Below are 576716 nucleotides of genomic sequence, written 5' to 3'. Positions count from 1 at the left end.
ATCCTACCATTCATTGCCGATGATTTCCTTACTCATCTTTATGTTGTTTATGTCGATGGTAATGTAAATAATGAATTCCGTTACACAACCATTCAGTAATGGTCAGTACGTGAGTAAGCGGTACCCGACTTCTAAAGGAGTACTGGTAGGAAGCGAGCTACGACTGTACAAGGAGCACTTGCACTGTTCTACAAAAGTCTGTAATACCTTTAAAATTATTCATTTCTGAAAGTCCGTAAGTAATTGGATCAGTAAGACAGTGAGAGAATCATTCAGTGAGTGATTCGGTGAGTTAATTGGTGAATGAATGAGTCAATCATTGCGTGAACTAACTAGTAAGTTAGTGAATCATTCAGTGAGTTAATCATTGGTTGGATGAGTTAATAAGGTACAATTTATTATATTTTACAACATAATGTTGTTCAACTACTCAAATATTGTTGCAATCGTCGAATTACATTTGTTACTGTCTTTATTTAGTTAAATATATAGTAGTATACAATTTAGTAGCATTATGCAATAGCACTAAGTAATATAGTCCGTTTTGACAATTATACAATGGTGTAGTAGCGAATCAGCATTGATTGAACCGACTACCTAAAGTAAGATGGTTATAAAATCGTATTGCAACATCGGGGAAAAGACTGCAAACTACCCTCTACCTGCTAAATTGGCTTTAATATGTATGTACGGTACATTAGATATATAAAATGTCAAGTCGATTATTTTTACGATTGAACTAAGTAATGTGATCATGTAATACTTGGTAGAATGGAGTGATCAGGACAATCAAGACATTAGAACGAAGTTATAGGGCCATAAGACATAAATGTTTGTACAAGTCTGTTAGCTTGTGATAAAAAACACAAATAGGCGATATATCGTGCAGTGATCGATCTTCTTCGACAGAACATTGTTTGTACGATATATCGCCAAGACGGTAATTTTTTACAGCAATATTTCGACAATTCATCGTCTATTATTCGTGAAAGGAATATAATTCGAGGAAAATTTAAACTTCGCAATTTTCCTCACAATCTAAACTCAAAATTTTGTCAGGTAAAAAACCTATACATTTGCATATGTATTAACAATAATAAAAGTTCTTTTATAGGTTAAGTAGTGTTTGTTTGGATATTTTGTATCACATAGTAATCTTTGCATATATTTTGCACTGTTTGCATTTGATGTTGTAGATTTTCAATTTTTTCCAATTTTTCGTCGTTAACATTATTTTTTGCGAGGTGTCTAAACTACTGAGGGATAAAAATTACATGTAGGATGAAAGTATATGTTTTGTATCACGACTTGTAGACGACGTACTTACTGCTCCTACCACATACAGAATCGAAATTAAATTCAAACAGATTGTCCACCTGTTTAATTGAAAAAAAAAAAAAATTAATCGGAGTGTTTAAACAATCAGTAACTTATTGACCATTGCTCAACAACAAATTAATGTTGGACGGGTTAGATTACGTAAAGCAGTCTTGTGTAGATGGCAGTTGTCGTGAGGAATCAATCATACAGAGGTTTATATTGTTGTAGACTTGTACAGTTTGTCCTGAATGTCTTCACCACGACGATCTTGTGGTCCGAAGTGTTAAGTTCGTGCCCGAATATCTTCACGGCAGCTTGCCAGGTAATTACGCACTTGTACCCGATGACCCGCCAGTGCGGGAGCCTCCGTACCCGCGCCTGGTGGCACAGCGCGGTAACCCTCTCTTGGAACGAATCCCACATTGTTCCCGTTCTTTGTTCCCGATCGGTTCCGCTCTTGAAGCTCCGATTGCTTTTATTATTGTGATATTAGTATTTGATATGGTTTAACGTCCGCGCGTATATCATCTGGAGTGATTTTCCTTCCCGGAGGCTAACGCGGGAGAGTTGACGTGTTCACTTTTGTTAGCGAACTTTTCTTACAGTTCACCAGTGCGATCTAGTTTTACGTAAAATTCGGGGCATTTATTTTGAATTTATCACCCTAATCGTGTCGTTTTCGAAGCACGACGTTGAACGAATCTTGCGATTGTAATTTTGATTAAAATTCGTTGTAGCTCTTGCGTATTTTTGCCAAACGCATTGTAATTTTCAACGGTATTTGGAGATTTTATAGGATATAATGCGGTGCAAGTACTTTTTGCGATTCAATATTTATTGAAAGGCTATTGCCATTCAAATTATACAAATTTAATGAATATATATATATATATATATATATATATATATATATATATATATATATATATATATATATATATATATATATATATATATATATATATATATATATATATATATATATATATATATTAAAAGTAACAGATTATAACATCAGACTTAGTGGGAAATTAGGCTTGCTAGCTTCAAAATAACACAGTTGAATTCTACTTCGTATTAGAAAATATTTTTTCACAATTCAGCATTTATTATGTAATTTCTGTATATCAATATTTTGTTGGTAAAAAGTATTATATTAGGTATATTCCAAAGATATTGTGTCCTGAAGATAATGTAAAATGTAACGTTAAATGATTATAAAAGCTGGACAGCCTAAAAGAAGACAGCAGATAACAGTTTAATAGCACCATGATAAAATGTAAACTTTCTTATCTGTAAAATACAATTTTTAAATAAATTAAGGCAGATATACGGTTTGAAACCAAGCAAGAAATCTCCACATGCATTCTGAATTATACAATAAACAGAGATATCAGTATTATAATATATATATATTTCGACACAGAGACTGCAGGAAACCCATATGATTCAATCCGTAAAAAACTTAATTATATGTTTGAATCAAAGTTTAAAAGAACCGATATGACAATAGACGATCAAAAATTATAGGACAAACGATTAAATACAAATAATTATTCACATTTATGGATGAAGCCCTATTTTTTAAGATTCCTCATCATGAGAGGAAATACGAGGCATAGGAGTAAACGAGGAAGCTCAGTTTGGAAAATTAAATTTCTAAAAGTATTTAGTTCAGGAAACGTTCCTTATCGTTATTGTAACTATACCGAAATAAATTTGCATTCGGTTAGTGTTACCAGATATCATGTGGTTTATTTAAACTTTTGCAATACTAACCGAACGCAAATTTGTTAAAGGGTATTAAGTTTAAAAAAGTTTCCTGTACTAAAAATTATATTTCCTAACTTTTTGAATTTGAATTTCCCAAGCATTTGCAATTTTCTATACCGGTGAAGAAATTGAGTTTCCCCGCTCACGCCCACGCTCCACCAATCGCGGCCCGAGACATGCACCTCATCACCGGTCCCTCTGACAGATTAGTCTCTTGTTTTTATTGGTCGAGGGGGGCGAGCGGGGCCTCCCATTGGCCCGACTGTTAAGACGGCACCCTTGAAACAAAACCTTCCCCTCACAACAGTAGCAAGGCATGTGGGACACCTGCTTACTGTATATAACTGTTACTGCACCGTGGGAACACTGGTTTGATCAGTGATTTGAATAAAACGATGTGTATGTAGCTAGGAAACAATACCACATTGACTCATTAACATTAAAAGTTATTTTCTGCAAGCAGATGGACGTCCAGGTTTTGGTGAAAATACTTTACTGATATCTCATACACTATGATCATTATAAGAAGGAATCACTGAAAAAAGAAAAAAAATATAATTAATAATGTAATTTAGACAACGCTAACACAAATTCTTTAATTTACTTTAGAATGTTACGTATTGATGAAGTTTTTCATTTTTATTTTGCGTCTCTTGGTAGGTTATGCAGTATTATTATTGATTTTAAAAATTATTTTAGAATAGGTTGATTTCAATCGGTTAGTTAAAAAAGACGGTTTAAAATAAATAAAGCTAGAAACCAAATTACTACTTTGTTAAATAATTAGTTGTGAATATTTTATTAAAAAGAGAGGCGAAAAAAGTACAGTTATGTAATTGAAAAATTAGAACTCAGAGGTCAAATCTTCCTTGATTAAAGTTTGTTATTCACGAGGGAAGGTTTGAAAGTATAATAGGATTAGGAGATTAGCATCGTTATTTGTTACAAAGTTTATAGCACATGTGTAACACACAGTGTAACACATTTTGTAACACACAGTGTAACACATTTTGTAAAGATGGTAAATGTCTGAAATCCTATTAACCTTTCCGGACGTCTTTCTTGATCGCAAAACACAACGTTTATTAACAACGTCTCTATCGCACCTAATACAATCCTCAACTGAAGTCAGCAAACTCCTTAGTGCCTTAAATATAGTAATATTTTTTTAAAGTTAACAAAAAAAATTAAAATAATTACAGACCAATATTTTGTCTTTCCCAATTTTTTAAAATAAAAAAAGTATTGATCAGATTGATTAATATTGTTGACTGAATCGCTGAGGTGTTAGAACAAGTGCTTTAACAAATAATATAAAGTACAATGAATGCAAATGTTTCGTAATTTTTCTTATTTTTGAAAGTTTTGATTCACTAGATGATTGCAAGAAATCTTATTTTAAAGGTACAGCTCATTAGAGCCAAAGCACTTTTATTTAAATGTTTGTATGTAATATTTGTATATTTTGGAATATGTTTTGTTTACGCATATTTGAACTTCTTATAAAAAAATCTTTTATGTCTGTTTAATAACTGGTCAAACAAACTGAAAGGAGTGTATTAAATCTCTTATTTTGAAATTAAACATCCTCCAGAAGTCATAAAAAAGTACGCTAAATAGATCTAAAATTGTAGGATTGAAGTTTGAATTTTAGTTTCATAACATCAATGCATATTACCTGTGTGAATGACCTGTTGCAATACATTTTCTTATTTCTTATGTACAATTCGCATTTAAGGATCATTCAATTTTAGCGCAGTTGTAGATTGAAAATAATGTTAAAACACGTATTAGGATGGACTATATTTGTTTTACTTTATTTTAGGTAGAAACATACAAGGCTATTACAAAGGAAATACAAAGAAATAATGAAATAACTAAGGCTTACTTTAAAATAATGTACTTTACTAAATATTAAATGATTAAAACATAAACCTTAGAAATACGTTGTATAAAAACTTACCTTCAAGAAATGACATAACTTACTCGTGTAAATTGTTTCTGAATTAAAGTATTATTACCATGGAGAGCTGAACATTCGATGACATTTAGCTGACCTATAAAGCTCAAATTTAATATTTAAATAGGCATATTACATACTTTAGGTTTTTATGTATTTTTAGGTATTAGTAATTAGAAGTAATATGTTTTCCAAGTACAATCGTTCTGTTTTATTTTTTTATTCCGTATTTATTAAAAATCGTTTACCTACAAATGTCATATCTGAGGCATAAAATAAAGTTATTAGATTTTAAGATTGCAATGTGGCATACAATTTAGCAATTTAATATTCTCAATATTAATAAATAAGAAAATAAAATAAAAGAGTAAGAAACTATTAATTTCGTTTGGTAACATGGGACTCTTCAATATTTTTAAATTTACAATGCATTGATAATACTACTTATCACTGAAAACAGAATAAAGTTCAATATTAAAAAAATAAGAAATTGTTGCACTATACAAAACTACAATGATAACAATACAATAACGTGTATCTTAAAAATATAAATTTGATATGAAAGCAAAAATGTAATGCCCCGGGTGAGGATCGAACTCACGACCTTAAGATTATGAGACTTACGCGCTGCCTACTGCGCTACCGAGGCTGTGAAGGCTCGGCACTATTTTACCAATCCTGAAGAGTTTCTGTTTATAGTGACACGGTGTGCGTTATCAACCATTGATACACACAAAACGTGTTTTTTTTATTACAGCTGTGTACAGCTTCTTGGATTATACAATCAACACAATGTATGTATACTTACTTTATTTTGAAATTAATGATGCTGCTATGATTATTTTTAAAGGCATTAGAATAGTTTATTGATGTCAAATAGTCATAATAAATTAACGAGAATGTGGCCTAAAAATTGAAAATATCAAACAAGCTTTTTTTTAAGGAACAAAATGGGGCTCTACTCTTTGTCTACTACGGAATATATTAATTTCTGGATCCCCCAAAATGTTTTCTTGGGCTATGGTCTTGGTTCCAAATTAGCATTGAAATGTACTAATGTTATCCCATTAGAACTATGTACTGTTACTTTACTACCCAATTTTTCGATCGCATAATTACGGGAGGTTTTCATTTTAATACGCATCTTGGGATGTGAAGTGTTTAATTTTTAAATATTTATCCGATGAAGTTGGGTGTAAACTATTTTGTCTCGATAACGAATTGTTACTAGGACATCTGAACAGTTTCTGGATGCGTATTAATTATGAGGAATTCCACGATTCAATGCCCGTTATAAGGGCGTAAAAGTTTCTGGAGTATAAATCCGTTCTAATGTGGGTAAAACCAAGATGGCTGACGACGATCTTGAGTTATTCCGCATACAATCAGCTGTTGAGTATATTTTCGATATATTTTTTTCTAAATTACCGACCCTAAGTACTGCATAGTTATAAAAGGTCAATAAATCAAATTTTTCAAGGTCATCTAAGTGTCACGTTTTTTCAAATTGTAATCTTCTTAATAAAATAAAATTTTCACAGACTCATATATTAAGACGCCCTCCTACATTGAACATAGTTTGTTATTGAGCGTATTGATTTTCAACATTTCACTTTTACAAAGTAAATCGTTCATATCTTACTAACCCTACCCATTAAGAGGGTTTACTAATCAGTTTTAAGAACAATCTCATCAATTTTAATTACTGGACATTGTTAAATAAAAAACAAATACCACAATATAAATTCATGTCCTCGCCTTTTTATTGTTGGCGTTAGGCAGTGGCATTTCCCTCTTTGATTGAAACGGAATATCGAACAGCTGTAGCTGTCTTGGAGAGGAAGCGAGATAAAGACGAAGCACAGATGAGGGGAGATAGGAGGCTGAGGTTGGCTGAGGGAGGGTGAGTTTTAACTGGGGGAGAGCGTTTATAAGAGTTTTACATAATACAGGACTGATTAAAGTGGCCCATGCTCTAAATTCAATCTCCAATGGGAATGAAAAAATTATTTTTGTATTTCGGGTGTGAGAAGAAATAAATACTGTATTTGAGAAGCTATCTCCAGCACATACTCTCAATTTGTCAAATCAAAATTAATATTACATAATTAATATACCATTTTATATTCACTCGCCACTAAATTTAGTTTCTTCAGAGAAGGAGCAGATAATTCATGCCAATTCAACTTCAGTTGCTTAATTTATACTTCAATAGTTCTTGTTGAAGACCCTTTCTGCCTGTCCTTATGAGCCCAAGGCATTCATGAATGCCACAGTGATGAAAATAAGTTGTGCAAATCGGGTCTAAGAATTTATACTGAGATTAAATCAGGCTTTTAACAATATTATCTCTATTCTCGGTGCAAATATTTAGCTTTCACCCATAGGTTTTTGACTTTACCGAGGAAAAATGTCCTCCAAAATAAATTTAATAGGAAGTAATCACAGTATCTTTTCTAAAAGTAGAGGTTTACCCTTTTTACCCTTATTCTAGCATTCCTCATGGACCAATGATCTGTGCGAGGACCTCATGAAACTTCTGAACAGAAAGAGAATCAATGTTGTAAAGGTTGACAATGCTGATAGGAAATGCTTCGGTTACAGGCAGGATTAGACTGACTCTGGCTATATCACCAACAGGTACCAAGTCCGACATAAACCGCGCAGCTTTCGGCTCTTCCATGTCCAGTAACACTAATTTTTAGATCTCCCAGCCTGCAGAATGTTTTGAGGACTTTTCACGTCCAAAATAGTTCAATGACTTAAGTGATAGATTATGTATCAGGAAGTTCTTTAATCCATGTAGTAGTTCTTGCGTGTAAGTTAGCTACGTTTCCTGACCTTTAAATGCTGATTTTGAAGGTTCTGGGAAGCACTTAACTGTTACTAAATTGTAGTCCATGCAGGACCCTCAGGACAATATAAAGGCAAGAAATGCAGGAAAGACGAGATTGTGTAAAAGAGTACGTAGTATAAGAAGAGGAGGCGGTAGAAAAACATGATGGTTATCTCTTGGCTTAACTTTGATGAATATTTTCAAAATCTTTATCAGACATTGGCGTTGTCCTCTTCCAATCACGATAATGGAACAGTATAAACATGATGTCAAACTTTATTTTTGTCGAAAGATAATAATCAAATATGACACTAAGGTTTTGATTTCAACACAGCCAATCAATCAAATCTGCGGAGAGGAAAAAGACATAGAGCGAGCGATGCGGAGTGATTTGTTATCATCGCGTAATCAGGTGTAATAGCCGACATTTATCACAGCGATCAGCTGTTAATTACACTGCCATCAATATCGGACGACACAGCTGCGAGTTGTTCTGTTTGAGCCCAGCGAGGAGATGGATGCCCGACTTCGTTAGTTAGTCAGTGAGCGAGTGCGAAGCGGAGAGTGGCGTCAAGTTGGCCTAATTAGGAGCCTTACAAGCCCACGTGACCCGCACTCGTACATTATATACTTAGCTCGAGTGCTTCAATCTGTCTGGGAAACATTCGCTGATTATTTCTCGCTAGTCGGAATTTAAGATGATGTTCTAGGTAGTTTTCCAACTTCCCCGTCACACTGTATGAACAACTCTCTGCGCCCTCGAGGTAGTTCGGTCGGTTTTCAATTCAGTAATTTTTTAATTTCGTAGTCAAATTCTGCTCTGAAGAGAGAACAATAGACAATTCCACGCGGACGTTTCAAGATTAAAAAATTGTTTGGGCCTTCTTGAAATCAAGCACACAGAACACAACTATGATAAGAATAATATCTTTTAAAATTTGCATATAAATGTGTAAAATAACGTTTTTATATAAAAAAATGTGAAATTTATTTAGTTACTATTTAATTTAAAAGATTTCATGCAAACAATTTGTGTACTTATCTTGAACCATTTTTCCTTGAGCCTAGCTAAAATACTTCCCAAAATGACTGCTTAAGAGTGCTTATAATTCGTTGCGGAGTGAAAAAATATTGTTCTAGTTTACCAACTCTTCTGAAGTGAAGGAGGTAAAAAGCTCTAGTGAATAATTTAGACCTATCTTTACAGAGATCTGAGTACGGCATTGGCATTATCATTCTAAGGATTACATATTAACTGTGTATATAGTTGTTCAACGCCATTCTGGACCGAGATGATGCGACTTATAGGCCACACACTTAAAATGATTATACTACACGGTTTATAAGTATGCTATTGACTACATTGCAACCAAATATAGTTATTTTTCCACAGATTTTCTAATCAAGGGGGGCAAATACAACTGAAACCTTTCCATACAATTATCATGGATGTTTTATTTATAAATGATTAAAAAAATTGGTATGAGCATGTAACAATACAACATGGATTCATACATTTAGCTTCTATAATTTTGGGATGAAGATCAGATCTGGTAGCATGTTTTGCACAGACGCTCTGCTTTTCTTACGTGCGTGAATTATAATCAAAATAAGCATAAATATTTGTAAGGAAGCGATTGTTAAAAAAGGTATTAGAGCAGTTTTTGAAGTAAACGATAAGAGTTCCAGATTATAGAACCGTTTTACCCGCAACTGCGTATATGTATATTGTACCGAAATGTTGTAAGAAAATTAACATAAATATTTGTGTCTGGTAAAATTTTAATGAGGGACATTCATTGAATTGTTATACATGCGGGTGGAACTTTATGGTCATTTATGGTTTTCATTACAGCTGGCGATGATTTAACATACAATAAATTTATTTTGTTTTTTTGTGGAACATTTGTTAGCATATAGTACGTATTACAGGACTGAAGTACAAAGCAGGTGGTCACGATAGCTAGAGGTGCCACACAGGCCAATGTATTCCAGAGGCCCGATGTTAACACAGGTTGGCAATCATTACGGTCCAAAAGCCCTCATATGCAGAAGGCATCTAAAGACTGGAAACTTAAAAAGGTCTGCAGCTTGCTTCCAGAGTGTGAGCTCTATAATGGGTTGCAACTGTTTATATGAGAAATCCTCTGGAAGACGAAGTATCCAGGGTTTAGGCATGCCCGATGATAAAGGGATTTAAGAGAATAAGTACTAAAAGTTGAACGTTTAGAGACACGTTACTGCACTGGTCAGGAACTTTCCCATACCACCCTCTAATGACCGTGGAGCTTCCAGAACCCATAATATGGGAGATTCCAAAGTTCAAAATCTTGAAAGGTTTGAGAGCTATTAGAGTCAGTAACCTCCCATACGATGAAAAGTCCAACATCTTCTAGAATCTTGCAGGGGTTGAGATCTCCTAGATGAATAGAGATCGATCGCATATACAATAGTCCTTAGAAAACGTTTTCTTCATTATTTAGCTGCATCTTTATAAATAAATATTTGTTGTAAAAAGTACCTTTTATGATGTATAGAAAGCACCATCCATAAGATGGGGTTTTACTTTACCTTTATTTATGGAACACTTAAAAAAATGTAAGCTATTAAATAGCTTTGTCACCAAAACCAAAATAGATTTATGTCATTAAAAGATTATTCTAAGGAATTCTAAAATTCTATTATATTGTAAAACAACAACAAAACATTCAATCCAATTGAAATTAGCTTCTCTTATTACGTTTCTTAAAAAGAAGAACCGTGTAAATGTTCAAAGAAAAAAGAGTGCTCCTCATATCGAAAACGTCAGTATATTTTTCTTAACAGCCGATAATATAAAGTAAAGTGGTGGTTTTGCAAAATGAATGTATTGCAAAATATTTGAGCTTTTTATAAAAATCAGCTAAAACATTTATTTGAGATCTTAACAGAAAAGTAACAATATTCGTCTCCAAATTGAATAACCCGTTCTTTGATTTCGAAATGAAAATCAGTGGCTTACACAATTAAGAGGAGCAGTTCCAAAATGAAATCGTAATGGTTTTTAGGAGTACGAAGTTAGTTTGAACGTCAAGTAATTGAGGATGAGCCATTGTAACTCGAGATGAACAAACATTTGGTTACAATAATCACTTAATTCACTAAGATTCAATAACACTCAGAAAATACTTCATAACAATCTGGAAAATTCCAAATTCAGTTTTTATGGTTTGGCGAGAATCTATGAAATTAGTAAGTAGTGCTTTCAGAAATTGGGTGAAGGATGCAAAATAATTAATTTGACCCAGATATTTACCTCTCACTGAAATGTGTTCCGTAAAGTCTTGTGGACTCTTACTTCCATAAGTAGTAACTCAAAAATAACAAATAATTAAAAATTTCGACAGAAAGAAAAAATTAAAAAAGACATGCAGTGCTTTATATTGATTTAGTGAATGATTTGAAGAAATGTGACTGGTCTGAAAAGATAATGTCAATGTTTCATTCACAAAATGTATACCTTTCATGTTTACTCCATATTCACAAAACGCATAGCCTACATTTTATGTTTACTCCACCCAGATTGTTCAAACGAGTGAATAAAATATTTGGATGGTCACATTTCCGTAGATTCTTATTATCATGCACTTCTGTCGGAGCGAATGGGTCGGGGTGAATGAAGATACAGCAAAGTGAGGTGCTATTGCGGAGTTAGTTGTTCGAATCAGGTGGTCAGAGATCCTGTAGGTTGATCCACATGGAAGTCCAGGGAGACGTTTAAAGGTTGCCAAAATGAAGGTTGCACGTAGAAAACGGTAAGTTCCACGGTCGAGTGAGGTTATCCCGCAGTAGGCCAGGGCACGGGTGTAGGACGGTGTCGGTGTCGGGTGACCCAGGATGTCACAGCTCGCCACCCTCCGTGGCTCTTGGCACATCCGTCATCGTCATCCTCTCGCGCCACGCCGGCCGCTAGCACCCGGTCGATCATATCTCCTCTCGGGCATATCGACACCGCAGGGGACACGGATCTCGAGCTGGCAGTCGCGTGCTAGACAACAGAGTCGTAGATCCGTAAGATCTTCTTGGGTGACGACATTCCAGTAGGTTATCACTTCACTTGCAACTTTGCCATCGAGGTGCTGTTGCACATGCTTACGAAAAATTTGAATTTAAGATTTAAAGACTTTCTAACAAGACATTATTATCTTCTAACCATTTTACACAGTTTCAATACACTGCATGTAAGTTTCTGCTAAGTAGGCACTCAACTCTAGTATAACACGTTGTACTACGTGTTATACATGTAGTATAACATGCATTATTGGATCATATAGAAAGTCTTTGTAATTTACGTTCAAATGCATCCCAACTAAAGGTGTCTGTAGTAGTTTTGTAGAAACCGGTTTTGTTCCTGGGGCTTCCCCAAATTGTTTCTAAATCCTCTCTTGAGTTACCTTCGGTTATCAACGAGCTTATGTCATATAACGAGCTTGTCAGTTACAACACGACTTATACTAGATTAGCTATAAATTTACCTTCTTCTAAATTTACCTCAAACAAAACCAACTTACGAGTGATTTCTGAACCAGCATGAATGAATTGGTTTTGTAACCAGAGGCTCCTACGCACTAAACATGAAAACAGTGGATAAAAAATAATGGACACTTCTTTCTTCTTCCTTACGTCTTCCTGCAGTCCCTAGACTACTTAATAAGCAGGATGCACATATATCTATTGTTACAGGCTTGGAAGCAACGATAAATGATTTGTCGACTGAACTTTTAAAAATGTGAACACCCATCTAATCCTCCATACTTCTCCTTTACTTCTCTGGTCCAATCTCATTTTGATCTTACAGCTGATCCGTTGCCATTGGCGACCAGCCGGATGTATATATATCATTACACACTTCATCAATCTCCGTTACGCCATTAGCCGGGCAGGATGTACTGTACACTACCACGGAACTCGCTGTTGCTTCGCTCGTTACTCCCCCCCCTCCCACCTACCTAATCTGGGACGGCAGCACCTGATGGCTATTTCATGACTGTTTCTTCCCCAACCACCTTCCCAACACGAACCAGTCATGCCTGCGAGAAGAATCTTTCTACTTCCAGACTTGTACGATTTAACGAGTCCTTTACGTTATTAAACAAATGCAATATTGCACTTCTACATACTGTTCATTCATACGGAAATCGTAGCGAAATTAATTCATATAGCATATCAGAACTTATAAAACATAACGTGGAAAGTGTCATAAAGAAAAAGCCTTAGATTATCTTCGCAAAATCGTTGAATTAGGAAAAAGATACTATAACGGATTACAAATCTATATGTTAATCAATAACATTTTACAAACTTATTTCTATGAAACTATTCTGGGGATAAAGTCAAATAAAATAATATAAAAGCCCTAGTTTAATTGTAAATTAAATAGTTTTGATATGTTATGAACAGGGCTAGTTAAATATGTCAACAATGAATAATTTCCACTACGAATCAGTTACATGTACGCACAATAAATATTAAAAATTCTGAGATCTTTTTCCGTTTTGTGTAAGTTATCTGTTAAATTTTTTATATAAAAAAACAAATTTTGCACCATATTGTAATTTTATCTGATTTTTTAATCATTTAATATATATCTTTTTGATACAATTACTAAAAAATATGAGAAACGGGTTTTTTATTGCTATACGAGGTTTACAAGGGTTGAAGCAGAATTTAGGGGGTTTTTACAGACAGACCCAAGGAAAAACTATTGAAGAGAAGGATATGAACGTTTTACAGTATATACATAATATACGGAAAGAGAGTGGCAAGGAATGTTACTATTTAAAAAAGTAAATCCTCAAGAAAAAATGTGTTACTAAACATATAATTGTCTTAATAAATGTAATTAAAAATATAATTTCCTTTATTATAAGCGATAAATTAATAGGAACATCCCACTCACTTAAGCTATTAATGCACATATTTTTTCCTGATAACGAAACTACTCACATTTTCTATTTAGGCTACTTCAAGTGCCTGTGTTTCGTAGTGGAACGACCGAAAAATGTTGCTACCTCTTCTGCCTGCAAGGAAACGTATCTATGAAATGTAATACAAGATATGTTTCAACCAAAAGTCGATTGCATCACCTTAGCTAATGTAGAACCGTTTACACAATGCAGCAAATGTTTTGTACAATTTCATTTATTAATTATTTCAATCTGTATATTTTCATTCCAACAATTAAAATTAGATGTCATGTAATAGTAAGGGTGTAATAATTTACATAAAAGAACTCAGTTAATTAAAAAAACGGTTAAGCATTCTTTATCAAACCTATTTAAAGTAGCTTACAACTGGAATAAAATAAGTAATTTAGAAGTGATCAATGAGATTGCCTCCCCGTAAGCTCGTCTCGTAGTGATTACGATCCATAAATCGCAGGTGGGGGACATTCAGTCCTGAATTACGCTATGAAATAAGAGCGAAACATAAAAATCGCTTATCTCGCCTAATGCTCCCTTCGCGTGCATCCCTCTTTTACAGGGCGATAAAACAAGTGCGGATTTCCGAGTAAACCTGGTTACGGTGCAGTAAACACGGTTACGGTTACGGTTACGGTGTGGTTACGTCTCGTCGTGAGTGAACCGGGTTAAAAGTAAAGATCTTTAAAATGCGTATTGTTTATATTTCATCTATGTGAGAAATCCACAAACAAAATCATTAATACATTTTTTTCTAATTTTTTGGTTTATCAATAATGTTTAAAAAATAAGGCTATATGAGTTTAAAACTTATTCTTGACAATGGATGGTTTGAATGGAATACTTCGTCAAATGTTACAAAAATTGATCACTACGTTTCAATGATTGAAATCTACCCTCTTTCTCAGGTGTCAACACCCCTGTTACGTAATGGTACAACCTCGAAACTTAGTGTTCTATTTTCTAACGTAGGCTATTTATAGTCATATGCTCTGTAGTACTTTTGACTCCTCCATTACGAAATGGAGGAGTGAATTACGTTGGTGAAGAAAGTCCTCAGTATTGCACTAAATACTTATATCTTCTATAAGATAACAGCCAAAGAATTACACAATAGAATTATAAAGTAATATGTTACCAATATTGTAAACTAGATAATTGTCGTAATGGCTAATTGATTCAAAGCAAACTTGGTCCGATTACAGTGCTATGAAGAGATGCCATAAAGAGGTTCATAAATAAACCATCCTAATTCAAACAAAAGTTTTAACATCGAGACCACTCGTGTTTGAGAAAAGTTTTCTACTTGGCCATTCCACAATATATTTGTTTAATGCTTTGAATTTATGGGTGTTTTGATTTGATTAATATCTTTATCTAGTTAACGTCTACCCTTGGAGCAAAAATAACGCGTTTCAAAAAAATCGATAGACTTATTTATTTTAACAATTTAATCACCTAGAAAAATTTAAAGGCAGTTCATATATTTAAAGGTATCTGGCAGAATTTTTACAACGATTTTAAAACATCCATTAACATGTAATCTTTCAGATATTACACAGCGATAAGTATGAATAAATTAATTTTCAAAACTATACTGCAGTATAGCATGCATACCTAACATCTAACTTTTCGAATAACGGAATCGTTTTTGAATTTTGAAACAAAATTATGTTTACAGCTCTTTAAGGTATAGAAATATCTTTCCTGAAGAGAGGAAGTAAATTTCACTGATCATACCACAATGTGTAGTAGTCATTCGACGCAGCATTTTGTAGCACCTCATATTTAGGCCAAAAAAAGGATTTAGAAATTACATGAGAATTTTTTATTATGTACGTGAACAGTCACTGGAGAAAAAAATTAGATTAAAAATGTCATACCTCGTGTACAGTTCAAAAGATTCACAGTTTACCTCCAGCCGTTTTGTTTAGGTTTGATTAGAAAATTGCTTATTTTTGCTTTCAAATTTTAGTAAATTCACGTAGAGAGGTAAAACATTACTAAAAGTTTGGGGTCTTTTTCGTTTAAGGGCCAGCACCTTACAAACATACTATACCTGACTGACAGTGCATTTAATCTTTTTTTGGTGTTATTAGTTCGTAGGGCAGTAGTCCAGGTACTACTTCTAGTATAAACTCGTTTTATCTCATCAGTGATAAACGCGCGCCACTTATCTTTTGCCTGTAATGTAACCTGCGTTAGTTCTGTCTGAGTTTTAGCGTGGTGAGTTGATCTGGGCTTGGACTTTGCAAGTTCGAGTTAATTTTTTTTTCTAAAAGAGCAAGCAGCGCAAAGCGCTGCGCAGCGGGCAAGCAAGCATCGCGTGATCTGAGTTTTGAATAGGCAAGCTAGGGTCTTTTGTGCTGGCCCTTAAACGAAAAAGACCCAAAGTTTGAGTCATCTTAAAAAATGTTTCTAGAGATGAAAGCCTTCTCGAAATTAAATGGCACTGGTGCACTCGTAGAATGAAATTGATTCGTCATTTCCTAAAACCCAAGTATGTAGGACCAACAACTACGTCATACAAAATTGAGTTGGTTTTTGTATATGCCAGTAATTTATATATATATATAACTGTCGGAGGATAGTAAATATTTATAGCAAATACATAGCAGACAAGTTTCTAAGATAATAAGTGCTACATCATAATAATTAATTGCACGTGATAAACTGGTGAGGGCCTGAGCTGGAATTTCAAAGTTACGGTATATTAATTAATATATATCTTAGAACTAAATCTTATTATAGGTGAATTGAAAAGCAATCGTTATTTAAATATACCATAGCAGTTTTTTGTTTTAATACAAATTCAGAGTTGTGTGGAATAGGTTAATATTTGAATAGATAATGTGAGAGAAAACGAGACGTCTACCGGGGGCATTGAGCGTGTACACCTGTATAGTGTACGTGTACATTTTATATTTCCAATATTTTACACGCAGACCAGTAATATTAAATATAATTTCCTCTTGGACTAATTGTCAATTGGACTGAAAAGTAGTTTGACATGAGTTTCAAATATGTTCTAAAAAACGTTTGTAACCTTCATTGTAAATACATGAATTACTGTAAAAAAACACGTATCTTAAAAGTATTGAAATACTATTTTCTGGTATAAAACAGTAAATAATAAAAAAGTTGTTCTTTCTTTTTTGTTCCCGTAATTTGTTTGAAAGGCATTTAAAAAATAAAATAAAACAAACCGAACAAGAAGATACGGTTAGAGAGATTAAACTATTATCGTCTAATTTTTAATAAATGTGTTAAAGCGGATTGCTACTTTAGTTTCTTGAAGGAACAGACAAAAAAAGGGAAAAGTTTGAAGAAAAAAACAGGTTTTTATGGTACAGCAATTACAAGTACCGTACTTCAAATGTTTATCTTTGCATCGCGTTATATGCGCAAGACTCCTCGAGATATACGCTAAGCCAAAGAAAGGGTTCAATTTAAATATACTGCTTTATTGGAAGGCAGTCCTAAAGCACTTTGCGACCGCCTTACCGCCCCTTCCATGCCTCATCACTACCGCAACATCCCGTGGTGGAAGCAACTGCCAGCTAATGGTCGGTTTTTTAGCGGAGGTGGAGGTGGCGGTCTACAGCATGTGTTCCGCAGGCTATCTATTACCTCAGCAACAGCTGGCAAATGATCTGCGTGGATTGCAGGTGTCATCGGCCCATTTGTCAGCTGATCGGACCCGGAAGTAGTGTACAAACATTGACATCCGTCTCTCGTACCTGCTACTTGCTGATGAGGACGGCTGATTAATGTGTGTCACTGGGTTAGCAATTAGACAGTATTGTTAGACTGGTCGTTACTTCAAGAACTCGACTTGTAGTAAAGATACCTTTCCGGTTGTAGACCTACTGTAGTGATCCTGTATCAATAAAAAATATACAGGCATGTTCAGACCAAGTACACAAAAAAACTCAAGGTGTCCTTCAGGGATCAGCTATTGGTCCGCTATTGTTCTTTATTTTTGTGAATCACCTGAATTTCGTAAAATAAACGAAATGGTTAGTTTTGTATTGGTAAGTAATAAAGTCGTTTGACATCAAGCCTCTGGTATCCTTCACTTCTTGCATGCAGGAATTTTCTGTGGTCAGCTTTTTTAAGCACCGCTCCTATCAAGTTCGACTTTAGTAAACAAGCTTACTATCACAAATTTCGTCCCAGTAAGAAAAATCTTGATGTCAACATGTCATGCTCAGACTATAACTAATAGTCGATCAGTTACCATGGGGTTCCTGGAAATACCCCAAGGTCGATTGACTTGAAATTATAATGTTTACGTTGTCAAGAAAGCTCTTTTTTAATAAAGAGGATTACAGATAAAATAAAGGAATTGTATGATCCCTCTTGTGCTCCTCTGACATCTGGCTTGGATCCCGGGTTCGTAACGAGGTATTTGTGTGGGCACAGGAACCGTTCTGAATAAGCAAAGTTAGATGCGTAGCTCTCAACCCCTTGCACGGTGAAAGTATAAAGTTAAAATATCGTCTGTTTGAACACATATCCACGTATCTCATTAGTTCTTTAATTTTAAACCTCAATAGTCCTAAATCAGTGTTTACTACGGTTCAGAACAGATTTTGTTATTCCCTTGTTCTTTTCTATTGCATCTTTTAACGATATTAAACTTGCTACACACTTTAACTTAAGAGTTATTTTGATATGACGCGTTCTCTTAAAAGGTAAAAAATCGTTCTCATTAAACCCTATGGGATAATAAATAGTTATCAAAAAAGTCCAACCCTTGAAAATTACTATACCGACACAGACCTGTTAAACAATTCCTGTACTCAGTTTTTCATCAAATCAATGGATATAATTATGTGCACTATGCAGAAAATCAATAATTATTTATAAGAAAATGCTAACTGGTATAACATAACTATAATAATTGAACGGAACCCGAAGCCAATTTTTTTAAAACTCTTTAAAGTGCACAAAATGATTCATTACTTATAAAAAAGTCGAAACAGCCACGGTGATTGTAAATATATGACCGTGTCGTGTATCAAGTACTAAGCGGTAATAAAACCTCCCGATGGCGGTAGAATGATTGGTCACCGTCAAGACTCTTCTGCCGCGGCGACCAGATTGATGACTCCCATCACTGCGAATCAGCTGGTGATTACACGGCCTTCAATATTGAATTAACAGCTGCTCTGTTTGCATCCCCGCAATCACTGGTTGATAAATCGGTGTGTTCGTTAGGGCCCGACTTCTTTGTCTTTTTCAGATTGCAAACCTACGCGACGCAACGCGTCAAAGTTTGGGTGGCTTGTTTCGTCGGCAAAGGAAGAAATGGTGGAAAGAACGGTCGATTTCGTGATTAAAGTTCATTATATTTATATGTATACTAGTACACACCTGCGGTTTCACCCGCAATTTCTATGCAATATTCTGTGTATTTGCTTTTATGTGGCTCCCACGATTTCAGTATCAATGTAGATGAACTCCAAAGTCGAAGTGTATAGTTTTCATATTGAAAGCACTTGTTATGTAATATGATAGGGTCCTATGATATTTTTAAAGTTCAATTAGTCGCGTATCAGGTATCGTTTTACAGTGTTCATGATTAAGGGGACCAGAAGCTAAGCAAAAGTGCGAATAAGCTATTTCAGGTTTTGCATTTCTAGTACAAATTGATTACATTTACAACGCAAAATTAGTGTTTGCTATTTTGCCCGAACCTCATTACCAATGAGGTTGGATTCAAAACAGTGTAGCTTTCTGAAATGTATGGATATAGATATTGTTACTGAAAATTAAAAATTAAAATAAACATCAATAATACTAATTTAAGTACAATCGGTTCAGTAGTTTACGCGTGAAAACAAAAAAACAAACATAGGGACTTTCGCATTTATAATATTATTAGGCCATTAAAACAGCAGAATTTTTAGCCATCTTCCATCATTATGTTTCAGAAAGTACGAGGTGAGAACAACATTTCAATAGTTGGTACCTGCCCCCTTTTTCAGGTTACAATTCCAGTAACATAAGGTTAAAGTGAGCATAAATATTAATAAGGCTAGAGGCACGAGACACTCTGAAGCAAACGTAATTTCAGAGAGGTACATTTTGTCACTAAGTGTATTGAAACATGAAATTATACATTTTATATACACAAAACTAGAGCTAATATAAAATATAAAACAAAACTGCGATTAGCAAGCACTGGCAAACATTCGCAGGTTTTATTTGAATCATAACGATGGCAAATGCTACTATTCCTATGTTCATCTTTTGATAATCTCGTTAAAAAGATTAATGACTCATTTGCCTATTCGTCTCTCCAAGAAACTCCAAGGAAGTTTTCTTTTGCCATGAGATTAATCTTAGTTATCCACTATATTAGTGCATTAGCGGTTGATAAACATTTGCAATACGGTACGTACTTTAACTATCCATCCTCGTGATGTATATATACCAATTGGAACCGTATAACTAAGGGCTATACTGTATTACTATGTATTATTCCTTAATGATATTATTTGTGATGACATCGCCTTAATTTTGTATTCTAGGACTACGCAATTGATCTAGATGATTGGGTGATTATGTTGGGGTCCAATCTATTTCTGTTTGATTGCTCATTGGCTTATTTTAGAACATTTGTTAAATAAATCAAATATAGCATTTATGAATCTGTCACCTGGAATTATAGGATCCAATACAAGCATATAACCGTTTCTGTTACATATATTTCTACGTTAAAAATATTGCAATTTTAAAGCTTTTCGAGCTGTAATAAAGAATTCTTAAACATTTGGTATGATCAGGTTTGTCAGCTAATTATCATGATGGCAAAGTTGTTCACACAATATAACCTGTTAGTATATTCCTATCAAAAGATGGAGTGGTATAATTAATTAGTTAAGTTAGGATTAGGATTAAACCTTCAATGCTTGTTAATGTAACGAACCAATACCTATGATAAAGTTATAAACCCAAAGTTAAATGTGTAGACAGATTAAAACCACAGCTAGCCAACGAGATATGGTTAAAAAAATATATGGTAAAATAGGGACCGGTTGTGTATTTATTTAAGTATATTTTAAATATTCGATGCACTATGTCGTATTTTTGGAATGCATTGCTTTGCAGCAGCTGATATCTGAAGCTGTGATGCTTTGATGTTGTTATTGGGGTATACAAGACCAATGCTTTGTCAATTACTAGATTTCTAATTGTTTCAACTATTTGTTACTAATTCCTGGTTATTATAATCACAAGGTTATTTTTTGTCGATGATCACTCAACTTTAAACTTTGTGTCAATACTACAAAAATATACAACCATTCCAAATATCTTTAGATTACTAACTTGTTATGAGAATAAAAATTATCATGTTAATTAACCCATTATAATCTTTAAAATTAAGTCTCTTCGTTTAATTATCTGATTATGTCAATATTTTTGGCGGCGAACGGAGCGTCGTTGGGAGATTTCCAACCAAGTGCATTAAGTCTATTACTTCTGACTCGGAGCCAAATGAAAATGGGCCTTCGTCCCTTAAGATGAAGGAACCAACTCATGCCAGAATGATAACACAGTCCTGTTTGGCACTTTTAGCTGTCTAGTACATTGGCCTGCGTTTTTTTTATTTTATATGTATATACATGTTGTAGCTTCTAATACGTTTGATAGCCTTGAGGAATTGTAAAATCAATATTAAAGATAATAATTTATTTTAAAACTGCTGTTTATTTAGTAGACAGAGCAGGAGTCTCCACCCCAAATGATATATTTACATGTTTATTCATTAAGTTAGGTTTTATAGCACTGTTCAAATAATAAAAGTTCGCGTGAGCTAGGGAGGAGGGTACTGTGACTGTGACGCAACAGTGCACTGAAATCAAGTCTCGTCACAGACTTTTTAAATTGACTTTCCACTCTACTTATTTTTATTCAACGCATAAAAAGGCTCAGCCTGTTTACTAATGTATTAATTCTATTATTTTCTCGTTGCCATCATTTTTACCCAGAAGGCCAATAATATAACAATGTTCACAACAACCATGGAGTGACGTGCAACCTCATCGAAGTCTATGATGCCTATACAGAAATTAAACGTCATGCAGAACTACAGATATAGAGGTCATTTCGTTTTGAGCCATCTTGCGAGCCAGACAGAAATGAAATTTGTGCTGCCTCTCAATTTCATGCACTACCACTCAGCTAATTAAAGGATAACGAAGAAGCAATACGAGAATGATGACCATATGTCAGTACGTTCAGACGACAAACAAATTATGCCACCCTCATTATAAACGGTCTTGCCAATTAGAACGCTTAAAAAGCTCACTGCTAAGTACCATAACTGCCCTCATCAATGAACAAGAACAGCATCTTTCTGAACTCAAGTGCACGCGCCGGAGATTAAGAAAAGACAATAACCATTATCAAACCGTGTTCGGAGAAAGACAACAGCTCGTGGGTAAATCAAAGGGAGACAAAGCGGTAATAAATAGAGGTTCCGGTCGGAACTGGCGGGCTGGCTGGTAGCATGTCGGCGGTCAACAGGTGTACAATTAGTTGACACGCAAGCCACAGATGTCTCTGGGAGCGGAGTCGTCACGTGATCGGACTATTACACGGGGTCCACTATCAAAGTTGAGTAACGAGGAGGTCTGGAGCTCCGTGAGCGGCAGCAGTTAGATGTAAGGTGGTAACAGCCAGGGGTACACACATTTGTCATTGGGACATAATCGGTGATTTCAGTCACACTTGGTTCTTATTGGGTATGCTCTTCAGATTTCGAGATACCCTACGGTACTTCTGTGATTGAAGCAGCCGGCAGTCCCCTTAGTCGTACGATTAATACCAGCTAGGCACTTTTGCATACTCAAGGAGTGCATACTCGGTGATGATTATGATTGTATGAGTAGATTGGATTGAACCGTCCTTTGGTATGCTTTTGAGATTCCGAGGTACCCTACGGTAATTCTGTGATTGAAGCAGCCGGCAGTCCCCTTAGTGGTACGATTAATACCAGCTAGGCGACTTTACATACTCAAGGAGTGCATACTCTGTGATGATTACGATTGTACGAGTAGATTGCATTAATTGTAACGTCCTTTGGTATGCTTTTGAGATTCCGAGGTACCCTACGATGATACCGGTATTGCAGCGACCGATAGTCCTTAGTGGTATCGGCTAGGCGACCCTTACATACTCAAGGAGATCGGTGATGATTACGATTGTACGAGTAGATTGCATTAATTGTAACGTCCTTTGGTATGCTTTTGAGATTCCGAGGTACCCTACGATGATACCGGTATTGCAGCGACCGATAGTCCTTAGTGGTATGATTAGTATCAGCTAGGCGACCCTTACATACTCAAGGAGATCGGTGATGATTACGATTGTACGAGTAGATTGCATTAATTGTAACGTCCTTTGGTATGCTTTTGAGATTCCGAGGTACCCTACGATGATACCGGTATTGCAGCGGCCGATAGTCCTTAGTGGTACGATTAGTATCAGCTAGGCGACCCTTACATACTCAAGAAGATCGGAGATTGGTATGATTTGAGATTTTTCGGGAGATTAGCGGCGATTTTAGTAAAACCTTGTTATTCATGGATATGTTTTAGAGAGATAAAAATTTTGGGCTTTGCCTCGAAACACGTCATCATTAGAGCGAGGGGATACTTAGTACTGTACGAGCAAAGTAATTGGTTTGCGATTTTAACATTCTTCCAGGTGTATATACTTCAGTAGCCTCGTCATATTTAACAATTAAATTTTGGAGATACAAACTTGAAAAAATATATTTTTATAAGAATATTGACATATTTGTTATATATATAATGTTAACTACGACACTGTTAACTACTAAGAACTACTGCTACTATTTAAAATTCTCGCTTTTAATTTGTAAAACAAAACGATAGTATATCATAACAAGAGGGATAGGTTATACAGCCTATACTATCGATGATTATTGTTTTAGCTAATACTGAGGGTTCATAAATTAATTTTTCTTGAAATAGATCTACCATTTGTGGTATTTTTGTCCCTAAACCAAAAAGTTTACGAGTCTATTAAATAATTTGTTGTGACCGTATTTCTTGTTAATTTGCACCCAAAGAACATACTCGTGCCTGTTTAAATCAAAGCCTTAGAGCTCGAAAAATGGAATTAAATTTTTTCAACGATTTTATTATAAATAGATATATAGTGGTCATTTACAGCAGTGTATTCTGTTGAATACAATTATATTTATTCAGCTTTAAAACAGTTAAAATTATATGAAATAAAATTAATTGGAGACAAATAAAAATGCTATCTCTCCCTCTACTGGTTACCATTCTCCAGGAGCGCGACGCAGAGAGGAGCCAGCGACACCTTGGCGAGGTTCCAACAGTCGCGGGTTTAATTGCGCGTAAAATCGTGTACGAGGGCTCCTAATGTGCTAAATATGTAGCCTATAGCTATACTTCCCGGCTCAATTTATCGCGTAATGGCCCTCCAACTGTTTTATTAGGGTGTTTTATTTCCAAGAGAGAAATTGGTCTCGGAATTCCGAAAATAATTTCACCCCCGACGCGTCGAGTTAACATTCAGAACACGATGAGAACAAGGGGAGAACTTTACAGAACTGGCCAACTCTCCGTGCAGCGAGTTGTGCGCACGCTTGTGAGGACTTTACTTCTCGGACTTACTTTACTTCTCGTGTTGTCTCTATATATGAAGCCCTCACTCATGCAATCACATATTACTTATTCTCCATCTTCCCCTTGACTCAGAAAGTTGAGTTTTGTACACGTAGATGCTAATTACGTGGATAGAAAAACAAAAGCGTTTCTATGTAGATCGCACATCCATAGGGGTCGAAATGGTGTTGTAACCGCTAGAAAACTGTATTTTTCGATTTCCCGATGTTCTAGAAAGATTAAATTTGACACAAAATGTGTCTTACGCTCTCGGCAGACAAAACAAAAACGTTTCATAAAGATAAACCACTAGGAATTTGAAAATTGGTTGCAACCCCTAGAAGACCTATATCTAACGTCCTAGAACAATTAAACTTCACCAAGAAACAGATGATGAATTACGATATAGTATTGGCGAATTATAATTATTATATTTTAATATAAATTATGAATAAATTTATCATGAAACTCTCAAGAAATTATAATGATATATGAACAATGAACGTGCCACTTTTCGACCGAATTAGACTTTTCAGACCTACGTAAGTACATATATATTGTCTTGATCGGACCAACAATGTAAACGATACTACGACATCGACGATACGTTAGACTAATCAAGTGACAAGGGCTGAAAGCAGAAAATGTTTGACCCAAGTAGGGTTTTCGCTCCTACTTATGCATATATTTTTTGTGATCGTGACTTCAAAAACTTCATTATTTGGTCGAACCAAAAGTGCTCTTACACGTGCAAAACTGAACTAAGGGCCAGTTTCAAGTTTGTTTAACTTTTAAACCTCTTAAGCATGAATACTGAAGTAATGTGTACCATATGCCTAGTTCGGATTCAAAATTATCATACGGCCATCATATTACATCATACGTGATTTCACAAAGAAAACTACATTCTTCGACTTTAGGATTGCACCACGCTGGTGCAAAATAAAATAGTTTAAGTTACTGATATAAAATATACAAAAATAAAATGATGCAAATATATTTTATTTATTCCATTGGTGCATATCAAAATAATTTCACTAACTGATTCAGTGCCCCTCAACACATTTTAATCAATCAAATTATTCTGAAATGGATCAGGAGATTGGAACACCTTTCAGTGGCTTTTGGTAGTGTTTATTATGAAATTTAAAAAGGAAATGCCTTCAGCGTACGTGTTATTCAAATGAAACTGCGTGCTTAGCTACGTGTAACTGCTAGTTTCTCAGACTTTTCTACGTTACTTCTACTTCTTTTTATAACAGCAGGTTATTCCAAACATCTTTTACGCCCATCTTCATGCTTGATTAGTATAAAAGTGATTGTTGTAGGTTAATCAACTTTCGTGCCATAGATACGAGCATGTTAAGATATAAAATATTGCGGAATGTATTTTCTGTATTTTAAATGAAAAATAAATAACATTACCATTCAGTTATTTGGAGATAGACTTTGTCGAATAGTATGAGCGTACTAGAGTGTGGTGGAATCAGGTTTCCTCTGTCTGTCACTTGGATAACCCGTAGCCCTTGCTTTCAGGTGGAGAAGTTATGGAATTTGGCTCAAGAAACCAATTCCGCCAACATACAGACAAGAATACTATTGGTCACAACACAAATAAACTCACAGCTGTTAAACACCGTCGGATTGGAATATTACTCTGTAAATTCCGACAGTCTGCTGACAGTAAATATATAGGCATGATCAGAATACCACCAGTCAGGAGTGAACTTGAAACAATATAATTTTCTTTGGATTTGAATCATGATCCGTCAACTCCAACTTCCTGACCAACACCACTGGTCAGGATTGTACTCGAAACTGCAGAATCTTCTTGGGGTTGTACTTTTTAATTCCTTAAAATTTCCTTAATTAATTAAAAAAGAGGAGCTTGGGTAATTTGTTTTACTTAATTGTTCTGAAAACTATTGCATATAAGACTCGTTAAGAAGAGAGATTGTTGCAGTTCCAAAATCGGTTACCATCCAGATTGTTGCATCCAACAGATTTTCTCAAGGTTTGTAAAGAAGGTAAGGGAACCTAGTGGTACTACTTCTTTAATATGAAATTCTAGAAAGTTTATTTTTTCAAACGTTTGTAAAATGAGACAGGTTATTATGGCCTTTTTGAAATTAGCAAACTTGTTACCATTCATTGTAATAATAAGTGTGGCGGACTTAGAACAAAGGTGACAATTTGAAATTCCTTACTTGCTTTCTAGGGTCTCAAACAAATTATCACTGTTATTCCATATGTTCCAGTTTAACCTCTCTCTCTAGCCACCACTCGGCGTTCCTCTACATAAACATAATGTATATAGAGCGCAGTAGCAACATGGATGGCCTACAGGAGGCCGGCCCACGAGGATATCCTGCTACCGACCTTGGGCCCCGGAAATGTTCCAGCTCCCTGATCCTGCTCTGCTACCGACCCTGAAGCGCCGCAAAATTGAACTCGTGCCGTACCAAAACGCCGATCAAATGAATATCAGCCCAATAAGGTTAAACATCCCAACAGGAGTCACGTCTTGTTACTTTTGCGTATTGCATAGGCAGTATCCACAGCAGTACAAATGAGAAACAATTACAACATAGAATAAGAATAAATTCAACCAAAGGATGCTCAGAGATCCCTTACCTCAAGGAAATCTCATATAAGTAGGAATGTATATAAAGAATAATTACTATATGGACTGTTTTACTCACTCCGATGTTCATCCTTGTTCCAGAGCTCCTCCAACAATCACCCTCAATCTTCCTCCGTCCTCTGCCCCCTCCACGCTTGCTCCCACTTCCTGGACGTCTGAAAAGGCCTTGTGCTAAAATCTTCGTTTGGGTATTCCTAGCGATCTTATTGTTGCGGACTTTCCAAATTACATTAGGCCTAACACAAAATAAGATTTTGCTTTCCTTTATAATAAATTACTGAGCATAAGAATCCAAAGTTAATTTAGCTTCGCAGTAATAAGAATAATTATGTAATTTTAGTTTTTTTGTTATTATTCAAACATACAAACATGCATGTTTTGGAACATAAATTTCTTTCTTTCCCTTAAATCCTTTCACTTTTTTCAATATGTGTAAAATCCATCTTATTCTCCTTCTTCTTAAATTTGTTTCTTGTGTTTTATTCCATAAAAACTGTATTCTCAAAGACAATACAATTAAAAAAAAATATAATCATGATGCCTTTGCACTGTATAACAGAACGGGAAGAGTTATATTATAGTACAGTACGAGTGACCATACAATATCACACAGTGCACACGTACTTTTCAATATCTGGCTGTTGTGACAATAACATTGAACTGATGATCCCACTGCAAGTGTACACGTATTTACCGGCTAAGTGTGACCATACAATATCACACAGTGCACACGTACTTTTCAATATCTGGCTGTTGTGACAATAACATTGAACTGATGAATCCCACTGCAAGTGTACACGTATTTACCGGCTAAGTGTGACCATACAATATCACACAGTGCACACGTACTTTTCAATATCTGGCTGTTGTGACAATAACATTGAATTGATGAATCCCACTGCAAGTGTACACGTATTTACCGGCTAAGTGTGACCATACAATATCACACAGTGCACACGTACTTTTCAATATCTGGCTGTTGTGACAATAACATTGAACTGATGAATCCCACTGCAAGTGTACACGTATTTACCGGCTAAGTGTGACCATACAATATCACACAGTGCACACGTACTTTTCAATATCTGGCTGTTGTGACAATAACATTGAACTGATGAATCCCACTGCAAGTGTACACGTATTTACCGGCTAAGTGTGACCATACAATATCACACAGTGCACACGTACTTTTCAATATCTGGCTGTTGTGACAATAACATTGAACTGATGAATCCCACTGCAAGTGTACACGTATTTACCGGCTAAGTGTGACCATACAATATCACACAGTGCACACGTACTTTTCAATATCTGGCTGTTGTGACAATAACATAGAACTGATGAATCCCACTGCAAGTGTACACGTATTTACCGGCTAAGTGTGACCATACAATATCACACAGTGCACACGTACTTTTCAATATCTGGCTGTTGTGACAATAACATTGAACTGATGAATCCCACTGCAAGTGTACACGTATTTACCGGCTAAGTGTGACCATACAATATCACACAGTGCACACGTACTTTTCAATATCTGGCTGTTGTGACAATAACATTGAATTGATGAATCCCACTGCAAGTGTACACGTATTTACCGGCTAAGTGTGACCATACAATATCACACAGTGCACACGTACTTTTCAATATCTGGCTGTTGTGACAATAACATTGAATTGATGAATCCCACTGCAAGTGTACACGTATTTACCGGCTAAGTGTGACCATACAATATCACACAGTGCACACGTACTTTTCAATATCTGGCTGTTGTGACAATAACATTGAATTGATGAATCCCACTGCAAGTGTACACGTATTTACCGGCTAAGTGTGACCATACAATATCACACAGTGCTCAGCACGTACTTTTTCAATAGCTGGCTAGTTGTGACAATAACATTGAATTGGATGAATCCCACTGCAAGTGTACACGTATTTACCGGCTAAGTGTGACCATACAATATCACACAGTGCACACGTACTTTTCAATATCTGGCTGTTGTGACAATAACATTGAACTGATGAATCCCACTGCAAGTGTACACGTATTTACCCGGCTAAGTGTGACCATACAATATCACACAGTAACAACGCGTACTTTTCAATATCTGGCTGTTGTGACAATAACATTGAACTGATGAATCCCACTGCAAGTGTACACGTATATTTACCGGCTAAGTGTGACCATACAATATCGCACAGTACACGCGTACTTTTCAATATCTGGCCTGTTGTGACAATAACATTGGGATTGGTGATCCCACAGCAAGTGTACACGTATTTACCGGCTAAGTGTGACAATACAATATCACACAGTGCACACGAACTTTTCAATTATCTGGCTGTTGTGACAATAACAGTCATGAATTGGTGATCCCACAGCAAGAGTACAACGTATTTACCGGCTAAGTGTGACAATACAATATCACACACAGTGCACACGAACTTTTCAATATCTGGCTGTTGTGACAATAACAGTGGATTGATTGATCCCACCCACTGCAAGTGTACGACGTATTTACCGGCTAAGTGTGACCATACAACAATAACACACACAGTGCACAACGTACTTTTCAATAGCTGGCTGTTGTGACAATTACATTGAATTGATGAATCCCAATGCAAGTGTACACGTATTTACCGCTACGTGTGGACCATTACAACTATCACACAGTGCACACGTACTTTTCAAATATCTGGCTGTTGTGACAATAACATTGAACTGATGAAGTCCCACTGCAAGTGTACACGTATTTACCGGCTAAGTGTGACCATACAAATATCACAACAGTACACGCGTACTTTTCAATAAATCTGGCTGTTGGGTTGTGACAATAACATTGAGAACTGATGAATCCCACTGCAAGTGTACAACACGTAATTTAACCGGCTAAGTGTGACCATACAATATCGCACAGTACAGACGCGTACTTTTCAATATCTGGCTGTTGTGACAATAACATTGGATTGGTGATCCCACAGCAAGTGTTAACACGTATTTACCGGCTAAGTGTGACAATACAATATCACACAGTGCAACACGAACTTTTCAATATCTGGCCTGTTGTGACAATAACATTGAATGGTGATCCCCACAGCAAGTGTACACGTATTTACCGGCATAAGTGTGACAATACCATATCACACAGTGCACACGAACTTTTCAATATCTGGCTGTTGTGACAATAACATTGGATTGATGATCCCACTGCAAAGTGTACACGTATTTACCGGCTAAGTGTGACCATACAATATCACACAGTGCACACGTACTTTTCAATATATGGCTGTTGTGACAATAACATTGGATTGGTGATCCCACAGCAAGTGTACACGTATTTTACCGGCTAAGTGTGACAATACAATATCACACAGTACACGCGTACTTTTCAATAATCTGGCCTGTTGTGACAATAACATTGGATTTGTGATTTTTCCCCCAGCAACATCAAGTGTACACGTATTTACCGGCTAAGTGTGACAATACAATATCACACAGTGCACACGAACTTTTCAATATCTGGCTGTTGTGACAATAACATTGATTGATGATCCCACTGAAAAAAAAGTGTACACGTATTTACCGGCTAAGTGTGACCATACAATATCACACAGATGCACACAGTACTTTTCTACTATCTGGCTGTTGTGACAAAATAACATTGGATTGGTGATCCCACAGCAAGTGTACACGTATTTTGACCCGGCTAAGTGTGACAATACAATATCACACAGTGCACACGTACTTTTCAATATCTGGCTGTTGTGACAATAACATTGGATTGGTGATCCCACAGCAAGTGTACACGTATTTACCGGCTAAGTGTGACAATACAATATCACACAGTGCACACGTACTTTTCAATATCTGGCTGTTGTGACAAATAACATTGGATTGGTGATCCCACAGCAAGTGTACACGTATTTACCGGCTAAGTGTGACAATACAATATCACACAGTGCACACGTACTTTTCAATATCTGGCTGTTGTGACAATAACAATTGGATTTGTTTTGGTGATCCCACAGCAAGTGTACACGTATTTACCGGCTAAGTGTGACAATACAATATCGACACAGTGCACACGTACTTTTCAATATCTGGCTGTTGTGTGGACAATAAATCATTGGATTGGTGATCCCACAGCATGTACACGTATTTACCGGCTAAGTGTGACAATACAATATCACCAGTGCACACGTACTTTTCAATATCTGGCTGTTGTGGACAATAACATTGGATTGGTGAATCCCACTGCAAGTGTAACACGTATTTACCGCTAAGTGTGACCCATACAATATCACACAGTGCACACGTACTTTTCAATATCTGGCTGTTGTGACAATAACATAGAACTGATGAATCCCACTGCGAAGTGTACACGTATTTACCGGCTAAGTGTGGACCATACAATATCACACAGTGCACACGTACTTTTCAATATCTGCTGTTGTGACAATAACATAGAACTGATGAATCCCACTGCAAGTGTACACGTATTTACCGGCTAAGTGTGACCATACAATATCACACAGTGCACACGTACTTTTCAATATCTGGCTGTTTGTGACAATAACATTGGATTGAATGATCCCACTGGCAAGTGTACAACGTATTTACCGGCTAAGTGTGACCATACAATATTACACAGTGCACACGTACTTTTCAATATCTGGCTGTTGTGACAATAACATTGAACTGATGATCCCACTGCAAGTGTACACGTATTTACCCGCTAAGTGTTGTAAACAAACAATATCCACACAGTGCACATGTACTTTCAATATCTGGCTGTTGTGACAATAACATTGAACTGACTGATCCCACTGTCCTGCAAGTGTACAACGTATTTACCGCCTAAGTGGGACCATACAATATCAACACAGTGCACACGTACTTTTCAATATCTGGCTAGTTGTGACAATAACATTGAACTGATGGATCCCACTGCAAGTGTACACGTATTTACCGGCTAAGTGTGACCATGAGGTTACAATATCACACAGTGCACACGTACTTTTTCATATATAACTGGCTGTTGAGACAATAACATTGGATTGATGATCCACTGCACGTGTACACGTATTTACCGGCTAAGTGTGACTATACAATATCACACAGTGCACCAACGTACTTATTTCAATAACTGGCTGTGTTGTGACAAAGAACATTGAATTGATGAATCCCACTGCAAGTGTACACGTATTTAACCGGCTAAGTGTTATTCCAGTTGTTTAACTTTCGTCACTATTGCTATTTTTGGCTGAGGGTTAGTGGAGTCTACCACTTGATGGGCTGGAAAATTTAATTTCTGTCTGTCTGTCTGTCCGCACGATATCCCGAGATCGAAATGAAATCCAGACTTGAACGGTTACACGAATATTTATATACATATATAGATATAGATATATATTTATATACATATAAGCATAATCGAGTTTTATTATGGTGCATGTCTTTTCATAGATTTGGTGGAGCGTTAGTGAACATTTTTATATTTGTCTTATGGATAACCCTGATAGCAACGAGAAAATTGTAGCATATATTAATTTTCAAACAAACCGAGAACGATTCATACGATATTTTGAAACAGTAAAATTTGTAGCCTAATGAAATGGGCTACATACATTGGAATGCAACCTCAGCGAAGCCTGATACACTACACGTGATGTGGAGTATTCTTACCTAGCATAAATTATTATTATATGGAGTGTCCTAAATAAAAAATGTGTGTTTGACACTCTTCAGATACTGATGCTGAAAATGTGTTCACATTTTATGATATTATTTCGACTGCAGTTTTAAAAGAAAATAAAAAAGTCCTGACCATTGTGTGCTCACTGTTATTTTTTGTCGGATTTCAGTTATCCGACTCCACATTATCCGAAAACCAGATTACACATTAATAACGTTTTCTGAACTCACCGCAATGGTATACCACAGGAAGATAGAGCCTTAAAAAGGTAAAGGTAAAACAGATAATTGTTCGACTAAGTTAATGACAACATTTATTACAAATTATTTTTGTTAAAAAAAAAAAAAAAAAAAAAACAATAGTTGCAGTTTGGTGACAGTGGCAGTGGAGGTCAGAAGCGATGACAACGGGACTTGGCATGTGTCCAGGACACCCTACAACTACAGTAGCACCGGTTCCGGCAGTCGACTGTGAACTGACAGTCACAGACTGCTAGCTGGCTGATGAGATTTATGCGTTTATAATGTACTCATACATCAACTGCTGTATGAATAAGTAATATGAGGTGGTAGTAGTAGTCGTAGTTCCCTTGTCAACTGAGAATACATGTAGTTAAAGGATTAAATAAATCCCATGACATTAATTTATCTACCATAATCGTGTAACTATAACTATTGTGAACCGAAATTTATTTTTTGTGATGCTTTAACTCATATCCGGGGACTTTGTATTTAAACAGATTTTTGTAATTTCGGAAAATTAGATAAGTTGCTCTAAAATCTATCCATGTTTGAGAATTTATTTTCTGGTTATGGACCTGAACCAGTTGAACAATTTAAAGAAGATTCGAATTGCTCCTTTCCGGAAGAAGAAGGAAGGAGACTTAAAATTTACGACACTACTCTGTAACGCTGAAGGAGAATATTTTTTACGTTAAATTCACAGCTTTTTAAGATAACTACTCTGAATACAGAAAAGATAGCATTTTTTATCACTTTAGTGAAATTATAAAAATGTAAAGTAGGTAATTAATACGATTTTGTAATCGAGCCCAAATAAAAACGGCTGAGAACTTCAAGGTAAAATGATGAAAACATATATATTGTGGTACTAAATACCACCATATACGAATGTTGAGTTTAGCTCCAGTTCATCTTCCAGTATCTGAAATCTGATGATGTCGTATCCTTGACTCCTGAAATCTGGATTTAGATGAGGCAATGAGAATGCCTCTTCGCCTGATTGCACTACTACATTTTGTAGTCTAGGTGTCTCTGAGTTTGTTGTGAGCTTCTTCCTTCTTCGTCTCCCATTATTTTTAGATCCCTTCAAACGTTAGTGAATTCTATTTTTCAGGAGTCAAGTCTGCGACAATATTAGATTTCAGATGCTGCACGTAAAAGGAAGGTGAACTGGAGCTAAATTCAGCATTCGCATTTAATCAAACCTTCCCCCATAGTTGCGTTAAATGTAGAAGATCACAAGTACAAAATTCCATTCACGCTGCATGGCGCTGGCCTGAATCACAATTGAAAAGGAAAATACGAGACTAGTTCAAACACAGTGACCGAAAATATAATCACGCGCATCTTTCTAACTCAATAAAGACTTTAAGGCAAGAGGTCTTAACTCAGCACAAAGACCAGCTTCCAGTAGGTAGAGGCCACTAAGCTACGATGGCTGGACGTAATGCAGCGCCACACTCGCTGCGACACCAACTGCGAAATTTCACGCACAAAGTACCCCAGACTTGTTCACATTTACAAACAAAGCATCGAGGATCTGGGAGATTTAAATCGGATCCCATGTTTCCACCAAATTTCGGTCCCGCGGCTTCAACAAACTCTGTCCGTGTCGGGTTGGCTTATTGTGTCAGGGGTAACTTTGCACTGTGCTCAGGGCATAGTTCGCAGTTGTGTGTGATATGGGAATTGATGGAAATATTGTATAGTGAGTTAGTTACGCTCCGGTGTGTTTTAAAATTGAAATTTGTTTATTATTGCACCTTTTTTATTAATTGTTAAAATGAGAAAATATTTAAGAATACAGTACTGATTATATTTAAAATCATTAGCAATGATCTTCAATGTTTCATTCAACGACAAAAAATCAAACAATGGTTGCAACATTGCCAATAACATAATGGATGGAGGGACTAAAAGGATGACAACAATGTGAGTGGTAGAGAAATGTTCTGATCCTACTCGCTCCAGCTGCAGTTGTAGAATGGTAAAACGTGAAAAATTGTAAAACATTTCAACTTTAAACGACCTTAAAATCCTTGTATTGCAAGTTTAAAATATCTGCACCGATTTATTCTTAAAATATAAATAAATAAATAAATTTATTCTTAAAATATAAATCCAGTGGTTAGTAAAAATACTTGATAGCAAAAGAAGGTTTTTGAAGAACAGTGTAATTGAATACGTTTTTGTTTAGTACTTTTAAAATTTCGAATTTTTTATGAATCTCTTATAAGAAACTGAAATTAGAGTTACATGGATTTGTAAAAACCATTATGGACATTAGGCCTATTATCGAATTTTATGGAGGTTTAATATTAATCACGTTTACGACACTAAATTAATTGATCCAAAATAAATTATTATCAACATTTAAATAAATAAAACTGTTTAATTGGATAGTAACAATTACGCTTAACAGTTTGAAGGGATTGCTAGAGTTCTTTTATTTGCCAGGTTTATTACAAATATATATCTACACGGTTTTTTAAAAATGTACGCCAGCGATTTGGTTATTTTATTATTTTAACAATTTCTTTACTCATAATATCTGACTAACCAGAACAGTAGTTCCATTTCTTTAATGTCTAACTCAGCCTCAAGATATACCCGAACTAGTTAATAGATTTCAATTTTCAACAATTAGCCGGAAAATATTTCTCAAATATATTAGTACTCTTGTATAGTTTGTAATATTGCGTAATTTGCAGCTTTTCCTTAATAAATATATACCAATAAAAATAGTTTAGTTAGATTTGTTGTTTTGAAATCGATTCTTTTAGATATATGTTGAGTGAAAAATAATGTAAAATTACATAGGCAATAAATAGCTAATTGCCGTAAACATATTGCAGAGGGTTGGTATGAGATTGTTATAAGTGTGAGAAAACTACGACCAGTGGTTTTTGGTTTTCCAAATTGCGTAACGATAGTTGTATTAAATTTTTCAATAAATATAATAATTCTAATAATAACGCTCTAAATTTATATTCTCCAATACTTTCTTGCTAAAATGATGACTAAATGGCTTAGCCATATTCATTTCAGAAATGACAGGGATTGAAAACGTTCTTTCTACTTCTATTAAAATTAAATTAATTACCCAGGAATCGACTTAAATAAAACACAAACTTTAGAGAAATAAAACATTTTTACTATCATTCAAGTATACATCCATAATCTCATTATATTTATTTAATTGTCTACCAAAGTAAACCATTACTAGAACTGAAAAATAATGAAAATCTGTATATTTGATTAAGTATAAATATAATTTGGTTACAATTGGTTACGTCGCAATGATTTAGGGTTAAGTGATCATATTTTATTCTTATTGCAGTAACTTTTACTAGCACGATTGGAGACTTAAAGACATGAACCTCGTCAGTCAGTTGGGACGAACTGCTGGGGGACAGGTTTGGGGTATACTCCAAAGGCAGTGTCGAGCCGTGGACCACCCCGAGAGTATGTGAGTGACGTCCCGGGATCGATGACTGGAAATCGGCCGTCTGGAAGACTATGTCAAGAATCTGCCATCTCAGAAGAGAAGGGCAGAGAGGCTGTGTTACACACACTGGCAGACAATGTGAGACCACTACTTTCAAGACACGCAAATGGTGGTCAATCTAAACTAGACATACACCTGAACTTTACCCTCTTTACTTACTGACTGAATGGCTTAACTCACTGACATAAAATTTAGTACTTCAAAAAGAGCTAAATTCATAACATTTGGTACAATGCTGCAATCCAGTCTGCAAATATAGTACTAGCCAATGTAAGTCATCGGTTTGTTTTGTTTTGTTTTTTTGGAAGGGTGGGTATTTCACAATTTACCATCATTACTGTTAGGCATTCCAAATTGTTATAAGCACCTATGTATGCACTAATATACCCTTATACATACGCACTAGTATTGGAGGCGTACATTCCAGGCCATAATAACAAGTCCGATATTGTTATTGGCTGAGCGTTAGCGCATGATATCTTGACTTGAAGTTTTGCATGAAGCTTTATTTCTATATAGACAACATAAACATAGATTATGTATGTCACCCCATGGGATTTGGCTAAGCGATAGCGAAATTATTTTTATTTGTATTCTAGGATACCATAATTTGAACTAGAGAATAGCGTTATAAATTAATTTGTAACCAAACTGAGTACAATTACATGACATTTTAGTATTTAACCCTTTAAGTGCCAAATATTTATTGAGTGGGTATACTGAAAAGTGCCAGGTATTTTTCTAGTGGGTGTACCTAAAAGTGCCAGCCCTTTTGCAGGCATTTTGCAAGTTTTTAATAAAAAATGCACAGTTTCGATTATTTAATAAGCTATCAGCATGATTCTGTTTTTATTTTTCTCTGAAAACTCTGTTTAATTAACATAAAATAACAAAGTTTACCGTAACACTAAATTTAGGAATACCAAAATTGGACTTACTTAAAAATAATTCAAAAATCTTTTTAAATTTCGTTTTTAAACCAAATTATTATGACCAAAAACATTCATATCCTTTTCTTAGTCCATATAACTGGAAAGTGTATGCAATTGTCTGTAAATCTTGAAGAATGTATATTATTATCTTCAATAATGAGTAAGTTATACAACTTTTAAGAAACTATTGTCACATTGTTTCTGGTAGCTATGGCAACCAAGAATGTTTATATGTGAGTTTCATAATATTTAAAGTTTGATCGGAAGTGTACTATAACAATTTATTTTGAAAAGAACGATTCTTTACAAACATTTCAATATGATATTATTTAAAAATATTAAAGGTTACAATTTTTAGTGACTTTTTTCCCGAACGTCCGGTAAAATCGGACGTCGGCACTTATCGGCCAACTTTTGTCGTCCGGTAAAATCGGACGTCGGCACTTATCGGCCAACTTTTGTCGTCCGGTAAAATCGGAAGTTGGCACTCAAAGGGTTAAGAGTAACACATCTGGACCTAAATATCAGAATGAAAAAAGCTATAAAATTACTTTTTACATGCAACCTAAGCAAACATCTGCGAAATTCAAATCTATAGCTTATTTTGTCAGGATACATGTGTTACTTCTATGTCAATGTAAAAATTCCATTTGATTGTACTAAGTTTGTTTTGACACATTCTGAGATTTTCACTATCCCATCATGGTTACCCATAAGGCCAATAAAACAATATTTGCTAACGCTCATGGAGGGACAGGTACCATCATCGAACTCACAAAATTTCCAGTCCGTATGTCAGTTCGTTCTCCAGAGATCACGTGGACTGAGAGACATAGACAAATGAAAAATTGTCAGTCCCTCGCAAGACATAAAACATACTAAATACTTAAATGTCAATGCAATGATTGTGTCTTAGCTTAGCACCTTACATTTATAATGTGGAGGAAGAACTAAAAACTAAAATATTTTTCCAAGAAAGAGATCACGTGGACTGAGAGACATAGACAAATGAAAAATTGTCAGTCCCTCGCAAGACATAAAACATACTAAATACTTAAATGTCAATGCAATGATTGTGTCTTAGCTTAGCACCTTACATATTTTATAATGTGGAGGAAGAACTAAAAACTAAAATATTTTTCCAAGAAAGGGAACTAAATATGCTTCAACCTAAGCCAAGTAATTATTATATTATATTATTTGTATATGCTGGGTTTACATTAGAGAAAGTGATGATATACACAGTCTATAAGTAACAAAAGTAAGCCTGTCCATTCAATCATGAAAATTTGTGAACAGTGCGATGCCGCGACGATATGAAGGTATCACAGGAGCCTCTGGAACTGGAGCCGACGGCCTGGAATGGAGACTCCAGTGTCCAGTGTTGCTGCGTACGCACCCGGTCACCCGTTTATCAATATCAAATTAGGCGGGGGAGGCTGGTGGGGGGAGTAAAGGTGTGGGGTTGGAGGGGGACATTGTGCAACACAATCTCCGATCACCCTGCTTGCGTACTTTCAAACTCACGTTCCTCACAATTCTATGTCCATTACATAAATACACGTTACACCTATACTCTCACTACAGCACTATCGCACGGTGAACTTGTTCACACGTGAAGAACTTTCTGCTTTTTGAGATAAATACATTTTATAAACGGTGAATTAATAATTTGGTTTCTGTTATAAAAATAGACGAAAATTAAATAGTTGTAAAGAAATATAAACATTCTAAATTGTTGTCCAAAAGTATTGATACAAATACCAAACCTGAGTATAAAAGCCCTTTTATAAAAGAACTAAAAAAATAAACCATTTTGAAACCAATAGGAATGATAAAAGAAATGTATTATGGCATAAAGGTTCAATAATAACAAACAATTAAACCATTTCTGTTATGAAGTCAACGCATTTTGTGGTCGTAAGAATTCTTTTATCCGAAGAATTAGATTTTGAAAACAATTGTAATAACTGGCTACAATCGTTTCTGACTGTGGTATATGCGCAATTTAAGATAACTATATATAGTATTAATCCACAGTAAGAGGCTCTGGGGAACCTGTGGGAACGAAACGCCCTAAAAGAGTTTAAACCATCGGAGATTCATATACGGATTAATGAAATCTTGAAGATGTATCTGTAGAGCTCCAAACCAGATCAAAACTGATGTAATATTTGACAAGCAACAAGATTAAGTATACCAAAAGACTTAGTCGTACTTAAACACTTTTTGTTGGGCGTTCCGAAGCCACTAAGATGAAACAAATTGCATCTGATTGTCTGTAAGCACAAACCCCGTTGGAGTTTAAAAGGTTTTAACCCAGAAACCTGTACTCATGAGGAATTGTTCTAGAGGAATCTGGGAAGGATTAATTTATAAAATTAATGTTGTGTATACTAAATTTTATGTAAATACGACAGTAACTGAACCTAGAATAATTATTTTTAAGAGTTCTTCATTCAAAGATGTAATAATGATATGGTAAGACTAAGGTTGGCTGTCGGTCATGCAATTTTCTCTAAGAAAATGTTTACTGTAGAATCTTGTTTCTACCAGCACACAACAGATTTAAAAAATTGACCGACGATGAGACTGACAAGTTTCATTTTTTGCCGATTTGTCGGTGTGCAATCGAAGAAAAAAAGCTCAGCACGCAAATATTTCTATAATGCTGCTTTTTGCCCAATATGTGTCGGTTCCTGAAAGAATGCACTAGAGATGAATTTCCTCAGTTCAGTGTTTCCTTACAATAAGGTAAGTAACTTTCCTTGAATGATTCAATTTTCTCGAAGAAAGAACATAAGAACTAAAGAACATTTCAGTACATCCCTAGGTAAGATAGCAAGTATTCGACAAAACTGTGATAGGTTACGATTACTCCTTCCCTCCTTCATCCAGGTTTAGACATTTAACCGATATTTTTATGACATATAAAGTTACCGATTTGTGTCAATGCCGGCTTTACAGCTGTCCTGTGCTTCAAGGTCGTATTCGTACATTGCTAACCATATCCTAGGATTGGAACTGTCACTTTTATTACAAACGTCAAGTACACAACGTACTACAAGTACGTCAAGTATTATAGACGTTGTCGTTGTAGTTAATAGTTGTATTTAGGTTCATGTAATCATGTTGTGTATTACGTTTCAATACTTGTTTGTTCAGAGCAAACTTGTTCTCTGAACAAACACAGAGTTTTTAATTGGAGATGAAAGGTTTGAAATGATATTGGATTTCGACATATTGCCATACAGTTATATGTTACTAAATGTATAACACTAGGTTTCTATGATTTAAATCTACCCTTCGGAGATTGAAATGAGGGGGTGGAAACCCTGACGAAGAGAAAGATTTCAATCCTCGAAATATAGTAATGAATATTTTGTAATATATCACGTTTTAATAGTTTTCTTCTAATGTTACGAATCTGAAAGCAGGGTAGGCTTGTGTGTGTGTTTTTTTTTTGTGAAACAACAATATGTGGCGGCCTTGACAGAACGCTTTTGTGGTGAGAAACAATGTTCACCTGTGCAGAGAAATTCCAGTTGGCGAAATCAAGGATGGAGCGAACTGTCAACAAATTTGAGAATACAGGCTCTACAGCAAAATATGATGAATTATCGAATGAATGATTAGAAAATAGGATTATAGAATAATTAGTTACTAAAGTTTAGGACAGTGGCCACTAATTATCCATTGACCAGGTAAAACCTGGTTTTGATGCTTCGGGCAGACAAAAGACTAATTGATCTCTAAATGAATCTGAAATCTAAATGATCGTTTAACCATAATAGAGAAACTTCAGAACGACTTCTATGATTAAAATTATGTTACTATTGCTTACAGAGTCATTAGGAAGTTGAACAGTTTATGGAAGAGGTGACCAATATATTTGCTGAAGCTATTTGACGCGAGAGGCTAGGAATACTCAGATCCGAATCTTGAAGAATACACAAATATTGCTGTTCTAGGACTACAGTGTGACAATTAGGAAGATACACTCTTAAAAAGTCCATTATACATGTTTAATAACGAATAACTTTCAGTTACACGGAGAACTATACTGGCCTGGCCATATTACAAAGAATCTTTAATCCATTTGGGATAACTTGTCCTATTTCTCTTTGTCTCAAGCTTATGCTGCAACAGAGTTGGGTTACTAAGTGTGGCTGTAATGAAAGGTTAGGAGAATAAATAAGTAAAAACACCACAAAGTGGTTGAAAGACATTCGTCTTTTAGAAAACCTAAAAATACCAAGTGGTCATTGGGATGGAAATAAAGGCGAAGAACTCAACGGTGCATATTTTTTGCGACACCAGCAAAGACACACATGCTGCAGCAATCTTTCTTAGATCGAATATGTTGATTCCGCAATGAAAGTTCAGTTTATAAAAGGGAAAAATCGTGTTGCACTATTAAAGGCAATCGCAGTCCCCAGACGATTAGTGCAAGACTTATTGATACAAGAAAAAAATATTTATAAATTCCAGATAATAATTATTATTTTTGGAGTGTTCTTCTACAATTATTGCGTGGACAGATAAAGAGAAGAACCACGGGGACCTTTTATCTGGTATCGCGTGAGTGAGAAATAAAAATACTTACTAAAATAAAGTTGATATGGAGACCTGACTCTCGCAGACTTCATTAGTCGACGGTGTATTTAATCAACTAATTAAATCCAAATGGTTAGAGGCGCTAACATGTCTTAATTGGCCCTAAATAGAACGCCGACCCGATGAGGAGATGATACAATGACAGAAAGAAATAAAGAGATTTGAATTTTTTCGAGAACAGTAATGTTTTAGATTGGTATTATGGGTATAGTAATAATTTTCAAAGAATGGAAGAACTGTATCGTGGATACTAACATTGCATCCAATTTCAGGAAGCAAACAATAGAGAAAGACGTTAGGGACATATTACTTAATTAGTTCACATTCCAAAGGAAATAATCGTAAAGTTAATACAAAAGAATAAATTTATGGGAGCTAGTGATGAAAAAGTCAGTTCATTCCTAAAAAAAATAAGCTAGATCTGCCTTTTAACTAACTAATCTTTGGATGTTTTGAAGGCAAATTTGAATATATTTGTTGCTATATCAAATCAGTCATGCAATAAATAATGTAATTTGGATTTTTTTAAATATATTGCCTGTTTCAATCCAATGGATGTAGCTATGATTCAAAGCAATTTTAAAGAAGTCTGCACCAGATTATTGTTTTTGAATGCTAGATACATCCTTTAAAACTTATATTTTGGCCAAAAATGTTAAGAAAAATAAAAATTAAATTTAGCACGTTGTTTTTATGAGCATATAAGTGTATAGTCTGGTTGTTTATATTCAAATATTAATTCAATTTTCAGAATTCAAACAACAATGCGATTTATAAAACCCAAAATTTAGTTTTACTTTAAGAATAAAAATAAAAATAGAACATATACGATTTAAATTGCTCCATTGAAATGCTATCCACACAATAACCCTTAATGAGGAATGGGAGAGGGGTTAGATCAAACGGTACAATAAGTTGGTATAAATAATCAGAAATCGTACTGAACTGTGTTCTTCGTTCCTTATCAGCATTTCCGCTGCTTGTGTGTTATCAGTAATTCTTCTTCGTTAGAAGATCCTTGACCTTCCTTAGATGCTATTGATATATTTTCTACCAACAATGAATACCAAATCTGTATCTGTATCAAAATCTGTACCAAAAGAGCCATGATGATGTTTTCGTGCATTTATAATTGGTCTTATAATTTACCACGAATACAAAAATATATTCGTACTATTCCCTTACAGTTTTGAAATAACATCTTTCTTACGAATATTTTATTTCATAAATATATTAAATCGTATGAATTATCAATAATAAATAGACTACTTTTGGTGTTGGACGTTTTGATAAGTTTTAAAACTTGTTGTTGTGAATTTGTTGTGTAGCTTATGTTAACAGACTGCTGTGATAATGATTGTCAATTAAAGTTAGTACATCGCTGGCGACAATATAAGTACTTAGATCGAAACGACCCCGAGTTTTACCCCGTGAGAACAAAGTAAGGCTTCATATTTAGCCTATTCTTTCAGTAATCTATATTTGTTTTTATTCTTCAATGTTAAACACTGTTACGCTTTGATCATAGAAATACGAGAGAAGTATAATTTTAAAAGTATGATATATACGCTTTCAAACGCTTTAGGTTTTCTTGGAAAGTGTACACTTTTGATTATTTAACCGATACAATAAAAAAAGTTTAACATTTTTCTGAATATTCAATAACAGTATTGAAAAACACAAGAGTTATTTGTAGAAGTGTAATTTTAAATATATAATTAATACACATCAGAATGCGTTTTTTTGGCTATTCAGTAAAAGTCTGAATTATTTTTGTGCTTTATCGTTTGAGTAGTGAAAAATTATACAATGTATGAGAAAAACAACAAAACGCTTCGATGGGTATTAATTATATATCTTTAAAATAAAACATTTTTGTAAATATAGTTAGCCTACGACCAAAAAAAGACTAAACGAATGTTCGACATTATTTTTAAGGGGGTAAAACTCAGTTATTTTACTACATCATCAACACAGGAAATATGTAATAATGTACTTTGTTTGGTTTAAAAACATATTTTCTTATTTTTGTTCTCGTTCATTAGATGCGCTCCTTGCAAACCTCGCGTTAAAGTTTCCAATGTAAAGATTGCAGAAGACAGTTGATTTATTATAAATATGGACCCTAACTAAAAATACTTACACTACAGTGTAGTAATAATAGTAAAACTTAATTAAGGAAATCCTAAGTATACTCACCACCATTGAGCGAAGGCTATGACTCTTGCGAGGCTGTCTGTAGAAGTAGACTTGTCCATCTGACGACTGTAAATGTGATATTCTGAATTTAGACACTTCTGTCGGTATCTGTCAGGAGGCTGGCTTCCTACTCCAATACTATTATATATTCTATTATTTTCTTAACTCAGATATTTCCTATTGGCACTACATAATAGAAATAGCCTATCTCGGTGGAAAGGAATTAATGAAGGAAATTATCATAAATCTCAGGCAAAGTTTTCATTCATGGATTTGTTGTGTCAATGTTAATTTAAGATATATAAATAAAAAATATTCGACTTGTTGTCACCAAAGTTAAGTCAAGTTAAGTTAAGTTATGTATATTATAAGTTATACATTCCTCAACAATCGTTTAGCTATAAAAAGAAATAGTGCAAAACAATCTTTACATTTCTCATGGAATCATTTGCTACTTCGAAAGATATATGGTATTACATTAACTGGATAATTCTAACAAAATTGCGCAAGGAATCTAATTTTTTATTAATACAGGATCTACATGAGATTTATACCTTGATATTTTTTTAGTTATTTGACATTCTCAGTTCGTAAATCCTCCTGTTAAGAACTACGTTTTAGTTTTTCACGGATAGTAAATCTATTTCTAAAAACATTTTTTCAGAAATTTGAAATAGCTTAGCAGCAAATCGAGTGAACACGATCACTCCCGCAGTTTCTATATGATTCTAATAAAAACCAGCAAGTTGTATTTAATATGCTTGATATGAGCGGTTTTTAGCTGTATGCTTTCAATACAGAGTTTAAATTTATGGTAGGCCTATTTTGCATTTTCTTGACTATTTTACAGCATCTATACTATAACATAAAAATCTAATGGTGCCTGTGTGTGGGGGGGGGTTCTTTTGTGTTACTCATTGACGTAACACGACTGGACCAACCGTATTGCAATTTACGTATGCGTTATTCACACAGGCTTATTCATATTTTGAAAATACCTCCGGTATGCGCCATATTGATTTTGAAAGCTCTCTTAACACTTCATTGTCTATTTTTTTAAGGGCTTAATTTAATCAACGGATATTAAATGATCTGTCAAAGTTAAAAATAATAAATATAATAATTTATACACAGGTGATAGCAAATGTTTGTTGTAATTCATCTGTCAAAATCAGTTAAACTTTACTAATATCATGTTACGATCAGAAGATTTTATTTGCCTGGGTTTGTTTTTATTGGGATTTTAATAAACCGCAGTAAAATGCCATTATTTATTTCACCATGGACTTCGACTTTAGTGTCACTTTTGACAGACAGATTTCTCCATTGTGGCATAAATTAGTTCAATTGTTACTGAAATCGTTGGAGATATTAAATTATTTTAAAATATTTTAGAGAAATTTAAAATTTTCAGAGATACTTAGAAAACACAGTTTCAGTCCCCAACTTCAGGGCTCAATTTTTAAACTTAAATCTAAAATGGATCAAGAAATTGGAATATCTTTCAGTGATCATCCTTGGAATTGTTAGGAATAGCATTTAAAAAGATCATGATCATGGTGTCCCTATTTTTCAAAATGAAATTGAGTGCGAAGCCGTGGTTAACTGCTAGTATTATATTCAATTAAAAATGGTGTGGGCATTTACATTCGCACGACATTTTTAAGTAAGCAACGACTTCAAAAAGAGTAAAAATATGATTTAAGAGCTTACATGTTTATGAATATTACTTATGTATTTCTAACTACTTAAATACATTAGGACTTTAATATGAAGAAGGTTACAAATTAGACCAAAATATGGTAACATTTCAGTTATCAAAGAGCTGTGGTATGTATAATTTTGTACAAAATAATCTTCAAAATTATTATTGATGCACGATAAATATCAAATTTCCAGATGACAACCACACATGAAATTCTGAATATATTCCAACAGTGCCGGAAGAGATTATGTGATTGAAGTGTACAAAATGTTTGTTTATTCATAACATATTGACTATTCATTAGAGAAAGTATGCTGTGTATGTGTACACACGTGCAGTTAACTACGTGTTTCCTTGACTTTTAAACATCTTGGTGGTAAACGTTTTTTCTACCCGTAATATATTCTTCATCAGTCTGGACCTTGACTCTTAAGAGATTCCACACAGTTCATTCGTACCATACTCTCTGAAACCTTGAAACGACACAGAACACTACTTTTTCTACCCGTAATATATTCTTCATCAGTCTGGACCTTGACTCTTAAGAGATTCCACACAGTTCATTCGTACCATACTCTCTGAAACCTTGAAACGACACAGAACGCTACTTTTTCTACCCGTAATATATTCTTCATCAGTCTGGACCTTGACTCTTAAGAGATTCCACACGGTTCATTCGTATCGTACTCTCTGAAACCTTGAAACGACACAGAACGCTACTTTTTCTACCCGTAATATATTCTTCATCAGTCTGGACCTTGACCTTAAGAGATTCCACACAGTTCATTCGTACCGTACTCTCTGAAACCTTGAAACGACACAGAACGCTACTTTTTCACCCAGGCTTTATAGAAAAATGAGTTGTTTCTGCGTTAAACATGATTATGAATTTATCTAGATCGCGTTCTTTATAAACAATACCAATTGTTTTTGTTGTTGTAAAAAGAGTTTACTTGTAACTTATTATTTTATTAGTTTTCGTTTTCATACAGACGACTTTATATGATAAGGATGCTGATAAAAAAACTAGAGACTGTATCAGAAACCAAGATATAATCACATTTAAACAATTTTCAAGGAAAGGAAAAGATAACGTTTTCAGTTTCCAGCATTTTGTACAATGTTGTCTGTCGTGTACATGTTTTCATAAATTGTTTTGAATGTATGCGCACTTTAAATGCGTTTGTCAGTTTCCAAATGCAATATTCATAATGTATAAAGACATTTTAATGCTGAAACTTACGCTAAAACACTTCTAGTACCAACATTCTGTAAAAAGTTTTCATTTTGGTGATTTAAATTTGTTCAAGGACTTAGGCAATAGCTTATGAAATATACACAGCAATAATATATTAACGGGAAGGATGATATAGAAGAACAAACGGATTAGTAACGATATTTTCAATTCTTACGTTGGGTGTTAAAAAAGCGACAGAGTTACATTACATATTAATCTTTTTTTTTCTTGTATTTTATTGCGTTCTGCTGTAAAAACAGTTAAGTAACTACATGGAATTCAAGTTCATGGTATTCAAATTGCAAAAAACATTAGCTACATTTCTGATTTAAATTTACTGATATTTAAACATGTTCATTTCTCTAATATGAATCACAGTGTATCACCAAGTCCATTTTGAATGTTACCTGTACAAAACACTATATACTCTTGGGTCAGGACTTCTACGCTTCCTTCAAGGAGAACAGTACCTAATGTATCATGGAGTCAGTGGCAATCCTTACATGGGCCCAACATGAGTGACTAATTAAAGAATACGTCTTATTTATTTGGAATATCTATTTGCAGAACCAATTATAATTAAATTTTGTAAACAAACGTTTCTTATTATATAATTTTTACTTCGAAAATTAGCTGTCCCTTTCCAGCCAGTGGCCTTCTAGACCTACCTATTGAAACTCTTACAGCTGCACTGAAAGAAACAGCCGAGATTTTATGACAGTGAAGTTGGGAGCCCTAAAATCATTTATCATTCATTACGTGAAATAACATAAGTAAACAACGAACCAAATGATACGTGACGAGAGAGAATTTTACTAACATGCAAGTGTTTTCCTTTACCTGGTCACTAGCAGACAAATCTGGTTTCTGTATCGGTCTTGGATGGTTACAACTCGAAATACCATTACTCATTCTATACTTCAGGTGTTCTTCTTCTACAAGCACTCAAACCAGAAGAGCCTATTACGAAATTAAGCCTATGCATTTTACAGTTCCAACAGACCTAAATCCTTCACGTAAACCCTTGCTCAGAATGTAAAAAATGGCAAAACTGTCCATTTAGCACAGGTCGTGCAGAAAACAAGTTGTAGTCCTGTTTCTTTTCAAAAACTCTAGAAAAGGTATATGAACTCCACAAAAACAATCAAGAAAATGAACAATTTATGACACAAATACTTACAACCCATCGGGTTGTATCTACATTGGTTTCCCAGTGTTGGGAGAGATACTTGTATTCTGCAGCCATCACGATCACTAAATGCCCCGCTTCTCGTGCCAATAAAGCTGTCTGATGTCGGGTCCGGGTCGGCGCTGGTAAAAGAGCGATCAGTGGCCAATCATGAATACGAAATGAAGCTGCACCCCCGCGCCTCCCCATGTGCAGACAAATCAAATTAAAAGATAAGCCACGGTTAGCCAGGCAGCCCAATGCGGTGGGGGAGGGGGTACCATACGTCACGGGGTGTAAACAATCTTAATAACTCGCGTTGGGGTTGTTTATTGGCTTTATCACTTTAAATTGGGCTTCGACTTTTCATATTTTAAAATTCGCGATGAAGGGCGTTTAATATAAAATGTGAACAAATAAACCCTCAAATTGGTTAAAACCACCGATATGTTATTTTAAACGCAATTAAATTTATAGAATATAACGTGATTTTTTGAATACTGAACCAAATTCGTATTCTTTTTAAAATCCTCTATTCGATCTGCCGAAATAGTGTTTTCTTGAATTGCAGAACAATACGCTTTATACGTTATGACCTACAGAAATAATTAAAAACTAAATATAATTTTAGTTTTAATCGAGTTAAAGTTCTGTGCGTGTGTATTGCATATTTATTACACAATAATAATATTTTGTTGATTCTATGTTACGCCAATAATACATTATCGACAGTGAAAATTATGTCTGGAGTTGTATAAGTACCGTAGTGTTTATACTGGGTTGTATAAGTACTGTAGTGTTGTATACTGGGGTTGTATAAGTACTGTAGTGTTGTATACTGAGGTTGTATAAGTACTGTAGTGTTGTATACTGGTTGTATAAGTACTGTAGTGTTGTATACTGAGGTTGTATAAGTACTGTAGTGTTGTATACTGGGTTGTATAAGTACTGTAGTGTTGTATACTGGGATTGTATAAGTACTGTAGTGTTGTATACTGGGTTGTATAAGTACTGTAGTGTTGTATACTGGGTTGTATAAGTACTGTAGTGTTGTATACTGGGTTGTATAAGTACTGTAGTGTTGTATACTGGGTTGTATAAGTACTGTAGTGTTGTGTACTGGGTTGTATAAGTACTGTAGTGTTGTATACTGGGGTTGTATAAGTACTGTAGTGTTGTATACTGGGTTGTATAAGTACTGTAGTGTTGTATGCTGAGGTTGTATAAGTACTGTAGCGTTGTATCTGGAGTATACGTACTGTAGTGTTGTATACTGGGTTGTATAAGTACTGTGTGTTGTATACTGGGATTGTATAAGTACTGTAGTGTTGTATACTGAGGTTGTATAAGTACTGCTAGTGTTGTATACTGGGATTGTATAAGTACTGTAGTGTTGTATACTGGGTTGTATAAGTACTGCTGTGTTGTATACTGGGGTTGTATAAGTACTGTAGTGTTGTATACTGGGATTGTATAAGTACTGTAGTGTTGTATACTGGGATTGTATAAGTACTGTAGTGTTGTATACTGGGGTTGTATAAGTACTGTAGTGTTGTATACTGGGTTGTATAAGTACTGTAGTGTTGTATACTGGGGTTGTATAAGTACTGTAGTGTTGTATACTGAGGTTGTATACGTACTGGTGTGTTGTATACTGGGATTGTATAAGTACTGTAGCGTTGTATCCTGGGGTTCTATAAGTACTGTAGTGTTGTATACTGAGTTGTATACGTACTGCTGTGTTGTATACTGGGATTGTATAAGTACTGTAGTGTTGTATACTGGGTTGTATACGTACTGCTGTGTTGTATACTGGGATTGTATAAGTACTGTAGCGTTGTATCCTGGGGTTCTATAAGTACTGTAGTGTTGTATACTGGGTTGTATACGTACTGCTGTGTTGTATACTGGGATTGTATAAGTACTGTAGTGTTGAGCAAACAGTAATGCTTTCACTTCGTGACGTACTTAACCGTGTTTATACTTTAATGTTTTAGTTACTTAAGGGTATTGGAGCATAAGACCAGTTTTTACACTAATAAATTACTTTAGGTACTACTATATAATTATTGCAGTAATTAGATAAATTATTGCTGATCATGTTGTGAGTGTTATGCAATAAATTATTCTCACTGTAGCGAACGTCCTGTATTAAATTTATTACTATTTTACTAGCTATTATTATAAATAATTTAGCATATGCTTACTTCGATTTGTTAATATATAGTCTCGTATTTAATTGAAATCGTGGCAATGAGGTAAAACTTACAATAAATTATTGTTTTAAGGTATTTATTAGGAGTCATTTATGTGCTTAATAATGCTGGGTGTTTTATTAGTCTAGTTATATAAGCCTGTATTGATAGCTGAGTAATAATTTTCTGTTGTGAAATCATGTCTGAGGTTGCTTGGCCCTTGAGATGCAGTAATTATAAATTATACTAATGCTTGTATGTCTCCTGATGTAGACTTAATAAGCTTTTTTCGGTAAATGAATAATCACATTTTGACAACCGTAAATTAACATTAACTTTTATATCACATTAGTTATTTTATATTCTATCAAAATGGACCAAGTCTTGTTCGCCAAATGCTATATTTTTACATTTTTATCACAGAAGATAACAATACGTGTGAGGAAGAGTGCTTAAACAACCACAAAAATAAATTAAAGATAAATATGGCACAATATCGGTTTATTTGAACAAATTAACTACCCAAAATCGGTCACAATTAATTGCAATCTTTGGTAGTTATTTAGTCTTCATAGGTAATTTAAGTGCAGTTCTCCTACAATAGTATGGATGTTTATAAACATACTCTGCCAGCAGAGAGAGATTAAGGAGCATTGGTAAATTTGATATTTACTGTATCGATTTTATTTATAAACAAGTTTGTAATTTGAAGACTCATGGAGCAATTGGATATTTTTTTAAATATTACTAAATGTTAATAAAAACAATACTTTTCCAAATTCATTAATTTTTTGGACTATGCCTTTCGAAACCAAAGGTTTCATCATCAGGCGACTCCACAAATAAAAAATGAAACATTTTTTGTAAAGTCGCCTGATGATGAAACCTTTGGTTTCAAAAGGCCTCGTCCAAAAAATAAACAGTTTGGGAAAAGTATTGTTTTTATTAACATTTAGTTATATTTTAAAAAGCTTGTAATTTGTTCATTAGTGTTATTTCATGTACTCCTTTTTCGTTACATGTCATTACATTGTACTTTATATGTATCTCATTCCTCCTCAATGAGTATACAGTTTATTAATATTTTTTAATACATAAATTATACACTAAAAATGTAAAACATCTCCAGATTAATAATTTATTGCGTCAATTTCGAATTGATAATTTATTAACCTAAAAAGATGCCGTGTTAGAACGAAATTCAATGTGATATGTGAACTATGTAAAACATAGATTGTAACTAAAACAACAATTAATTTACATGTCATTCATTAATTTTGCAACATAATAATTATACACTATTATATTATTATATGAAATAAATGTTTAACATTTAATGATCCAACGTGTTTGATCATGCTGTACTAATTTAAAATTGTTATTTAGTATAAATAATATTAATAATTATTGTAGAAAACGTAATGTATAAAGCACAAGATAATATTATATACTCATTACTGCGCGATACATGTTTAATGCCTGGTTAGTACACATAATTATCAGTATCAGCAGCGGTGATCAGAATGCCTGAACTGATAACAATCAGTCAACTGGTCTGATACTATCAGCAACACCCCGCAGTCGTTGGGCAATGTTTACAAATAATCACTTGTACCACTTAAAAATTATACAAAACTTTCATTTGTATGTTAATGATACCTTATTGTAGCGTACATTTATACAGACGCTTAGTAACAATTTTTTACCGAATATTAAATTAAAGTTTTCTCAAATATTTTATTACTATTTAAAACAATCTCCAAGATTGTTAAGAATACAAGAATTGGAACACGCACACTTAGTATAAAACCTACTAGAACCGATGAACGTAAAGGAAACCTCACATTCTATTTAGATTATATCAAAATAAAAATTATATGTCTATTTGAATTTCACGTTTTTATGATGTAATCAACCATCGAACAGCCTGCAACCTTGAACAATATCACTCTAAATTCCGCTCTTCACACAAGGAGAGATGTCAATTAAATTTATAAAATAAATTGCAGGAAGGACACTTCTCATTTCCCATTAACGGGAATTCCTAAAAATTAGAAATTTGCTTAGGCAGTTACAATTTGCATTTAAAGAGTACTAATACAACTTCTGATCATATTAATAACAGTATTGTACAAAAAGTCAATAAAAACTACAATGTCAGTATTTGAATGGACATTACTTTATTGTTTAAGAAAAACATTCATTGTTAAAGCATTAATTGTAGAGTATGTTGAAAATAGGAACTACACAAAGTGTTGCACTTATTACGTTGCAAATCATTGATTCTAAAATAAAAAAGAATTAAAAAAATAATAAACTTTGAAGATTTTAAAAGTGTAATTATTAAACGTGGCATATAATACTCTGTGATATTACATATTTTTAGGGAATAATTCTTGCTTGAAGTAATCCTGGTCGATGGGTTGTCTATTCAAACTCTATTGTTCTACAGTATAATTATCATACTTCAAACAAACATAGATATATCCGACAAGTAAGCGTTTCTTTATTCTTACATTGGTCTGATGAACCAGAGGAAACCTTTGTTAAAAGGTAGTTTATTGTGGACGATGAATGATTGTAAAGAACAGACTGATTCGAACATTCTTCATCGTTATATATTACGAAGACTAAGTTTCAAGAACCGGAATCTATCTTATTCTTATTCTTCAGACATCAAAAACATAATATATAAGCTTAAGCATGCCAAAAACGTAAAGCACACCACAATATGGTGATGAACTCATTCTTAACAACAGAAAAAGTATGTAAAAAAATCAAGTATATGGCCTACCTATAAGGTCAGGGAGATGAGTCACACTACACTTTCTTACTGCAAACCAGAAGCGTAATTATTCTTGTGTAGTAACATAGGTTGTGGTTCTTTTGGTCGCTTTGGACTTTAAGGTATATGCTTTTTTAAGAACAACTTTTTTTGTTGCCTAGGTTGTCTATGGCGAGTTCATCTCCATATTTTGCTATAATAAGTAGTTCACTTATATCTAATACTTAAGTTTATTAACATATGAAGAAGATGGCGAATTCCAACCCTATAAACGTAGTATTCTATTTTAGTAACATATAACGATTGCGAGGATCTGAAATCCCTGCTATCCACTGGCATCAAAATATTAGCATTCCCCTATTAAATCTCGAAAAATTAACGGATCATAAAAGGGTGACACAAGGTGGAGAATAGTTTTAATTGTATATGTATCCAAAATATATCTAATATACAGATACAAGCAATTGTAGGATATTGTAATTATACAATATCGTTGTTTTTTTTAACTAATTTAGTTTTAAATTGCAATAAAGCGGTTACTATATTTCAATGTTCTAGTTTGAACCCTAAAAGAAAAACTATTTTTGTTAACGTTACAGTTACTGATATTCTAGCTTTTCATGAAGTTAAGTCTTACAATTTTCCCACATTATATTCGTACTCGGACAAACTTACACCTAAAGGAAAATATATAAAGCTCCCATTCCGTACAATAAGAGTTATAAATAATAAATATAATGAGTGCAGGTGATCTGTGTAGTAGACTGATTTTAAACAAAGTTGTCAATTAACATCCCGATGATCCCGAAGCAAACTAAGAACCCTAATTTTTGCTAAACGACTTCCTTCTAGCCTTACTATGCTAATTCAAGAAAGACTATAGATCTGAGGGAGGAACAACAAACAGAGTGAGGGTGAAGAGTCGATATTGTACGAGGTGGAGAGTTTAGCACTGTACTGATAAGGTATCTTAATTGAGACTAAAAGGTTGGAAGATTAAACCGTATAGCCATCGGGTCTTCCTCCACTTGTTTATTTCAAGAAACCGACACTTAGGTTTGATACATTTTACAAATCGCTCAGAACTAAATATCTTACCCTAATAGACATTACAAAAATGTGGTAGTACACTCACACCGTGGATGATGTTTCGGCACTTTTTGGCTCTGCTGGTTCGAAGAATGAATCACCTAGCCCCTAGTGCATTGGCACACAAAGAATTTGGTGAAAGGGCAAGCAGCTAACATATTTTGGGTGTGAAAGGGAATGTGTTCGATTGGGTTTCACAGTGAAGCAACGCTGTGCTAATTGGAGATGTGAAGTTAGAACGGGTCCAGTACAGGCTAGTCAGCATTAAATCCTTCAATCCATTTTAAATCACTGAACAGCTGTGGAAAAAACGCTGAAGGAAAACATAGTTTGAGATCATTCGCTTGCTTGAACACGTCCATATTGAGCGATATATATTCAACGTACAAAAACGTCAAATATAACGTCACTCAAAGATAACAATTATAATTTAAGTTAATTATATATCCAAACATGGCATGCCACACAGTATATAGTGATGCTGACTATTCATAAAGGCATTAAGATATTTCTTAAATTTCTATGGTCATGAATTCCAACGAATCTAGAACGGATCTTAAGCTAGGTACAATTGAAAGGTCGATGTTTAATGGCCTACATTACTTTTCAAGCAGAATTAGTACTACAGTTTTGTGACCCAAATAGATGGTTGGGTAACAAACACATAAGTTATTAAACACATAACGTAAATTTATTAAATTTCTTTAGCCATTAAGTGATGGTTTGGTTTGTTTTCAATACTTGTAAACATTGTAATTTGTTATATATATTCTTTTATGGTTTCCCGGGTCGGTTTTTTTAAAATAAAGTTGTGTATTTTTTTACATTAACCTAAGTTGCAAGTGATGGTTTGACTCGGTTTGTTTTCAGGTTTACGGCCCTGCATACTTTTATAACATATATGTAATACTTGTTATCACTGAATATGTGATATATAGATTTTTATGTATAACTAAGGTTTTGTAGCTCTATTTTAAATATAAAAATATATATATATATATATATATATATATATATATATATATATATATATATATATATATATATATATTATATGAGAGATGGAGTGATTTAATTTTGGAGATGTTTATATGAACAAGTGAAGAGCTTTTTGATGTGATGTATGAACATTTTCGACTCTCCCCCCCCCAATGAGGTATTTGGGTGTAGGCCTAAGTAAAATCTTTAAATAGGAATCCTGACCAATTGGTATTATAAAAAGCAGAAGAATGGCGCAAACTAGAGGTTTATAATGTTACTCTATCAAATTTTGTGCCAAATTAAAGTTTTAATTTATTATAAACCCCCACAGTTACACTTTACGTTATTATAAGGCAGATAAAACATTTACTCACCGTTATTTTGATAACTTAAGGTACGAAATCATAAAACAAGTTATTGCAAGAGTCAACAAACATCAACAACCATGATTAACATAATATCTATTCAGGTTTGTTTTGTCTCACCGAAGCCCATTATAATGTCTTGGGAGTACCAATAGCTGGTTTTGCCAGGTCATTTCTCTCATTCGTAACCAGAAAATATGTGAGACACATTCAGTACACTTTGACACATTAACTGGACTGAATGTGTCTTTTGACTTACCCCCAAAAGTACTCCACTTCGGGAGAAAGCCAAAAACTTTCATACATCAAAACACTCTTTATATAAGTATCCCCTAAAGTATACTACTGTATAAGTAACCAATATGAATTATAATAATTTACACGTAAACAAAACTAATTATTTACTTTTAATGTTACATTTTTGAATTATTATTTGAGTAATAATAAATCTTCATTTTTCCTGTACACTAGCTAGCACTTGGTTGACTAGGGTTGCAGATGTGCCTTTTGAAGTACATTTTGGCCATGAAATTCCAATCACACTCAATACTGCTACTTCTACAGGACAAATGTTAATTGCAATAGACACGCTAGATCAATAACTCGTAATTTTAATTTATTTTTCTAAAATTTGAGTAGCCTATATCTTTTCTACAGCAGACCCATCATACACTAATAAATTTCAAGTTTTCATTCCAGTCCATTGAGGAATATGCCCAGTTAAAACTTTATTGGAGGACTATTACAGTATGAATCCTTTTAAATACATTTATTTTGAGCTATTTTGCAATGCGCATGAAATTTCATACAACAAGTTTAAGGAACACTAGACCAGACCTAAAACCTCTCAGTGTTGGTTCGGTATAACAACAAGCTCAGCGATAAATTGGATTGTGATTCTTGAGTGATATAACCAAACAATCGTAATTTGTGCTCGTAAATTATTTGGAACGAATCCTTTATTCTACCTATAAACGTAATAACTGGAACATTACAAAAGTCTGTACTATTGATCCGGATCCAGTCTAAAATAAAATTATAAATGTAAAATCCAATTTCTCTTTAGTAATATATGTTGGATGCACTTGTGTTGTGAAATGTAAGTTATATTTACAGGAAGAAGAAAGTTTAGAAGTTTTCCAGGTGACTGCCGCCGCAACGGCAATAAGAAGTTTTTGTATGAGTTTACGAAAAGTTGATACGTTAATTTCAATTTACAATATGGATACCTAGAAAAAAGTGGTTCAATTCTGAAAAGATGCGGCGTAATTATTTGACCACACGTTACCAAATTTTGAAAAACAATACTGCAATTTTATATTTTACAGTTTTCTTTTGCTTCTATTTTTAACTGGGGAACTGATAATTTTCATTAGTCAGCCTTCTGTCCTACGTAACCACACTTCGTCTATAGATAAACTTTCGATGTAAAGTTTTACATCAAAGTGGACCTCTTTATATAAATAAGCTATTATGTAGTAAACGTCAAATGTTTACTCTTATTTCTAAAGCTATTTTTAGAACGTCCGGCTTGAATATGGTTTGCTTAATTGAACGTACTGGGAACAAACACCACATATCTCAGCTATATATTTAAGGTGGTATAAAATTTGTTGAAAATGTATGTTTACATTGTTTCCATTTACATCCAGTACAGTTTAGTTATTCAAGCGAAGTCGAAATCAATTAGTTATTAATTTATTATTGTATACTAGTTGAGAAAATTAAATTAGTTTATTTTTTAGAATACTTCTTACGTTTCATGAAATGTAATATATTATTCCAGTTTTCATAAAATTCTAAATCGAAGTTTTAAGGCATACGCAGATGTTATAAATAAATATTTATTTCGTTCTTAGTTTTATATAATAACAATTTATGATAATGAAAACATTAGGTATAACTAACCGTTCCTGAGGATATTCGTTTTTTAATTATTATAGGATATCATTGATGCTAATACTGCTTTGTTTTATCCTGCTATGTTTAAGTTAGAGACGCGACACCTAGAGAGTGTTTGGAGTGTTGTGTATACAGGACAATATTTTAACACAGTGTAAATTCAAATTATCAATAATAAATTCCCTCTCTGAACTATTTTACTTTACAACTGAAAAACAAATTTGTTTATTAAATCACAAAAACGTGTAATACAAAATAAAATCTCCAGGTCTTGTTACCAGGCACATTTTTTTAGTACAAAATGCGTTTTAGTTTAGCAATAATAACTAAAAATTAATCAAGGCAGGTGGAATACAAGACAATTCTAATTAAATTTTCTTATTGATTTCCGAATAGCTTACTGGATAAGCTTGGCTACTTTTTGGCGAGGCATGACAATAACCTGTTTCACTTACAACTATCTGCTTCTCTGAAGTTCCAAAGATTTTTAGTATGCGTTGATGTTTTTTTGCTTGACAATAACATCAAAATAAGTACGTGTATATAATTAAAAATCATGTATTTGGAATTGTGTTTAAAAACTAGTCTTAATTTTAGGTTCATACAAAACCCTATTCGCATGAAAATCAGTTCAATGAGGTACTGGTAAGAAATTGAGAAATATTACTACACTTACGTGTTTACCGTATTAAAGAAGTTATTTTTATTATGTATGTATTTATGTTATACCCATGGTGTTCCGAAGTATAAAATACCGAGTCCATGTTTCGAGATAATTTTTATCGATATCAGTCATTGATAGTGTGATAATTTCTTTTTAGGATTTTATAGTTATTAATTGTGAGATTGCCTAAAAATATAATATACTGTCTGGTAACTTTTTCATGCAAATTCTTATCTAGATATTTAGGAAAAAAGTTAATTATTTAGATAATACCTATTTTTCTAAAATTACTATAGGTTAAAAGACGAAGCAAAAAAGGTAATTCCCGACATAATAATCTAAAGGATGGTATTAATAATTCAAAATTATTATATCCGAATATATATATATATATTTAATTGAAATTAAATAAGGCTATTGCCATTTATACAGATTTAATGTACCGTAACATAAAAGTCATTTGACAGGTATTTAGGCCTCCGATCATATGTTAGTTTGGTTATTTTAAAACGCATAAGTGAGGGCTCTGTGGTGTAATGGTAGCATATTCACCCGGCAAGTGAGAGATCCGGGTTCGAGTCCCGGCGGAGCAAGTACTTTTTGCGATTCAAAGTTTATTGAAATTATATAGGTCTATATAATATATTGAACTTGTATTTGTTAAATTACAGAAACAAGTGTAAGCAATTCGGTGTCATTACTGAGTTATATATCAAGCCTATAGGTTTTGCATAAAGTGAATTGGAAATAGAATTTCTCAATATCTTATCTTCCTAATGTTAATTAACTATTTTAAAACAACAGCCCCCTAAAAACAAAGCACAGAATAATGTATAAGTGTTAATATTTTGAAATAAAGTAAATGGTGCCAAAAACTGTGATCTATGTCATCATGATACAATTTGTATTTTTTTCGCATAAAACAAGATTTTTTAAGACACAAAAACTGCTGATATTGAACGTTCTTTTATAACAACAACGAACTTAGTTAGATTGACTCACGAAATCAACCAAGACAAAATTTCAGAAATATAAAATTATTCACTACAACACAATTTTTATTTTAAACATGGGTGTAGAGAATAATGGATTTATAAATAATTGATTAAGCAATGTATTTTTACATTAATTACTTCCATGTACATCTTACCGCACGTTGTCACGACGCTGAGTTTAATTTAATAAAGTTTTATATTCTGACTGATCACACTGGCAATAATGCGTTGTACTTAAATATTTTTAATGAAAACAGTGCATGAAAACAACATTTGGAATACTAAGTTCTGTGTAAAAAACTGAAAGTGGTTGGTATCACCGTATACAATTAATACTATTGAAGCTTTACAAATCAGCTTTTATAGTACAAGTTAGAAAAGTTATTATTAAATTGTGACGATAACACAACACATACATCAGTAACGGTTCCTTCGACTGTTATAAAACAGTAATATTATTTTAAGAATCATAAAATAACCTGGTCTGTAAGATATCAAGAACATATTAAATCAAACAAAAAGAACTAATATATTCAAAAAGTAATTTCAAAATACAACATTTAATGGTTATCTGTCTTTGGAAAAACTTACTGTTATCGCCACTTACAATACTTTCCCCATGAAGAAATACATTTTAAATCTGAAACTGAACTGAAATATTTTAAACTAGTCTCCAACTACAGGTCGAAAACGTACGGTAATCTGTGTGAACATGAATTATTTACCATTCAGCAATGACCGATAGTCGTTCGATAGCAATATCTCGAATATTGATATCGATAATGAGAAGAATTTATAAAGTCGCCCTTTCATTATGTACGGTACATAAAAAATATGACTTATTCCTAGTGGCGCGTAACATTAACATGGAATCGAAATAAATAACCTTTGCGTAATACACGATTCAATTATTGTTCCTGTATTATTTATCTTTAAACCCATATTTTTCTGTTTATGTATCGTGCATTTTTCTTGTTTGAGTTATTGTTTCCATATATTTATGTTTAAAATCTATGACAGCTTTAGTAAAAATCTTCTAAATTAACACACCTATCCTGAGTATTACTAATAGAGTGGAGAAAATACGTGCAGTTCGGTATCAGTTGATTGCATTTGTCACACACGTCACTGTTGTGACGTTTTACTGTCAGTAGTGTGTCTTCTTCTTGTTTATAATACCAGCTGAGTCTCTACAAAAATAAATTAGTCCATATTTATAGTTGCATGTGTTTTTGAAATTTTTTCTCAACTATATGTACCTGCACCAACTTCACTTAGTCCGTAAGAACAATGTTCTTAAATATCAATGACTTTTACGTGTGGAACTATGGGAGGTGTGTCGTTCAAAAGATATGCGAGCAATTTAATACGCGTCCAAACGCTTTTTAGTTTTCCAAACTGTTCTTGCTTATTCCCCGGGAATTTTTAAACAATTTCTCTATCATTTAAATATTAAAAAGGATAAACTTTACAAGAAAAAAATTCTAAAGCGATTGGAGGCGTGATGGTCATAGTTTTCAAACGGTATATTTTAATTCTACATCCTAAAAGGACGAAGACGTTATAATTATGATTTTGTCAAATATTCTTATGAGATATCATTTAAAATTGTTCCCAAGACACGTGGAATTTAAGTAAAGAAAAAGAAATTCTTTGCTACCTGGATTACCGAAAATGTCATTAAGACATAAATTTTAGGTAACAGGTCATCCGTATAAGACTTACATTTTATGCGTCCAATTTTCACAGTAGTACCTCTTCTAGTAATCACTGCCCGTCTAAAAATCGTATAAGATGTAATGTGAATATTGCATGAACAAATGCTAAGTGTTAAGATCATCTTTCGGTTAACTACGGCTAGAGATACATTGACTCTTACGATAGGGATGCGTGTTATTTTCCAAAATAAACATAACTTTGATCACAAAAACGGAATAATCTCTCAAACCTACCAATATACAACGTTTTACAGTTGTTTCTCTTACAACTTCGGCTGTGATGTCAATTCTCCATCAAACAAGGTTAAAGAAAAGAGTAAACATTTTGACGCTTAGAACGTATAAAGTTTTTTTTTAAATTTTGGTAAATTAACAATCTCTACTATTTTTTATTTCTTCGTCATTTGTCTTTATCACAAACTCTATGTGTTTCTTTTTTATCTTTCTTTCTGTCTTTTTATACATTATGTAGTAAGCGAACAGTTTTTTTAATGGAACTCAGAGCCACGCACAGGATTCGTCCCATGTGGCTCTTTATTCATTTTGTAATGTGTGATTGATTGACAAATAAAGACTTTCTGATTCTGATTCTATGAAATATGTAACGTGCACTCGGATACCCTGTGTGTTCCAAAACAAGATAAAAGTGACATTTCATTTAAGGAAGATGATTTACTAGTATTTTGGATTAATGATAAATACTTACTCAAAATCCTCACGATTTTTAATTGGAAATTTTAAAAGTTAAACAAATAAATTAATTTCGATTTAATTCTTATTTGAGCTGGTTATTATGAGGCAAGGAATAGATGAAAGTGTCAAACCTGACAGGGAAATTACTCAACATCACAAAAATTTGAAACGTTGGTTTTCTACGTCTTATGTTTCTTTTAAGGAGGAAATATTCCCCCGAGTCCCTGTGTACAGTAGTACTCACGGCCACCACTAATGGTAGACCATTAAAATGTGATAAATACTTTGCAAAGACAGCTTTTACTGTACAATACACTAAAATCAGTCGACCAGTGATGTCAACTGAGCGATCAACGATGCAGTGAATACAACGGCAGAGAATATCCAAAGATAAATGCAATAACAGGTACCAGTCTTGCGCATATGTTCTAGACAATGTCTTTATCTCGCATTACTGATAGTTCGCTGACAGTTGGTAAGAAGACTAACAAAATAACTGTGTTAAATACAAAGTAAACGGTGTTACACTTTAATACTCTTTAAAAATCAAAAATTGTTACTGAGAAAGCAGTTTTGAGAGACACAATCAGCCTACCTTCGTTTGTGGAGGTTTCAAATGTAAGTAAAATATATATATATATATATATATATATATATTTTGTTTCTCCTTCCTCTGCTTCCATTTATAGTATCACATATTGAGTATAAAATTGCAAAACCATGCTTTGTAATGAAAATGCTTTTATATTTAAATTGACACGGCATCTTGTCTAAAGGGAACACCTCTGGCATCTACATTATTGTCCCTAGGTATGCTAATTAGATACTTATATTCATTGTTCTTAGCCACAATAAAAAATACAAAAAGTATAAGTGTTCAAGAATTTCGTATTTGTGAGAACTGAAAAGCGACACTATTGATATTGATAATAAACATTTTTTAATTGGCTTTGGTGGATTTTAAGCGATGTTGTCGGTATTTTATTAGATAAGTTGTTATAATTAAAAAACATTATCATAGAGGTTTAAAATATACATTCTGAAGACATGAAAACATCATGTTTAATTTTACATTATTACATAAAATAATTATCTTTTTAATAATTCCTCAAGGAGTTGTAGTAATTTTGATGCTGTTAAATCATTCATAAAATAATGATAGTTAAAAACTGTTGAAAATAAATTAAATTTCACATTAAGAATATGACACGTGATAGGATGGAATTGATGGAAGTGTTTCATATTTTGATGATGATTTAAACAAGTAATATTTCAATAAAAATATACTATTTTCTGAAATATTTCTTCACTAAAATATTAAGAGCAGTAATTAAAACGACCGATTTTTCTTAAAGCTTAAACTCATATATGCATCGTAAAAATATAGTTTTTACCTTCAATTATCTTTATTTTGACTTTACTACAAAATTGCTTAAATTTCTTATTTTTAACGCTTATTATTCTTTAAATAATCTGAAATTTAAAAATACTAACAAAACCAAAACCGAACACAACATTTCAAGTAGCGCATGGGCGGATGGGCATTCGGTGTTTTTGCGTTATGTTACCTTATAAGGTTTCTAGCTAATTTTTAAGTATTGTATGTTTTGATACGGAAGTTTTCAATACGTTTGTATCCAGTATTTTATATTAATATTCATTATAATTAATGTATGCTCCTTACCTTACATGTTACTTTAGTTTTCTCCTTAGTTTGATTAAAATCTGTATCAGAAAGACTTGCAATAACAAATTCAGATTTTAAGTTTTGGTAAAATTTATGTTACAATTGGCTTTCTCAATTTCTTGTCACATCCATCAATAAGAACATTTTTATCCATCGTTTGCAAAATTAATGAATAAAAAATAATATTTTGGAGTATACCGAACAAATTTGTTATCGTATATATTTAAGATAAATATTTTCTTATTTTCTCAAGATCAAGATTATTTGAGAATTTTACAATTTACAGAAATGTCTGGGCTTTTCTCTCCCAAAGAAATCAAATTTGTATGATGATTCGCGTGCTATAAGATAAATAAATAAAGAACTTTAGTTAATAGTGTTATTTCGACAAACTAAAAAGAACTCTTCCTTTTTCCGGTATATCATTTTTAATTACTTAAGACACGTTTAAGGCAAATTTGTTGTACAGCAGAAAATATAACTGATACGAGCGTACAATATTTTACATATTATTGAGATAATCATTTGACAATAAAACTACAATATACAAACTGTACAAGAAATACAGAAATGTGTTTAAACACTTTAAAGTACAATTTATAAGATCACGGTTGATATAACGTTTTTCAATTCCTGCGTCATTAATTGCTTCACTCTTCAAGTAGTGAAATAGGAATTTGAATCAAATTCACGCGTCCTTCTTAAAATAAATTATTTTGACCTCAGTGTAGTTTTAAAAAATTACTGTCAGAGCTTCGTATTGGCATGGATGAAATCATACATAAATTAGTCTTGTTATTAGAATAATTTTGCTTAATGGTTCATGTTACTATGAGATCAATTCTGAGATTTCTTTCCAAGCTAGACTGTATACAATCCATAAAGTAGTAAAATCTATAATAATGTACTATATACGTTCAGAATTTTATATGTACGACAAATGTTCTCTTCTACATTATCACAAGATAATTATTAATATTTTAACGATTGAAAGTCTGGTACTTTTTATATTACATTCTATAAATTTTAAAATTAAGAAAAGTCTTACACAGCAATTAGTCAATATTGACAAGAAAATGACACATTGTAAATTGTATTAATATTAAGTGGTTGAGAGGACTTAGAATACTTACTTAGGGTCCTAACTTCGCCGTCATTAAAACCACGTTTCGTTTTTCATTTCAGTTCACGAAAATCATCCAAGATTTCCGGTTCAAACAGCCGAAAAATTCTTACTACAGTTACAATCTTTGAGATAAGCTATATGGACTTTTGTGACTTAAGAAATGTTAAACTAAATTATAAACATGTTGACTGAATATGGCTATCAATAGCAAACCCAAAATATATCTAGGTTTTAATTATGTTGTAAATATGTCGAGGTAATCGTGATTTCAGCGTTACGAACTAAGACATTTTAAGAACTAACATTAAAATTCAAGAACATTCAAAAACTCCTTACTATTGGTACGACTGTAGTTAATCCAAACTATAAAGTAGTAATTAAAACTTCAGGCAACACATTTCCACATGCTGTTATCAACAACATGGCTGTATAAGTTATGTACATCTCCTGTGTATTAGTACATAAATAAAGATGTTTTGTATTTTGGTCGCATGCAAAGCACACACATTCTTCTTCAATGCTGATAAATTCATAAAAGTGTAATAAAACAAATATATTTCTTTCCATCAGTTTCCATTTAATGAAGATGAAGCATTCAATGCATACATGGCTTCATATAGTTATGCTTTAAATGATTAGGCGCACTTTCTGTTGTCTGTATAATGAGTTGAGCATGGTAAATCGCCATGACTTTGCCGCTAATAAACTACAAACAAAATTATTCACGCCCAGTCAAGAGCTTGCCAATATTATTCACCAAACCATGAAGTTCAGCAGTTTGGGAACTAAACACTAGGCTGTGCTTCGAGTATTAATAACCTACGATATCATTTAATGAATAAATAAAACTCATAAAACAGTAAGATTATTACGATATGCACTTCCTCGAAAGGAGTTTTGAACTTGTAGTTTTTTTAGTGGATAATTTTGAAGTTCATCTCTGATTGCTAACTTAAAACCTGTTTTATTTTTAAACCCATCAGTAATATTCCACAATAATGATGCAATTTTCATTACTTTATTATTTTATTTTGATTTATAATTACCACTTGGAAATATAATATTGTAAATATTATATTCCTACATTTTGTTATTTTACATGTATGTCTTAAGCATTTATAAAACAATTTGTACAGAACTTCCGAAGTGGAAAAATAGATTGAAAAATAAATAATCGAGCTAAATTTGGCTAAATATTAACTGGATACATTGATGTGTTGTATTAAGGAGGATTTACTTCCACAACAAATTTTTAAATTTAACTTAGTAATTTAACTTGCTCTTGTCAGATGATTTATTAAATTTTTTAATCTTGGATGGCACAAAACGAATCTATAAAAGGTATATACCTTAAATTCAACATTTTGGTTATGATCCAATCTTTAGAAGTGTGCAATAAATGTTAATCATTGAATGGCATTTTAATAAAGAATTGTAAAAAATGATAAACTAAACATAAAATTATTAACGGCCAGAGAAATTAGATATTGCTTGAGTAGTTGTTTATGATAATTTATATCAATTAATTATTTTGAATGTATACTTATAGTTAGTTATATTAAGGTTTTGCCTTTTACAACCTCTTATGAAATTATCATAAGACATTATTTAATGTTTTTAATCTTTGATAGCATAAAATGTGTTTACAAAAGGTGTTCACACCAAATGTCTCACGAATGCCTCAAATTAATAGTTATGCAAAAATATTAACCACTAAAGCCTATAGAACTTTCATCTACTGCACTTTTTGACAGCAAAATACCTTATGTAGTCAAAAGGCACATTTTGTCTGTTCAGTAATTTCTGAAGGGCTGAGGGAAAAGAGTTTCAAAATTCTAAATTCAGCCCGTAGACTAAACCCAGAAGAAACAAAAAGGTGTGTCGAAATAAAACGTCAGTTGACTATATAAACTTATTTATATTATATTCACATGCCACTGACTATGTAACACTCACTGTACAAGTTTAAGCTTAAAATTGAAATTTGTACACATGTTCAAAGTAATGGCGGGAATTTACAAACAAAATTTACAGTTGAACAACAGTAGAACAGAATCGTATACAAGTTACAACAACTTCCGACGCCATTTGGAATCATTGGAACAGTGTGTTATAGCTGAGTTTACATTCCAGGTTGCGGGTTTGTTTTGCGACATGTCGGCAAGTGCTGATAATTTGCATGTAGCCTATAAATACCTTATTCAATAACCTAAATGAGACAGGTTAAACAAGAATGTTATTTACAACAGTTGTCCTTGACTGCGATTAAATTAAACAAACGCAGATCGATTTATTGGTATTTGTCGTGTTTCACAAGAGCTAGTGTTACAGTACTACAACCGATATTAATTGAGGAGAGACACAAGAGTCGTCAATGTCACAAGTACATCCTGGTTCATGCTGATACAAAACTTCAGATTATACCTGCTGACACTACCTGGTGAGACACTAAGCTCAATCTAAAATAGGGGCGTCTAAATCAAGCTACGGCTATTTTGTGCGCTACACTCGAATTGCAAGTCTACATAAAAGTAATTGACAGAGTAGGCAGTTAAGTTATTACGTGGTTATAAAACGAGTCCGACACTACTTGGAAACGGACGTGGATGTGAGTGTAGGCCCCGGGACGAGCTAATGCAGGGGTTGGAGACTTTTACAACTTGACATGTGACACGGCCGCCACAAACGGACTTGCACTGAGAGACGAAAATTCCAGAAACCGTTTGGAGCCGTGGGTCATAAATAAATATGGCAAGGGTCCGCTGAGCCGTGAGTGGGGAGGGAAGAACCGGTTAGGAAGGACCGGTACACTACGGATCCGGCCGGCAGTAGCCGAGATTCTTATCGGAATTACCGGCGGACCGGAAAAGACATGGGATCAGTCCTGTATAAATCCCGACACATTGGGCGCGATCAGGAGCCCACACCTAATACAGCGGGGAATAATGTGGGATCGCGACAAAACTGACAGGGAAATTCTAGAATTCGTAACTTTCACCTGGTGAAATAATGAATACAGTTCCTGCAGAACAGGAAATATCATGAATAAAACTCCAAAATCTTAATTTAGTTCAATGAGAATTATATAGGAAATATGTAATGCAAAATTGAACAATTTAAGAATGAAAATCAATATAGAAAATTAAGTTAAATATTTTTTACAAATTTTATCTTATTTATAATATTAAAACTGAAACCCAAATTATACTTGGTGGCTATTTGAGTAGGCTAGATGTTCAGTACATTTATAAGGGATTTTTTTAGATTTCCTACAAGCTTCCTAATTTGTACTAAACTTGTGTTACGTTCTTGTTTTGTAATAACAACAATTCCAATATATGAAGTTCGAGTCAATACTACCAAATTCTTTTATAAAGATAATCTACAAATAAAACTTACGATTTAAAGAGACACTAGCGTGTATTTTAGTAATTTTGAACATCATAAAGAAATATCTCTGATCACTTGTTCCGCAGTAGTTTTATCTTCGCCATCTTATCACTGATAGCAAATCACGTCAGCTATGGAAATGGTACTGAAGGTAGCGGTACTTGTCCTATATTAATAAACTATAATTTGGACAAACGAAAACCCACCCATAAAAATGTATTGTACAGATAAAAAACTATTTGTTGATTTTTTTATTAAACTATTAAATTTGTTTTAGAAGTTGGCGTACAAATACACGCAAAAACTAAAATAATTATTAAACATAGTTTGAATTTAACAGGAGTGTTTCTTGAGATTGGCGACTGATCAACAATCCAACGAAATCAATTTAGTTTTCCAACTTAAATTTATTTAAGAATATTTTCTCTTAGAAGAATGGATTAACTATGAAAGCTAATGTAATATAGCTATGTAGATTTACTACGAATCTTTTTATGACTTTCTGGTAAGCGCCCAATATCTATTATGTGAAGCGTACAGAGTTAAAACATCTGGGACACAGTGATTGTCCATGAATTATAACTCCTGATGTAATGACATTTTTCAACAGGAATCTAACAAAGGGGGAAACAAATTATAAATAGTACAAACATGTAGCCTCCTAGCAAACTAATCCACAAGTAATACAAACCACAAAAAAAGTACTTTGCAATGATAAATACATTGAAATTTAAAAAGAAGTCAAAGTTTCGTCTTAAACAAGTTCATTGTAATACTGCATTGGTTTTCATTTAATTACTTTACAACCCTATTTAAAGCCATCTTCGAGATTGTTTTACTGAAAAGGTTTTACATATGTTATTAACTGGTCTACAAAATAACACTACGTAAAACGATTAAACAATACTTGCGCTTTTTTCTGTTCAAACAATTACAGACACATGTCTAATAAATCACGTAAGTACGGTTTATCAGCAAAATTTCCCAACATACTCGGAATATCAATTTTACAATTTTGCATTTTTTTTATGAAATTACACAGTAAAACCACGTTGTCTACGAATATAGAGTCGGTGTCTTTTACAAGATAATAAAGAGACAAAATGTGAGTACAAAGAATCGTACTTAAAAGTTGAATTAACTTTGGTTTCTCGGCGTGTCCTTGCTCTACCCAGTAAAAACTTTATACTTTAACCGATGGCAAAAATAGACTATAAATTTATTGAGTATTAGTAGCTAATTTGGTTAAGAAATAAATGAATAAAATATGAAAAATGACGTTTGGATCAATCTAGAAAAAGAGGCTTTTTCATAAAGATGGGTTTAAATAAAGTTGGTGCAATCACATAAAAACAGTAATATTGTAATAGAATGTTAAAAAAGTAACATTAAAACAAACTATCCGATTCAAACTCTTATATAGAAGTATAGTAGTTATTAATAAATGCAAGGGCATTTTAGAGTTTAATACTTTAATAAATTTAAGGAAAAAATTAATTCCTTTAATTTTAAACTTATGTAGAGATTTACCGACATTCATGAGATTTTTATTTCCTGTCAGTTTTATTATTGCAAAGCATCGCGAAGAACTTTTATAAAAACATATTTTTTCTTGTCGCATTAAACATTCGTCATTCCCAACACCAATTATGATACAAAAATAATATAAACCAAAATAGCTTCGTCACGTGCAAATATGTATAGGACTTTTTTAGAAGAAAGTCCGTTTTCAAAATCACTACTTTTTAAATGGTTAAAAGGTTTATACTGAATATTATACATTCATAACGAGTTTAGTAACTAACGAACACGAATTGGAACGAATTGAGAACCCGAAAGTGGCATGTAGCGACGAAAAATCGGTTTAAGAGAAAATAAAATTGAATTGTCTTCATCGCTCGATTTCGTTTTAATTCAAGAATTTGGTGGTTTAAATAATAATAATTTTAATCATTGCCCATGGTACGAATTGAAAATATTCATACTTCACTAACTACTATACACATTTATTGATAAGTGAACTTAAGGCAAGCATGACCAGAACTGTGTAAAAACGAAAAAGTATAGAAGATAAATTTCTAGGTACTTATTAGCATACCTACATTGTATGATAAGTGAAATTATTATAATCCTAATAAAAGATTGCTTGTAGCAACACTAGCTGAAGCAATGAAATATGATCAAATAGTATTAAATAAAATACCTTGCAAATTATCAGCACAATCTAACCGACGATTTAAAATAGATTTTGTGATTTTTCGTACTATTTCAGTAAATGGTAACCTTGTTAGGGAATACAATTAGCAATAGATCACCCCTAACAAAAGTGAGAGCAAAATAAAATTGAATACTAATCAATCATGAATGCGATTTGTTAGTAAACAATCTTTAAGAATCATCCCCTTTGATGAAACCAACAATAGTGAATAGTTCATTGTCATTGTGATAAAAGCCCCATTGCAACAATAGAATACAAAGGCCACCTCTATTCAAAATGATACTGTCGACATTTTTATGCCACTTCGCTTTTTGCAAACCTCGTTGGAATGTCTACTAAGCTAAACACTTCAACAATACAATCAATTAGTATTCTAATCATCATTATTTTAAGTTAACAAAATACAACAAAACTTTCTTATTTATAAAATAACACCAATCTGCGGCAAGCAAATCTGCCCAAAAAAGATTCCTGTATTCATTAGAATCTCATTGCTTTTAAATGAATTCTTAACCTAATTTGTAACTATTCACATGAAAATGAAAAACTTTTAATGCATATAAAGCTGTCCCTGTGGTTGGTAGCAAACACATTTTTGAACATATATGTTATTTCAACGATACCCTTATTTATTTACACTTAAAGGATTTACAGTTTTTGAGCACAAAACTAAGAAAGGAGTTGAACGAAAATTGTGGTAGATATATGGTACGAAACATCTAATAAAATAAACTGTTAATCGTTAAAAATAAATGTTTGGTATTATTACATTACTATTATACTTAACATAACCACAAGAACATTATAAAAAAATAATTTAAAAAAGTTTGTATGATAAGATAAAAAGACATTTTTGAAATGCAAAAATTGCCCTTAACTCAAATTTCATAAACGATTATATTTTTTAACGGAAGGATTTTAAGGCATAGTCAGATGAAATTCTCGTGTAGGAAATTAAAAAGTACTTTTGGAAATGCCATATAAAAATTGGAAATGTTAAATAGCCTAAGTTAAAAATGAAAGGATGGTAACTCACCTACCATAACATTTCTCACTGACATCGGCAGACCCGCCCCAGGTGCTGACAGAAGCACGAGATATGCCCGAGAACGAAACAACCCGATGCTTCAGTACAAATCCAACTTTCAACGCAAATTACACATAACAAACATAGAAATCGTGTATCTAAAGGCTCTAAATAAAAGAAAACCGCCAAAAACAACCTAAATATACTGTACAACGCTCATCCATCTGACAACGTAGGCCTCTACGCAACTTAAACATAACCTATACTACATTATATACATAATTTACCGGGTTCGGATGTTCCGGCCGGGACACTCGAGTAGAAAATTGTCTATTTACAGTTGGCACATGGTCACAGTCTCGCCTAGCACTGGGATCACAAGTCGAAGTGGGTTCGGTCGTCCTTCTGGTACCGGCAGTCGTACAGAGGGACCGGATCCGAGCCCTACATGTGTGTCAGGGGCATGTTCGTGGGGCCCAGAGGGTCGGGAGAACCGCTGTGAACGGGGTACTGGGGGTGCATGGCCTGCAGCCTCTGGTGGTCACTGTTGGGGTCCGTAGGCAGGTACATCGAGATCATCTGGCGGAGATCGCCGGTGTTGGGTGTGCTGCCGGTGTATTCCCTCTTGATGCTACTGACGGGTGTAGGAGTGTGCAGACCCGCCGACGACGGGGACACCGGTTCGGACTTGATGCTGGAGCCGCTGGGACTGTGAGATCCCGTCTGCTGCATCGAGTGATAAGGTGACCCCGCGCCACCCGGGACCGTGCCGCCGGCGCCCGTGTACATGCCGTAAGACCCTCCGTTCATGTAGTTGAGGGTGGAGGAGTTGGGGTGCATCTGGCTCATATCGTACCGCGGGTAACCTCCTGTCATGTGGCTGCCGTAGCTATGGTGTTGTTGATAAGCCGAGGGATCGTGCATCATGTATCCGTTGGGCATGTAACCGTTGGTCATCTGCTGGTACATGTCCCTCCCGACGACCTGTTGGCCACCCACACCTCCCGCCGACGGATTCCTGGACAGATCCGACTGAGAGTTGGGTAGGAGTCCTCCGGTGGCCAGAGGGTACTTGTCCTTCTTCAGCAGGGTCTTCGTCTTCCTGCGCGGTCTGTACTTGTAGTCCGGGTGCTCCTTCATGTGGACCGCTCTGAGTCTCTTGGCCTCGTCGATGAACGGTCTCTTCTCCGACTCGCTCAGTAACTTCCACTCCGCTCCCAGTCGCTTGGAAATCTCGGAGTTGTGCATCTTGGGGTTCTCTTGGGCCATCTTCCTGCGCTGGCCGCGGGACCACACCATGAACGCGTTCATGGGCCGCTTGACCCTGTCGATGTTCTGGTTCTTGCTGGAGGAATTGTTGTTGTTGGGTGGCGGCCCGTGGTGGTGTTGCTGCTGCTGATGCGAAGGCGGGGGAGCGTGGTGCATCTGCTGCGGCGGCGGCTGGCTCAGACCCATCACGTTACTGTGTACGATACTCCCCAGCGCACTGTACGTGGACACCGGGTGTCCGCCGACGTGGTGGTGCGGCGCCATGTGGCCACCCTTCAGGTCGGCCTCCATCGTCAACATGTCTTCTTCCCTGTGCGAGTACAGCTTGACCGGGTTATCACGACACACACAAGACACTCGCGCACTCCTCGCTGCTCGGTGGCTCTCAGACTTGTGACTGAAGCTCTGGCCGCCCCGCCGCACCCCCTCCACAAGGCACCATGTGGTATTGATTGACGTACACGCCTGCCATGATTGCCGCCGACCAATGAGAGGCCGCCGTGCCGTGACGTCAGGGGGCGGGGCCTGCCAGGTGAGCGGTGGAGACATTCCCTCGCCCGCTACCACTACACCACGCCACCGCTGCCACCGTACTCTGCCAGATACTAGCACAACTTGTTGACGGTCCGGCCCTTGTACTGGCCTCGCTATGTAAATAACTATCATTTGAGGATAATGAACGACCCCAAACATTGCGTGCCGATGCTCTTACATCCTACACGCGTGCCGCTACACAGCTGGACCGTGCTATAACATACTGCTGATGGGTACAGTGTGCCAAGTTCAAGTTATTGCATCGAAAATATTACTCTAAATGTATTTCTGGCCGAATTTAATTAATTGCTATCTTAATTAGGTAAGAAGGAAAACAACCCCTAACTGATTTGCTTATTAACCTGCAGTGTATTATAAATCACGGTATAGTAAGGTTCATAATTTACTATATAGCACGAAGACTCTGCGATGTACTTATTTATGAAAGAAAAAGAATAATAGGGATGAAAAGAATCCATAAAAGACTTCCGTGTTGTGATATAGTACTCAAAGTTATAACTTATTTATTTCACTTCCCTATCGATTTCTTCATTTAGATAATGTTAGTTAATTGGACTACGATTTAGAAACGCATGCTGAATAGTTTCTATACCTCGTACTTAACTTATTTCTAACGCTACTGCAATAACTAAACAATAATTTTATATTAAACTTATCAATAAATTATCGTGATTTATTTTGGTTAATAATAATATAGATTACCACAGGAAACTTAGCTGCAACAATTCTTGACTGATAATATTCCTAAATACTTGTTTTTTTTCTAAAAAAAGGGGTTTGAATTATCGAATTCAAATACACTACAGGGTCATGAGTTTACGAGTTACGAGTCATTAGTGATTCATTTGTTCCCATCACTATATTCAATAATATTTTCTTTCCTTAAATAAATATATTATGCATATGTACGTTTATTCCTATGGGTCTATTCTCTCACTATCTACATAGCCGAAAAATTAATTGAAAAAAAGAGTAGTACCTATATGTTTGAGCATAAATGCTCATCACTCATTTTATATGAGACGTGTTTCAATTTAACGTAAATATAAATTTAGATCACTATTTTTAAGAAATTTAAAACTATTTATTATTATTAAACATTTTCTTTTTCAAATTTTTATATCTAGTGGCAGTTTTAGTTTTCGTGTTAATATTTTAGCCTATAACAACCATCACGGTATAGTATACTTATGAACTATAAGAATATAATTCACACGCTTCTAATTTATAAGAAATAATAGTAATCCATCGGGGAAATAATCTTAACCCAGTGAAGTTAAATGTAGGTTTAATATACTGGCTGGTTTGTGAGAGGTGGACAAAACTTCAGAAAATCACAGTAGCCTAAACACAAAAACAAGCAATCAGTTGATAATAGCATATACAGCTCGCTTCAAACACTGTCTAATATTTGTCCATAGGTAAACTTGAAGATGTAGCTTAATATCAATTATATCCATGTTGTAAATTAAAAATCACAAACAATCCAACAGACACTTGGATTCGTGAGGTCGTTCGACAGCAAGGCTGTTTTCAACAGACACTTCACAAGATTAACATGTGATTTAAATTAAGTGTTAAAAGTTGTCTATACGTGATTTTTATTTTTAAAACCACATCCCAAAATTCATTAATGCGAATAACTTAGAACTTGGCAGTTATGCTGAGAGAAGCGCAATTTAAAAGAGTTTAAAATTAAATATCTCGTACCATCATTTATAGTACCTAATCAAACAGTTTTCCTAGAACTGTATTTGTTTCAAATTTAAAGACCAGCGATATCCTACTTGTTTAAATTGGTTGGAGAATAAAATAGTCGCGGCTCTTGTAGTGAATGAGTGTTTGTTCTTTCTTAGAAAAGTAAGAGTACTCTTCGATCAAATGCTTCTTAGTGTTTTAATGATTTTCCTAATTGTTGGTTTGAAGGATCATTAACAGTAGGATCAGTAATGTAGTATTTAATAAAAATAAATATTTATACATGCAAATTTATCTTTTATATATAAATTTCCGTTGTAAAATCTTATTTTTGGTAACCATAAATACATAAAGATTTTCCATGCGCTCGTAAATATAATGGATTAAAAGTGCATAATGTAATTAATTAATCCTTAGTTAATTTTTTAGGTATGAAACACTAACAATGTAGATTCGGTAATTATAATAATATAAATAAGGTAATTCACTTTTATTTAAACAAATATATTACAACGCACCTTTTTCACGTTTAAACCTTACCTAACCCTCAACCAAACAATGGAGGGTCGTTTTCAATTGGGGACTCGTTCTTCAGCTTGTGTAAGAAACGTCTATGTAGTCCTGACTTCACCTTGTCAGTTAATTCATAAGATGACAAGTTTTAAATACAAACATGGCTATAAAATACTAAATTGTTTGTATTCTAATAACAATTTAAGGTATGAAATTACTAAAGACATTTTATTTCTAGTTGAACAAATCTCATTGAATTATTAATGATTATTTGACACGGATTTTCTTCACAACATTAAGCAGGCAACTTGATTTGGTTGTGGGGAAAAACGATCTACTAATTCGAATTCAATACGTAGAATTCTAAACATGTTATAGTTGCAAGCACATTTAAAGATATAAAACAAGCTACTTTCCAAGAACTTTATTATTTAACATATATTGCGTACACAACAAATTCTACCAATGTTTATATTACTCATGTATCTCTCTACATCAGCTTATCAGCTCGTGGACTTTTAAAATCTTTACTATAATTTCACCGACTATTTGGATGTTGTATAGGATACATGCACAAAACAGCATAGACTGATAGGAGAGTCAGTACAGTATGAGATGAATAGTACTCGCATATCGTACTACGATCTCATACTAGATCTGCCTAATCACTTAATTAGATCCTAAGTTCAAGGCCTTAGACCTTCCGACCGCATGCTCTCCTTAATAGCCTACAGTTATATTCTGTATGTTTACAGATAACTCTTATCTAAATAAAGGATTAATCAATTCAAATTTAATTTCATAACATGTTTCAATGCATTTCTTTAAAATATAAACACAACTTTGGTTATTAGCTTTGTAGTGTCAGGCTGTTTAACAAGTGTCCTAAAACGTTGCTCTAAACGGGTGTAAACACGATTCTTAGTGTTACTCTGTGACGTAATTGTTTCATTAGCAGTTGTTAGCTGTTCAAAGAATCCATCAAAAGTTGTATTCAAATGTACATGTGCAGAAATGCTTGGCTATATAAATCTTCAGAGGCTTTTCACATGAATGCTTAACGTTATCAAAAAGTCAATATGAACTTTGACCTTGTTGCTTACAAGGAGGACGCGCGAAAATAGTCATTCCTAGTATCTGATGCTTTCCCTCCTAACTATTAGTAAACGGTCGCTCCTTTTCAGTAGCTGTTTTACTGTAACAGCTATTTGAACATAATTGCTAACAAAATGTTCTGTTAAGTCGTTCAGCTACCTATGGTGTTATAGAGGTACGTGTTGTTTGAATTGGATAGGAAGTGATTCAGAATATAGATTATGGAGCAATTTTTTGCTATTGTTTAGGTAGCAAAAAAGTTTTTTTGTGCCTTAGAAGGACATTTCCTCCTCACCAACATCAGATTTCCAGCCTCGGCTCCGCTCGTGTCACCAAGATTCTTTCTCGTGACAAGTAGTTTTTTTCGTTTTCTAACATAAACAGCTAAATTGTACAAAAATCGTAATGAATTATGGGTGGTGCATTACTACAGAATACTGACATGCACACGAGAGACAAAATACCTCAACACCTGAATAAATAAAATTTTAGTACAAATATTAATTTTTATAAAAGTAAAAATCACACGTATAATATAGCTACAGCATGGGCTTTTTGTGTAACTCGTTGAATTATTAAAAATAAAAATAAGAGCCCTAGGTTCAGAATGGCCCCTAACAACCCCTCCCCCCAACACCAACACCACCACCACCACCAATTACAACCACGAGAATTTTAACGCGATTTCTGTTTTTTTTTTTATCGAGAATGAGATAAATTATCAACAAAGCACAAAAAAACTGAATTAACCTTTTATTATATTCCTGTAAAAACCGAACATGGGAGGAATTATTGTTTTCACGTAAAACTATTTTGCAACATTTTTGTACATTCAAAACTCTCTATGTAAAAGGTAAAGGTACGCCACACCACGTGCTGTACAGAGATTTACCTAGATTACATGCCCCACTTCAAATCTATAGCCCATTTAATTCTCTAGATGTCCTGCGATCAGATAGACTGACAGACAAATCCTTAAAAAAAATTAACACAAAAATTTCGCATTATAAAATTCATTCTTGTAGACATTAAGTTTCAAGCAAAACTTTAAGTCTACATATAAAATATTTCTCGACATATCTTGACACATTACACATTAAGATTTCGTTTATTAAATTTGGTTTCATATCAGTTGTTAAATAATTTAAATTTACCCTCCAAGTCACAATGAAATCATGTTGTATTTGTTCGGATATTTAGGCAATAGGTGTTGATATATCACATGTTTTAATTTCTTATTGGTGTATTGAAATTGAACAAAATATTTATAATGCTATTTTCTGGTTGCCATCATGGTTACCCAAAGTACCAATGTAGAAGTATTCACTAACGCTCAGCCAAATACTACGGAGTGCCATGCACCATCGAACTCAGTGTTTCTTATTTATGAACTTTGATGCACGATTTCAAGCCTATATGTCAGACACCGTGTGGACAGACGAGAAACAGACATACAGTAATCAAATTTCTCCAGCCCCACGAGTGACAGGCTAACTAAAGCTCAGCCAATTAATTGGTTTTCTTAATAGAAATATTACAGCAAATAAAAACGCAGTAAGACTAGAGAACTGACGATGTGGTTTCATTCAAAATCAGCGTTTAAAGAGTCATTACTTTTCACCTCGTAGTATAAAAAGTATATACAACCACCAGGGCTGCAGATGCTGCACCAGAAGCCACGTGTTTCTGATGTCTTCATGTCTATATATTTCTTCTTTCTCAAATTTCCCATTGTTTCTCCATATGATTACTGTAATAGCAGTATAAAACAAAATGCAAGTATATCGTCACCGATGTGACTCGCTACCGCACTACATATGTTCCTCACTGCGGGAAAAACAAGTAGAGAGGGCAAAAAGAGTAATGAGGTGCGGAGAGTCGAAGCAGGTGCGTACGGAGCGCGTAATATCATTATCCATGGTGCTATGAGACCAGAGTCGTCCCCGGCAACACTGGGACCTGGACCCCACTTGCTGTAGCTTCGCTTTGTCTCCCAGGCGTCATTACTGTTGTGTTCTTTGTGACTTTGCCACATATCATAAATATATAGAGAATTACAGTTAGCTCAAGGTATCATGGGATGAACCTTTAACTTTGAGAAGTGGGGGTCAAGTTAGTTGTTATTTAACCATTCTTATTTCTCTAATATTAAACTTTTCGTGTTCTTAAAACACACAATATATCACTCAAGATTCACCAGCTTTTTAAAAATATACTAAATAGCTTTTGAAAGTATAGGATTTTGGATATTGCCATCGCTGTATCATCCAATGTATCCTTTTCATCAAGTGTAAAATACCCTTAAAGCATAAGGTTAAGCGTGCACAAAAACTCTTTAAATTCCAATTTTTTGTAATATTTATAAATGGAAACTGTTTATTATCCTATAATACTTTCAAATCATCCATCGTAAGTAAAAAAAACTTTAAACAAAGCAATAGCTGTTGTTTACAATGAATGGGTTAGACAATCATAAGGTTTCAAGTTTCCTTGATTTACGATAAAATATTCTAAATAGAAGACACCCTATTTATGGTAATTCAGAACCCGAAAGATCTTTCTTAAAATCGTCTCGTTAATTTTCCACCTGTCTGTACGATAACTCTTCACGGGAGATTTTTTCACCTTTCTGCACTCAAACTGCTCGACAATGGGACTCAGAGGCCGAACCTCTTCTACACGCAAGATCGGGATTAGACATTTGGCTTCCGTCTTCGGTGACAAATAAGTGCTCCTGCACCACATCCAACTAGCATTGGCCAGAGCCGTGGACGATATGAGTCATACAGTATCATGCCATTTATGATACCATCTTGAGCTGGGAGACGGTTAAGTTGAACGTGGAATCTCAACGTAATCACGCAGAGCCCAACTATTCAATCGAGACAAAGACATTAGGGCTGTCTCTGGGTTCAAAGACGTCCATTGAACTTTATCCCAAAAATCGAATAGTTTCACATTGGTAGGTTGTACAAAATTTTCACTATCATAGGGAAAGGGATTACAAGCCGATTTAAAACGTCCATATTTTCCATTTTACGTCCATTTTTTCTTTTTTTTATTGACACTGAAATCGAAACTGTAACGACGGGGGAAGAAGACTTATATACCCTTCGCACCTCAGTAACCATCAAATTTAGGGGCATAGAGTGAAAGTTTAGTTTACCATTACGCACACTAAGTAGAATAATTATAATGCTACATCAAACTGGCAACAACAACAGGAGTGTATCACTCCTACGCATCCATGGTGTTGCTCAAATGTAAATGACTCAATTTCCCCTATTTCCATTAGTATAGGTTCAACTGGAAGGTATAAATTAAAAGTAAACACTCCTGAAAGCGACTATGATACTTGCACAACACTTCAAGCAGTTCATTTTAAAGCACTGCTGGCTCAGACTTCGATTGCGCTTTATTAATCCTAAGTGTTTGACTCCATCCATCTTCTCCAGAACTGACTCCACCTGGAAGTCGAAGCTAACATAACACAAACCCAAAAAGCAGACATGTGGAGAAGAAACGAACCTTCCCTCAAGGTGAACGTGGGAGCCGCAATGACTTTCTCTTGTGTGGAGGCAAGCAAGACACACCACTGCCAACGCCACCTGATCCAACCTCCAAACTTAAAGACATCACTTCGACTCAACAAGCAAGAGAATATTGTCAGCAAAGTACAAATAATTTTACTCTCAACAACAAAACTTCCCGAGGAAAGGTCCTCAAAACACAAAGTAAGATCATGATCCATTTGCAACGGCTCCAGTCCACGGTGAAACTTCCACTCAAAGAAGTCGTAAAGACAGAGTTGGAACACAAACTCCTCCTCAAGTTAACAAAGGCAAGGCTCACATTGTCAAACACCTGGGTAATATCTAAAGAAACAACCTGACACTGATGCGACTCGTAATGCTTAGTAATTTTTCTATAGCCAAAATTTCAAAACGTTTAAAAAAAAATCAAGTTGCATTCATAAAAGTTCATTCGAAGTTAAGAGTACGGCCAAAACGTTCAGCAAAATTCTTCGCAAAATTAAAATTTCAGAAAATAATAGCTGTGGATGTCATTTTATGTATTTGCGTGATCCCGCGTTAATGAGCTCGAATTTTGGAAAAACGTAAAACCATCAGGTCTGATTATAAAATAGCCATTATGATTTAAATCCCCCGACCCAACTGTGCTTAGTTTTTTTTTGAAGAGTACTAAATATAAAGAAAACTCAAGTGAACAATCGTACATTTAGATACCGATTACTGCTTGTCAAAATATGCGGCATCATGTAGAAACCTTTCTGTTCACCATTAAACTGTTGAATGGATTTTTAAAAATTACCCAATGAGTAGCACTCCGCTCTGCATTGCGCTGAAATTGCTGCTGTGGTGAACCCGCTCGGGGACTTTAACATATCAGTGGAAACCACCTCGCCGCTTCCACACACTCTACTGCACAAATAAACAAGTAAAACATTTCGGTTCTATCGAATAAAGGAGTGAGTTTGAAAATAAAATTCCAAGTTATTGTGTGACCAATTACAAATAACTTCAAACACAAAAACAAGTTGGAGGATTCGTAAATGAAAATGTCAGTTTTGAAAATTATTTAAATAACACAATTTTTAGCATGATAATTAAAGATAAGACATAGTTTCGTAAAATAACAAAAACATAGTTTGAAATAATTTGATATCCTGATATGTTAATATTGTGAACAAAATCAATTGTATTTCTAAGTTTCGTTTTCACTCAAGAAGAAATCTTTTCCTTTTTGCAGTAAGAAATCTTTTAATGCTGGAGGATATGAGATTTAATCTTGAAGATGCTTTAACATAGTTTTGAAATCCCCACCTTATTTCAACCTGGGAGAGCTTTATTTCCTTAGTGTATCGAGTGTTCAAGAACTAGCTATAATGAATATGCTTTAGTATATAATTTTGAAACCTCGTACAGCCTTTAGAAGTTAAAAAAAATTTAACTTTCATTTAGTTTATTACTATAGGCAATTACACATGTATAAAATGACAAGGACTCGTCTAGCCTCACAACAGGTGTTTCTAAGACACAGTCAACCTTAATCCATTATCCATGCCACGATAGGCAACATAAAGCCTCGAGAATGGAACCTATAAACCTGCGCATTGATACCCGCGCCGCGAGTCGTTAACCCTATTGTTTCCAAGAGTGCTCAACATTGGCCCACATTCGGTGCGCTGTGAAATACCAGACATCGACGAGACTTTGAAGACTAGAGCAGACAAACATTTCAAACAGTAGACCGGACTGGTCACGCACTGGACGTATAAAGAAAATTAGCTTCACAGTTACCGATTCCAGAACATACTTTTGTTTCCTTTCCACCGATGTGTTTCTTGTATGCATGTGTGGTTTAACAATTATTAAAGGAAACACAACCCTACAACTTTTGATTCAAGAGGAACAAGTTACTTTTGCCTTCGCAAGAATCAGTAGTTTAAAAGAGTAAAACAGTGCTTAGGTTAGATTCCGTTACTTTAGGTTGTGTTATTTTATAGGTTGATAATGATTAGAATCATGTTCAAGCCGTCATGACAACGTTTTCAGCAAAATTCAACTCTGACTTTGATCACTAAAGCCCAAAGATCAGAGCCCTATCAATTTGGGAGATCCTGGGGTTAGTGATCTAAGATTTCGGACTTAGTATCTCAGTTAGAGGTCGCGAAGGCTCAAATCTTGTCAGTGATCCTAACACTTTTTATCAGCATTATTGACCTTGTACTATGCCAACTCCCTCCCTTAGACTTTTTGATAATATCCTCGAACTAGTCAACGACCACGAAAACGGGCAAAATAAGGCTTAAAAAGGGATAAGTCTCTCCACAAAAAGTACATTGACAAGCTCCTTATGCAATGCGTTTACCACTTAGAGCTTCCAGTTATTCAATTAGGGTTTGTTCAACACATTCCTTCATAAACAATACGGTAGGGTTGACCTCCACCAATGCTCTTGCTGCCGTTGGAAGCCGATGGGGAACACATCTACCACTGAGGTATACGCAGAATCAATATTGTTTTCCCTATCTCTTCGAAAAGTGGAAGGCGACCTCTGCTGCCATGAATAATCCGAACCCCGCGTTTTGAAGGTCAGTTGAGGGAGATTTTCCAGTCTCATGGTACAAAATCTTCCCTGGAGGACGAACGCACAAATTAAACACGACTAATGCTCGATCATATTCGTAATTCTATGGATAAGATTCCGATGTCCTAACCCAACAAGCCGGTCAGTCAGCCTTTTCCATGAAATATGGCGGCTCTTTCCTAGAGGTATCATAATCAAAAGCAAGCCCGACCCAGACTTTCTTATACTCCCGTTTTATATTAGAGAAAAGCATAATAACTGTACATTCCAGGGGATAGGAATTGAAAAAAGTGTGTTAACTCATAAACTTTTGTAAAAAGTAGATGGTAAGGATAATTATATCCTAATTAGGAACTCTGGAGGCTGATATATCCTAATTATCTGAGGTGAGTGCCTTCCACAGTAGTCCTCTGTAAGGGGGTTCTTTATAGGCCTCGGACATTTTTAACTGTAATAATAAACATTTTTAAGTGAAAAATACTATTATTATAATTGTGTCTAGCCAACTCAAGAATTGGTTGGACATTTCTCTTCAATCCTTAGCCTAAAATATGCAATGTTCGGTTAGTTAATTAACAGCAATATGCCCGAGGAGGAGACTTAATGGTTTGTGTTTCACTGAGTTATGTATTGCTTCCAAAGCAATTATAAGTAGAGTCAAGAATTTTTAAGTATTCAAAAGAAGAACTATATAGCTCGTGATAAAGCTTCGCAATCAATAACAAATTAATTTTTAACAGCTTAGGGAGATGGATGAAATGTAAAATATCAACTTTAAAACTATTTAAATTGTGACCATCCAACAATTTTTCGCTTGTCACTTCGAAGCAGCTGGGTTGAAGAGGATTTTGAAGCATATTACAAACTTTTATACCATTCTCGGTTCTGAATTATAAACTTAGTCATAAAAGGAGATATCAAGATACGGTTAATAAAAGAGGTAAAATTATATGGTCGTTAAATGCACAATTGAATTATCCAACAAACCGTAAGAACTAATCGATTAAATTGTGGAACACTGCAACGAATTTTATTGAGCCTATGCAGTTCGATTAATGCATTGTCTTTTACAGTTACAAATACGGGTTTCTACTACATTATGCATGTAGAATGCTTTACAATATTTATCAAGTATCAAAAATCCGCAATCTTGCATAGCTTTTCAATCTGATTCTCCATTGGTGAGTCAGAGTGATATGTTATAAACTCTCTCAAATAGGGAAACAAGTAGCACTTCAACATAAGTTGTCTTTGCTCCAGCTAAACGTATAGGGATACTCTTGATATGTTTAGAAGATTGAGAAGACCAAGGTATTTACAGCGATATGGTGACAGAAAGAGACGAAGACGTGTTATGTAGAAACTCGCGTAACTTTGTAAAGAGTCTTCGGAGTAGTTTGCATCAAATGAAAGTGGTATTAGATAGATAGAAACACTCTGAGTTGTCGAAACAACATACGTACAACTGCGTCTACTCGTGGACTCAGACGGCCGTCTACTTTGCACTTTTCCTTGTAAGAGCCAGCACTCTCGCACAAAATACAGAATTTCCCAAGTATGGCCCTATGCATGCCCCATCCATTAGAACTTCTGCCAATGCATCACAAATTAGGAAAAGAGCATGTTGGTTCATGCCATATCTACTAAACTTCGGGTAATTTTTACCTCATAATGGTAACATGCATTATGAGTATGTTATGGTAAAACGTGTCTAATACGAATCAGTTGGTAAATGGTTCTCGGATGGCCTACACATGAGGATTTGGATTGCCTCATAATACACCTTCCAAGAATTGAGTGTGATCGAAATCTAACTATTTATTCTAATCCTCACTTTTTGAAGAGAAGTTTCCACCCCAGGTTTCGGCTGTTAAGCCTCATATCCCATGCTTCTATAAAAGCCATGTTAGAAACCATGCTGATGGTCAAAACCTCAGGTTTCTCCTTACAGTATATAACTATGACTTCAGTTTCTAGGATCTCATTAAGTCTTTATCACTTACCTCTAGCCCATGTTCCCAAGTTCCTCTTGATATTTGAACACTAGTAAAGAACTAGTTCGGGATTCCATAATGGCCATTATGGAATAATTCCATCTAGGTTAGCCACCATATCCATGTGCTAACACACATAACTCTTATTGAATGGCAGAAGAGACATTCTTAAAGCCTGAACTTCCTTCAATGTCTTCAAGGCCAGCTCCACTGTGGGATTTGATCATTTTACAAACCGCACGTGTCTCTTTTTGATATTCCATTATCACTCCACCTTGATACTACTCACTATTTGGGACGATGGCAGAAATGCTCTGTCAAACCGATAAATAGGTAAGATGGCATCTTTTAAAGCGGACATTACGTATCATAATCGTATTTCGAACTAAGCAATGCTCTGTCATTAGAACGCATCCCAGTCTCAAAGACACTCGTCCATCCTTTGGACGATGATGACGATAATCCCACTAGGAGGAATCATCTAAATAGTTCTAAATAGGCAAGTGATAGCAGTCTAACGCTAGTATATCCCTAGAGATTCACACTGGATTTATGTTCCCACCTTGTGTCACAAGCCCTTCATGTCCAAAAAGGTATTACATACAAGCCTTATCTATTACGCTTTTTTACGGTCTATCCAGTATATTGCTCTTGTAATATGGCTAAACAGATTTTGAGCGATCCAGTTGCTTCTTAAAGAATTTTGTAATTTCCAGCAAGTGTAGTTCCGTTTTCCATCTAGTCTGGAACTGGATATCTTAGACTTAAAAAGTTGCTTTGTTTATACCATCATAGAAATAACTGACAATTAGTCTCAGAAACAAAGTTGAGGTTAACAACATAGTGTGTTATTTTTGTACTATAGCATAGATGAATTTTGTTCTGTCTCATTCACAATTAGTATTCTCTGAACCAGCCAAAAAGTTCGCTTAATGAAACAAGATAACATCTTGCACTGCATTCCCGAACAGAATTTGATCGTTGCCCATCCTACTTGTAGATGGTCAGATTAAATCAAATTATTATCTCTATATCAGTAACAGGGAAATGCGAGACAACGAGATATAACTCGATAATCTAAGAGGCGTCCAATATTTTCCACTCCGATAGAAAAGTAGGTGGGTCAATTGTTAGTAAGGTAATACTGAAACAATTTATTGTGATTTTAGTACTGAAAGTTAATTAAATATATCTATGTTCGGAAAGTAGACTTCAGATCCAACAAGGCGCGCCGTGGCAGCCGGACTACTACCGACCCATCTCTCGCCTGCCTTCGCGTGTCGGCTCCTGTCTAATTGAATTAAATAAACCGAACACGCAAAACCGGCTAAATGATAGGGCGCTACCTTTGTGACCGCACGCGAGCTACTACACTGCACAGCGTCTTGCCCTACGCGAGCTACTATATGACGTGGTGTCATGCCCTACTTGAGCTTCTACTACACGGTGCTGTGTTATACCGCGCCATATAGTAGCTTGCCATACGCGAGCTACTACATGGTGCAGCGTCATTGCCCTACGTGAGCTACTACTACATGGTGCATACTACTAAATGGCAGCGATGATGCTACTACATGGTGCAGCGTCATGCCATACGTGAGCTACTACTACATGGTGCAGCGTCATGCCCTATAGATACTACTACAAGGCGCGTCATGCCATACGTGAGCTACTACATGGTGCAGCGTCTTGCCCTATGCGACCTACTAAATGACTCGGCGTCATGCCCTACGTGAGCTACTACTACAAGGTGTGGTCTTATACCAAACGCGAGCTACTTACATGGCGCAGCGTCTTGCCCTATGCGACCTACTAAATGACTCGGCGTCATGCCCTACGTGAGCTACTACTACAAGGCGTGGTCTTATACCAAACGCGAGCTACTTACATGGCGCAGCGTCTTGCCCTATGCGACCTACTAAATGACTCGGCGTCATTGCCCTACGTGAGCTACTACTACAAGGCGCGTGTCTTATACCAACGCGAGCTACTTACATGGCGCAGCGTCTTGCCCTATGCGACCTACTAAATGACTCGGCGTCATGCCCTACGTGAGCTACTACTACAAGGCGTGGTTTTATACCAACGCGAGCTACTTACATGGCGCAGCGTCTTGCCCTATGCGATCTACTTACTACATGACTCTGCGTCATGTCCTACGTTAGCTTCTAATACAAGGTGCGATGTTATGCCCACGTGTGCTACTACATGACGCAGTCTGCTTATTTCAACGTAAAACACAATTATTCTAGTGCTAAAACATTTCTAATAAATAAAGTAATCAATCTTGTAATGAAAATGCCGACTCGAAATCAAGCTGTTAAATTGTGTTAAAACACTTGATTCTTCCTAAATTAGAAATGTGTTTTAATGAGTGTTATGTATTATGAAGTGATTGTTGTTATCAAAATGAAAAAGGTAAATACAAAAAATTAAAAGTTGTAACGAAAGGTTTTAGTATATGTATTTTATCTGTTTCAGTAGTAACTTATTGCCTGAAGCGAACTAATCTACATAACATATTAAAAAGTGTACTGTACTTTATTAAAAAATATATACAACCTAAGTAAAAGAAAGGAGGTGTTCAGACTTCACAGTTTAAGTGGCTGAAACTTAGCGGAGATCCCGGTTAAACCCACATCAGTCATAAGCCTAACGGTTGTCCCTAGCAGCACTTGACGTTTCTGGGAAAACTGCAAATTAGAAGGCAGTCTCAACCGTGTGGTGGTCCCTGCGAGCCAAAAATACCTCACTTATTTCTGCTTAATAAGCGTGCATAATTCTGACACTTTTACAGTGGTCCAACTTTCTGCACGTCAAAATCAGGATGGCGGAAAAGTGGCACTAGGAGAGTGTGAGAGAGGCAGTGAGTTCTTAGATATAATTAAATATTTCATACCTCCGTTATATGTTGGATTGATAAACCACAAAGGCTATTAAAGTGTAATCTTAGAACTCTCCACTAAATATTTCATTTTTTTTAAAGTTTTGGAATAATAACATCACCGAAATTGAGTAGTGAATTCTTCGGGCACATTTCAGGTTAGATTAAAACTTCTTAAAAAATAATATTCCAGTGTTTAAACAGTTTTCCTTGGATATAGTTAAATATTAACCAACCTCCTACATTCATGTCCATAATTTTTCATGATGTGTTAACAATATTTTTTATTTTCCTACATATTTCTTTAAAGGACCATAACTCTAAAGTCTTAATAACAGACCTGTCAGTCAAGGACTGGGAATCAAGAAATCAATCCAATAAAAAACTTTTTCCAACTTTATAACTACAATTTCCGCCTACAATCAGTGTGTCAACAACTTGAAACTGCGAAGTGGGTCACATTGTTTAATTTAGGCCCAGAAACAGAACCTTTGGAAAACGTAATGCTGTCTTGGGATGTACAACGATGGTTAGTTAATCTCATTCCACAGCACTAGTCTCTTGGAGATGCCAAAACGCCCATGGTCTCGTGAAACGCGAGTAGAGAAAAGTGGCTAAACTCCTTGCGATATATAACGTCCTGCGAGTTCTAATAAAATTATAAAATTAGGAATATTTGTATTTTCATTACTTTTCAAATATACTGTGAATTAGGAGCTTACTAACCTCGTCAACGGATATGCTCAAGATTTGTGCAGAGTTATCTAACTCGTCTCCTAATCTTAAAATATTTTCTGAGCTTTAATCGTATTATTTGTGATCAAATAACAACTAAAAACAGATCCCTAAATAAAAATATTTCAACTTAAATATGTAATTATAAACAACTCTTTAGTTCAATGTTTACTTAACCTGTGACCTATTTTGATATACTGTTGAATATTCTCCTTTTTTACAATTCCTCATTATGAAGAGTTTTTGTTGTGTCCTAGTGTAGTAAATAGTGTCTCATCGTTGTGTAGGGCGAAGGGCGCTGCGGGACACCGATACCGCACACCTGAGGGCCACAAGTCCCCAGGGCTGGGGGCTCAAGGGCAGAGCATTTACCGGGAACTGGGGGCAGTTACCTGGACACCCGCGGTTGCAAAAAGCAGGGACAGGGCAACACATCCGTCTTCATTACTAGGTCCTGTGCGTGGGGGGGAGGGGGTACCTATACCTTACTTTCTAATAGATGTACTTAAGCGTGGACAGTTATTAACTAATACGACGAGTATCCCAGGAGTCGACAGAACGTATGGCAAAACCTTTAACAAACTTGATGAATTCATGATCTACACTCGAAATGTTCTTTCCGTTATGCTTATAATTGTATTCAACGTGCATTCGAAATTTGCCGTTTAGGTTGAATTAAACACGTTCAATGAAACCAACCATCCATCAGTCACCAATCATCATACACACACACATAACGTAGCTATGTTGTCACAGACTTTACTCCTGGAATCTGAATTCATGTCCATCTGAAGAGAACCAAAACAAATTGACGACGAAGAAACTCAAAATGGACTCTTTACATCGTTTCAAAATCAGATACACCCAGACAACAAAATACAGTCGACTCTCGATAACTCGAATTTCAAGGGAACGGCTGTTTTCTTCGAGTTACGTATAGTTCGACTTAAGAATAGTTCGAGTTATAAAGGTAATATTTCACTAAATTCGACTTACAGAGGTAATTCGACTTACAGAGGTAAACAAAATAAAATTCGAGTTATAGAGGTACAAATAAACTATGTTTTTTATTCCCTACATCCTTTACAAAACTAATGTATGTACTGTAACTACATACAGCATTTGTACTTACTCTCACACTGCAATGTATGCCTACAATTCATACGTACATACAATACAAAATTTCGAGTTGTAGAGGTAATGTATTTAAAGACTTCGACTTATCTACTGAACTTCGAGTTATAGAGGTAATTTTTCTATCACTTCGAGTTATTGAGGTAAAATTCGGGTGCAAAATTAATTCGAGTTACGCATGGTTTTTTTCGACTTAGGCAGGTTTTCTCAAGGGAACGGAACAAAATTCGAGTTATCAAAGAATTCGACTTATTGAGGTTCGAATTATCGAGAGTCGACTGTATAGTGCAATCTAGGTGAAAAAGTATTCTTATTGACTCAAAATTTGCACACTTGAGATGTACGTGCCAAATTATAATCGGTTTGATAAAAAGATATGTCCGTAGTGGAGAAAGGCTGACTGACATTATTTTAATAACTCCGTCAAAAAGTAAACACTAATAATAGTTGCCTGTTTAAAAGAGTGGGGGGGGGGCTATACTGGGATAGCTGTTCACTACATCCTGACGTCATAGCTATGACGTACTGTTCTCACCATTAGCCAACGACACAATTATGTGACCTTGAACATATTACACTATAGACCAACACACCCACAATTACACACCCACCTTACTATTCAATTTGTTCTTGCAACACATAGGTTCAACATACTTCGTATTGTCTTCGGCCTTTAGAAATGTACGTTCCACATATGTGTCTCAAGTGTCACACAGTTATTTTTCAGAGCGGTAGTAGGTATTTTGTTCTGAGTCTAAAAACATTTTCAATAGTTTATAAACAATTAGCTTGTTTAAATATTTAACAAGACAACAATACATGACGTAAAATTTGGCGTGTAACTTGTTATTGGTAATTACCATATATGATAATTTTTGCTAAGATATGTGTTTCTCCATAAGGACTAATTATTTATAAAATAGTTGATATTTTCGGTATCAACAGCACGGGCTACATATAGTAGTTTTAAATCATAAACGTGAAACGTGCCACCATACGAAAACACTGGAGAAATACTGTATCCAATATGGAATGGTCCAGGGTTCAAAGTTACTAAAATTTTGTTGGCAAATTTGTAAAGAAATTGGTTGCAATGATAAATTTGGATTTTGAAATAATAAATAAAAGTGTCCTAGAATAAAATAACAATAGATAAACATTCAAGTTTGTTTTATAACTACAACTACTTTTACCACTACAACTACTATAACTACTTTTATAAATTATTTTATTAAAAGTTACATAACTTTTGTACAATTTACGTTGTGGCAACAAACAGAGTTATATTCAACGTTAATGCGTGGAAATTTCTTTTAATTCAATACCACGAAGATGTTTTTAAAAGTAGTTCTTTTAGTAGATCAGAACTGCCGAAGAACCGATAAACAAATATTTCACATATTTGCCTATAAATAAATATTGGATACTAAGTTTTATTTTATTATGGGGAATGCAATGCTCATTGTTGAATTTAATGGAAATTTTGACTTTGTCCCCAAATCCTCCAGACTAAAACAAATAACGATATTACAAGTTTCAAACACAATCTTCAAACATGTGTATTTTGTCTATTTGATGGAAGTATACGTTTACTAAAATTATTTGTTTAACTCAACACTTTCAGATACTTAAAAAAGCTTTGATTTGGAGGTAGAGATTAAAGAAAATTGTTTTAAACGTTTAAATTGTTTAGTAGTAGTAAAAAACCACACCACAAGTTGATTTAAGTTAAACTAACTAAATTCGTAAATGGAGCCTATCTTTTGTGTATTGAAAGTTTTAATAGCAAGCCTCCCTGAAAGATGTGTCCTCGAAAGAAGGGGGCACACCAGTGGCGGTCACAATAAACCTTTTCGCTTTTAGTAAGGATGGAACAACGTATTCTTTTTCATTCAATCCAAAGATATCGATCGTTATTAATGTTCTAAATATCACGATTCAAATTTCAACTTGACTCATTAACATTGAGTTTGTTTTCAAATTTATTTATTCTGCTATTTTCTGGTTGGTATCATGGTTACTCATAAGACCAATGTAAAATATTCGCTAACGCCCAGACAAATCCCAAGTACCATTTTCGAATTCAGCGTTCCTCCTTCATAAATGAAGCTCAAGCACAATTTTAAGTCTATAGGTCAATTCGTTTTGCAATATATCGTCCGGACAAAAAGACGGAAATTGAATTTCCCCAGCCCCACGGAATGATAGTCTTTGCTGAGGCTCAGCCGAAAAATAGTCGTGGATTAGTCGGAAGAAATAGGTAGGTTAGTTTTGTTTAATAAATTTAAAAAGTAACAGTACAAATACTTAGCGTTACAAGCACAGTTACGACAAACATACAGGACAATTCGTTATTTAGAGTTCATAACCTTCAAAAAGGTTGTTGTGTTGCCAGCACTGAGTGTTGTGGCGCCGTGAGTTCTGAGTGCCGCGGGGACTACCTGGGAAGGGTGACATTTCTGACAGCCCTGGCTGGCCAGGCTGGAAGGCTGCTAGGTAAGCGTAAGGGAACCCCTCTCTAGAGGAATGCAAAATAACAAAAATATCCTTCAGTTGAAAACGATTACACGATTTAGAATCTCATAACTATACAGATTGTAAAGAATGTCACAGAATTAGTTCTAACCGTTATTGTTCAAAAGGTTTCAAATATGTTAGCAAAATTAGTATAATAATGAAATACTATTTCTTCACAATGGAAAAATTGCCAATATAAAACTGTTATTATTGTCCATTGTAATAATGAGGGATATAGTGAAATTCGTGTAGACAAACTACGTTGCAAAATGACCAATTTTGCCAGGCCAATAAACTTTTTGAGGGAAGTGTTCGTAAATCCACTTTCACATAGGTTTTAGTGCTGTAATTGGTTGAGCTTTATGGAAGCCTATCACTTGTGGGAAATCATTTATGTCTGTCAATCCGCCGCACGATATCCATAAACAAGCTGACCTTGAAATTTGCAAGATGCTTTTTTTATATATTAACAACACTGAGTTCGATGGTGGTGCATGTCACTCCATGGGATTTGGTGAGCGTTAGCGAATAGTTTTACATTAGTCTCATGGTTAATCATGATGGGAACGAGAAAATAGAAAAATAAATACATTTGTAAACAAGCAGAATACAAGAATATGAGGTACATGTGATAATTTGTCACATGTAGATTATTCATACAGTAAAAAGAAAAACAAAGAGTGAAAGTCAATGTTAAAAGTGGTGTGAAGATCTGATATCATCGCAAGGGTTGTAGTGTACACTCTCTAACTCACCAAAATACTTATCATTTAAATACTACTAAGAAACTTAACTCAATGAGCGAAATGTGAATGTATACTGTAGCAAGATATATTAATAAAGATCATCTCCAGACTTTTTTGCTAGATGGAACTTGATTTCTACATAGACAAGAGTAAGTTCCATGATTGTGCATGTCCAACCATGTAATTTGGCTGAGACATTACTAAAGCATATCACTCAGTTAGGGGGATGAATAACTTTTTTTGTACGCTGTCTGTCTGTCTGTTAACCGCAGGACATCTTGAGAATGAAATGAGCTATAGGCTTGAAATTTTACAAGAAACTTTATAGAAGCCTGTTACGTGATAAATGGAGTGGCGGACTCGTAGGTTGGATAATTTTTCCATGATTTAAACGTGTCCTTTTTGCAATTTTAAAACTCCACATTAAAGACTTATTTTGGTAGAACGTTAGCGGAGTAAATCGTTAAATATGGTTGTGTAAAGAAAAGTATGCAAACTTTATTGCAACCCTTATCATTAACCAGGTAATAAAACCATATATCTATTCCTTAACATTACAGTTCCTGGGAATAGCAAGGTTTCTGTACATAAATTAATTGCGTTTTCAATCTATAATTAGTAATGACGTTGTTAAGTGAGAATCAAATCAAAGAAAGAAAGAAATACATTTATATCTCAATAACATTATTGTCTATGTAACACTATTGAACATTTTAACATATGCTGAGTTCTAAATAAATCATAATTACTTGTTTGTCTTAAAAATTATAGAAACGGTGTATTAAAGTTTTTAAAATTGAAATAGCTATAATGCCGCCCAAAGAACGATATCATACTCTAATCTGCTGCTTACGAATGCAAACAGTTCTACACAAACCATTATTAGCACGCCATGGCCAAGGGCCTCAAATTTGAGCCTCCTCTGCGCGGACAAAGAGTGGAGGATGCCCGCCTTGTACGCTAGACTTGCCCCTAGTCCTGGGTATCCTCAGCTAACGGTTCTCTTCGCTTGGGTCTCTGACCTCGCCCTGCAGACCAATTAGGCAAATATTTATTGCCCCCCTCAACCCCTCGAGTGCCTCCCATAAATCCATCAAAAAAGCGTCAACCCTGTACCGGGAAGTGTAAAAATAGTCGCTGGTCCGATCACTCTCTCCTTGTTTCTAGAATTTCTCCTCCCTCCCCCTGTAAGAAAATTCTAGTTGTAAAAGGTCTTCAATTTCTACTAATTGCTAATTGCATTTACAGTTTTTGCGTTTTAGTTGAAGAACTTTCCCTTGTTTCAACAAATGTGACGCATAGTAGATGTTATGCGTTTGGTCAAATATAATTAATTACTGATCTGGTTGCTTATTTTTCTTATTAACATGCTCGAAAACATTCTTTTTCTTACTAAAGTCCTGTAAGACTATAGTTTTATTGGTTATTTTTTATTCAACTGTTAACAAAATAGGTCCGGAACAACTCGTGTTCCTGTTCCACAGTATTTTTCTTTTATCGGTGGCGAAAAGGAATCCCCCATTAATGCGATGACCGTAGAATTTAGAATGGAAGCATTTTAAGTTGGATGTTATTGAGTCTAAAGTTAGTAAAAAGCAACAACACGTAGTTGCTATGTTATAAAATAAAATCAAAATTACGAGTTAAATTAGAATCATTAGGTACAGTTGAGTCATTAAAGTCATTATAAATAGGTTCAGTTTGGTTTTGAATTTAACTCTGCAAATGTGTTTTGTATGCCCAAATTTCCATTTAAAAAGTATTTAAGAACATTAACAAAGCCTTTAAAAACTATACAGTTTACAGTTATTTTAATATAGTTTATTTTTGAACTATATTAACAAAAATAAATTTAAAGTTTGTAAATTAGGTAAATTTTGTGTGTGTTCTAATCCATTAGCAACACGATTAGGGCTTATGCTACAGGCGTAGTAGATTCTGTATGTTTGATATACGTGACTTATGTTTGCTGCGACATGTCCTTATACAGCGCCATACTATACAGTAGTGAGGCCAACTCTCGCCTTCCTACGTACGCTTGGCCTAAGTCAAGATGGACAGACGAAAACAACACGATTTTAAGAGGGATCAGTCGGTTACGTAATAATTATTACTTTCATATGAGAAGTAATCATTTTTAAGAACCATTATTTGACTAACGTCATTTCAATTATATGATTATATGAGTTGAAATTTCAAATGTCAGTCATTTTTGTTATTAAAAGTGTCGTCTTAATAGTATTTCCGGTAATGGTATTATTGTGCTATCCACTCCTCATTCTATTATATATGCCATAGTTTGAGGTGAGGCAGAGCTGTAAGTTAGGTGTTACTTTGTTTGAAGTTGAAGTTCTTTGATTATTGGCGATGGAAGGATTGTGAAGGAAACATTATTTTCCGGACATTTGCTATTATTCAGTGAAACAAAAATGCAGTAACACAGGTGTATCCATAATATAAAAATAGATGATTTCTGAGCACAGGTGAGCTACTTACTGTTTTTTCCAATAATGCGTGATTTTACTAAAGAAATACGAAGTAATATAATTTTGTTACTATTCCCAAACGACAAATCCCAGAAGGCGCGGAAGGGTCACTGACAGGAACAGCGGTAAACGACGTCATTAGCAAACGATCGGATGAAAGGGGCTTGCAATCTCGGGCACTTTCTGTGGGCAAACAAATTAACAAAACAAATAATGAAATATGTAATGACGAATGAGTGGAGACGGTTGTAAGTGGCACCAGTACAATGGCAGGCTCGGTGCAAATGACAGGTTGGTAGACCTGCGTCAGCCCAGCCGTGCGGGGCAGCGGCGGCTGCTGGAGTAATTGGCACAACTGTTAGGCCGGTTTATCACGCAGGATAAGAGTATATACATAAAAATGGAGTTACAAGATAACACTTATATACGAAAGAAAATTGGAATTCTGGTATGTATTTTTGTAACAGGCCTTTAAGATATCTTCCCTAAAAATAGGAAAAAATAATCTTTGATACTTGAAGGAAATAGGATTATTAAGTGCATGTTTATAGAGTTAGTGAAGTTGACAAACAACATGTAGGTTGTGATTCCTGACTTAGGCGTGCCACAACGCTTTGGTAAGATTTGTTTATTTTTAACCTAGTTTGTAATATTATGTATTAGGTTAGTTCTTTACCTGAAGAAGAGATCAGATTGCAGATCTCGAAACGTAGTGTTACTAATTTATTGTTTCACTGAACGATGGCAAATGTCCGGAAAAATCCTGTTTCCTTCACAATCCTTCCATCGTCAAAAATAACCTTCAAACAAAGAACTTTGATACTTGATAGTCAACTGGATATCAGGCCCATGGAAAACGGATAAAGACAATGATATTGATTTTTACTATATTTAAATGAAAAATGACAGGGTTTCTTCATAATTAATTAAAACACGCCTTAAATTTCATGGTTTTATGGACTTGTCTGATATACTCAGTAATTGTTCTATGGACTCAGTAATGATTCTACGAACAAACCAGATTTACTAATTGTATCGGTTCTATGGAACGATCTAATGATACTCAATAATGGTTCAATGAACTGACCCGATTTACTCAGTAGGGGTTCTGAGTAAATCTCAGTATAGACTCATGATATACTCAGTCATGGTTGTAAGGACATCTAATATAATAAGCACAATACATTTTTAGGATCTTCAACACAATTGTGACGTTAACTGTAACACAACTTTATTTGTAGAATAGTGTTTTGTGAGTCTGCAAAAACTTGCAAATACTTTTATTAGCTGTTTCGAATTCTCTGCATACGTTATTGTTTTTAAAGAAAGCTTGGAGTCAACGAATTTCCATTATGAATCTCATTGTTTCTTTTTACATATTTTTCTTCAAATAATTATACTAATGCAACTACACCTATAAATTGTTGTTATTTAATATTTAACAAAGTCGTAAGCTAAGGTTTGATAACTGACTTAGTATGTAGGTACCTTTTTTACGGTACCACTAAACAATTTAACGATGCCTTTTTGCGTTTGACAAGTTTTTCATTTTGCAAACCTCCAGTTGGACTTGTTGTCATCACTATTTTATTGCACGTTTTGGAACTTTTTGGATGAAATATCTTGTGGAATGAAAATATTTACCGTAGTACGTGAAATAAATTACCAAGGACTTAACTGCGAATAACACCCAGGTGACTAGAACATTGTAATTCTTATCCCTTAACAATAACTTATAACAACTGGTAATTTACATTTTTTCCTTAGGTCTCCTTTGATCCGTACTTTATAAATTTATAGTTTACAAAAACTGCCACACGAACATTTAGATATTAGCTCTGGCCGTGCAGATATTAAAGTATTTTCCATTAATTAGTGAAATGTGGATGAAGCATACAGACTGTCTGTTTCTGTGTACTCAGCTGGAACAGTTCAAGGCGCTGAGTGTTCGCACCTATCTTCTACGTTGTGACAATGTTCTGTGAAATTTGATCTTTCCACTGAGTGTACATGTATTCATTTTTATCTATGGGAACGTGTTTAATAGTTAGGTATCAATTTAAAATAACAAATTGTGGCATTTCAATTTGTTAAAATATTGACTTGTTTCATTTTGTTGTTATATTTTAGAACAAAAGGAAACGCTAATAAAATGATAATTACTCTTCTAGATGATTAACATTTTTCAATGTTTCCAGGGCCATCAGATTTGATTAAAAACCCACCGAACGAACCACGCCGAATCGATAAGCCGCTGGACCGGTCACTGCGTCTTCATTGTATCAAGCAGGCGAGATAATTTGCAAAAAACAGCACTCAGTTAAATTTGAGCTCATTTGTCCCAAACGGCGATAAACCCGGTGACGTCGGTGGAGGCCGGGTACGATAAAAACGTAAACAAATGAGTACAACGGTATCGGGTCGGGGGAATCAATCATCAGCAGGGCGATAAATCATCTCCGGTAAACAAAGCGCGGGAGATAGTGTTGAAAAGTGGCGCGCCATAACTCAGCGGTAGCATGCAGTACAGGTGCTGCGGCGCGGTGGTGGGGAGAGTAATTTGGCCGGAAATTAATGGGCTACAAGACGGGAAGGCGGCCCTTGTTTTCCGCGGCGCACAGCTGACATCTGAAAAATTATGTGGAGTCGGCGAGTGAGATAAAATAGGCGTTGGAGGAACGTTTTCTGGGCGGGCCTCCAAAAGCAAGATGGCCTCTGCGGGAAGAATTAGTGATATTTGGCAGTGATCGTGATCGACAAACACACGTCCACTAATTGTTGATAATTGGTCCGCTTCACACTTGACTGCGACCGACGTCGAGTGGCTCATCAATCAAGAGCTGGCCACAAGTCAAATATTGACCCTTCTTGCCCACAAATTGACTCTTACACCCTCTTATTGACCCAGACATAATTGCCCACTTACTTACTTTCTTGTAAAAACAGTCACTGCTCTCGACATAGACAAACAGTCGCCTGTTTTTACAAAAATATCTATGCAGAAAAATCTATTGAAGTTTGTGTGCTATTGGTGATTTCTTTACGTTTAGTGAAAATGCAGCTACTTATGTAAGTACTTTTTAACGTTGTTTCAAGCACGAATATATTTCATCTGTTATTTCGCATGGAAACTCAATATTAATTTTATTTTAAATTCCTCTAACTATTATTTAGGTAACAGCAATTTGTTAGGTTACTGAATTTATTTTGTAAAAAAATTCTTAAATCAACGTCAAACAACCATAAAAGACCAACTACTTAACTTATATTGACTGAATTCATTTATTGTTGTTAACTATTATATACACAACATCGATACACCGACTAGTAACCGATGTACGGTTTAGTTACGATTCTATCAAAATTCATCAGAGGCTAGGATTTCCACCTTTATTAACTCCTTCCAAAACCCTGTTATGAACTCCTTTATACCTCTGGACCATCTGAATTTAAAGTCAATGGTTTCGTGGTGCAGTTGGTTTTCTTATTTAAAATTGTTAGTTACAACTCAGAGCTACCTTTCCTGAGCACATGAACAATAGAAAACGGTTTTTAATCACATCACAGAGAATTACGGATATTCAAAGTGGTAATTTTGGGCAAAACAACCTGGCACAAGATTCAACGACTAGAGATGTGGATAAGAAATTATATACAACATGTATGTGAATAATGCCTTAAGGAAACGCATATTTTTAATGAGTTACGACTTGACGAATTTACATTTCTAATAATCCTAAAATCACTAAGAATTAAATATTTTCATAAGCTTCCCGGTCTCTAGAAACTTCCAAACTTAAAAACACTCCCGGACTTCTAGAATCTTCACAGTCTAGCAACTCACGCCTTAAGAAACTCCTGACCCTCTAGCACTCTCTGGAGATCTAGAAACGCCTTCGCCTCTTGAAGCTCCTGAACCCCTAGAAACCTCCAAGCCTCGAGAACTACCGAGCCTCTGGCAGATTAATAAAATTAATAGCAGTTTTTAGATAACGTTGTTGTAAGTAACAATGACGCAAAACTATAATTATACATTTTATCTCGATTCTATTACTCGGATCAAAGTGCTCGTTTGTTACAACTAAACAACTCCTGTGGAAAAAATGGTAAACAACTACAAGGGCAGAGAGGAAAGATTTCTAGGGCAAGTAGGAGTCGGAGTGAAGGCGAATGTCTCAATCAAAATGTGCAATCAACCGTCAACCGTGCAGACTGCCGAGATACCGGCCCGCACGGTCGTGTCTTGCCGGACGATTGCACTCGGCAGGCGTGCGGTCTACTGAGGATGTGGTGTGTACACTTTAAACACACATCTATTGTTTGAAGCTGCCTTTCTTTCTACGAGTTTAACTTAAAACTCACTCTAAAACTTGTCAACTTTAGTTTTAAAATTAATTTCCCATTGAAGATTGTGTTTTTGCCCCTTTCATGTAGTTCTTAAACTTTACCTTTTCCCCTACGTCCTGCATAGTAAATCATTTGTGTTATCTACAAATTTTCAACGATATAAATCATAAAGAGATAATAATTGTTTAATTCCTATCATTACAAATCGAAATTAAATTGAAGGCTAAATAGCGTTTGTTTAGAAGTTTGTAACTTATCTGTGGATGATCACTTCACGTTTACGACTTCTTTACGTAAAATACTCAGCATTTGAAAAGTTACAGACGATGTCCATAGTTAATCTTTTATATTGAGGTAGTTACTTCAACCAGAATTAGTTTCCTTTTAATGGCAATAAAACCAAATAATCTTAAAAAAGAAACGGAATCAGACGAAAAGTATGAGATCAACTTATAAGCAAAAATATAGAGTTGTCTATCCACGTATCCTATCTTAGTTCAGCGTCAAACACCCATTCTTTTCAACTGGAGCCCTTTATTACCAACAGGCCGACCGTGCTTTGGGAAACAAATACTTGGAAAAAGCTTGTTTCTCCAACCGTAACTCCCCTTACGCAAACAACAGGTCGCAATATGCAGATGGACAATGACAACAACAGAGAAAGAAGAAACAATTGGATATGTCGGAAACAAAGGGAACAGAATTTTGAAAAGAGGAGAATTATTGGATTATTTTGTTCGCGAGGAGAGCGAAGCCTCCCGGCTTCAATAAAAACAATCAAAACACAATCCGGGGGAGTAATCCAATATAATAATGGCCCAAGGGTAGTGCTAATAGGGCCTAATGGCGCACTTGGCCCTAGGGCTAATCCGCGGTCTACCGACGCTACAGGAGTGCGGAGTAGACGGTAATTGACTATTGCGTATCGCGGTGGAGGGTGGCGTCGCGGAACGGCGTCAGGTGACTCAGCCCGGCGTCACGTGCTCGCCCCGAGCGTAGTCATGAGTGGAGATGCTTAGTTATATCTCTTCCGTGATGGGAGTTCCACTGGGGAGGTCGATGGGCCGCTGATATTACCGTGTATCGCACACTGCCAATGGAAGAGGGGCGAAGTGACAAACTTGCATCACAAATTCTACACTTGGATTATTATCTGATTTACCTTGATATTGTTCATGTGGAGATATTGAGGGCATATTTTATATCAAGCAACAAAGGAAAAGAGAAAGGAAATAAAAAAAACACACAAGATTTGGGTTTCAAAATCTCAACAATATTTTACGTCGGATTAATCACCGTAGGAATTCACCATTATATCTACCAAAGACGATGAAAACTATATAAACAAATTTTAATTGTCATAGAAAGTGCTATAATTTTACCCATGTCTTACTTAAAGGCTGTTAGCGGGCATCAGGTATTGAGGGGCTTGGACAACAGTTTACAGTTTTGCCTAAGACATTTATATAGTCTCACTGCTTATATATTGTCTTCAAGGTTACATGTAACACTAATCTAACAGCCTTGAGGAAAGAGAGGAAAGAGGTCCTATGGCTGGAATCTAGATTTAACTAATTTAAATGTGCAATGAATTGCAAGTAAAAATTCCAGATGACGCACCGTTGTTTGAAAAAAATCTGACGTCCAAGCACTGCGCAATGAGGAGATACAGAGTGCGATAACAATGCCTTCATGAAATAATCATCAATCAACTTGGAGATACAGAAGGAATATCGCCGCAAAAAGATTTCCGGACTAAGAGCTCAAATCTACAAGTTCGAGGTCCGATCCCCTGTCAAAATATTGTGCGTCGAACTAAGAGCCCAAATCTAACAATTTGAGTCCCGATCCTCACCCTCAAAATATTGTGCGTCGAACTAAGAGCCCAAATCTAACAATTCGAGTCCCGATCCTCACCCTCAAAATATTGTGCGTCGAACTAAGAGCCCAAATCTAACAATTTGAGTCCCGATCCTCACCCTCAAAATATTGTGCGTCGAACTAAGAGCCCAAATCTAACAATTTGAGTCCCGATCCTCACCCTCAAAATATTGTGCGTCGAACTAAGAGCCCAAATCTAACAATTTGAGTCCCGATCCTCCCCCTCAAAATGTTGTGCGTCGAACTAAGAGCCCAAATCTAACAATTTGAGTCCCGATCCTCCCCCTCAAAATGTTGTGCGTCGAACTAAGAGCCCAAGTCTAACAATTCGAGTCCCGATCCTCCCCCTCAAAATGTTGTGCGTCGAACTAAGAGCCCAAATCTAACAATTCGAGTCCCGATCCTCACCCTCAAAATATTGTGCGTCGAACTAAGAGCCCAAATCTAACAATTCGAGTTCCGATCCTCCCCCTCAAAATATTGTGCGTCGAACTAAGAGCCCAAGTCTAACAATTCGAGTCCCGATCCTCCCCCTCAAAATGTTGTACGTCGGACTAAGAGCCCAAATCTAACAGTTCGAGTCCCGATATCTATTAAAAATGTTTTACGTCGGACTAAGAGCCCAAATTTACCTACTTGGGTCAACGATTAATGCATTATTTATCCTATACAAGAAAGTGAATTTATTCGTCTAGTATTAGTTTCTACAGTGTTATGTATTGTTCAAATAAGGAATAATTAATTGATAACTAGTAATGAAAAACCTGTAGCTTGTACACACTATTCATTGAGACCCAGAGTGATTGTTAGGAGTAATAATAAAGTAGCAGTGAGTAACAATAAAGTAAGAAAATACAAAAAAAATCCTAATAATTCTGTAAAACTGTTAATCATTAAATTTTACTTTTAAAAAGTAAAAAGTATTTTTATAGAAAACTGTATGGACATGCAATACACGATCCGGAGACGATACGCCAGCTGATATCGCATTGACAATGACAACCCACATTGTCTTACGTCACGGTAATAATTTCTTATCTGTTCCACTTATCGGATGAACTAGTCGTATTTGCCGTAACCGCAACGAGCCGTGAGATGCCGTGATGTCCGTAACCAGCCGTGGGCGGATGTCAAGGCTTCTGCGAGAAGTACTGAGTGGCTTCCATAGTAGTATCCATCTTCAGTCGTATGAAAAATCTAATTGCACTATAAAATCGGTTGAAGTAAAATGCTTATCGATGGGCGGTGAGATGCGTAAAGTTGTGAGATGAATTGTTGCACCCCTTCAACCTTTTCGAAAGTTCTCCGGGCTGCCAAGACTTTTTCTAAACCACTTTTCAATTTCTCATTATAATTATGAGTGATAATCTTCGATTCACTCATTATAGACTTTGGAGAATCTCCTTAATGGTCTCAGAAATATTTGGGAAGATCCGTGAATCCTGGTAAATAACAGGAACTTGTTAAATCCGCAATAGGCACTCTCACAATGAGGGAATGCTGTTCAAATAAAATACTGTATACATTAAATTTATTACCAAACATAACTCAGAAACTGCTAAACCCAATGCAATCAAATTTTGCCCAAATGTACGTTGCCTGTTATGTGTTCTTCAGCAATAATTTTTATTCGTTGACCTCAGGATCCACCATGTATGCCTTAAGCGTGTAAAGTTACTGAAATGCAAGAAGTCACGTATCCAAGTACTAAGTAACTTTGGACGAAGAAGCATGCGTCTCGTAGTCATGCAACGACGGAATTCCTCTCCTATTTGATCCTTCAGAACTAAGATTTAAAAATGGCTTAAACGTTATGGAATAAATATAATAATAAATAATATCAGACTTATTAATGTAACCTCAAGAGGCTCTCTTGACACTCTCAGCCCCAGGCGTCTATGTTACTCTACAGTAAGTGTAAATATGATTAACATGAATCTTTATGTGGGGCTGAGAGTATTAAAATCTTAAGAAAGCTCATTGAAAGTCGGGTTTGCTGATCACCTACAGTACCGGTATCATATACAGTACAGGTATATAATTGATATATGTTAATTTTAAGCATAATTAATATTTTTTAAGTTTCATTGCTTGTGCTTGTTTTATTGGTTTGCAAGGTACTCCTGATTACTAAATCGCTATTGGAAACAAATATCCTTCTAATAGAGGTTTGCAATTACGGTCCTGTCGATGTACAAACGTGCCCTGATCTATTTCAGTGAGCCAGAAAGACGAGAACTTTCTCCAACGATAGCCACTTTTTTACAGATGCATATGGATAATCCGCAATACCACCCAAAGTCCTTGTTGGAGCCAACTTCCTTGTAGAGTGCATCATCTGATTCTGCGGATAGGAGCTTTTTCCTATTACAGTATTACGGCTTACTCACATTGACTTTGGGTAAATACCAGCTACATCAGCAATCTGTTGAATTTGCAGGATTGCAGTACCAATATGTGAATGCTGTCTATGTAAAACACACTGTATATACAAAATCTTAACACATGAAAAGGTTTATATATTTAAAGAAAAACGAAAACTGATTAGATCCAACATTTCAGCTGTCTTTGTAACACGAGCAATGAAAACATTCAATTTTACAAATTTCACTGACATTTAAGCAATTACAATAAGTTGATGGGAAGAACTTATTTCAAAATATCGTGTTTTAAGATTTCGAAACCTGTTTCACATTTCAATCTTTTTCCTTTTTCTTTTATTTCTTGTTCGAATTGTCGAATTAAGTACTTTTCATAGAACCGAATACGTCATCGACCATCAGTGCTGATAAAATTCACATGTCATAAGAAACCTAGAACTCAGCAGTAGGGTACTGGTGAGAGAAGAAAGCCTTGTCTTATCTGTTCGTATTGTATTTTTAAGCAAACTATTGCATTTCTAGTGCAATGTAAGTGTTCAGGTGGATACAAAGTATATAAAATGTTAATACCAGCATTTTTTTTTCTTACTAATAGAGATAACAGTATTACGTAAAAACTGGCTACCGACAGCAGTAACAACAAACGTATGTTCTAATTACCTTTATACAAAACTTTTAAGAAAAAAGTAAGACTTTTGGAATCGAATGGTTTTTAATTTAGAATTAGTCTGGATTGAATTTCGAATTCACGCATGACGGTTGTAGAATTCCTTTCCTCTATCCATTATGACAACGTAAAGCGGTCTATGATTGGTGGCTGGCGGGACAGAAGAAGGACACGGAACGGATGACTCGAACCAGTTCGACTTGGACTCGAGTGGCATAGATGTGTGTATTTATGAGATTGTGTAAATGTAATGGTTCATTTGGAGGAGTAAGAACTTTCTGGAATTCCAGAACAACAACACATGTTGTTTTTAAAAATAAGCTTAACAAATTAGCATTTGGCCGTCACTTTGCCTACTGAATTAAGAAATTTTCATTTCACTACTTTTAATGATACATTTTTTAATAAAGTATTCTAAGTAAATAAAGAGTGGTCCGTAAACACATCAAAAATGTGTTCTTCTCTCTTCTTTCAAGAAGAAAAGGAGATTATATGATTTCCCATATGTAAAAGTTACACGAGGTTATAATGCGATGTATATTTTTTAAACGCAGCTTTTTATCTCCGTATCAGGATAAAATGTCTTTATTAAATAGAATTATTTATTTAATCAGTTAAGATTTAACATTTTACATAAAAAATAGAACCGATTTTCTCTTCACTAAACAATTTTTCAGCTGTTTGTTTTTAAGAACTTCATCTCAATTATAAACTTCCTGTTAGTATAGTATTTTATTCGGACTCAAAAAACTGGACCGATTAGAAGTAATAATTTGTAAAACACGTAAGTAATTGTTAAATAACAAACTAGTGTCCTTCTTACTAAGAAACCCTACACATCGTACAGTTTGATTTGAAGACACACATTCGCAACGTACATTTGAAAGGGTCTTAAATAGAGTCTTACCTTGAATCTCATTCATCAAATTTTTACTACAATATAGGTTGAATTAGTTTCCACCTTTTATCATTTTTCAACACCACGGAGCTGAATACACCCTTACCTTTTAATCTCCTCACGAGGTAGGATTTATAACTAGAGCGAAGAAGCACAATCATATAGAAAAATTCAAATAAAGTAATGTTCATTTAATCAAGAATTTAAGCACAAAGAAGTCATCACAGCACAAACGACAATAAACGGAATCCCCGTACGTAAACATGATGAAGTCCTTCGTCTCCAGAGTCTACCGAGTAACTGTACGTGTTCAGCAAAGTATAGGGGGAGGACAAAACAGCCTTGGTCGTGGCAATTTCTATAGCAAAGAGTATACAATATGATAGTTCTAATAAATAGAATAATTGAAAGCCACTTTTATAACGATAGCATTGAAACCTGCTAGCCCTTCACCTTTGTTTGTTGGGAAACAATCGCCGAGCGCTGTAGTTCTTATTATTTAGCCACTTTTGTCAGACACCCATTATGGCCTTGTGAAAAGCTACATTTGAGTCGAATACTCTATTGATATCGATAGCAAACTACTTCTTTCAATGGGTGTGTTCAGGTGTAGTAATCATGTTATTATTTAGAGTTAGGGTTCATCACGTTGAAATCTTGATGGACTTTTGCCTCTCAAAATCCACGTGGTGAAATCGACTATGCAATTTAGTTGCCATTCAGAAACGAATTGGCGTTTTTATCCTTACTTTCATTATAATTCAAAACAGTTAGATTACTTGATTGACATCTAATTTAAAGTTAAAACTTAATGATACAAATTTATGCTATTGTGTTTGACTTCTTCAAATAAAACAACTTGCAATATCGCTAAACAACATCAAATATTAAAACTAGACAAATCTAAAAACTTATATAAACTTAGGGGTCGTAAATTGGATATAAAACAATAGAAGCTGTGTTTTGAAAACCAAGCCGTAAATTGAAACAAACAAATCGAACCGAAGTTGTAATTTATTGGCTACCGGTAACTTAAACAGAGAAAAAAGTATTAAGTAATCAACTATTAATCAACTTCATGTACAAAACAAAGTAAGGCCAGCTTAGTTTTAGTCACTGCATTAATTACTGTGTATTCTACTGATGGGTGTCTTGTAAGGAATAGGGAAAGAAGCATGACATGTGAAATTCATCACTATGTTGAATATCCAGCATAGTCACCCCTTGTAGTCACTATAGTCCATCGACCGAGTGTTAGGTTTGAATATTCTAGTCGCTACTATAAGTCTATCACTGAGTGTTGTGATTGAGTACTCTAGTCGCTACGGTAGTCGATAGCCGATACACTGAGTGTTGTGAGTGAATACCCTAGTCGCTACTATAGTCGATTCACTGAGTGTTGAGATTGAATACCCTATTCACTGCTATATACTATCTCCGAGTGTTGAGAGTGAATACTCTAGTCGCTACGGTAGTCGATAGTCGATTCACTGAGTGTTTAGATTGAATACCCTATTCACTGCTATATACTATCTCCGAGTGTTGAGAGTGAATACTCTAGTCGCTACGATAGTCGATAGTCTATTCACTGAGTGTTGAGAGTGAATACCCTAGTCGCTACTATAATCGATTCACTGAGTGTTGAGATTGAATACCCTATTCACTGCTATATACTATCTCCGAGTGTTGAGAGTGAATACCCTAGTCGCTACTATAGTCGATTCACTGAGTGTTGAGATTGAATACCCTATTCACTGCTATATACTATCTCCGAGTGTTGAGAGTGAATACTCTAGTCGCTACTATAGTCGATTCACTGAGTGTTGAGATTGAATACCCTATTCACTGCTATATACTATCTCCGAGTGTTGAGAGTGAATACTCTAGTCGCTACGGTAGTCGATAGTCTATTCACTGAGTGTTGAGAGTGAATACCCTAGTCGCTACTATAGTCGATTCACTGAGTGTTGAGATTGAATACCCTATTCACTGCTATATACTATCTCCGAGTGTTGAGAGTGAATACTCTAGTCGCTACGATAGTCGATAGTCTATTCACTGAGTGTTGAGAGTGAATACCCTAGTCGCTACAATAGTCTATCACCGAGTTTTGAGAGTGAATACTCTAGTTACTTCTACAATCGATTCACCGAGTGTTGAGAGTGAATACACTAGTCACTACTGTAGTCGATAGTCGATTCACCTAGTGTTGAAAGTGAATACCCTAGTCGATTAACAGAGGTTAGAGAGTGAATACCCTGGCCGCTACTATAATCGATTCTCGAGTGTTGAGAGTGATGCACCGCACACTGCTGCCGTGACGTCGTGACAGGCTGGTACAGATGCGGTCGACACCAGAGTCAACTCAATTGCTAGAGCTTCTATATGGTCTGTCATCGTTTCATCAATGACGAGTAGTTGAACATTTTTAATAAGCTCTAAGATGAAAGGAGTGGCGGGGGGGGGAGAGATTCCTCTTTGAAATCCCTGAAAGCGAGTCTGCAATTGTAGGAATGGATTGATCATTCTGTGGAATTCAAATCATTCACATGTTCCTAAATAAACAGCTCTTGTCTTTAGAAGATAAAGTTTGACTCAATTTCTGCTAAAGTTCGAAGCGAGTGGTTTCTGATTTCCTGATGTATGAATTGAGAGCCTAACAAAAAGTGGTCTTAGTGGTTTTCTTCTTCGGGAAAGTAACTGAAATTCCGTGATGGACTTCTAACTACGGCAATATCCAGGAAGTAACGCCAGAATGAACAGTTAAATCGAAGGCATATGCGTAATATGCCTTCTGGATTGCTCTCGAAATACGCCTTTTTAGGGTTTGCTGAGAACTGGAAATCTGGACTATGATTATAGAAATAATGTTCTGTAGAGAACGCGATAAAAGCAGTGTGCTAAAAAAGCAGAACAAACATTGTTGCATGTAATAATGAGACTTTAAAAATACACATAATATGTCATCAAAACACACTGATTATTCATATAGACACTGATAAGTCATTCTTTTTCAAATGAAAGGATTGCACCTTATCTTGCACCTCGTGTTTTAGGATTTGTTCTTGGATAATGTATTGAATAGTGCTTTATAGCCGAATAATAGCCTACGGTATATATTATGTATGCACTCCAAGTCTAACAAAAATACAATTTTGGTAATAAAAGACCCCATTTAATTCCACCAAGGATGAGAAAATCAAATTTAACTGTTCGACATAATCATAATTGAGTAAAAGTGGTAGCCTAACACTTTCATTTCATTACAGTCTGACACTTTGATACGCTGTTGTGTAGGTTTAACGTAGCTTAATTAATGAATATGTGTTTTCTAGTATTAATAGAGATATTATTTTTTCTTAAGAATTGTAGAGTTATCCTATAACTTTTGTAGCTTTAACTCTTTAACCCGTAAATATCGGGACCGTCGGGGTTATCCTCGTGCATGTGGAAGCCCGACTGAAGGTGACGACGCTCAGGCTGAGTGTCAGCGGTGCCGGGAAGTTGCAGCCAAGGGAAGACATCTACGTGGCCAAACTTTTCGAGTGTAGTTGCCAAGTCGATGTGACGTGGCCTCCACGGCCTCCATTCAACAGTTTTGTTTCAGTGCGCAAACGCGAAGTGCTCGCTGATTGGCGCACCGTTGCTAGGATACCGACTCATTATCGACCGCCCAACACTCACCATTCCATGATCAATCAACTTCCACATTAATTAGACCGGCCCGAAAACTACTCAAATTGCTGTTGCTGACTTCATTATTTATGTTATAATTTATCGGAAACGCCGCTTCCCGTTTGCCGCCGCGACCGGCCCATCGCGGTTCGTTTTCGCGTTTCCCTTCCCTTACGATCAGGTGTTTCATGCCTGTGTTCCACTCGTTGGTGGTGGTTCATCAGTACACGATCGGGTGCGACGTGGACCCGTATATTTCGCTTCAGAATAAAAGAATGACTCACTTTCGGTGTAGTTTATTCAGGAATTGTGTATAAGGATGAGACAAACGCTGACACGACAAAAATGAATCATTGAATTCGGCCGCAATGATTACATACGCTACAGTGGTTGGATATGATCTCTTATTTCAATCTTGTAACAATATTTCCCAATAGGAAATTGTTTATTAATAATAAAATATAATATATCACAATAACTGTTAATAATATCTCGAAACGTGTGCAAAGTGTATGTAGCACCTTGGTTTGATCCGGTTTACGATAGTCCAGCTATCCAGTAGTTCTCGATCAAAGAGTTATTTATTGCTCTATTGAGATACAAAATTCACAATAAAATTCATAATTTAAAAATCTTTTGAAATTATAGTTCGTAAAAACACTAAACAATTTAGTAATTAGAGAATGTTTATTTGGATCAAGCATAAAAATGTCACTAAAAAGATCACTGAACATTAGCGTACTTTGGGCTCTATATTTAGCCTTGTTTTACGTACTTGTGCTTTATTTTTGTATTGTGAGAAAGAAAAAATTAATCCTATAGTATTGAATGTAAAGTACAAGATGGTGTTATTGCTCTCGGGTGATCCGTCAAGGATTACACAGTGTATTGATTCGCATTCAATTATTAACAGTACGTGTTGAAAATTAATGTGTTCCAAAAACTTTTTTAAATATTATGAAACTTTAGAAAAGGAATAATGATGTGTATTTATTTATGGTACTCAACAAAAGAACGAACAGCCGTGATATATAAAGTGCAATTAGAATAAAGACGAAATAACGTAAAATACTTTAAACTTACTATGTAGCATTGTTTGGTCTATTTCTAAGCAGAACAATAGTTTATTCGTGGTATATTACAAAGGTATAAAGAATTTTACTAATCAGTATTTGTATATGATATATTTTATTAAATTTTCCAAATCGGCTTGAATAAGATAAAATAATGTATGGTGTAAATGCTCGTTTATTTACATTTTCAAAACTTATGTAACATTAAAAATGAAAAGTATAAACCGATGTTTATATAGTTTAATACACAAGAATAACTGCTCTCAAATTTCTGTTGTAATGTGAAAGAAATTGCAATAAATTGCATTGATTCGAGAATAGTTTTCAAGGAGAAGAGAAAGGGTTTTAGATAATATCTAAAAACACGGTTTATGGCAAAACAGTAAGAAAATTAACGGCACCACATATATCAGATGTAAACAAATTGATATCTTGTACTACGTTTATGTGTCCTGTAGCGTTGAGTGTTTAAAATCAGCAGCCAAAATTCGTGCTAATACAATTTAATTAGGAAATAAATAACAAATTTCGGAATTTTAAATTCAATTTATTAATTTCTTGTTTTAAAAAGAAAATTTATGTTTTCATACGTTTTTGGATACATAAATGAATAAATAATGTAATTAGAAGGTTGCTGAAGGTGGTAGAAGGTTACACCAAACTTCTAAGTTAGTAGCTACAACCAACAAACAGTAATCAGCGTAAGACAAAAATCGCAGATTGTAGTGATAAATAAACAGTAAACATAGATTTATTATTTCAGTTTCACCTCCCTCTACTGTGGAGGCTGGAGAAGTTCGTTGGATGATGAAAAAAACTATAGTTCCTTCTTATACGATTAAATACATCAATCGTCCCACTTTACGTATATTTTGTGCCCTAATTCCATAAACACAACTTAATCACGGGCTCTTGAGAAGTTACCCGCGACTCTCGCAATAACAAGTAATGCGGTAAGAAAATAATGTTATTTAAATTTATTGTATTGAAGATTTAGCATTGTAATCAGGCCAGGTCGCAGAATGGACTATCGTTTGGCTCGGATCCCACCAACAGCAAAAGGGATGGGTAGGACACACAAATTTTCATTCAAAATTACAAGTAATAAAACAAAAAGAGTACTTTTGTACACGGAAGTTCATAGTATACCTAGTACCTATGCAACTGTTATAATTTGTCGGCCATAAGCACAGGTTAATAAATTCCATAACGTACAATTTCAAGCTTTTATTTTAAAATCTATGCAATAATCATATACTGAGTTTTGCATACTTAATTGGGAAAAGTAGCTGGAGTACAATTCAAGAATCTTGAGTTAGGTAACATCAAACCATTATTATTGTTTCAGTAGAAGTAAATGCAAAAGCACAGCTATCGTTGATAAGTAAACTTGACATTATTATTAATACGTTTAAGTTTTATTTTTTCCCACATGATAATAACAGTTGTGAAGTGCGTTTAATAAGTGACCCAGTAAATAGATGTTTCGTTTTTTAATCAGGAATTGTCATTTATTACGTACAGAAATGGGACATTTTACAACAATTTTTCCAACATTGTAATCGATTGAATGTGTTTGTAAGAAGTACTTCACATAGCCAATAAACACAGTTACTTTTTAAAAACAGTCTTTGAAAAGTACTGAACAATGAGATTTTTATAAAAATCCTAATTTGACAATTTAGTTCTAGGTATTCTAGTTTTAACTTGCTGGAAACCCATATGAAACCTGCCTTGAGTACGCGAACTGGAGAAAGGAAACTTGATATTTACAGTACGCCTATTGTAACTAAAAAACAAGCATTAAGCTTACATCTCCAGGCAGTATGGATGGTTGATCATTTGAGTACGTGTAAACATAAATCATTTCGACTTTCCGTTGGTTCAAGACTTCAAGACCGTCACATGTAAGATTGTTTTAACCACCGAATAGGCCTTTTGGCCATCATTCTTTGATGATTAGACCTGGCATCAGGGTAAGGAGCAGGGTGAGGAGTGAATACGTAGGTGCCATGCTATGTTATCAGCTCATCAAGAGATACTTCGCTGGATCAGATTTGAAGGAAGGCATTTAAATTAGTCACGGAAACATATTCTAATCTCTCACATTTCAATGGATGAACGATGTTCTTTTTTCTAAAACAATTCACCCAAAGTTATGGACATTTAAAGAACTTCTAAGTATTACCACTATAATTTCTTCCACATGTAGCTATGAAGGTAGCCAGAACCAATAAGTGTCCATAATATCTTTAAGGGGCTGCGGTACATGTTTTGTGTACAAAGACGATCGACCACTCATCGTTTTAAGTTGAGTGATCCCCACTCAGTTGAAACGATATCACTTGCTCCGAGAGCTCCAGGACACCGGGTCTGAGAAGCTGACCTCACGAAGAGGTGTCTATGGAGAACACGATCGGAAGGAGTCGCTGGGAAAGTAAGTCGTGGTCGTCAGATGGTCTCGTTAATTACCGATCGCCTCCGCCATTATCGGCGATGACTGGCGAGATCGCCTTGGGCAGGTCAAGAAACTGGTCCTGCATCCTCCCATCACCTGTTTGCCCAAATTGCACCCTGTCACACGCGCTTCTCACTTTGTTTTTATCGCCTCTCGTCTCGTTATCAACTGGCAATTTGTTGGTCAATAACTTCCCACCGCCTTCTTGTCCAATTAGACGTTCCTCGGTAGCTCGCCTGCTAGCCGTAATCATCGCCCCTCAAGATTTTACTCGGGTTGTAGAGAAGTATTAATGATCCACGTCTTCGGAGTGGCGTAATCCTCTTGAGTCCTTGAGTTTTACAAGATGATGACTCTGTGAGCACTCTGCATAAGTTACTTAATATCTAAACCCCCGATGAACTCCGCTAGGGTCAACGTGAACCGAACTGCGGATGGCTACGGGGGCATCGAAGCATCAACCGGGATGAAACATGTCAGCCAGTCAGACCAGAACACAAGGTTTTACAGCGTAAGTAACTAAAAGTTGTTGCTCTCTTGGTTACTGACCTATTAGTTAATTAACAACCTTATCTAGGGACTAGTTAAATTAAGACATTACAGGTCGACTTGGCGCATGCGCACTCATTCTACCCAATCTACCCTTATTCAATGATGACAAATTGGAGCCATGTTAACACTGGGAAGTAGTTACAATAATACATATAACGTCCTGAATGTTCGTGTGAATATATGAATTGTATCTATTTGCAAGAAAATATCTGTGAAAACACTCATTGTTCGAGAATTCCAATGGTATTCAAAAGTATTTCTAACTACGGCTGGTTTACTGAACATTAGTTCTACAAAATTCCTGATAAGAGGCAGTATTAAATTCCGAATAAATATATGTACACTTGTACGTTGTTTAGAGGCAACCGCCTCACCGTGCCCTATTCATGCGAGACGCGAACAGATCCTGAAGAAACAATCATGAAAACGTTCTTGAAAAATGCCTTCGACGCGACGCGAGAGTTAAAACTGTTGTACGAGTATGGCGCACAATGGGGCTGTTAGTGTTTGAGTTGTGCGGGGCTAATTACCTGCGTGTACCGTGTACCGTGTACCGTGTACCGTGTAGGTGTAGCTCTAGATGTAGTTGTATCCCGAGTGAAGGCTCGCCAATTACGCAGCGCCGCTTCGCCACTTAGTTAATGTGAAAAACATGTTCCAAAACTCGCGCTTGTTGCTCTGCCCCTGTTTTCCGGCCGGCTTCCCCCCCCCGTCGCCCCCGCCATAACTACCCTTCACCCGTCTAAGTTCTCGATATTTAAGTTTGTTTCGCCGACTTTCAACGCGATTCGCGTCCATTTAAGATAAATACTCATATTTTAGAGTCCAAACTCGGTGGAAACAAAACAAAAGTTTAAACGTTTCCGCGATTTTCGGTGAAGTTTTTGCCTCGCCGAGTGCTCCTTGTCCGGAATCGGGGCTCGATCGAAAGTTGAAACCGTTACCTGGACTCGCTGAGATAGAAGTTGCACTTCGAGATACTTCTCTGGGGATTGTCGTCAGCGTCGCCTTTGTGTCATACATTTAATTCCCCTTTTAACAAGTTCTCTACCAAATCTAAAAAAAAGGAGGAATGTACAACGTGTACTTGTGTAAGTACACTATTTTGTCTTATGTAAATAGATTGCACTACTCGAGACTAATGTGTATTAATATTTACTAAAACAGCGTTTTGATTTTGTTCACCTCTTATGTTTTGTAACACAGAATATTTTCATACTTTTCATTATTTTTTTAATCCGTAAAAGGTTTCTCAAAACTGTTGGTAACAGTGAAAACGGTTCAGAGTCTACTTTGTTCGTGCCAAATTACAGTGCGCGCTGCGGAATCAATCTTTTATGCCGGTAAGTAGAATATGATTCTGATTGACAGTTTAATTTGTCGTAAACATGCACACATTCAGTTTTTAACTTTTAATCGTTCGTTATTCTTTTCAACTACGAAAGCGCCAGGGAATTTCAACGCTGGCAGGTAAAGCCTTTTCAATTTTCAATTTCGCTCATAAAAAGTGGAACAGTACTGAGGTAGTCGTGATTCTAACAAAAAAACTGCACTCTTATGTAAAACTATTACTTCTACGAAATAAAAAAGTTGATTTGTGAAAGTAAGTGGAAAGAGAAATTATTACATAGGAATTATTCAAAGGGCACGTGCAATGTCACAGTACAGCTGCGGTATTAAATCACACACTATCCATTAATTGTGTTGTGTTTATGTTATTGATGTCTGTTTAATGGCAATGTCAGGAGGGCGACTGTCACCATCAGGGCACCCCGCTCCACCCCCCACCCAGACCGACCCGTCCCCCTCACCCTTCCCACACCTATAGAAAATAAATTGCTACTGCCCTGCCGACATGTACTCCCGAGATGGGGGTTGACACTTAAATAGAGGCTTGGCCAAGTTACTGCAGAAGTAGTTACTTGCCAATGTACATAGTTGATTTACCGGCTTCGGTAATTAAAAATGTACACCACTGTTTTACTATAGCGATGAATGCCAGAAATAAAGGAGTTGATTATTTAACCCGTTCATAAAAATTTCAATGTACCCAGAAAGTTAAATCTTAAAGAAAACTATGAACGTCAAAACTCCAAAGTCATTCTAAACACAAATTAATAGGTATATATTGTATGCTGTGAATAGAAAGCACGTGTAATATACTGGTTTAGAAATTTTATACGAGAGCACCTCAAAGTTGAGTTAATTATAACAAGTTTATAATTTAAGCAATTTAAATCCGAAATATATTCATTACATTTCTGAAACTTTGATATATCTTGAAGCATGAATACGTTGTAAAATTTCAGTTATTTCAAAACTGAGTAATTTTTTATATAAAATATAACAACAAATCATGTTTCGTTTAATTAATAAGTACATGGCTTTTGCTGACATTATTTGAGCATAGTATCTCAGAATGTTTTCTACGTAGACAATTTGTAAATGGCACTAACGTATAGTTAGTTATACTGTCAATTGATGTACCATCGTGGAAGTCTTGTCATTTCAAAGAATCATCTAAGAATTGGGGGTAAAATACTATAATCCTGAAAATTAAAGGTCTTGTAAATATTAACGATATGAATGCTGTAAAACCAAATTGTTGTTATTGAACAATTTGTGGTCACTCATCTTCATTTTCAAGTGTGTCAAAGGTTTAACAATACTGATGTCACGGTTTTTACTAGAGATCAACGGAATGAATGCATTACTCATTAACAACTTTAGATATCGACGTATATGACTATGTATTTTAAAGTGAGTATGGATGTAGGACGAGTGTAGTGAATGTTAAACAGCCTAAGGTGTGTAATAGGTTTAAGGATTCTATTGGGTTCAAGGATCTTAATAAATGTAACGAGCCTAATACTGTATTATGTAGTTTTTAATACCTAAGTTGCAAACCCCGTAACCTGGACTTCCCTAAGACCTCCATCCACCCAAGGACTCGTGTAGGTTGGAGTTAGATATATAGGCCTACTATTGAATACTAGTGGAAAGAGAAAGATCGACAATCGAAACCTAAAAATTAAAATTCATATTAATACTGGAACTCTGGTTTCATATTCTTAAAAATTATTAAATTTCTATTCTGAGTAAACATTTCCCCCAATATCTTAGGTTACTGAAATACAATTTCAATAATAAGCTCACCAATCTTTACATGGATCCGAGACGGGACTTTTTTTTAAGTGTGATCCAAGATCTAAGAGCGTCTTAGAGAACACAGAAGATGTAAAATAAAAATATATTGTACTTTCATTGTAGGTATGTGGTGGAGAAGTTGCTTTTGGGCCTTTTTCAAGGTCACTAGGGTAAGCCCCGAAATTGAAGAAAAACCTTTTCTGTTTGATAATGTGAAAAAATTAATCAAACTGTTTTATTAAATAGTTGAATAGCTTGTGACGCTTCGAAGGCGTTCTTATTTCATTTATTCTTTCTTAATCCTTGTTTTCAGAGTTCCTTGTCAAGCACAAAGTAGATTTTTAAACATAGTTATTTTGACTAAAATACTAAATTTGTTAGTTATGTAAAAAGGATATAGTGTTCATACAGTACTTTTAAACCGTATTCTTTTCCAAATGCTTTAGTAAATTTAAACATTTCACGAATTGCTATTAAGTTTTTACTCGTATCTAAGGCTAGTATGGCAAAGCCCGGATACCCAGGGTTTTGTACTTTCTTCCCAAGAAACAAATTTTTACTATTATAATATATGCTCTTGGACCCAACGAAAAATTACCCTCCAAAAGAACCAGCATGTATTTAAAATATGATTTTTCTAGGAGTTATCCCCTACAGACTGTACGGCCTAACTGATCTGTTGAAAATGTATATTTTCATGTTTGAGAAAATAAACTTGTTTGGATGATAACATCGAATAATCGACTAAGTGAATGACTATAATTTGAAAACTAATTTTCTTCTTAGTGGAATTACGGGTTAAAATACTGTAATGAATTTCGAAGCAGTTGCAAGACATTTTAGAAGTACCTCGAAATCGTAAGACGACGTTACTGAACAACCAAAATTAAATCCACGTTGAAAGTTCAGTTCCAAAGGATTTTCGGAAAGTTTATCCAACCAAGTAAATCCAAGTTTTGAGAGTAGGCTACTGAACCTATTTCGAGTGGTATGGGGTATGTGAAGTATCGACACCTGGGTTGCCGGTAGCCCGGGGCCGAGATGTGTTGACATTGCCCGGTCGCCACAGCAGTGTTACGCGGTCAGCTCTACCCGCTCAGCGGCCATCTCGTTCCTCTCATGCATTTTTGAGCTGGCGCCCGCGCAGCGCACAGCCACCGCGCCGACCCCTCAATAATGCACCAGCCTCGACAAACAAAATTAATCGCAGCGCAGCCCCGCGCCTTGTTTGCCTTTAATAAATTCCTGATGTCGTCGTACCGCGCGGTATCAGTTTCGAAAATCCTCGGCCTTAAATATTGCAGCGGGCTAAATATGGCGAGCGTAACCCTCTATCAAATATTGAACCGAACGCTCCCCAAGACGGGTTCTCCCGTCCTTGCGGCCAACCAGGGGAGACTAAAAAGTTAAAATACTGTATTTATTTACTTTCTGTTTAACTATTCACGTAATGAAACGTATCAACTTAATCAAAATGGTAACAAATTAAGAATGGATGAGTATAGTTTGGCAGCCGTAACGTACGGTTTTCATAGTGCTCAACCATATTGCCTGAGTGTTTTACGATACATTCAAAAAATTCTTAGAATTATAACACGTCTAGTGTTAACATTTTTACTGTTTCACTTGAATTATGCCACCAAGTTGGGGTCCATGAATTCCTTTCCATGGGCACTTTAAGATTATTAGTGTTTTTGACACATTTCCAAATTCACGTGGAAAAATTTTGAAAATGACCAGAGATGGAATTGGTAGAAAAGCAGCTCAGCGAAATTTCTGCAAACAGAGCACTATTTTGTCTTGTTCGTGTATATGAGATTAAAAGTTCTAGTATTCATCAGCACTTAATAGTTCAAATATTTCCTTGTCAAATCCATGGTGTTTCCTCAAAAGTGAATTGTGGGCTTAGAGCAAAGGCAGCAATATGTTGAAAGTTTTAGGAAAGGGCCTTGTGAAAACTTGGGTTTTCGAACTGATAAGACTTCGTGTAACCCCTCCTTGCTTTTTATTTACCCCAACCCTATGCTCTCGTTGTGGACCTTATTCAACAATTTTACTTTTCTGGATTTGCTTATGATTTTATGCAAGTATGTCAATATAAGGTCAAGATTTCTCCATGATTGGAAGAAAAAAAGGTTATTGAAGGAATAAAGGTAGATCTTGTTGGAATACTGTCTAATATGAAAAAGTTCATTTTATAATATATTAAAAAGCTGTCGGAAGAAGCCACAAAGCAATGAAAGTACGTGAGAGGACACAACTAAACTTGCTCGAACAAGAGCCGGTGCAGCAAGCCTAGGAAGATTTCGCAACGCAAGAAGCGAATGCTGGTCTGTGCCCTCATCACTGTTGTGATGGTTGTAATTTGCCACTAACCCACCGTGACTATTGCCCGTCTCTGTGGTGGCCCTACTCTACTACAGGCACTGGTATGGCAATACGCGTGGCCTCGGCGTTGATTCTCTCACCTCGCTCGCTCTTGGCCAAACATGTCTGTCGACACTTACCATACTTTTACTGCCCACTTGGAGTGGCGGCCAACATTGCAAAATGTCTGGACAGCTCTCTAAACATTCAATAGTTCATGAGGTTAGTCACCTAGAACGGATTCACCAACAGTTCTGTTGGCGGTTCATCGAAGCTTTGATCGAATTCCTTGGATACTTTCGTGTGGGTTCCTTGAAGAAATCTTCAAGGTGTGCTTTTATATATTCAAATTCCTGCCATACTATTACTTGGGTACCTCGAAGAGAACTTGTGTTTTTTACATATCAATCCCCAAGTAGAGCCAAATGTTTCATAGCAAGTTCAGGAATGTAGAGATGGATGGAGTGAATGAGTAGTAAGTTTCCTTTAATGAAGTCCTCGAATTTCTGGCAAACTATTGCATGAGTTCCTCAATGAAAGTTCTCAATAGGATAAAGTGTTCTTGCAAAAACCAAATTATACTATTGAAGGGAATCGGCAAATCATAGGCTAATTCTGTCAGTTACCAAGACGACAAAGTAGGTTAATGAGAAATTACAACACTTATAGTAAATAACTTGAATTTGATAACCGGTTTTGTCCATCGCGATGGATATTTGTGTACTTATTACGCTAGAGTTTGCAAAATTTTGTTCCATAACCATCGAAGCTCAACCTAATTTAGGACCTGGAAGGGAGGGAGGTTTAGTACGTTATATAGCCAAAAATATCACACGAGGATAAAACTGCTCTAGTGGTGTAACCATTTGAAAATGAGAGCTTGATGAAAACAACTTGAATAATATTGCTTTCAAATGGAAAATAATTAAACAATTCTGTGCGTAGTGCAGAATGTAAGTGTCGAAAATGTGCAACTATTGTTAATATTATTGTTATTCATTGAAATTTCATTTTATCTTAAACAATAGTGAAAACATAAAATACTATAAATTGTGCTGATGTTTGGATTAAAATGTCAGAAAAAAGGCTTTCAGGCATAATACTCTTGTCACAGTTGGCCGAAAACCCCGTTGAAAGGTTCATAAATTAAGAAATAAGTAATTTTATATCTTACAATGACCTCGTTTGTACAGCTATAAGACGATACATAAACCTTTACGCCAAGGGTAAATAAAACTAAATAATATATTAGTTGGAACTACATTACTTGTAAAAAATGGTGTAATTTAAAATATCCTATACCATATGTTACAAAATACTCTGACTTGTAAATTTAATAAGCTTCTAACGATATGTTTGATATAAAGTCAGGATAAAACGTGTTAATTAATACAAAACTACTACAGTATTCTTACACAGTTACACAGGGGTTTTAAAAGCTTAGGTGATGATTTTAGCAGTACTAATATACTAGGCTAGTAGATTATATTCTGTTACTGAGACATGCTTATTTTTCACAAGAGACTGAGCACGTTGGAGTCTCGTTAAATGATGGGTGCAAGGAGAGGTAACGGAAAACCATCAACAAACGAAAACTAGTGGGAAACGTCCATAGTGACTTTAACGCAAACAAGTACTAAAGTAGGGGTACACAAAGAAACTGGAGACGGGCACAAACAGGGCTTTAAGGGTTTAAAACTTACAGTGCTATTAAATAACGAAGCCGGATTGAAGATGTTAACGCCCACAACCATAAAGGCAGGAATCCGAGCGAGTAGGAGAGCAAATAAACCGTAAATAAGAAGCGATCAGTCGGCGTGGAGCGGCGGGGCCGGGAGGCGAGGCAGCAGCACGAACTGGGATGTAATTGAGTGTAAAATTATGGTAGTCCTGGAAAGTAGTCTCGTAATTCTAAATTGAGTGTGCAGAGGAAAAACAGGAGTAAAAAGTGGGATTAGTTGCTCCGTCCCTGACAATGATTGTCTTAGGGTCGTGATGCCGCACACCGCATTTCTGTGACGCTGTAACAACGATTTAACGTCCATCTATGATACAATGCTTTGTACTGGTTCTATCGTAGACTCTTTATACTAACTGAGGTGACCTTGAGCGCAAGCGTAGCCTCAAACACAAGTTTTTGGTATAACCGTACAGTATTTGATTACTCTTGTTTCATTGTTCCTACGAAATCCCCATAATCCTTATAAGCTGGTTAGAAGTTTCAAATTTGGTATCCTCATATACGTAAGAAATATACAGATATTTGTAACCACATACGGCGAGTGAATCACGATGGATAAAAAGAACGAAGTAATCATAATCATAAAGTTAAAGGAATCACTTGAAAAAATAAAATTTGGTAGATTGTTGTTATACAAGAAGCCATTTACGTTTTTCAGTACAATATGGGCGTAGCTTATAACAGGAAAGAATAAAAAAATAATTTGAATTTTTACACGCCATGCCCTATTTCACCGAAAATCAACCAATTTTCCAGTTTGATTTCAAACAACGTGTTTTACATCTAATAGCTTTTAACGGATTTTGCTGTATAGTAGTCGGAATTAGCTGTGTGATGAAAAGTACAGTTAAGTAAAAAAATCGTAATTTAGTCGTTACAAATAACCTTTTTTATGCTTCACATGAAATAGCTGAAAAAACTATCACACATGTAGAAAACAATTTTTGTTGTAATATCCTTTAATGAAAGTTAACGTGAAATAATGTACTAATATCCATTGTCAATGTTTATACCGGAATGTTAGATGGGTTTAGAACCATTACAGTTGCAGCATCAAACATTGATCAGTGAACAATGATCAGTTAAAATTAATTTCCCCTAATTTGAATAGAAACAATAAATGCAATGTACATATTAAGAAACAGATTTAATTATTTTAATTTACTTTAATTTGATTAACCTAACTTGATTTAAATTTTATAAAATCTTACTCATACGCTCTGAAATATAAAATTAATATTGCAGTTAATAATCAACAGCAATTTTAAGGTTGATCCTGGTATATTACAAATTAAATTAACCGTAACAAATTGTAAAAGACTCACACCTAAAGTTAATTTAATCAACGGTAAATAAATTCTAAAAATTGAATCAACCATATCTTACCTTTATCTTATATTTTACACATTTAATCCATAGCAAAAAATGATTAAATATTGGATTTAGATAATTTGTCTAGCAAACGTATCTACTGAATACATGCCATGCAATACATTACTTAAACAATAATAATCTAGCCTCTTTTGTAACTAATTTCTTACCTTTTCTCAAGGTATCCATAGTGTAGATTATCCAAGACAATCCACCTGAAAAACCACAGCGTTAGTTATTGTGGTGGAAAATACAAAATGGACAAATCAAATATTTGTCTACACTGTACAAATAATGTATATTAAGCCTCCGATGTATATGGTTTTAATGTATTAGTAACGATGGATTAGTTAAACGGAATTAAATTTATTACTTACACATTTGATCATCTGCAACCTTTTTTCAAGTGTAAAATTTTATTTTGAAATTGAAAAAAGGTGAATATTTTCTGTTATTCGATTAACAGTTTGTGTGATTGGTGTATTACTAACACATTAAGACATTAACATGCTGAAATTCAACACTAAACATGACAATAGTGTCATACGACTTTCTAAATTTACAATAATTATGTCAATAATACACAATAACTGAATTAATGTATTAGAACAAATATTAATGAAATCCATATATAGCATAAGACGATGCGGAATATTTTGTTAGGTTACTTTACTACTGGAAATAGTCATGAAATTATTGCGTTTACTAAACATTCCGGTTCATTAGTATCTATAAGCTACTAATTAGGCCATAAGTTGATGATATTTGACAGTATTACCTATGAAAAAGGAAAAAGTCTAGAAATCCGTTCTCATTTTCTTTAACATAGGCCTGTTGTTTGTTTTATCGTCCATCGATATGAAAGATCAAAAATACAAGATATGTATGCAGATACATGCACACTAGGTTTCGGCAGGTTTGTTGGGTTACATACTCAAGTATGTTTGAATGTGTTATCTTTCACATCACGCTCGTGCATATCCCCTTGTTAGTTCGTTAACAACCTTCTAATCATATAACTCTACAATAGATCTAATCAAAATGTAATATTTTAATATAATGCTGAAAATAGAGGAGCGACAAAATTATCTGAGGATTGAAGTGCACCCGCGTTATGTCTACTTACACACATTATCAGGGCCGTACTCAGCTTCGGCGGGCCCCGGAGAAAGATATTCGGCAGGGCCCCGTCAAGTCCCGCCCCGTCGACGCGGTCGGTTCAAATAGACGTGTGGGGGGGATCAGCCGGGCGGCCCCCAGAGGCCGGGGCGCCGGTAGAATTGTCCGAAAAATCTTGTATAAGTACGGCCATGCATATTATACTGACGATATCGAACGGAAGTTGGAGCAATGCCTATCAAAATGAAATCCCTTTGATGATGAAAATAAAGTGGCATTATTAGATGGAAGAGGGAGTTATTATTTTCCTGTTTCCCCATTTTAGTTTTAGGTTGTGAGCTATAAAAACTAATAAATGTGACTATTTAAACTAGAGGAAGCCCATACGATTTGTGCAAGCAAAGCTTTGCTTGCTGTCCTTCACAATTTCTCCGACTCTCGTTTCTCACAAATATTTAAGGGCCCAAAAATTATGTAATGGTTTTTGGGACATGCACAACCTACATAGTAAGTTATATTGTTGTTAAAAACCTTTAAATTGGTCTTACATAACTCCCAATAATACATTTCAGACAAAAGTCTGCAAAGGAGAGTTTCACAATGTATTAAAATCACGAAAGTTTAAGTTTACGCCATTCTATTACAAACCATTTCATGATAAAACAAAACACTAATTGCCAACCTTTCAGTAAACAACCGACAATAATATATGTATCGAACGTACGTAAACTTTCATGAAAGGATCTTGTAATTTAAAAACAATTTACAGCGGTTTACAAATATTTTTGAATGGTCAAGAATGTAAAACATTGTTATATCGAAAAAAAAACTGTCTAAATATTTGCATTATACTAATGTGACTATACCTCTTCAGAATCAGTTTTCGATGTTATATATCTTTGACGACCCCTGGTGGAAACTATGGCAAAATACTGAAAATTATATAATACTACTACCATGTTTTGAAGTTGCACTTTTTCAGAATGATATATGATAATATATTCAGAATATATTCTGAATATATATTCAGAATAATATATTCAGAATAATATTTCACTTTGGAGGATTTCGTGGTAATCGGGAAAATTAAAATCAATGTCACTGTAATTAATGTTAATTTACCAACCTCAACATTGAACCATTTAATATGAGTTTCTAATATGAGAACTTAAAGCACGTTTTCCTAGACTATCGTAGCGTGCTTAATCTCTCGCAGTACATTTTACAGATATTTTAGGATCTACAAAAGTTCCTAAAGCACAACACGATAAAGCAACCGCCCCAATATTACCTCAGAGCTGTTAAAAGTTTTCATTACAGTGGACACTGCGAGGAATGGTGTGATAAACCTAAGGATGCCAAGACCATTAAATCATAGCACAAAGACACTGTCAATTACTGGCTGACAAAGACCTCTAAACAAGCGAGAGGGGTGAGGGAGGGTGGGAGGACGTTAACATAAAAATCACCCCCCGCTGTCGTAAACCCGCGTAGAAACGCTGAAGCTATGCAAATTGGGGAGTCTAGATGCCATAAAACGTTAAATTCACCGCCACAGTCGCTGCTCGGCGGATACGCGCTGATCCTCTATTACATATAGCCCCTCCCAGACAACAAATCTATTTGCTTTACATAAAGCCCTCTCCTCTGTTTCCTTCTTCCTTCCGATGTAAACGGTTAACAGATGAACATTTCACGGCCGATCTCGGCTCTGCCACATCTACTTTTATAATACCCCCCTCTCCTCCATTATCTAATACATCTCTTCCATAAGAGTTCAGCTCCATTTAACCCTCGAGAGCCCGTATAATATCGGGAGTCACAGTTTAAAATTTATCTATAACGTTATTATTGGAGTGTTTATTTAAAATATTATTTATTAATATTTACATAAAAGATGCACCATTTAATGTTTTAATGAGCTGTTTTAATAGTTTATATGAAACAATGCAGTATAATCCAGATTATGTTTATTACCATTGAAATCTGTTACACATAGTAATTGAAACATTATAAACAATGTTTTAATGGAAATATTATTAGGTATTATATTATATTGGTTTTGATTATACTGTAGTTATTAAAACAGCTCGGAAAATGTGATTGGTAACACATACATAATTTATAATTATCTACCCATAGCTCAATTTACGGACACTATACAAACACTGGGAATGTATCGCTATATCATATCAAATGGAATTTCTTTTCTTAAGAAATGCCTGTTAACAAATACGACATAACCAGCATTAGTCCCAAAATACAGCTTATGATTTAGCCACTTTTTTCATAATTGGTTTTCGAATTTAGTAATAATAAATCCAAAATGATATTACCGGATCGTGAACGGTTTTAGTGACGATACAATCGCGAAACAAAAAAAAAGTAGGAAGCAAACAGAACATACTGAATTAGTAAACCTAGACGCAATGAAAGAAATGAGAGGAAGGAGACTAATTATACCCAATTGTGAAAATGTTAAGTGCCCATATTATGGTGGGTCACTTATTGTCATTATTTGGTCTAAGGACAAGCTTTTATATATTAGACTCAACTCGGTCATAGCGGGTTCAACATCCTCTGTACTGTGACTGACATCAAGCTAATGGTCCAGTTCTTCGATGGGCACTTAATGCTTCAGTATTTGCACCCCTGCGGGCACGGTCAAACTGTTAGTGTCAAACAAACAATTCCCTCTTTCTTATTTCATCATAGTCGATATTCGATTGTGGTCTCCATGCAGAGCTGCCTTTGTACAGTGCTGGCAACATAACAGCTGTGCAAGAACTGTATATTATGAACACACACGAATAGAAAGAACGTTATATTGGTTTTATAATAATATTCTATTTTTGTTCGATTTTACCATACACAGCCTAAGTTTTACCCAAAAAATAAATATTCAAATTTGACAGACAATGACTTGATCGCGTATGGTTGGCGTTATTCAGTAGTTAATTCTACGAAATAACATGGACTGAAAGGACTGACTGAAACACTGTACAGTCAGTATGGTGCACTTTTTAAAGTGCTGGAAGTTTTACACAGGAGGATTGTTATTAAATGAAGGTTTTGGTACTTTGGTTCATGACAAGAGTGTAAAATTCTAACTTAGCCCTACCTTCTGGTATAAGGGATTGTTTTTAGGGGTGGGGAACTCATACCAATATATTTAAAGTAGAAATGTATATATTTGAGCAAAGTCACAAGATATAGCTTTACCAGGTTCATCATATGTAAATAATTATTTACATTTAAAAAGTGAAATTGAAAAGATTTACAACATACTTGGAATGCACATAAAGCTATGAAAATGCACATGATTTTTGAAAAAATAAAAAGTTGTTATCCGAATATCCAGTATTATTTTTTTTTATCGAGTTGATAAATTTTATTTTTAATTATTACATAGTATGTATAAATTTTGGTTAATTTTTAAGCATTTATTTTAATTTAAAATTTGTTATTAGTTAAGATCATTCAATGTACATATATTTGTATATTATGTGAGGTTGAGTGGTAGAGAGGGCTAAATAGCCCTAACTCCGCCTCTTAAATAAAGGCATATTTCATTTCATTTTTATTATTCACGAACAGTATATAATATTGTTTATCCTGTAATCTAAAGTTAAATATCCCACTTTAATAAGCACATTATATACGCATTTAATATTCATAATATTATGTGCGCGTATAAACTGGTAGGAACTAGATTTGAAACCATTCATAAAACACCAGAAATCTACTAATTATAAAGCTACTACTATTACAAAATGGTTAATTGGCAGTTAAACCAAAATTGTTACATGCAGGACTTGCATTTAAATTAAAGATATAAATGTATGGAGATCTGAAGGTTGGACACTTACACCTATTGGTCAAATACTCAAATGTTGTTATAATATTTTGAACGAAAATTTGCCTAATAGAGCGCAGATTACGTTCACGTCTACATTTTATATTTTTTAACATAATAGTTTGGCCTCCTCACCTTTTCTTGCCAATGCGCCACAAATCTACACATCTGTGTGGGTTGACTGCATAATAGCTTATGCATACAGTCAGTCAGATTATAGTCATGCTGTATGAAACTGATATCGACTAAGTCTACTCAACGAAATTCCTTGGAATACACCTAGATCGTGGGTTTACATGGGATTTCCATGTAGACAGTGTTTGCTCAAAGTTATCCACAGGAAATCTATATATTGAAACAACTACCCAAATATTGCCCAACTTGGATGCTGATGACGGCATATTATTGAGTAATCTACCCACACTAATCTCCTACGGATTTGGTTTTGTGGGGAGGTTGCACAAACACAAACTTTTTTCCAGATTGTTTTCACAATAAAAAAGGAGTCAGAATAATTTGAAAATTGCATTGGAAAGAGTTGTGCAGGCCAGGATTAGAATATTTGCAGCTATAGACACTTCCGTGTCTCTATATTTTGGAAGTGTGTCTCTTTTTTAAGTACAAGTACGAACATTTTAGAGGTAGTAATGTACACTCTTATGAAATCAGAGGCAGGGACAACTACCGCACTGCGAAACACAGGACGGTAGTTCGTGAACGCTTCCATCCACAGGGAGGCGTTCAATTTGTCAAAAGACTGCTAAATTCCATTAAAAGTGCAAATATGCCCAAGGCATTTAAAGCTTGTCTGAAATCAGCCCGAATCCAAGCAGCATTTTATAATACAGACGAGTTTTTGACACACGATTGGGAGACCGCTGAATTGGCTGACTGACACTGTGGCTAGAGTGGACAAATTCGAATGAATGGATGTTATGAATGGAAAATATTGTATATATGAATGAGGCCAATTGTCGTGAATGAGTGGTAAATTTTAGTTGACATAAAACTGACAATTGCAATACAATGTTGTACACTTTTTAAAGAAATATAAAATTTACTTATTTTATTTATGTAAAATGTATTGAAACCATTTTACTCATAGAAAGAGTAAATGGTGCTTAAAATTGGTAGCGGTGTTAAAAAATATTTGAACTTTAAAACTTGAAGGAAGGTGAGCACCCTCTGGCGTTGAGTGATGGGGAGACGCCATAACCGACGCCACGCTTTGAGATAGCTGCCTCTCATTTCCTCAGAGGACCGAAGGTGGGCAAGGTGAAGACGCTTCAATGGCGTCCCACTGATAGGCAAGGCGGGACCTAACCCATTTCCGGCTCCGGGAGCCCCCGGAAGTGACGTCACAGCATGGCGACCGCCCGCTATCGAGTTCCGCTCCACATGTAGGCCGTCTGTACTTTACACGACAATCGATGCGGTATCACTTGAAAGGCAAGTTTGTGCCTAGGACCGCCTATCTTAGATGGCACTTCGGAACACGTAACTTTATAACGTAGGCTACATCAGTTTACGTTTCATGCTTTGAAAGTGCACTGCTCGTGAATATTGAGGGTAAAAATGGGTGAGTATTGGGAGAAATGGCTAAATACGTCCTGTGCGAGTTAAATGTGTGTAGGATCTCCGCAATTATAAGAAGAGTGTACAATTTAGCCCTGGTATTATGAAAAAACATGTACGATAACGAAAAAGTATAAACATATATATAACTTTACACGTTAGTAAAGTATTTTTAGCATACTAAAATATCTATTGAAGTTGATTTATTTAAGGATATATAACGTGATATAAAATCACAATATATGATCGAACAAATGTTTAGTGCATATATGTTACAAAACAATTTCTTCTGCTATAATAGATAGGCATCTGTTTCAGAAATGATATTTATATTATTAATGTAGAAATAAGACAATGTAATTTATAATATGAGCAAGTGAGAGATCATTTATTTTTAAACGTTTTTTTACACAGATTTAGTTATTTGAGCTTTGTAGATAGTGAAAAGCAATCTTCGTTTACTGCTTTGTATTGTTTTATGCTGCATTTTCTTTCTCTGTATAGGCCTAATCATACGAGTCTACATATTTTAATCACGACTACAACATTAAGATCAGTAACTTAGGGATGTGGTCATTATTCCAAAAAAACCTTCCTCTTTCCTTTCGATAGTCGTTCTCTTTCGCTTGAAGTCAGTTGAAGATTTTGAAGACAGTCCTCCATCTCGATGCACCGGAAGGGACAGTCGTTGGAATCCAAAAAGAAAGTGATCTGAATCCTTAATCTTTATAAGAATACTTCCCTAAGCTATTCTGTTGAAGACAATAACTATTTAGTGAGATATCTGTCTAAGGATTCCACCAATCAATCAATCTAGACTAAGACCGGAGACCTTCAGTTGAGTTGCTATCAGGAATCTTGTTCTCAAGTAGAACATTTGGCACCTCTGCTTGGGTGCCAAGGGACCATGAGAACTGCACGTGTCAGGTTCTATTTTTCTGCCTAGTCGGCATCTGACATTTAGCAAGGGTGAGTTAAGTAAGCAAAAAATTTAATCAGTTTAATTAAAAGTTTTGAGTGCAATAACCTATCAATGTTATAAAATGAATCAGTCCACGGTATATTCTCTCCGTTTAAATGTTTAGTAAACATTTTTGAGAAAATTTGGATTTTTTTATAAAATATTAAACGAAAACTACCCTTTGAAGATACTTATTCGTTACACTTGTATGCCAAACTTCAGCAGTTTCTGTGATCTCCAGCAACGACCAGGGAAAGAATGGATGCTTGCTCAGTATGTTAAATGTACACGAACATGTTATTATTCACGTGATCGTTTTACCTACGCAGGATACCGACGTTTACATGAAAATTGATTTTCTGCACTATAACTAGACAGTTTATATAGCAGAAAGTAAAAATAAACTAAAAAAAGCATCACAACAAGTTTAAAAGTAGTGATGTTAAGGAACGTATAGCCCACTTTCAGTACAGAGGGTTTGAATACAGTTAATGGCTTATTTGAATGGATAGGATATGTTCATTCCATTCATTGTTAGATTTAAATGTCTGTTCACAGGACCTGAATCCAAGTTAGTGTTTTTTTTTCTTTCAAAATTTGTGCCTGTGGGTATTTGAACTTTTTGTTCCTATGGACTTGTAATCAAGTTCAACCTGATCATGGAGTGATATAGGATGATTTAGAAGGCTGATTCGGCAGTTTGTCACGTCCATTATCTCCATTATTGGTAGAGACTGTCTTTTGCCAGAAATGGAGTAAGGAGGACGATCTATTGCCTTAGATTTTGTTTTGTTGTGTTGTAGCATGGATGTAGAAATTAAAAGTGAACGGGTCAATGCTTTTGACTTTTCGAAGAAGATCTTTTTTGTTTGAAACTTGTTTCTGACGATGGAAGGATTGTGAAATATCTTTTTGCTTATTGTATCAAAGATGGGTCTTGAAATAACCAAAGTTAAGAAGATTAAGGTAGTTACCAAGCTGTGTTTATTCTCATATATCTGCTTCTAGGGCCGATACTTCGGGGCGGAGTCAAGACAGCTGTGAACAGCTCATTACAGAGTATTCCGCGGGAAAAGTGATACAATGACCCATTTCACAAATCGACTGGTTTTGATACCAGACAGTCATAGAATTCATTTGCAAGGGTGGCTCTGCTCCCCTCTGTATCATACATAGATCGTCATTATGTTCAGTTTAGAATCGTCCTTTCTCAACAAGAATGCGTAAGATAGGTAGAACATAACATTTGGATGTCCAGGGCATCCAAGCAGGTTGTCACGTGACGGATAACTCACGTGATTAAAAATATACATTAAAAACAAACGATAAATATTGTACGCAACACGAATTATTTGGACACTGAAGAAGTACGCTGAAGGCTTGATGTGGTGTGTAATAGAGCCAACATGTCCCTTTTTCATTGTGATTGAGATGGTAAATTAAGTTCATTTGTCGAGTCGTACGATACTGCTAATGTGCCCAAGCATAAATTAAGCCCCTGGTAGCGAAATTAAAGCCTATACATAGTACATTATGAAACATGGTGTCATTTACAGCTCCTGGTTGGGCATATATATCAAACGCATAGTGTATGCAGCACTGGTATCTGCACAAGCATAGCCATCCTTTACACCTCCTGGTTGGGAATTTATATCGAACGCATAGTGTATGCAGCACTGGTATGTGTAGAAGCATAGGCATCCTTTACACCTCCTGGTTGGGAATTTTATATCGAACGCATAGTATATGCAGCACTGGTATGTGTAGAAGCATAGCCATCCTTTACACCTCCTGGTTGGGAATTTATATCGAACGCATAGTTTATATGCAGCACTGGTATATGCACAAGCATAGGCATCCTTTACAGCTCCTGGTTGGGAATTAATATCGAACGCATAGTATATGCAGCACTGGTATATGTGCACAAGTATAGGCATCCTTTACACCTCCTGGTTGGGAATTTATATCGAACGCATAGGTTATATGGAGCACTGGTATGTGCACAAGCATAGCCATCCTTTACAGCACCTGGTTGGGAATCTATATTGAACGCATAGTATATGCAGCACTGGTATGTGCACAAGCATAGCCATCCTTTACAGCTCCTGGTTGGGAATTTATATCGAACGCATAGTATATGGAGCACTGGTATGTACACAAGCATAGCCATCCTTTACAGCTCCTGGTTGGGAATTTATATCGAACGCATAGTATATGCAGCACTGGTATGTGCACAAGCATAGCCATCCTTTACAGCTCCTGGTTGGGAATTTATATCAAACGCATAGTGTATGCAGCACTGGTATGTGCACAAGCATAGCCATCCTTTACAGCTCCTGGTTGGGAATTTATATCGAACGCATGGTGTAGTGTATGCAGCACTGGTATGTGCACAAGCATAGCCATCCTTTACAGCTCCTGGTTGGGAGTTTATATCGAACGCATAGTGTATGCAGCACTGGTATGTGCACAAGCATAGCCATCCTTTACAGCTCCTGGTTGGGAATTTATATCGAACGCATAGTATATGCAGCACTGGTTTATGCAGAAGCATAGCCATCCTTTACAGCACCTGGTTGGGAATCTATATTGAACGCATAGTATATGCAGCACTGGTATGGCACAAGCATAGCCATCCTTTACAGCACCTGGTTGGGAATCTATATCGAACGCATAGTATATGCAGCACTGGTATACGCACAAGCATAGCCATCCTTTACAGCACCTGGTTGGGAATTTATATCAAACGCATAGTGTATGCAGCACAGAAAAGTTATATATACCTGGATTGTACACAAATATACTAGTGCTATACCTCGTCTGGTTGAGGTTTTATAGCAAAGGCATGGCTTATAAAGCACTGGTAGGTACACGTATCGATATTATGAATGAATGAATGAACATAGTGGTTATACACAGGTCCTGATAGGCGATTTATATCATACACATGGTATATGCAACCCTGGTATGTGCATAAATATGTGATGCTATACAGTGTCTGTTGGAAGAATTACAGCATAGACAAGACATCTACAGCCCTGGGATGTGGGAAGCTTAGCGATTCTATACAGCCTCCTGGGTAGTGTATTTATACCATAGACATGGCATTGCTGTCAAACTAAGTACGGTAGAATTGTAATTAGTACCTTAAACTATGGAATGCTACTATTCAATTTTTGGTGATTCTGTTGCTAAATTAATGTTTTTAGATGTGATTTTACTTCGAAGACTTTCCAGTTCACAAAGAACTGTAAAGGCCAGCATTTTACCATAAGGAAACTTAATTTAGCTGAACGCACGTAAACCTCGTCGGTTTTAGAGATAGTCAAGTTGTAGAATAATTTAAAATAAAGAACATTGAAAACATAAATGCAGTACACATTTTACTACGTACCTGGAGTATCAAAACAATACTTAATCTTACTTCAAATTTGTATGGTAAATTTTAATGGAACTGAAACAACCTAACCTTGTATAGTTTCGCTGCATATGGTATTGTTTATATAAATAATAGAGTCAATAAACTGCGTTGTAAAAAGACAAAAAGGCTAACAACTCCTCTTTTTATTTCACATCAGATGTAAAATTCCTATTCAATAAATCTCACCTCATCCAAACCGTAGTAGAACCAATCTGGTAATTCCTACACCATGCTGGAGGTTTATATCCACATGAGAATGCACCGTTCAGCTAATGCAGGTTACATAAGAGTCCTTTGGGAGTATCTTGTTTGGTAATCACTGTATTTGAAAATAGGAATGATACCTCCGTTTAGGTAATGGGTGTGAATAACAGCACAATGTGTATAGATAACTATTCCGGTACAGCACAGTAAACCGACTCAACCACCAAAACAAAATCTTCCAACACACAGAAACAACACTTGCAACTTCGTGAAGGCTCAACTCTGAGATTCCTGACACACATGAGCACAATCCCAACTCGTAAACCTTCCTCGTACAGACAGACTGCACTCTCTGGGCGCACAGCACAGCACAGCACAGCACAGACAGACAGCACACATCCTCGCCACTCCGATCCGAGACGACGACTAAAGAACCGACTGATAAAGGCACTTTGTACACATGCAAAATCCCTCGTGTTATAAAGAGCACTGTAAAGAAACAAGATCTATTCAGGAGTGAAAAGTCCCCTAATTTCATAGCCCGAGACGCCATACAAGTAAAGTCGCGTCTTTCAGACGAGACAAAGACTCGTTGTCGACAAAGCGTATTCACCGCCACAATAATATCTACGACAATCGTCCGTAATTTCGCTGCCGCCCGACCGACTCCGATTTATCAATTAATCTGCCATTGTAGCAGCCACCTTTGTCTACTTTACCTTTGTTTGCTCATGCACCCCCCTCGCCCACTGCAACGCCCCTTGCAACCAGATACTACTTTTGGCGCCCCTCGCAGATCAACAGGTGACTCCAAGTTAACTGACGTGGTCTCAAAGGGTGTCAAGGCAGGTCAGGTCACGGGTTACAGGCAATAGTTATATATTTGTAAATACCCAGTGCTTGATTTTGCTACAAACTTCTATTTCTCTCTAATACATAATATTTTATACTGTTCCATATTTATTTTTGCGCGAATTTTGTTTTTACACAAAACAAAAAGCGAATACTCCTCTGCAGGTTGGTCGCAAACCGATTTCTATATACTATTATGCTCTCTATAACGGTAGGAAGGACTGATCACAAGCTTAAACTGTACTTTGTGGTTTGCCCTGATTTAAGTGACACATCGGTTTTTGCCGTACCCAGTGTGGGTTCAACTGAAAGGTATAAACCAGCTAGAAGTGAACGCTCTGAGAGATCGTCACCATAACAAATAACGCAATAACTTTTGGATATAGGCTATAAGATTTGTACCAATCAGAAGTTTAAAGGTTTCAATGATTTTGGATTAAAGTACCTACTTTTCGCATTCTACTATTCTGAGCAAAGATTTAGTTTTTGAAACATGATAAAATGGTTTCTGTATTGTGTGTTTTTGCATGTTGGATATAATGACCCAACAAAAACTGTTCATCCTGAGTGAGGCCAAGAAAAGGCGGTAAGTCCGAGAGAAAGGGAGTTGTGTGCTTGTGCACTGGCTTACGTAGGTATCTAAGCCGGGTAATAACAGCCTGGGTGAAGCTGAGAAGAGACGGAGAACCTGAGAGAGACCGCCAGGAAGGGAGTTGTGTGCTTGTGCTCTGGCTTACGTAGGTATCTAAGCCGGGTAATAACAGCCTGGGTGAAGCTGAGAAGAGACGGAGAACCTGAGAGAGACCGCCAGGAAGGGAGTTGTGTGCTTGTGCTCTGGCTTACGTAGGTATCTAAGCCGGGTAATAACAGCCTGGGTGAAGCTGAGAAGAGACGGAGAACCTGAGAGAGACCGCCAGGAAGGGAGTTGTGTGCTTGTGCTCTGGCACAGATACGTAGGTATCTAAGCCGGGTAATAACAGCCTGGGTGAAGCTGAGAAGAGACGGAGAACCTGAGAGAGACCGCCAGGAAGGGAGTTGTGTGCTTGTGCTCTGGCACAGATACGTAGGTATCTAAGCCGGGTAATAACAGCCTGGGTGAAGCTGAGAAGAGACGGAGAACCTGAGAGAGACCGCCAGGAAGGGAGTTGTGTGCTTGTGCTCTGGCTTACGTAGGTATCTAAGCCGGGTAATAACAGCCTGGGTGAAGCTGAGAAGAGACGGAGAACCTGAGAGAGACCGCCAGGAAGGGAGTTGTGTGCTTGTGCACTGGCTTACGTAGGTATCTAAGCCGGGTAATAACAGCCTGGGTGAAGCTGAGAAGAGACGGAGAACCTGAGAGAGACCGCCAGGAAGGGAGTTGTGTGCTTGTGCTCTGGCTTACGTAGGTATCTAAGCCGGGTAATAACAGCCTGGGTGAAGCTGAGAAGAGACGGAGAACCTGAGAGAGACCGCCAGGAAGGGAGTTGTGTGCTTGTGCACTGGCTTACGTAGGTATCTAAGCCGGGTAATAACAGCCTGGGTGAAGCTGAGAAGAGACGGAGAACCTGAGAGAGACCGCCAGGAAGGGAGTTGTGTGCTTGTGCACTGGCTTACGTAGGTATCTAAGCCGGGTAATAACAGCCTGGGTGAAGCTGAGAAGAGACGGAGAACCTGAGAGAGACCGCCAGGAAGGGAGTTGTGTGCTTGTGCACTGGCTTACGTAGGTATCTAAGCCGGGTAATAACAGCCTGGGTGAAGCTGAGAAGAGACGGAGAACCTGAGAGAGACCGCCAGGAAGGGAGTTGTGTGCTTGTGCTCTGGCTTACGTAGGTATCTAAGCCGGGTAATAACAGCCTGGGTGAAGCTGAGAAGAGACGGAGAACCTGAGAGAGACCGCCAGGAAGGGAGTTGTGTGCTTGTGCACTGGCTTACGTAGGTATCTAAGCCGGGTAATAACAGCCTGGGTGAAGCTGAGAAGAGACGGAGAACCTGAGAGAGACCGCCAGGAAGGGAGTTGTGTGCTTGTGCACTGGCTTACGTAGGTATCTAAGCCGGGTAATAACAGCCTGGGTGAAGCTGAGAAGAGACGGAGAACCTGAGAGAGACCGCCAGGAAGGGAGTTGTGTGCTTGTGCACTGGCTTACGTAGGTATCTAAGCCGGGTAATAACAGCCTGGGTGAAGCTGAGAAGAGACGGAGAACCTGAGAGAGACCGCCAGGAAGGGAGTTGTGTGCTTGTGCACTGGCTTACGTAGGTATCTAAGCCGGGTAATAACAGCCTGGGTGAAGCTGAGAAGAGACGGAGAACCTGAGAGAGACCGCCAGGAAGGGAGTTGTGTGCTTGTGCTCTGGCTTACGTAGGTATCTAAGCCGGGTAATAACAGCCTGGGTGAAGCTGAGAAGAGACGGAGAACCTGAGAGAGACCGCCAGGAAGGGAGTTGTGTGCTTGTGCTCTGGCTTACGTAGGTATCTAAGCCGGGTAATAACAGCCTGGGTGAAGCTGAGAAGAGACGGAGAACCTGAGAGAGACCGCCAGGAAGGGAGTTGTGTGCTTGTGCTCTGGCTTACGTAGGTATCTAAGCCGGGTAATAACAGCCTGGGTGAAGCTGAGAAGAGACGGAGAACCTGAGAGAGACCGCCAGGAAGGGAGTTGTGTGCTTGTGCATCGATGTGAGTAATTACGGGGTTCCGATTGCAGGAAACGCCATTCCTTAAATACCATTAAAGCGTTACTTCACAAATCGCAGATGGCCGTGTCCGGACCATTACGGTCGGGGGTCAACGCCTAGGCCGGGGCCAGGGGCCGTCTCGCGTCTCGCGGCAACCTCTACTCTGTTTGAACTCCTCAAATTGCTCCTTTCCTTCCAAATCATCGGGACGACTCTATTCCTCTTAATATCTTGTTTAGTTGAGGACATTTACTCTCTCTTATTAAATAATGTTTCGACTAAAATTATCATTAAATATATTTCAACTGTTTCAAGCATTGTCAATGTTTTGAATTCGAAAGAGTTCTGTAAGTTATACAAATTGGACGAATTTCTGTAATTGGGAAACTTATCAAAATCAGAACCTCTCAATAAAAATAAACAATAAATCAGAGAAGCTACAGGTTAATGTATCTCTATGGTAACATTTCGCATATACTACTACATAAGACTTTAGATATAACAAAATAATTTAAACTAGTATTTCAAAATCTGAACTCACCCTCCAGATTTATCAGCTGTAGATTGAATTTCTATGGGAAAAAAGAATCCATTTCGTCATGGAGGACGAGTCCATTGTAAAAAATCTATTCTGAATATACAAATAGTGTTTTATAGTACATATGTATAAAAATCCATAAAAGTTAAGTCGATTTTGCTATAATTTATATTTTACATTAGCTATATGGCGATATAAATAAATTTGTATATGTAGAGCTCCATAAATAAATATAATTTTATTATTAATATTATTATTAACACTGCAAAGGCTTTAGATCTGGACTGAATCCTGAGGAACCCCCTTGTAAACTTCTAAGAAGTTAAACGATATTTTATTAACAGTCTTAAATACTTGAAAGTATTGAAATGTTATTTACAATATAATAACAGTAAGTGTCATGCGTGGATCAAAACTGTAAAATTCAAACTGAAAATGGTATTGTCTAAAGAAAATTGTCTATGATCAGCACCCAAGCTACTCAAAACATTGCATAACAACTGTTGAATGAGTTTAATTTTGTTATGTATATCATATTAAGTTTTTATACCAAAATGCTGTTAAGAATTAATTATGTTAAATTTACTTTGGAATCTAAAATTTAATTTAAACTACATTTAATATACAAACATTTGCGTAAAGGTTAGTATCTCCAAATACTTTCCAGAAAACAACAGATGCGCCTTGGATAAACTCTACTATTATTAGGGCTAGCGTTTTATCTTCATAAAACATGTGATTATGCATCTAAAATACCTAGATTTTAAAAACTTGGTTTTGATACAAGAGCGCTTAAATCAGTTGGTAAGTGTAACCGAAGCTTTTACAAGCTAAAAATACTCATACAGTTTGAAAAGTACCTATGCGATAGACGCTAAGTTAATTTATTAAAAAAAAAGAAATCTCTAAAAATTTAACATTATTTTAATAGAAAACTATTTAAAATAATCAAGTATATAACCGTCACTAAAATTAGTACAGATGCATTTTTTTTATCAAAAATATATACCCAGCTTTATTATCCAATTTAAGTACTCCCGCCCAACTGGAGTTAGACAGTTCTTTCCACACTAGTATTAGACTTGTTCCACAGTCAATCAACACGTTTTCAATTTAACGTAAAGCCTAAAATTCGAAGCATCATCCGTAGTAAATATTTAACGTCGAGTTTAAATGATTATTTAAAGACAGCGAGCAGCAGCAGTGGGATGGCAACGTGTCAGTTGACACATTAAGCTTGAAGCCGCTGACAGGATAGAAGAGGTGGTTGGCGTCGCGGCAAAGCTAGTTTAATTGGTGTCTTAGTCTAATCAGCCCAGCCAGAGACGAGCGCAGCAAGCGTGAACATGAACGCGAACGTGAACCGCACTAATTGCCACACCACTTTGACTGACTCGTTCTTGAATAATTACGTGTTCAGGACGTGATTACGGCTGATTCTTACGGTGGCTGAGTCCTCGCTGTGAGTGGTGCCATTGCCACTGTCGCCTGCAGACTGCTTCACCCGATCATCGTCATTCACATCCGAGATATTTTACGTTTACGTATAACATTTACGGTTGCAATTTTAAACCTCTCTCTCTCTCTACACATTTGTCTCATAAAACTCAGTCAATTGGTTTAGGGAGTCTTCGGGCTAAAATCTTTGAGTTTTTTTACGTTTGGGACGAAAGTTCTAGTTTTAAGACATGGCATTGATGAAAGAATCTTTTTATCGTAGATGTTTTGCTGTCAACAAAAATATACTTGTTGTATTCATGCTAAATTATGTGTATCACAACGCTCTAAAATGATTTGTTTATTTTAACCTAGTTTGTAATTCAGTGTCAGTTTCGTTATTTACCTGAAGAGGAGATCAGATTGCAGATCTTGAAACGTAGTGTAACTGATTTTTTTATATCACTGAACTATGGTGAATGTCTGGAAAAATCTGCTTTCCTTCACAATCCTTCTATCGTCAAAAACAAACTTCAAATAAAGAACTAAATTCTGTTTCCCTCTGTAATCGAACAAACGTTTTGGTTCGGATAAAAATCAAAATCCTTTATATAATTGAGTAACGACATGCTTGGTATTTTTACTCCACAATAAAATACCAAATATCTAAACAGTCAATTTTATCTTTGAGATATTTGTAACTGGCAAAAGTTACTACACCAAAGTATTTGATTGTTACAATCTACATTCATTAAGGACCTCCACCGACCAAGATCTGTACGAATAGTCCTGATTAATGCTTTAGAGGTCTATACATGTCACCAGTTTGGTAAACACACGAATAAAAAGAATTGCGTATGTCATTGATTGCTAAATAGATGAATCACTAGGGTAACCAACAAGTAGTCAGTAATCTCTAAACTAACATTATTTTGGTATCAGTTATTGTTATGGTCTTTGTTTAGTTGAATAAAGAAGCTTGCATTTATAACTGTTGGATAGCCCAATATATTGAAAGTTACTCAATGCATATTTATACGTACTGAATTTTAAGTATTATTTAAAAGGTATTCCACGTTTACTAGTCGGGTAAGAAAGGACAAAATAATCAACATAATACTTCTATATAACACAAGAACAAATTTTCAGATGCCTTAATAATTATCGTATAAGTACACTATATACATATATAGGATACAAAAATGCATTTTTCAACTGTAATGCTGTGTCATTATCGTATAAGTAAATAACTCATAAAGCAACTCACATAATAGCCTACATACTTTCAGATGTACATGTGCCCCTGTTTACTGTATGTTTACTGTTAGCCGTGTAAGTAAACAATACGTGGAACAATATATAGAATACAAAACTACATCTTCCAGATGTGTCCTTGCTTATTAAACGTGTAAGTTAACAATATATGAAATAATTCATTGAATTCATGTATAGAGTACAAAAGTACAATTCCTAGATTTGCGTTTACTAGTCGTGTAAGTAAATAATACATAGAATGAGTACGTTTCTTAGGTTTGCTCATGCTTAGTGATCGTGTAGGAATTCATACATACTAGAATACTTGTTCCAGCCAGTCCCATGTTTATTGCTCGCAAAAGTAAAGAATAAATCTTTTCCATAAGAGAAAAGACGTGCAGTTAAATCAAGCGTCAAAGTTAAACGCTCCAAAAGAAAAAGTAACAAAGACATGGAAGTTGGAAAAGAACATGGCGGAGTTGATGAAGCCCCCAGGGAAGAAGGAGCAATGGAGGCTCGGGACGGAGTACGGCGACCAGAATAAGTAATCTGGGCAGTTATTAATGACTGCTCAGCTCACCTAGCCTCCATACCTTCAACATGAACCCAGCGTCGTCAGCGCCGCTAGCGCTCCTGCGGAACCAATGGGTAATCACTGTTGGCGCCAGCCAGACTGCTTTCCTTCCTCGCCGTGCCACGCATTCCCTGCCGCAGCCGTGGATCGTGGTCGTGGTCGCTGATAGCTTCCTGCTCTACATGTGGGCCGTGGACATGTGTGGCGTTTCTACAGGAGAGCCGACATTCCCTTCGTCGTGACCCAAATGATTACATCTTCCAATTAGAAGAAGAAGATTACTAAAAGAAGCAAACACTTCGATACAATTAAATCATCCTATTTAAAGTCCATATCACATTATTAAATGGCTTAATTCACAAAAGTATGTTCAGCGTAAGAATTAGATTAACTTGGATAAGGGTACTTTAAACAGCTACACCAGTTTATCTGAATTCGACATGAGCACCATGAATCGCCCTGCAGACGTCCATGCAAACTTTGATCTCACATACTTTGATCAGGACTGGTATCTGTTCAATGAACAGCTCTGATCGTTTCTTTAAGTATTCAATATTTCGAATAGCATATTTGACTTTTGACACAATTCACAAATAAAAATCTAAAGGAATGAGGTCGGGTGACCGTGATGGCCAAGCTTTCTACCCACCTCGACTTATCCAACTTCAGGGCAATTTCTCGTTCAAAAAATCATGAACAATTTTTGCCATAATGGGTAGATGCCCCATCGTGTTGCTCTTCCACTTTTGTATTTTCAGTATGTAGAAGAGGATTTCGGTCTAGAATATCATGAAATACATTCTATTGATAGTGTTTTCAGAAAAGAAAAATGGATCAATAACACGGTGTCGGGACAGAGCACATCAAACGTTTATTTGAGTAGAATCGCGCTGATGTTCTACAAAAACATTAAAATTCCCCAGATACGAACGTTATGACGATGCACCTTACCTGATAAGTGAAAGGTAGCCTCTTTACTACAGCGGCGTGGTTTATACAATTTTTATCCAGTTCATTTTCATACAGAATATTTAGAGCAAAGTTATATCTCTTTACTTTGTTCTCAGGTTTTAAAGCATGCAATAGTTGAGGTTTACAATCATACACTTTAAGTTTTTTATTCAAACCTTTGTGAACTGTAGACTTAGGAACTTAATTCACGGCCACATTTCCGCACAGGCTTAGCTGGATTTCTTGTAAAACTGTTTTGAATGCTCTCATCTCCTGTTTTTTGACCTGTCCGCTTATTGTCCAATAAGCTAACTCTCTCCTTAAACCTCCTATCCCATCGATAAAGACTGCGCCCGACAGGGAGATGTTCATGAAACACTCGACAATACTCACGATTCTCTAAAATCTCAGAATTAAACATTGCTAGACACAAAACACATTGAACTTTTCTTTGCAAAGTTGTTATGAGACTGTTTTCGTAAAACAGGGCTTTATAAACAGCTGTGTTTATTTATATTTGTTCCATACACACTCGATCATAAAACATTTAGCAGTAAACAATTACAATATTATGACATGTCTTTGTAGACACACAGTATAATTATGATCACGCGTGAAAAATAATGAACTAAATTCACTTGAAATTTAGAAACAGCCATTGCACATGTATTAACATCGCGTAACGCAATTCAATAATCATTAATTTTAACTTACTTTTACTAATATTACGTACAATTCGAATGATTACTACACTAATCAAAAATAAAAATAAAATAAATTATACTACATTTGCTCGTTAAGTTTTTAGACAGAAAAACGTACATATTTCTTAGTATGTCAGGTACTAGCTAAACCTATAAATTAAATTAATGAATCAATTAATAAATGAGATCTCGTAATCATGATAATAACTGTTCTATTAAAACCTGCAAAGCTGTTTGATTTGCACATGTAGTACAAGTACATATAGAACGATTTGACATTTTCCAATTTATTAATTTTAAGCAGAAGCGACATCCTTCTGGGCAATGAAAAGGAATGACTTATTATCAAAGGATTCATTAATTATACAATTAAAATATGCAGATAAATTAACCATCTTAGGAAATTCTTCAATTCTAAGACTTCATCGCATCTGGAACTTTCTGCAACGATATGTCCAATTAAAGTATTCCAAAAAGTTATTATACAGTAGAGTTATTATAATTACACAGAAACTTTGAAAACCTATAACAAGCCCATAAAATGGGCCAAAACTAAATAAATTATAATTGTTTTACGTTGGACAAACATTGTTGCCGACAAACTATTGCATCATTAAAATATATACCAGAAGTTTAGTAGCGGGAGACCAGTGTTATTGACAGGGCTATGGTGAAAAGTTTAATCAGAAAGGTGAGTATTACAGAATTGAAGTAATAAGTGCAGGATATATTACATATAATCCAAGTTGAATTTGTATGAAAACAATTAAATCTTTTAAATTAGTTAAGTTTTATGTTTTAAAACCCGCAAAGATTTGAGCATCTTGTTTGTTTCAGTTTGTTTCAATAAAAATGTACGAACATTATCATCCATAATTATTTGAAACATTTTCTCTTAGACAATAATGTTTAAACTAAAAAGAACAAATACTTGTTTTATGTTTTGATTCATTCTAATTGTTATTAGTTTATTCAACGTGTTATTGTGTGCTAAGCAGAAGGCATAAGTTTACATAAATTGTTTATTAAAATAAAACAAATTTCTTATATGACAAACGCATAACACGCTATTATTTGTCTTAAAATAAACGTTTAAACCTGTAAAAGTGGTACAAGTGTAGTTCATCGTAAGATATGATCGTTGTAAGAGCCATACAGTGTATAAGATACCATACTTAACTATAACTTTGCGTAATAGTGTCCAGATGTTATTTAAACCGGAATCGCGAATTGTTCTGATGTGGCACTTCTCTAATGGGATCCCTCCCCTTTTCTACTGTTCGGTGGAAGTTCCTGCTGTGCCAAAATCAAAACCTCTTGGTCCATTGGCATCACTTCCGACAATACACACAATCGGGACCTGATACAATGCATAGCCACTGTAAAACAACGTAGTCGGGTTTTTCTTTGTTAGCTCAGCTTTGTCGCCATGGCCTCCACTATCGCATCACCGCACAACGACGTTAATTAGCTTGATTAGTGCATACACGTTGCGTTGTCCACTGCTTTGATGTACCAACAAAATAGCCGGAATTAAATTCGTTAATTAAACTCCCCGTTAAAAGCCATCAGGTCCGAATAATGAGTTCAATGCGACTCCACTATCTCGAACCAGATATAATTTAATTTGTTGATGCCCATTGTTCGAGTCGACAATGCCGCAACTCTCTGGTGGTATTTTTATTACTTCATTGCATTAATTATTTCCACGGTGACCAAACTAACCACGGGGAGGTGTTAATAAATTAGTATATTTGTTTGTGCCACGTCCCACGTGACTGTCGATTGTTCATCTCAGGCAATCGTACGCGGCCGGTTTTGTTCTCGGAATATCAAATTGGTACTTTTGTTTCCGTAAAAGTAGTTTCATTAAAAGTAGACCAACGCTTTTCTGGCTGCAAAAAACGCTTTTGTTTATTGTCGCCGATGGCGGTGCGGCTGTTGCGGACCAAATAAGCTTGTTCTTTTTCAAAAAACCGTTGCAATTATCGTCAATTATGTCGTGTAAATGCTGTTTTGTACCCATTTAAATTACTCGAGCCTGTTGGGAAACGACTTTGTGTTCTAATGAACTAATATAATTTAGTGGCTTTTCTATGATATAAAAACAATTGGATTACTCATGTTCGCGATATTAATTTACAACAATAGCCTTTTGTCTTAACCCTTTTGTAACTATAACAATATTAGCGTCAATTAAAGATACGAATTATCACATTTCTTTAAATGTATCAAAACATGTATTGTACAGTTTTATATTGTCATCGCTTCTTACCTACATTTATGTGCAAGTGCCCACAGACAATTGCCCAATTTTATAATGCAAATTCTATGTCCTCCCCCATCATAAATAATTTATTTTTAGTTATACATGTATATGTATATTAGTTTAACTTTTTACGAGGTTAAGTGGTAGAGAGGACTTTATAGTCCTAACTTCGCCTCTAATAAATACATTTTTCATTTCATTTCATCATACGAAATGTTCCTTCTGTAAAACACAATGTATTGTTTTTTAGCCGCGTGTAGCACTTGAGGGGCTGAAAACATTTCATTTCTGTCTGTCTCTTCGAGCGATACCTAGACCTAGAGAACGATCACAAATATAGACATGAAACTTAGTACGAAGCTTTATTTCCACATAGGCAATATCGAGTCCCTATGGCTGACATCGAACTATTGGACTTTGATGACGTTATTAGCAAATCATGAAATCAACGAGGAAATCATAAAATAAGCAAATTTATAAAGAAACATGATATTTAACATGTTAGATAAATCACAATTGATGATGTTACTATATTGTACTGATCAGTAAGATTTTCGTTACGTTTATTGAATTCATCAATACTCCGTTGTATATAAGTAAAATATAGGGTTCGTTGGTGGTGCCAGTCCTTCCACGGGACTTGGCCAAGCGTTAGCAAAGCTATGACTAAGGGTGACATCTTGATAATGAATTGAACTATAAACTTATGGTTTGTATATTTTGTTTATCATCTAAGGGGTCTATTGCTATACGGATTTTGTGTTTTCGCTGGACACCTCAAGAATAAATTGAGTTATTGACTTGGGTTTTCATGTAACTTCGATTCTACACAGACATCATCATCATCATCATCATCATCATCTATGAGATTTGGTAGAGCGTTTGCGTAGCCTAATTTAGGATATCTTAAAAACGATTTCATCTGTAGACTTAATTTATACGTAATATGCAAGAATGAGTTTGATGATGGAGCATGTCTATCCACAGAAATTAGCTGAGGGTCATTAAGTCTAGATAGGTAGGTTTTGCTAACCTACTAATAGGTAGGTACGTTAGCAAAATTTCGATTTTGTAAACCTAGAGGCTGTAAAAACTTCTTCTCTGTCTACTTGTCTGTTTGAAGGACATATCTAGAGTGAATGAGATATGGACTTGAAATTGTACATGCAACTTCAGTCAAGCAACATGTTGTCTGGCGTACTGCTACCTCGTTTTTAATTTGGCTGGCAAGAAAGCTTTTCCTGTCCTAAGAGGAAGTGGCAGTAAAAATTCTCGTATTATTTTCGAAACCTCCATGAATACTCAACTTATGTGCTTAAAATATACAAAGTTGCAAGACTAATAATATTGGCATGCCTCAGGGAAACAGAAAATAATATATTAATAAAGAGATTCTAAACCAGACTAAGTATTACTCAGTATTAATAATTATTACTAAATATTAATAATACAGGTTCCTGTATTATTAAAATATAGGAAACCGAGTTTTCGAGTCATTGTCTCATTACTATATTCAAAAATAAAGGATTACTAATTTGATAAAGTAATGAGACTCAACAGTGAACACAAAATTATCAGTCAAACCGAACGCAAAGCTGAGGAAGGGTGCGATCACGCAAGTAACCCAAACACACATAATTCAAGTTATAAAACCGTATCTAGAAAGTTGTAACAAGTGTATATAACATTACTGTAATATCTCCGTTGTTAGCAGTATGACATAAGGTTGGAAGTTCGATTCGGAAAGATTAGGCAATAATGTGTGTTTTTTTATAAGATTGAGTATTCTCCATGAACTAAACCTTGATATCCATAGTTTTATGTTCGTAGTGTGGCTTTTGTAAATTTTTTTCTAATTGTGTTATCGTCAATGATTCCACAACTGACATGCGATGCTAGAAGTTCGATGACAAAAAAGGGTAAACGGTTGATCTGAACCCTTTGCAGCCATTCTCGGTGTTGCCTGGGGCGAACCACCCCGGTGTTGTTTGTTGCCCACTATTTCTGAACATTTGCCCAGGACGGTAATTGCGGCGGCTCCTACAAAGATAGATCCCTGCCCAGATTGAGTTTCGACAGCCGGTAGAGTGAAGCTGATTGACAGGTACCTGCCGCAGTAAGCTGAGCCCTACACAAACATCCCTCCCTCGTCGACGTTTCCGTAATTATAGGTACTTTAGGTACTTTGAACCCGCGCCATCGCTCCGCCTAGACTCAAAATTTGAGTATCCGATGTGCTAGCTCCGTCCCCCTACGGCATGAGTCCTCGTGTTTGGTAAAGAAATGGAGTTTTTGTTGAGATTGATGTGGCAGTCCATTCAGACTTTTTGGGCCGCATTCATTCTCTTCTAAGGTTAGCGTAGTAGGTCACACGCACTCCGGTAGACCTTCTCTTTTGTTAAAGGAAGAGTAATTATGGTTTTCAAGTTTCACCTCCCTCTGATGAATAGCGCCTCCAACAACAAGTGCATGTTGGCAAATATTCCTTCACCTATGTGGTTTCTAATAGAAGTCTACAAAAACAAATATGAAAGAAATAATGGTGTTGGAGAACTACTACTAGCCAAAGAAATTAACTCCAAAAATAAACAGAAAATACACATTACAGACTGAAATAGACTACACCGATAACCCGGTATTGTTAAAATAAATTTAAAATTTAAAATTACAATCATATTTAAACCATTTATGAGTGCTAACAAAATGAAAAACTAAAAGTAGAATAAGTTATCGCCCTTTATTTATACCGTCTGTAGGGTAATTGAGTTATTGCCGTTCAATTATACAGAAGAGTGATAAAATTGTACGGCCTAATTAAATAGTTCACAGAAATCTACCTATTGCAATCTACTCCATGAAAGAATTTTCATGAGATATTTTGCATTTTCACTGACCGATTCTCTCACTATTCATACCAATCTATATTCAATCTGTATGAGTAACTATGTATGACATTATACAATATATAATGAGAGCTTTTGAACACGGTAACTGCCGTAATAGAACCAGACTAAATATTGCACATACACAGTATTTGCACATGAATTCCATGAGTTCTTTGGTAGTTTCGATTAGAAAAATGTTTAAAGATGGCGGCAGTTCAAATGTGCAACATTTCTATCTCGACTGTTTCCTAAAATAGACACAAAATGCCACGAGTAACAGAAATATAAACCAATTTTAATAGTAAGAATGGTTGAACAATTACCTCCAAATCCATATTGACTTCATACAAGGACTTAAATTATTAGAAATACATCAGACTATTTTATAACTAAAAGTTGTTGAAACATTACAATACACGTTGTACTGCTATGTCTAAGCATAGTAAAGCATCTTAAAGGAATACATTTAGATCCACAAACCAAATCTGTTAATGAAGTGAAATCCTTTCAAATAATATAATCCTGTCTGAATACATTATATATAAACTTTAATTTAGGATTTCAATGCACCTGTCACTTAGATCGTTTAAAGTGGTTTAAGCCTGTTTTAAATTACTAACAATCCAACTGGGCTAATCCCGGGCTAACATGGTGGGACAATAGCGACCCCCACACGAAGGTACAATACCCTTTCTTCTGGGAAGGGGCGCGTGTCTCTGTGGTTGTAAATTAGGGACTTTAACGCTCCGTCGCTCGGTTCTCCCTTACCACGAGGATGGCCGGTTCACCTCCGAGCTGGAAGAGTGTCAGATCTTAAGTGACAACTTGTGCGTCACAACTAACGGTTCTTACGGTCGACTGATCTAAGAAGTTGCCTTCTATTTTTAGAAATTCAAAGAAAGTTTGAAGAAAACTCACATAAGCCGTACGTAAATTTCTACGGAATGTTTTTAACGGCAATGCAGAGAAAGACGAAACTAATGTGCTCTGATTCAGGAAATATCTAACAATCTAATTTAAGGTGAGTTATCAAAAAAATCAGTTCCATAGCACACTTTGTTTGCCCAAAATTACATTGTAAACTTGTACGAACATTGTCAATTAAATATAATAAGCTTAAAATAAAAGTGTATACAAATTTATTGTTTAAATCGTTAAATAATATATTATTTCCTGTAGTCGACTCTTATCTGTCTGGCCTTTTAGGTTTTAAATTGGTCAAAGAGTGTGTGAAAAATCTTTGATTTGTTTTTTTTATTAGGTACATTCTTAAGGTTTTATTGAAAACGAATGTAAATAGGATGTAAAAACTAACGGATTCCTGTTATATCATTATTAACAAACCAGTAGGGGTTTTAAATTATTTTCAACATCGAAAAGTAAAAATACCATACAAATATAATAAAACATACGACTACTAAATTACACTGAATTATATTTTATAATAGTATTGCCCTTTAAGGGCATTTCCTGAGATTCATAGGATATTAAAAATCAAGATTTTAGTTACTTGGGTTATTCCAAGGAATATTTTTTTCTGATCTTATATTAAATTACACTGAGTTATATTTTTATAATCGTATTGCCCTTTAAGGGCATTTCCTGAGATTCATAGGATATTAAAAATCAAGATTTTAGTTACTTGAGTTATTCCAAGGAATATATATTTCTGATCTTATATTAAGACTAAGCTTACTAAGGATTCAACTAACCAGTCTATCAAGTAATGAAAGTAGATGGTATAGAACTAGTTTTATCATACGCTTATACGTTGAGTAATTTAAAATATTACTTAATCAACAATAGTATTTAAAGTTTGTATTCGTTTAATTTTTGTAGCAATATTGATAGCAATATTGCGTTTATTTTATTACAGCAAAAACATACTAAAGTTATATTAAATTCCTAAGAAATGAATTTTATTTACATATCGTACATTATGTAACTGATAAAGTGGCAATCCAAACGCTGTAATAGCACAGAGTAATAAGGTATATACCTTATTACTCTGTGGTAATAGTATTCTTCGCGCATTTATATACGGGATTATTTAGTGCTTCATTGAAAACTTCAACGTATAAGGGTAGAATATGGGTGAGCAAATATTTTTCACACGTGTTAAAACTAATCCTCATCCTAATTTTATTTCATTCTAGTTTGACTTCCCCAGGTGACCACCCCCGGGCTAGAATTGAAGGTATCCGGACGGAAGGGTCCGCCCCACAACGAACCCAAGGTCTTTAATGACGACTTGCCAGAGTCAAACTTGAATGGAGAAGACTGTGGTCTCAATGGAAGTGACACCCTCAATGGCAGCTTATAGGGCACAATTTATTCTGCCACGGGTTAACAATGAGCACCCCGCTATCCTGGACGCTGCGCCACCCCTGCACCTGCCCGTACAATGGACGGCCGGCCTGTCTAATCGTAACAAACAGATCCCCGTTCGCATTCCTGCGAGAGGCTCTAGAAAACCAAATAGTGGCAAATCAAATTTCATTCATCGCCAACAATCATAGAAAAGATGACTGACTATCCACTTGGCAAATCATGAATTGGCCAAAGATTGCCCTTGTAATAGAAAATTGCTTATTGTATGGGGAGACTGGTGACAGCGTTACACATTTATTTTATTATTCTAACACATGTGCAAATAATATGAACTGGAGATGTTACGCTAAACAGGGTACGTTTTATATTTTCCATAAAATCCTTAAAGAAAAAAACTGGTTCTAAGACCATTACCTGTGGAATACCAAATTTCCATCTGGTTTCTTCACACGTTCATTTTTCACACTTCCAATTTTCTTGTGGGATACCTCACGTGGCTTCGGTCCGTGAGAACCTCGGCAGCGGCCTAGAACAAAGGGCGGAGGTGCTACTAATGATTCGAACTCGAGCCTCCCGATAGCTCGCCTCGCGTCTTCCCCAGGAATGCATCCTCGGTTGACCCGAGATACGTTTCTAATTACAAAACAATGCGCGCTTATTAATGCCGAGTCGGCCGACAAACGGGGCCCCCTGGGGGTGTTATCGGATGGGGCCCGGCCCCGCGCACTGATATCGGGGCGGACAATGCCACAGTGGGGGGCCACGAGGTTAGCGCCCCCTGGGCTTCTGTGTGCCCCCCTCCTTTCCAACGTTCACGTGCGTATTGATAGCAATTTTTATACAGGGAAGATTTAATTTATATTAAGTCGGTTTTATAACGCTTACGGCAACAACTACAAACTGCAGAATTATCATATACCTATACTTTTTTTAATGTCTTTAAGAATATTTATTACCACTAAGTTAACAATTTGAATGACATAGTGTTTCGTTATTACATCGCATGTGTTCTGCCTGCCTGGATTGTTTTACGAATTTCAAGTATTAGAACATTAATATTGCAATTTATTTGATACTAGTAGAGTAAGGCAAACTGAGATGTGGCAACCAGTACATAAAATAAAAGGCATTGTCCTGCAGGTAATACCAGACCAAAGTCAACGGTTTGGGGTACACTACGACTGGAAATGCCATAGGATGATATATTTCTTCTTCAGTTTGATATATTTGTTGCAAATATTAATTTCACGATACAAAACGTTCAAAATGAACTCCAACCATCGCGGAAGAAATTTCCACATATGCAATTTAGTACTTGTCAAATAAAATAGCTCCGATGTCGTTGGGATTTGCACCAGTATTAAAACTAATACAATATTTAACATCTATCAAAGTAAGTGGTATTCAGGCTAATATTTCAGTTTCACCAATGCCTGGTTCTGAGGAACGAAATAACTAACCTCCGTGATATATTTAACTTCAAACCCAAATAATAATTAAGACCAAGGCCTCCAGATCATATTCTGAAAGCGAGGAATGTACTCAACTTGGCATGAAAAGAATGTGGATCATTAAATTCCATCCACCTCAGGGTTGGCGGTTCATTACATTGAAAGTGGTCGGGATTGTCATAGAATGTATTTATTTACGCTTGCTTGAAGCACGGCTAGCACTCCCGACCATGTTTTAATGTTTTAGAATAAGTCACACACGTATTCATAATGATCTGGTGGAACAAAATTTGCAATGCAAAATTTGTATGTGTTACATGGAGATAATTATGTAATAAACTAATAATATTAGTAAAATTATAATTTGACTTCTTTTTTAATTAACATACAGTGACCCATTATAAAAAAATAGTGACTTTTATTTATGATTTATCACGGACTTGTGATGCATTTCTGGCTAGTTAGAAAGTGTTAAAAATGTAACCCTCAATACTAGACCGTCAGGCACACACACAAGCCAAGTTCACACCTCACCAGTCTGTAGGACTTTAAGGAATAGCAGGATAGCTTAAAAGAAATATTAAACTCCAAATTTTTAGCTAAATTTTACTAAGCGATACCAAAATATTTTAGTTCCCCTTTAAAATATCAACAATAATGTACAATTCATTTTAAATCCCTGATTTTTGGTAGTATTTTTTAAGGTTTAGTTTTTTTACTGAAATTGAGATATTAGATGACTGTAATTTGTTTTATAACGTCTACATAGTGCACAAAGTCAGTGAAATTTCATAATTTTATTTTCACTCTTTTATAAGTTGTAGTTAATAATAACTATGAATAAAACCTCTGTGGTTGTGTGGGGTAGGATGTGTAGGACATTTTGGAGTAGACTACGGTGTATACAGCGATCCATAACTAAAGATGTGTAGGAATTTAACGCAGTCCAGGTCAAGGGTGCCGATAATATTGAGTGGGAATGAAAATCCGTTATCAACTATCGTAAAACATTTTATTTTTATTATAACAATGCGATCGATATGTCTTTATTGCAAACTTATGTTTCAGGTATACTTGTACTTTGTAGCAAAGTTTTTCAAATTTAACTACAGCCAATAAAATTACCTAGATAGAAATGTGAAACCAAAATAATATAGTTTTGAACACAAGATGCACGATTAAACAACTCTGATACAAGTGCGGAGGTAGTTTTTTTACAACTATTAACAGCAACAACGTGACTTCACTATCACCTGGAAAATGTAAAAAGTGTGAAAATCAGAAATATGTGTTAAACGCAAGATCCACAACGGTTGAACAACTCTCATACAAATGCGTGGGTAGTTTTTTTACAACTATTAACAGCAACAACGTGACTTCACTATCACCTGGAAAATGTAAAAAGTGTGAAAATCAGAAATATGTGTTGAACGCAAGATCCACAACGGTTGAACAACTCTCACACAAATGCGTGGGTAGTTTTTTTACAACTATTAACAGCAACAACGTGCCCTTCACTGTCACCTGGAAAATGTAAAAAGTGTGAAAATCAGAAATATGTGTTGAACGCAAGATCCACAACGGTTGAACAACTCTCATACAAAATGCGTGGGTAGTTTTTTTTACAACTATTAACAGCAACAACGTGACTTCACTATCACCCGGAAAATGTAAAAAGTGTGAAAATCAGAAATATGTGTTGAACGCAAGATCCACAACGGTTGAACAACTCTCACACAAATGCGTGGGTAGTTTTTTTTACAACTATTAACAGCAACAACGTGACTTCACTATCACCTGGAAAATGTAAAAAGTGTAAAAAATCAGAAATATGTGTTAAACGCAAGATCTACAACGGTTGAACAACTCTCATACAAATGCGGGGGTAGTTTTTTTACAACTATTAACAGCAACAACGTGACTTCACTATCACCTGGAAAATGTAAAAAGTGTAAAAATCAGAAATATGTGTTGAAACGCAAGATCCACAACGGTTGAACAACTCTCACACAAATGCGTGGGTAATTTTTTTTACAACTATTAACTGCAACAACGTGACTTCACTATCACCTGGAAAACGTAAAAAGTGTAAAAATCAGAAATATGTGGTTCTAACTGGATATATATGATCCGCGAACGTTTTACAATTAAATCTCGTGTTCCAGGCCGTTGTTGGACTAAAGGGGTGAAATGCTACATATATTTAGTACAGTTTTCTACACAATTAATTACTTCGAAGATTAGTGTTGTTGATTAGTTTCAGCCAAATTTGTATGGGATTTCCGCTAAAGAGTTATGTGGGAGAGATATTAATAGGGGATTGTTTAAGAGCAGATTTGGGGCCAAAAAGGATGGATTCTGCATGCCAGATACATACATTTAAACCGAGTTGTACTTGAACGTGTATCTTATATATTTTAACTAACTGTACTTCTGCTATGTTTCTGTAGCCGAGGGACACGAGTGTAGAGAATAGTTTTCAATACAACAGTTGTATACGTTGACTGAATGGACAGGCTTTAACTGAAATTGATACGTAATAGATACGTATGGAACCAAAATGGCGAATACAAGTTAAAGTACACCTTTAGACGAGAGGAAGGAATCTCTAGACATCTGTAATAATTTTGAATGTCAGGCATAACTGTGCCATGGCTTTAAGTAGCCGTGTAGTCGAGTAGATAAATGGCTTGCACTTTGTAGATCGTACGTTCTAGGACTGTCTAAGGCTGAAACGTCTCAGTTGTCCAAACAAAGCTTCTGAAGAATGAGAAGTTTCAGAGACTGTGGCTATTTTAGAAGCGTTCCAAAAGGTTGAAAACTTTCAGATGTTAGTAAATGTCATAGCCAAAAATTTTCTAGGGAATAGAATTTTCCAAGGGCGGGAGCTAATAGTAGCCAGGACTTTTATAAATTCTTAAAGATCCAAAAGAGATTTCTAGTGGCCAGGCACTATTGTAAGGTAGAATCTTCTAGAGACCGGAAACTTTTATTAGGCAAAAACGTTTGGGATAGAAAGTTTACCTAGAACAGGAGCGTATACGGAATAGTATATCCAAGAGGCTCGACGCTTACTGGGACTGATGTACAGTGTTTTGTTAATTATGGGATGTCCTCTAGACCTCAAAAACGCGAGCTTGAGAACAGTCAATTCATCAAAACGTAAAAGTAACTAAGTATGTTGGAGATTTAGTTTGAAGGTTTCTTAATTTCTTGGAGTATTGTGCATTAGCACTAGAATACCCAGAGTACAAATTCTCCTTATTCAAATACTTTATATAATTTTTTCCCGATGACTTGACTTGCGAAATTTTGATTTGAAGTGAAATCAAGAAACTAAAACGTGCCCTAGTTTATAATAATATCTTATATAGTATTTATTATAATAGTAAAAATAAGAATGCAGAGTCCTCAGTTCCCTGGCTAAACCAAGGGAACTGGAAAACAGGGTGTAACATTTCATAATTGCAGCCTCCGACTGGCAATTTCCCAAGATTGAATTTCGGCCTACTTTTATTTTCTGGGAAGACGCAATCCTCCCGGCCCATTCTCCCACGGTCGGCAGATCTAGATCTAGCAGCTCAGGTAGTCCGACAGACAGCGCGTCACTGCCCGGTCAGCGGCTTCTTATCGTCACCCGAGCTTTGTCTTATCACCGACGCTATGAATGGGTGACACCCGACACCCCCGTAGATCGTGGATCGCTCAATGACCGACTCGCCGCTCTGGGAACATCTGTAGGGGGTGTTTTTTGCGACCCTGTGACCCAGGTAGGCCCGGAATTTATTTCGTCACATACCGCGCTCTTTTTGTGTCCCGCACACCTGGGAAGAGCGGGACCCTGCTCAGCTAGACTGCTGTGCGCCTCTCTGGCCCTAAATCAAGCCAAACGATCCTCCCGAGACACGGACCCCACACCCGCTCGCGCTATCTATGCTAATACATACAACAGTGTGTGCTTTATGGCCGTACAGCGGTGTACGCAACTCCTACTTGATATGTAGCACTTTACGATAAAATTAACTGAACGCCATTGCAGAGCCAATTACCGCCAATTTACACAAGTCTTGTAGTGCTACTTATTTATTATAGATGACGATGTATTTTATTATAAAAGTACAAGAAATTAAATACCGTAAATTAAGACCATTATATAGGAAGTTGTGGATTTTCAGTAAAATTTAAGCTAGGCTATATTAATTTAAAAAAAATTTATATTTACAAGGACGGACTATTTGAAAATCACAGACGTTGATTTAAATCGTTATTAGCTACATTTTATAGTTAGTTACAAAAAACGGAAGTGAGACTTCATTAATTCTGATCTCATTTAACATTCCGTGAAGAAATTCAGTATTAATTTTATTATGTTTTATGCTTTTAATACATTGCCGGAGTTTTAGTGTAGTTTTAAGTAGAGTCAAATTCGATTAGTAAGTTTTAGAACAACCTAGTTTTGTGACATTTCCCAGGCAAAAACACAGGTTTATTATACTTTTATTAAATTGTTCCAGTTCTTTTATAATTAATTAATTTATTGTTTTGAGGTTCTAATGACATTGTAAAAAAATCTTAAATCTGATTACTATACATTCAACAACTAGAAGCGTATTCTAATTCATTTTCATTAATTTGCGGTAAAACATATTATAACTAATATTTATAATATTTTGTTTTACAACTGATTTAGCAGATCTTTTTATTCTTCAATTTACTTATAAAATCACGATTGCATCAAAATATTACGTATATCCATAAGCATAGTTACGTTATCCTAGAGATGCTTTATTAGTGCATTAGTTACGTTGTCTTAAAAATGCTCTATTAGTGCATTAGTTACGTTATCCTAGAGGTGTTCTATTAGTGCATTAGTTACGTTGTCTTAAAAATGTTCTATTAGTGCATTAGTTACGTTGTCCTAGAGGTGCTCTATTAGTGCATTAGTTACGTTGTTTTAGAGGCCCTCTACTAGTGCCCTAAACATCCCTAGGAGTCGTACTGTACTAGGTGCGTTGTTCTAGAGATCCTGTGCTTGTGCTAATAAAGTTGTCTTAAAGTTACGTGCCCTAAACATCCTAGGAGTCGTACTGTACTAGGTGCGTTGTTCTAGAGATCCTGTACGTTGTGCCCTAGAGTTGTCTATTAGGATGCATTAGTTACCCTAAACATCCCTAGGAGGTGCTCTATTAGGTGCGTTAGTTCTAGAGATCCTAGTACTTGTGCTCTAATAAAGTTGTCTTAAAGTTACTAGTGCTAAACATCCCTAGGAGTCGTACTGTACTAGGTGCGTTGTTCTAGAGATCCTGTACTTGTGCCCTAATAAAGTTGTCTTAAAGGATCTACTAGTGCCCTAAACATCCCTAGAAGTCGTACTGTACTAGGTGCGTTGTTCTAGAGATCCTGTACTTGTGCCCTAATAAAGTTGTCTTAAAGGATCTCACTAGTGCCCTAGTTACATTATTCAAAAAGCGGCGAATGTGTTAACTAGAGACTTTCGGTATAAGGTCTGTAAGGACAATTCAAAATTCCTAGTACAATTGTAAGGACTATAGTACCTTACTGTTGTAGCGTACAAAGAAACTATATTTTTTAATTTTTAAACTTTGTTGAACAATTTTAAAAAAAACTATATAATTGTATATATTTATTACATATTTTGTTATGCATTTATACATTTTTAATGACATAAGTAACATAATCGGAATAAACCAAATTAGCTTATAAAAGTGAAAATTTACTATTAAATATACATACTTACGTACATACAAACGCATTTCATAAATAACTGGTTTTAGGTTTACATAGGAAACATTTTTTTTATCATACAGGTGTAAATATCTTGATTTCCAACAAGACATTGTGTAACTGTAGATAACTCATGACTTGATTAATGATAAACAGTAACTAATAAAGTTATGCCAGTTAAACTGTAGAGATGTATAAAATGGTAGAAATATTTTGTTATCTTAACTCTTGAATCGTTAATAGGATATTTTAATCCCTTATACCTGGGATATCAAATTATTTTAATTTAAATGTAATCGTATGGATTGATTATCTTTAAAGTACAACACTGATGTTTTATGACATCAACTGAACTTATACATATCAAACTACCCTATGACCACCCTACCAACTATATTATATGTTGTTATAAATATAATAATAAAATGGACATCATCCAAATATGCTGAAGTATAATAAAGTACCCTAATAGATTTACACATTCATAAACATTTATAATATTATTTATATTTACAACCAAGAGGAAGCCTTACTTATGTCGAATAAAGCCGTAAATGTTCTTTTCGACAAAATAGCTGATACGTTAGCGGTATTTCCAAATAGTAGAAGCTCTTCATCAAATTAATAACTTACTTCCAGGAGATTGTTTCCTTCATAAGATATTTTGTAATATTCATTTTTGATTCTCTTGGCATAAACGCAGTGAATTACAAGTTCTTATAGTTTCTCTCTTCTTGTAGTAAAATTAGTAAAGGGTACACTAAGATACGTATTTGAAACCAATCGTAGTTTCAACATAACTTGCCAATTCAGCGTGTTTCATCGTATATAAAGCAATAGCTAGGGTTCAAGCCTTGCAACCAAAACTTACCTTAAAACTCGTTTATAAATGTGGATATTCAAAACCAGTAATATACTTTACACTTTATGCATAAACAGATATATCATTTTACAACTTGAATTCCGAATTCCAAACGAAGTAGTAAATCTCCAGACGGGTTTCTAGTCGTTGTTCCTCTAACACACATCTTATCTAGGAAATGTCCAGATATTTTCCAGATAGTAGTTGACCTGATTGGCTACTTGCCAAGCGATATTTTGAACGCCGCACCACACCTTTGTCGAGAGTTCATTTCCAATAGCGGAATTTCCTATTGTACAGAGTAAACGTAAAAGCACAGATTCTTACTTAGTTATCAGATTATACGATAAGCAAATCGTGAAGTATAAGATTTGTATTGCAACAAATTAAATAATAATAATAATAAACTTGATTTATCTCTTAAACAGGATATCCAACAAATGTGTGTGTGTGTGTGTGTGTGTGTGTGTGTGTGTGTGTGCGTGCGTGTGTATTATATATATATATATATATATATATATATATATATATATAATATATAAGTTATATATTATGGTCAAGGTCAAGGTAGGTCGTTAGTCATATATGTTATGTTACTCCACGTTACAGGGTTATCTTTATATTAGTATAATGAATGGTCAACTAAAACAATTTTTTATTGCCATTTACATGTTCGGTGTTCAACCATCATCAGTGTACATTAACTATGCCAATAAAATAATGAAAAAGGGTTTTAATTTACTATTTATTATACTAATATGATTAAGACAATTTAAAATGTATGAGATATGTCTAACATATTGCATCTAACAAAGGAGATTAACACTTTACTGTTAGCAGAATACTATTCTATACTAAAAGAGACAATCAAAGTAGAATTCCTCCAAGGCGAGCCCTTTCGGAGGAATTCTCATATCATAATATAAGTAATGTTGAGCGGCAAAAGTAAATTAAGTTAAAAAACACATGCCTATTTTAGTATAAATACTATAAAATAAATAATTTATAACACAGCCCAAACTGTCCACAATTGCACTCTAATTAAATGTAACAAAAAGTGTGTCAATATTTTTAGCAGTGTATGTTACTTTTCCAATTATATGCGGTAGTGAAAAATTGCTTTCGTTTTTTTTTTATAATAACAATATATTTAAATCTGTAAAAAGCAAGAATACACATAAAATTGTTTCATTTGTCGTGTTTAGTCACTTGTAGCAGACACATTTAAAATTGTGCTTAACATATTTATTTGGATTTCATTTTAAAGATAATTAACAAGGGTCCCATAGTAGCGGTAGTAACTGCAGAAAGGCGGAGGAAGTGACATTGGAGGTTCTCAAGATGGTCGGTTAAAGAAGTCGGATGAAGCACCAAATCACATTGCAATATTCCAAGTGGGGTCGAACCATTGAGCGGTAGAGGACCTGAAGGAAGCTGAGGTCTTGCGATGGATTAGCAATGTAATGAGTCAAACTTTGGCTGCGTAGATTTGGATACAGCCATAGTATATTGGTCCGAGTTAAGTAACTGTGAGTAAACCCAAAGGCTTTTGAACTCGTTACCAGGTGGTAACATTTTCTGAGGAGGGTAATGAGGACACACTTATTGATGCAATCAGTGCAGTTTTTCTCGCATCACCGGATAACAGCTTTCTAGCTTTCTCGAAGATGTATCTTTCTATAAAGCCACATACTATCAGGATAAATTAGTAAAATAAAATGAGACTTTTCTAAGTAAATCATCATTGTTAAGTATCAGGGAGCCAATTAGAGAACACTTGTGACCTCCAGTTATGGCCAAAAAACGTGAGAAAGGAACTCCTCAAAGTGCTGCTCCATCGCATCCACCAACTTGTGCCCAGCAAAAGCATCAAAAATATCAGTTTGAGTTTGAACAGTTTATGGCATGGCAGATAGTGTCTTCCGTATATAGAACCATGATTTCGAGAGTGTCTCCGTTATAGAACCATGATTTCGAGAGTGTCTCCGTATAGAAACCATGATTTCGAGAGTGTCTCCGTAATAGAAACACGATTTTTCGAGTGTCTCCGTATAGAACCATGATTTCGAGAGTGTCTCCGTATAGAAACCATGATTTCGAGAGTGTCTCCGTATAGAACCATGATTTCGAGATTAACATTCTCAAATCCCTTAGCGATAACAGGAAGGATGGCAATGGGCGATAGTTGTCAAAATTATTAATAAAGCTATTTGTTTTATACAGAATAGAAGCAATAAATGTCCTCTTACAAATATCGGGGATGATTCCGGCTCATAGAGATCTATTAAACGCTTTGCTGTTACGTCATTAAAACTTTAGCATTACTGTTCGATGATTGTTTATACAAATTTACAACCTCGTCTTCTAAATGTATAATAGTCAGCAAATGTAAATACAGTTTATTTTCTACAATTTTAACTATAATAATGGAAGTAAATCTTCAGAATTGTTGTATTTATGATTTGGAAACTGGAAAGAAGGTTGAAAACAAATATATTGCATCCAGTAAAATATACACTCACAATAACATACATTCTTTTCATACTACACACTTAATTTGAACAAATAAATAATGTTATTAGTTTAAAAATCTTATTTTCGTTTGAGAATATGACAAGCAATACAATTTTAAACAGACGCCCACTTGGTGTACTGGCTTTTACCTCCTTATTTTTGGCCGTAGAACAATTGAAATAGATATTTTGAAAGAAATAATTTATATCTTATTTGCATTCAAAACTTTTTGAAAGATGTTCCTTATTCAAACAATTTGATAAAATTATACCAAATATTTGGTATTTTATCTACTAAATACTAAAAAATTATATACTTTACAAGAATACAAAGGAAGCATTTGCATACAAATAAAATATATCTTTAAAATAAACTACAATTCTACGACCTTAAGGTCGTATCACGACAGCCGGTTCTAAAATCTAATATTACAATTTTTAATTTTAGAATTTGTGGAAACAAGGCGTTTCAAATTTTAAGGCTATGCAGTTTTCCTTACGGAAAGGATTATTTCGTAATATTTTGAGTATTTGGTGAAGATATTATATTTTGGTAACAACAGATATAATATATATTTCTGTATATGTATTATACACTACATTATTAGTTTATTTTGCTAAATTACTCAACAATCAGTCACTAGACGGTTTAACGACTCTGACAACGCACATGTTCAAAACGTTTACCTCCGCCCTATTGTACAGCGTATAGCCAAGCTATATTCGTTTCTCTGTACAAGCCGATATTTAGGTAAATTTTTCACCGGACCGGCAAAATCGGTGTCACCGGCCAAACCATTAATCACGCCGTACAAAGAAACGTGCCAGTCACGGTGTCGCGTTTTGTCTTCCCCCCTCCCACCACCCTCCCTCTGCACAAGGGTACATTACTGGCTCATTAGTTATTACAGTTCTGACCAATGACTTTATAGGTTGAAATGCATGCTTTAACACAATTTGAAGGGATACGATTTAAAAGAAAATAGAAAATAATATCTGATTTCAGTAAATTTGTTAAACTTTGTCGTATAAAATTTGGAAGTATTTATGATGGAACAGAAAAAGGCATGAATACTGACAGTGATAACCTGGGACAAGGTACTTAAAATACACACTTAGTGTAAATTGGTTTTAGAAAACTTCTAAATTTATAAGACCTTTTAAAATTGTGCATGAGTTTACAATTTTAAAATACTGTTCAAAATTATCAAATTTAATGATTATATCTTTAAACATCTCAAAATCCTAATAGTTGTCAAAACTTTTTTGGGAGAGTGAACTATGAAATAAATACATACTGTAAATTTTAGTACACTATAGTATATATATATATATATATATATATATATATATATATATATATATATATATATATACACACACAATCAGACTATGTCTCAAGTAATTGGCTTTGCTGAAGTTTCATACAACATTACAAATCATATCCAATTCGTTCGCGAGGTGTCATCCCGAGAGATTACACCAGCTCCTCGAGTGATAGGCTTCGCTGAGGCTCAGCCAAGGAGAGACATCGCTCATCACTGAATGAAAATAAAGCTTCATGTAAAATTTCAAGTGTGTAGCTCAAATCGTTCTTGAGATACCCTACGGATGGTAAAAAAGTAATTCCTTTAGACCTCGAGTGAAAGACTTCGCTGAGGCTTAGCCAAGGAGAGACATGCTCATCACTGAATGAAAATAAAGCTTCATGTAAAATTTCAAGTGTGTAGCTCAAATCGTTCTTGAGATACCCTACGGATGGTAAAAAAGTAATTCCTTTAGACCTCGAGTGAAAGACTTCGCTGATGATCAGCTAAAACATAAATTTTCTGTAATAACATTCCGGGCAGATACGAAAACGTGACTGAAAATAGTGAGACATAGTCTCTTATTATGTGTTGGAAATGAGATTGATTTATTTGATACGTCATTTCACGGGTTTCAAATAAATATTTATGGAAAGGACACTCAATTAGGTGGTGTAATACACCATTCTGGTATTATGACGTGAATTAGTTCGACAACAACAACATTTTGATTTTACATTATTTATTACCAAAAAAGCGTGCGTTACAGATCAGAGGATCGCATAGATCATGGAGCCATCTTCCACGGTTCTTCCCACGTATAGCGTCTTCACCGTTTTTATACCCGGTAGAGCCCGGAGTGGAGCGTCTTGACGGACAGGGGCGGACTGGAGCGTGACGGAAGTGTGAAAATAAATTATGATCGGGAGATAAATCAAAAGTGGCAGTTCGGGGATGTTGAATAGTTGGTAATGAGGGGCGGGCGGTCCTCCTCGCCGTCACAGCCAGCGCCAGTAGCCGTTGTCCAATATACATGTATAACTAGGACATTGTCTGGGCTGATATTGGCGGAGGAGGATCGACACTGGTGTTACAACGCACAAACAATGAATTCTTAGTGTCGTTTCGGTCTGAGATGACTTTCTTAGGAAAATTCTTTATTAGCAAAAATATGTGTATTTTTGCTAATAAAAAAACTGAAAAATTTTAAAGAACATAAAAAATACCTCTATCATTGAGTAGAGTAGACTGTCAGGTCGATGCATGTCTTATTATAAACCGATAAGCAGAATTACACCCTGTGTGCTTGGACTGTCAGGTATAGTGAAACGCATTACGCAATTCACCATCATCATGTAATGCCACCATAAAAATGTTCCTACATTTTAGTGTTGTATTACAGCTTCTTACCATCAGTGCAACAGGTTCTTACCATCTCGTATCAAAAATTGGGCCCTTGTTACCCTCAAAAGCAAAATACCAAAAGCAAAACAGTGTTTTAATAAAAGAGAACTATCATACATAGATTAATATATTTGAAATACATACTTTCTAATATTGAGTGTAATTATTACATTTTTGTCTCACTATTTACATTACGATATTATATTCTTCAGTTTTGCAAGAGTAACGTAATCATGCTTGGTTAATTATTACAGAACGGAATTAAATGTTTACTCTTATTAGGAGTGTTGTAATATTATTTGTCTAAACATAATCACAGCACATTAACAGTGGTTAATATAAGAGAACTGTTTTTAGTTACACCATTAAAGATAAACTGTCGTTTTATATTAGTTCTACAATTTTTTATCTCGTATTATTGTATATTTCGTAATTAGTTTCAAGTCTGACATTAACGTTTTCAGAAATGTTTCAAAAACAGTGTAGTGAGTTAATATTTTTCAACTTTTTACTTAAATTATTGTTTTGTATGTTCTTAATAATAATATGTGTAATCATTCTTTTGTAACGTATTCCCATATTTTTACCATCTGCTTCGAAAAATATACTTTACGTATGAAGATCAAAAGTTTGTCCATTTAAAACGCAAAATTCATAAGTAACAAATCGGATTCAGGTATAAAACAGTTCTAATTCAATATCAAGCTCGAATATGTTTTTAAACAACAATTTTTCTAAAATACTCTTTTATGATTTTCTTATTTTCATAGTTACCAAAAATTGTGTTTTTTTATGTGAAGGCGAATTCTTAGTTAGCAAAAAAACTGTCTTTAATTTGGTACCCACTGCATTCGCTCTTTAACAAGTGGAAACAAATATGTTTACATTTTAAAATCTTTAGTTGTTATGTACACAATTTGTTATTTTTTAAATTAAAACTCTATAACTAAAGGTTTATAATAATAATTAATATTAATCTGCTCTTATATCTATGGTCTTTACGTAGTTTTAAGCGCCTTAATTTTACTTGACGCAACCCGCACACAAAATTATTATACCCAGTTCCTTCAATTCTTCACTGCAATAGGCAAAAACCCAATATAATTTCCCTAAAAGTGTCTTTAAAAGAACAAAAACCAATCGACAATAATTTTTAAACTTTTCCCGTCGGTGGTGGTTTGAATCCGTCTAAAACATTTTGTCAGTGAGTGACACGCACCATTGTTATTTAGATTAATAACATTATAACTAATGATATCACATAAGATGCACTAACAAGGTCAATGGATACGTAATCCTACAAATTGCAAATTAACTGGAGGAATTGCAATATTTTGGTAATGACAACCGAATTAAGAACAAGTGGCTGATCGATTCATTCTATTGGAATCGATAGGAGGTGACCAGGTGGTGTGTTGTATCGATCAGGATTAAAAACCCGCTGAGATGACACTATCTGAGGTGTGGACAAGAGATTAGCTGGTCACATACTTAATCTACGGATTACATCTGAATATCCCGTATCGCTCTCTCCATTGTTGCATCCCTAGAACCTCACCTTCTTCAGAATATTAAGTACAGCGCTCGCCCTAGTGGAGCCCTAATGTTTTGACAAGTTAGGACAGACGTATTTTAGACTTAATACTACACTTACACAAGGTTAATTTTATCTTATCTTTTTAACGATTTGAATGGCGATAACACTGGCACAACAAGCCTGTGGTTATTAGAAAACTATTTGGGCAAATATAGGTTTATAAAATAAAATGCATAATAATGAATGAATAATGCATAATAATTGTTTTCCAAAAACAGCAATAAAATGATCTCATTTCATTCATCTTTATTGTAAAGCTGTGTTTGTTGTAACAATTAATTTTTATCAAATTTGTACAACTAATATGGAAGTTAATATAACAACATATATCACACTGTTTCTGGGATAGTAATAAAATCGCAACCAATGTAGTTAAAACTTTACACAGTACAAAATGCACTGTTAGTGCTTGAATTGGGAATGGTAGTTTAGAAATAAACAAATAAATATAAACAAACTGTTAGCATGAAAATTGACGTTTTTAAAACATTTAGAGGCAAAACCCAGTTTATTGGAGGGTAATCATTTGAAAACTATTGGACAGTTTTAGATTTTTGTAATACATATGACTATTTTTATTATATTAACTATTTGGATTCCTACGGACTTAGCCTGATTTACGTACAATAATATTATTGTAGCCAAAAACAATTTTTATTTCTATAAATGAGTTTTCTAAAAGTTTTGTTATAACCCATTCCATTTCATACAAAGCCTTCCTTTAATTTATTTAGCTGCGTATTTTGTCTTTTTTCATTCACGAACATATGATCTGAATAATCTAAATATTAGTTGTAGTGATGGAAAAAAATGGTAACTTTCATTTTGTAATATACAAAAATAACTTACCGTAATACAAGTTTTTTAAGCAAGGGTTCAATTAATAATACTGTTGTAAATTAAAAAGCGTTAGTTAATTAGTAAATACTAGCAAATTTACTATGGCCTGTTAACACCAAAATTCGGGATAAATGTATGGGTTCTGTGGATTGATGAAAGCAAATTTTCATGAAAAATCTACTTGAGATTTAATGCATAATTTAACAGCATATCGGAATACTTTATTACCTCTGAAAATCCCCCGAAATATATTTCTAAAATCTTCTCCTCAGCCTAAATGTAAAGTTATGGTTTATTTAACAAAGATCATGGGTTCTATAGCCAGGGTTGTTACAATTTATCTAATTGTTTTCACATAAAATATACCAACTATAATCAGCTTAAGTTTATAAGACCATTAAAATAGACTCCATGAAGCTCAGGAGGATTCTGTGAACCGCTAATATGTATCCACAGTTAACGTGGAACCGGTCTACAACGCTCATAACGCGAAGCATTATCAAGAGTATCCTCTTACAGAGTCCACGCCTGAGCGCGCGACGAGAAGCTGTTGTTTCCATCCAGGGAGGGTGGCTCGGGGGAGGGGAGGGAGGATCGCGAGAGCGTTGGTGCGAATTTGATTGCGAAACCTAACCCTGTTAGACACCCCGAGATATTAAGGTTCATCTGGCCGCATTGTGTCCAAACTGTGGCCCAAATTCGTCCCCAGAGACGCCCCCGGTCTGCTTCTACCCTCTCGCTCGCAATATGTTAAATACCATATCGAATTTGGTCGCTATCAAGGCGTTATTGACTCAATTGGGGGCGAAGTAAGGGGCCGACAGACGCTGCTGCTCGGCGGGCGCGACGCGTTGTGCACTGATTGAAAAGTTGCAGTCGAGTAAATCGCAAATCGTTACGGCTGTTGTCTCAGTAAATATAACCGTTATATGCCCCAAACATTATAATTAATTTTATTGCCACGTATTGAAAGAATTGGAATTGTGCACTATGCAATGAGGACATATTAACACCTGACGCTTATTTACGTGTTGTTTGGGGGGTGGGGGGGGGAGGGATAGTTGAGAAGTGAATCCTAGAGTTAATTGTAGAGGAAAGATATAAAATCGGTTTTTACATGATTAAACGTCATATGGGAATAAAATTATAATAATAAATATTTTTGCAAAACAAAACAAGCATAGTATCGCAATCGTCAATTTAATTGAATATAACTGAAAGTTTGGCATTCATTCCTTCCAGTGCCTCATTCAGACAAACAAAATGCTTCATTCACAAGTTTCTCATTCATTCACTAATATTTCACGACCCCAGCTTAGCCAATCACGTGATCTCTCAGTCGAGTGCCTTAAAATCGTCTCTAATATAAAACGCGTCATTTCATGTTTGTACGCAGTGGATAAATAGTTACAGTATTACTACAATTTTACTATCCTCAGACTAAATTACTAATTTATCAAATCGTATGAAGCACGTGCGCTGCAGCAATACAACTGTATATTTCTAGTATTAAATACTCCATGAATAAAAAGTAACAGGAAATCAAACTTAATAGGGTAATAAAGATTTCAGTGGAGTATATTCCAGTGTGTGTGTGTGGGGGGGGGGGGGGAGCAGAAAACGTGTGTCGCAATATTTGAGGAAGGAATTAGCTGTCAGGGTGGAGGTTATCAGCGTCATATAGCGACAATCCGCAGACATAGAGTCTCGATATATTGCGATCTTATTAGAGTGGCATTCCACCCTCGGTGGCGCAACCGCCCGCCACCACGCCACCTCGCCACCACGCCACCTCGCATCGTACTGGTGGGTATATATTGCTTCAGTTAATTATATTTAGTAAGTTTTGAGTGAATGTTCTAAATATACTATGTTCTAAGTAACTGATGAATAGGCCTACTAACTGTCCGTAGACAGTAGAAATATATCGGAGTGCAACTATTTAAACCTTGTTAATTATAATAACAAAATTAAAATTATTTTGTTTTTGTAAGCAGTGTGATGTTTAAAATATAAACATTAAAATTATATTCAAGAGTTTAATTTGCCAATAGTACACCTTCAGAGGCATAGGAGTAATTAAATATCACTGAAACTTGTAAATTATTTGTTAAAAATTAAATTTATTTACATCAGTTTCCATGAATAAGTTCTACACTTCTTTCTTCATTCATCTGACTAAATTACTTTAGACACGAAGTTTTTTACTATAGAAATAATACAACTATTAATGTGGTAAGCGTCTTCTCGTTTCTGATTTTATGATGCATTAGCTGTACATTTGATGGTTTGTATGTTTGTTAATACTACTGCAATTTGGTAGAAACATTTTATGGTCCATGTATTCCATTAATCTATAAGGTTAGATTAATTGTGTCAACCACAAACAATATTTTAAAAAGGAGGGCAACATATTTTTATAACATTCAAACATTTACAACTATAGAACATATAACAGCTATTTCTGTGATAGTCATTTATTTATAATGGCCATATTTATGTATTATTATTTGTGTAGCTATAACATTTAGAAACTGTTACAAATTTTCATACTGTTACTATGTTCGTGAACGTTACTACTACAGTATTATAATTTTTAACATATTTATTGTTACTACAACTCGCTCTCATCTGACGTTTTAAACTCATTACTGTCAATAGTTAAATCACAATTGCACATTATTATAATCAAATTTAAAGGGAGTTTACTTATCTATGTTTATTTTTTATCATCTGTTTATCAATAATTTGTTAAATTACGGTTTGTACCTATTGTGTTTATATCGTGTTACTATTGCGTGCTGTACAATAATATGCTTAGTTATGTTTTACACAGTGTAAAATGGCTTAGACTTTGAGATAAGATGGAATAACATTCCTGCCTAAGTATTACATAGAACACTGTTTTGATTCCTATAATGTTGACAGGTACAATGCATCACAGTTGAGACAAATCCTACATTAAACCTGTACCTATAAGCAGTGTTTTGAATGTACAGGAAATGGATGATTCTGTTTCCATTCCTTACTTTTACCCAACACAATTTTCACAAGACAGGAGACCTCTCCATGTAGAGAAAATGCATAGGAAATGTCCGGCGCTCCCCTCCAAGAAGCAGAAAGACGACGACCTCCTTATCAATACTGCCGGTCGGTCTCAGGGCACGCTGGTTGGTGCTTCACAAGTGGCTGCGGACGTGACGTACATATAGACAGACAGGCGGGAAGCAAACATCTCCGTCCTCTCTCTCGCCAATCTCTGCCCAATCTCCAATCTCTCGTCTTCTACACGTCTTCGACCGTCCCAACGGCGAGAATTTATTGCAGAGCTCCTGTCCGACTCCGTGCTCTACGTTATTGCTGGGAGATTGGAAAAGTGAGGATATTGCCTTTGCGGTAAACGGTCAGTACCTCACGGAGGACAGGTATTTGTCTGTCTCAAACGATGAGTTAGACCATAGATGGCCTAAACGCATACAATATCGAGTCGTGTACGATAAATCCGAGTACTCTAAGAAATCCCATTACGTATATCTGAGAACTATTATACATTCAACGGTGATTCGTGTGTTTTGGCACCGTCAATGTTCAAACTACTAAACTATACAATTACAAAAACATCTAAAAAAAAACAAAAGAAAAAAAAAGAAAAGGGTAATACGATGCAGTAATTATGTGGTAACCTTTGCAACCACTACATACATGATAAGGAGACAAGTTGGCCTACTTGATAGTAAATGGGTTTTATATGTAAAAAATAAGACAAAAATAACGATTGTACTGTCTCAATACATCAATACTAAATAATCGTATCATGAAAATATGCGTGGCTATTAAGGAGAAGGATGAAGGACTACCGGCAGAGCTTACCACCTTGCCATCAATTCTGAGAAAAACCTTGAAATGCAACTGTTGTAGAAGAATTATAATGACCTTAATTTCGTCTGTGTTGATGGAAAATATGAAATTGACACCACACTGAACCTGAAGAATTAAAAACACAGCCGAAGCTTGAAATCAGTTATGTTCGTCCAACGAAAACTATATTTGTATAGTCGGTAAACTGCAGGACATTCATCAACTTCTTTAAACCACTAGCAGAAACAGTCCTAATGAGGTCGTAGCTACTGCTAGAATCCTGAGGAACTCGGTGCTAGCCAGGGCTGATAATTATACCTCCAACCTAGAAGATCTGCTTCTTCTTACTAAAACATAAATTACACGATTAATAGGCGATTATATTACACACATTCAGAACATTATATTAACATGAGATAAACAAACTATAAACCAGATGAAAGGTATCAGAATTACGATTTTCTATTACTACCCGATGTACAACAACATTTTTATAACTACCACTGACAGTTGTACATTCCGAGTACCAACAAATAATACACGCATCATAATGCTTTTAACATTAATACAAAATTATACATGGGATTGTTAAGTTGTTGTGAAATAAACTGGTTCTTAAAAATTGGCTGTAACACTAGTACAAATCCGCATGTGGTATTCTAAAGTGTGTAGTCAATCAGTCTGGAGAAGCGGAATTGTTGACATTGCCAGAAGATATATTGAAATAAATGAGAAATTGGACAATAACATGAAAAGAAAATAAGGAGAAGACATTGAACCTACGAGAACAATCCCTTAAATTAACGTAAATTCTTCTAAGTAGTTTGGGTAGACGGACTTTCTGACTCCACTTAGCTTTCGAATTCTTGTTCCTCCTAAAACAATGATATATCTGCCTTGGATTATCTTTGAGTGATACCTTCAAGCAGCCGAGATGTGAGACTCAACACTTCTGCGCTTTTAATTGGAAACTGTTAAGCATTATTTTTGTGCCAATGGTATTTTTAATTACTATTTCAAAGATTTTAAGGAAGAATGGTAAAAATCATTTTGCAAATTTGTATTGACTTCTCCAGGAATCAAACCCGTGACCTCTTGCTTAGAGAGCCGCAAATTTTCTCGTACGCTATGTTGAAGTCGCCCGTGTAAACCACTTAAAACAACTGAGTTTAGTCTTCTTTTCATAAACCATATCGGGCTTAGGGTGTTCTCTTCAGTGCCGAACATCAGATCATGTGTCACAATCCATCCAATCAGCATCAGGATAAAGCCGTAATTTCGTCTGATGCGATAATAATGGAAATTGAGTAAAAAACAGTCAATATGATATATATTGGTCAAGTAGAGATAATATTGTTTCCTTTAAGGGAGTTTACCATCGTCATTCTAAAAGAGGTAGATATATAGGTTATTTATCCAGAAAAAAACCGTAGACTAAAAATACGGGAAAGTCTACGAATTTTGGAATACACCTATTAGTGGAGGCATTTATTAGTTCTCAAACTGTAACTTTTTATGATTCATAGCAATATAGAACGCACAAAACAATCCAGTTATCTTTTCATACAATGGTTAATGATGATTTGAACGAAGAAAATAGATGACAAAGCACTACCATCTATTAAAATAAAATGATATATTGTGAAAACATATTTTAGGAAAATAATATTTTATAACACCAAGATAAAGGAAGTGCTTCAAGATTTCTCTTGAAAATATGCAGTATGAAGTTTGTAAAGAAATTCACGTTTCATAATTAATAACGAAAATAAAATAAAAATAATCAATATACCAAAGAGAACATAAATATGCTTAGATGCATTGATAATTAATTAAATAAAAATAGTTAGACTGGCCAAATTAGTTTTCATTTTGAAAATGTTCTAAAAATAGGAGGAGGAGTCTACGCAAGGCCTTAGACTTATATCTTCATCTTAACGTAGGGCAAGGCTGCGACGCATACAGGTTCAATTACTGACGAGGTCAATAAATTTTGCAAATGTTATTGGACTGTATAAATTAAAATTCGATTAGGTAGAAAGAAGCGTAATAATAAAAAGGTCAAAGGCGTATCGGTTTGGGTTATGACCACTACATTTATCATATTTTTATACTAACAAGCATTTAGTGTTGTTTACTATTTATTCCTTCAGAGTGATACAAAGACGGACAATAGTAAATCGAAAATATGATACCCTGAGAAAGATTACTGTGTATAAAATTCCTTATTAATTACAATCACACAAGTCATATAAGAGCATTAATTAACGTATTTATGAAGAATATACTCTGCAAATGATTTTCCTGTACGCGTATCTTTTTTGAAAGAAATTGAAGGGAATATTTCATTTTAGTTTAATCTAATAGTTATACAAAATTATGTTAAACAAAGATAATGACATACTAATACTAATGATATAAATTACCTCTATCTATAACAGAGTATAGTTAAATTATATAACAATAAGTTAAACGTAACAGCAACGTCCTGCAAGGCTTGTACAACTAGCTACGAGAAAGCCACAAAAGAAACAAGAATAATAAAAAAATGAGAAGGAATAATTAACGAAGGAATAGCCAAAGAATAGTTAACGAGGAAATAACAATAATAGTAACAACTAATGGCATAATTACTTTATAACTAGGATAACAACAATAAGTAAATGTACAATAGACGACAAGAAATTCCATATTAATAAAGTGATACGGTCAAAATTTGAACATATGAATTTGAAAGGTTTTGTAAACAGAATAAATCAGGGGTACTTCCCTTGAGTACTAGCATTTCTTACAAGTATATGATACAACATTTCTTTATAAAATAATAATTGAGCTACTATAACAGATTTGAAAGTGAAAATCGTAAACCACATTAGTTTACTTATTGTAGAATTTATCAAAACATCTGTCAACAAAATGATATGATAGTTTTGTACTTCTTATCTCTGGCTTATTCTTTGTTGGTTAAAATTCTTCAGAACTACTAAATCTTGTTATGTTTTTTTCGTTTTTTCGACGCAAGTGGCACTTAAATAATGGTAATAAAATATTTAAGGAAAACGATCTACACAATTTTTCATCTCCCCGGAATTGAACCAGTGACGATATGAAAGCTGCAGCGGTACCCCAACGCTACGGTGAAGGCTTTTAAACCACAGTCAGTTAGAAATGATAGGGACATTACAAAAACCTCCAGAGAGAACACGACGCCGAAGAGGACGCACGTCAAGAAGCCAGAGAGAGTCGGTAGAGGCGAGACAGACCGGGGTTAACCGAGCCACCAATAACCGTAATGCTTCCACTACTCAATGAGTCCGGCTGACGTTCCCATAGTTACAGCGCCCTCGCATTATCCAATTATGGAGAAGCCACACCGCATCCGCTGGCTCCTGCGGCGGCCGCCACTCAGCCCGCCTATCCCGGGCTTGAGCCGAGCCAATCTCTCTTCTGGTGGAGCCATTCTGGACTCCCGTCCTGTCAGGAGAACGTTCACTTCGTTTGGGTTCCGATAAATTTTTGGTTTGATAAAGTAATTTTCAATTGATAACCCTTTAAAATATCTCCCTGAATACAGAAAAAATTAAAAAGTTGTTTATTATTCAATAGGTATTTAATTAGGGACATTCAGGCAGTTTTGTAATCAGGACCACGTAAAAAAGGCTGAAGATAAACATGTAAAATTAAGTAAATACGTCACATGCTTCAAAACGTATTTTGGTGTAAATGTATTTTGGGTGTAAATGATTAAGTATTAATAAATGTTGTTTTCTAACCATTAAAAACATTTGATTTAATTATAAACTAAAACATTCCTAGTAGTAGACAATTTGTATGTACATATTGTTCTCTTAAAAAGTGTTTCTTTCATCCTGGTTAAATATACAAAAAGGCTGTTTCAAAATCCTACCGCACCTTGCAGGAAAAAATTATTTGTAAATTTGTAAAAATGTATCTTAACTCTTTTATTGGCGCCAGAAATAATGAGAGTGTGACAACACGGGAAGTAGTAAATGTATAGCGTGGATACATGCTAAGTAAAGAGTTAAAGGCTACGACCCTAAGTTTTGTCTTAAAAAATAAAAAAATTCAACCGAAACCGTCTGTACCATCAGCAGCTTTGTGAAAAGGTGATTGACCATTGAAAGATCATTACAGAAGACGTAACCAGATAACTTTCCCTGAATTTACATAATTTCTTCAGGAACTGCACTTAAAAATGTCAATGCACTATATATATATATATATATATATATATATATATATATATATACCCTCTTCAAAGTAGGAAACTGGGCTAATGTGACATGCAATTTAATAAAACATTATTACTAAATTTGTATTTTGTATTTACTTTTCAACGACTACGTCATTTCGATATATTCACATAGTAATGTATACGTATAATACTATTGCTATCTTCAAAAAGAACTTATAAGATGGTTACATCACCACACGCCTATACATACTTTAAAATATCGTTGTACTATTTAGTAACTTCGTGCATAATAACTTAGTATCACCATAGTAGTATCACATTATCACATTAAACTCCAACAAACTAAGTGATAGTCGTGATCACAGTTTAAGCAATATTATCCCATCAGTTCTTTAGTATCACCATAGTAGTATCACATTATCACATTAAACTCCAACAAACTAAGTGATAGTCGTGATCACAGTTTAAGCAATATTATCCCATCAGTTCTTTAGTATCACCATAGTAGTATCACATTATCACATTAAACTCCAACAAACTAAGTGATAGTCGTGATCACAGTTTAAGCAATATTATCCCATCAGTTCTTTAGTATCACCATAGTAGTATCACATTATCACATTAAACTCCAACAAACTAAGTGATAGTCGTGATCACAGTTTAAGCAATATTATCCCATCAGTTCTTTAGTATCACCATAGTAGTATCACATTATCACATTAAACTCCAACAAACTAAGTGGTAGTCGTGATCACAGTTTAAGCAATATTATCCCATCAGTTCTTTAGTATCACCATAGTAGTATCACATTATCACATTAAACTCCAACAAACTAAGTGATAGTCGTGATCACAGTTTAAGCAATATTATCCCATCAGTTCTTTAGTATCACCATAGTAGTATCACATTATCACATTAAACTCCAACAAACTAAGTGATAGTCGTGATCACAGTTTAAGCAATATTATCCCATCAGTTCTTTAGTATCACCATAGTAGTATCACATTATCACATTAAACTCCAACAAACTAAGTGATAGTCGTGATCACAGTTTAAGCAATATTATCCCATCAGTTCTTTAGTATCACCATAGTAGTATCACATTATCACATTAAACTCCAACAAACTAAGTGATAGTCGTGATCACAGTTTAAGCAATATTATCCCATCAGTTCTTTAGTATCACCATAGTAGTATCACATTATCACATTAAACTCCAACAAACTAAGTGATAGTCGTGATCACAGTTTAAGCAATATTATCCCATCAGTTCTTTCTTAGTATCACCATAGTAGTATCACATTATCACATTAAACTCCAACAAACTAAGTGATAGTCGTGATCACAGTTTAAGCAATAATATTATCCCATCAGTTCTTTCTTAAAATCATGCCGTGGTTTGTCTGTCTCTCTATACAAAAAAACCTCTAATAATGTCTATACATAATGGCTTTAAAGAGCAGATATCCTCACTGTCTAAGACGTCGGACCTTAGATCTGAGTTAGAGATAGCGCAAATTCAAATTTTCTGTCTGTGACTGTAACACTTCCTATCAATACTATCGATTTTTACAGTTTTTACTTTCCTCCTGTTCTGTTTCATAAGATCCTCGCACAGGCCAGTGGCCTATGTGGACAGGCATGATAATAGCTTAAGAATGGATCGATATCTCCTTAAAAAAACTCCTGTTTTATGGAACCTGATACCGTCCTCTTAGCCTCTCTAATGATTTTGGGGTCAAAAGGTCAGAGGTCAGAAAAATTGCAATTTTCCGGGAAAATGTATTGCCAGTTCAGTATATATTTTCGCTACACTTTGTCGGATCCTTCAATACACCGGCGTATCCGTTTACAGTCTACAACACTTTAATACGGCTGTTTATTCTGTAGGCTACGCTTAGTAAAACGTCATGTAGTTAGATGTGCAGGATCTTAACCCATGAGCTCCCACAACATCGTGTGGTCGCCATCGTCATCTCGGCACGATTAATCACCCACGATGTCTGATAGCACGATGGCGGGCAAGTCCGTGTCCTCCCATTGGCCGTTCACGCAGTAGCACATTAATAAACTGCCACCTTTTTTTCCGAGGATCTAATTATGTCAGGCCTTGAACCTGGTGCAGAATGTGCCCGTCATGAGCCCCTCTCCGAACGCTCCCTGAGACTGATAAGGTCGATTCGGTAATAGGGTTTGATATTGTTTATCCAGTATTCATTAGGTATCGAAGTAAAATATCGAATAAAATAGCAGTTATGGAGACATATTGTGATATTTGTGGATGGAAAAAGGATGTTAAATAAACAAACATAAAAGCTTATAGGCTACATTATTTCTATTAGGACAGTTTACTGTTTTGGTGGCCAATAGTTCCGCAATTGAATTTGAAATACCAAACCACCTGTCACGTAACATGTTTCGCTAAAATTTCTCGCAAAATTTAAATCTATAGATCATTTTATAGTCGATATATTCTGTGAACAGACAGATATATAGACAATAATAAAGAAATGTAATATCCTCGGCAAACAAGTCAGCATAATAAGTGATAAGCTTCAATGACGCTCAACAAAATTCTATAGTTGGCCGCGCGCTATTCATTATAGAACTCATTCTTGTTTTTATAGAAATGAATTTTTATATAAAACTTTAAGTCTACAGATAAAATGTACCTCGAGATATCTTTACATATGATGCATTCTTAGTTTTTTTAAAATCTAAGTTCGGTTTAACAGCAGTGTACAAATAATAAAATGTCCCGTTGGCTAAAGAGAGGGCTCTGGTATAACGTAAGAGTGCGCTGAAATAAAATGTTGAACATTTCCATTTTTTTAACTCTATTAATAAAAAAGTCACATTTTAAACTGTATATGTTTACAAATTTCTGTATTCTGATATTTTGTCTTTGCCATCATGATTACCCATAAGAACAATGTATAAATATTCGCTAACACTCAGCCACCCCATGGAGGGTTATCAAAATCAGCGATTCTTGTATAGATGAAGCTTCTTCAAATTTTAAAGTCAATCTTGAAGTCAATCTTCAATAGATGAAGCGGAAAGATATACAGACAGATGACACTTTTCCAGCTCCTCAAAAGGCTTCACTAACGCTCAGAAATTAGCAATTTCTTACAGTATGCAACTATTGTATCGATATTTTTAAATTAACACTAGAGTTGTGTTCTTAAATATTAATGAACTTTTTAAGTTGAACTTTGGAAAACAATTCATGCTGTTATAAATATAAAAACTTACAAAATTGTAGGTATGAAAAATATTTGATATAACTTATTTTGTGTAGTTTTAGATAAAAATACAACAAATAATACCATCAATATGATGAAATAAGCATGATTTTAAAAAATAGCAACTTTTAATTTTTTGCGGTAATCGGTCTTAAATCAATACGAATTACAGTTAAATATCACTGAAGTATCATTATTCTTTTCATAATTGTATTTTGTTGAATTTCGTCTCACAGTTACAGAAAGTATGCAACAAACCAAATCACTGCTGAACCCAGAGAGTCAAATACACATATAATCTTAGATTTTCTTAAAGAATGAGTTGCCATTGTAGAGAAAAAGTGTACTGTCAGATTTCATGGTCATTACACATCTAATGTACAACCATAAGTATTACATACAATATTTGGACGTTGAGCACAGTCTGACCTGCCATGCAATAGTCGGGTTTGGCAACAGCCAGGGCAAGTGCAGGTACCTGCATTATATCAACGTCTATTTTGTAACCTCATTCTTCGCTCCAACGTCATCACTATAATGCATGATATTACATGGCATAGCTGATGGTATAATTCAATGAGAAATTATGCTAGAAGTGACTGGTTGTAAATATCTATACAAATGGTTGAAAGATAATCAGAGATAACAGAGATAATACATTGAAAGACAAACAGAGATAATAGATTAGCAAGTAAAGTAGGTAATTGCAATCAAATAAAGGAACTCGGCATCATAAGATCTTTGAGAAGTTCGACCGCCCATACAACAAATATGTTCTTCGACAAATGCAATGTGAAATTTCTCGCGACTGCAAATTGCTTGTTATTTAGTATGAACCTCGACTTCGTAGAATACACTTCTGCATAACACTCATAAAAATGTTTTTTCCATGAGTACATGCTTAATGAGTACAGAAGTTATTATTGTTCATATTATATTCATTGTTCTATAATGAAACGTAGAACGTTAAAATGTATCTTTTTTATACTTTATTCAATGTAGTAATGAATTACTTACAACGCTGTTATCATTTGCAAGGTAAAATAAAAATTTAATTATGGATTTAGAACAGCACATGCTTATACTCTACAGGTTGTACCCGAACCCTCGAACAACCTTTTTACGTATTAATCCTGAACAGAGTGATAAACTAAAGCATATTAAAATAAAGATATGTTATCTTTATTTAAAAAAAAGCATTTAAAATAACTATTTTATGCAATTAGGTTTCTTGGCAATAGATGTATATGACAAATTTCTACTTTTTACAATACACCGGTCTCAAAATAGAAACTGTAAAATGAAAAATATCTGAAATTGTTTGGTGGGGAGTTTGTGAGGGAAACTTTGTACAATACCATAATTATTGTATTAAAAAAACTTTACTTCAATTTTTAACTGTTTTATTAGTCTTCTAAACTGTTCGTTGTTCTAAAATATTGTTGGCCAGATTTTATCTTTTTTATTGCACTATTGATATAACTATACGTTATATTTATTGTTGTTAAAATGTCGTTACTTTTGATTTCTGTTATCGCCGTTCTTAATTTGTCACCACTATTGTGATGTCACTATTATCATAACATCTTATATCTTAAATTTGTTTAAATGAGTATTATTTATGGTTGAAAAAGTCCGTGTAAACTGTTTCATGTGTTATATCATGATCTAACGTCAAATTAAGTACCATAGTACTTCATTATTGACGTTAATTCGTCCAGAAGTTGTGTAATATGACAAGGAAATACAAAAATTGTATGCTGTACAGCAATATTGAATGCATTTTGGTACTTTTTAAACGATTTTATTAGCATGTAAAACGATGTATACCTACTTAACATTACAAATAAAAAATAAACATACATTAACGTCACTGGAAAGTTAAAAACAAAACAAAAAGAAACAATTGTTGTAATTGTTGAATTAATGATATTAAATACACACGTAATATTAAAAAATAAATAGATAACATAAAAATGTAGTATTTGCTATACACATTTTAAACTTAAAAGCGAGTGGCACAAGTGACCCAAGAATAATATAATGGTTTACTATAATAACATACATACCATGATCTCTAAGTTATTATTAATCAACTTGAGTGTTTGAGACCTGAAGATTGAGTTACGTCATTATGAAAGTATAGACCCACGTTTAGGTTGATTAAGAATGGGATTCATTGATATATTGTACTTTTGGTTTTTATGGACATTACTGTTCTAATTTACATGCTCATAAGGAATACGAACACGTATTGAAATATATTGTGTTGAAATGTAATAATTTCATATTAAAATTTTTATCAAAATTACAATCTGCTTTAATATGCGACGTTGAAGAACTTAAAGCATATTACTCCTTAAAACAAACACACAATTCTCCAATAATTTTTACTGTTTACACAACGCTTTTGGCTTTCTAAAATGCATGTATTTTTTTACAGGTGTAAAAACGTGTTTCAATTCCGACTTCACGATAGCATCTTGGATGTCGAAATTTTGTGTACGTATTAATATGCATTGGAGGATTGTAAGTTTCTTTTAAAGAAAATTATTTGTTTCCCCGATAAGAATAGCATATTATTTGAAACGCATATTGTTGTTTAGTTTTACCGTAGAAGTTTCATAAATAAACGATAACACTATTACTAGTGAACGTGAAACACCGATGGATTTAATTCGATTCGAAAGGAGACGATTGGTAGAGTGAAAAGGATTTATGATTAAAACAAATATTGAAGCAACTGCTAATTTGAAAGACATTTGTCCGTAATGGCATCGCACATGAAAGTTTACCATCAATTAACCAATCACGTGGTAAAAAGATTTGAATTAATTTATGTAATGCCGATGGGACTGGAGCCAGGTTTATATTACGTTTCCCTCACTGAGACTGCGGAAGGTCGCGTCGAAACAACGTAATATGCACCAGGCTGAGATAATAGCGTCAGGGCGACGCGACGTTGAGCGGCGCGGCGTCACAATTTGATTTGACGTTGATCCGGTTATCTGTTAGCGCGGGCCGTCGCTCACCATATGCCCGCCGACTGCCCCTCTACGGTAATCTATTTCAAAATAAATAGCTTCTGTCCGATTACAATACCAATCAGGGTAGTTTCATACAGACACCCCATACCGCGGTACTGACTTCTTGTTCCCAGCCCGTGCTTAATTTAAGCTCACACAATCAATGTGGTGATTTGGAGTACCACAGGGTTCGTGTTTAGTACCAACATTTTCAAAATTTTAAAATGTTATCCTCCAATGCAGACTGAACAAAAATATCCAACGAGAGTGGAGCCTACATTGATATACGATGAATATTGTAATTTAATTATTTTGTATAATCGATGAAGAATGGAGATCTGCAAAAAACGATTTTTATCACCTATACCTCTATAACCAGAAACCACATTCTTCAGGATGTGATCAGACAATTATTTGTTAGCTTGCAAAAATCCTGTTCCCAGACTGAGAATCGAACCCACACGTCCTTGTGAAGATATCGTGAAACGCTAACCATAACCATAACCAGTTACGATATTCTAGCTAAAAAGTTAACTGATTTCAACACAAAGTCCTACACGTGTTTATTTTAGGGAGAAGAAAAAACTTTGGTGATGGGTTTTGCTGTATCATATTGTAGTAAAACGTAACAGATATGAAAAATGTCTATAATTTGGTTATTGAATTGTTTTCAAATAGATTTAACAAAATCTTGTTTGTAGAATTTCTGTACTTTTCACACAAACTCCTAATTGTTTACTTACTTACAAAAAGTGCAAAAAAGAAAAACGATAAATTGAGGTGGAAAAGTTTCACTGAACAGAACATCCGGATACATTACAACTTGGGATGGATTTTCAGCCGGCAAAGTGTCTTGTGACGACAAATGTGACAAAGCCGGGCTGTATCTTGTCACATTGCATCACCATCACATATGACGTCACTTCGATCATCAGCAGCCCGCCAAGGCCGCTCCGCCGCAATGACACCTCTACAAAGATTGCCCTCTCCTTCTGTAATGGGTTTTTGATTGCCTACCCCCTCCCCACCCCACTCTGAGTACGTGCATGACAAATCCCCGCTCACATGTTTGCCATAGCCATGTGTTGCTCACTCGCGTGGTGAAGTCTCAAAGAAAACCCTCGTCTCTTCTCTGAATTTATCAGCCTCAACTTGTAAATACAGGGAGCATTTAGTACATCTTCGTGTCTTCACTTCGGACAGTGAATATACGCCGACATTACGTCTTTTAATTGTTAGTTTTTATTACTTTTTACACATGGATTAGACGTTAACTTCACTCTTCATCAATTACCATTACGATTATAATCACTGTCCATTTATTGAACGGCACGTGTAAAGGAAGTTAAGTTAGACTTTACGAATCTAAATAAAAAGTTTCCCATTTTGTTTGTCGTCATCAATAACCTTTGATAGATTGAATCAAAACTGTTCAACGTTTCTAAAAAAATACCAATTAAAACTAAACATTGTTTCCTTATCCTTGGTTTTAGCAATAGAAATAAAAACATACTGTTGAAAATTAATGTCTTAAGTTTCAATGAATTTATGAGAAATCAAAATGTACAAGACTGCAATTTTCTGTTAGAAATTGTGTGCGTTTAATGGCACAAAAATGTTCAAATTAGTTAAAAATTAAATTAGCATACCGATTGCATTAGTTAATGTCGTATCATCCAAGTCGACAAAGTAAGCCATATGTTTTGTATTATTAATGTATATGATTAACTTGAGGTGTTTTGACTTGCATATCAATGGTTATGTTGATATTTTTTTATTCTGTTCACGGCTTCAATTAAAAATGTAAGAACGTTTCTGTTCATGATTAATAACATTTTATTTCAAACACCTTATTTAATACATACTGCTTAGGTAGTAAGAAAACTGAAATAAATTGGCACAATGTTTATTTTACTAAATGAAGTTACGTTTATGTAGTAGTTTCTTACACTTAACCCAATAATTGGAAATGTTAGACAAGTGCAATATTATTAATTCCTATAATATGAAATATAATATAATATGACATTTAAACCATGTTATGGAAGTAGGTATATTTGATATTCAAATGAAGAGATGGGTAATTGGTATTTTTGTGTGTGGTAAACACATAGTTCAAGTACACTTGGAGTTTTGTAAGGCATGTTTTATGTACTTCTTTAGGTAATATCTAAGAATAAAACTATAGTATATAATTATTATAATATTTTATACAAAAAAATATAACTATTTTTAAGTAGAATTCGTGAAATTTCGTAAATGGAGTCACTTTCTTGTGTTTTTTTCTTTGGTATATATTGACGTTGCTAATTTCGTTGTAATCTCAAATCTGCATTAAATTTACATTTTCCACAATGTGATAATTTGAATAAGTATAACATTCTTATACAATGCTTTCTTAAGTATTTTTATATAAAGGGTTCACTTGATTGCAAATCGTAACTCATATTCATACTCCCCTACACACTACTGTGGAATTTAGTAAGGAAATTACAAAACCTTGTTAATTTAGTACAGCACGTTCATGCTTATTTTACAAATATGCTACTGATGAACACTGTGGGAATATTTATAACATATTACACCATTTTAACGTTACCTTCTATAATCATTTCATGCTGCTCCGCTCACAATTCTACAGGGAATGTCTTCTGGTACTAGTTCGAAGGTAACAGATTTCCCTCAGCATCGCTGAGTCTGGACGGCTATTTCGACATGACTCCATCTCGGCATGTTATCCTCTATGTTATAGAAAAGAGTCCTAAAAACCCTGGACACTCCTACATGGACAACGTGAGAAATCTTTGGGACTCAGTAATGATGATTTACATGTGAAGAGTACGGAGGATCAAGTGGGAAGTTGTGAGTCTATAATTGTTATTATAATAATAGTGAAATAGGATATTTAAAGGCTAGTCGGTTGAAGCTTTGAAATCATATAATACATTCATATGTTATAGAGTACCATTAAAGCAACGTCTTAGCTTTTGTAGAGTTTAATGCCATTCCATTCAGAACTTCCTCAATAACTTATCAACATGAATTGGCCACCAGAGTCAGAAATCACATCTGATTTTTAGTGTTCTCTCAGAAATTCTCAGTTAAGATACGTTCTAAGGCTCTCAGTTTTTCGTAGATATGTATGGATACATAAATAATTCCGTGAAAACTTATACATGGCTGAAACTAAATTGTAAACCTCAGTTTTGATTAACTGAGAGATTTATAGGGTTTCACGGATACCCGATGACGCTTATGCGTAGTGCGAAATGCGAAACCCATTGCCCAACAAGCAACCGTAACCCAGAGGTACCTGTAAGCTAACTAAAATTTATAAATTCAAGTATGAATTCCAAATATTTTTGGAAAAAAATGTTTAATATAATTATTTCTAAAGTCATAGTATTTAACTTGACCTTTGTTTGAAAGTAAATACCTTCATCTCAATACCTATAGCACGGTTATTGAGAATTTTCGCGGTTGTCATGGATACCAGCGGATGGATTATACAATGTTTTAACAAACATGTAAGAGTAGTAAAGTTGGAACAAAATACAGATTTGTAAAAAAATCATCTATTTTGGTGATCTCTTGAATTTCGTTATGTATACAGATTAATGATGTGTTATACAAAAGTGAAAGTAGTCTCTATATTTATAAACATACACGGCCAATTTGTTGTGTACTGGTGGAACAGATGTCATCGTCTTGATATCCCAGAGCAAATCTGGACATATTTAAAGAGCCGTTGTTAGGACGGCCGGACGGACAGACAATGGGCCGACATGTTGCTAATTGGCGCTAGACTTAATGACTCATATCCAACTCACATTTTGGCGGCCGCGGGCGCGGGCCGGGTTTTGTGTCCATGTCTTGGTTACCCGCGCCACGCGACGCTTATTGTCTCAGCACTATATCAACTGATGATCACCAGGCGCCATTGTCTGCCCTAATTTTCCGGTTTGGCAACCCCCGCCCCACCCACCCGTCACCCGCCCCGCGCCTCGGGGCAGGAAACTGTGTTACTACAAGAAGCCGGTGAAATTGAAAATAATCGTAATGAGCTGGCTGCACACACAGTGTTGCCGTTTTGTGAACTCGCTCACTCCGCCTCGTTCCCCGAAGAGCGGAAGAGAAATCTGATTATTTTGTGAACAGCGGATAATTAGTGAATGTGCTCGGTTACGATTGGCAAATCAGACCTTGTTTAAGCGGGAAAATGACGTACAGTAAAAGAATATGCAAGGAGTGGATCATTATGTAATGGAAATCTGGCTAACCCTTTATTTTGGAACCAGACTGTACATTAGGTGACACCTCAGTTTCCTACAATCTATGTGTACACAATAAAAATCGATTGTTCAAGCAGATTTCGAATCTGGAATACTGCAATAGTTTTTACGTTTTGGCCTAACGAACATTTTCGTGTTGGAAACTAATCCACACTGTCAACTAATTTGTTGACAAAGGTAGACGCCTGATTCAGCATCCGATAGTCCCACTCAGAAATCTGTCGTTGATTGCCTGTCAGTCTGTGTGATAGTACTTGACAAAAGTGTCCTTGGAAATTGAAACTTGGCGCTTAGGTTCGTCTTGGTTCAAGAAAGAACCTTTTCGGTTTTGAGGTCAGAAGGTCAAAGGGCGCCAAAGTTGCAGATAACTTCGTAAAGACATTACGTTCTTTCCGGCCTTCGATATTTCGTCGTATCCGTTTATGCATTTATTTACGATTTATACGCACCGATTTCGGAGGACAATCGATAGTTACAAATTACCTACAAATTATAGTTTACATGTGAAGAGTACGGAGGATCAAGTGGGAAGTTGTGAGTCTATTTTTTGTATAATAATAATAATAATAGTGAAATAGGATATTTAAAGGCTAGTAGTTTGAATCCCTGAAATCGTAGAATACATTCATTTGTTATAGAGCACCGTTTAAAGCAACGTCGTAGCTTTTGTAGAGTTTAATGCCATTCCATTCAGAACTTCCTCAATAACTTATCAACATGAATTGGCCAACAGAGTCAGATATCATATCTGATTTTTAGTGTTCTCTCAGAAATTCTCTACTAGTTAAGATACGTTCTCAGTGTTCAGTTCAGTATACATTAGTTTTATTGCTAAAATTGTCTCACCAAAATTCTTTTAAAATCCCAAATAAACGGTTTTTGCCAAGATGACAAACTATTTAATTGTTCTAACATATATAGTTTGAGATCTGAAGTACGAAGAAGCTACTTCAATTTATTGTAGTAAAGCAAATTATACTAATTTGTTACATTGCAATGTCCAGAGATATGTTGTGGAATAATATGACCAAATGTATATTACCCGACAATTTATTCTGGTGTTCTGTGTAGTTTATCCAATAAAGGGAAAAGAATACAGCGCGGCCCCTACAATATGTTAATGTCTACTCAGCATGGAGTAGCGCCCCCATTACTCTAATAGCGCTGGAGTAGGATGGAGTATGGACCCATGGTATGCTCTCGTAGCTGCAACACTCATTTTGCAAATTGCTTCGCTTTTTGAATCTCTCCACCCATTTTCCACCCTGTTCCCCCAATCACATCCTCGATCGCTCTTGTACAATAACTTTCTCCACTACACGGAATATTTCTAAAAATATTAAAACCAGGCGACACCGTTGCGATGTTACCGACCGGTCCATTTAAATATTAACGTCGTGTAGCCCATTACCGCGATGAGCGTATGTTCCGGCGGCATTGTTCCCGAAACACGAGATAGGATTATTTTAGTCCCGATTGTGGCAAGTATTCACATTTTAATTATGACGGATACACGGTTTCAATGGATTTATTTGATGTTCAATGATGGTTTATTAAACGCGATGGACGCATTGAAATAACAACTGTGCGGTGCGCTGTTTGTTAAAAATTAATAGCTACTTATCGGTGTTGGTTGGAACAAGGAAATTATTATTTTAACGTAAATCCGCTCATATCATGTCAGTATTTTTTTTTGTTGCTTAAATTAAACGTCGTTACGAAAAGCGAAGACTTTTAGATTTGTTTTTATTTAAAGAGCGAAACCATAAGTGTAAATAGCTTGTAAAAATAAGAAAATATTATCTGAGTATTACATCCCATAACTGTTCCTAAAGAAATTGGTAGCATCACTAATTTTAAACAATTTGGTAAAAGATACATGACTCAGTGAATTTGCTGTGAATTTTCTAGAATTTTAGCATTTTAGCATTTTCTACGTCTTGTATTTGTGTTATTTACCGTTGTTATTGCAATGAGTGACATTAAAGTTCAAGTCTTAGATGATAGAATCTGTGTAGTTGAAATAAATCACGATCCATAATTGCTAATTACCGCGTTTTATTTTCCAATGTTCGCAACCCCGTATTAAAGCTCTAGATAAAGTCACCGCAGCCACACAAGCCGTTTAATTTTAAATTGTTTTATATAAATAATAATTTATTTTATGTGAAAACTGTATTACATTTTGAAAGCTTATTTTTCATTTATTATGGCATTGCCGACAAATTATTTTGGCTTGGAAAGCCAATCAAATTATGTACCAACATTGTATAACTCAATAAAATAAAATAATACAACTCAATATAGTACATCGAAGAAAAATACAAAATATTCAAATTCCTGGAAAATGGTGATGGTAAAATGGCAGCAGACTCTGAATAGAATTTCTAGCAGGATATAAATTAATAAGTCCGCTAACTTGTGTATCCAAGGAGAACCGCTTGAAGACATGTTAACTTTGCACAACTATGAAGCTACATTACCCACATGCCACCTTTTTACTCAGCATTCTCAAATTCATATATGGCGTTAACTGAATTGTGGTAGGAAACATTAACTGGAAGAAGAAAAACCAAACAATAGTTTTTTAAAACTGATTTTTATTGTAATGATTCCAAAATGTACACGCTATTGTAAAGCCGTTTTTAAAAGTATGATTTGCTTTCGTTGCCCAGGCCACGATCGTACCACATCTACAGTTCTTGTAGGGTTCCCATAGATGTATTGGAGTGTCTAAAGGTATTCTACTAGAGCCACCATCGTTACCAGCATCAGGCTCGTTCATTTACTGGACCTGTTGGTGGCGCGACGTATTACTATTATTCTCATTATGTGCGTTGTGACCAAAACTTTCTGGAAGAATTTTAAATTCTCTTTAAGAGAAGATGGAAAAATGGAGGTTTAGCATTGTACCCTGCGGTAGACAACATCAAGCATGTATTCCACACATAACTTACCATGGTGGGATCAATGTAAATGTTGAGTTTAGCTCCGCTTCATCCCTTTACGTGTAGAATACCAGGTAGCCCCATCGTGCTTAGAGATCGTGCCTGATTCATCGTAATGCACTTAATTGTGCACTTGATGAGACAAAAAGAATACCTCTTTACCTAATACACTATATTTTGTAGTGTGGGTGTCTCTGATGTCGAAACGATGTAGAACTCATTTTGAGCTTCTTCGTTGCTGACTTTACTCTACATTCACAAACACGTAATGGACAAAGAACAGCGATTGAAGGATAGAATTTGGATCTTTGCTACGGCTGCAGGGTTAGGCTAAGTAAGTTTCAACAAATTAGATAATCAGTTTGTTTCTTAGTTAGTATTCTTTAAGAGTAACAGAAAATTTGTTTTGGAGGCCCATGAAAGCTAAGCGTTTATCATAGTAAAATGGCAATATTGAAGATGCATGACTGGATAAAATTATCCAGGTCGATCGGTAAAGCACTGTCCACGTATCCATTAGATAACGGCCAAGGGAACTGAGCAAAAACATTTTCTAAATATAAAATGTACAAATATCTGTATAATATATATACTATGGTGATCAAACCTCAAGCAACCGACCTTTTTCACCACAAAATGTAGACACGCGAGGAAATCTTAGCTAGAAAAGAAAGAGGGAGAGTTATTAATGCAGCGAGAGGCGAGGACTGATAAATTTCTATCGGTCAATGCGGTATTTGTGCAATAGTTGATGTCAGTATTGAAAGATTTTGTAAAGTCAATAGATTTTTGATTGACTTTCCCACTCCACAGCATGGAGGCTGCGTACATAACCTGTAGATTCAGCAACACCTTCACTAATCGATCAGTCTACGAAGAGTGCGGTGAGAGACTCTCCTCACAAAGTCAGCTACGCACCGACCACGCGTGCAAATGTCGGAAACACCCGTGACCACGTATGTTGGGAAAGCGACTGTTGCCAAATATTTTAATCACTCGGGTGAAATGGTTAGTTGCGGCCCGTGAAATGTACGGCGTGCCGCGCCAGAATGGCACGGCATTGGTGACTTTCAAACAGTGACGAAAGCGAATCCGATGGAACGGCGACTGGCGATCGGGTCGGTGAGGAAACCGGCGACACGGCGCCACAGTGCGGCCTCCTACTGGCAACCCTGCCCTTGGATGATCTTCGCATCATACACGCGTTACTGATGTACCCATGGGGGGAGGATTAGGAGTTTCATTTTCCATTCCATCCATTTAATAATTATATCTAACTTCTTTGAGAGAAGAAGCATTTAAAATCTCTTCTTGGAAATAAAATCTATGGCTTCCATATAAAACAGTTATAGCCTTAAAACTAGGCTACGATGACGGAAGGTTATTAACACCAACGGGTATATTGTCTGCATTTGCACTGTTGAAGATCATATTATGATGAGGTGACATGGCACCATTTTTAAGTGTTTGGTGGCATTTTTTCCATTGAATGGTATTTTCATAGGGTCTCTTACTGGTATCTTGCTAGGTCCTGTACTTTATTGTAGTGTATACTCCTTTCCATGCCATTTCTAGGGTGACAAGTGCCTCATCATGTTGATAGTTATGAACTTGCATGATTCTTACATTATACGGTGAAGAAGGACCTAATTTATAGTAATGGCTGGTGTCTCTACTAATGGATGGGCTTTCGAAACCCCAAATCTTATTTTTCATCTTGTTGGTATTTCTATACTTTCAAGATCTTTGTAACTATAGGTTGGCGCAGAACTTTATTGTAGTATAGTTATAGTATACCTATGAAGGATGATACTGACATTGTATAGCGACTCAGAAACTAATCCTATTATATAATGGCATCCCCACCGTTGGATGATCCTCATCTCATATTGTGACTCGGCAAGTTATTGTCATGATGGTACATGATAGCTTTACCCTTGGACGTTCGATTTCTACAGTACACTAGTATTTTTAACTAGCATCTAATAAATGTCCGTATCTAATAACAGAATATTATTTTATTTTTGATTTTGCTTATAGTATACGAGTATAGCAATTTACATGATTCTAAAACAAAGTTATGGTTGCCTGTAAAGTCGGTTTTACGGGCGAAGATTTTACGTGACAACGTCTTTTTCTCGGTAGAATATTTATTGATATGAATATTATTAAATTGCACAATAGGAACAAGGAATTGAATGAAAATAAGAATTGCACAAATTTTAACTGTAGAAATATATTTTGTTTACTAAAACATTGTACATAATTTGAAATTAATTAAAATTTGTTATTGTAAATGGTAAAGTTGAATAAAAAATTTACTAAAATTGGAATTTGAAATTCTTGCTAAACACAGTTAAATTCTAACTCCGCGCGTGGTGATTGGTCGGTTTAGTTCGTTTGTTTGGTCGCACTGTTATGACAGGTTAGAGGTTATAATTTGTTATTTTAAATGTTTGACTAGCAATACGCGCTGTTTCTTCTCAATCGACTGAATTACGATTGATTGCAGAGTGATTTAAACTAATAATTTACTTAACACTATCAACATTTGTCAATAGTATGACATAACCTATAAACTCAGTTTCTCAACTTTTGTGTCAATCTAACAATTAATCAATCAATCATAGTTTACGATAATGAAATATCAATGTACAATTATTTACCTTTATTGTTGTAGTTGTTGTAAATGACGAATCTAAGCACTCCACATTTTCACGAATAAACATAGTTATCTGCTTTATCCCGTGCGGCGGACCCACAGTTATCTGCTTTATCCCGTGCGGATCCCGTGCGGCGGACTCACTGGACGGGCATCGTAACGTTACCGGGCGTTACACTTTTTCATGAGTGACTCCGAGCCGCAACCTAATTTAAGACGTTGTCACGTCAATAATAAGCTATAGATAAGGTAAAGAATTACGGAATAACGTACATTATATATTAAATAATAATGAAAAATAACAGCATTATTAAGAAAGAGAGGTAACAATAATAACAATTAAGTACCAAGTATATACTAACTTGCTGAGAAAATCTGTAATAGGATAATCATTACATCGTGCGTACTCCTATGCTACATTTGGATGACAATCATATCAAATATGTGTCGACATGTTATCCTAATAAGTTTCTGCCCTATCTGTTCCAGGAATATGATAACTATCCGAATTGTGAAATTATGAGTAATTTTTTAAGACAAAATTTTGTTTTTTTAATATTCACGTAGAATGAGTTAACTTTAACTAATATGTATTCTATTTATACATTTCTATTTGATTTATTTTAGTTTTATATCACTTATAAAGATATTTAAGTAACGCACAATATTCTTGTGTTTAGCCAATATGTTTTAGGTTAAAAAAAGTACGACTTATCGATCTTATAACAAGTTTTCAGTTATATTTTATATATTGCGTTTTTATTTTGTTTGATTTGATTAGAAATTACGTAGCCATAGTGGGAAGGGTTTATTCAATGCGATTATTATGTTGAGTTTTGTTGTTGTTGTTTCATTACAATATTGTTATAGTGTGTGGAAAAGTCGTAGTAATGGGAACCAATCAGTCCGATCGGTGGATCGGGCCGGAAAAATCTAGGAGAGCGCGGCGGCACTCGGGGAGATCGCTACCCTTCACTTCACTTTTCACCGGCTCATAACGTTAAAAGGAAGGAGAGGAGTTGCTGCCCCCGCCGCGCCGCCCCCGCCGCCCGCCCCCAACACTGCACGGCACGGCCCATTAGTTGATGAGCCCAGCTAATACACAGAGTGCACGGCTAATACAGTAAACCATGTTGAAGCGATATGATAACACTACAGCCATTACTGAGGATTAGCTGCTCAAAGCTGCTGAGACAAAGAGTGCTGAGCCAGCGGCTGGCGGTGGGCGGCGCGGTGCATCAGCGTACACGTCTTCTAGCGCTCAGCCATCCACCAGAGCGCTGCTGCATCCACTCAATAGCTTCGGCCTGCAATCCACTTCATCCCGTTTTGTGAATTTAATAGTCCATCTTTGACACAATTATCAGTATGATATATTACTGTGTTCTCATATGTGAAGCCTAGATGTAATTTACCTAGATGTCCATAATATGATCCAGAGACAGATAATCCAAATCTAATTTAGAGCTAGTTTTCAATATTAATACAATGAAATTAGTTAGTATATGCAATACAAAAGAGTAAAAGCTGAATATCTAGTAGTTTTGAAAATAAATGTCGACACTACCCTAACCAGTGAACATTTAAGATTTGTCATGGTGTTAGAGGTATTCCTGTCATTTAAGACAGACTGTTACAGTTGTTTACTATCACGGTTTTAGAGGTAGATCCAGTTACATTCTATTACTTTTAGAGTGTGTATCATCACTGTTTTAGAATTTTTAACAGCCACTGTTTAAAAAGGAATAAACAGTAATGTTTTTAAGGCATATACAATCATGTTTTAGAGGTACATATTTTCACTGCTTATAGGTATATTGACCATTGATGTTTTTTTAGTCTCCTTATCTATTATAATTAAAATTTCATATTCCACTCTCCACGGAATTCTCTAAATAGTTGCAAGTTTTGAACGTACATATTTACAAATAAACATTTATTAATATTTCAGTGAATATTTTAACATAGAATTGATTATATTGTTTTCATAATGATGTCGAGTACAAAATTTTGCAACCGGACCACGTTAAAATAATCAGACGGTTTGGTTTCACCTGGAAGTTTGTCATGTCCGCACTAAATGTATAAATTATCTGGATAAACTGATAAAATTTAAACAATTAATCCACTTTCCCTTCATTTTGATTACGAAAACATTATTTACAAAGGTATTCTCAAAAGTATAGTTCTTAAATTAATTAAAGTAATTCAAGTTGAAACGTATGTATGTATTGCAAATTTCCAACGAAATAAATGTGTGGGGCTATTTGTAAAACAGGTGTAAATCCGCCTAGTTTATGAAGACTACGCAAGTTTCAAGTAATAATGGACTATTTGTCAAATATGTACAAAAATGTGGTTAAGTTAAATTAAACTAGCATTTAAAATGCATAATTTAAACTTATAAATGTTTAAATACAGTTCTAATACATTTTACGAAACATTGTTTGCTAAGAGGAGCATATCAGAGACGTTTACTAATTAAAATACCCGATTGTACAAAGAGGGGGGAGACGGGGTAAGAAAAAAGAGGGAAGAGGCGGTAAATAAAGCATTTGCAGCAATTTGCTTCCGGAGGTGTTCAGATTCAAGGTAAAATAAAATCCGCTCCAATTTATTGCCGTCCATTTGTGTTTGCAGGGACCCTGCCCCGAGACGCCGAGATTCGCAAGTGGGGATGACTCCTGCAGGAAGGGGGGAGGGGGGCGGGTTGTAAAACTTTGCTGATATGGTATATAACAAGCCCGCTGCATATCACCTGGCGTGGCTCGGGGCTTTTTTCAAAACTTTAATTCGTCTCGAGTTAGCCGACGGCGCCTTATTCTTCTCATCGCCGTTTTAATTAATTTTTTCCTCCTTATTCTCCGGCATATTTAATTGTGATAAGTTTGATGAAAGGCAGGGAACAATGCGGGTTTTTGTGACTTGGCCGCCCCCCCCCTCCCACCACACCGTTCGCTCCTGCACTTCAATTATTCAAGATATTTGACTTTTCCTCCGTTATAAATCAACTTTGACGAACTTGAACAGCGCGGCGTTTCCTCCCCCTTTCAATACCTGCACTTATATTGAGATATTGATGTTTTACCTACTTTACGATCTTGTGTACTTGTTTACCCTCGGAATATGTTTAGCGTCCTCTGTGAAGAAATGAGCAGCACTCTTCCCGTATGGTGCTCTTAGAAAGGGACCAACAATTCAATGGCAATAATATGAGTTTCTTGGCCCAACAGTTTATACTTTTACAAGGTTTCCACATGCATAATACGGTATCTTAACGATTTTCCAAGTCGACAAATTATTAGACTATAATTTCTGTGTTAAAACAGCATCTTAACTTTATAACCCAAGAAGTATGTACTGCAATTTCTAAATTCAAAGGTAAAATGCACATTTCAGTTCTGAACAAGCCCCTCCTCAACTATTTTTTTTTTATTTTGGCAACAAACGGACTAAAACAGATTTTTGAAGAAATCTTATTTCAGCTTCTATGAAATCCCGATAATCTTAGAAAATTAATTATATTATATTATACTAAGTGAATATGCTAACTGTAACTTGACTAATACAATAAGGAACCTAAATACTTAAAAAAAACATAGTTATTTAATGTAACAAATATAAAAATTGTAAACACATTAATATGAGGCAAAATATATACAATACATTATCATCATAATACATAATGGTTATAAAAACAACCCACACGTTTTAATTACATATTATAAAAAATAAACTATTCTAAAAATAAACAACGTTAAAATGTGGCACAAGTTTTACCTCATACAAATATTGTTCTTATTGTATCGCATTGTTAAATCGTGCACACTAATGAAAAAGGTATGGAGCATGTATGCTCATATGCATGTATGTATGTATGTATGTATGTATGTATGTATGCATGTATGCTCATGTTTTAAAACGTATTTTTACTCGAAATTGAAGTCAAATATAGTTTTAAAGATATTTCAAAGCAGATTTGGTTAATGGTATTTAAAACATATAACGAAAATCAATAAAAATAGTTCTAAAAAATTTTAAAGTAACAAAAAAGAAGAAAATAGAGTTAGGTTAAGTCAGTGTTTGTTATATTTAAGCATTGGAATATAAGAAAAATAAAACAAGTTTCATATATATATTGTTAGTTAGCAGGAACCCGGTAATTAAAATTACAAAAACATTCCGAATCTCATCAAAGCCAATGTATGTTCTCTACCTTGGTTTAAATTTGTGTTCACCTAAATTAAAATTTCTATCTTTATACAAAATACGCTGACACACTTTTTTCCGAAGGATGTGTCTCTTTCTTACCGACCTCATTTCACCAAATAGGCCCTTTAGAGTATCTTTTCCAAATTTACCTACACAAAGGCAAATTTTGATGTGATTAAAACAATTGATTTCAAGATTTGTTGGAGATATTTCCTGAAGTTGTACATGTTTATTAGAAATTATAACTCTCCTCATTTAAATGTACTTTTAACTTGTGCAGTATAAAACAGAAATATTTAGACACACACTCAAAGCTAATATTAAATATAAATATAGTATAATAATACTTAACACCACCTCTGAAGTTGACTTTTTTTACTTAAAATTAAATCTATTTCCGTAATAAGGATTTTTCAGGAAACCCGTTAAAGCCGAAAACGAGGTAGATATAACAGATGCATTTTACCGTCTAGACATACTAAGTCCAAACGCAGATGATGGAAATATCTTAGAGACGTGGACATCTCCACAGATCATCGGATCCTAGAAGAAGGTCGTTCAACCCTCCGATTTACCACTAAAACAGTATGGCTGCTGGCAGATTGCTGCAAATGGACCAGCGTATCAGGTGCCTCTTTGCCATGAAGACCTTTGCTTTCCCTGACCACACCGTCAAGAACCTCTTTCGCAGCTTAGCCCACATATTATCTTTATAACATTGGGAATCATGTATATTTTAATCCATAAAACATAGTATTCGATAGAAAAGCCCTCTTGCAATGTACTTATGCAGTGTAGGAAAGTTTGAAAAACGTGCTACATTTTGCCAACAGTTGTTAAAACATTGCGACGTACTTCAGTCAAGAAACCCGAATCCCAATCAATAATAACCAATAACTAATTTGGAGCAGAGCGAGAGTTCTTGAACACACCATGGGACTTTGCTGGGGAAGACACGTCTGGGAGTCGAAGTAGTGAGCTTTGATAAAGACCGTACCTGTAAAGAGACGTAAGTTGGACAATCCTGATAGCATCTACAGAACAGCCAAGAAAGACTTAGAAAGGTTATGATTTAGAATAAAAAGCTCCTTTTGCAGTAATTACCTTTCCACAGTCGAAACTCGCTTTTGCTCTTCCTAGACAAGGATTCATGATCTCACCTCATCTGGATATGCACTTCCACACATGAGGAAGTTACAGGGACACAAGGAATGTCTGAAAAAGATCTCATATAAGCATAGCATGAAAATTCACGCTAAAATAAGTTGTAAATGTCTTAGGTACATCTGAAAATTAATTTTGTCAAGAGCTGCATGGAAAGTGAATCAATCAAAGGGGAATGGGTAAGGTTGTGATTGCGGGAGATGAAGTCGGTGGAGGCTTTCAGATACAATGTTCTTCATCGTTATTTACTTCATTTACAACATAATCTGTCGAATTAACCTGGCTTTCCACTAAGATAAAATTACTTTATACCCAGGATAAACTTACTAGTTATCAGTAGCCTCGTGTACTAGGAGGTGCGCATAGGCGTAGTATTTTGGTAAATACCGATCTGCATCGACAGTATCAGGACAATTTTGAATCAGATTTTTTTGTTCAAAGGACTGGGGCTCCGTTTACTTTTATGTATCATAAAATGAACAATTCGCTGGAACTCAGCCAAAAATCTCATGTCGAACATGCTCTGTACCGTAGTTAAAAGCCCATATGAAGGAATGAAATATAACAGAATTGAAAGTCTCTTGCTCACTTAGAGATATCCTGCAGAAGACAAACAGATACAAGAGAAAGTGTGCTAGTCCTCTGAGTTATAGGCTTCGTTAACGCCCAGCCAATGCGTTTAAAACATTCAGCAACATTTTCAGTAAAACACAAAATGAAGTGGTTAGCACCCTGGACAGTTGGATATCACTTGGAAAAGTCACTTAAATGCATAAATGGGAAACGTTTCAATTGCCTGAAAGGCACGTGGAGCCCGATGCTCGCGATAGTTTCGCACGGTTTAATACGTGAGCGAGCGGAATGCCGTGTCAGAGTATTTGAAAGGTTAGGCTTTGGAAAGATGTTAGCGGGCCGAGGCCGGCTCATTCCCCAGATTGGACGCTCGCGTCGCGCTTCGAGTCGAGCGTCTGACCAAATACAATGGAGCTATTTACGAGAACGGCATCGCCAGCGCTTCAATTTCTAAAGGATTTCGAGTCCAACTGGGCTCTTAGTGGATGAAATGTGATAACTTTCTGAATGAGAATGTTATGTTTTGGAGCAAGGTCAACACTCAGATAACATTATTTGTCTGCTTTAGCATTCACATCAACATCAATGCATCAATTTTAATAATTTATATTAGTTTTGTTTCTTGAACAATACACATAGTTTGGACTATGCAGGCTAAGGGCACAATCCAACCCAAAATATTAATGTATACAATTAAAAATGGCAAAAATTAAAGCAATATAAAAAATATAAGACGAATAAAAATATAACACCACTTCCGTCAAATTAAGTAATATTCAAGATTCATGTCGATTGGGTCTAAGATTTAAAGTCATAATGATAGAAATTAGTCTCGCTAATTGTTATTTAACTATTTTGTAATTTGATGAATAACAACTACAATCCCACCGTCACTATTTGTTATCACTATACATTTCGTGCCGTTCATAAGTCATATTTAGCCGTTTCTTCCCCTTTTCAACAGGTATAATAATAATTCTATGACACAGTTTTATGTCATATTTCAAATAAAATGGGCCAAGTACAAAACAAATTTCTTTCAATTTATATAATATTTGTATAAATTTCATTGTATTATTAACATATCGAGATAAGATCTTTTAAAATAATAGAAACGTCAATCATGCCATAAAAATAAATATTATTGTTTATAGTAATTTTATTGGAATTGTGATAAATAAGTTGAAAAATCTACAAGACTTGTCGTGATATACGAGTACATAGACTAGTATACTCAATTACTTTATTAAAAGTCCATTTCTTTTTATTGCAAATGTAACCACGAAAACACTTATTTCTTTCTCATGCTTACTATTGTCTACTTATTTAATGTATCGTGCAAGCTTTGAGCTTAGTAATTTTTACTAGGACAGGAATCCGATTCGAATACATTTCTAAAGGAAAATTCTATTAGTATAATTAGGGAAAGTAGCCTAAATATGCCAGTTAGTTCATATGGATGGGGGTTCACGAACGACTAGGACAACTTATATAGAGCGATAAATTTTGTTCAATACAATACAATAGTAAACTAATTTCTTGAAGTTTTGGACTACATTTTTCAAACATATATTTAATCTCCGAAAATTAAAACGATTTCCCTCCTGTAAACACCAAGAAGTATGATTTGTTTGGGTTTATGCCCCAAAACTCAAATCCTGGTTACACTTTTGTGAGATCGCAATTATCTATATTTGTTTGCAAATCCAAACTCTTTCCATTGTTTAAATGTTTACAAAGTTTATTTACTACCGAAATAGAAATCCTTAATTTACTAAAAATACGTAATAAATAACATACTACTCATTTGGCAAAAAATAAATAAATAATTTATAATAAATAGCCTATATATTTATAATAAATTATAACAAAAAATAATTATAATAAAAAATAATTTAACCATTAAACAGTATAAACCTTTACAATAATTTTATTTTCATATTTTTAAACGCTTCCACGCACCCTTCCAAGTATAGTAAGAATTTAAATTAATTTTGAATAGCCAGTTCTATAGAACAGTAAGAATCAATCCAGATATTTATATTTATAAATTATATCTCCTATTCAATATCACTGCACGTGTAAAATTACATCACACGAAGTCACAAATATATAATCGGAGAGTGTAAAAAACGACAATTTCCACCGGAAAGCGATACCCCGTGGTGTCCACTACTTCTATACGTTTGGATTTCCGCGGCATAACGTTGCTGAATGCCCGTCACTCTATATCCAATATAGCAAACATAAGCGTGCACTACGTACCGTATATAGTCGAGGGTTTATCAATTTACTGTTATAAAACCTTGTATATCAGTTTGCAACCGTAATTTGGAACACATCGACGTATTGTGAGTGTACATGTTTTCAATGTCGCAGATTTCATTCGAATTTGTCTGTGAAAGCAACAGAATTGATTTAATCGTAGTGTAAGGGTAAGGATGTGCCTCTTACGCGAGAGGTACGAGTTCGATTCCCGGGAAGGTGAATAAAAATTTGCAAGTAGTTCCGGGATGTTTTCCCGTAAAAAAATCTTAGTCCTTTGTTTAAAGGTTATTTTTGACGATGGAAGGATTGTGAAGGAAACAGGATTTTTCCGGACATTTGCCATCATACAGTGAAACAAGAAATTAGTAACACTACGTTTCGAGATCTGCAATCTGATCTCTTCTTCAGGTAAATAACTAACCTAATACATAATTACAAACTAGGTTAAAATAAACAATTCATGCCAAAGCGTTGTGGCACGCCTTCGCCTAAGTCAGGAATCACAACCACCATGTTGTGTGTCAACTTCACTAACTCTAAAAACATGCACTTGATAAAAACTATACACAACACTAATCATTAAAACTGAAATACAGAATACAGATCACAGTACGTCTTCATTCGTCTACCAACCACCTACGACTATTTTGTATCAGGTTAGTTATTTTACCTGAAGAAGAGATCAGATTGCAGATCTCGAAACGTAGTGTTACTGATTTCTTGTTTCACTCAACGATGACAAATGTCCGGAAAAAATCCTGGTTTCCTTCAAAATCTTAGTGTTATCAATTAAAAATGCAATTGGCGTAAAAGTATTAACCTAATAACTTCCATACATATGATAAGAATCGCTATAGACAGAATCTGTATTTCTGGCGATTAGCTTGTTTTAGTAATAATACAGTGAAAATAACAATTATACCAAGTTAATAACAATATTAGAAATGAGGAGAATCGAAATAATCTACATCTGAGCAGTTCTTGTACAAATGTTGAGTTAAGATAAATGCAGCTAAGTGCAGTGTCTAAAATCTGACATAGTCACAAAGTTTACACCTGGAATCTGGAGTCCACGTCTCGTCTAAATTGATCCAGTAAGACCGAAAAAGTAGAGTACCTTGGCAATATTACTGAGTACTTGCCATGATTTTAGTATTCAAAGTGGGAATTTCAAATCCATTTTAGTATTTAGTACAACATCACGATGGGTTCATGGTTGTTTTCATGTTTCGTCGTTTGGCATCAGACACCTAGCTCAAAGAGCTACGTCTGGTTTACTCCGCAGACATCCAGTATAATCTAGATGAAAAGATTTTCTAATTGTCTCGATAGAGCTGTACTTCCTATTGCCCAGCAGTATTCAAATATTCAATTAATTAAGTATTAGTACTGTTTCGGTCTTCCAGGATACCTTCAGCCGGACGTGGACTCCAGATTCCAGGAGTAAATTCTGTAACTATTTCAGAACCCATTTAATTTACCATACCCAGTATTGTTGTTTTATGATCAGTTTTATTAGTTTAGTAATAGATGCGATCCTAATTACACATTCGTTGTTACGTGTTACTTGGTAGATGTGAAGTAATTATTGTGAATGCAACGTTGTCATTGTTTTAATGGCTGTATTCCTCGACTGGAAGTGAAAAACATTGTTAGTTTGTGAGAATTATTTATAGGTCAAAATGTGCTAGACAAAGGTCGGCTTATAATTTTAAAATGGTATATACATACTGCAGTTGAAACTGAACAGTTGGTTCTCGAAATTAAAAATAAAAATAACTTCCTAAAGATAATTTAGAAAAGAAACTTTTCAACTGAATAAAATTATCTTCAACAAGATACTCGTTGTCTAGTTGTTTGTAAATACTGACCTTTTTTACTGTTTTCAGATAACATGGTAACATAATTGGGCGTCAGAATTTTGAGGAACACCAACATCTATTGCCGTGTGATTTTGGGTTTGCTGCAAGTTCACAAGAGCAAGCATACTCGATTAACAATGGCCTTGGATATCACTACCATCTGCTATTGAGATTGGGATAAATACAAAGGACGAAAAGTTAAATATATCATTATGTCACGTAAACTAGACTTTCAGGAAGTTGCTAGTCACAATACGGATTCATCCTGTAGAATTCAGCCAGTGGAGACACAAGGAAGTTGGGCAAAGTGTTCGATAACACTGTACCTAAAATCTCGACTCTTATATATTCATCGTTCATATTAGAGACACTGCCAAACAGAGATGGGGGTTGACCGCTACCGATCCTTCAGGATCCTTATCAGTATCTTTCCTAACTAGGAAGCTTACAATCTTCCTTAAGTTGCAGAATACAAGTAGGTTCTGCAACAACCGAAGATTTGTTAATCCACTGTAGTGTGTAAATTACGTATTTCAACATTGCACCTTTATTGTTTTACTATTTTTCTTCTTCTCGTTAGTTTTTTTCCTTAGTTTCAGATACGTTTAATTTTTACGTCTCATTTTCCGTTTCTAATATGGTTATGAATTTGGTGTTTTCATCATGTTTTAGTCATTGTTTATTTTTGTGTGCACTTAACACCATTTCTTTGTGTTTTCACACTTGAAGAAGAGTACAAATACCGATCCTCGAAACGTTGTGTTTCGGTGTTGGTAAAAGTCCGAAAATAAACAATGTTGTGAGTTTAAACAGAGAACCCAGATAATACCTACCTTCTCAGTATACTGTTAATGTATCATCGTTACCACTCGTTTACAATAATTGGTTTTCTCCAGCTTTAGTGAAAATCATATCTTCTTAAACATCTAAAACTTTCTAGAGCCAAGCTTTTTATCATCATAGAATCCTGAGAGCTTTATTTAGTACATTAAGACTTTTATTGTTTTATAATCTAGTTATAAGCCGAAGATTCTCTTAAGACCCCGAATACGTAAGTTATAAGTGTTTAGAATCTTTTTATAAGATAGCTATAATTAAACAACATACACAACAGAATGTATGATCCGGTCTTTGGTTTTCTATAAGGATTACGGTTTGGAGTATTTACTTGCACCTAGTATACAAGTAAAATTGCAACAGATCGTAGTGTCCAGTTTCTCTACATACAGAATCTCTTTAGGTCACGAGTTACAGATGATATTTTCTACTTTTGTTTATCAGGGAGAATTATTTGTCATAATTCGAACCATCTTTGTATCTTTCTCCAATTTATCTCACATTGCATCTTGCCTTTTACGTCTTTCAGCAAACGCTTGGCCGTACGTTGGAATGTACGTACTATAATGACCACGTTAAAGTTGCAACATGCGTACGTACACTGATTGATTTACCTTCACTTGCCAATTACGGATGGTTGGATTACCACAGTTCGTAGCTCCAGGGCTGTACCGATCCAGACGTAACTCAAGTTACCCCTTCACTCCCTACTCGTCCCTTGACGTTGATGGGTGGTTGTCGTGTCGGACACCGGTGATGGTCAGGTCTCGTGGCCCAGAGCTCAGCTCCACTCCCGGTATTATTCATGTCACACCGTGCTGGAGATGCCGCACCCCAATTAATGATCTGTGAACCGCCGTCCACCCCTCATCCCTTGCGTGATGTGCTCATCGTCATTACTCCAACCCTACTTTCATATGCTCATCGGATCGGCTTGAGGCTCGTAAAAAGAGAGTATTGACGGATTAGTTAAATTTTGTGCCACCGATGCCCAACCATATTCAACACCTTTGATGCTTCCCCAGAGTACATATGAGGATTTCCTCAAACACATTTCCCACTTATAAGAAGACGTGCTTTATTTTTGTAATAGTGTTAATTCAAATCAAGAAACGGTGATTTCTTGTTTTATCCCTGTTGGCACTTCCCCGAGAAACTTGTCTTAATAAGTACAGGCAGTTGAAGATGGAAATTAAACCTCTATAAAAAATTGACCACGAGCACTTTAATAAAGTTGTGGACAATCGCTTCCAAAGCTGTTTTAAATGAGAACTGGATAAAAATGTACTTTTATTTAGTTTTTCCTCAGGAGACTAATAATATTTTCAGCGAGAGTGCTATAAAATAGAATAAGGAAAATAGTTGCTACAGTACTATTTTGATAATACTGATACAAAGTGATGTGGTCGCAGACAGAATCTGAAACTGCGCTAACTTAGATTCAAGAGACGACGTTCATGACCGCGCGGAAACCTGAAAAAACTTCCTGAAAATACAGTACTTGTTCATTACCACTTACAGGCAATAAATAAAATAAAAATTTTCCATGCCCTAATAATTTTTTTAGGATAGACTGTTTTTGTACACAAAGATGTACGGAAAATATAGTGTAAACAGAGAGGCGATATAATACTAGCCGGATACTGTAGAAATAGGTTTGCGTATATTTATTGTCTTCTTATGAAAATTAAATTACTTACCATATAAAGTACGTGCCAAAAAAGGTCATCGGACGGTATGTTTTTGACGCTGCGGTCTGCATAAATGGCATGAAACGGAAAATTGATAGGGAGTAAAGAATTGGGGAGAGCTCTATTACCTACTATGATAATCCTTTTTTTCACTCAACTAAAAATTTTGAATTAGATGTAAGGAATAATGGACAACGCAAACTTGGAAACTCAGGAGGAGTATTATAGCATGTATTTTGTTTTTTGAGAATAAAAAATGTTTAACTTGTTTTTATCTTTTCCAGTGCTAAGTATAGATACTGATGATCCTCCTAAGCTGACAAGATGTCCGAACCCAGCTCTCTGAGAAGACCAAATTTCACGGAAAGTGAACGTGCACGACGTAAAGATAATGTGATAATCTTCAGTGCACTTTCGAGACAAATCCTGCTACAGTGACTCAGTTATCCCGATTTCACGTCACTTTCGTGGAACACAAACCATTCATGGGAACAAAAACATAATTTATGTCTTTTGCAGACCATATCGACCTTGCAACATTCCCACACGTGTCGAACAACTACGCTTGATCACACTCAGCATCGGATAAAGTTTCCGTAATCGTGTCACATACAGGACATCGTGACACTTGGTGCAACTACCAAGCCTTCCGTGGAAGATTCATATTAAATACTAGGGATGTTCGTATACATGGGAACAAAAATAGTCCTGGATTTCTAAATGTCCCTCCATTTGCGGTTAATCTGATTGCGGGGATGTGGTTATGTAACATAAACAAATTGAATCCCAGTTTGCGATTCAAGGGGAAGAGGCGTTTATCCAGGTGATTACGTGGCTATTCCTTCTGTGGTCCAACACTATTCTCGCAGGGATCATGAAGCTTGTATTATGAACTGGCATTATAAAAGTTAATTTCCTCCCAAACCACTCATTCTGAGTTCATATTGATGTCCATACAGGGATGATAACATTCCGGAGGCTAATACCTGAGGAATAAAACTGAAAATTAATATAGCAACTCTGGTCTTTTCAACTTTGCTGGGCTGTTCAAGGGAGAAAACATGTACAGATTGATGGTCCGCGACATTCGTTCTACTAATGATATGTGAGACTTTACTTCAATTCCGAAACAATAGAAGATTGTCAGAGGATTTTCTAGTCCTCATTCTTACTTAGGTCCCAACCACTGGGCCAACCAAAACCATCAACCATAACATGGAATTTGACTTTTTATTGACGTTACAGAGATTCTATGACATTGGATGGCACTGCTTCCTACAACAGACCACAGTAACCTTACCGCACCTCGTCTTCCAATTCAAGCCTCTATTGATCTCAACTAAAGAAGGTTTAGTATGTACTTTCGAAAGCTATTTATCAATCCTAAATCAGCCAAAATGATATGAATTCAAAGTGAACCACGTTATCAAGAATATTCGCAGCGTCTAAAGGTGCAATGTGAATCTGACCACTATTGTAACGAGGTAACACTCTATGACAATTATATAATATATATATATATATATATATATATATATATATATATATATATATATATATATATATATATTTATGTTATATTTAATAGTATGTCCAGTCGTTATCCCAATCATGTCACTGTATACATTTACACGTACATACATGTAGGCAAGAAGACTACGTCGTTAATATATTTCGTAATTTCAACGAATCCATTAGGCAGCTGTCCACTTTTCAAGCATGATGATAAACATTTGAACCCTCTGTTGGATTTGACGGAGGTAAGGAAACTTCATTAACCTTTATTCGCATTCAAAAGGGGCATATACCAATTAATTTTAAAAAGTAACAGCCTTAATGATTTTGTCCGGTAATTATTTGGACATGAAACGTCCACTGTGTCTCGAGTTTTGCTAAATTTACCCGTAACGCAAACAGCAATCAAGGCACCCTGACGATCCCCGGGGAGTTCGGACAGTGACAAACGTCCCTGGATTATCGGCCTATAGATTCCACAACATGCATGCATAAACGGGAGCCGGGAGCAGAGTCGGCCGGTCGAGCGACGCTGTGGGCGACCAGACGCGTCGTCCGCCGCGCTGTGGAACCCAGCGATGGCACACACGTCATTTATCATCGCCGGATCTTTTCATATCAAGTGAAAAATAGAGAGAGATAGAGCGGGAGAGGGGAGGCTTTTCATCGGCGTTCGCATCATTTGTCTTGGCACCTGACAGACGCCATTTACATCCGACAATCCAAACTGCATTACCTCCGCCACGCCGCTCGCCGCGCTATCTGCCAACCAATTAGCCAACTAAATTATACTTTGGGGAAGTAGGAATACTAATAGTTAGTAGTGCACGTGCCGTTCGGACGTGTTGGATTCATCCAAAACGACTCGGTTCTTTGAACGATATTTTTACTATCGGCGTCACTGCCCCTTGTATACATCCATGTATAAGTGATAAGTCTCGTCTATCAGGCACAATATATACGGTAGACTACTATTTGGTGTTAATATTGCATCCATACCAAGTCAATACCAATAATAGAGATCCAAATGGACACAGATATTAATTTTACATATTAACTGAACGAAATTAAACACAAGGCGATTTTATTGCTTTTGATACTAAAAGAATATGAAACAATTTAAATCAATTTGTTCGAGTAGCAATCCAAGGCTATAACTTCTTAATTACTTGACTGTGAATATACCGTACCATCTCTAACAAGGAATGTATATTACGTAAATCATTTATAGGCTTTTAATTAATTTTATTAATAAAAAGTTTATAATCCATATTAATATTAATATAATTAATATAATCCATATCGATTTAATGTTTTATTTTTGTCTTATATCCCGAATTCATTAGGATCGTTATTATGGATTCAACAAGAGATAAATTATATCAATTATAAATAAATAAATTATATCGTGCCTTATATCAGTGCACGCTCATCGAAGGTAGGTTTAACATTTCTATAAAAATCTGGAAATCAATTTCTAGGTAACATTATTTATAAAATTTATATTTATAAACATATAATTATTGCCATTATGATGGACAGGGATGAGGTCGGAAAATTGTGCGTTGAAGACGGGCTAACGTGTTAAAATTACAAGATACAGAGCTGTTTGCATCGTTGTGGAAAATTAAATATTTATATTTCTTTACTTGAGAGTAATCGAACATATTTTCGTGCCAAAATGAACACTAGCATCGGCCATGAACAAGTCAATAATAGTGTTCTTTACGCTTAAGTTATCACCGGCATTTTTAATACGGCAGTTTACCAAAGTTACTTCTTGCTGAAAACAAACCAAGATAATTAATGCGAAATTCTTCTCATAACAGCACTACAACATTTAATATCCAATATAGATCGTTCGTGTGCTTGCTATTTTAACCAATAGAGTATCAAGTTTGACTTTTCTCAAAATTTAATATTCTTCCTCTCCCATGCATCTCCATAAATTTTAATTCTAAAAATGTAAAAATGTCCATCCATATTCTTCCAAAACTTCTTTTTCCAACAATCATCGTATCATACTAAATATATACATAATATAATCTTACCTCTCTATGATTCATCTTTATATGAGAAACCCATTGCTACATGGGAACTGAGCCTCTTAATAATCCCCCATTATAACTTCACAATGTGCCACCAATCGTAACCTTCAAACATTTGCTCCATGAGTTCCTTATGGATCGACAATGCTATTCCGTGGGTGAGTCTCCTCGATGAGCCTGGCGAGGCTCGTGTTTATTAAATAGAATGTTGATATTTTTTTTAAATGTCCGTTTTTTCCAAGTTTAATATTTCTGTTAATTTATGATGTTAGAACTTTTATTGTTGTTATACGGTTATATTGTTCTGATTTCACCGTTTTAACCGCCTCTGTTAGCTGATATTTTCTATTTACTACCGTCCATCCTTATTAATTTAACAACTGTCTACATTTTAGCCTTTAATTTATTCGAGTTTTTGTTTGTCATTCAGCTTTTTAGTTTAAGTTCTGTGTTTTAAATCCGTAAATCTGCCCTGCCTTAAAAAATAGAAAAAGTTCTAAATTAGAATGGGTCCATATCACCTGTTGCTTTACAATTGGTATAGGTATGTGACGTAAAAGAATTTGAATTAAAATTCATAACAGTACTCAGCAACCTCTTTGAAAAAGTTAACAGCATTGTTCTGCACTTAAAGACAACACTAGTGTACTTCGTTCAAACGTTAACAAACGTATTCTTTATGCTGGAATGAGAACCATCATCCTTTATGTGAGAGTCAATATATATATATATATATATATATATATATATATATATATATATAAATATATATATATATATATAGATATCCTTATGATACAGTTACCACCGGCATCATTTTGCTAAAGTTAACAACATTAATCCTAATGTGGAGTCAACAACACCATTCTTCATGCTAAAGTTAACAATCATTACTAATAAAGCCAACAAATACCTGTGTATACCCCCTATAAAAATCAATAACTTCATTAAAAAGTTTACAACTTTGATCGTTTGCTAATCAACAACCATTATGATTGAAGTCATTAGCAGCATCCAATAATATAAGAAAGCTAAGTATTCTTTGTTCTGATGTAAAACGGCAACAGTGAAATCAACTTAATATTTACAAGGAAAAATGTTATCAAAATAACTTTTACAAAGAAAATTGTAAATTACTGAAATAGTTCGACTTAGCATCAATGAATCTTGAAGTGATGGTGTACATTGATGTCTATTCCATATATATCAAAAAATTATAATTAAAATAATGTTTAAAGACAATTTTAATCAAAGGAACATCAACATGAAAATCCTCATCGAGGATTTGCACAAATTGAAAGCAGGCTATGAATAACTTTACCCTTTCGTTTTAAAGTCTACAAACTCTTGTCTCTAACCACGTAAGACAATACAAGGCCACTCTAGGACAAGTGTTTTGGTAATAACTGACCTTGGGCATTTTTTGACGTGATCGCTGGAAGTGTGACCGAACGTTTCGTCACGGGGCAGTTGACGTACGTGTCGTTGTCAGGTGCGTACACCTCCAGTCCGGCCAGCTCGCTTCGCTCTCGTCGCGCTGCATCGTCGTCTGCACTGGAATCTTCTCTTGGGAGTTTTAGAGTTAAAGACTCAGATACAACTCGCCTGGGTTTTGATTTCACTTCGAGTATAAGTATAATATAGCATTACAGTGCGTTGTTCACTTACCATTTTTCAGATAGTCATTTGAGACTTTTTCTCAAAGGCGTATTTCATTTCAGTTAGTGAACTATGTTACATGAATAGTCAAATTGTAGATTCTTCCATTAAGAAATATCTGACAGGTCCTTCTTAAAATTACGTCGTTATCTGTCTGTACGTCTGTGCGCTAACTCTTGACAGAAAGGTCCTAAAGACTTGCGATACATAGCTTCCTCTTGGTTCAAGGAGAAACCCTATTTAGTTTGGGTCAAATCAGTTGTGAAATAATTCTAAGGAAATATTTGTTGTTTGGAAGAAGTAGTGCCATTGTAATATACAGCATGATTGATTAAATTAGTTTTTGATTAAATAAAGATGTTAATATGTGCAGATAAAATAAAAGTTACGAAATCCACAAAAGCTTTTCAGTCAGCCTCATGTACTTTAAAACGTTCCAAAGTTGAAAAGGAAAATTGTTTAGTTATTGATAATTAATTTACACTAAGCCGAGAAAACATGAAGTATTCAGGCAGGTTGTCTTTCGGCCACACAACCAATGATGTCCTTGCTAAATTTACGTAACTTAATTATACTGAATCGTATCACCTTGATTGGTTACATATTTTATAATTATAACTTTACTTTATATTGATATTGTGGTTTGCTTTTTTACCTATAATCCTGTAGAACATACAGAATGAATTCCCTAATTTCAAGAAGGAAAATTTGAAACTGCGTTTCCCAGAACATTCTGTTTACACAACTGCATACTACAATAATAGCTGTCTACTATTAAACATTTTAATTAACTACAAAATTCAAGTTTTTACCGGTCGTCTCAAATCGGATGAGGACAATAATGATCAGAAACCTATGTACCGAATTTCAGGTTCCTGGGACCTTTCTATCAAAAAGGCCTTTAGATTTGAGAATAGACGAACAAACAACGATATGATTTTAAGAAAGAAAATTGACAAAGATTGCCTTTGACTTCTTTTATCTAGATATTGTTTCATGTCTTAACGAGATCATTTAGATTACTCACATACTTCTCTCATGTACTTAGAAATATCCTACACGAGAATTGTCAAAATGAGTTTTTTCACTGAAAAGCTTACGTGAGAATGTGGAAGTTATACCCAGTCAAAAGGTTTTCAGTATTTTGAATGGATAAAGTCCAGTCAGTAGCAAAATTTAATATGACAATTCTACGGAGAATTTCGCTAATTTAGGCCAAAATCTTATTTACAAATCGGAACAGCTACGAACAAAATGACCATCTAAATAGCTGATCACAGTTCATCCACAAGTCTAACAATATTACTTCTAAGTAAGAGATAGGAATAAAGCCACCAACTCTTTCATTTGCATTTTCGTTCCTATTTGTTGTATTTTTACTGTCTTCAGGTAGTGTAGGCTAATAAAAATTTTACAAAATTCCTTTGTTCTTGGCTTTGCTTGATTTCTTCTTCCGTTCTCCTTCGACGCAGATGTATAAGATTCAAGTGACTTGTCCTAGCATTCCTAAAGCACAGTTTAGTTATCCATAAATGTGTGTTTTCATATAATTCTTTTGTCTTTCCTGCATCCTCAGTTACGAATTTACACCAGTTAAAAAAAAAAAAAAAAAAACGCCACTTTCTGCGACGTCAAATGCGTTTACTGCAGTTCCTACGCATTTCGAGATCAGTTGATTGAGTAAAATGAACCAAAAAAGGCGAATGTAGAAGACAATCAACCTCTTGATGCCCGAGTGTTCACTTAGAAGCGAAAGAGGAGAAGTGGACGGATAGAGATGCACCCTAAGTTTGGGGTTCTGAGATCAAACAATGGAATATCAGTTAGTCATCGTGTTCGCGAAATGGGTGCATTTTTACGGTCGAGTGAGCGGTGGGTGGGGGGGGGGACAGGAGCGGAACGACTCCCACCGGAAGTGCCCTTAATGCATCCGCTGTTCCTTGGCAGTGGCAGTGGCAGTGAACGCATGATGCCAGGGGCTGATCTCGTATCTCTCGCTCAACAGTTACCCTTCCCATACCATACCAAGACGTTAACGGTAAACCCGGCATGTGCTCAATTTTCAATTTGAATTTTTGGGAGAAAGAGGATTCTTTTTAGCGACACACTAATAGGTTTTTTACTACAGGAAAACGGTCCAATCTGTAGATTTGGATTGTAAATGATCACCGAGAATCTAATCCGTCACTTCCTTTGATTGTAGTAATTACGCAAGAGAAACCATAATATTCTAAAAAAGTGAGGTGGAGAAAAAGCGAGGGGTTGGGCTGCCTTTTGTGGAGACAGAAGCTCAAGTATTTCAGGAAGTAAATAGTTCAACGGTAATAACCAAAGTTACGTGGAGCAGCTCTAGCGTCAGACCTCAGAACTAACTGAACTAATCCCCGGACCTCAACACGCCTCGTCCGTATGAATGATTTCTCTCCTATGTAACTAGTGCTATCAAAGATATTGCCAAGATTTATTTTATCATGTAAATATTTGGTGTTCTTACAAAGAATAAATTTTATTTGTGCTGCACAGACATAAAGCTATAATTTCAGTAACTATTTCGAACAATAATGCAAAGTCAATTTATATAACTCCCAAAACTGTCCAGGAGGTTAAACTATCCAGAAATGCCTGCATCGTGTTCGGGAAGTGTTTTGGATTTTAACTCTCTTGCTTTCTAATTTCTAGTGGGTTACCAATCTATACATTAGTAAAATAATGCTATATTATTATTTTTCGAAAGAAATTTGTTTGAAAGAAGAATTTAATTGTACTGCAGCACAGTTTTTAAATATTTATTAGAACAAAAAAATTATCCACTCCGTTTAAACGTTTCCTGTAATGTACCGTATCAGTTATATAATATTGGGTTTTTTACACCACATATAGAAATAGTAAAGCTGTGTCAATGACGATGTTCAAAAAAGTGCCGTTGAACTTCTGCAATTGTTACACACAGAATCAAGATTTTTGAACAGGAACGATAGAGAGTAGAGAGGAAATTATGGAAGAAGAACATTAAAATGTGTCAATTAATGGAACTGTCGATACATTATGAAAAAGAAACTTATTCTCTTTGGGCTTGCACAGGCCGTGTTTTGAAACCCCTGGATGAAACGTGTAAACCTATTCCCTTTCTAATAATTATTACTTATAACGATAATACATTGATTGATCCAGGTGTAAAGGTACAATGAGTGATGTTTGCCAGAGATGTAGAATATATATCATGCTTTGATATGTCTGTTTCAGTAACTCGTCACATTTCACTTAAATTCCAATCGATCCAAGTATTAGCATTGCTGTTACTTCACTTTTAATAGTTGTTCCTTTAATTGTTTTCCAATTTTCATGAACGATTATCTGGCACTGTTTACATTCACCTAATGAGGTTCATCGAACTTTGAAATTGGTGCCACGGTGACGTGAATAATTTCACATAACGCAATAAGATATCATTCGATTGAATTGTAGAATTTTCGCAGTGTGATAAAGTTAGTAGAAAGTGATTTTAATTCAGTTCCTTGTAAAAAGTAAAAAAAAATAGAAACATCGGCAGACAGCATGTTGAAAGGGTTTTGCACCCTGTGACTTGTGCGTAGAGAAGGAACTACGTGCCGAATTGGAAATTTCCAAAGTGCAAAGTTGGTGTGATCAGAATGTAGCTTTAATTAGTTTAGTGTGGTCTTAGTCAATAATGTATTTCTGAAAAGTACTGTGTAAGTCTCAGAAATTTCATTGCAAATTATATAAATACTGCAGCAGTTCCAGGTTGCCAAATTACTTCTTTAACTCTTTAATATAAAGACGGACATTTTGGTCTCGTAATTTTAATGATACGTTGGCAATACTGTTTGGACATAGTTTCTACTAGATAAACATACTAGACTACAGACTCAGTGGCAGTGCAGTTACAAGCAGTTGGCCTTGAACCCTTGTTAAGAAATAATGTGGGTTTAAATCATGCCTGTGACCTGAAGGCTTATTAACCTTCAGTTATGGCTGTCTAGTATTGTACCATCCCTCTCCGTTACTGTATTTGTCAATTTCCCCGTACAGTCCATGTCTGCAATAAATTTATGGCAGAATAGCAGTTACTCGCGGCTTCACACGCAATAGGTTTTTTGTATACAAATATATATACATATTACTCTCATAACCTAATTTTATCAAGTTTCAACTTCCGTCTGTTTAAATTCAACGTTTATGTGTAAGGTATTTCCAGTACCATAACTGAGTTTGCCTTCTGGTCCCGATGAAGAAAATATATCATTTATGTACGACTAAATAGTTATTGAGATCAAAAGAGTCAGTTCCGGTCGATTGAGTTTACTTCCAGTCTAATTTATTTACGGTCCCTCATAGATGTTGCCCTGGTCAAGAAAATAAATACATATGTTGGTTTTCAATAACTTCTTGGGTCAAAAAGCGTCTACTACCAGCACTTGTACTCTATCTCCGATCTTAGATATGTTAAGTGCCATAGTTTTAGAGTTTGTTTTCGGTACCAATGAAGAAAATATAACGTACGACTAAAATATAACTTACTGACGTACACAAGTGTCAGCTCCGGGCGTTTTGGTTCAGTTCACTTTCTGTGTCATTTATTTACGGATCCACAGCTCAGTTTCTATTGTTTCACTGACCTGGAAAATACGTAACGCATTTGGGATTTGGAATCCAACTTAAAATAACAAGTCTGCTTTGATAAAAAATCATCTAATTCCGTTGCATTTGTTCTACTTCCGGTTTAAGGGGAATTGTGTGTTATCCCATTGATACTCCTTAAGCTAGAATAAAAATGCGATGCATTAAGTCAATAGAGCCAACTAGTTTTGAATACTTTTCGTGCAAACGTTCACAGCTTATATTAATGAGGGGCTTATAACAGCGTTTAAATAGTATTTCCTATGCATTAGCTGGTTCATCCGTCATTGATGCACTCTAGAGTAACAATTAGATAGTAACTCCGTCTTTACAATGTGCATATCACTAATAATTAAGCACTGTATTTCTAATATTTTCTAAAATGTAAATGTAAACAACCGTTTCTACTTTTTTGACGAAGTTCAGCTGAAAGCGTCAGCAGTTGTTAAGTGTCATTTCACTCTGCATTAGGCGTCGTATATATTTTAATTATCTTATCGAATTCACAAATATTATGGGAAAAGGAAAGGAACATTTTCTAACTTTTCTCTACTTATAAGTGTTCCTCGGGCTTCCTACGACTATAAAAAAAGGATTTGCCCGAATTGGACCAGCCTTTCTGGAGATTAGCGTTGAGCAACACATCTGGCGATTTATTTTTATATAGTAGATAGCAAAGTGAGGCGAAAGAGCAGAACTGTTTTCTTCGTGTGTAAAAACTTTTTCACATTCAAATAAAATCTCGGTATACATTACTATCAAACGGGAAAAACACACCGCTCTAAATGTTCATTTGCCTCTAATCATAGGTAATATTAGAAACAGTTATGTTTACTATGTGTAATTTGTATTTCTTACATATGTTTCTGCAAAATAAGTAATTCTCTTTGACGTATAACGACAGGTACATTTGACTGTTACAAAAACAGACAATGTTTCGAGGAATCTATCCTCATCATATGACAAAAACCTTATGGGATGCACAATACTTAAAAAAATATAGTAATAATGTGAGACGATGAACTCACAGAAATCATGAATAACAGCCGAAGAAGTTGTAAAATATAATAAAAACTGAGCTCCTAAATTGATTTTTATTCATTTTTCAACCGTCGCTGGTGGGTTACGGACTTATTTTACGGATATAGTACCGGTATTCAGAGCACACCTTTTGTCAAGTAACTTAGATACAAAATTTTCATTTCCTATCAATGAGTTTATCACTACAACGTTTAGTAAATGTTTTATTTTTGTGCATGTTTAACTGCCTTAGTATGTTTGAACTCCTCACAAAGAGGATTAATTTCAATACTTAAACATAGTATTCTATAGTTGTAACATATAACTATAGCAAATTCTATTATCATTTAAATTTTTTATATCCTTTATATTTGAATCCTATAGCCCTATTGTCCTTTTATAAATTGTCAATAAGCGTTTAGTAACAAAACACTGTACCTTTTAACATTTTAAATTATTGGAATATATATCCTTGATTCGAACAATTAAACAACATCTCTGACATAAATAAAACGCCGAAAGAAGGTATACACGATCATGTAAATATTTATAAAATCAAGTCAAATTGAAAATATTCCTATACCGATAACACCACTTTGTCAAACTGAAAACAGGCCATTATGGTCATAGAACGTTCCAAATACTTCTTCCCAAAATAGCCCTGAAAATATTTAAGAAGTATTGGGAAAAGTAAAATCCTACCAATCCTGAATAAGGTAGCTGTCATAAAAACGTATACAAAACGTTTACATCCCCCTTTCGGGATGCTGCTAAGTTTCTGCCAATGGAATCCGTCTGCAGGATGCTGACGTGCTGCATGGTCCACAAAATCCTATCACACAAGGAACCACGGTACCTGAGTGAGCGGTTGTTGTTCCGGGAGGAGGTCTCGCAACGTAGCACCCGCCATGGCTATCTGCTAAACTTTCGTAGAGTCAGATATGAAGTCGGAAGAAGGAGTTTCTCATACTTCGGCCCTAAGTTGTACAACGACCTCCCCCTTAGCCTAAAAGAATGCAGTTGTTCCACATTTAAAAGGAAACTTAAAGACTTTTTGATTGTTGACAATTAACTAAGTTAAGCTATTAGTATGTAAGAATAAGAAATGTTACAGTTTTTACCACTGCATTATTTTAAATTAGCCACTAGATTTTATTGTACCTGTTTAAATTAAGTTTAGTTTAGTTTTTGTTATTTAGTTTTTAAGGCATTCAGTGACTTGAGTTGTTCTGAAAAACAGCAACTGTACTGAGAAACGCTTGTAAATAAAGGCATTTTTATTTATTTAACAAATATGTTAATAGGAAAATCGCTTGATGATTGGGTTAGCCAAAACACAACTGTCTAAAATAGGTTGATAATTATGTTTAACTTATCCTACGTTTTATTCTTTAAAAAAGCAATACGGTATCTTTTTTATGTTAATTTTTACTTGATACAAACATTTCTTTTTTAAAAATATTGTATTTATTTTTTTTTTCGTTATCTTTGACGTATTTTGTGAGGTCGGCTCTAACAAAGGGATTTCCTTCTCTGATAGCTGGATGGCAGAGACCAATCTGTTGCTGTGAAGAAAGTCGCCCGACAATTAAACGTTTCACACGTCTCATCTCCGACACGTATCGCTACCACAGTAACGTCGATTACACCAGCAGCGACGCCTTGGCAGAAGTCCGGATCTGCGTAATTAGACCGGGCAGTCTTGGCAGTTGCTCTGTTAAACACAATCGGGCGGCACATTGTCTTACATTTTTGAGGAGGGAAAAGGAACCGCCAGGACCGTCTACGTCAGCGGAAGAACAAAGCGACTGAGACAGCCATTGTAAGGTTCCGCCGGAAGTCAGACCCGACACCGGAACTTCTAATGCTGTTAATGTCCACCATTAAGCGAGGAATCAAAGTCGGTCAAATGATCTGTGCGGAGGGAGAGGGAGCGCCCCGGTCTAGCTCGGCTCTGGATATGCTTTAATTATTTTCCCATTCTGGGAACCGAAGGGAACATATTCCAATCAATGATGCTTGTCCAGATGCCATTGACTTTATTGACTGCCTGGGAACTGATGTGTTGTACATGGACTGGTCGTTTATTTACAATTTTGATTCTCCCCTCTGACCTGGTAGCCGATTTGCGTTATATAAGCGCAAAGTCTGGCTTTTATAAGTGTAAAGTGTGGTTTGTATAGGCCTAATGTCTGGTTTGTATACGCCTAAATCCTAGTTTGTATAAGCCTAAAGTCTGGTTTGTATAAGCCTAAAATCTGGTTTGTATACGCCTTGTCTGGTTTGTATAAGCCTAATATCTGGTTTGTATAAGTTTGTATAAGCCTAAAGTCTGGTTTGTATAAGCCAAAAGTCTGGTTTGTATACGCCTTAAGTCTGGTTTGTATACGCTTAAGTCTGGTTTGTATACGCCTAATGTCTGGTTTGTATACGCCTTAAGTCTGGTTTGTATAAGCCTTATGTCTGGTTTGTATACGCCTAAATCCTAGTTTGTATAAGCCTAAAGTCTGGTTTGTATAAGCCTAAAGTCTGGTTTGTATACGCCTTAAGTCTGGTTTGTATACGCCTAAGTCTGGTTTGTATACGCCTTAAGTCTGGTTTCTATAAGCCTAATGTCTGGTTTGTATACGCTTAAATCCTAGTTTGTATAAGCCTAAAGTCTGGTTTGTATAAGCCAAAAGTCTGGTTTGTATACGCCTTAAGCCTGGTTTGTATAAGCCTAATGTCTGGTTTGTATACGCCTTAAAGTCTGGTTTGTATACGCCTAAGTCTGGTTTGTATAAGCCTAATGTCTGGTTTGTATACGCCTAAATCCTAGTTTGTATAAGCCTAAAGTCTGGTTTGTATACGCCTAAATCCTGGTTTGTATAAGCCTAAAGTCTGGTTTGTATAAGCCTAATGTCTGGGTTTGTATACGCCTAAATCCTAGTTTGTATAAGCCTAAAGTCTGGTTTGTATACGCCTTAAGTCTGGTTTGTATAAGGCCTAATGTCGGGTTTGTATACGCCTAAATCCTAGTTTGTATACGCCTTAAAGTCTGGTTTGTATAAGCCTAATGTCGGTTTGTATAACGCCTTCTAGTTTGTATAAGCCTAAAGTCTGGTTTGTATAAGCCTTAATGTCTGGGTTTGTATACGCCTAAATCCTAGTTTGTATAAGCCTAAAGTCTGGTTTGTATAAGCCTAATATCTGGTTTGTATACGCCTAAATGTCCTAGTTTGTATACGCCTAAAGTCTGGTTTGTATAAGCCTAATGTCTGGTTTGTATACGCCTAAATCCTAGTTTGTATAAGCCTAAAGTCTGGTTTGTATACGCCTTAAGTCTGGTTTGTATATGCCTAAAGTCTGGGTTTGTATACGCCTTAAGTCTGGTTTGTATACGCCTAAGTCTGGTTTGTATAGGCCTAATGTGGGGTCTGTATACGCCTAAAGTCTGGTTTGTATAGGCCTAAAGTTTGGTTTGTATACGCCTTAAGTCTGGTTTGTATACACCTAATGTCTGGTTTGTATACGCCTTAAGTCTGGTTTGTATACGCCTTAAAGTCTGGTTTGTATAGGCCTAATGTCTGGGGTTTGTATAAGCCTAAAGTCTGATTTGTATAAGTCCACAACCTGGTTTGTATAAGCCCACAGCCTTGCTTTTCATAAAATCTAGAAATTGAATGATTTCTAATGTAGAAATTGACCATGTTGGTATAAGTGTGGGTCGAAACGGAGGGGTATAAAAGGGGGTAATAACGTCAAACAATAAATTATTTCTCAAATAATACACGTAATCTAGATAAATAACAATCAAACCATCGACAAAAATGAAATAAAGATTGAATATTTGGCTAAATGTGATGTGTTTCAGAGTTTTTATCTCGTTTACTGACATCTAATGCCACAAAAAACTAATTTTTAAGATGTTATATTGTTAACTGATGTTGTTAATTTATAAAACGTAAAAGATTATAATATATTAACAGATTTAATTATCGTACCATTTTAACATAAAAAACAATAATAGCTGCCGGCCGATCACTCCCTTAAAAGAAAGCTTTCTGTCGATTTTACGAAAACCCAGAACGCCTGATTATAGAATACAATACAGATTACCTTACCAAAGAAATCCGTATTAGCAGAAGTGCAGAGATTGTATTAGCTAACGACGAAAATATATTTAGTCAGGTAGTATTGTATTAAAAATAATAAATTGGCAATCTATTTCCTTATTTCCTCCTTTAGTTATCACAAAAAGCTCGTGGTGATGTGTCGGATATGAAATTACATGTATATACGATTCAACATGTATTTTTATAGATGGAATAGATTTACGTAAAGACATTCTTGTTAATAGAAATGTATATTGTATTAGTTCACATTTAAATAATAATTAATAGTGTGTGTTTTCTTTAATGGGATGTGGCAATGTATCGATCGTTTTACTAATATATTTATTAATATCGTGAATGGCATTTCTCAGACACGTGTTCCATTAAAATTAATCGTGTATAGAGCACAAAATTTTGAGTTTACAGATGTGTACATCAAGAAATACAATTCTCTAACTCCTTTTGAACTTTTTCACGCCCAGGAAAGACGATTGGCGTATTGGAGTACCACGCTGGCAAATCGTTAAGGTAATATATTAGCAATTATGGGCTTCGTTATAAAAATGTGATGATATACAAATATTTCATTTTTCTTCTATATAACGTTTTATACCTAAAATAACTATACAACAGTTCTTAGTGGGGTTTACTGCATGAATATACTAAATGTTAGAGTAAAATATAAAATTGATATTTTTAATCTGTTGGAACAAATACTAATATTCAAACAATTTGGTTTAGTATTCCATACTGGTTGTAACGTGGGTTACAAACCACATACATATGGACTTTTATATCCATAATTCTTTTTGTGAACCTTTCTAGAAACGATAATACGATTTCGAGCATTTACGATTTTTTTAAATAGAGAAATACGTTTCGAGATTTTAAATCGACCCTATATACAGTACTTTAGCGTATGTATATTCGTTTACGTTTTCGTGAATATTTATGCTTTACATCTTAGGGGTTTTGACACCTGATGAAGTGAGTAGATTTGAATCCTCGAAACGTAGTGCTAGGATTGTGTAACATATAAACTAAATGAAATATTCGAAATCCTATTATTCTTTCAAATCATACACCACCAATTAAAAAACTTTAAGCAAGGGCTGTTTGTTGTTGTGTTTATGCTCCACTTCAATTCCAAGATATTCACAAATAGGTTTACTCTAAAGAACGTCCCAGTGGTGGTAAGAGTACGCAAGCTACCGCGGCTAGTTCATCCCATAATCCACAAAGACAGGGATGGGCAGGGATCCATTACACACAGGCAATCAGGGCATCGCATCAAGCATGTGTTTAGCGATCAGCTGATCACTCTAATTGTAGGGGGCATGGGAGTGGGGAGGGGGGAGGGGGAGGGGAGGCAACAATGGTGCTGATTGCAGATCTGACCAAGATTGCCGCGGAACGAGATGACGGGGACTCTCGTCACGTGATCCCGAACCGCCTGCCGCGTCCCGAAAATATTGACTCCGCCATTTGTTTACGGCCTAATCATGCCGTAGTTACAGGGGTGGTCCGGACCAAAAGCTTTTTCAAAGCATCAATCGGCGAGGCAGCCTTTTTTCAATATCCATCACGGTTCGACAGTATGGTGATTATTGGGGGTAATTACATGAAAGCCAATCTATTTTTGTGCCTATAACAATACACTTTTATTATGCTGACCCTTAGAATTTCGCAGCTGATATGGAACAGCACAAGTGTGTTGAACAGGGCGTAATGCAGCTATTTAGGTGTTCAGGACAATTTCACAATTTAAGGGATGATTTTATTGCTCCTTTTAAATCAAATTTGAAACGTCAGGTGAATTCACATGACGAGCATTTGGAAATGTGTGAAGGGGCATGGCTTGGGTTACGTAGTAACCTATCATGGAACCTTAAAATGTCAACTGAAAAGCAGCATCTTGCGTTGATCTTTCCCATGAATACTCAGACACCGTATCCAGCAAAAACAAGCATAGTTATAATACTGACTAACATAAATGGTTAACGGGTTTTATAGTTTACATTCCTCACTAGAGAAAACCATACAGGCATCTCTACGCAAAATAAACTGTACAACGTATTACATGAATCATTATATAAGAATTTGTTTTTGAAGTATTGTATTGATTCTTTTGTTACTAGCCCAGTAGTTATATCGGCTCGATTTTCATACAGTTTCTTTGAAAGTGAAGAACGTGAACTGCAATTTCAATTTAAAACTACCTAGGTTAGTTTTAAAGAAGATTTTCATTCCTAAGAGTCAAAAGAAAGTAGTTAAAAATGGTTAAAATGGCGAGACTAACTCCTTCACTGCGATACAAATCATATGCCGACAAAAGAAGTTTTCAGTACCCCAATATACGAAAACATTTACTTTCATCATCAATTCTTAACAGGTTTTTCGTTTAGAATCTAAGTTAGATCTTTATATACATCACTCCACCTGAAGTGTTATAAGATATTATTGGAATTGCACTTTCGGCTTTGACCAGAATTAAATGTGAGACAGGAATGGCTGGAAGGTATGTGTTACAAAACCTATCATTATAGCCCTTACTGTAAACAATATGAATATTACAAGGTACAAGTCACTGAAAGTTAATTTATAGTGTTTGTAAGTGTTGTAAAGTAACCGGAAGTCCATAATAAACCGGAAATGCATGTAGGCAAGACATATATTAGAATTTACCATTAAGTGTCATAATTACATATTCCTCAGTTACTAGATGTCTCTTTACGGCTCGTATCGAAAGTTAAAATAATAATAAGTGGACGAAAAAAATTAAATATAATAGTGAATCAAATATATGTGATAACAATAAAAATTAGACAAGCCTATCGGGGTTAATATTAGTTTTATGCCCACGAGTTTGGGATTAGGACATAGTGTGAATTTATTTAAATAATGCAAATTTATCTCAGAGGTGCTGGGTAAAGTTATCATGTTTCTTAGATTCCAGCAGTCGTAAATATATTATTATATTTATTAATGTTTAATTTACCTCAATGGCATGTAATAAGTTTTACTTATACTTCCATGTTTAATTATATCTTTAGCAATTAATCCTATTATTTAAATTTAGTTTACATGCTGCCCACTCAAAACCGTGGAATTGGATATTATTTTCCCCCTAAAGAAAACGGGTAAAATCGGAGTTAATTTTAATAAAAATTGAATTTTACTATTTGTGTCAAATGTATTGAACGGCATTTCATCAACAGCGTTTATGTAAATAGATAAACTTCTGCTAAGTAGGAACGTGTACTTAAATATTTTGTTTCAAAATGTTCTATAAACAGTTTCAGATTACGAAATCCAACATTTTGTTCAGATTGGAAATAAACACTACCTAAGTTTGTACAATCAATTTTGGATGGAAAGATATTTCTAATTTTAAATTCAAAACCATTTAAGAAAATTTCCTTAAAAACAGAAAGAATAAGAGAAATCACTCTACAAGAATCATATGCATTACAAATTAGACATTTTGCAATGTTATAATCAGGCCCAAATAAAAATTAATGAAGATAAAAAGTGAAAGGCTTACAGAATATTCGTGTTTTATAGCTTCAGGGAACGGCGTTTTTATTTATAACATAAACATGCTATATTTTCAAATATAAATATAATTAAATTGTTAGTATAAATATAATTAAATATTTAAATAATTTGTCTTAGGAAAATTGAACTTTTTATAAATAAAAGTCTTACCACTCTCTGAAGTTGTAACTAAAAAAATTGATTTAACATTTTCACATGTTTTTCTGCTACCGTTTGTATTTGAGCCTGATAACAAAATTGCCAAATTTTCTACTTTATAAGTCTCAGATTCCTCGTGTAGTGATTAAAAAATGTTTATACTTTCCTGTCTTCATACAGAGAAAATCTCATTTTAAAAGGCTTTGAATTTGAAATGGAAGAATATTTTTCAACAAAATATTTATTGCACCACTTTAAATAACACCTTACATCTATTTTAATAAAAATTATTGTTATTTCACTCATAATTGTTATAATCTTTTAAAAATATGGCAGTAACTTAGAGTGGGAACTGTCTAAAGATTGTCATGCTTTCATAATCTTCACAGATGAATATGAAAATAAAGTACAATGAAATATTCGAGAAACATATTATTGCTTTGTCAATATAGTTTTTACACGAGTTGCATGAAAATGTTATTGGTTTAAGAAAATAAGAATGAAGATCTAAATCAAGAAGAGAACACTGGTTCAGGCTGGCCACGCTCTTAACTGCAAGCAGCCTGTGTTACTTACTATCGGCTTTTTTACTCTTCTATACAAGAAGTAATGATTCCTGGAAATATGACCTACAATGAAAGGTTGGACATTTACTCTTTTTGCAGCTAAGCAACGACTTCTGCGAACTTGACAAGGGCTTTTCCCGTTACTACACTCTTATAAGGCAGTGCTAAGTTTGCACTTGGATGCAATCTAGGTATGTCAGTTTCATTGTTGCAATCATTACTTAATGGATATCAAAAAAGGTCTTTTGATAATATCTGATGTTCTGATCCCGTGTTAAATTGGTTATATATATAACACATTTGACAGATACCGCCAAACACGAAATAATTGGTGAAGAAAAAGTAAGGGATCGGTAGTTAAAGGTAACAAGTGAAAGGACCATTTCAAGCTTCGGCGTAACGAGATTTTTTGCTCCTTAATCTTTATTACTGCTTAAAACTCAGGTTATTGGCACGTTTATTAATGTTATGAATATAGTCATTTAAAGAGAGTAACTCTTCTAAGAAAATTATACCGTATTAAGGGGTTGTTTATTTAACGGTATTTTTTTATGACATGAATCTAATCTAAAAGTACACATCAGTAAAAACAATACATTCCACGCATAAAAAAGACTGGAAGCAATTTATTAAAACATTTTAACCGCCACAATTTCGGCTAGGAAGAACATTTTGAGGTCCGGTTTGCATCGTTGTGTTTTACAAACAGATTCCTTTAATTTAATGTACAACTCGACCTATGCTTGCATTAAAGATTTTTAAGACTTCCCTCTGATGTGATGAAAACCTGAAAACCAGTCGTGTATTGTTATATGGAATCATTTGAAAGCTGAAAAGCCTGTGCTTAATTGACACCCTGTACGTTGTAAGTTAATCTGAAATGTAACGCAACAACCCTCCCCCCACCCACCGCCTACACCGCTTAAATGATAATGTGCTAGTATTGCTATTAGAACAACTATCGGTGGTACTTTACACAAAGAAAATAATCCACAAGAACATCATGAATTCTGTTTAGTTGAGCTATAACGATAACCTCCATTCATTCAAATTAGCTGATGGACGATTACAATCTATATCTCTATTTATTTTTTAGTGTGAACTGTCATTTAGTGTATTTGTGTGATAGTACTGATGTTCTGTTGGCTTCTCTTGCTGATCGTAAGGGTTAGGATCTAAGGGCTGAAGGGTCCAAGGGTCGACCAACCCAGCCTACGAGTCCATGCAGATCAGCCAATCAGCCCTTCATGTCACCGGAGGGGTCCCAATCTCGCTGGTGTGTGAAAGGCTTTGTTGTCGGGTTTTCATTTTGCTAATTTTTCGTCTTTTTGACTTCTTTTGTGTTGGCAGAGACGTCTCTTTCATTCTGTTAAAACCCCTTTTTATTGGAAAGGGAGCTTTCTCAATATTAATTTTTCAGCTCATACAATACGGGGTGAGCTGAACGCGAATAACTCGAGAGATATTGTTTGGCCATACACTTGTACACCAAACTTTCGTAATTCGTAATTTGTTACCATTACATTTGTATTCACTTGAAGGCCTTTTTCAGTCTTCAGATGTTCTATGCTGTCACTTTAAGCACACATAAGGGGACCATATATTACAATTCATGGAAACTATTATTGCTTGCACGTCATTTTCAAGGTCCAGATAGACTACAAGTATTTTGATTGAAAAGGCGCGTCACTAATTTTCAAACATAAACATGTTCAATGTAAATAGACTTTTAAATCGATTTTCACGCAACCAGTGAGCACATTTGAAAATTCTTCATAAAGCACCCCCAAGTTGGGGCATTTTACAAAGTACTAGTAGGAGAGAAGTGGGAAAGAAAAAGTGCTAAAGTTAGTAAAGACAGCTATATACACGGCAAGGGTGGCCTGTCTGTATGCATTACAACCACGTAATGATAATTAATAAATATATCGTTAGTCTTATATGGTTCGAAAACCAGAAACTATTGATATACTTGTGGAAAAAATGTTATCATGATCCTTACTTAATCTAACACAAACAACGAATGACATTTTTTGCGAACCTCTTTATATGAAGTTTTTATTAAATAACTCACTTCAATTGTCTACGCTGAAACTATAGTACTGCTAATAAAACTGTACGTCTTTATACGACGAAAAGTATCCAAGATCCAACCGCACAGAATACCCCCTCCCAGCGTAGGTAATTACAGCTGGTAATTATCGTGGCCGCCGCTAGGTGGCGCGCCGGTCGTGCATGAAGGCCACCAGATCTGGGTTACAATAGGCGGCCGCGGGCCACAAAAACCCTGAAAAACTCTACGCAAACCTTTTTACGTTCCTACTCGACCGGAAAATCGGCCTTTCTGGCTTGCTATGTCTGAAAACTAATCAGGTAAATAATATCACGCTCTAAAAGTGTTTCGAACCACTTCTAAAGGATTTTAAAAGTCTCTTTTCGATCGTAATTCTTGAAGTGTATTTGTACATACATGATTTCTTGATAAATACCGTATTGTTTACTAACATATTAGAAATATTTTTATTCAGACTTCAATTCATTAAACAAGAATTGTTGGTACAGTAGTATAAACACAAAACGTACTTTCTAAAGTGAGTTTAAATAGAACGTACTTAATCTTCAAAATGTCGTCGTACTTTTGATGACTGACTGCTCCTACAGAATCTAATTAATTAAATCTAGCAAGATTATTCTTGTATCTGTGTATAAAATTTCAAGTAAAACCACTACATCTTACAGATTGTCGTTATGAAAACACCATTTTTGTTTTTTAATTCCAACAAATCAAAATATTTAATGCATACCTTGCCCAGTATTTTAATATTTTCAGTACCTTTAAAATGACATTTTTTACATAACAGTAATAAAATGGTGTTGAACTTCTAATAAAAAATATTTGTATATATTTAATTCGTATTTTATCCAGAACAAGTTACTTTTCTCTCAGTTAGGAATTAGTATTAAATAAAAAAAAACTATTATAGACCTAAAATTATATATATATATATATATATATATATATATATATATATATATATATTAGTATTAAGGACATGCAAAAAAATGGTTAATTAAAAATACTAATCATTTATGAATTTGTTAATTGCCATCCCAAAAAGAACTATAGAGGACATAGAACAAATAGTACCGGTTTCCACAGAACTATTCTTGACCTTTGAATCCATATATTACAATCCAAATGGCATGGACAATGTATGGATGAAATGTGACCAGAATAATTGAGCGCCTTTAGAACCAAATGGTTAACGTTCTGGAATGTAAAGGCGTACATAATTTTCAACACAACTGGTCTATATACCTATAATGTATTGCTTTTGACCAAAACTGTCATACAAAGTACTCAGATCTACAATCTATATTATTCCAGGACAGGTAAAAATCAACACTTAACCAGTTTTAATACATCTTATTGGAACAATGATTGAACGGGGGTTAGACAAGTCTATATATAGTTGAGGGCATGGAACATTTTCATTTCTATAAACAATTTCTGAAACGACGAATAAAATTGATTATCTGACAATATAAAATGTTATGTAACGTCCAGTCACGCTTAGCTGATCACTATTTTGATAAAATTCGCTATATTATGACATTGTTTTAAACAATGCTAAGAGAACACTACATATCGGCATCTTATTCTGTCTCGTTTCGTTCTAACTCCATGTCATGTTTCATTTAGAGGACTCATAGACGAGCATTACCTGGAACTCTCACCGCAACTCTGAAGTGGGTGAATTGGGGAAATTCCTATCTCCGCACTTAATTCTGGCACGTCACTCAAGGATGATAGATATAGAGAGATCATGCGGACCATTACCAGGAACAAGGGCAAGTTCCCTAGTATCTGTGTAATAGAAACAGGTTGAATTGCGTATAACCTTCTCGTTTTTGAATTCGGTTAAAAATATGTCCATTAATCTTTGTGTGTGATACATAATACATTTTTAAGGTACTTACAACATAACCTTTAAAACTAGTTTTGCTAAAAATATTACTGTATTGTTTGTAATACTGCTAGTTTTTCTGTTAATTTAATGATATTTATCACTCCAAACAGGCTTTGCCTTGGAGTTTTTTCCTTTATTTCTCATAGTCATGTATTGTGTAATAGTAGTTGTAGCTGCATATGTATGTATTGTTTATGTGTAAGTACATGTAATGTTTTTTTGGTCAGTCTGTACAATATTATAAAAATTGTATCTGTCATTTTTATTTGTGAGAAATAAAGTTTCTTTCTTTCTTACTATACTTTCTGCCATAAGAAATTGCCTTTTACTTGAACACTTGAATACTGCATCTTTGACCAGACTAGCTGGATAGATTGCGTAATTGTACTTAAAACTAATAAATACTATTTAAATAAAACTCTAGACAAGATGGCGGTACTACAAGAGATTGGAATCCATTCCTCCACCTAGACAGCAAAAAAACTCATCAAGAGAGTAAAATAACCACAGTTTTATTGAAGGTGAATTGAAATATATTAAAATCCGCCTTTAATTTTTCAAATTGCTATTGTGGTTTGATTTTTGCTCTAAATCTCCCAATTCTGAAGTAGAAACTTTTAGAGCAGTTCCCAATGCAGCACCTACTTTTGGTATTTTTTTTCGGAATATGACATAGACTTTTTGATTTTATTACTTGTATCATATTTTTTTACCTTATTGTTGTTTTTTTACTCCCAAAATGTTTACCATCAAATCCTTAGTCAAATAAGGCATCATGAACAGTACTGTTTCCAACAATAAAAAGAATTTAGTAGGAATCACTACACACAAACTACTAAATAACATAAAGGAACACAGGAGAATTACGATGAGACATACAGTTTAAAACTAGGAAGGTCGACTGCAGACTGACAACATGAGTCCTCGAAGGACAAGGGAAAGGCCAAGGAGGCAGGACGTCGAAGGAAGTATTTTCAATTACTCGTCATCGGGCGGGAGTAGGGAAGATTGAAAACTGATGCTGATAACGCGCAGTCCCCGACCCTGTCCTGTGATAACATCCGACAGGCAAACATGGCTTATCAGCTTGAGGGGGGGAGGGAGTGGGGGAGATGTTTGATAACAGCGGCCGGTCCAGACATGTGTTCCCTGCGATTATGTTAATCCTACAGGACTCGATCAAGCGGTACCGGGCAGGATGCAGGACGTGAGCCGATTAAATTGAAACTTCAACTGCGATAAGCGGTGACGTAGGGTGGGACAGTGGTCTGCTTTTAAACAGCTCTGATTGAAATTTCTTTATCCTGGAAGTTGCAACTGAAGGGATCAAAGACAAGGGTAAGTGCAAATAGTGTCTTATTTCAAGTCTATATCTAAATATTTTAGATACCATTTTCTTGCCCAGAACCACAAGTTCCGCTAAGATTGTTAATTTTTCAACAACTTGCCTAGCATTGTTCATCGCAAAGCATCCTGAAAGCTTCCGATGGGATTACAACATACAACGTTATAGTATAGGAAAGACCACCACGTTATTACGAGAGAGAATTTCAGGCTGAAATTTTGATATGCTGTCTTTCTTGCTCCTTCAGTTGGAGTCCGGGTTATCTGGCAGGTAGTGGTTGCGTTTATTAAAACGCATCTTACCTGCACAGGTAAAAATCCTGGAGTATAACCAATATGTTTTATGCGTAATTTACAATTTTTTCCCTTTGAGATAGATCTATTGCGTAGAAATTAAAATTGCCTTAAAGTTACTGTTGCAAGTTATGTCCTATACTCAATATTTTATTTGTATTAAATAAAAAATTATCATCAATATCATCTTCAATGTCTGTAATTTTTATATTATGTTATTTAAACATAAAATAATCTAAAATAATTTGCCAGACGTTAATTCGTTTGTTAAATATTAGAACGGTATGATATACTTGTGGTTGGAGATAGTTTGGAGTGCAAGAGAGACAGAAAGCGACGGCAGCGCTTCGGCAAATGGACATCATGGCGTCAGTCTAAAGTCACATGTTTGTGTTATTGTGTTATTTGTGATGTTTATTTATTAATTTCGCTGCAATCGCCAGTGGTAAAACGAAATGTGTTTCTGTAAAGGACATAAAGATAAAATCATTCTTTTCGTGATTGATAAACTGATGAAGTGCCAGGAAGTTTTGAATATACGTTTAAAATATAAATTAAAGGACAGTGACATTGAACTGCCTACTGAAATAAATGAGACAGATGGATACCACAGACAATGGTAATAACAATAAACGCAACCACTACCACCAGCCAGATAACCCGGACTCCAACCGAAAGAGCAAGAAAGACAGCATATCAAAATTTCAGCTGACCTGAAATTCTTGTTTTAGAAACGTTGCTAGCTCCCGTACTATTAATATTTGAAGACCACCATTATGTTATTACGCACAATCAGAACTTATCATCAATATCATCTTCAATGTCTATAGAGCTATTGAGTAAAACGATCTTCATACGTCATACGATTTTATGGCGGAAACAACGCAATATCAAAATATACAGTAGTTAGTACACTGAGCACTTTGTAAACTATTAAATGTTTAATGCAAAGATATTAATTAATTAATAATAATTAAAATTAATAACTTAATTGCGCTGGAATTATAAGACAAACTGCCACTGTTAAATGTCAGCAAGTAGTGTATTCCAACTATAGAAATGGTTGGATTTATAGCTATTTTAACTCAATTTTAAGACTTACTCATCATTGTAAGTTGAATAACAATAACATTTTCAATGTTCTCAAAAAAGTGAATCGATGAGGTTCCATCGTGATAGTATGTAAATTCTTAGTAGAAAGTAAGTAATCTTCTGAAGAAAGTTGCATATTAATGAATGATATGGTTTCGTAAATTTTGCCGTTACCTAATAATAAAGTAGAAGTATTTTTTCAATCTAAACAATGGAAAGTATAACACGTCACTGTGAATTCCAAGTCAAATGCACAAACATACATACTGCTTTATGTACATTATGAACAGGGGTATGTAATTAACGTCAAAATTGAAAGCCTAAAATTGTATTGTATTCAATACAAATTGAGTAAGTTGGTCTCGAAATTATCGTGTAACTTATAGCAAGGAGACTTATTGTAAGATTGTGGAATGACGAATGGAAATACGATCGTTATTTTGTGGTAAAAATACCACAGCTTAATAATTATCCAAAGCCAGCGCCGATGTCTGATGGAGTGATTCCAGTAAAAGGTACGCAGGAATGAACCATCTATCTTACTCTGTCCTTCGTCCCACTTTCACTCAGATAATAAGTTCCCAATGGAGTGTGGCACGAACTTCTGTGAAGAATGTTGGGGAGGATTTTCACCTCTAAATCATAAATAGTTGGAAAGTTTGTTTACCGGAAGTGGACGGGAGAGGTCGCGGTACGGCGGCGGGAATGGGAGGATCGACCAAACATATTTGATAGCAGCTAAATATCGCGAGAGTTGCTACGCGACAGTCACAAAAACAGAGCCGGTTGACGTCTCCCTAGCAACCCCCTCCTCCCTAGCCCCTTCCATCCCCACCTACACCCCCTCCCCGCCAACCCGATGTTAGATTAAATTTCTTAGAGACCTGTACAACATTAACATACTTGAGAGTTGTGACTTGCCACCTCCCCGACGCCTGAGTTGTTAGAAGTTAATCAATTACATTTCAATTTTAATATTAAACTTTCCATTTTAGTCACATTCAAGTACATTGACTTAAATGTGATAAATGTTTTGTTCGGGTTTATTAAAATAATCTAGAACGTTTTATCTTTGTGATAGCTTTCGTCAAATAATTTTGCCCGTATTATAGAAGCAATCTAAACTTTGTTACAGAGTAGTTCACTAAAGCTGCGTAAATAATTATTAGATTAGTTAGATTTTTGTAGAGGAAAGATAAGACGACGAAATTCGTAGTGTCGGTATACATACTTGGTTGACCATGGATGCGGGAAAATCAGTAGAGAGAGATAAGACAGATACCGATAGCATACTGAGCTTTTACCGGAGTGTTAAATGTAGATGGACTTACACATTATTCACTTACAGACCATCAAATCACTTAGGTAAATAAGTTATAAAATAAATATAATCTAAGAAAACTTCATTGCCAGCTTAAGTATTACCTTAATAAAACACATAGTTCTACTACTTTAGACTTTACCTAAATCTGAAGTCTATCAAAATATGAAAATCAACATTTATCAAACATTTTACAGGGATTTTAATCCCTACAAAATAGCCTGGTTTCCATCTACGTGCACCATAACAATATTTAATATTTGAACAGGAACTACGAGTAAAGATAAAATGTGTACTGAGCAGAGATTTCCCTCTAGACACATATATTGATGCTTTGAAGAGTGGAAGAGAAATAAGGGAGAAGTCTGTAATCAGTAAAATTTTCATTATTTTTGTTCATATACATAATGTAACACAAGAAATTGTATAATACTGTAGTGGTAAATTGTTGAATTTTACTTAAAAGTCAAACTAAACTTGTTCAGAGATAATAACATTTAAACCAACACACAAATTTTATATTAGATTTACCAATCAAACATATTCAATTTATTTCTTGTACATTTCGTTGTTTCTTGTTTCAGACTGATGTACCAGAGATCAACAGCTGATTATCATCAGTCAGATTAGCTGAGGATTAAACACTTTAATGCTATTCGATGTCCTGAAAAATATGGCAACTTTCTCTACAAAGTTGGTTTAAACCTTCAACTCTATGTTCGTGAATCTGAGATTCGTTATATATGTGGGAACTGCCAAATATGATTTCTTACTGTAACTTAGAAACAATTTCCCAATTAAGGGATAACCGGGACAGAATCCTAATAAACTGGTGATATCTACTACCGTAGATTAAAATAATGAAATAAATACTCCATAAACTGTTCCCTTTCCTTCTTTTACGTATACAAACGTGAGTCACCTACACATTAGCATGTTTCATGAGAAGAAATAAAGGTAATGTTATCAATAGTAAATTTTCATCCAATTCAATTATTTTAAATCATGAGATTTTATAACTTCAGCGGGGCTACAAATGCAATATTACTGAATTTTCTAAGAGTGTTTGATCGATATTTTTCACTAATCAATATTTGGCAAAAAAAATGAAATGGGTACGGTTTTTCAAATAAGGGAATCATTTTATCAAATTTCTTATATTTTTCAATAATTGCATTCTTAGTTTTGCTTACGGTCACATAAAATTCTACTACAACCTTCAGCTAACATCGGAACCACATTTTCATTTCCTAAGAGAATGTGCGACTTGGTATAAAACTTCGGGAGAAAATAACATTATGCGTGCGGGCAACGTTAAACAGCGGTGCGGGGAGAGAAAACCTGCGGCGAAAAGGAACAAACGCCGGAGCTCGGCCTTTCCCAGCTCCTTGCCGACACAATCCCTGTAGAACAAAAGGGCGCGGAAACGGAAATGAAAGAGATAAGGAAACGTGAAGGGGAGGCAGTCTCTCAATTAAGGAAATCCGTCAGGTTAATCCGGGGCACTTCCCCGACGGACAAATATCCAGCGATAAGCGCTTCCTACTGCAGGGGTGGGGCTATTGGTCAAATGTTTCCTACAGGTGACAAATTAATACATCCCCCTGCTATCCTACCCGATCGTATCCGGCACGTAATTATGGTCTGCCATAACCTTATCTGGCCGCCCGGCACCCCTTGCCGCACCGCACAGGCAGCACGATCTCTCCGCGTTACGCATTCTGGGGCTAATTGCAGTAATTATCAACAATTTACGATTGGTGACGACAACTTTCAGTTCCTCTTGGGGTGAATCCTAATCGTGGATGAATTACGATCAGTGCTTTGTTTCTATGCAAATAAAGGGCCAATTTATGGGAGGTTGGAATCGTCACCAAATCGTACGTTAATGTGTACATTTCTTATACAGTCAGCTTCATATACAATCTTATTTATGTTTTAACACTAAAATGGTTTAGTATATTGAATTCTTTTTTTGCAAGTTATCACATAACTTTTCAACAGTGGTTATTTTAATCCCTGTTTCTTGGTCTAACTAGCTCTTTGTAACATTTTCCTCCTCTCATTGTTTTTATAAATTTACAACACATTTTTTATAGTTTTTAATTTTTTCCTTCAAGTAAATATCAAAGTAATATCGCTTTTTGGCCATAATTTTACGCACGATGTATTAGATGTTAAAACAGTAATGCATGAAGCCTCCAAAATGTTCGTCGTTACGTTCCATTTATTTTGCTGACTTTGGAAACAGACCACATTTTAAAAATTAATCTAACATGTTTCCACAGTTTAGTACACTCGAGTTGCGATTGGGTCAATCGCTTTAATATTTTACAATATATACCTTTCTTTACGACAAGTAAAACATAAAAAATTGTTGACTTCACAATTTAGTAATTAATTTAAACATCTTTAAATTAAACTCCCGTAAAAATGGGTGAAATTACGCAAGTACGAATTTCATACAGCACATACATGCAATAGCATAACTACAGGGAAGGACAAAGGATGTTTTTTGTATATGAACATGTAATTTTCTTGATTTAAATTTTAATAAAAGCATACAATTTAATTAATTTGCATTCTTTTACAAATAATTTTCTTTGTATCGATTAATATTATTATAGCTTTCGCCTTGAACCTGGTTAAAAAATTGCCCAAATTGTAAACCACTTGTTGTAAAGCATTTAAAGATTTCTCACGATCATATTTAACGTCTTTCCTTCCTCAGGGAAGTTATGTTAAATCTGTTCATTTAAAATAAAACAAGATTAACCCAAGAAAACCGATTGCAACTCCTTACGGTGACAACGTGATGTTCCTAGGGTAAGTAAGGATTATAACTGATAACATTAATAAATATAATGGATTACTGATCCTTATTTTATAACTAAAATAAAAAAGTTTTAACAGGAAATTTAATGAACTAACGTGAAGTTAAGCAGTGGGATTCCAGAACCACGCCTTTTCTTAAGTTTATTAGTGGGATATTTGATACCCCACTATAGCTTATCTCTTTGTAACCCGAAATTAAGATGTATAAAACCTTTATAAATTCTCCTCTGTTCCACTCACGACGTTATAAATACGTCCATGTACACTGCTTTTCATTTCATTTTAATTTAATTTTTTCAATACATAATAATATGAGTTATTCTGTACATGTATTACTGGAGGAACAAGATCGGTGCCAGTACAGATCCTTGTGGAGGTCCGCAAATATTAGGATGATCTCAGCCTGATGTGAGGCGTGAGGACCGTGTGATGGCCACACATTTCATGGTCGAGGTGGTAGAATGTTCTCACACTCACGTGGGAGGATGTTTGTCTAACTGTACACTGTACCTGGACCCGGCGATGGATAACTGCGCACGACGACGCAATCACCCACGCTTCATCGGTTCTGCTCCTGCAGGCTTCGCCGTTTGACAGCCACTTTGGTTCTAAAGTGATAACTCCTAAAATTGGAAAGTCGATAAAATATTTCTGTGGAGAATGAAATATTACACACCACGAGTATCAGTTTGGGAAAGGAGGAATATCTATGTACCGCAACTTTTATTTACAGGTTGACCACTTTGAGGGGATTACATTCCTCCCAGAAGAAGAATGAGTTAAGATCGAATAACTCCGGAAACATTCACAACGCGTGCGAAGTTCAGATCGCATACCTCAAGCTTCAACTTAGAAGAAGCATTAGTTTTCTTTCCAGATCGTCTCCAATTTCAATGAAATGGTGGTTTAAGGTGATACTTTTCAAAGGAGTAGACGTAGTCGTATCCATATTAGGATTATCATACTTCATTTTAACGTTTTTCTAAATAATCTAATTTCTTATACTTTATAGCTGACGATGTTGTAGCTAAGCAGTTAGACTAATTAAGTTAGTCGTACATATGCACATCTAGAAATAAGAAGCACTAAAACGCTGTTGGAAAACACGAAATTAAATGGAAATGAGAAAGTAAATAATGGAAAAGGAAATAATGAAATACACTCCAGGAGTCAAGTCTATCATCGTCAGATTTCAGACGCTGCTCAGATATATTGCATTATACCATACATTATACAGAAATTGAGCTGAACTCAACATTCACAATTAAATACAATTTTAATCATCTATATAAGACGTTTTCGCTATGGATTTTTAAAAGTCTCTGAATCTGTATCTTCATTTGTGCTTATTCTACTTACATAAACGCATGTTAAGTACAGTACTACTTAACACCTTGGTTTCATATAATACTTGGGGTATAATCGTGATTAATGTGCTGTAGTGACTACAGTAATATTTCTAAAACTTGTTGATAAATTAATTCAGTTATTAACATACGGTTTCGAAATTTTAATACAGTTCGCTATTGAGTATGTTAGTGTAGGAAAAAGATCTGTACCAGTACATATCCTTGTGGGGAACCGTAAATCCCTGTTAATTTAAAATAAAATAATTTATATTACTATCACATTATGCACGGTAACGTGTCTCGTTGAAGTTTACGACGTTCACCAAGGCTCGTGCCGTAGTTTTCCTGTACATCTTGCGTAATGGCGATCGTAACGGAGCATTTGAATAAATTAGTATCTTGTTAGAGGCCCGGTACGTGATTTCTCCTCTGCACGCATTCAATTACGATGGGAGGTGAAGCTGAGTACGGCAAATCACGCAAACAAGTATTACACAACTTTAGTTCATTTTTAGAACACACTTTTTTAAATATTTAATAAATTCGTTATTGTAAAGCGAGTTTCCTTACAGTGCAAATAAATAAGTTGCTTACTTTAGTAGTTTTGAACATTGAAAATGTAAATTTACTGAAGTAAAAACGTACAGAAATCTGGATATTTTATCACCTGCTATGAAGTTATGCATTATACAGCTGTACAGACAAGCTGTTGCTTCTGATTTTATTACTTGATACTTATTTCAGCTGTTACTACATATCTCATGTTATTGTTGTTCAAGTTTGGTAGTGAGTGCAAGATTGAATATCAAATTAGCATTATTTAACTCATCAATTGCAATTAGCGAACATTTTGTTGAAGAAAAATTCTTGAATGGATATAAATATAGGTAAGTATAGAACTTTTTTTGCATAAACACTAAGGCATTATCGCGTCTTGAAAAACTGTAATCATGAAATGTAATACTTCAGTAAACATATACTGCAATACTTAACAACTGTAAAAGGATCTTGTTCCGTTTTTGGTATTTTTCAAATTCTCACTGATTTATGTTACTGATCGTATTTCTTCGCCCACTTATAGTTTAGTAAACTTATTTGACCATATGTTAACACTATTGACTTTTAGAAACATCTAAAATTTAAATTTATATTTGCAAAATCACAAAAATAATTAAACTTTGTGTTATACTCTGTGTAAGAAATATTTTATTTATATGGAAAACGTAATTCAAATAATAATTAATTGCTAGTTTTGGTAGTTTGTATATTTGTTGAGGTAGGGTATTGTTTTAAAATGCAATAATACGTCATATGAAAATGACTAATTTTTTAAAACTTGATTTAAACATAATTATAATAGTAAATATTAGTTAAATATATTATTTAAATGTTAAATTCAAATTTTTAGAACAAGATAAAATGTCGATTTTAAATTAGTTTGTAAGTCTCTGACGTTTAATGGGTCATCTGATTTTAATTACTATTTTGAATTTTTTTGAGCAGCCCTCCTCCAAATTTTATAAATAGAATACAAAAAAGCGTTGATTAATTTTTATTATTTATATTATTGAAATCTGTCGGGAGAAGGTAATATAATTTGCTCCCTCTTAGTATTATTGAGATGTTTTATTTTCTTTTATTCCACTTTTTATTAGATCTTCAACATTTATAATAGTTCAGATTGTACTTTTTGAAACGTCATTGGGTATTTGTTCATATTTATGTTTATCCTTTGAAGTTATTTATGATCTAAAAGAAATTTTGGGAGGAATGGTCTACTTTTGATAACTTATCTGTCCGACTAGAGACACTAGCCCAGGACGAGAGGACGTAGACGTTAACGTCAGTCAACATCTTGTGAGGAGCAGGAGCAGAAGCAGGACATGAATCACGTGACACAAAGCCCTGTCCACCGCCACCGGGCCCTTTATGACCCAATAGACGCATTCCGCCCCAGATCCCGGTTTGATTGGGCTTATTGCCCGATATACGGGTACTCCCCGGATACCGCTGTTTTATAAATCTGTGACCTGCATCAGTTCTACTCGCCCCCCCCCCCCCCAATCCACCAGAGCCGCTGATTCCTTCAATCTTCGTGAATAGAACGTAATTGATGTCATAAAGTGTTGGTTTCGGGCCTTAAGAGAAAAACATATATATTTGTAATTCATTATTGTGAAGCTAAACTTTACCACATGATGCTAATACAATTACGGTAACTATGTAAGCCTATGTTTTCTTTGGCTTTAGAAAGTATAGAACATATTACAATTGGTGAAATGGATAAAGATGACTAGTTTTTTTTTTAATAAATACAATTAAATAACAGTGTTTTTTTTCTCTAACCATATGTTTTCTGTTAATAGACGTTCTGTACATATTCCTCAATCATACTCGAGTCTAAGTTAAGCCTTCAATCGGGATTGCAACTTTATTTTTTAGATTTCGTAAGAGTAACAGATGTTATGTTGAGATATAAAATGGTTGGCATTTTCATGTTCAAAAAGTTTACCCAAAAGCCGGGGGCGAGGCTTGCTTTGTACCTAATTCTTCCTCTAATGTGTATAATGTCTAATTATTGTTGAAAACAGCTAACAGGTATTACAATAAGTAAAAGTTCAATGTACAAGTGGCTTCTTGTTTGCGAAATGGTGATTGTCGACGAAATTTGACCTGACCGACCTTGAGCTTGCCGAACTAACTAAAATAACTTGGAGCTCTGTTCAGCGAATTTTAATTCGAACTTTAAGGACAAAAATTTAACGCCAAATTTGTGACTCGTACCCACACACACACTCTATTAGCCAGTTTTTGGCAAAGACTTTCATGGTGTTCTTGCAATTTTTGGGATTCGATATACTTTAAAATACACAAAAGTACCTTAAGCGAATATATATGCAACTAAATATATATTTGTGTATAGATTTGAAAATTCTGAAACTTTTAAAACTTTAGATGGATGAGTTGGATTTTTGAGACCTGGCAATATTACAAGTAAGGTATGCAGCAAGCAAGTTTCTTTCCTAACTTTCTAATGGCACACTTAACTGATATGTATGACATATTGAACATTTTAAGCATATTTTCAGGTCGTCTGTGCTATAATTTAAATTTTAGTATTATTTTTCAACATTTTACCTCGTACTTATGTCGCATCAGTCATGAAACGAAATACTTTCAAAACGTAAACGTTACTTCTCCTCTCTTAATTTTTATGTTCTCGTAAATTGCTCCTGTATAGTTGTACTGGTCACTATATAGATATTTTTTTTAAATTTGATCAGTGTAGATTTCTTTAAAATAATGAATTACACAAATAAGCTGTTTATTATAATATTGGTACTTTTCGATGTTTGATCCATTTAAAATAAAAAGGAGTTTAATACAATTAGTAAAAAAAGTTACATTAGTACTTTAAAACGTATTTTATAAATGAAATCTAATGCAAATTATGTCTTGAAACCCCAAAACTTAAAACAGGAATTAAATCTACGAGTGGTAGTTTTTACTTTATTTTTTGAGTTCCGATCCTTTTATTTCTTTAGTTTGTGAGTTAAAAGTATTTGGTTTTAACTTACAAATAAAGTATTATTCGTGGCTGTAAATAAGATTGTTAATTGTGTTTAATGCTTCATCAATAGATTCATAACTGTTAAGGAGAAACCTTGATAACATAGACAAAAACCACGTAAATATTTCGAGTCTGCACTGATATAACACTTCAGTATTATTTCCAGGTTGCTGGACGCTCTCTAGGTGTACTTGTTTTAGAATTAGATACTAGTAATTTTAAAGTATATCTACAACTATTTCCCACACAAGCTCGACAATGAAATAGCCCTTTACGATATTTTCTAGGGTTGGACACAGACATGTACAAGAGAACCTGTCCAAGATGGCGGTCCCTACTCGAATTACACTCCTTCAGACCCATATGAGGGTACTGGTAGTAGTGGGCTCACGGTTCAGGGGAGACACCAGCACGCCACTACACCACGAGAGGTCTGATATTGTTCCGGATTTGAAAATCGATTGTCGATAATGTTTGAAGGGCCTGGCCACTTCTCACCTCAAGCTACCAGAACAGATCTTGCAAATGTGAACAAGTTAGGGTTGCGATTCTTCAGCTCTTCAGCCCTTTGGTTGTTAACGGACAATCTCTCACTGAAAGGGTTGAACTCTTGAACTTTACAAGACAATCTATATAATAAGGGTTTGTGGGAAAATAAACCTCGGTTTTGTAGTAAAAGTCTTAAAAGTGTTAATTGTGTAAGGCATGTTTAAGATTTGTGGCTAACAGACCAAAGTTTATGTATTTGAAAATAATTCAAGAATTCAGTTTCGTTTGGATTATCTATTGTTATGTTTATATGCAATAAAATGAGAATTAACATATCTAAAAAATTGCGCGAAATGTGTTTTCAACAAGGTTACTTCGACACCCTGTAAAAGGTTTGTGGTTCCATATGTCTGTTTGTGGGATGAGACACATTAACGGAAAAGTCAATGGTAACAAATGTGGTCAATTATAACACATTACAGATTTTCTTTATCCAGGACTGGTAATTGGTGACCAATCATAAAAAAAGTGTTGTCAGTTTTCTATTCGTGACATTTCTGGATTGGAGTTTTTAAAGTTACAGTCTGATAGACTGTCTAGTTAATCTTTCATTTTATGATTAGACATATTTAACCTTGGACAATATGTGCAGTGTTGGACCAGTGAGAAGGTAGATCCAACCTTGTCAAAATCTTCAACATTTTGAATCAATTTTGAAAAGTTTACTGTATTTTGACATTTTTTATTTATGTTCAACTCTGTCAGCCACAAGTGGGAGTCAAATCAATTTATATTTCATTCTAAAAATTATCATTATCGATATCTAAAATATGTTTTATGAATTAAATTTGTTGTATTTGAATGTCAATACCATGTAACTTATGTAAGGAAATTATTGTAACAGCTTACCACACTCCTATTGCTATCGATCCCCACCTATTAATCCTGTAAAAAATACAAAAATCAACACTATGAAACTTGTTTAAAAACTAAAAAGGATTATTTTTTCACCATTTTACTCCTTTTACAGAAATAAATAGTGTAACTAATAAAATTATTAGGCCTATTATATGTTATAGCCTTATTAAAAATGATTATTACAATATCATAAATATAGTCCATTTCTTAACATATTTATAAAAAAAAACTCACATTGATGACATTTGATAAGAGTTATCAAAATATGAGCTGCTGAGCAAATAAAATTCACTCAGTCAATATGAACTGACACTAGTGAGCAAATGCACATTTTTTAACTACTAAAATTACATAATTAAGAATTAAAGATCGAGAAAACACCCAACTAGAAAATATATTGGCAAATCGTTTATTTATAAACATACAAAATAATAAATGTATACGACTTATTGCAATATTAACAACTAATTTATAGTGATGAACTAGAACTTTGTAAATAATACTATCTACAATGACGTCTTATTCACAGGGTTGGCTTTTGGGAAAACAATAAATTATTTTTTAGCATCTGTTGAATAAACAAACATACAAAACACTTTCTAATATTTATATCTTTTTGATATTATTAAAAAAATTACAAGGCAACATGGCCTGTAAGGAAGTTTCTTAAAAGCGTACCCCAATAACATATAATAGGCTATTAATATAAAAAGTAATAAATTTAAACAGAAAAGGAACTGGAAGAAGGGGGAAATGCAGTTGGAGAATTCAGATAATGGCTTTACATAGCAGAATTATTCCGTAAACAACTGGCGATTGAGTGGAGAGAAATATTTACAGGGCGGCAGAGGAACACCGCCTCTCGCTCGAGAGGAAAGGTGGAAAGGAAACTCAAAGTCGTTATCCAATAGAACGGCCAATTAGGTATCACCAGTACACAGATGCTGATAATGCGGTCGATGGTTCGGAAACTGCTAATGTCAGTGCCAATAGAATTGGATGTATCGCGAGGTGAATAACTGCCACACTTGTTACACTCTCGCTCGAGAGGAAAGGTGGAAAGGAAACTCAAAGTCGTTATCCAATAGAACGGCCAATTAGGTATCACCAGCACACAGATGCTGATAATGCGGTAGATGGCTCGGAAACTGCCAATGTCAATGCCAATAGAATTGGATGTATCGCGAGGTGAATAACTGCCACACTTGTTACACTCTCGCTCGAGAGGAAAGGTGGAAAGGAAACTCAAAGTCGTTATCCAATAGAACGGCCAATTAGGTATCACCAGTACACAGATACTGATAATGCGGTAGATGGCTCGGAAACTGCCAATGTCAATGCCAATAGAATTGGATGTATCGCGAGGTGAATAACTGCCACACTTGTTACACTCTCGCTCGAGAGGAAAGGTGGAAAGGAAACTCAAAGTCGTTATCCAATAGAACGGCCAATTAGGTATCACCAGTACACAGATACTGATAATGCGGTAGATGGCTCGGAAACTGCCAATGTCAATGCCAATAGAATTGGATGTATCGCGAGGTGAATAACTGCCACACTTGTTACACTCTCGCTCGAGAGGAAAGGTGGAAAGGAAACTCAAAGTCGTTATCCAATAGAACGGCCAATTAGGTATCACCAGTACACAGATACTGATAATGCGGTAGATGGCTCGGAAACTGCCAATGTCAATGCCAATAGAATTGGATGTATCGCGAGGTGAATAACTGCCACACTTGTTACACTCTCGCTCGAGAGGAAAGGTGGAAAGGAAACTCAAAGTCGTTATCCAATTAATAGAACGGCCAATTAGGTATCACCAGTACACAGATACTGATAATGCGGTAGATGGCTCGGAAACTGCCAATGTCAATGCCAATAGAATTGGATGTATCGCGAGGTGAATAACTGCCACACTTGTTACACTCTCGCTCGAGAGGAAAGGTGGAAAGGAAACTCAAAGTCGTTATCCAATAGAACGGCCAATTAGGTATCACCAGTACACAGATACTGATAATGCGGTAGATGGCTCGGAAACTGCCAATGTCAATGCCAATAGAATTGGATGTATCGCGAGGTGAATAACTGCCACACTTGTTACACTCTCGATTGCACTTTTACAAAATACTGCCTTCTTTCAGTTGTGCGTCAAAAATAGCGCGTAACATAACACTTTTTTAATTTCGGTTTATTTGAAAATAAATATTTGTAAAAAAATGTCGACAAACATTAATCTACGTTTATTGAGGTTTTAAAGTTGTTTGTAACATTTTAATATTTATTTTATAGTAAATAGTGCACCAATATGACTTTTTCTTATTATGTTTATTTTCCAATTTAAATATTAACAATATGTATATGCAACATCTATAAGCATGTGAGGTTACTACACGTATGAAACTTTAGAACAAATTGAAAACGGCAATAATTTAAATCGAAGCCATAATTTTTTGATAGTTTGGAAGGCCCGTCAATTTCCCTTGACCATTTAATAATCCTTGAATCCTTGGAGAGAGCCAAAAACTTTTGTACTTTTACACTATTATAGACAGCCATTTATGGATGGTAACTTATAGGTCTAGCGTCGATTTTTTATTACGCACTTTTATGAGTACTATATTTATTCACTAAATCATAACACTGCGAAATTTTCAGAATCAGAACTATTTTGGAAATCCCCCATCACGAAAAGCTTTTGACACAACTAAAGTCACAATGGTTAAATTGTATGCTGGATTAAGACAAGCAGCTCTATTTTCAAAAATGCAACAAAATATAATAAATTAAACTCAAACCAGAAATTTTGCTTACATAATTTATTGAGCAATATAATATTTTAAGAGTATAGCTCAACTAGACACATAACCACAAGTAAAATACTAAGTTTGAACTTCAACATTTCAGAAACTTAACTCATGTTGAAAAATAAAACTCAAATTGTGTTTATTGAAGGTAATAGAGGTTGACTGCAGTGAAATGTTATTAATTTATACTAAAATTTTATTTCCTAAAATGATATTTTTAAAATACATTTTACTTAAACATATCATTTGTAAGTCAGATGTTACATATATACTGTAAAAAAATAATATTCTTATCTTCAGCTGTGTTACTTTACGTCCGATTACAAAACTGCTAAACATTCCTATATGGTTTCCGGTCTTCAGAATTGTTGTCTGCATGCTAAAAATTTTAAAAATCAGTAACTCTGAAATGAAAAAAAAATAATACCAGTTGTTCACTGATTTCATGTCTAACAGTGGTAAATTCACAATCGGCAAGAGTTGAAATCACAATCAGAAGTCAAACTGAAACAATTGCCAATCGAAGGACGACTTGCTAGGGTTTGATGATGGTGAGGGGGGGGGTTGTAAGGGTAGGGCGTGTTTTGACAGCCTTAAATGATTACCGAACTGCATATTGATGTAGAAATATCAAAATTCATGAGCCGTGTGGCCGGCGATGAATCGCAGCAAATGATCGCGCGGCCAGCTGCTGCCCCGCATGAATATAGAATATAAGAGGTCGTGGCCCTACATGTGACATGAATATAGCAGCCAGGGTCTGCTGCCGTGTTATGAAATAATGTATTTCCTCGCTAGCCACACTTCTCTAGAATTGTATGGATTAAGAAATAGTTTGTAATTTTGTGTCTAGAATTACAGTTAATACAAATTCCAACATCAATTTGTAAAGTAGTCAGGTTATGATATTTTTGCGTTTAAAAATCACGACGGAACAGGTGGTGCTTTTAAAATATGACAACAGTATAAGTAACATTTTACACATACATTAGTAAAGATTGATGTATACACCAATTGCTATTCCCAGTTTAATTGGTATAACGTAATTTTATTACTTTTCATAAGCAATATTTTTCCTTCAAAAATATTCCTATAATCTACTCACAGTTGCATATTTCAACATTAGTTTATACACGTAATTTTATTATATGATCACCTCGTGTTCTATAGCTTCATAGTTTTGAACAACTACAGCAAACAATAGTTTTTCAGCGATAGCAGTTTGGTTATTGTTATAACGAGAAGCTTGATACGACCCTTGTTGTTGTTAAACTAAAATCATACACGTAGTGCACAGTTCCATGTGCGCTCTGGAGAGATCTATTACAAAATTGCAAATCACAAAATATTCGGAAAGTTAAATTATTCTTATACGAGACTAGTAATGGCGCTCTGACTGTAGGATCCTATCCATGATTTTTTATTAAAGCGTTTCAAAATTTCTCAGATCATTCTGTCTCGCTGAACGAGGAAGCGCAACGAACAAAAGAGTTTAAAAAGCACTTGTATCCTCATGTTAATTAATTGCACCTGGGGCGGAGTCTCACAGTAAAACTCCCATCCGATACTCAGGCTGAATGCCCTCTTGGCCAACTAATTGCAGTGCGCTTTCATACGGTCAAACGAGTTCGGGTTTACGTTCCAAAGCGCGTGTCGGTGCGCGAGAGCTCGGCGTTCAGCGCACTCTAGCGTCGGGTCGGGGCGCTGTAGCGCTCAATCAATAGCGACTGACCGCAGCTACCTCTCCTGGTGCTTTGTTCACTTCAAGCCACTCGGGGTTTATCATTTTTATGAAAACAAAGTGAACGGAAACGTTATTAATTAAAGTCAGATTGTTAGTTTTATAACAATGAAGAGAGCAATATTTAACACGGTCAAAATATTACTATTACGACATTTCATATAGTGAGTGCCTTTTTTTTTTTTTTTTAAAAAAAAAAGAGAAGCATATTATTATTCTAGGAATCTTAAAAAATATCCATCGTTTTCTTATTTGTATAGTGGAATATGTCTAAATAATGCCTAAACGGAGGAAAGAATAGTTTTATGTTTTAAATTTATTATTGTCGACGAATGATTTTTAAAGATAACACGACTTTGGACATTTCCTATCATAAAATAACAGAACGTTTCGATAAATGGATTTATCCTCTTCTTCAGGTATAAAATACTTCATACGTAGGGTTAAGCACACAGAAATCAACATATGGCGTTGAACTCACTAATTTAAAATTACACATCAGAACAAGATGTACGTAACAGTTTAAAGTTTAAGTTTACGCATATACCTGAGGTTCATAACATTGAGACTAGTCACAACCCATAACACTGCTTTAACTGTGTTACTAGCGCTGAATAGCTTAAAGTATAATAGGGTTTTGGACGTTTGCCATCGTTGTTTTATTAAATATATAAAAAAATTACACAAATAGTGTACTATCACCTGTACATAAATAATATAACGATAACAAGCAGTGTCCGAAATCCTATTATCTTTGTCTAACACTGCACTGTACATGGATACTACAAAAAACATGAACACACACTAGATAAGATGAGAAACTGCTTTGTGCTTACTAAAACATATTACGTTTTTGACGCCTGAAGAAGAGGGTACATTTCACTCCTCGAAACGTAGTGTTCTATTATTTAAAATAAAAATGGCATATGTCTAAAAACCTATGAAACAATGATATACAGGATTGTACAGAATGGAAGCACTTCATCAAACGGGGTGTTCGACTACTTTCATTTATTCAGAATTTTTGGATAAACACATATTCAAAACTAATCTTTTTAGGCTATTTATATTCTTTAAAACTGCATACCTACAATTTATATTCTACTTTTATCAGTTTAAGCGTTCTTATAGTACGTAAAGCACTTGATCGCCCGATATTTGTAACCGTTGAGTATATCGTCACTTCCGTGAAATGTCGTTGATACACGGAAGATAACTTTTTATAGAAAACACACACACACACACACACACACACACACACACACACACATATATCTTATATATATATATATATATATATATATATATATATATATATATATATATATAAGAACTAAAAAAATTGGAATACCAAGGCCATAAATAATTTTTCACAAATGTGTAATTTTAAAAATCTCTATACACTTTATATTTAGAGAGGTGTGAATGCTCTTAAATTCCTCTCCTACTGCTCACTTCATCGTGGAAGATAATCACAATTGGGTGATGTAAAACTTGATCTCATAATACGTTTTTATCAAACTTGGTTTAAAAATTTCAAATAGTATAACAGTTTTGATGTAAGTTACTTTAGTCATCATCCTTTACAATGCAGTAATTAAAAAGCTCCAGGGGCATAAACATATAACTTGCTACTATTACAATAGAACAGCCTAAACAGTCCCAGAATCATTTATAGGGTAGTTGATAAACTTCTTAGTATACGATCTGAGAGCCAATTTACATTGCATACATACAACTTCGTTTTTTTTTAATATTCACAGAGACATATCTCACGAGAAATTGACCGTCGGCCAGACCAGTTTTGGTGGATGTCAACTAAGAGGGTGTCAAAAGGGTTAAAAATATTAAAAAATGTTTTTCTAAGACAATACTTTTTATATCTTGACAAACTTAAAACCATCCAGCAGATCCATAAATAACAGTTACATCATCAACAGATAACTATAAGACAAAGTGAAATTCGCCTCTTATAGGTTCTGCTGATCTTTATTTGGACAGGGACTCATGTGATTGCTCATGTGACGGTTGGTATTAAGTGTGCCAATATATGATGTAGGAAAATTTAGCGTTTTTAACCCTTTTGATAACTTTCCACTTTGATCTCTACCAAGAGTAACGCGGCTAACGATAGATTGCTTTCAAGAAATTTCTTTGCTGATTTCAAGAAAACCACGTTGAGTGCAAATACAACAATTGGCTTTACGGAGTGGTTTAAATATCACTAGAAACAATAACACAGTTAATATAATAGTTTTTTGTTTTTACAATTTGCTATGCTAGAGGACGAAGATCACCTTAACAGTGGTACCGGGCATATTTCAGAACTCGACGGGAAGTCTACCATCAGCAACACAGTATCACACATTGTTATTGGCTGCTGGTGTGTTTGGACTGCTGGTGCTGGCTGGCCTTGGCTTCTACAGGCAGCAGTCAGGATCGACCTCCACACGTCTCCGTGACTTCCGGCAGCTTCTCGTGAGTACTCTGCAGCAGTCAGTGCCGTGTTCGCGGTCTTTCGACACTTTATCTCGATGTAGCAAATATTGAGGTTGGCCTTTCTGGAACTTGAGTAGTAGTTTAGATTAATGTTTTTCTTGTCTCTTCATAATTTTTGGAAATTCAAACTAATTAATAGATTTGCGTACTTATTGTAAGTCGTAAATGACTTTAAATTTGTATTTTCTTGGTCATTTTAATTTGGAATTCAGTATACATCCAAAACTGGACAGTAAGACAATTGGTATCTTGCGGAGAATCTTTAAACCAAGACTCAAGTTTTTTTTCAGTTTAAAACTGATTTTGGAAATCTTTTAGTGGAACTCCATTATTAAAGTATAGGAGCTCAGAGCCTATTTCCACTGCATAACTATACAACATGGGTTTTCTTTAGATCGATAATACATTTTCCCTAAGAAAGAAATCGATCGTCAACCATTCTAGATTTGGTTGAGATCGAAATGGGAAGGTATCAAAAAGGTTGAAAATTGAAACGATAATTTTTCTTAAGGTTCTTACTTTTACACACTTAAACTAACCGTCAAATAAGCAAATTGATGTTAAATTGTTGGTCAGCCAATTCAAGGGTCAGCATATTTAAACAAGGACTGTATATTGTAGCTGGCAGTGATCTATAATTAATTATACATGTGCGGCGGTTGGATTTGCAAGTGTGTCAAGCTAAAATTTATAATCTGATAATAAAAATTATCGTTTCATATTTTTAACCCTTTTTGAGATCCTCTCATTTCGACATCCCCCATAATCAGCGCTTACGATCAACTTTTATTTTAGGGAAATTTCTCAATTGATTTGAATAATAACAAAGTTGTGTGTTTATAGAAAAATGACTCTTGGCTTCTGGACTATCTACTTGAGATGTTCTTAAAATTCTTCAACCTTCTCCCGACAGGAATATAAACTATTATTTGGTCCACGACTAAATGAAGGATAACTCGGCGAGCCCGGGTGTCAGCATTAACCCACTCTCTCTCACTCATGAGTGCAGGTGGGGTAAACGCAGTGCACTCACTCACTCCATGCTACCAATCTCTGCTTGCTCGGCGATCCGTGACCGCATTCACCCGCAGCTCTGACTCGCAGCTGCATTTCAACTAATTTATTCAAAAGCCCTTAAATTGAATTGCTTCCAATGGGCTAAATTCGATTAATTTGTGGCCGATGCTATTAGTTCGTGAATGACTTCTCGCGGCCCAATCAGCCCAGTTCCGATTTCACAATTCCACGCCACTTCGCCTGTTTCGGCGCCACCGGTTCGTTTTCACCGTTCCCCAATCCACCTTTGACACAAGGAATAACCTGTACGGTATGGGGGGGGGGGGTGGGGGGGGGGGGGGGTGGGGGGGGGGGGGGGTGGGGGGGGGGGGGGGTGGGGGGGGGGGGGGGTGGGGGGGGGGGGGGGTGGGGGGAGTTCCTGAGACCAGGGAGCTCTTGATCTCTGGGACCGATTGGTCTCTGGCTGTTTCCAAATTATGGCAACTTACGGTCTTTAGACTCATCCAGCCTCTGGGAACATATAGAAGCTCCCGCCAAATGAGAGCCTCCATTCTCTGGAAGCACACCGGGCTCTGCCAGTTACTAGCTCTGGGAAGATTCGGGATATGGAAGCTTCCAGCACTTGGAGTCCTTCATTCTCTGGAAGCTCAAGTCCTCTGGTAGTTCCCAGCCCCTAGGAATATTCTAAGTATAAAACCTAAGAACCTGGAACTTGCTACTTTGGCACCTAAAACCTTTATGTCACTGGGAGCTCCCGACTTTTAGCAGCTCTCAGCTCTAGAAAAAGTATTACTCTCTTCCCGGGTTCTAAAATATGCCCCTGTACGGTTCTGGTCTTTGGCAACCCCGTAGTGCTGCCGTAGGCCCTACGGCAGATCTCGATCTCTGGGAGATACCGGGATGTGGTAACTTCCAAACTTTGGAATGGAAGTTTGGCAAAGTATGTATTTATCATTTAATCCAATTAGGAATTTATATTTTCTTCAGGATAGGGGAAGATTGTATTAAAGAAACAAGTTTAAATCACTATTCCAATTTGTGTTTACAGCAGTAGGTTCGTCGAATAACTTCTTCCTCCTCTTGTGTAGTATATAGAATTTAAGTTTTGTTTTATTCTGAGATCTAGGTTTGCACAATTTATTGTTTGTTATAAAAATTCCAACTAATTACATTCTTAGAGTAATAATTTACTCTACCAATAGCGTAATATGTTAGATATTAAGACTAATTAGTTTCTTTGAATTAATCTGAAGTTTTATATAATATTGCCGCAACCACAGCGAGATTTATAGTTTTACGTCATAGTTTTACTTTGGGTGATTTAGGTTGAACAAGTTTGTTTTAAAATTTGGTTGTTTACAAGAAAGATATTTCTCTAGGTGTTTTGGGTATTTGGAGATCAGAGTAAGATGGTATGTACAGTTTTTGTAATATTGTTAGTTTGTAATTCATTTTGGTTGAGTTTTATAATTATTATTATATTTTGTCTGTTCTGGGTAAACCTTGGGAAAGTTACATGAAAATCTCATGTATGATTCAAATATTTATCCTCACTAGCTGCTCTGACAGCATAATAAAGCTCCCACGGGTTGCCAAGGGCATCAGACATCTATAGGAGGATCAACACTGCCACATGCCAACACTCGCATGCCCTAGAGCGGAGACCAGATGTAGCCTAGGCGGAGGCCGTGCCAAGGCAGTCAGTAATTGCCAAGGCGGTCCCAGGCGCTGGTAACGAGTCTGGTAATGATCGTAATGATCAGTACCGCCAAATGGTAGCGGCCATCACATCACCCACAATTGTGGCGATGAAGCGATAATATTCCCAGGATTACGGGCTGTCAGAAGCCTGGGCCGCCCCTCCCCCCGCCCAACCAACGACAAATTTACACCAGACGTCCGTCACTCCGTAGTTTTGTGTAATGGCTGTTTTATAATGCATCATTGGTCGACCCGGCGAGGATTCTCTGAGTGCTATCGACCGCGGGCTGGTGCGTTTACTTCCTTAGTTAACTTCTACGATTGTACTTTTCTGTTATTTATACAATTGACAGTACTGGGTCTCCAAAACTCTACGCGTCAATATTCCAAGTTAGAGGATTTGGCTTTATATGACTCGGAGGAAAAAGTGTGTTTCTCTTATCATCTTTCATATGCTCTGCATCTAGCCAATGTTAGACGGCTGACTAAAATAATGAAAATTAATACCTTGCGCTGGTTCAAAAACTGGACGCTAAGTCTGACAGTAATGCTTTCCTTAGAGTCCTTGGGACTAATTATATAGAACATAAGAGCTATTTTTTTGAGCTTTTTAACAAAAGAGTTTCAATTTAGAGAAGAAATATTCCATGACCAAACTAAGCGTACATATAGTTAAGTCGTTTTTACACCTTACATGGCGCCCTAACACCGATTCGAAAATAACAGTTTTCCGGAAATCAATATAAAGTTTTAAATAGATATTAAAAACTATACAAGCAACATACTCATATCTTTCAGTTCAAAGAGATCTCGTACTTAAAATGTATACCAGTCTTGTAGAGTTGAAGTGGTAGAGGGAGTTATTATTTTTAACTCCCCCAAATTGGCTAAGTGTTAGCGATCTATGTTTTGTATGTTTAGAAAGTTTCACGCAAACTTTAGTCTACAGATGAAGTCGTTTTCGATATCCTTCGGATAGTTACGTAAAGGCTCTGCCAGAATCCATAGATGCACATGCCCACCATCAAACACGATGTTCCTAGCTAGAAATGATGATAGATTCAAATTTTCAAGTTCATAGCTCAATATTGTTTTTTGAGATACCCAGTCAGACAGATAGAAAAAGAATTAGCTAAGCGAACAATACAAATTTTCTAATTTATAGCTCAACTCATTCTTCAGATATCACCCTGGGTTACAGACGTTGCTAATGCTAAGGAAATCTCTTGGAGTGACATACACGATCGAACTGTATTTTGTTTATATACAAAGAGAGTAAAAAGGGGGAGTATGAAGGTATCCGGTAGAATATAACGAAATTCTTACCTACTGAATTGCACCAAATATGTTTTACAATGCAATGTGATTGTACTCAATCGTGTTTAAAAAATTAGTTTATTCTATGATATCTTTTTGCGTTAATTTTTTAATAGTGCTCAACGAAATCCCATGGATGAATCATCATCGAACTCCATGTTTCTCATATAGAAATGGAGCTTCATGCAGAATTCAGTCTATAGCTCAATTCGTTCTGGATATATCGTGCGGACAGACAGACAGCCTGACAGTAATGCAATTTTTCCAACCTCGAATAATAGTCTTAACGCTCAGCCAATAAGACAAATCTAAATAGAGGTTTTTTTCAAAATAATTCACAGTATTTCACATCGATCCTGTTTGAAAGCATACTAATTTAATGTTATAGAGGTTAAATATAAATTTGCGTATTTATACACACTCAAAGAACATGTGGATTTATGGATGTACATTTACGAGTACACAGTGCTGATTACAAGAAATTATCCATGGGGTTCCTGAAAATCCTATTTTCACACGTAGCTGCAAGGCTTATCTGTAATTCAAACGTCCTCCGACACATCCTTAAGTAGGCAATCTTGTTGAATCATGCTATAACGCAGCTTATATTTAAAACAGCTCAGTTGTGTGTATATAAACAAGAGGGGTGACCAAAAATATTTTCTCGGCCGAAGAGGACACTTGCGTGACGAGCAGTAATCCTGCACGAACACAACACACCTAGCCTCTCGAGGGCAACTGTTTGTAGAGGTGTAGGAGTGTGTTCGGAGTGCACCAAAGACGTTGGAAGTGGTAACGGATAACGGATAGTCAAAGACCGCAGAAGTGTTGAGAGGATCGTGCTGCCAATGACTCAGCACCCAAGCAGCCCGTCTGTCTGTCTGTCTGTCCGTCTGTCTGGCCGTAATGACGTATCACCGGACTTGATGATAGTGATTTAGCAGATATGAATTATTCCTTAAACACACACGTTACTCTAATGACAACCTACAAAATAAATAATGATGGCCTTTACCTGCAGATGGCCGTTAGACGCCTGGTTCTCAAGTAAAAACTATATCTAAAATACCTCTCATAATGTCATAAACAATCGCGTGGAAAATCCTAAATATTTTAAGAAACACACTATATTAAAACAATTTAGAAGATTTTGACAGTTTTTTAATCGGACTCTTATAAATATGAAATTTTTACAGTACGTACATTACATGGTTAAGGCTCTACACATTTGTTTTTTATTCTTTTATAACGTAAGTAAGTACAGTATCTTTCTATTTAACATATTTTTTAAATTAGGCTTATATTTCTTTTGTTAAAATTATTCTGTTAAAATAATTTTGTTCTTGAGGAATTCCAATTTATTGTATGGATGGAAAAATTCACTTCTTACAATCATTTTTTTGTGTAGGCCTACAATAGTACAAATTCCATATTATTTACCTCAGTTCAACAGTTTTTGTATTTGGGGGAGGGGCTTCATTATAAGATGCTCCCAATTCCTAATTCTGCTTTAAATTGATAAAATTCCTGTGACAAATGTTTCTTAAAAAGTTATTCCATCCGAAAACAGAATTCACAGCCATGAATGTACTTTCAGGTTTTGTAGTTGTTTTTAATAATGGGACGCTCTGTTTAAATTAATTAATATTTACAGAATCAGTTTTAATTATAGATACAAAAAAATTTGGCTAATTTTTAAAGTCTATCAGCGTTTATATTAATCACACTGTTTATATAATTAACTTTCTTAGTGTCAACGGCAGTGACAATACTCGTACGGAATTTAATCCGGGTCTTCTGTAATGCTTTTGGCCATTCCATATCGTATATTCAATTGATAGTTATACAACATATTCATGTTGTTTTTACACAATTTTGTTAATGCTCTATATTTGCTTCAATTGATTATAGTACGTTTTCAGTGATCGTTTACTGGGATGATAAAATGAAGGTAGACCTTGCAAATACTATATCAGGATTTTGATACGGGTAGAATAATTAAATCATTAAAATACATTTACTCACTCTTTATTTTTGGGCTGATTCAGTTAAGGTCTGTACAATTGCTATTGCGTGTTTATTTATGGGTTATACTGTCTATACTATTAATAATAGTGCAAATAGATTTTTGACCTACAATTGTATTGACTTGAAACGAATAAATATATTATTGGAAATAACTAGAATATTAAAAAATTGAGCGTTTTCAAGAAGACTACTGTTAAAAATTAATTTGTATTTAAATGTACATGTCATACTCCGTAAGATTTTAATTTCCTTTAAGAAGAGGCCGCTCTCCTTTTAAGCCTTATCCTGTCCATCCCCATTGGCCATTGACCTGTGTGAGGATCTTATCAAACAGAATAAGGTGGTATTGATACAATACAAGATTGATGGTACTGATAGAAAGTGTTACGGTCGCATACTGACCTTGCGCAATCTCGTGGCCTCAGACCCTTCGACCATCGGCAAGTCCCAATATCATCTGTACTTACAACGACTCAGCAGTCGTAATTGCGAATTTTGAATAGTCGAGGAATGTGACAAGATTGATGGTACTGATAGAAAATGTTACGGTCGCATACTGACCTTGCGTTATCTCGTGGCTCAGACCCTTATATAAAGATATCAACTGTACTTATCCCAGTTTTAAGTTGTTTTGGTAACTAACAAATTTAAGATTATTCCATTCTCCTAAATTCCTACCAAACTTCCTTCCTTCAGAACCATACTTAGGTTGTAATACCCATGTTATCAAGGGTTCAGTCATCAGTCAATGCAGGAAGGATCCCAATATTCAGAATAAAATATTCGATTCTCAAGTTAACCTAAATTAATAATAATTGTTATTCTCCCTATACTTAGGTTGTAATACCCATGTTATCCAAGGGTTCAGTCATCAGTCAATGCAGGAAGGATCCCAATATTCAGAATTAATACTCGATCGATTTATCAAGTTGACCTAAATTATATTGTTATTCACCCTATATTAATAATGTTATCCAAGGGTTCAGATCATTGCAGGAAGCTAATATTCAGAATTAATTATTCGATTTCCTAAGTTGACCTAAGAAATAATTGTTATTCACCCTATACTTAGGTTGTAATACCCATGTTATCCAAGGGTTCAGTCATCAGTCAATGCAGGAAGGATCCCAAATATTCAGAATAAAATATTCGATTTATCAAGTTGACCTAAATTATAATAATTGTTATTCACCCTATGCAGGGGTTTCGCAACCATAGCCTATTTATTCTTTTTTAAAATACATTACTTTTTATCTAGTTTTTACATTTCAACAATAAACCTTTCCAATTTTCTCTCATGCACCTCCAATGAGTATTTTTTTAATAATCATTGAAACAAACTGTTAGAAACATTTGGGGGGGGGGGGGTTGAGGGGGGAGACGGGGGGGAGGGAAGAGCGTGGTGGCGGGGGGGGGGGGGGGGGGGGGGGGGGGGGGGGGTGGGGGGGGGGGGGGGGGGGGATGAATGTTTTTCTTAGGAAAATTCCGCCATCGACTTCAAAGTAACTAGGTTGTATGTACAGCCAATGAAAATTGGCTCTATGCTCCTACATTAAAGCGTACGGATTATTTTGGACACAAGCTATAAGAAACAAAGTCATGGTGTTGAGGTATGAATAAGGTGTACGCCGAGATTATTGACATACCAAAGAACGGCACAAGTATCGCTACACAGGTCTTCTGGCCAAGAGGAAATCTCTCATTTACACTTTATACTTTGCTCTAGACAGATGCATAATTTATACTATGTATTTCTTTATTCAGAGCAAAATTTCAAACTGTATCAAATGTTTTGTCATTAATAAACCTTTATAAACATATAGAAGAGAATCAAAATTCTTGGTTGAACCTGAGAAAGCGGGTTTATTTCCAATATCTCTGATTACCAACATGTACAGCTAGGCGGGACTTTCTGTCTAAATTTTGATTATTACTTTTAAAAATTTATTACATCCAAATTGAACCGAAGATCCATTTAATTTATTCTAATTAAATGTAACTGTAAACGGACTCATTCCTGAACACACTCATCAATACCTGTATGACTTTAATACTCTCTGAATATATGAATGTATGCTAGAAAATAAATACACTTCTTAAGTATTTCTAAATGCCAACAACAAAAGAAAGATATGCAGTAACATCGAACTGATTGGCAAACCATGCGCATTTGAAGGAGTCTGCTAAGTTTATTGATGTTGAAGAAGAATAGAACCTTGACAATCCTAACCTTTAAAATGTGATTGACAACAAGAATGGTTACGGAATAATTATGGTGGGACTTTAAGTGGTAGAACAACTAAAATATACGTACTTGTAAATGACTAGAGTATACGTAGTAATCTGACCTCGCATGAGATTGTTCTGGATAGCAAAATTCTCGTGATGAACACAACAAAGTCCAAGACTGAATTGTATACTGCGGTAACTAATGTTTAAAATTTGTCACCTGAAGAAGGGATGGGAACCAGTTTTCAAAACGTCGTGTTTCTAATATATAAGGTTCATTAGTTTGTTGTTTTTTAAAGTTCTTTTGGTTTTTTGTGTTTTGTGTTCTGAAGTAGCCGTAATATTGTTTTAATTTTTAGTTTTTTTTAGTATATTTGTCTGTAAGTAGTGTGGTGTAACTGTTAATGACAACAGTATGTTTTTATGTCATTTAGTTTTTTATTGTACTTATCAGTTGAGAGTGGTGTATTTAAAAGTTTGTAAATCGTTGAATTAAAATTTGCTCTTTTTTGTACAGGTGGATGTTTAGGCTATTTGAAAATTTCCTATTGAAAAAAAAAAAACATGATCCTATTGAAAATAACATTCCTTTTTATTCTCAATTAAAAAAAATAAATTTAATGTCTAATTTTTTATACCGGATAAAATCATTTTAAATGCTCATATTTGCGTATTACATATTTGTAACAAAATAGTGTAAATATTTATTTGTGGAATCGCTTGGCGATAAAACCTGTGGTTTTGAAATGCCTCGTTCAAAAACTAAAATAATATTGGAAAAGTGTTTTTTCTTCCCTACTAAATTAAATTCGTTCAATTGCTCCAAAAGTCTTCAATGAAAAATCAAAGTTTGATAATAGGAATGATCCGTTTATATTACCCTTGCTCACAACCTATCAACATTTCAAATGTCTCTTGTACTACAATAAAGATCTGTTACATAAAATATATTTCAATACTATTTTTATGTTTTCATGTTTACATAAGGCCCTTTGTCAATATTATAATTGGAGCTTCGTTACTGTCTACAATTTGAAGATCCGAGCCGCCAAAGCAAACTCCTTTGTTTGTTCGTTGCCGGTTGTTTGCCGGGCTGAAGAGACCAGAAGCCGTGATCCCGCGGTAAACAACGACAACGGTAGCCGAGCAAACACTCGTCACTCGTCAGCCCATGACAAATCTGACGTCTGTCTGTCCGTCTGTCTGTGATTGCGGTGCAGAGCGGCGAGACATTTTTCATTCCACCTAAAAACTGGATCGCCCTATCCAAACAAATCACAGTGTCAGCCTATCCACGTGTGTATGGCTATACGCCGTGATGAGCACAGATATTTTGCGATCCCTACATGATGCCCTGCAGTCCCTACTTATTCAGTATGTATGTTAATTAGGTCTCATTGATCTACAGATTACAATAACCCCAGAAAACATTTCCTAATCCTCCTTTATCACGCCCCACATCTAAATTCCACACCCACCTTATGTCTTCTGATGATGATATCTTTTACAATACCTGTCTAGTTCAAACCAACTATGGCATGGAAAGGTATGTACTCTTGCCGTGAACAATTCGTCAGTCGGTCTTTTTTATTAATTTTTATTTATTAAACACTTTCCGATGGCCACCGTTTGTGCAAAACGTGTATCTTATCCTCCACTCCAAACAGTTTTACGCTAAACAACTTTCATCCTTACCTATTTCATAAATATATTCTTTTCAATATCTTCTTCCAGCATAGTCAAAGATAACGACAAAATCTAGTTACCAAACAGGATGAATACCGTAATAAAATAAATGAATCACTACAATACTTTTGCTTTTACGGGCTTTTAAGATACCTTAAGGTTTCAAGACGGAGAATGTAGTTTTCAGAAGTAGTCTGCACAAAATAAAAGATAGTCACGACAAATATATAATTGACTCTAATGCAATTTAATAAGAAATACATAAAATTAATAAACAGTTTCAAAATAGAGCACATTTGCATTTAAACATAACTTATATTTTAGTAACTTCGTAGTATAGAGAAAACAGCGGGTTTAAAATAATAGCGGCTGCTGTACCTATCAAATTAGAATAGTTAGGCTACGTTCCAGTTATTTAGCATCACAGCGCAAAACTCAAAATATATGTTTTTAAATTTCAAAAAATAATAGAGTGAATGATATTTTTTACAGATGTTTACAGTGTTTTAAAACTCTACCACCAAGTCTAAAATAAATATTTCAAACTAAGTGCATCATCAATGTGAAGTTTCGAAATAATAACTATTCATGGAATAACTTTCTCCCAAATGTATCGAAATGGATACGGAATTTTTCTTATCCTATTTTTAAATAAACATATATGAATATATTTTGGTCTTATTTTGTGAAACAATAAAATTTTTGAAAACATATGAAACAATATAATGTAAAGGATGACACGCTGAGTTGAAAAATGCTCTAGATGAAATTTTAATTGATGTGTGAATCAGTATAAACGATTGTAGGACTGCTCAGAAAAGAACATTCAGTTAAAACAATATTCCCAATTTTAGTTCAAAATTGTACTCCATTAATTTGATTTTAACTATAACCATGTAAAGAGACACTGTACCTAAAGGTACGCAATAGGCAATTTATTTTAGCGTGTTTGCTCGAGAAGTTTAAGTATTAGAGTAGAACCACGTACTCTTACAACTAGAGTAATACTCAACCGAGTAATAAATTCACTTAAATATATTTCCTCAGAGGGCAGGATGGTGCAGCCACCCCACCCCGCTTTACTTTATACCGGTACCTAAAGTGGTCGAATTTGCAAACCGGATCTGGGCGGAAATATTACAACATAACTCCACTTATGGTGGAGGGGGTCCGCGGTAATAAAACGGAAGCCAAAACTATGCGGCAAGACATATTGCGGGCGAAAACACAGCCCCAGGAATGCCGTGGTGGAGGGGGGGAGGGGGACCCCACATGTGTTTTATTAAAAGTGATACCATTAGTCTTGGGGTAAAAAGTGGAGCGGTTATGCGGAATGGAGCCAGCATTCCTGGGGGCAATAAAACCAAACGTAAGTGGGCGAACAAATGTGCACGGGCCTGAGGGGGGGAGGGAGTAACATCGGATAAATCGGGTTCAATTAGAGAAGGTATTGTGGTGACCGGGATGGCTATCGGGCCGCTATATACGGCCTATATGTCGACCCTTTCCTTATCAGTGTCCGGCCCTCATTGTGGGAGATAGCGGCGGTAAAATATGGATCCACGCGTGGAGGGCTGCTAACCCTTGGGTGCCGTAATTTAGCCAGTCTTTCGCACCTTTGTCGTTACCAAATACAGTTGTTTGGATTCGTTTGTCAGCAAAATTACAGCCTCAAAAACCCAGACGATTTTCAAATATTACGGTAGACCTCGTCAAGATATTATATTTTTAGTCCCTTATAATTATGTGCTGATCTAGTGAATGTAAGGAACATTCTGGACTGATTAAAGAATATTCTTCTCCTAATATCCTGATAGCTCTACATATTCTAGAATAGTTGAGTGCAAGTATAGGTCTGAACTAGTTCCTAGTGAAGCAGTGAGTTGAAACTAGTGATTATTTTAACTAGTGAGTTGGTGTGCTTCACTTAGATAAAAAGAAATGTTTACAAGCAAATTCTGGAAGTTCTAACCCATGTACTACATTGAGTGCGAACAGTTTTGCAGATTCTTTTAGTAAATTGAACAATAATATGACACTAGTTCAATAAAATATTAAGTATAAGATAAGATAATTGTTATTATACTGTGAAACAATACTTAGGTTGAAAATTAGCAATGTAATGTAGCTATATGTAGATTTAAAGTGCAATTTCCCAGAGGCGTAAAACTGGATATCACATGATAAAACTAAAAATTTCAAATTGCCTTATTTGTGCAAAGAAGTGCCTTTGGAACAGTTTGTACGAATAGATTTACAAAAGCCTAATAAGAACCTTCTCAATTGCGGTAAGGTTCTATCGATGATTTGTGATTATGCAAACAGAGGTGTGATATAACTTTACTGAGACGTCTTAACCGTTGCCGTACGTTAAAATATAAACAATACAAAATTTCGAAGACACTAAATCCAGGAGCCGAGTATAAGCACAAAACTGGCTTTTCTTGAAATCTAATAGAGAAATTTCTCTATGAAAGAAATCGATCACCGCATTAATTTTGGTAGTGGTTGAAATGGAAGGGTGTCAAAAGGGTAAAAAATGTGATATTATAATTTATCTTCAAATCATATTTTTAGCTTGACATACTTAAAACTGACCCTCAGACATGTCAATAAATGAAAAATATGTATATACCATTAAATTAGTGACTTCCAATCTCTTTTTTAGCTGTCTGACAATGATATAACGTCTGGCGGTGGGTTTTAAGTATATTATTAGAAAATATATAATCTTGTGAAAAATATAATCGTCAAATATGCAATGTATCGCTAGATAATTACACAATTTATCGCTAATAATAATTAACCCTTTCAATTACCTCCCATTTATAGTTCCATCAAAATTACCGCTGCCGATAATCGTTTTAATTAGCCTATTAGGAAAGAAAAAACCCTCCATCCACCGCGAATAAAAGCCAGGTTGTATGCTTAAACAGTGCGAACTATATTTCAACTCTTAGACTAATGTATGACCCAGTATCCCTGACTAATACAGTACTCCTTAAGTCTTTTTATATTTCAGATCTTATTAAGTAGTAAACTCAATTAATAAGTATATATGGCCAGGTGTTAGTAAATTACAACTACATTAGATATATATATTTTGGTTGTTTATAAACAAACCAAATCATCAATTTATAAAGCAATTACGTTTAGACTTTACGAAATAGTTAACCTCCATTTAAATCACGTAACGTTAACCACCTTACGAGTAACGTGCAAATGGAACGAGGCACTTCAACTAAAACTGATACGGGAACAGCACGAGGCATCATTACTTCCCCGTACTTCACTGTTCACTTCTGTGATTGCGAGCCACAAGTGTCACTGCTAGTCTACTGCTGAACTTGACATAGTCATTAATGACGGGTTGGTAGAGCAGTGGGATGTTAGCTAACTCTGTATACTGGAGATCCTGGGTTCGAGCAAATTTGTCACTGCTAGTCTACTGCTGAACTTGACATAGTCATTAATGACGGGTTGGTAGAGCAGTGGGATGTTAGCTAACTCTGTATACTGGAGATCCTGGTTTCGAGCAAATTTGTCACTGCTAGTCTACTGCTGAACTTGACATAGTCATTAATGACGGGTTGGTAGAGCAGTGGGATGTTAGCTAACTCTGTATACTGGAGATCCTGGGTTCGAGCAATAGTGTCACTGCTAGTCTACTGCTGAACTTGACATAGTCATTAATGACGGGTTGGTAGAGCAGTGGGATGTTAGCTAACTCTGTATACTGGAGATCCTGGGTTCGAGCAAATTTGTCACTGCTAGTCTACTGCTGAACTTGACATAGTCATTAATGACGGGTTGGTAGAGCAGTGGGATGTTAGCTAACTCTGTATACTGGAGATCCTGGGTTCGAGCAAATTTGTCACTGCTAGTCTACTGCTGAACTTGACATAGTCATTAATGACGGGTTGGTAGAGCAGTGGGATGTTAGCTAACTCTGTATACTGGAGATCCTGGGTTCGAGCAAATTTGTCACTGCTAGTCTACTGCTGAACTTGACATAGTCATTAATGACGGGTTGGTAGAGCAGTGGGATGTTAGCTAACTCTGTATACTGGAGATCCTGGGTTCGAGCAAATTTGTGATCCACTGCTAGTCTACTGCTGAACCTTGACATAGTCATTAATGACGGGTTGGTAGAGCAAGTGGGATGTTAGCTAACTCTGTATACTGGAGATCCTGGGTTCGAGCAATTTTGTCACTGCTAGTCTACTGCGGAACTTGACATAGTCATTAATGACGGGGTTGGTAGAGCAGTGGGATGTTAGCTAACTCTGTATACTGGAGATCCTGGGTTCGAGCAAATTTGTCACTGCTAGTCTACTGCTGAACTTGACATAGTCATTAATGACGGGTTGGTAGAGCAGTGGGATGTTAGCTAACTCTGTATACTGGAGATCCTGGGTTCGAGCAATAGTGTCACTGCTAGTCTACTGCTGAACTTGACATAGTCATTAATGACGGGTTGGTAGAGCAGTGGGATGTTAGCTAACTCTGTATACTGGAGATCCTGGGTTCGAGCAATAGTGTCACTGCTAGTCTACTGCTGAACTTGAACTAGTCTATAGTATAGCAGTGGGATGAGAGCTGGTTGATGAATAGTGCTGTGACTAACTCTGTATACTGGAGATGCTAGTCTGGTTGACATAGTCATTAATGACGGGTTGTAGCAATAGTATCTGTATACTGGAAAAAGTGTCACTGCTAATGAACTTGACATAGTCATTATCTTGGTAGAGCAGGCGGATGTTAGGGCTAAGAAGCTCTCTAACACTGGAACCTGGGTTCGAGCTTAAAGTGACTTCCGAACCGACCACATTAATGGCCGGGCAGGCGGGCCGCTTGCAAGGACAGGATCGCTCAGCGGTCATCCTGTTCGAGCAAGCACTGCAGGCACGCTCGGCGTTGCTTGATCTGGTTATCTTGCGATAACCGCCGTACCCACTACACTGCGCCATTGGCAGAGCAGTGGGATAGCTAACTCTGTATACTGGCTAGATCTATTCGAGCTGTCACTGCTAGTCTACTGCTGAACTTGACATAGTCATTAATGACGGGTTGGTAGAGCAGTGGGATGTTAGCTAACTCTGTATACTGGAGATCCTGGGTTCGAGCAAATTTGTCACTGCTAGTCTACTGCTGAACTTGACATAGTCATTAATGACGGGTTGGTAGAGCAGTGGGATGTTAGCTAACTCTGTATACTGGAGATCCTGGGTTCGAGCAAATTTGTCACTGCTAGTCTACTGCTGAACTTGACATAGTCATTAATGACGGGTTGGTAGAGCAGTGGGATGTTAGCTAACTCTGTATACTGGAGATCCTGGGTTCGAGCAAAAGTGTCACTGCTAGTCTACTGCTGAACTTGACATAGTCATTAATGAGGGTTTGGTAGAGCAGTGGGATGTTAGCTAACTCTGTATACTGGAGATCCTGGGTTCGAGCAAAGTGTCACTGCTAGTCTACTGCTGAACTTGACATAGTCATTAATGAGGGGTTGGTAGAGCAGTGGGTTGTTGGCTAGGTTTGTGTACCCGGGTTCAAGTTTATCTAGCAGTAAAGAAATCTCGTACAACTTTTACTCATTGTCTCTGATATAGCAATCCTTAGACTATAAAATAAAAATAATAATATGGAGGCTTTTTACTTATGCTGTCCCAAATATTCCTTAAAGATTATTAAGGATAAATTTACGTCCTAAAAAAGCTTTCACATGTGATATGATATGGAGGTGACTTTTTCTATTAATCATGTTTCTTTCTTTTCATTTCAACATTATCATATTACACCTCCAATAATAAACACTTATGTAAAAGAATATTTTCCACTGTCTGCTCCGGTGACTATGCTAGATTGTTTGGAACTACACTGCACAAATCGATATTAATATAATTACTTATTAAAATTAAAAGTATTTATCGATAATCTGAGATGAATAGTTGTTCCTTTGCATGTTTCGTTTTACTTAATAGAAAATACTTATATTTTAATTATTAAAATTAATACATTAAAAACTAAATGAAACAATATTAAATTTAACATTTGTTTCTGACTTTGTTTTTGGAAATAATTACAAAATACTCCGTTACATAAATACATAAAATCAATTAATTTTTTGTAAATAAATTAAATCCATTCAGTATTAAAGTAATGAAAATCTAACGCCAAATCCAAATACAATTCCTCACATTTTAAATGTGACACAACTTAAATGTCTGTACAGTTGATTAAAATACAGCAATGTATTTAAAAGACTATAGCCGTAAATAGCGCGGAATTTGTACCGCACGGTTTGGGATGTTATCATTAAAAGTGCACAATAGGCCGGCCGGCCGGTGCGCCCGCCGCGGGCACCGAGCTCGGCTGAGAGATCGCGGTATAATAGCAGATATTGAAGAGATTCTGGGCCAATAAGAGAAAACTGCGGAGCGGCCCGTATAACGATGTGACTATTATAAGTTAAGGTAGCATTCAGTGAAATCTACCGGCGGTCATTAAAACCACCTCGACATCTGATTAAAAACAGATCGGATTTTAACGAAGGCGTTAAACAGACGCGGAGACAACGGGTACGTAAACAAAGTAACTGCGCAACAAGGTTATTCACAACATTTTACTCTTAATGAAGCGTGTGCTCGCTTATTATCCAGAGGCGGCCGCATTCACGCTGGAGTGCACGGTGAAAAGATCTCGTCCATTGCAACATCTCCTGATTATTTTTAATGAACCCGAAACCAAGCATCGCGCCGCGCCGCGCACCGGTGTGGCCGAAAGGAAGCGGATGTAGGGGCGGATTTAATTGGAGACTCGCTCGCCAGAGATCGCCACTATCCACTAATTAAGAACCCGGTTCAATTAAGCCATCGTGGCACTCCTAACTAGGCACTAGAGTCAAAGAGGCGTTTCTCGTAATTGCGAGCCAAGACACGATTAACTCGGTTTCTCATCACTCGAGCTATTAATTAATTTTTAAACAACGGCGTGGACGTGCCGTGTGGACCTTTACACACGTAATGGTCGCTTCAGGCCTGCCTTTGAGGGGATAATACACTTATTTCATCTCACACCTTTATTTCCCCGCCAATTTGGCCCCGTCGGACGCGGCGCGAATTAACGAATTAATTATACTTGTCGCCCTATGATTAGTGCAAAAGGAAATGCTAATACAGTCTTCAAAATGCCTTTCAGTACAGAAAATCAGTCATCTTGTTAATCATATTTGTTTTGTAAAATATTTTCTTCGAATTTTATTCCCATTGAGCGCCAAGCGCTTATTGAATGATGTGGCGTGGTCAATGCCAAGCATTTATGACACATCATGTAGTGTTCCGACAATTATTCATAATTATTTCGAAAATAAACATTATAGGGTTTTTGTTTTATTGTTTCAAATTTTAAACATAACAAATGTAATTAGTAATTTGTGTCACTGAACGATGCTAAATGTCCGGAAAATACTTCCACAACCCTTCCATCGCCGTAATTTTACTACCATAATTTAATTGTATGCATCTTTTTTATCGTTCACTATGTAAATAGAAAAATATATTTAGGTACCAAGTTTCAACAAAATAATTACCTGTATGGATTATTTAAATTTTTTTATATTAATGCCAATAGTTCAAAATTTGCACCCGTAAATAAATTGTCTATCATATTATTTTGGAAAATAGCTTTTACCAGCAATAAATCAAATCAAGTTGATATGTTTTTATATGATTTGCTATGTATAAAAAGAACTATCTATTAAGAACTACGGCTGACCTACCGTAGTTCTTAATAGATTAAGAATATACTTGGTACTTAAAATTATAAACAATATTTCTTTTGAATCATTTTTCGTTAACTCTCAGAGGTTTCAAGATTGTGGCCGTTTAAAGTTATAGAAGTATTTAATTGCACCATTATACGTGAATATGTTTACAAAATAATTTTAGTTTATTTATAACTAAATCAATTTCACGTCATTACAAAAAGTTTATATGCTTACAAAAAAGGTAAGATTTTAAGATTAAGGGATTCCAAATATTTAAAACTGCTACGATTGACCGCCAAGTTGCAGAGTTACTGTCCCATCAGTGTTGTGCGAACTAAACATTTAAATAAATAACGCATATTCAGTTTGAAATTTAGAGATGACGGCCACATGTGAAATATACCTTTCTTCTGATTGAGACTGAAAGGATATTTATTTTTTATAACACTGTTGAATCAATTTGTTTTCAATACACAATGCCTAATTCACAATAGTCATACCGTTAGATTTAGTTCAAATTTAATTCAGTCTCCATGACTATACATTAAGGTCTGTTTCCCGGGAGAAAAAGGTTACATTCGAATTTCATAGCTACAAACTATTTATTATCATTTTTCCAGTCAGCAACAATAAAAAAAACCAAAGTTATTAAGGTATAAACCAGTTGTAACAATTAAATAATTTTTGGCTCACCATCACTTATTGAATATATTAATTTGATTCATGTGGTGATTTCCTGGTACAATCAACTCAATTTCAGATACGATTGTTAATTTTCATTAACCCTCCAACTGGCAGTCATTTTTTCCTGTAGTGGCGGTATGTTTTCGAGCCTCGTGCAAGGGTTTTTTTTTTAAATTTATTAAAAATATAAATTAAAAGTAATATATATATATAGAATTATATATTTTTGTGTTCAGAATTAAACATATAATAATATTAGTATTTAAATTTGGCCTTAAAAAAAACTAAAATTTTTTTCCATGAAATTCAAAATTTACATTTTTTTTTTTAATTTGGGGGGGACCATAAAAAAATGTTTAAGAAAACTATAAAATGAATTTTGTCAAAAAGTTTCAAAATTTACATTTTTTTTTTAATTTGGGGGGGACCATACCTAGCAAACCAAGTTATAGTAAGAAAACTATAAAAGTGAGATAGCCATTTTGTGTCAAATTTATTCTAGTTTCAGAAACACATAAGCATTATACAAATTTTTTTTTTGAAACTATAATAAGTTTCACTATATAACAAAAAGCAGCGATGCGCATAAATTGTGAAAATAGGGTGTATATGTAACAATTTTTGCTAATAAAAGTAATAAACACGACTCGTCACATCAACAACTCAGACGGCATCGACAACATGGCGGTCACATCTTTTACGTTCCAAACTACGAACTTGGTACGTTGCAACTACAATACAAAGAGGAATAAAACTATCTATTCCTTAGGTTTTTTTTCCCGAATCCAATGGTGCATGAATCGAATCGATACGTTGCCGGAATATACTGTAATGAGTGAGAACAATCCACAATGGGTTGTGTCCATCAAAATTTTGATGAACAACAGTTGGAGGGTTAACGGCAAGGATTCGTGTCTTGTTCACTATAAAGCCTTGTGTAGATTAATATAAATTCTAGTCCGTATGACTATTTAACCACCCTTCACAAACAGACCCGCTACAAATATTACATCACATTTTATCTTCACGACGAATATTATAGTACCGTTGAAAATGATTGCCTCATGTAATAAGCAAGATCACCTACTGGACCTCGGAGTGCCTTTTAACTCTTCTTGACTGCTGCAATACCTCCGTACCTTTTCAACTAGGGCCGTACTTACAGGACGAATCAGTTGCTAGAGGATCCCACAGCTTACTTAGTGACCCTAAATGATGCATCTTGGTAGGGAATGGGACTCACAAACAAGATATCTTCTTAAAAAGGGAATTTCAATATTCAGGGGCGCTAAAATATACAGTTACGGCCCTGTTTCCAAATCAATTATGGAAGCTCATGATGATGTAGGGACGGGCCCAGGTGTGCGAAATTCGGTGGCCAGAGGAGGGGCAGATATCGCCTCCCTTAATCCACCGCACCCATCTGGGGAGTCGCTTCATTAATTTAGAGGAAACATACAATGTTTTAATTTTCTGATATATTTATCCCACATTATCTCTAAATCCAATTATTTATTATTAGTTTTTGACACCTATAAAATAAATACTCGATATTGAAAAATGTAGGCTTAAACTCAATAATGAAATTATTCATGATACTGCTGTATTATAATTTAAACAAGCTGCATTCTTTATATTATCCACATAAATCTTGCACTACCTGGTTGCATTATGTTTCATATGATCAATTTACTTAGGATAGCCTATCATTAGTTGTGAAGGAGCTTTTGTATATACGCATTCAAAATTTGCATTGTTTACATTCCTACGGCATTATTGAAAACCAAAAGCTTGTAGTACTTGCATTACTTCCTCACCGATATGTACGTTCTAGACGTCAAAAGTTTTCTAATTACACTTAGCAACTTTTTTTATTATTATTAAAAATTAATAATCTTATCAGTTTTAATTTAATTAAATTTCAACCGCCCGCCATTTTGAAACATACAATAATCTAATATTCATTTTACTTTGGTTTCAGAGAGTAAAAAAATAACTGTTCCAAATTTGAAAGTTTTTTTGTTTATAAGTTTCTGAAATAAGAAATAAAAAACTAAATACACATACGATCAGGCCCAAACGCATTTAAGTATGACATCATTTCTGGCCTATGTTTATGTTTCCTTGCTCTGAACAACAAATCTCCAAAATATCTCCGAGGAGTTCGTAGACCCTGTATTTCGTGCCAATAATTCATGATCTTCTTCACATCTATTGCTTTAAGTTTTGAAGAAAATTCTCTATTTCTGAAGATTGTATTTCATTTTTTACAAATTACATTTTTCACATCGCCAACATAAATCCTTGACAGTCCTTATTACATTAGGCATTTAAAACCTGAATGGAATATTTTTCACGTGGTGAGAATAATAGGGATCTGGAGCCATTAGAACTTTAAAAAGAAATAACACTAGAAAGAAACAATATTATCTCTACGAGCTTTTAATACTATTTTCATATTAACTATATTATAAAATAATTACTATAATTATTGTTCATTATATTTTGAACCACATTCATTGAGTGCACTATTACTAACATGACAATTAACAAGACACCTGGACAATGGCAAGAACAAAAACGTCAGTGATTTTACAATTCTTAAATTCTAATTGAAGTAATAGCTGATTTTTAGTCATCTCCTGGTAGTATCGTGAAAAAGATATATTTGTGTGTTTTTTATCTTTCAAAACAATTCAAAGCTTAATATAGAATAGTATACTAAAACACAATCTTACATTCCCCTTACTTTAGCAGTGAAGCGTCCAATACTGAGCCAATTTATGAACTTAACGCCACATAAAATTACTGATATCCGCGGAATAAAATCATAAAACGGCATAAACAGAGGAGCTATCTATAAAACGTGGTTGCCTGGCAACAGCTTTACTTCGGCATGGAATCGTTAACGGTCGTGTGTTTGTGTGTGTTTTTGTTATTTCGATAAGCCCGTGAAAGAGGTAAACACGATTCTGGCTTTATGATTGTATGCGCCCGCAATCCGAGAGGCAATAAGGGCGAGGTTTTTATGGCCCTTGAACTAGAGGGCTGTCTCACGTGAATTGGAATCATCCTGATAATATGAACACGAGTATTTCTATTCGTACTCACCTAGGAGAAATCAAAACTATCGTAGAATCTCAGATCCTTTAGTTGGATCTGAATACCAATTATAAAGAAAAATGGATTACTATTTAAACTGGTGTTCAGCTTTATTGCAAAGTTTTCTTCAGTTATCATCTATTCATAATACAATAATGCCATTATTCCCATAATGCGCTCAGAAAGTATAAATATTTTCAATACGATTATAATTTTATTTTGTAACGAATAGAATTAATTATTTTCAAATATAATTGCTTAGTGAGCACATGTAAACTTGATGGATTTTATGCAAAACGTATTGTAACTATATTATAGAGCGAAATTTGTGTAAAATCATAGCTATTGTAACCGGTTCTATATTACAATATAATTTTGTAATTTTTGGCAGAGCGTAAGCTTGCCGAAGTTTCTTCAGCACGTTGTTCAGGTGTTATCGTTGATATGTTGAAGCTTTAATATGTTGAACGATTTCAGCTACATATTAAAGCTTAACGATGGATAGTTGAGTGTTTAAATGTTTTACATTAAACAATGAAACTCCCAATATCTTTTTGTGCATGAAACGCATATGGGATGGGACTCTAATGTAATTTTTAAAGAGGGTTTCCACCAGGTAGTAATTTTGTTCGATTAAACCCACTTTAAGGAAAATATTACAAATCCGTTTAGATATTTTTGTTGACAACCTCGGGAAACGAAATTCGTACCCCCTCGGTTAAATCCTCCATAACTTTAAACCTATATTAAGGTCGATGTACTCGTACAATGATTGACATTTAAACATTTCCAAGATTTTCAATATTAATTTCTCAAACCTTCCTGTTTTTGAAGTAATGTCGCTTCTTGTTTCCACAAATTTCTTAAATAGTAGTTATAACATTATCAATGAAAAATCTGAAGAATCGGATGTTTCGGTAAAATGCCCAAAATATCTTTACTATCTTTTAGAGCGAAGAATTTCAACCGCAAATGTACTAAAAAATGGAAGGACATTCGAAATTATCATCGGAAGATACAAATTTTTATAACTCGTTAAAAAATCAGGGACACCAATGATATCTGACAAATTAATATAGGTTGTGTATTTTAGAGGGAACGAAAGTACAGAATACTTAGAAGTTAATGTTGTGTTCCACAATGCTGAATGGTTTTCTTTTAGAATACTCTTAATAGAGTAATTAAGAATAAAGTGGACAAAAGTAGATAAAGTAACAGACAGATAGAGGTTAAAATTTTTAATGTAGAACGTATTCTTTGTATGATTTATTTTGTTTTATACTTTATCTTGGTAATTCTAAAACATTACTCTATTACTTTAGGAATTTAAAAATGGATATAGAATGAGTAATACTTCTATTCACGAAGGGCTGGAAATCTGAAATATTAATTTCTCTGAAATTGTGGTGCCTTAAGTTGTATATTATAATACAATGAGGGCGTAAATGGATATATAAACCAAAATCAACGGAAGGACAACAACAAATTGGAACGAGATTTCTCTTGCTTATTTTCCGTGCCTATATGAAAAGGAAGCTTGTCAAAAGTGGCTAAGAGGTCTCGAAAGACCATATCACAGTTTTATTGATGCACGACTACTGTCATAACAGGGGGCAGTCATAACTAATAATCTTCTCTGCGAAAGGCTTTTTGAGACAAGATCCAACAATGTATGAAAATTATTATGCGGGTGGAGTGAATACGAGTATGAGAAATACAGACGAGAAGTCTCCCACGCTGACTCAAGATCAGGTGTTCCACATTTATTGAACGGTATAATGCATACACAACTCACTAAAACATTCAGCATAGATGATGAAATTTTATTGAATTACATAATTACAAGATGATTATTTAAATTTTCAATTCTTTCTTACGATAATAAATAACTTCCATATCATTTTAAATATTATTCGTAGTTAAAAACATGACACAATATCCATACAGTAAATCACAATTCACAAAATGCAGTTTCGTTGACCAAATTTTCTTCCCCAGTCGGTGGCCAAAATTTGTCATCATGTTATGTAAACTGGGCGATCTGTAGATGAAACTGAAATTGTGTAAATCATGCCTCTCATGGTTGAATTCACTTTCTTGTACTCTAAAACAATTAATTATGATTCTAATAAGGAAAAATATTATTTAAATGGGAATGACACAACAAAACATTATCTAAACGAAATCTAATGCACAATATATTCGAATCACAATGTCCAAACTCGCCAAACTTTAAATTTTTGCAATTGAAAATTTAAATTTATTTTAATCGTTTGGAACGTATGTAATGCAACAAACAGCGTTTTGAAGTTTCCTTCAGACATTCACAATCTCTAAATCGTACGTAGAGATGATATTATACATATCTTGATACTGTTAATTGTACGACTGGAAGGTTCATGTCAATTCATACATAATGCGTGGTGTAAAAGTGGAAACGTAAGCATTATAAGTTACAATACAATAGTGCCTGTATCGGTAATGTAAGTGGTTTTAGAAGATTGAATTTGTCTGCGGACACTATTATGTTACTCATATTATAACAGTTAAAATGTACATCGGCTGTTTATTTGCAGAGGAACAGTTATAAATATTGTTCGAAGACTTGAAGTGTAAAAGTCAGTTATGAAAATCCACGAAAATTGTTGCCACTTTGTTGTAAAATAGGACCATACTCAAGCGATGAATCCATTAGAGTGCCATCAAAAAGAAGAGCCGAGCGTATAATTGGACGAGTATCAATAGCCAGTAACCAGGCGGTATTACCATGTCCCCGGAGAGAATCTAATGAAACCGGCAGCGGAGGTGTCTAATCCCGGGGTAATATGCGAGCCGCCCGGGGATATTTGCTCTATTTATTACCGGAGAGTCCGCGCTGAGCGGGGCCGGGCTCAGTCGGTAGCAGAGTCTCGGAGGGGGGTCGGACATCGGGGTATAAAAAATATCCTCTCTTTCTATAATGCTCCCTCCTTGATCCATTGTGCCGGTCTGAATGGGGACGGAAGGGCGGCCGGCAGGCTGTTTTCTTCCTCTAGTATTTTTCAATTTCGAAGCTCATGGGGTCGGATTTCAGTTCTCACGTCCATAACGTACGACGGGTTCACAGTTCAAGCCACAGCCACCTGAGCCTCGGGCACGCGAACACTCGCCATTGTGGCTAGGTGTCGACATTATGCGGCCTCCATTGTTCGCACATCGTGGCTTTTAACCCGCGTCGCGACGCCACCTCGGAAGAATGGATGAAAGGCGGCGCGGTTCGACTGGCACGAAAACACCCGCGACAATACCGATTGTCTTGGGACGAAGGTGGCGAAATTGATAACAATGAAGATGATTCCTTTCAAGAAGAGGACAACGACAGTGGCGATTCGAGTTCGTTTGGCGAGAAACGCCATTGAAATATGCACAATGCTGGAGGTGTTGTGGGACGTGATGAAGAAGCAAAACAATGCTCATTTCGCTTTTGTATGCTGGCGATAGTAAGACCTGTACTCCACATGCTTCGGTTGATAACAATATTCCTATTCAGAACCTTGAACCGTATCGGTTTTGTGGTGCTGATTATAAAAGCATGAGCATTAATGTACAACACCAGTGATAGTCGGTTTTCATGGAATATTTTAATTTTCTTCATAACGGATATTCACGGACTGTGTAAAACAAATAATACAGAGTAGGTAATGGTTACGATATTATAGTTACGTTACAATATTCTTCCTTGAATATTAGTATTCGTGTCATTGTTATTCACTCAAATAAATTAAAATAGAAAAATTACCGATTATCAAGGAAAATAACATTTTACAAGACAAACCGAGTTCTATTTTAACTTATGCGGCCCTTACCGCGATAAATATCACACAAGGGGAGCTCGTAAGTGTGATCTCGTATATAGGTAACGAACAGGGCGACTTTTTAATTTTCCACAACAACCCAAAGGTCAACATAAAACCAAATGAACAAGTTCCATTTGTGACGACGTTGATTTATAAGGCGACTTAAATTGCTACAAGATTTGTGAGTCTTTATTACAGTTTAAAAGAGTAGTATCATCCGCGTACAAAACAGAATTACAAGGTAGGCTAGATGAAAAATCATTGATTGCAACAATAAACAGAAAAGGTCCCAAAACAGAGCCTTGCGGAACTCCCAATTTCACTGTTCTGAAATTGGACTTGTTCTCTCCCCTTGGACAACCATCTGTTTCCTGTCAGATAAATAAGATGACAATAATTGTAATGCTTTATGTTTTATGCCATAACTAAACAACTTTTTTAACAACAACAACAAGAGAGGCCTATACGTTTCAGATATGTCCAGCAAACTTTCTGAAGACTCTTCAAACATCGCATACTGTGGATTTTTCATCCCAACTTGCCCAATTGTATCGTTTTTAGGAAGGGACTTGGGTCTCAAACACCAGACGTGAGGGCGGTTTTCGTGTAACGCCTAATGTGTGACCATTAACGTCGAGAGTAGTAAACGGGCGGAAAATGTTAAATGTCTCATAACAATACAAGCATAATTTTAAAATTAATTTCTAAAGAAAACTATATATCCGATGTAAAATATTCAGTAGTGAAAAATTAAAATAACCATAGTTAAAACCACAGTTAAAATAACCATAATTATTTTTTTAAATAACCACTAAAACTTACAGTTGTTGAGAGCACTCATCTTCTCATTCATACAGAACACAATACATTTAAATATATATTAATAATACATAAATATACTTTAATAATGCACCGTGCTATGAACATAATTTTATGGGGCATACATTTATTTAATTAATTTGTTTATTTACTAAATACTCTCTGTTCAATGAAATGGTAAGAGGAAAAAATGATAAAGACTGAGGTTGAGGTTCAACCGGAAGAGAATTTCCACAGTATATCTTAATTATCAGTTACATTATTCATAAATATATTAGTGCAATGGAAAGTCAACTAAAACCCTTTTTAAAATGCGTTTATTGCATACACGTGTTTCGGTATTCAACAATCATCAGTGTACATTAACCTGTAAATAAATAATAAACAATTAAATATACAAATGTGGACCATTTAAACATTTGTTAAATTGAAATGACACAGTTGTAATTTTGATTAGTAATCTGTATTTAATATTTTAATTTTTTCGAAAATTGCGTTTATCTCATTTTTTATATTACTATTTAAAATGTTATGAGAATCTTTATTATAATTTAGACAGATATGTAATTCTTCTTTTGTGTTTAATTTCTCTCTCCTTTCCTTTCGATATCTTACATTCCCATGTTATTTTTAATATTTGTGTAGTTATGGTGAGTTTCTAATAAGTGTTCAGCAAAATTAGACTTTATTGTAGACATGTAATTTGTTTTTAAAGCTTGTGCATGTTCTTTAAGCCTTTTATTATACATTTTTACCAGTTTGCCCAATATAATAGCTTTCACAGTCACTACAGTTAATTTTGTATACTCCAGATTGTTTGTATAGCTTTTGGTTTATATATATATATATATATATATATATATATATATATATATAATCATAAATATATGTTTGAGGGGTTGACACTTGCTGAAAGACCATGTTTCAATCTGGAAACTTTTAGTTTTTGTTTGGCTAATTACGAGAGTTAATGATTTATGCAGTGATAATTTTAACTTTTCAAATCTTTCTTTCGTTAAAAACTATGTTGAAGAAGGAAAGACAACTAGTAGTGATACAGGAAGCACGGGACCGGGCCGGGCCTACTCCACTCGCAGATTCCACCCCATTGCCTGCACCTGGGCCATTGTCATGCTAAAGCCGCGCTCCTCCGCGCCGCGCCTGCCCGCTCCACGTTATTCACCGCTATGTTATGATCAGCCACTTTCTCCAGACAAATTTTATTGTCTGATATATTGTCGCACCTCTCTCAAACAAAACTGTCGACACCGACGTTTGTCTGTTTATCTCTCGCCATCTCTGAGGGATCAAGCGCTTCCTTTAGCTGTGTGGGGTCGGAGACACAAACTCTTGGAGGTAAAGTTTCACGTTATGCCTTTTTTGGACTTTTATCTCAGATATGTCCCGAAAGAAGATATATATGTCAATTACGTATAGTTTGGTTTGTTCTCTAGCAAGATTGTTTGTGCGAAATGAACGAGAACTGAAGCTCCCTCCATTCCTTCCCTCCCCCATATTTTCAATCGGACAAGTAAAAAACTACAAATAATTTTTAATCAAATCCAAAAATAATACTATACAAACATTTCAAGTGGAACGGTCCAAACGCGTTAACGATGTGAGGAATTATTGCTTAATTATATGTATGGCTATGACATAGACAAGGTTTAATGTTCCTCTTGATAGTTTTTGTTTGTGCGTGTTTTCTTTTTTTCTTTTTTACTTATCTATTAGACCATGAATATAAATATTATCACATTTACTCTGACCCAATAAAGTAGCATTCGCAAATTAAACTCCTTATTTTAAAACGTTAAATTGTACTTGTTACCATTTATCTTGGTATATAACTGGGATTTTATTTAAATATTATACTAAGTTAAACTTGTTCTATCTTATTTCATGTCTACACATTTATTTGGAGTCAGCTCCCACGCACAAGTTACGGGAGTTCCCTATGTGGGAACTTTCCCAAGTCAAATCATGGTTAAATTTAAGAACAGTACAAAATGAGATAAATAAGTTTGATTTGAATGGCAGTTCACTTGGGATATGAACCCGGGACTTCTTGCACCAAGTGCTCCACGCTATCATATGGTTGCTTCTTAAGATCAGTTACTGATGCAAAACACAAATGATCTTGTGGACTTGATATAAAATCATTTGGAGTTGTTCATATGATTGAATGAAGGTATGTGGTATGTCCTCCAGGTCGCGTTCATTGTTCACCAAAAAATAAGAATGTTACCGAAAGAAGTTGACAATCTACACTTTACGGTGGATTCTTAATTCGATAGAGTTTTGTTGTTTTGAAAGTCAATTTTTTATTAATATGTTACATATGTTCTCAATTTTTAACCACCTGACCTTCTTACTTACTGCACGAAGCTGGCCAATAAATCCAAGAAAAAGATTCCACGTTGGGAAAGGTTGCAGAGTTTTGAATTCAAAACAAATATGAAAGGTTTATAAGTAATGATTTGTGCATTGTATCTTGTCAAGGGAGGAAAGTCAGTTCGATTGCAGCAGAAACGGTCGACACGGGTCCTCTGTTTACTTTGTTAGTGGAATGCCAAGTGAAGCAATTGGAGCCACACTTAGCCGTAATGGGCGCGGGCGGCGCTATGCGGGGAAATCAATGGAGCGACGGCGCGGCAGCCCGACGCGTGAGGCACCCAACAAACGTTGTCATCAAAAATACAAATTGGCTTAAGAATAACATTTGATACGCAGAAAGAGAAACCGAGGAGCCTAATTAGAGGGTTCAAGGTCAGGGGTGGTGGCGGGAGGGGGGTGGTATTGTGCGGAATACAAGAAAAGGACTTGTATACACTAATTGGCTAGAGTCGCTACTCGACACGGCGCGAAGCATTATTGCTCCGGTGTAAGCCGGTTAATGAAGTTTAAGTTTAAGCAGATCAACGCGAACATTTACTCGACTGCTACTAGTCTTCTACTCGTGAACTGCGATTGTACCGGAGACTCTCTAAGACGAGAGACCGGCTAATGACGTAATTAGTCTTGCCTGAGGAGGTAACAAGCAGAGGCTATAGTAGAGATGAGGACTTCAGACTGGCTCGGTGGAGAGGGCACCACCTCCATCAACAGTCGAGTGTATAGAGTAGTACTCGCATGTGCAGTTGGTTTTTTTGTACGTGATCAACTTTTTTGTATTAATACTTTGTAGTAAATAAATTGGATTTATATGGAGCTTAGCCGTATTAAATGGTGAAGAGCGTCTTCCACCTTAAAATCAAACTGACTGAGTTGTAAGCATCGAACTAATTACACTAATTGATATGACCAGTCTGTGACGTCACTCCCAACATGTTCTCATCTCAAGACTTCTTCGAGTATATTACTGGCTGAGCGACAGCAAAGCCTATCACTCGTGGGGTTGGAAAAATTTCATTTCTACCTTGCCTGTCTGTGCATCTTCATTTTTATGTACAGACCACTGAGTTCAACGAAGATGCAGTCTCTTCGTGGGATTTGACTAAGCGTTAATGACTATTTTTACATTGTCTAATGGGTAACTATGATGGCAACGAGGATATAACAGAATAAATAAATTTTAACGAAGGTGTAGTCTCTCCGTGGGATTTGACTAAGCGTTAATGAATATTTTTACATTGTCCAATGGGTAACTATGATGGCAACGAGGTTATAACAGAATAAATAAATTTCAACTTAGGTGCAGTCTCTCCGTGGGATTTGACTAAGCGTTAATGAATATTTTTACATTGTCCAATATTCGTAACTATGATGGCAACGAGGATATAACAGAATAAATAAATTTCAACGAAGGTGCAGTCTCTACGTGGGATTTGACTAAGCGTTAATGAATATTTTTACATTGTCCAATGGGTAACTATGATGGCAACGAGGATATAACAGAATAAATAAATTTTAACGAAGGTGCAGTCTCTCCGTGGGATTTGACTAAGCGTTAATGAATATTTTTACATTGTCCAATGGGTAACTATGATGGCAACGAGGATATAACAGAATAAATAAATTTCAACGAAGTATGTGCATGTGTGTATGTGCAGTCTCTCCGTGGGATTTTACATTGTCTAATGGGTAACTATGATGGCAACGAGGATATAACAGAATAAATAAATTGTAACGAAGGTGTAGTCTCTCCGTGGGATTTGACTAAGCGTTAATGAATATTTTTACATTGTCCAATTGGTAACTATGATGGCAACGAGGATATAACAGAATAAATAAATTTCAACGAAGGTGCAGTCTCTCCGTGGGATTTGACTAAGCGTTAATGAATATTTTTACATTGTCTAATGGGTAACTATGATGGCAACGAGGATATAACAGAATAAATAAATTGTAACGAAGGTGTAGTCTCTCCGTGGGATTTGACTAAGCGTTAATGAATATTTTTACATTGTCTAATGGGTAACTATGATGGCAACGAGGATATAACAGAATAAATATATTGTAACGAAGGTGTAGTCTCTCCGTGGGATTTGACTAAGCGTTAATGAATATTTTTACATTGTCCAATTGGGTAACTATGATGGCAACGAGGTTATAACAGAATAAATAAATTTCAACGAAGGTGCAGTCTCTACGTGGGATTTGACTAAGCGTTAATGAATATTTTTACATTGTCCAATTGGTAACTATGATGGCAACGAGGATATAACAGAATAAATAAATTTCAACGAAGGTGCAGTCTCTACGTGGGATTTGACTACGCGTTAGTGAACATTTTTACATTGTCCAATTGGTAACTATGATGGCAACGAGGATATAACAGAATAAATAAATTTCAACGAAGGTGCAGTCTCTACGTGGGATTTGACTACGCGTTAGTGAACATTTTTACATTATATAATGGGTAACTATGATGGCAACGAGGATATAACAGAATAAATAAATTTCAACGAAGGTACAGTCTCTCCGTGGGATTTGACTAAGCGTTAATGAATATTTTTACATTGTCCAATGGGTAACTATGATGGCAACGAGGATATAACAGAATAAATAAATTTCAACGAAGGTGCAGTCTCTACGTGGGATTTGACTACGCGTTAGTGAACATTTTTACATTATATAATGGGTAACTATGATGGCAACGAGGATATAACAGAATAAATAAATTTCAACGAAGGTACAGTCTCTCCGTGGGATTTGAATAAGCGTTTATAAAGTGTATTTTTCCATTGTCCAATGGGTAACTATGATGGCAACGAGGATATAACAGAATAAATAAATTTCAACTTAGGTGCAGTCTCTCCGTGGGATTTGACTAAGCGTTAATGAATATTTTTACATTGTATAATGGGTAACTATGATGGCAACGAGGATATAACAGAATAAATAAATTTCAACGAAGGTGCAGTCTCTCCGTGGGATTTGACTAAGCGTTAATGAATATTTTTACATTGTCCAATGGGTAACTATGATGGCAACGAGGATATAACAGAATAAATAAATTTCAACGAAGTATGTGCATGTGTGTATGTGCAGTCTCTCCGTGGGATTTTACATTGTCTAATGGGTAACTATGATGGCAACGAGGATATAACAGAATAAATAAATTTCAACGAAGTATGTGCATGTGTGTATGTGCAGTCTCTCCGTGGGATTTTACATTGTCTAATGGGTAACTATGATGGCAACGAGGATATAACAGAATAAATAAATTTCAACGAAGTATGTGCATGTGTGTATGTGCAGTCTCTCCGTGGGATTTTACATTGTCTAATGGGTAACTATGATGGCAACGAGGAAATAACAGAAAAAATGAATTTGTAAATAAACAAAGTGCTCATAAGAAATGTTATCATGTTACATATTACACATATAGCCTAACTATCCCAAAATTTAATTTTATTATGACTTGTTTAGACACTGATGAAACCTAATTCAATGAACAAAAATGAGATTGTATCAGGTGGCAAGATATCTCGGGAAGGATTTTATCTGTACTCTTAAAATGTTCCATAAAACGTTTCTTCATAGATAAGAATGAGTTATATGATGATGAGTGTCCAACCATGGATTTTTTTTGAGTGTCGTTAAAGACTATATCACTCATTAGGTTGTCACAATTTCTCTTTTGTATGATTGTTCTATCGGTCAATAATGAAACGAGCCGTATATTTGAAATTTTGTAAGCGAAGCCTGTTACGCGACTTTTGTGTTATGAAAGGATAACAGGATTTCGGACGTATGCCATCGTTATAGGTTACAAAAGGAATAACACAACGTTTCGAGGATTGGAATCTACCCTCTTCGTCAGGTGTGGGAGGTATTAATACATACAAAAATAACGGACAGAAAGAAATGAAGAAGGGAAAGAAAAGGGTTCCATCATCCAAAAGCTGCTTGGAGTCCAGTCCAGGCGTTGCCACTGCACAGGATGCGAGTCCCGAGCACAAATCACAAGTACGAGGATCACAATCACACGTCACATGAGCACAGGCTACACGGTAGCACACTGTAGCCTGATAGCCTTATAGTATTTTGAACATAAACATTATTGTCACTCTGTATTCTTTGCTTCTATCTTAATGTGGTATTTATATACTATAAACGATTGTGTACGTAATTTCACATGAGAACAGTTACTTTTGTATTAATTGTAAACATTTTGTTTAACCGTTAATATGTTAATACATAAATAAACATATTATTAAGTCTTAGTGAAAAGTTAATAAAAAATTAAATATAACAAATAAAAAATCAAATAAACAAATAACCGTCCTGTATGATGTGATATCAGTTGCAGCTAAGCCCTCGATGCAGCTCAGCTCCGGTAAGGTCACTGTGGCCATTGTGTGACTCTCTTCATAAGCCACAGCACTCTCGCGGTGTTCTAGTGTTCTCCCTTAAATAAAAGTTAATTTACAATACCCTGTTGGAGTATTCATCTGACATACCCTCTTTTGTTACCCTTTATACTCTAACCAAAAATTGTAGTCTTTGAAGTTTAACAGAAAGCAGTCAGAATCGTTTCAAACACAAAATCGAGAAAGCCATGTCGAGATGTCTTCTGGAGCTTGGGATTTTTGATTTTACTCTGCCCCTGTATTTTCGAGGTACCCGTGTAATGTAGGTTCATATGCCATTTGGCTATTGGCAGGGGTGTCCACGGGTACGTTACTAGAAACAATCCCTCTCACAGGTTGGTGTCTGACTAATCAACTGCCTTCCTGGGGACATCAAGAAACTACAAAATAAAAATCATTTCAAAGCTTGATTATAACACTACTTGGTATCAAGTGCCTTTATTTACTTGATGAGTTAATAGCTAGCCGATGGAAACAATCAATCATTCACTTCTTTGCTTCTTTTGCTAAATGTTAAAGAATTGAATGAAATGTGTGTATTGATGTTATATGAATGAAGCAATATTATAAGTAATTTATAGCTAGTGTCATCAATCACCTAGTGTCACCATCTCTACTATTTTACCATTAAGAAAAATGGCTGTTGCTGTACAATATAAATATTGCCTTTTGCAATAAAATATGTTTGAATTTGAAGTGCGGGTCTACGACAAGTGGGTTTGGAACGCTCTTTCGCAGCTGCATGAACTGACTCTCACGCCGTGCTAATAACGTTCAAGTGTGTCTCAAGACATTTGTAACCATCTCTTTGGCCAATCAAGTATCAGAAGACACCCTAGAAGTCCAGAAGCGACAGTAGAAGTGTTCTCGAGCGTAGAACGTCTCTTTTTTGAGGCAATAGCAGTGATTGGTCCTCAAAAATACAACTTAATGTACTCACACCTTAAGTTAATTTTACCTTTACTTTCCATTTTATTCTTAAATTCGCTTAACTCCATACTATGTCCCTCCTGGGACCGATGTTCGTTTCCGTAATTCCCAAACAGCTAAAACTGGTTTGTTTCTAAAGTGAATTATCTTCCGGTTTGCCCAATCCAAACATTTTAAACCAAACACACGTACCCGGTATGGCACCGTAAAACTCCGAGCAGGTGTCACCGGCACATAAACAGGTGATTAGCAAGTGAAATACGGCAATCAGACGTAAACAGTGGAGAGGCTGGGAATGTGACGTCATCAATATTCATGACGCCCGGCCGACAGCTGTCGCCTCCTCAAGAATACATGAGTTCATGAAATGAGTGAGTCATTCCTGAGAATCTACATCATTCCTCATTTTGGGGCGCAGGTCGTGGCTATGTCAGTCTGTAATGAGGGTTTATTTATGGTTTTTGGATTGTTTTACTGGTGATAACTCCATGTGAAATTGGCTATTATCATGTTTGTGTTTTATACGCATATTGAATTAATCTTGCATTCCAACTTAGAAATTCTCTGTAATCCGCCTTATGTTTAAAATTTGCATTGTGGCATGTAGGTGATTGGAATGGTGTTCAAAGTTTCTGATTATAATTCCCTTTTAACAGGAGTTCTAACTTAATACTCGTATATGTTAAGACATCAAAAGAATTACCACATTAAATTAACAAATAAAATACTAAATTTACCAGTCAAAATGAAAAATAACAATCGGATAGTGTTGAGAATTAAATTAATATTTACCACCACATCCAAACACACACACACACTCATGGACCAAAAATCCATAGGCGAAGATCGAGTCCGGCACAACGTGCTTAAAGAGCATATTTTTCCTAAAAAAAAAAAAAAAAAAAAAAAAAAAAAAAACATATATATATAATAAACTAAACTATTAGTTATATAATTATAGGAAGTCTAACCCAGGGATGACTGACTTAAGGACTTAGTAACAGGACGAATTACCGCGCAAGTGTTCAATGTCATTTTAATCTACTTTTATTTTAGTGTGTATAACTGTTTTGTATTGTATTATTATCGATATAATAATATTTTATAAGTGTTAAAATAAAACTATTATTGATATGGAAGGAAATGATAAATTTTATTATTTGATATTTACGAAGAAATTGTTACTTTCAGTTTTAATAATTATGTATGTATTGTTTCTATATATTCGCTATACATTTGTGTATCAAACCAGCTGTAATATAAGTTTAAGTTTTGTGTTATGTATTAACTCTATCATGTTTACTATGAACTAGTTTTTAGTAACAAATAAGTTTTTTACTTAACTTATAATATTTATTTATTTATATTTATTGGCACAAGTTAAGTGTAAGAAAGGACCGATTGGTCTTAACTTTGCCTCTAAAACACACCTTTCTATGATATTTTTAATACACAACCAAACAATTTTAGAATTTCTTGAAAAGTGTATACTTTTTTAATGTTTAAATTATGACTTTCGATCAGTGACAGGTTTTCTGGATAACCAATAAAAATATCAACAAACTAAAAAAGCGTTTGATTGCGTATTTAATACGTCTTAAAAAAGAGACAGCTCCAACAATTCTACAACTGAAAATAAGCTTAAAAAACGTGCATGAGGTGTAAACTTTTTTTGTATTACTAAAATTAAGATGGCGACAACAAAAGTGGTTATTACTATATTTATGACCACAAAATGTTAAAACATGAATTTATATTATTAAAATTATTCTTTCAATATTCAAAAACTACACGAAAATAAAAATATTTAAGATATACTTAGTGCATTCATTAATCTTATAAATATTCATTTCATACTTAACATTTATTTTAAGACATTTGAAATTTTAAAATGTGTTTAGCATTGTTTTTATTGGGTAACATTAACAAAATAAATATAGAAATATTTCTTCTGTAAAAATTTATTTTGACTTTGTTAAAGTATTTTGCAGTCCAAATTACAGTTACAAATTAAGTTCTCATAAACATAATTTGTGTAAAATATACCTATTATAAATAGGGGTTTCCCAGAAAGTAAAGAAAACTCTAATAACTACATTCTCTAATTTCTTACAACACTTATACTAATTAGTCAAAGTTCTAACTTATTTAAATATTTATCAATACTTTAATTTTTATCAAAGGAAAAACATGTATTGCTTGGAAACTATTATAATACTACTCATCTATTATAATCTGTAGATTCAGCCGTCAGTCCTTACACGGTCAGTGCTCCACATCAATCAGCTGATTATGATTATAGATTATAGACCGACTAATCTAACTAAGATCTCCTCTACTAATGCGCACAGGGCTGTCCATTGACAGGCTTAATGTAATAGTTAGCCTATATCCTATACATGGTATTCAATTAAAATAATTAGTGTAATTCCATTAGTGATTGGTTATCCAAAATAATCAACCATGTGGAACAATTTAGTTTTGATTTGTATAACCATCACTAATCCGATAGTTAATTTAATTATTTTAACTACTTGTGTTCAGTTTCGTTTTCATTTATGGTTATTTAACCAGAATATAAGTTGTCGCTATGAAACAAAGCAGAAGCTTTTGAATTGATCCAAATATATGTTCGTGATATAACATTTTACGTTTACAGCTGAAATAGCTAAATACAATTATATCAAGGCCAGTTCTTTTAAAATTAATTTTAGTAATAAATATGAAAACCTTAAATAATTATTCATTTATGACATTTATTGATTACTAATTATTAAACTTTTGTAACTCTTCTTATATAAAATGGGATGATAAACTTAAGCAAATGAGGTCGTATTTATTAATTTCACCCCTATTAAACGTCATCTCGAAAATACTTTTAGTTTTTAACACAAGCCCAAAAACATGCTGAAAACGTTAGGACTGTTGTAGATTGACGAGCCTGAGAGTTATCTAAATAACAGGCTAAACATAGTAAAAACAATGACTTTTTAAAATAAATACAAATACCTCTTTAGAAAAGATTCTTTCTGTTAGGAAATATGATATGTTTAGTCTACTTATGACAATCTATGATGTAGTAAAACACCGCTACAATCAATGTCTGCCTCAAGTTTGCACTTGTATGTCATTAGTAAAATAACATAAGTATAAGAGTGTGGGTTGATCTATAACACATTTGGGTTAAATATTATATCTTTGCGTGCCATTGGAAATTGGGTTACTCATATATACATTTGAACAAGAATGGAATATATATCTTAAGAACAACTTAAATGTATTCTTCAATTGAGTGGTCATGAACGATCGGGTTAAATTAATGGGTGAAAAAGTTAACCAACTACGATTATGTTTCATTTACAATAAACGTCTTGAAAACGAACTAATTCTTTCAGCACGTTGAGTTTGTAATATTTGGGTGTTTCGTTATATTTTCCTTGGACTGAATCAATGGCTTAATTCGCCAATGAATTTCAAAAATGTTTCATTACAGAGCAGCCAGCTTGCCTAGAACTCCACCAGGACCTGAACGAGTGCGATTGGATGACGGACCGATGCCAGGATGATTGGATGATGCAGGGGTCATCGGAAGCGAAGGCGAGAGCAATTTGGAGGATGACTGGCAACACCTCACGAGTCAGACGGATTATATGATAAACCCCATCACAGCTCCATTATAATCAACCTCACAACACACGTCGGTGGCTCAGTAGCCAGGAGTATCCTTCGATTATGCTGTTCATTATCTCAAATTATACGGTGGACAACATCATATTAGATTTGGTGTTTCCAAAATAGTAGGTTTCTACTGATAGTGATGATATATAACTAGGGAACTGCCAAGATCATCAGAAAAATTAGTGCTAACAAGTAACGACCCATTCACAGGTATATTTTTACCTGACTCTTGTCTGTTGGACAGCAATCACAAAGGTTCTACATTATATATTATATATACAACTATTCTTTCAAATAATCGTAATATTCAAGGCCATTTTTTGAAGGAATGTACATGTCCAAACCTTAAACGATTATGAGTAAACAATTAACAGTGATTAACAAGTTATTACAAACTATCAACTTAAATCCAAAGATAATAGTCTCGTATGTATATATTTGTGTGTAACAAGTTTGTCAGTGTCCAAGCCCATGTTTTACCTGACGAGTTTAGTCATGTGGTAACAGACAAAGCTAATATACCTACTTCTTTAGTGGATTGATTCGATACTCTACTGGTAATCGAAGGGTTAAAGTTTGATTCTGCTTCTACGTCAAGTTGCAGGTAATCTTCTTTCTCTGTAGACCTTTAATTGGCTGGCGTTGTCACAAAGGGCGAGATGAAAGCACAAAATGATCATACGTGAGAAGCTGTAAAAGTTCTGGCACATTCCGAAGGATTCGTTACTTCACTGAAATTTATTTTAAATTAACATTTAGCAGAGTAGAACTATTGTTTTATTTAAAGTTCATCATTGACGATGGATGATTTGAAAGAATAACAGGATATCAGTCATGAGTTACAACTGCAGAAATACAAAGTTTCGAGAACTGGTGTCTGCCGTCTTCTTCATCCTATAATAAAAGGTTATTCATGCAAAAAGGCAAACAATTCAGTCTCTATTTGCAACTGCGGGGGTGAATTGTGTTTCTGCTCTACATGTCCTGAGTTGCGACTCTTATCTGATTATTCTAATTAAGAGTTTGATTTTAGATATGGTATGGTACTGTGTACGGTTATGGTTGGACTTTTTATCAGCTTTGTTATGGGTGTGTGTATTGTCATATTTTTGAATTGAATTGCTTACTCTTTTGCGCTGTTGCATGTTTCAAAACACACACAAACGCGCGCGCGCCCGCGCGCTCGTTTGTTTATATAAATATATATTTTGTATATGTATGTAGGTATAAAACCCCTGTTTTTGTATATAAAAATATATGGTTTAACTAAATACTTAGGATTTTTACACCTGAAGAAGACATCAGTAAGCAGTTAAAGAAACGTCGAGTTTTTGCTGCCACAAAGAAAAATGGTAACAGTATGCAAACATGTTACCTTACGGATTTATAGAACAAAATTAGTTAATACGGATTTAATAAGGTGCTATTTAAAATATACAGACCTCTCTGTAGTTCCAACAGAGGCAAAGGAATTTCCGGCAAAGTTGACCTGTATTAAGATGACTCCGTCAGTGACACATATAACACATATGTTAATGAGACTCACCTACAGACCCACATGTCAGTTAGTCATATATTCGCTTTCTCTTCTACCAAGTAAAACACGAACTCTCTATTCAAACAGGCTACTATTGGTAGTAAATATAATCTTATTGTATATTTTTATGTAATGTTTGTAATTTTTTCATCATTTCTGATACAAGGTTAAAAATCATTAAAACATATATTTAGCGGTTTCTGAGAAAATTAATAAAAGTTAAATAAAAAATTTCTATAAATCGAATTATATTTAAAATTAGGTTAGTAAAAAACATAAATCTATCATTGCATTCCAGCTAAATGTGCTGGTTTTCTGGCCCTTTTTCTGATACGTCCTTCACATCCGACTAGCTTTTCGCTAAATTAGAGCGTTGCAGTTACTCCCATTCGTCTATAGCTTTTGGAGTCTTTGCAACTCTTGCTTTGTGAAGTTATTAACGGCGCCAACTCAGTGTGTTCCCAGGAAAGTGACTAAAGTCTTTACATCTACCTCTGTCCTAAATTAAAACACCCGAAGGCTCATATACACCAAACTCATATTTATTTGGCTGTTGCGCGATTCGCTAGGATTTTTTCAGGAGTACTACCTAAATTATTTTTAGGTAGTTTTAATAGTAACAAAAACACAGAAGTGCACTCTATACTACAACAAACTTTTACATTCAATATAACCTGACGAATTGTTATAGCAAAATTAGTGACAGTACAAGGAGTGCTTTTTAACAAGAGATGACAAATTAGTTAATCTCAAAAGAATCGCACGACATTTGTATAAGAAATGTGAATTAATTTAAATAAAAAAATCATTTGAAATTTTTGCCCACATGAGGTCACCTCCCGAAGCGAGTAGAAGAACTCCTATCTATTTTCCGGGGCCACTTCAACACCTATTCTCCTAGTTAAATACATACAGAGTGTAATTTAAGCCCTGATACGCAGCAATACATTCCAAACGGATTGAGATATCGATGTAAAATCTTCACCATACCTATTAATTAAAATACTTTTATGACCTTTTTGAAGGATAATAATATCCCCCCCTCTTTTTCAAATGGGGTTAGTGGGGTGTCACTTTAAATTTTTAAATTGCAACCCCTTAGATAGGAGCAAGATAGGGGTGAAATTTTAAAGTTACCCTATTCTACTTTCCTTTGAAAAGGGGGGTAAGATTTGTTACCCTCAATCCAAAAAGGTAATTTAATAAGTCAGGTGAAGATTTTACATTGACATCTCAGTCCGTGTGGAATATATCCAGACGTTTTAGGCCTTAATTTACACCCTGTATAAAAAAAAATGTTATCAGTTTTTATTAAAAAAAACATTGGAATTTTGCTTAAAATTTACAAGGGGGTAATTTTCATGTTCAAATTTAACGTTCGGACACAAATCTAAGATAAATTACATACGGTTTATGCACAAATAAGGTTGAAAAGTGAATGAAATCAGTCACTGGGAGTCCGAGCAGCTCATTACCCAATTCTTGACGAGTGTGGACGATGGGTGGGGTGGGGGTGGGGGGAGCGAATGTCTTCTAATGTCGGCTCGGTATCTCACCAGCTGATGATGGCCGTGGATATTTCACTGAGAGATAGGCGACGGCTGGGAACTGATGATGAATTTGTAGAAATTGTCACCCTTTGTTTCACGTGTCACAGGCAGCTATCTCGTCACGCCGCATTGACTCCGGTGGTGGAGGAGCGGGAAGGGGGGGAGGATGCCCCCTCATCACTTGTAGACTACCTCCCTGCTGCCGCATTCGTCACCGTCACTTCGTCATTACCATCACTTGACGGTGAGTCGAGTTATAAGAAAGTTTCAAGAATTCACCTCTCTGTTTATGACAATTTCCACGAGAGCACAATGGAGAGTGGTTACCTAACCAATTAGCTATCGACCACACGTGCGGCCTGACGGTGTAGGTGGGACGAGGAGGACTGACGTCGCATGCTATTGAGGTGTCAGCGACGGCAGTCTGGACTTGGCAGGACGCTGCTGGAGGGTGTCCGGTCTGTACGTGCAATTACCTGGCGGAAATCCTTTAGTGAGACATCCTACACTCCAGACATCTTATGAAAACTTTAAACAGTGTCATACAATACACATACAGTTGAGTTTTGAAGAAAGGCAATCTGAAAATCATAAATAACCTCGTGTTGTTTTAGCTATTCCTTCAAAATCTTGATTGGGCGCCATTTTGGTTATGGATGAGATGCAATCTAATTTTCTCCATTCGTCTCCTTTTTAAATTCTTTAAAATTAAAATAAATAACCAATTCAAGGAAGTCCAGGATTACACATTTGAGCTGTTCTCCAAATTGTAAACGTTTTCAACATTGTTAACAATTTTACACCACTTTAGGATAATATTCCAACTCAAAGGATCCTTTTATTATTTACCACGGTAAAATATTAAGGGGGTCCGGGTTTCAAATACATTTCCAAAACAAATTACTTGGAGAGATTTTCAAATTGCGTTAAATAACCATAACACTACATATCAAAACACACGCTATGTATTCGTAACTATTCATGTATCTACATTGAGTAAAAAATTTCAAAAATCTTAAAAACCTTATTTGTAACTTAATTTAGGAGGATTTAAAATACAAAATAAATTAAAACTAAATGAAAAATGTGAGAACAAAGATCAACGTCAGACAATATAAGACAATAATGTACTCTCAAAACAGCCTATATAAAATTAAATATCTAGTGCTTACTTGTAATAAATGCCTCAAAATGAAAGAATCTGATTGCTGAATGTACGCAAAATGACGATGACAAACATTTGCCAAATATCCAAGTGAATAGGACTTAAAAAACGAACTCAAAACAATTTGATATGTACTTCGTGTTTTGTTTATTTATGGCTAAGATGCTATAAACCAAATATCTTAAGAAGAATAAATACTGTACATGTTTGAGTGAAGTATCAAACTAAAAGTACTGCATCTTTCTAATATAAGTAAGGTAATATACGATGGTTAAAGGTATTTAGTTTTCTAGTTAGCGAGCTTGTGTGATCGGAGATTCAATTAATCTCCAACCCAACCTTTACAAACGAACAAAATACGAGTGTTATGTGTGTGTGAAATTGCACTTTATATGTAATTAATAACACATCATCTTAGGCTAGATAAAATAGAACCAATCCTAGCAACGGCATTCAAACATATGAACAGTTATTAATGATGATAATTAAAATAGCATAACATATGATTACTGTCGCCATGTTAAGTTCGCTTCAATTTTAAAAGACTGTACGAATTTATAATAATTTTAAAAAGTGTCTATACATAAAACTCTTGAATACCTACAATTACTTTTTTGAGCAGACACTTATAAAATAACAAAAATTAAAAAGTAGAGAATCATCAAACTAACTTAGATAAAGAAATACACTCAAAACGAGACTAACTCTCAGATTTAATAGTCACTAGTTTTACCATTGAAAATCACCTTTTTGTTAAATGTTTATTTCTTAGAAATGCTAATAACAAGAGAATTATTTCAGTATGATGTGTCTAAAGGGGATAATTCTATTGCTTACTTTCTTAGTGACATTAGGCAGTACGTGGAGAACTATCTCGCTTTTTCTAAAATTAAAAAATGTAGATTGGAACAAATTTGTAATGCCTTTACTTTGGAAAATGAGAACTCTATTATTTATAGTTAAAACTTTTCCATAAATTAGTGGTTTATTTTCAGCGTAAGAACATTAATAAATTTATGATAACGTTTATGACTAGCTTATTGCTACCGTTTATATCGTACCAAAGTCGTATAAAACTAAGTAGTATTAGCCTACTTAACTCTGTTTAATTTGTTGACAATGGCGTAAAACCACTTCATAGCGTCAGAACTGCTAATAGTCTATATACCTCACAATACCTATTTAATCAATGTTATAATTTATAAAATGCTCACCAGTAAAAATATCACTACATTATTTATTGTGATACGTATACAGAGTGTTACAATAAGATAAAGGTAATGTTTCAAGAGGTCTAGCTCAGCTAATGACTATGAAAATTAAAAAAAAAACCCTAGCAAAAGTTGGCTGGTTTCCGATTATATCGGATTATTTTAATAACAAAAACTGCTTAATTGATATTTCAAGTAATACTGCTACAAAAGTAGGTGTCATAATGATAGAAAACCTGGTTCGAAGACAAACAGGTGAAATGTACAATTGTTTTCTCGTTAACGTGAAAAATACTCTCAAAATAAATATTTTTCTGATTGAAAGGATCGTGGTTTAAATACAAATCTAATTAGTTTTTAATAGTAAACACGCTTTAATGGTAAACTGCTAATTTGGTTAAAATAGCCGTAAAAATTTTGTGGTTTTTAACTATTGATCATGTTTTGTAAGTGGTAAATCTGGACTAAAATTTCAAGAAAATGGTTAAAGTTACGAAAACGTATTATTTTATCAGTAAGGTTATGGATTCACCCACCCTCATGCCCTCTATAAAGTTAGTCTTTCTAAGGCACTCATTACATACCCTGGGTTATCATACATCATTTCAATAAAAAAATTTGATTACGTATCGCCAAGGTACTCAGTTGTTTTTTTAGAAAAATATGTTTACTTTGGGGATGCCTTGAATTAAAGTTAATGTTAAATATAACGTCTTTTACCAATGTTTATTAAAATCCATAGAAACACAACGCGTGCAGACTATTTGTGCAGAAAACTGTTTTGACTTTGGAACTTCCTGCATTATCGGTCGGATGAGTCCGTACATCGACCTTATACAGTGTCCATGCCAATTTTTATAAGGATCCGTTGTAAAAGTTTTGAAAATCCGTAATAATAGTCTTGGATCAGGAATTTACCTAAAACCTATTTAAACAAGAAACCCTTAAAAATCTTAACGATCAAAGGTTTCAATTTAAGTTTGGTTCTAAGCTAAATTAACAATTTCTGTAGAATTCTCAATTATATGCAACTCATATGTCCCTGTCACATCTCATACAGTTTCAATACGGTAAACCTTGAAAAATATATATCTACATATTAGCCACTACGAGGTCTTCTTACCAACAGCTGTGTAAAGTTTAGCCTATATATTCAGATATATTCAAAAGGTAATTAACATTGATTCAATTAATCTGCAAAATGTTCAGCCGCACTTCAAAACTATTTTAGTCTGTATAGAAAAGACGAATGGAAATTTTTTTCCGGATATTTAGACCTTTCTTACTTGTTTTGTGGAAGATTTCATGTGCTTCCAATTATATTATTAATACAACCTTGATTTTTCACCGAGTAACGACAATGTGGTGAAAGAATGTTGTGAATTGCTTTACATAAAAACGTTTTGACGTACTGTATTTATTCACTTCAAATGACTAAGTGGTATGTACTTCAATTATAATAAGGCATATTATTTAGGTTTAATGTAACTTGAAATAAGACAAGGTAGGGATACGTCACTTGTCTATTACTCATTTCATTCTCTAGATGCCCTGCTGACAGACAGAACATTTGATAACGAAAAAAACATTTTTTTGACCTTAGGCATACAGAAGAAAACATATATCTGCCTACTGAGGGATGTACTTCAATGACGCTCTATCAAATCCCATTAATAGACTTCGTCGAACTCGTTTGTATGTGTATAAATAAATGTTCTACTCAATTTAAAATCTACTGGCCAATTCGTTCTCCAGACAGACAGACATGACATTTTTCTAGCGTTTCGCATGACAGGCTTCGTTAACACTCATCCAAAAACTGTTGTGACAGTCAGGTCTACGCGTGAGAGTTACGAGGAGTACAGTGTCAATTTCGCCACTCCACACTCCAACCCGCCATATGACGTGGTGTCACCGGCCTTTGTCTCCTAATGGCTCTGTATCACACCTAATGCTACTTGGTGTCATCTTGTGTCCACAACCACTCCCACGCCCCTGTCTTCACATGAACGGCGGCGGGGAGACGCCACAGGATATCCTGCTGTGAAAGATTATTGAACTCTAACACGGTTGGGAAATAATTAAATACAGTTATAACAGTTTTACTATACTTTCCTTCACTTTACCATGTTGACTAAAAACGCTAAAGGCAAGTGACACTAAAAAACTACTATTGAATAAATGTACTGTTAGTTCCCCGCACACCTTCGGATTTTTTGTTATACACCTGCCTAGAGGTCTCTGAGGAGGGCTAGAAACGGTTCGATATCCAAAGAGAAAGATTGCCTATTAATGTATAAATGTAAGTGATTAAATCACACAAATTTCTCTGTATTTGCCTTTTCAATGCCATTCAATATATTTATTCACTCGATCCATATCCGCCTACAAAGGAAATCGTTGAATACATGTCTTAGGAAAACCAACATGATGGGGAGTTCCATCCGTTGGAACAACACTTTCATGATTATTCTACCCTCCGTTTCCCACTGTAAGCTACAACATTTATACTGTCTACGAAAGAGTAAGGGTTTTTTTTCTGATACCCGGTATGTTAATTATCCCAGTATAACCGTATCTTCAGAAGAGAAAACTGCATCGTAGAAGGTTTTAAAATTATCAAAGCCTAATAAGTTTGTTTATAATTTTTAGTTTTTTTTTTTAATTCACTAATATTTTAGAGTAGCATTTCATTTTTATCTATATTGGCCCTTTATTGTTATTGTTCTCTTAGGACAAGAAAATTAGAACATTGCACCTAGTCCTATAAGGACCTTTGCGCTGCTTCCGGAGTGACACGATATTTTGAATGAGAAGGTTTGGGAATAAGGTCCGCCTTTAGTTGAGATTCATGAGGAAAAGTTTAGGGCAATAATCTCAAGTCATGTCCCCTCGGAAGAAGGAGAAGCCTCTTGGGATGGCACACCATTATTTCTAGGCTGATTCATAAGGAACAAACCCTACCAACTCCAACAGTCATCTCCCGCAGTAGAATAGACCTGTGAAGGAAACAGGATTTTTCCGGACATTTTCCATCGTTCAGTGAAACAAAAACTCAGTAACACTACGTTTCAATAGACCTATCGAATTACCCTTGCACCTCAGAATCTTTACATTTGCGGTTAGTGATGTGCTGCTCCTGGACATCCGTAAGATTGCCCACACTTAAGACACATCGGGTTTACACTGCTGTACCAAGTGTGTTTTCAACTGGAAGGTATAAACCAGCCTGACGTGAACCCTTCTGGGGGATCCCTTTCCCCGTTACAGTACAAAATTAATCAGTATAAACTATTTCCAACCAAACATTCTTCAATATATTTTACATTTGTTCCTGATGAACTAAAAAAAACCTAAAAATCTTATAATTAAATGCATTAAATGTTATAGTAAAATATATTATTTGGGAGAGCAGAGCATTTTCTTACAAATTATTCCATTGCTATCTGAGTCTAGTATTATTGTTAGATTATAATTCTTCAATATCTCTCCTTACACAGCATATTACCATCGACGAAATTTTATAATAGTCTAGTAACAGTTTAGGAGTCAAAAGCCATTTTGTATTGTATCATAAATTAACTCTGAAAACGTCAAATGATAAATAAAATTCTACTAATCTTAGAATAAAAGTAATAACCAAACTGTTTTCTGTGGGTTTTAAATTGAAAAACATAACAAACAATTTTTTTTACAAGTTTACTTTGACCATTAGTTTTCTTTTACCTCGATACTTCCAAACGTGTAAGCTAGTTATGATGGAAAATAGAGCTATGGTAATGTGGAAAATCGCCTAAGCATTAGCCTTGCGCAGAAGCAGGAATAGACCACACTTCACATACAGTTGCCATGGTAACCAGTAATCCTACCATCTTTCCAAAGCCAACGCATACTAAAGTATAAGTATGTAATAAATTCTATCTCGTGGAAATGCAATGTTAAGACCACTATGTCATCTTTATAAATGCTGTAAAGAGGCACGTTCAATCAAATAAATCTCAATAAAGTAACTGAGTACAAATTAAGGATACAAATCTCGACAAAACTTCTTGTCCAACATGCACCTACTAACTGAAAGAAAACTAACGAGTTTAACTTTTCTTGCCGCATCGCCGCGGCAGCTGATGTGCGAGTTAACGTGAGCGTCGCGACGCTCGCTTGTCCCTCCAGTTCCTCCTCCGTCTACGAAGGTAGTCTCGCTTCATCTAATATTCCTTCTCTGAATACAACCCCCCTTCACTTCCCGTTGTAATTAATTAGCCTTCCTGTTCAGTGTGTAGTACTCTCTCCCCCCCCCTCTCTCTCACTCTCAGCGCCCCCCCATCCATGCCGCTCCAACCTCCGTAGTCATTTTCTCGAGACTATAACACTTCCGATATGTTTTATCAGTGGCTAACGTATATTAACTTCTACATTAAATATCCAAAAACAGCTAATTTTCTGAGCTTTTTTCAACTAGTTTTAATACTTATATGAATTTTTTAAATCAGATGGATGAATTCAGATCGAATATCCATAGCAATAAATCATCGAAAATCGTTTTAACTTCAAAACAGTGAATGGATATTGGTAATTGCAGTAATAAAGACATGTGATTCTGAAAATATACAGTACATATAGTTCGAATACCCGGTTTTCATTCAAAATGAAAATTCTTTTTTACTATAAAGTAAACAATTTTTTTAAACTAAGCATTTTTAGATATTGCCCTACTGATATGTACAACTGGCCAGAAAACAACAAAGGTTATTCTTTTAAATCCAAAGTACCAATTTCATTATTTATTGGCTAACATTAGGAAAGCGTATTACTCAGGGAGCTCTCAAAATCTATCTTTGTTATGTCTGTATGTTTATCATTTTGCACTATAATCTCTTACTTAGAGAATAAGCTTCATTTCTATATAGGCAACATTGAAATCGGTGACGGTGGATGTCCATTCGTGGAATTTGGCTGAAATTTGGTGATGGCTAACTTTCCGTAGGATATCTAGAAAACGAGTCTATTAGCTATGCTCTTGAAATCTTGTATATTCTGATATCATTAAGAGGGTTGGCACCATTCCTTTTCTGCGCGTCTGTTTTAATCTGTTTTCAACAGGATATCTCGAAAGCTTAACTATTGAGTTCCTGTCATTTTGGTTAGGCTTTTCTAACTGATTCTCTGTCTGTCCGCAGGATATCTCAAGAGTGAAATGAGCTATAGAATTGAAATTTTGCATTATACTTAAATGAAGCCTTTTACTTATCTTGTGAGCTCCAACCTTGCATTTTTGAAAGCCTCCGTTTCTCATCTTTTAAAAGGGAATAACGAATTGTAAAATGGGTGTTGATACCCTTTGTAGTGTTCTAATCTGTACCAGTATATATCGTAGCCTACTAAGAAATCTACAGAGAATATATTAACATTATTTCACATCGATTTCAATTCTCATAGTGGTTACTCCTGAATGTCACTCCTCGTCAACTTAGCTCTCACAAATATTGAAATGATGTATTTATAAATATCTATTAGGAATATTCTAAGACTAAATTAGTGTGACAAGGGAACATTTATTTGCAAAAAATCTATTACAAACTGTTATTACAATATAGTATCATGAATACTGATCTATTCACTATTACCAAACTCACAACTGCTCTCTGCTTTGTATTTAATTACCTGTGCATAAAACATTCTGTGCATTTCCAGTAATTGATGGTTCACACGTCTCTTGTCGAGCTCTATCCAATCGATTTCAAGAAGATATTACAACTGTTTACTGGATACCCAAATTTTGGACATATGGAATAAAATTTGTCCCTTAGTTCCTTCCGTTATTAAAATTTGCTATGAAACAGGTTCAGGTCCACTGAGCTAAATTTCTTTTATCGCGTTAATTTGGTCTAATTTTGCACATGTCTAACATAGAACAATGTTATGATTTGTACTTTGAATCTGTGCATATCAGATAGAATAATTTGAATTGTATAAGAATTTCCCAAATTTTAATGTAAATTAAATAATGACACAACGTCAACATAACGCCATTGCTGAAAGACTACTGACAATTAAAATTTCCTAATTCATCTACGATCTCCGCTAGCAGCTCGAACAAAACGACGTGTCAACACGTCACCGGACACGTCGCACGTGTCAAACACGTCAACACGCGCCCGCTTCAATCCGATTTAGGAAATCGGCGTAAAGTCACTCTTCGCGAGACAGGCGGGCATCGTGTAAATAAAGGGCAGTAAAACTCGACCCCGCAGCGGGAACGCAGGGCCAGGCCGAGTGCAAATGAACGCACGCTTGTACCCAACACTCGCACGCAACCCATTCACGGCCGTCGTACGCCCGATTGCTCCCATAATCGGGTGGGACGTTAAGATTAATGTCACGCGTGCGACGCGTGCAGCTCTCCGCCCGCGTCCGTCGCGTCGCTGGAACCCGTTTTAAAACGAAATTTAAAGTAGAGGGGGTGGCGACCCTTATATATAGCCACATTACACCCCTCCTATTGTCATCCTATCATCAATTCCAGAAACCATATTGGCCGAGATTTCATTACGATTAATGCGGACTGAGCGACACTACGACGGGTGGGAGAGGGTCGGGGTGGTGACAATCGTTGATGCAAATGTTGGACCTGGCTGTCGCTGGTAATGTCTACTGTAACAGGTCCGTGTGGGAGGAGGGTGGAGTTTCATGTCTTGGAATTGAGTAGGACAGTACCACATTAGATTAGAAATAGACATGTACTTTTTGTATTAGCAGAAGCTAAATGACAATGTTAGCTATTCTAGCGAAGGCGTGTGATTAAACTGTCACATTTAGACAAGGCACGTATATTCTTAAATCAAATGAAAAGATACCTTCCGACTAAATTCTGTTATTCATGAATTATTTAATATTTATATTATATTGTAAACTGATTTTAATGATTCGTGTTCGCATTTATATTTACGTCAAAGTTTATATACATCAACAAGACTTTACTGCCTCGAAACTGCGTGAACTCACCGCTCCTGAATGGGAAGTGCACATGTGATCTGCCAACTATATATTATAAATACATTACTCTAGGAGTGAGTATATGAACGTGATGAAGAACGGTCAATGCTTGCAGTTCCAAGCCCGTCTGGCCAGATTTAAGTCCGTTATCTTTAAAAGTGATGAGAATTTTGACTCAAATGGTATCACTGATAAAGCCGTAAGACTTATTTTAGTTATATAGAAATCATTGACATAGTAGAATAATTCATGGCAATAATTAAGGTTTTAATTGCCGTATTGAAAACGTATATTTTATAAGCTATAAGCAGGTTACAGGATTTGAATAAACTAATGTTAGGAACAAAATTTTTAAATTTGTATAACTATTTAACCTGCACATTGTTAACATTACTTCCTTGGAGGGTTTTAAGAGTTGTTTTGTAAGATATATATAGGTCATTTATATACTTCTTCAACAGGTTATCAAAAGAGGCGAGGAGTCTCTTTGTGGAAGGGAAAAGTTGAGTGTGTATAAAGGAAAATACTTTGCCCAATAAGGGATATAAATTCTTCAAATGTCATTTTTACAATTTTTCACTGTCATAATATTTATCAATACATTCTGAAAGCCCAGAAGTTACATATAAAATTAACTTGTTATATTTAATCAAAATTCTTAGCAGCTGGTTTACAGGTCATTTTTAATCTTTAAAAACAATTAACTAATTTTGAAATTAAAAGTTTTATACACCTTTATTTCTATTCTTTGTTTTAAGTTTGTTTTGACGATGGAAGGATTACGAGGGAAACACGCATTTGTCCGGACATTTGCCATCGTTTAGTGATACAAAAAAAATATCAGTACCACTTCGTTTCGAGATCTGCAATCTGAATTTTTCTTTACGTAAGTAACTAACCTAACACATAAATACAAACTAGGTTAAAATAAACATAATAATACCAGAGCGTTGTGTCACACGTAAGTCAGGAACACGCACTAATTATTAAACTTTACTTTAAGATTATTAAATTCTTTAAAACTACTCTCTAATTGACTATCCTATCAAAGACAATGCAACTGGTAAACAAGCAACAGGTAGCTCTCTCGACAATACATCACTTCTGGTGAAGAATATTGGAGTGTATGCAAACAAAGTATGCAAATGAGGTAAAACACGGGGTAGCCGTCCGCAGTAGCACCCTCCAGTGGCGAGGGCCTAATTTAATAGGAACAGGAGAGCAGAAGCTACGAGCAGCCACACCCCCTCATAAATAGCGACTTGGCAGCACCCGTATTGTCTCCACTAATACATCTGTAATGTGCGAGCTATTGATCTATCAGTGGCGCGATCTCCCGCGCGAATACAAGTGGATCGAAAATGGACTTGGATGTTTCAACAGTTTTACCACTAGATACTAAGAAAGGTTCTAAATTTCGGAAAAATTCAGCATGCACAAATAATGAGGGAAACATAACAGTAGAACCATGTAACAGACAAAACTGTGACTGTTTTTATTATTATATATTGCCTGTATTAGAAATCACTCAATAAACCTATAATACTAAATTAAACATATAGCACTTGCAACTCTAACGTTTAGACTGATTCACTCTCTATAAGTTCGTTGTAGATATAAAAAAGTCAGTACTGTATCTGTGACATAACATTTTTAGGAGAAGAGGATATTTATAGAATATATTTTATACGTAGCAAATGTTATAACATCTAGAGATATGTCTGTTCTAGATCCTCTTTGTTTGCTATATCTGTTGAGGTTATAATTTGAATTTCATGAAATATTGTACGTCATGTACATATACATTGGTGTTAAGAGTATTTGCCGGTATTAAGACATTTCTTTTCGGAACATGTCTATGTTAATAACAGATGATCAGGTTTGCTTGCTGCATTCATCACGGATATTGCAGTTTTATCCATTCTCTAAAGAAAGCTTAAATCAAATTAGTCTAAATATAACTTAGTCAAAAATAATATAATTTTTTCTACAAACTTGAAACTGTAGTTAAATTAAAATATGATACAAAGACAACACCAATTAGTTAATGCTTAAATGTTTAAAAATTCAAATGTGCTAAAATTAGCCTAAAACCAAATATAATCGATTATTGACCGGCTTTTTGAAAAAATATATTTAAATTCCAGAACAAGTGCATGGTTTGAGAGTAATGTACTCGTAAGCACTATACATCAGAACTTACTTAAATAAAAAACACAGTTCTCGGCTTTCATGTGTCAACAAACTACATTGATTAAGAAAATCAATTTTACTACGAGTTTAGTGATCCAGAGCGTCCACTTATTAATTAATTGTCACTAGTCTTGATCGTGAGCGATCCCGGAATTTGAATCTTTGGTGCGGACACGACTTTTTCCTTCGCTGCCTAAACTGACCTAAACGTGACCTGAGGTAATGCAATGTAGTGTTCAGATCATAAAATCTATACTACGTTAGAAAATTTCTGACATTTAATATTATGGTTTGGACAAATACATTACGCAATCATACTCGTAATAGTTCCTTTACGTCTCTCGGTTCAAGCTTGTTCCAAACACAGAACAGAAGCCGATAATGAATCTAGAGAACCGTTTGTAAATCTCCTTGTCCCGATAATTACCGCTCTAAGTCGACAATCCGCTCGGCAGGTGAGATGGTGACGATAGGGCTGACAGAGACAATACGGGAAAATCGGAGGATAACGGGAAATAATTCCATCAGTGCCGGACGAGCGGGCGCATTCAGCCGAGATCTGGAGTCCGTGTGTGTCTGTGTTGATATAAAAATAATTAGGCCTGCAGGAGATAATGTATGGGGAGGATTTAATATGGTGACGGTGCGGCGCGCCTAAGCGGCTTAGAGGTCGCGCGCGATACATTGGACAGATTATCAGGGGTTGGGGGTGGTTTGGGTGGTTGGGAGGGGGTGGGGAGGGTCAGCACCGCTTCATCATGCCCCCAACCTCGGGCAGTGCACACAATAAGTATTGTATATAAAATGTATACAACCAGAGAGTATACCCAACATTTGCGTGGACTGGACATCCAATTGGTGATGCATCTTGTAATGTTGTAAATCTACTTACACCCTTCTATGTGGACAGTATCTGAAATTTGTGTTCTCAAAAATTAGAGTCCCACTCAAGAATACTACATCATTATTGTACCAGTACTTTTCATAAATATTAAGAGTGATGCGTAACTCGCAAGGGAAGAAATTGCCTTCCTACAACTCTTATAAATGTTTCAAATACTGTGGAGAGTTATTGCTCTATTTGGTATTGATGTTTGTATTAAGGATACATTGACTATTACACTTCACTATATGCGTACCAATCTGGTTATTAGTATTCATTTTGTTGGATGATGACAAATTCCATGGGCAACCAACCTTTTATCTATTTTAACCCAATTCTCTGCCTTTTACTGTTATCCACTTTTTTGTTCTCTATTGGTATTGATGTCCAAATATGTCATTAACTAATGTCATATGATACAGTATTATGTAAAATCATATTATTAGGCCTTATTAAATACAAAGTTCAGTGATTATGATAATATTATTATTGCTTTGCTTGCATATGTCAACTGTATCTCAAGGGGGGGGGGGGCATGACCGGCAAGGACCGTGTGTCCGCTACTAGAGCAGCTCGAATTAGAATAGTCCTACGGCGAATGATGCGTGCACCCTGTACACTCCACGTCCAACACTGTTACTAGTTTTACGTGTATGGTAAGAGACATTACCGATTAATCTCATCATCCTTAACCATAGATAAACGTCAATAGTATTTACAGTAAAGCAGTAAAAATACGTTTCTTTCGTTCATCTGTACTGCAGACAAAGTGCAAAGCAAGGCACACAGTAGTACCCATAGCACGTCATAGCGGGAACACAGCTGGTGGTCAGCAGCGAATTGGCAACACCGCCCCAAATGTCATTGGACTATTTTCGTGCGGCCTACTGTAGTCAATCTGCTTATTAGTTTGCTCTAGTTTGTAATGCAAGTAAATTTGTACCATGCTAAATCTTTTGCTTAGTTACCATTCTTCTAGTAATGACCACAATTTAGATGATTCATATTAAATGTTAGATGTTTTTTGCAGCTGTTTAAGTTCCTTGTACACAATAGAATTAATACTTTTCTGTCATATATATTTACTGTGTCTGTAGTTTGCCGCTGGACAGCGCGCAACTGAACATTTCAAGCGGTAATGAATATTAAGATTGGATGACACATAGACACATTTGTTACTGGTCAACAGTACATTTGTTACAGTGTTTTTCTTTTTGTTTCATGTTATACTGAAAGGTTGTAGTATGCATATATTTCACATTTAAAATTTGGGTTTTGATCAGGTATTTTATAACTACATTCCTATTGCTATTTATAACTGTAGTCTGTTATAAAATATAGTTACATTGCGGCGTTCATAATATAATGAATGTTCTGGTAGTTGGAAAAGTAAATTATAAACGTATGTAACTTTGACTGAAGTTTTTACCACACGTATACGTTGTGTTAGAGTAAACAATTTCTGTGTTCTACTTCCATATGAGTATACACATGGCCAGTGTGTAACTAACGCCTCCACTCCTGGCCGGGGAGAGACCGCGGCAGCTCGGTGTTTGCCCGGCCAGATGTCCCGCGGTCCTGTCAAGGGCTCTTCTCGGCTCACCACCCTCGGTACTAATCACGACTATCGATTAGTGTCCCGCCAGATACACCCAATACTCGTCTAGTGCCTCACCAACTGTGTGAAACGCGAGGGTGTCACGTACAAGTCCGCAGGTCTTCTGTATAACACACCTCAATAGAAGCAAAATATAGCTACAGTCTATCCAACGAGTGTTGAGAGAGGTGCTCCGCCCACAACAATCCGGAGACAGTAGCTTGGGAAATTTCACGTGGACCATACGGATTCCCCCAATGGCTTACTTTCCCTATGGTCTTATCCCTTTAAAAGAATGGTCTCTGATATATTGGGCAAGACTTATTGCAAACGATTCACCAGTCACACCGGTTTACTAATAATACAACGTACAAGACGTATCGCGTAACAGGCTTCGCTGAGGTTCCTTGGAAAATTTCAAATCTATAGCTCATTCATACTATTCTCGAGATGTCAGACAGAAACAATCGTACAGAAAAGAATCTTTTAAATTCCCTCGGGAGACAAAAGATACACTGTGTCAACCTTCAATAACGCTCAGCCAAATTACATAGTTGGACATGCGACATCCAACACTCACTCTTGTCTATGTGTCAATCTATTGTCATGCAAAATTCATAGTCTACAGGTGAAATATTTCTCAAAATATCTTACCACATGAGGCATTCACATTTTTGTTCATAAGATAGGTTTCATAGTAGTGATATATAATTAAAGTTCCGGTTAGCTAGGGAGGTTACTATAACGCAAGAGTGCGCTAAAATCAAGTCTTGTCATCAACTTTGAATAATGACGTTTGCCTTCTCTTTAAATTATGAATAAAAATGTCACGTGTTTCGGTTTGTTGACAAGTGTAGTTCTTGTTCCATTTTCTCGTTGCCATCACAATTACCTATAAGACCAAAGTAAAAATATTTGAAAATATTTCTTGGCTCAGCCAAATCTCATAGACTGATGTGCAGCATCATCGAACTCAATTATATAAATATACTATTCTATAAATAAAGTTTCATGCCCAATTTCAAGTCTACAGGTTAGTTCATTTTCGAGTTATCGTGTGGACAGACAGACAAAAATGAAATGTGTTCAGCGTCATGAGAGATACGCTTCGCTGACGCTCAGCAAAAAAGGCTCAAGCAGTTAAGTTGGCGCTGCTGTTGACCGCATTTGAATCTATCTGTCACCATGTCACTGACATCAACACTCAGTGAATTGACTATAGTGGCGACTAGGATATTTTACTCTCAGCACTCGTTATTGGACTATAGTAGCGATTAGGATATTCACTTTTACCACTTACCGGTTAATGGACCATAGTGGTGTCTGAGTTATTCACTCAACACTCTGTGAATGGACTATAGTAGCGACTATATTCACTCTCAACAATCGATGAATCTACTATAGTAGCGACTAGGGTATTCACTCTTAACACTCGGTGAATCAACCATAGTATCGACTGGGTATTAAATCGATATATCGACTATAGTAGCGACTATATTCACTCTTAACACCCGGTGAATCAACCATAGTATCGACAGGGTATAACTCGATATATCGACTATAGCAGCGACTATATTCACTCTCAACAATCCATGAATCTACTATAGTAGCGACTAGGGTATTCACTCTTAACACTCGGTGAATCAACCATAGTATCGACTGGGTATTAAATCGATATATCGACTATAGTAGCGACAGGGTATTAACTCGATATATTCACTATAACAGCGACTAGGTTATTCACTCCTAACAATCTGTGAATCGACTATAAGTCTCACCTTAGACAAAATAATATGTACTTCGTCAACACTTCATACGTGGGAGGGAGGATAAATTGTTCTTTTGTGAATGTCTCTGGCTTTAGTGGTCGTATTCACTTACATATTTAAGTTTTGTCTGCCTCGAAAACATACTGTTCTGTCCGTTCATTCCCAACCAGTGGTTTGGTGCTTAAGCTAAAGATTTTATGCCTAAATTGAAGCTTTAATCCCAACTTTATGATTTGAGTTACTAAAAAGTGGTTTTATTCTCAAACTAGATATGCTAAGTCCAAAAACTGGTGGTTTAATGGTTAAAAATGACATTTGTATACTGAAACTTGTGATAAACAATTAATTTCTAAAAGAGTTGTTAGATATTTAAACTGGACGTGCAATGATGACAACAATATCTGAAATGATTGAGCAACGTTATAACCGGTGAGAAGTGATATACACAAGCAGTATACATTATTAGCTGTTATAAATTTATAATATAAAAGTTGTACAAGATTGTTAAGCACTAATGATAATAATCTTAGCGTACAAGAGTTGTGCACTTTATACATAAACTGGATGTACTGATGACAAACAAATCATCTCTTTCATACATAACACATAAACAAAACAACTTAGCTTTTTCTTGTTTTAATTTATTTACTATTCAAAATGTCTTTAAATATCTAAATATAATTGGGAAAAAATAATTGAGACCTATAGCGTTAAGTTGGTTTGGGTATGTCATGACAATTAGTTAATAATAAATAGGTTACCCAGTGATACTGCATGAGAAACAAATTGGGGTCCTCTTTATACTAGGGGATATATCACTTTGCTTTCAAACTATGCTTTCAAAAATTTTAAAATCTTGACCTTACCTTCCCTCTATATTTTAGAAACATTGACTTTTCTTTAGGTCAAAGTGCGATCATATAAGAGGAAGTGAAATTCACTCCTATGAAACTAGAGGAAGGGAGGACTACCGAACTGGGAGACACAGAACGGTAGTCCATAAAAGTTTGCCCTCACAGGTGTTCATCTGGTCAACAGGCTACCAAATTCAATTAAAAGTGTCCCAATGCCCAAGGCATTTAAAGCTAGTCTCAAAAAAATATTGATCGCAGAAGCCTTTTACAACACAGACGAGTTTATGACACACGACTGGGAGAACGCGCTACAAACACACTGACCACCGGATGAGAGTGGAATAATTCGAATGAATGAGAGAGAGTGAATGAAACAATTGTAGGTTTGGATGGGAACCTCGATGTAAGATTGAATGGAAAATTTTAGTTTAAAAAAAATCAAGTGACGGTTGCATACTCAACCGGCATATTTTATTGTAATTGTAAATGTCAATTGCAATAAAATATTTATTTATTTATCACAGGTTTCTAACTAAGAGATCACGGGTTCAAATTCAGGAGAGGTCTAAACATGTTATGACAGGAATAACGGCCATGTAATCCAGACTATACAACATGGTAAAGAACTGAGGCTTAACAGAGTTAAAAAATAACATATCTATGTTTTGGTAATCAGCTGTTTAAACTAATTAAAACTCATATAATATTAAAATTAAAACTGTGGAATTCCATGGGACCATACCGACGGTTGTATTTCAAACCCACAAAAAGGTGCCAACAGTAAATTGCATCCCTATACTCGAGAAAACCGGCAACATCGGAAACCCCAAATACTATTATAAACTAAGATAAGGTACATAATGATTTGTGCTCTAGTCCACGAGTATGGCATTGTAGCGTCTAGTTTAGAGCCACATGTAAGCCCTAATAAACTGTATAGTGCAAGTGTCTTGTGAATTATATCCCTGCAAATTATTTTAATTTCAGTTCAGTGTCGGTTTATTGAACAATGTAAGGTCTAAAAGCTTTCGATTGACACTAAATATATTGGTGAACATAAATCATAGATACTCTTAATCGCCAAACAAAATTCAAGTAAATCTTTTAACAATATTTATTTAAGGCCTATATATATATATATATATATATATATATATATATATATATATATTTTACTATGACAAAATTCAGGTATGCGATCTGTGCCAGATTTCTTGAAGAGGAAAATATCCCTTAAAGGGGACGCTAAAAATTTCTCTTGAGGTGAAAATGATCGCAAGATATAAAATTCGCAAAAAAGAGAGAACACTGTAGGTGATTTGTGAAGATTGAGAGCGGCAAGGTGTGGCGTTACAAGGTAGCGGTGAAGTCACCCCTATGGGGGGATGAACACACATAAGTACTTGAGACACGGCATTGCCCCGGGCATCACTTGCAAGGAACTTCTCGACATGTTGTCTTACAGTGTGTTTACACCTCCGCTTCAGGCATATGATACGATATTTTAAGTGCTTTACACAGGAGTTCCAAAGTATCCCAACACAATCATGCCTATATCAATGTCATCCAGTTTTATTACGGCTGTAAGAAATATGATTTATATAAGGAGACTTATAGATCTTAGTAATAGTACTCTGTGTGTTGCAACACATCTGACCTCTCAAAAGTCTCATTCTTGATTGTGAAATTTGAATTCTAAATGTACAAATACAGTTATTTGTACAAAAAGTAGAATATTTTCTTTAAGACGGTAGTTTTACAATACCAACTGGTAAAGTAAAGAAATAAAAAGTCTGTAAACTTAAAACTTGTCACATTAGCCTGTTTTACAATTAGGAAAACAATTCTGGTCAGTTCAGTGACCTAAACCTAATTTTAACTATATCCTTTTTTTAAATTCCTAATTCGAGGCGGTCACAAATCACAATACCAACTTCTTTCAAAATTGAGTACAGTAAGAGTATTCATTTAATTAATAGCAGATCTAAGTTCAATGGTGGTACATGTCTCTGCATAAGAGTTTGCTGAGCGTTAGTTATTATTTTTACATTGGTTTATGGTTAAACATGATGGCATCGAAAAAATAGCAGACTATATAAAACATTTTAAACAAACTCAGTATAATTGCAAAGATTACAACATATGGCATATTAACACATTTCTAACTCACTAAACTTTTACCTTTGCACACTGATATGAAACCTAATTTAACTAACACAAATGTCAATGCATTATGTGGCAACATATGTCGAGGAAGACATCATGTGTTAGCATGAAACATTTCTCCATAGACAAGAATGAGTTCTATAATGGAGAACGACCAACCATGGAATTTGGCTAAGTGTCATTGAAGGCTATGACTTCAATAGTAGTCTGGGACAGTTTCTCCTTGGATTGCCGGAGGAGATGTGAAAAACCTTTATGATTATCTGCCTTCATATACGTTTGCAGGACATCTTCAGAATGAAATTAGCCATCGATTTTAAAAGTTTGCGAGCAACCTCAGCGAAGCCCGTCACGTGACACCTGGTGTGGCGTTTACCTACCTTTTATTAAATACTGATGCCACTTGTAATTCTATAAATCACAGTTATAGCTGAACCTTGTTCTGTTTTAAGGAATCACACTTAGAGTTTTAGCGAAGGGGTCGACAAATTTCATTTCTATCTGTTAGTTTATCTGTGTCTTCTGTATATCTGTATGTTAATCTGTTTGTCTGTCTGTCCGTGCAATACCTCTAAAACGAACTGATCTGTAGACGTGACATCGAATTGTGCATGAAATAGGTTTTTCTATCAAACCGAGGAACACCGAGTTCAATGATGGTTCATGAATAAATTTCATAGTGTGTGACTGAGCGTTAGGGGATATTTTTACATTGGTCTTACGGGTAAACATGAAGGCAACAAGAGAACAGGTGACTAAATAAATGTTTAAACTTAATGCACCCATTAAATATTCAAACATGTAACAGATTGATACATGTAGCCTAAATAAATCTATCCTAACACATACAACATGATTTTATAGTGACTTGGTGTATAGACTTTTATTATTTAAAAAATTATATGAAAGCCAATTTAATTAACAAAATTCTTCATGAAAATATTTCATATACAGACTTTCAATTTTGCTATGGAACTTTGAAGAATTAGGTCTATGATGCGTCATTATAGTGTTAACTTCTTCTTCTTATGATCGTCTGCAACTATCAGTCCGCAGGACATTTCGTCAATGAACTATAGATTTTAAATTTTTCATGCAGCCTCAGCGAGCCCTGTTAAGACAAGTGGTGTGGCCTACTTCTACCTTGTCTATATTAGTAATTCCAATTTTGCAAATTATTCAAAACAAATTGATAAAAATTGAACAATTCTCACTTAAACTGTATTAAAATAGTAATGGCTACAGGCTATTTAGATATCTTTCTATTCACTAAATGACATCCAGGTGCGACGAAAAGTAGAAAGTACAAATACACAAGTTACTTAGTGAATTATTCATCCAGTGATTATATACATATATATATATATATATATATATATATATATATATATATATATATATATATAAAATACATTACAACTTAACGCGTGTAATGCAACGTTATAATGACATAAGAAGAACTTAAGGAATGTCACAGTATCCTAAAACTGAGATAAGAATTAGTAGCAATTTATAAGACCGAATAGTAAGTTTATTTTTCTAGGAATGTGACTGTTTTTCTAACAAAATAAAAGCGGAGGTAAAGCTGAAAATCTCTCACGGTTTGGACAAAATTGCGCCAAATCGACGGAGGTAAACTTGTCCCATTTCCTGGGGAGAGTTTGTCCCATTACCGGAGCGGACTGCGACTACTAATGTGTTGTGGACAGAAGGAACTGCGGCACTAACGTGTGCCGGACACGAGGGCCAGCGGACCAGGACTGTAAGCTAATGTGGACGTTGAAAGCCCTCATTGCTATGCCACCCGCGCGGTCTCCCGCTCCTCGATATTTTAGCGGTAATTTTATTGGAATAATGAAATAACTCGGGCAGCGAGGGCCTGGAGGGCGCCCCTAACCTAATTATCTAATCAAACTGTGTCGGGGGCCGGGAACATATTGGGCACATTAACTGTATCCTGACTGAGGCGCCGGGGGCCAGAGGATACAGGACGGCCATAGAACCCATAACCTCCGTCGTGCGAGGTCTAAGGACATATAACATGATAACTCACACTTATATATGGCAGTTCAAAAAACACCTCAAAACACTGAATCAAATGGTATGTGGACATTGTGTCATATACTTAAACACTTTTATTCAATATATAGGTTTGTAATCTCAGTGATTTCACGTATACATAATTTATCCCCCACAAATGTACAGTAATAATACATATTTAACTAAATCATGTTTGGTAAGAGCAATTTTTGAGAGAGTTAAGCACATTTTAGAAACCGTGTCTGTTTCATTATTCTTTAATGAATATCTCTAATTCAATATTAAATAATGTTTACCATATGAATAAATCACCAGTTTTTAACATCATAAACAAAACTAAATATCTTTATATTTTATAATTTAGTCACAGATTTGCACTAGGGACTTTTGAACTTTTATCTATTGTACGCTTTTAGGAACCCCAATATTTGTTCATAAATTAATATTACTACGAGGCAAAAACAATGTATACTACCAATTCTGGTGAAAATCATTAATGCTACTAAGTAAGGTAGAAATGTCACGCCACGTGTCGCATAACCGGCCTCGCTGCAGTGCGTATAAAACTCCAAGTCTGTATCTCAATTTTAATATAAGTTATCATGGGAAGGTAGACAGACATGAAATTACACATAAATTGTTTAAATCCCCCGGTAGGGTAAAGAGAAATTGTGTCAACCGATTGATGACACTCAAATTTAATCGTTAAATATGCACCATCATAGGACTCATTCATGTCTAAGTAGAAATATAATATTTCTCGAAATATCTTATCACATGACACATTCACGTTTTTGTTCGTTATTTTGGATTTCTACACAACCAAGTCACCAAAATATATTATTGTATGTAACTCTAGGCAAGTCTTATAGCTAGATAATATACAAATACAGAACTCAGTGTTCCTACAAAGCAATAAAGGTTCACGTAAAATTTCTAATTCTATAGCCCATTTTGTTTCGAGATATCATGCAAACAGAGGAACAGACATAAATAAAACTTTTTCCTTGAGTGATAGGCTTCGCTAACGCTCAACCATTTATCGTGAACAATATTTATATTTCAATGTAATAATGCAGTAATTTTGAATCGTTTCCGATGAGGGAACGTTGGCTTCAGTTTGATGATGTAAGCGATAAAGGAATGGAATAGTGAAGTTTACAAATACATTTCCAAGGCTGTCAACTCGACTAAGAAAAAGAACCAAAAAGCAATTAATCGTGTCAATTTTTAACACTGTAAACTTAAAGCTAAAGATTTAAACTGTAATAGAGTATTAATATGTCCATTCGCAATGTGCAAACATCTTTTCTTTATAACTGATAAGAGTACAACAGTTTTTAGAAACTTAAGGAAACGCCACGTTTAGCTGTGATGGTTTTTATAAAAAGGACAAAAGATTTAACTTTCATGTACGTTGTTTAACCTGACTACTTTTCATAGTAACATTTCTTTGTGGATTTCTTTTGTTCGCCTTTAAATTCAAAATTAATCATATAAGAGGTAAATAAATTATCTCGCTAGCTCTAGAAGCAGAGCTCCCTATCCTACCACTACGATATCACGGTGCCACCCTCACGTGCAGGTGTCGGCGAGGGAGATTGGGGTGGCAGTGGGGTGGGGCGCAGCCTTATAACGCAATTACCAAGAACAATGCGCTAAGATTTAACACGTAGCTGCCACAGACTCGCAGTGTACCGCTGGAACCCTACCGCCCCGGCCTCACGTTAATTATTTTCACTTAGCGGTAACGAGCGAATGGCCTACCACTACCACTACCACTTTGACTCGTGGTGCATGCACTCAGCTACTAAGGCGCGATAGTTTGTTTAATTATTGCTGAGCGACTCTTGTGAAGAGTTACTCACAAGTTAGTTTCAGAGGGTCGGTTATTAGAGCACTATTCGAGTTTTGCTTTCAAGAGCGCGTTCCACCGGAGCTGGAAACTTAATTGCCAAGAGGTTCGTCAGGCGCAATGACTTCTTAGAACTTGCTAATAGATGTGTGCGCAGGGTCGCACCCTTCGTTAACAGCGTAGTGCCCTAAAATAATTGAGCTTTTGCAAGTTCCAAATGGTTTGTTATAATTAAAAATATTCTTTATCGTTTTAAGCTATTCAGCTATAACAACAAAGTTTATGAATATAGAAATTTTTGACATTACTATTCTCCTAATTTGTGGAGATACAGGGCTTATTCTTACTGTCTAAACATATTGGCTTTGGCATATTTCACTTTCATAGAACTGAAATTATTGTAGTTTCTTTTTAAGTACCTTCTTTCATAAATTGTACTAGTGAAATTAGATACTTGTTCGTATGAATATTTACAAGAATAGTTCTAAAATCAGAACTGTGCATATCAATAATAAAACATATCGGATATTAAATGTAATCTAAAAATAAAGAATACAATAATAATATGACTAAAATAAAAAAATATATCTTTTACCCTCGATGTATCTATTTTTTACATTTTTAATATCTTATTGAGCACAAAGTAATGAAGGTTGCGACATCAATTGGAAAGTTGAACAGGTATTATCTTTAAAATCCTTATTTGTAACTATTTCTTGTGTAAGCTATGTAGTCTTTTTCAGCTATATCTTCACAGTTTCTTCACTCTCTGAAGCCACTCTCTGATGGCTCAAATTCTCTGACGTTTTCACGGAGGTTCTTTCTCCGGCAATGGCCTTTTTTCGAGTATAAAATCATTTTAAAGAAAAATTGTCAACTCTATTTGCAAATTTTCCTCGCCGAGAATCGAATTTGATCCATGAAAAGAACAGGTGGTTCAAGAGTAACAATGCTTCTTCCTGTAAATCATCTCTTCAGCCTGTAAGATTATGCATGACCTAAGAGTTTTTGGAGAGTCACGTTAGGATGATCGAAGGAAAAATTGTCTGAATCTCAAAATTATATTCTATTTAATGTAATTTTTAACAAGCCAAACAAAAGACACTGGACACAGTATATAAACTGCAATTAATTAATAAATAGATTCTTCGTTACTGCAATCCCGGTTCGTGTTAAGCCATCCAGGAGGTACGATTGGAGGGGTGAATCAGAGGTTGCTCCTGTACATGAGTTGCAATCTGATATTAAAAATCATTTAAGAAATACCATAACTATAGAAGCCTCTCAGTGCCACGCGCATGCGCGGAACACGGGTGGGCATTCACAGTTAGCCCCAGGCTTAACAATCGTTTTGAATGCACAATCTACATTTCTCGCTGGAATATTGAAGTTTTTATATTTTCAGATTTGAATAAGAATACTCCTTACTGAACGATATCTATTTTTTAAATTAAACAGTATCTAGTTTCACTCGGCTAATTTTATATTCTGTTTAAAGTATCAACTTAAAAAAGGGTTAACGATTCGATGTATCGCTCGCGAGATCCAGGTTCAAATCATAGTATTTTAATACGAAGAAATAATGTTATAATCAGTTCAGGACTTGAGCTTCACAATATTACCAACTGGATACGCTTGTCATCTGACTATATAATTGTCAGGAAAACTGTTATGTTACACAAATAAACCGCTTCAACGAAATGGCGATGGACTTTCAGCATGCAATTAAATTCTACCCACCAGTCCAACAAAGTAATTCGATTATATGTAACAATTTCATATCACTAGATTCAGTTTATTTAAAAATTTGGGTATTCTACGATTTTCTCGTTGGCGTTATGTTACTCGAAAGACACAAAATTGCATTTTTACTTTTAACCCCAAAATCATTATAGTTCCTCCTTAGACCAAGAGGAACCTATCTACCAAGTTACAATTCTCTACACCTTTATATGAAGGGTTATCACACAGATAAAGGACAACGACACGATTTTAAAAAGGACCTTTATGGTCCTTAACATGTGATAGCAAACATTCTAAACACAACAAAACTGAAATAACATAAACTAGTAATGATAATATTGTCATACTGTAGCTAGTATTTGATTGAGACTAGTTGACAGAAACTGCCTAGTACTGAACTGTCAGTTGTAGCAAAATAACGATTATAATAAAGGTAGTGCACTGAAGATTTAGTACGTAATTTAAAACCGTACGTTTTGTGATTAAAACCGTTTACAAAGTAACTACATGAAAGTAGGTTTAAAGCAATCCTATATCGTTAGAAATACATATATGTATTAAGTATAGGTGACTTTAATGGAGAGATTGTTATATAGAAACTATCAAAAATGTTGCTTGATAGCTTTTATTCAAGAACTTGATTAACGTCCTAGTTACTATTATTATCGGGCATATATTAACAATGACTAGCAATAAACCTTGATCAAAAAGGATTGTTTTTATTACACTAAACTATCATCAACACTTAGCTGATGTTCTTAGTAGAATGTAATGAACATTTCATTAAACAATTAACTAACATTAAAACCAAAGATTGGACGTTTCATGTTGTATTAACCATCTCCATCATAAAACAGAGTCTAGTCTAAGTATTGCATAGTGTACATGTTACATTTTTTGAAAAGGTTCGCTTGTGTTTCTTATTCTTCACTCCTGTAATTTAGAAGACAGTGAGGTGTGCAAAAATCTTAATATTTGTGAACTTTAAAAGTTATTTTTCACTCATGTAAATTAAATTAAATTCGTAACTTTTCATCTGTCTCCAATATGGGACACTTACTATTATTATACGGATTGTCACGAGACTTACAATGGGTTATGTTTGACTGATTCGGTATGATTCAATCTATTTCATATCTAACACAATCCATTCTGCATAAATTACATTATCAGTAATCCGCATAGTTCACAAGCACCCGATATTTGTCAGTAATTGTAACATTTCGAGAGTTTTCAATCAGAGATAGTTTGATTGGACAGTTTTAATTGGTTTATTTTGATGCTCGGAAATTATAACTATCGAATGCTCTATAACAATCGATAATCGGTAAGAAAACTCCCAATGAACCACCAGCTGTGAGATAAAAAGCAGCAATTTTCAATATACTGCATTACTTCACTACGAAATACTCATATTTTAGTTATAGTAATCAATTATTTGGCAACTTTATTTGAGATCATTTATGATTTTCCCTAATGAATCCTTGAACACGGATATTCCCAGAGTTGCTGTAAAGATTCTTTAACATTAAACATTAAAATTCTTTACACACTACGTAACTCAAGTTGGTTTCAAGCCTATATTACGCTGCAGCTCTCCACAGTTTCCCAGTATTTTAGTAAGATAATTTATTTCGGCGGGGCATTTTAACGCTATAGCAAACTTTATGTTTTCTTCTTTAGATGGTTTTTCATTCCTTCTTTACTATAATTTTTATGAAATACCAATACAATACAATATATACCTACAATAGACTTTTACAGTTTCTTGTAGTAAGTACAAACCACTTTATTCAAATAAATGTGATGTATGAGTTAACTTAAGGTTTGCTTTGGAACTGAACAAACCAAAGTTTATTTAGAGTTTTTAATTTTTTTATTTATTTATCATTATTGTTTAACTGAAAATGTTAAAATACATTTAGCTGAAAATGGAATGTTGGTGTACAAGTTAACATTAATAGTAATTAAATATAACTATAATTATACGATAATAATTATGCAAGATTTTGCATGAGTTGCACATTACCTTGGAAGAGGGTAACGTTTTATAATATCAGAAAAGATTAAATATTTTTAAAGAAATTTCACTCCTTGTTCTAGAATATTAAATATGGCACAACTTAAAATATATTTTCCTATACGAATAATCAAAATCGTCATAAACATCTGGGATAAGAAAATGTGCAACTCTATGGCGTATTTATATTATTTTTAATATAATTTCGTAGAATTCACTTACTCTTAACGCAGTTCCAAGATTTCTAACAAACCAGATAAAATGTATATGTTAAAATAGAAGAGGCGTTATAATAAATTGTAACTGCATTTTAATTAAAAAAAAAACATACAAAAATACTTCGTATCACAATGTTTTACTCTATGGCATCGTCCAAAAGACCAAATACTGATTACAAACAATACATATAATTTCACACATGATTTATCGATTGAATAACATTATGTAAACACTTGCATATGTGCTGTGTGTTTTTTAATGTTTTATTAGATCCATGTTTTTGCATTTCCTACTTTATTTTATGTTATTCCTGTCTACTCAAAATGGTCCTGTAAAAACGATTAAGGTAAATATGAAACATTTTCTTTTTGGTCGAGACTATGCTTATCACTACTTGATAATTAAACTGACCGAAATTTTTTTGCTATTGAGTATACACTAATGCAAACTCGTTTCTTACATTAACATTCACAGCTTTTTAAGTAATAAGTTATTAATTCAAATTTCATAATTGGAATCTACTCTGAGAAAATAAAAATAAAAAATGTGTTACAATTTTAATTGCTTTAATTTTGCGATAATATTTAATAAAGTATTTAGCGATTAAGATAAGGTTAGATTTAAGCAGTGTACTTAAAATTATTATTACGACATGTCAGCAGAATATCGGCATATCTGTACATCTAATCTAAATCACAAATACTTCTCAAATAAATGCTATTGGACCTATACATTAGACATTCATATTATTAACCCACTGTTAGTGTAATTTCAGCTAGACTTCAGGGTTCCGTTCTGAACAGTCTTATGTGTTTTAATAGCAATAACTGACATCATCTACTCAACCAAAGACATTGGAGTTTCATTCTCTAAAATATATATTAGTGCTTAAGACTTTGACTCCATCCACAGAGCTTCACCATAGCGTAGGGGTCGGACTGAGGCTTTCTAACCGAGAGTTCACGGATTCGATTCCCGGAGAGGTAAAAAATAATTGCAAATAGGTTTAGACTTTTTTCATTAAAAAAAGGTTAGGTATAATCAATTAAAATGCAACTACTGTAAAAGAGCTGCCTTAGAAAGAAAATTGATCACTGAACTAAGTTATTGTGTAGTAATTTAATGTGATAATTTATCTCACTATGCCTTAAACCACTGTTCAAAATTCACTAGCTTCAATATGACGACTGTTTTAAAACTTTTACATGCAAATTTCGAAAAAAATCACCTTGAAAACAAAACACGGTCAGAAGACACAACAACTAGGCCATAAAGAACAAAAGTCTGTTGATTATAGCCGGATTGTATCATATTAACGTTACCAAACGTTTCGTTTCTTCATATGCTAGCATTAGATTTCCTACAAGTTTTTGTTGTGTTTTGTTTTTGCTGTTTTTGTTGTTGTGTTTGTTGTGCGTTTTGTTTTTGTGTTTGTGTGTGATGTTGTTGTTTTTGTTGTGTTTTGTTGTAGTTTTTTTTGTTTTTTTTTGTGTTGTGGTTTTGTGTGTGTGTTTTTGTTTGTTGTGTTGTTGTTTTTGTTATTCGTTAAATTTGGCACTTATCTATTATTTTTAAAGTAGTGGTTTTTTAAAATTTTAACCTTGAAGTAGGATACAGTAAGATTAATTAGCATTCCAAAATGTAACATTTTTCTTTTTTGAGTGTTATAGAAAAAGATCTAGCAGACAGATAGAAAACTAAGTATATTAGGACCAATTATTAAAGGATATATTCTCTAGCCATTTAGTCTTGAGGAACCTTATCCACAATTCTATAAATGTAGTTTATAAACATTCTGTATGGTTCAATTTTTCACCTGCCCAGCGAATACTTCCCGAGCCAGTTCTGGTGGACTATGTAGACGGCAAGTTTGTAGCTGTGCCTTGCAAATGGTGTGACTACACATGCCCGGTAAGTCCTGATAGTAATACATTTTCAATTTAATCATTACTAGCCAAATTTGAACCAATAAATGAAATGTATGACATGTTAGTTATTTCTCAGTAACATAAGAAATTTGATCGTCTACCGGAGCCAAGTCACTGTTTTTTTCTGGTTAATTATTAAGATAATACTAGTATTTCAGGACAAAAAGTGTCTGACTAGTACGGTACCATTCCTGCTTATTAAATTAATGTTTCCCCGTTTATATAATAGTATAAGCTGAGCCAAATTGGGTACAGCAACTTTCTAAAACTCCTTGTTCTAACTCAATTGAGACATCGTAGATATATTATGAATGGTCTAATTCTGAACTGCGATGTGAACTAAATATATTTTAAAACTGTTATTTCTTATGGGACTGAAGTATGCAGTTGATCTTATCATGCTTTCAGAGCCATTCTTCTTGGAAGGAGAGAGTGATTACTAGTAACAGATAAACCAGTTTTGACTTCTTTTATAGTTGTCATTCGCTCTCGGGCTCCTGACAAAATAACCACTGTTCACTCACGGATAATATACTGTATACGTAAAACGTAACATGGATAATTTAATAATTATTTATATAACCCAAATAAACGCGGTAACTTGGTAGAAGCCTTATTTTAAGACAGAAAGAAATCAGTACGTATATATTTAAAAGCACCACACTTTTGTGTTTAAAGTTATATTTTGTGAAAATAGTTTAACTGTAAAATATATAAATACGTGTCAAGTTGTATTAAATCTTGTTTATTTTTATGTGTACTGTATAGATTCTTAATGTAAATAATCTTTTCCGTATAATTTTATATATTTGACAAATGAGACATACGTATTAGGCCAATGCAGTTCGTTTTATCTTTTTATGGAAATATATAAGAATGAAGCTAATTCGTAATTGTATTTCAATTTGTTAACTTATTGGGTTTAGGAGTACTAGTAAAAGGTTTAAAATTTGTTATTTGTTTAGGAATTTTACTTGCTAGTAGAACATATTGCTATTGTGATAGATAACGAGTGATATGGAATTTTTATTCAGACCGAGACAGGCGAGGACCACGTGACTAAGACTACACTACTAGACAGTGCTGCCCAGGGAGTACACAAGTTGCTAATGTTACTGTGCCGTAAGTAAATATGGTTTAATTTTATATTAACTAAATCATGTTTACTTTAACATTAGTTTCACATTGTTTTAAAACACCAGCATATAACATTTGGCATGTTCTAAAATTGTTCGGGGAAATATGAAATATAAGTTACAAATTTTCTTGAGTCGTAAAATAAATCTGTTAAATAAGATTTAAGTAAAAATATTTGGGGGGCGGGGGGTTCAAACCCCCAAAACCACCAAAAAATCAGTTTTTGAAAATAGTTTTTTTTAATTTTGTACTAAATTCTGAATTGAAAGTAAAACCCAATCACAAGCAATTCTGTTCATATGTAACACACGTGTTAAGTGTTACTTTAGTCGGCGATTTAGATGTAGAACACAAAAACATGACATACATGTGTTTTTTGTATTTTTTATTTTGCTACACTAATAAGAAAGAAAGAAAGAAAAACAATGGAGGTATCACTTATTGCCCGGTATAGTTTTTATTTAAAGTACCCGCGAGAATCTAATTTATCAAGTTTTAAAGCGATAACGATATGAATGTTTTTTTAGCATTTGGATTTTATGATTTAATAATATGGGTTTGTAAAAAAACCGTTCGTTAGCGTAATTTAAATATAACTAACCTCTATTTAAAAAATATTGTTTACATTTTTTTACTGCATTACTTTATTTTTGAAAGTTTTGACTAACCAATCCTCTATAAATTATAGATTTTACTTTTATGAACACATTATTCCGTATCATACCATTAGTATCATAACATGTGAGACCAGTAAACGCTTGCAAAAACAATTCGCTCCAACAAAATCATGGAAATAATTTTTTTCAGTGAAATTGAACACTTGTTTCAGATAGTGAATACAAGATAGCCTACACACTATCCAATATGAAAAACCCATTAATACATAAAAATTTTACTTTTTAACAACCCTTTGCAATTAAAATGTAACAGTAGTGTTATACTCGTATTGGAAGGATACCAGGATTTCGGACATTTGCCATCGATATAGGTTATAAAAGGTATAACACAACGTTTCGACGATTGTAATCTATCTTCTTCATCAGGTTGGGGAGATTCTTTCTATTCGTTATTTTTTATGTATTAATCCTTCCATCCTCAATAACAAACTTTAAACAAAGAATACATCTAGAATGCTATTATGTTTTTGAGAGCAATGTGAAATAAATAGTGAATACAAGATACACACTAATGTCATGTATGAATCCAAAATTTTAGCTTATTTTCTTCTTTGACAATTGCTATAACATGTACATGTTCTAAAGCAATAAAATTATTATTATTATTATTATATAAATTAACTTATTATTGAAACGTAAGACAATTAATATTATTTTACCTGTTAATAAGATTCTAACCACAAAATAATCTTAATTTGAATCACTTGTCCATATAATATAAAATACTTAAATACCTTGAAATTAAAACGTACTGTAAAAACAATGGATATTTAAGCTTTTATGAAATTCATGCCAAAGTACTTTAAAATGGAGTACTGGTTACAATGGAAGCACTGCGTAATTTAAGCTAAATTAATCTCAATTGTGCCTCATCGCTCTAAGAACTTTAAGCCGCATATATTGTATTTTTAATTATTCAGTGATATTTATAAATGCGTGTTGCACTTCTCGTCCACTGAACAATTAATTGTGTTCATTTACTGAATGATTTTAGTGATACTAGTGCAGTTTAATGAGTCGCAAGATGGTTGGTAAATTTATGTTTTGTTTTTCAGATACGATGAATGAATCGAAATGGTTCAAATTATTCGTCCACCCAACACTCTGCTATCATTAAAGTCTTCTGGTGAAATTACTGTTTCATTTACAAATCTCGATACTGCTATAAATAAGTTTAAAGCAATTCTTTAAAGTAAAAGTGACATTTCAAGTTAACTATATAATTAGTTAGAACAAAATGAAATGCAATTAAGGAACGTCCAATTTTATAAAATGAAGGAAAATGTACATAACAATATTATAAAGATCGAAAACCTAAATATGACACTGAAAGCTAAAATTCTGATGAGATAGACGATCATTGGTGTCCAAAAGAAGACACATTTACTTCGTAATAGAAAAATAAATTACATTAAAAAGAATCCAATAATCACAGACATTATTACATTTTAACAGTATAACGAGAATATACAGGGTGTCCAGCAACCTGTTCGATAGTAATATTTTTTGTAGGTTACAATAATTGTTCAGTATTTTAATAAAGAACCTTAAAAAGTTTATTCGTAAAAATCCACTACATTGTTTTATGTACTTGCAATGCATGGATTTAACCTGTTTTTACGTTTGGTGCTGTAACTCAGTTATTTGTTATTCAATCTTTTTGAAAAAAAATTCTTGAATTGGTAATAAAATACGCTAAAAAAAGTTATCCTTGTGAATTTGTTGTCAAAGTAGCCGTTTCAAAGCTAATACAATTTGAAAATTTTGAACGGCCGCCACTTTGAAATGCAATGAGATATTTGTTTTATTTTTTTCACTGAAAAGGACCAACACTAGGTTAACATAACTGTTAAGTTTGAATTCTGTATCTTAAGTGGTTTGTGAGTAGTAATTTTTTCCCCAAAAAACACATACAGACAGACAGACGCTAAACGAAGCGAAATAGGGCACCTGTTATATTGCATTATTTGTTAGTTTTGGCCTGCTGAACGATGTGGCAAAGATTGTTCGAATGGTTGCTGGACACCCTGTATAAGACACGCAATATATATTAGCTAAAATGTACGCTGAAAGTAATTACATATGGAGGCTATAGACAAGACATGAGACTGTCTATAGGTTGTGTACCTAGCATATCTAAGATAAGCGAAATTAGCGATTATTATTACTATATAACTTGGCATATTGCGTGTTACACTTAAAATAAACAGATATTGATTTTATGTATAAATTTTTTATCCCTTTTTTTCTTTTCAGTATATAACTGGCCAACTCCAGTTCAATCCTCTAAACTTTTAATTTTTATTTTAAATCTATTGAACATTTAGAGTTCTTATTTTATTTTGCGGCCCTTTTCAAGGCTCGTACTAAACATAAGATTTTTTTTCACACGTACTAATTATTGTCGATTGTAATAAAGATGTAGATATTGAATTTTAATTCCAATTATCTTTAGTAAAATTACTGCAAATATAGATTTTGTACCTTAAGTAGAAATATATTAGCCATTATGGATTTCTTTGATGCTGCAATATCTTTATTAACAATTTATATGACAATTTATTACCAATAATATGAGATAAAGATTACCTATTCGTTCTTTCGGAATTGTGCGTTTATAAATCGTTTGAAAGAAACATAATGTAGGAAAATGAAGAACGTCCTTCTTGGAACATAGTCATTTTATAGGAAAAATTCGTAAACATTTGTAGTCCATTCTTGAAATCTCAGTTTTCCACAGAAAACAGGGAATTATCAATGGGAGAGATTTTTGTATTTTACCAATTTCAAACTGGTCTGGTATGTGGTATTCTATAACTATGTAAATAACTGTTTGATTCCAATATAAAGTGAATATAAAATGTTTAAGAAAGTTAAAAATCCTACGATAAGCTGTGCTCTGTCCAAAATCAAATATTCTTGTTTCAATATATCTATTATACAGAATGTTTCACTAGGAACATTTATGTTAATATATTAATATTTGTATTAACATGTACTATTCAAATGTTCATGAGAAATTTCACCTAAAACTGTTGTAAAAATAAAACAGTTAATAACAACAAAACTCATTCGTAAAACTACACCAATTGCTATATTAATATATTAATTAATCGATCAATACATTTTTACAGCCATTGTGTAACCAGTTATACATAATGTATGTTTAGTTTAATAGAAAACCCCTATTTCGTATCTTATGTTATAATATATCCGTTTACAAGAACGTATTGAGGTACTAAGCGTGGTGTTATTTTGTCTTCATTTTTTTCATTTCTCAAAAGCTATTTGTTCTTCAACGACTTCTATGAAATCTTGCGTGGTCAATTTAAACTTGAGAAAATGTATTTTTATTAGTAATACGGTTGGAGATCGCAATAAAATCGTTTCATGAAATTTTCTGGGGAAAACGAAGAATTTATTTCTTCATCCCAAAGTTGGAAAGGTAGTTAGGGGACACACTGTATGATCCCTGATGAGTATAGCTCAGACTTTTGAGTGAGCATTGTGCATTTAATCCACTAACTGCTTTCAGCATGGGGTTTTAAATCATGAGAGTCTTATGGAGAGAGAGAGAGAGAGAACAAATTACGCTAGGATCCAGCCACGAGCGTCCCCGGGCCAGATGACCCTGCCCCCAGGCAGATAGCGAGGTGCCGTCGCTAACGGCCCGTGACGACGACGACGATTGCTACGCCGCCGTGCCGCTGCTGATGCCGCGTCGTATGCAGATGCCGTGACCGTATCCGTTAGGTTAACCGCGGGCCGATGGTCAATTGGCGTCCGCAATTTCCGCATTTCACGGGTGGTTCCGGCTGATCGAGTGTACTTCTGCACAATACTGCTGACTGACACCTGATTATCCTGCAATAAGGAAGCTGCCCCCGTCACACGGTCCTGCTGCTGTGCCAGAGAATCCTTAATCCATTGTGCGTACAGATGTGGGTGAGTGAGGTTAACACGGTACAGTTGTAATCTTAGAGAACTGGTATACCAGAGGATTAAAGCCCTTCCTGGTCACGAAGTTAAACTGTCTTGTACCACAAACCAATGGTCATGACCCACCTTCTTCTGCTTGCATTTTTTCCCAAATGATCCTGGATTAGACATGCCATTTCGTCATTAATTACATTTTGTCTTTTCTAATTAGGTCTTCTATGTGTTCCAATTGGTTATCTAGCACTTTAGTCAATCGCCTCCACTGCTTGGCGGGTACATAACGTTCCTTTCACACATTAGGCAATCATTGAAAGAACTACTCTCTTTTAAAATAGGAAATATATCTCCATCTCTGCAAAGGGCTAACAAATCTTTCATTTAATCAGAATGTAAGGGAGTTTTCTCTGATATTCCACTTAAAGCAGGATCGACCAGAAGTCCTTCGATAATTAAAATCCTTCCTTCACTACACAACATTGGTTTAAATCCAGATATAATCCTTAAACCATCCTTAAACTGAAAATTTCTGCTCCAATTTCACACACAATGAGTCATAAAATACACACCACACAATAATTCCTTGTGTTTTTAAGTTTATAAAGAGAAAAAAATGAGATAGAGGGGGAAACCTTCAATTTACATACATACATTATATTTTCCAAACATTAAATCTTTTTAAATTGAAGCCCACCGAAATCCACCGAGGTACTAGAGATACTGACTCTCAGTTTTATTGTCATAACGGTGATTTCTTATAGATTTTACAGAATGTTTAAGATACTATACAGAACCTAAATAATGTATCCATTAACATATACAAAATTCAATCACTTGGAATGTTTGCTTAGTATAAATATTCTATACATCTTAATTTTTTGTGGATATACATTGATCGATATATTTTTGTGCCTTAAGTACCTTATTCATCATATTCTATGTTTCTAGTGTTTTTACTCATATTTAGTTCCATTTATTATTCCAGCTTGTTCCAGGTGTGAAAATATTCATGCTGAGAAAGATGGGATTTGTATTTTTTATTTGGTTGTGTTATATATAAACTTTTTTTAACGGTTTGAAGGATTGGACAGAAAAAGCTATAAATATCTAATCCCCGCCGGTAAGGACCGTGTGCTGGAGTCTCCAGCTGGAATTATGAATGTTAGGCCCAGTCAAGTTATGCTAACCCGCCGCGCCGCCACCACCCGCTCATTCATGCCAAGCAATATCTGGCCACATAAACCGTTTTTGCCGATAGCCCGTGCCCACACATACATTAGGGCACCACCTGTGTTTACCCGCACTTTATAGCCGCCTTTGTCACCGAGTTTATTGAGTCGAAATAACAAATTATTTGCGACGTCGGTTGCCATCAGTCAAACACTTGTACTACCCTGTGACTACATTGAATAACACCGTGTAAAGTTGTTTAACTCTTTAAAATTAGTTACTGGTTCATAGGTAGAGGCAGAATTTACGAATAGTGAACCAAACCTCTGAACAAACCTGAAATCTGATTTATCACATGCGAAAGATAACAAGCAGGTAACCAAATCTTTACCAAACCTGGCTTGGTTTGTGGTTTCCAAAACACTGCATTTATTTTATATTACTTGTGTGGTGTGTATCTTTAGCGTGTTTAATTTAAATATTTTAAAATCAAACCGATAAAAAAGAGCCTATCGACTTGCTAAAATATGATTTCTTGTCCAAATATGATTTCTTGTCCAAATATGATCTCTTGCTCAAATATGATTTCTTGCTCAAATATAATTTCTTGCTCCAATATGATTACAATTACGCTATTGCGTATTTTCAATTGAACAAACACTACGTTTCAAGGAGGGATCAGTAAAAAATAACAAAATCTTGATGTGAACAGGAACAAAAGCCATACAATTTCGTCATATATTTGTCAATTTTCTAATTAAATTAGTATTAAAATAGTAAATGTATAACTATTTTACATAAAGATTTACTTAAAAGTATAATTATAGTTGATAATAAACACTGAAAACATTTTTTCCAGATCGCCATAGTACTTATGAAAGAAAATACTGAACGCTGTGGTGGCAACCCTGCAACAAAACCTCTTTTAATTACTTTTCAAACATCTGCAGAATACCTTCAAATTTAAGCGTAACTTGACAGTGAGTTGAAAAATGTAGAGCCTTTCCAGACTAACTGTCTCTTAAAAAGCTGTTTTATGTTTTGGAATTGTGATACTTCTACCGAGATTGTAGGTCTAATTACTCTAAAGGCTACGGAATAGATGTACGATTTTTCCAACAAAGAGGACTGGTCATTGTTTACAGTTATAATTTCAATGCGTTGTTTTCTTGGAGATATGACGTACAAGAGTGCTTGCGTAGAAGATAAAAGATTGCTCAAAACCTTTTTTTTAGTTCAAATACGAGGTCCTCTCCTCACATTTTTATCTCCCTCACATTTATACACCGTAGCGATAGCGACTAATTTATCCCTATCATAGTAACATTTGTTGCCTAGAGTTGAGGAAGGTGTTTTGCATACTGATTGTATATGATCACATAATCTTAAAATATACTTTAAATTGTTGTCGATTTAAATTCCGTAAAATTTCGTAAAAGAAGACGGACTGATAAGAGAATCACCAATGAAAGAAGGAAAGGGGCAAGCAAAACATATATTATTTACAAGAAATTCGGTTACAATTGCCTTGTCATTGTTTACAACGGAACTTCAAGTCTCCAGAACATTTCTATCAGACGGTATTCCACGGACGCGGACGGTTAGACAACGACCCGATTTTAAGAACTGTATTTCTGTAAAATTATCTTTAATGCTATTCATTTAAACCTGCCATGCTCAAAGATCGGTAATGGTTTTGACCGTGACGCCCGCGCACCGACCTTACCCGACTGTAACAAGGCGCTGGACACCGAACCCGTACTCGGGGACAACAAAGACTGTTATTTTAGAGCAGATCTCAGGCGGAAGCTTTGAACCCAATTAGCCCGGACGAGAGGTACCGGTGAGCGCTGTTACCGGGAAAAGCGCGGTGTTCGCTGCAGACCAATTACTCGGGGAACCTCTGTCGGCGCGTCCAGGGGGTACACCTGCGCCCTTCTTCCGTCCCGGATAACGAGGGATTAACCGTAGGCTGACATCTTCGGCAACAACATCCGAAGCGGAGGGGAACCGCGGGAACAACAAGGACGGCAACTCGCAAACAACAAGCACCTGAACTACAGACCCTGCACCGTAATGTTAAACCTATTCTACAAAACGTAATGTTTACTATGTGTTTTTCTGGAGCACATACATTAATATTTAATACTATAAAACGTAGTCTTGTGGAGTCATACAGAGAACTTTAAATTCTATTTAACTATGACCTACTTATAGAGCTGCGACAAAATATAGTTATAATCAAAATTGGTATTTTGTAAATGTTTATAATATTGCCGCATAAGGCATTAATGACATTAACTTTAATTTTTCAAACAATCAATTGTCTAACAATTAAACAGTGATAGAAAACTGACAATGTCAGTCACAACGTACGACACGAAATTTGTCAACAATTTTGAATTATCAGAGAAGTCTGTATTTTTTATAATTGATTACACAATTATCGTATAAACGCAATGATGATAGCTTAACTTTAACCAAACTAAGTGTATTTAATCACATCCAGCGTTCTTCAACTCATCACGATTTCAGTAGGTAAGAAGTCAGTAGGTAATACAAATCATAAAATTAATCCTGCAAATAATCAAAGACAAATCCTAAATTGTAAAATTGGGATCTTTATACAAGATTGTCTATACAGAAATAAGCAGCTCCTGAAGTATATTAATACACACAACCCTGCAACCTTGCGTTCGATGCATCTGCAAGATCGATCGCTCAAGTCATTATAGGATTACAAGATTTATTATGTTCTCTTTGTTCATAATTATTCGCATTTCCCGAATTGCTCACTACTTGCGATTTTTGTCTACAATTCATTCTGGGTAAACCAAAACACCCGCAATGCGGTGCTGAAGTAACTTTTCGTGCAGTGGCTGAAGTAAACTTTGGATAGCGGATGCCAATGAAGTACCGACAACACGTTGAGGGCATTTGCACTCTCATAAAAAATAGTAAGTATTTTTGTTTTGCGCAACAGTCGAAGTGACATCTCAACAAATTCAAACGGTTTAGCTAGACGAAGTTGGCAGCCTGGCGATCAACATGTACGATTAACGATCTGGGTGTGATATAGAACGTACGCTAGTACACTGGATATAATTACCCATCGTACGTTGACAGTATGGATACCGAACCTCGCTGGAAGTATGGATGTCCAGTAGATTAACCAATAATTTGTATATGAATATGTATTACATTCTAAGATACAGTGCTCATATTTATTACACCGAACAACAAGAAATGTAATACTAATAATAATAAATTATTTATAGCATTAGCGATTTGTACAATGCATGCCATTCGCTGCAATATTAATAAATACAACAATTTTTATCTACATACCTCAACTCTATCATCCGATAGGTCTTCCCATTCCGGGATCTCCCAATGTTTCATGAACTCCTCTGTAATGTGAAAAGGTTTTACAGTGAACGCCATTTTCAGGCGAGTTTGAAATACCTTATGCACTTTGTAGTTGGGGTTTAAATTGAATTCAACAATCTGTTTTACAAATTGAACCTGTAAAGGCAAACGTACATGTACTGCTGACTTATGACTTCCAGTACGGTAGGTCTCCCCACTCCTAGTCGCATAACAATGTACGTCACTAACTACTTTCATTTTGTATTTCGTCTACTACGCAGAATTAAAATACCCGGTACACGTTGTGGGTAGTTCCAATCAATTTCTATTTTCTGGCCGAATATGATGATTATTTTGGATACTGAACAAATTAAATTGCACACAACGTGTATGGACAGTCTATTTTGACCACCGTTTTCAATAAAATGCGCGCAACGCCACATAAAGATTTTGAACAAAGTATTTTTGCAATACATTGTACAAGATGTGCAGTACAGATCGGTAAAGTCAAGTCCTTGTATAGAATATTACGGGTCACTATGTGATCCGCTCTCCATTTATTTAGACTATTGAGATAACAAACCAATTCCGCCAACCGTCTTTACAATTATAAAGTACGGTGGACTTTCAATTTAATCGCGTCGTAATAACAGTGGCAAAACAAGTCAAATAAAATGCACTTTGTCACGTTCATATTATTTACTTAGAAATTGAGTTACAATACTCAAAGAAAAAACGCATATATGTTATTCTACTTATTAAAAAGAGTGTGATAATCTAAAGCAAATTTAACTTCATAATTTTTCATACTTTCTTGACTAACCATCGGACTCCTTTGGTTTCGGTTGGACCAACAACACCGAATAAAATTTTATATTGATCCAAAACTATTAGTTTCAAACATCTATAATTAAAAAGATTACATCTTTAGTTTTACAAAAATAAAACAATACGTTGAGAAGGTTCGAAACTAGCCTCTTCTTAAGGTGACAAAACTCCTTACGGCGTAAGATAAACGTTTTATGTAGCTCACCAAACAATCAGTTTTAAGCTTCCTCTTAATTATGCATTACTTGAGATATTCTTACTCCTATTTTGACAAAGAGGATGATTGTAATCCTCGGAATGTAGTATTCTATGTTTGTAACATTAACAGTGGTAAATGTTTTGTTATCCAAAAAATTATCCATCGCCAGCAATAAACTTTAAACAAAGAAGCTGTGATTGAGTTGTTCAATTTACCTGTCATCTCAACTATAGAAACATATTTTCTAAGTTAACTACCTGCAAGCATCACCAAATTGGGTTTTGATTTACACCAGCAGCAAAGCAACACTAATTTTGTTTTAAAATCTAAAAATGTTCCAACCCAGATCGTGACGACTGGAAAAAAACAAACCGAACCAGGCCGAGGACGAGGAAATAATCTTTACACAGTTTCCGCGGCCGAGGTAAGCGCTGGGAACGCTTCATGTCAGACCGTCAGGTGATGTCAGGTGTCGCGTTAACAGAAATGTCAGAACAGGTGAGAGGAACGAGGGGGGGTGGTAGAGGGGGGTGAGGGGGCACTAACCGTAGATAAAGTGCTCAGCCCACCAACAACGGAAACGTTTATCAACTGAAGTTCACTGCGATACAAACACCGCGGCAACAAGGTGCAGAAATATGTGTCTGGCTGGCTGTAAACCAAAGTTTTTCTCCATATTTTAAAAGGTTAATGCTTCGCGCGGAATCGAGAGCAAACAAGAACAAGCGGAGCTTCCGCCGAGTTGAAGATAAATCGCGAAAGTTGGAACACATTGTGAGCGACTCGTAATTAAACCCCTCTCTGCTACCAAAAAGCTCATTTTGTAAATGCGGCGTACAGTTGAACACAGCGCGGCGCTCCCTGCCTACAGTAATTGCCTGCTACTGCATTTCTTTAATTTGTCTTTCACTGCGCCAACCGGTTTCAATCGTACTTTCATCACACGTGTTTTACCCTCCGGTTACCTTTCCGTGGCCGACTTCTTTTCTAAATAAATGCTCGGCTTTAAACTGAAGAAACGTATGTTTGTTTCGAAAATTCACAACACGTGAAGACGTGTGTCTTTATTTTTGGCTCATTTTGAGGTATTTTGGCTATAAAATGTTTTCAAGAGACAGTAAAATAATCAGCGTCGTGTTTATTGTGATGAAACGTTATCAGTGGAGTTTTAAAACTTAGACATTATTAATTAAAATATACTTAAATAATTAAATTAGAATCTGGACATATTTAAATAATTGTTGAAATTTTAGTGGTGAACACTTTAAACATAAATTTGATACAGAAAACATCGTTTCATTATTAATTTTATTTTAAGAGAACTTGAAGTAAAAGTTTTAAAAACATCATCAATCATCGTGATTGATTTACGATGATTGATTTTGTTCCTACCTAGCCAGGTGGAATTTTAGTAAAGATATATATTTGGAAGGAGAGAGACAGATTGTAAGTTAATATCATTCTCTGAGTCATGTGTAAAATCAATTAGTAAAAGGAAGCTCAAAAATCCTAAAGTTGAATGTTTTGGCCATTGATCAGATTTTAATTTTACGGAATTTTAAAAAATCGATTTGAAATTTGGGTAGTATACAATTCGAGAGAAATATGTAGCTATATGTACAATATTTTAACTGCAATTTCCTGCATGTGCTTGAATTTGTTACAGAATTCCTTAAAATTCGTTATTGACAAGCATTTTTATTTTTAATTAATCAATTTTTTCATTAAATCAAAAGCAAGATGTTATAAAGATTTACATTTTATTCTAATGTACACGTCAGTATCAATTAACGCCAATTTATCATTGACTTAATCAAGAATCACATATAATATAATGTACAGTAAAACAACTAATAAACCTTTTTCTAAATTTATATTTTTAAATCATTATCACTAAAGCGTAATGAAAAAAAAATTGTTTTGTACTCTGGTAAAGTCAGATATTACTACGACGAAACAATGGAGAGGGTGCAGGTCGGGACGAGATGGAATAGTAACCATGCATATGCATTACAGATGCGGGTGTTTAAATGTTAACACTATCAACATACGTAATTTCCCGCCCTCTGCTTAAATTATGCCGGACCCCTGCTGCTCAGTTGTCCTAACCTTATAATACGGCCTACAGCACTCTTAGTGAACTGCTACCAGCATATTTATCGCGGCTTGCTCGGAACTTCCCCTTTACTGACGTGCGTAAGTCAATTCATAACAGTAAACATATGCACTTTGTAGAGACAGTAATATATAGTTGTCCTAATCAGATCAGTTCAGTCAGCCGTTGGCCAGAGACAGCAACAGCTTTGACCTTTTATTGTTTATTTATAGTAAGATTTTTACAATTAAAATTTAACTTGTCCAACAAACATTTAGAATCAGACTTGTAGTGATATTAGTAAAATTTTAATGTTGTTTGTTATCGCATTGGTACAAATCAGTCTGCTATTGACCGTATTATTTCAGTTCGAATTAGACTGGTAATCAGGTTATTACAGTTCAAAATGCATGCGTCATGAGATTTGTACAATTCAAATTTGAAGTTTAATCGGATTATAGCAGATCAAAATTGACTTGTAATTACTTTAGTAAGGATTTGACTTTTTGTCAGATTAGTACAGATCGTACACAACTTGTAGGCAGATTAGTACAGTTTGATTTTGACTTGTAGTTTACAATAGCACAATTCGAATTTGAATTTCGATCGGAGTATAACAAATCAAAATTGACTTGTAATTACTTTAGTAAGGATTTGACTTTTTGTCAGATTAGTACAGATCGTACACAACTTGTAGGCAGATTAGTACAGTTTGATTTTGACTTGTAGTTTACACTAGCACAATTCGAATTTGAATTTCGATCGGAGTATAACAAATCAAAATTGACTTGTAATTACTTTAGTAAGGATTTGACTTTTTGTCTGATTAGTACAGTTTGATTTTGACTTGTAGTTTACACTAGCACAATTCGAATTTGAATTTCGATCGGAGTATAACAGATCAAAATTGACTTGTAATTACTTTAGTAAGGATTTGAATTTTTGTCAGATTAGTACAGATCGTACACAACTTGTAGGCAGATTAGTACAGTTTGATTTTGACTTGTAGTTTACACTAGCACAATTCGAATTTGAATTTAGATCGGAGTATAACAAATCAAAATTGACTTGTAATTACTTTAGTAAGGATTTGAATTTTTGTCAGATTAGTACAGTTTGATTTTGACTTTCAATCATATTAGTACAATTGGAATTTAACTTTTCATCGGATTAGAATGGATCAAATTCGATCTGAAATCACATTAGTTCACTTCGGATTTAACTTTTAGTCAGATTAGTGCAATTCGAATGTCACTTGTACTCAGATTATTACAGTTAGAGTTCATTCTATGATGTTGTAGAATACACAATGTTATTTTATTTACGGCCACCACAAATTTCTGAGACTTTTGTTACAAGTGCAATATTCTCTTTACTAAAACGATCATGAAGGAATTGTCTTACAAATAATAACACTATCCGTACTTATTTTCATAAAACTGAATATAAGTAACTAATAACTGATCTTTACTAAAGCAGTCATGTAGAATTATATCAAATCGTATAATATATCATATCATATATAATAGCTGAACTATTGTTTTGTGTATGTGATCGTTAAGTAAATGAAAGTATAATTCTGGATCTTTGTTCTGCAAGAGCAAATAAAAAAAAATCACCGTTTATGTGTAATATTTCTTATGCATGAAAACGATCAGATTTCTCTTTTCAAGTCTCTTTCGTTTGGAAATACAGATATACTAAATAAGTAGGTTGGAACATATTTTATTTAAAAAATGAAGGACTGTAGAAAAACAGTTCATGTATTAAAAACTATCATTTAGGTTGTCTAAATAAGTTTCCTTAGTGCAGTATAAGCTATAAAAGTTAAAATGTTATTCCATATATACAATTTTTGGCCAGAGTTTGCGTTGTACTTTAAATCATTCAGTAATATCTTTTTCTGCATCTGAAGATGTTTTTAGATGGTAGTATTTCAGAGCGAACCACGCCCATGGTCATCTTCCTCATTATTCGATAAAATTTACGTTCCAACTCCACGACGCGGCGTCTGTAGGGAAGTTCCGCCGAGTTGCTGGACACAAAGTTTGCCGGCCATCTCTTACATATTCAGGAGTACCTATTCATCACTCCGCTGTCGATATCTGGTCGAGAGGCGCGCAGCTACTTCTTCAGGGCCTTTGATACTGTTTGTACCGCTGGCGGTCTGGTCGTTGTTGAACCGTACCACCGACTGAGCGAAGTCAAGTGCGGTTGGAAGCCAGGCGTCCACATGGCCAAAGGAAAATTGGAAAATTAATCAAGAATATTGATTTACATTAATTTTCTATAATAAAACAAACCATTTTCAAACATCTCAAAAAGTTGTAGGTAATGAAATCAAGGAACAAAGTAATAAAAATTAATTTAAGTTTGAGAAAATTATAGCTAATTAAAGAAAATACTAATTTTACACTTACGTGTTAGATAAACATTATCCCTTATTGCAGTCATTTTAAATAGAAGGTAGAAACGCCACTTCTCGCATCGAGTAACAGGTTTCGCTGATTTTGCATGCTAAATTTAAAGTTTATAACTCATTTCCTTCTCGAGGTGTCTTTTGGAAGAATCTGCAATCGTACAGAAAATCATTTTCGGAAGTTTAAACAATGTCAGCGTCACGTTTTTTTAACCAATATTTACCTGAATCTTCATGGCATTTGAGCCCAAACGTCTTGCTTTTATAATAATAAATACAATTTATCATTTTTTTGACCAAAAAGGGATTAATAAAAATTCTATTATAATAACACGACATTATGGGTTCATAAACATTTTAGCCGTTATTAATCACGAAACTACCACCATTCTTTTGTATCTGCATTCGTTTTTCTAATTTACAAAACTTATTTCTTATTTCTTTGTCACTTTTTAAATACTATCTAAAGTATTAACTATTAAAAACAATCATCCCATTTTTAGATCTGCACTAGAACCAATACGCCAGATAAAGTTGCCCCCCAACAGGCGCTAAAGAAGTGTCAAGATAGACAGTTCACCACTCAAATTGCCATCTCTCATGAGGGGACAGTTAACTAGAGTTTCAGTCACTATTGTCTGCATCGCTAGGAGACAAGACGCGGAACGCCTCTATGACAGATTTGAATGCTAGGAGTTGCCAGTGCTCAGAAAAACTGTTATTGTTATGAAGTGGTAACACGTTATCTACAACTGTTTGTCAACTGTTTACATAGCAATGTATCCATTAGATTCACCATCCTGCCACGTCTAGCCTCAACTGTATTAAACAAGCTAGCGCACTGTTAATAGTAAAGTTAAGATCTATTACAGGCTCTTACACGTTTATTAATAACACGTATTTGATAAATAGTGTTGTTAATCACACTAGAACAAATTAGGGTCGGTTAGTTTTGAACTTTAGATATATACAGGGTGTTAGTAAAAGTGTTCAACACTTAGGAATTTTGTTTCTACACATAAAAATGAGCAAAAATGTTTATATGAAGTGTGTCCTAAAACCTTTAGTTTTCCGTCTATCGGTCTAGAGTGTTTTTTTTATTTTAACAAACTTATATCTTTAGAACCAGTTAAGATAAAGTTATGAAACTTGTATTAACCCTTGGTTGACCTTTTTTAACATAAAATATAAACAAATCCTTTTACCTGTTCCAACATGGCGTTAAGTAAATTATTCTTTGAAATGGCGTAAAACCGAAAAACGTCCGCCATTTTGAAATTGATAATGGATTATGTTAATATTTGTTCCATAAAAAAATGTGGAAGATATTTTAATAACTGTTACACTGTATTTAATATTAAGATTAACTCATCCGAGTTATGTGAACATACTGCTTCTGCTTAGTCTAGATTTATTAAAATTACGGCAGTTATCGTGTTAATAAGTTCGCATTATATAACATAAGCTTATATATACATATACATATATATATATAAATATATATATATATATATATATATATATTTGTAGGTTTTTGTGGTTTTATAATCTGAGGTTCATGATTGAGGATCACCCGAAAATTCCGTCACGAGGGAGATTGCAATAGGCAGATGTCTAAGAAATCGACCTAAAATAGAATGATACGTTGGATGATGTGTGAGTAAACATCTTATCTCGATTACGTTTCAGCAAGTTTCAGTAAATGATTAAAAAATCACATATGATTAAAAAAATCACAGGACCTGTTTTCTCCTGAATATCACTATTATATCAGGTTTCGTGGTGTTATTTTGTATGAGTATATATACAAAATATATACAATAAATATATTAAATTCCATGTTACTATCTTCCAAAATATATTTTTATTCCTAATAAAACGAACAATCATGCAAAATTACAATCCTCTAACTTAGCCGTTCGTGAGTTACGTATTATTAGGAGAAAAGCACAAATGAATAAAGGGACTGACAAACACTGAACTGAAATTATATCTCTAGTTGTATTCTTGGCCTGAGGGATAATATCGTAAAGTTTGTTAGAACAGTGTTGAACCATCCTGTATGTATGGCGTTTGAATATCACTGATAAAAGTATAATGTTACTAACTTCAAGAAAATTAGTTCAAAAGTGTGTTGAGTTACATTTGTATACATATACCTACGTACTGGAAATGAATAAAAAATAGAACCCTGTCGGTTATTTTCTAACAAGAAATACATTTTTTAGAAAGTAGGGAATGGATTTTCATCTGAAGCTAAATACTAGTAACAGTTTTTTAACGAAGACAAGACACGTATGATTGTAACTACCCGGTAATACTTTACTAACAAAAGAACGTTACAAATGAGAGGGAAGATATATAGACGGTGCTGAATACGCGCAACGTGGAGCCGGTCAGCAAACTTTGCTCCAACTTTGCTACAGCGCAGCGCCGGACCTTTTATTGTGGCAACTTTGCTTACTGTCGATTGTCCGGGAGGCGGGTCGACTATATATTACCGCTACGTAACCGCGACCTATACATCCTCTGTCTGCGAATCCAAATATATTTACTTTATTGAGGGCAAGTTATCACTGTGAAACAGGACACATTTTAACAGTTTGCTGTGAAATTTAAGCACTACTGTTTGGCATGAAATTGACTATTTTGAACTATATAAAAGGAAGATGCCGTCACCTTTTAAGTCTTACTGTATCTATCCTCATGAAGCACTGGCCTGTGCTAGGATCTTTATCAAACAGAGTAAGGAGGAGAGTCGATACAGTACAAGGGTACTGGTAAAAGTCCTACGGTTGTAGACGGGATTTGAACCAGCGCTATTTATAATTCAGATTGAAAGTCTGATGTTTTATACCGTGTACCCACCAACTCAATCCGTTCTATTTGCCACAACATAAAAACTAAATAAATGTGAACTAAACTCAAAATTTATCAACGCTTTCAAAAGACTACAAACAAGTACATTTTAGGACAAAGAAAATCATGTTGTTATATTTTTAAAATATTCAACATAACTTTTGACTAGTAATATTTTTTTTATTGAAAAAATATATGATGTTAGATAAAAATAAATTAAGTGTGTTAAACATTATTTTTAATACTTAATTGAAAACAAACACTCAAGGAACACGAAAGGCCTCACAAAACAAAATTCAATAATTATTGGAGTGTTTGTTTTCAAATTAAGTAATATTTAATAGCTAAAATTAACCAAAAACATAAAAAGTGTACCATTGACATAAACACTCAGCTGATAGAATCAATTTACCTCCCCCCCCCCCCAAAGAGTGTAAAAAATATATATATATATATATATATATTTATATATATATATATATATATAGCAGCAACTTGTTTCGAAATACAACAAGGTTTTTACTCAGAATTAAACCTTTTTAACTTACTTAAATTTAGATCTAATCATATTGATTGCATACTCCCAATATGATGTTGTCTTCAATCAGATTCATCTACCCCCTCCCAAAACCAAATTTTGATGAACGACACTGAAATGTACGTTATTTCATAACTGTTGTGTAGAAATTACCTAGTGTCTCTTACCTAAAATGTGCAATAAATATATTATATTTTTATAATAAAAAAGTAGTCAAATGATAAAGTTGAACGTTTAATGCCGACTACCTACTAGAAAGGACGGGTTCCTTGTAGTAGAACCGTACTGTGCATCAGATTTGAAAGAGTCTGTATAAAGGAAATAGTTTTACTTTTATGAAATTAAAGTACTAAAATAACCCCATATTATTTAAAACAACAACACAATTAACTACTAATAGGCTATACTGATAATTACATAAGAAATTATTTATTTTAAAATGCATAATTTGAACCTTTTGTAATATTTTTTACTTTATATCTAAACGATACAATCATCATATCTAGAAAAAAAACATTTGTTTTAAATAAGTAAGTAATATGCAATAAAAGTGCATACATGAAATGTTAATCGTCGTAGCTCATACATTACATTACAATAAAATTTACAATTTCCGCAAGACTATAAGTTTATAATTGATATATCGTAAATAATGTCCCATTTCTCATATCTCATTAAGTTTATGAGATATTACGATCTATGACTATTACATCTATTAATTAATTACTCTTTAGTACTGAAAATTAAATTTTTTCTAACAATCATTCGCCTGGAAAAGTAATAATATGTTTGTAAAATCGTAACGCCAAATAGTTCTGATTAAGATTCAATGTGATCAATAATGTTGTAATGATTTATTTCCAACATTAAACATGCTTCCATTTCACAAATTACAACATACTTTTTGTAACCACAGAATCCAGTAATCGTGGACCGCTATAAATACAGAAGCTAGTACTAGTTATAGTAACAAACAGTTCAGTATTCTGTTACTAACAAATTTAGTAACAAATATCTTTTACTCTCACAATTTTTAATTTCAAATGTAAGACTCCATCATTGTGATCTATTTCGTCTCTGCCAGAATTCCAAGCTAGCTTAAAATATTTTTAAACGACCCATGTAAATGTTTCCAACATTGAGGTGTACCTGTGATATCAACTGTACCACAGGTACACCTCAACTACTATCAACTCAGGTAACTATCAGGTAACCTGTAGTATCAACTGATAAAGTCTTCATGTGAGAAACCACGTTAGCTGCTCTTATAGTTGTTCCAAATTTGAAAAACAAAAGATAAAGGATATTTATTACGAAATAAATGCAATATAGTAAAAATTACACGATACCGATTTTGGGGTCTTTCATTTTACAGTTTGAGATTTAATAGCTACGATATACGTTGTCCTAATTGCGAAGCAACGAGTCAAAACGTCACCTACTCATTATATTTTATTAGGAAAGTTAGTAATTTTAGTGCTATACGTAGTCAACAAATGTTGAATGAGGTACTTTAGTAATTTTGGGTTTGTATGAAGCAGTGACAAGCTCAAATTTTTATCAGAACGATTTGAAAATTGTTAATATACTCCACAATGCTGCGTGTTCAGAAATAAGCAGCGTAACGAACCAATGAAGCGAACAGGGATGTCCCCTAACGGTAATCTGCACAAAACCTTTAATTTGTTACCTGATTTCGTGCGCCTGATATAGATTTTTCTCAAGGACTTATTGAATTAATGTGTGTTTTTACAGGAATATCAGCCCAAGCCTCCGTGATCACGTCGACCCCCGGCGCGCGTCTTGCCGCCGCCCCGCCTGGAAGCCCTGCCACTTCAGGGGCCTCTCTCATCAACCCTCCCCTCACTCCCTCGGAGTGAAAACTTTATAAGTCGGTTATCACCGCCGATGATTACACTGGGGAGAGAGAGCAGTCGCTTTGTGCGCGGTGACGGCAATACGTTCACGGAGGACATTGGATTAAAACCGATGTACTTAGACCGACACCACAAGGACACCGGATTCCATTAGTAAATATGTAGTCCGTGAGCCTAGAACCAGCTAGCATTCCATCCACCAGATCGTTAGGAAATCGACCGACAGTCGCTTAGGAGACTATCAAAAGCGTTAAACCCATCAAACAATAATATTGTTAACACAAATTATTTGTATAGCTTTATATAGTTAAACAGTTTGTTGTGTACGTAAAACAGAAATACGATAAACAATGAGATAAAAACCTGTTATCGATGGTGAGTATCGAAATATTTTATCTTGTTGGTCGATTATTATCTAATTGTCTGGAAGTTGGTTGTAAGAGCTGTGTAAAGCTAAAAAATATTACCCAGGAAAAAGTTAACATTTGGTATTTTAACCCTTTCAATATCCTCCTATTTCGACTCCCATCAAATCCAGTGCATCTTACGACCGTTTTTTAGGGGAAAAGTCTTTATAGATTTCACAAAAAATATATATTCTGCGTAATACGCGAATTTCCTCGAAGTAAAACCTTTTTAGTCCATCAACCATCAATAGATAAATAACGAAGTTTGAGCACCCCAACTTACACCTTCACTTAAACTGTAAAGCCTACATTGGTTTTTGGTATTGTGCCAGTTTTGATACACAATTAGTTTTCCATATATTACACTGGAATTCACACGTATTTATCAATTGTTTTAGTCATTTGGCACCTAAAGAAGACGACGGATGTCGTCTCTCTAAAACGCAGTGCTTCGCTTTTTGCCACATAGGCTACCACTGTACCAATTATCCTTTCAAACTATCCATAGTCAGTAATAAGTTTATAAAAAAGAATAATTTTACACTTTCCCAGAAACAAAACGGATATGCGAAATTACCATCAATGGTAGACAAATGAGTACTCAAAAACTTGAATACTTATACCTAGCGTAAACACGTCTACGACCAATGATGGCAACGATTGACATCGACATAGAATCATATAAATAAAACATTTTTAATACCGTCCGGTCAAGTTTCCCATGTCATAAATATTAAATTTAATAAAACCCAAAGAAACAGAACACTGGAGACATGTTGTGACGAAATTTGAATCCTTGAATGTTCACTATGCACATAATCATCTCGTGGCTCCCCATGTTTCCCTGACACACGCAAGATAGCATCTCCATGCTCGTACCAGTGCTAGTTAGATCGGATCAGCACTGCACAGAGAGGTCCAGCACAGCCAACCCCGCCATGGCACAATTACTGGCCAATCCCGAGTCCCGGGAAAACTGCCAACCCATTCCTACAGTGGCAGCAATTTTCCACTATTTTTGTGGGAACCAATTTATTTTATGTTTCTCGTCGGTATCCCCTTACCACTTAGTGGCGCTGGCTCCGAGCCACCCCCCCCCCCCCAATACCCCTCCCAGCGACCATTAATCTGTAAAACTGTTATTAGCCGGCCGCTCGACTCTGCTTTCCAAAATAAACATAAACAGCAGCGCACGGACGCCCATTCACTCCTGCCCTTTCTTACAACCTCTCCGCTGCGTGAACAGCAAACACCACTTCCCCGGGGTTTATTGGGTTTATACGTTATTCCGGGAAATTTCGTGGTTTTATCGGGCGCATTGACCGAATTAGGCTGTTCAATGGTGGGGATGTATAAGGCAGAAGAAATTCTGAACAACTATACTGACTCAGTCAATATGTATAGCTCATTACATTACAGTTATAGTTCAATTTCAGGTATTAATACTCTATATAACTCACATTAATTGAAAAAAGTATTGTATAAACGTTACATCATATTTATAGTGATATATCAGGAATAGGGATTACATAAGTAGTTAATAACTACATTACAAAACTAAAATTATGTAACTCCATAAGTGAAATTGTCAAAGTGTAATTAGTATAATTACATGATATTTAGGTATCAGGTTTATAATATGTACTTTGTTATGAGGTAGATTATTCTGTCTTCGCCTAATTTCAGCTGATATGCGGAATACAGTATTAAGCCGCAGTACTACGAGTATTGTACACGGGTATCTTAGAAACCTCTAATGTGAATAAGAACCTAGGATTTCGATACGAATAAATTATTTGTATGCAAAAAAGATAAATACATAAAGTATTACAGGTTAGTAATATTAGACTATATACACTTCAACAATGGTAGTTATTTTGAAAAATAATATTAACAAATGTCCTATACTTTCAAAATGTATCCCAACAACAAATAGCACGAAAGTAGTTGGTGTGTTTTTAATTTGGTTTCATCAAAATTTGTAAAATATATACATCTTTATGGTTTTATTGAGTACTCAAATACAACAAATATTTAAGATTTAATACGGTAACATCGTGTCTCCCATCAATAGGTTTGCTTATGGTACAGCAATTACAGTTTATGAAAGAATGTAGGCTAAAGTGTAAATATTTTTATTCAGGTCTTTTTCAACAACTTTCCCATTAACCACCTCACCAAATAAAGAATATTTTACAGTAAAGTACTTTGTGAGGTTTTTAGTAAAGAAAGGTTAGAAACGATTTTTTATGATTGACTCTAATGTAAATGAAAAGCTATAGTTTCTAAAATTCGTATAATTACGACAATATAATTCTGTACACGAAACGTTTAAAAAGTTTATAATTCATTCACAACTGTAACTATGTTATAAGGCAGTTTTAATATAACACGGAGAATAAAATTGAGCGCAAGTTTTACATATTTTTTCAATAAAGAGACTGGTTAGGCCATTTTTCAACTTCTCTAATGACAATTATATGAGAATGCCTAGTTTTATTTCTTTCGTTAGTCTGTGGTCTTTTGACATGGATTTATAGTATACTGTATGTATGTACATATTTATGTATGTGTATGTTGCTTTAGAAATTTCACAAGCAAGAATGTCCATGCAGTGTATGCTGTGATAATACAATGTGTTTAATTGTGAAAAGTGTGGGCTATTCAATTTGATGTAATACCACACGCCACCCAAATTGGCGCGATGTTTAACAACCCATTTTGATGGCCCTTTGAAACCTTCACCGAGTGTTATTCGGACTGCTGAGATAGACCGAGTCAACACGGCAACCCTCACAGTTCTGTCACTGCACTTATCGTTGTATTTATTCAATTGTGAAAAGTGTGGGCTATTCAATTTGATGTAATACCACACGCCACCCAAATTGGCGCGATGTCTAACAACCCATTTTGATGGCCCTTTGAAACCTTCACCGAGTGTTATTCGGACTGCTGAGATAGACCGAGTCAACACGGCAACCCTCACAGTTCTGTCACCGCACTTATCGTTGTATTTATTCAATTGTGAAAAGTGTGGGCTATTCAATTTGATGTAATACCACACGCCACCCAAATTGGCGCGATGTCTAACAACCCATTTTGATGGCCCTTTGAAACCTTCACCGAGTGTTATTCGGACTGCTGAGATAGACCGAGTCAACACGGCAACCCTCACAGTTCTGTCACCGCACTTATCGTTGTATTTATTCAAGAAGCCGTGACGTCATGTTTATTGATTGCCCGCTGCTGCCTGTTCTATGTACAAAGTGTCACATTGCTCACTCAAGGGTCCGCTTCGGAGCGAGTTAGGTCTGGTGTAACCTGTTCCAATGTTCATAGCGATTGAAACATTTCAAACAAGTTTACATTGTGTGATTTCTATGTAAGTTTGTACAGTAATTTTTTGCTTAGAATTTCAAGTACGTCATATTCGCATAATCGCACAGTTAAGGTTCAGAGAAACATGCAAGGAAGCTTTTAAAAAATTGCAACTGTTGACTCTACCGTGTCTCTACATCCTAGAGACAATCTTTTTTTATATGTCTAAATGTGCCATGACACGTGGTCGAGACATACATTCGTATGGGACAAGAGGCAGAGATACCTACCGAACTGGAAGTCACAGGACGGGGGTTTACGAACACTTGCCTTCGCAGGCAGGAGTTCGTTTTCTCAACAAGTTGCCAAATTCAATAAAAATTGCCCCAACGCCCAAGGCGTTAAAAGCTCGTTTAAAACGCTTTTTAGCGTCTCAAGCATTTTATAGTGCTGACGAGTTTATTGCATTCGACTGGGTGACCGCACAATTGGAACACTGACAGCCGGCGTTGGGAAATGGGAAAATTTGGCATGAGTGAATGTGGTGCGACTGAAATTTCTGTATGTCTGACTGGTCTCAATGTGGAGTGATTGTTCCAAATTATAGAAAAATGACTATTGCTATACATTTTTTGTAATGTTCTGGCAAAATAAAAATGATTTGATTTGATATTTTTCTACACGCTGAACATTAAAACAAATGAGTTACTTGTACAAAGGTCATATATTAAAACAAAGTAGAAGTACGCCACCCCACTTGTCATATAAGTCTTCGCTGAAGTTGCAAGCCAACGTTCTAGTCCATCGCTTGTCTCTCTCTCGAGATGTTCTTTGAGCCAGTAGACAGACAGACAATCACGCAAGGAAAATGTTAATATGTCGTCCCACAATGTCGAAATAAGATATCAAAGTTATTTAATGCTTTCGCTCTATAATTGTAAACAAATTTAAAATGATGATTCAATTAATTAAACATACAATTTTGTCATAATATTACAATATTTATATAGTCCAGTTGATTAATACAACAGACTCTTTTAATTTAATACTATTTCACAACTTTAGAGACCAAGATGGAATTTTTAAATGCTTTAGAGACCAGTGGGGTGTAGCCCGGAGGGATTTTCAAAATAAAAATAGGCCTATATTCATCCCAGGTACCCTAAGAAATTCCATTTGTCAAAATGGGAAAAAATGTTATGTCAAATTTCAGTACAATCGGTTAAATATTTTATGGGCGAAAGAAAACAAACAAAGGCACTTTCACATTTTTATGATATTATTAGGATTTACCCAAATCCTATGGAGTGACATGCACCATCATCGAACTCAAAGTTGTCCATATGAGTATACAAATGAAGCTTCATGCGTCCATAGGTGTTTGTGTTCGAGGTATCGTGTGGACACACAGAATACCGATTTACAAAAACACTAGAACATTCAATAGGCTTGACCCGCAATTTCTGTGCAACATTCCAAGTATTTGGTTGAATATCTCCCACGATTTCAGTAATACTTCAAAGGATTTTAGATTTACTGTATCATGTATCATCTTTACATACGGATGACAACTGGCATAATGTAAGTATTGAAATATACTCGTGTTCGAGATATCGTGTGGACACACAAATAGACAGAAGTTTAAACTTTCAACGCCCTCGAGTGATAGGTTTCGCTAACAATTAGCTAATTAGAACAATCACCAATCTTGAATCTATTTTGATCCTTTATTATTTACCAAACCCGAGTACCAAATCCTGTACCACCCTCACTCCTACAGACCTTTGTCTCTCTTATGTAGGGCGGTATATACTGGTTTCTGTTGATTTTCAATTTTTTAATTCTGGACCTGGAAACCTATGTGAATGAGTGATGATGACAATAAAATTTAATAATCCTGTTGTAAGGTCAACTAAACGCTCACTAAATATAAACTGTTTATAATCAGTAGCTGAGAGATGGGGTACACTAAAGAAAGACCTATTTGAAAAAGTAAAAAAATTACGCTTTGGGAAATTCTCGGAGAAGCCTCCATATTTGGAATAGTGCTGCTGATTTGTTTTCAAGGTTGATACAAAAACTCACTTCACATCAAGCATTATCTTCCTAAACGAAATGAGTCAGTTGTGGCTTTTCTGGAACGTTTTGGATTTTGTCACAAGAAAGCATGTCTCCTCATGATGAGGGAAGCGTGATATTGATATCTCCATTGTCTGTCTATACAACACCAGAAATATATTGAACCACATCGATTAAAATTCGCTCATGTATTTGATCTTCACTTATAGTTGATTAAAGCGTTACAAGAGTTTTGTTAAATCGCCCACTTGACCCTTTGCGCCCTAGAGCTCTCTAGGGAAGAACCGTGGAAAAGATCCTTTAATTGAATGGTGGGCGGGCGTCCGAGCGGTTGTACAGTGGTGTTCTGCCAATCAGTAGAATAAAATTATTCTTTTAATCGGAGCCTGTCGATGTCAGAGGGCAGGAGCCAGGGGGAGTGACGGCTGCCGAGGACTCATTAACTGAAGAGTTCTGGTCGCGGTGGCTCAGGGGCGGCCCCCTGACAGGGTGATAAGGAAATCAAATGAAATAACTAAGCCCACCTTGGAGGGCGCCATTGAAAATCTTAATTAAATAGTTTGGCGAGGGTTAGGGTGGTGGACCGCAGCAGCGACGCGTCGTGACGTCGGCTTCGCACCACGTCGAGAGTCCTGTCACGGGCGTCAGAACATGGCAAACTCGGGGTGATTGATTCGAGTAGAGGAGAGCGTGAGGACTACCTCAGGGAGCTGTCGCAGGCGCCCGCTGTTCCCTGTCATATGATTATTACTGATGAAACATTTCAAACTTAATTCTAAGTGTGAATACATTTAATAATTTATGTTTAATACAGACATTATGGACATACTACTACGCTGAACAAAATATTTCAGTTTAACACTACATCGTTGTATTTAAAAGCGAATACGCTACTTATTTTAACAACTAATATCACCGTCTGTCTATCTGTACGAGCGATATGCCGAACACGAAGTAACCTATAGACTTGAAATTTTGCATGATGCTGAGCCGGTTCAATACCTATATCTCCCCGGCTCATGTGTGTTTTATATAGTGTATGTGTGTGTGGTTTATTGGCTGCAGAGGCCACTGACCATTTGAAGGCGTTTGGCCTTTCCGGTAGAGTGGCAAAGACTCCGAGCCGTGGTGTACAAGTTAGGAGTAGCTCCAGTTTAATATATTTTGTTTATTTAGTGTTTGTTAGTTTTGCTGAGCTATTCTCCTTCTGACATGTGCGGCTAAGTTTACGGCCCCTCACTGATGAGTAAGTTTTGCTTTCTTTTAAATTTTAGTGATTATTTTTATTTTTCAAACTGTGAAGGTTAAGAGCACATGGTTTTCCAAATTGTAGTTTTACCTTTTATTAAATTTTAGTACTTCTGGCTGTTAACTAAATTTTTAAATTGGCTTTCAAATTAATTCTCTTACTCTTTTATTAGTTTTCACCCTTTCTATTCGGCTTAAATTAATTTTCTGTCTCTCAGTGAGGACCAGTCCTAGGCTATATGTTACAGTTCATTTTTATTCTGCAGCCAATATTGTTTGTAATGTGTCACTTGTTATGTAGCTTTTGTAAACAAACCCAGAGAGACTGCTGAAGGTTCATTTTACTAAATTTTTAAGCCTTTCTGAGAGATGTAACGTTCTTCGGGTCTTTTAGCCCATAACTCCCCCTTATAGCCTACTTGGTTAATTTAACAACTGTGATACCCTGTGATATTGTTATTGTTGCCATTTATATAGTTTATATTTTGTTATTTAATTTTAAGTTAGTTTTAGACATTATTTAGTTATTTCTTGGATTTCATTAGGAGCCCGCCCTTAGCCGAAGGATACCGGGTGGAATTGGCTTTCCTTGTTTCAAATGATGGCGTTTCTAATTTTTGTATGCAGGTGCACCTGACAAGAATAATTGTTTGAGGTATCTACTACTGCAGGCACTTTTTATTTATTTTTTTTTTTTTTATTTATAGTATATATACATATATATTTATATTGACTGATAGGCCTATGTGTGTCTTAGTAAATGAACCTGAGTATACTGACCACGGTGTTCTTTTTTTTTACCTAGTTTTGTCTTGATCCGGCATCCCGTTCGCCACCATGGGCGCGCGCTTCCCTGTTGGTTTGCTGTGGGTGTGCGAGCGGCGATGTACGGTTTCAATGCTGCATTTCTATACAGACACCTTTGAGTTTGAAAACTCACTCAAATGTCACTCCATGAGATTCGATCATTGCCGAAGGACGTACTGTATTTCATACTTTGGATCAATATTCCCATGGTATATAAAATCCTATCTATTGAATGAATATAATATAATATAATTGAGTGATGAAGTATAGTTTAATGAATATCAACCGCTCATGCCACAGCAGGACGTACCATGAAGTATAACATTGACTTGGAAGAAGAGTAAAGAGCTAAATTTCAATCCTAAAAGCAAGCAAAGGGAGATAGCCGTTTCAGCTCATTACACCGTACACGCATAAACACACGGACAAAGGGTCGAAACTAACTCCAATTAAATATTACTGAATCATCCCCATTACAACCGTCGCATCGTATCGTAACGGATCTAGAGATCGTTGGCCGCGACGATTAATTGTGTAGCGGACGTCTAGATGGCAGTGGGAGCGCGTGACGCGGAGCGGCGACGATATAGAGAAGGTACTTCATAAATATCAGCTGAGCGGCGGTAACTCAGCTGTATCGATACCGCGCGCGCGGGAAACGGTGATAACAATGGCGGAGACAAATCGCGCAGTTAATTACGGCAACAATAACAATTTGTCCCGTTATCGGAGGCCGGGCCGGTCCCGCTCATTGCTCATAACTTCGGGTTATCGCGAGTCAACTCTCGCACGTATATACACGTGACTCCCCCGCCAGAGCGCTTCCAGCAATCTGAGCTAGGTCAACCTCACCGTTTAACGATGGAATATAGTAAACTGCGTGTATAAACTTAATCTCCATATAATAAAGCCTTTTTAACAATATAGCAATTAGCGTGCAGTAAATGCTTATGAACGCTTTAAATAACAAAATCAGAAAAACACAACAAAAATACCCAAGAGAAAGTGATAAGAAAATTGAAAAATAAACAAACTATTTTTATTGTTCAGTTAAAATGAATTTGTCTATAAAATTACATTCAGCAGAAACTGAAAAATGGCGATTCGAAGTTGTTGAAACATGTAATCAGTTTCAATAAACGTTTATGCTTTCGCACCTATTTTTTAGACCTGTTTTATTCTCCTTCAGAAACACAAGCAACGTAAAATGTTATTCATTTACATTAGTTTCAAGATATTAGTTAAATATCACGTGTAGTATTGTTAAATACCAATATCTTCCAGAGAATACAGTTATCAGAGTTTTAAACATCTGTTCATTTTGAAAGTACAGAATCCTTGAGTTGAATTGATTTTAATCCCTGAAATACGTCGAAAAACCAACTGCACGTTACCTTACAATTTTGTATAAAGAAAAGAAGAATATTATACAAAAATAACATTTTACCGGAAATGTTTTATCGCGCAAGAAAAACATTGCATAACAGTTTTACGATGAGCATGAAAGTATATGTTTTAACAACGGTAAAACCGGCATGAGAAGTTAACACACAAGTAAAGCCGCAAGTTAAAACATGAATAAACTCTTGTTCACACATAAATCCGCATTAAAGTGTAGAGACTTAGTGAATGTTGTACAAGAATATATATATAAAAAAAAAAATACTTTAAAACCCAATGATTTAAAATATAATGTTCAAAAACTGCAAAGTTTGAAACTAAAAATATTACCAACCCATGAGTGAACTGAAAATTCTGTCCAAGCTCCGCGAAGAATCCAAGGTCTCCAATAATCCCGTATACCTGCAAGTGCACGACAATAGCTGACCGACAATGGCCGGTGGCTAGCGGTGGCCTGGCGGTGGCCAGTCGGCCAGATTAGGCGGCCGAGGTTCTAATCCGCCGGACTCATCAAGATTACGTCCCGTGAAAGCCTCTGTACCCGGGGGGGGGGGGGGTATGGGGCGGAAATAATGCCCAGATTGCAGACCCCCGCTGTACAAAGCTGAGCATCCTCAGTCCACTTCGCCTCCTTGCCTTGCCTATCTCATATCGATATCGCTCCACTTTCAAATTTAGTTTTTACAGAATGTAAGATTAGATTTGACCCCTTATATGGTATAAAACGGAAATTATAATCATAATCTATGTTAGGCGCAGTCTTCATTTGTTTGTGGAATTGCATTAATTGAGCCCTATTTTATAAGTATTATATCGCTTTATGAGTAAATGCCTCGAAACTAAGGATACATTTTATATCTTTTCCGGACTGGATCTTGTGAGTGAGCTTTTACTTGTGGACTACGGAGAAGTCCTTATAATATTTTATAATTTACATTCACTAAATTATGAATTTATATCAGTTTTGCAATCGTTACCCTCATTTAACTTTTTAATTGAATTTTTAAAGTTATTGTGCAAAAACTAATACACTAATAATCAAATAATAAGGTAGTTAATGGTTTTAAATATGCTCGTTGTTTGAATTAATCGTTTATTATTGTTTCTAAACCCATGATTACTATATGACTTTTAGTAGGGTACTTGCTTTCCGTCAACAATCCAGGATATTCGTGTTAAGTCTTAAGATCAAACTCGTATTGGTCGAAATTACTGTAAATATTTACTTTGGTTATAAAAATTTTAGTTTTTATAGGTTGATATTACATTTCATAACATACGGTAATTATTAATTGAAATTTATCTTGTTGATTTCACTTCATGGCTACAATTTACACTACATACATTACTTTGTCCTACTTCAGTACCTTAAAGCTTACAACAAATCAATTTTATCGTGTGTAAAATAAACATTCAGAGCTACGACATCAAGTGCAATTATGTTATTTAGCAATTTTTTAGCTGTGATCTTCATTGGAATATTCAACTATGCTTGCCGTGACGTGGTTACTGACGAGTATTCAAGAGGGTGGGACTCCCCACCTACTAAAAACCCGTATAACGCTGTAGCAAATGGCTTCACCTCTTTTAATACTCTTATCGCTTCACTTGTTTATTTCGGTTTCTTGGAATTATTTGATATCAAAAATAACACCCTATTGGGCCGTTTATGAAGTAAGCAAAATATTACTCTTTAAAATTTGGAGACAGAGAGGGGGTAGCCCTACGACAAACAACCAACAATCGGAGACAAATGAAGACAAGGAAGTGGAGACACGGCACTCAGCGACCTCGGGAATGTAAAGTGCGGAGTAAAAAATGTGGCTGTGGAACAGCACTCGGGTGGAGAGGGTGGATGGGGTGGAAGATGGATTGGTGGCGGGGGAGGGGGGCGTATTGAACCGGGCTGAATTAATTGTAGACAAGAGAACCGAGTGCGGCAGCGAGGGTAGCTCAGTCACAGTCACAGGTGTCGACTCTCCAACAATTCCAGCACAAGAACCTTGAAATATCGGTGTTCGAGGGAGGCTTTCAACCACGAACAAGTAAACAATTTTAAGTTAAGTTAAAAACATTCGTAATACATACAATGTGGATGAAATAACCATAATGTTGACACAGAAACCAACTAGATTCCCTCTGAATAAACCATAATGTTGGCACAGAAATCATTTAGATTCCTCCTGAATCAACCATAGTGTTGACACATAAGCCATCCAAGTTCCACCTGAATCAACCATAATATTGATTAAGAAAGCATCCAAATTCCTTCTGAATCAACAATATAACCAAAATATGGTTATTAATGGTTATTTGTTTATTTATTGAAAGAAACAAACTTCTTATTATTTGACGAGCCCGTTCTAAACGTACATTTCTGATCTAATAAAATGATCCTAATTAATGTCTCTGAACTAAATTCGAAGTAAACAACTTCTAGGATCATTCCTAAGCTTGTGTCACCTCATCATCCTTAGAACTCACCTATTCGTCAGATCGTCAAAACATCAATACATGAGTCCTGTATAAAGTATAATTACTAACTAAACAAAATTTACTGTATTTCAATATTTGTCCCAGCTATATTTCACCAAAACATGAGTGCCGATGACCGAGCGGGTCAAGGACGTTGGACTTTGTTGGAGTTAGAGATAGATCCTGTCTGTGACCGCAGGTTCGAATCCTGTCTGTGACCGTTGCACTTTATATCAGAACCATCGACCTTGTACTGTATCGATTCTCCCCCTTAATTTATTTGATACGATCCTCGCACATGCCAGAGGTCCATGAGGACGGGCAGAATAAATCATAAAATAAGATCGGCTTGTACGTTTTATAATTTAAATTTGACTTTAAGCGAAGGGTTATAATACGATGCTCCTTGTTTGGCTGTTAGAGCAAAAAGAACAAGATTTTACAGATTATTCAACTTTAAAATCTTTACTCTTTGGGTCTATTACAGGTCAGTTCCTCTCAATTTATGTACTATATAAAATTAATATTAAATAATGAATATTTATTCTAAGTTCAATACATTCTCCAACTGGTAGTTTTTTATTAAATAAAATTTATTATACAATTATATACTTCCCAACACTCGGTACACGTACATAAAGGTCATGTAGAAGTTTCTTTCTCATTAAACATCATTATATAATTTAAATATGTCCTACATTTTTATTGTACAACACATCTATTAAACAGAAACCGTTCAACAATAGGCTTATCCATGAACACGGTTGAAATAATATTCCTAGTTCTTTAATCGTCACTGTTGTTTGAAACTATTACAGTTCACAAAGAAAACACAACTCCGGAATCTCTCATGAATGTTGCCTACGTGAAAGGGAACAATGGTTTCTATCATGGCCCGTCAATAATATAACACGGCTCAAAACAGTCTACACCGGGTTCCATCCATAATTTCCAGGCGGCCTTGAAAAATTAGAAAACACATCAATTCGAACAGATATCACGTTCAACATAAAAGGGGCAATGGTGAGGTATGAAATATTAGCGCTGAAGAACAAAGAGGATTAAATATATATCGAGGTGACAATGTGTGCAACATGCCGATATATATTTCACGCCATCACAGAGGTGGTGTTCAGTTAATGAGCTCCCAGTAGGAGATATAGGGTATATACACGCCGCCATCCGCTTCCGGCACATCCACTTTCAGCCATTGCTCATTATAATATCTCATTAAATTTACCGCCGGCATCAACATTTTAATGCATTTTTGTAATAACTGAATAATTTATTAATGTCCCACTGATTACTTTAGATATTATCAGGCGATGTTGGATTCGTTGATTTTATTAGTGTCTGAAACGATTCTACACCGTATTCCTGACAGTTACGTAATAAGATTATCCAAAAGTTACAAAATGGTTTCATTATTTTCAAGCATTTTGATTTAAAAATTGTAAAGTGCTAATCAGTCACCTTTGCACGAGGTTGCTCCGTAAGATGTCGCAAAAAATTTTATCACACATCAAATTGTTAATTAGATGGTACGAAAAAATAGACTTTGGACAATTCTGAGATTAATGGTTGCCATATAATAATTTGAGAATACTGTTGCAAACTAAATATTCTTTTTTTACATGAGGTTTATCAAAGAGTAAATTCAAAAAGATCTATCTTATACGGATAGATAAAGATTATAACCTTATAATCTTTATCTATCCGTATAAGATTATGAAGAATATTAAGTTACAGGTTTAAAAAACTAGGTACCGTTACTAAACTTTCTATGCGAAATTTCCTGAAGGGCTTATTAGGCCAGTGTATAATATAATAACAAGAACTATATAATTACTAAACATACGGCACATGTTTAACTAATAAGACAAGATGATTTGTAATTGATTATGTTAATATTAGATAACATGTTTTAAATTCCCCCCTCTATGATTATTTATATTGTATTCTGAAAGCAGCAAATTGAATACCATTTTAGTTGCCCACTTGTGTACGTAGATATTTGTAATCCGAGCAAGCATTTTTCAATAACATTTAATTCTCGTTTTTAGAAAAGTATCTCACATATATATTTCCATTTATAAACGCTGAAAGACAAACTACATACATTATAAGTTTTATTGTAGTTTCAGGAATTAATATAAAAACTAGGAAGAATATACAAATATAACTTTAAGTAGTCAACTATTGTTCTTCCTCATTCACAATAAATTGTTATCAATAGTCATATAATTTTCACTAAGTTTTAATGACTGATTTTATTGCAGTAAGAACCTCTGTGGATAGTTTTTCCCCGTGAGTTCCCATCACGGTTTAACGCGGGTACCGTGGGACTGGCAGGGAGCCGCGACAGTTTAAAGTTCACAAATCAAGGCTAGGCCACGGTCCGTGCTGGGTTATAAACTGAATTATTAGGTCCGTTTCGGGAAGTTGGCAGTAAAACCAAATTGTCAAGGTGACCAAGAAGGTGTCCTGGGGCCAAAGAAAGTCCCTCATTGTTCCGTCAGGTGGGACCTTGCTGTGGTTGTTGGGAGGGGAAGGGACTCAGACCAGCTGTACCCCAGAACATCCTACTTCATCATTTTCGACATTTACACTCTCGCATAGTGAAAATCTATTTTCTTACTCTCAGGTTACTTGGAAAAACAAGCAAGGAAAAGAAAAGTGGATTCTTATAGCCAACTAAGATATTAAATTTATGCATATGAAAATGTTCATATTTGAGAAGTTCAGATCATAAACTATACCTTATTTTATTTTAAATTTTAATCGTTGACTATTAACAAGTTGTCTAAGGCAGACGCAAGCACAGAATAAACTCACTGGAGAGGTAAACCCAAGATAAACCCACTGGAGAGGTAAACCCAAGATAAACCCACTGGAGAGGTAAACCCAAGATAAACCTAGTAGGTGAGGTAAACCCAAGATAAACCCACTGGAGAGGTAAACCCAACATAAACCCACTGGAGAGGTAAACCCAAGATAAACCCACTGGAGAGGTAAACCCAAGATAAACCTAGTAGGTGAGGTAAACCCAAAATAAACCCACTACACAGGTAAACTCCTAGGTATACTTACTAGAGAGGTAAACCAAAGATAAACCCAGTAGGTGAGGTAAACCCAAGATAAACCCACTACAGAGGTAAACTCCTAGGTAAACTTACTAGAGAGGTAAACCAAAGATAAACCCACTGGAGAGGTAAACCCAAGATAAACCCACTGGAGAGGTAAACCCAAGATAAACCCACTGGAGAGGTAAACCCAAGATAAACCTAGTAGGTGAGGTAAACCCAAAATAAACCCACTACATAGGTAAATTCCAAGGTAAATCTACTAGAGAGGTAAACCAAAGATAAACCCAGTAGGTGAGGTAAACCCAAGATAAACCCACTGGAGAGGTAAACCCAAGATAAACCTAGTAGGTGAGGTAAACCCAAGATAAACCCACTGGAGAGGTAAACCCAAGATAAACCCACTGGAGAGGTAAACCCAAGATAAACCCACTGGAGAGGTAAACCCAAGATAAACCTAGTAGGTGAGGTAAACCCAAAATAAACCCACTACACAGGTAAACTCCTAGGTATACTTACTAGAGAGGTAAACCAAAGATAAACCCATTAGGTGAGGTAAACCCAAGATAAACCTACTAGAGAGGTAAATCCAAAATAAACCCAGTAGGTGAGGTAAACCCAAAATAAACCCACTACAGAGGTAAACTCCTAGGTAAACTTACTAGAGAGGTAAACCAAAGATAAACCCACTGGAGAGGTAAACCCAAGATAAACCCACTGGAGAGGTAAACCCAAGATAAACCTAGTAGGTGAGGTAAACCCAAAATAAACCCACTACATAGGTAAATTCCAAGGTAAATCTACTAGAGAGGTAAACCAAAGATAAACCCAGTAGGTGAGGTAAACCCAAGATAGACCTACTAGAGAGGTAAATCCAAGGTAAACCCAGTAGGTGAGGTAAACCCAAGATAAACCCACTGGAGAGGTAAACCCAAGATAAACCTAGTAGGTGAGGTAAACCCAAAATAAACCCACTACACAGGTAAACTCCTAGGTAAACTTACTAGAGAGGTAAACCAAAGATAAACCCAGTAGGTGAGGTAAACCCAAGATAAACCTAGTAGGTGAGGTAAACCCAAAATAAACCCACTACAGAGGTAAACTCCAAGGTAAACTTACTAGAGAGGTAAACCAAAGATAAACCCAGTAGGTGAGGTAAACCCAAGATAGACCTACTAGAGAGGTAAATCCAAGGTAAACCCAGTAGGTGAGGTAAACCCAAAATAAACCCACTACACAGGTAAACTCCTAGGTAAACTTACTAGAGAGGTAAACCAAAGATAAACCCAGTAGGTGAGGTAAACCCAAGATAGACCTACTAGAGAGGTAAATCTAAGATAAACCCAGTAGGTGAGGTAAACCCAAAATAAACCCACTACAGTGGTAAACTCCTAGGTAAACTTACTAGAGAGGTAAACCAAAGATAAACCCAGTAGGTGAGGTAAAACCAAAATAAACCCACTAGAGATGTAAATCCAAGGTACACCCAGTAGGTGAGGTAAACCCAAAATAAACCCACTACAGAGGTAAACTCCAAGGTAAACTTACTAGAGATGTAAATCCAAGGTACACCCAGTAGGTGAGGTAAACCCAAAATAAACCCACTACAGAGGTAAACTCCAAGGTAAACTTACTAGAGATGTAAATCCAAGATACACACAGTAGGTGAGGTAAACTCAAAATAAACCCACTACAGAGGTAAACTCCAAGGTAAACTTACTAGAGATGTAAATCCAAGATACACCCAGTAGGTGAGGTAAACCCAAAATAAACCCACTACAGAGGTAAACTCCAAGGTAAACCTACTAGAGAGGTAAATCCAAGATACACCCAGTAGGTGAGGTAAACCCAAAATAAACCCACTACAGAGGTAAACTCCAAGGTAAACTTACTAGAGATGTAAATCCAAGATACACCCAGTAGGTGAGGTAAACCCAAAATAAACCCACTACAGAGGTAAACTCCAAGGTAAACCTACTAGAGATGTAAACTCCAAGGTAAACTTACTAGAGATGTAAATCCAAGATACACCCAGTAGGTGAGGTAAACCCAAAATAAACCCACTACAGAGGTAAACTCCAAGGTAAACCTACTAGAGATGTAAACTCCAAGGTAAACTTACTAGAGATGTAAATCCAAGATACACCCAGTAGGTGAGGTAAACCCAAAATAAACCCACTACAGAGGTAAACTCCAAGGTAAACCTACTAGAGATGTAAATCCAAGATACACACAGTAGGTGAGGTAAACTCAAAATAAACCCACTACAGAGGTAAACTCCAAGGTAAACCTACTAGAGATGTAAATCCAAGATACACACAGTAGGTGAGGTAAACCCAAAATAAACCCACTACAGAGGTAAACTCCAAGGTAAACTTACTAGAGATGTAAATCCAAGATACACACAGTAGGTGAGGTAAACTCAAAATAAACCCACTACAGAGGTAAACTCCAAGGTAAACTTACTAGAGATGTAAATCCAAGATACACCCAGTAGGTGAGGTAAACCCAAAATAAACCCACTACAGAGGTAAACTCCAAGGTAAACTTACTAGAGATGTAAATCCAAGATACACCCAGTAGGTGAGGTAAACCCAAAATAAACCCACTACAGAGGTAAACTCCAAGGTAAACCTACTAGAGAGGTAAATCCAAGATACACCCAGTAGGTGAGGTAAACCCAAAATAAACCCACTACAGAGGTAAACTCCAAGGTAAACCTACTAGAGATGTAAATCCAAGATACACCTAGTAGGTGAGGTAAACCCAAAATAAACCCACTACAGAGGTAAACTCCAAGGTAAACTTACTAGAGATGTAAATCCAAGATACACCCAGTAGGTGAGGTAAACCCAAAATAAACCCACTACAGAGGTAAACTCCAAGGTAAACTTACTAGAGATGTAAATCCAAGATACACCTAGTAGGTGAGGTAAACCCAAAATAAACCCACTACAGAGGTAAACTCCAAGGTAAACTTACTAGAGATGTAAATCCAAGATACACCTAGTAGGTGAGGTAAACCCAAAATAAACCCACTACAGAGGTAAACTCCAAGGTAAACTTACTAGAGATGTAAATCCAAGATACACCCAGTAGGTGAGGTAAACCCAAAATAAACCCACTACAGAGGTAAACTCCAAGGTAAACCTACTAGAGAGGTAAATCCAAGATACACCCAGTAGGTGAGGTAAACCCAAAATAAACCCACTACAGAGGTAAACTCCAAGGTAAACTTACTAGAGATGTAAATCCAAGATACACCCAGTAGGTGAGGTAAACATAAAATAAACCCACTACAGAGGTAAACTCCAAGGTAAACCTACTAGAGAGATAAATCCAAGATAAACCCAGTAGGTGAGGTAAACCCAAAATAAACCCACTACAGAGGTAAACTCCTAGGTAAACTTTCTATAGAGGTAAACCAAAGATAAACCCAGTAGGTGAGGTAAACCCAAGATAAACCCACTACAGAGGTAAACTCCAAGGTAAACCTACTAGAGAGATAAATCCAAGATAAACCCAGTAGGTGAGGTAAACCCAAGATAAACCCACTACAGAGGTAAACTCCTAGGTAAACTTACTAGAGAGGTAAACCAAAGATAAACCCAGTAGGTGAGGTAAACCCAAAATAAACCCACTACAGAGGTAAACTCCTAGGTAAACTTACTAGAGAGGTAAACCAAAGATACACCCAGTAGGTGAGGTAAACCCAAAATAAACCCACTACAGAGGTAAACTCCAAGGTAAACTTACTAGAGATGTAAATCCAAGATACACCCAGTAGGTGAGGTAAACCCAAAATAAACCCACTACAGAGGTAAACTCCAAGGTAAACTTACTAGAGATGTAAATCCAAGATACACCCAGTAGGTGAGGTAAACCCAAAATAAACCCACTACAGAGGTAAACTCCAAGGTAAACTTAATCGTAATAATACAAATTAGAACCAAAATAGGAAAAGTTCCTCCTCATAAGCTCAGACTAACTTTGAAAGTATAACAGGTTTATATGGCGTGTTCTGCGTCGAGAGATTCATTCCAAATCGAAAAGACCCAATCGTAAAGATATTGGATTGTTTGAAAGACAGAATCTTGAATTATGCGTCGTGTTAACTAAAATTCCACACACATTTTTCATGGGCAAAACGCCAGTAAAATCTTTATAGGGGAACGTGAGCGAATGGACTACGTTGGAAACAAAACTGATCGCAGCGTAGTGGTTAGAATTATCCTTTTTTAAAATTAAACATTCTAAAAAAGGTAATAAATAGTGGTCTCATTATTATAGTATAAGTGATTTCGTCAGAAATGTTTTGATTGAACGTCAAATATTAAACAATTCATTACGAAAGTACCTCTGTATACTGGATTGTACAACGTAGTACAGGTTATTACAGCTTACAATGAGAGTCGTTTATGTAGATAGAGGATAATACAAATTAGTATAAATTGTTCCAGGCAAAACGACCTTGCAAATTTTCCAAGTTCTTTAATTCTTTATTATGTAAGGGAGTCACTTTAAATAAGGCTTTAGTCGATTGGTGCCAATATCCTATTCATATCCTATTGCATTTTTACTTAATTTACTTTTTAATCCATAGCATTTAGCATAATTCACTTTTCATGGTTGGTTCACGACTATATAGAATTTATCCAATGCAGTCCTATCCATCTCATTTACAGTAATGGCTATCCTTGATTTGTACTGAGGCCATCTATCTACAAAGGTGCCGATCTCTCTTCGTAACTGGGATTGCTTTCTTAAGTAGCATCATGGCAACAAGGAAATCTGAATTAAATAATAAGTAAATAGTCAAGGTAATGTCAAGCGATAACCGTACACATTTCAACACAAATGGTGTGAAAGGGTTTGGTTACAGTATTGGAATCTTAAGAGAAGGTAACAGAAAAGACACGGATATGACAGAAGCCCCCGACCTGCAATCTTAGGGCATCATCTGCGGAAAATCCAGGGAATTTATCGACCGCGACTTAACGCGACATTCCAAGTCAAGGCCCAACATTCCATCATCCCCGTAGAGTCATGTGGGGTGAGAAATACAACCTGGGGTTGACAAACGGATTCGATGACTTTTGACAAATCGCGGGAGCCTGTGACAGCGCGCACAAGATGTCCAGGGTCCTCGCTGACGGAGCGTGACGCCCAGCGGGGGGCTTCGCCCACCTGGGCCAGGTACTGGGCTCACCTGGTCTCCACCGCCCACTTCCGCTGACCGCTGGCGAGAAGATAAATCAATCCGGCAAAACTAAACGCTGCCGCTGCCGCGCCGACTGAGGATGGGTCGCATACCGTGGTGTCACCAGAGGGAGTTATGGAGCTGCGAAAACAGGTGACCCAAATCCAGAGTTCCTGGATCATTAGTCACACTTGATCCAAGAGAATAGACAAAATACCATCTCAAGAAGAGATAAGTTGTATGATTTCCTGCCAACAGGCTTCGCTGGGGTTGTATGCAAAATTTAAAGTACATAGGTTACTATGTCAGATGTTAAAATGTCAAATCATTGGACAGACAGAAAAAAAAATATTATTAGTTCCTGGAGTGTAAAATGAAATAATAAATAAAATAAAAGCTTCGCTAACGCTCAGCCAATAATAAACTAGTAATACATTGTCCGTTGTTTATTTTTATTTTAATAATTTTTTACCAGTATCCAGTATTGGGAATTTCATTTTAGAAAATCAATCAAGCTTTGGACATTTTGGATTGTTTGTAGTTTTTTCTATGTAACAACGAACAAACGTTGTACTCTAAGAGTGTGCATGAAGAGTGAGCTCTGATCCTAGCACTTCACTATTTCATCGCAAAAAGACTCTTGGCACAAAAATGGATACTTTTGCAACTTTTTAATATTTGAACGAAAACAGCACAACCCTCAAATGTTTAAATACAAGTAGTAGGAGTAAATTTCACATTTCATGAAAAGTTGGGTCACTATTGAATAATCTGATTGCTTCCTTCAGTCAAAACTATAATACTCACTGTTTGTGAATTAAAATGTACAGTATTTATATTTGAACAACTTTGAAATTCTTGCCTTACAATTACAAAAGGAAATAAAATATAAAATGCTTAATTGTTTGTTTTTACCTAAAGAAGTAACGTGAAATAAAAGTATATTAGTAACAAATCTTTAGATTATTTTTAAATTGTGAATTATTAAACACGAAGTGCATTCATATACTTCATTTCGTGAAATTCGTTACATTGCTTAAAGCGGAACCATAGTTTATTGTATCTATTAGATTTCTATTTGAAAACCTTTCCAAAATATAATTAGTTCAAAATCTTTATTATATCGAAAAAATTTCTCTAAAACATACTTGCGTCCATCAAGGACGTAGCCAGGAAAACACTTAGAAGGGGTCAAAATAAAATTAGGGGGGGGGAGTTACCCCAGAAACATTTAAATCTTTGAAACTTTAAAACTTAAAAAGCAAAATGAATTTTGCACACATTTTTTACGTCTTTGAACAGATTGTACTGACAATTAATATTAAAATTGTGAACGCACTGCTTTAGTAGGATGTGTAGGATTAATTATTGAAATTGATTAGACTTAAATAGTAATGTAATTACAAAAATATGCGTCTGCAATACACATTACATAGTATACAAATCCACACTGAGAAATTATAATAATGTAAAAGAGTTTATACAAAAGTTGCAGAAATATTTCTTAATTCTTAAGCAATCGTAACTAGTACTTGCTCTATAGAACCTGATGGACAGAAAGTAAAGCATATACAGCCTTCCGCTCGTTCGTCATTCAATGTTGAGAATGTTTTTCAGCAGTACATGTCAGTAATACTGAATTAATTAACTAACAATAATCATTTGCTGAAACTGAATTGAAACAATTTAGGCCCCCTTGCTGACTCCGTCTTTGGCGTTCAGAAACTTCGATGTAACTTATATCATGGTCGAATAGCGGCATACAACGAATGATAAAACGTTCTTTTAAGAAACCTGAAATTGTCATCCTGTGTATTCCGTACACTTTGACGCCGAACATTTCGAGCACCTACAAGTCTACACTTGGCTAAACAGAGACGAGGCGCCGCCGCCGCCGTCACCGGATGGTTTAATGTCGCCATTGTATCCTCCCGCAATTACACCAACTATTGTGGATCACAATGGTAGCAATAGCACTTTCTCTGTGTTTGTTCTAGTGACATTGTCCGTGGGATCTGGGTTATGATTCCGCTCAGGGTTCCAAGAGCCGGTCTTCTGCAGGTGACGAAGCTGTTTAGTCAGGAAGAGGGTTAACGACTGGCGCGTCGGCTTACAAAGTCCACTCGATCAAGGGTCAGTGCTTACAATGTTGGATATAACTGTCACACAAACCACGGGTCTTTGGAAAAAGAGTTGGTTTTTTCTATTACAAGCACAAATTAATGATTTAAACGTTATATATTTGTAACAGCTGAACATTAATAGAGTATCTCCTATAGCTTTAATTCTTAGTAATAATTACCACAAGCCTATCCTCTAAGATTTTCAGTTATCAGTGTTTCAGTGTTTCAGGATTCACCAAATTGATTAGGCTATATTGTACTATTTTTATATTTAAAATTCTAACTGAGTAAAGTATGGATTAGTCTTTTCTTATTCTAATAAGCGGGGAAGGGGGAATTGAATAGCGTCTCGTTTATCACTGCAGGGATCCAGGTTCGATTCCCAGTTTGGGCCTTTTTGGTATGCTAAGGAACAATCATACAAGTAAGTTTTTAAACAGTTTGATTTAGGGCTTCAACTCGTGTACAGGAAAAACGAGAATCGTCAATAGTGATGGAAAGCCATCGGGAACTTAAATGCTTTATTTTTACCGTAAACTCTTTTAGACAAACATTTTCAATTATATCAATTTAGAACGCCACTTGTATAATAATCCACTGAAGGATAAGCATGTGTTAAAAAGTGAAAATGATCGAGTAAAAAACGCTAAAAGGGAGAGAAATAGGTGAGATAAATCTAACGAGCGAAACGAAGCATGACGGGAACAGTGTGAACATTAACACTGCCGAGCCTCTCGCTGCCCGTGGCTACCAAGCACGTGTCCAAAGGTCATCAGGACCGTGTTGACTCTGCAAATGTCAACAGTTACCCCTAGATTGCATTATAGCTCCCCCCCCCTCCCTCGCCTAACCCTCGCCTTGCATTGCACTCCATTTGATTCCGCTCCCAGGGGGAAAAACTTTGAAAAATAATACTCGTTTATGGGGAGTTTAGAGTCACTAATAACCGGGGCCGGGGTTTGTTTTGCTAAGTGCGGCTCGCGACATTATTGCCGACTCTCCACAAATCTTCCCCGTCCCCCCCCTTCCTTCACGAGATATTTGTTAGCCTCTCGGAGTTTAAATAAGACTCCTCCCTGCGTTTTGTATCTCTGGCACTGATTTCCCGGAAAAATCGCTCCAAATCACCTCCTCCCCCCGCCACTCCTGCTGCGCCTCCAGCCAGCCGTGATAATGGCCATTTGGTTCTAATGTGGTCGGATATGCGACCGTTTCTTCCCGGAGGTACTTAAGTGTTCTACAAATGTGTTTCTATGATGAGATTACAAATTTTAACGTAAAATATAACAATTGTTCCTAAAGTTGTACAGAACTAATCAACGGTTTACACAGCTGGATAGCCAAATAATGAAGGGCTATCTATTCACAGCTGTATTGATGTTGCAATAGATTTTTGGTTGAAATTTAAAAAATCTCAAGAGTCAGAGCACTTGGAGATAAGTTTCCTGTACACAGGAAAAAACTTTAGTTGGACGATTTCTAGAGGAGTTATTACTATTTAAAGAGATGATTTGAGCTAACATTCAAGTTCAAGATCAAATTTAAAAATGCTCTATCCAAAAAAATGTACTTTTTACAAACATGCCATGCATTATCCCATGTGCTCAAGCGCGTGTGGGACGAAAAAAAGTATTATTATAGTTAAATATTGCAAATTTGTCGTCAGCCTGTCTTTTGGAATTTGTTACAGCTAACGTAATTTAATTCTACTATACATTACTTTGCTTTACTTTGTCCACCAGACTTAGCTTCTATTAGATCTGGGTAGCATTTTAATCAGGCTTTAATTATTTATTATGTGTAACATTCTTTTGAAACTATAAACAAACTATCAGTATTTAGATATCAGTAGATTATACTGGTTCTCTTTTCTTCATCTTTCCCTGTGCTTCTCAGAATTAATTGTGTTATCAATTGTTTTGTATACATTAGTATTTTACCTTCTTCTTGATATTTAAAGCTTTTTGAAGAGTTGAAGACTTGTCTTATATTCTAATTGCATTGTAATTCAATTTTGCGACATATTTAGCTATGGTATAATGATTTAGATTTAAAACATACAAATTGTATACTATTTGACCATCTCACTGTGTTAAAATATCTGTTTCATTGTTTATTCTAGTATCCTACATTTATCACATTTTATTTTCATAATTTTTGATATTATTCCTATTTTATTCGTAATTTGCATTAAGATAAAAATTGGATTCATAGTCTGTTATCATCGAAAAAAACTGACGTTTTAAAGATATTGAATTTACTGCGTCAAATTGAAAAGTCCTATATTATATTGAAAAGTACTGTATTAGATTGAAAAAGTACCGAATCTTAGTTAAAAGTTGTTTTATATTGGAAAATACAGTATTATATTGAAAAGTATTGTACTATATTTGAAATTACTGCATCGTGTTGAAAAATACTGCATTGTACTAAAACCTACTGTATATTACTTAAAAGTACTGTATTATATAGAAAAGTACTGCATCGTGTAAAAGTACTTGAAGAGCGATACATTGTATTGAAAATTACCATATTCATCAACAAAATTACTGTTGGAAATCAAACGGTGTTATGTATAATATATGATGAAACAAACACAAACGTGCAGTTTTTGTCGTTTCCTAAGCCATAACATTCAGTATTCTGTGTAAACAAACACAAACGTACAGTTTTTGTCGTTTCCTAAGCCATAACATTCAGTATTCTGTGTAAACAAACACAAACGTACAGTTTTTGTCGTTTCCTAAGCCATAACATTCAGTATTCTGTGTAAACAAACACAAACGTACAGTTTTTGTCGTTTCCTAAGCCATAACATTCAGTATTCTGTGTAAACAAACACAAACGTGCAGTTTTTGTCGTTTCCTAAGCCATAACATTCAGTATTCTGTGTAAACAAACACAAACGTACAGTTTTTGTCGTTTCCTAAGCCATAACATTCAGTATTCTGTGTAAACAAACACAAACGTACAGTTTTTGTCGTTTCCTAAGCCATAACATTCAGTATTCTGTGTAAACAAACACAAACGTACAGTTTTTGTCGTTTCCTAAGCCATAACATTCAGTATTCTGTGTAAACAAACACAAACGTACAGTTTTTGTCGTTTCCTAAGCCATAACATTCAGTATTCTGTGTAAACAAACACAAACGTACAGTTTTTGTCGTTTCCTAAGCCATAACATTCAGTATTCTGTGTAAACAAACACAAACGTACAGTTTTTGTCGTTTCCTAAGCCATAACATTCAGTATTCTGTGTAAACAAACACAAACGTACAGTTTTTTGTCGTTTCCTAAGCCATAACATTCAGTATTCTGTGTAAACAAACACAAACGTACAGTTTTTGTCGTTTCCTAAGCCATAACATTCAGTATTCTGTGTAAACAAACACAAACGTACAGTTTTTTGTCGTTTCCTAAGCCATAACATTCAGTATTCTGTGTAAACAAACACAAACGTACAGTTTTTGTCGTTTCCTAAGCCATAACATTCAGTATTCTGTGTAAACAAACACAAACGTACAGTTTTTGTCGTTTCCTAAGCCATAACATTCAGTATTCTGTGTAAACAAACACAAACGTACAGTTTTTGTCGTTTCCTAAGCCATAACATTCAGTATTCTGTGTAAACAAACACAAACGTACAGTTTTTGTCGTTTCCTAAGCCATAACATTCAGTATTCTGTGTAAACAAACACAAACGTACAGTTTTTGTCGTTTCCTAAGCCATAACATTCAGTATTCTGTGTAAACAAACACAAACGTACAGTTTTTGTCGTTTCCTAAGCCATAACATTCAGTATTCTGTGTAAACAAACACAAACGTACAGTTTTTGTCGTTTCCTAAGCCATAACATTCAGTATTCTGTGTAAACAAACACAAACGTACAGTTTTTGTCGTTTCCTAAGCCATAACATTCAGTATTCTGTGTAAACAAACACAAACGTACAGTTTTTGTCGTTTCCTAAGCCATAACATTCAGTATTCTGTGTAAACAAACACAAACGTACAGTTTTTGTCGTTTCCTAAGCCATAACATTCAGTATTCTGTGTAAACAAACACAAACGTACAGTTTTTGTCGTTTCCTAAGCCATAACATTCAGTATTCTGTGTAAACAAACACAAACGTACAGTTTTTGTCGTTTCCTAAGCCATAACATTCAGTATTCTGTGTAAACAAACACAAACGTGCAGTTTTTGTCGTTTCCTAAGCCATAACATTCAGTATTCTGTGTAAACAAACACAAACGTGCAGTTTTTGTCGTTTCCTAAGCCATAACATTCAGTATTCTGTGTAAACAAACACAAACGTGCAGTTTTTGTCGTTTCCTAAGCCATAACATTCAGTATTCTGTGTAAACAAACACAAACGTACAGTTTTTGTCGTTTCCTAAGCCATAACATTCAGTATTCTGTGTAAACAAACACAAACGTACAGTTTTTGTCGTTTCCTAAGCCATAACATTCAGTATTCTGTGTAAACAAACACAAACGTTCAGTTTTTGTCGTTTCCTAAGCCATAACATTCAGTATTCTGTGTAAACAAACACAAACGTACAGTTTTTGTCGTTTCCTAAGCCATAACATTCAGTATTCTGTGTAAACAAACACAAACGTGCAGTTTTTGTTGTTTCCTAAGCCATAACATTCAGTATTCTGTGTAAACAAACACAAACGTGCAGTTTTTGTCGTTTCCTAAGCCATAACATTCAGTATTCTGTGTAAACAAACACAAACGTACAGTTTTTGTCGTTTCCTAAGCCATAACATTCAGTATTCTGTGTAAACAAACACAAACGTACAGTTTTTGTCGTTTCCTAAGCCATAACATTCAGTATTCTGTGTAAACAAACACAAACGTACAGTTTTTGTCGTTTCCTAAGCCATAACATTCAGTATTCTGTGTAAACAAACACAAACGTGCAGTATTTGTCGTTTCCTAAGCCATAACATTCAGTATTCTGTGTAAACAAACACAATCGTACAGTTTTTGTCGTTTCCTAAGCCATAACATTCAGTATTCTGTGTAAACAAACACAAACGTACAGTTTTTGTCGTTTCCTAAGCCATAACATTCAGTATTCTGTGTAAACAAACATATGAAAGTGGGATCACACAGAAACCCAATACATAAAGTATCAGCATTTAGCGGTCAGACAACCATAGCAGTATAGCGTAGGCAAGCCACACAACATAGAGATATGCAATGCAGCGGCAGTGTCCGGGGGCTAGCAGCGGTCAGTTCATTAGGTCTCTATTGAGCCAATTACTGTAGAGCCACTATCCTGCATAGAACCACGCATCGGCAGAGGCGGCAGCCCAGCCCGCTAGCCGCTGTGCAGTGTTCATTCAAGGATATTGTCCAATTATTTTTATCCGAACCGGCCGAGAGGGTGGCTCTAACATTCCTCGGAATTTGTTTAGAATGTAAAGTGAGTTCTGTAAAAAGCAGACAAGCGTTTGCTTAATAAGGATGAACTTACTACAATTACGGTCTGCACCCCTAGTGCCGTGTAAGGATATTTACAACCTTCAAATGTTCGAAACGATTTTCAAATTAGTATTTTAACTCATTACCAAACATTTTGGAAAGAACACGGTGTAAGTAAGAACACGGTGTAAGTAAGACTACCTGTGTTCGTGTTACATTGCCAAAAAGAACACAGCACTTACATTTACTGTTATGTTACAAAAATATCGACCACTGTTGGGATGTATTATATTCACAAACGTGATTTAATTCAGTGTGGCTGTGCATGTTACATAAACAAGGCTCACATTATGCTCTGTCAAACGTCAAATTAGTGTAAATAGATCGAAAGAAATAAACATTTCAGTCTCCAATGATTACATTTTTCACAGTTACGACTTTATTAGAATATTTATGCAAACTGTTTTCATCGTTATTAATGATTTACATTTTGACCTGTTTGCGGAATAATTCTATCTGTATACGATTTTTATAAATCCTACTTAATTAATGTTGAATATTGTAATAACCTAAAAATAGACCAGAAGAGGGTCCGAGCTTTTTTGATTCTAGGTTTTTTTCGCTACAATAATAAATTATCCTCAATACAAAAATTGACGTACTCTGGAGAACTAAATATTTCCACCAGTCGTATTCAAATAATATGAAAAATACGTCTATATACACTACATATTCAGGTATGCAAATTTCAGCAAGCGTCGTGTATAGCACCAGCAAATATCGTCTAAAATAGTCATTAATTGTTTTAAATAGGCAATTTTGAATGGTGGGTAATGTGCTTTGGGCTAGTGAGGTTTTAAAATGTATACAATCAACTTCCGATTACTATTAGCCATCTCAGAGCGCTGTACGCAGAATATCTCGTGAATGAATTGAGCCATGGTCTAGGAACTGCACGAAATTTCGGTTCTACATTAGAAAGGCCTAGTTAAAGGATGGTTCATATCCGTCAGTAGCATTTGTCATAGCGCTAGAGAAACCTATCACCCAAAACGATGCGTAGAAAATGTATTAAGCTATAGATTTAAATGTTCAAAGAACCATCTTTTCTACACGGCCGAGTTTGATGATCATGCATACCCTTTAATAGGATTTGGCATAACGCTAGAGAAGCCTATCACCCAAAACGATGCGTAGAAAATGTATTAAGCTCTAGATTTAAATTTTCAAAGAACCATCTTTTCTACACGGTCGAGTTTGATGATGATGCATACCCTTTAATAGGATTTGGCATAACGCTAGAGAAGCCTATCACCCAAAACGATGCGTAGAAAATGTATTAAGCTATAGATTTAAATTTTCAAAGAATCTTCGTTTCCATACGGTCGAGTTAGATGATGGTGCAAAATATTCAATAGAATTTGGCATAATACTAGAGAAAGAACCCTGTCACTCAAAACAATGCTTAGAAAATGTATTAAGCTATAGACTTAAATTTTCAAAGAATCTTCGTTTCCATACGGTCGAGTTAGATGATGGTGCAAACTATTCAATAGAATTTGGCATAATACTAGAGAACCTTGTCAGTCAAAAGGATATTTCAAAAACGTATTGTTAAGTTATGGATTTTTATGGATTTTTATGGATTTTGTATTCTATTAAAACTTCATTTATACATAGACAAGATCGGTGTTATGATGATATAATAAAAAAAACTAATGCACTACTTGGGGGCGCCGTACGTAACACATAAGGCCTGTTCTGAGTGAACCACAGATGGGTAGATGGGTGCGATACATTTAGTCAGTCAGGTACAGTGCTAACAGCTGGTAATGATGTATACGCGTGTACGTCTGTATGTGTGTGTACAACTGCCAGTTACACTCGTACACGCCACGCCTACACCCACCATGACACATTTCACCACCTACCGGGCACACTTGTCATTGTGCACACAAAGCGAAATATTCACTCGTCGAGTACCTACACGAAACAAGTGCGTGATCGAGCCAGAAGTTGGTCAAATATAGGTCTGTATGTGTGTGTACAACTGCCAGTTACACTCGTACACGCCACGCCTACACCCACCATGACACATTTCACCACCTACCGGGCACACTTGTCATTGTGCACACAAAGCGAAATATTCACTCGTCGAGTACCTACACGAAACAAGTGCGTGATCGAGCCAGAAGTTGGTCAAATATAGGTCTGTATGTGTGTGTACAACTGCCAGTTACACTCGTACACGCCACGCCTACACCCACCATGACACATTTCACCACCTACCGGGCACACTTGTCATTGTGCACACAAAGCGAAATATTCACTCGTCGAGTACCTACACGAAACAAGTGCGTGATCGAGCCAGAAGTTGGTCAAATGTACGTCTGTATGTGTGTGTACAACTGCCAGTTACACTCGTACACGCCACGCCTACACCCACCATGACACATTTCACCACCTACCGGGCACACTTGTCATTGTGCACACAAAGCGAAATATTCACTCGTCGAGTACCTACACGAAACAAGTGCGTGATCGAGCCAGAAGTTGGTCAAATATAGGTCTGTATGTGTGTGTACAACTGCCAGTTACACTCGTACACGCCACGCCTACACCCACCATGACACATTTCACCACCTACCGGGCACACTTGTCATTGTGCACACAAAGCGAAATATTCACTCGTCGAGTACCTACACGAAACAAGTGCGTGATCGAGCCAGAAGTTGGTCAAATGTACGTCTGTATGTGTGTGTACAACTGCCAGTTACACTCGTACACGCCACGCCTACACCCACCATGTCACATTTCACCACCTACCGGGCACACTTGTCATTGTGCACACAAAGCGAAATATTCACTCGTCGAGTACCTACACGAAACAAGTGCGTGATCGAGCCAGAAGTTGGTCAAATATAGGTCTGTATGTGTGTGTACAACTGCCAGTTACACTCGTACACGCCACGCCTACACCCACCATGACACATTTCACCACCTACCGGGCACACTTGTCATTGTGCACACAAAGCGAAATATTCACTCGTCGAGTACCTACACGAAACAAGTGCGTGATCGAGCCAGAAGTTGGTCAAATATAGGTCTGTATGTGTGTGTACAACTGCCAGTTACACTCGTACACGCCACGCCTACACCCACCATGACACATTTCACCACCTACCGGGCACACTTGTCATTGTGCACACAAAGCGAAATATTCACTCGTCGAGTACCTACACGAAACAAGTGCGTGATCGAGCCAGAAGTTGGTCAAATGTAGGTCTGTTATGAAATAGAAATTTGTATTCGGTGTGTTGTAGTGAAACATTTTTAATACAGAACACCACATGATAATTCATATGCCTATTACACTACTCGTAATGCATCTTTAACTGATATTGCAGAACTTTAGGGCACTTTAAGAATTGAGAGTACTATATTACTAGAGCATTTTTCAAAAGTTAAACATTTTAATAATGGTAGAAGTAAAATACCGAAAAATACAGAGTAAAATACAACAACGGTACGCAGTATCGAGGACCGCGGAAGAGAAATGACTGAGTCATTAACAAGCGTGTCGCGGTTGGCGGCACGATAGCGATCGACCACAATGATTGTACAGTTTGCACCCTACAAGGAACATCCATCAAATATGTAAAACAGTGGCGTGATGAGGCCGGATCCATCATTTGATGAGGGATGAGGCTACTCAAGCCACCGAGTACGGCACAGTGACGTCAACACCGTGCATAACTCGTGTAAGGGGACCACTCATTCATAAATGCCTCGGACATAGTATATAGTATTTATATCGTAGCGGATATTTATTATTGGATTAATTATTGATTACTGGCTGGATGAATAAATAATTTATTTTCATAAGGCTCATGATTGTGCTTTAAAAATCTCATTTTTTAGTTAGTGCGTTTCGTGATGCACGTTGAAGCCTCTACGAAAAACTCACCTAGTTACCCGTTTTCCTGTCCCAACATGCAAGAAGCAGCATGTTCTGAACTGAGTCGTCCAGAGGTTTGATACTGGTAATATTCACGAGTTTTGAAAGACACGCATTCTCCTACCTTTCTCTAGAGAATCATTATACCTTTAAGTGCCTGCCAAGTGTTTTGAAATACACACGTTTTCTTCTTCCCTTTCTCTCGAGAATCATTATACCTTTAGTGATCGCTAAGAGATAGGTAGAGAATCAAACTGAAAACCAAGAAACGGCACGAAGCGTTTCTATCACATTTTCTGAACTATGTATGTACGGTGGAGCTGAGTTCAACATTCGGCTATAATCGTAGATACAAATCAACAATCACGAAGGAACACAAACTATACACTTTCCAAGAATAGCTGAAATTCTTTCGGATTCATACAAATTACGATATACTCGTATATCTCTAATCTGGGTCGTCTCCCATTGATAATGCTATGACCACAACTAAATGCTTGAGATTTAACATTGTTTGTATGGGGTGTAACTTAGGGTGGTTTCCCACGATCAAACAAGTTTGAGCATTTAGCAATGAATGTTATCGTGACTTGCTGAGCATGTACCGTACCACGTACTGCCAGTACTGCCAGTACTACCCCCGGTAAGGTACGGGGTACCGACGCCGACTCAGCACGGAAACCATTCTTCACCCGCGCCGTTTGAAAAGTGTCCGTGCAGCCAATAACTCTCCCCCTTCCCCACCCCCCGCTCTCACCGACACGAATTTATCTCGTCCATCGGGACTGCGGAATTTGTTTTTCACTGCACCAAAACAGAGCAATCAAACCCTTCATCTGTCTGGGAACTGGTCGGCGACTGGACGGACACGGCGAGAGAAAAACTACTTCTCTGTTGTCTCATCCAGTACAGAACACTATAATATAAAATCTTGTAATCATTTGTTGTATTTTAGTGATGTGTTATTGGAGTAGCAAAATATGTGCCGAAATTATGTTTATTTATAATTAAAAAAAAACTTAAATTAATAAACTTAGTTTCGTAACAATCAAGTATATCAGATATTGTCCATCTACTGGATCAATAAAGTAGAAAAGATCCGTGGTTACAGTACAGATTACAATAACGATCTGCACTGTAAAGCAGGTAGACCTATAATAAAGAATCAATGTTACGATAAGAAAGAATCCAAAAGCTAAATATGCCCTAGGGACGCGACTGACCGGAATTTGTCCGAAGGTCGGGGTTATAGGCCTACGAAGTGCACTATAAGAATTAAATCCTGCGTCATAATCAATCCGTTATTGGTACGAATCCATTTTAACACAAGGATTTACTCAACTAAAACATTATATTGATTAATCATTCTGCAGAGAGGAAATCGTGTTTGTTTGACTTCTAAAATATCTTTCATGAGTCGCGATGGTGGACAAACCACAAGTGACTGCTGTTTGAAGCCCGACTTCCGTTCATGAATGCGTTATGATATTTTAACATTTTATAAAATAATATATGTTAGGCTATATTGTAAACTTTCATAAATAAAACAGTTCGACTTAGTACTGTATCTATGTACTATTATGTTTTTAATTTGTTTTCTACTAGTAATTGATGTTAATAATGAATGTTAATACCAACCGGAAGCAATTTCTAGTGGTGGCACCTTATCCGAAATTTGAATTATCCGAAATAGTCTTTTGCCCATCAACTTCGGATAATCAGTATGTGTTGAGGTGAAAATTTTAATTCTCAGACCTTTACGTTTGTGTGAAGAAACGGCGAGAACTAAGTTTACTAAAGACTATCAAGAACCACAACACGAATTAAACAAGCTAAATTGTAATGTAACTCATGTTACTGTAGTGTTCCAGGTTCGTGGTTAACTTTCAAACTCGGATATCTAAACTTTTCGATCCGAGAGTAGAAACCTTGGGAGTTTTGTTATTACAACATTTATATACGGCAACATACGTGACTGGCAATGGTTGTTTGAGTACGTACTTTAAAATTAGTAACAATGATATTTCGGCAAGGATTCATTACGATTACTTTATACCTATTTGTAGCAATAATCGCGTGTTCCTATAAGATACATTTCTTACTCTACGTTTACTTTAATACTTTTGTTATCCGCGTATGTATACTCACAAAAACAAAAAATGCAAGCAATATTTAATTCTGAAGACATTATGTTTCTGTGATCTCAACTCGACTGTTTTCGTCAGTTATCGAGATGTAGGTAGGTAAACACCGGTAAGGGTTGACAGAGCGGGTGTTAATGAGATCGGGCCAGCACCCGAGAAAGGGGAAGAAATTATGAAACCAGATTTTATTTAGCAGGTCCATTATTCAAGTTTAATGATGACCAGGCTAGTGGGTTATTGCTGCTCGGCGCTGCCCAGTGTTACATCCGTGTGCCGTCACGACGTCGCTGGATGTTGCCAAATTATAAACTTACATTTCAGAAAACGATGCATGATTTTAAAAGTTGAAGTGGGTTAATTAAACGAGAGGGAAGGGGCGAGGCTCGGGGAGATTGTTTGAACAGGAATAAATATTAACATGGGTCAAATGAGGCATGGTGTGTGGTATTGAGCCAGCATAAAGGAGCCATTGCAGCATTGCTATTGGCTGCCGGAGCGCCTGCGTGGCCCGGGCGGCAACCCGCCTCGCTCCCGACCAGACGCTACTGCTACCTGGCGGCTGTTGCGGGAACTACACTCGCTGGTACTAAATGCAGTACGTTGTATTTGACGGAACGAAATACTATGATGTTTGTTATATTACAACAAATACTACTAAATGTTATATAGAAATATAACGTAAAATATATATAATATAACACATAATATAAAGATTGATATAACAAACATATAAAAATGTTATATGGAAATCCTATAAGGAATATAAAAAGATTAGTAAGTTTCATAACAAACTAAGTAATTACGATACTTGAACCAATAAAGTTATGGTTGTTTAATTTACTGTAAAACTTGAAAAAGTAATGTCCGGCCAGGAAAGAAAGACTACATTTGATATATCTATAAATAAACAAAACCACTCACTAATTAAGCAACAGCACTTTCCTTTGCACAGTTGATGTAGCCTATAGGCTACAAAATAGTCAAATAATCAAATTTGACAAAAATTAATTTCTCTTATTTTTCATTATTGCAAATGATTTACCGTGATATTTTAGTATTATTGTGTTCATGATACCTAATTAACGAGTATTAAATTAATACTTTCACAGTTCATTATTTTATGGAATACAAATTATAGTATTTTATTTTTCTAGAAGACATCGAAAGTTAAGTAATTTAACATTAAAAATTGATCTTTTGTTGTGTGAGAAGTACTGCCAACAAACAATTATACTAGGTTTATGATTCGTGAGATTTGTCGACCGCCCGTTGTCGAACCTTAGTACAGCATAACCCAGAATGTAATTACTGTATTAGATAAATTCGTGAGATCACTTGATAACTTAAGCTCCTTAATGAATGAATGAATGAATGAATGAGACTTTACCACACAAACGATTTCGGCTATGTAATACTTAATTAGCATTCTACAAGTTAAAGTCACCAGATAGTTTCCTGTTCAAGAAGGATCATCCCTAATTATTAAGTGTCAAAAACTCATGCTGATATTTTCGTTTTTATTGATTACTTCGCCATAATTTGATCCGGTTTATTTCAAAAATTTTATTCTTAATGCTTATTTCAATACCGTTTAGTTGTATTAATGATAATGATTTTAAAACATTACTTTTTATAGTTAGTCAAAGAAATATGTATTGCAAAGAATAGCAAAAAGGTTTCACAAGGAACCTGTAAATCACTATAATGGTAAATAATTGGAGTTTAAGTTCCGTTGTAATGTTTTGTTGGTAAACGTAATTTTACTTAGTTACTGTATTTATTGCTCTAGTGCCGATTCAAGAAAGTACCAACATTAATTGACATTTTACATTTTTACAGTTTGGATTTGAGTGAACTGATCTATTGTAGTAGAGGATGTAGGCAATCTTCAAAATTTAAGTTTCCTACCAAAAGTGGTTGATTGTTTTTGCCACATAGCTACGGACAAATGAAGAGTGAAACTTGAAGTTACAGGAGATCCAAGAAAGGCGATCAAACTTGTATGGGACGCGAGGGGACACATGTTTCTTGTGCGGCCATTCCCCATTAGGTAGGGATAATCAATCGCGGAGAGGTGGCACGCCTGCCCGCCTCCCGCCAATAGCAGGCCACCAACCCACTAAAACAATTGGCTGGTTCTATTGTCTCGGGCAGCACAGCCGTCCCCGGCCCAAATATTTATACTCCCGTGGCGTAGTCTACAGTTCACGTTACGCGGCCAGTTTCAGGTGCAGTTCCATTTCAAGGTCAGGAAAGTTTTTATGGCCTAATTGAATTTTTACGGTGCACCTAAAGTCGTTACTGTTGTTACGTGCATTATACACCATTTCCCATTACAGATGTTACATTTTCATGGTCTAGATTAATGTTTCCGAGACAATTCTTGTGTTAAACTGAACTCTGTAATCTTCTTGGATTGTAAAACAGGATTTAAAATATTTTACATTTAGATTGAATTGCCTCTTCCCAAACTTCGGAAACAAACAAAACAAAACGCTAATGTATTGAAAAATACTTTTATGAACTACTCTCCTCATTTGAGTATCGGGGTGACTTGAATTGTCATTACTGAGTTATCATTTCTATGCATTCAATACAGCCTTATCCCGAATTTTAATCCTCGTAGCCTCGTAGAATTTAACTTAAATACCAGTGGCTTAGCGAGGAAATACAATTAGGTATTTTGCCATGGATTCTTAAAAATACTGAAAGTAAAATAGGAAAATGCTGAATCTTAAATGAGAGAAAAATCATAAAACTGAAAACAGTCAGTGGTTAATGAACAAAATAATATCATACTATACCTTTGCACAAATAATTTAAAACTATCGGAGATGAATATAGTGTTTTACACAGAAGCTATCACATTCCCCGGTGCATGATGCACCCTGCCATTTAGTGCTTCTGGTCGCCTCAGTGACATTCTCCATCAAATTTTCTTGGTTCCCAATGATTTCCACCGGTGTTTGTTGTAATTGTTTACAGTCGACAGCGAAGCCGGGTGCTGGGGTGGCGAGGGCGGGCGGGACGCTCTAGCGGAGAGGAAATCAATATGGCTTCCGACGCAAGTCTGTTAGCCCCCGTGCCCTGACGGTGTCCGGCACTGCCCTCCGTCCCGCCGTAACACTGCCAGCCGACGACTAGTAATTATCGCAATGTCACAGCCAAATCCGGAGTCTTACAATGGCACCTTGGAATTGAATATCGCTTGGAATTTCGATGTTTCCGTTTGGCACTAAAATATTCCTCTGGGTTGGGTCACCTCAACTATTACAGCACGCGCCTTCAGAGTGTGAAGCCGCGGGGTCGGCTCCCGGAGAGATTTTGAATAGATTTGTGGTGTAATTCAGTTTATACCACTTTGTACATATTCCGTATCGTATAAAACTACTCAAGTAATAACTTATCGTTTAATTACTTACAGCGTTTGGGGTCTATATACGAACACATCATAATCTGAAGTATTTTTGATCTAACTAACATCTGATTGGTAAGATCAAATGATACAAACTTCCCCTTCCCCATTGTAACAGAGTCAGAGATTACGCGCAATATTAAAGCTGAAAAAGACTCTCTTAAGGCTAGAGTGCAGGATTCAAAAGCAGTCACGTGACCTGCTCCTCGATTACAAAACCTGTCCTTATTAATAGAAAAAAGTGTAATTTTTTGAGAGTTAGTGAATCATGCCGTGAACTGCCTGTCCTCACAACATATCGAAAACAAACTGACTTATAGAACTGACTTTAAATTTGTATGGCGTATCTTTCATTTCTATAGGCTATAATCAGTATTGAGTTCAATAATGGCGCATGCCTTTCCATCGGATTTGTCTGAGCATTAGCAAAATCTTTAACTCAAGAATTAATCGGGCTCTACGGGTAGACTTTTTGAAATGTTTACATGCAATTTCAATAAGCTTGTTTCGCGACATTTGATATTGCGTACGCATCCCTTATAATCAATTCAATTTACCGTATTTCAATTTAAATAACCGATAACGTATTACCGAAGTTACCATTTGACCATCAAAAACCCATTTATTAACGCTTTCACATTCACATCCTAGTAAATGGTCTTCAGGAGAGATTAGATAATGCAATTTTGAATTCCACAGTGAAACAAGTTTAATTGGGGCCTATTTTCTTGTGACGATTGCATAATAAATTGAGCAAATGTGGCTGATAAAATGGATTTATGATGTTGTCTTATGATAATGAGTGTACTTTGACTTGAAAATAAATATACCCTGAATTAACATGAAGAATGTGTGAGAGAAACCGTGTGTTAGTTATGTTCGACAAACTGTAGATAGCGACACAGTACTAAATCTTTTCTCAGAGCTTTAATCCATTTAAACTAATCATCCGTAACTCTTTAAATATAATTTATTGATTAATATTATACTTAAATATTGGGAATTTTTGCTATCGTCTGACTTCAATTAATATAACGCGAGTAATTATTTACATCTTGAAATATATTTATAATTACTGGTAATTTGTTTATTGCTAGATAGAGTGGAACCAGAATAAATTTAGCATTGGATGACATACTTATCGTAGACTGTTACATAATCAACACTAGTTTAAGCCTCAGTAACGTTTCCGATGTTTTGGTAATCAGCTGTTTAATACACTTACCGCCGTCGCTGTGGATTTATTATATTATGCTTATATTTAACGATAAGCAAACTCGACACGTCATTACTACAGAATGTAATGTGATAAGGAAGATACACCCAAACATTAAACACATTCTGTAACACTAATAAATTGTTACTGTATAAAGTGGAACTGCACTGCACATACGGCATTGACGACATTTACTGTCATGAAAGTTTGTATACAACTGAGAAGCCGAAGTTAATCTCAAATAATGCTTAAATATTCCACTGCGCAAAGATCAATAAAAACGAGTGAATGAATTGTTTCTTTATCTGTATATCAACAATAGAGACGAAATTATGAACATTTCTTACATCTAATTTCTTAAAAGATACAACTGTTATACACGAGTCTCCAGTTAACAAATTAAAAATCACACATTATCTAAGTAAAATATTATATAGCATAAGAACATATATAATTTAACTACAGTTTCCTTTTAATAAAAACCAAACTTTTACCTTTTAAAATATTTGTCTTTCAAGAGAAATAGTGTTATAGTTATATTTTTTAATAATATCCAAATATTTTGTTTTTAAAGGGTTCTTCCGAATCGTCTACGGTCTGAGGTAATGTGTGTTCAATCAGTTCGTCTTACTATATTCAAATCACTATTAAACTAACTCATTGTGTGTGTGTGTGTGCGCGCGCGCGTGTGTGCGTGTATTAGTGAAATTGTGCCGATTATTTTGTTAGAATAAGTTATGTTGTTCTGCTGTTGAACTCTGTATTCTAATCAAATATACGTAGTTTATGTGCTACATGAGAATAGTAGACCTAATATTGTGCTTTCAATATGACGTTTTAGTAACATCGTTTTCGATAGTATGGAAGTGGGGGTTTTCAATTTTCAGTTTATTTACCCTAACTTTTACCCTACTATCTTACTAGTAATTATTTCCTTAATCGAATACTAATAACCATTACGTTTCTACTTTTGTTTTGTGAATTTCGGTGATATATTTACGTAGTTCTATATATCAATTCGTAAATCACTAGAAAGTATTGTAGTTTATATACTATCAGTATGTGAACACATATACAAAACTATTACATCGTTGATTGTGTGTCTGTCTTCCGCGTACGGTTTTAAACTATGCTGTGTTGTTATTTATGCTAGGCCTACATGAAAGTTACAAATTATTACGTTGTGAAATCAGTGATGAACATTTTGTATACTGTAGTAATTATGATTGTTGTACTGGCACACATCATAATTTGTAATTGATTGGAAAAATTACATGTAAATTTGTAAGCTTACATATTGTACGTTTTTATCTGTGAACAACTCAATCACCACCTGTCTTCCTTATTAACAATACATTAATCGATGTTTCGGTTGAAATCGTGATTCCGCGTGTAATTGTTATCCTCGCATTAGAATCTCCAAGTAAATTACTGTTCATGAATTCAATTCACACAATTGACGTTATATTAAATGTTTTCACCTCAGCCCTGACTGAGTGAGCGCGACAAAATAAACATGACGAGGTAAAACACAGTGGCAATGCCCACTAAATCCGAGAAGTGGAGTGTTTGCTTCGGTTGTTGTGGAGGGTGGGGAAGGGAGGGGGGACACAGTTGAAGGGTATTTACTTGGACATTACATTCAGGTCCTCCAGCGCACACACTACTTGTGCGTTGTGCTTCACAGCTAATTCTGTTAATTCCTGCCCGAGTTTACAATATTGTGATGCAAAACGCTACGTTTATCAAAGAACCTTATTTTAAATCCACAAATATTGATATTACTTATTTATCACTATATTTCTCGTATGAAGTTGAAACGTACTAAAACTGTTCGTTTGCGTTCTAACCAAGATCGAAAACGTTAAATTTATATTTACTGTACTTGTTTGTATATAGTGAGTATTTCATACAATTGATCCTAGACACAGTCAGAGCGATGTGTCTAAATGGATACATGTTGTGTAAGTAAGGGGTTAACTATATGCTACATAGCTTAACTATTGATTGCGCTAGCTAGTTTAACTCTTTAATTGGCAGTGTATAGTAAGTTTTCGCTCAATTGATCTTAGACACAATCGAGTTGATGTATGTAAATGAAATGAACATGTAAAAGGTTAACTTTGTGCTAGCTAGTTTAATTTTTGCAGTAGGCCTATGTTGTTAGGCCTAGGTTAGGTTTAGGTATATCAGCGTCCATATAATACAAGTGCCGAAGAGCTAGGGAGGGTACTACAACGCAAGAGCTAGGGAGGGTAGTCTACTACAACGCAAGAGCTAGGGAGGGTAGTCTACTACAACGCAAGAGCTAGGGAGGGTAGTCTACTACAACGCAAGAGCTAGGGAGGGTAGTCTACTACAACGCAAGAGCTAGGGAGGGTAGTCTACTACAACACAAGAGCTAGGGAGGGTAGTCTACTACAACGCAAGAGCAGCTGTAATCAAATATTGTCACCGACTTTTAACATTGACTTTCCATTCTATTATGTTTTCGCTTACTCTATAAATAAACCAATTGCAGTTTGTTTACAAATTTATTTATTCTGCTATTTTTTCAATGGCATCATGAACAATGTAAAATTTGTCACTAACAGTTAGCCAAATCCCTTAGTGACATGCACCAACATCATACTTAGTCTTGCTCATATAGCTAGAAATGAAGCGTCGTGTTGTAATTGTAAAGCTTGTAGGTAATTTCGCTTTTGAGATAACGTGTGGACAGACTGACAAAAGTAAAGTTTTTCCAGCCCGACGAGGGACAGGCTTCGCTAAAACTCAGCCAATTAAAACTTCGAACTCAATAAATTCTATTCATATATTTTGTTTTTACGTTTTATATCTTTTACATCCTTTATGCCTTAAATAGTTTAAAATAGTAAAACTCTATATATAAATATATTAAAGCCTAATATAATATATATGGCCTAAAATACATACTGATAATGTAAATGACATTTTCAAGTCTTTTATTATCAGGCAGTGCTTTTTAATTTCAAAGTGGCATGTAAAATCTTTGAAAAATCATATTTTATGCGATCTAACATACTTATTGATTTATAATAAAGTCACTACTAACATATTTCCGTTTTATATTTTTACATTCTTAATTATTTAACCAATTTAAAATAGTAAAACTCAATATAAAAATATATTAAAGCGTATATATGGACAGAATTTCATACTCATAATGTAAATGACATTTCCAAAATTATTAGTAGCCTATCTGATAGTTTATTTTAGTTTCCAAATGGCATGTAAAGTGTTTGAAAAATAATATTTTATGCGATCTAACATACTTATTGATTTATAATAAAGCCACTACTAACAATATTCCATGTTGTGTAATGTTCCGTCTGTCGTACTGTTAATTTCTCTACAAGTTCTAGCAGGTCTCCTCCTGCTGTGCTGTCGACAGCTGAGAGCTGCCCACCTGGGCCGACTCTTGGAGATGATGAAATAATCGCTACCGTGGCAGGGGCACAGGCCGAGTACTCTCAAGCCTCTCGATCGACCCTCAGGGCGAATTATCCCAGCCCTCGCTCTCGGCCAGATTAGAACCCGCGTCTCCGCCCCACTCCGCTCACCACTTGGACCGCGAGTACTTTGCTGGGAATTTGGGCTTCATTGTTTTCCTACCATTCGCTTGGGATGCTGTCCGCTATTAGCAATTATTCATATTTTTATACGTTCATTGCTTGAAGAGAAAACTGTTCAGGATGTAACACAGGTTTAAATTGGACCGAAAGAGATGACGAACATGGATAGTACAGTAAGAAATACTAATCTTGGAATAAACATACACGTATACCGTACTATAGCAATTCAAGGAACAGTTCAATTAGAATAAAGAAGTCAAACAAGGACATGCATGTAAAAATATTACCTAAAGTACCAAGAAAATAACTACACACACTGAAAAGCTTCTACGTTTAATTTTAAGTAAGTAAATAATAAATACAATTTTATTTGTTACAAAATCACTCTAATTTCGATGAAAACTTTCTAGATCGTTAATTCTATTTAATATATCTAATTTACTACATTTCATAAAATAAGAGCCTTCAAATTTACTATGTTTATGTATACAGTAGACTGAAATACGCTATTGTATTCTAGGGATCTTCTAGTGAACTTTTAAGGGTATTTAGACTTCAAAAAAGAATTGTTCGCATTATGTCTGCAGCGGGTAATCGTGCTAACTGTAAGCCCTTTTTCAGCAACTGAATCTCCTCACTCTTCCAAGTATCTATATACTTGAAGTTTTGACTTTCTTCAAAAATAACCCACATCTTTTTGCAGAGAACACTTTTAATCATCACTACGATACCCGCCACAGGGGTAATATGGTCTACCCGATCCATAGATTGACAATTTTTGAAAGGGGCATGCACTATTCAGCTCTACGGCTCTATAACGCGCTGCCTCGGCACCTGAAAAAATAACCAGCTTACAAAGTTTTCTAAAAAACGTTAAAACTATTTATTTTGTTTAAAAAATGTCCGTATTCTGTTCAAAAATTCCTGTCAGATTGCACAAACATGTGAAATAAACTATGTTGACTATTTGAGATTTTATTTAATTATTATTATTATTTTATCTCCTTATATACCAATGTGACTTATTTCATGTAACTTTTTGTTATTAACGAAATAAATTATTTCTGATTTCTGAAGAAATATTTCCAGAATTAACGTTTGCTAAAATTTACGTAGGTTAAAACAACGTAGCCTATACAAATATTTAAATTTATATTATGAGATATGAATGATGGTGATGACTCTCTGTAAGCTATTACAAAAATATTAATTCGATATACCGTGTATTGTAATTTTGTATGTATATGAAATATTACGGTGCTGTTACAATTGGTTTAATTCGATGTGAATTTTTTGTATTGAGCAGCCGTTTTAAAAGATTTTGAATTCCTTAAAACGCACTTACAAATCAAATTAACGATACATATATTATATTTTATAATACATGACATATTTTACATCTACATCACATGATTAACTTTAAATTAAAAAAACTACTAAAAAACTTTAAACACTTTTTTATCTCCTTAATTGGATACAATAAACTTGTCTTGGAAAATTGGTGTCCTGTCAAGGCGCTCCTGAGCTCTAGTGGAGAAAGGCTGAACTACATTGAATGTTTAGACGCTAGCGCTTCCAGTCATGAACGTGAACAGCGTGGAGCGCTCCAAGCGGAGAACATGTTAACCACCTCACAGCTGTAGGCTAGCGCTTCTAGATTTAAATCACGTAACTAAACGAATTCAGAGCTGTTTGAAGAAATAGCTTTTATCTTCGGAAGAATTGAATATTTAAAATATATTTAGAAAGACATAGTTATTGGTAATTAAATCATTGTGTCCGTTCTTATTTTTATTTTAATAATTGTACTCATTTATTAGTACTTATTTTATTTGAACATTACTGTCGATACATAATTAAATGCAAAGAGAGGAATCTAAATACATTTTAATTTAGGGATATGACAAAATAAACTGAAACTGAATTACATGTTTTGCTTATAGTATCAAGACATAGTGCTTGACAAATATATGATAATTAATGCTTGATAATTAATCAATCCTCTGGCAGTTTTCTTATGTAACGACTATTTTTCGAATCGTGTTATCAAAATATGAGTATGTATATGAATAATTCTTTATATGGCTCTAATATAATTTTTTTTTCATGGATTTACAACACAACGCTAAAGGAAAATACGTCCAGATCATTTATTGTTTATTTAAACATAAATAACATACAAGTTATTTTACAATATATCACAGTAAGTACAGTAATAGTCACTAAATGTAAATGCCTTCATATTATGCCAATATTTCTGTATTTTTAGCATGTTTATTACATTGCAGGTAAATAGTGTAGGGGAAATGTTAACAAAATCTTGAAAACGTTGAAATGGATGAATGCATTAGATAGAATGTAGGAAATATGTGTCTTATGTCTTATGAATTCCATGTATTTTTTAATATTTATAAATTGAAATTCATAAATGGAAACCTGAACGATTCATTATTTCTATAACAATTTCAGTAGTTGAAACAAAAAAATATGACCACCATAAAAATAAAGAGATATTTCACTCAGAAGGCATTTAAATCTGTAAAAGAATTGAAGAAAATTATCTGGATGACCTATTGTTTAATTTTTAGAGTGTTTGTCACATTATTATTACTACAAAATAAATTGAAAGCAGAGATTTCCCACACTGTAAGAGCACGATCTCGTCATGCGATTTGAGATTCAGTATAATTAGTTTGAGAAAGGTTTACGGTACAAATTCGTAAAATGTCCTGTTAAGCGAGCAGCAAGGAAAGGTATAGAAATAAATATAAACACTTGTTATTTATTATTTTGTAGAGAATGTTAAAAAAAGAAGTGGTAGCCTAAATGTCTCGTCAAAAGGTTTCATCGAAGTAAAGTTACATAGAGTTTTCTATTATTTTAAAAACATTTATTACTATTAGGCTACAACCTTCTATCAACATTATTGATTACGATAAGGTTAACTGTTGTATTGAATATACGGATCGATTATATATGTAAATAATTAGTTGTTTATAAAGGGAGTCAACTTTCATACTGTCAACTGAGAAAAAGGTTTTACATCACAAGGAGGATCCAAAAATTACAATTTCGTAATAGGTTAGTCAGAATATTTCATCCAGCAATACGCAAAAAGTTTTTCACTAAGCAAATGTTAATAATTTTCGCATCATCATAATCTAACTAATTTATATCATAACTTTAGGAATGTTAGTTTTGCAACACTGACCAATCTTAGATTAATGTACAGAAGTGATTAACAACTTGTAAATATATTATTTTAAGTATTGCGTGTAATGATAGAGAGTAAATTTGACCTTTAACCCTTGTATAAAAGGAGTGGTGTAGCTTCTTAGCAATGCAGGTGTAGGAAAAATAAATTTAAAGATAACGAATAAAGCTTTATCTGTTATTGTCTTAATAAAGTTAGCATTTCAATGTAACTGTATTTTTCATGAACATAATTACGGTCATTAACAACTTTTTAGCATCAAAACCTGTAATAGCTTAGATACAGATACATTTTCTTTTCTGTTCAACGTTTATAGTTTATAGGTCGCAAGATACAAGTCAGTATTGTAAAGTTGTAGTTCCCACAGTTTTATCTCCGATTAACTTTTAAAACGATGTTATTAAACTTTCCCAACTGTAGCAAGTCTCATTAAACTAATCTTTGAGAATCGTTAAGACTTTAAACACGAGTATTGATATGTGACATAATTGAACCAATGTAAAATCAGTCAATTTATTAGCACAACTTACAAGATTTTTTTTCATTTATTACAATTTAATTGATTATTGTTACTATAATACATTTTTGTTCATAGTTTTACGTACTTCTTCATTTTTACAAATAATCCAAACCAACCACCACGAATATCTGCACGATACGTTATGAAGAACTCTCCAATTCAGAAATAGGCCCAAGAAAGGCTGGTTGCTATAGTTGTAGCAATCTTGTGCCTCAAGGAAGCACGGAAGCACTCCATAAGAAGTCCATTAAAAACCTCAAATGGATGTAGCCTAGTTATGTATCAGTCAAAAGACCACTGCGATAATAAACGAGGTAGGAGTACGCCACACCACGTGTCGCGTAACATGCTTCACTGAGGTTCAGTGATAAATTCAGGTCTAAAGGTTCATTATTCATTATTCATATTAGGTTCATAGTTTATTATTGACAGATTTAATGACATAAACTCGTATAAAAAATAAATGTTTACACTCATTATGCATACAAAAAGAAATTGTGTGACTTCAACAACGTTTAGCCAAATGGCATAGTTATAGGTACGCCATCAGTTCATTATTGTCAATGTAAAAATACAGTTTCATGCAATAGTCTACAGGTGAAATCTTTCTCAAAATATCTTGCCACCTGATACATTAAAATTGTTGATCATTAAATTGGGTGTAATACTAGTGTTTAAATAATAATAAAACCAATAAACATAGAGTCACCATGAACATAAAACAATAAAAAATAGTGTGTTGTAATTGGACAGTGAACACTAAAATACTTGTGTAATAAAATTCAATTGAACTCCCGCACGCGCCGCTTGAGGTGCACTGGGATATAAATTGTATGTATTTATGTATTTTTAGAAAATAAAGAATATTGAAATTGAACTATAAAATAATGTTTCATGTGTTACTAGACAGGCTACATGAGTTAAAACCTCTCATTAATTACCTGACTTTGTTTACAAAGTTATTTATTATTCTTATATTTTCTAGTTGCCATTTTCGTTACCCATGAAACAAATGTTAAAATATTCACTAACGCTCAGCCAAATCCCATGGAGTGACATGCCATAGTTGGCAATTTTATATTTTTGAACTTAAGTAGTAAATCCAGGAGGCATTTATTACTTTGAACATTTATTTCCTTCTCCAAACTGTTTACAACTTTTAACAATACAACAAAACGTGGCATCTAGTTAGGAATCAAGTAAGTGTAGCAAATCAAGCGCAAAGCGTGCAGGTGTGTCGCTAATTATGAGTTAAGTGGCTTGTAACATTATAAACTGTTACTAGACGCATTAGAAATTTAATCATTAATGGATGATTGTCAATCTAACATTTTTAATTGTAAAATACCCTCTGTGTTTGCCAGAACCGGCTATTTCAAATATGGTGATCGTGCCAAAATATTCCAATTCCTTCAGTGAAACGAGTACCTGGCAGGTACGTTTGTTTTCATTGACACAATATATTGATTGCGTTTTATATGATTAATTTGAAATTATTAGTTGTTGTAAATAAATTAATATCATTACCCATTACTGAAAGGATAATAGTATTACTGACATTTTCCAACATTATATCATACAAAAATTGAATCATTCGTTTCAGGATTAAAACCTAGGTTCTTCCACAGTCATCAATAAAGGCTGAAAACTGTACGTACTGCTGTTGTATCAGGCAAGCATTTCTTTTCTTGAAGTAGAACATTTTTGTTGCCAAAATTAGTTTAGTGTTTGGCAAGTTCATTGCCACACTTTTTAGTTTTTTTGGATGTTTAGCTTCATGTATTAGGATTTTTGAGATCAAAGGAAAATGTCATATTTAAATATTTGAAACGCAGTGTTTTATTTTTGTAACATATACTAATGGTAAATTTCCGAAATCCTTTTGTTTTTTTAAATCATCCAACGTAAATAAAAAGCTCAAAACCGAGAATGTCAATTATTAATATTCTCATAGATTGTTGGTACCTGCTTTTACCATAATTAATTATACTCGTGCTATAGTCTATTAGTCTGGGAGCCAAGCAGCAGTTTATATTGTATAAGCACGCAACCTAAGTTTTCTATAAATCGATAGAGAAAATTTTAGAAGAATGAAATCTATCGTCAGCTGCGTTAGTTTTGGTGGGGGTTGAAATAGGAGTAATCATATGAAACTTTTTAAATATTATATTTGGTATAAAAATATATTTTATGTAAAAATAAAACATTTTAAATTATATGTTGTGTAAAACCAAAACATTTTATATTATGTTGTGTAAAACCAAAACTGACTGCCAGAGGAGAAATATATAAAAGGACTTTTAACTTTTAATTACATGTCATCAATTTTTTAATGTATCAAGCTAGTAAAAATGTGATATGAAAAAAACTATCGTTTCTCGATACCCTCCATTATACCTCCAACAAACTTAGCACGACTGACAGTCATTTCTTTCTAAGCGAAATTCCTCCAACGATTTCAAGAGTTTTTCAGGTTATATGCCTACGCCAACTGGCTCTAGGATTGTGTTATGGATTATCTACCTATGTTACTCTCGGATCAAAACGATAAGATATGGACAATTACTTCCAGATTGATAACAACGACAAATTTGTCTGTTTCTGGCGTTTTGGATCAAAATGCAAATTTAAAGATCCATAACTCAGTTACTTGTGATCTAATGAAGACCCAATTTGTATACGTGATAATTACAAGTGTACTCTTTTGGTGGTGTTGCCTCGGCAGTTTGGCGGCTTGCGCGTTAAAACAAGCATGGGCCGACCGCAGTAAATGAATAAAACGTTATTATTAAATCGATGTCAAAAATTTAAAATAGTGGTTACACGACCAATGACATATTAAAGAGCTCCATAGAGAGACCAGTATACATTTTTAACCACCAGCCCGCTAGACAAACGTTAAGATTATAATTTTATATTATTCTAAAATTCCAAGATTACGGAATCAATAAAAGTACACTGGTAATTATATGAATTATATGGTTTACAAAACTTTGTCATAATGAAATCAAAAGTTTCCGAGTTATCCTAAGAAAGTTTTTGGAAAAAGGTTGGGGTCTAAAACGTATATTTTTCATTGTTATCGAATTAAAAACTGGAAGTTACCGAGTGTAAATGATATGTTGTATTTGGCTAAACACAACAGTAAGCTAAATTTTAATATAACTCTGGTTATTGTAGGCCTATCTCTACAGGTTAGCTCTTGGTTGTTTTAAACTCATGTGTCTAAACTTTTAGATCCGAGAGTAAATTATATTATCTCAACATCAGTTAAATGGTATGAATGTTTGTAAAATAAAATTACATTTGGAGAGCTACATCCAAAGAGCTCTAAATTAAAGTTAAAAAGTAATTAATTTTTGGTAGCGTAAGTATGATTTTAATTAATTTTAAATTGGCACCACGTGCATCGGAATTTAGACATCGTTCCCAGTGTGTAAGTGTGACGGTCAAATTTTACTGCCGAATTTTAATTGGAATTTTACTATAATTTTAGTCTATATTATATGAGAATCAATCTCCTCAAGTTATGCAAAACCAAATTTAAGTTGGCTTTTTCAAATCTTTCAATATCTGAAATGGGTATTATTCATATATCCATATAGAATATTGATTTGCTAGTAAAACTTCAGTATTATTAACTACTGTTTTCATCCCGCTAAGAGAAATGAAGAAGAAAATTATTATACTTTTGTAGAGTATTATGGAAATGTGTCTTAATTATGTCTTTTAAATGTTTCATGGATTTATGCTATTGTGCAAGTGAGGGAATACTTAAAAGTTAGCATTATTACTGTAGTGAAAACGAAAATAAATACTGAATTTTGAATACAAGCAGAAACGGTTATTGATATTATGTGAATGTAACAATACATACTCGTACAAACACGTTTGTTATTGGCTCAGCTGAGTTAATGGCTCTGCGAATTCTCAACCAACTGTAATCGCAGCAAATGGTTGGTACCTGTACATGATAAAAGTATTCTTTCATTAATACTGTATTGAACTGTCACCAAGAGTATTACTCTTGTATTTCCACTTATAAGAGAACGTAAGTTATTGGCTGAGCGTTAGTGAAGCCTATTATTCAGGATACAGGCAAAATGTCTCTTCTGTTTGTATGTTTGTCCGCAACACATTCTCAAAACGGATTGAGCGATAGACTTGAAATTTTGCATGAACCCACATTTCAACATAGGCAAGATCGAGTCAGATGTTGGTGCATGTCCAGACATGGGATTTGGTTGAGCGTTAGAGAAGTGAGACTGTTTGTCTGCCCGCAGAAAATCTCGGGAAGGAAATATTTCAGCTATATATTTAAATGTTGCTGGATTATTTATTTCTAAATAGACAATATACAGTTCGATGTTGGTGCGCGGGATAACTCTGGTATTTCCCCACATTCTAGCCTGTTAATACGTGGTCAATGTTTCACGTGCGGTCAGGGAATGGGCAGGTTGTACTTGCACTTGTACCCTGAATACGCTGTTGTATTATCTGGATGGTTTTTTCATAATTAAGTGTTGAAACTAACTAAAACTAAGATTTAGTAATATATTTTCACTAAATTCGATTCCATTGTAAATACTCGTACAATAATGAATACAACTACAACGAAGCTTCATAATATATCGTGAAATAATTTAATGTGAACACAAATAGTGCCTATGACAAGGTTAAAATGTATAACAGGATTTTAAGCCGTATCAAAGGAAACAAAAACAGAAATGGAAATGAGACAAAAAGCAATTATGGTAAAGAATGTCGTATCGCAAAGTTTAGTAGTAACATTTTAGCATTAGTAGTAGTAACTATACCACTGTCAGTAAAGAATTACACCGTTATAAACATTACACCGTTTACAAAAACATGACACAACCATAACCAGGTGTATATTATTGAAAGAAATTATATTTCGTCACATTCTTGAAAATAATTACAAATTTTAAATATATCTTTAGGATTTTGCTTATATTTAACACAAAACAAATATAGCCTACATCTACCAATTCAATACATTTAAATCATGATTCTCAAACCTTACAGTGAACCAATAATACTAATTTAAGGTTCAACTAAAGTAAAAACCAATTTAAAACAATTTAACTGATTATTACACATTTATTTATAAACACGCTATTATACTAATGGACATTTTAATTGTCTGTTAGGTAAAGTTATATTCCGAAACTAATTGCATTGCAACGCATGCATTTCGTTACATTCTAATAATATAATATTTCTCTAAAAAATTAACATCAGAATATAAATAAACCATATTAAGAAAAATATTCAAATTTTGTTTGCCACGCTAAATTACTTGAAGTAAGAGAATTTTCTCGGTTGAGAGTCGAGAGGGATGCAAGAAGTTGTGTAACCTTGGACGGAGTCTCTGTATTAGATGCTGATGACAAAGAGCAGTAGCGCCATAAAACAAACAAGATGGCGCCGCCTACCCGCGACATTGTCTCACTTCCGGTTGAATACAAACACTAATGTCTGCGTGCCGGATGTACCATCAGACTTGCAGATGGAAACAGTGCACACTTCTTTCTGCAGACTTCCGTTTCTTACGGAGTCAGAATCTCGGTCCATGATGAATTTGGTTCTTACAACGATTTTGGAAGACGAGGCCTAATAATATGGTCAAAAATTAAATAACTAATTATTTGGAATTTTTTACGAAAACAACATAAATTGAAAAAGTATGTGGAATCGTCACCACAAGACTGGGTTTCAAAATTTAATTACGTAATGAAGGCATGTGTTACTCATCGATATTTGCAGGGGGAGTTGAATTTCATAATGAATGTAAACACCCTCCATTTGGGCCAGCAAATGCAAAAAAGTTACCAAATCCATGAAATCTGTATAAACCTTTTGTTCTGTCTGCATAAGACAAATTTGTTTAAAACCGGACAACCGTTATAGTTTTTAAATATTTTTGGTTAAAAAACAAAGGAACATTTACGTGCCATGCCAATGTTTTAATTTCAATTAAATGTTTGCATCATTCGAAAAAATAAGCAGAATATTTTTAACGAATTTATATTAGGTAACATTTTAAATCACCCACTATTCTCGACAAATGGGAAAAAATAAAACCTTGTATGCAATTTTTATATAAAGCCATTATAAAAAGTGTTTGTCTTTTGTTTGCGTAATGATATTTAGTATAATGGGTCACAAATTACTTTATTATTTTGAAATATTGATTTGTTTTCCCACTTATAATATTTTCCATGGAAAACTTAAAATAAACATTTAATATAAACAAAGTTTATTGGATTGTTAGCACCAAAAAAGTTCTAAAAATCTTACATAGGAACTGTTTGTACACGTAAATACGTTTTGATTTATCTGTTTTCCCATTTTTAGAACAAAAGAGTTGCAGTTACATTTTAATTAGTTGTCTCCCAAGCATTTTTTAATAAGAGAACGAGGTCAAAATTTATTTACAAAGTAAGCGTAATGAGCATATTTAAAATAAAAATGAAGATTTTTAATTCCCAATAAATATTGTATTTTAAAACCACCATTTTGATTAAATAAAATAAAACTGGAGATATGAATACGGTCAAGTAAACCTAAATAAAGTTGAAGTTTTTAGACTTGAGTTGAGTACATCTAGGACGTCACTAGCTCAAAGGTCGTTAATGTGGAGTATTAATCATTCATAATTTCATTTTTAGTTTTTTATACAGTCTGTATAGAGATAATTATCTGGACCTCCCGAAAAGATTAAACTTGGTATTTTTCGAATTTTTCAAATTTGATCCTGCTTAATTTAACTTCCATTGTATTTATCTAATATCCAGTTAATTTAACAAAAACAAATTTAACTACATAACAAGCCTTTGCAGGGCAATGACTAACTAATTAATACTCTTCATTGTGATGGCTCTATTCCTATAAAAATAAATTAATTTCAACTAAATTTCTTAATGCACGATTTAAGCTGAGTTCTTAAACGAGGAAATGCGCGTACACAATTATATGAGAGCTCTCGGCCGCTGCTCGACTGGAGATTGGAGAATGTTTAAATCTCCGTCCGCCAGAAGTCGCTCTACGCCTTCACGGTGCCACGGCTCCTCGACGTAATGCCCAATCGTCTTGAAGCAAGCGAAGTGCCGTAAGCCGTGAAGGACCGGTCATTACGAGAAGGGCGGGAGTCTCCGCCTCGTTAAGGTGCGGGTCCTCGCCCAATGCGCCAGTTTCAAAGAACTTGTTAGGCCGCGGTGAATGAGTAAATCGACAGCGGGTGAGCACGGGGCTTGAGCATGAATGGGCCCGGTACTATTCGGAGTCGGTGGGGCCGAATGCTGCACCGCCGCTGCGAATATATGGACCCATAATGCTAATGGCTTGTGGTTCCGAGAGCTGGCGCTACCTGTCGGAATACTCTTGAACTGCTTCACTTTCGATGTTAACCACAGTATCAGCACAGTTAGAGATAATAGGAGTAGAGTGTGCTCTGACTAGAGTGGTCCCTTATTGCTCTCTCTTTCTTTGTCAAAAAATCTCCTTTCTTTATTTCAATTTTAAAATTAAACTGGGAGACCTCCTATTTGTTGCGAAGAAATTCAAATGAGGGGGTTCTCTTCACTTGCACTCATATGTAGATTTACGTTGCTGGGAGTGTAGTTTAAGACTATTTACTGTATAAACCTCCAAATAACGAACTGTAATATAATCTACAGAAAAGAAAAATATGAACACAGTTTGTATGGCCAAAACAGCATTAAAGTTAACAAAGAAATTATTTCATAACATTTTAAAATGCTCTACAAAATTTAAGAAAAAGCTTAAATCACTACCACCATTACCATTACTTTTAAGTAAGGCATTTCAACTTTTTTCGCTATGTTTGAAAATTGTCAAATTATAGATAAATAAGAAAGTTTTATGACATATAGCTAACGAAATAGCTTTTATAAATGTATAATAGTTTGAATAAACATAACCGAAGAACAGCAATTCGAATAAAAATTAAACTGGTCTTTTCTTGCATATACTAGTTAAATTCTTGAATCATACATTAATGATACTAAAACACTACATCAATGAATGTATTTTATTGCTATTACTTAATATTACTTTTGATAGTATAAATTGTATATTATATTAATATAATATAATATTTAATTTAAATTATTTTCTTTTGGGTTTGTCTAATATTTTTAAAAATTCGTTACAACTCCTCGTAATAAGGAAGTGCCGGTGCGTCGTAGCACCTGCAGAAAGTAATTAGGCAATTTGAGTGCTGTAGTCGTTTTGCATGCGTGGTAGTTTGCAGGCGCATTTTACAAATAGAGTATCCGAGATTTCTTAGTAAGAAAACGTGTTTTAAGTATTGTTAATTCATTTTAAACGTTTTACTTACTATTTTTAAATGCTACAAACACATATAAATCTTAATCATCACAAATTATTCGTAACGTTCTTAAACATTTGTTTGTTTTTTTTTTTTTTTTTTGTAAATAAAGATTTTACTTTTTCTAAGATATTTAGCGAACAGCGAAATTGCAAAAAAAGGACAGTCTTGCGGAAGAATTAAGCTTTCTTTTTCACCAATAATCAACTAGAAATTTCCAAACCCAAGGACTTGCGAGTCCAATTTACTATTACAAAGCTTTCGTTTATAAAAGACTTGTTTCCTTGAGGTACTACTATAGTCATATAATTGCTGAGAGAAGTGTGGCAGACGTGCGTAAAACAGCTATTCCATTTTTAATCCCGCAATATAGTCGTGTTTCTAAAATAGTGCTCTAATACTCTGGTCAATAAAGTTACAGCTATTTATCGGAAAGTTCAAAACAGTAATCGATTACCCGAGAATACCCAGTCACGTAAAAGCCACAGACGGTCCGGTTTAATATTTGCTATGCATAAAATTAAAATAAATATCTAATAAAACGAATAAAAACGCAACTAGATTAGCACGTCAGAATTCGCAAACGTAATGTAAACGTAAAACGAGATCAATTAGTAGCTCCTTCAATGATAGGATTGAAATGTAAAGAGTTTAATGCAAATTCTATATTTCGCTACGATTGAAGATGGCCATAGAGAGTTCAATAACCGTAGATGACATTCCTTTAAATTCTACATCAAATCAAAATCTTTATCCAGAAAAAATCCAATTTTTCAAAATGAACTGGAATGGAAATGGTTGAATGGAATGAAATATATTTTTATATGAATACGTGTTTACTGACAGAGCTAATAAAACATTCACTAAGCTTATTGAATTTTAAGGCACTTAAACAATATTATAATTTTAGTCATTGTCTTACGCAAAATTAATGTGCTCATTTTAGACCATATTTTATTGAACACTTAATAACATCTTCAATGTGATCCTTGCGCCTTACAATAGCCTGATGAATTCTTTTGGATTCATACGTTAAGTTAAGGCAATATGCGTCGCATATGTATGAACACTGCCATGATGAATACAATATGTAAGTCTGCAATGTACAATGTGAATAACAAGAGATCTAAATAGTTACACTGTGGTACTTCCATCATTATAAGAGGTAATAAACCGTCTACGTACAACTTTAGCTGTGCCAGAAATTAATCCCACGTTAATAGAATATCCATTTTTATAATGTATTTAATTTGGAAATCATGTGTTTTCCATAATACCACCCTAACGAATATATTCCAGAAGACATATTGATCTGGAGAAAGTTCTTTTTACAAAAGGATTTATTTGCCACCCGAATACAGGAATTATGTTTAATAAGTTTGCTTCGCCTTATTCTTTTGGTGATCCGGTAATAAAATGAATTACGTATGTTGTCCATAGGCCATTCCCTCTGATCATCCGTTTGATTACAGTTATACAAATGCTTCAAGATTTGCTTTTACTTTGAAGTAACAATATACGTAATTTATACTATAGACACAGTTAATCTTATATGCATTGTTTCAATTTATTCCCAATGCCATCGTAATACTAAATTAAATGAATAAAACTTTGTATAATCCATAAGTAATATAATTCTGTTCAATCATTGTATGCGAAAGGATCAAGGAAAGTATTAATTATGAATATATTAATACTTTCAGAATATATTGAAATATATATTTACTTCATTGATTCGATAATAAACTGCATTTATCGTGTTAAATAATTGCTATATTTCATGTAATTTTATATAAATAATACCAAAATGCAGTGAAACTAATAATAATAGGCAGCTCAATGAACATAATTACAAGTATACTGGTTAAGGAGAAATATTACCACTTAAACCAATATTAAAATACCATTCGAGTTTTAATAATTCTATTTGTTTCATCTACCAATCATAATAATTTTGATCAAATAGAGTTATATTCATACAATAGCTATATAATTATATTTTCATATATATTTCGTAATAATATATTTGCTCAGTAATGTTAATTTACAGTACTAATGTTAAGTTTAATCAAAATAGAAGATGCTCAAATCAACATGTAGTTTACTAATCAAAATAATGTTTACATCCACACAAATAAAAATAATTGAACAATATATACGGTTGTATAACAGTTGTATTTACAACAATAATCAACTTCTATTTTGGCTGTGTATATAAGTTAAAATATTAAACGTCCAAACCACTCGAAAGCAGACAAATAATCCGTATGATCATGAGACGCCTGCCATGGATGAGGTCGGCAATATAAATACAGTATGTATTGTGCCAGTTACACGAAATGAAGGCGCAAGCTGGAAATACAGTATAGTCAACATTACTAATCGGTATACACGAAACAATATATATATATATATATATATATATATATATATATATATATATATATATATATACTGCAATTTTAAAACATTGTATGCCCACATATTTCAATGATAGCTATATCAGTTTTACGAAACACACACTTTTACCATTAAAAATGTTTAGACGTTACAACTTAGGGTGAAAAATCCTGAGTTTAAACTCTACAAATTTAATTTATTTAGAGGATTAACTATAGTTCATTATTTAATTTTTAATTTTAATAACAGAAATATCTAGAACAATTCATAGTAGAGACGTAACAGATAGAGATTTACATCTCGGATATTTTGTTTTTGGACTAAACATGTTACTTAGTAGGAACTCAAAAATATATAACATGTAATAGTATATGGATATACCAATATAGTAATAGTATATAGTATATAAATATACGTATATATTGATTCCATAATCACAACAACGGGTTTAAGTGGTCTAGCCGAATAGTCCACCGTTTATAATTAAATAAATGATTGTGAAGGAATAAAATAAATGACAACTGTTATAAAGGACACCGCCAGCAGCACGAGGGTGGAGGGAGGATAATGTAGCCAAAGTGTATTGATGGTGGCGGTGTCACTCTAGCACTACCATTTCCCATAATGCACCGGTAATGTGTCCATCCCATCTTAGCTGACAACGGTATTATTTACATCCCCTCCCCACCACTCAGCATCAACGCCTTCTCTGCCATGACACTTCCTCATACTGACATAGCTCTATGTTTAAGACGATCTGGAATATTATTTACAATAAAAAAGTAATTCCATAAAATTAGTAAATTACACCATCCAGTGATTTATCTTCTTTTTCACTATAGGTGTATTCCAAAATATAGAATACACTTTGAATATACTTTCAATAAAAGCCTGCAATGGTGGTACTTCTTGAGGTTATTTAATCACGACTCGAGGACTTGATGCAGTGAAACAGAAGGATATTTGATGATGGGATTACAAATCATCAGCATTGCTTTTTTTAATGATGATTGTCTCTGCTATCGGACATGACTTGGGAGAATCTAGCGTACGCGTGACAGTTCTCTGCTTGAAAGATGTTAAAAAAACACTACTTTTTTACTCATCTGAGTAAGACGAATTAAGATTAAATTGCCAATGGGATTACTCCATAAGTCGTAGTAAGGGAATGAAAACCCGTTTAACATCTAGTAAAAACATTATAAAGTTAGCATGTATAGAATTACTGAATATGTAATATTAATTAAAACTACAAATTCTGTTACGTTTAGCCATATACAGCTTAATATAAATGTGGTTTTAAAATACTTTTACAGCTTTTTTTTGGTAAATTTGTTTTTTAAGTGTAGGTCTGGTACGTAAATGGAACACTATTATATTAAATCAACAACCTCTAGTCTAAAAGTAACATTTTGTATGTTTTAAATGACTTGCAGGTTAAGGTACAAAACATAAACTGGTACTCTTATGTTTTGACCGTAAATATAGAGAAAATATAGTTTAACCGTATCGCATGACTACAAAATAAAACTAGTTTATACACGAACAAAAATAAACTGGGAAAAATTTCTCAACTAACCGAAAACTTACCTCTTTTGGAAAGTTATCCATATGTATCCCCATGTAGCTTCGAGCCTGAAAAAATAGTTTCAATTTAAATAATGGATCTGAAATTTTTTTTAAATAGATATATTAAACATATGATAAAACCATTTCAAACTCTGAACGTTTATGAAAAATACTGTAAAAGTACATGTAAAACAGTAATAACATTAGTTACTAAAAATATGCTACAAGGAAATCCTTTTGTTTTACATTATTTTATTACATTTCATTATAATTTTCTAAGTAATGTTAGTTTTAATGTTAAATTCATAGCTCTTTACGATAACGTAGAGCACAGAAAAAGTAGAAAAACAGTTAACGCTATCACTCCATGTGAAAATTAATTTAAAGTAGGCAATTTTGGAATCATATAAAAAAAAAAAAAAAAAAAAAAAAAAAAAAAAAAACATGGCTGAAAAGGAGAAATTCTCATAGCATGTATATAAGTTATAGATTCAGGGAGTGACATGTTTTTATTAATGTTTCGTTAAAAGATAAATACAAATAATGTAATTTCCTTAAATTATATTTGATAAAAAAATATAATTTCCTTTAAGTCCTACACAAACGAAGTTATCTTAAAGGCCTAAGATTTTAACACAAAGCTTTTGCACCAACATCGTTTTCATCATCTCATTTTACTAATATTACTCGGAAAAGTATGAAATAATGAGATCTAGATGAATTTTAATGTAAAATATTTTTAAACAAATATTAAAATGTCTGCGTAGCACACGTTTGTAGCAGTTTTATGTGTATGCGTTCGGTTTCATAACTGTAGAATTTTATACCTGGTTGAAGAACGACACACCACATATTCGTTAAAGTTGCACGCAAAATTTCAAGCCTATAGCTCATTTCATTTTCGATATGTTTTGTAGTAAGATATATGGACATACATTGCACAGGAAAGAAATTTGTACATCCCTCCAGCAGACAAAAGAAAGAAATTGTGTCAGCATATAGGCTTCAATGGCGCTCAGACAAACTCCATTCTATTTTAAATATCGTAAATAAAGTTTTATGCAAAACGTAAGGTTTGCAGATGATCTTTGTTAGTGCTTTATGATCTAATGTGGACTTTCAGGTTAACTAATTAAATATATTTCCTGTGAACCTAAATCGTTATAATAAGTCGATACGTAAAGTTTAGAGTCTTAAATGTTTAATCTAATTATTTTTTCAACATTTAACATTATTTATAGACAAAAATGTATTGAAGTGGGAAATATGAACTTAGATATTTAAACGTTAAATTGAATAATACGAACAAACATCCATGAGGAAGAGTGGACGTCGGAGGATTGTGACTGATGATCTGGTCGCCAAAGTTGAGGAAAAGATTCGCGAAAACCACCGTTCCACAATAACTGAGCTTTCTCCAGGTTTCCTACAAGTTTCACAGGACTTTATTATTTGAAATTGTTGCACAAAAGCTATGCTACCACACATTTTGTGTAAGATGGGTGCTAAAATCGCTTACAGATCACCATTAAGGACAACGAATGAGGTCATCTTTGACGTTTTAGGAGGCCTACCATCTAGTAGGTGATGCACACTGGATCGAATCGTAACAGTAGATGAAACCTACGCGAATCGTGAATTGTGACACGACATTACGGGCCATAGAATTGGGACACACAGGTTCCCCTAAAAACCAAGGAAATGTCTGCAACCTTTACCCGCAAGGAAGATCATAGCAACAGTGCTCTGGGACAGGTAAGATGTTTCTCTTATTGATGTTCTCGAGCGTGGTGCAACAATACACTTTCAGTGATACTGCCGAACATTGCAAAACTTAAGAGAATTGACAAAAACAAACTCCGAGGAAAATTACCATCCAAAATTTTGCTTTTGCTTGACAATGCCCGACCGCACACGACAAACCGTACTCAAGAACTCTTGAACTCGTTCAACTGGGAAGTTTTTCTTCATCTACACTACAGTCCTGATCTTGCTCCAAGTTATTTTCACTTGTTTCCGAAGACCTGGCTAACAAGATAGCGTTTTGAAAACGATGAGGACCTCTATCACTAAGTGTCTGAGATCACAGGCCGCAGAATATGACGCAGGAACTTCAAAGCTTGTCCACTGCCATGATACTTACCTGAATTTGTAAAATGATTATGTAGAAAAGTAGTATTTTATTCCCTATTTCACATGTATATAATAAAATATTTCTTTTTACTTGGTATTTTTATAATTCCAAAACGTCCTTACTTCCTGAATAGCCCTCGTAGAAAATAGCCCTTTTAGCATAGTTTATTAGATATCTGATTCATAACCTTATTTTGGGTTTACGAAATTAGAGTTTAGGGAAACTGTATTTTTGTGTACTATACTCCATCGTTTATTTTTTCAACCCAATCAACTAAAAACAATATTTTATTGAGAATCGACTGTGTATTTTGTGTTTATATGGTGTAAACGTAATTTCCTTACAACATTCACCACAGTGAATGGTGTTTATTTTCATACCGCCAGAGATATAATAGAAAACCTCAATAAACCACAATAAAGGGTTTGTTTGACCGACGGAACAAAAGAACAACGGGTGACACGTGATTGGAGGATGTAAATCAGAGTGCGGTGACACGCGTGGTGTTTGTTCCTGCTCAGGCGTTGTTCCGATTTCATGGGCACACTTGACACGAAATCACCTGTCAGTTGCTAGAAACTACTACAGGATAATTAACGATGCTTTTTAACTTTAGTGATATTCCAAAGAAGACTGGATGGGTGCAAATCTTGCCCATGTCAACGTTTTCGGAAGAGTTCCAATTATAAAGTTTGTCAATAACCAAACAAACACCCGTTTGGACTAAATTTGAAACCAATAAATTGAAAAAAAATCTCTTGCAGTTTGACTCATATACAAAAAATTTTGCTTGATGCAAATTTATAATAATTTTAATATTCTACCATACTATATACAGTGAAGGTATCGAGCATTAACATTTAACCATTTTAAGCATACAAAAGTTTCTTGAAATCGATATAGACATTTCCCTAAAGAAAGAAATCGATTGCCAGTCGCGCTAGGTTTGGTGACATTAGAAGGTCAAAATGTAAGGGCATCAAAATGATTAAAACCATCATTTTTTCGCAGATTGTATTTTTTAGTTTAATGCACTTAAAACACCGTAGCAGACAAGTAAATAAATGTAAAATCGGCGTTAGCTTACTATTTATAGACAAACTATTTGGCTAAAGTAGCTAATTTGAGTCTCTAATAGTCTAAAGATGATTGAACTATTATTAACGGGTCAAGATAAGAACAATACATTATGAAAAAATAATCCCCCTATTTCGACCACCACTAAAAATAGCACGACGGACAATCTATGTATTTCTTAGGGAAAATTCTTTAATCAATTTATGTAAACCCCATTTGTGTGCTTACGCAGTGCAAATTGGTTTTCGGTTCATAGAGTAATAGTTAACATGGCGGGTGTTTCAAACAACTGTGTAACGGTTATAATATTTGATCCATTATTGTGTTTTAGTTGAAAATTGTTTATCAAATTTTGTATACCATGACGCTGTTATTATAAAAATCAATAATATAACAGCATTTTATATCTGTATGATCATTTTTGTGCAACATACGCTTACAAACTGAAAAGCTACTCTGAAAGTAGATTAAAACTCTGGTGCGCCAAAAATGTAAAAATTCAAATATAAATAATCAGTTTTAACGTCAGTAGAAGCGACAAATAGTGAAGCAATGTTTACCAGATGAAACGACGGACCGTGGACCGGGTCACGTGACCGTACAACCGCAGTGTGCTTGCACTCGATATGCACCAGCACATTTTATTTATCATAGCTCGCCACTTTGTACATAATTCATGCGGTCGCTATTATCATCCCTGTCGCCTGCTGCGATCTGGCGGTCGACTGAACACTAAATCTGCTACGGACGGTGGCGATGTCAACGGCTCATTATTGACACACCATTGTTGTTGTTGTTGTTGTTTCAGTATTGCCGGATATGTGTGGCGTTCGGCCCTGCTGCGCTGTGGACAAAGTTTTTACTCTGCGGGAAACTATAAAATACTGTTCGTTTCGGTGACAAGCAATGATGAGGTCGTATTGTTAATGTAGATTCTTGTTATATCATATGAGTTATCTAGGAAAAGATCTCATACAGTTCTCTCAGAGGATCTTAGAGCTTCACAGAACTTTAAAGTTAGAAATTAATGCTCAGAAATTGGTCAAACAAATGATTCGATGTATTGCGTACAAATTTATGTTTCAACTTTACTTGCTTACTAGACAACGGCTTGGCTCTCCAGGTTTAGGGCTCCGCCCCAAAAGATTTCATAGTTAGAAATTAATGTAATCTTAGGAAATGATTTAAACATTGATCAAAAATATATAATTTTAATTAATATACATTTTATGATCTAAAAAACTGGCCAAACATATGGCACGAAATATTGCGTAGAAATTTACTTTTCACCCGAATTGCTCATTTAGAAATGTTTTCGTTCTTTAATGTTACAAAGTCACTATACTGGTCCTTTAAGTTATAAACTATATAATCTCAAAAACTGCTCAAAAAGAACACCAACTATTGCTTCATTCATATTTATCCTAGTTTCTCACTGAGAATAATTTTTGTTCTCCAAATGTAATTTAAAAAAACTGCTCAAAACAGATTACATGAAGTAAGTTATTGCGTATAAATTTACTATTCATCCTAGTCGCTCATTAAGGAACTGTTTTGTTCTTTAGTTTAGAAACTCACTCCAATTGTTTATAAAGTTATAAGTTATAAATTTAAATGATTTTAAAAATTCACAAGAGTGCCACAAAATATTGCGTAAAAATCTACTATCTTAGTTTATTGCTAAGATAACTAACTCGGTTTTGTTCTCTAACGTTAGGAGTTTTACTCCACAGGAGTGCATATCATATTCTTGGTATAATACTGAAAAATATGTGCTACGCCGCGTGAAACAACCATTCCAATACAAGTAAATTAAAAATCATGAATATTAAATTTTATTTACATATTTAACACTTTTGCATTGCTGCGCTTTTTGGCATGGTAAGTGTTCTTTCATGTTTTCTATACTCGTCTCTTCACACTTAAGAACTCCTACTTTATAATCATCATTTTTTTTGTTTCGAGCAGTAAATAGCTAATATTGTATGTCATGTTGCTCACCGATTTAAAGATTAAGTAAAATAATGAAATGTAATTTCTGAGAATAACACAAATTAAACTTTTGTATATTAAATTCAAACGGAGTTATTAGGCGTTTGAGGATAACCAGTGTACATAAAAATTGGAATCGTATTACCGAAATATTTTGTACATCATAACAACGAAAAAAGGTTTAAATCATAGGAAAACATTTTTTATTTTTGGTGAAGACATTTTGTTACACAAGATATATTTATACACGGGTTATAAAGGTATAAACAATATTTTTAAATATAATCTATACAATTTATTAATTTAATTATTTACCCTTATTGCCTGTTGTATTTAGATTACATAAATGTAATACTTCTTAATGTTGCGGTTGACAGCAACAGAAATTGCTATAATGATAACATTTTTATGAAGAGGGTAAATTTATCATTAAAGTGCTCTTTTGAATCAGAACAAAAAGTTAAATAAAAAGGAGACAACAGGAGTATATATCATATTATTATAAAATACAAACTTAAGCATAGTAACACAATTTAAATAGCATCCATTCTGCGTTTATTAAGTTATAGTAGATCCTTCCTGTGTTTCCATCACCTATTCCATCGATTCCTCAATAACGATCACTAATCACAAAATAACATTGTAAAAAGTGGAATTACTAAGGAAGGAGTGTCATGTAAATAGTCGACACGGTGTATGATGACATCAATAGTTCAGGAGGGGCGGAATTTCTATTAAAACTGCACAATGGAAAAGTAAATAATGGGAAAAACTATAAACGGTAATAAAACACAATAAAGGGTCGGTTTGACAAAGGTAAAACAGCGGCTGACACGTGATTGGCGGATGTAAATCAGAGAGCGACATCGGCGCGGTGAGCTGCGGTGACGTCATGACCTGCCTGCTGTATCCCGCTTTGTTGTCTCAATCCGTTTGTAAATAAAAACATGAATTTCTTTGAGAACGGTTTAAGTACAACAGCGTTTAGATATTGAACGTTTCTGTTAAAAAAAAGGTGCAGAACGGTTTATGGAGATGGAATTTCCATCATATTCGACACGTTTTTAGAAATTACACCATACAAATTATATTTATGTTTTCATTGACTGCCTCTTTAATGCTGAATAAATATAAACTTTTTAAAGTTCCTTTCCTGAGCAATCATGCGATCAAAACGTGTATTAACGGATAACTCACTTTATACACCCTAGATTTATACGTAAACACATAAATCGCAATATTTCGTATTGGGCCAAAAAATATATAGTAAACACACCAAAAATTAAATAAATTAGTAATATAATATAGGATGAACTACAAAGCAAATTTTAATTAAAAAGGACTCGTTATCACTTTTCCTTAGGTGAAAACATCCAAAGATTTAGAAATGTCGCAACTACAATACGAATTGTTTACCTTAAGAGTTCGCTCGAATTGGTAAGTGTCGAACGAAAACTGATTTGAAGAAGGAACTCCCAATTTCCTTATAATAGATACAGTTTTGTTATTACAGACATTTTCTTTAGAACATTAGTCGCCCTTTTAACTGACTGACCACCTACAGGACCAAAGCTAGGTCGGATAAGAGTAAATTCGGGTTAAATTAATACTACAATTATAAAATATCAGGCTCCATTACATTCTTATTGGGTTCTATGCTATAGAATACCACAATGAGCATAACAATATTCATAACGATTAAATGTATTTAATGTATATAAAAAACAAAAAGCAACAAATTACATTTTTTTTAAATCGCTCATGACCCACTATGTAATATTGTACACAGCTGTACTGTCCAAGAAATAACTAAGACGGTAGAAAAACTGAAATGACCTGCATACATCGTCATTTTTATTACACTGAGTGTGGTTAAAAATAGACGTGACTCAAATTCCTGGAACGATGACGGTTAAACCGAAGATGGGTGATTGATCCGAGGCGGTTAAGAGTTGCTCCTACTCTAACTTAAACAATATGTGTTTAAAAAATGACAACAGTGTAGAGTTTAGTTTGTTTTCATCCTAGTCAGAGCATTTTTATGCATCCGGTATTGTTAATTCAACAGTAAAAAGTGATTGGGTTAAGGGATTCTGTTTTTGACTATTCAGTGTGTGTAAATAACTAAGTATAGCATGTAATTATATGAAGTAAAAATCAATTCAGTTTACCTGTACGTTATGTCCATAAGTTTGATGAAGCCGCAGGCTGATTTATTATTTGACTCACCTCTTTGAAGATTACACATACACATACAGCTCAAAGACAAGGTTTAACCTCCGAGCAATCTTAAGATTGATTCTGTTGACTGACAGTTTAACTGTACGTTGTGTATATAATTTTTATGAAGTCACAACCTAATTTATAATTTCACTCCTCTGTGAAGTTTACTCATACGTATATAGCTCAAATACAAGGTTTAACCCCCAAGCAATCTTAAGATTGATTCTGTTGACTGACAGTTTAACTGTACGTTGTGTATATAATTTTTATGAAGTCACAACCTAATTTATAATTTCACTCATCTGTGAAGTTTACTCATACGTATATAGCTCAAATACAAGGTTTAACCCCCAAGCAATCTTAAGATTGATTCTGTTGACTGACAGTTTAACTGTACGTTGTGTATATAATTTTTATGAAGTCACAACCTAATTTATAATTTCACTCCTCTGTGAATTTTACTCATACGTATATAGCTAAAATACAAGGTTTACCCCCGAGCAATCTTAAGATTGATTCTGTTGACTGACAGTTTAACTGTACGTTGTGTATATAATTGTTATGAAGTCACAACCTAATTTATAATTTCACTCATCTGTGAAGTTTACTCATACGTATATAGCTCAAATACAAGGTTTAACCCCCAAGCAATCTTAAGATTGATACTGTTGACTGACAGTTTAACTGTACGTTGTGTATATAATTGTTATGAAGTCACAACCTAATTTATAATTTCACTCATCTGTGAAGTTTACTCATACGTATATAGCTCAAATACAAGGTTTAACCCCCAAGCAATCTTAAGATTGATACTGTTGACTGACAGTTTAACTGTACGTTGTGTATATAATTTTTATGAAGTCACAACCTAATTTATAATTTCACTCCTCTGTGAAGTTTACTCATACGTATATAGCTCAAATACAAGGTTTAACCCCCGAGCAATCTTAAGATTGATACTATTGAATGACAGTTTACTAAAGCCTCTCCCGCCAGCTGCTGATCACAATACCCGATGCGCACCGTAGCATAACTATTTAGATAACCTAGAGGGTTGACATTCTAAGTGGTACTCTATCTGTACTACCTCTGCATTAACTTTCAAAACAGTACACTCAATTTCACTCTAATATAGTACTCAACTTTCGCATGTCAAATAGTGACTGGTTACACTGGTCTAATTTAGTAAACAGAGTATAACTCGATGTTTTATCATATGATAGGGCTATTTTTACTGTTATGTAAATTGGAATTCACGATGAAAACTATGGTCGTTGGAACACCTTATGCATGGTATTTAAAAATTTAACTCACATCTTTGTCTGTGCGTTTAGTCACATATTTTATCAAATTTAAACTAACTTTGAGGTGAAATAAGTGGCTACATTTGGAACATGGCTAGAAAATAATGTTATAATATACAACGTACTGATTAACATACTAAGCACTCGTGTATAGTATGCGAGCGTTTGCATAAGCCTGGGCTAGTGACCTTAAAATTGAGGCCTGTGCAACCTGAAAATCGTTAGATATTCGTCGCTGGATCACGTAGTTTTGATCTACTTGTATGGTTTTGCAGACCAATGATGTACAAGGAAATTTTACAATATATTTAACTATCGCAAATTTAGGGTTGTACTCAAAAACGTAACTATGACGTTAAAATGAGCTAATACGAGTTTTAATTGCCTGAGCGTTTAATGAAGTCTCCCCCGCCAGTTGAAGCCGAAAGCAGATTTCTGGAAATTGTCCGTCTGTCCACGTGATAATTTTCGAATCAGTGAACCCAGAGCGTATATTTGCTGAAAAAATTATATCTTTTCTACTGAAATTTCAAATTTGAAACAATTAATCCATTAGGATTTTCTGTTTTCCATTTATGGCTAGCAACGCAAAAAGAGGACCACAAAACATTTACTATTGAGGTATATAAGTGAACTTAAGTGTGTGAACCAATTATTACCAAAGATTATAATGCTCCATTTTCACACACTCATGTGGTAATTAAAACAGATTGAATTAAATAAGAATGTCACACTTACACTTTGAATATACATTGCTCATTACTTACCTAAATCCTCATAATCGTATCTTTCTTCCTTGTTCTAATCTATGCAATAAAATTAGTAAAGCGATTATAAATTATTATATACCTTAAGTCAGAAGTTCAAACATCACATGCATACGCCCAGTACTATACAGAAAATGTATCTTTGTCAGTTTAAACACTACATGTACGGAATGAAATTAACACTAGAATAAGACCGATGATGTGTATACCGCCGCGGAACGAGACGCAACTGGAATCTTAGCGGACAGGCACACACTCCCAACCACATCACGGCATTACATTCAGGGCATTGTTGGTGTTATCAGCTCGTAGGTGAATAGCGCTGTTGGCCGCGCTCCTGTTTCAAGGACAATATCAGATATAGTGTTTGGTGAATTGCTTGTGGATGAATTGCTTGTGGGTGAATTGCTTGTGGATGAATTGCTTGCGGATGAATTGCTTGTGGATGAATTGCTTGTGGATGAATTGCTTGTGGATGAATTGCTTGTGGATGAATTTCTTGTGGATGAATTGCTTGTGGATGAATTGCTTGTGGATGAATTGCTTGTGGATGAATTGCTTGGTAGTTACAAATCGCATCCTGCTCTTGGAGCAAGCTGTAACACGATCAGCGATTGCAAGGTACTATAGGAACTTGTAGTCATCTTGAAATCGGGATAATGGAAAAAAAGCTGAAGATAAATATATACTTGGTAATTAACTATATATATATATATATATATATGATATATTATAATATAATATATTATACAGGGTGTCCAAAAAGTCCCGGGTCGGTTAAATAATTAAAAAAATATTTAAAATAGAGCTACAAAACCTTACACAAAGATACTGGACATAAAAACCTATTTTATCACATATTCAGTGATCCGCTACTTCCTAAAGGGGGCGGCCCGCTAGGAGTCAGAAGAAAATCTTAAATGTAAGCATAGGTTGATATGCATATCAAATAAAAGGTCTTTATTAGTAGAGTACAGAGCCGCAAACCCGACCTCAAACGGATAACCGAGTCAAAAATGACCCAAAACTCCGATCCCTCTCAGAAATAACGGAACTTATTATTCTACAACAACAATTAATTGTAAACAGTTTTGGGTTAGTTAGTTAAAATCAAAAAGCTCATCAGTTTATTTTTTACATTAACCTAAGTTGCAAACTCAAACTCAAGCCATCTTTGAACGGCTGTCATTTTTTGACTCGGTTATCCGTTTGAGGTCGGGTTTGCGGCTCTGTACTCTACTAATAAAGACCTTTTATTTGATATGCATATCAACCTATGCTTACATTTAAGATTTTCTTCTAACTCCTGGCGGGCCGCCCCCTGAAGAAGTAGCGGATCACTGAATATGTGATAAAATAGATTTTTATGTCCAGTATCTTTGTGTAAGGTTTTGTAGCTCTATTTTAAATATTTAACCGACCCGGGACTTTTTGGACACCCTGTATAATATATATTATATTATTATTATATATATTATTATATTTATTATTTAATTATAATAGAATTAAAATATAATATATATATATATATATATATATATATATATATATATGACAGAAAAATAATAACATGTATGAATATAAATATATATCAAAGACGATTTGTAATTTTGTGAATCTTAGCTCTTACTCATACGCGGTCGGTGTTACAACTTATATAAGTTAAGTTAAGTAATAATATATAATAATAAATATAATATTATAATAATAAGTTTTCGGGTTGTAAACATGGAAAAATTGCTTACACAATAGTCTTCAAATATTTCGGTTAGAGTTTAACCGGCTGAAGATCCGCACTGAGGGAAATATATTTTAAGAGTTTTATTAATTGTGTAAATAGTGTTTTAAATAGGAAAACCTTAGATTTTAGTTGTGTAATTACTATTCAAGTATCCCATTAATATTATAAATGCGAAGGTGCCTTTGTTCGTTTGCTTTGCTTCCACGCGTACACTATTCAACTGAAATTTTACATTGACATTCTTACGATTCCTGGAATGAATATTCTTATCCTTATTTAGAAAATAAAAATATATCTATTCTTATTTAGAAAATAGCCTCGGCGTACGCCTTGGACATTAAAGTTGTGAAGTATGAATTTAAAGAACCTGTCAAATGTAATCAAATTTTTGTGTAAACATTACATTATGACATTTATATGATTAATTAATTAAACCACAATTTTAAAATTGTTTACATTTATAATGTGTAAATTCCCTAAGAAGTAACAATTTTTCACGCCGTCTTTAGATTTCAGCAATTAGGTAAGTACTTTAATTTAAAAATCTACCTTAACAATTTCTAAAACAATAGATGGCTAGAATTTGAAAAACCGAAATTCCCTTAGGAGCAGTCACCAAGAACTTATGCTAGATAAAAGTTGACTGAACTGTGCTTTAGAACTTAAGTACCAATTCTAGCTCTAAATGTTCCAAAATATTATAAATATTTTTGAGTCTTAAAAAGAAGTAAACACGCAAGTAGTGTCATTGTTATGTACTTTTAACTGTACATTTATATAAAATATTAAGAATTAGATACAAAAGACAAAGTTACTATATAACTTTTACTATATTTTTAAACATTATTATAAACCCTATCATAGTCTTTTGACATAAGTAGGCTTCTCTGATCTGTTATACGTATTATTTTATAGAGAAAAATGCAAAATCTATGGTGGAGCAAAAATATACTAAAACCGGAGTAAATTACAATGGCCATAAATATACACTTTTAACATATTTGTTGAGCGTGCCATGAAGGCATACTCACTTAGGCGTCAGAAAAATAATTTAGTCGAAGAAGTGCTCATACAGGTGCAAAACCTATAAAATTGCATACCAAGCGGTGGGTAATTGATAGTGTATACATAAACTATCTATGAATTCCTTATACATGTGACTGTATTGGTTAAATTTGTATACGTTGCAAAATCCTAATTAAATTTAAAGAAAGATTGATAGATTAATGTTCAAACCATATTTTATTTCTTAATTTTTAATACATTTATTCACAGTAAGAAAAGCACCATTTCCTCAAGTCATACTTGATATATCAGCCTATTTTTATGAGAAGACAAAATTATCCAAATCTCTTTGCCTATAAACCTTGTGGAGTCAACGAAGACTTTTTATTTTCTTCAATCTCAAGATACGTTATCTTCATAAGTCATGGCTCTGATATTAATTAATTTGCTTAACCCAACCAAAACATCGTAATCCCACCATTTTACATGATTACACAGTAATCATTGCCCAGTGTCACAGCTGTGAAGTTCAAAACTAAATCTTTCTTAAAACCAAGGCTTTGCCATTTCGTAAATTCGACTACGATGAAATCAATAACTGACGAATACATCTGAAGGAAAACAACCGCAGCGAGCGCCCGGCTGGCAGGGCAGGGAAGAGGTGGCAGCAGGAAGACCTAAACAACGCTTTGTCTGATGAGATTGAGTTTTAATGAGGGCATTGTATGTACCATTGACCACCAATTGTGCACTGGAACACGGTGTCGAGTGCTTTGGCGGGTCTTTTAGAGCGAAAGGGGGAGAATTAGAGCATCCTCAGTCTTCGGCGGGCTAAAACTTTGTAATTATAAACTTTACAATATTATCCGAAATATAATTCACGTCAATTTGATTATTGCTTGGAAAAATGTTTAGCTTCAAATACATATAAAATATTATCAATATTAACAATTATTGCTAATTGAATTTGAATAAATATAAGAGCTATTACCATACTTCAGGTAAAAGGTAGTTGTTTAATTAATACATTTTATTATTTGTTTTTATGCTTATTTTAGATTTACATTCCATATTCTTTATTAAAAATGTAATTATTTTAGTTGTTAATTTACATATATGAACCAGCTATATATCTTGGTATACGTTGTTTGGAATAAACGCCATATTTTGATACAATTCTTGAAGACGATCCCTTTTTCACATGTATTCTGCCCGTCCTCAAGGACCACTGCTCTGTGTGAGGAAGATCTTATAAAAGAGAATAAGAGGGAGAGTCGATGCAGTACTGATAAAAAGTGTTAGTCACAGACAAGATTTGAGCCTGCGATGTCTCAAACTGAGATCCAAAACTCTGCAACACCACATGTTTTGAATCTTTTCTGCCGAACGTCTATACCAGGGCTGCAAGAACATTGAGATTATAATGCAAGACAAGCTTTGAAACAACCACAAAAACTCCCCCCGCGGAAATATAGGTTTCTAATATTAAGTTTAATATTTACTGTTCATAAAGCGCAATTAACTTTTAAGTTTAATTGTTTTACATGTAATATTAGAATATTAATTACCTACTGACGATGAATACGTTAAATTTATATGAAAAACCGTTGTTATTTACTGCTCTATTTTAGCCATGTATAAAGGCGGGTTTCAAATTGAAAACATTGGGTTGGTTTTTGAAAAGAGTTAAAACACCATCCTTGTACATTTCAATAGGTAAAAAATGTAGCTCTATTTTACCAAGAAATAGATCCAAAGTTTTATTTTTCAGTCTCCAATCGTACAATGCAAAGGATGGACTCTTCTTTCTTTACATTTTTAAAACTCTAAACCTGTAAAAAGTCAGTTTCTTCTAGTTTTAAAATAAATATTTTTCAGATTTCACTATGTTTTAGAAATAGATTAGATAATAATTAATAGTTTTCTCTTACACTTTTGGTATTATAATCTTTAGGTACTAAAAATGAAATAAGCCCTAATTAGTTGCGTTTTGTGGAAATCCCCCAGTGAACTTCCCATTGGCCGTCTTCCAGCAAAAGATACAATTGATTAAGCGTACAATAGAACGAAGTTTCATGGTGGTGTAAGTCCACTTTTTAAGAACTATCCGACCGAAAATGATCGCCGTCGGTGCATTGTCTGGATCAAAAAGTCCCCTAACGATTCCCCCAACTTTTCTATAGAGAATAAATATCAATCCGACCTTGCTTCAGTGTTGAATATGGCTTTTTACGACCGTCTTCCTTTCACTGTGGCCTTTCACTCCATGACTCAGTGCACCCTTTATCAAGTAGGCCGGGACTTATAATGGGGCGTAATCCTTTATAAATATTTCAAAACCTTTCTCCCCGCACTTTCGTACTGGCACGTGGCACCTGCCATAGTTTCAAATGTTAATGATCAAAATTGCAACTCATGAAGTTTATTATAATTTTATAAGTTAATAGAATATTAAGTAGTTAATAATCACGCAATGTCATCCTTACACTATACCAACGACTTTACAGTTGTTTGTTTACAGTTAATTAGTATTGGATATAATTTTGAATAACTAATTTCTAATGTTATTACGTTTGACAATGATTGTACACTTACTTTAAATCTTAATAATTTAATTGAATAATGTCTTGCACAGTACAATGAAAGAATTAATTTATAAAACTGCACTCTCTACCAAAATATATAGCGATTTAGGGACGACGGCATGACCGCCATTTCCTGACATAATTTATGTTTCCAAAACTGAAAAGATTAAATCGTGATTTCATAAAAAATAATGGTCTAGTATAATTTTAAAATAAAAGTCATTAGAAGGAACTCCAAACACAACAGAGTATTAATTCGTATCTTCGCAAGATGCATTATTAAAACAATGTAGCAATTTGATATTCTATTCTTCTCTTGCAACTCGGAACTATAATATAACTTTATTGCGGTAACAATAATAAAATTGCATACAAACGTCACAGAATATTTAAATAATAAAAAGGTAGGCCTACACTTCATTCACTCACGCACACAGTCACATGTTTCTCTCATTCACTCTCATCTTCAGAGTGATTTAGGGTGATTTACTATGAATATAGCCTTACAACTGAGAAAGACTGACATAATTGGAGCACATTTTTAGTAGACAACGGAGAAAGGCTCCAAAGATTTGTACGAAACAGGAACAACTGTTCGAAATAAAAACCAAATATAATTAATTCTTTACCTGCACAAAGGTTCGTCTGATCCTAAAATAATTATTTAACAGCCGCCTCCTAGTCTCACAGCTTAGAACAGTTCTCACAAAATCACTGGTACAGACCAGTTTTAAATTCAATTTAATAATTTTCAAAAAAGAAAATAGAAGCAAAGATTAATTACTTAACACCCGTCATTTTTACACAGTTGAAAGAATAAAACATACTCGAGAAAATGGACAATCCAAAAACTGTAATTTTTATAAATACAGCCCTCAAAACCACCTATTTTCAGCATATTTAGCTAGCTGAAGAACCTATTTAAAATAATTCAGGAACGAGACTTGCACGAAATTGGAAAAACGTAGTTTTGAAACTGATAAACACACATAAATATACCCATTCATACACATCTAAATAGTCATATATACAAAGTGTTAATACTGACATTTTGACATTACTTTGTAGTAATCTCCCAACAGAGAGAATAATATTTCCAGAGAACACAGATACAAAGTTTATGGGCCACAATTTGAAAACTGTTAAAGAGATGTGGAAAACCGTTGAATATAAAAGTGACTCAGATTCAAGATATCTTTAATTTAAGGCATAAAACGTCCTGCCTTTGTATTTAGAATTTTTTGTTAATTGAAATTTAGATTTTTCAACGTTTGGAATAGGGAATTGAACATTAAACTTTTAATAACCCTGCATTGTGTGGTATCGTTTCAAACTTACTTTTATGTAAAGTAATAAATTAAATCATACCGAAGGATTCCAACCCGTATTTGGAGAGGGGGGAAATATAAAACATACAAATTCTTCCCGCTGTTATGAAACGAATAAAGATAAACGTAAAACAAATTTTAAAATTCTTGGCTTTAAAAAAGCTTTAAAAATTATGTATCACTGGAACTATGTTTACATTTGATCTTTTTAAGATTTGGAACTATTAAGTTATATTTCAGGAAATGAAAAAGATTAACTAAATCCGGTAGAATATTTTAGTAGGTTTAAAATTTATTTACCGGTTCATACCATTCTGCTTCTAAAGAGTTGACGTGTGGTTTGAGATACCCAGCATGATTAATATAATCAACTGTGTAAACATTATTTTATTTTCAATTTTTTACATTTTCAGTGAGGACATGCTATAATGAATAACCATTATTTTTCACGGCGTCTTAGTTTTCAGCGAATAGGTAAAGTACTCATCTAACTTAGAAAATGTCCTAAAACATAAGATGGTCAGAATTTGACTCCAAAGACTCCCTTTGCAACAGTCAGCAAGAACAGCTAGATGAAAGTTCGCTGGACTGTGATTTAGAACTAATGTACCAATTCCAGCTCTAAATGTTCTAAAACATTAACAATATTTTTCTTTTTATAAAGAAAAAAACGCGTATGTATAAATGGGTTAACATTTATGATAACCTTTTCTTCACGAAGATGAACTTGTAATATGTATATGTATATATATATATATATATATATATATATATATATATATATATATATATATTATATATATATATATATTTATATCTGTTGCATTTTTTCATTTAAAGGAGAGGCCGATCCCATATTCAGCCTTATTTTGCCCGTCCTCATGGGTGGGCTACTGGCCAGTGCGAGGATCTTGTCGAACAGAATGCGAGGAGAGTCGATTCTGTACAAGGTCGATGGCACTGATAAAAATTACTAAGGTCACAGACAGGATCTGAACTTGCGCTATCTCAAGCTTAGATTCAGTGTCTGTTGCCTTGGACCGCGAGGCCACCGATCTCACTCACCTATAAGTCCTCCCCCTACCATTTTATTTATACACCAACCAGAGAGTGTAAGGGGATGGTAATTGTCTTCCTCATGCATCTCCTGGCATTTTCTGTACACCCTGTTATTTAAGTACTGTTTTGTTTCGTACAGTTCAAAATATCGTGTTGGAATACTATTTTACCTGTATGTACAGATTGTTTCAGATCTTTTCCCCATAGTCCCCGTCACAATTTGTGTTATATATGACGCAGATTGTTTTATATTAAAAAAAATAAATAATTTGAATATCCATCCATTGAACTTAATTACATTTAAACACATAAACCAATATTTAAAACTTTTGTGACGCCTTTCGATAGCAAGGTTATCTTCGTCAGACACATCACAAAAGTGTTTACATGTAATTAATTTAACAGTAGCCAATATAATCTCCATCTTCCACATCCAACCATTGGCTCAAAATATCAAGAGGTTTTCAACAAATCCGCTTCAAATTTTCATTAGGCATAAATAATTACATTGTTATATAATTGTTTAAACAATACGATTAAAAAGTATAAGCTATTTCGGAATATTTCAGTGGACCCTATAAATTTATGAAATAAATAAAGACTACATCACGACTTCAGTCGGAACAAGTGGCATAATAGAACGCATTGTGGGCGAAATTGTATTGTGAAGCGCTGAAGAAGACCAAAGCGGGCGAATGGAAAACGCTAAACAGTGCAAAACAACAGAATGAATACATTTCCTATGCAGTGAGTGATAATCGGAGAGTTGATAAAGAAAATGATCGTCTATTGTTAGCCGTTGGTGTCGAACAATGAACAATGGACGCGTGACGCGACAAAGGGGCACAGTCGCTATTCAACGGAAGAAAGAAGTATTCTCCGCTTTTATCACAATTCATACATCGCCCACCCCCGCCCCCCAGCCACCCTTCAAAACCCTCCTCTGATTATTTATTTTCCCCGCAACAAAACCCGGAGTTTACATCGGAATAGACGTAAAAGTCTTTTCATATCTTGTCGATTGGGAACACAATGGCCTGATAATAACCGCACACAATGAAACGCTAGTTTGACACCGGCACAATGTACTCTATCGATTCCTCATGGAGCGATGGGACGGGACTCTGCTTGCTGTTAACTCCATCAATCCTTTCCTCCACTAGGAGATAATTCTCCGGTTACCTGATAGCTTCTTAAGCAAAGATATCACTGATTTTTTGCGCAACATGAACAGAAACTACGGTAAAAGGAATCTTTTCCTAAGAAGGAAATGACACAAGCAACTCAAAATACTAACTCTTTTAATTAATTCATCAAAATTTCACACGGTACAAATAGGGTGGACTTTCTGCCCTATTACAGCACCTGAAGCTCTGGTGGTCATCAATTTACTGAAGGTCTTTGAACTCAAGACGTGATCCTTTGAAGAATTCAAGATACGCTTTAATTACTAGGGATACTTGCCCAGAGTCTTAGGGATCTAGAGTAATTCTAGATAGATCACGTATCCAAAGAAATATGTAAATACTTCGGTCACTTGCCTCTTTGGTACTATTTGAATGCTTTTTATGTGTGTGACAACATGCAGCTTTTTGGTCAGTCGAGCAAGTCTTCGCATCACTCCCCCAGACTTTCGAAATTCGTGTGTCTGATGCGTCATACGAAATTCGTGTGTGATGGAATCATTCAATCATGCAGTCACACGGTCCAGTGTGGGACAGTAAAGGTTTTACACTTCAGAAGCTCTTATACAGCATTCTAATATACTATATTTTCGTATAACTGTTTGGTCTCTATCAAAGTAAGTTTGGGTTGGTGCTAAAGTGATCAATGTGTCCTACCTAACTTCCAAAACAGGAACTGGATTTGTATTGTGAGTCTATGCTATTCCACGACTTTATATCCTTAAGTTTGAAAGCCCCATTTACCAAACCTAGTGCATTGTTTATAGTTAAACAGGTTTATTTTATTTCGGAAAAATGTCTTGTAAATATATAAATAAATATTTAAAATTTATTTTTTCATTACAAAATCATCCTGATACCAATGTTTTTCGCAAGATATATTTATTATATGCAACATACGTGTAAACAATTAATGCAATTGTGGGAGAATTATCCACAAATTTGCTACCAAAATATTATAATAATTGAGGTTTATCTTGATTATGTTACTCAAAAGTTTATATCTCTTTTCTTATTTAGGTAAATTGTATTGATGTTTCAGTAAATCTCCTAAAATGTATTCGTCAACTTTAGCATATTTAAGAAACAGCCTTTGAGAAAATGTACACTTTATGAGTTGGTTGGACGATTTTATTAAAAGAAAATGTATTCTCTCATTAAGTCCCTTTACATGGCAGAATCCCAGACCGTATCAACTGCCTTCGCGTGTCACAATACACCAGCATGTGAACAGAACAAAGCCGCTATCAGCAGATTACAACAATGGCACGTCTGATAGCGCGACCTGCCGCCATCGCCGCTCGCGCCCGCGCTCCCGCACGCCGCCTAACCCGTCATTGCTATTGAAAATGCACAAGCTTTGGCATAAATAACACTTAACTCACCACAAACGAACAATTAGCCTCTCACTCTTTTGTATTTTACATTTTCTCGTCGGTTTTCTGTTTCACGCTCACTTACCCTGGACAAAGCCGTTCTGTGGCTGCCACCAATGCCACCAGCGTTGCATGCTGGTTTCGTCGCAAAGTCTATTATTGTCTATTAATGACAAACATCGTTTTCTGAGACTGGTACTTTGCGAATTTGCCATAGTTATTTGTAGATAAGGTTGTGGACGACAACGGCTATCACACCTTTATACATTACGGAACCCTTGTTAATACACATATTCGTAATTTGCATGGGGCGATAAGATATTGTAGTATCATACAAGGACCTGTATATTCTGCAGCGTGACTTTTCCTTCTGAACAGCATAGGATATTGTATAAAGTCAATAAGAGAAAACTACAAGTTACTAATTTCATCTCTGGAAACATCTCAGATCGAGAGCCGTGCTGAATAAAAGTAAGAATGTTGCCAAAAACTGTATGGTACATAGTGTCTGAGAACTCTGGAAAGCAAACAGATAGAAAAAGACATATTCAGGAGCTACAATATATAATGGAGCTGCAGTCTCTGACCCACGTCAAATCGCTGAAATGTTTAACAATTTTGTTATGAGTGCCCCACTGGCTAGAACCATAAACGGAACAAATAGTTTGCACTAACAGCTCTTCTAAAATACACCACTGTCCATCAAGTTTCTTCATAGCCCCAACAACGCTCCTTGAAATGTACAATACTATTTCATCTTGAAAACCAGTTCAACACCTGACGTTTTTGGAATGAGTCCTTCAATAATTAGACGGGTTGCTTCACCACTTAAGCCCTCCTTTAACTCAATTATTTAACATCTCAGTTCTTCAGGGGAAGTTTCCGTTGGATATGAAGCTCTCTAAGGTCATTCCGGTTTTCAAGAAAGGCAGTAGGTCTTCGCCTCAACAGTATCGTCCCATATCAATTTTACCAACCATCAGCAAAGTTTTCGAACGTTCATTCATGGTAGACTAACAGACTTTACGGCATCAGAGGTTGTCCCTGCTTTGGTTCAGGTCCTACCTTTCAAATCGTTACCAGAGTGTTCAGGTTACCAACTCCTTTGGTACGGCACAGTCAGATTTCGTTGAGGTCTGCATGGGTGTTCCTCAAGGTTCTATCTTGGGACCTCTTCTATTTGCCTTGTATGTAAAAGACTTAAGCTCTTGTGTCCCTGAGGCTCGCGTCACTCAATATGCTGATGGACACCACGGTCATTGTTCGGGCAGACCTCTTCAATAGCGTTAAATCTTCAATTAAACGCTACAATCGAAAAAAAATGAACTCTTAGTTCATTCGCAACAATTTTATTCCTCAATGTTGACAAAACATCCATTCTTCACTTTCGATCTCGGACAGTTTCTAAGAGTTTTGTTGCTTTAGACCGAGGTTGACATCATTGAGGTTGATTCAGTATGTTTTCTGGATGCTGGTTTTTCTTGGCGTCAGCATGTAGAGGCCCTTTGCTCTAAGCTCAACTCTGTATTGTTTTCTTTAAGATGTCTTTCAAATTTTCTGAAAAGTAGTAGTGCACTGAAAATGGTATATGATGGTTACTTTTTCCTCTGTGATGTCATATGGCATAATGTCATGGGGAAATGCTTCATCTTCTCTGTTACAAAGAGTATTCAAATTGCAAAAGAGGGTTATTCGTTTAGTGTTTGGGTTGAGGGGCCTGGAGAGCTGTAGGCAAGTGTTTCACCAAGAACGTATACTAACCCTTCCCTCCATTTTTATTTATTCCGTTTCAATTTTACACTTTTAAACACATTACCGATTTTCATACCCACATCATACCCACCAGAAATAAAAATAGTTTTAACAGTACCCCACCATAGTAATAATATGTTCCGCAAATCAATAGAATATTTAGGACCTACAATTTATAATAGATTGTCAGATTATTTAAAAGCCAGCACTTCACTTGCATCTTTCAAAAACAAGCTAAAAGACTTTCTTTTAAAAAACTGTTTTTACTCACTCTCTGAATTTTTGTGCCCCACCCAACCTTACAAGTTAAAATATCATTAGTGCTGTTTTTCAATATATTTTTAATTTTTAGGTTTACCAGATATAGAAATAACTTTAATAAGAATATTTTTAGTATTTAGTTATTTATACATATTGACAATTCTCGATACATGCTAATGTCAATGAGAAATAAATGATTTTGATTTGATTTGATTTGAGAATCTTTGAAGAAATTCGCATCCTCTAAATCAAATTTATGCCGTGATAGATAACTTTAATATCCACACTGGCCACTTTAGTCTGCTGCAGGCTAAAACTAACAATACCCAATTTCACCTCCTCTCCTTGCCACCAAATCTGTGAAGACTTTTGAGGCAAACCCAGAGAATAACTTCAAATTAGTATGACCAACAGGAAATATACAAAATATGCAATAGAACTGATAGGTTTGATCTTACTAAGATAATCTTTGACGAGTTCCACCTCAAAAATGTTTATAGACTGGGGATGTTCAAGATTAGCCTTTTGTAGGTCATCTTCTATACACCTACGTAGTATTACGGAATTTTGGAGTTGCTATAATATAATCTTTAGGGGATAGTCTTTTGGTGTATATGGATTATTAATAGCAATACTATAAAGCTTTATAAATAGTATTATACATTACAGCAATACAATTGCAGGGCATGGTTGTTCGTGAAAATTATGTTGGTCATTTGTGAAATATTTCTAGCAATGGCGCAAGGTTTTTACAAGTAATACTAAACAATATTGTGCAAAACGCCTCCGAGGCACAGTATAGGTGAAAATTATGTTGGTCATTTGTGAAATATTTCTAGCAATGGCGCAAGGTTTTTACAAGTAATACTAAACAATATTGTGCAAAACGCCTCCGAGGCACAGTATAGGTGAAATTTATGTTGGTCATTTGTGAAATATTTCTAGCAATGGCGCAAGGTTTTTACAAGTAATACTAAACAATATTGTGCAAAACGCCTCCGAGGCACAGTATAGGTGAAATTTATGTTGGTCATTTGTGAAATATTTCTAGCAATGGCGCAAGGTTTTTACAAGTAATACTAAACAATATTGTGCAAAACGCCTCCGAGGCACAGTATAGGTGAAAATTATGTTGGTCATTTGTGAAATATTTCTAGCAATGGCGCAAGGTTTTTACAAGTAATACTAAACAATATTGTGCAAAACGCCTCCGAGGCACAGTATAGGTGAAATTTATGTTGGTCATTTGTGAAATATTTCTAGCAATGGCGCAAGGTTTTTACAAGTAATACTAAACAATATTGTGCAAAACGCCTCCGAGGCACAGTATAGGTGAAAATTATGTTGGTCATTTGTGAAATATTTCTAGCAATGGCGCAAGGTTTTTACAAGTAATACTAAACAATATTGTGCAAAACGCCTCCGAGGCACAGTATAGGTGAAATTTATGTTGGTCATTTGTGAAATATTTCTAGCAATGGCGCAAGGTTTTTACAAGTAATACTAAACAATATTGTGCAAAACGCCTCCGAGGCACAGTATAGGTGAAAATTATGTTGGTCATTTGTGAAATATTTCTAGCAATGGCGCAAGGTTTTTACAAGTAATACTAAACAATATTGTGCAAAACGCCTCCGAGGCACAGTATAGGTGAAATTTATGTTGGTCATTTGTGAAATATTTCTAGCAATGGCGCAAGGTTTTTACAAGTAATACTAAACAATATTGTGCAAAACGCCTCCGAGGCACAGTATAGGTGAAAATTATGTTGGTCATTTGTGAAATATTTCTAGCAATGGCGCAAGGTTTTTACAAGTAATACTAAACAATATTGTGCAAAACGCCTCCGAGGCACAGTATAGGTGAAATTTATGTTGGTCATTTGTGAAATATTTCTAGCAATGGCGCAAGGTTTTTACAAGTAATACTAAACAATATTGTGCAAAACGCCTCCGAGGCACAGTATAGGTGAAATTTATGTTGGTCATTTGTGAAATATTTCTAGCAATGGCGCAAGGTTTTTACAAGTAATACTAAACAATATTGTGCAAAACGCCTCCGAGGCACAGTATAGGTGAAATTTATGTTGGTCATTTGTGAAATATTTCTAGCAATGGCGCAAGGTTTTTACAAGTAATACTAAACAATATTGTGCAAAACGCCTCCGAGGCACAGTATAGGTGAAAATTATGTTGGTCATTTGTGAAATATTTCTAGCAATGGCGCAAGGTTTTTACAAGTAATACTAAACAATATTGTGCAAAACGCCTCCGAGGCACAGTATAGGTGAAATTTATGTTGGTCATTTGTGAAATATTTCTAGCAATGGCGCAAGGTTTTTACAAGTAATACAAGTAAAATATCTAACAGATATTGTCAAAACCGACAGGTATAGTTATATATATGTATTATGTGTGAAATATTCTAGCAATTGCGCAAGTTTTTTACAAGTAATACCTAAACAATATTGTGCAAAAGCTTCCGAGGCACAGTATAGGTTAAAATTATGTTGGTCATTTGTGAAATATTCTAGCAATGGCGCAAGGTTTTTACAAGTAATACTAATCAATATTTTAGCAAAACGCTTCCGAGGCACAGTATAGGTGAAAATTATGTTGGGCATTTGTGAAATATTTCTAGCAAAGGCGCAAGGTTTTTACAAGTTAATACTAAACAATATTGTGCACAAAACGCTTTCCGAGGCACAGTATATGGTGAAAATTATGTTGGGCATTTGTGAAAATATTTCTAGCATGGCGCAAGGTTTTTTACAAAGTAATACTAAACAATATTGTGCAAAACGCTTCCGAGGCACAGTATAGGTGAAAATTATGTTGGTCATTTGTGAAATATTTCTAGCAATGGCGCAAGTTTTTACAAGTAATACTAAAAATATATTGTGCAAGACCCCTCCGAGGCACAGTATAGGTTAAAATTATGTTGGTCATTTGTGAAATATTTCTAGCAATGGCGCAAGGTTTTTTACAAGTAATACTAAAAAATATTGTGCAAGACCCCCTCCGAGGCACAGTATAGGTTAAAATTATGTTGGTCATTTGTGAAATAATTTCTAGCAATGGCGCAAGGTTTTTACAAGTAATACTAAAAAATATTGTGCAAGAACAGTCGAGGGCCACAGTATAGGTTAAAATTATGTTGGTCATTTGTGAAATATTTCTAGCAATGGCGCAAGGTTTTTTACAAGTAATACTAAACAATATTGTGCAAAACGCCTCCGAGGCACAGTATAGGTTAAAATTATGTTGGTCATTTGTGAAATATTTTCTAGCAATGGCGCAAGGTTTTTACAAGTAATACTAAAAAAATATTGTGCAAGACCCCTCCGAGGCACAGTATAGGTTAAAATTATGTTGGTCATTTGTGAAATATTTCTAGCAATGGCGCAAGGTTTTTACAAGTAATACTAAAAAATATTGTGCAAAAAAAAGACCCCTCCGAGGCACAGTATAGGTTAAAATTATGTTGGTCATTTGTGAAATATTTCTAGCAATGGCGCAAGTTTTTACAAGTAATACTAAAACAATATTGTGCAAGACCCCTCCGAGGCACAGTATAGGATAAATTATGTTTGTCATTTGTGAAATATTTCTAGCAATGGCGCAAGGTTTTACAAGTAATACTAAACAAATATTGTGCAAAGACGCTGTCCGAGGCACAGTATAGGTTTAAAATTATGTTGGTCATTTGTGAAATATTTCTAGCAATGGCGCAAGGTTTTTACAAGTAATACTAAACAATATTGTGCAAAACGCTTCCGAGGCACAGTATAGGTTAAAATTATGTTGGTCATTTGTGAAATATTTTCTAGCAATGGCGCAAGGTTTTTACAAGTAATACTAAACAATATTGTGCAAAACGCTTCTGAGGCACAGTATAGGTTAAAATTATGTTGGTCATTTGTGAAATATTTCTAGCAATGGCGCAAGGTTTTTACAAGTAATACTAAACAATATTGTGCAAAGACCCCTCCGAGGCACAGTATAGGTTAAAATTATGTTTGGTCATTTGTGAAAATATTTCTAGCAATGGCGCAAGGTTTTTACAAGTAATACTAAACAATATTGTGCAAAACGCTTCCGGAGCACAGTATAGGATAAAATTATGTTTGGTCATTTGTGAAATATTTCCTAGCAATTGCGCAAGGTTTTTACAAGTAATACTAAACAATATTGTGCAAAACGCTTCCGAGGCACAGTAAAGGTTAAAATTATGTTGGTCATTTGTGAAATATTTCTAGCAATGGCGCAAGGTTTTTACAAGTAATACTAAACAATATTGTGCAAAACGCCTCCGAGGCACAGTATAGGTGAAAATTATGTTGGTCATTTGTGAAATATTTCTAGCAATGGCGCAAGGTTTTTACAAGTAATACTAAACAATATTGTGCAAAACGCCTCCGAGGCACAGTATAGGTGAAAATTATGTTGGTCATTTGTGAAATATTTCTAGCAATGGCGCAAGGTTTTTACAAGTAATACTAAACAATATTGTGCAAAACGCCTCCGAGGCACAGTATAGGTGAAAATTATGTTGGTCATTTGTGAAATATTTCTAGCAATGGCGCAAGGTTTTTACAAGTAATACTAAACAATATTGTGCAAAACGCCTCCGAGGCACAGTATAGGTGAAATTTATGTTGGTCATTTGTGAAATATTTCTAGCAATGGCGCAAGGTTTTTACAAGTAATACTAAACAATATTGTGCAAAACGCCTCCGAGGCACAGTATAGGTGAAAATTATGTTGGTCATTTGTGAAATATTTCTAGCAATGGCGCAAGGTTTTTACAAGTAATACTAAACAATATTGTGCAAAACGCCTCCGAGGCACAGTATAGGTGAAATTTATGTTGGTCATTTGTGAAATATTTCTAGCAATGGCGCAAGGTTTTTACAAGTAATACTAAACAATATTGTGCAAAACGCCTCCGAGGCACAGTATAGGTGAAAATTATGTTGGTCATTTGTGAAATATTTCTAGCAATGGCGCAAGGTTTTTACAAGTAATACTAAACAATATTGTGCAAAACGCCTCCGAGGCACAGTATAGGTGAAAATTATGTTGGTCATTTGTGAAATATTTCTAGCAATGGCGCAAGGTTTTTACAAGTAATACTAAACAATATTGTGCAAAACGCCTCCGAGGCACAGTATAGGTGAAAATTATGTTGGTCATTTGTGAAATATTTCTAGCAATGGCGCAAGGTTTTTACAAGTAATACTAAACAATATTGTGCAAAACGCCTCCGAGGCACAGTATAGGTGAAATTTATGTTGGTCATTTGTGAAATATTTCTAGCAATGGCGCAAGGTTTTTACAAGTAATACTAAACAATATTGTGCAAAACGCCTCCGAGGCACAGTATAGGTGAAATTTATGTTGGTCATTTGTGAAATATTTCTAGCAATGGCGCAAGGTTTTTACAAGTAATACTAAACAATATTGTGCAAAACGCCTCCGAGGCACAGTATAGGTGAAATTTATGTTGGTCATTTGTGAAATATTTCTAGCAATGGCGCAAGGTTTTTACAAGTAATACTAAACAATATTGTGCAAAACGCCTCCGAGGCACAGTATAGGTGAAATTTATGTTGGTCATTTGTGAAATATTTCTAGCAATGGCGCAAGGTTTTTACAAGTAATACTAAACAATATTGTGCAAAACGCCTCCGAGGCACAGTATAGGTGAAAATTTATGTTGGTCATTTGTGAAATATTTCTAGCAATGGCGCAAGGTTTTTACAAGTAATACTAAACAATATTGTGCAAAACGCCTCCGAGGCACAGTATAGGTGAAATTTATGTTGGTCATTTGTGAAATATTTCTAGCAATGGCGCAAGGTTTTTACAAGTAATACTAAACAATATTGTGCAAGACGCCTCCGAGGCACAGTATAGGTGAAAATTTATGTTGGTCATTTGTGAAATATTTCTAGCAATGGCGCAAGGTTTTTACAAGTAATACTAAAAAAATATTGTGCAAGACCCCTCCGAGGCACAGTATAGGTGAAAATTATGTTGGTCATTTGTGAAATATTTCTAGCAATGGCGCAAGGTTTTTACAAGTAATACTAAACAATATTGTGCAAAAACGCCTCCGAGGCAGAGTATAGGTGAAATTTATGTTGGTCTCTTCTACTTTTTTTGGCGCAAGATCTCTGTTTCAATGACGCAAGATTATTACAGCTAGTATTAAAAATAATTTGCAAGACTTGCCTTTGGCAGAATTTAGGTGAAAAAGTATGTTGGTCTTTTCTATGGCTGCACTAGATGAAGGGGGTGATCAACAGAATTTCTTGGTATATACGAGTAAAAGACACAGTCTAAAATCAAACCTCATGTTTTAATATTGGTTTTTATTATTGCAATCATAAAAAGGAAATACATAATAATAAACCATCGTCCAAAATATAATACAAATACCATACCTAAGGTATAAAGTCAAAATTGAATGATTTTTGTCAATAATTTCATATTAGAGGCACGTAAAGTTATTAGAGGGAAGTAAAATATGGTAACTACATTTTTCATGGGAAGTAAAAGATTGTATCTGACATTTTTTGACAAAAACACTTTTTGCCTCCATTAGGTGTAACCAAAGCATTACTATGAAACTGAAACAGCTGTTTGAGAAGTAGCTACATTGTAAAGAAGGGAAATGTTGATTTTTAGTTCTCGTATCTGTCAGCTGGTTGCCTGTAAAATAAAGTATCAAACAAAGATGGCGGCACGCAGGTGTCTGTTCTCTATGACTGACAACATACTGTATCTCTAAAGAATTAAATAATGTAGAAGCCGTTTCTGATTATTGTTGCAATGACCACGATGAAAATTATTCAAGCTATGTTTCTGAAGCAGCATCCAGACAGCAAGGCCTGAAAATAACTTTTAAAAAGGGTAACAACGTTTTTACTCTTAAAAACCCCTATATAACCACTTATCACTAATTTAGTGTTATGTGTTAATCTGTACTATAAATACTTTAGTGTCAATTATTAAACATAAAATTATAGAGGAGTACTTTTTTTAATAAGACAAAAATATATATTTCAACTCAATAGGATGGACCACAAGGAATATGGCAATAAAAAAGAAGTGATATAAAGATTTTTTTAACTAATTCAATACTGTACAAAAATAATATTTTTAAAACAAGGACGTAATGTGTCAAATGATTAAGACGATGGAAGAGTCAAAGTCTCGACAAGTGCCAGCTGATTGTATACAGACCATATGTGACACAAGCAAGTCAATCAGCTGTTCAGTGTCAGGGTGAGGATGGACTTGTGGCGGAGGAGGGGGGATTCACTCAAACTTATTTAAAGAACCGTATATTATGGCTGTTCTAATGTTTCCATCGCCTCACGGTCTGGCATTTCTGGCTCATTGTCTAGGTCGGTGACATTTTGTCTCCCTGATTGTGAACAGCTGTGGTCTAGACCCTCCCACTGCAGCAGTGCATTCTAATCACGGGGTTGATGAGGAATTTAAAAAGTGCGATATTTTGTCACGTAATACGTTTTACTTATTGCGCTATATTGGCTTTATAAAATGGATATCTGTGCACATTCGTTCTAATTAAGTTAATCATATGATATTTATCATAAATATCGTAATGTTCAAAACATCTAAGGATATTAAATAAGTAAACAATTCACAATATTTTATTATTTTAATAATGAATTCTAAAATTTGTAGTTGTGATTTACCTATTTACGGAGTACTCCACTTAAGAAGGTAATGGAACAAATAATTTAACACGTACATTAATAACTATAACAATATAATAACAACAGTTGAGAATAGACACAGAAACGCCAACAGCAACTATTTAATATATATTAAACAATAATTAACAAAATATAAAACAAAAATAATCCATAAAATTAATATAAAATCAACAGTCACCAATACTACTTAGCAATAACAGACAATACAGAAATATTACGGAAACATAACAGTGAAATAATAAATTATTTCATCCTTAACACCACCAACACACTTAAGGCCTAGAAAATCTTTTTTGGCAGATGTCTGAAAAGTCAAATAGATGACATAGTCGGTTATCAAGACAATGTAGTTTTCTTATTTTATCAGTTTCCTAAACTGAGCTACCAGGGACTTGAGTTTCCGAGATTTTTTATTAACAAGTTCGGTTTCTACTAGAGTTTTGTGCTTGAGGAAATTTTCTCTATTTTAAATTATTTTCCAAAGAACTTCAATTTAATTATAAACTGGATAAAAGAAGGATAATATGCATTAGTCGTTTTTCATCTAAAAATAAGTGACGTAAACGTGGAGGAATTTGTAAGACTCCGGAACAAAACAGTTATTTACATGTTGGGCCAGGCTCGGTTAACTCATAAATGACGCAGGTGCCAAATTTTTATTGAGCTATGGGCACTACTTGGGAACCACACAGAGAGGAACGACATAATATTAATTTTGAATATCAATAACTAATATAAGTTGTAAATTATTTATTACATTATTGGAGGGAGTCTGCCCTTCAAATTCCTTGGGGCACCTTGATCGAGGGTTGACATGGCATAATCACATAGATCATGTTTGTGCCGAATTATCCTCAGGAGTTTATGTTTCAAGCATAATCTTTGACAAGGTATTGACCGAGTCAGTACTGATTACGGCGTATTGCGGCTTAATTTGGAATGGAATCGTATCGTGGGGAGCGTGGAAACGACCATTTTAAAAGAGTTTTCAAACTACAAAAATAAGCAATTTCCACTACAGCAAATATAGGAACATATTTTTTGAACATCGGAGGGTAGTGCAAGACAGCGTTGACTTTGAAAGGTCTCTACATATTAGAAGCAACCTTACTTTGTTTCTCTAAATGTGCCTTGATGAGAGAACGAGATATACTTGAATATGATGGAAGAAGAGAGATAACTACTGTCCGGGGATGCACTGTACGATGGTTTATGCCTTCACGGAAAGGTGATCATTTTCTACACAGATTAATTGAAATGTCTTAAAGCCCAATGTGCTAAATATCCGTCCAAAAACTTTGTCTGGCGTCAAATAGTGTAATTGAAATGGAATTATTGGGTGTGAATTTTTTGAGTATTATAAGTTTAAATGTGGCATTGTTATGGGATGAATGTATAAATTATTAATTCAATAAATGCCGTTTGCTGTGCACTGTATGTTGTAAATTTCAAATGAAATATTTGATTTGATATATGTTCATTATTGACCTTCCTTGCATGTCTTGTTATTGAACCAGTGTTAGCATTTTATTCAATGAATGTGAGATACAAAAGTGTTTTATCTATGTTCTTTTTGGCTAAGCATTAGCGTATCTATCCTATTCCTGTAACTCGAGGGGCTGGAAATATTTCGTTTCCATTTGTCCGCACGATGTCATGAAAACGAACTGATTTATTCAGAAACTCATTGTATGAACCTGAAATCCATATATTAGGGAGTAATCAACTACTTTCTTCCCGGGGAGAATAATTACTTACAAATTGCGCCAATGGTAATTTTTCAATGTGCACCGCCGCCGGTTAATTTTCTAACTAACCATCTCTTACCTCCCAACAGTAAAGGCTACAAATCTGTGCTATGTCTTTCAACAGTTTACATTTAAATTTAAATAGTACGTCACGTTTTAATGAAAGGGCAACTCTAACCGATATTTACGGTAATAATTATGGATGCATGCAGTATAAATTTATTAAATGAATTGGTTTAAAAGGAAAACAGAAACTAAACAGTCGTGTCATTCAATGTAAATTTTATAAAATACTGACATTCGTGCTCAGTTACTTGTAAAAATATTATTATTTAGGTACATATTAACATCGTGGAAACCCCCAATAAATAATCCATCAAAATAACGTTTTATAATAGATATACAGTAGTAGTACAGTATTATATTCATATTTCAAACGTAACAGCAAAACTTCTATCGTTAGTTCTATTTATTATTTCTATTTTAATTATTTCAATTTAGTTTGTATTTTAACTGATAATAATAACGTCGTGAGGTAAAATGTATTAGAATATCCATTTTGTAATTAAATAGTATGCAATTATTGCACTATAAATGGTTATCTCACTTTAAAATCTGGGCTATTAAAGGGTTAACAGATGTTTTATTGATAAACTGAGTGCTAACACAAGATTCTCTATTTTTCTCGTTATTGTGAAATAATTTCGTTTGAATAAATTCTTCTCTGCTCATAAATATAGTAATTTTAGTGACAGTGATAAAAAAGTTAGGTAACAAGTTTTTTAGTCCTAACACTGTTCTAATGTTAGGTGTTTATGGAAGGTATCACCCAGTTGTGACCAAACGCGAGATAGTTTGCATATCCTGCTCTTGACGAAACCTTATCCAAAATTATCTACTGTTCTCACCTTGCCCACTTTAATTTATTCCAAACTAAAAGCTATGTAGAAACGATCATCTAACTCGATCAGTTGTGTATTACAATACAAAGCAATAGCGGATGGAATAATTATGGTTTCAGCATAAATAGTCATAGTTTTACTATACAGCGTAATGATTAATATTGAAATCATTCGAAAAATGTAGATTAAATATGAAATTTCGTTCCTATTTACGGAACTTATTTAAGGAATGTAGAACTTATCCTCCTCGCCTTTAAGACCACCACAAGCCTTGGATTTCTACTCAAAGGGCATGTCACTAACAGCATACATGGTCTACACGGGAATTATAACGTGTGCCGATAGTCAGAGTCTCTTCCGTAATTAGTTTATAAATTGCGTCGACGCGACGGTCGGTTTTCAGGGACAGTCAATGTACACCAGCGGTCACTTTTCAATCCAACCTTTCTGTTACACAAGACCAAGGTCTACTCCATCTCAAAAGTCTGCTTATATGATCTTCATTATAAATAAACAGTCAAATAATAGAAAAATATACAACTCTAACTACGTTAAAAACACTTCAATAATTTGACGTCCCTAAAAGATAATCTTGCACGGGGGGAAATTACTCTCTTCAAATTTTTTATAAAGCCAATTTTATAAAGGTAAATAAGAATAAATTTACAATGTCAATGGGAAAGTATGATCGAATGTTAGTATAATGTAAAGTATGGCAATATTGGAATCAGATGCATATAAACGTCTTACAGAAACAAATAAATATCGAAAGGAATATTTCAAAAATGTCATATTTTTAATACATCGACACTATTTATACTGTTAGCTAGTTGTTGCCCGCGGCTTCGTACGCAGTGTCTTACTAAATAACAGGGACTTAACAGGCGTATATTTTCTAAATATCATTGCACTCATGAGTATTTAGTATATAAGTGGCCACTGGAAGATTCAAAATTGCGTGCAACATTTTATGCTGTTTTAATGAACTGCTGAACTTGCTCTCTAATCTCTTGTTTACTATATTAGCCTATTAATGGGTATAAGCAGCACAATACTTTTATAAACCTAATCAGTGTTGTATCCCGTACCAGTACAAAAACACACTCGCTTCTACGTCAGATTCCTCATGCAGAAGCCTTAGATTCAATTATAATTTCGCTTCAATCATGTTTTGTGGAAAAACCTTGTGTCTAGTGCATTGCTCCATGAGCAATGTTTAGAAGCTCGCTATGCTCCTATAATTTTTACCCTAGAAGGAATGACTCATTGAGTTAAGTTATTGCTCGCCCTTCTGTTTTTTTTTTCAATCAGCTATCAGTATAAAGAAAACCTAATGTCGGATACGTTGCGTGTACATATTAATAATTTTGATCATTAAGCATATGGAATTTTAAAGCAATATCAAAATAATGTATACATTAGACAAAGTCGGTTTGAATTTGTTACTGATACGATATTTAGTAAAAAGTTTAATCATATTATGGTAAGGTAAATAATATATTTGCAATACGCTACTAATTTAGAACAATTAACTAGGCTTAAATCTATTTTTATCTGTTTGAAAAGAAAATACATGTTCTGAGAAAATGGGTCATTATAGGCAGAGTTTAAATCAAACATCTGATATTTGTCTCATCCTACTTGCAACGCATTTCTTATGGGAATGTTTGCAACTGGAGAGGCAGATAGAGTGGAGTCTTGATATCGGAGAGGAAATCTCCTTGGTACACCTTCACGCCAAAATATAAACGAAGGTACTAAACTATGCATCTCCATCCTTTACGGTTTGTGCTGGTCGTTGATGGGATCATTCAGTCAGGACGTGTTTTTATATTTTTTAATAAAATTAATTTATATTCAATTTCAATGATGCTTCTATTTTTAGATCAGAGCTTTGATTAATGCTTACAAGATTTATCATTTAAAACTTACATCACTGATACTTGGTACGGAGTTTCAAGTATCATAGTTGATCAGAGCAGGCGTGTTGTACCAGCCGCGGGTACGTAAGGAGAACCCGGTCCTCGACCTATTGTACCAACAATAAAACCTGTCCATAAGCGCACATAGCTATATCGGTAAGGTCGGCCATAAAACTTGAAACTGGCCATCGTCGCAAATCATATAAACCTGGTCTAAACAGCCTCGATCATAGTGTAGTTGCTAACCGCTGGATATGAACACTGACCGATTCGACACTGACCGATTCGACCTACATATTTTCTATTAGGGAAATATTTCTACTGTGTAAATCTATGTTGATGGTCAACATTTGAAAAGGTTAAAAAATTCAAATTACATAATTATTTTAATTACTTACAAACAGCTCTTACTAAATGAAAAACCCCAATGACAATGTTTGGAATCAAGTATAACAATATCATTTGGCTCCTGCAAATCTTCGACTGCTATAAAACAAAGCGGAGACAATCAACAGACTCGAGCTGTTGTCTGCCACCGGAAACAATAAGGACAGTGGTGGAGAGCGATTGGAACAACCCGTGGCTCGTCGTGGAGGACGTTATTATCACGGGTTGGTGGCGAGAGGGGCCAAAACAATGGACGATGCGGTACAAAGAACCGCGGACAATAGGATCGGTAACAATGGCAATAGGCGGACAACTATCTCTGGTAGATATACTTGTACATCTGGATCAGTTGTCAAAAACCACAAGGAGAGTAAGGATCAAAGGAAGTTAAAGAGACTGTGTGAGAGAGAGAGATGATTGTGTAACTTGTGTGATAAACTTTGTCAGCTTCCCTTAAATGTTGGGAATTTGTAAACTAGCATCATCTATATACAAAGTGGAAATATATGTAACAAATCATGAATTACTTAAAATTGATTTTTATGACACAGCCTATATTTATCTGCAATTTTGTAGGTCTGCGATTTTCCAAAACTATAAGGGCATTGCTGGGTATTTGAACCACGCACTTAATCCACCCCAATAATTCTTATTTTATATTCCTCCATAAGCTATATGTTTGGGAAATGTTTTAATCAAATAAAAATGTAATGTTTATAATTATTATTAAAAGTGTCCCTAACTATTTGTACCACTGTATGATTTCCTAACTGTGATGTTAATTAGTATGGTCTTAATTTGTTTATAATCTTCGACTATTTTTCTTGTATAGGAACTCCATATTTAATTTACAAATTAGTAAATAAATTACCAATCATATTTTATCATATTTTAACACATTGACTTTGACAGACTCAATAATGCGCGTAACGTGTCATAAGAAAACGTAGATGTTAGTTTAACCGTGGCTTTATAACCCTAAGAATTAAAATAATTCAATCTTGTTTGTATGAATGGACTAAAAAGCTGGAAAGTATATCTGTTCATCTGTTCATCAGGTGATTAAGACATCATATGAGTCAAACCGTAACAAGTTCCAGCTGATTTTATACAGACAGTGTGACACAAGCAAGCCAATCAGCTGTTCAGGGAGTGGAGGGGGAGATGCTCACAACTTGTGTGATAGACTGTGTGGACTATGGCTGATCTAAAGTTCACCTCGCCGTTATTCCGGCCTGGCATTTCTGACTCACTGTCGCTGTAGGGATGATTTTAGGTACAACCGTGTTAGCTGCTTTGACATTCTACCGGCGCGGCGTCCCTCACATCCTATCAATGTCACCGGTGGAACTTTTTTGTCGACGATAGGGAATACAGCAGCTTTTCTCTTATCAGAACACTTGTTTATTACTGTCCACGTCGTCCCAAACCGGGAGAATAAGACCACCCTCTTTTTTTATCAAAAGTTAATAAAGATGCAAACAGATTGTTTTCCCTGAAATAAACAAATTCTAATTAAAACTGAGTTGAAGACATAAATAGGACTATGTATCTCTAATGAATTTTGAAGTAATTAAATTTTTACTTTTCACATACTTGTTGATGTAGTCGATTTCATAAGATGGATTTTAAAACGCTAGTAATTTTTAATTAATTAAAAAATTAAATTATAAATTCTGGCCATGAAAAGACCGTGAACTTTTGAGTCTACTTTTTTACGTTTTTAATGTAAATAATTAATCTTAGCATATTTATGATCAAAGTTTTGCTCATAAACCTCTCATTATAAATAGCCCATGTGACAGATAAATGTATACGTTACGAATTTCAAAATTCAAATGTGCGTAAAAATTGTAGTAAAAATTAGCAGTTTGGCTTGGTTGGAAGTTGACGAAGTATTTAAATTCTTGTGTACATGTTTATATATATATATATATATATAAACATGATTTTCATTTTTATATTTACCTTTAATTCCACTATTCGATTAATAATTTCCAAAGAGTTTATATCGGGAATATAACCATATAAAACACATTGTATTTTATACAATAACTACATGAAAAGATTAAACTAAATGTTCCAAAATTCTGATTGTCAATCGGCCTCCCAGCTGTCTAGCGATTACAGAGAATGTACAACGTGAGCTTATTGATGATACGAGTATACTAAACAATCCACAATTTCAGGCGACTTTCTGGTTTTTACGTCATAGGGACGGTCTCTCAAAGGAAGTCTTAAAAATTCTTAAATAGCAAGCATAGTTTGTATTGTACATCAAATTAAAGGATTTACTATTACAACAAAAAATTGCAAATATTCATCATAGCCAAAATGGCGGCAGTTAAAAGTTTTAAAAATTTATACACGTAAAAGAAATTTAAATTATAACGGAAAATGAAAATGTCCATTGTGTATATTTTGCAAATAGCGACTTGATACCTTCAAAATACATTGTTTTTTATGGTTCTTGAAAGGAAGAAACTATGCAGTAAATCCCTAGATACAAACTACTACATCAAAAGTGTTCAAAAACTGCAGAAGTGGTTTCGGGTATTCCTATGAAATGGACTTTGAACTCAGCAGTTCTTATATGTCCAACTTCGTTCTTATCTTTACTTTCTCTTCGTAGTTTCTCTTTAGCTTTTAGTGGTGGTTTGTTGTACGACTGATATCATTTCTACAAGTTTTAAACCGTGGTTGGTGAGGAAACTTAAGACCGCATTGAGAGGTCACTCATTTATGTAACGATAATATTTCTGACAGAAGTTCGATCTAAAAGTTCACAACAACTACAACAGTTGCAAGTTTTTAAAGACTGAAGGGGAGCGATCCAAACGCAGACGATCGACTATAGTGATCGATGAAAATAACTCATTAGACGTTCTTCAAACCTGTATTTTGGAATCACTTACAACTGCAACAGAAAACAATTGAAAGTCTCAAGTGTCATTTCTTGAAATTAAAAAAAAAAATGGTGTTAAGGTCTATAAAGTACATTTTATTATGATGTGTATTATGATCGAAGCCTCAAATTTAGTTAAATAGGACGCAAAGAGTTAACCAAAATGAAATTAGTTTTCCAACGATATTTTTTTTTGATGAGGTAACATTCTTTCTAATTGGAATAGGTAATACACATAACTACAGGTACTGAGGCAATACCAAACCCACATTGGACGTCCGAAAAACACATACAGCGCAGCGTCCCAAGAAAATAAAAGTTTGGGAGACAAAATTAAATACAAAATAAATTTGTCGAGGCGCTTTTTGTATGGCTCTTTAAAGTCGTCTGAAAATGTGGAATGACAAATTCAGGTGATGTATTCTTACATGTGTAATTGTTAGACGGCTGGGAGCTGGGCATAACATTTAATTGACATAAAAATGCATATCTGATATCTGATTTATTACAACTAACAATATCCATTATCCATATCCGATTACTACGGTATGTGGCATAACTGTTTACATACTAGTACATTTTATTGTATATTTTATTTTATTTTTATTAAGTCCTATTAATTTACATTTCACAACAGGAACGCACCAACGGGGGAACGTACCTTTGGTGTTTAAACCTGCAAGAGAGCATTTTATTTCAAAATAGTGGATAACCTAATAGTGTAGTTTCGACTAAAATAACATTTTTTGAATTTCGAATTCAATCGTAGTCAAATATGTAAATTAAAACTTATAGCTATTGTAATAACGAAATACACTGCACTGCATGTATGATAATTCTTTCTCGGTCAAAACGCTTAATATTTTAATTTCACCATCACGCAGCAACTACGAAAGTGAGGTTAGATCTAGATTTGTCTTGTGGCTTTTATCTGTACCTGGTACTTTCAGTAACTGAGTACAAAATGTAATCGTACTTATTTAGAATCAAACGTTACAGGGTACCCCTGAAATGGTGCAATTACATGTTCCAATTACTGATACTGATAAACGGATCCGAGTACTTTGTACGGCGTTAACAGGAATGGCGTTAAACATGTAAAGTAACTGTATTGTGAAAGTACCTGTTACAGTAACCTGTACCGGGTACTTTCAGTTTGTGGTAAGTTGTACTCTTGGGACAGACAAGTACCCAGTACAAAGTATCCGTTACAATAGTACCGTCGTGATCAGTTGTTACTGTAATAAGTGAGTTGCCGAGCTCTGAGCAGTTCTGTACTGTGTTACTTTGTAGTTCGTTGCCACTACGAGGCAACACCGCCCTGGGCAGTCTGGTGACCTGTCCTTTAAAAACGAGACGTTGCCGGTTATGGTAAATTAAAAAAATCTGCGTAATTAATATGTGTTAAAACTGTATCGTTTTAAATGGTGGTTTCAAATGTACACGCCCAGGATAGTGACTAAGAGCTCCATAACGTGACCAATGCTAAATTTTGTGGACCACCCCCAGTCCCGGTCAAGAATGAAAGTTAAGATGGTAATTTAATAACAACTTTATTTTCATATTATTATAAAATTACATACTTTGGGATTTTAAATGACAAAAAAGGCAATGTATTTTTCTACAAATTTCTTGATTACAGTTTTTGATGGTCTGAGAACATTATTGTTATGAGTGAACGGCGGATGTACCAACGCTTGTTGTCTTCTTAAACCAGGCAACACCCCGGAGCAGGATTGTGGAACAAATTAGAAAGTTTGGAATACAGTCATTTTAACTCGTTATCAAAATCTTTCTTGCTGGCAAACATCTGTAAACAACAAATGACACATTTTACACTCAGTCAAAGCGTGATTCTTTGTTTACAATTTATTGTTAGCGATGGATGGGTGATTTAAAACTATTGGTGTTGTTTGCTATTTTTTTGTGTAACACAAAATACTTTAAAAACCAAGTTTGGCGAGGTGAAAGCTTTTTCACTTTTTAATAATCAAAACCTGAAACTTAAATAGTATGTGTTACCTACAAAAGAAAATAGGCACCAGATTTCAAAACACTTTTCAGTTTCGACATTGTTTACACTTTCATCTATCAAATGTTGGAAATCGTTTTGATCTTACAAAATTAAGATAATGAATGAATATACAAAGTTTGTTTTCAAGAAAATATGAAAAGCTTTTGTATAATTTATACTTTTATGAAATGAGACACGGTTATCAATAATACCAACTAGTAATATTAATAATACAAATGTAAACTTTACTATAGCTTCAATTATTCAAAAACTTCAGAAAGAAATGGAACAATTGTTTTACTTTTACCTATTCATTTTTTATTGTCCCTAATTACAATATTTTGCATACTGTTTTGGTAGGCAACAAAATTTAATTCAAATTAAAAAATTGCTAATGCAAAAAAAACTTCATTATATGATGAAAAAAAACTTTTTTCATTAAATGATGTATAAGATTTAATAATAAAACCAACTATTCTACGAACAGACGCGTTAAGACAGTCTTACATAGTGCACGATTAACATTGAAATCGTTTTTAAAATAAAGTGTTAAAATTTTGTGGATCGTTTTTATCATTGGTGGATAGTTGTTGGAGACACGATGTTTTCTTAATCACTGTGGTTTTAATAAAGACAGTATCGGGGAGCGATTGGAACAACCCGTGGCTCGTCGTGGAGGCGTTATTATCACGGGTTGGTGGCGAGAGGGGCCAAAACAATGGACGATGCGGTACAAAGAACCGCGGACAATAGGATCGGTAACAATGGCAATAGGCGGACAACTATCTCTGGTAGATATACTTGTATATCTGGATCAGTTGTCAAAAACCACAAGGAGAGTAAGGATCAAAGAAAGTTAAAGGGACTGTGTGTGAGAGAGAAAGATGATTGTGTAACCTGTGTGATAAACCTTGTGAGCTTCCCTTAAAGGTTACAATTTGGCAATCTTGTCTCGATCTCATACAAAGCGGAATTACAGTATATGTAACAAACCATGAAATAACTTAAAATTGATTTTTATGACGCAGCCTATATTTATCTGCAATTTTTTGGTTCTACGATTTTCCAAAACTATAAAGTGCCGGGTATTTCAACCACGCACTTAATGCACCTCAAACAATTACTCTTATTTTATATTCTTCCATAAATCATAAATAACTTGAATTCTTTTTTAGTTGCTGATACATATTTACGATCTTTATCGTGTATCGTCTTACACAACTAAAAATGAATTGATCTTGAAATCACGTTCGTCCTTAGATCATGATTAACGTATGTACCATTAATCAAGTCCTTAGCAACTGTCTATCAAGAGTTATCGCAAAGACGGTCGGACTACGACATGATTTCAAGAAAGCGCTATCGAGTTCTTAATAAGTGGTTCATATCATATGGCTCGGAAGAAAGTATAACTTTTTATAAACACACTATGCCTATCCTATTACATTTTCATTGCGATAAATAATTTGTGAATATGTCCTTTTTCCTTATATTCTGATGTGTTACCTTTAACTTGAAAATAAGTGTCCTTTTTATCATATCTATTTTTCAACGCATGGACTAAGTATTTGATTTATAAGTACGAAAGTAGAGTTATGTTTACATCCTGCTTTGTTTTATATGTATTGAATATTAATTCCATATTGAAAAATTTAGAGTTGTTTGTAACTTTAAATGTAATTATTAAACATAAAAGAAGTTGGGAAATGTGTCAGTAGATCAGATGATTAAGACGATTCAAGAGTCAAAGTCGCGACAAGTACCAGCTGATTGTATACAGACCATATGTGACACAAGCAAGCCAATCAGCTGTTCGATGTAGGGATGCTCCAGCGGGGGGGATGAGGGGAGGAGACTCGCTCACAACTTGTTTAACGGACTGTGGATTATGGCTGATCTAAAGTTCATATTGTTAATATAATAACGGTGTGGCATTTCAGTCTGACTGTCGATGGTGGAGACATTTGTTACACCGACTGCATATTCGGCGAGTAAGAGAAGACATTGTACTGTAATCTCTACTACCCAAGTTCTTACCACCACTGTTTTTCAATTTAATATTAACTGGCGTAAAAAATTCAAATCTAACATTTCGTAGTGTTTGATGTACTAAGATATTATAACTTTTTTATGAACTTCTACTTTACAACATAGTTAAAGCAGACATGAAGTTCACAGGATTTTTGTGCACGTTGGAAAAAGGATTCCCCAATTAGTTGGTAATAGTTCTTTACATGAGATATCCCGTAACTATGTGTCTTTATAGATAAATCAAATTCTAAGGAATGCATTCAAGACGCTAAATTAAAACGTGCAAAGATTATCTATTTATTTATTTATATATGTATATTAGCCAATAAGTAAATTTAAATTTGGTATCTAAATAATGCTACTTATTATTTATACATATAAAATTCCATCCACTTAAAAACGATACTTCTTTGTATACAGATCATTATTGAAGACGGATTATTTTAAAACATACCGGGTCACGTTATCTTAGTTTTAACAACTGGGTATCAGTTCCCTCCTCCAAGTGTCAAGATCTGTCCTTAGGTTAAGCATGCACAATATTAAAAAAAAATCACTAACTCATAACACTCGCCAAAGTCGAGCTCGATAGCAGAAAAAGGCTAAATCATAGAATAAATATAGTTGGGTATAGTTCACTTAGGAAAACACTAACCAATCACCAACCACTACACAATAAGGATGCACCGCACAACACGTTAATGGCCCTATTGAACACAAGCTATATTTATAGGACGTCTATACTAATTGTCTAGATGACCAGCGTATGATATTTGTTATTAATTTTCATTATACCAACTAAACATCGCAAAAATAAAAGGAGTGTCTTTGAACTAGTGAATATCTCAAACTGTGATTATAAAAAGAAGCTCAAGTGTTTGTGCTGAAAGTATTATGGTAAGAAGTATTTCTGATTGTAAAAATAAGCTGAGCCAGAAATAAGTTAAACACGATTATTCAAAATATCTTCCTCTTAAACAGCTTTGTTTTTTGTTATTGTTCTTTCATTGATTTCCAACACTTGCCTTATCCTGATATAGCTAATAATAAATCCCTCAATAAAGTCAAATTAAAACATGTACCAACCTTAGACTCTTGCCTGAGGTTAGTAGTTAAAGCAAGTCAAGAGAATCTGCTATCGTTGCGCTAGCTAATCCTGTGTCAGTGAGACTTTTATCTTTTCTGTGACCAAAATCTTTTTCTTTCGAGAAAGAACTTCGGTTGAGCATTTGGGTGGGGCCCCTAACTGTGTTCAAACGCGAAACAAAATTTAAATTTCCGCAACACACTTATCCTTTTGCGGAAAATACATTTGACCTGTTAAATATACAGGTCTAAATATATTTTCTCTCAGTATACTTATAATTATATGCATCACTCTGAGCAGTCTTAATTTTGTTACGATCTTTTGGAACTCTTAAGGTCGAGTGCCATTGGGCAGTGGGAAAATCGGTGAGGTTTAGAGCCGAATAGGACACTCGCTAAAACGCCCCTCTCCCTAAAGAGCAACCGCTTTTTAAAATAAATATTTTTTTCTAAGGAGACACCCCTCAAATAAACAATTGATACAGATGACAGACATATGTTAGCCAACATAGGCTAACACAAAAGTTAGTTTGGGAACATCCCTCAGCATTCAAGTCGACGTCTGTTTGGTAGTAGAATAAAAGCTCCAATTTCAACAGTTTTATTGTTTATAGATGCTTTTACATCATTACCGCATAGATAAAGTATGATAAAAAGAATCGTTTAGAAAAATAAATTTTCATTAGTATATTTAATTTGTGTGTTCTAATTTCTGGACTCGGCAGATGGGATTTTAACTAATTCTAATGCATACAATTAAGTAATGTAGTACAGTATTAGTGTGTTGACTGTCCAAAGATTGAATGAGAACGACATACCTGATATTTTCATTCATATTCACATCAATTAGAGTAAGGTATTTAATAAATGAAATGAAAACCTATTGTACCTTTTAAATGCTACAGAAACAGAATTAAAAATGTCCACATTCTATTTCAGTAACAACTAAACGTAGCAGAATACGAATATTGACTTCAAGATGAGCTTATAAGTAATACATATGCTTAGAAGTACTTTTGAAAGGGTTTTGACCATAAGTTTACTTCAAAGTCAATATTTTTGTAAACACTGTTATAAATTTTAGCACATAAATTTGTCTAACAAAATTAAATACATTGTCAGGAATGTAATGCTCTCTGCAGTATTCGAAATTGTTAGATTATACAATAGCCGGCTACATCTAATAGTTACGGGTTAAAACAGTTATTGACTTTAGGAAATATTTCCTAAACATTTAATGATTTAGATTTTAACACATTTGTTGAGTCCTTAAATATTGCTTTCATTCGAACAAACAACTCACTAAGGCTGACGTTATTTTTAAATACGAATGAGTGCGTAGAGCAGACAGTGAAATAATTTTGTTGGGAAATCTAAAACGTAAGTATGTATGCACATTACACGCAAACGGGAAGCGTCACGACTGGCATACCGGAGTCTGCGAACAATACGCTTTGTTCTAGTTTGAATAGAAAATGTGTCAGAGTTTTGCTCACTCACAGGAGCGCGAGGAGACACCGTGATGAGCGTTCGGCTGCGCCGGACAAGTGAAGAATATATGAGGTGAAAGGAAACAATGGAGTCAGGGTGAGTGGAACGGGGTTATCAAAAGAACTCGAAAAGTATTATTCTGTCTAAATAGAGTGAGAGAGGACAACAATGGAAGGAAACAATGAAAGAAAGATGGGGTTGCAACAAAGAGGTTAAAACAAAGGGCAGTGCAACAAAACTACTGTTGTAACCTCTCAGTCAGGGCGACTTGCTTCCGACCAATTTCTCCACCGTTCCTCCTATAAAGTCGGGGATATTGAATTTTTAATTAATCCTAATCTTAAGACAATCTTAAAAACTAAAAGTATTTTCCGTGAAGTCGAAGTCAGTTACAACAATAGTGTTTTTATATTGTCATGGTTAATCGTAACAGATCATAATTAAACCTAAGAAATGAACTGTTTACTAGCTATCGGTAATGTAAATGGCTAATAATTAATTAATATAATAATAATATTAATATAAATAATTAATTATTAATAATTAATCAGAGTTTTACAACGAATGTCGTATCACTCATATACGTGATTTTCAAAATAGCAATGGTAAAATTATAAGCCATAGTTTTTTAAAGTGTTAAAAAAACACTTTAAAAAACTATGGCTTATAATTTTACCATTGCTATTTATAAGCCATACACTAAATTTATTTAATATAATAAAAAAGTGAGAAAGGTGTAAACAAAACCCAATCCATTGACAACAATGTCACGCACATTGTTGTTGTCTGTAAAAAGTTTTATACGTTCGTTCGTGTCTCAGGTGATCTCCGTAAGGATGCGGTTCTCTAACCGAAGAGATATCAGTAAAAAATTACAAATGTGTTCAAAAAGTAATCAAATAAAATGCCCTTGGTGTATAAATAACACCCTTTAAAAAGTCTGGCTGAGAAGAACTATCCAACAGTTCAGTCCATGTTGTTGGAGTCTGTGTTAGAGATAGCGTGGGTTTACATCCTGCCAGGACCAGTGCAATGTTTATCACTACTGTCCAGGATCTCGTATTGAACTGACTCTTCTCCTTACTCTGCATATCTTACAGTAGCTGTAATTAAACTTTTTCCCGTAAGAACAATGTTAAATCTCATATTATTTTTCATTACAGCCGTGTAGGAAATGCATCAGAGTAAATATACAACTAATACGCATAAAGACTTGTTTGTGTTTTTTTGTAAATTGTATATTTTTTGAATATTGAAACGATGAAGTGCAACAAAGATTGAGATTTTTCTGAAAATCCCATAAAAATGTCGAACAAATTAAAAAGCGTTTGGATGATAATACAGTTATATAATTAAATTAAGACGGTCCCAAAATTCTACTAGTAAATGGCGAGAGTACATTGTTACTATAGGGAAAAAATCAGAGTTTATTTTACAGTCAGCCCTTAAACTTGCTGTACAAATTAATGATCTTTACTTGGGCAAAATGCAGATTAAGGCTAAAAAGGGTTAGTACCCTCTTTCCAATAAAATCGGTTGCCAGTTAACGCATACAAGTTAATTTTGGAGAACATTTACTCACATTTATAAAATCTTTTAGTAACTAGTTCTTTTCTTCTATACAAGGCACAATGAGAATACAGTTGATACATTCTCTACAGAGAATAATTAGTTTTAAATTCCAATAAGGTTGAAAATTTGTATATACTTCGCATGAACTTTATACAAATGAACATCAAAATAAATTAGTATAAATTTCTGCCTAGCATGTTCTGCTTGTACTTTCAACCCTTTTAATGCATAACTTGTAACTTGCAGTTAAAAAATTTTTACTCTTCATTTGCTCAAAACGATAATAATCCACTTTTCAAGTAAGTCGAATTCCCAAACCCGATGTCGTTCAGCAAACATCTGACATGGCCATAAAGGAAAGATCTAGTTACAGCGACTCAATGGGTAAGCGATTAATAAGATTGATGATCATTTAAAGTCGCGACAAGTGACAGCTGATTGTATACAGACCATATGTGACACAAGCAAGCCAATCAGCTGTTCAGTGTTGGCGGGAAGGTGGTGAGAGAGAGGAGGGGGAGAGCCTCGCGCACAACTTGTTTAACTGGCTGTGTATGATGGCTGATCTAAAGTTCGCATCGTCGAATCATGCTCTGGCTTACTGTCTAGACCGGCATTTTGTCATACTGAAAGTCCATGGTAAGTTCGTTAATACTACAACCAGTACTGTTGTGTCAGGTGTTGTATTCATTCTTTTGGATTCAGCAGGTTGAGCTAAAGGGGCGGGGGTTGAGGGGGGGGGTTCCTCTTGTTGTGTTATCATTATTGCACAGCAAAGTAAAAATGGGGTCCTCTCTGGAATGCACTCATGCAGAAAATTGCACCAGAATCTTTTAAAACCGTTCCTCTGAATTTTAAATTGCAAGATAAACAACACACGAATTAATGAAAAATAATCAACAATTTTTTGATATTTTGTGTTTATCTGTAAGATTTTACACCATCCATAGATATGGGCACTTACTATTAGTCAATTTGTGTCCGCTTCCGCTTCGTTGTAGTCGCTGCCAGAGGGCTGCGGGGGAGGAGCTTACACAATAGAGTGATAGGCAGATACTTGAATGGCAGTCATTAACATATTGAATGGCAGAAACAATGCACTTCTCTACACACTGGGTCCGCGTCCCGTCTATCCGGTCACGTGGCAACCCTTCTCTTGACTCTTCCATGATGATTTAGATTGTTCCTTGTTACTGTGAGATAAAAGTTTTAAATCTCTTCGTTTACTATATATTATGTTGTTCTTCATTCAAAAATAAGCAGTCTTATATGGTACTCTTTGCATTAATCTTATGTACTAAAGAGTTCACGTAAACTAGTTAATACTGTTCGATGTTTAGACGACAATTAATTATTGAATACCAAGATTTGTTTTCAACATCTGACTAGTTCATTCACCACAGTTTGTCGACCGGTGTTTATCTTAATAAACATCTTACATTATAACCATACACAATAAATTTATTTTTGACTGTAGGTACTTGGTATGTGAAGTTTCATCTGCCACAGTTTGTTAAACTCCAGGACCATAACATCGCTGTGATTCTTAATTGCGTAATGACATTGACATCCTCTTTCACGACGAGACTATTGTTCCTCAAATAGCTGCCCTGCCGAAGTGCCGAAGCTAGACGTGTCCCTAGGTTCAAAGAGTAGTTCAAGACTGGTTGAAAGATCACACTTCTATTGGCTACAGGAGTTTCCCCCGAAGATTGTCAAGGCTGACTTCACGATGTAAGTAATTGTAAATAATAATTTATCTCATTTTATTTATTTGTCTTATAAATTGAAAAATGTTTGACCGACTATATCTAACATCGCTGGTATTTACGAAGAAGAAGGTAGGTAAGTATATGTAAAAGATAGATGTGAGGAGTCAGAGATGACTGGAAAGGTACACTGAATTTCACAACACCGCAGATCCAAATATAACCAAATTCCTATGGGACTCCATTAATATCTCTAGAAAAGAGAAATGTGAACAAAATATTTAAATTTGGTTTTCACCTGCAATAGACCCAAACCTTGATAGATCACTTTTGAGGAAACTATTGAATGATGTATCATTAAAAACTCGTATCAAACTATCCTGGCTCCATATTCACTCTCATACTGTTAAACAGATATACGTGCATTTGATGCCTGAAAGGATTGCTTCATTTTGATGTATTCCCAAATTGGCTGTTTTTGCTGCAACTATTTTTTATTTTTATAATAAAAATGTTTTGGTCTCAATTTATCGCTGACTGATTTTGGATTTACTACTACTTTAAATATCAGACGTGTCATTTTAAACGTAAAAAATATAAACTACGGAAATGTTATTAACTCACCCCGTTACTCCCGCAGTTCGATTCTACTAAAAGTTGCGCGGTTGTCGTACTATGTTTTTCTCAATGAAAATTTCTCTTTCGATATAAAAAAATTGTATTGTTATACTATAGAAAGAGATTTTCATCTTAGGACTGATAACTGTTATCAGGCATTCGTGTTCTCCAGCTTGATATACAAATATGTTGTATATTTTTTCCGCGTATTGAAAGACACACATTGCGTCACCTCTCTCTATTCAATATACTCGTATATTCAATACTATTGTTAAACTTGCTATATAGAGTATACATGACAAAGTTGCCTCATTTTGATTAAATTTTCTTTACAGAGGAATCAGTGTATAAAGTATTTTCCGCTTAGTATTTCTTTGAGGATAAGAGCAGTGAGTAATTCTAATCCTGAACTAAAAGCTGAATCGTCATGATGTAAGGAAAATTTAATGTAACATAATTTGAAAATATTGCTGCTATCAAAAGCTGCTAAAACTATTAAAACACTAAAAGAATACTTTCTAAAAAATATCTTCTAAATAAACTGAAATATTATTTTTTTAATTTATCAATTTGATAAAAAGTCAAACTTTGGTGTAAAACATATTAGTATACAAATGTAATAGGTTCGAAGCAATCTTACGAAAACCTCGAAAACAATACAATTTAATTATGCTAATAAATATTCCAAGGTTAAAGACTTAAAAACTAATCTTCTGAAATTTTAAACATGCCTTTGATAAAACAGCCCATGCAGCAGCTTTCATTAACGCTAGCTAAAAGTTTTAATTTACTTAATATAAATTGAGAGGAGCAGTAATAATATAAAATAATAATGAATAATAATCCAGTATTCATTGTTCATCCTTAAACTCGTGCACTACCTTTTTACAGGTATTTTTATTAACTTGTAAATCTGGCTGTGTGTAAATCGATCGTGCGATTTTACCTATGAGTAGAGATTAATTTGGCAAAGTTAAAACAAGCTTGGTTTTATGTAACAATTAAAACCGTCTTGTAACAATATTTTTTCTATGAATTGTATCGTAATTATAGTAGTTAGTCATATTACTCTTTTAAGTAGAACAAAGTCATGAATTAAAAAAATAATATTTACAGATTAGGATTAGGAGAATATCTTCAATATTTTTAACTCATCAAAATCATCTACGTCATGTACAAGTGATTCGATTAGCTCTGCCGAAGACAAATTGATCAACTGAAAGTCATTCTCGGAGTTCAGGACAACATTCTTCTTATCCAACCAGTATTGTCGACCCCTTCTTGTGCTTTGAATAGTTGTAATTTTGCAATTTTAAGAATGAATTCTATATTAAAGTTTTTATTTGCAATCATTATATTTACTATATAATAAAAATTAATTTCAATCAGGACACATTCTACAATTTCGACTTTCAAAATGGACTATTTCGATACCTGATTTATTGCCTGATATATTGAAATGCTTAAATAATAATTTTGAAAGTTGTTGAATTTTGATGTAGTTATCTTTAAGTTTTCAAGATAACTCTGAACAGTACAAATTTAAGTTAATTAAAAAGTTAATTAAGTTAATTTAAATGGTAAATGTACTTTGCGTAATACCATACATAACTACAGTACTATTAACATTTAACAAAGGACAATTTAACAAGTTAATCTTAAATATAAGTAACAGCTCAAGCATATACAGTAATGTCCATAAAGTGAATATTTCTTATCAAACTTACGCTCAATTACGGTTTAAACGAACCGCGGTCCCGTACACGGTACGGTTATAGGGTAATTACCTCACCCGCGCGGTTCTTGTCTTCATCAGCGGATTACAGTGGTGGTAGGGTGGGGTGACAGCGCGGGGTGGATGGACGGGGGCGGGGGCTGTAAACCCGTGTCGGTGTCGCGGCATTGAGACTTATCTGTGGACGCTTATGACCGCTTTAAATTGAATTCGATAACCGATTGCGGGCCGGGGTGACTGTGATTACCACCCCCTGTCCCACCGCCCCCGAGGGGTGGCTGATTGTTTACCATTGCCCACAATGGTCATGCATACGTCTGCCCGAGACCGGCACATTTTTCTGGCCCACCCTCTGAGCATATTTTAATTTCTCTCGGCCCACAAACGCGTGCCTGTCAGATTGTTTGGATAGGGACAATTACTGAGATACGCGTTATATTTTTCAATTTCAGCGCCCTCATTGTTTCGATTTGGAGATATATCACTGTTTCGAACAAAAGAATGTTCAGAATCTTTTAAACCTACTGCGTTTGACTGGCAAAATTTTACCATTTGCCATAAGTGCATAAGCTCAAAATTACTTTTTTTATTGCGATGTTGTAATAAGTGCGCAAAATATCTCTCCAAAAACTTTGTTGTGTTATACGGGATATCTAATAAATTATTAATATCTCATCAATACGCATACAAACGCTTTTTAGTTTTTATTCTAAACTTTATACCTTTTTAATCACTATTTAAAGAGTATTTTAAGAGAATTAAGAGTTTTCTGAATACAAAATTTCGAAAAACTAAAAAAAGCGTTCGGATGCGTATTAGTTTTATCTTTTGGACAGGAGATTAAGAAATCTTCCAGAGGCCATCACTGGTTATCAAGAGTTTTTTATGCAATAATAAAAGGATATGCCTATAACGTAGCTGTTATTCAATAAGAAATCGCGTGCGAAGATGCGGGCAACTGCTAGTTAAAATATAAAATACAGAAAAAAGACACTTCCCATAATTCTAGGACTAAAAATAAGGTCGAAAATCGCAACGTTTGCTAACTGTAAGACTATACTCATACTGTGAATAAATAAGGAAATTTAAATGCAAAATGTCAACTTAACTACAACCGTCACTACAAGAGTATGACGAAATGCCACCAACGTGAACATTGAGCCAGCGGAAATGCCACACCGTCATAACTTCTTGAAGTGAACTTTATATCAGCCATAATCCACAGTCTGTTAAACAAGTTGTGAGCGAGTCTCCTCCCCCCCCTCCACATATTAAACAGCTGATTGGCTTGCTTGTTTCGCGTATCAGTCAGCTGCTACTTGTCGAGACTTTGGTACGATGGCAAATCGTCAGATCTACTGGAGCTCAATAGGATAATTCCTATCTTTGATCTTAGGGGAGGGAAATTAAGGAGTTGTCAAAACACAAGGTAATTCAATGAGGAGTTACATGAGTTGTAGCGCAGGGGACAGAACATGTCTGTCCGCACGATATATAAAAAATGAACGGACCAACAACACCGAGTTCAATGATAGGATTTGGCTGAGTATTACTGAGTATTTTATATTGGTTACCATGCTGGAGTTACACGAGTTGTAGCGCAGACTGTTGCGGGGATAGAACATGTCTGTCCGCACGATATATAAAAAATGAACTGACCAACAACACCGAGTTCAATGATAGGATTTGGCTGAGTATTACTGAGTATTTTATATTGGTTACCATGCTGGAGTTACACGAGTTGTAGCGCAGACTGTTGCGGGGATAGGACATGTCTGTCCGCACGATATATAAAAAATGAACTGACCAACAACACCGAGTTCAATGATAGGATTTGGCTGAGTATTACTGAGTATTTTATATTGGTTACCATGCTGGAGTTACACGAGTTGTAGCGCAGACTGTTGCGGGGATAGAACATGTCTGTCCGCACGATATATGAAAAATGAACTGACCAACAACACCGAGTTCAATGATAGGATTTGGCTGAGTATTACTGAGTATTTTATATTGGTTACCATGCTGGAGTTACACGAGTTGTAGCGCAGACTGTTGCGGGGATAGGATATGTCTGTCCGCACGATATATATAAAATGAACTAACCAACAACACCGAGTTCAGTGATAGGATTTGGCTGAGTATTAGTGAGTATTTTATATTGGTTACCATGCTGGAGTTACACGAGTTTGTAGCGCAGACTGTTGCGGGGATAGGACATGTCTGTCCGCACGATATATAAAAAATGAACTGACCAACAACACCGAGTTCAGTGATAGGATTTGGCTGAGTATTAGTGAGTATTTTATATTGGTTACCATGCTGGAGTTACACGAGTTTGTAGCGCAGACTGTTGCGGGGATAGGACATGTCTGTCCGCACGATATATAAAAAATGAACTGACCAACAACACCGAGTTCAGTGATAGGATTTGGCTGAGTATTAGTGAGTATTTTATATTGGTTACCATGTTGGAGTTACACGAGTTGTAGCGCAGACTGTTGCGGGGATAGGACATGTCTGTCCGCACGATATATAAAAAATGAACTGACCAACAACACCGAGTTCAGTGATAGGATTTGGCTGAGTATTAGTGAGTATTTTATATTGGTTACCATGCTGGAGTTACACGAGTTTGTAGCGCAGACTGTTGCGGGGATAGAACATGTCTGTCCGCACGATATATGAAAAATGAACTCAAATCAAATCAAATCAAATCAAATCAGCTTTATTGCAGCGACAATATTACACTGTATAGCAAACGTCACAAATTTTAATCTAAAATTTTTTACATTCATGCCACAAAATTCTCATTTACACATACAATTTTACACTTATGCACCTTTCATCCTTCGCCAATATATCCCACTTTAAACAGCAGAATCAGTCATGTAATTGGGCGGTCTCCCAGTTAAATGCCAAAAACTCCCCTGCATTATAAAATGCTTGTGACACCAAGAGATGTTTAAGGCGCCTTTTGAACGCCTTGGGCGTTGGGGAATTTTTTATTGAATTTGGCAGTCTGTTAATAAAATTAATACCTGCCTGCGAGGGCAGGTGTTCAAAAACCACTGTTCTGTGGCTTGCAGTTCGTAGTAATTCTCTACCTCGTGTCTCATGCGTATGTATGTCCCGGCCTCTGGTTAAGGCACACTTATACATACAAAACAAAGTGGTTTCTAAAATGTACAGACACGGGAGAGTTAACAGCTGTAATTCCTTAAAAGCTTGCCTGCACGACTCTCTGAATTTTATTTTTACAATTATTCGAATAGGTTTTTTTTGGAGTTTGAATGCTCTCTGAAACTGAGAGCTTGCGCACGCTCCCCACAGGACCACTCCGTAAGACAAATGGGGGTAAATTAAGCCATAATACGCCGTTATCAGTACCTGACTTGGGCAGTATTTTGCTAAGGATCTCAAGACATAAATGCCTGAGGAAACTTTTGCGCAAACCTGATTGATGTGTTCATTCCAAGTCAACCCTCGATCAAGGTGTATTCCTAGGAATTTTGAAGAGAGGACTTCTTCCAGTGTGGAATCAGCTAACAAGACGGCAGATCCACAATGGTTGCCTACATCGCGCAAGGCAAAATTTAAAACGTTGGATTTTGAGGAGTTTGTTGTGAGATTGAGGCTTTGGAAGTATTGTACACAGTTATTGATGTCAACAAAGGCCTGTTGTTCCAACACTTCACTTGATCTTGCCCTAAAACAGAGAGTCGTATCATCAGCATACTGCACTAGTCCTCCATGCAGAAGTGATGATCCTATGTCGTTGACATAAGGCAGGAAAAGCACAGGACTGAGAATGGATCCCTGGGGAACACCGTACCTCAGTTCTATTGGTTTTGACAATTGATTTGATATTTGGACAACTTGGGATCTATGACTTAGAAATGAGCTAAGCCATTTAAGGGGCACGCCTCTGATGCCATGGGACCCAAGTCTGTCGAGCAGTATGCTATGGTCAACACAGTCGAATGCTTTGGACAAGTCTAAGAACACACTCATTGTGTGGTTCCGACATTCTATTCCCTCTACAATCATATCGACAAGACTCACTACTGCGTCTGTCGTCGATTTGCCCTTTTTGAATCCAAATTGTTCATATGAGAGCTGACTGTATTTGTCCTGACCAACAACACCGAGTTCAGTGATAGGATTTGGCTGAGTATTAGTGAGTATTTTATATTGGTTACCATGCTGGAGTTACACGAGTTGTAGCGCAGACTGTTGCGGGGATAGGACATGTCTGTCCGCACGATATATAAAAAATGAACTGACCAACAACACCGAGTTCAATGATAGGATTTGGCTGAGTATTACTGAGTATTTTATATTGGTTACCATGCTGGAGTTACACGAGTTGTAGCGCAGAATGTTGCGGGGATAGAACATGTCTGTCCGCACGATATATAAAAAATGAACTGACCAACAACACCGAGTTCAATGATAGGATTTGGCTGAGTATTACTGAGTATTTTATATTGGTTACCATGCTGGAGTTACACGAGTTGTAGCGCAGATTGTTGCGGGGATAGGACATGTCTGTCCGCACGATATATAAAAAATGAACTGACCAACAACACCGAGTTCAATGATAGGATTTGGCTGAGTATTACTGAGTATTTTATATTGGTTACCATGCTGGAGTTACACGAGTTGTAGCGCAGACTGTTGCGGGGATAGGACATGTCTGTCCGCACGATATATAAAAAATGAACTGACCAACAACACCGAGTTCAATGATAGGATTTGGCTGAGTATTACTGAGTATTTTATATTGGTTACCATGCTGGCAAAGCGAAAATAACAGAATACATTGTAAACAAAATGAATCCAATAATTTCTTATTTAAACATGTGCCTTTTACTCATATAAAGTAAATATAAAGGGAGTGGGAATCCCTTGCTAAAATTAGTAACAAGATTTGATTTTAACCCACTCTTGCTTGTGTACTCTTCCTAACTCACAGAAAATTTTATTTTTTGGACTATAAAATTTAATGTAATAAACGAAAATATGCATTATGTGGCAAGATATCTTTAGAAATATTTCATCTGTTGGCTTCAAAGTTTGCGTCAACTTAATTTCTACATAGACAAGAATATGATGGTGCGAGTCCACCAACAATAGGATTTTACTGAGCATCTATGAAGGTTATTATTCAGTAAGAGCGTCTCTTTCCAGCCGGAGAGGATGTAAGTATTTCTTTATGGCTGCCTGTGTTTCTATATATAAACAAAAATATTTTTTTAATTCTCTTTCATCACATAACTCAAGTATACAAACCTCAAAGGCAAACAATATAAGATAAAGTATAATGCACAATAAACATAATGTAATAAAACAATAAATACACAACTATTAAGGGACATATAATAGTATCTTTGAACAACAACATCTCTCTCCCTCTCCCCCTTTTTTCTCTCTCACTCTCTCCCTCTTCCCACTCATCTCCTCTCCCTCCCCTCTCACTCTAAAGTTCTATAGATTTTAGGTGGTTTAATTTTTCCTTGCTTCAATTGTTAGTTTCTATAATATATATTGCAATCAATAATGGCTCCAACATTACCACTCATCCTAAATATTATATCCAAAAAAAACCTATAAAAATTCAAGTGGCGCTGAGGCAGGAAATCTGTCCGAAGGACATCTCGAAAATTAATTGAGCATGCAGGCTCAGCGATGCTTGTAACGTGACACGGAGTGTGACGTAATCCTGCTTCAGGAAATATAATACTATTGAATAAGGAACTAACTCCTTAAATGTTATTACTTCATTATTGCAACGTATACAATATTGATCTCATTCCCATACTAAAATATCATTCTGATCGTTGATTCTATAAATATGCTATATTTTAGCGATGCTTAATGTACTTAACGAGTAATTCAAAATTTGCTAAGCAACATAAAGCTTACAAACATGTACGTTAGATCAAATGGCATCATCCGTCAAAACCGTGTTAAAGCAAAAACTAAAAATTGCGCTTTCGCGAACAAAGACTGAATGGCACATACATATAGGCTTTAACCTCAGAAAAGAGTATAAACGTACAAACGACGACAAAAGGTGGAATATAAAAGAAAGAACAGCTAATTGTGGTGGATTGTTCGTTTGTGGTGATTTAAATGCCAAGCAAAGCTTTTGTAATTTCAGTAGCTGTGACGAGATAGGCGGTACACTGAAGCTCGGCAGGCGCAGGCAACAGGTTGAATAATCTAACATCATTGTTGATTATTTAACAATCCTGGATTATGAACCATGATGAAAAACTACACTATATATTCAGATCCGTAGTTTAGTCTTCAGTATTATCTAAGTAGGATTTTCGTGTAGGTCTTACTGGAGACATTTGATATTCTGATTGCAATCCATTTTAAATTTTCCCTCAAGAAACAAAACCTGTTGTTTATTCTATGGATTATATTTCAATATATAATTTTACCTTTGACAAAACAAATTTTTCTCTTATTTAGATACAATAAGAGTGTCTTATAATCCTCTAAAATTCTACGAATTCGATCGAGAGCAATTTAAAAAATTACTACAGTAATTTATTTAATTAAAATAAGCAATATGTATATTAATAAACACATTTCAGCAAATTCCATACGTATATTAGAACCTCCATTATTTCGGATGAACCCTTGCCAGAAAGGGGTTTAGTTACCCGGTAGTTCAAACGTTTTTTTCCACACATGAATCAGCCAAGGATGGAATCACTTCCTTAGTGTGAAGCAACACGGCGGAAACCCCAAAGCGAGCAAAGGAGTATAAAATCTAGTAAAGTCAAATTCAGCTTTCATGAGTCCATGCATCATTGGAATAAAATTCCAATGCCAATTTCCTCCTAAATTAAGCATACATGTAAGTAAACCCTCACTGTGTGAAAGTTTTAAGCACATAAATCCCTTCTCATTTTTTAGTGTTGCTTAAACTCCCTTACGTTTTTCTGATACAGAGTTTGCACATTTAAATTCATACATTATTTCGTCTTCAACTGCAATGAAAACACAGCTTGTTTGTAAAACATCTAATGAAAACCTGTACAAAATAAATCATTAACCGAAGTATTTTTTCAGTTATGAAATTAGAAATACGTTACATTATAGTGTCTAGATATAATATGGATACAGAAGAAAGGTTTGGGTTTAAGATTATGTTATTTGGGCTGATAAATATGACTTCCAATCTTTTTACATGCACTTTCATATTGGTTTGAAGACTCTCGTAAAGTTTTATTGTGTACTTTTCAAATAACTAATTTTAAACTCAATATATTGTGAATAATATATTACATATAAATATAGTATATATTATTGATTTTTTACATACATTTTCAAATCAAATCAATTAAATGGGTTTAAAGGTATTTCATAAGCACTAAATGAATAAAAACCTGCTTGCTCTATGTTAAGAAACTTCATTTTTATTATAAATTTAAAGGAAAAGGAATGAATAATACATATTTGTGTGCCACAAAATCTAATAAACGTTTATTTTGTTTTAACGCTCTTCCTTCAATGATATTATGTAGCTCCACACATTCCCTAATAAAGGCATCAAGAACGCTTCTTTTAAAACTAATTTGTAATGATTATAAGAAAAAATTGTAGCCAGAAGGAAAATTGTTAAAATAAAGTGCAGTAATGCGTTTATGTTTTAAAAATAACGTTTATTGCCAGGTTTCAAATACTCTTCCTTGTCAAAATAATAGTTGTTGCTTCAGATATCTTCATAGGAGAAAGTCATATACAGGAGAGCTTGTCAATCCAATCAAGTAGGTTGGTCGTGGTCAATCCACGATCAACCTACTTGAAGAATGTCATTCATACCCGTTTGACAGATTTTTCTAGGAGGCTCCAAGCTCCGTATTGACAGGAAATTGCTTGGAACCGAAATAGGTTATACATGACGATTTAAATCTCCTTTGTACCTGCAACTATAAAAACAAGTTTTAAAATAACAACTTTCGCAAGTCTGCACTAAAAATATTAGTTTATACTTTTCTATCTTTTTGTTCTGAGATGTATAACACTGAAATACTGTAACTAATATAAAGAGAGACACGGTATACTAATTATAATAAAAACTTTCCCGTCTAAGAGTAGAAATCCCCATTGCACAAGTTGGCTTGTTTTCTGCTTTGAAAATTCTTCATAAAAGCTTTTCGAATTGAAGATATTTTTGTACTTCAACAAAGTTTTAATATAACTTATAATGCCCTAACCGGTGAAACCGCTTTTATACTAACTTTCGTGTAAGTACAAAAAATGTCATTAATTCTAAAACTTCAGCCACGAACACATTCCCACAAACTCTAGCTGTAGGTATTAATTTTGTGTATAATAATAGTTATTAAGAGAGATGAAGATTATGAATACTATTCATAATTAAAATAGGTAAATTTAAATTAGGTTTATACCTTTTTGTTTTTAATTATTCAAAACAGTAGTGAAATTGTACATGCTTAACTCTCCTAGAGAAGTAGTTTTTACTGTATTAATTATTGTCAATGTGTAACAGTATTTAGTTTATAGTTGTTTTAGACGGGTTAGTGGTTAACACTTCGTGGTCGCCCAAGTTTCGTAACAGAAACACGTTATGACCTCCTACCTCTCATAGTAATGATTTCACGGTCATCAGTATATGTGGAGTCAAGATTCATGGTCCAGTTAAAGGGAAGTACATTTATGAAAACATATATTTTAGGGTATTTTTTGAATCAAAAAGAAGTGTCCTATAATTAGGTATATTAAGTCTATATTTTCTGAAGAAGGATGCGTCAGTTAAAAAGGGTCAGTCAGCGATATTCGTGCCAGACAAAGTAATAGCACGTAACATGAGAGTATTGTATAATCAATGAATATTATCAGCTTTAAGGCTGAGATTTATTTATTAGTCTACACCTTTATATAGTTCGGTATAATAGATATGATTTTTTATCTTCTTTCGATGACAATTTTACCTCCACAAGCGTAGATATAAGTTTTAGAGAACATCACTTTTAGCTCCATTAAAAAGGCGTAATTATTTCTTAATCACGTTTAATGTTCAGTGAAGGAATGAGCAATCAATAGAATTAATCTCGTATCGTGGGTCCATAGACACATGTGATACTGCCAGGTCTTGGTTTTAATAAATTTCTCTGTTCAGGAATTTAAATACGTTTCCATAAAAGCTTAGAGCTAATACGGTAATAAAAAGTATAATTTTAAATATTCTATTTTAAAATGCCCTCTTCAATAATGTAATTACATATAGACAAAAATAAATAGGCTTACCTTGCCGAGTACAATACGTATTGCTAAATAATGAATATAATTGTTAAATAGGTAAAATTACTCATTGCCAAAATTCGGTACATATTTGGCTTTATTAGTACAATTTACTAGCAATTTACCACCAAACCTTGAAGGTGGAAAACGGAGAGAAGGGAGCTGGAGGCAACTATCGGGCATGTTTCGCCGGAGACTCTTATAGAAGAGATGTTGTCCAGTCCCGAATCGTGGAACGTTGTCGCTGCGTTCTGCAAGAGGGTGCTAAGGCAAAAAAGAAGAGAGCAGCTATAAAGCACCAGAATAGCTCATGCTGGTGGATTTTAGAATGAAGTAATGCCCATTGGGCGAACGATGGCACCCTCTTGAAGTAGTTGCTGAGATGCGTTCCCGAGAGGGTTTCCAATGCCTGGACCGGTAGGTTTTTAGTGGGTGAGAGTCCCACACACCAGGGCGAACACCTGTCCCTGACGGTGCATAATGCATTTTCCTATCGTAAAAAAAAGAAAAAAAAAACACCAAACCTTGAGAATTACAATTAATTCATGTGGGAGAAATTATTATTTGTTGCCACAATTCAAAGCAATACATCGTTTATTTATAAATTCTGTTTTGTTCGATTTAGCACCAATTTCAAATAGCTTCTAATATAAATTTATTCATAATGAATTAGACTCAAGTTTATTTTTCTTTGTTATTTAGTATTTTTAGACCATTGCTGATTTGGGTTATTCTGAAAAAAAATACTGAAAAAAAATACAGTGCTTGTACTGAGGAACTCTTGTGAATAAAGGTATTATTATTTGTTTGTTTACAATTTGTCTGTTGTATAAATAATCGAATAACAAATGCAATTTTAAATTGCATACCTATGGTTTTAATAGTTAACATTAGAAATTTAGATTTTCAAAGTAGTGAAGTAGTATGGATGAGTACACATCATAAACGCAATTTTTCAATAACGAATAACCGTATAAATAAACATAATATATAAACAAATTTATATATTACAAGTTAGACTAATTGAAAATAAAGAAACAAAAACCAAATACGAATTTTATATGACAAAAATATACATTACAAGGAATATAATTTTTCTATAGGAAATACAAAAATTCCCGGACCTACTTAGAACACAATACTTCAATTTTTACTTTCTGGATCATTTAAGAAAGCGGTACTATTTAACAGTCTGGTATTTGCGTAAATTACAGTATGGACGTTATAAAGAACATAAAATCATTTTACTATCCACGAATCAAAACTTTAGAATTAAAACATATTTTTAATAAGGATGTGACTGAGTGTTTTGGGTATTTTGCCACACGTATAAAAACTATGAAATAGTAAAGAAAAAATAAGTGTTGTGTTCAACACTTGTTTTTTGTTTACAAGTTTACAAAGTACTGCTGTACTTTTCTCTTTGAATAATTTCATATTTAACCAACCATGCACTATTAAAGAAAACTTAAGTTGTTCTATCGAAATTTAGACTCAGATCGAAGAACAAAATTAACATGTTCCCAACAACAAAGTGTACTGGATTAAGATAAGGCGAACAGGCGGTGACGTACTCACTTGGCATGGGGAAATCGACAACAATGGAGTACATTATTGAACAGGTGACACACACAACAATAAAGGGTTGCGATAAGAGTAGATATAGCGGCGTTCAATACACGATGGAATCGCTCGAGCCAAGGTAAAATGAATTCAGTGCGACACGGTATACTGTTTATTATTCCGAACCTTGAAAACTAAGAGCAGAAGCAGTTTTCATTTTTTATTTTCATAACATATACGTTACTTAGAAATATATATTTCAATTGTGATCACCTTTCTAAACATTTACAATTATACTTATGAAGAAACGCTATAAACATACTATAGTTCTTAGCGTTTGTTTTTTACAAATTGTAAACTATTATGGCTAAAACAAACACAGTAATGAGTAAGAATAAAGAATTAACAAGTAAAAATATTCCTTCCGGCTCAGTCCTAGAAAGGTAGGTTTCACACGAGGCTGTATTCTCGAAATGTCAAACTGAACATGTATTATATGTTTCATTATAACAACAGAAGATGTATTATATACAATTTTATGAAAAGTGTAAATTTGGATTCATCTTGTGAAATAGTCGAGATAACAATATTGTCAAAATGCAAATGATCACCATCTTAAAACCTTTTATTGGTTAAGGCTGACTATCAAACTCATCCAAACTACAGGTATATGCAAGTACTGTCTTTGTACCAAATTAAGTCAAATATTTAATAATTACGTCAGTTATTGTGTTCAAAAGCTTGTGTTATATTGCATAAGCCAATGCACACACATACATTTTCGAATTATGATGATTTTAAATTCTGTAAGTCATGTGAAGAAAATTCAAATTCCCGGAAATTCCGAGAACGATTGCAATAAAAATTGTTTATCCCAACGGAAAACTAATTGAAAGTACTCAATTGATAAGGTAATTGCAGAATGATTTTTAAAATGGGAAACAACAAAACTTGTAGGTGAGCTACAATATAAATTTACAACATTATTTCAATCCATCCAAGTATTTTGCGTACAGGTAACCTGTCAGTCGTGCTGTATTCGACCGGAAACAGACATTGGATGGTTTAGAAAATACCATCATTATTTTGAAGACACCCTTACAGTTTGAACTTCCAGTATTACAGTTACGAGAGTGGTCCCACTTTAAAGATGCGATTAATACACAAATCCAAACGCATCGAGTTGTTTTATATATTGTAAAGTTTATATATTTTTAATATTTGACCCAGATGAATCAAGACAAACTTTGTGTTTTTTTTTTCGGAATATTAAGAGCATTACCAGAAATACAAAAAAAATAGTTTTGATACTTATTAATCATATATATGTAAAATAGAATATGATTAATGTAATTTAATTTATAAATCTCCTCTGTTTTGTACTGCAAATATTTTAGGATTACTGAGAAGTAGGTAGGTAAGGTACTACTGTACTGACGTACATCTTTATTTTGTTCCATATGGACCACGTAACCATTATTTATCTTAAATTAACCAAATTATCTTAAATACGTCGCAGAATTTAAGATAATTTATGATTCTAAATATATGATCAAATTGCATCCAGACTGTTTTAGTTTTTTCTGTTTGTATTCGTTATTTTCAAATTTTAAAAATTACAAACATTTTTGTATTTTACTTTTATTGAATATTAAAAAGGTATATACGTTACATTAAAATTAAAATCTCTTGAGAGTGTATAGATCATATATTTAAATTGAGATATCTCGCATAATTTTATGACCAAACATAAGAGCGATAAATACTACGATAAAGAGAAGTTTGACATTGCTCTTATGGGACAGAACTCAAGGTTGTTTCACTAGCTCAGGGGCTAAAAATATTAAACCATTTTTAAAGATTATCACAATTATTACGTAACTCTACTAATATTTTATAAAGTTATGAATGTCAGCTTACAACATGTGAAGAGAGCTCGTACGGTTTATCACACAGGTTAGACAGTCATCTCTCTCATACACAACACGTTGACTTCCTTTGAGTTCTGACTCTCCTCGTGTATATATTTATCAGAAATAGTTGTCCGCCTATTGCTTTTCATTCCGATCCTATTGACCGCACTTCTTTGTACCGCATTAACCACTGTTTTTTCCCTCTCGCCAATGTGACAATGTGATAATAACGTCCTCTATGAGGAGACACGGGTTACAACAATCGCTGTTAGCCACTGTCTTTACTGTATACGATTTCAGACATCATCTTGTGTTTGCTGTAATTTTCACAAACTTTTTCACAAACTGCAACATCGCCAAAGTTATGGCACCCGAATATTTTAATTCGAATATTGTCTTTACGACGTTCTTTGATAGCACAAGAATTTGGCTTTATTTTAATTTTCAATATTACATTTCAAAATTGACTGAAAATATGTTACTATATATCATATATGTGCTCTATGGTTTCACTACTGGACATGAATCACTTCACTTTAAGCTAACAAATTTCATTCAAGTTTAAGTTCAAAAAGTCTTTATTCAATAAATTGTATTACAATAATTTATACATTTCATGTGCTTCACAAAGCACGTGTGAAATAAGAAAGAAATTTATTTTATTATTTGAGTCTATCTTTCTCTCTTTGTCTGATTGATGGCTAACGTTTGACATACATTCCAATTGTTAACGCAGATATAAGTAATACAATAATCAATAATATTATAATTTTATACTTCATGCATAATAAATATGGATTTCAATAGATGCTAAATATTTTCATATAAAACTTAAATTTCATTAAGAATAAATTCAACTATATAATCTGTTAACATGAGATATATATTTATACATCATTTAACAAACGAGCTAATAAATACTCAACAATTAACAAATAAATTAAATATATAACAACAATAAAATTCTAAAACATAACACAACAAGCAACAAATAGATTTATTCATAAAATACCAATGCTTTAATATCCGTTTAAGGAACCAAACCAAATAAATAACAGCTATAAATATGTATACATACACATTTATATACACATACGCACATGTGTATGTGCACAAAGTTCATTGTTTCAATGTTTAATAAGTCTTAATAGCATATTGTTTTATAACAATAATAATGGCATTCATATGAAAATATTATATGTATATTATTTAAAACATTACCATTCACGTTTTATGCTTCTCACCACGTCGAAAAATTGAAACACAGTTGAAATCTTGAAATAATCTGGGATCACCTTTTAAGTTAGCAACGATAAACCATTCAATGTATGGGTTATAAGAGAGAGGACATAAAACCTTCAGCCCATCAAGATCAAGCTACCCAGTGAGTGCATTTCTGGTCCTCCCAGTTTTGTTTTAACATTTGCTGAAAATATTTGTTTTAATTTGTTGGAAATATTTCGTTCTACATAGCGAATTACTCTTTATATATTACAAAGATTTTGAATTGTGTTATTCATCCTTCGACAACATATGAATCAAAACACCTAAATAATAATAATTTAGGCGTAAGCCTAAGGATTGAGATTAAAACATCAGGAAACAAATTAGTACTTTTAATAATTCTTCTTGAGTAAGGCACCTTCAGAAGAAACACATATATTAATTGTGAGGGTGTACATGAACACAATAATAAATATTAAATAAAGAAACAGAACACATGATAAGAAACCCATAACTAAATAAATATTAAGTTTTCGGATTAAGCATTCAAAATGTGTTCAACAAGTATGGACGACTATAATTTTTATATGCCTAGATACTAGTTAAAAATAACACTCGAAAATATAAGTCTCCATTTTATGTAAGAAATTACGCTTCTTTTGTTTGGTTGGTAAGCTACTGATAGATTTGGATTATCCTGATGTACAGTTAAGTTGTAGCTGATGCTTAAAAGTCAAAAGTACATCTTACACGATAGAAGGTAAAGTACCACTGGACCCACAATTGTCTTCAACCAACTATCAGATAACTTGTTTGGTTGGTAAGCTACTGATAGATTTGGATTATCCTGATGTACAGTTAAGTTGTAGCTGATGCTTAAAAGTCAAAAGTACATCTTACACGATAGAAGGTAAAGTACCACTGGACCCACAATTGTCTTCAACCAACTATCAGATAACTTGTTTGGTTGGTAAGCTACTGATAGATTTGGATTATCCTGATGTACAGTTAAGTTGTAGCTGATGCTTAAAAGTCAAAAGTACATCTTACACGATAGAAGGTAAAGTACCACTGGACCCACAATTGTCTTCAACCAACTATCAGATAACTTGTTTGGTTGGTAAGCTACTGATAGATTTGGATTATCCTGATGTACAGTTAAGTTGTAGCTGATGCTTAAAAGTCAAAAGTACATCTTACACGATAGAAGGTAAAGTACCACTGGACCCACAATTGTCTTCAACCAACTATCAGATAAATTGTTTGGTTGGTAAGCTACTGATAGATTTGGATTATCCTGATGTACAGTTAAGTTGTAGCTGATGCTTAAAAGTCAAAAGTACATCTTACACGATAGAAGGTAAAGTACCACTGGACCCACAATTGTCTTCAACCAACTATCAGATAACTTGTTTGGTTGGTAAGCTACTGATAGATTTGGATTATCCTGATGTACAGTTAAGTTGTAGCTGATGCTTAAAAGTCAAAAGTACATCTTACACGATAGAAGGTAAAGTACCACTGGACCCACAATTGTCTTCAACCAACTATCAGATGACTTTTTTGTACTGCAAAAGACATTATTCAACGTTAAAATATTTTTGCATAATCTAAAATTACCAAAAACAAAGATCAAAGCCTAGACCTAATTTATAAATTTGAGTTGGCTGAAGTCTGGGTCTGCTCATCTTAATAAACATTATAGGTGTAACATTTTTTTATTTTTGTACCTGTTTATAAGTAATTGTTGAGATTTGTTTAACCTATATCAAGTAAAGGACAGAAAAGAAAATAATACAGGCAGTTCTACCTACATTATTGATTTTTGTAATGTTATAAAGTAAGGAATTAAATACTTTAAAGAGTTTGTAAAATATTAAATAGTCACCCTCCATTGCATGAAAAAGAGCGATGTTATTGTTGTAAAGCTCTGAACGATTTGGATCATGCATTTGTTCAAGATTGTCACCTTTTCTTCCTAAATAGTCATGAATACTGCTTAGACGATAGTAAATAATATAGTCTTATTGCACCCACATTTCAACCAACAGAAGGTTCTGTTGGTTGAAACACATATGTTGGTTGAAAAACACACCCACTTTATATAATTAATATATTCATGAGATATTGCTTAGATGAACGTAGATAACATTATATTACTGTAACCACTATTCATCTCAACCAAAGGATGGTTTTTGAATAATCATGAAATACTGTTTAGACTAGCCTATAGTAGATAAGATAAGATTTCATTCACTACCTAATAGTAGATAAGATTTTATCACTGTAACCACAATTCATTTCAACCAAAAGTTCTTGAATTATCATGATATACTGTTTAGACTAGCCTATAGTAGATAAGATTTTATCACTGTAACCACAATTCATTTCAACCAACAGAATGGTTCTTGAATACTCATGAGATATTGCTTAGACGATAGTGGACAACATTGTATTACTGTACCACAATTCATTTCAACCAACAGAAAGTTCTTGAATACTCATGAGATATTGCTTAGACGATAGGTAGATAACATTGTATTACTGTACCCACTATTCATTTCAACCAAAACATGGTTCTTGAATAATCATGAAATACTGTTTAGAATAGCCTATAGTAGATAAGATTTTATCACTGTAACCACAATTCATTTCAACCAACAGAAGGTTCTTGAATACTCGATGAGATATTGCTTAGACGATAGTGGACAACATTGTATTACTGTAACCACAATTCATTTCAACCAACAGAAGGTTCTTGAATACTCATGAGATATTGCTTAGACGATAGTAGATAACATTGTATTACTGTAACCACTATTCATTTCAACCAAAGGATGGTTCTTGAATAATGATGAAATACTGTTTAGACTAGCCTATAGTAGATAAGATTTTATCACTGTAACCACAATTCATTTCAACCAACAGAAGGTTCTTGAATACTCATGAGATATTGCTTAGACGATAGTGGACAACATTGTATTACTGTACCACAATTCATTTCAACCAACAGAAGGTTCTTGAATACTCATGAGATATTGCTTAGACGATAGTAGATAACATTGTATTACTGTAACCACTATTCATTTCAACCAAAGGATGGTTCTTGAATAATGATGAAATACTGTTTAGACTAGCCTATAGTAGATAAGATTTTATCACTGTAACCACAATTCATTTCAACCAACAGAAAGTTCTTGAATACTCATGAGATATTGCTTAGACGATAGTAGATAACATTGTATTACTGTAACCACTATTCATTTCAACCAAAGGATGGTTCTTGAATAATCATGAAATACTGTTTAGACTAGCCTATAGTAGATAAGATTTTATCACTGTAACCACAATTCATTTCAACCAACAGAAGGTTCTTGAATACTCATGAGATATTGCTTAGACGATAGTGGACAACATTGTATTACTGTACCACTATTCATTTCAACCAACAGAAGGTTCTTGAATGCTCATGAGATATTGCTTAGCCGATAGTAGATAACATTGTATTACTGTACCCACTATTCAGTTTAACCAAAAGATGGTTCTTGAATAATGATGAAATACTGTTTAGACTAGCCTATAGTAGATAAGATTTTATCACTGTAACCACAATTCATTTCAACCAACAGAAAGTTCTTGAATACTCATGAGATATTGCTTAGACGATAGTAGATAACATTGTATTACTGTAACCACTATTCATTTCAACCAAAGGATGGTTCTTGTATAATCATGAAATACTGTTTAGACTACCTATAGTAGATAAGATTTTATCACTGTAACCACAATTCATTTCAACCAACAATCATGAAATACTGTTTAGACTAGCCTATAGTAGATGGTAGATAACATTGTATTACTGTAACCACTATTCATTTCAACCAAAAGATGGTTCTTGAATAATCATGAGATATTGCTTAGCCTATAGTGGAAAACATTGTATATCACTGTAACCACAATTCATTTCAACCAACAGAAGGTTCTTGAATACTCATGAGATATTGCTTAGACGATAGTAGATAACATTGTATTACTGTAACCACTATTCATTTCAACCAAAGGATGGTTCTTGAATAATGATGAAATACTGTTTAGACTAGCCTATAGTAGATAAGGTTTTATCACTGTAACTACAATTCATTTCAACCAACATAAAGTTCTTGAATACTCATGAGATATTGCTTAGACGATAGTGGAAAACATTGTATTACTGTACCACAATTCATTTCAACCAACAGAAGGTTCTTGAATACTCATGAGACATTTGCTTAGACGATAGTAGATAACATTGTATTACTGTAACCACTATTCATTTCAACCAAAGGATGGTTCTTGAATAATGATGAAATACTGTTTAGACTAGCCTATAGTAGATAAGATATTATCACTGTAACCACAATTCATTTCAACCAACAGAAGGTTCTTGAATACTCATGAGATATTGCTTAGACGATAGTGGACAACATTGTATTACTGTACCACAATTCATTTCAACCAACAGAAGGTTCTTGAATACTCATGAGACATTGCTTAGACGATAGTAGATAACATTGTATTACTGTAACCACTATTCATTTCAACCAAAGGATGGTTCTTGAATAATGATGAAATACTGTTTAGACTAGCCTATAGTAGATAAGATTTCATCACTGTAACCACAATTCATTTCAACCAACAGAAAGTTCTTGAATACTCATGAGATATTGCTTAGACGATAGTAGATAACATTGTATTACTGTAACCACTATTCATTTCAACCAAAAGATGGTTCTTGAATAATGATGAAATACTGTTTAGACTAGCCTATAGTAGATAAGATTTTATCACTGTAACCACAATTCATTTCAACCAACAGAAGGTTCTTGAATACTCATGAGATATTGCTTAGACGATAGTGGACAACATTGTATTACTGTACCCACTATTCATTTCAACCAACATGAAATACTGTTTAGACTAGCCATCACTGTAACCACAATTAATTTCAACCAACAGAAGGTTCTTGAATACTCATGAGATATTGCTTAGACGATAGGTAGATAACATTGTATTACTGTACCCACTATTCATTTCAACCAAAAGGATGGTTCTTGAATAATGATGAAATACTGTTTAGACTAGCCTATAGTAGATAAGATTTTATCACTGTAACCACAATTCATTTCAACCAACAGAAAGTTCTTGAATACTCATAAGATATTGCTTAGACGATGGTAGATAACATTGTATTACTGTAACCACTATTCATTTCAACCAAAGGATGGTTCTTGAATAATGATGAAATACTGTTTAGACTACCTATAGTAGATAAGATTTTATCACTGTAACCACAATTCATTTCAACCAAATAATCATGAAATACTGTTTAGACTAGCCTATAGTAGATCTAAATCATGAAATACTGTTTAGACTACCTATAGTAGATAAGATTTTATCACTGTAACCACAATTCATTTCAACCAAATAATCAGAAATACTGTTTAGACTACCTATAGTAGATAAGATTTCATCACTGTAACCACGATTAGATTTCAACATAATCATGAAATACTGTTTAGACTACTATAGTAGATAAGATTTCATCACTGTAACCACAGATTCATTTCAACCAAATAATCATGAAATACTGTTTAGACTAGCCTATAGTAGATAAGATTTTCATCACTGTAACCACAATTCATTTCAACCAAATAATCATGAATACTGTTTAGACTTAGCCTATAGTAGATAAGATTGTATCACTGTAACCACTATTCATTTCAACCAAATAATCATGGTACTGTTGACTATAATCATGAAATACTGTTTAGACTAATCTAGTAGACTATAGTAGATAAGATTTTATCACTGTAACCACAATTCATTTCAACCAAATAAGGTCATGAATACTCATGAGATATTGCTTAGACGATAGTAGATAACATTGTATTACTGTAACCCACTATTCATTTCAACCAAAAGATGGTTGTTGAATAATCATGAAATACTGTTTAGACTAGCCTATAGTAGATAAGATTTTATCACTGTAACCACAATTCATTTCAACCAACAGAAGGTTCTTGAATACTCATGAGATATTGCTTAGACGATGGTAGATAACATTGTATTACTGTAACCACTATTCATTTCAACCAAAAGATGGTTCTTGAATAATGATGAAATACTGTTTAGACTAGCCTATAGTAGATAAGATTTTATCACTGTAACCACAATTCATTTCAACCAACAGAAGGTTCTTGAATACTCATGAGATATTGCTTAGACGATGGTAGATAACATTGTATTACTGTAACCCACTATTCATTTCAACCAAAAGGATGGTTCTTGAATAATCATGAAATACTGTTTAGACTAGCCTATAGTAGATAAGATTTTATCACTGTAACCACAATTCATTTCAACCAACAGAAGGTTCTTGAATACTCATGAGATATTGCTTAGACGATGGTAGATAACATTGTATTACTGTAACCCACTATTCATTTCAACCAAAGGATGGTTCTTGAATAATCATGAAATACTGTTTAGACTAGCCTATAGTAGATAAGATTTTATCACTGTAACCACAATTCATTTCAACCAACAGAAGGTTCTTGAATACTCATGAGATATTGCTTAGACGATAGTAGATAACATTGTATTACTGTAACCACTATTCATTTCAACCAAAGGATGGTTCTTGAATAATGATGAAATACTGTTTAGACTAGCCTATAGTAGATAAGATTTTATCACTGTAACCACAATTCATTTCAACCAACAGAAGGGTTCTTGAATAGATATGAGATATTGCTTAGACGATAGTGGACAACATTGTATTACTGTACCACAATTCATTTCAACCAACAGAAGGTTCTTGAATACTCATGAGATATTGCTTAGACGATAGTAGATAACATTGTATTACTGTAACCACTATTCATTTCAACCAAAGGATGGTTCTTGAATAATGATGAAATACTGTTTAGACTAGCCTATAGTAGATAAGATTTTATCACTGTAACCACAATTCATTTCAACCAACAGAAGGTTCTTGAATACTCATGAGATATTGCTTAGACGATAGTAGATAACATTGTATTACTGTAACCACTATTCATTTCAACCAAAGGATGGTTCTTGAATAATGATGAAATACTGTTTAGACTAGCCTATAGTAAGATAAGATTTTATCACTGTAACCACAATTCATTTCAACCAACAGAAAGTTCTTGAATACTCATGAGATATTGCTTATAGTAGATAACATTGTATTACTGTACCCACTATTCAGTTTAACCAAAAGATGGTTCTTGAATAATGATGAAATACTGTTTAGACTAGCCTATAGTAGATAAGATTTTATCACTGTAACCACTATTCATTTCAACCAACAGAAAGGTTCTTGAATACTCATGAAGATACTGCTTTAGACGATAGTAGATAAGATTTTATCACTGTAACCACTATTCATTTCAACCAAAAGGATGGTTCTTGAATAATGATAAAATACTGTTTAGACTAGCCTATAGTAGATGCGATTTTATCACTGTAACCACAATTCATTTCAACCAACAGAAAGGTTCATGAATACTTATAAGCTATTGCTTAGGCGATGGTAGATAACATTGTATTACTGTACCCACTATTCATTTCAACCAAAAGATGGTTCTTGAATAATCATGAAATACCGTTTAGACTAGCCTATAGTAGATGAGATTTTATCACTGTAACCACTATTCATTTCAACCAACAGAAAGTTCATGAATACTTATAAGCTATTGCTTAGGCGATGGTAGATAACATTGTATTACTGTACCCACTATTCATTTCAACCAAAAGATGGTTCTTGAATAATCATGAAATACCGTTTAGACTAGCCTATAGTAGATGAGATTTTATCACTGTAACCACTATTCATTTCAACCAACAGAAGGTTCTTGAATACTCATGAGATATTGCTTAGACGATAGTGGACAACATTGTATTACTGTACCACAATTCATTTCAAGCAACAGATGGTTTATCTTGGTACAGCTACTAATGAAATAGCATACCATTAACTTATTTAATATTGTTCGTAATAAAAATAACAGGTGTTTAATACTACATCCTCGAGCAATGCATGGTACTTCAGCTAGTCAATTACATGTAACTCAATGGAGACATGATAGTAATTATATTTTCTTTTCAAACAAATTAAATTGTTACTTTTTGGGAATATTACAGTTGGGTAGCAGAATGTCATCGCGGCCCCAAGCCGTACGTACAATCGGTGTAACAAATGTCACCGCCATCGACATTGAGCCGGAAATGCCACACCGTTATTATATTGACGATATGAACTTTAGATCAGTCATAATCCACAGTCCGTTAAACAAGTTGTGAGCGAGTCTCCCCCCTCATAGCATCCATACATCGAACAGCTGATTGGCTTGCTTGAGTCACATATGGTCTGTATACAATCAGCTGGTACTTGTGACTATGAATCTTCAATTATTGTCATGTTATATCTGGTCCATCCCCCGCTGTGGCTAAGTTTTATATAGGGCACTTGTAAATTATCAGTGGTAGTTTTCCACTTTTCAAGGCAAAAATGACAATTTGAAATATTTTCAGCGAAAGGTTTCAACTTATAATATTATTATTACTAAAAACTATAATATATTTCACATAAAACAATAGAATATCCATTAGGTATTGCGGCACACAAGTACAATGGAAGTGCACCATTTGTATTTTCGTCCTGTTAGTCATCTAGTACTTTTCCTCAATCAAATCCTAATTGTTTTCTAAAATTATTATATATTACACTTTTAGCAACAGTGATGTTGTCACAGATTACCGCTTAACCGTGAGTCTAAGATGTTACTGAATTACCCGGTCAGAGAAAATAGATGACGGAAATCGTCAGAGGACGGGCTGGTCCCAAACACACAACCCTCTCTGCGCTTGTGAGTGTGGGCGTGCGTACGTGCGAGGAGACGACCTGGCCCTTCAACCCCAATCACTAATTACTAATACTATGATTTCCATGGTAATTAATAACATGCTGTGGAAAAACAAAAGAACACGTTTCGTTTCAGGATGAAATGTTATCAAATCAATCTCTGATTGGGAGTCTAAACTGAAGAATCAGTGTTCATGAAAAATATTTTACAGTAGGAAACAAACAATGAAAGCCAAATTATATAAATAGTTAAGAATACTAACTGTGGTGATTAGTCTTTTGTATTATTTATGGCATTACTTTTCCACTCTCTAAGGCAGTGACGGATAAACGTTGCGCGTGCTGCACGGCGAAGGCGGCAGGTCGCGCTATCAGACGTGTCATTGTTGTAATCTGCTGATAGCGGCTTTGTTCTGTTCACATGCTGGTGTATTGTGACACGCGAGGAGTGCTGCGCGGTGATGGCGGCAGGTCGCGCTATCAGACGTGTCATTGTTGTAATCTGCTGATAGCGGCTTTGATCTGTTCACATGCTGGTGTATTGTGACACGCGAGGAGTGCTGCGCGGTGATGGCGGCAGGTCGCGCTATCAGACGTGTCATTGTTGTAATCTGCTGATAGCGGCTTTGATCTGTTCACATGCTGGTGTATTGTGACACGCGAGGAGTGCTGCGAGGTGATGGCGGCAGGTCGCGCTATCTGACTGTCATTGCTGTAATCTGCTGATAGCGGCTTTGTTCTGTTCACATGCTGGTTTATTGTGACACGCGAGGAGTGCTGCACGGCGAAGGCGGCGGCAGGTCGCGCTATCAGACGTGCCGTTGTTGTAATCTGCTGATAGCGGCTTTGATCTGTTCACATGCTGGTGTATTGTGACACGCGAGGAGTGCTGCGCGGTAATGGCGGCAGGTCGCACTATCAGACGTGTCTTTTTGTAATCTGCTGATAGCGCCTTTGTTCTGTTCACATACCGGTGTATTGTGACACGCGAGGAGTGCTGCGCGGTGATGGCGGCAGGTCGCGCTATCAGACATGTCATTATGTAATCTGCTGATAGCGGCTTTGTTCTGTTCACATGCTGGTGTATTGTGACACGCGAAGGTCTTGGTTTGTAGTTATGGTTTGTATTGACGTTTTTTTTTTTTTTTTTTGGAATTGTGATTCTTTGTATCAATTCAAATCTTTCCATTTTTTCAAGTGCCTATCTTGTAAATTATAGGTCCATAAGTAAATCACTTATTAATTTTTACAGCAATATACCATTTTACATATGCATCTTATATTAATTGAACTAAGAAGAAGGCAATTAGAAAAAACTATTAACGGGGGCCAAATAACAATTGTGAATAGAATAAATAATAAATTAACAATATAACTAAAACTAATATAACTTACTAACAATTACTAACTCACAAGTGAACATAAATAAACGTTATATTATTATTATTACAATAATAACACAAATAATGATAACAACGAAGTGATAGCAATAACAATTTCTAAAAATAATGATAACAATCAAAGTATTAACAGTATTAATTTTGTAACAAATAATAATAACCAAGGTAACAACAAATAGTAACGAGGATAACTACGATGGCAATAGTGATAATATCAATCATTTGAAACAATAACTAAAGTGATAACAATAGTGATCGGAATAACAATGACACTACTTAATTACATTCATTAAAGGACAAACAGCAACAACATCGGAAAGACAATCTGGTCTTCGTTGCTCAAGAACAGTATGGCTCTTCGAAGGCCTCATCAAAACACTCAGATCGATGTGACACCACTTTACACCAGTGGTTTATTCTATGTTTATTACAGACCATTAACAAAAGAGTCGAAATAAAAATAATATCATATCAAAACTCTTTACAAAATCTTTACCTGTGATGCAAAAACAGGGCAATTGTACGAAATTATAATCGTAATTTATAAACATTAAAATAATGTTGAAGTCAATAGTGTATGTTTGCTAGTGGATGGCAAAACAGATGATAAAATATCGTACATAGAATAAATAATTACTCCAGGAGGAAAACGTTGTAATATTATACCATAATTTATAAATGTGTATGCATAAACAGTTTGAAATATAGCATTATAAATAATTTTCCTCCTGTGATGTCGTATAATATTAATATGATAGGTCGGCATTCAAAAGAACAATTGAAAGGTACAAAAAACAATAATTATAACTTACTAATAAAAAAACATGCACTATTGCAAAGCACATTGTTGACATAAAATGTATCATAGGTACGGACATATCTTTCTAACCGTAATAAACAGCTCAAATTCTGTTTCCAATAGTAATAATTTATTTCTTATGGGGTTGACATTTAATCGATATCTAGAAAACATTTTGAAATACAAAAATAACTTCTAATTACATAACCTTTAAGAAATGTTATAAAGACTCCAGAACACAAATTATTTTGTTTCTTTAATTCCATACGTATTAATAGCCATCATATGGAAATAAGATGCTGTACCAAAATAGTCAATGAATGTGAGCAAGATTTGTATAACATTAATTTTTTCGAACATTTGCCATCGTTAAGTGAAACAAAATGTCAAAAAGTGTTACTGATTTTTTTTGTTTCAGTTAACGATGGCAAATGTCCGGGAAAATCATGTTTCCTTCACAATCCTTCCATCGTTAAAAATAAACTTCAAACGAAGACTTAATTTTGTATCAAAGTTTAACTTGTGTCTGAATTTTTATCACTAGTTTCTGGTGATTTAAAAATTAACAAGGGATTCACATGAAATCGATATCTTGAAAACCGTTCGAGAGAGAAAAAAGTGTTTATTATAAAACATTTAGGAAATGCTATAAGCCAGTATGGCCTACGAACTTAGTCACGATATTTATAAGATCCAAATTTCAATATCTCTGGCATTTTTTAGTCAGTCATCATTTCTTCAAGCTTGTAACGGTGGTTGTGGGCTCTGAGGGTCATATTCGGCGAAGTTATGTATAAATGTTTCTTAAGTGTCTTAAATTTCTTAAGAATAAACATGATGACAGTTGCAATAGACCAATTTTTTATTCAAAATCTCCCTAAAATGTGAATTGACTTGTCAAAGCATGCCTTCTAATGATATTGTCAGAATACCTTTTACTGATCAACATAGGCTACATATATTGAACAGTATTGATTGACTGTTATCAGTAGTACAGTGACTCGTTTAATCCAAACTACCAATCAAACTAAAATAAAAACGTGAAGCATATGTGAAAACTGTCATTAACCCTTTAAGGAGTCGTGTTAACTCTAAATAATGAGTAAGGACGTCATATGACGTATACTCTTATAGTGACCCAAAGGAGTACGGACGTCATATGACGTTTAGCCTCTGTATTTTTCTATATTGAACAGTATTGATTGACTGTTACAAGTCAATTCAGTAGTACAATGACTCATTTAATCCAAACTACCAATCAAACTAAAATAAAAACGTGAAGCAGTGTATGTGAAAACTGTCATTAACCCTTTAAGGAGTGCGTGTTAACTCTAAATAATGAGTAAGGACGTCATATGACGTATAATCTTATAGTGACCCAAAGGAGTACGGACGTCATATGACGTTTAGCCTCTGTATTTTTGTATTATTGTAAATGCATTGTTATTAATGATTGCCTTTAAATAGATTTGTCTGTAAAGTGGTTCCATATATCGGCAATATACTTAACTTCCATGTTTGTGCTCGCATTCACTTGTAATCTGATTTTACCACCAGATCGCAGTATACACTCGGTAGAAGCCCCCTGACTCAAGGTCGCGTTGCTCGCGCATACACATTGCTGTCATAATATGCCACCACATTATACTAGCTATTCCTTGTATACTGCGTACTGTGGCCATATTTATCTTGTGAGAGTGACATATTTGTTGAGCAACTATCTAGTTTGTTACTGTTTTCCAAATTGCAGGAAATATTAATTGAGTCTGCCGTAGTGAGGAAATAAGATATTTGATTTTGAAAAGTACTGAAATATTACGTACTGTAGAACACGTAGTCCTTTTTTATCAAGCTTTAAAATGCAAATAAACATTTTTAAGAGATTTTAGAGATTTTAATTTTTTATTCCTTTAGGTACTTTTTTGGATCTCATCCATTACTCATTGTAGCCTATCAAAAGAAGACGTCATATGACGTCCATACTCCTAAAAGGGTTAAAATCGAAATTGAACCAATTTTTGTATTTCTGTTTTCAAACTATATAACTATGGAATTTCAACGTCAAAATGGTAACAGATATTTATATAACCATTGTTGTTAGTTGACATGAAGTTTCAAAGCGCAATCGTCTTTGTGGACGACATTAACAGTGAATTGAAATAGAGTGAAAAAGTTATAGCAAAGTTTGTTTGCAAATACAGATTTGAGGTCTCAATAACACTTTGAGGATAATAAAGTTATAAAACCAATTAGGTCTAAGCCTTCACTGGTACATCTCAAGACATCAATATGCAGAAATATGCACAATAGAAATTTGTCGTCAACTTTGTGTTCCAATAAAAGAGTAATTCGTATCTTTGATGGCATGAAATGAAGAAGGTCGTGTATAAAAATCTTTCAGGAACTTGAAATGACGACGTCTTCACCTTAACTTATAATTGGCAAACAACATTTTACTTAGATACAAATTCAAATTAATTAAAAGCCTAATAACGTACAAGTATAATGCATCTTATACGAGTTCACAACACACTGAACCCGCTACACTACGCCATAGGAGAATTGCTGTTTCAACATCTCATACTATATACAGATAGATGTGATTTTTATATTATTTTTTTAATAGTACTCATTTAAATCTCAAAATTGTTTGTATGTTTTTATTATAGACATAGAGTTTCGTGGTAGTAAAATTTATTGGAGATCATCACTCGGGGTATGACAAAATTCCTCATGTCTATCTGTTCGCAGGGCATAAGCTGTAGACTTAGTTATGGACTAGAGCTGGGAGTATCAGAATAAGAATAAGAATAATTTATTTACACAATAGAACTCAAGTGTTTTCTGTGCAAGTCAAAACATCACTATCAAAAGTAATTATAAAAAAGCAACAGAACAACTGTTTACAATAGAGCATGCAATTTAAAGGTAAAACACAATAAATTCTTGTGCGATCATGTTCAATGACGGTCCATATCCCACTAAGAGAGTAGAGGAACTTTAGCGCAGGGGATACCTTGAGATCGAATTGAGCTATGGGCTTGATATTTCGATGGAAGTTCATTTCTAAATAAATAACATAGAGTTCGATTATGGAGCGTGACCCTTCATTGGGTTTGGCTGAGCAATTTGCGAGGTATATCACTGAGGGCAATATTTTGGGAACGAACTGAGCTGTTAGCTTGAACTTGGTATGACGCTATATTTCTTGCTAGGATATCTTCAACAAAATGTCCATTGCCTACAACCAGAAGGATGATCAGGGGGGCAACAAACCTCCTAGCATGATTATAGATCACTTTTAGTATGTTTGGTCGTATTTAGGTCAAGGCAGCGTTTAGGACGATGGAGTGAACCATATCCCACGAGGTTAAGTAACATAAAACCCATCATCTTGAAACACTGCCAACCCTCTCACGCGCGTGTGGTTTTGCGTATTCGTACCTTGTAACGAATTCTTGAAAACTCTCTGAAAAAAACTTTGAAAACTAACTAAATATAAACTCAAAGACACAGATACTTGTGATTAGACGCTGCAGTGTTCACGGGAAAAGATGCTATCGCGCAAGGCGAGGTGAAAGATTCAACGCGCAAATGCCGTAAATATTTGTGTAGCGAGGAGGAATTGTTACTTTGTATGACAAAGCGCAAGATTGAGAATGTCCGATAGGCGGTGAATGAACGCCGGAATCTTACTGTTGAACGAATGCATCTGCCACCGGAGAAAAGTTACTCTATCAGCCCTTTGTTGTCGGGTTCATTGTGTGTGAAAATGGATATCCCCTCTGTAGGTGTGGGGCTGTTTACAATATCTCATTAAGCGTATAAGAGGGTATACTCTCTTGTCACTTAACGCATTGAATTGTATATTTAGTAATTTAAAAAGTACAATAATTATCATCTTAATTATAATTCGTTTTTTGATCTTTTTCAACTCCTCAATAGAGCAAAGGGTGTTTGCCATTCCAGCACGTGTCTACCACTCGACAGCTAGGTCAGTCCACCCTGGGTCTACTAGTGATGGGAGAATCGAATACGGTGTATTCAAAATCACCATTGTATTCCAATATGTATTCGAATCCTTTATCTGCGTTGAGGACTCCTGACAGACAAGTCTAGACTCGTCTTACTTCGTTTCCGTAATTAATTGTTTATTGGTTATTTTGAACTGCCCATTCCAAAAAGATTGAAAAGATTGCCCATTCCAAGAAACTCCATTGATTGTTTGTGCCTCCTACTAATATGTGATACCTATGATTGATGAAATTTGTTTACCTCCTATTTCCCGTCTGAAAGATTCATTTCTACTGCAGATCTTGTCACCAATGATCGTATAAATAGATTAAAGCCAAACACCTCTATCACAATTAGTTTTTACACAACCGCATAAAATACATTCATGTTTGTCTTTATTGTTTACAAATGTATTTATTTGTTGAATAAATACAATTATATATTTAGTCAAGTTTGATAATTTTTAATTAATTATTTCAAATGAGAAGTCTCCTCTTAATTATCCTTTTCAGTATATATTTATATATATATATATATTCATTTCATTAAAATCCTCCAACCAATACTTGTATGTAAATAGGAATACACCTCTTGAATACATTATTTATATTTTATATCCGAATGAACGAAAACTGTAGGTTTAAATTCAGTTCTTCCAGAGAAATCGTATTGGTTTCAAAGAATTCGAATTCATTTTGAGGTATTCAAGTATGTGAATACTTAGGCTATAATCGAAAACTATTCGATTCTGTATTCGAACCTCCCATCACTAGAGTCTACCAGTGTTAGAGTCCGTGCAAACTTAAGCAACACTCACTATTTTATAATAATAGTAAAAAATAGGTATAAACTGAACCAACCAGTAAAATATAATCAATTAGCCGTGTCTAGTAAAGGAATCATATTCGCAATTCTACATCAAAATCCGATCGACAAATTCAAGAAATTAATAAGGTAAAGAGTAAAACCTATTATAAAGCCACGCATGTGCCTAACTGTCCCCTAAGGAAGTCTGCATCTATAGAGATAACGATCGTTCTTTCATAATTTTACTGATTACAATTCAATTATTTTTGCCTTCTCTTAATAAAATACACAATTATAACAAAAATTAATGAATTACTTTTATATAACTTAACTTTAGTTTTAGTTCAAAATAAGACGTTCTTATGTACAAATATTTGTACACAAACGCATTCCTTCTAAAGCTTTTAAAATGTTTAACAAATCATATTTTTACACTAATATCAATATTTTAACAAGTATCAGAATAAGAATTTTCAGAATAATAGTGAGAAATACATTTCTGTAAAAAAATCAAGAAGGGACTTTAAGAGATGTTTCGAGAGGAGTCCGCCCTTCAAGTAGACAGTATTTCGTATTGCAAAATAAATGTAAGTTTCATTACCATACCATTTAATTATGTGATTACATCGTATGTAATACACAGAAAAAATTATATTACACATGTTACAGCTTATTATTAATTTCAAGAAATGCGAGTTTGAAAGTTATTTATTATGCCTCCTTGCTCAACAATGTCGCTAAAGAAAGATATTGTGCAGTGTCACGCATGCATGTGGAAAAGTTAACCGAGAACCACTTGATTGAATAATATAGCCAATATTTGAAATAGCTTTATCACGCAGCTGTGATACAAGTTCTAGAACATGATGGTGTTATTTATTAGACCAGCAACGATCTTTAAAATTATGGCTTTCAATAGTTTCAACAAAAGTTACCAACAACGTCACCACTGCGACGGGATTACCCTTCTTCCACGTCGTCACTACTATAAAACACTTCACTCCCTGACTTAAACACCATTACAACTCGTCTCGTCTCTTTACTGCTCCTCTGAAATTATATTCTGCCTTTACCTCTCCATACAGCAGAATACAAGATCAACTGGCCACGGCCTTCTACTCGGTTGTCGCTGTCACAGCTTCAGCCCCTGCTCGCACTACACTGTCTTCCTTAATAATGCTTCGCCGAGCGGATTGCCCAATAACCTCCGCAAAGTTTGCTTTGTTGCGATATTTTGAAGAGGACCAAAATTTACAATGAATTAAAAACCCTTTTCACAATTGACTGATAAATTTCCGACTCTAATATCTGTTATTAAATCACCTGCTGTTTCAGTTTCATGCATTGCGTGAATTTCAGGAAATTTGAGGGAAAAAGTTTTAAAAAGCGCCTTGTTTAGACAGAGACAAGAAGGTAGGATTAATCAATGGGAGCTTTACTGCAAAGAACCGATTAATAGCAAGGATTTGTAAAAGTAAAATCCATAAAATTAAAACCAGTCACTATCTCTGAGCAATAAGTAGTATTATAATATTTACATCTTATACTCCTAGATCTTACTACTGTGCCTTTGTCCCTAAGGAGTATTTGTTAAATAAAACTGAATCTCTTTCCTGAACTCACTCTTGCATAAAATGCTGTATTTCATTATGTATCTTGTACAGGTCATACTTAATGCAACTGTATTAATACTTTGTTGTAAGAATAAAATGTATAAAAATGAAGCGGAAAACGAGGTGAAGTTCATTGGTAATTTATACTAGATGACAATTCAGATCATGAGATGTGTTAACCAGAATTGCTTGGGCCAGATCAAGACACAGCGGTACTATATCCAAAGGACGGATCTAGTTAGAGTTGCCTTCCCAGCTGTGATAAAAAAAGATTACCACACCATTACATTTTATAAAAGACTATGTTTGTAAAATAAGATCTATTTCTTCAGGAACAACTTTTTCCAACACGAGTGTAGTTACGACCGAAGGAATACAGACCACGCAAAACGTATACTGTATAAACATAGAACTGTACCTACCCATACACAGAGAATTGATAAAACACAAAATCACCACAACTGCGTGATGATAGTCAGGTTGCGCCGGACAAGTGAAGAATACATGAGGTGAAAGGAAACAATGGAGTCAGGGTGAGTGGAACGGGGTTATCAAAAGAACTCGAAAAGTATTATTCTGTCTAAATAGAGTGAGAGAGGACAACAATGGAAGGAAACAATGAAAGAAAGATGGGGTTGCAACAAAGGGGTTGAAACAAAGGACAGTGCAACAGAACTACTGTTATAACCTTTCAGTCAGGGTGGCTAGCTTCTCCTGAACATCGTACACTTACATGAGAAGGTGTAAGCGATTTAATATCTCTCAGTGTGTAATTCGAATACTTCTTGTAGAGAACAAGTTGTGTAGAAGGAATTAAATTTAACAAATTCCAAAACCGTTGAAACCTAATTTCTTTAAGAAAATTAGGATTATCCAGTTATGGAACTAACCATAATTTAAAATCGAAATAAGTTTTATGGATTTGTTTCAAATAACCCTACTTACAAGATAAATCCAACTCAAGTTTATTTTGGGTTGCTAAGGGTCTCTTTGGACTCTGTCTAACTGCTACTCAATGTTATCCCTTCATAAAATACCCAAGATTGCCAGAGCTCGTCATAACTTATGGAAGAAACCTCATTGGCAGGGCTACTCTGTATATCGGAAGCTTGACTTTCACGGGTGATTTTGGAATCTCTCCTGCATGGTTTTCTCTGGGTATCGGCATAAAGGATAACTTCTCACATGCCAGTTTGTACTGTATCCCTCTCACAAGAAGATTTGCGCTGTTTGAGTGATATCTGTTCATATAATTTACACTAAAAAAAATCATCTCCTTCATATGACCAACGCATTTATACTGTATTCAATTTTGGTAACCTTGGTTATAACTGTAAGTATTTAACCGTCATTGCTTCTGTTTTGTACACGGTAAGAAGTACGTCACGCTCCTATATATGGTAAAAAGTCTATATGTGATGATGTTTTCGAGATATCATACAGACAGACAGACAGACAGACAGAAATAAGATTTTTCTAGTCTTTCGAGTTTTAAGCATAGCTGCCGCTCAGCGAATCAGATGAACACAGAAAAAGTTGGTATTGCATTATGAAACCATTTCGTTCGTTCAATACATAGTCCCTCTAACGACCTAAAATGAAGGATACAAATTATGACATCTAAGTTTAATAAAGACATTTAAAGAATCGGCATGAGGAGGGGCGAATCTAGTCCATCTCTTTCTTAGACAATTAGAAAAATAAAACAAAGCACTTAGCCTTGTCGTTACGTTATTCTACAAATGAGAATTATTTTTCACATTCAAGTACTTATTCCATATTCACCGATTAATAAATTAACTTAGTGCTGAAAAGCATAACGAGGCATTATTACAGTAAGACATTTATAATCACTACCACTTGTTCATGATTATTTCAGCGATATCTGAACCAGTCAAATTATGTACATATGGTCTTTTTACTTGACACTGAGCGTGAGGGTTGACTAGTAACTCTATCTGAATTGCATTTGTCTATAATGTTTGGTACGCTGTAAAGATAAAAATAGGTTTTGTTGTCCTACCGTCAATAATCAATAACCTGTATAAATAATTATAGCAGTTGTATACTGATAATTATAATTGAACAGATAAGGGAACTCACAACTATGAGTTTAATACAGCCATATTACATGTGGAACAAAATAATATCTAGAGTTGATCACACAGAGTTAGGTCTTGACAACTAGGAGGCGCGTGAATTCACAGTGATTGCAGGGTGGGTCTAGAATTTATATTACCTTTTAAATCCTTGTATACTTCCAGTGTATCTTTCTTGTCATCACATGTAACTGTGATGCTGGAAAGTAAGACCAGACGTTTTTACAAAACCCACTTTAATTTGAGAAGTCTCGTATACACTGAAAAATAAATATAGGTTATAAGGGACCATTATAACTAGTTTTCATGAACTATTTGGAAGTATTTGGAATGGAAAGAGAATTAAAATGTACAAATTGTAATTGATTCCTTAAGGATGACAAACTAGAAAATGATCTCTTCTCTCACTCACAATAATTGTGTGTATTGTTCTCTCCAAAAACTTTAAGTATAATACCAAATCATTCTCCGTAATCCCCTCTTTAATACAGCCAGACAGAGAGCTTGGACGGACAAAGCTGAGAGAGAAGCTCACACAATGGCGTGATAGGCAGATACTTGAATGGCAGTCATTAACATATTGAATGGCAGAAACAATGCCCTCCGCCCTGTACTGGGGCAGCCGAGCTCAGGCTCAAGTCCAATGTTCGCCAGAGTGTGCTTGAAAGATATTTAAAGGATAAATTACCGTTATATTTATTTATATACATCCATCGATCTAATTTATTGCAGAGATGTAGGTGTATCAAATATGACTAAATTCATTATGTCTCTAAGCATCATTTCAAACTAGGAGTTTTCGGTAACCACAACATAAAGTTATAAATTTGGTTGTAATGAAATAATTTTAGTCCTCTTTCTTTGCGGAAGACTATTTTCACCCACACACAATGGCCCCGACAACAAAGGGCTGATAGAGTCACTTTTCTCCGGTGGCAGATGCATTCGTTCAACAGTAAGATTCCACCGTTTATTCAACTTATCAGCTTCCCCATCTCGTGCTGAGTGAAGTAACTACAACTGTCCCGCTATACAAATATTTACGGCAGGTTGTGCTGTGAACACAAGCTTTCACCTTGCCTCGTGCGATGCTATTTCTTATTGAACGTCGCCACACCTGCTCTTATCGCAGCAGCGGCTTTGTAGTGTATTTGTGTGTCACATGTCCCGCTATACAAATATTTACGGCATGTTGTGCTCTGAACACAACCTTTCACCTTGCCTCCTGCGATACTATCTCCTACTGAACATCGCCACACCTGCTCTTATCGCAGCAGTAGCTTTGGAGTGTTACTGTGTGTCACATGTCCCGCTATACAAATATTTACGGCAGGTTGTGCTCTGAACACAACCTTTCACCTTGTCTCCTGCGATACTATCTCCTATTGAACATCGCCACACCTGCTCTTATCGCAGCAGTAGCTTTGGAGTGTTACTGTGTGTCACATGTCCCGCTATACAAATATTTACGGCAGGTTGTGCTGTGAACACAACCTTTCACCTTGTCTCCTGCGATACTATCTCCTATTGAACATCGCCACACCTGCTCTTATCGCAGCAGTAGCTTTGTAGTGTTACTGTGTGTCACATGTCCCGCTATACAAATATTTACGGCAAGTTGTGCTCTGAACACAACCTTTCACCTTGCCTCCTGCGATACTATCTCCTACTGAACATCGCCACACCTGCTCTTATCGCAGCAGTAGCTTTGTAGTGTTACTGTGTGTCACATGTCCCGCTATACAAATATTTACGGCAAGTTGTGCTGTGAACACAACCTTTCACCTTGTCTCCTGCGATATTATCTCCTATTGAACATCGCCACACCTGCTCTTATCGCAGCAGTAGCTTTGTAGTGTTACTGTGTGTCACATGTCCCGCTATACAAATATTAACGGCATGTTGTGCTCTGAACACAACCTTTCACCTTGCCTCCTGCGATACTATCTCCTACTGAACATCGCCACACCTGCTCTTATCGCAGCAGTAGCTTTGGAGTGTTACTGTGTGTCACATGTCCCGCTATACAAATATTTACGGCAGGTTGTGCTGTGAACACAACCTTTCACCTTGTCTCCTGCGATACTATCTCCTATTGAACATCGCCACACCTGCTCTTAGCGCAGCAGTAGCTTTGTAGTGTTACTGTGTGTCACATGTCCCGCTATACAAATATTTACGGCAAGTTGTGCTGTGAACACAACCTTTCACCTTGCCTCCTGCGATACTATCTCCTACTGAACATCGCCACACCTGCTCTTATCGCAGCAGTAGCTTTGGAGTGTTACTGTGTGTCACATGTCCCGCTATACAAATATTTACGGCAGGTTGTGCTGTGAACACAACCTTTCACCTTGTCTCCTGCGATACTATCTCCTATTGAACATCGCCACACCTGCTCTTATCGCAGCAGTAGCTTTGTAGTGTTACTGTGTGTCACATGTCCCGCTATACAAATATTTACGGCAAGTTGTGCTGTGAACACAACCTTTCACCTTGTCTCCTGCGATATTATCTCCTATTGAACATCGCCACACCTGCTCTTATCGCAGCAGTAGCTTTGTAGTGTTACTGTGTGTCACATGTCCCGCTATACAAATATTTACGGCAAGTTGTGCTGTGAACACAACCTTTCACCTTGTCTCCTGCGATATTATCTCCTATTGAACATCGCCACACCTGCTCTTATCGCAGCAGTAGCTTTGTAGTGTTACTGTGTGTCACATGTCCCGCTATACAAATATTTACGGCAAGTTGTGCTGTGAACACAACCTTTCACCTTGCCTCCTGCGATATTATCTCCTATTGAACATCGCCACACCTGCTCTTATCGCAGCAGTAGCTTTGTAGTGTTACTGTGTGTCACATGTCCCGCTATACAAATATTTACGGCAAGTTGTGCTGTGAACACAACCTTTCACCTTGTCTCCTGCGATACTATCTCCTATTGAACATCGCCACACCTGCTCTTATCGCAGCAGTAGCTTTGTAGTGTTACTGTGTGTCACATGTCCCGCTATACAAATATTTACGGCAAGTTGTGCTGTGAACACAACCTTTCACCTTGTCTCCTGCGATACTATCTCCTATTGAACATCGCCACACCTGCTCTTATCGCAGCAGTAGCTTTGTAGTGTAACTGTGTGTCACATGTCCCGCTATACAAATATTTACGGCAAGTTGTGCTGTGAACACAACCTTTCACCTTGTCTCCTGCGATACTATCTCCTATTGAACATCGCCACACCTGCTCTTATCGCAGCAGTAGCTTTGTAGTGTTACTGTGTGTCACATGTCCCGCTATACAAATATTTACGGCAAGTTGTGCTGTGAACACAACCTTTCACCTTGCCTCCTGCGATACTATCTCCTATTGAACATCGCCACACCTGCTCTTATCGCAGCAGTAGCTTTGTAGTGTTACTGTGTGTCACATGTCCCGCTATACAAATATTTACGGCAGGTTGTGCTCTGAACACAACCTTTCACCTTGCCTCCTGCGATACTATCTCCTACTGAACATCGCCACACCTGCTCTTATCGCAGCAGGGGCTTTGTGGTGTATTTGTGTGTCACATGTCCCGCTATACAAATATTTACGGCAAGTTGTGCTGTGAACACAACCTTTCACCTTGCCTCCTGCGATACTATCTCCTACTGAACATCGCCACACCTGCTCTTATCGCAGCAGTAGCTTTGTAGTGTTACTGTGTGTCACATGTCCCGCTATACAAATATTTACGGCAAGTTGTGCTGTGAACACAACCTTTCACCTTGCCTCCTGCGATACTATCTCCTACTGAACATCGCCACACCTGCTCTTATCGCAGCAGTAGCTTTGTAGTGTTACTGTGTGTCACATGTCCCGCTATACAAATATTTACGGCAAGTTGTGCTGTGAACACAACCTTTCACCTTGCCTCCTGCGATACTATCTCCTACTGAACATCGCCACACCTGCTCTTATCGCAGCAGTAGCTTTGTAGTGTTACTGTGTGTCACATGTCCCGCTATACAAATATTTACGGCAGGTTGTGCTGTGAACACAACCTTTCACCTTGCCTCCTGCGATACTATCTCCTACTGAACATCGCCACACCTGCTCTTATCGCAGCAGTAGCTTTGGAGTGTTTTGTGTGTCACATGTCCCGCTATACAAATATTTACGGCAAGGTTGTGCTGTGAACACAACCTTTCACCTTGCCTCCTGCGATACTATCTCCTACTGAACATCGCCACACCTGCTCTTATCGCAGCAGTAGCTTTGGAGTGTTACTGTGTGTCACATGTCCCGCTATACAAATATTTACGGCAAGTTGTGCTGTGAACACAACCTTTCACCTTGCCTCCTGCGATACTATCTCCTACTGAACATCGCCACACCTGCTCTTATCGCAGCAGTAGCTTTGGAGTGTTACTGTGTGTCACATGTCCCGCTATACAAATATTTACGGCAAGTTGTGCTGTGAACACAACCTTTCACCTTGCCTCCTGCGATACTATCTCCTACTGAACATCGCCACACCTGCTCTTATCGCAGCAGTAGCTTTGGAGTGTTACTGTGTGTCACATGTCCCGCTATACAAATATTTACGGCAAGTTGTGCTCTGAACACAACCTTTCACCTTGCCTCCTGCGATACTATCTCCTACTGAACATCGCCACACCTGCTCTTATCGCAGCAGTAGCTTTGGAGTGTTACTGTGTGTCACATGTCCCGCTATACAAATATTTACGGCAAGTTGTGCTGTGAACACAACCTTTCACCTTGCCTCCTGCGATACTATCTCCTACTGAACATCGCCACACCTGCTCTTATCGCAGCAGTAGCTTTGGAGTGTTACTGTGTGTCACATGTCCCGCTATACAAATATTTACGGCAGGTTGTGCTCTGAACACAACCTTTCACCTTGCCTCCTGCGATACTATCTCCTACTGAACATCGCCACACCTGCTCTTATCGCAGCAGGGCTTTGTTGTGTATTTGTGTGTCACATGTCCCGCTATACAAATATTTACGGCAAGTTGTGCTCTGAACACAACCTTTCACCTTGCCTCCTGCGATACTATCTCCTACTGAACATCGCCACACCTGCTCTTATCGCAGCAGTAGCTTTGGAGTGTTACTGTGTGTCACATGTCCCGCTATACAAATATTTACGGCAAGTTGTGCTCTGAACACAACCTTTCACCTTGCCTCCTGCGATACTATCTCCTACTGAACATCGCCACACCTGCTCTTATCGCAGCAGTAGCTTTGTAGTGTTATTTGTGTGTCACATGTCCCGCTATACAAATATTTACGGCAGGTTGTGCTCTGAACACAACCTTTCACCTTGCCTCCTGCGATACTATCTCCTACTGAACATCGCCACACCTGCTCTTATCGCAGCAGTAGCTTTGGAGTGTTACTGTGTGTCACATGTCCCGCTATACAAATATTTACGGCAGGTTGTGCTCTGAACACAACCTTTCACCTTGCCTCCTGCGATACTATCTCCTACTGAACATCGCCACACCTGCTCTTATCGCAGCAGTGGCTTTGTTGTGTATTTGTGTGTCACATGTCCCGCTATACAAATATTTACGGCAGGTTGTGCTCTGAACACAACCTTTCACCTTGCCTCCTGCGATACTATCTCCTACTGAACATCGCCACACCTGCTCTTATCGCAGCAGTAGCTTTGTTGTGTATTTGTGTGTCACATGTCCCGCTATACAAATATTTACGGCAGGTTGTGCTCTGAACACAACCTTTCACCTTGCCTCCTGCGATACTATCTCCTACTGAACATCGCCACACCTGCTCTTATCGCAGCAGTAGCTCTGTGTGTCACATGTCCGCTATACCGGCACAACACGCCCATGCGATACTATCTCCTACTGAACATCGCCACACCTGCTCTTATCGCAGCAGTAGCTTTGTAGTGTTACTGTGTGTCACATGTCCCGCTATACAAATATTTACGGCAAGTTGTGCTCTGAACACAACCTTTCACCTTGCCTCCTGCGATACTATCTCCTACTGAACATCGCCACACCTGCTCTTATCGCAGCAGGGGCTTTGTTGTGTATTTGTGTGTCACATGTCCCGCTATACAAATATTTACGGCAAGTTGTGCTCTGAACACAACCTTTCACCTTGCCTCCTGCGATACTATCTCCTACTGAACATCGCCACACCTGCTCTTATCGTAACAGGGGCTTTGTGGTGTATTTGTGTGTCACATGTCCCGCTATACAAATATTTACGGCAAGTTGTGCTCTGAACACAACCTTTCACCTTGCCTCCTGCGATACTATCTCCTACTGAACATCGCCACACCTGCTCTTATCGCAACAGGGGCTTTGTTGTGTATTTGTGTGTCACATGTCCCGCTATACAAATATTTACGGTAGGTTGTGCTCTAAACACAATCTGTCACCTTGCCACGTGCGATACTATCTCCTACTGAACGTCGCCACATCTGCTCTTATCGCAGCAGGGTCTTTGTTGTGTATTTGTGTGTCACATGTCCCGCTATACAAATATTTACGGCATGTTGTGCTCTGAACACAACCTTTCACCTTGCCTCCTGCGATACTATCTCCTATTGAACATCGCCACACCTGCTCTTATCGCAGCAGTAGCTTTGTAGTGTATTTGTGTGTCACATGTCCCGCTATACAAATATTTACGGCAGGTTGTGCTCTGAACACAACCCTTTCACCTTGCCTCCTGCGATACTATCTCCTATTGAACATCGCCACATCTGCTCTTATCGCAGCAGTGGCTTTATTGTGTATGTGTGTGTCACATGTCCCGCTATACAAATATTTACGCCACTTGTGAAGAAACCTTTTGGATTGCGATTTCTGAAGTTGAAGTTGAATAAACACATCTCTCTGTCTCTTTCGTTTGGGACAGAAACTTCTAATCGTTCAACTATAGTCAATATAATATACATACAGTTCGTATGTGGCTATATAATATAGCACATCTGTGTTGTAAAAGAGATTCAACGCGTGGGAGAAATCAATTATCAGAGGATTACTAAAAATTTTTATTTTTTACGACAGTGCCAGTCTGCTATTGTAGCCTGGAACTAGCTTATTGTTGTTTATATTTTATCTTAATATTTCATTATTTTATGTTTAGTAATTCGTGTGTACACGAAATAAATGTATAAGTATATAAATACGAAATAAATAAAGATATAGTAATAACAATTTCTAATTTTTTCAGCAACACTTATTTTTCTATTCGAAGAAAGACATTTGTATTTATAAACTAATCGCTCCGATTTTTCTTTTTGCGTACTTAAGTATCGTAGATTTGGAAGTCAGAACAGTTAAACTCATCCGAGTTATGTATTGTGTCAGCTGACATTGTTGTGTGGGCGATGAGAAACAATGACGTCATTGTTAGACGGCTGCAAGGAGTCAGTGGATGCCAGACAGGACAAAGCGTTGTCCGCGCACAATGCTGGGGCAGCTATAACTCTGCAAGACTGTCTCAGATCATTCCGTATTGAATCTGGCCCCAACTTGCGGTAAATAGACGCTGCGCCATCCAGCACGGACCGACAGTAGCGGTAACAAAGGACTTCTCCATCATTTCCATATACAGTGGGCCAGAAATACCGTTTCTTTACAGATGTTGTTTTTGTAAAAGATAACTACGGTAGGTAAATTATACCGATGAAGAATTTTTTTATTAGCGTATGCAGATGTACAGTTTAAATCCGATTTTCTTTGTGTATTTCCAAAAATGGACATTTAAGTGTTTAGAAATGGTCATTTTAATATGTTATACGTAACAATTACTAAGTTACGACAACAAATAAACAATTTCAAACAAATAACAAATAAACAAATGTCTAATAAAAACATTTATCATTTCATTTCAAATATTATAATTTATTTACTGATATTTACGGATATTTCTTCTGTGGTGAAATATCTGGCATTTCCATGCCCAGTTTTAGTTTCCATTGTGTATGCATTGAGCTTTCTACAATATACAATGAAAGTTTGCGATAAATTCCAAAATTTTAATCTGTTCATAAAGTATTACATTTTTGCAAACAATATTGTGTAAGTTCTTAATTATAATATCAAATCTAAAGATGTTCTTTCCTTTTTGTAACATTTTTGTTTACAGTTAAATTTTAAATATTCCTTTCCCCTCAGTTAATGTTAGAATTGGAATTCTTTATTTTTATATTTATTACAATCATGTAATGCAATGTATGCCTTTCAATACAACAATATTGAATAATAATTATACCTATTATAAAATAGCAGACTTTTACTACTATTTCAATCATTACAGTTTTAAAAGTTAGATAAATGTAGAAAATTTGCTATTTTTAAGCTTTCGACTTAATGGTGTTCGGCAATGAGGATCTATCAAGATACAAGTACATTTAAAAATATTACTACCAGATTTAGTCATAATCTGTTGTCCATTAGATAATTCAGCTGTGACGGATATATATACAGTTTAGCCCTAGAAATTCGAACCGGGATGTGGTTACTGGCCATAGGTGACTGGGAATGGGAAACGTTTCGTCGGGCTCTCGTGTAAAATGCTGAGGCCATCCTTCCTTGGCAACCCCTTTTCTATTTGGGTGACCAAACATGCTAAATTGAGGTCCTTGTTATTTCGACTTATACAATAAGATCTTTATTTTTACTTTTTAATTCCCTTAACCATAAGCTTTCTACACAGGCAAAAAAGCAAAAATTAGAAAATACGAGACAAACTTGGTACGTTATTGTTTCGAGTTACAATTTATTTATTTATTTAAATTACCACGATATAACCATTTTGCAATTTTACAAAACAATAAAATACCCAAACAACAGCGACAAATAATTATTATTACAGTATGAGTTATAAGACGTAGAGATGATTAAAATTACAATAATCATGTAATAGCTGACATTAGCCTATAAAGATAATAAATCAAATTGGCATAACAAAGATATTAAAATAATAACTATAGATGTAAGGCAAACAACAATGAGAACAATGGTATGAACAATTCAGTCCTATAATGTTATTGAACGGAATAGAAATGTTTTTGTCTTCTCATATAATGTTTATTCCCAATAGACATTGTATTTGGTTTACTTTATATACCATGCAGTGACTTAAGTGTATATTTCATTATATTTTCTTTGTCTGTGACAAAATTTTAATAACTTAGTCAGTGAATAGGAAAAGTACAGTTTTAATTAGTATATGCAGATGTACGGGAAAACTGCTTGAAATATTAAAAATTCAACAGAAAAACAAAAAACCCTCAACAAAAAAATATAAATTTTTCTTACACCGCCTAAACAATGGTTGTATACACGACCAGTTAATACAACTTCGGTGTTGGAATGAATATCGTAAACAAAGGATGGCAAAGTCAGGTAACGTGGCGTCGTGTCGACTCGTTGCTTCAGTGACCCCACTAATGGATACTCAGCCTACATCCAATACTGTCCACATCTGGCCAATATACAAACCCTTAAACAATGAGCAGGCTGGAAGTGTCCCTGACTGAATGTTGCACTGTTCTCACAAACAACCTCACTAAACAGAGTATCACTCCGAGGGATAAGTGAAATCTGGCCAATATATGAAATCTTACACAATTAACAAACTCAATCAATCAATAAAATATTTTATTTCCAGAAACACAATATAATGTTTAGCAATCGTCAATATTAACCTAAACTTTCAAACAACCACACTGCACTGAAACACAAGTCAAACATACAATTTTATCTATCATACGTATTTTATTCATGCCAGTTTTCCAATTTCCAACGCTGGTTGTCAGTTTGCTAAACGTCACCCAGTCGTATGCCATAAACTCGTCAGCACTGTAAAATGCTTGAGACGTTAAAAAGTGTTTCAAATGCCTTGGGCCCTGTGGAATTTTTTATTGAATCAGTCCATCTGTTGATAAAGCGAGCCCCTGCCTGTGAAAGCAAGTGTTCGTAAACCCCCGTCCTGTGTCTCCCAGTCCGTTAGGTATGTCTGCCTCATGTGTGAATTAATGTCTCAACCGTTAGACATACAGAATAAAGTTGTCTCTAAAAAATAGATATTAGCAGAGTCAGTAGTTGCAACCTTTTAAAAGCTTCCTTGCATGACTCTCTGAACTTCAATACTGCGATTATCTGAACCGCTTGTTTTTGGATTTTAAAACCTCTGGAGACCTACCCGTTTGTGCTTTCTGCTCACAATACTAAGCCGTAAGTGAGGTGGGGGTTAATCAAGCCATAATATGCCGTCATCAGAACTTGAAGAACACCTCAAATCATAAATGCCTGAGGACAGTTTGGAGCAAACATGGTGGATGAGAGCATTCTACATCAATCCCCGATCCAGGAATATTCTAAAAAATTGGAACAGTCAAATTCTTCCAAAATAGTATAATCCCATAAGACGGCCGGTCCGTCATTTGGATCTCCTAATCGCAGTGCGAAAGTCAGGGCATTTTATTTTAAGGAATTCGCTTTGAGATTGAGTCTGTTGAAATTCTGGACAAAGCTGTTGATTTACACAAACTTTTGCTGTTCTAGTATAGTTTTCGATTTGTTCCTGACACAAAATTTGGAGTTATCAGCGTACTGTACGAGTCTCTCATGTAGTATTAATATTTCACTGATATATCACTGAAATATTATACTAAATCATTGACGTATATGAAAAAAAAGAGTCGGATTGAGAATTGATCCCTGAGGGACGCCAAACTCAGCTGAATCGGTTCAGAGAGTTTATTTGAAATTTGGACCATTTGTGTTCGGTGGCTTAAACATGAGTTTTCAAATTAAAAAAAAGCAATTCGCATTATCGCTAATTTAAACTTCAGAGAGTCGTGCAGGACAGAGTTTAAAAATTTGCAACTGTTAACTTTGCCATGTCTCTACATCTTAGAAACAACCTTATATTGTTTGTCTAAATGTGCCTTAACCAGAGGACGAGACATACATGAATATGAGACAAGAGGCAGAGATAACTACCGTTCGGGAATGCACAGAACGGTGGTTTATGAACATTTGCCTTCGCAGGCAGGTGTTCATTTTATAAACAGATTGCCAAACAAAATTAAAAATGCCTCAACGCCCAAGGTGTTAAAAACTCGTATCAAACTCTGCCTGGCGTCAAACGCTTTCTACAGTGTTGATGAGTTTCTGGGATTCAACTGGGAGACCACGCGATGAGGAAACTGACTCCGGGGCCGAAAGTGGGCGTAATTGGCATGGAATGAATGGGGAGTGAATGTTTGAATGTTGTAAGTTTAAATGTGGCCTTGATGTGGGATGAATGGAAAAAATTTAGACATGAAAATTGACGTTTGCTATGCAATGTATATTGTCAACTGCAATTAAACGATTTGATTTGATCTGATTGACTGATGTGACTTTGATATAGATGTGCCACTGACGGGGCACACCTCTGATGCTATATAATTCAAGGTTATCGAGAAGTTTGGAGTGATAAACACAGTCAAATGCTTTAAACTCTAGAAATATACTTAAAATAGAATCTCGACCTTTCAATCACTCTACGACTAGATTCACCACTGCGCCTATTGTCGACTTACCCTTTTTGAAACCGAATTGATTCTTAGAAATCAGGTTGTATTTATTCAGACACTTAAGGATTCTAGTTAAATATAGTTTTCCAAATATTTTGCTCATAACCAGCTATACTGATAAAGGCCTATAATTATTTGTAGAAAAAAAGCGATCATTTTTCTTAAAAGTTGGACTGAATTCACACTTTTCAGGAGCGAAGGGAAAACTTCCTGTTTAAAAGACAGATTGACTAATTGAAATAATAGTCGTACAATATGCTTTTGACCAATTTTTAATAAACCTTACTGCCATTAAATTAGTGTCGTTTGATTTTTTGGCTGGGAGCTGCTGGATGATTTTTATAAGCTATTCGTCAACTACTGGAGCCAGTACCAATGAGGTTACTAGACTGTGTATCCGCGTGGTGTTAGCTTGCGGGGGAGATGTGTAAGAATTTTGCTCACAAGCAACAGATGAAAAGATCTGTTAAACTTGTTCGCAATCTCAGTCGCATCCTCCACCAGTCTATCCCCAAATTTTGACCTTGGTTTCATTTTGAACATTATTGTAATTGTTTATGATGTCCCAAACAGTTTTAGAACCTGTTTTCATGCAATATATTAATTAAATATTATATACTTTCGCACCTTGGATCACTTTTATATAAATCCTTTTGTAATTTTAAATATTTTGAAGTCATTGTTTGAAAAATGTTTTTATTTCGAAGAAAGCTTTCAGCTTTCAATACTCCTCTCATGGTCCATTTATTGTTTACCTTAATTTGGGTGAACTTCAACTGATTTTGCATGACAGCACTAAATTCAAATGGTAATTGAATTATTGAATACATTCAGTCTGAAAGGTATTATACTACTGTTCTATGGATTGTGATGAGTTAAAAATGATCATTTCTACTTGGAAAGGGAAGCGTTGATGAGGGCAATGTTACTTGGCCTTGTGTCTCTGATAATGTTAGTAATTTTGGGCTCCTTCTCAAATTTTCTTCTAATTATAGCCTCTTGGCCGTATTGGTTTGAAATGGCTGTGTTGACCGCGACACTTGGAAGGTGTGTGATGGTCGATGGCTGCCTGTTACAAAGTATCGATGTTGATATCGCCCATCAGGATCAAATCCTGTTTGCGGTTGGTTATTCAGAAGTCATCCAGGGTCTACTTTTTGATCACCTCATAAACTGAACTGTTTCTTCGTAAAATGCCCAAAATTTTCAATAATATAATTTCTACGAAATTTTTTGTCCAAACAAATGTTATTTTCGTGGAAACGTAAAATAAAAAAATATATACAAATTATGAAAGCAATATACATATATGATATACTACTGTATTTACTTTAAAACGTGAATTTATATGACAATAAAGAATTGCTATGTGACCAAAATATGATATGTCAATAAGGTATTCTGTTCAAAAATTCATGTAATAAAACAATGGTTAAAACAATTTCTTGAATGAATCTTGTTGCTATAATTCATAAATCTGTAATACGAATTTATTTATGAATCATTTAGGTTTTGTAGTCCACCCATTTATTTATGTAATACTGACACAACCCACCACACTACTGTGATAGTGACACTTTGGTGTATTGCGGGACTTGCATATCCGGACAAGAGGGCGCTTTCCGCAAAACGGAAGTAATTGATTTAATTAATTAGTAGACATTTGTATCGTAGTTAAAAAAATTCATGTTATAGAAATGGTGTGATATTTTATGTAAGTTCACTACTCTGCATTTAAATTTAGATGTTCTACAGAACGTCATATACCTGTAGTTATCTTATAAATTAATATAACTTTTTCTTGCTTTTAAAATTAATTTTAAGAACTATTCTATTAAGCCAGAAATCCATAAAGACATGGAAGAACATCTATATATAGTTGTTATTTGAATAAATCATAAAATTAAATAAATAAATAATGAAAAACTTTCTTTAAATATCATTCGAAAGACATCTTCCAATTTCATGAAACTTAATTGAAATTTTAATACTTAAAACTACAAACCGTTAAAACTATATATATATATTGTACTATAATAAAAATATATGAAAGCATAAACACTTTTCCTACTGTATAGATACTGTGAATATTTTATTTGTACAGTATTTACCTTTATAGTTTTGTAGTTGCATCATTATATATACTTTTGTTAGCAGATATTGTCTTTTATCGTTATAAAATTGATATGTTTGTACAACTAATTATAATAAATACGTTAATAGTGGATGGGTTAAAAGAACTGTATATCAAGAATGTTTGTAATTAAATTAAATTAATTTGTATTTAAATTTAAAACTTTACACTGTTGCTTCCAACCGAATGAAGAACGAATTATAAAAACATGAATTGGCAGAAATAGTAATAAATAGTTTTACAATTTCAGAATTATAATTACTGTAAATAGAGATAATGATTTTTAATGATTTTTATGAAGAGTCTTAAATCTATTGAAATTTCCCAAAACAATGCCATTCTTCTTTATGACAATTAGTGGCTAATTGTTCCTTCCTGCATTTTATTTTTGACAAAGCCCCGTTATTAAAGGGCCTATTGTAGTAAAGCTCCTATTGTTGACGAATCCTCATTGTTAACCCGCCTTCCACGACAGATTCCATTGTGTATCATACATTGTAACACCCCAACTTCGACAATGGCCCCGACAAAGAAGCAGACACCCGGGAAAGATTATGCGGTCGATTAAAAATTTCAAAGTCTCACTAAGCCGCGAAAACTTTGAGGGTATCCAATTTTGAGTCAGCCTCCCAACTGTGATTCCCTCGAATTCTGGGGAAATAGTTTCAATTGGATGAGTCTAAAATGAGGGTGGAAAGAATAGCAGTAATTTGAATTGATAACAATATAGTTCATTTAAGAGCATCTAAAGTTCTGTTCATCATTAGTATTGCTCTTGAGAATATTATTAAACCACCTCTTGAATCGATATTAAAGTCAGTTCTATATGCATTATTAAGGATCCGATAATCCTTCTTATAATCGTTTCATAACTGTTCTTGCGTGTGATAACTCTTCATAGAAATGTCTTTGAGATATTAACCTTGGTACTCTTGGTTACTCTGCGAGAGTAGAATTCGGTCTAAAGGACTCATTTTTTAATAATGCAATTTTCTTATTCGATTAAACTTTTTTAAGACTTCTTAAAAGGTAAACAATTGTACTTTTATACTCGTTCCCTACGGTTCCACGAAAATAAATATCGTAAAATATACTTACTGATGAATATGAATGGGAAAATTATCTTGTAGAACTTTTGATCGTCGATCTCTTAAAACGAAACAAAAAACAAAAACAAAATGCTAATACTTGTAATAATTTTATGAAAAGCTGACATCGCTAAAAGACAAAAGTAAATTCCTGTTTGATTGTTGAATTAAGCTCCAGTTCACCTTCCTTTCATTGCAGCGTCTGGTATCTGACACTGTCTCAGACTTACTCCTGGAACCTGGAGTCATGTTCGTCTGAAGAGATCCAAAGAAATTCGTCGACGCATTTCAAGGAAATAGTATGATATTGCAAACAATGATATGAACAATTTTATGATATTAGGAAGTAAGAACATGTACTTTATTGTATCATTTATTATCTTTACTTATGGATGACAACTTTCGTAATGTAAGTATTGAAATGTATAAGTATTATTGATGTTCATTTTAGTTTTTAATTTTTAATAACTATATCTATATCCATACACATTAGAAAACTGTACTGTTTTGCATTCATCCTAATTACATAATTATATACAGTTTCTTGGGGCAGAATATTAAATTCCAAATTTAGAGTTGGTTCTATATAATATTATTATATAGAATTAGTAATAGAAGTTCTAAACCTGAAATAAGAATTACTCGCAATTTTGTTTAACTTCTGCTCATCTTAATCATGAACACTGAAAAATAGAAACATAATACATGATACTAATACTAATTTCATTTCAAAAATACCATAGGACCATATCGTATTACATTCGCTTGTAATATAAAATAGTTCAAGTGTTATTAAAATCGTGGAGCTGTTGAAACAAATACACGGAATGTTGCATAGAAATTGCGGGTGAAGCCGCGGGTATGCGCAAGTACTCTTATAAACGATAAACGATTAATAATACGACTAATGTACCTTATTAATCTTAACAATTTTCAGTAAAATTTAAGTTAACCTCGAAATAATAACTTTAAAATTTAGAAGCCCATGGCGATATATATATATATATATATCGTTTATATATATATATATATATATATATATATATATGTTTATATATATATATCGTTTATATATATATGTTTATATATATATATATATATAAACACACACACAAATTACTTTGGGCTCAGGGGTCTTATTCGATAAATTTATGTAGAAATTTCTCATAAATGGTATAAGAGAAATTGCAATAGCCTCATTTTGTATACAAAATCTACCTAAAAATCAGTAACTATCACCATCCATTTTTTTTTTAATTCGCATTTGTTTTCAAAGCCAAGTAAGGTCGAATAGTTAAATCTCTTTATTGGAAAAAACTAATTAAGAAGAAATGTGACTGAATGCTGAAAAATACTTGAATTTACGAAACGGGTGGAGGAATAAGGATTATGCACTCTTTAATTAAGGATACATTATTTGAAAAAACTAACTTTTATCCAAGAAACAAATCTGTCCCTACTTTTACTTTGAGATGATGTTGAATATATATTCTTTGCAAACTGTTTTCCAGTATTCCACTATCAACACTGATTCCTGCGTATATATTGCATCCACGCAGCACGTAATTTAACTGCAAGGAACTTGTGAGAAATGTCCAACAGTAAATTTTGCCCAGATATCAAGATTGAACTGCGATCTACAGCAGACCCGAGTGGGGGTCTGAGCGGGGAAGCGAACGACGCGGCAGCCTCTGATTTGAATGTGAAGAGGGTGAGAGGGCCGTGCAGCCTTCAATAAGGCTAAATTGTGACAACAATGTATCTTTGCAATAAGTGCGCGCTTCTGAATGGCGTTAATTTCGGCACTCCGAGGCGTAGTAGATGGCGGCGTGCGTTTGAAAAAAAGAAAACACTTGCTTTAAAATCAGTTTTGGTTTACTGAAATAAGTTTTTTAAATAATATAATCAATTACGTAATTAATTACTTTCTGATGTTGATGTATATAATGTTTTCTCGTGTCTTTTAATCAGTGAAATTGGAAAAGTTGTTACCTTAAAATTTTATGACAAGGAAAGATAAGTAAATAACATTTGAATGTTATAAAAAGCTATTGTTAAAATTACTATTTAATGTTTTATTGGCAAACGTTTACCTTCCGTACAATAGCTTTGTATCCCGTAGTTTTTAAAAGCTCTAAAATATGATTAAATATGGGACTTGCTTCTTGCTCTTCATTTTGAATTTTCTTGTATTTATCATAATATGCACAACGTTTTTCTTTTGTATTTTAAGTGTTTAATTCATTTAAATATACAGATTTTTACTCTAGGATTATTTAATTTTGTATAGGTTAGGCATTTTTGTTATTTCTATATAAAGAATAAGTTAATAATTTACCACAACTGTATTAAAGTATTGTAAATTTACTGCATACAACTTGAGGTTGAGCGGTAGAGAGGGCTTGATAGCTCTAACTCCGCCTCTTTAATAAAGCCATTTTTCATTTCATTTCATTAAACATTTATGTGCTTATACACAATTTGACCCTTGTGAATCTTAAAGGATGAAAAGTCCCAGCTTATTAAAATGTTTGTTTTAAAACATGACAGAATGTCGTATATTGAGAATTAACTAAGTGACAAACGTTGTACAAATTCAAACCGCCTCCATATTAAATTTTGTAATTTGACGAAGATGTCTTACAAGCTTTTTGGGATAGGTATATTTAACCATTGTGCTGAGATTTGTTTTACTTCCGGAGCTACAGTAGTTATTGTATTCATTTAGTGTCAATATATTCTAAATCTACACGAGTTCTTTATAACAAAGAAACAGTTAATTCAAAAAACAAAAATTAAAGATTATTCGATAATAATTATAACGTATACTTGGTTTGATGATGTTTATGAGTCAGATATAATTAAACTGTGCCTATATGAAAATGGATCGGACAACATTTTCAAAAGTTTTCCTCGGGGGCTAAATGTTATTTTATGTCGATGTGAAATACCTGTGATAGAACTTTTCACAAACGCAAACGTCTCCACCATTAAAGAGAAACTGGCCGATGAACTCACCCAAGAAATGTCTCAGTACTATCTCCAAACACAGTTAACTCCTGTTTCTGATCTAAGAGTGATTTTATTCTATTCCTTGTACGGTCATCATGTTGAATCTTTCTGAAGTATTGGGCATATAAGTGCAGAATCTGTAAATTACTCAAAAATACTAAAACTATTTTAATTTTACTCTTCAGTGCACACTGGCGTGGATATAATTGTACTTTACTGGAATTTTAAACGGATGTCAATCAGGAGTCTTATCGTAAATGGAAAAGTATGTAAGTAAAATAGTGTGCTTAGTGTAATAGTCATGATACAAATTTTTGAAACTAAAAAACCTTTCATCAGAGGACGTGGATAACAGACAGACAGAAAAAATAGTCATCACTTGGGAAATCATGAAAATACCAAGGGTTTGATAACTAACCCCAACACTAGGTTTATCTATAGTTACTATAGTTACTCTAACCGGTGACCGGTTGCCAATGAATGATATATAACCTCACTGGCCCAAGATCTCCCGCACGCGAAGAAAGCGCACAGTTAACCCTTTAGGATAAAAGAAAGGGGGCAGGGACTGCCTTATGTTCATAGAAATAAGGAATGTTACGCACACAGAGCGCTCATGTAATCTGAACTTGAATTAGGGGACTATGTCAAGGGACTTTTTTTATTTTTGTTCCAGAAGTGTGGGGTGGCGCAGAAAACACTGAAGTCCAGGGGCATTTCCGATCAGTACTTTCACCCTTCTTAAACGTGATGCGACGTCGGAGAATTTGGACGATTTGGAACATGATCTGAGGTCGGGAAGTACGATCGGAAATGCCCTTGGCATTTGTATTACGTGATTACACACTTGAAGGGTGAGGTGAACTGAGGTGGATGGTCAGGAGGAATGTACCTGAGCTATTGTATTGCGTGATGACTCACCTCCAAGCAACTCCAGGTATTCATTTCCGGGTAACGTAACCTTTACCCTAAACTATCACATTGGCTCTTGTGCGCGTTCTTCACAAATATCTATTTGTGCGCTTTATTCGCTGTGCGCTTTTATAGCACAATTGTTTGCACTGGTCTATCAAATATTATCCGCGTTTCCAGTGTGCATTGACCATTTTCATTTTTCATTTCATTTGTACTAAATTCAGTTAACTCAGTTACATTTTTAATTCTTATAGCAAAATAGATCAAATAACTCCATATTCTATTCAGACTTATGAAATAGTGAAAATAAGTTTCAAATATATAGGGGTTATATTAAATTCCAAAACTTTAAAAAGTCATACGCAGTTTAGACTCATTATTTGGTGACAACATATTTCATGCATATTTTTCAATTAAAAAGTAGTTTATCTACGCCATTTAATGGATGAAGGTGTATAGATAGAGGCGACCAGATGGGATAGTGGCTAAGGGTATATGATCTTGCAGAGGCCAAGTTTCTTTGAACAGAGTATAATTATATACCAAATTATTAATTCTGGATTTTGTCGTTGGATATGTATTTATTACGATTTGTAGTGTGTTTAGCATTAGTGAAACAACACACTTTACTAAATACACAACTACCAAGAATAACTTTAAATGCTTGTTTTATTGGATAAGGAGGAAAAACATTATTTTTTAGGCATAAACGACATTGTTGAATTTGAGATTATATGTTTTGAGAATTGTATTTGCAACAGTAGGAAACGGATATATTCTCAACGGAGCGCCTCCTAATTTTTACAAGGCGGTAACCATCCCTTAAATGCGACTTGTATGGTGCTACAAAGTAAGTCTGATTATACTGAATCTGGCCTGAACAAGAAGACGCCGCGCCGCGCCGCCACCCCACAATCACACTGCGAGTGTTATTAAGAAAGGGCAGCTCAACCGTTTCCAGATAGACCTGAAGACGGGATAAACTGTATATTCTATATTTGTTGTGTGGTAACCGTCTTGGTGACGTAAGATGTCAGAATGTCGTGACGTAATGGTTGTCCTGTCCGCCGCCATTGTGTTCCGGGATACAATAGCTCAGCTGTCCACACATCATCCCTTGTCCCCGTCCTTCGCTTGTGTATTATACAAACCGGCCGTTATTGGTGGTACTGTACATACTGTAGCAACCGAGCATTAAACAACAATAACAAATAACATGTCGAAACATTTGTAATCTTCCTATTCACTGCATTCTGGTGCAAATAATCATGCAATATGTGTATGATACAATCCAGCCGTTATTGGTGGTACTCTACATACTGTAGCAACCGAGCATTAAACAACAATAACAAATAACATATCGAAACATTTGTAATCTTCCTATTCACTGCATTCTGGTGCAAATAATCATGCAATATGTGTGTGATACAATCCAGCCGTTATTGGTGGTACTCTACATACTGTAGCAACCGAGCATTAAACAAGAATAACAAATAACATGTCGAAACATTTGTAATCTTCCTATTCACTGCATTCTGGTGCAAATAATCATGCAATATGTGTGTGATACAATCCAGCCGTTATTGGTGGTACTCTACATACTGTAGCAACCGAGCATTAAACAAGAATAACAAATAACATGTCGAAACATTTGTAATCTTCCTATTCACTGCATTCTGGTGCAAATAATCATGCAATATGTGTATGATACAATCCAGCCGTTATTGGTGGTACTCTACATACTGTAGCAACCGAGCATTAAACAACAATAACAAATAACATGTGGAGACATTTGTAATCTTCCTATTCACTGCATTCTGGTGCAAATAATCTTATGCAATATGTGTGTGATACAATCCAGCCGTTATTGGTGGTACTCTACATACTGTAGCAACCGAGCATTAAACAAGAATAACAAATAACATATCGAAACATTTGTAATCTTCCTATTCACTGCATTCTGGTGCAAATAATCATGCAATATGTGTGTGATACAATCCAGCCGTTATTGGTGGTACTCTACATACTGTAGCAACCGAGCATTAAACAAGAATAACAAATAACATGTCGAAACATTTGTAATCTTCCTATTCACTGCATTCTGGTGCAAATAATCATGCAATATGTGTATGATACAATCCAGCCGTTATTGGTGGTACTCTACATACTGTAGCAACCGAGCATTAAACAACAATAACAAATAACATGTGGAGACATTTGTAATCTTCCTATTCACTGCATTCTGGTGCAAATAATCTTATGCAATATGTGTGTGATACAATCCAGCCGTTATTGGTGGTACTCTGCATACTGTAGCAACCGAGCATTAAACAACAATAACAAATAACATATCGAAACATTTGTAATCTTCCTATTCACTGCATTCTGGTGCAAATAATCATGCGATATGAGTATGATACAATCCAGCCGTTGTTGGTGGTACTCTACATACTGTAGCAACCGAGCATTAAACAACAATAACAAATAACATATCGAGACATTTGTAATTTTCCTATTCACTGTATTCTGGTGCAAATAATCATGCAATATGTGTGTGATACAATATGTGTGTGATACAATATGTGTGTGATACAATATGTGTGTGATACAATCCAGCCGTTATTGGTGGTACTCTACATACTGTAGCAACCGAGCATTAAACAAGAATAACAAATAACATATCGAGACATTTGTAATTTTCCTATTCACTGTATTCTGGTGCAAATAATCATGCAATATGTGTGTGATACAATATGTGTGTGATACAATATGTGTGTGATACAATCCAGCCGTTGTTGGTGGTACTCTACATACTGTAGCAACCGAGCATTAAACAACAATAACAAATAACATATCGAGACATTTGTAATTTTCCTATTTACTGCTTCTGGTGCAAATAATCATGCAATATGTGTATGATACAATCCAGCCGTTATTCGTGGTACTCTGCATACTGTAGCAACCGAGCATTAAACAAGAATAACAAATAACATGTCGAGACATTTGTAATCTTCCTATTCACTGCATTCTGGTGCAAATAATCATGCAATATGTGTGTGATACAATATGTGTGTGATACAATCCAGCCGTTATTGGTGGTACTCTACATACTGTAGCAACCGAGCATTAAACAACAATAACAAATAACATGTGGAGACATTTGTAATCTTCCTATTCACTGCATTCTGGTGCAAATAATCTTATGCAATATGTGTGTGATACAATCCAGCCGTTATTGGTGGTACTCTACATACTGTAGCAACCGAGCATTAAACAAGAATAACAAATAACATGTCGAAACATTTGTAATCTTCCTATTCACTGCATTCTGGTGCAAATAATCATGCAATATGTGTATGATACAATCCAGCCGTTATTGGTGGTACTCTACATACTGTAGCAACCGAGCATTAAACAACAATAACAAATAACATGTCGAGACATTTGTAATCTTCCTATTCACTGCATTCTGGTGCAAATAATCATGCAATATGTGTATGATACAATCCAGCCGTTATTGGTGGTACTCTGCATACTGTAGCAACCGAGCATTAAACAACAATAACAAATAACATATCGAAACATTTGTAATCTTCCTATTCACTGCATTCTGGTGCAAATAATCATGCGATATGAGTATGATACAATCCAGCCGTTGTTGGTGGTACTCTACATACTGTAGCAACCGAGCATTAAACAACAATAACAAAAATAACATATCGAGACATTTGTAATTTTCCTATTCACTGTATTCTGGTGCAAATAATCATGCAATATGTGTGTGATACAATATGTGTGTGATACAATATGTGTGTGATACAATCCAGCCGTTATTGGTGGTACTCTACATACTGTAGCAACCGAGCATTAAACAAGAATAACAAATAACATATCGAGACATTTGTAATTTTCCTATTCACTGTATTCTGGTGCAAATAATCATGCAATATGTGTGTGATACAATATGTGTGTGATACAATATGTGTGTGATACAATCCAGCCGTTGTTGGTGGTACTCTACATACTGTAGCAACCGAGCATTAGCAACAATAACAAATAACATATCGAGACATTTGTAATTTTCCTATTTACTGCTTCTGGTGCAAATAATCATGCAATATGTGTATGATACAATCCAGCCGTTATTCGTGGTACTCTGCATACTGTAGCAACCGAGCATTAAACAAGAATAACAAATAACATGTCGAGACATTTGTAATCTTCCTATTCACTGCATTCTGGTGCAAATAATCATGCAATATGTGTGTGATACAATATGTGTGTGATACAATCCAGCCGTTATTGGTGGTACTCTACATACTGTAGCAACCGAGCATTAAACAACAATAACAAATAACATATCGAGACATTTGTAATTTTCCTATTCACTGCATTCTGGTGTAAATAATCATGCAATATGTGTATGATACAATCCAGCCGTTATTGGTGGTACTCTACATACTGTAGCAACCGAGCATTAAACAAGAATAACAAATAACATGTCGAGACATTTGTAATTTTTCCTATTCACTGCATTCTGGTGCAAATAATCATGCAATATGTGTATGATACAATCCAGCCGTTATTCGTGGTACTCTACATACTGTAGCAACCGAGCATTAAACAACAATAACAAATAACATGTCGAGACATTTGTAATCTTCCTATTCACTGCATTCTGGTGCAAATAATCATGCAGTATTTGTATGATACATTTCTTGTGATAATACATTGTGAAACAGTTATTATTTCAGGGACTACAAATAATAGTTGGCATACACGACTTTAAATCACTTGGTACAGAATTAGTATCAACGAAAAACAGTCAAATTTCCAAACATGCTACAACAAGTTGCCCAAATGTAGAGAGTTGACGTACAAAGAATTTGATCGTGCCCTTTCTTCTGTTTATACTTTGGGACACCCTGTATATTCTTTTCAAGTCTTTAATTTAGTGTAATTATGCTTTATATCGTAATTTGTGACATCGAAGAATAATATGTTCACCACAAATTAGCTAAAACGAACTGGGATGTAACAGCACTCCTTTGTTCACGCCCGGAGAACCGTACCTATAAATTGGTATGAAAAAAATCCATTTAAATTATATTTTTGAATTCTACAGCTGAGTATTATTTTAGAGATAAAATACAATATTTGTTATACAGACTATAATTTTAGAGTACATAATAAAATACGAAAATAGATGTACACTTTAGGTAAACAGAATTAGATCGTACCATTTATTTTCTTTCTTTTTTCTTTTTCTTTAATGACAAGCCGATCTCCTTTTAAACCTGATTCTGCCCGTCCTCATGGACCACTGGCCTGAGCGAGGATCTTAACACACAGAATATTGGGGGGAGTATACAGTATTCGTGGGCGGGGGGAGATATAGTACAAGATCGATGGAACTGATAAAATGTGCAACGGTCACAGACAGGATTTGAAACTGTGCTATCTCTAACCCAGACCCAAAGTCCAACGTCTTAGACCGCTCGGCCATAAAAACTCCCATATGTAATTGTATACCTACTTTTGGGCTATCCTCTATGTTATCAGGAAGTGCTTGTTTTAGTGTACATTTGTGTTATAGAAACATCAATGACCCGTAACTTGTAAAATAGAAGAAAACATATGATCACAAATTACTTAGAACGAACTGGAATGAGTTTGGGATATGTTCTTACTACATTGGAAAACCCTAAGATTCGGCATAATTAATATCTATAAATATGATATTCAAGTGCAATGCAACCCCACCCTTAAAACTTATTGCCATTAAAACCCATTTAAATTAGTTCTAGAGTAAAGCATTATTTTAGAGACTAAAATACAATATTTATAACATTAATTTCTCAGTTATCTTTAGCTCAAATACGGTGTAACAAAAATCGATGTGTTCTTCGTAAATGTTGATATCCGGCACTCGCGAACTAGTCCTTTGCGAGTCCTTAGTCCTTAGTGAGGTTGAGTGGTAGAGAGGGCTAAATAGCCCTAACTCCGCCTCTTAAATAAAGGCATATTTCATTTCATTTCCTTTGATTTTGTAAAAAGTCTAAAGCAGTGAAATAACAAGGTACTCAGACAACCTCCGGAACGATTGCGAATAATGTCGAATATACATTAGGTAGTTGAGAACGGTTTTATAACTATATAAAGAATTTAGTTTTACTATATTTTTATCTTTGATTGTATTTTTGGGTTCCCGTACGAGACGTCATGGAAGGTTTGTGACCTTTATAGCCCCTCTCTTAGCTACGCCACTGGTGTAAAGTGTTGAGAGTGATTTTAAAAGCGGAATTTCCAGCTGATTTACTTAATCATGACGTTTTACAAACAGTTTATTATCCAAACTTACTTTATAAATAGAAGTTAGCTAGCTGTTAAGCGCGGCTTCCCACGTAATTTCTTAGGTCTACGAGTGAATTAAATTTCCGCCAATGTTAAGTTTGCCTATATCTAGAAAATATGTTAAATAGTTATATTTATGCTCATTTTAATTTACTCCGATCATAGTATGTTTTGTTCCATAGCTGATTTTGCCTCCTTTCTGATAAAAAACTATTTATACATGTGACCCCTAATTTTATCAAAACATAACAAATTTAGGTTTCATAACAGCCTTCAAATGTACAGTTAAAGTCTACTACATTGTCTCTTATATCTGCACTGCCATCAGTTACCCGCTTCTTTGCACGTGTATGACCACTGCTTGTTAGAGTAAATTGTGTTTCCAACTCCAATGTTGGGTTTGCCATGTTGTCACGATCAAGAAAATATATATGTCACAGATGAGATAAGCCCGCCTCTATCAAAAGAGAACTAAGATGGCTTTTATATCAGACATAAAATGTATAATAAAAATATATTAAATATTTTAGAACTAAATGTTGGAATTGTTACAGAATTTCCAGAGAAAAGTCCAGCGAAATTTCATTTAGCGTAGTCGACTGCTTCGAAGGGAGCGTCAAATTACTACGATCTTATGTTTTCGGACATTTTCTAAGGTAGATGAGTACTTGCCTAATCGCTGAAATCTAAAACGACGTAAAAATATATATGGTTACTCCTTAGACAATTTACTGAATATAAATGTAAGAAAATTGAAAATAATAAACAATGTTTACACAGAACTGTTGATTACATTTTAAAGACTATTTCAATTAACATTTCCCAAAATTAGAGAACAAGATGGGATTTTTAAAGACTTTAAAGACAGTGGGGCGTAGCTCGGAGTGGTTTTTGAAATAATAATTGGCTTATATTCATCCCAGAAATACTTACAATGTCCATGTAAAATTTTAGTACAATCTTTCAAGTGATAGCGAAACAAACAAACAGAAGGGTTTTCGAATTTATAATATCATTAGATTAGTTAAAAAATGTTGAAACATTATGATATGTAACATTTTATTAAATTAAACTGGGGATCTATTTTTCAACGTGTCACCTTTTATTATTAATATGATGTAACAGTACCACATATTACTCAAACTTGAGACTTGATTTTTTTCGAGATCTTGGGTGATAAAATAATCTTTTTGTCTCATATTAAAATGTAAATCAAGATTTTAACTTGTGTCAATTACAGTAATATCCGGCACATCTGATATATGGCCTGGAGACAAACGATGTGACTGTAATCTTTGCGAGCAAGGAATGCCACACGGTCATGCCTGATATTCTCTACAAGTCGACTGTTGTGGCGGGGGTGGGATAAGGGTTGTAGATGAATGGAGTCTGCGTTTCTCTTAACTACGTCATAGTCTGCGCTGCTTTTTTATAAACAATGATCTTGACAAAACTGATATCAGTGTTGTTGTGTCAGCTTTTGAAATAAGTTAAATTTAAATACTGTACATTACTAAACGTTTCTTTCTTTTATATTGAACTTTGTACTTTATTTAAATACGTTACTACAAAAACTAAAAGTAACCAGTGCATTCGTTTAGTTTCAAAGTTTAACATATAATAACATTTTACAGAATACAATCCCAGTGCATATTGTAACACTTTTATAATCAAGTAGTGCCTTCAAAAATAACTGCAATATCAGTAGTGAATAACGTACGTTCTTCACATTACAGCTCCATATCCGGCTTGAACAATATCCGGCCCACCCTTCTGCCACATTAGGCCGGATATGGCAAGGTTTACTGTACCACCAAATATAGCTATTTTGTATTTTATACAAGCGGATGATGTGGGGACAACTGAGTTATTGAATCCCAATATACAATAGCGACGGTCAGGACAACCTTTATATCACGATATTCTGATATCACGTCGTTACTAAGACAGTTGGCACACAATAAGGTCCGTAAGGAACAGGCTGAGGTGCTCTTTGTTACCGCTACTGTCGGTCCGTGCTGGATGGCGCAGCGTCTATTTACCGCAAGTTGGGGCCAGATTCAATACGGAATGATCTGAGACAGTCTTGCAGAGTTATAGCTGCCCCAGCATTGTGCGCGGACAACGCTTTGTCCTGTCTGGCATCCACTGACTCCTTGCAGCCGTCTAACAATGACGTCATTGTTTCTCATCGCCTACACAACAATGTCAGCTGTCGTCACAATTCATAATTGTTTTCAATCGGATAAATTTAACTGCCCACTTCCATATAATCTTTTCCAGCGAAGTTCTTCAAGTGCGGCAAAGTTGTATTGCGGTTGCACTCACAGATTTAAATATCAATTCATTAAGACAATACTTTAACAGTTCTATATTATTATTGACATATTCTGATTCTCGGAATGAGACTCATGAGATATCTAGTTCTAGCAAAGATGTAAAACTTTTGAGTAAATATCGTCCAATAAAAAATGTATGGAATAATCCACTTATTGAAAAAAGAAAAGATTTTTTGAGTGTAAAAGTAATGCAAAATTATCCATATTGTCACTTTCAATGAGTCGAGATAGCTTATGATATTCCTCAAAAATATTTTGTGTATAATTATAATACCATGTTAGAGATAATTTAAATAAAATTAGAGGTAAATTTTAAAATACCCCACCACTTCCATCTAAAGATCATTTTTGTGCTATTGATATTCCTTAAAATGTGGTTTGTGTTGGGAAATTATGTATTTCTTAAATCTAAATATGTATATTTATTTGTGCTTATAAGCTTTTAATGGGTTAAATCACTTGGATTTGATTAAAATCGAAAGTGGGAATGTCTTATCAATTTGTTTTAGCTTTCTACTAAAATTATGGCATTTTGTGTTAACTACGTATACAATTTAAACTTAATCTTTCAAAGAATTCTTATCCGAGTATAAACCAAGTATAATCGCATGTAAAATATTTTCAAACTCAACTTATTAATTTTGCAACGCCCAAAGTTTACGAATGTCCGACCACATGTCAAAACCGTGGTCACTTTCACTTCAAGTTAAGTATAACAAATAAGTGTAGCCAGGAAAAAATTCTCAAAGTCAGATTTAACAGAAAAAAAAACATTAAAATGTTTTATCATCAAAATGTCTCTTAACTAAAATGTGTGCGAGTTAGATCCAAACACGTTTTCTTTCGTGCAGACTACTTTACACACAAATTGAATAGATTATTGATGATCAATGAATGTACTTTACTGAAACAATGTTTTGCCTTATGTCTATTTTAGCTAAAAAAGATTATGGAAACATTGAAGTTTTTATATTTTAGAACAATTGCTGGTAATGGTACAATACCACAATTTATATTCGGCCGCGACGTTTGGTAATATCTGAGCAGAATCACGCTACGAGAATCACAAAAAGTACTGGAGCCCTTCCTTTTTACGATTCAATTATTTTGTATTTGGCCGTTTCTGTTACATATGTGTTTAAATAACCAAACTGACGTATGGTCGCAAAACCAAGTACGTGTCAAACTACGCTTAATTTATATTCATTAAATTTGTATAGCTGTTTAGTGGTACAGGCTGGTTCCACTCAAATGGATTTTTACTAAAAGCAAATAAAACTAAACACTTTTTATTCAACTAAAAACTCTATTCAAATTTTCTTCCTAAAAAATTTGTTATTTGCATAAAACTTTTTGGTGTCTATATTGACGACCATCTAATGTGGGGCTCACACATGGACTATTTAAGTATTAGACTTTCACGTGTTATTCACCTCTTAAAAAGGGTTATGTAAATAAATTTTTTAAAGTCGTGCACCAAAATTATGTTAGAACAGCTTATTTTTCTTATTTTCAGTCCCGTTTTAGGTATGGATTGGTACTCTTCAGTAATTGTTCAGGAATTGAAGAGATACTACTCGTACAAAAAAGGGCAATTAGAATTCTTAGCAATTCAGGTATCTGAAATTACTGTGAATCATTATTCCTTAATTCCGAAATTCAAACATCATTAATTTGTATATATTTGATTTAATTATTTACATAATCCAAGTTTTAGACACACTTTCCATAGTTCTTTAATATCCGAAGAAAAACGACACTGAAATAGATTTCCATATGTTGAGCAAAACTCACAATTATTGTCCTACATCATTAAAAGTGTATAAATTTTTGAGTCAAAAATTAATCCTCCTCCATTTAAAACATTTAAACAAAAATTGTACTTTTGCTTCATAATTAGCCTTTTTATTGTCTTGATGCCATTTTCCAAACACGTAGTATAGATCTATGAGTTTGTGTTGATTTGGATAAACCTTTTCTTGTTTATTTAGGTTATAAATAGAAAATATGACTTGTCATGCAAGTCATAATCGTTAGATTGCTAATGAATGTATATTCGGGTAGGGTACGATAAGCGGACCCGGTTTTTTATATCGAAATTGGCAAACGATATTACTTAATCATAACCATCGATATAATCAATCGATACTGTTTAATTACTTTGAACAATTAACTTAAATAATCTTTATCAACAGCTGTAAACACTTTCAAATAATACTCGTAATGTAATATTTCAATTTTATATAACTAGCCTAACATTTTATTATTAAAAATGGCAGTAAATTTAGGAAAACTACATGACAATGCTTTGAAAGATGATACACACGTTCTTCAACATGTTGGACTCGTACCGAAAAACGTATGTGAAACTTGTGAGAAAGAAACAACTTTACTGTAACTGTGAGAGCAGCAAATATGATTGTCTTCAGTTTTCTTAATTTTGGTTATAATAATTTGTTTGATCACTGTAAATATTAAATTCATATTTTAATTTAAAACATATGATTGTTATTGAGGACTTTGATATCGATTGATAGTCTAGGATTTGAGATGCGAATATTAGGTATCGATGACTACATTCTTCGATATAAAAAACCGGGTCCGCTTATCGTACCGTACCCGTATATTCTTATGGAAAATAAATGTAATTGAATGATTGATTCATTGATTGAACTTCACAAGTAGTCTATATTATATTAGGGGAGGATGCTAAATATTCTTGGCGGTTTTTAAACTTGACGTCATCTCGGTGCTTGCACATAGTTTAACTAAATTCACTTCTCCACATAGTGAGTGTACCGAGTCGAAAGGAACAAACAGCACACCTCTTATCTGCAGGTCCGTATGGAAATGGCGGGACTGTCCTTTGTTAACGCCTATTGTGGTCCAGCTCGGTGCGGCGTGGCTGCGACCATTTACCGCAAGTTGGGGCCAGATTCAATACGGAATGATCTGAGCCTGTCTTGTAGAGTTATAGCCGGCCCAGCATTGTGCGCTGACAATACTCTACATGCCGTGGTGTCTCTATATAGAGGCCTTCATTGTGGGTGAAGGAAACCACTCGCTTACTTAGAAACCCGTGAGAATTGAAATAATATTAAATTTGGGAACCAACCTTTTACACATTAAATGTCTATCACCGTCAATAGTTTTTCTTGGTCAGACTAGCATTATTCTTTTTTCACAACGCTGTCTACTAATTAATTATGTCCAGTTGGATTATATTTTACGATTTTCATTTATTATAAGGAAAGTGGTGCAGTTCATAAGATTTGCTTGTGTTGTGATCAAAGTCAAATTAGCCAATTTTTTAGAAACATTGTTAATTAATAATCCAAATTTTCAACCCAACTACTATTTCCAATTACTTTAAGCCAAATGCCTCACGGCAATTATATTAACAAAAAGACGAATTAACATCAAAATCTAGAGATTCTGTAATCTCAGTCATTATTGCCACATTATTTTTACATATTTTATGTGAAAATATTGTATTTTTCAGACAATGCAAACTTGAGAAAGAAAAAATAAATTTAACTACCTTACAAACAAAGTTAGCAATAATGTTTTTTAAATATTCCTGGATATTTTTATAAACACTACAACCTTGATAAATACAGTGTTGGTTGAAAAAACTGATCAAAAACTACAACATAGATTGTTACAAAAATAAGTTAAGAAATTCATTCAGTTTGTAAAAAGCAATTTAGAACACTTTAAAATTTGTTTGGATAATGTTATTTTTTTTATTTCAGCAGTACATTTGTTAAACATTCGCAAACCTATGTATAAGGGACCTTTTTTCAAATCTTATCGTTCTATGCTATGGATAACAAAGAGTGTATTAAAACTAATAGAATTTTTCTGTTTTAGCCAAATATTTCTAAAGGTTACGGTTTCAAAAATATAAAGCGAATGAATTGTCAGAATGTTATTGTTAATAAAAATGTCCCTAAATGAGTGAAATCTGTTAAAATTAAAAATTATTCATTGGGTTTGACTTTTAAATATTTTATGTAACTTGCACAGCTCCATCCGAAGCGCACGAGGCTGCCGCAGTATCCAGGGTACACGCCCAGAGTATCTCCCTGCTGCATGTATGCTGACTGCGAATGTCGCGGAGCTGAGGCATCGCAGAAGCTTGATAAGCATACGTGAGTTCTGCTGTCTCGCACTGCAGATACTAATCACTATTTAATCAATAGCCGAGGGGTTTTTTTGTTCTTTATAAAGTTAACGACATTGGTTTTTAACAAATTAAGAAACCGTGTACTGTTTTTAAACCGATAAATCTTACACCATGTCTGAGCTATCTAATTAGTACAAGAGCAACATCATCGGCATACATGTCAGATTTTGAATCTTTCTCGTTGCACCTTAGGTAGTTAATAACAATAAAAACTCAATACAATAAAGTTTACTAATATCTTATTATTAAAACTTGAATTAAATTAAATATAACTGAGTATAACCTTGGATGTATCCAAATAAATCCGTATATAAATATTTAAAATTTATAAAAAATTAATCTTACGTTAATACAAAATAAGAAGATTGGTGAAAGAGTACATCTCTCTAGCACCTCTATGTTGACCTCTGACCACGCAGACGTATTTTTAAGCCTACTACGCTACTATACTGTAAATCTTCTTGTGGCACGCACTGCCTTCGATCTTATAAAAAGTCCTCAAAGCAATAAACAGCTAAGTCCATAATGATGAAATTTTGAGAGAAGGGCTGGATGATTGACGCAATCAAATGCCCTTGACAAATCACAAAATCTCCAAGAGTCCTTTGCGACTCCTCCAAGCAAACAATTGTATAATTAATGAGGTGATAAATGCCGCATACGTGGATTTTCCCTTTTGAAAGCCGAGACCCATAATCTAAATGAAAGACTAGGCAATAAAATGAGAAGAAAGACTAGAATTTCTAGAATATTTCTGAAATAGAAGGGGTTAATGCTATTGGTCTATTGTTCCTTATAATGGACCGGCTTTCCTTCTTTACTACAGTGATTTGACTACACACATTTTCAATTTGGTAGGAAAAGTTCCAGTTTCAAAAGATTGATTGATTAGAATGTCTGGTGGAATAGCTATTTTGATGGCATATATATTTACAATATATTTGGTGAAATTTCAATTGCACGACTGTAGGATCCCCCTCGAGGGTGGCTGACGGTACTTTTCTGCAGCGTTGGACAGTTAGTCCACGCCAACATCCGTGGAATAACTGTCCTACTTTTGAAAACTCATTCTTCATTTTGAGCAGTGATGCTTCCACTACATTCGCACAGCGTATTGCCTTAAAATAAAACAATAAATATTAGTCACGTAGTTATATCTCTAACAGCATTTCAAGGACAATTCACTTTAACAAAAAATTTGTCAAAAGAAATATCATGAAGATGAAGTTTACTGCATCTCTGTGTATTATATTAGCGATAGATCTTTATAAGATAGTCCTACAGTAAATTTATATCCCTATGTTAGATTAAACTGTAAATTTAAAATTTTAGAAGCTTAGCTGATAAAAATAAATACCTGTATACCTTATGATGTTACATTTATCTGATCCTTGTGTTACTATTGTACTCAGTATTTACGATTTTGCTACGGCAAGTTTAATCCTGTCCTAACCGGAGCACTAAACCATAAAAAGTAATAAATAATCTATAAAAAGTAACAGTCTAATAAAATCCAAGTAAATAAATTATCGATTACACAAAACTAATAACATATTTTAGGAAATTTAGGATTAAAAATATGTGTTGTTACATTTTTAGCGAGAAAAATATTTAAAGGCATTGGACCGATTATATTTTAGTTCATGATATATAGGTGAGATGATTGTATATTACATAGGACATATGGGTACATTGGATCGACTTAGAGTCCATTCATTTCTAAAAAAAGGAAGTCTTTAAAATGTTTACACATAAAATAAACGTCCTTGTATATTATCTATTACACTGTTCTGAAATATATTCCTACAAAAAAAAAAATAAAACAAATATGTTTTGAAGTAAAATAATACATTTATAGCTAAAAAAAATACATAAATATGGTTATATACGTTTTACAAAGATCATAAACACACTGGTTCATTTAGTGAAAAGTTTACAAATCATTTAAATAAATCATAATGAGGTAAACATACGATTAGTCTCCAACATCATGTATATATATATATATATATATATATATATATATATATATATATATATATATATATATATATATAGAAAACAATGAAAATAAATTATAAAGAAAATTCAAATATAAAAATAATTTATAAAGTAAATAATAATAATATAATAATAGTTATAGTACAAATACATACAACATGACGACTAGTGTATTGGATAAAACATACTGGAACCACAACCTGTAATATTGTATAACTTACAAACAAACACTGAATACAAGACTAAGAAACTTAAAAAGCACTATTGACAATTTATAATAATATCTTATCGTTCAAACCTACTGATCTCAGCAAACTGGTCAGGCCACATAAAAAGACATAATCTTGGCAAAGTCTCTGAGGCCTTCGCTGGTGTTTTTGGATACTGATCTTTGTCATGGGCATATCTTGGGTCAAAGATAGAGTTCTAGTTCTATCCATAGCTTCATACTTACGGATAGCTTCTAAGATGGTCTAGATTGATGGAATATTTTGGTTTATTAGATTGTTAAATCTATTATTCAGGACTCGCAAGCCTCAGTGGTACGATGGTAATTACCAAACGTAGTCTCGTGAAATTCCACGCTCCAGGAGAAAACAATAGAGAACTAGGGTCTTGTCCAACGGTTCCGCTTACATATGTGGTACCAAGGTAATAAAATTACTCCAAAAGCTGAAAGGGAGCAGCTCCCCATAGTAACTCCATTCCCACCAGATCGTCCTTCTACGGTAAGAAAGCTAGAGCGTTAATCGTACAGCAAAAAAGTCTTATTAGAAAATATATATAGAAGATCCTCATTCTTTGTAAATTTTCTTACCTAGACCGAGACGGTGAACTATATAAGCGGTAAGCTATGTACTCTGGCATAAGTGGAAATAATAGCATTTCACTGCAACGCTGGGACTACAAACCTCCGAAACAACTGACATGTATGCTAATTCAAAATAGGCCATCACGACTTGAGGTCTTGCCGTGTTACCTAACTTCAAGCATTTTATTAAAACAATTTGAAAAAAAAACATACATACAAAGGTCTGAGAAGCCTACATCGGTCAAAAGTCAACTACAATGCGTTTTATAACAATCTTTAAATGTATAGTAAATGTTATATAGTAAATCTTTCCTTTTTATCATTACAGATAATGTCAAATAATGCATTATAGTATTCAATAAGCAATGTGGGTTTTAATTGACCCTAACATGTAACGAAGTCATAATACTCACCCCTTTTGAAATTCCCACCTTTCTTATTTTTATTAATGTCCTTCACTTATCCCTTGCCTGATCGTCTTTATGTTATTTGCTATAATTGTATAAAATAAGCAATTATTGTAGTGGTTAATTTATAAGAAATTCTAATTTCAGACTGACGAGATCTTGAACGGCCAACTGGCTTCTCTGAAAAGACTTAAGCGTTGCTTCCCAGAAACACTGATATTATAACCTGAAATACATCATCTTTGATTTATGGTCAGAGTTTATCACCATACCACCTGTACCATTTTGGTGGTTCAAATTACAAACATAAAAATGTCTGGTGATTTTGTTAATATTTAAAATTCACAGAATTTTGTTACTAAAATTAAGTATATTTGTTTTTTTAGTTTAGAATTTTTTCAGATGCTGCAGAAAACGACATTTTTTCAACTATAATTTTAATGCTAGACTCATAATTTCATTTTTAATTTCTATTTAAATTACAAATTTGTTTTTTTTTTCACCTGGCCACAATACTTATAAAATTGACCAGGAAATTTCCAGATGATTTATGTATGTATATAACTATGTAAAAAAAATAATTGGAAATAAATCATTATTTTATTATTTCATATTTTTATAAAACCAGCGAAGATATTGGAAAGATTAAAGGAATTTAGGAAGCCTATAAATTACCTGTAAAACTGCTAAAAATAAGAAGGTAAAATGCTCGAAGACTTAACATGCTTCTTTTAAGCCAAAGCATGTCCCAGATAGATGCGAGATACAGAGATACGTCTCGTATATAGATACCATGCACAACTTCCACCAGAGTTTTATTTGGATTAACTAAAATTAAAGACGTTGCACAGTATGTGAGAAGCACTAAAAGACGCCATACCGTAAACCAAACTCTGGACCAACTTATGCTTTGCCCTCGTAGAGAATATATGCTACGTACGCCGTATGGCTGTAATGGACTGGCGAACTCTAGTCTGTGACATCGAGACGCAACACTAGTAAATCATTGCTATAATGGTTGCCAGCTTTAGTTACCGGCCGACACTAACACCATCTCGGTTGATTGAGACGAATTAAGTCAGTTAATCTCGTCCTATAGCATGTTTACTCCATATACCGCATGTACTCCAATATAGTAAGGTAGAAGTATGCTACAACCACTATCGCGTAACATGCTTTGCTGGGGTTGATGAACAATTCAAAATCTATGTATTTCATTCTCAAAATCTCTGTGTCAGCCTACTGAGTGAATGACGCTCAGACAAACTAAATGGTTAAACTTCCACCATCCTAGAACTCATTCTTGTATGTGTATAAATGAAGTTTCCACCAAAATTCAAAGTCTACAGATGAAAATTAAAGGACAATGTACATGCTGGATAGTTAGGCTATGTGTGTTTAACGTATCACAAGTTAAAATGTCATACGGCTGTAAATCTGTTTATTTACACATTTATTTATTCTACTATTTTCCTGTTGCAATCATCGTTACCAATAACACCAATGTAAAAATATTCAGTAATGCTCAGCCGAACACCATAGAATAACATGCACCACCATCAAACTCAGTGTTGCTTATATAGAAAGAAAGCTTGCTCAATTTCAAGCTTATAGGTCATATAGCTCAATTCGTTTTCGAGTTATCGTTTGGATAGACAGATAGACAGAAATAAAATGTTTCCATTCTCCGAGTTATAGTTTTCGCTAACTTTCGGTCAATAACATCGGAACAATTACAAAGACAAGGTAAGAAAATAGGCAACATACACTGTCTGACACATGATGTTTTAGTTTCTTGCAAAAAATTATCAACAAAACTTCGTGTCATTTTTACATGTAACGATGCCAAGCGTCCTTAACAAGTTTGAATTATTCTTTCAAAGCATCCACCGTCAACGATCTCGGGATCTCCATGGTCAACAATGGAAACCGAACAAAGAATGAGTTCTTATTATGACGTCACTAGTTAGTCATCCTCATACGCGTTTCTCAACCGCGAAGAAATTACACCCACCGTTGTTAGGACCGAGTTGTTAAAGTTACTGTGTAACAACAATATATGGTAAACAATAGCGTCTGTCACGGAAGGCGGTTAACAACGTGGAATCCTGTACAATGGGCCGCACTACAATGGCAGTCATCCTTTATTACATGGTTCTGTAAGAATTACCGGCAATTGTAATTAAGTGATAATTGCATCGGAATGGACTGGACTGGGAATTATTTTAGTGGCGGGACGTGGGCTTGGAGTTGTATTGTTACTTTTATTGTTGATTGCTTTGGTAATCACTTGAAGTGAAAAGCCTATTGTGTATTTTATCTTTTAAAGTGCGTTATTAAAATATATTGTTCTTTCTATGTATGCATTGTTGGTTATCGCGTATTTCTTGTCACTGTAACATAGCACGTTTTCCATGTAGGATTGTGTTACTGTAACAATCGGTCTACGAGTTTTCAGCATACTCGTATATGATGCATTTGCCTAACTTGCTTTAGTGATGACTCCCTGAAAAATCTATAACTTTAAAGTATTTAAAAAGTATCCAATTGAAATCGTACATTCTAAATCAAACAAATTGCGTGTGCTCGACTGTAGTCCGCACGCAAAACCATGAAACGTTATATACTACGCATCATGAGTCTGAATTACTACTCCACTTTCATTCAAAGAATACATAACGTGACCTTGATCGAAACCGGTTCCAAAGAATTTCAATGTCAACTTTCGTCATTTGCGCTTTTAATAATGTTCTATGCGTCATCACCTTGTGACAGATCCTTTTTAATATTAATAGAACTTTTCATGAGGACTTGGCAGCTCATTGGTCTTTAACGAGCAAATAACTGCTCCGGGCGAAAACTGTTCCATAAACTGTAAATGATGATTCATGAAATGCCCATGCTAGTTGTGAGAGAAATTGTTTTATTTCAGGAGCTAAGTCTTATCTCCAAAAGCATTTTTATCTTGGTTAAATTATATTTGATAACGTGTTCTGATAACGTCCATGACAATGTTAGTAGGATTCATGCATCTATAACACGCACAGAAGTCAGGGTATTTACATGAAAGATAATTTTGACCCTCGAACCCTTCTCCTTTAGTAACAACTATCGTGGGTCAAGAGTGCAAACATCCAGGGTTCTTATATTACATTGAGGTTGGGTCTTCAACTCCTTCCATATCTAAAAATTCTTATAGAATGCTCAATCTGTTTAAACTACACACATGCACCACCGCTGACGTTCACTGATAAGTGTTATTGTATTGACATTGTAAAGATATGTTAGACCTGTAGAAAAATACTAGAATTTCTAGTTATATTACTAGACACCTGACTACAGACGCCGATATGGTGGATGTATAGGCAAACTTGTTGTATCGTACACTAAAACAGTCGCTCGTACACATAATTATTGAGAGTGGCGGTGGCTGAGCGGTTTGAGACGTCGGACTTAGGATCTGAGTTAGAGATAACGTAGGTTCCAAATCCTGTATGTGACTGTTGCACTTTTACTCAACACCATCGATCTTCTACTATATTGACCCTCCCTATTATTCTGTTTGATAAGATCTTCGCACGGACTAGTGGCTCATGAGGACGGCAGAACACAGAATTAAAAAGGATAGGGCTCTCCTTAAACAAATTGAATACCCAAAACGTAGAACATTAATTCATGCAACTCAAACGTATGGAGTAGTTTGAGTAGTTCAGGCTCATGATGCGTAGTAGACGTTCCACGGTTTTGCGTGTGGACTACAGTCGAGTACGCAATTTTTTTGATTCAGAATATACGATTTCAATTGGATACTTTTTAAAGACTTTGAAGTTAAGGAAGGAGCCTTAACGTATATATCCGTACTTACCATTACTATCCGTAGTTTATATGTTCATCGCTATAAACACTTCAAACGACCTAAATATTTGAGACTAAATATATCACAGCTCTTAGAAATCGAGAGTTTAAAGTCGAAGATTAAATTCCCTATACCGAACGCTTTTGGAGGGTTGAAAACTTTCAGAGGGTAGACAATCCTATGATTTGGGAATCTTCTAAAAGCCAGGTCTTACCAGGGACTGGAAGCTTCCACAACCAAACAGTTGGTTATAGAAGCTCTATGAGTTAACTCATTAGTTTTCCAACTTTTCGATATCCTAGAAATATGAAATTTGAAATGCAACGTGTCTCTGTGCTCTCAAATGACAAAGTAAAAAATCTTTAATCCAATTTAAGGCATTTTTGTGATGGTCATTTCTGAAGTAGGCTTTTCAAATCAAGTATTCATGTATTTTTTTATCCTAGTAGTAAGACAAACTCTACTTTTTAATGTGAAATATGAATGATTCGAACCAAGATGCTTCTTCACAAGTTAAACCTGAATAGGCGCCTGTAGCCTATGTTTTACCTTTGGAATCCCTTAACAAAGAACACTGGAATATTATGTTCCGTGTACATGTCTACTTCCACTATAGAGCTCCATCATATAATATCATAAGTGCGTTCAATAACATTAATATGACGGACTTAGTATTACTCCACCCTGTCCTGAAATATTTAGAGCGTTAACGTAAAGTAAAGATGTATTATTTTACCAGGTGAAGTTAGGGCTAAGAAGCTCTCTATGACACTTAACCAGGGGACCAACGGCTTAAAGGTGACTTCCGAACCACCACCAATGGCCGGGCAGGCGGACTGCTTGCAAGGACAGGATCGCTCAGCGGTCACCCATCCAAGCAGCAGCCATGCTCGACGTTACTTGATCTGGTTATCTTGCGATAACCGCCGTACCCGCTACACTGCGCCATTGGAAATAGTTGGAGTTATTCATTTAAATTTTATGGGATATTTCAGAGAAATTCTTGTATGTCATTGATTCCCCATAGGACTCTCTAAACAGTTCATTAATTCTAAGTGGAGACAGTAATATCTTTCAGTGACTGTCACTTATCTTCAAGAGCGTTTAAAATGCATTTAAACAGGACATGCTAGGGGCCTATGTCCTACATTTCATTCAATAGTAAATCACGTGCAGGTAACTGATAATTCTTAATAAAAACCTAATATATGTTGTCAAAACGCTTAAGAATATCTTTATACTAATAAAACCCCAAAAAAACATACGAATTATCACTCGGCTTGGAGTATCTCGGAAATGACGAACAGGATGTGGGGGAGATATTTTGATATTATGGTTCTCCTTAAAATATGAAAGTTGAGATTACATCTACAAAGTATTGTTCTAAGAAGAGCCATTAAGTTCACAAAATGTGTGTTGAAAAGAATTACTTGTCGCCCGCGGAGAAGACGTTCACTCTCGGGATTGTACATTTTAAAACCGCCACAGACAAATGTGAGCAGACAATGTAGATCTCGAGGCGTTAATGTACATTGTGATCGTGACGCTCCAGTTTACAAGCGTTACAGGTATAGACAGATACAGATACCACTGTATGCAGACCAACTCCTTCACTCCAACTCCTTTTTTATTGAACTCCACATATTCAATTGAAATAATACCAACATCTTTTATTGTATACAATATTCTACTCGCATAATGAAGTAACAATGGAAGTTTATGTACTAAATGCAAGCGTCATTAATGCCTTTTATTTACCAAATATTGCTTGATGAACTTGAAATTAGGCATTAATTGAGTTATATAGTTAGATTTATCCAACAATCGAGCAAAATTAGTCTTCGGCCTTTATTTACGGTGATGTTGAAATGATAAAGCACTATTTAAACATCACATCAGAGGCATGCAACTTAAAGTGATTGTGGAATTGTGGTTTGTCTTTTTCAACCACATTTAATTAATTGTTAATGGTGGTTTGACATGGTACTGAAACTGAAAATCATATTTATAGAGAAAATGCCACTAGTTTTTGTTGGATATAGACGGAAATTGCACCTAATACTTGGTTATGAATTCTAATACCGCTTACTCCTGGGTTGTTTTCAGTTGCAACCCCCCCCCCCAATAATTGCAAAAAAGGAAACAATTTGTTATAAAACTATACCTGAACCATACTAGGGCACCCTACAAATGTACAAAAAAGAGCATTTCAGTACGTTTAAAGCTGGAGCATAGTAAAGAATCGGTGTTTACTAATTATGTTCACAAAATAACTAATATTCTAAAACACTAAGTTTGAGTAACTGATAAAAATAAAATTAATAGCCCAACGATTCAAATCATTATTAATATTTTACTCTCAATTAAACACAATTTATTACAAATTTACCCTTCCCTCAATAACAGTACAATTCTATGTTCAAAACCTCAATTCTCCTTCTATAACTACTATTAGAATTTAAATATTTTTCAAACCTACTGTAATTTTTAATAATGCTACAGAAACTTCCAAACTTTTGAATTCCAAAACACGTTATATTCAGGTAGTTAAGTCTTAAAAGCTTAAATGATGTTATGGAAATCCCATATTTATTCATATTTTATTAAAGTACTCTCACTACGATATTGTTCGCTATACGATTTCAGGCCTCCAAATCCTAGGCCCCTTCGATGCCAGATTCTACTACTAAAATTTAAAAATTTCAGAACTTGGCAGGCATGGAGACATTTTGCAGTTAATGCACCTTATGCATCACATATAACATTTAAATGCAGTTAAAGATAAATTATTTTACAATCTCAAGTACTACATAAATGAATTAACGATTTTACTAAGCATTCTTCAAATTTTATACATGCTTAATAAACGGACTAACACTTTATTTTGGCATTGGACTCCACCTCTTTTGAGATAACAATTTAAAAAAACATACAGAAATCTTCGGATCTACTCACCAAATTATACACATGTAGTTGAAAAATTCATATTGCCTCATACGAGGATTGCTAAATACAGGCTTTTATTTATCACTTCAACTTCTGGAGTTCGCTCCACTGGCAACTGCTGAAATCTCAAGATCCAAATAAAGTGACCTTCAAATCTCCTACTTCAGGGTTCCACAATTATTAATAAGAGTTGTAATATTAAACGATTTCATGTGTTCGTTTATTTTGAACTTTTATGTTACAGTACATAAGTTTTATCTTGGCGATAGCCTTGCCTACTCCCACGGGAAGAGTGCAAGTAAAGATGTGAGAGTGGGAAGGTCAAATAATTAATTGGACTGGAGACAGTAAAATGTAAACTCATTACGTAGAAACTCATGTGTATAAAAAGTGGTGTACTTGATGAGGTGAGCTTGAGTCCATTACACCATCACTCTCGCCTGGGCCTTTTTATTATACTTAAGGTTGTTTTCAAGTTAAACGAGTTCAAACATATTTATGTTTAAATTATCTTTGTCCAGGTCACATAAATTTTCTCTTAGTTTTATTTAAACCAGGGTTTGTTGCAATAGTTTTTAATACCTCATTAGGTATTTACGACAAAAATTAATAAAGGTGTAAATCAATTTTCTTTAATGCATTGGACTCATGAAAAGTAAAGTTGTCTCGCATTATACATGGCGGTGGCTAGATAACTGGGCAATGTGGTTATTTAATACATCTACAACTTTAAGTTTAAGGACGTTTCGACTAGGTAAGTCTCTCATGGGAGATCCCAACAGTTTTGTCAGATCGATTTTAATTAGCGTAATTCTAACACATTTTAAAAGTATATCTCTCTATTACTTCTATAATGATCATAATGCTATTTCTGCTGCTACAGATTATTGTATTAGCAAATAGGGAATGCGGCTAGGCCCGGGTAATTTCACCCAAACAAGTGCAGGGATTACCACCGGTCGTATTTCCGTTCTGTTAGTCACCGACTGTACTTCCCCAACAAAACCGATATATTTTATTTCTAATTTTGACTTGAAGTTGTTAGTATGTATAACATTTCAATATATCGTAGAGAAAAAAATACCAAATCATATATAATACCTGAAATTGTCACAGAGTATTGGTTAGTAATGAGTGTAAGAAGTTACTGTAGTAATACGGACGGAAAACGGCAGTGCAGGCCCCAACCCTTTGGGCTCGTGAATGTACGGTGCGTGAGTGCGAGGCGACTACCTGGCCCTTCAGCTGCAATCACTATTTGCTAATACTATAGACCAATAAGTTTCTAGTGCAAATTCTTATGGTACGATTTTAAATAGCTAAAATCTTGTTTGTTATCAAAATGTGTTATAATGCAGCAAATGGTGCAAAGTTTGTGCCGGACGACCCTGAAGGCAGGTCAGTATAAAATAGTTCGAGGAATTTCATTTGATATGAGAATATGTGATTGCTACCACTTACGCGTTATTCTGCATTGCCAAATATTTGTGTTCGACATGTCCTCCAGTCCTCGACTGGCCACGACACTACAGGACCTCTCGCCTCCGCGAGTAACGAGTACGTAACGAGCAAGTGAAGTGCGAGTACGGAGCTGCGACGGACGAAAAAACACATTCATTTGCCCACAAAGAATTGAACTGAGGACAATGGAGGCCCTGAATGACACAAGTCCTTTCATTGTAATGCCAAGCTAGACACAAACAATTGTGTTTTTAGATTCTTTGTTTCGCGCATTGTTCGTCATGTTGAGAGAACAAAGCACGCTTTTGTCCCCTCACTGTATCGTTTTAGTTATTGTTCAAGTCATGCATTGTCCCAGACTTAGCAGCGTTTTATAGGCCATCTTCTCTCCACTCCTCCACACAATCCGTTCTCCTCTTCTTCCGTCTATGCTCTGTCTCAGTCTTACTTTTACACTTTTACTTTCACCTGAAATTTATTTAGTTTGACCCTCACACGCCATATATCACATTGTTCTTGTTTAATGACGACTTTAATCTTCTTTTAAATAAACATATTTGCTCTTTTTACAAAAATTTATATATTTAAGTTAAAAACGTCCTTTACAGAATTGTGAAATATAATTCAACTATAGTATTATCAATTACATTCTCCAATAAAGTACTTCATAATTAATAATCTATAAATTAACCGATTCACTAGCTTATTGCAGACCAACAGTCTCTCACTTTTACGAAGCTTTTAATTTTCCATCGAAAAAATTTACAAAACGAAAGAAAACTGTATTTGTAGGCTACATGTAACTATTACTAGGCACTAATTATTTCTTTGAACTATCTGGAAGTTCAATCTTGACTCACACAAATAACTAAAACTCTTTAAGTCACAAAATACAATGTCTATTACGTAAATTAATGAACCTTTGTCAACGTTTTGGTACCTTAACTATTTATTTGAAAGCCTCTAGCATTTTTAATGAGAATGGTGTTCAATAGACTGGAAATTTAATTTGAGTAGCCTATATAACTAGTTTCCGGTAGCGATGATCTTTTAAGAGATTATACATTAATTAGACAGCATCCTTACTGATGCTTTGACTAGGATAAAGCACATATACTCACATAAGCAGACTACTCAATGTTAACAGACAAGTGCTGATACAAAGTGCTGCATTCACAGGCAGGATCTGAACCAATTTCCCACTCAGTCGCCAAGTCTGACGCTCAGATCATGCCACCATCCAAACAATTGGTCAAATAATATATTAAGTCAACAATTTATTTACCGTAATATATTATGATCAAAAACTTTGTGTGAACTCATATCCCACTATATAAAACGTTACAGCAACTAAAGGTCAATTTTTTTATCGTACTTTACTCTACGTATGTCAAGATATGTATACATAAGGCTATTAAAATATTGTGCTGGTATACATCCAAAATACCAGCGGTTACTCCATAGAACATACTAAGCACAATACATCCATAAACAGATAAATTAATAATTCAGTATCTATCGCAATGTAAAATACTACACAAACTATAGCATTTACAAATTATGTATTTCTACTGAAATTGATTAATATATTTATTATTTCAGACTATTATGAAAATTCACTCAAAATTTTCTTTCACTTGAGTAAGATTGATTTAGATTGTTGACCGCGAAATATTCAGTACACAACACAAAAACAATACAAATAATACAACAAAAATACACAATAAAAATAATGCAAAATCAAAAATTCAATTTTTAGTAACTTACTCGTTTAGGTACCCATATCGAGCGTGTTACTTTTAGTTCTGAATGAAAATATTCTATTCGGTTAGTATGAATGCGATTATCAAATATTAAAATACTGACATAATCCATAATTAAACCGTTGAAACAGTGAACTACATTTTCAATCACGCTTTGAGAAGCTCAATAAACCTCGAATGGATTCGGTTTAGAGTTTAAACCCACGCTATTCCGGTCAGATTTCTCCTACAATAGGACGAGCCAAGTGAGCTCTGTTAACAGGAGGACAACAGGCAGAACCGGCTATAGGACAACTCAGAATAGAAGTTTAACCAGCCTAATCCAGCTGCAAAGGGCCATTATAACCCGATAAACTCAATAATGTACCTTTTGTCGCTCCAGAGTATTCCTCCCACCTTCAGCGCAACGTTACTTCACTTCATCTCCACATTATTGTGCCTGTGGCACGTTTTAAATGGAATTCACGAATGTTTTAAACAATGCTAGAGAAGTGTACGATCTGGTTTTGATACTTTTTTGAAGGATTCCAAGGTAGAAATTGAAGTTTGTCTGTATTTCTCTTTATACACAGACTGAAAAAGGCTTAGCGTATTTTAAAGAGTGTTTTGATCATAATAGTGGAATTACTACGATGACTGCAATATTAGTATACTATTTCAGAGATTGGTATACTATTTCACAGATTATAATTAAAATTATAATCTATTATTGCGTTTTTAATATTGAAAATAAAATAAAAAGTTATAAAGAACGTTTATTAACAAACCACAAATTTCCGTTACAAACCTTTTTTTTTATTTTCAGTACGTTCCAAAATAGAGAGGCAGTGTTAAGTTGTAATGTTCACCTGGTATTCTTTATTTTATGACTAATTAATTATATGAAGAATAAAAACTAAATCTTTTACTAACGTGTTATACCTGCACAAAATGGCATCCGATTGACAACTTAAACTTTTTACAATTTGTAAGTTAAATAAAAATATTAATAATTTGTATTAACTTAAATATTCCATATCTATATTAAACTAGCTGATTCCCGCGGCTTCGCACGCACTACGTAAGCTTTGCCCGTGTATGTGCACTTCTGGTACGAGTCAATTAGATTTCCAACGCCGATGTAGAGTTTGCCTTGTTGCCACGACCAAGAAAGTGTCTGTATATTTATAGCTATTGTACACGTACCTTTACTTTATTATAAAGTAGTCTAACACTCAAGCTTTAAGTTCAACCAGAAATGTATCTTAAAGAGAAATTCCCCATCATAACTTAGCGCCTTCAAATAGTATTTGGTTATTTAATACACATCACTGTCAGGTAATTGCAGTTAATAATGTGCAGGCGCTTTAAAGACTATTATCTTTTGCAGCGTCACTTGGTGGCGAGTTACATCAATGGGCATAGCATATAAACCTTCTCCGTGGAAAAATGCATATACGTACACATTGTCATAATGATCGTTCAAAAAGTTCACGATTCCATAAAGGACAAACATTCATTTTTATAGATAAGATTATAAAATTTAGGAGTCCTAATCAGGTGTCGTAAAGCTCTAAGCAGTAGTGCTATACAAACGTCTACACATGTCATAAGGTTGAACTCAGTCTGTTTACAAATTTATTTATTCTTCTATTTTCTCGTTACTACCATGGTTACCCATAAGATCAATGTGAAAATATTCCCTTATAACACTCAGTCAAATCCCATGGCGTGACATTCACCATCATTCAACTCAGTGTTGTGTACATAAAAATGAAGCTTTGTGCAGACTTTTAAGTCTATAGATCAGTTTGTTCTCGAGATATGCGGGTAGACAGACAGACAGAATAGATATTTTCAGTCCGTCGAGTGGTAGGCTTCGCTATCACTCAATCTATAAAAAGCTTTCTAATATTTAATTAGATAAATCACACTTTGCGACCCATATCGCGTAGCAAATTTCTCAATGTAAATGTGTAAACATATTTTCAGATTGCAATAATATATGTACCCATTTTTAAAAAGAAAAGAAAATATCCGTTAATATTTTGACATGAAATATAATAATTATGACCTTTTTAGAAGATTTTAATATTGATAGCTTGGAAAATATATTTTATTATATATATACTAAAATGTGAAATTCCAAATTATAAACGTTTGCTATTTTATATAGGGGTATGATAAATAAATTGTAACGACATTGAGATTCATAGTTTACGTACTTTACTCTACGTATGTCAAGATATATACATAAGGCTATTAAAATATTGTGCTTATTCAGTACAACTCTCTCATCAGTTTCAACCAGCAGACCGCAATCGGAGGACTAAACAGTACCGTGTTATACAATGACAAATATTGTCCGGATCACAGAAAATCTACAAACACTAACGTATTATATGTACTGGTTCTACGAATAGTTATTAACTTCATTTTTGAGGAGTTAACATTGCATTGCTTTTACACTGGACTAGGCATTCAAATATAAGAAGGTATCAATCAAGGACATCACCAATTCAAATTCGAATGGTGCATTTCAAATTTCTACATACTTTTATTTTAAGCTCTGGGTGATTTCTGATTAAGGGCTTTTAGAACACAAATAATGCAATAAAAATCGTATATATCGGTTTTCCAACAAGAATTATTAATGTTAACAAGAACATACATAATCATCATCGTTCTAAAACCTTACATTGTGCCGATAATGGCAGTATTACTTTGCTGGTTGTACTATTTTAAAATCTATTATTATTTTTTAAAAGCTACTAAATTGGCTATTACTGTTAATGATTGATTTAGCTCCAGTTCACCTTCCTCTTAGTGCAGCGTCTGGAATCTGTCTTGCTCCTCGAATTTGAAATCATATTCGTATGAAGAGATAAAAAGAGTCGGCGACAAAGAAGTTTAAAATGAGCCCTCATATCGTTTCGACATCAGAGACACCTGGACTACAAAATACAGTATAATCTAGGTATTCTCATTATCTCATCCCATGCATAAATTTGGTGGAGGACCGAGTTTTCTACACATGGCACTGTACTAAGAGGAAGGTAAACTGGAGCTAAACTTAATATTCACATTGAATCAACCCTTCTTACCATAGTCGGTTATTACTGTTATGCTGTTTGATACAGTTTGCACCCAAAATACATGAGCATGTGTTGTTTGTTTAAACAATAAAAAAATTATTGTTTAACAAAACGTTGTTTCTAGTCAACCCTCATATAAAAATAAAATAACTAATATATAACCGCTTGGCAGCGAATTTCCGATATATCGGATGCTATAACTCGATTTGCATTGGTTTTATAACATATTTTGATTTTGTCTTTTAAATATACATTTTCTGAAAGTTGGTATGTTTGGTATATGTAAGTTCGATCATTGCAGTGAGTATATTTTAAAACAGAAATATGCACGTATTAAGTAGACATTTCTTGACTCAATGCGCTCGTTTGTTTCCTCAAATCGTAGGTACAAAGCGAATGGTTTGTTGAGTCATAATAGCACCCGATCCCTTCAATTTTGTTCCTAAAGCCACTATAAAAATGCCCGTAGTTCTAGAGGATCTTATTTCAGGTGTAAATAAATTGATAGTTTAAATTCGTAACTTCTGGCACTTTATAATAAAAGTCAGATAATACAGGGAGGTCTATAAAGAGCTGACAAATTTTAACATTCATTTTTCTTCACACAATTTTATTATATGGTAACATTTATAAATTTACAGATAGGAAAACTCAAAGGTTTTTTAGTAGTGCTCAATAAATCTCGATATGGTCTGTAGGTATCAAATCAAAATTAAATGTCCCGTCAAACATTTATGAGTAATGCTTGCAATGACTTCCGTTATCCAGGTGATTCAGGTTTCCAATCTACTCTGAATAACACACAGAAATCACATGTTCTGGAAATATGACCAGAGGAACATCCATTGGAGTTAAGTCACTTTGATGGCTATTGTATCGGTCCTCCCCTACCAATCCATCGATCTTGAAACTTGCCATCCAGAATATGGCAAACATGGTTATGGAAATGTGGTGAAACACCATTCTGCAGGAAACAAACTGGGCCTTCTGTAGCACATTCATCATTTAAGGAAATACGAAATGAATCTTCATGCAAAGGTTACGTCACCTAAAAAAAATACTTTTTAAGAAATTGTCATCCTTATGCAGGAAATGTGTGTGACATCCTAAATTTCGAGTTCATGGCTTTAAATCAATAAACGGTGGCCATATGATAGCAATATCTTACCAAGTTACACCAAATACTTTTAGAGTTGTCCTATCTGTACATATATAAATGTTACGGTACAATTTAAAGTTTGAGAATAAAAATTGATGTTAAAATGTGTCAGTTCTTTCAGGACCTCCCTGTACATCTGTTGACTGAAGATGGCTCTCCGGAATGAAAATCTCAAGAAGTTAATTATGTAACCAATGTTTCGACGTGGCGTTAACCGGAGACTTTGATGTTAATTACAACACCGAAGTCTAACAATTAAGACTGATAGTTCCATATACAAATGTCTGGAATAAGTATTTTATGATGAGTAGTATTTTGGGATAAAAATATGTATTATTCTGATACCCAAGCAACATCCAGGCCGAATTTTGAGCATGGAAGCTAAAGAATTAAGATCGTAAGTTCCATATACAAATTTCTGGAATAAGTATTTTATGATGAGTATTATTTTGGGATATAAATATGTATTATTCTGGTACCCAAGCAATATCCAAGCCAAATTTCGACTACTAGATTTTGTGTGTTTGGGTATCAAACATCCAAACACCTAAACATGTAAATATCCAAATACCATCACAAACTTTTGCATGTATAATATTAATACGATTTTTTAAACATGTTACATAAAAATTCCTGGTACCAGTTGATGGTGCAGGGAGTCACGGCGGACAGCTAATGGTATAAGGTCTATAATCCACTGTTCCTACGAATTTAGAATGTCCTAAACTATTCCAACGTAAACAATATTTACCGCATGTAATATACTATATATGATCACATATTGGCTGCCCACGCCGATACAGTTTTGAACGTCATCTTGGGTAATTTTGAAGTCCTCATATTGGACTTTGGTATTAATATTGCGAATATCGGTTGGTGAAGATTTTCGCCCTTTTAAGATTGCAATAGATGTCATCACAACACACTCTAATCGGCAGAGTACAGGAGCGGATACGGAAGGGAAGGTATCATTAAGGAATTAGAAGGGACCAGTTCGACTGCATCCAACTCTCACAAACTGAAACAAAATAGATCACCAAATACTGTTCCTTGTCAAGATCTATATGTGTTCAAGATAAGGTTCGCCATGAGACTTGTAGCTTTTTGGAAGAAAATTATTTTGCATTCATTAACACATTCTAAAACCACCAAACTAATATAATTTACAAATAGTAATCACGATGCATTACCATCGCTAGGTAAGCTATTATCATCGGTAATAACTATCACTAGGTAATATAAAAAACATTAATGAATAATATATCACTAGGTAAACTAATACTCTTTTAGGCAATGTAAGTTCCTATCATTTCGTATTATTATCAATAGATAAACTGTCACTATATCCAGATAATCAATTTCTATCGCCAATTATTTTGGGAGGTTACAATTAGGCATATGATTAAGCCAATCTCATTCTTCCTCCACTACCGATTTGAATATGTCAGCTCAGATCATAATTGTCACTACCGTAGATGGGGCCATTGGCAAATTCTTCATAATTTATTTAGTCACTTAAGCATTCGAAACTCTTCTAACTCCATCCGGGGTGCGTCGTAACCTTTTGTTGATGCGACAGAAACTATGAGTTCTTATGACCCTTCCATCTATCTAATCTAATTTGGTATCCTGATTTTACTACTTTTCAATTTTATTTATAAACAAAAAAGACTTTGTTTTATTATTTTTTATATTTTTCCGAATGCAATTAATTATTATAGTATTAGTATATAGGGATTGCGGTCGTGCCCAGGTTGTTTCACATCCGTGTGGGACACACACGCATAGGTATTAGGACAGGTCGTATTTCCACCCTATTAGTCACCTACTGCAATTTTCCAAACCACCCCAGATTTTTGTTATTGTAATCTTATCCTAATGTGATTAGTATACATTTATTTTAAACATCATAACGAGAAAATGATACAAACAACCTATGATACACTGAAATTGTTACAGAGTATTGCTTACTCATGTGTCTAAGGTGTTACTGAGTCCCGGGTTGGCCCCCAACCCTTTGCGCTCGTGAGTGTGGGGGTGCATGCGTGCAAGGAGACTACCGCGGCTCTTCAGCTGCAGTCCTTATTTGCTAATACTATAGTTGATGGACGCGTTGTCATAAGATTAGACCGCAGATACATTAAATATAGCTCTAGTCGGAGGAACAAAACATGTTCAAGGGACATATACGCGCGATCTTGGTAATTCAAGAAAAATCTAGACCGATTTCTTAAGCCACCAAGTTAATCTTTTTAATCAGTCTAATACATCAAGAGATTTTGAGCCTATTCCATAGAATAGATCTCTGATAACTAGTAAATTGGGCAATGATTATGTTTAAGATTATATACTTTTGACTGTATTAAACAATTATTCTATATAATGACAAAGTTTTCAAGATTTCTTATAATGTTTTAAACTATTAGTAGCAAAGATTTTTTTTCTTTTTGAAATTTAGTAGCTAATTCTCATATTAAAGTTCGTTAGTCAGTCAGAGTAATAACGTTAAGCTAACATTCCATAAAGATAAACATTCCATGAGATGTGGTGACTCATAAGTTTCCTTAGACGAGCGAAAAATGACACTCCTGTAACAGTGTAATTGATGACGTGGCCGGCTCGACCGAGGCGAGGAAGCGATTTCTTTGGCTAGGAGGAGAGGGTGTTTCGATTGTTTTGTCCATTAATGGTGTGGTGCGGGCAGGCCCGATTGTGTACGGCATTGTTAGGTACCCTATTGTTGGTTGTCTTTGTCCACTCAATAAATGCATGCACTAACAATAATATCTAGCCCCTCGCACACAATAGCGTCACCCACTGGACAAGACTATACTCTATCCATAACCCGCCCCCACCCCCGCTCTACCCTTCTCTATGGTCTGCCAATATTTTTCACCGAGCTTGTTCCATCAAGAGTGACACTGTGTTTGATTCACCGGTTGAAGTGTTGTTTTGTCGACAGGATTCACTATAACCCACACTATATACTTGATCGATCAAAGTGGTCTCCTTGAAATACGTTTTTTTGGAAATGGTACTCCGTAATGGTTTTTAATAAAATTAACATCTTAAATTCAACCTCATAAAGTGGTCTCTGTTTCCTCTGTAAAACTATTAAGCTTGTAATTCTTAGGATTTTAACAGAAATTGGCTACAAGTAAGTGAGAAGATTAATTTCGCTACCGAATTAGTTGAATCAAAGAAAAGTAAGCCCCAGGATTAAATGCAGTTTTCCAAATTTACTCTAGACGTCTTTTGGTTACGCACTGAGTAATGAATTGTATGCAAGATTACTAACTGAGGGAAATCCTAGAATTCACTTACGTTGAGGCGTGGAGATCTGTAGGACCAAGACCATTTGCTACAAAACCACCTGATCACATCTTGAGATCCACTTAATTTAATATCGATTGCATGTGGTATGGAATAAATTGTAACAATGAATATTCCTTGAGAGCCGTTTGTACTCAATACCAAAAATATTCACTTCATTTGCAATTTACGACTTGTTGATACATGCATTGGTGCAACTACGGATGGGTGATTGAGGGGCACAAAACCTGTCCCCTGCGCAAGAGCTATAAAATATTCCAATTAACATCAGTCCGAAATTATTTTATTGGATGTTTTAACTTGAATTAGCTTTATCTAATCAATTCAGTGTACGGTGTATTGAGATTTATTTCGTACTACTCGGTGTGATGTGTTCTTCAATCAGATTCATCCTACCTCTCCCTCCCTCAGAGCCAAGTTTTAGTTACGCCACTCGATGATTGAGTTCATAAAAAGTTAGAATAGCCATTCTAAAAGTAAAATGACACTTGATTTGAGTTTTTGAAACCAAGAGGACAGAGTTCTTGGTCTCGTTTTGAGCAAAAATACGATAGCTATCAGAAATGCTTGAATTTGGCATGCACATGAATGCCCTATAAAACACTTGTAAATCTAGAAAAGGTAGTAAATGCCATTAAAATTAGAGGAACCGAAAAAAGGTCGTATACAGTTTAATCAGTGCTCAGCTGGCATAGTGTCGTACAATGGAATGAATTTTGACTAAAACATGATTTGAACGATGTTAACCCAGGATAGTTATTAATACATTGAATAAAGATATTTAAGGTGTGCCTCGAATGGCTGAGGAGTTTAAATCCCTGGAGTCTTAGGAACCAGGGGTTCTTAATTTTGTGATGGACTCAGAGAGGTATAGGGGACTCCGAAGATCAGGTAAGATTCCAAAAACCTTGATAATCATTATTTATAAGGCTAGAAAGAGACCAACCCAAAAAGGTGTCATAAAATAGGCGAGACCCTTTGTATAAAATAGACATTGCAAAATCTGTATATTATCTCAACCATATCATGATATTCAGATTAGGGGATTGGGCTCCTTCATAAATCCATCGTATATAGAGCATTATATCAGCCATATCATGATATTCAGGGTGGGGATTGGGCTCCTTCATAAATCCATCGTATATAGAGCATTATATCAGCCATATCATGATATTCAGAATGGGGATTGGGCTCCTTCATAAATCCATCGTATATAGAGCATTATATCAGCCATATCATGATATTCAGATTAGGGGATTGGGCTCCTTCATAAATCCATCGTATATAGAGCATTATATCAGCCATATCATGATATTCAGATTAGGGGATTGGGCTCCTTCATAAATCCATCGTATATAGAGCATTATATCAGCCATATCATGATATTCAGAATGGGGATTGGGCTCCTTCATAAATCCATCGTATATAGAGCATTATAGCAATCAGCCATATCATGATATTCAGAATATAAATCCATCGTATATAGAGCATGATCATGATATTCAGAATGGGGATTGGGCTCCTTCATAAATCCATCGTATATAGAGCATTATATCCAGCCGTATCATGATATTCAGAATGGGGATTGGGCTCCTTCATAAATCCATCGTATTTAGAGCATTATATCAGCCATATCATGATATTCAGAATGGGGATTGGGCTCCTTCATAAATCCATCGTATATAGAGCATTATCTCAGCCATATCATGATATTCAGGGTGGGGGATTGTACGCGTCCCCTAGATCCATGGTACAGTCACCATGAGCCAAAGATAGCTACCATGGTACATGTCACGGTTGAGAGATAATACAGTTTAAAGATACGCTTCCACAAGTCAGAAAGTGGTCGCGCTCGCTTATGCATTGACGGATTTCGTTAAAACACGTACTATTGGAATTGTAATAAAACGTTTCAAATACTTGGTATCTAAGTTTTTATAACTATACTGGTAGTTTTATATTTTAATTTGAACATTTTCAAAAGATACAATTTTGTTAATATTTAAGAAAGTACCACAATTATTTATTTCTCTCTCTCTTATTTATCTGAACCTATGTTCCAATTTTATGCTTTAGCTTCACTAGTTTTAGAGATAAATAATATTTTATATTAAAATAATTACAAAACTGTGGCAAGCGGCTAAACGAGTAATTTCTCGACCTATGTTTATATGAAATTTTCTGTTTTAAATGTTGAGCACTATCACCCACAGAAGGTCTTGACACCCGTTTGTGAACACCATAATGTTATTATTTATGTTTTAATTTAATTAATAGATAATGAATAAAAGTATGTCGGAATTTTAAATCCCCTTTCGGAAATTGTCAGCCTTGAGGATTTTTCAATTTAATAATAAGTATTATTTTTATTAGCAGTATTTATTTTTGTACATTATTGAAAATAAATATAACTGTTGTTGATTTTAATATTTCCGAATGGGGCGCATTTTGCTAGACTTGCAGTCAACAGATGCCAGAGAAAAAGAAAGAAGAATACGGCGCATTACAGAATGAAACAAAGAGTGACTGAAAGAAGGGTAGAGGCTAGGAGAGAGTAATGATGGAAGTAACACATAATGCACCATAACACTACACCTAGTATGCGCGGGAAGCGAGAAGACATTGTTCCACGACACCGATGCTTCTTATAGTCAGTATTCAGTGACGAAAACGAAAGTGGAGCTGGCCGGGCCGGGCCAGTATTACAGCAGCCACCGCTCGCTGACTGGTGCACTAGTGGTGATGAGGGACCGCATTCACCGCGTACAAAAGACTGACTCACTTTGTAGACGGAATTGTGCCGTAGTTGCGGCGAGACTCCGCGAGGGAAGCAAAGGGTGGCTGGCTTTGTGCTGGACGGCATTATTGTCGGGTAATTTGTATACTGAAGGGCCAGCCCCACACAAAGGCGGTGAATGGCTGCCCTAAGTGTGCGTTGTCCGGTCTAAGGACGGGCTCCCGCCGATAATTTGCGTGAAAATAATTATCGACCATTTACTTCACTGATTTACCTGAAAAGGAAACGATTCCGGCAAGAATGAAATAATTCCGCGTAGCATTGCCGAATTTTGTGTTAGCGAAATGGACCTTTCATATAGAAGTCACCGACCAGTCAACTTGTGTAGCTAAGATTAAACTTATATACGATGTTTTACTAACTAATAATGCCCATATTTAATTCCAAAGTTAAACAATTGTTTATGATATAATTGTATAGGATTCATCTACGTATGTTCGTATGTGTCGGGTACACTACTACCCTAAAAGCTGACATTGTAGCGAACAATGTCTACTTGTAAACACAATATATTCGTTTATTTATGTTTTGACAATTTATTATGGATGCAATACAGATATTTTAAAATATAGTTTTATACTTAATGGAAATTTTCCCAGCACAAGATCCCTCTTTTAACAGTTACATTATTGAATAAAATGATTTAAGGAATGTTCTTAAACACGTTATATAAAGTTATTTATCCATTACATTTTTTGAAATCTTCACACCAAAATGTAGGCTAAGAGCACGAGAATTTAAATTCAATGCCATTTACTATTTGTATCTTATTGTACTTTTGAATTTTTGTGTTTTATACATTTTTAAATTAAAATGTTAGCGAACAAAATATACAGGAAAAAACAAAATTTTGTGGGATATGTCGTCAAATAAGCTTTGACTTATACTAGTTATTATTGCCAGAAATAATTGTAAGGTCTGAAATTAGTATCCTCAACCTTATGGCCCACTCACTATGTAAAAGGACGTTTAGACTAAATGTAAATCCACTCATAAAATATTGTATTCATGAAAGCAATTGGTGATTTATTTTATTTCTTCTTTTTTAACTATGTAATGTAGTATTTTATTTTTTTAAAGAAGCTGCACTTGCTTTAATAGTAGAGGAAATTTACTTACATTTTGATATAAACTTAGTTGTATAATAGTAGTTATTAACATAAATATTAAATTAAAATAAATAATTTTAAGATTAGTAAATTAAATTGTGTTATATCAACCAAAAATTAACTAACACGTAATAAATGGCGACCATTTTTAATGGAGATAAAATAGCAGATTTATTCAACTACTTAGGATTTCGTTTGCTGTGTACTTTTCTTTAAAAGTTCACAAGGTCCAGTCACTAAAAAAATCTTAATCTTAATCTAAAGTTTTTGAAAGTCCTCTTTCACCTGCCATCTCTATTTTGAAAAATAATGGGCAACATTGAAAATACTCTAAAACAAACTCTATCCTAACCTAATGGCAGTTAAGGGAAGGAACGAGGAATAGTATGGGTATAACAGTTTATCGGCAAAGAATACTAGCGTAATATAGCTTTATCACAATAACTGAGCGTTTACATACCTAATACTACAGTATGATGATATTAAATTATAATATTAAGTTACAAAATTATTTGTATAGTTAAATATTAACAATATTGGTTTATACTATAATGAAGTTGTATAAATTAAATTCGTATTAGTTTATCCCCAACTAATTTATACAAAATAGTTAAAATCTAAATTTTTGTTATCATTAAAGTGTGTCTATTATGTGATAAAAATTCTAGTGGAAAATATAAATAAAAAGAGTTACAGGAGAGCAAGTAGAACGGACGATAAGACAATCCCCAATCTGTCTGGAAAATTGTTCTCGTTATTTCCTAAAGAGTAGTATATTATTAATATTTATTTGAATTTATGTAATTTTTTACTAAAATTACGTTCAATCTGACCTGAGATTTGAACAAATTGTGCAGTCTGCAAAAGGTAAATACGTTTATCGTGACTGCTTGAATGGACCTTAAATGCTTCTTACAGGCCGAGTGTTGTGCCCCTTCAATCCACAGACCACGGCCATACAAGGTGAGGACATTTACGGATGTTTCAAAGCATTTTCGCCGCCAACGCCCGCCGTTTAGCCGCTATTGAGAGGCCAAAGCCCCGCCTTGAGACGTATTGAGTCCCAACCTGCTGCTGTTGTACGTCTCTCTTAAGAATTCCGTTAGTCATTTTATCCGGACTGTGAATAGATGTTCTTGTTGGGCCGACCGAACAATGTACTATATCTAACCACATTGTCGGTCGCTACTAGCCGTTCCGAAAACATGCCCCTGATTACGCTATTCAGACCGTACAGTCGCGCTGCTCTGGTTGAGTTCTTACTCGCTCACTTCTCAAACTACTGTACTGTGTACATGGCGCTCAGATGCACTGTACCAAAGTAGTGACACTCATTTATCATTTGAATCCATGGTGTAAGATCACTGGGATTCTTACCATCTCCTTGTCGTAATTAACAATTATAACTTTATATACTCACTATATGAAATAGTTTATTTTTCAAAATATATTTCTTTAGATAAAAAGACAGCTTTGTTTTCTTACAGAGAATTCCTTCTTCCATTTGTCATTTTACTACATAATTCCTATAGAATACCTCTCTTTCATTCATAACCCGATCATTATTTTTATTGGCTGAGCTTTAGCGAAGCCTATCACTCGTGGGGCTGGAATAATTTCAGTTCTGTCTGTCTGTCCGCAGGATATCTCTAAAACGAACTGACCTTTAGGCTTGAAATTGTTCATGAAACTTCATTTATATTGGAGGTACATTTAGTTTTATGATGGTGCACGTCACTCCATGGAATTTGGCTGATTGTTAGCGAATATTTTTACATTTGTTTTAGGGGTAACGATGATGACGAGTAAACGGCAGAATAAATATCTTTGGAAACAAACACATTATGTTCATAAGAGATTTTAACTTGTGAAATATTTATTCATTCGGTAAAACGAAAAAAATAGAATAAAATCCAATGTTAAATGTTGGTGACAAGATCTGATTTCAGCACACTTTTGTGTTTTATTACCCTCCCTCCCTCGCCAAAACTTTAATTTTAATCACTGCTATTAAACCTAACTTAATAAACAAAAATCGTATTGTATCATGTGGCAAGAAATGTCTATACAGACAAAATAAGTTCTACGAATGTGTATGTCCACCAAGGAACTTGGTTGCTATTACGTAGTATGCTAATACTTGAAAATTTTTATACAGCAGTGTTAAATTATATGCACATGTTCCTTATTATAAATATAGACCAAACTTTGAACCAAAGTGTAAATTTATTTATACGTTTAATTTGTGTTTAAATTTTTCAAGCATAAGAGGTTTATTGCAAAGTTGCTTGATCATTTAAATCAGAATGAAAAATAGTATAATCTCCTGAATGAAAGCAAAATCATCAAACATTTTGCATATTACTACTTAATATTTATTTGGTGTTGTTTTCTAATTCACTGTATTAAATACTCGTTAAAGACACATCATACCCAATTCATAAACTACTCAAATTAGTAAACAATTTTGGAAATTTTAAGCGATCCTTTCAAGGCAGTGGCAACGAAGGACCGATCTCTTCATGATTCCTGAATGTAAGGTGTTTACAAAATTGAAAGGAATCTGAAAAAAGTGCTACCCAACGAATTGCGAATTTATCGTTGGTCCTAGGTTAATGCCTGGAAAGGCGATGACTGTGAGAGATCCGAGGGCTCCCGGTCATCACCCAGAACCACGTCAGGAATTTCCAGGAGTCTCCTGCGCCGGAGGGGTGGCATTGTTCTCCCCTGTAGTAGGGAGCTGTGATGACAATCGATAACTGGAGTGGCAAAAACTGACCTAGGAGGTCATCAGCCAGGGCTGTCTGTCTGTCTACTGTGTTGACTCAAGTGTCTGCGGAGCCGCTGCCACGTCATGTTTGCGGGGGACTCCGCCCCTCGGGTCCGGGACAGGTGCGAGGATATTGTGTCGGGTTACCCACCGTGACTCCAGGAGGAAGTCTATTGTTGGCGGACTGAAAAAGTTGCCACCTCCGACGGAGTGTTGAGCCGGGCTAATGGGTTTAATGGTTAAACAGTCGAAGCTAGATAAAAGGAAATTTAGTGAGCCGTGTGAACCTGGCGGCACGCATTTCTAAACTTACTTTTGAATATACTGCAATCAGTTTTGTAACGTTCGTTTAGCTATTTACGGCATTTTGGCATTGCGTATTTGAAATATTTAAAAAACTAAGTGATCACCACTAGATCATACAGCTAGATGTAGCCTACACAAGATACGCAACTAGTGGTGTCGTTTTTTTAGCGAAAATTTGGCATTAATGTGGTAATTATTAAAAAATAAAGTGGGTGGGCGCAGCTAGATTGCGTTTATGGTTTATTCACCAAAATAAGTAAAAAAATTCATAAAGGAATCGTTTGATCGGCGTTTTGTTGGTTTGTTTAACGAATTGAAGGGTTTGTTTGGATTCGTGTGCGAAATGCACAATACAATGAGATTTACCTACAGGAAAGATAAATAAGTTTAGTAATTCATCATTCAACAATAAATCCAAAGCAATTACGACCGAATGAACAAACGGAAGGACCGTTATAATCCTTTTCTAGAAAGAGGTGGGTTAGCACTTTTAAGTCAAAACTAGCCATCCCACCTCGAAGAACAGTATTTACACAAACCTGTTAGTTATAACAATTACTAACAAAAATTATTTTTTGGAAAATCCATACCGCACTAAAGGAGTAGATAATAATAATAACACTTTAAAGAGGGTGCAAAATTGGTTTACGCTTAGGGTACCAAAACCCCTAAAGACGGCCCTGATTATAACCAAATCGACGTTGCTGTTTGTTCAGCGAAGTATACCATTTTAAGAAATGTGCGTGCTTAAAAATTCACAAAATATTCATCTAATTTCGTTTAGTTTTACCTATTAATGGGTGCCCACATTGTTTTCTTTTATTATTTCATAACTAAATGCAAAAGAAACTATTCTGCTTGTTTTGCGTATTTTGGCTAATGGTTGGCGCTAGTTTAAAATTAGCAGTAGGTACCCATTTTTTTTCAATATTTCGCCAGTCTAGTTTCAAAATGTCCTGACGTCACGCCATTGGGGCACTCAATCACAGCGCATTACTTCTGAACTATCAGTCCGTTTTTGGTCATTAAAATGTTAATTGACACACTTTCTTAGATTTAAAGATGTCCGAAAATTTAACAATCGATAATAGTAGATAGAAAAATCTCATTATCTACATCCTAATTTGTCTCGGTAAAATACTCTTAAAAGTATATTGTCTCTGAGAGTCATAAGTACGTTTATTGTTAGTACTTAAGCACATTTGTGACGAAATAACATATAACACATGGCGTAAAACTATCTTGGTATCATAAAAAATGTAAAAAACGTTTTCTGACATACCGCCAACTCTTACAGACTAAATACTGCAAACGGATAAACAGACAGACAACACATATGTGCAGGTCTCTTTAAGATGTACTTATGATCGGCAAGTAACATAAACACATGGCGCAAAACTATCGTGATATCATAAAAAATGTAAAAAACGTTTCTGACATACCGCCAACTCTTACAGACTAAATACTGCAAACGGATAAACAGACAGACAACACATATGTACGGGTCTCTTTAAGATTTACTTATGATCGGCAACCCATGTTACACAGTAACTACTAGATACATCCACGTCACTATCGTAGAAATCGGTCATTGCATTTGGCAAAGGATAGACAGATTGGACATGTATTATTCACTTGTCTTTAAATATTAAATAGTGAAAATACTAAGACATAACTTCACATTTAATCTACACAACACGTATTCATTGCATGATGATATGCCGTGTAAAGAGAGCATACAGTACAACTAACTCGTGAATTCAGCCTCACCTGGACCAAACTATTGAAAATTACATTGGAAAATAAGCAAACTTTAATTTATATATATATATATATATATATATATAATTTCAATAAACATTGAATTGCAAAAAGTACTTACTCCGCCGGGAGTCGAACCCGGATCTCTCACTTGCCGGGTGAATGTGCTACCATTACACCACAGAGCGCTTACTTTTTCCGATTCAATTATTTTGCATTTTGCCGTATCTGTCATATCTGTCATATATGCGTTTAAATAAGCAAACTAACATATGATCGGAAGACCAAATACCTGTCAAACGACTTTTATTTACATTAAATTGTATAAATGGCAATAGCCTTATTTAATTTCAATAAACATTGAATCGCAAAAAGTTACAATCGCAAATCTATTATTTACATTAAATTGTATTAAATTGTTTTTTAAATAATATATATATATATATATATCTTTATATATATATCAAACACACAGACGATTAATCAAAGAGTACAATCTGACTCTGTTATATCTACTTTAGAAAAGAACAGCTTTACATTAAAGCTTTTTGCATTACGCCTGTTGCTTACGCAGTGCACTTTGATATTTAGCGAGTCTTGACTCAGTTCCAATGGAATCGTACGAAACTACTTGTTCACATTTCGGAGATAAATTAACGGTTTCGTGGCCGTGGACAACAGCTGGAGGATTTGTCATGGAAATTGCAGTGGGACCCCACCCGCTGGGCCACCGATAATCGAAAAAGATGAATCAGTCAGGATGGAAGATTACAGGGGATTATCGACGGGCGTAAAAAACCGCGGAAATGTCGCTATTCGGCGCCTCCCATGCGCGATTATTTATGTGCGAGTAAGTGGCAGAATTAATTTGGAGTCCCGAGGCAAATGTGATATATCCGCCGATACTTGTAATTATCGCGGAACGTATGTCCCACCGCCCGGCGGCTCTGCTATTGTCCACGTTTCAATATTTTCATTCCGATAATCGAGCGATAAAATATTAGCGAACCAAACAGGATTAAAAACTATAAATCGTTTTGCGCTTCGGCAAAAATTGTCCGCCCGCCCTTTCACACCCGCGCCTGGTGAGGGATCGCTACAGGGCTTGTTCCGGTGTTAACACCAGAAATCGGGAAATTTCATTAATCTGATTATGAAAAGTGTTGAAGATCGGTCTGTGTTACAATTAATTTTAAAATTATCACGTGAGGATATTTTTAAAATGCAAACATTATAATAATCTCTTCCTAACCGATTTGTAAAAAAGATGCTAAAATTCACGAAGAATTCTTAAAATGCAAAATTAACTTATAACCCAAATGTACTGGGTGTACTGGTAACTAACGTTTGCATAAGATCACGCGACTAATTTATAAATTATAGTAAATAAGTTATAAAGATGACAAGCTAATACAATATCGGATTGATAGTTAGCGTATAGTTCAATATAATATTTTATTAATTTTATACAGAATTTTTATAAGAATCGACTCAGTATTGAAAGATCCAATTAGAGGTCAACCTTAGAACAGAAAACAATATCAATCCGGACCAGTTTATTGTTTAATTGTTTTAATGGAGAAGAAACCCTTTAAAAAACCTTTTGTGGTCTGAGTCGGAAATTCGACTATCGATCTTGGCACCCCGATTTAAAGCTAGGCTTGTAAACCTCTACAGTATTCGTTAATAATACGTTAATAGTAATAGCGACAACGTCTTTATAAAGCTCGTCTAGAAAGGCATTGATTAAGTCACATCCAGAAATTGGCCAAGACACGCAATTACAGTAATTTAAATTATCTGAGGTGCTACCTCAAGGTTAAATAATTGGCCGACTAATGTTTATTGATTTGTTCAGCACTGATTGATCCTAAAATGACCACCTCTTAAATCTATATAAAACCTTGCCTTGTCATGTTGTATACAAATACTTTCCTTTTCTAATAAACAATCTTTTTAAACTAGTGCCTTTTAAACAAGACTTTCGGTTGATATCTCATAATTTGGTTGGCTTGGGACATGTTTTACTCCATCCAAAGCATTGCCAATTTTCTGGCAAAGCAAATGGAATATGGAATATCAGCTTCAGTAAGAACACATCAATATTATACTTGTTTTAATTATATATGGAGACACTACGCTGGTAATCCTTAAGCCTTTGGCGAATTTGAGATGAATTATGAGTAAAACGAATGAGGATGTCCTGTATAGTCTTGTTACTATTTAAATATCACTATTTCTAATGGCCATTGAAACTATGGAACATTTTGATGTGGATGTCCAGCCACATAAGTCTTAGTCAGATTAAATGGACTGATTGAAAAACACAACTCTCTACTATTCTCTACTTGGCTCAGGTCAGATAATGTCCACTGGTTAACTTAGCCTTTCTAATTAGGAACGCACATGAATTTCTGTACAAACAAAATTATAATTCCGCAGCTAAACATTAGAGTATCCGATTAAATGTACTAAAGTGTTATGTAGTGTTTCACTTTCACTGGTGCGTATATGACACGTTGCTTGTACTATTAACTTCTGTGCAGTGACAACGCCTGGGTTCATTTTCTCCAATCTGGACTTCAAGCTGTTGGTGTACAACTTAGCCTTTCTAAATTAGGTACCACAAATAATACATATTTTTTGAGTGGCAGTTAATTACCGCACAAGTGTATGTTAATGTATTAAGGTTTTTACACTTGAGGAAGAGAGTAGATTTCAATCCTCGAAACGCAATATTAAACATTTTATAACATAAGACGAAGGCAAATACTCAATACCCTATTAACATTTCGAGGTATCTATCGTCTCTAACGAACCTTGAATAAAGGACCATGTAGTCCTAATTTCCCTTGGAACAAATTAAGTTCAGTTATTCATCTACCCATTCGTTATTCAACTTTCACACCCAAACATATTATTTCACGACACCTTTTGGCAACATTTGTTAATGCTTAGCCGATCAGGGATTAATCTTTAAAAAACGTAAAAATTAAAAAATGTTTTTTGCAAAATGCCACTATAAATTAAACGAGCAAATGAAAATTGTCCCGTCTGCTTTATCGTATTCCACAAATCCCTACCTTATTGAACAATCGCAAAACGCCATCAAACACACAAAGACTCTCTGCTCTGGTCCTAACTCACCCAAAGGAGATTATCTCGACTTTACAAATTATTGCACGGCTAGCGATGCCAACCACACACACGCCCGCGACCATGTCCATGACACCCGCCAGCTGGTCTACATTTAATTAACCCACACGCACACACAGATGGGCTCGGCCCTACTATAGGGCTCTCTCTTGCAAGACCAGCTGTCTCCATTAATTAGTACTTGTCACCTCTTCATTGTGACTCCTTCCGCTTATCTGTTCGCTCCCATTGTTGTCCTATAAATTGGATTGCATTCAGATTTTCGTTACCCATCGATATGCTTCCTTGCCTTCCATTAATTATTCAACTGCCACGCCCTTCCCTTCGACTGTCTACTTTTTCTGGGGAAAATATTGTATCTACCATTTGCTCTCTTAGTTCCAACTTGGAGATTAAGAGAGCGTATTTTATTCTAACGCGTTCTTAAATTACTCCTTATATGGTTATTTTTATTGATTGAGTTTTAATGTCATTCGTTCTTCATAGCGACTTATCCTCAGTATATTCTTTGTAAACTAAGAATTATTTTAAGATGAAGCAATCGGTATTCGGCTAAAAAATGTTACTCAGGTACGGTTTCTAAAAAATAAAAATATTTAAAAAAACATTTGTTGCCATTCAATATGATGTAATAGGCTTTTAAGGTAATATCTGGGAGTATATTTTAAACAGACACAAAGAAAAGGGCCGAAAATGCGAATAATAAATGTTTACATTATGTACCTAAAGGTGACTTAAAAGAAATGTTTGTTTCTTTTATTTGTAAAAATATAAATTCCTGAATTATGTGATTTATTATATTACATTTCATTAAAAATGTCCTGTTTCAAGTCATATATCGTTAAATATATTCCATTGAATTAGTCGGAGGGAGGTTGTACAATGTCAAACTAGAGATGTATTGTTAGTTTAGACGATTAAATTGTATGATACTAATGGTATAATGGTAATACTAAAGACTGACGTGTTAATCTCTATAAACATATAAGTTTAGTTGTAAAAAAAGTGAATTTTGTTTCAGACAGAATCGACTTAGACAGAATCGACCACAAAGTTTTTTGTAATAATATTCACTTATAGCGATTCTGTGTTGTTGTATTGTTTTAACCTTTGGATTGCCGTTATCTCGAAACCTAATGAAATATAAACAACCACGTTATTACACATATTCATAATTGAGAATAGCCTTGACATTCTAAAATTCTGTTTTCATTTTGCTCTAAGTACGTATCAAAACGTTTCTTAAAATATTATTATACAGTTTAATATTTTTCTATTCGATAATTGTACGAACACCGAAATCTTAAATAAATTGTAAGGTTCCGATATCCAGGAAGAACCATGCCTTCATTAAAGATTGATTTGATCTAAGCGTCCATGTGTAACATGGGAACTTCCCGAGAATCGCTCTATGTAAAAGTTCATCACAGTAGATCCGATAGCCGGATCTAGTATGGGGCATACTGCTAATTCCAACAACTTGAACATATGTTTTATAGGGAGTTTGAGATTGCCAGAGCCATAAATTGATAAACACGGCTACCATTCTTCTGACATCATCATCATCATCATCATCATCATCTGACGTTTCCGTTATCACGGGTCGTCGTACACAGCCTCCTCCACTTTTGTCTGTCATTCCAGGTCTCCTCTTCCTCCACCTGCATTTTCTGTAGTCCCCTTCTCTCTATGTCTTTCCACACTTGGTCCTCCCATCTTCCTCTTGGTCTTCTTCCTCTTTCCTCCTTCTCCAGTGCTATTCTAGGCATTCTATTATCTCCCATCCTCTTCACATGCCCCATCCACTGTATTCTTCTTCTTTCCATCGCCTCTTGCAGTGAAACTACCTTCAATCTTTCTCTGGTTATTTCGTTCCTTATTCTATCTCTTCTTGTAGTCTTCTCTATCCCTCTTAAAAATCTCATTTCTGCAGCTTGCAATATGCTTAAATCATTTTTAGTCCACGTCCACGTCTCTGCTCCATATAATAAAATTGGTTGGAAATAAGATTTATACATCAATACTTTTGATTCTTTCCCAATGTTCCAACTCCACACAATCTTCTTCACCATATTGAAAAACTTTCCACTCTTCCATATTCTGTTTCCTATCTCTTCTCTTATTATGCCCCTATCTGTTATGATACTTCCTAAACGATGATTATGTGTGTTATGATTCTTCTAACACACAATTAAAATTCCAATCTCGTAGTCACGATTGTTATCGCGAGATAACCTAATCAAGCAATGTCGACCGTGGCTCCTACTTAGATGGGTGACCGCAGAGCGTCCTGCCCTTGCAGGTAGCCCGTATTCCCAGCCATTGGTGGTGGTTCGGAAGTCAATTTGATCCACAGCTTAAGTGTTAGAAAAAGCTCATTAGTCCTAATTTCGTCTGGTAAAATTCCTTCATGCCATTCCTTACGTAACATTTGTTTACAGAGATTGCACAACTAGGCAACACCGCAGTGATGAACCTGATTCTTTAAACGCTTTCTCTATTGTTATGCTGTCACTGTTTGCACCACTGTAATGTCTCCCATGGGAAAGAACTGGAGATAAAGTTAAAACGGCTCCATTTTATGTTTACTTGCATGGAAGTCATCCTTATCGCAAATTAGTCAGGACGGATCCGTGAATGAAGACGGCCACTGAACGGCAGAAAAACGGCGGCTTCAGAGGCCGGTGTTTGCCACCGATTTGCCGCGTTTCACAGGCCCATCCTCCGACAATGGGCTGCGGTCTCGCCGCGAGTCCAGAAAAACTCCTCCTTTACACATCAGAAACTCGCGGTAGCCATAAAACACGACGTTTTGTTTACACTTCATTGTTCTGTGCAGCGATTTCACGCGGACGGTTAGCTATAGCGGTTAAACTTGCATGTAAATCGCTCTTGATGCTCATAGCAGTCTTAAGATCTTCTTTACTGTTTATATTATGATCGCTGTATCCTGACCTGTTTGTCATATTAATTCGGGTTAGGCTCAAATGATTGTTCTGTTACATGGGAAAATGCCATTCCCAAACCGGGACTCGAACCCCAGTCCCTGGGATGACAAGCCGGGACGCATACGCACGATAACTTACGATCGAGTTAACTTGGAGCTTTGAAATTTGGACTGAATCTCCATCTCTACTACCTCTATATCTAAATTGAAAATGGTGAACATCGGTCATTTGGGAGTCACTTCCCAAGCTAGGGACTAACGTAACGCCTCCCACGCTGACACGAAGTCTGGCGTGCTTTAACCTCGTTCCATTGATTGTCAATACTCTACATCCTGTAGAACATAGATTTATCACGTGGCTCAGAAGCCGTTGAAAAGTGACGTAGAATCTTGTATGCCTGAAATGCTCTTAAAAATATAACTACCTGTGTATTACATACACACATTTACCTCTGACAGCAAGTTCTGCACATTTGCATGTTTCAAATGCTACCAAGAAACTATTTCGACTTTGAAGAAACAATAAATTTTAAAGCAAAGAAACTGACTTGATCTTTTCGTCATTTAAATGCACTTATCGCAGATTTTAGTCCAACATGGACATCTTATTTCGCAGATTAGGATTCATGTTTTTGTGAAATAATACTTATCGTTTTCTGAGATAGCCAAATGAAATTATTTACATGGAATAAGATCACAAAATTTCCATAGATTTGGGTGATTAACGGACCACGTGATGGGGTTCGTGTTAACCAATCAGTATTATGAGTTCCAGGGCCATGCTATCAACTCAGTCCTGCACTACTCCCCATTTCTATTAAGTACGAGTATGTTGTTAAAAATTAATATAAACGTCCCGTATTATTTTGCAGCAATGTTACCAAACGGATTAATTTATGCTTAGGTTTGTGACAGACAATAGTGACTTTACACGCTTTGTTGTCTGTATGTCTTCTACGGCGGATCAATGAATGTTGGTAACGCAACAATTGGTTTGTAAAGTTTTACCAAAAACGATACCTATCAAACCAAACGTCATGCTAATTCAATCCTAATCGCAATTTTGTATATAATTTAGATGTGTATATTAATTGCAATTGCACTAAATACTTCAGAAATCAAAAGATGTCTGCAAAAAAACAGGAGTAAAGAAACAATCTTATTAAATACAACAGTCATAGGTTTCAATTATAAAAATAAACAAAAATAAAATGTTTTGCGCATTCAGTTCTGTAAATTGTTTCGTTGTTATTTTAGAAAAACAGTAAGACTATAGGAAACTAGATACTGTTGACTGAGCGTTATCGAAGTTTATCACTCGAGGGCTGGAAAAGACTCTTTTACTCTGTCCGTACGATATCTCAAAAGCGAATTGACGTAAAGTTTTGAAAATTTGCTTGAAGGGTAATTTCTATATAAGCAACACTGAGTCCGATGATGGTGCAAATAAATCCTTAGCATTTGGCTAAGCCTTAGCGAAAATATTTATATTGGTCATATGGATAACTACTATGGTGCCGAGAAAATCTGGAATAAATAAATCTGTAAACAAACAGTATAAACAAACAACATCTAAAATGTGATATAAAAACACATTTAGCTTAATGAAATGAGCTATAAACTTGAACATTTGCTTGCAACGTCAGCAAAGCTTGTTTCGTTTATTGTTTATTGTACTCCCTTTTTGTTTTATAACATATTATAAAATAAAATGTTACAAGTCGACCGTTATAATTCAGAAACTGGAACTAATATCGAAACTTATAACTGACAATATAGCATCGGTCAATAGCATGTTCCGTATGAGGAAACTTAATGCATCTCTAAACGATCTTCCCAAAAGTTATGGCTTAAAAATCGGGTTTTAAACCGTAACTTCAAAATTGTCAAAAATCGATTTCACTATTAATATTCCTCATGCCTACATTTGTCACTCAGACAATTAGCCATCCACAAGATCTTAGTTTTTACAAACAATGTAATCTATAATTAAATAATTAACTAAATACTATCGTCAGTACTGAGTATAATCCTTGTGAAATTAACATCACAAACTAAACCAATGTTTTACTTTGAGAGCGAAATAATTGTTTTCCTTATGCGGTTGACTCTATTGTTATGAAATCCATTTACGATTTCTGGTTTGATAGGGTAGTAAAACAATTGCAGTAAATTATTTAATAGAAATTGTGAAAGTACTATTAAACCAATCATATTCTAAAATGCAGCAACTGGGGGTAGTACGGCTTTTTGTCATTCTAACATATCGGGGTTCTATGCCTCAGATTCAGAAGTTAAAAACGGTTTGGTGGAAACCCAAAATAGCCCAGAAACCACTACAGTTCTGACCAAACACTCAAAATCACAATTCCATAAAAAAACTTTAGCGAATAACTTTTGAATACCAAAATAGTAAAATTCATTACCTTGCAGTTTAATTATGCATCTATTTTTATCGTATTAATATTGTAATATTTTGTATCTAGATAATATTGAAAATCTTAGTGAATTAATGGAATAGGGGTGTATGTGCAAATTTGTAAATTTTATAAGAGCAACTGAATGTTTCTAGTATTTTTCATCTACTCTTTTATCGTATACTAATCAATAGTTGGAAGGGAAAAATTGTTAAAAATGAAAATTGCTTAAACGTCCCTATTTCATTATAGTCTTGATATCATTCTTAGGACAGAATATTTCATTCATTTTTTCAATTAGATTTCAGTCTTATTTTAGGGACTTTTTGGGTTTTTTAGTGTTTTATCCTTCAAAATTGCTAGATTGTCCGTAGCTGGGTAGGAGATAGAATACAAATTGCTTTCGGACAAACTGCATGTTAAACGTATTCTTCCTTTTTGCTTAGCAATAATTATTATAATTTAGGAGTTTGATTTTGGTGGTAAAACTTGGTTTGTAACTTATATTGTATGTGTATAATTAAGTATGTTATTAATATGTTAATTAGGAACATGTCTGATTAGTTTTTGAAACAGGCCGATTTATTGTAGTAACTAACAAGTTAAACAAATTTTGAGCGTAAAACACTCATATCTAACCATTTCATCCAATGAAAGTATAGAAGAACTGTCATAGTGGTGAGTATTTTATCACAGTCACAGCCACAGAGATTTCTCTAAGCACGAACGCGGCGAAAAGAACGGACCATTTGAAAGGGCAGTGGTGAATAATGGAATATAATGAGGTGGCATTATGTCCATCGCATTGGCAGAGCGCTCGCTCGACAAAAGCCGAACAATAAGGCCACTAGACAATATAAACATATTCAGCTCGGACAATGCGGGCATTAAATACGTGTATCGGAAACGGGCGAAAGTCGCGTCCACCGCTCATTCCGACCTTTTGTCTTCCCACTGTGTTACCGCTCCGTCCGTCTTGGGTCCGTATATAACGCGGCTTTGTCCCTGTTACGGCTGAGGTAAAAAGCCGCGAGAAGCCGAAAGCGAGCTTTCCAGCTTATTAACAAAGTTGGTTGCGCGGTGGCGCCGCGAGTTAATGAAAAGGTTCATTGTATTATCATCAAAGTGCGCGACTTGGCTTCACTTAGGAACTCGGCAGCTCGCTAGAGGATGTCTTGTCTCCTTGTACAGAGCTCTGTGCCGAGTTTTCCGGCGAGGCAGGACAACTTTCCGCCGCCACAAAGACAGTAATGACGCGTGTTAACTGCGGCAGAGTGCCAAGTTCGGTGCACGATTTCTCGTAAAGGACATCTTGATGAAAAACTAATGCAGAGTAAGGAGCTGATTAAAAACACTTGTTGGTGTTATTTCCGCGAATTAAATTTATTCATGATAAATAATGAAAGCGAGTGCAATAAAAATTAGCTCGCAAAGTGTAATAGCAATTTTAGACACCGATTTTAGATAGAAGTATTGAGCATCAAACTGATTAGATATAAAATAATTATAGAATAATCTACATTACTACACACTATGAACGTTTTTATTTTATTTCAAAATGAGAAGCGTCTCCCTTCCAATTTTAGACCAAACTATGACATAAAAGTTGTAAATTGGAACGCCAATATAAATTATATTTTAATTATTCTTTGTTTTTATAATCTTTAAAACAGCTATAAATAGAGAATTTTTTTTAAATTAAAGTTTTAAAGAAGCCTGGTAAATTTTTATAGCTGTAAGTATGGCACGCGTCTTATTACTATAATAGATGCACGATTAATAACAAATATCCTACATCAATTTAAATAAAACCCTGAAGTACAAAAGGAAACTTATTTGTGTACTAATACAATATACAAACCTTGAATATTTATGGTCGAAAGTAAAACAATCGCGCATAATGTCTTACCCTAAACATAATTTGTACCCTAAAACTATCCAAAAGATATTTTTACTAGTTTCAAAACTATGAACGTTTACAGAGCGTTTAAATTTATTCTAATCGCGTTACAAAGACTAAAATCCAACCATTTGAATTTAAGGAAATACACAAAACTGTTAAAAACAAGATAAGATAAGATTTCCCACAAAAGTAAAACTATAATACTCGGTAGAAGAAGAAAAATAATTTAGGGGGACCATATTTTTACTTTAAACTGAACTTAATCTATATATGAATGCATTTATCAGACGTTATATCTAAAATTTAATGTACACATGTAACAATGGTAAAACGTGTGTTCTGTTAATACTTATACAGAGTGTTCACAAAAGGGTATCACAAACCTGTGTGGGAGATAGTATTTATCATTTCAAACCAAAAATGTCATATTAACATAGGTCGAGAAATCTCTCGTTAGGCGCTAGACGCCATTTTTGATTGTTTATAAAACAATTATTATTTTTGAAATTAGTTAAATTAAAGAAGCCAAATTTTGCACATATGTTTAAACACATAATAGGGCAATAAATAGAATTAATTACAACAAAATAATTGATTAAAAATACTTAAAATCAAATAACAGTAAAACCATTATAGTTATAATATAGAATAAACACCAAATATTTTAATTGTCTTAATACAATTTCTTAAAATAGAAAAACTAAAGCATTGTCATAAAGATTAAATTCCCATAGGGGTTGAAAAGGGTTGCTACCCCTAGAAGAACTATATTTTGTATTTCAACTTCTCGGTGTCCTATAAATATAACAAACACTAATATGGTACTGATTACATATACATATATATATATATATATATATATATATATATATATATATATATATTACAATGTATATAAATATTTGTATATTTGTATTGAACTATATATGTATATATTTTCTATGGGAGTAACTTAGACCGAAAGAAAATTACAAGGGCGGAAAGTAGACACTTTGAATAAAGTAGACTTCCTAGACCATGTATGTATATACATATATTATTTTTTGATCGTGGAAACAAGGTAAATACTATGGCGCGTGAAATATAATTTATTCGAACCAAAAATGATTTTTTACGAGCTAAACTTTAAATAACAACCAGTGGAAATTTTCTTTAATGTTTAAGCCCTTAACAATGAAATATGAAATAACACGTTTCTTAAACACGTTTATTTATTGAGTCAACGATAAACCATTTCGTACATATCATGTATATCTGTTAAAAGATGGCATGCCAGACATTAACAAATCTAAATAAATATCGCCAACACTTAAATGTAGATAATAGAAAACAATGTTATAAAATAACTAAACTTTAACATAATACACATATAAATAAACACCCACATCAAAATAAATATCAAAATCAATCAATTATAAATAATGTGAAAAATATTAAATATCAGCCGAAGTTTAATTTACCACCTAATAAATAACTAAAAAAATGTTCTACTACAAATTCAAATTTTAAAAACGCTTTCAGGACAAACAATTTCAATTTTAAAAATTTTTACGGACTTCTATTCCTCTTCCCAGATCTACAATAATTCTATTGTTATTGAAATTATTGAAGCTATTCATTTAAATATGGCATGTTGTAGAGATATGTGTATATTTAATTGATAAAACCTATGTCACTCTCCGACTTCTTGGTCCCAAAACATTGCTTTTTTAACTTTAATTCCAATCCATTGAAAAAGGATATGACTATAACGTGCCTGTTATTCAGCAGGAAATCGCGTACAAAGCTGCGGGTAACTTCTAGTTAAATCTGTATAATCAAACTCAGTACAATCAAATTAGATTATAACATGTAACATAGAAACAATATAGTCTAAGAAAACGAGCTAAAGGATAGTATTTTGCTTGCAGCCTCAGTGAAGCCTGTTGCGCGACTCATGGTGTGGCATGATCCTACATTTAATAGTTATATAGCGACTTAGAAATTTTAACAGATTTCTAAAATAAGAGTTGTACTTTGAGATTTGTAAAAGAACAAAGATAAATTTTGTTTACGTAAATAACAAAAGTCCCATTCATCGCTCTCCAACAGTGCACCCCGTAGTCAAACTCGTAGTGGCAAGTCCTTCAGTCAGCTCGAAAAGTTTTCATTACTTCTTATAACATTGTTTATGACAGTTCTGCATAGAATCCGCTATTTTATGTCGAAGAGGACATTATTATAAATTTAATTTGAAACGAAGGGTATACTTTTCAAATCTATGATTAACGTTTCAAGTATCTTTTTGCCTGGCAAACACTTACCTTAAAAAGTGTTTAAAACATTCTTCAGGTGAATTATTATATAATTGATCTGTATATTAAATTGATAAGCAGGATTTCGTAAACTTAAATCTCACCAATTATGGAACTGAACGTTTTAGATGTATAGCAGGAATGCCCAAATGCTTAGATTTAGGGGTTACCGAAAACTGCCTTTTGTATTTTTATTTATATAACATTGCATCTTATGAGCTCTCTAGGTGACAACAAAATTATGTTTTTAAAGAAAACATGTAACAGAGCCGCCACATTAAAATAAATAAACAATGACACTGTACGATAGGCAACTAGAAATACTTTGGACTTTTAAACATTATGTACTAAAATATGGGTGATAATAGAGGTTAAAGCACATTAAATTACGCAGATTAACAGAAAGCGAAATAGAAGCAACAAGTTAGAGGAATGTGGAGAATAAAGTAGTCGTTTCAAACTAAAATTCATAAAACATAATATTAAACAATCGGATTTGTGTGGGGATGCAGATATCCAACGTTTATGGACGAATTTTTAACACAATATTTCGAATCGTTGACACTACGAGTTTTAAATTTTTCAGCTAGGGATGACGTCCCTTTTGGGAGACCCTGTTACGCGACTTGTGTGGCGAGACAATCCTGTGAAAAGACGATGAAACCGCGTCTAACCAGTTACTAACTCTGCTATGCTTGAAAAGGAACACAGAAAAGTATGTCTGCTGATGCTTCAGTTGGAGGTCATGGAGCTTGATGCAGTGAATTGAACAGCCAGGTGGGGTTTGATGAACCAATGATACATTGATACAATGATACAACAAATGATACAACAAATATACAATGATACAATGATACAACAAATGATACAACTTTCCAATGATACAACAAATCCAAGAAATGCTTAGTTTTCGGACGATGAACTGTTTACATTGGTGACTTTCGGGTAACTTTCTGTGTCGATCTACGGAATATACGATATTGGTATTTCTTAATTTCATGGAAAATTAGAATCTGCGATTACATAATGCAGTTAGCTCTTAACTTTATCGATCCATTTTATGGGACCTATCCACAAAAAACTTTAAATTAATTTGTCATAATGTAGCATAAATAATGAGGTACGGTCGGTTTACTCCCTGGATGCTACAAACAAAGGTCTTAATAATCGAACTAAATTAATTATAGATCATGGTCAATTAGTTACAATTGTATAGTCATTACCGAAATTTAAATATAATCTATACTATCCTAGTAACTTTCATGTATTTTTAATAAAATCTAATTATTAGGCTGATGCTAAATAAGAAGGTTTACAAATCCATCTCATGATTTTCCAAGTTTTTTTTTTTTGGGGGGGGGGGTTCACTAAATTGACGAATACACGGAAATAAATTATACGGAGTGAAAATTACTGCTATTTACCTTAAATTAATTTTATTTTGAATATGTAATCCAACAAACATAGAAGGTACTGTACATTCTCAGCCAATACCACAAGCATGTATCCTGTTTATAAGTGTCATTTATAAATTACATCTCAAAGGCCACAAAGTTAAATAAGTCATTGTAAGCAGGACTCATTAAGACCTCCGAAGAAGGAAACAGCAAGTACAGAGTCCGACCGGGCTGCACACTGTACTTGTATGCAATGTCGGCCCAACTCTTGCGCTCCATTATGATGTTAAACGGCGCGATTCAAGAAGACCCGGAATACGGTCTATTCACTGTACAATCCATTCTTGCGCTGAATAACTCGTCACTATTCACAGACACTGTGCTATTCACAATTAAGCCTATTCAAGGACCAGACTGGCGCTATGCTCCTCCTCACCGCAATTGTCAGAATAGTTTAAGGGGTCGGGTTCACCCATTGCCCCCCCCCTTCCACTCACAATTCCCGCCCCCCCTCTCCGGGATCACCTGCTCTGCTCAGTGATTCAAGAAATGTTAATTGGCCATTAACCGCTATAGTTTTACTATGGAGAAACATGATTGAGTCCGCCATTATGTGGACGAATAGGAAAGACGGCTTGACTTCAGACCAATTTCAAATATTAACCTCTTACTAATAAAATTAGTAAAACTCAATAATACAATTATAAAGTTTAGATTACAAGTAACTGAGGATTAATACCCCCTCCCATAAAGTTTGGCATGCAGGAATTGATTTATTTACTCATTATTGTGCTTCAAGATGTGTTGAAAATCTACTGTTGGTTTATTTACGTCCAATAATGCTAATTTCTTAAACATTTTATCTCTTTCCAACGAATGAGAATCATACGGCAGTTCTAGCATTAGGTCCATTAAAATATTTTGATATATTTTGTATATCCATATACATCCATTCATAATATAGATACGCTTGTGAATTTACAAGTCTTTATAATAAAATCAGATATGTATACTTTTTACGTCTTAAAAAATATATTGCTAAAGAACATTATATAATTTCAATAATTTTTAACAATATTGTTTGTCGGAATCCTTCAATTGTGTCGGTCTTAAAGAATATACTTATAATCAGTAGCAGATTAACCAATAAACGTATAATTATTTTTATCCTAAACGATAATCTTACATAAAAACGTTTACGTTTATCAAATAGTCTTACAGTATTGTTAAATATTTTTATGTGTTAATAAACAGCACAGTTGTAGAATAAAACTTTGTAAGCAGTACATTTAAAGATAATATTTAAAGATAATAAAGATAATGCTATAAATGACCCTTTCTCTGTCTCCATATTAATATTCATATTATATGTATATGTAAATCTTAGCTGAGTTATATTTAGTATGTACTCAAAAATAGAAAAAATGCAAAAATAATTGTATGTCATTTTATTGCATTGTTTTTTCTTAGATACTGTAAAGTAGTCATATTTATTATTCACTGTGTATCTAACTTGTGTCACATGTTTTCACACAATAATGAATTATAAAACTGACATTACCTACTGACACTGTACTATTTTTTATTAAAGAGGAGAGTCCGATTCTTTTTATAGCCTTATTCTGCTCGTCCTTACAGTAAAACATGTGCAATCATCTTATCAAACAGCACCGTACTGATAAGATAAAAAGTGTAACGGTCACAAAGAAGAGTCGAACCTGTGCTATCTCTAACTAAATAACTATAATTAGGCAAAAACAAATGCTTAACATTTCTTTTTTTAAATATAAGCAATGGAATTATGTATATTTCTCATATTTTGTATGTATAATTATTTATTTGGAGTAATATGCTCTGTTTTTAAGCAACGGCCATGTCAAACGTGAAATCACTTTAAAATATTGTAGTAGAAAAAGCAAACTACGTGAAATATACAGTTTAAGAATTGTAAAAATAATTTGTAAGTGCAATTAAGTCTAAAAAAAAACTAAATTTTAAATGCAATACATACACGATGCAGCCCCTAGTTTTTACTTTTATAAAAACATTTTTCTCCGTGAAAAAGACTGAAATGTTGTCTAATTATTTAAAACCCTATTTGGTATTTTATCTAAACTCAGAAGAATTAAACACTCCAGTCTCAACTTGGTTGTCCTCAATGTTTATGTTCCCTGAAACGAGCACTTATGTATACTCTTTCCACATCCACAGAATATTATATAAGAACATATTTTCAATTGCCAATAGAATAACCATTACCTCTTTGATATAGTACTGTTAAACATTACTGTTAACCTCAAACAGTTCACGTCAATTTGTACGTAATACGCAAAGGCATACATAAATGTGTTCTTGATAAAATATATTTTAAATTTACATCCAGATTTAATACACTTAAATTACATGAAACAATCCCGAGTATGTGTTTAATTTTAGCATAACCACTTGTATATTATATTACCTCACTTAATCTACACTAATGAACGCGTGTAACTCGAGTTTCTCCAGTTGGTAGTAAGATATTGGCTTAACGATATTATTATTTAACATTGCATTTACAATAAATTAATTCCTTGTTTGCTTGTTTCAGTGACAGAAAACCACGTTCCTCATGTCTTCACTTTTAACATGCCTAAAATACTGATAAACTATTTCAATAAAGTTACTTACCTTCAACTACAATCCAAGCTGAGCGTGTATAAATAATCCAGGTAAACAAAACACAAAGCAATCTCCCACATGGTTTCACTTCACTCAATTCCTCACTTGTAAATATTTATGGAACACAAAAAACATAAATGAAATGAACACAAAAAACACAATTCAATTTTCATTTTAATCCAGTTCGGCTTTTTGGAAAATTATCACAAACATTTTGAAAACAAAACTTTGTTGAAAACTTCAAATGTATCCAAAGTTTACAAACGTATCACAAATAATAATATGTTTGATTTACTAAACTAAATGTTACAGTAACTGAACATAACCTAAAAATGAGTGATAACTGAACACTTATCACAACGGTGAGGTACAGGGCGACACAACAGCTGACACAGCCAACGCGGCGGCTCTAAACCGACTGTCAAGAGATTGTCAGATCTCCCGCCAACCCCCTCCTACCGCCTCCTGCCCCTCCCACCGCATCAAGTCGCGCTGTACTGGTCACTCCACAACGAAACTTCGAAAGTTTCAATAATATTTACGTTTACGTTGGCCCAACAATATTTTCTAAACAGGCCACCATTAGTAAACGACAAATTAACTGTCAAACTCTGAGACTCGAAAGTCCCCCGTCAGTCAGACTCACTAAAGAACGATCATTGTTGTATTCGTAGAAAAGGAAACTGTTGTTTATATTGTTTCAACCAGGGACTTCGAAGTAGGATGAAAACAGAACAGTTAATAAATATCATACAGATGAATTTTTTGTTTGTCAATCACAGTAGTTATTTTGAAATAATCATGATTCGAAACTGCATGACGGAAATGTATGTTGGGTCAAAGGGCCGAACAGATTGTAAGGACAAACAGCTGATAGAACTTCAACAGGGTTCCACTCCAGCAATGAGTGTTGAGAAACGAAATGGTGATCGCAATTTCGACAAGAAAAACAAAACTCAAATGAAATAACAGTGATAGTGAAAATAAGCTCAGATTAATTCAGTATAATTGTAAAACAGCAGAGAGCAAACTAGACGAAAGTTCAGAGAAAGTAGCTTTTTTGGGATTCTTTAATATCTAGTTACGTCAGAGAGCTATTTATAGATAAATTACAGTATGAATCATAAGTCGGTATTGATTAGAGTGTTGTATTTTACGAGTATATTAATGATTGTGAATAAAATAAAATACCTACGCCTTTGTGATCAGTAATTAGATTATGTTCAAGACCCTATACCGCATTAATGTGAACAATAATCACAACCAAAATGTTGTTTGTAGTATTACAAAACTCGCAAATCTTTATTAGTACCTACACCGTAATCCTAATTAGGATAGCTCAGTGATTGACAAAGTACTATCAATGGTACGACAACTATACTGTATATGCTATTACTACCATCACTAATTATTACAAGTATTCGCATCCTGCCTGTAAATGGCTGAGCGTTATATCGGATTCGTTGCTTGGTCTATGGTTAGATGTCTTTAACCATACTTGAATTCAGCAACAGCCAGGAAGAAATTCACACCTCATCAAACCATATCATTTCGCAGCACCAGCCCCAAAATCTCAAACAACAAATTTGTCGGTGACATGCTAACTCCAAGCTTACCTTAGGTCAGTCATTGGGGGAAACCCCAAATTCACACCCCATCCCAATTTATTGTACAACCCAGACCTTGAAGTTCAGGATCATCACAGGCGAAATGTTCCTGAACTGACTCACATTTGTCATAGCAAGAAGTCTTTATCCCTGCAACGCTTTTGTACTCCAACATAAAGTCGATGGGTACTTCAATTCTTAATTCACCGACAACGTGAATTTACACGGACAATATCACGGACAATATGAATACTTAATTCACAGCTTACTGTACTAATAGGCCTGGTAGCTGGAGATTGCTACACGGTCTAAGGCGTTAGACTTTAGATATTAGAGAAAGCGCACGTTAAAATCCTGTTTTTTACCATAGAACTTCTTATCAGTACTGTCAAACTTTGTACAGTACCAATTCCTCCACTTATTCAGTTTGATAAAGGTAAGTGACCCATGAGGACTGACAAAATTAAGCTAAATAGGATTGGGCAATCTTTAAAACTCTTTACGGAACTCTCAACTGCAAAAATCACTGTTTTGAGACTCATGATGCTTGAGTAACACGAGTGTCGAGTATTTTTATGTGGACGAAGTCATGTTGCGTAGAATACCACATCAACACTTACTGACCCATGTTAGGGATAATTACACCGAATAATAAGTAGAAAGACTGGACTATTCATTTTTAACCCAATTAGTTTAAATAGTTAAAACCATTTGATAGTTGCAATTTTTACGGTCAAAAATTAATCTTTCTCAAATCAGCGGATGTGTCATATGTCTATTACTATATTACATATTTACCACATTTCAGTACCTTTCATTTGATATTAAAATTCTCTATGCTTTCAATTTATCTTTGAACTCTACTTTCAAAAGTTATATAAATATAGTTATATAAATATAACGTAATTACCACTCATGTTACCATATATCTTACCAAATGGTTTCAACTAAGTAAGAAGAGTGAATACATGTAGTTTGTACATACATTAGCCTAAACTTCAATTAATTTAAATTAAAAGCTACTATTTTTGTTAGGCTTTAATGCGTTTTTGTTAATAAATTTGCGTAATTACATCTGAAGGTTAACTAGGTAGTTTCTTTTCATTTCCCGAAGAAGGGCACCGGTTTCAAATATTTTCAATCTGACTTTGTTTGCGAACATTGTATTTTATATTGATTTCGTAAATGTTTGTTGACCTTACCAAGAATCAATTTTCTTTTTCAAGTCGGTTTATTTCCTATTATTTTACCGAGACTTAAAGTTACGTTTGCTTGAATATTTCTTTCTCTAGAAAACTAATTTTAAAATACAGTGTTACTAACTAAATTACGCTGTTTTATTTCTTTATATTTGACACTGCCACTTATATTATGCGGTTACTACGTCCATAAGGTTCCAGAGTACTGCGGCATAATATACTAGACATAACAGAATCATTATCTTAGAGACAACTGTATACCTGCTTACTTACTCATTCTTACCTGTTCCTATGAAATATGTAAATGTCAAGCAAGAAGCTGGCCCTGGGATTTGTTCGAACCCATAAGCGACTCCTGCTTCTGCAATTTCCTCATGGTAAATTTTTCAAAAGTTGATATTGGTGACTAAGTTAAGGCTCAATGGAGTGAATCCCAAAAAGAAAAAACCCACCTTATTTTCGTTTTGTTATTTTTGTTACGATTTACAAGCAATGTAGAGTTTAACGATTTAAATTGCAAGATACGTACAGTTTTAATCAGAATTACGCACTTGCCGTGATAAAACACAAAAATCTAAACTCGCTGATCAAATTTGGAAATTGTCAAGGACGACGAGACTGCAAGATGCGGTTGCTTGATGTTCCGGAAGAACAAATGACGCTTACCCTGATAGCTTATCAGTGTGGCAGAGTTGCCGGGGTGAAGTGAGGGTGAAGATGTAGTAGTCCCGGTGTACTCTCTTTTAGCTACGCATCCAAATTTCGCCTCTTACTTTCGTCTTAGTGAGCATTCTTCATGCAATTTCTTATTTCATTACGTATGACTAAATAACGGCATGATTTTTAAAGCATTTGCTACTGTTGTATTTACAAAACGGAAACACAAGTTTTTCTAGGCATATATGATCTCTCATCAGGTAGTGCGTAATGTAACAGATATGGTTTCAAAGAAAGAATATGAGTTGAAAAAGAGCTGTGAAAATACAAGAGTTAGTAACAAAATTCATATTTTATGTCAAAATCACTCGTTAATTAATGGCAGTGATATTCTAGTTGGTCAACGAGTGTGACTAGTCAGTTATTTCCTTCACTTTGACAAATTTCACAAAGTAACTGTAGCCTATACTTTTCGAAAAATTGCTTTAAATACTTTTAATGTTCATGTTATTTAATGCACAATCTATATAGGTCAAGATAAGAAAACCACACTTCATGAAATACAAAATATATGATAATTATCAAAGACAAAGTTGTATTTCTTTATTTGCAGTTGAATATTGGCTTAAAAATTAACCTATGAAATCAGAAATGTATTGAAAGCTCACTTTATCCCTCTGTGTTTAATGGACAATAGTATTTATTGGTGACATCTACCCAAACATCTATATAGACACGGTGACCCAAATAGATGAGTCACAGGTAGGTTTTTGGATTTTTGTGAGGATGAGGGGGGGGGGGGGGTAGTAGCACGTGACTAAAATAATTCCCGTGGCTCTCGACTCTCAACAAAATGTGAGTGAAAGAGTGACGGTGTTTATTGAGTGAGACAGCCACCCCTCCTCCCCACCTTACCCCTCTCCCCGCTACATTATCGCGATTGTATTGTAACACTGTGCTATTGATGATGCCTAGCGTTCCAAAAGCTTTTCTATATCGAGGACAATACAGTCAGGATCGGGACGAGATTAAGCATTGAATAGCGCTATTGTGATGATTCAAGAACGCACCCCCGCTCACCCCCGCCATCCGCCACGCCGCCACCCCTTTCTTATCTAGTTGGCTGGCACAATGGCACGACGCGGCGAGGCCATCAGATCAGCCATCAGGTGCATGCTGCCATGCTGGTCTACCCTTAGTTCACTTCCTCACCCAAAACTGACTCTTACTTCCGTACTTGCTGTTGTGTCCATTGTCATATTCTAATGTCTTAATAAATCCTACCAAAGCGTATAATTCCAGAAAGTGGAGTTTTGTTTTCGTTTATATGAACAATTTTTATTTTCTTAATTACCAAATAATTTACTTAAACTTTAGTTAATTAACAAATAATGACTTTGATGAATAATTAGTACTTAAATTAAAGTGTTTTATGGTGGATTTATTATTTCACTCAAAACAAATCGACGTGTGCATCCCAACTGTTTAATTTTTTTTAAGAAGAGAAATAGAGAGGAAAATACTATTTCCACTCTATTTCTATAATAGTATTTATATAATAGTCACCTAAAGCGTATGAAAACTTCCATTGCTAGCGAGTATCTTGCTTCTTGTTTCTGCAACACGGTTCAACTTTGGTTATCATTAATCTATGGAAATACTGCACCTTTCTTAGCTGCTACATACACACGGAATGTTCAGAGATTCTTCGTCGTCATGCCATTCTGATTGCTTTCCTAGGTATCATAGATATGATATATCGCAAACTTAAACAATTGATCAAGACCTTGACGCGAAAATTACACCCACTTGAAAGGGCCATTCATCCCGGTTATGAGCCTAAGTACTCAGTTGTCTACATCGGGATGTTGGTTGGTTTCATACCAGTGAAGATTGCCAGATAGAGTAACAATGTATCTGCCACTATGAGACTGGGAGTCATAATGTTTTTTATTCCTCTCTCCTCTCCTGTACCCTTGTATGGAGGGAAGAAGTATCTTGGATTGGGTTGAACCATGAGGCTAAAGAAAGATTGAACTTTTCGAGGTAGATATTATACTATCAGGCATTCCTGATAAAATTAGGTGTTTGGTTCTCCAAGTAAGGAGTAGAATTAAAATCGGAAAGAAGATACGGTTGAAATAGCCATGCCCTTCCAACCAAGCGACTCTTGGCATCTTAGTTTCCAAAGGCGGTGGATAACAATAAACCCACCAGTTTATATCTCCCATCTGGAGGTTTCTTTCAATATCTCTCCCTTTCCTGGCTTCACAGGTGTTCCGCTGGTTTGATTCTCAGACTAACAGCCCAAATCTACTCTCCGTCGGACCCACTGAAATCGGAGGAAAACTATTAATTTGTTGACATTTATACGATTCGTCTGGCCTCCCCTCTGGTATCTAGGAGTAGCAAACAATTCACTACCGATATTACGTTTGCGTGTATTGTTATTAAATTTATTACCGTTAACTATAAATAATATTTTTAAATTGCGCAATCATTAAATAAACGTGTCCCAGATATTTTATCCTTCAGCCGAGATAAACTGCGTCGACGAGTAAGCAGCATCAGCTCGTCAGGGTAGTTTATTCCTGTCTTCCTGTCAGATAGCGGCGCAGTGTGTTTCTGTCTGCACTGTTGCCTAACAATGTTCTCAATTCGCTTACACCAAACCGCAAAGTTGAAAGATTTCAGCCAATTAGAAAACATTCCTTCGGTGATAACCTTACTTTACATTTTCTACAGAGCCTTTTTAAGACATTTTATAATCGTAATCAGACTCTAGTGACTAATACCACTTTAACAGAATACAGTTTATGATTAGTTAATTAGTTACGGACACAATTTAAATTTATAAGTGTCATTAAGACTTGTAATTTAGAACAGCCAACAAAATTTGCTAGTATTCCACTATATCCCGTACATGATAGTACTAAGTCAGGCGTCGGATTCTGCTGTTACCAGTGTTGGAAAGAAGCTACTGTTTTATCTATTCTTTTATTTACTAGTTAACCTCTGAGTTGTTCTCAAACGGCATAAAAACAAAACTTATTCAATAATTACAATTACATTACAATAATCTAATTTGTAAGTTGATATTACAAGCATATAAGTATAATAAGTCAAAACTAAGTAAATAAAATGCCAATTAAGTAATGTATTTCTTTCCTTTTTTGTTCCTTACAATTGTAGGCCTATCTCTGAGATTTCTCGAATTTTACGCTCTTTAATGTATAAAATATAGAACACTCTTTTATTGATACTAGTTAATATTTAGTATGTCTTAATTTCATGCAATGTTCGCAATTTTTGTAAAAAAAAAATATATTCAATAATGTATATGCCATGTATATTATGTGATTGTATTGATAGAGATTTTGAATTAGCTATCATGTATGTTTACGACAGTAATAACAAAAAAAATTTATTATTGGTCTATACAGGTCCCAAAATAGAAATATCAATACATTCTTTATAGAATGTAAAAGCTTTTAAATAAAATAATGTTAAAAGAAAACTAGGCTTAATTATGATTGTGGACTTTAAGTTTTATACATCGATAAGATTAAAACTAGACAATTTAAAAATGTATTAGAAATCTTTAAACAAAATGGTCTGTATATATTCACTGACTCGTGTAACATGCCGTACACTGTCATTACTAACGTTGTATCGAATTTAACTAATACCGATGTTTCTGTTTTAATTACTGCACCTTTCGTGATCATGACGCTCAATCAGTAATTATACATGAGTGGGGTCTGAAAGTAAAACACCCAGATGTAAAAACTGTTAGGCAACTGAGACAACAAAATCTTGTTCATTTCAATTGTCGTCTTTAAAAACAAAATTGGGATTTCCTAGATTGCACACATGACAGACCAAAAATACAGATTATTTATTGAATGTTTTCAAAATCATTTAAATATTTGTTGCCCTTTAAACACGTTGCAAAAAACTAAACTTCTGTAAAAAACTTGTGGACAGCAAAAGGTATTTTAATTTCACGAAAGTATTTGAAAGTTATATAATATACATGCTATGCTTTCAAATAGTCTTGAAGTAAATAGTTACTATACAAATTATAAATTGATATATAGTCGCGTCATTCGAGCATTAATATTGTAAAATGTGAATAAAAGAACTTTGTGCAACAGGCGATATATCGAAAACGGCATTTTTCTAAAAATAAATAAACAGGAGAAAACTTATACATTTAAATAAATGGAAAAGTAGTTAAAAACTTCACAGAAATTTCAAATGCTTTTAAAAGTTTTTTTTCTAATGTTGTCATTGAGATCTCATTTTAAGAAACATTCTAACATTTATATTTGCCTTTTATCATCCATTGCGTTGTCACTCACCTCTCCAAACGAATTGAATTTTGTTGTAAATACATTCAAATCAAAATAATTTTCAAGACTTTCTGGGGATTTCTATTTAGTTGGGCAAACAGTGTTCATCTAATATTTTTAATCCTTTGTCAAAATTAATCAATTCTTCATTTGAAACAGTAGTTTTTTTTCGAATTTGCTTAAGTATGCTAGATTTGTACCTGTATATAAAAATACCCAAATGCTACAAGAAACTAAAGACCTGTTTCTTTATTACTTGTATTTAGCAAATTTTATTGTAAAGGGATCAAATTAAAATACAATCTATATAAAGAAAACTTGCTCTCAAAAACCAATTTGTATTTCGTGAAGGTCTCTCTACTACTGAAGCAATAATAAAACTGCTATTGCTGATGGCTTGGAAAAAAATAATCCTACAGTTGGTGTATTTCTAGACTTTACAAACGCCTTTGACTGTATGGATCACAAAATTGTTTTACAACAATTATTTGATTATTTGAAGGAACAACTCATAGCACTCACAATTCACAACACTTGAAAGTGTTTTTGTTATGTTATGGCCCTATCATACGCCAACCTTTATATGGGATCTGTAGAACATAATTTTCTTAAAACTCAAAATTTCCTTCTTCTGTTATGTCTCAGATTTATGGACGACATATTTTATGACTGGCATCATGGATTATATGGAATCCTTATCATTTTCTTGACAATCATAATAACTGTTTATGTCTAAACTTTAATTGGAATATTAATCACAAAATCTATATTTTTTGGATGTTGAAGTTTTTCTACAAAATCACGTTTTAAAAACGAAAACACATGGTAAGAGTACTAACAAAATGAATTTCTACGTTACAGTAGTACCTGCCATCCAAATCATGTCAAAAACTCCATAACCAAAAGTCTTTCCATTAAGCCAAATTATGTACAAACACGATTTCAAATTTTACAAAAGCAAATTTATCAAAGCTCTTACTAACAGGGGATACCCTAAAAAACGTTTTAACCGGCAGCTCAGACAACCTAAAAAGGTTACAAATATTCCAAAATGATCCTAAATTTATAACAAAATATTCTCCTGGTATGCACAAATTCAATAGGCGTAACCCTTAACAGACAAATTATTGTCCAGTCCACCTAGAATAGTATTCAACCTCAAAATGTAAAGAATGTGCTGTTAAAGACTCAAATTTATGTCGGAAAATTTCTCAAACTTTATATTTTGGCTGTGAACCATGTAATAAACCATATTGTTGGTATTTGCAAAATTATGAATAAGACCGACCGACGTATCAAAAAATACTTACCCAATAAACTGAACTGAACCTCTAACAATGCACTTTACTAACTAGCATGTAGGTTTCGTCCCAAGGAATACATTGGGCAAACCTCAAATTCTTTGCGGGTAAGAATGACCTGTCATCACTTTTCAATAAATTACAAAGATGAAAAAAGTCTGTACCCTTACACGCTTTTCACCTTAATAAAGGCGTTGAGGATTGCTATGAACTCATCAAAGCTATTAGCAAAATTAAACTCGAATATAGCTCGAAAATAGCTCTCGAAACGATTTGTATCTAAGGAATTATACGTTGGCACATCAATTCATACTAAAATCTAAACAACCTTGTGGACATAACATTCCAACAAAATTATTGTTTTCTACTTGAATACGTGGGTGCTTATATAGTAAATTTACTAACATTTTAATATACTACTTTCATTTGAAAATTAACAACTAATCCAAATTTGTTTGAATGTCAAAACTGTTATTAAAATTATAGAAAGTTTATTATCAGGCATTTCTTCATATGTTTATTTATATTATACGTTGTTATCTGTGTACTTGAAAATCAATCAATACATATATATTGTACAGGTAATAACTGTATTTTATTAAACTACTCTGAATAAAAGACAGTATAATATATACACCCATTGAATATAACGGCCAATGTTATGTTTAGGACTAAAAAAGGGGGAAATGCTTATAATGAATTAATCGTCTTATACAAGTGCCCGTTAAAAATTTTGCGACGCTTTCCAAATTTGTGTGGTATTTAATTGGAGTAACATTTTTTATTTAAATTAAATTTATTTTTTACTATTTTAGTTTCTTTATATTAGTAAAAATGTTGAATTCTGTTTATTTATATTTTAAAAGTTGTGTACTATCTGAAATTTTAAATTGAAAAATGAAAATGAAAAATTAAACATAAAAAAGAATATCCAAAAACAACTTTTAATAACATTTCGTTTTGAATAAATAGACGCTATTGTATTTTAACGCCCGTTTTAAGCAGAACACTGACACTTATCGGGAAGTTAAAAATCAATGTAAATCTCTTTACAACATTTATATTGATTACACTTGTATAAAATTTTAATGTATGTATTTAATAATTTATATTGAACGTTTTACCTCGGATTCATTTATATTGATTTCATTCAGGTACTTATAAAAGAGAAAACGCCTTTGAAGTATTTCTCGCATTTCCATTAATTTCCAAAATGTTGTCTGATTGAAAATAATTTTATAAAAAGATATATATATATATATATATATATATATATATATATATGAGTGTGTGTGTGTGTGTGTGTGTGTGTGTGTGTGTGTGTGTGTGTGTGTGTGTGTGTGTGTGTGTGTGTGTGTGTGTGTGTGTGTGTGTGTGTGTGTGTGTGTGTGTGTGTGTGTGTGTGTGTGTGTGTGTGTGTGTGTGTGTGTGTGTGTGTGTGTGTGTGTGTGTGTGTGTGTGTGTGTGTGTGTGTGTGTGTGTGTGTGTGTGTGTGTGTGTGTGTGTGTGTGTGTGTGTGTGTGTGTGTGTGTGTGTGGTTTCAAAATAACTCTTTTTTTGTTTGTCGTCTCTGTTTTGTAGCTGTTAACTCTTTTTTATGTATCAGCCTTAACAAATCGACATCCCCTCCTTTTAGAGTAGTAAAAACCACAAACAGTAGAAAAACTTCAAGTTTTTTACATCATGGCCTTTAAGCTGATAGGGGCACTTTTCAGTCTTTACGTTATAAAAATCTATAAACTGCTGAATTGGTGGCGAAAAATCTATATATCTGTCTTTCTGCATTATATCTCGAAAATGAATTGATCTATAGACTTGATGTCCAAGTCCAAGTCGCTGTGACTTGGGGGGGGGGGGGGGTGGTGGATCCCCCACATCTTTCAAGGCCTCTGCCGGTTAGACTTTTGCCTTGTGTCTCTGAGGGTCAAAGCCCTAGTAGCTTTCGCTACTAGTCAGTGGTGTAGTGGGGTAGTGTAGTCTTTGTGATGTTATGTATGAAGCTTTATTTATAGTATGAGAAACACTGAGTTCGATGATGGTACATGTCATCCCGCGGGATTTGGCTGAGCGTTATCGAATATTTTTACATTGGTCTTTTACATCTATATATGTATTGGTAATCAAGAAGGAAACGAGAAAATAGCTGAATAAATAAGTTTGTAAACAAACAGTGTACAATAATGTGAGATGTTAACAAGCGGCACTGTTATTCGTAGAGTAAAACGAAAATATAATAGACTGGAGCTATTGTTAACAGCCGGTAAGGACATTTTGCTTCAACGCACTCTTGAGTTGTAGTACCTTCGCTATCTTATCAGAACTTTTATTTGAAGACTGCCATAAAACTATACTTACTGAACAAAAATGTCAATGTATCATGTGAAAAATCTCTCAAGAAAGATTTAATCTGTACAATTTGAATTATGCATGTAACTTCACTTCTACATAGAAAATAATGAGTTCTATGTTGGTTCATGTCCAAACATAGAATTTGGCTGAGCGTCATTGGTGCCAGTCACTCTACAGAGCTAACACAATTTCTTTTTGTCTGTTGAGGGAATGTAAACATTTGTTTACCGTATGATGATCAGTCTGGAGGACATTCAGAGTATGAAATAAGCTATATAAATTTCAAATTTTTCCATGCGACCTTAGCGAATCTTATTAAGCGACACGTGGTGTGGTGTACTCTTAATAAGGCAAGCATTCTACTCCATTAACGAACTGGTGAGCGGTGCTCCAGCCTAGTGGACGATATAGATAAGATTGTTTGTAGTTTAAGTTGTACTATTTTATGTTTTAAACTGTTTTTTAACTGTTATTTAATGTTGTTATTCTTCTGTCTAGTATTAATCGGTTCTATAATATCTGACCATGTTCCATGCATGTCTCATGTCAATGAACAATAAAGAATTTGATTTGATTTGATTTGATTTGACTTACCTTGTTTATTTAGATCATGTTAAGTTTGAGCTTCGTTTTCTGTCTGTTATTTTACTTATTTCGTTCTTTTTTCACAAAATCCATTTTCTCTATCGCTTTTAAGTATCACTCATTTGACTGAAAACGACAACTAAAAATTATCTTTAAAGAAATGACGAAACTCAGACTTAACATATATAACATAACCTGTAATTAACAGAAGCATCTAAAAATACCTCCGGCGCGGTGTCCACAACACACATAAAATGACACTCGAAGTGCATGCCGCAGTTTTTCAGGCATAGCTTAATCCTGTTAAATGATACTGTAACACGATAAGAATGTAACTAGCTCGATCGCGTGGTCGGAGTCATATTTATTAATGTAAGGAATACAGTTTGTTCAATTTATTTTATTCTATTGTTTAATGTCTTAACTGCCTAACTACGTGTAAAAAGAAAATATAAACTTCCAATCGGTACTCAAAATACAGTTTATTTACTGCAGTTTTGTAGCGCTTAGAGAATATATAACAGGACTTTAAATTTTAAAGTTACGGTTTTTTACGGCCTTTAATTTGATGTGTGAAAACCCCTCATAATAATTTAAAATTCTTAGGTTATGGACATTTATATATTTTCAAAAAATCTTACACTAATGCATGGAAACTTTTGAATGGCACAAATTTTATTTTGGTACGAGTAGATGCAACAGTAGTGGCAATATAAACATATAAACATATAAAAACACTATTACATACACTTTAGACAGCTACTTTAGGAACCAAATAGAAAAAATGCAATTTTTTCTCGGCCAAAATTTTTAGAATGCAAAGACCTTTTAAAGTTATGTGCTACACGACGTGTGTCTGCATTCTAAATCGTACAGATTCCAACATGGGACTCTGTTTTTGGGGACATCCTGTATTTCTACAGACTTTAAATCATATTAAACAAATTCTCTAGGGTCGATTAAGTGGGGAATGCGTTAAAACTAAACCTTTGCAGTTAGGCCTTTAACCTTTAGACATTTGGGATGGGTAGTCAGAAATACCCTGCATTTTTTGAAGTCACACGACCCGGTTTATCTTGAATTGAAAGTTGAAGAGGATTTTTTCTTGACGGGTATTTATCGTCAGCCGCGCTAACTTCGGTGGAGATCGCAATGGGAGGGTATCGAAAGGGTTACTGTACGTACATTTGATCTCATTAATCCGTTGCAGACAATGTGTAAAACAAGCACACAGTATATGACTGTAACCACGCCGTAACAGAAAAAGCTGGTGGTTGGCAGCGCTAACTCCTGTGGAAGTCAGAATGGGAGGGTATCGAAAGGGTTACTGTACGTACATTTGATCTCATTAATCCGTTGCAGACAATGTCTAAAACAAGCACACAGTATATGACTGTAACCATGTCGTAACAGAAAAATCTGGTGGTTGGCAGCGCTAACTTCGGTGGAGATTAAAATGGGAGGGTATCGAAGGGTTACTGTACGTACATTTGATCTCATTAATCCGTTGCAGACAATGTGTAAAACAATCACACAGTATATGACTGTAACCACGCCGTAACAGAAAAAGCTGGCGGTTGGCAGCGCTATGGCAACACCGGCTCTAATAACATCGGACTTTTTATAACCGGAATTAGGTGCGAGATGTGTACAAATTTGTTACACAAACAGCTTCATATATACAGAGTATTTACAAATTTCTGTGGCTAATAGTACTCATCATTCCAAATAAAAAATAACCTATAAACATAGTTAAAGAAATGTGTATTTTTGCACCTAGCTTCCATTTTGTATTTTTTTTTTTTAACAATATCTTTAGAACTTAATTTGTGGCATATATCAAATTTTTACATTGGTATTAATAAATAAGAGAAGACTTAAAAATATTGTTGGGATTCTCTTTAATATTAACAAATGCGCATGTTAAACATTTGTTCATGTCAAAAAAAAAAAAAAAAAAAAAAAAAAAAAAAAAAAAAAAACAGTATAGTAATAAGAAATGTACAAGTTACCAACTATTTAGTGATTTCTATAAAAATTATTGCAACGGTACTTTTCTCAATGAAATCCGTTAACGCATAAGCGAGCACCTTTGAAGTATGCTTCACTAGCCAGGAGCAACAAAGATATTGTCAGTTGAAATGCATCCGCTGTTTTGCATCAGTTATAAAACATATACAAAAAGCTAACTATTTTTAAATATTTATAACAATTCGAGCGGTACTTTATTCAACGAAATCCTTCAACGTATAAGCGAGCACTACCACCTTCGAGCACGACACTTACACCAGCCGGGAGAACAATAAGCTGATGATACCTCTCTGTGACATGTTTGTGCTCGCTACTCACTACTGATCAAGTATTTGATCATATAAAATCGACTTCTTTCGTAAATTTCATCATTACATTAAGTCCAGTGAGAATCGGGTGCATATATTATAGTGATTACGTTTCGCTAGCTGGAAGCTGACAGGACATAAAGTAAATGACGTCTAATCAATCAGCATTGCGCTGTTGGAAATAATTCATTGAGACATAATATAAGTCAATACGTGTCAGTCATTTTTTGTAGCTATGCTAAATTTGTATTTACCTCTATCTACTGTGACAATCGTTCAATATATTTATACACTACCGAAAGGTAATGAAGAACACTTATAATCAAAATATTCCCAGCGAAATAGCAAACGTAAAAACGTCACAATCAATTAGCCTAATTAATTCAATGAATCTGCCTTATTAATGCAAATATATTAAATGATCAATGTATAAGACTCGTATAAATCAAAAATACCACTTTAGAAGAGGAAAACATTTTGCAACAATAGGTAATACACTTTATTACGTGTTAAATATATTATTAAAACATTTTATGATTTTTGTACGTTCATTTTAGATATCTAAAACTATTATTTTTTATACATATTTGTATCAATCAAATACGCTGTGCATTTTGTTAATTTGAAATACATCCGACTATTTAGCTCTGCCTCCTGGCTTGTAAAGTTCTAATTGTAATAGCGTGAATATATTTTTTTAGTTTAATATATTACTAAACACGTATTGTTTAGGCAGATCAATCTACGAACCAATTTAATACCAGCTAATTGGTTATAACATCCATTAAACAACTATGAGATGGTTTCTTTATGACGGTTTACACTACCATTTCTTATTTTGTTTTTGTTCTTTCGTGTTAATAACATTATTAGCTTATCGTTATTAATTATTATTGTAAATCATGTTTGATCTAACACTCAAAGTTTATATTGTAGTTATATTGTATTTTATCAATTAAGTATCTTAAGTCAGTTTTGTGTTCTTTGCATTGGCGGAAAATTTTATTTCTGAAGCAAATAAATAAATCTCTGTTGGTATATTATCTATCACTTAAACATTAGCTACACATCAAACAAAATTAACTTGAAACAGATTAAATATTTAAGTTTATTATCATAGGTGTTAAACCGTTGTTTGAGTTATTTGGTGTGGTGAATTTGAAAAACATGAATTGAGACAGGAATATTAAAAAGTGAGCTTTACTAATATATTCAATCAAAAACACAACCCGTCTATATTGTTCCACAAACAAATAATAATTAATCCACGTTCTATCTACATTTATTGTATAACTGCGTCTATTGTCGGGACAACAATGACTTTTGTGGAACGTACCGCACCAACAATGGTGGAATCGAACAATGATAAATCTATTATTGGAGTTAACAACGTTCTTGCGCCCAACAATGATGAGCCAACAATGGGCGACTGCTGTGATTGGAACTTTATCCCAGTTCTGTAGAGCCACGTCCCATCACATCAGCTCCATCAGAAGGAATCCGCACAAGTGAGCCAACTCTTTGCCTGATTATTACCTCCGATATGAAAAGGCTTTCAAAAATCATAATTGACTCAGTGTAAGGGACTGTCCACCAAATTGGTCCTTTTCAACTGAAAATGGACACGTAATGAAGCTCCTTCATACACTCCCCCCTCCTTCCACCAGTTGGAATCCCCCTACGTCCTGAATAATCTTAAGATGAAATATTAATGAAATCTGTCCTCTCCTGTGCAAGGATATTTCATATTGTCCTCTTGCTAGTTATCAACAGAAAATAGTATTGTTCACACAAGTACAAGGTGTTTAATATTTTAGATTTGCGTTCTCGATTCAGTATAATCGATTCAGTCATCGAGATCCGAAAGTATCCTCTTGAAAATGAACCCTTGTCAAATCAAAAAAGTCACAAGTCAAAACTCCTTATATCGTAAAAAAATATCAAAGTTGATTCTACAATTTGTCAATTACGTCTTGAGCATGCGTGACAGCATAAATAGACATGAATTGTTTTTAATTTTCACCAAAGTATTTTCATACTAGTTGTTTGTCTCTTTGTGCAGTAACTATTGATAGAAAGGTAATTTAGGCCTTGAAACGTGAAACATAGGTTCTTCTTCTTGAAGGAAACTCCAAATTGACTTTGTGGTCAAACAGATCACAGAGTACTCTGTTTGTTAGTCTGGCCGTATATGCAACAACTCTTGAAGAGTCCCATAGATTTGAAATTTGGAACATAAGAATGCCTTAATCCAAACTCTATTGATTTTGGGGTCAAAAGTCAAAGGAAAGTCCGCCTGTCTGTCCGTCTATACGATAACTCTTAATAGAACGGCTCTAGGTATTAGAAATTTGGTACATAGGTTTCTCTTGGTCCAAGGAGAGTGTGCTCCATAGACAGCGAACGACCTATTAAAACCTTATGAACGTTGGGCAGGAATAGCGAGTAGAGAAGGTCCCCGACGCGACGTGAGGGTCGTCCGTTGATATAATACGAGTATACTTAAGTTCAGAATCTGCATAAACTAAAAATTAATTATTTAAGTTTTCATTGCAGACATATAGATGAGAGAGAGGGAGGGAGGGAGAGGAGAGAGAGAGAGAGAGAGAGAGAGAGAGAGAGAGAGAGAGGAGAGAGAGAGAGAGAGAGAGAGAGAGAGAGAACTTCTGCTTCCTCTTCTTTTAGCTCGTAGTAGTGCAATAGCCTATTTTTGTTCCAAAAAGATGTATTGGGAGAAAATATAGTAACGAAAGTTATATGGTGTAGCTTTTGAATGAGAGATCCGTCAGATTACCTCTTTTCTTAAGTTCCTTACCTGTGACTGGTTCATGTGCCTCTGATGTACTGGTCTCGCAAATACTTTTTCGATAACTACTTGGTAAGATAAAAAAAATTATGTCAATTTTAACTGTATGATTTATTTTCTCACTAAATTTGTTTCGAGTAACGCCTAATTTTTTTCAAGTGTTAGGCCTCAGGGCTTTGTTGAAAAGTGTATTATCGAGAATTCCACCAATCCGGTGTTACTAGACAGTGGGAAGGGTAGTTAGATGTAGCTGTGAGTGGGGGGTTTCACATACAAAAGTTAGGGATCCGATTTTTTAGAGATAAATGTGCTTATACCATTGTGCAAATGTGTAAATAACATATTATCAAATAAATAATAAATAAACTCACATAGCAGGAATAAAATACACAAATGAAACGGAGTATTGAAGGACCCGACAGAAACTACCAAGGGAGCTATTACTAGCGCCTACCATCCTGTGCCCGCAACACCACCTGTCTGCTGTACTGCATGTATTGCATACCGACTAGGCGCATTCAATTTCTATTAATAAACAATCGTGTAAAACAACTTTTCATTCACACCTATACACTTACTTATTTATACGAGAGATCATACTATTCACATACTCTATGTAAATACGTTCATTCTTAAGATACGAGAGACAGGGTTCAAAATGAAAAATTACATTTATTGTGGTGACGTGGAGTAAACAATCTGTAAGAATTACTGTAATTTCAAATGAGCCCTTGACGTCCAATCATCGTACAAGTAAATTTCTCCGCAACACCTTCAACCACAGGTCTTAACCTAAAACTCACGCTGAAGTAATTTACTTAGAACACCATTACTCAGAAGCAGATGTACAGATAATAAACTCACCTTATCCAACGGACACGTTGAATATAGAGTACAAAATGCAATTTTTAGAAGGGTGGAGATGAGAGTTGAGTAAGGCATGTGTACCATCGGCTCCGTGGTTTTACTAATCTTTAGTCGGGGAAATACTATTGTTTTCGCACGAAAATTTACAGTGTTACATGTTAACAGTTCGTAAGTACTTGGTGCGAATCTTATGTAGTTTACCGAAGTGGTTTCCCGTAAAAATGCATATAGAAGCGTGTACAGTACGTGGGTGAAGTCACCATGCCAGCTGGTTCCAAGGTCACGACGGGTGCTGTGGGCAGATCTGACAACGAAGCGCCGACTCTTCAATCGGTAGATGACAAACTAAAGACTTTTCTGAAAATGTTTTGACAAGAATTCAGCTCAAATTAGTGACATAAAACAAGAACAAAAATACTTGGCTTCTTCAAGAAAGTTTTGTCATGGTGGCACAAATGATATTAAGTAAAAATTAGAAGTGCAAGGCGAAGAATATATCAACCGGCGAAGAAGACATTGCGAAGATTAAGGAAGAAAATAGTCTATTAAAGGTGAAATGAAGTAAGTTGCAAGGTGAAATCAATGTTCAGGAGCAATATTCACAACCGAATAATTTGATAATTTATGCTATTCCAGAGGACAATTCCGAATACACACACCTCCTTATCAAGCACATTGGTATTGCCATAGACTTTCCCTATTAGTCAAGAAGTTTGATTGATGCAGTGCACCGGATGAGTCAACCTACATCAAAAGGTCCGCAACCCATCACAAATAAATTTTCAGCCGGATTGACTGAAACGAGTTCTTCAATCTACGCAAGATGAGGTGCAACCTGAGAGCTTCGGTCAGAGCGAAAACTCTGTTTACATTAATAAACAAAATGATAAATTTCGTAGGAAATTTAAAATTTCGGAAAGCAATCGGACTTTGAACATTTTTTGAACGTCTTAGAGCATTATTACAACGAGACATCAGGGAAGCTTACAGTAAGTACATTTGCAATTTAAAAAATATGATTGCTTGAGACTGTAATAAATTTTGGAACTTTGTAAAAAAGAATTTAAAAAATCTGTCAGACATAGTTTATTAGTATTAGTAATAATCGTCAGTTAAATAGTGGCGGGGAAATTGCTGGTGCATTCGATTACATTAATTCAGCTCAGTGTAAACAAAGTATGATGTACAACCAACAGTCGAGATGGTTTTATCCGAGCCGTCCTTGGCGTCGGAACGTGTTTAATCCTTGACCAGACTAGTGAACAAGATGTTTACCCTGCAATTAAATATTAAATCTAAAAGTACTATAGTATCTGACCTAATTCCACAATATTTAGTTAAAGGCTGTATAGATATTTTCACAAAGCCACTTTGTCTTATTTAATTTACGCTTTAAGTCTGGAATATTTCCTTATAGGTGGAAACTAACTAAAATAACGCCAATTTTTAAGAGCCGAGAAGAATTCCTGATTATTAACAACATGCCTCTGTCGCTGAAATTTCTATTCCAGCGAAAGATTTTGAGGTTGTTATTCAGAAACCATTATTTCAGTATTTTAAAAATCATATTGCACATAGCCAACATGGGTTTGTTCCGCGCCGATCTGTAAATACAAATTTTTGTCGTTTGTACTCCGGTTTGTACTCGAAAACTCAGGCGGATGTGTCTTTCTTAACCAAGACCTTTGACAAGGTCGATTGTTTAATTTTATTAAAGAAAATGCATTACTATGGAGTATTTAATAGTTTGATATGATAACAATTTTAAGTCCTATCTAGCAAATAGGAAGCAATACGTTTTTTATAAAGGTTGTGTATCAGATACTTTTACTGTACAGTCTGGAGTACCCCAAGGATCAAAACTTGGACCATGTCTATTTATAAATAATAATAAACCATTATAATATGATAAATAATATTTATGACCACGTACTATTAGCTAAACCTATTTTATTCACAGAGGACCTGAAACTCTAAGTATGTATCAAATCAATCAGATGCCAATGAGTTGCAACGAGATTTGGACAATGTTTTCCGTTGGGGTGAGGATAATAAAATGAAATTTAATATTTCAAAACTTCATGTAATGTTGTTTAAGAGGTCAAAATATATAATTTTAAACAATTGTTATTTGAAGACTCTTGGAGCAATTGGAAAATTCTTTAAATATTACTAAATGTTAATGAAAACACTACTTTTCCAATATTTTTATTTTTTGGACGAGGCCTGAAATTATTTTTATTTGTGGAGTTGCCTGAAGATGAAACCTTTGGTTTCGAAAGGCCTCGTCCAAAAAACAAACAATTTGGAAAAGTAGTGTTTTCATTAACATTTAGTAATATTTAAATTATTATTTGAACAGGAACTTAATTTCTAGAGTGAAATCGATTAAGGATTAAGAGTGTTTATATCTATTGTAGTTTGTCATTCGATGACCTTGTAGAAAGTTGCATTTTACTAGCCGAATTTTGGGTTTTATAATCAGGCAGGGGGTAAATTTTCAAAACACAACAACATTTGTTACTGTATAAGGCATTGGTCAGGTCGCGGTTGGAGACGGCGGCGTGTATCTTGTTGAATCCAACTTATATCTTTCATAAAGATGCAATAATAAAAATATTACAGGAAAGATTTTTAATATATTTATATTTTTAATGTTTTAATATTTTATACGAACTTAATCCCTTAGAAAGAGTTTTTAAGTCTATTTGGAGTTAAGGGTCTAAGCCCGAGGAGGGCTGTAATGGAGCAGGTATTAAAGTTAGCCTAGGACCGTTTTTTTCCGAGTTTCGCGAGTAAACAGCAGGGGCAGGTTACTGTTTGACCTGCCCCGTGGCAGCGCACGCGTCCTCGCCTTTTCTTCGGATGATCAGAACACACAATCTGATGCTTTCAGGTGTAAGTGATCTGGACGTGTTTAGTGTGTCTGGTACGGTATTTTGGAAGAAGTGCTCATTTCTTCGGGTTTATTATTATGAGTAGCATTTATTTATTTATTCTCAATGTCTATGTTGAATCTAATATTCTCAATTGTGTTACCTAATTATTCTTTTAATTACCTACTCAGTCGTATGTATTATTTAACTGTTTATTTAATTGCATATTTATATTACATTTATTACTTATTCATTTAGAATCATTTATTGTGGTGCGTGATTTTAAATATGTATTTTTGTTGGTATTTGATCGATTTTTATACGATTTTATTGTTTTGCCTAGCTTTATTTTTTTTCTTGTTATTGTTCTTGTGAGTATGTCATAAACTGAACAAGTCATATAAGCTAAATGTGGAGTGAGTATGGGATTGTGTCTGCAAAGATGGACTAGCTGTGGACCCGCATAAATATGTATGTATATTATTATTAACTGCCCCATGTAATTGGAAATTTTAACTGTATTGTGGCAAGCAAATCAAATAAATAAATAGAAGTGATACACGTTCTTCTTAATCTTGCTCGTGTGGCTCATAGACTGTCGCCGCGCCATCGCTCCCAGACGTCTGAAGACTAATCACACATTTTTGTCCAAACTTTGTTATTCTTAGGTTAACTTTTGTTATTGAAGATGGATGACTTGAAAGGGTAGTAGGATTTCGGACATTTACCATCGTTATATATTACAAAAAATAAAACACTACGTTTCGATTAAAAAAAAAAAACATAAAAATGTATTGTATAAAACAAAACTCGACCTATAAAATCAGTACCCAAATGTCATTGGGGTCCAAGACCTAAACAGAAGGCCTGTGGCGGCTACCGTA

General features: G+C 34.9%; 2 protein-coding genes, 1 long non-coding RNA gene and 1 other non-coding gene across 4 annotated transcripts; 1 reads left to right on the top strand and 3 right to left on the bottom strand.

Moving 5' to 3' along the window:
* Positions 1 to 5629: 5629 nt before the first annotated feature.
* Trnam-cau lies at positions 5630 to 5702 on the bottom strand. The gene has a single exon. It is a non-coding gene; the product is annotated as a tRNA-Met (tRNA).
* Positions 5703 to 66571: 60869 nt separating this feature from the next.
* On the bottom strand, positions 66572 to 72977 carry LOC124365084 (transcription factor Sox-2-like). The gene has a single exon (XM_046821019.1). It carries the CDS (start codon positions 72875 to 72877, stop codon positions 71753 to 71755), a length of 1125 nt encoding a protein of 374 aa, XP_046676975.1. The 5' UTR covers positions 72878 to 72977; the 3' UTR covers positions 66572 to 71752.
* Positions 72978 to 238138: 165161 nt separating this feature from the next.
* LOC124365088 lies at positions 238139 to 555296 on the bottom strand. Its single transcript, XR_006922701.1, has 3 exons — positions 554901 to 555296; positions 393664 to 393708; positions 238139 to 238205 (listed from the first exon to the last, which is right to left on the bottom strand). It is a non-coding gene; the product is annotated as an uncharacterized LOC124365088 (long non-coding RNA).
* On the top strand, positions 312829 to 317504 carry LOC124365085. The gene is made up of 4 exons (XM_046821020.1): positions 312829 to 312976; positions 314455 to 314541; positions 315593 to 315680; positions 317428 to 317504. Exons 1-4 carry the CDS (start codon positions 312905 to 312907, stop codon positions 317487 to 317489), a joined length of 309 nt encoding a protein of 102 aa, XP_046676976.1. The 5' UTR covers positions 312829 to 312904; the 3' UTR covers positions 317490 to 317504.
* Positions 555297 to 576716: the final 21420 nt, after the last annotated feature.

The sequence above is a fragment of the Homalodisca vitripennis genome, chromosome 6 (assembly GCF_021130785.1).
Source record: "Homalodisca vitripennis isolate AUS2020 chromosome 6, UT_GWSS_2.1, whole genome shotgun sequence".
Classification (NCBI taxonomy): Eukaryota; Metazoa; Arthropoda; class Insecta; order Hemiptera; family Cicadellidae; genus Homalodisca; species Homalodisca vitripennis.
The sequence above is the reverse complement of the archived record's forward strand: the minus strand, read 5'-3'. Positions and strand labels throughout refer to the sequence as shown.

Coding starts and splice junctions, on each gene's coding strand:
- LOC124365084 (XM_046821019.1), bottom strand. CDS start 72,877: ATGTTGACGATGGAGGCCGACCTGAAGGGTGGCCACATGGCGCCGCAC.
- LOC124365085 (XM_046821020.1), top strand. CDS start 312,905: ATGTTTTTGCATTTCCTACTTTATTTTATGTTATTCCTGTCTACTCAA. Junction 312,977..314,454: donor GTCCTGTAAAAACGATTAAG/GTAAATATGAAA, acceptor TCACCTGCCCAG/CGAATACTTCCCGAGCCAGT. Junction 315,681..317,427: donor GTTGCTAATGTTACTGTGCC/GTAAGTAAATAT, acceptor TTTGTTTTTCAG/ATACGATGAATGAATCGAAA.